The sequence below is a fragment of the Callionymus lyra genome, chromosome 5, assembly GCF_982586985.1.
Source record: "Callionymus lyra chromosome 5, fCalLyr1.hap1.1, whole genome shotgun sequence".
NCBI classification, from domain to species: Eukaryota; Metazoa; Chordata; class Actinopteri; order Syngnathiformes; family Callionymidae; genus Callionymus; species Callionymus lyra.
This window is the reverse complement of record NC_141822.1, coordinates 25691836-26179422: the sequence shown is the minus strand read 5'-3', so window position 1 is coordinate 26179422 and position 487587 is coordinate 25691836. Positions and strand designations below refer to the sequence as shown.

Here is a 487587-nt window from a genome sequence, read left to right as displayed (position 1 = left end):
TTAAGTTAACTAAAGAAATATTGTCTGAAAGAATCAAAACTGAAGCTGCAAATGCTTTTGTATAATTTCACTCAATCCAAACAATCCATTTCAGGATCATTTTTCAACAAGTCTTAAATATAGCTGTGGCGTAAATGGTCAAAAAAATGCACAGGCACATATGTTTGTCCTACATTTATGTAAAAAGTGTTGGACATAGATTAATCTCGTGGCCAATTACGGAGACAGAATGACTCCAACATAATTAGTGGAGGCAAGGCTGCCACTGACATGGAATTTCATCTTAATTACCGGTAAGTAATATGTTCCATTAATTTCATTAGTTTGGCATGAGCACACTTAATTATGATTTCTCACAACAACCCCACCACTACAGTTCCCATACATTAATTACATGGTACCATGACAACTATTTTAATAGGCAGTTACAAGCCTACAGATAAAAAGGTGAACAATCAGCGTGTTCTCTCACCTTATGTAACAGAAAACGAAAACGCTGACGTAGATCTATGAAGCTAAAAATTAAGATTCTGGTTGTGTGTAATGGTAAGGTAAAGTCAAAGTATTAAAACAAGGTTTAATCCAGGCCCGTGAATGTGTCGCAACATGTCTCTGAAAAAAGCCCTCAGGTGCATATAAGCAATGGGACAATACTCCACTGAAGGTCTGTTTAAACAACAGCTGGAGAATATAAATCTTGTAATAGTTTCGGGACATGGCTCAGAATAAACAAGGAACGTATAACTTACAGAGTTCTTCTGCACACGCGATGATGCAAAACCGGGTTTAGAATGTGGTGTCCTTGGGAGGAACAGCGCTGCGCTCTGTTTGGGAACAAATGAGAGTTTTAAAATTGTGACTGAGTTCACAAACAATATTGTTTATAATGTATATAGAGTAAATATGGTACCTACAGTTCATAAACACTGTTTACACTGTGGATGACTACAAGTGTCCCATTGGGCTAAGGGCTATGTGTTGAGTTATATCGAGGAGGGTCGAGCTATCAGGCTGAAGGAATAATACGGGTCGGTGCTGGCGTCGCCCAAACCACCTCCGAGAGGGTTGCAGGGTGCAGTGGATATTGGGCACCAGTCTTGGATTGAGGCCTTCATGAAGCATTATCCTTATTTCACATGGCACAATCTGTTTAAATTACTATATATTGAAACCTCACGTCATTTCCAAACAGAAAGCTCCATGAACCCATCAATACTTGTCGGTCCCCTCCCCTGCATTCCTAGACTGGATCTTGGGATAAGGAATGCCAGCTCTCTGGCCGGGAGGGAACCTGAGTTCTTTGACTCTAGTACAATCTACATGTGATGGGTTGGATTACCTTCTACTCTGAAGAGACCCCCCCAAATCTGAATTTGAATGCCAGGATTGGGAAACAATTGAGAAATGGAGATTTGGTGTTGAACTGTGCTCACCACAGCGTGTCCATTACAAACACATACAAACACAGCGATCAAGACACTCCTTAATACTACCTGATGATGAGTTGGCTCCGATGATCGTAGAGGCTGCCGGACAAACGGCACCGGTTGTCGGGGTTGGTAGTGAGTGGCGGCCCAGGAACCCCATCAGCCGCTGTTAGCTTATTGTAATCTCGAGGCAGCCAACAGGTGCAGGACAGACCAAGTGGAGTCTTTGTTGTGGAGGCAAAAATGTAGAAAAAAAAATATTGAATATTGGATGGGGTAAGTAGTGCCATCATTGTGTCTAGGTAAAAAACATTCAGGATTAAAGTTGTAGCTACTATACAACTGATAAGTTATAACACACATGACTGGAACGTCACTGATCATTGAATGTGCAATATTATGAAAGAAAAGGTTCAAGCTAATGTTGTTGTCATTGTGGGTAAGGAGCTGAGAACACAACAAATCAATAATAAACTTAAAGGATTTAGATAAATAAAGATAAATGTTTAAACATTATTAAACCAATAGTTCATTTTTACAATTATATTTATCCTGTACATTACCTTGTGCTAGCTGAGCCAAGCTACATAAACATTTAAATGCAGGTTCAAAATGGCGGACCTTCCGGTCGCAAACCATGGCGCAGGTGAGTGGCGAGGCTAGTATCGCAAACTATGTTGTCGCGTTTTATTTTAATTTTATATATTTAAAAGTTTAAAATGTAAGCACATGATGCAGTATTAAAAGTTGAAGCCTCGTAACATGCATGCTGTCGGCGTGATCACTTAAATTTACCGTATGCGCGATATTAAACTTGACTTGAGATTTTGGGAAAATAAAAGCATTGTTTACTTTATTTTTTAGTGGCATGAAAAATTGTTTCGCAAATTGGTTTGTGTTATGGATAAGTTTAAATGTGGCGGAACCTACCTTGAACTTCTACGAACAGCATCCGGTGGTTCGAGTTGCCATTCACAATGAAAACCCCCCAAATCATCTTTTAAAAGGTCAAAATAAAAACACGGCGTTTTTTTCGTGAGGAAATGCTCCAAATAACAGTTAAACGCAATCTCCAGACTAAACAAACGATACATCATTGTTTGTCATCCTCAGTATTTCGTTTATGGAAGTTAAAAAAAATGATGAAAGATTCATACACATGTACTGTTTTAACTTTTCCGCCAGATGGCGCTGTGGCGTTACTTTAAGAAAGAAACTACGTTTAAATTATTAATTGAGACACTGTCATCAATCGATTTATGAGTTTTAGTTCATTTTAAAGAATACGTTGAGGCAGTCACACTGCACAACACACACGTGCTTCTTTAAATGCCATCTTCACGTTAAAATGTCAAACTGCACTTTTTCTATTAAAACCCAATTTTATCCTTTTGCTTGAGCCCATAATTATAGCTGTACTGTGTCCTCTGTGGATGAGTCCTTCATATCTCCTCCATAATTGGTTTGACGTAATTAAGACGAAGAGTAAAAGCAGTGGGGCGAGGGATTTAGAAAGGTCAAGAGGACAGGAGACGGAAAAAAAAAAGAATAAATCTCAGAGGCTATAAGGCTCCTAGTTATGTGTGGAATGTTTTAACTTTATCCTTTTAAAAGTTAATGTAAAATAAAACAGAGGAATGACAGATATAGTAGAATTCATCTGAGATTATTTATTAAATATGCGTTTAATAAAAGATTGACGCTGTTGATCAGGCTGCAAAAAATATGTTATTATTACATTTTTATAGTAATAATTACATAGTCTGATCTATTCCAAAATTAGAAATCCAGTTACAAAACTGCTATATTTTATAGGGCCAATTATATTAGATATTTTAGATCAACCTAAATTCCGGGAAACATCATTGACATTTTTAACAGCTCCATTTTAACCTTTGTAAAAGTAAAAAATAAAATGTATGAAACATTTAATCAAAAAAGAAATGCACCACAAATACCAGTTTTAATTGTTTAATAACAAATACGAGGAAATGTACAGCAGGTCTGTGTGACCTGACGTTAACAATCATCCAATCTAAGGTTTAACATCTTGAGAAAAAAAACTAAACTACGCAGATATTAAACTTGATTTGTCACATGATGAAGAGTGGATGAAGACTTAACACGTTTAGCTTGTATCACCAGCAAAGTTATTCCCGATGAAAAGAAAGTCGAAGCAGCATGGTCGTACATCAAATACAATCTTAAAGCAACATGATATATACTGTACATAAACCTCTATTAAAAAAATAACATAGAAATCATATTGCTGTTAGACAAAGTAAAGGCTTTCCAAAACTAATTGGCAGAGACATGTAACACACAGAAATATTCATTATTCAGTATGCATTTGGCTCCATCATTATATAAGTCAAATAAATCAGCATACACAGCTGACAGTGAGCGGTGCAGAAGGCAGTGGTATACGCCATGAGTTCTCTTTACACACCTGACTTCAGAATATGTGACTTCTGCAGTGGAGATTTTAAAGTGGGTTTGATAAAAAAAGATAGATTGTGACCACATTCATCTGTAATGTAAAGTAGCTAGCTATAAATCAGCCTGTTGTGACAGCAACACCTGAAACACAACAATCTCTGTCAGCCATCTTATCGACATGAATCATGTCTCAATTTTAGAATTTTTATTAAATATCATTTTAATTCATTAGCTATTATAAGTTCCAAAAAATGACCACAAATGTTATCATTATTTCTAGTTAGTTAGAAGAAAACAAATTGGTAATTTCTTTCTAGTCGACAGAAAGATTGTAGTGTGTGTGTCTTCTCTCTAATAGCAGAACATAAAACCGACAGACGACAGAAACAAAGAGAAATCTCTACACATATTTACCGGACCCAAACAAGAACCTGGTTTCCTCTATCGTCTGGAGGTTCTGCTGTGAGGTGAACTGTGATTGGTTGTTTGACTTCAATGTTTAATTCAACAAATGTAGTTTTACATATTAGATTTCAACAGCAAGCGATGAGGGAAGTGTATGAGGTCACGTCAGGCTCTTTATCCACTCAAAGAAAAAACAAAATTTTCATTTCTCCGCAATTGAAAACTGTACATGGAGATAGTGCCAAAGCGGAGCATGAAGACATTAAGTTGAGAAATGATGACGACTGCACTCTGAGATCTGTATGATCAGAATTATAAACACTATTGACTCATAAAGCTTTTTTTCTAGAGGTGAAGTGAAAATAGAACCTATTCTAACATTTTATTTTCCTTCAGATTTTGTGCTACAAGTATAAAATATATACACACACAGGAGGGATTAAATAAACACCCTTTAACGCCAACTCCAATAGTATGAGGTCTTTTCTTTTCACTCGTCCTCTCGGTGCTGCTCGATTAATGAGGAATCTCCCAGAAGACAACTTCTGAAGTAGCCGATTAAAGAGTGAGTCAGCTGGATGCGGCTGCGCGTTGACAGGAAGTGCCCTTCATCAGGGTAGATCTGTCACAAAATGAAAGGAAACCGGCGTAAATGATTCACTTCTGAAAGGATGGCAGTGGTTGGTAAAGCTTTTCTATCAAGTGTCTGCTATGAACATCATTATCTCCGTCATTTAGAAGGTTTTTTCTTCTTTAATACTGATAATAATATAATAATGATTCACACTTTGAATGGTTATTGGCTGTTATATAACTAAGCAACTTGTTGTCCTTTTATGTCCACAGTCTGGCCTTCAGAAATGCACAATTAATTTTGTAATATTTATTTTTATAAATATTAATTTGATTTGTTTTAATGAGTCTTTTACACATACAATTATTGAACTATAAGGATTTTATCTTTAAACTAATCTTTTTATTATTAATATATAAAGCAGCACTTCATAACTTTCTTTATGATTTGAAATCTTTGTTTTAATTTTCTAAAACAACCAAGACTCACGCAGTTTAATTCTCTAAATTATTATAAAGATGCTTTTTAAAAAACAATTTTTTCAGCACTGTGTCAGAGACAGTTTTCACCAGTAATACCAACAATAAGAGACTTTATCTAGTTTTGTAAATGCATGTATGTGGTATTTGACAACAGCAGATCCAAGAAACCACGGCATTGCTATAGCACTGTTGTGACACTGGGGGGAGCTAGAAACAAATCTATTCTACCTCACTAACTGTCGCTTTAATTATAAATAAATGAATCATATCAATCATAACGTTTTATTATTAATGTATAACAAAACAATAACTGCATCTGTAGGGTTTTTTTTTAGATATGTTTTGCTTTTAAATGTTCAGGCGCTTTGTGACCCTTGTCTAGTGTTAATAAAAAAGATATAACCTAATAATATAAATATATATACATATCATTTGATCAGCAATTCGTCTAACACGTGTTAATTTAAAATAATTAAACATTTTACTTTTACTTTAATGAATATGTTTGATCAATTAAAATGTGTTTACTATGTTTAAAAGAGACCAATACAAACCTGAAATAATCTCTGATAATAGTAATTATAATGATAATTATGATAAAATATATTTGTTAGAAAAGTATATTTGATTTTATAGGCCATCAATCACGGGACTCTTTTACACACACAGCCTGGATTCAAACCTGAAAGCCTTCAGTAGGTTATACATAAAGTAGCTAAAAAGCTGTTCACCTGCATGGTGTAGTTTGCTCCCGTCTTTATCAAATGTTTGATGAGCTCAGCTGAGTGCTGGAAGTGAACATTTTCTGTGAAACGGATAAATAAAACAGCAGCATTAAGGATGATTGACATGCATGAAAAACTGCAGATTAAGCATAAGAGTGGAAAAAAAGAGAATGATCACCATCCGCTGTCCCGTGAGCCAAGAACAGAGTTCCTCCCTCCAGACCCCTCATGTGAGGCACCACTCTGGATGTCTGAGAAGCAAAATACATTCAAGAGAATTATACATCCATCATCATTTTGACAATAAAAGTTCTGATATTGGCAATATTTGAATATATCATTGGGTTTTCAAAAGATCATAATCCAAAAAAGATGGACTTAAACATAGATCCTTCTCTAAAGGTCACGAGGGGATATTTACAGAACGACTTGGCCTTTGCAGCGCGGAATTCTGCGCATCTGCAGAGCAGAAAACTCATCATCGTTCGCAAACCTGGAGACTCGCGTTTTGTTTTTCCGTCAAACAAAACGCCAGATTGTATTTAGATTTATTGCCTCGGGAGGACGGAGGATGGCTCGCTCGCTCCCAGGTCGCTCTGGAAGCAGGACTTGTTTGGGAAAATCATTCATCCGAGTATCTCGCTGTCATTTTCAAAGTCAAGATGGATGTCAGGCTGATTGTTTGATCAAACAGAGGCAGATTTCACCTCTTCTTCCCATCATCGTTTAATCACAGCCATCTCCTGCTGAGCCACAAAAATAGCCAAGGCTGGCCCACTTTAAGACACAGCCCAGTTCTAAGGGGAAACACTGTTTGACTGTGACCCACACACCAAGGACAGTTTGCATGTTTGCAGCACCTGTGGCGATTTCCTATTTTGGCTACGCTGCTGCAAATTAAGACGAGGAGGATAAAAATAAAAAGCTAGCTGTGTTCAGTGCCTTCTCTGGAAAAGAAAACTGGACCAGATATGTCATTATGTAAGTTCACTTTCCTAATTAAACCATATTATCAACCAAATAATTTAACATATTACATGTTTTTTTTTGTTATTACTCTTATTACTCAACTTTTTTTTCACAAGACCCATTAGTCTAAAATTGTTATTTATATATTAAAATGATTCCTCATTTTAACTGTTAAAAATGGCAATTTAAAGATGTGCTAATAAATCATATTAAAATGTGATTCTCCAACATCTTTACATGGTTATTTTATATTGATGACCTTTTTTCAATTATATTTGATTAATGTTATTAATTACAACAATTCTTTTCTCAGTTTTTTTTTCAGAGAAGGGGTTTTTCTAGACCGTCCCTGCATTAAGCCTACCAAGATAAGTCTTACTACAAAGGATTTCACTTTTCAATTTTGTAACTAGCATTTTTTCCTTTTATTAAAAGTGGCCCTCTTGGAAATACATTTGGACACCCCTGTACTAGACAGTTGGAATAATAATAAATAACAACAAAATAACATTTGTCACAAAATACATATTAACTAAAATCTCTTGTTGACAAAGAAGAGCCAAAGAAAAGGTAATTGTATATTGTACACTTTTAGTGTCAACAAATAAAGGTGTCACTGGTTTAACAAAGAAAGAAGCTTACTTGGTATTTGCTCTCATCGGTGGAAGGGAAGCCCAAATATCGCTCTGAGAACGCTGATGCTGTGGGTATGAAGTGTGAGTCAAAATAAGAACAAGAGTATGAGATGGTGTGGAATTTATCCATCGTTCTTACCGTACATGCTCCAGTCGATGATGGGAGACTGAGCCGCAGCACATCTTATCAGCTTTTGGTTGGATTTCAGCATCATGAGTGTGATGAAGCCGCCGTAATCCTGCAAGAGAAGCATCAGGAATCAATTAACAAGAATTGGCTTTTTATATTTCTCTAAACAAAAAATCATATTTTTCTTACGAGAAAACATCACAGGAGTCTCAGAAAATCAAGGAAATTATTACTATTATTATTATTATTATTAACAAATATTTATGTCTTATCTGGTTTAGTTAATTTAATTTCCCTATTTGATCACTAAGATCTTTGTTGTTTCAACAAAGAACCAAACGTTTTGATAGATTTTTTGTAGGGTCATCACCTATATTGCCTAACATTAAGCAATTTAATTAACTTCTATGGGACTAAGACCATAGATCACACATGTTAAATCCTGCCCACCTGATGATTGTCACAAAATAATAATAGATAAATGGTCATGTCGATATGGAGAACTATATAGATGCTTTAGATAAGATAAGAAACAGAGATGATAGATAGTAACAATTATACAGAGACTTCCAATAAGAGTAAAACTGACATTTAAGGAAATTATTCGTTTGGTGAAGGAGAACAACCAGAGATAATTGAGATTAATTGAGACTCAAAGAATGATGAATATTTTGTTTGACTTTGACTGATAATAGATTTTGCCCCTTGTGTGATTGAGTTTGACACCACTGCCACAGACTGTAAAAGATATGAACGTCACCTGTCAGAAACTGAACCAAGGCTTTGAAGCCAATTTGCAGTCGTGGTTATTTTGAAAATGCAGTCTTTGGGTTTAGACTCCGGTCAAGTTAAGGCAGGTATGATGATATGATTGGATTAGGTTAGGTAGAACTGTATTGATGAAATTGTTTTTATTTCCAATTAGCCACATCAATACAGCAATTTTTCATAAAAAAAAAATAAAAATGAAATAAGAACAAGATCAAAGAGAAATAAAGAGAAAGAACAAGATGATACAATCTAAGTAAAATGTCAGTGAAGTCAACACCGTCTCTTATTATTTATAATTACAAAAGCTGATTAATGGTAACATATTCAAAAGGGAAAAATAAAATCACCCTTTGTACAGTTTATTCTGATAGAGAAATGAGTGTTTAAAAAAAGTAAGAACTTGCAGCTGCAAATATGTTTTTTTGCTGTATAAGTTTCTATTTTTTTTAATTGGGTGTGTACAAATCTTTCTTCACCCAGTTTCAAGTGAACACTCATTGAACTGCATTGTCTGCTCATTGTGATCTGTTACCTTTTTAGTTTTCTAATCAAGTGCAAACACAGTAATTTAGAAAAAAAAAAGAGGTGATAACTTAGATGTAACTTTTTGTTTGATGCCATTTATTGAATATAAAATGAGAAATGAAAAAAGCATTTATATTGCCAGTAGCTCCAGAGAGCACTATACAGATCACCAATATATTGTGTGACACAAACCTCTCCAAAGACGCCAACACGGGTGTGATCGATGAACGGAAGCTTCACCAGATACCTGCAACACACACTTCCACCATCAGCCAGTCCATAAAGGAGTATTTTTAGAATTCATTTCAAACATTTTCGCTCCAGCTAGACACTTATCTCAAGTTCTGATCCACAGTGAATTAATGAAAGAGCCTTCCCCCTTCACAGATAAGCATGTGCGCAACAGTAAAGAGGTCTAAGGTTAAAGCTGCGGGGAATTACTGACGGCACTGCTGCAACATTTTGGCTGATCATGCGAGACGGGAAGAGGCAGCCAAGTGAAATGGGAGGCATTTATCTTGTGAGAGCTGCAGCCTATTTGGCCTTTGAATCTGAAACATCTTTTTACTTTTACGTCGCGTTAACATGTACTGAATATAAAAATAATTAAGAATTAGGAAACAAGAAGTGTGATTATAATGATAAAGACATTTTATCATTATAACAGAGATATCACTGGACTCAAACCATCGTCTAAAGGTCATACACCATAAAAAGAAAGTGTGAAGAAAGACGTACTCTAGAGCCGCAATCTGGTCTTCTGTGTCCACGATACCAAGCTTCTGATGGACTTGCTGAAGAACCCTGAAGACGCAGGACATCTTTTTAAGAAAGACAAAAGTAGGGGGGAAGATATTCAACCTTATTACCTTTGGCCTCTGAAGCCTGACCCTCTACCATCGAGCCTCGCCACGATGACCTGCTCCGATCCGACCAGCACCCAGTCCCAGTCCATGCTGAACTCCTCCGTCACAGATTGACCTCCAGGAGGGGAACCACTGTGGGGGAGAGGCAACAAAACAAGATTCACGCTCTGACCAACATTTACAGAAACTGTGCTGAAGACACACTGTGAAGATTTAAAAAAAAATGTCATGGATATTTCCCTTTAAAAGCTTTTATCATCTAGCTGGACAAGCATGGTCTCAAAAGTCATCAATGGTAGAAACAATCCTAAATCAATTTAGTTACAACTGTCGTTTTACATTCAAGAAATAGATAATCCAAATTCTTGATATCGTCATTGTGGCGATCTTAACTTCCACAAAAATATAAATTGACCAATAAGCACGGCTACCAACAACCCACCCAGATCAGTCTAAGAAGCTGATTTTGAGGTTTAACACTGAGTCTACCATGTTTTAAAGCTGCCATCATGTGGTCAATGAGTGAAACCTAAATAAATGATAACGAAATATTTACTTGGCATTACCACTTCATTCAAAATGTCTTTGTTTAAGGATTTTGTCAGATTAATAATATGTTTCTAATACAATAACCACTTAAAGTGATAGTTCACTGAAAAATCAAATTTCACTCAAAATCAACTCACCCTTATGTCGACTAATGGTTGGAATTACTTTCAGAGTAATAAAATACTTTTTTAGAACACATTACTCCAATAGTAGACTGTATGAGTTTCCCTTGGAAGCGCTTGCAGTATTAACCTGGAGTACTTCCTGTCTGTAATGCTTGTTATTCTTTAATCTTCTGCTACAAACCATCTTAAAATTTGCTTATTTAGGTTTTTTGGGAAAGATGTATTTTGTTGAGGCTTCAATACAAGATGGACATTACAGACGAGCAGTATTTGTATTTTTTATATGAGTGTCATTTTAGAAGAGGATGAAGATGAAATATAAATATGTACACTGCAAATAACGAAACCATTAGTCGACATGAGGGTGTGTAGAAAATGAGTGTTAAAAAGTTTGAATTTTGGGTAAAGTATCCCTTTAAATAGATCATTTTACTCATATTTATGATTTTATATTGTATTAAAAAAATATATATATATATATATATAACATTTATTAATGCGTGTTCAAATAACTCACTATAAGACATTTTGTCCTTTTAACTCATGTATTTATTTTAACTTAACTGGCCACCATTAGCTTTACACTGTATTTTCTGTGTTTTAACAATCAAATGTATTAAAAACAACATGTCTACTTTGAATTTGAACATGTGTGTGTTCATGATCTTTCCAGACAGAGCTTAAAATAATGTTTTTCTCTATTTTCCGCAGATTCTAATGGAAGCTTCCAATCGGTTGAGAGGAAAAGAGAGACGAGCATGCAGAGAGAGAAGCAGGCAAAGTTCAATAAATCAAGTGGAAAGGGCTTACACAATGAGAAGAAGGCCATAAAGGAAAGACTCTGAGAAGTCCGGAGGATAGATGAGCTTCAGAGGCAGCTCTGTCAGGAGAGAGACATTATCTAATGGAGGAGGTGACCAAGAGTCACGGAGACAGCATCCAACAAACGCACACAAACACACACTTACATACAGAGGAGTCTCTCAATTAATTAAAGCGAAGGAGAATATGAGCAGATCAATACGCACAAGGACGACATCAATGTCAGGCGTCATAGCGGCAGTAAGTTTCATTTAAAACCTTTTTATTTTTACCAAAGTTGTCATTTGTGATCGTATGGATTTCACTCTGAATAGTCCTTCTTGTTTCCAGAGCCTTCCACAGGGCCAGATTATCCTCGATGACGACATATGCTGTGAAACGTTAAAAAAAACAACACATAAGCTTCTGTTTATTTATCAAGACAAGAAAATTAATAGGAATTGCAATACATTTTCATTTTTTTATGTTTAATTAATAGTGAAGTAGGAGACTCATTAGTCAGAATTTTTCAAATGAATCTGTCACAGAAGAAAACCTTGGCTAGGATCATGACCAATGAAAAACAGATTTAAAAATAATTGTTATACAGAAAGTTGTAGCTCAAAAGGAACTCTCATGATCCTCTATCTGTCTGATAATATACTTGCTCAAAGACAGCTGAAGTGATATGGTATCCTAATGGCAGCGATCATTTCTCTCCTTTCCAGACAATAGAGAAAAATCCCCCCTGGCTACTAAATATTTTGTTCAATAAAATAAAAACTTACATTCAATATCATCCAAACTGAGCTGCAGCACAGTTGGAACCCCTGGACCTGAAATAAGAAGTATTTTGAGTCATAGATTAAGTCATGGTTATCCGGTGAAAACTGGCTAAGACATGTTTAAGGTGTATTTGAATAGAGATAATATATTTGTGATGTAAACTACTGATTGATACCTTTGCATTGAACGATAGCTTGCTGTGCGTCCGGGCTGATCTGAGCATCTACGAACAAACAATCCTCCTTCAGTCCACACGTGAGACAGCGGCGTGCGAAGAGGCCGACCGTCGACACACTGGAGGATGTGAAAGAGAACGTTGTGTCATGTGGAGACCTTTAGATAATCAGAGTGTGTTTTACCTGTATAAGTGTCTCTGCTGAGAAGACTCCTCTGTGCTCAGGAAATATCTGTGCGGAGGGAAGCAGAGCTGCTGAAGTGGGACAAGGTCATCGATCTATCACGCAACCACTTCTACAATGTCACTGGCCAACCATAAACACACATTTCATGGACCTGTAGGCATAGAAAGTTCGACCTTGCAGTATATTTAACTTTCATTTTCATTGTGACAGCAATAAACGATATGCTATATAATTGCGTATTTATATACAATTGTTTGCTTGGTTAAAGTCTAACTACTGGACGATTCAATTTCAACATAGTGACAGTTAAGTTAAGATAAGTAAGTAAGTAAGTAAGTGAAGGTTATTTGTAAAGCGCCTTTCAAGACCAGGGTCACAAAGCACTTTAACAATCAAAAACAATATAAAGCTAAAATAAATGCTTTAAAAGGCCAAGACACATAAGACAAACACTGGAGTCCCAAAAAATCAGGGAAAAGCCTGCACAAATAAGAATGTAGGAGGAATAACGAAAAATAAAAAAAATAAATAAAAAAGGACTAAACATTAAAAATAATCAACAGCTAATTGTTTTTTTAATTCTGTATTATATATGATGATGATAATATATTTTTTAAAATAACAATAAGTAATCGTAAACAATTGCTAATGAAATAACAAGAAAATAGAAAATTAGGTAATTTAATGAGTAAAGATTTGAGCGAGAAAAGTTTGACCGTAAAAATTCAAATACATCCAATTTCAATGAAATTCATACCGTATTTAATCAATTAAATAAGGATGAGTTCCATCATTTCAGCTCCTTTGGCTTATTTCAAGGTAGTTCCAAGGGTTTATAAGACCTTCATGAAAATTCTATTTGGATAAAACCATAGCTATTACAAATTTTAGCTCCTTTTGATTATTGTAAGGGGCAGAAAATTCAAATAGCTCACATTTTAATGAAATTCATCCCATATTTAATTGATTTCCATCATTTCTACTTTTTCATTTTCAAACTCCATTTGAAAATGCTAATGTTTTTTTTTTTGTATCTTTTATTGATCCTTTCCATAATTTAAAGGTTTTAGTTTAAGCAATAATTTTTTTCCACTTTTATTTAGACTCTAAAAGCAAATCTCCTTACCTCTCTTACAATAATGGGAATGCTATGTATTTCAGATAAATAAATAATCCCACCATGTATGAGTGGTGATCAAGAATCAATGTACTTTTGAGATCTTTCATGAAATTTAAGAAAGACTATACAGCTGGGTGTCTTACTCATCGATGTATTTATAAAGCAGAGTAGTTGCTAAAAATCACATATAACTTTTTTTAAATGTATAAAACTCACATGATCTGATCGTGTTCATCATAAGTTAGAATTTTTGTCACCTCCCAGTCTCCAGAGGTTAAGTGACGGACCTCGTCCTGGTTGCCATGTGACTAAAAAAATAAATAGTCAGCACAAATATATCACAATTTGGACAAAGGAAGTCTGCATTTACCTTTTTGGAAAACATTATGATATGGTGGAAATCTCCATGGCCTCCTTGTTTGACCGGCAGAGCCAGGAAAAAACGGCTCCGGTCTTTGGAGAACAGGGGCTCTTGGTTCTGGACAAAGAGGCTCAATATCAATGGGAGAAGATTCATCAGCTAAATCTGAATAATTTGAATGTGTGGGTAGAAAATGGCAATAAGGTTAAGGATAAAGGTAAGAAGTAGAAATGGAAGAATGTTGATTGACAGAATGATGTGACTTAAAAGTTTGTTACCTGTCTGGAGATCCATGTCTCTGTCGAGTCCTCATGTCTCTGCAAACATCACAACAACCGGATTGTAACTTCAGTTAAGAAATCCAGGAAACCTTAGATCTACACACCAGATGACAGACTCCGATGGTCGTGTCACACACTGTCAGCAGGGAGAAGTTCTGGGCTCGGTTGATCCACCTGACGGCCAGGTGGGTGTTACTGATCCACTTCACCATAGTGACATAGAAATCCCTGAAGACAAAATACACGGTGAGCAATCGGATGAGGGATTTTGAGGAATTCTCTCGAGGGGTCAGTCTGAGTGTGTGTCACCTGTGTCTGAGCTGATCCGGGGGATGCAGTTCTTGAGTGTGCGAGGCTCCAATGAGGTTGACCACAAATACTTTGACCACAGGGTTTGTCTGACCAGCCTGAAGTCACAACATCCTCATGATAATAAACTTTTTGAGACATTCATGACCTCAGTATAAGCCATTAGATTTATCTTACTGATATAGTCGTAGACAGTTCAAGTGTTGGTGGAACACATATGACGGTATAATGTGTATTTAGAAGTAAAAAAAGATAGTTTTACACTTGTGTGAGGTGAAGTATGTAAACTGTCTGCATTGTTGAGGACTACAGATGGAAATTAGCATTGTGCTAAATCCTTAAATCCTTAAAATCCTTTTAAATAAACTGGAATTAAGTTGGACAGTTGGACCACCAACTAAAATGTTTTTGTGCGATATGTATTGAACTTAAATCTTAAAAAATTGCATCAGAAGTGGGATAGTAATGGTTATTGATGGGTTTGAAGTGGCCTTCAGAAACAGCTATTTAGAAAGGACACTCATGATAGTGTCTTTATTTTGAAACGCGACTAGATGCAACTTTCTATAGTATTTGACTCTAATCTACTACGTCAATGAAACCGGTCTTCATTTTCAAACTGGGAGTGCCATCTAGTGGCCTTTCAAAATGAAGGCACTCTTTTATGATACAGTGTCTTCACTACAGAGTTTTATCATGAGACCTCATAGACACCCTTGGAAGTGTAGCTACTTTGGTTTCTGGGTACGGCCGACTGACAGGAATAATTTACCTTAGGAGAAAGGCATTTGTAGGACACGGGTGTGCAAACTTTTACCAAGGAAGTAAAAATGAGCGAGGGTCAAATGTACACAGTGGAAAAATACTAGGAGTTAACTTAATTCAAAGGTAGTTCAGAATATAAAGCTACCATATCTTATTCAAGTTGAACACAAAATGAATAACTTTTGAACGGACAGACATGGAAAACGATATAGGAACTAAGAAATAAGAATCCATAATAAGTAAGTAAGTCATTTGTATATAAGCTGTTTTACTTTAAGTTGTTGTTGTAGTTTAACACTTAACAGTTGTTGGTTGTTTATTTTTTAATGTTTGGTCCACCCCAACTCAGATCAAAATTGAACATTAAAAAATTAAACATGAAACTGAAAATGTTTAAAACAACTAGATTTCCGGTTTCCTTATTGAACATTATAAAACAGGCTAACACAGGTCTTAAATTACTGCATGAAATGATGTGATTGAGGTTCACTGTCACTCACTAATTGAACAATAATGATGTGCAAAATAGTTCTTATATGTGTACCTAATCAAAAAAACATTAGATTGTTCACAGATTTGATCACAACGTATCCAGTATTTACAAAAGCAAAAATGATCAGGAAGATGTTGAAACACAAAGAGAATTACTTGTATGATTGTCCTACCATAGGATAGGGGTACTGCAGTCCTTTGGGGTAAGTGCTGCCGGTGAACTGGGGCAGAGCCATGTTGGGCACCTGAGTGTTATTGATGGTCAGGAAAGCCAGTTTCTCTCCATCGGGGGACCACCAGTGAGCCAAGTGGGAGTGCAGAATCTCCTCTGATACAGAAAACATGCCATTTTTTTTAAAAACTTTTGCATTTCCTTTTCTCTCAGTAAAGCATGCGGTCACAATTCTCTTGGTGACGTAATGCTGCAACCATTTATTCACTTTACAACCTTCTATTTCCAGCTTGGTCTCATTTAACTTCATCTCTTCCGGTTTATACATCTCATGTTGTCACATTTTAAGAATCGCTGAATAAATGTGATATATAAATGTGTAAATTTTACCCAAGAGTCACTTGTAACGACTGTAACTACAAAATAATATTGCTTTAATTTCACAAATTGTTACAAAATCTGCTGGTGTAGTTACATTTTATTGGTCGTTTTTCTCTTTGTAAATATTAAATCATCTTTTTATATTAGCTCTTGAGTCACCAAGAACACACGTCCTTGAAGGACCGTGCAAACTATCAGGGACCTGGAAAAGTACAATAAAGCTCAGCGGTCTCTGTAATTCTTCAGTGTACCAGAATTGCCTCTGCTGAGAAAATGCTCAAGCATTTAACTGAGTCGCTTTCATGGAATGAACTGTGGCTGTCTCTGGATTCTCAGCATTCTCCGCATCCCCCACTGAGACTCGCTCTTCTGTTGCTCGAGACCCTACGGCTGCTCCAGGTCAGGAGCCGTCCATTCCTTCTCCTCAGAATCAATGTTCGACAATTCCTGTTACAATGTAGCCTGGTTTTTGAGCAGCGACTGCGCACATATTCCACTGACCAGTCCAAGATTGCTTATGAAATACACAAGATACATTTGGCCCTTCCTCTCCCCTCCCTCTTTAGGAGCCTCTATCTTCTCCTGTCATCGGAAACCAACCAGCATAAAGGGTCAGCAAAATACTTGACTCAAACAACATTGTTTTTTTAAATAATTTTTACAGTGAGTTTCCCAGCGGTTAGAGCGCCAGGTGGTTAACCTTGATGTCCCAAATGTGAGTATTGTTTTATTTGATGGTGGGGTTTTTTTGTTCTGCTGGTTTCCGCTCATTTCTTTTGTAGAAAACGAGGCGGTCCTAGTTTCGGAATGGCGGGTTCTATAGGACGTATAGCTGATGGCATTTTGCTCAAGCTGTGCTTCTCTTTCTTAAATGTCGATGTTGTTCATTTTTTTTCCTCTCAATTTGTCAGCAAATTGAGTTTCTCTCTTTGGAAAGTTTTTTTTTATTAATTACTTTTCGTCGGGCTTGTAACTGTTTTCAGCAGAACTGATTTTTCCCTGTTTCTTGATATACTTTTATTTTTAGAATTGGTATTTTTTATGGACTTCACCCTGTTTAATATTTCATCGTCTTCTACTCTTGGGTTACCTTGCACTCACGTCCTTGACAGTGAAAAAACAACAGCTTTAAATTCTTAATAGCTCAAGCTCGCATTCATTAAATCAATTAAAATAATATTCGCTCATTCTTTAACTGTAGTACTTCAAGTACAAACCTTCATACAACCAGTCCGCTATCCCGTTGAAGATGGCACCTTCGCTACCAGACGAGGTGATCCTCAGAGAGTTACTCTTTACGTCCGACTGGCAATAGATGTTGTTCTCAAAAATGTAAACCTGAAAAAAAAGATATACCATAGAAATACTCTTCAAATTATTCTTTGTTTATGTCCCTTTGAAACTTGAGTTTGATTTTCATTTCCTTTTGATTTCCCCTTTGCTTGAGGATGTGTTGTATCAACCCAGTGGTGCTTACATTACATTCCCCGATCTCATAAATTTCTCTACAAGATGCTGGTTCTGCCATGTTAACATTTCTGTGGAGATGAGCAAATCACCAGCCAGTAAATTAGGAGCATTTAACTATCATTTAATGAATGCTTCTCAAATACAACATAAATTCTCAATCATTTTTTTAGCATCAATTAAGTCATACTTTTCTACTTGGAAAACTATTTTTTTTCAAGCGAACATAACATACTGTCATGATTCATTTTTTTATCTTCTTTTATTTTGTTGCTTTTGCCTCCGTTTTCCCCTCTCTCTCTCTCTCTCTCTCTCTCTCTCTCTCTCTCTCTCTCGCTCTCTCTCTCTCTCTCTCTCTCTCTCTCTCTGTCTTCCCTCTGACAGGTTAATGGCACCTTGATGGAACCAATCTCTGTTTAAGGATCCCTGCACCTGCTATTTAAGCTTCCTGTTACAGTCCGTGGTTTCAGTTCATTCCTGCTACTATGCCGGTATGGTCGACCTCCCTATTGTCCCTCGGATGTTCTTCCTTATCTTCCTGGTGTTGTTGTTTTATTCTAATCCTCGTTGCAGATTACAAGTTTGAAGACAGCTAAATTACTTTTCGCTTATCCTTTTAGATTGTGATTTTATTTTTTGCCCGTTTCAATTTTCTGTCTTTTCCTGCCGGGCCAGCAATGCTGTTAATTTTTCTTTTTAATGTGTGATTGTTTTAATAGTTTTTTCATACTTACTCTTGTTCTGTGTCAAGTCTCTCTGCCCTCTGTCACTACAAAGACCAGGGTCCAGGTACTAATGGGTTTTGAGAAAAAAAATCTTGGTGTATAACTACTATAATGAGAATATAAATATTTGAATACATATAAAATATATTATAATTTTTACTAACGTCATAGTTTTGATAAGGAATAATTTTCATATAAATGACTCTAGAAACATGTAAAAAAGAATCCGTCAAAGCTCATGCTGCAGTGTAAAATGTTCAAAGCTTCCCCTTATGGCAGTGTTGTATTTGATTAAAAGCGCAACTCGGACTGAATGCAAACAGTCTGCACCGGTTCATACCCCTTTGGAGAAGGAAGACAGCATGGATTCATAAAAAAAGACAGTGAGGAGAGTGCAAGAAAGAGAATGGACCACATGAACATACTCCCAGACTCACCAGCTGTTGTCCTTGTCTTCCCCATGCTGCGTGCTGGAGCACAGCGTTCTGTACCTCTGGAGGGTTCAGCTCCCACACTTCCCTGTTACACACAGAAATATTAACAACCACCATCTGCTTCTCAGCACCAGCGTACGTGCATCAGGTGCCTAAATAACTTTGTTCATGGCCATTGAATTTTCCATCGGAAATATGTTTTTGCCTGGCTGGGAACAGGAATAAAACGGGGGGCTTACCGGGTATAGATGTTGTAGACGATGTAAGAAGCAGTGTACGAATACCTGTACACCTGTAACAAGCAAAACATTATTATTTAAATAACAATATTTATGCATACACCTCCACAAGGCTAACTCAAACCTGTGCTCCTCTCTGCTAGGTCAACTGTGTCATTTATGTCTCCTGCTCATCTGAGTTCCCTTCATGCATGGCTGTGCACAAACTGCTGGAATTCAATTGAGAGTAACTCGAAATCTCAGCGGGTGGCGACACTTTTCCATCATGGCACTCTAATGTCAAAAGTATACACGGGCGCAAACAATAGAGGTTGAAAAAGAAAACGTGGAATTTAGGATGAAAACTGTCAGATGCTAGGGTGAGTTATTCATCTCTCTTAATTGAAGTACTTTGTTGCCAAGCCACGCTCCATGTGCACTTCCAGTCTTTGTCTTCCCTCCTTCCTCATGTGTATTTATACACTTCATTTGCCCTTCAATCTCTGCCTGTTTATCCGGCACCATTGTGCAATTAGATTTTCTTCTGTGCGATTTTGCTCCTATCAAGGCAGCATACAAATATAAGTCAGAGATAGACAGTGAGATAGTTAACTTGGAGGATTTTAAACTTGTTCTCTAAAGTGAGAAAATGAGAAATTAAAAGATTTACAGAAATCTCAAGAAAAAAATAGATTTAAAATGTCTTCTTTAAAGGGCAACTGATTTATACTGTCATCAGTATGTCTCTTTTGCACAAAACTCTCTTTTAATTAAAATATTTAGATTAGAAAAAGCACTTAAGCCCCGACCACTGAAAAACGCTTTGATTTTCTGGAGATTAACTCTTGTTTACCCCAACCACACCCACTCTGCTGTGATTGGTAAGGAATCAAAGTTTATCTATGCTTGTCATAAAAACCCGTAAGTCTCCATCTCCAAGGGCATTGTTCTATTAACAAAGCAGGACGTGATTGCAGCTAGCTGGAGGAATGAAGACAATTATTGCATCACACATTATCACACTACTCTCATAACCTCTTGTTTGCCAAGACAGGGGACAACTTTATACAATAATAACTTCAGAACATGGTCATGATGTGGGACTTCCTGCCTCTTGGAGAGGGAGGCTTCAACATTTGAAACATGTGAGTGAGTCAGGAGAGTTTTCACATGAGTTGCCCTTTAAGAAGCATTAATCAGTCTGGTTTACTAGTGTCCAAAAGACCAAGATCGGGGCTAAAATGAGCTTTCCTTTATTCAAGATGGTCCCTGAGTGACCAAACAAGAAGAGGGAAGATAACATATAAAAGATAAGTCACGTTCCAATCAGCAATGCAACATGCCTCACATACACATGGTGAGTTGTCAGCTTGATGCTGATTCTAATCAATAAAAATAAAATAATAATAATAAAATACATAAGATAACCAGCAGAGAGAATATTAAAGGGATACACTTAGCTTTTACTATTGTTAACATGCTAATAAAATGGGCTCTCGGAAGTCATTAAAGTGACCTACAAGCCCACGGACGATAAATTGTTAGTCTGTGGTTGCGACTCGGACATCTTCAGAGTGTACAGTCAGACATGCAGACGTCTTTTTTCAGCCACTGCACATTCTCTAAACATTGCCAAGGCTCCGTCTGTTTGCAAACAAACCTAAAAATCAATAGAGAATCCTTGACTGAGAGGAGTGCTTAGTGCTGCATGACGGCACGCACGCACACACATCCACGCACAACACACAAAAACACACACAAACAGGGGAATATGCTGCTCGCCAATTTGTATCTTCTGATGCAAAACAGTCCCCAATGTTAAATGGTGCAACAAGCAGCCTATAGTCAGTCTAGGTCGGAATGTTGCTGAGAAACATTATTTGTTTTATTAATAAGTTGGTGGTTCAGATACAGGAACATGTAGAAACTCACCTGTTTAACGTCATACGCGAAGAGTGCGTACTTAAGATCCGATGACAGCCAGTACTTTGCCACCTTGAAAGCAACCTAAGAAAAATATCGAGAATGCTTAAAGAATTATGAAATGTGGTTGTTCACTGTCAGCTTTAACTGAGATTTATGAAATTTGCCCTGATCAATATTTTGCCGCGCCCACTTTTAGTTATTTGGTCAGCCTTGTTTGTTCATGGCAGAAACCAAAAACATGTGTCTGGGAATAGTTTTATAAGCCTTCGACACAAACTAACTATTCTTTTATCTACTGATTCTCATTTTTTCATTCATTCATAACAAGGTCGACGTCCAACTTTACAGGAACATAAGAACTGGCAGCAAACAAGATTGTTTCATGGAATAGTGTGCTAGTGAAAGTCCTATACAAAATATAAATGCAATAATGTATACAAACAACAAGCGGCTTGGACACTAACATTTACAGGGAAATCTTCACATTAAAGTAGTTGAGTTTCATAAAGACAAGTGCATACACACCTAAAATGTCTACAGTCAACGTCTCTAGATATATTTTTATTTTATTTTTTTATTTTAACTGAAGAGAACTTACAAAAGTGCTGCCATTCAGAAGAACTTCTGTTTCATTCAGCCCAAAGTTGAATTTGATGACATGACCTTCACTGTTCCTGTACACCACCTCTGAATCTGTCAAGTACAAGAGAAATGTGGAAAATAAATGAAAGAGTTGAAAAGCATTCAATATTTAATGTAGAATTGATTAAAAAACAGAGTAAGATATCTTTATGCTACATCATATTTTTCAATTCGTAATTTCGGTCTTTTCTCAGTTTTGAAGACTTACATACATATACATTTTTTAAAAAGGGTCGTAAAACCGAATACGTGTTTTAACAAGCACTATGAAATAAAAAACTCAACATAAAACTGACTTTAAATTAGTTTTTGTTTATCTTTTAGTCCACATCTAAGATGTGTTATCTTGGAACACCTATTTACATTTTTTTTACTCTTTCACCACCAACACTGCCTCACTATACACAAAATAAGAAAAAAAAACACTTTACTTTCTCATTTCATAGTTTAATTGACTTCCCTTTGCATCTAGATGGTGACTCGGGCCAATTCCTGTTGACTTTCAATACAGAGTATTTCAGTAGAATTAGTGGAATTAAAACAAGCAAACAAGGCCATTTTTCTTAGCCATGTCTTTAATAAATGTATTGATAATGAGGATTTAGTTCACGGTAATATATTAACTGAAACATCCTTGTCTAGAAAAAAAAAGTTAAACAAATGGCTCATTATTTATTTGTATTGCACTTTCAATATATTTGATCAAAATAGTTTATTGCTGATGATTTTAATCCTCTTAAGGCTATACTGGACCATCTATTCTACTCCTTCTGTGTTCTGGCTAATGATTCAGTTATCGATATTAAAAAACAAATGGGTTATCATTCAGCAATCCAATTGCAAACTGGCACTCTAACTTTACATTATAACCTCTCCCATAGTTGTCAACAAATGTAAAGATACATAAACACTAAATAACTGTCAAGTTGCTCAAAAGAATTCGCAAAAAATACACAAAAACACATACCATTATAATTAACGTGACAGAGTTTGTCAAAATAAAATAAAACAAATTTATAAAACATAAAAAACATTTATAACAGTTTGAAATAAAAAAAAGTTGATGTTTTTTCCGATTATGTAATATCTTGAAGATGGCATTGAAGAGAACTGTTGCTTGAGAGGATGCTTAATTGCATTTGTGTATGAAAAATACACTGTCTATAGGTTTTGTTTATTCATAGAAACACACACAGATATACACACACACGGCATCGTTCCTCTTATGTAAGCGCTTTGAATGTTCTTCCCTTCAGTATGAATAAGACATGCTTTGCATTTACAACACATTAGGAGACAACCATGACAATGGAAGCATGAATAATTCATTTCAATCATTTTTCAACTGCGAGCCCATATAAACATGACTGCACGTCGTAGATAGAAGAAATTGTTGATTATTTGGTTAGCAAGTCACCATGGAATTCAAGTGGCAGTCATTTTATTATGAGAAAACCATCCATAAAAACATGATGTCACAGCTTCTGCGGGGCTAACAACCCGCCCTGCCTTCTTGTAATGATCCCATAATTACACGATGTGCAACTAAAGGCCAATGAAACCAGAAATAATGAGTTCTTATTTGTATATTGTAAAAACCCTGGAAGTATTATTGATTTATACTAGATCACTTAAAAACAGGAAAGCCTGAGCAAGCCACAATGCTAACAACAAAAGAGATGCTTTTGCAACTGCGAGGTCGTGTAAGCATGAATTCACATCGTATATAAAAGAAACTTTCGATGGAAAATAAGTGGCATTCAGTAGTCATTTTATTCTGAGAAAACCATCCATAAAAACATGATGTCAGTGCTCCTATTCATCTTTCTTGTAATATTCCAATCATATTTATTATAAGAACCCTACAAGTATCATTGATTTTTCTTTTTTTCTTTTTGTTTTAGTTTTTATGGCTTAAACAGGGAGTGAAAAGCTTAGCTAACAGCCAAATTTTTTTCAATGCTTTTCAAGCTGCAGCAAATATAGAGATAACTTGAAGTGGTAGATAGAACAGCCATTATGCTAACAGACAGCAAAAACCAGTACAATTGCAGAAAGCAGACAGGTTCTAGATTACAGCCAATTTGCTCTGCAAACATGTCTTGTGTTACCACTTTTTCACTGACCTTTTCCTTCTCAGCCTTTCCTCAGGCATCGTTTCCTTCAATGGTTACATAAGAGCCTCTATTTCAAAGGTCCATCTTCTCAAATTGTAGCAGGTTAGCAGCCACAATTTTTTTTTTCTTCTCAAATTTCTAGACTGTCTTTTTGACGCAAGGACAAATGCATTTGCAACCAGAAGCGCGAGAACTGCGTATGGCGCCGAAGAGCTATGACCCCGAATAATAAAACAATCTAGTTAGCCCGGTTCCTGACAACATGACAGGTAAATTACAGCTTTAATGCAAGCAGCAGATGTATGGGTGAGCTATAGACGCCGCTTGCTGGAGTGACGGCGAAGAGAAGGACAAGGGCAAAGGTAGAAGGATGAAGCGACAGGAAGAGATGGCCCACTGCTCTGGATATGAAATTGAGATCCATTGCCTGCTGCGTTTGTTCCCTTCCTCTGGGAGATAAAACTAATGACTAGTCACATGGCTTTAAACACACACTAAAACACACACATATTTGGAGTGCTTGGTCTCCCAACCACATCCTCTTTTACCCTGTCAATGAGGTTCAGTCAACGGCCACTGAGTGAACAGAGGAAGTCCTTAGAAGCAAGAACCTTCATCATTTCATCAGTGAAATGTTTTTCTTTTTTTTTACTCTGTGAAAATCCAATCCAAGTGTTCAAGCAAAACATATCTTTGGCCAGATAGCAGAATTGAAAGTAAACAAAACCAGGGATAGCAAGCTAGTTAGCTTGATGTTAATAAACGATTATCTGAGCAGTGAGGTCTGCTTGGTTGAAAATATACATTTTCAAAACATCTACCTGAAAAAAGGTGTCTATATACTTAGTAGAGCTTTAAAGAGTAAAACATTTTTGTCAGCGGAAAAGGTCACAGTGATGAATCTTTAGAAGCATGAGTGGGCTTTGCACAACAGAGTTGTCGAACCAAATTAACCCTAGTTTTAACACTGGGTCAAGGTGACCCGGAGGCCCGGCCAAAATTAATGTGTTTGAGGTATCCCTTGTGTTGTCTCTTTGTCAAGGTGAGCAACCCCCATCATTGCATATGTATTTCTGGAAACCAGGAAGGTCACATTTGTTTTTGGGCCTTAGGGTCAGTTCGACCCGGAGTTAACAAAACGGTTAAACACACATAAGTTGGAAAAGCAACCAAAATCCTGTATTTTGTCACACCATATCATTGCACTGTATTTAGTTTCAAAACCTATTTTATCATTTGAAATATAATCATTAGCACAGATCAGAGGTGTATCAGAGGTATGGCCTTTGTCCAAGAAATCCCTTGCACAATAGAGAGTAGGCGAAGAAGAGTTGTTTTAGTTGATGCAGCAGCAATCTTCATGAGAGTGGAAATGTGTTTTTGAGTTATTATACATATTATTAGACAAGCATGGATGACTACTAAGTTTACTTGGTGAAGGTTTCAATCAGGTGCCAAACATGACTTACATTGAATGTATTTTTTGGTAAAATGAATACGTTTAATCAGAAATTTCAGTTTTATAAATAAATGTGGACCTGAAATAACACAAGGGTTGGAAAGTCTCAGGAACCATTATCCCTAAATTAGGAGCCCACAAGATGGCACTATCTGCACTGTTATTAACGCTTTTAGTAACTATTTTTTGAGAGCGCCACCTATTAAGCGCAGAACACCGGAACACTGCTTCATGAAGATCCAACAGCCCGTCATTTTCTGACTTGTGATGTTGAAAAGTGTGCTTTTAACAAGCTGTCTAATCATTAAAGAATGTGAACTGTTCCACAGGATGTCACTTGCCAACAGGCACTTTATTATACCGCCATGGGGGATGGAGCTCTTACTAACACGGTAGGACCACTTTAATGAATGTTTCAGTCAAACAGGGTCAGTCGTCCCATTTGCCATCGAGACATATGACGAAAGTGGGAAATTACAGGCTTACGGGTGGTGTAAATCTAATGTAAGATGCTGTGTGAGTGGGATCTAAATATAAAGGGAGAGGTTCAGGAGGTGTTGGAGATGTGACTCAAACACATCTGCTTGAGGGAAATTGCTCTCCAGACATTCTCATCCTAATTTTCTTCCTCCATTTCAACCAATCCCGAGTGAGGCTGCAGTAGCCGCTGCTCTCCCTCGACCGGCAGATTTATATAAAATCCTGCTTAATAGAAACGTCACTGCTGATAAATGTGGTGAAACAAAGCAGGAGTTTTCATCAGCCTCGGGATATGAAATCCTAGTCCAACCACTTCAAAAAGTAATAATGATGGTTCCAAAAATTAAATGCTGCTGGCTAAACACCAGCCGAGAACCATTAATGTAATATTTCATCACAATCCAATCAAAGGCGAGACAATGAGAGAAATAAGCTCCCAAATCTCTCTATTAACAGAGGAGTAGGTCCATGCACTGTAGAAAAAAGACTTGACATGCACAATCAATTAAATAAATTCTATTTGACGCTTCGATTATTTTAAAATAACATATAGGAGACAAGTCCTATATGTTTGGACTTGACTCCTATATAGGGGATTTGGCATGAAAAAGACGTGGCCAGGAAGAAGCACGTAAACAGTAGCATAGCAACTAAATACGATGGATACAAAGACGACGACAAGGCTGTTTTTTCTGAGTCACGCTAAACTACAAATCGACAAAGCTGTGAGTGTCCAAGGACGGCGAATCTCTTTGGAGCTCAGAGGTTGCTTGAGTTTTATGTTTTATATGCTGTAAGCATATACTGCGCTATTATTTTTTTTTATCGTTATATTTCCAATAAACCTGACAGATGATGCACAATGATAGCTCTCTGTAGACCTTCTTTATTGATCCGACTTTCCGCGATGACATCAACATTTTCAAAAAGAATTTAATCGAATGCAGTGGAACCTGTTTTTCCTTTTCCCTTTAAATGCTACTTTTTTGTCACGCATCATGCCAGTAGTTATGTGGTAGGTTGCACCGTCAGTTAAAAAGAATTGCGCAAAAGCTGTTCAGAGCAGTCGATTATAGAGGAAAGGATGCACAGTCCTCTTCCAACTTCCTGAATTCCTTTCCAAATACTTGAACTTACTTGTTTCAACCACTTGTAATTGCAATGTATTCATTAACCCTTCTGCATCCCTCACATTGACTTATTTTCCTCTTCTCTTCCTACTTTTCTCAAAACTGTAGCCTGGTAATGCGAGACTGATGTTGCGACTGTTGCAGTTGGTATCGTCAAATTTGATCTAGTAAATGTTTAAAGCAAAAACAGTGGATCGAATGAAAAAATACGTCATATCTGGATGACCCTATCTGTAGTGGGAAAGACACTATTCAGTTCATATGTGACATGGAGGGATTAATAAAGTCTATCTATCCATCTTATTTGTCCACGATGTTGCAATTCCTGCAGTTTGCCATGTCAGTTCAACAGCAATGCATGCTATAGTGTTGCGCTTGGCTTCAGCAGTGGTAACCAGGGCTACGAACCACTGTATTATTAGCAAACATTATCGACTATGAATAGGGCAACAACAATAGGTCAACGTCAACGACAAAAAAAAGATAATGGAAATCTTGTATAATTAATTAAATTATCAACTATTGTCACCCTACACGTTTTTTCCAGTGTAGTGAGGCATGACGGGTCAAATAATAACATCAGACTGTTGTTGTAAATTAGTGTCGGAGTCACAAGAGACGTCATATTGGCTTGTTTATGTTTATTTAATAAGCTTATTTTGGCTTCAAAGGAGAGCTTTAACGTTATGCTGAAAGTGGCTGATGTAACTATTTTAATTTAAATGCATGCAGTTCTACGGAGAGAGCAATGACAAAAGACCACTTGATTATTTATTTTTTGTATATATATAACACATTTATTTCAAAAAAGAACAAACGTTTCCTTTTTGTTTGAAGCAGCTCATTAGGAGTAAAGTTCAATAGCTTTGTAAATGTTTATTGAAGTACCCATCTTTCTTCTGTTTGTTCACATTTGCAGATATGTAAAGCAACGTCATGTTAAATTTAAATTGTTGGTGATGGTCGACCATTACGCTGTACGTTGTTAGTTGCAGTCCTACTATGAAGATGCAAGATCTTTGTGCCCATCCAATAAAACAGATGCTGTGTCTCAAATCGCATACTACTCTTAGTATACTAGAAGTTAGTATGCATCAGTTTAGTGTACGTACTAACTAGTACGCAAATTCTCCACAGATAGTATGTCAAATCAAACACTGCTGCTACACACTAACCGGCCAGCTGTTTGAACGCTATCGCCACCTGCTGGCAGCACGTTTTGCAACTTTGGAAAAATAAAAAAATAAAAATATGAGAATCAAATTATTCGCGAGATATTTAAGATGGTATCAGCACCAAAGACGTGTCATCCTTCAAATGCTGGTGAAAATGCATCTATAAGTATATAAATATATATATACACATTTATATATGACGTAACTTCCGTTTAAAACCTCATTAAGATGGCGGCTGTTTAGGGTGGTTAGTGTCCATCGAACCATACTCAGTTTTGTGGGCGTGTTAGTACACCAATTTATTGTGCATGGCGCACTAAATTTCGCATACTAAGAATTGAGACGCACTAACGCACTAAAAATACTAACTTTGAGTACGCTAGTATGCGATTTGAGACACAGCAAGAGTGATTTTTCTATATATAATTTCCTGCAATGATTGGTTTTGTTTTGACTACAAGGGTTATTTTAATTGTAAGTAGGTAAGTAAGTAAGTCATTTTTATTTGTATAGCGCTTTTCCAGACCAGGGTCACAAAGCGCTTAAACAATCAAAACAATATTTAATAAAGTATATACTTTACTAAATCAAGGAAAAGCCTGAACAAATAAAAATGTCTTAAGATGTTTCTTAAAGGAGTCAGTAGACTCCATCAAGCGCAAAGAGAGAGGAAGATCATTCCAAAGCTTAGGAGCAATTGTAGCAGAATGATAGTCGGATTGGGATTCTACTATACACCACGGTCCAAACTAATATGGCGAAACATATTTCATTTATTATCTGGATTAAATCAGAGGCCTCGAAGAATTCTGGATTACAGTACAATCCACATGAGGTGCTGAAGGATTAATTTGAACATCCATAATCAGATAATGTATGTGAATAGCGTCAGTTATCTACGAGCCGTTGTCGCATCTGTGCTTTTGAACCAGATGGGGCGAGGCCATTATCTCGTACGTGGGAGCGGAACGCACGTGCAGTCGCTCAATGCCTCGGTTTAATTACAGGATAAGATAGCAGAGATCTTTCTTGGAGTGCGTGATGTAAGAGAAGCATGAGAGAGCGGAGCTCCTGCAGCCGCAGACATCGGAGAAGTCGCTACTATAAATACAGTAGTATCGAGATCCAAGGATGGCCGACCATTAGATGGAAATAGATGATGTACATTAAGTGGGTATTATTGGAGTGAGGGGGAAAAAGACTTACCCTCTAATTAAAACTGTTGTTCTTATTAACTTAGGAGGGATTAGTAAACAGACGGAGCAGTATTACCTATTCATAGATCGTTTAATATTTAAAGGTTATTAGCATAAGTAAAAAAACACGATAATCCTTTATGGACTTGAGGGACATTCGGCCTAACTAACATAATGAACCTATTTTTGATCATATGAAGAAAAGGATGAGATAATTACGTTGCATTAAATAAGCCTTCAGTGCAGCCGAGACAAATTCCCTACACATACAGAGTTTTTGGAACGAGTCCTATCTCAAGGACTGAGGAATGTTTGATGGAAGTCATTAAAGTTCGGGCAGAAAGACTCTTCTTTTCTCATATTTAAGCACAGCTCCCAAGGTATGGAAGGAAAACCTCATGTCTAATTATTAAAGTTCCTATACTGTATTCTATGTTCATTTTAAATTCTTTTAGCATTCTTATATATATATATATATATATATATATATATATATATATATATATATATACTGTTTAGTTAACTTAAAGAATCTAGAATTTTGAACCTCAGGTCATAACAAACTAACTCTATATCTATCTTATGACAATAACTGCAGCCATGTGTGCACATTTTTGCAAAACCAGTGCACTTTTTAATTGCACCAACAACAAAAAAAGCATGATTTCTACCTCCTATTTAAGGTTGTTAACTAAAATTGTGCGAATAAATTAAAACTGCACGATCCTTTCAGTGAGCATACATACTGGGATGCATGCTGCTTTTGATAAAGATTTCACCGTGCGCAAACAGCCGCAATTTTGTTTTTGTAAGCATAACCCGCTTGCAAATCTGCCTTCTTAGCGAGCATTAGTGATCATCAGGCGCGGACAAAAGACAGTTAAAAGGACTCTCTTCAAAGAGCTATTGAATCCTATGAGCTCCCTGTGCTTTCACTCTTTAAGCGCTGAATTATGTTGGACAACTTTATATTTTTAGATGAGACTAGCTGGTACTATTGTCGAAAGAATAGGTCGCTAAATAATTTAATTTTTAATTACAGGCAAGATCCTGTTCATTATTCATCTGCAGATGTGCTAGGTACTCTCCCTGCTATAATTTATGCTTTGTTGACACTGGTATACTGATGACATACACTTGCATAGAACAGAGCATTATGATAACATTACTTCACCATAAAATCAGCTAAATACTTTGGTCAATTACAGACTCTGCTTGTATTTTTTAATAACTTATTTTACTTGTGTCCTACTCACCACTGACCCATATGGCCTCCGGGTCATGCACGGCAAATTCTGGCTTGTACAAATCTGACACCGTCAGTATGGACTTGCTGCTGCCAGGAAGCTCAGCTAAACACAAACAAACAAATCATTAGATTCATTGTTTTGTTTTTTTAAAGAATATTAGACAGTGGACATGCAATTACAGGTTTACGGTGACACTGAGATAAATGAAAAAATTATGCAGAGATGCAGAAGAATCATTACGCATATTCAGTAGATTACTTGAGCTTCAGTGCACAAGATAATTCACAAGACATTTTATGCACCAATAGTCACAGCACCACTAAATAAACAAGAAAAAAATTATAACTACTTGTAAATTATAGATCAAATTAAATTGAAATAGTACATTTTTGAAAGTTTATTTTTCTCTTAGCATTGGCACTGCTTCTAATTGTAACATCATTGTTTACCCAACGCAGCACATGATGACTATTTACTCAACCCTAGCTGGGAAGAACAAAGTGATCAGTCAGCAGGGTTTATTAGTTTGCAAGTGTTCAGAAATTATAAAATCCATCACGTCCCCCCTTGTAGTGTTAAGACAATGAAATCAATTGGAAAAAGTCTATTATACTAGAGATATAAAGTATAATAGTGTCCGTGTATATATCATTAAAAAGGTTTCAGACATTCTGAGGTTGTACTGTATATATTTTAACAAGTCAATTAAGATGAATATGAGTTTAATTAAGGGAAGAAAAACATTTTAAAAATTACAAATATGACAAAAAGAATACACAGTTCTAGAAAAAAAGAAGCATTTAATCATACAGCACAATTTACTTTGCTATTAAATGTAAAAAAAATGTTTTTTTGTAAATCTTGAAAAAATATTTTGGTAAATTTTGTTTTGTTAGCTGAATACATTTTTTTTTAATTATAACAAAAAGTTGAATTGGATTCCCGGTACATTTTTAGGTTATTTTGGTAACAGACAGCCAGTGAAACCAACCGCGTGTTCAAAACTGTTATGTAACACCCTTGGCTAATTTAAATATTTATAGACAAATATGACACTAGCTCCATCGTCTCAAAAAGTTTTCACGGCTGTGCAGGAATCTCAGTGGGCGGGACCACGGCTGAAGGTTGGTGCTTTTGGAAAGTGACGGCTAAATAATTCTGTAACAGCAGCAGACTTTACCGGGTGTGAGGAGCACCACTGACATGGTGATGAGAGAACAGACAGCCACAATCACCAGCAACGAGATTGCGATGCCTTTCCAGTTCCTCTGTGTCGGGCTGACATCCACAAACTCCTGTAAAAAACAAGGAAATTGACAACAAAAAAATCAGGGTGAGAAAAGGTTTTTTTCTTGAAAGGTGCTTCTGAGGCTTATCTCTGTTCTTAAGATGAATAATTAACATACAATTATATTGAAAAATATTCCTTTGATTTAACACCTAATTTTGAAACAGGCACTACAATTTAATTTCACATTACAGATAAAACATCTTCAAAGCGACAACTCTGGAAAATTTTGTGCCACATTAACGGCATAGAGTCTCTCGTGAAATGTTCACTTTAGACACAGACAGCAGCAAGTTCAAGTCTAAGAGTTGGAAAATAAAAAGGATACAAAGATTAATATGGAATAGAATCATCTTTTCAGTCCACTCTTGCCCCAGTCACTCTTTAAACAGCTTAATAGCACAAGGAATGAATGAGTCCCTGAGTCTATTAGTTTTGCATCTGGGAAGGAGCATTCATGCTCCATCTGCTTCTCTGCTCACTGATGACAGTGTTCAAAGGATGACTGTCATCATCCATGATGGACAGAATGAGAGGTTAAAATGATATTTCACCCAAAATTAAAACATCACTCATTTTTGGGTTGGGATTATTTACGTAAAAATGTAAACAAGTCTATATTTTACGTTTGTTTGAGGCAGAAGTTTGAATAATTTGAGCCATATAAACAGGAAATACTTAAGCAAATATAGCGAGCTCTTCCAGTGCAGACAGTTGACTGTCTGCGCTCTGGACGTGCTCGCAATATTTACCCTGAATACTTCCGTAGTTATTTTTTGAATGCCACAAATGATCATAAAATACAGACTTGTTTAATTTTTCTGGAACAATTCTACTTGCTGAGTCTTCATACAAGATAGATGGAGGTATTTGGATGATTTAAGCATATTTTTGGAGGAAGATGAACTGAGCTCCCTTCCTACATTAAAAATGAACAAACATTTTTGTCTATAACTCTAAAAAAGAACAGATTACACTCGAAATAACCCCAACCCTTAGTCAACATGTGGGTGAGTAGAAAATGAGAGGAAAGTTTAAATTTTGGGTGAACTATCAGATCATTTAGGTAAAAAACAGGATAGAAAAATGGAATGTCACAAATATAAAATACACAATTCTTATATTTTCTTTATTTATTATCTGAATAACATTAGAATTATATAGAAAAAAGAATAAGAATATTTTTAACCTATCGGTTATCTCAGAGTCCATCAATCAATCAATATACTTTATAGATCTCCATAGAGAAGGTGACCCGAAGGCCTGAAAACAAAAGTATTTGTTATGTACATTTGTGTGGCTGGAAAGTTGTTCACCTTCACACCGAGGCAACACATTAACACATTTGTTTTCACCTTGACCCTGAGATAGAAGGACAAAAAGAAAACGAAAATAGCACTACAGCAAAAAAACGAAAGTAGAGACCAGTTGTTAAATAAATATTTCAATAGTATCCTAGAAAAAATCTTGAGTTTGTTTAAAAAAGCAACAGAAAAATCAAAGCAACATAAAGTGAATGTATGACCTTTTGTTCACGTGACAATTGTGTGAAACAAAAATGAGATATGTTTTTTATTCAAAAGAGAGACACTTAAAAGCTTCATAGTAGTTCTGTTCACTTTGTTTTAAAAAATACTCAGGAGCTCTGAGTGCACCTCCTCCAAAAATAAAGGTGGATGTTCCTGAAATCCCAAAACAACATTTTCTGTCACGTGTGCTAAATCCACCAGGAGGAGGTCTGTGAAGGTTTCTTGCCCGGAGATAAGTGGTCATTAACAGCTAGATGAACATGGAGGTCACATGTGAAGCGATCTGCACTAAACCTTCAGGTTATGATACGTATCACAGTCTGAAGGCCCTTCATCACATATTCTACACAGTTTAATTCCAGTTCCTCTCGACATGAAGCTCCGCACAACTCTGGACTGTTAACACTGTCGCTTGAAACTCAAATATATGCCTATGGGATGAAAACTTGGGAGTAGTTGTCATGGCCCAGGTTACATCAGAGGAAAAGGTTCCTATCCTGAAAAAGCCTTTGAGCGGGAAAATGGGCAGGAGTGATGCAAAGAAGGGATTTAGGCTCATCCTCGGATTTATAATCGATGCTGTGAGTTTTTTCCAGCAGTGACGCAGCAGGAGGGAAGAGCTGTCAGACTTAATCTTTCACCTTTCTTAAAGGCCTGAGAGAATTAAGTGCTGGAATAATGAAGGTGCAAATCCTTGTTCACACAGTGTGTCAACGACAATGTGGCTTCGGCAACAAATGAAACGTCATATAAGCTGAATGATGAGCGCAGTGTTTCCCTCGGACTGAGGAGAAGATGGGGGCGCCATAGTCTTATTTTCAACACCATAGAGGTAGTCTCTCCCAAACCCCTGTTGGCCATTGTCAATCAAAATTATGATAAAATATTTTCGGGGGACGTGAAGGACAGATGAGATGAGACAATAAGAAAAAAGTGGTGATGAATAAAAAAAAATAAAAAAACACGAAAAGAAAACATTTAAGTCAATAATTGTTTAACCCTTGTGCAATGTCGGGTCAATGTGACCCGGTTGACGAAAAGACAAGACAAGGAATTACTCAAACACATTTGTTCTCAGGCCTTAGGGTCACCTTAACCCAGAGATAACACAAGGGTTAATATGATAGTTTATTTTATTGTTTAAAACAAATACACTTTCTTCGTATCAATTGACAAGGCAAGATCATTTACTAAGTGCATTCAATAAAGTAGGTTAGACAAATAAAGAATTTACTAAATTAAAATCATTTAAAAAAACAAGAAAACAGTGTTTTGTAAGCTGGAATTAAAGTCTCTAAGATAACAAAAAATGAAGTTTAAAAGTTCATATTCTGGGTTAACTTGACAAGCAATTAAAACCAAAAACCCGCCTCCCACCCCCTCCTCGCCGTCCAAAATAACTCTTGGAAACACTGCAGTGTGTCATCATCAACTGTGACTTTCACCAAAAGTGTATTATTGGCATGTTCAGCGTCTAAGACACGTCGTCACATGATCACTTCGCAGGTCTCGTCACAAGCAGCTCACAAGCCTCACACATTAAAAACATAGAGACGAGCAATCGCAGCCATACAAAATCCTTGAGAACATTGAAATCAGAAATAGTTGACAACAAAACACCATTACCACTTATCCCCTCCTGATCCTTTTAAGACCTTTTATACACAACCTTGGATTCTAGGGAGGCTCTATATTAAGTGACTTTTGATGTGGTGGATCTGAGTCTTCCTCTAAGCTGAAAAGCTGTGATTCTGAAGCATTTTTTTTCCCTGTTTAGAGCAGCATACGGACACACCAAAACTCAAATACCACGACTAGTTATCGGATAACAGCGCAAAACTACAGAAACAAAAGTTAGTGCATTCAAAAGTTCAAACCATGTCTCTATCGACCATCTTTCTTATTCTGATTTAACTTTATGATTTGGATGTCAATGTTTTGGCGTTTCGAGACTCCGTTTGATTTGATATTTGGGGAGTCAAGATTTAATATAAATTCATCAATACAATGTATACTCTGTTATTGAGATGAATCAAAACAAATGAATAATAAAAGAAGATTTGCGATGAGGTACAGTAGGTTTAAACTGTTTAAATAAATTGATAATAACTTTAAATGTGTTTCTATAGTAGTCTGAGATACATATTCCGTCATTTTTTCTGAGAGAATGTTGAACAAATCACTGTAGTGACAATATTTTTTTTGTATTTTAAATGTTTATATTGCAGACAAAACCTTGTATCACAGAAAAATGACACCAATTTGGTGCAGATTGCGTTGTTTTTACTGGAAGTGGCTGCTGTCACTTCTTTAATAAGGGAGGTTTATAAATCAATCCTTCAGTAAAAATAGATTATTTTTCCCTATTCATATTGTATGGTTTGGACCATGTGTGGCATGATATTCACTCAAGGGCACCCAGGCCAGATTTGGGACATGAGTAAATAAGGATAATGCAGCAGGTTTCCGTTCATCAAGGTGCGAAAGCCAAAACCTAAATTTGCGAAAAGCCCTTGAAAAAATCTAATGACGTTTTCACCTCCCAGACCTGCATGATTTTGAAAATTCACATTAAAATTGAAACCTTAAATAATTAAAAAATACAAAATAATAATGCAGCCGATTTCTCTTAAACCTATTGCCTGTCCATCGATGCACTTTTCACACCTATTTCTGAATCAAGCACGAGTGTATTACAAGGGAGACTGTTTAATTTATGAAGCAGCAAAAATGATTCAAATAACTCACACACAGCATCAGATTGTTTGCACACCAATGGTCCATCTACTGCGTAATGAGTATTAGTTCAACATCTCTGGGCTAATTCTCTGCATGTGTGTGTTTTTCTTGTGTCTATGTGTGTGTGAGAGATATACCAAACCTGCAGATTTTAGATTTCAACTCCTGAGAAAGGATTAAGTCATAGAGATCCCTGAGTATATTCAGTATTTAAGAGATTTCACTAATAACAAGTCAGAAAATAGAAAGTAGAAAAAAAATATTTTGGTTCTCAGATAATATTTATTTACATGCTTCTATTATATGTATTATTTCAAATGTTGTTTTAATAGAAATTGCAATAACAACACGTCAAATATAGAGTAGTAAACCGGACATTAGTTTAAGGGAAATGATCTCAAGAGTATCTTAATGGATATTGACAGAAATATATTTGCACTGGCTTCTAAAGAAGGTCATGGTTTATAGCTTTTTTTTTCTTGCTTGGCGTTTAATAATTGAGTGCAAGTTTAAATGCCTGTTAATAGACATGAAATAACTCGGTAATAACAGTGAGATCAATACCATAATATAAATCAATCATCCTAGATATTCAAGAGGGTTAAAGAGATGACAAGAGAAACATAAGTAGCTAAACTGATCCTGCATCCAACTTTATGAACCCCTGCAAAGCAAGCATTATGGACGCGTTAAACTGTGACAAAAACGTAAGAAAATATAAATAATAGTAAAACAAGTGTCGTATCTGTCCACGTTCTCTCCGCAACTGTCACTAAGAATGACGTAGGCAGCGATTTCTACGGTTAAAAAAAGAAAGAGTCTCTGATGGTTTTTTTTTACCTCATCCTGTTGCGCATCTTTCGCCTTTTTCTTGCTCGTTTCTTTGGAGGCTGTCATGGTTCCGAACTCCGTCTGCTTCCTCCGTCAGAAGCTCTCGGTTGTAACATCTCACCCTTCATGAGAGCCAATTTAACGGGAGCAGCAAGTTCCCGGGAACCTACACACGTCTTCCCTTTTCCGGATTTCAAAGTAAAAGTCTGTTGTTGAACACTGACGTCAATGGTGTTGTTGACCCTGAACGATCGCCGTTTATTCTTTTGTCACGACAGAAAAACGGCAAAATGTATTAAATGTATAAAAATCACGACGACTAGTTTGTTCAGTGACATAATTTAGATGTAATTGCCTTTTGTTAAAACCCATATAATGATGTTCTGTGCAACCTGAATGATACAGAATGTGTTAAAATGAAGAATTCTCAAAATTGATTGACCTTATGATACAAGTATAAAAAGAATACATTTGTTATTCAACTTATGTATTCTGACATTTTTTTCCATTTTCGGAGACGTCGATTTTCGGCCATTTTTTAAAGTTTGAGTGATAAAAATAGGTTGAATTCTACCTTTTTTCGAGCCTTCGAAAAACATTTTACACTTTTGGGAAACAATTTTTTGCGCTCACATGGTCCGTCTGATATCATCAAATAATATCCTCTGTTTGTTTGAGGGTCAACAACAAGCTACTTTAAAGGGCACCTAATGTGTTGATTTAAATTGTTCTAGGACCTCTATTATACTCATCAGTATGTTTCTTTTTGCACAAAACTCTCATTTAATAAAGATATTTACTTTAGAAAATACGCTTAAGCCCCGCCCACTTAAAATGCCCTGTTTTGGCTGAGAAGAATCGTCTCGTCCAAGCAACCACGCCCACTCTGCTCTGACTGGTCAAAAAACTCGAGTTGCATTCAAGGACTCATGTAAATTTCAAACTCACCCCTGAAACTCCTTTTTTGTAAATTAAAAATGAATAATAAATATAAGGTTTGCTGCTGGATGTAAACATTACAAAAACACCTAAAGGCAGAAGTAACTCTCACCATGTTTACATAAATATTTATTTTGTTTCACGATTAACATTAAGGTACTTAACCGGTTTAGGGCTTTCCACCAGAGTGATGTCAGAATGTATAATTTAAACCATAATCTCGTTTGGAGAGATTTCAGAAAGGGGAGAACTTTATTAAGTATTAACTTCAAAACGGAGCAACTTCATAAAGAATGACCGACTGCATTTTGACGAGGAAGACTTCAACATTTAGAACATTTAGAACTGAATAAGTCAGGAGAGTTAGGTTTTCACATAAGGTGCCGTTTAAGGGCACCGTGTGACCCAAAGGGTTACCATCAATTTGGTACACACAGAAATAACTGAATGTATATTATTATGGATGATCAAATATATTACTCTACTATACGTAATGAATACCAACAAAAAGTAAATAAAAAATGAAACAAGATAAGATGGTTATTGTATGAAAACATTTTTTTAATATATCCATGGGCTCCTCCTTTGGCTCCTTCTTGGCAGCAGGTTGGTGACCCCTGCTCTAGAGGTTCCATCCATCTCATGTGTCTGCGTACAGAGGCATTGCCAGGCTAGCCTAAAGAAACCATGTTTTTGTGGTGAAGAGCCTCTCAGCCGAGACCAAGACACTACCAACACCACGGCAAACCAAGTGAATCCCAAGACTTTTCTTAATCAAGACCAAGGCAGAGAAAAACAAAACTAGTTAATTATTGTTATTCAAAGATGATCAGTAGTTTTCCTCACTAATATTGAGTTATATGTAATAGAAACCGTGTTTCAAAATAATACCAGTGGTGCCTGAAGAAAATGTGTGCGACTGTAGTCTCATGATATGCTTGAATGGCCCTTTTTAACGTTGTTTTACAGGCCAAGCGTGAAATTGACCGTGAAGTTTAGAGAGAACACTCCAGATTTAAGTGGCTTATGAGTGAATAAACCCAAACAACGGAAAGCTTGACAGCAGTACCATGTTGGTGCTTTTGTGTTAAAATGTTGTAAATCTACAATTGATCCAACCACACGCTGTTGTCTCTTTTTTTGTGTTCGTACAGGCGTCACGCTGTCAAGAAAGATAGCGAGAGACGCTTAGACCAGCCTGATGTTGCCGTGGTTGGCCCAGTTTAGGTAAAAAGGACCAAAGTTTATGATCATGAAAAAAAATAAACAAATAGAATTGAACGTGTCAATACAAGCGTGCGGAATGTCAAGTGTGGCGTGAGGTGGAAGAATTGGATCGAATTGTGTGACTGTCACACTCAAAGCGTGACACTTGGCAGCATTGACATTATGATGGTGTATAAGGACGCCAAAATGGAACCTGTTAAGAGACATGCTTATGAAGCATATTTCAAACACAAGGCTATCATAGCCACAGAAGAACAGGGAAAATAGAGTAGATGCGAGATAATTCAACATCCATTAATTAATGGTAGAGAAAGGAATAAAGTGCCTTAGATTCTGGTGCACATTATATATGAAAATAGACCCATTCATTGATATGATTGCTAATAATTCATGCCTTATAGCCTGAAAAAAAAGGTACATGGCCGATGTCTGCTTTCTTTCAAATCTATTAGTTTCTTATTTTAAAAGGATAATTAATTTCTTACATGTTTTTCCTGTCTTGAACCACATCTCGTGATCATGGGTCAGAAGAACAAAGGCTGACACCTCAATCTCTAAGACTTAAGATGCAGGATCTTTCTTGCCATACCACACCGCATCCTTCCGTCACTCAAGAGTCAGAGATTTTTAAGACATCTGCCCGGGGCGGGAACACACTAAAGCAAGAGGGCAAATCTTCACCCCCTTTTCCATACCCTACGAGAATTCATACATTCAACATTGATATGCATATTGCTATATGTGACACAGTCAGTGTGCGTCTAAGATCTTAAAGTCTGTGTACATTTCGTGAAACAGGTTTTTTTCCAGGCTCTCAATATTAATGAGTCGTCCAGTTCATTCTCAGGACACGACCCATCAACCCTGAGTAAGAAGAAACCATGACAGAAAAAAACAGCTGCAAATAAATACGTGAGTGAGTCTGCCTTAGTTGCAGTATTGATGTTGTACTTCTCTATGCTTTGTTACTGATGCTCTGTTTGAATATTCTTTCTGTGCTAATGATGGCATCATTTCAGCTCGGCCAGCGTGTCACATCAGACACTAAAAGCTACTCTAATTGTGATGTGTGGTGGTTGCATACCACAAGGAAAATGAATGATGGGATTACACCCTCAAGAGACGCCAGCGATGCTTCTTATGACAACCCTCCAGAGTAAAGTGGCACGAGACAATCGGGCAGATCAGTAACCAGCTGGCCTTTCTGGCTGGCAAGTGACTCATTGCAAACAGATAGGTGTTAGAGAGAAGGCCCCCAAGACACACCACACACCGAGAGACATTGACAATTCCATCTAAAAATACTGTGAAGGGGTGACAGTACGATGAGGCCTCTGGTTATGTGTTCTGATTAGTGCTTCTACCAATAGAAGTCACTCCATGATCATTTGTTTTTTTAAAGCTTCTTTATTCCATTTAAATTTAGCGTACAACAAGACAACCAAGTAGAAAGGTATATGTGGCCCCCAAAACTGGAAATATTAACATTCACCCATGAGCCTGTGTGGTTTAATAGGCTGCTTCTAAAACTGTGATAGAGATTATCAACCGTTTATTTGAAAATGCAGAAGCATGAGGGTATTTGTTGATAGTAAATCAAAATATTTTTTTAATTAACTAATTTTACAATTGAATATATAAAAATGACCTGCTATTCTAAGAGCATTTTATGTATTATATAATCCAATTATATAATTTCAGCACATAACACTTGAAATTGAATTATTCATCTGGAATCTCTTTTTACTTTAATCTTCATGTTGATGAAATCACAACTTGCTCTGCTAAAGAAGCTTTAACTTTGACTGAAGCCTTTCATTTTTAGTAACATGTTTCTGAACCCACTCTCCAAAAAGACTACACTTTAGACTTAGTTTTTACTTTAGGCCTGGACATTTCTAATGTATCTGTACATGATTTCCATCTGAATGATCATTCTCTTGTTTTGTTTAACCTGGACTTAATCCCTGAAACTAAGCCCTTGAAAGTTAGGACTCAGAGGCATGTAATCCCAGCCATACTGCAGACAGTTTTTCTGCTATGTTTGACGCTCTTTTCTTCAACGATTGCCTTAACGTGGACAGTTTGATTCACTGTTTCACTACTCATTGTGTTGAAATACTGGATCAAGCGGCACCTGCTAAATCTAACTTGACAATTCAGAAAAAAACGGTGTCCTTGGACAAATGAAGATCTCCTGAGTGTGAAGAGACTTTGTCGAAAGACTGAGCATTTCTGGAAGTCCACTAAACTTGAGGTGCACAGACTTCATTTCAGGGATCTGATGTCCTCATACAATGAGATGATGGAAACTGCCAGATCTGATTACATTGGGAAACTGGCAACAGCAAATAAGAAGACCCCCAGAGTATTACACGATAAATTCTCTTGTGTGTCCTACTCCTCAAATCACCCCTGTCTTCTGTGAAGCTGACAGCAATGCATTGTTGAGATTTTTAACTGACAAAATTGAATTGATCAAAGGTGAATCGCTCCCCTTTTGTGTGGAACCGCTGCTATCACTGCGCCTGTCTCCACATTGTTGTTCTCCTTCAACGTTGTAACTCTGGATAATATTTCGGCACTGGTGAGCAAGATGAAACCCTTCTCTTGCTCGTCAGATGTCCTTCCATGTAGGCTCTTTATTAAAGCGTTTGATGTAATTGGCCCCTGGGTTACCAAAATGGTAAACCTCTCCCTTTCAATAGGGGTTTTTCCCAATGCATTTAAGCATACCATTGTGGAGCCTTTACTGAAAAAGCCCTTCTAAGGATTTATTTATTTCCTCCATGAACTACTTATGTTAATGCATTTTTTTCTAAATAATGTTGCGCTTTATGAGATCAATAGTGGTGCTTTTGTGTGTGTGTGTTGCTTTAGTGTGTGAGTGTTTGACGCTGAAGGGCGTGTGTGTTTGTTGCTAAAGCGCGTAGTTTGTGTGTGTGTGGGGGGGGGGCGATGCGGAGCGTGTGTGCTGTTGCCATGTAAACCACACAGACTGTAGTCGGAGTGATATTTTGATGTAATGCACTGATGTTGTGTTCATCTGATGATGATCTTAACGTGTTATTGACCTATGACAGTACACGGTCAGATCCCTTCTGGTGTATAAATAACCTTAAGGAGTTATTGAGAGGTGGATTCATTCAAACGTGCGCCACTGAAGGCCTATGTGTGAAATGCAGGGCCCGCCACTGGACTACTGAAACAGTTTATTTTCAAGAAGGAGCTGTCTTGCTTGCAGTTAATACAAAACTCTTCAGCAAGTATTCTCACCCGCTCTAGTAGAAGAACTCACATTTCTCTGATCCTTAAAACTCTTCACTGGCTGGTTCTTACTTTCAGATCTATTCATGGTCAGTCTCCTCCTTACATCAGTGATCTGATCCAGCCTTACATCCCAGCTCGGGCTCTTAGGTCTGTGGATCAGAATCTACTGATGGTTCCACACATGCGCTTCCAGACCAGAGCAGAGAAATTCTTCCAGGCTTTTGCTCCTAAGCTTTGGAACGATCTTCCTCTCCCTCTGCATTTAATGGAGTCTACTGACTCCTTCAAGAAACATCTTAATACATTGTTATTTGTTCAGACTTTTCCCTGATTTTCTGGGACTCCTGTCTTTTTCTTATGTGTCTTTATCTTTTGAAGTATATATTTTAACTGTGTATTGTTTTGGATTGTTAAAGCGCTTTGTGACACTGATCTAGGAAGGCGCTTTAGAAATAACCATTACTTACTTACTTACTTACTTATCAAGTTGCCCCTAAAACCCTTCACTGAGAGGTACTGACCAGTAATTTTGTCAAGCAGTTTATACAAAACAAAGTTAATACAAAACAAGATTAAATATTGTATTGCATGACCAGGTTTGAGACAGTTGTTCTAAAGCAATTGGTGTAATTATTATAAAAATCCAAAACATCCCTTTAGCGATAGGAGCAAAGCATTGAATACAGACCTGGACGTTTTTAATATTAATATTAAATTCTGCAATGACCATCATACACTTAAAGAGATTTTGCAGTTCAGCAAAAGGCAAAGTAGTAAGATAAATAGAGGAGATTAAACAATGTAGCTGCAGACAGAGAGGCAGTATCGTGAAGGGATGAAGATGATGCAAAGATACGCCGAGCTCGGTTTTGACTCTCTCTTGTCTCCATTAAATATTTAAGGGCTAGAATCAGGGAGCACACGATCTCCCTCTGACCTCTACTTTGTTTGAGTGGATACATCCATTACATGTGTTCATGTCATGATGTGTAGTGCAGCCGTGCCCTGTACAGGCTTAGTTAAAGTTTTAGAAGTCTTTAAAAAAAAATGATGTTCTGTTCTCATGCCCAAGCTTTTCTTGGCAACGTCATGGCCTTGCAGTGATGGAACATCCTTTTCGTGGAAACACAATGATGCCAGCGGTGCTTGGCGAAGTGAAAAAGCAGTCACGATGTTACAGCTGAGGCTCCTTCAAGGTTCCTCTCTTCTGTCTAATCAAAGATGAAGTCCATCTGAGACGTAGGTGAGTGTAATTAACCTGCTGTCAGGATTGGAACCCGCCAGGCATGGAGCGACGACCGCTGAGGTTTGGTCAGAGTGAGTTGTTTTGATAAGAACAGCTCTGAGCCCATTAGCAGCCACTCACTGAATGAAAGTGAAGTCCTGATAAGACCAGGTTGAAGGCTAATTTCAGTTGGGAGTACATTCTGACAAAAACAAAGCGGCTGCCTCCTAGTGAAAATTGGTCCAGTTGTGGCCCCTTGAATGTGTTCCTGCCCCCTAATGGGGTCACAGTAAATATATAAAATTGACATTAATATTTTGTTGCGTAATCATAATGAAGTTTAAAAAAAAAATCAAGTTTTGAATAAAAAGAAACCTGATCAAAATGGGAATCAGAATTGTTTTTAATTTCACTGCTGGTTGATTTGACTTGAAACGAGTGGGCAGTTACAATAATGTTTATGAGTGTGATTGAAGAGGGAAAGTAACTGTTGTAATGGCCGGAGGTTCTGGTTCGGATTGACTGCACTCTGAGGGGAGAGGTAATAATGATCATAATAATAATAATCATAATAAATAGTACTTAACTAATTTTTACAACTTTCTTTCATGATTTTTACTCTGTGCCTTTTGGGGCTTTTTTAGCAGTCCAAAATGCATGGAAATGCATGGAAGAAAATCCGAAATATTTTGAATGTTAATAAATATTGCAATGTTATTGCTGAAGTACTCAAAAACATTCCAGAAACATGACTTACTCATCAGAAGCCTCTCTCTCATTTGGTAAACACATATCCATGTGGTATGTGGCAGCAGAGGTTCCACGACATTGCAGTTACACTGTTCTGACACCGGAGGGAGCCAGAAACAACGGGTACATATGAAAACCCATACTATATCGTGAGCAAGGCTACATTCAACATACTGTATATGTTTCAATGCAAAAGCACAAACTGAAAAAAAGACAGCCTGCAAACAAACAAATCCTGATATGATACGTACATCTTTCGTGAAAAAGAAATTTTATATCTGTAGGCAGTTAAGATGAAATATATGTGAAACTAAATGTTGTTAATTGTATTATTATTATACAGAAAATAAACAAAGTGTTTGAATGATTAGTAGAAAAAGTTCAACCAAACAAATTTGGAAACTTCCTAGAGAGATCATAAGTATATGAGGAAGTAAAGTGTAGCTTAAATTCTAAAATTACCACAGAAAAAAGGCATGTTAAAGAATGAGATACAAATCAAAACACAAGAAGATGATATAAAAAATAAAAACTGGGGCAAGAAAATGTTGATCAATAACCTTTAAACATGTTGTACTTCAGTAAAATGAACACTGCAGCCCCGGGTAAGCTGCAGGTTTTAGACTGTGTTAAAATAATACTCTCCATTACTTTTTGTTCTGAAGCTTGGAATGATAAGAGGAGTCTTCTTCCAGAGATAAGGTGGGTGAACGATGTGTGGTGCCCTTAATCTTTCCACTATAATCTTCCTCCAGACACGTTTATAAACCAGAGACCATGACACTGCAGAAAAGCCTACAACAATATCATCAAAAAAAAAAGAAGAAAAAGAGTTGATGTCTATTTACATTGGAGGACATGCAGCAGTTCCAACATGTCCGGATATGTGAATGTTTACATTGGCTTTAAGATATCATCTTGAAAAATGCTGTACGTCTGAGACACAAGAAATCAACAGAGGCTAGAAACTGAGATGAGTACAAAAAGTAGGTCAAGGTTACTGGCTCAGTGTGACACACATTTACATACAAGGGGATGCAAAAATCCCTCTAGTAACATCATTGTCGAAGATAAAAACGTTCTTCCACAAGACAATGAAAACGATTTGCTAGCCCTCTTTTTTTCTTAGATACAATTGCACTCAATTTAAGTACATTTAATAACAGGAAACATAATAACAGGAAAATTATGATTGGTATATTGGTTGTGTATAGTCAACGCCCCATAAATAGAACATATAAATAAAATATATAATATAACCTACATATATATATATATATATATAGAGAGAGAGAGAGAGAGAGAGAGAGAGAGAGAGAGTGAGAGATAACATACACAATAAAACATACATATAAACATATGTATAACAATAAAATATAAATATTATTATAAATATTGCAAAACTATATATATATATAAATATAAATATATATACATATATAAATATATATATTCCAACACAGGATTATACAATAATCAAAATTTGGTTTTCTGTTAAATAAAAGTTGACATCCATTTCATCTGTAAGTGGATTAAAGTATTCCTAAGGGATCATGGTCACAACCTTAATCAGAAAAAGATCATGTCCAATCCAAAATCGTTCCATAATCAAATCAACAACTTCTGGGACTGTGTGTCTCTCCTGATATGTTTGAAATCCTGCTTTAAAATGTTGGTTTCCAATTCACACTCTGACACAGTTTCACAGTCCTCATGTTGTCCCAGGTGGAAACCTCTCTCCTGGGCTTTGATGATGAAACACACGTGTCATTCAATGTGCCATGCATTACTTCCATACATGTGTGCGTCACCTCACCTCCACAAACCTGAGCTCTGGATCCATCATCTGGACTCTCCAGTCAAAGAAAACCACAAAATGAAGCAACAGCAGTGAAACAAGTCCTTTCACTTTCTCAAGTCTGTCCAAAAGCAAAAGGTGACTCAGGAAAAAAAAAAGCAAAAAAGAAAACCTCAAAGGATTTTTTTACTCCAGCATCCTGCTTGAATGTCTGACTTTCCCCCCTCAGATGTCTGCCTCATCCTCAGCAAATACTTCTGCTCCGCTCTGATTTTACTACTTTGAAAATGGTGTCATTCAGAACTAAACCAGTCAACCCAGTTTTATTCATCGGTCGGATAATCTAATTCCGAGTCAGAGGGGATTTGGCTGTTGTCACATGGGAAGGCATGTTTGACTCATTTCAACATCAATTGGCCAAGTGGAATAAAAAAGAGAGCGAGAGAGGTGAGAGGGAGGGAGGGGGGCAGAACGAGAGAGAGAGAAGATCTGGTTGTACACAAAAAAATCGTTTGTAAACCAAAAAATAAATAAAAATAGAGTTTGTTATTATTAAAAGAATACATTTAATATTTTTTAAATAAATAAAAATACATTTATTTAAAATACAAATATTAAAGATGACACAAATTGTCTTTATACAACATAAAAGCTAAATATTGCCAAACTATATATTTGTGAGGTGAGGTTTCCATCAACCAAAGACAAAAAGGTTTGAAAAAAAAACTCAAGCCTATTTTCTTTTTGTAGTTAAGGCATGATCCTAGTATTCTTTTTCAATTAATCAAGTTGTATTCCATTTATTTCTCTTTATTTTTTAGGATATATACAACAACTCAAAATAAAACAATTTAAACGTAAATATGTTTCCTAATAAAAAATTTAACTTTAACAATTAACAATTATATTGAGAGTTAAGCTTGTGAGGGATATTTCATTATTTTATTCTCTTTTGAAAACACATACAAATAATTTGTTGTGTTTACAACTCTGGCAATACATGTTTCTGATCCTGAATAATAAAAATCTGTTCAATAAAATGGTTTATTATTGTTATGATCAGTTTTATGTTTTCACTCTTCGAAAGGGCTTCATTAACACAGTCGACATTACCAAGGTCTGTTTTATCATATTATGTATTTCTAATATATTTAAATGTGTTTTTATATATTTATATACCAACACATTTGAAAATCTTGACATACCATATATAAATATAAACATATACAAAAGATATACATGAAGATTAATTAAAGATTCCAATTACATTTCAATATTATTGATGTAAAACATAAAATAGAAGTAATTAAGTTCTTATAACATTAAAAACATGACAGCAGATTAGATACATGATAGATACAATGAGGGGCAGAACATTAATTTAAAGCCAACATTAAAATGTATCTTAAGTTATCTTTCTGGTCAGTTATCTGACAAGTAGTGGGTTTGAGAAGATTTGAGGCTTTGAGTTTGAAAACTCACAGGAAGATGCTTGACTGACTGTCAGAAGGAACCGACAGAGAGTTAAGGTCTGGAGAGACTAGATGAAGCACTAACGTCAAACCTTCAGGTCTCAGTCGAATCAACCAGCTCAGACTGATGAAAGCGGGATGAGAACTTTGTTTAGAGGTTCAAATATTGTCATTATAAAGTTATGAAGAGCCAAAAACAATAATTATATTATCTTAAATGATAATGTTCCCTTTTATCCTTAATGCCATGAGTGAAAAAAAAAATGCTGTCAATTTTAACATCATTTACTGTCAAGTTGCTGCAGTAGATTTTGGAGCAGAGCCACAGATCCGAGAGTTCATTAGTGATTAAGAAAAAAGCTTTCATGAGTCAAAGACATCACAGAGTGACTCTCATCTCACCACTATCTCTGTCTCTATTCAACTGCACTCCCAACTATCTGAAGAGTGGAGAAATTAAACAAGCGTGTGCTTGTCTGTACGTGTGTATAGAACTTATTTGCTTGAATAAATTCTGCATTCACAGTTCCTAACACTGATCCTGTCTTTTATATTCAGGGGGGGGGGGGGGAAGCATCTTTCTTGTTGGTCCAAAGAGTCTGACTCACATGCCCTAAATAAAACAGATCAATGAACATCCTTTCTGGAGCCTGAGCACACAAGTATGCGATCAATATAGTCCGCTATGAGAGTTTTGTCTTCTAGTTTATAATCTAGGGGGCTTGGAGGACACAACCCCAGTGAGTCAGGAGAGAAACGATAAACATTTATAATGGAACACTGACCTCTGGTGGACATTTGCAAACATGACTAAATTAATTTAAGTATTACCTTGAGAATTTAAGCTCTATTAAAACTCATTTTTGTTCCCCATGATCAAATTATTTCTTTAACAATTAAAAAAAAATGCTATCTTTTATAAACGTTTTTCTGGTGAAAATGTGAATACAGGTTGTTTTATATATATACAGTATATATATAAAGCGACCAACATAATTGGCACTTTAAGGCTTCTGTAGTGTACAATATAAATGGACCATAGTTGTTAATCAATATCTTTCACTTTATTATATATTTTACGACACATTGTTTTATTGTTGCAACTGGGTGTCTCTGGAATAAATCCAGAAAACTTTTTTATTTTTATTTAATAAAATGTAAATAAGCTAATTTCATTCTAAATAAATGCCCCTTTTAATGGTTTACTAACTTACTGGTTCTATTCAAGATTTCTGCCTGTTTAAAGGAAGTTCTTCTTTGCCAATGTAACACATTGTCATCGATTCACTGGGATCGGTTTTTCTTATCTCTTGTATTTCCTTAATGTTTGTAGATAATTTTGTTATGAATTGTACTCTATGGTATTTACAAAACTTATTCAGTTCCTAGTTTGTAGCATCAAGAAGGTCTCTCTCACCCCCTACCATACCATAGAAATAACCACAGGCTTTGTGAATAATAAAAGATACAAATAAGAGAAGAATTCAAAGGAAAAACAACATGTAAAAAGGGACCGATATTACAAGATGTTATCTTTGTTCATAAATGGCATCCATCATAACTCAAGGATATGAATCATCTACTGCATAGGTAACCTCTATAAGAAACACTCACCTAAGTACAGTCGTCATGCCAACTGTGAATTCAGATCTTTATTTAGAATAACATAGTTGACGGTTTTTATCACTAACCAGGAATCAAGAAACGGTCTGTATGCACTCAGATGTTTTTTTTATAGTTCTTTGGTGTCTTTGGTAATGTTAATGTGTCACAATAAAAACATTTTCATTGCCTTTTTTAAAGGTGCCCAGACAGTATTAGTTTAATCCACACAGGAAATAAACAGCAGACCCCGAGAATCACACTAGATAACAGGATCCAAGACGAGTCAGCGAAACCCAGAGGGAAAGCAAAACCTCAAAGAGAAAGGACCCAAGTTCACTCCACACCCAGAGTTGCCTCCAGCTGCCTTCAAACCAATTCAGCTCCTTGTTGTACGTCTGCAGCATCAAAAGCTACATCGCCTGACCCTAAAGAATTCCAAAGCACGTTCATTTGAAGCAGCTGTTTCATTTATAATTACAGATTTAGCATTTTACATTAATCTATCTGTAAACAACAAGACTAATACACCTTTCAGTTAATTTCATTTTAACATGAAAATAATCTAAATGAAAGAGATTTGTTTTCTTAATGATACAAGCTAAAGATAGAAGCTAATATTAATCTTCATTAGTGAAGTGTATTGCTTTTAATAAAATTGATGTAGGATTAGTTGTGGTCTTTGCCTGGCCAATGACAATTATATGGCTGGTTGTAGCGTGAATCCAGGATTTAATAAGATTGGTGATTAAGCCAAACGGATGCAAACGAAAGCTTTAAATGTATATCATTTCAAAGGCACTGATGCTATTTTCCTCATTTATGCCATTTACGTCCTTAAAAAATAAATCCATTGTTGTAAAAAACGATCCATCCATTCACTACCAGCACATCAGGATCGTACTGAGATTGATTTTGACAGCATGTGGAGTATCTATAAGGTTTGTGCCATGTTTTTTTTATTAAAGTAATGACTCACGGCTCAATATGCTATGATACTACCCGAGACCAAGACAAGTCCATAGACCAGGGGAGTCAAGCACAATCATGATACTGTGTATATTTACATTGTCATTATTTGAGGCTTGATCCATTTTAATGATCTGTGTTTCACTCTTAATTGAATTCTCTGTATAATCTTAACGATAACTTAATAAGTCACAATATCGCTGTGAACAAAAGTCACATGAAGGCGGGCCATGGACTGTCAAGACAAGTTGTTAGGGTAGACATTAAAATCTATTCATTTTTTGTTGATATGACTAGGAGAGTATTTTTTAAGAATGTAATCTTATTGCTGATATATATGATTCTATTATATTTTTAAGACCATATCACATTTTTTACTCTTAAGTATTTATTTTTAGTTGAAACTCTCTTTAGTTTGTTTTTTTTCTCTTTCTCCTTCACAGAAACTCTCCAAATCCTCTCGTCACATTCCTGTGACTGCCAGGGTCACTCCTAAAAGGCCTCTTGTCAGAAAATTGTTTTGTCAACGTCTTTTTTAGAAACACCACTCACAAGCCATATTCTCTCCTTGTTAAGAACGTTTTTTTCTATCCCCAGACACATGACTCAGTTCATTGGTTCTGAATGATTGATGCCTAAACAGAACATCTTTTCAACAATATCTTCCACAATTTTTAAGGTCATGCTCGAGTGGATGCCTTATTTGTCAAACCACAGAACTGTCTCCCAAAACCTTCTATAGTACAAATGCTTCACATTGTTAACAAGCTGTTTCAGTAGTTGGATTTGGACTTTTTCCTGCCAGTCTTATAGACAAACTCACTCACAAGGCAAGAACAGTTGGTCATTTGGTATGTCTTTCTCTTTTGTAGAAAAAAAAAAGAAAAGGGGCAGAGTGTTGTCACCTTCTCAACAAGCTGTTTGCTGATAGTTTTGAAAAAAAACATCTCAGCCTTGAGCCACTTAACAATCTTGTACTGGACAGCTTTAGACAGCTACCATGCTGCTCCAGAAAATGGAATAAACGAATACCAGCTTGAATTCTAGTACACTCACAATAAACTCACTATTTCTTATTAATATATATATATTTTATTATTATTTGCATTCAATTTCTCAACAAAATCAATAGACCACCATAAATATTATATAAACTGCGTACAAAAGTGTAAAAATCTATATAAATAAATTATTTTCTCCCACAAACAGTCCAACATATAACTCCAGTGCTCCTTTTATAATTAAAAATGTATACGGAAAATCATCGGTAAGGTCCCCTTTTGAGATGATGCAGAAGTCCCATCACTCCCATAATGATTACAATAAATACTGTATTATACACTCCCACTCATCTGACACCAGCAAATGGGGTTGAACTGATATAGCATGGACCTTGCCTGGAAAAAAACAGGTCACCATAGCAACAACCAGCATCCTCATTAATGCTTCATAATGTGAATTAAAGTTAATAGATTGGGAGATTATTTCAATGCTTTCAAATAATTAACAAAACCTGTCATTACATTGTTTATATTGTTTGTTACATTCTTGAATTCATAAGTTATGCGAGGTAAAAAAAATGTTTTAAATAAGATTTAACATTAAAAAAATATATTTAAAAAGGTAGTGTGTAAAAAATAAAACAAGATAATGAATTAATTAAGGGTATATAAGTTTAATGAATTTCAATTGAATTTAAAAGTCAAAATGTCTGTATTTATAACTGTTTTCTTACAGCACCTAAAAAAGTCGTCTTTTGTCTTGCTTAAAATTGGAAGGGAACCTTTTTTTTTGGTTTCTTAATAGTCCATCGATTGAGCATGTTTTTCATTTCCAAAGCCAATATTCTGTCCTAAAAGACAAGCATTTGTTCGTTTCACACTTACATTCCCACGCAACAACTGAAGACTGTCCCTCTTATTAGCAGCAGCTTTGAAGTGGATCATTTTTTTTCTCTCCTCTCTGAATTTTATACAACATCTTCCGTCTTCTCAAGAGTCCCCAGCTTATTTATGAAGCCGTTACAAGCAGCAGCACATGAGGCGGATTACTGAGCTCTGATTTATGACACAATTAAAAGCACCGCGACTTAATGATGAGGTCGGGAAAACCTCAAAGCTTCTCTGTTTGTATCAGAAAACCAGGATATTAAACACTGACATGTATTTTTATCAGGGGAAAACATGAATTATTTTTTTGCCTCAGTTCTCCTTCGAACTGTCAGATTATTCCCTGCACTGATGGAGTGCACGGGATTATGGTCTGTCAGTCTATGTCTGAGTTATTCGCTTGTAGCTCAGAAACTGCTCTGCATAAACGGCTAGGAACTGTGAATCACTAATATCGATGTGCCTCATGTCATTGTGTCACCGCTCTGGATTTTGGAAGTTGCTGAAATCGCTTTCCAAGCAATTCTAGAATATACAAATGAGTTTCAATTCATTTTAATTCAATTCTCTAACTCAAAAATGTACATCTTTACTAAGAGGGAAAATCCCCTCAAAATAAGATTTTTTAATTTGTTTATTTTGTTTGTAGGACTGTACTACTATAACTATTATTTTTATTAATTGTACTTTTAGTTGCTTGATTTGATTTAATTTAACTGGAAATACACTCACCTCTATTTGTCACCCGCCCGATGTTATTGTCCTATATTTAGTGAGTAAATCCATGATAATCTGGAAATATGGTTGTTTATGGTGTGGGGAACAATGTAAATGTGACATATTAACTATAAATGTAAAAATATATTCAAATTGTTGGTACTGCTGAGTTTGGTAAGCAATCTTCTTGGGCAACCCCAAAACAATGACGAGAGAAATTAAGATCCATAGCTAGTATATGATATTTATTGAGTTCATTGTTTCATTTGTATAACATTGTTTAATGTTTTTTTTCATATATATATTTTTTACTGCACCGCCCTCGGAACAGAAAGCGATGAATCCTTGATAGTTACCTTAAACACCACTGAAGAAAAATCATCAGTTTCTTGCCCCATTATCGGACATTCTTTTCAACCATCTTTATTTCAAACAGACCATAACTACCCGATCAAATACCGTAAGTATTGTTGTTTTTAAAAGTTACAAGCTTCATTGCCTTCCTCTAAAACATTTTTTTAAACTTAATAACTGCAATACACACACACAAAAACAGAGAAAAGGCTTATTACTGACTTTTAATTGAATATAATTCAAAACTGTACAATTTAGCTTAGCTTAGCTTAGCTTAGCTTAGCTTAGCTTAGCTTAGTTTAGCTTTGCTTAGCTTTGCTTAGTTTACCTTAGTTTAGTTTAGCTTAGTTTATCTTTGCTTAGCTTAGCTCAGCTATAAAAATTACTTACTTACTTACTTAGCTTAGCTTAGCTTAGCTTAGCTTAGCTTAGCTTAGCTTCACTGAGGTGATGTTTTAAGGACAGTTAAGTATTTATTGTATGAAATTAAATCAATCTAGTGAAGTATTATGGTTTAAAATATGATGAAAATAGTACTTAGATAAACCAATATTTTAAAATCATATTAAGAAGAATTACAATACATTTTAATCAATTAGAGAACTCTACAGAAAACGTCAACAAAACAAGACTATATTCATGAACATTCTTGAGTGAAACATTGAAGAACATCCTACCTTGACATCCTTGACCGGCTGACACTCGATCTGATGAGAGACAGATGCAGTTTGGTTCATCTTGACTCCACAGTTTTCCCCACTAAAATCTGATCTGGAGTCACTTCCTCAACTTCTGTCTCAGCAACGGAGCCGCAGAAAACTCGGCACACCTTCTCTATCTCACTCATCTGAAAAACAAAAACCCTGATATACTTCCTTTATTTTCTTCCTCCTCCAGCATCAGCGTCTGCTCCTCCTCCTCTTCTCCTGCACTGAGCTGCCTCTCGTAGAGCAGCTGACAGACTCCTTAGAAAGCAGGATGTTTGCCAGCACCTCCCACATATTCACACGTTTCTTCATCAGGTTGCCAATTTCGTGTCATGATAATAATGGGGCATCAATCGCCAGCATTGTATCCCACACAATCAAACACAAATCGTATTTTCCGTTCAAATCGAAACAACCCATATGAGTTGAGTCGAGGCATTAAATTATTTTTAATGGCTTTCCATTTATAGAAGCTAAGAGTGTGCAGTTCCATCTACAAGAGCTTCAAAGTATGACACGTGTTAATATGGAATTATATTGATTAAACCACCACGTGAGCACTCAACGACACTCCATTTAATTTTTTTTATTACCTTCGGAAATCATCTTTAGAATGTGTTCGTCTGTCAGGAGGAAATGATTTAATGCATTTTCAGCAGAAGTATTTTTTACAAGCGCATCAGTCACAGTTGATGGATTGTGACGTTATAAGAAAACAACATGCTGAGGAAAGTCATTTCTGAGCATTTTTCCAGACCATCATCGCTGCTGTAAGATTGATTATTGTGTCACAATGGGATGAAAGGGGCATTTTTACAGAGATGCAACTCTTGTTTTTTTTTTCTGGTAAATAAACACTTTCTCCACCTTTTTCTGTAATTGGAAAATCTACTTTTTAACTAATATAAGTCTACATTAATACTAATGAATTAAAGATTAAGCAATGCATAATATATTGAAGCGCACAGCTGCTACTGTTTTAATCTTCATAATAAGTTACCCAAAAGCTCTGTTAGATTGACTGCCATTACTCATGTTGCAATAATTAACTTTCATTACAGATGGCTTTTTTCTATTAAAAAAACAACTCCTGTGCGGCTCATTTATCAGGTGCTGGCAGCGTGTCAAAGATTTACAACGTCAAATCACCCGAATTCTTATTCACACGAACAAATGTAGATTTTCCGTCTTCCCAGATTTCAAGTTATATGTTACCGTAAAGTGTTATTGCCTTTAAAAAATGCATGACCGTGATGCATATTTGATGAGTGGGATATTTTCCATCATATTTATTGTGGAGTGTGTACGTTCTGCTGGATTCACATTCATTCTCCTTAAAATGTCAGAGGTTTTAAAAGTGCCCCCGATCTGCAGAGGACGACCAATTTCAGCTCGGGCTCTTTATGACGACGTTGATTTATTAGGCTCATTATGATCAGAAAACAGCTTCTATTATTAAAAGCCACAACACTTGCTAAAAACAGCAGCAAATAATCACCTTAAAAATGTATATATATATTTTTGTTTTTCACTCCCTTAATTAAATTTACACATGATAGATTTAGATTTTTACTCAAAAGGACTACAAAAATAACGAAAAAATCTCAGTAAAGGCATTCGACTGAGTTTAATTTGAATTTAAAAGATGAAATTTGGCTCTCAAACCCATCAGATTATCTAGTTTAGTTTAGCGTCGTGTACACTTCAACACCTCTAGTGGAAAAACTATTCAGAGTCACGCTCCCCTGTTGTGTTTGCCATTCTCAAGATGTGGTGTGAGGATCTGATGTCAGTCATACCATGCACATAAGAGCTCTCAAATGAAGCTTAAGAATCATTTCCTGGCGAGAAACAAGTGCTGACATCCGTCAGACTATTGTCAGAGGTCCTACACAACACTTTACTGGGCATGTTTAGAATTTCAAATCACACCATTGGAAGTCGTCAATGTTTAACTGTTTATGCAGCACCGCCTCAGAAAATGTAATTGCCACCCCTGTTACAGCAACAAGGCTGCTACTATATTTGCCTTAATCCAAACACAAATAGCAGATCTTCAATGTTTCCACAAGGATTAGGATCAGGTTTTTTAGTTTTGATCTCAGATGTGAGTGTTATGTGAGACAAATGTGGAGGTGGATGGAAAGCCAAGTGAGTCTTTAAGTGTTTGCTATCCTTGATATCACTTGTCAACAACACACACTAGTTAAGTAGGGAGCTGTGAAGTATCTCCCCTGACAACTGTTTCGTACACGTGTCTAGCTCAGTATTAAGTCAACTAGTAGCAGCAGTTTTATATTACTGGTTAACTAGTGTAAGAGAAATGTTCAATCGTTAATTTGTAAAAAAGGCCAATAAGCGCACTAGTGAAGTAGTTTAAGCCCCTTTTTTGTCTTTACTAATAAATTAGATCGATACAGCATCTGTGTTTACTAGTTAAGTTAGAGAAGACAAGTGCTGTGTCTCAAATCGCATACTAGCGTACTAAAAGTTAGTATTTTTAGTGCGTTAGTGCGTCTCAATTCTTAGTATGCGAAATTTAGTGCGCCATGCACACTAAATTGGCGTACTAACACGCCCACAAAACTGAGCATGGTTCGATGGACACTAACAACCCTAAACGGCCGCCATCTTATTGATGTTTTAAACGGAAGTTACGTCATATATAAATGCATATATATTCATATACTTACAGGTGCATTTTCAGCAGCAGTAGGAGGATAAACACGTCTTCATTGCTGATACCAGCTTAAATATCTCGCGATTATTTAGATTCTCAAATTTTTCTTTATTTCTTTTTCTAAAGTTTCAAAACGTGCTGCCAGCAGGTGTCGGCGATAGCGTTCAAACAGCTGGTTGAAACATCATTAAATAGAAGTAGAAGAAGAAGCTGTCATGTGATTTCCGGTTAGTGTGTAGCAGCAGTGTTTGATTTTAGACATACTATCTGTGCAGAATTTGCGTACTAGTTAGTATGTACACTAAACTAATGCATACTAACTTCTAGTATACTAAGAGCAGTATGCGATTTGAGACACAGCATAGTTCACAAGCACGGGGGCCATGGCTTTTGGAAGTCTAACCTTGCTTGATTACTTCATAATGATGTATTAGGTAATTTTTCTAACTTGACTAAGTTGAACTATTTGGTTTAGTTCTAAGGTCTTTTGAAAATCTTTAACTTTTAATGAAATGTACTGTGTAGAAATGACATCCAACAAAACAAATACATTTTTTTTTCATCGTTTTTTTCCTCCCATTGGTCCCTAAAATTGTATTCATTTATTTTTTATAGCACCTTGTTATTTAATAATTGTGTACTTTTTACTTTTGTACAGTGTAAGTTTTTTCCATCATATTGAGGGTAACTTTTTCGAAACTAATACTTTTGAAATTATTATTCAAACTATAGTTTTCTACCCTTGTTCTAAACAAATTTCTGGAAGGGTGGAACAAATAAAGACATGGGTGATCTGACACATTTCTCTATCAGTTCCACCCTGTCTTCACTCTTTTCTTTACCCTTTTCCTTAATCACATCCTCTACATCCTCTTATCCTCCGGTCTCCTCTTTCACACACTGTTATTCTGAACTGATGGACATTTGTAATCTAGCCATAGAATTTGACTAGTTAACATGTATGTACTCAGAACGTTTTACTAGTTACCATTCACACCTACATGTATACACCCCCCCTCCAACAACTTATAACACTGTATTTTACTGATAAAACTTTTTTTGGTACCTTTATTGGTTCACTAGTTACACCCTGGTCTGGAAAAGCGCTATAGAAATACAAATGACTTACTTACTTACATATGGACTCCCCTAGTTAACTGCAGTAGTCGTTTATGGTTATTTTATGCACACATTTAATGAAATCAAAGTCAAACAAATAAAATCTTAGTAAATAGTAAGTAAGTAAGTAATTTATATTTGTAGAGCGATTTTCCAGACCAGGGTCACAAAGCGCTTAAACAATCAGAACAAGTAAACGCGTACAAGCATAGTGTGTGTAAATGGTACACACTAGTTAACTACTAAAGGATTTCAAATGGATACTCACTTGTCTTTCTTTAGGGGTCAAGTGAAATAAAAAATATATATATATACACCATTCTGTGTAAACTTGGTAGACTTTAAATAAAACCTGCACAATCAAAACTGGCATCAGCTTTAATAAGAAGTATTTGTCGCATTTTGAGTCTTTAATCTTGTGTTGTTTGTGTAACTGCCCAGCTAAACAGAAGAGGAGCAGAAATTGCATCCAGCTTATTGTTGAAGACAATTAGAAGGTTTAATCACCAGATCAATGCAATTCCAAGTGGAGGATAATGGACTCAATCAATGCTCGGTCTTCATTGCAGTCTGAAAGTGAGAGCAGGCAGTTGTGGGACTCAGACGCTTGAGTGTTTAAATTAAATTACGCTGACAGGATTCCTCAGTGACGGGCCTTTGATTAACACCCTGTCTGCAGAAACAAAGGACGTAGTAGTTGTTTTTTTGAATATCTTAAAAGTCATAAAAGAGGTCTTTTTATCTCAAAGATTAAAAGCTTTTTTTGTGTATAGAGTCCTTCATTAGTCCTGCAGATGAGCTTCTTCAACCATTTCATGCCGCGTCAGAAGAAGGGCATCATCGGAGCGTATCTACAGTCCAAACAATAATGAAGACAAAAGACCTGACATTTTAATCCCACAAATTTAAAGGTTATATCATAATTAGAAAGAATATTTGTTAAATTGCGCAACAAAAAAACAACAGATTGGTTGTGGTCGGAGGCGTTGAATGGTGATCTCGAACATCTTTTGTTGTCTTCAATAACAATAAAGATGGTGTGATCATCTTTGTATCATCACAGGAGAGTAGGAGGACACACACGGCCATTTGACTGTATTCATGTGGCCCTTATGAGGTTAAAGTAAGACTGATAAAACTGTTTCTGTATTTCTGTATAAAGTATTTAACTTTATTATTCACATAACTTGTTAATGTTCTTTTTTTGTGGAATTTTTTTTAATTTTAAATAGTTTCTTTTAGTATTTCTAAATGTTTTTTAAATACCATATTTAATAATACATAAATAAATAATAAATAAGTAATACCTGTATATAAAAATGAAATAATAAATAACAAGGTAACTTTATTAAGCTTTATTTCTTTTGCATTTCATTATTTTTGTGTTTTTTTTTAGGTAAATAAAATGTTCCTAACCCCTCAAAGGCTCCTTCTTTCCCTTGGCTTGAGTCATGAATTGCTCTTCGACTGTCCAAGACTGTCAAGGCCTATAGCTCAAAAACTTCAGCATTTAATCATTGTTAAAAAAAAGTTAATTTAATTGCTAAAAATCCAGAGATGTCAAAGTGCACACTTTGAAATATTTCCATCTAGATGGTTTGCAATTGTCTCGAGTTCATGTTCATGGAAGAGTCGAACCAGATCTCATATCCAAGACATGGCTTCAAATCCAGAACTTTTCCAAGTGAGGGATCAGAATCGTCCTGATTGTTCATCTGATGAAGGTCTAAATAGCGGGTTTCCAGCTTCGTCCTCCGTCAAGTTCTCCGGTGTCCAACCGGCAGGATGTGGCGAGTGAGTGGGGTCATCAGCTTCTTCCTCTTCTCCTGAAACATCCACATGTATCTCTCCAGGCGTGTAATCTGAAAAGGGCCTCCTGGAGGTGGGAACTGATCTTGAATCTTCTGACGTTGTATCATCTGGGTCAGGATGTTCGGACCCTCCAGCAGCTCCCCTTAACTCTCTGATGGTATTAAGCCTGGTCATTGAGTACTCAGAGCGTGTGGAAGACCGAGGTAAGACACCAGAGCGAGAGCTTCCACCTGACAGAGGATTTTTTATAGTAAATAATCAAACAAAGAACAAGACAAGATTTACACTTTTAAACTCACCAAGTGATCGTTTCCTGAGAGCAGAGTCCAGAGCTCCAGGCTGGAGGGAGAAGTACTTCTGAGACCTCGGTATGTTGTCTGCAGACTGGGCGTTGAATCACAAAGTTAAACTGAGTTACATGTTATTTTCAGGCAACATTTTGAAACGCACCATCTCCCTGGCACTTCCTGCACGGATGCTGCGCCTGATGCTGGCATGTCTGCGCATCAGAATCTCTCTGGCTGCATTGTTTTCTGGAAGATTATACTTGGTGTTGTATCCCGTAGTCTGGAAAGGAAAGAGGGTGATTATTTATAAGAACATTTCATCGTTTACTTAATTGAAGACATCACTAGATAAAAGAGAACACTGAGGTAGAATTTGTGCATTTTTTTGTCAGATTTTATGAATTTATTGATTTTTAGAATGATGTTTCATCCTAACAATATTAGCATAGCTATATAAACAGATGATGCGATGATCTTTATTGCATGACCATCTGACATTCTGTTGTTTTAAAGGTTTTATGTCATGTTTTCAAACCAAATCAAACTATTAAACAGAATGAACATTTTTGAATTCTGAGCTCACTGTTGTCATGTGCATTGGGAAAATATTTAATTAATTCAACTTAAAAAACTAGAAGGTGGAAGATATATATCAACAATTTCATTATAATAACTTAAAATAATGTAAATAAACTCAAACTACTTTGAAATAACCATACCTTAGATCATTTACTCACACCTACTTTCACAAACTGAACTTAACTCACTGTAAATTAATTTGGTTGTAATTAAGCTACAATTACAGCATTCTTGTTAATCTATTCTAAAACACATTTAATTTGAAAGTGATTAAATTAGCTTTACTTTAATATCTAGCACTAATTCAAAACAACCTTCTTCATTGATTTCCTAGAAAAATCCTAAGAAGTAATTCACTCAACGGAACACTTTTTGTAACTAACGACTTTTCTTTTCTGTGAATTTGTGCAGCTCAGCATTGATCTTCTCTTTATTGACTAAAGATGTCGAGTCATGCTTTCAAGAAGAATAGCTTTCCATGGCTACCTCACCTTCTCTCGGATCTTATACATGTGCTTTGACAAAATATTGCGCATATTCGTCACTTCCCCAGGCAAAAACCTCTTCTTGGGTCGAGCGGCTTCTTTCCTTTCGTCGCTGTTGATGCAGAAAGAGGATTTTAAATGGTTCACATAGGAGGAATTAAAAAGAGGACCTGTTCAAGAGACCACTTACGTCAGTGAGACAACAGATGGTGCCGCGCTGATGTCTCCCATTGGTGTGTCCAGCAGTTCAATGGCGGTCTGCAGCTCCAGTTTCTTGTACAGCGACACAATACTGGACTCTGCCTTGTTGTCTCGAAGCAGGATCCGCCTCAAAACTCTGTCATTGAACTTTTTAAACCTGATAGAAACAAGTAAGAAACCCTGAGTATTAAACTCCTCGGATCATCTTTTATCATCGGACGTACTTGTCTTTCCAGTAGTAGTGGCTCCACTGACCACAGAGATCCTCGATACCACAGAGAATGTGATCCATTACCTTAGAAGAATTAACATTAACTTAAATTACAGATATTTCCAACAATAATTGGTGATAATAAAATGATACATACCCTGTTGTGAATCTCAACATTAATATTGTGTAAATCTTTGTTGGTTCTCCTGATGTTTATGTACTCCACAATTGGACGGATGCTGATTCCCTGATGGGCAACAAGTGATGGTGAAAATGCAGCAATTCCTTGAATTTTACTTAAAAAAATCTGCTTTTATTCCATAGTGAAGCAAGCGTGGGTAGCAGAGACAGAGAAGTGCATCCTTGCTCCGGTGCAAAGTGAATAGTTTGTTGGTCTATTTTCATTGTCAGTTAAATATATGAATATCGACATATAGAGGTCGTCTCAGGGAGAAAACTTCCAGACGCAAGATGGCTGCAGTCATTACGTCCACTGCAGTAAAGGATCATGATAATAAGGACATAGAGGATACAGTGGACTGTCCATTTTATCAAGATGAAAGCTGAAGGAAAGCAGCTACGACTTTGTCAAGAGTCATGCGGTCTGTAAATCCTAAGTTCAAAAACTCTGGCAATAATATAAAGTATGAAGTATATTGTGGTTCTTCGGTATCACAATGTATCGCAATATATCGTAACTTTGCCCTTGTATTTAGCTGAATTACAAAACTGCACATCTCACACTGAGTCAGCACAATAATGAACTTCAGTATCTCAATAAGCTTTGATGATTTTAACCTAAACTCCCATTTACTAAGAGAAAATATCCCTTGAAATAAACTGATATGAGATTAAAAAAAAAAAAGTTCCCTTAAGTACTTAAACTTAAGTACTATGACACACAACATGAAATATTTGACAAATCAATAAACAAGACGCTTAAAATCCCATCATAATATAAGAACATTGTTTGAAGGCTATCTTGAGGGGTCAAAGGGCACTAGATGTGAACATGGACTCACTTGAATGAAAACGGTGAAAATGATGACGGCAATTGAAGCTGTGACGAACAGGTTCTTGCGGTTGATGGTGTCAGGCAGGGTGAAGACCAGAGCGAAGCAGACCGCCCCTCGCAAGCCACCATAGGCAAGTCCAGCCTGGTCTTTGAAGTTGAACTGTATGGTCCTGAACGGGTTGATGATCTGGGACAGCACCAAGATTCCTGAGGGGCGTGAGAAAAACATTAATTTATGCCATAGAAATATTACAAAGGTATATATATATATATACAATTGGCACTTTTATTCACTCACCGAGTCCTCTCCAGATGAAGGCGAAGAGGAGAGTGAAGAGGATGTAGGCCCAGTTCCACTCGTGTTCACTGGTGATGGTCACCACGCCCAGGAAGAAGAAGATGAGGGTCTCAGAGACCGTGGCCAGCATCTTGATGACATGTCGGATGGTGGTGCAAGACCTTTGAGACATGTTTTCCTCCACATAGTACTTCATGGTGATGGCGCAAGTTATAATACTGCAGAGAGGAAAAGACACAGTGTGGCACCAAGTTAATCATTTAATATTATATTGATTAACAGATGTATAATTTGATTGGAAAACAGCTTAAGAACAAAATAAACATTGGTTAGTTTTTATATGGGGTGCTTAATATTATAATAATTATTTCGTCTATTTATTCTATTATATATAATATAACTGTAGAAATAAATGTGTGAATATAAACCTCTTCATTTTAGGAAGAAAACGTAATTTTAAATTGCTTTACAATCACGTCAAAACCCATATAATCTAATATAAGTGGGATGTGATACATTTGTAAAGCTGATCAAAATTGAATTAATTATGAATACATATAAGGAGAAACAACAATTAAAAAATTAAAGCTAGAGAAGAATTAAAATAGATAATATTGGAAATTATAAGCATTATTTAGTTTAACCTAAAAAAGGTTTTGACACTAGATGGTGCTCTTGGATTGAATTTGAAATCCTGAGGGTGACGCTGCAGAAAAACACTCTAATGCAACATTGCCTTGATCGCCTCTTTGCGAGTGTTTTTTTTTTTTTTACTCAGTATGGAAGAAGCTCTTTGAATGTGGCATCATGACCTCACTTTGCAGGTTGCAACAAGCAACAAGTTAAAACATGTTATAATAAGAAATTATATCTGTCACTGCAGAACCAGAAAACGCATGATCCCATGCAAAGCTCCTCCTAAACACACACACAGCAGGAATGTTGAAAAAAAAAAAGGAAAGTCTACAAATAAGGCAGAAACTAGCGTCACCCTGCAAAAGTCTTGGACCAGGTTTATAGCTTCTGTGGAGTATGATGGAGGTGTTGAAGTTTAGTTAATAACATGTTAACAAATAAATGATTGAATGTACAGTATGTTGACAAGTTGTCAACTGAAGAACCCTTGACATTCATACACTGGTTTAAATATACATGAAAGCTTCCTGGTAATATGTCTTTTTTCATCATGCCTCATAATGTTCTCAGAAATGCTGATGGACTGTTGGATAATATACTTTAAATGTTAAATTTCTAGCAAATTTAAAGACATATTCGTTTTAATCATTAGAACATTTGCTGAACTGAACAGTGGTTTAAGTACTTAAAGGAACTTTGTTTTTTCTTTTAATCTCATATCAGTTTATTTCAAGGGATATTTTCTCTTAGTAAATGGGAGTTTAGGCTAAAATCTTCTTCTTTTTTTATCTCATATCAGTTATTTCAAGGGATATTTTTCTCTTAATAAATGGGAGTTTAGGCTAAAATCTTCATTTTTTTAATCTCATATCAGTTTATTTCAAGGGATATTTTCTCTTAATAAATGGGAGTTTAGGCTAAAATCTTCTTTATTTTTTTAATTTCATATCTGTTTATTTCAAGGGATATTTTCTCTTAATAAATGGGAGTTTAGGCTAAAATCTTCTTTATTTTTTTAATTTCATATCTGTTTATTTCAAGGGACATTTTCTCTTAATAAATGGGAGTTTAGGCTAAAATCTTCTTTTTTTTTAATCTCATATCAGTTTATTTCAAGAGATATTTTTCTCTTAATAAATGGGAGTTTAGGCTAAAATCTTCTTCTTTTTTTTTTATCTCATATCAGTTTATTTCGAGGGATATTTTCTCTTAGTAAATGGGAGTTTAGGCTAAAATCTTTTTTTTCTTTTTATCTCATATCAGTTTATTTCAAGGGATATTTTCTCTTAGTAAATGGGAGTTTAGGCTAAAATCATCAAAGCTTATTGAGATACCGAAGGTCATTATTGTGCTGACTCAGTGTGAGATGTGCAGTTTTGTAATTCAGCTAAAACATGGTGACCTTAATGAAGGAGATATGAACAGAGAATTAACGTTTCCACCTACGCCAGGACGCTGGAAATGCCAAACAGCTCAGCCACCAGGTAGGCCAAGTAGCTGTACATGATCACGAACAGAGGCTCGATCTGACGGACGTTGTGGGTGAATCGTGTCGTGAACGCTGCCACGAATCCAAACAGGAGGCCGAAGAGAAGCCCCCCGAGCCCTACGACAAGGAACCGGGCAACACCCAGAAAGACATCAGTGGATTCTACTGATGGCATGTCTGCCACGAAGGAGAACATGGTGGAAAGCGCCTGCAGAAACAAACATCCACGAGATATTAGAGATAAATCAAAGCCATGATCAGTTGGTAAACATTTTCAGTTGAATGGTGGCAGAGCAGGTTTAACGACTCCAACAATCACGAGTCTTGACCCAGTTCTTGTTCAAGTTACAAGTGCTTTTTGGCTAAACTTCCACTCATACATTCTTTGTCAGTGACTTGCAAACTGAAGATGTTTGGAGTGTCAAAGAAGACAGAGCTTGATTGGCAGCAGAGACAAACAAGGGAACTGAAGCAACCTCAATTAAATGTAATGATTAATATTGAAGCCTAAAAAGAAGGTAAATATTACGTTTTTCAGACACAAAAATACATAACAAATAAAACAAGTGAACTTACCAATTTTGGCAAATGAACACATACAGTACCCACAAGGTAAACTCAAATGGGAGCTGTTTTCGAGGATAGGGAGTACAACTGCAACTGCTGTTATTATTAAAGTCAATTATTGTGTCAAACGACATCCAAAGGAAGTTCTATTTTTTTAATAAAGTGAATATATTCATGTCAAATGTTTCCAAACACTTACAAATTAAATTCTGATATATGTGCAATTGTTACCACTTTCTTTGTTATTTAATTTTATGAATCTTCAGGATTTTTTCAACTTTTAAATTACCACACTAAAAAGTGGACTGTTTGGATTTTGATATGTCATTCACGTATGGCCTTTCACTGCAGCTGCTTATGCTCCACAAGGAAGAAGCAGAAAGCGGAAAACATGAATTCATAAAAACACAGAATACAATTTACTCACTTAAATAAATCAACATTCATGCGACTGGTGACAAAATGTGTCGAATACATGATTCTAGAATTCTGACCTTACTCTCGTTCGCATTTTCAGTCAAAGAAAGCGTGATGACTCATTATTGTACTTATTATTGCTTCTCTTACTATTCTCACCTTGTACTACAACACTTTATTTTGTTCTTCATCTTTTCTTATATATTAATATTTAATTAAAAAATAGTTATTGTTTTTGAGAGAAGAGATTTAGTTTATTTTAAGACTTTTGTATTTATGTTTAAAAAATATTTTTGTATGTCTTTGTGTGAACGGGAATGAGTGGTAGTAAAAGAATGAATGAATAAATAAAATAAAATAAACACATTTTTCCTGTGCATGTTATAAAAGATTAATTTGTGATTTTTTAAATATTATTTGTCTAAACAACGTTCCAAAACGAAAAATCATGTCAGTACATATTCATCATTTAGCAACATTATTATGATATAGTGTTAAAGCTGATGATAATAATTCATGTCTTTTCCCTGTGAGGTTTTATAAAAAACTGTGGTATTATACTCACGACAGTGACTGCATCATTAAAGAGTCCCTCTGCAAATATGACGATATAAAGTTGCTCATTCACTCCGATGTCATCAAACACGTTGAGTGCAGCTACAGGGTCCACGGCTGAGATGATGGATGCAAACAATAAATTCTCCTGTAAATATTAAAAACAACAATTTATATTTCTAAGCAAACCCACAATTATTTCTGGACCCCAACTCATTTTTATATTTCAATGAAATCAGCACATGTACACTAGATAGAGAGTATTTCTGTGGGATCATCAGGTTGTTTACTGACCTGCAGGTTAATATCTTGGACCCCAAAAACCTCAATCTGGCAAATAGCAAACAGAGAAAGACCGATCCCAATGCTGTTCCACAGAGTTCCCACCACAGCATACCACATCACTGTGCCCACATTCTCAAAGAAGGGCCTCGTGGGTATGAAGTAGCCATTTTCCAGGACGATGGGTGGCAACATGTATAAGAAAAAGACGGTGGTTGACAGGACAGCAGGGGGTTCCTCTTTAACCGAGTGCATGATGGCGCCAACGATGAGACCAATGCCAATCAGGAGACATGATTCAGGGATCCAGATGGTGATTTTATGATAAATATTGAAGCCTAAAAAGAAGGTAAATATAACCTTTGTTAGACACAAATAAATATAACAAATAAAACAAGTGAACTTACCAATTTTGGCAAATGAGGCCAAAAGTACCCACAAGGTGAACTCAAATGGGAGCTGTATTCGAGGATAGTCCATTGTGAACACGGGAAGGTTGTCCCTTTCCTCCTCTGGAAAGGCATGGGGCTCATCGATGTCAGGGTTCACAGGTCCGAAAATTGGAATGTTTGTTGCTGCCGAAGGTGTTATTTTCTTCTCGCATTTCCCTCCAACCCAGCAGAGGACAATGACCAAGAGAAGAAAAACTCCTCTATATGGAGGTGAAACTAAGAAACCCATTTCCACAGGTCAGTATAGATTTTTGTTTAAAAAAAGAAAAAAAGAAAAAAGAAACAGTGCTGTTAAAAATCACAACACCCTCCCTTTTGCGTGTATTTTCCTTGAAATAGTTAAATTGATTGTTAACCTCAACAATAATTCACATATACGATGGATAAATAAAGGTATTCCTTAAAAAAAGAGGTTTCTGCTGCAGATGTAGTCCTTTCGTTGCTCGATCAGTCGCAAAGAATTTCTGGTTTGACAGTTGACAAACCTGCTTGACACTTACTTCATCGGGGTGGAGCCCAAGAATGACCAATTTGAAAATAAAAGCCTTTAAATTTGTGCATTTTTAAGTCAAACATGTACCTTTGAGCATGCAGAAAATATTTATGAACCCAAATAACTGCTTTATTTTATTGCATACTTTTAATGTTTAGAACCAGCAGTTACACATTCTCTCCTCATGGGGGCGATATAAAACCTTAATTTGGATTCAACGTTTATTTTAAAAAAGTATTTAATTGTGTATTGTGTTCTCAGAAATACAACTTTTTCGATTATAATGCCATTGACAACAAAATTGGTTTTAACGCTTTTATTTGGCTTATAAAAATACTTTTTATGAATTTCATTAAGCGTGGCTGTCGTTTTGCGTCATGACGTCATGCCTGCGTCAGGGCAGGAGGCGTCACTTCTGCGACTGCAGCCTGTGCACCTCAGAGCAGCCAGTCGTCTCCTCGTCTGACTTTGTTTATGTTCCCCATATGGATATATATCCGAACCTAGCGGCCGAACCGGTGAGTAGTTTCCCCGCTTCACACTCTTAAACTCATGGTAATGGAGCGAGTTTTTGTAAAATAAACTCTGGCATTCAAGGCGCTCGTTGTTGTATTGAATGAATAAACATTCCTGTTCGAACTACAGTTTTTCTTCCTCCTTGAGTTAACGGACCATTTCCTCCTTGAGGTTTGTCATGAAATCATAAGGTACTTTCTTATCTTTGTTTTGACATGGTTTTGGTGAAGAAGGTTGTTCCTATGAAATAACTAAAGACTGCTGTAACATTACGTAACTACTTTCTTAGGTGTGTGTTTGTTATTTGTGTGGATGTTACCAGGAAGGTTTGATGATAATGTTATTTACTTTAGTATCCCTAAATACACGTAAATGTGTGTGTGTGTGTGTGTGTGTGTTTCACTGCAGTCTCACTGCAACACTGGCTTTTTATTTCCAAATGCAAGAGTCAAGGTAAGAAGGAAACAAAAGACAGAAATTCTGACACATTGATCAGTTTAAATCTGAAGTATTTTTCCTTTCTCCTAAATGGTCACAAGGAAATTAAAAATTCCAGTTTAAGACGAACGTACATCACTATCCTCTATCTTAAAGGGCAACTAATGTGTTGATTTGAATTTCTTTTGTAAATAGATCTTGGACTTTATTGTTTAATCTGTATGTGTCTGTTTGTACAAAACTCTCTTTTCATTGAAATATTTACATTAGAAAATGTGCTTAAGCTTAAGAAAACTTTGTCAAACATTGAGGTTTGTCACTGAGTTTCATCAATCTCAACCTCCAAGAGACTCGTTGTATAAACAAAGAGGGGCGTGATTACAGCTGGCTGGAGTAGGCGTGAAGCCATTACAACGTCATAATGGACTCTCTGGACGCTCTCGTATCCTCTCATTCACTGAGATTCCAGACGGGGGAGAACTTTATAAAGTAACACACTTTAAAAAGTAAATTCAACATTCAAGTCAGGAAAGTTAGGTTTTGACATTAGATAAAACCTTTAATAAACCATTTTAAGTTGTCATTCATAGTATATTTGTTTTCTAATTTGAAAATTATAATAATTTATAGGCATACATTGAGTATGATCTTTATGTACAACTTACTATTTTTTTTAAGTATGACAGTGTTTACTTGATTTAAAAATTAAGTAGTTATTCCTATAGTTTGAGTCTGATACCATTCTCATGTATAGATGTTGTGGATACAGTCATCTAAATATCCAAATATTCCATGTATTGTCCCTACCCTTGAGCAAGGTATGTAGTTTATATTACTGTGTCTTCAGATTATTCAGATTTAAGAATATGTTAAATGTAATTTCCTTTTTTGTTTTCAAAGCGATGATACTGAAGATACAATGAACCATTTTGTAACATTTTTGATAAATAATTCCTTTTGCTGCCTCAACACAATTAATTTTCTGTAGTTCTGATGTTGTAAATAGATGAAGGCATGGCTCCAATTTTTAATGCTACACGAATATACAGAGAAAACCAACTTTTTCCCACCTGAAACTCTCATGCTCAGAATTCCATTTTTGATTATTTTTTATTTCTGATTGCCTTGTGAAAGAATTTTTCGACAATCGTTTTGATTGCTGTGTAATGCTCGTCTGACATGGACTCGAGGAAGTCAAATGAAGCAATAAAAAAGGAGCAGACGTACGGATGCGATGGACGCTCCTGCTGCACTCGGGTTAATAATTGATAAGCATCAGCTGGGGACAGAGAGAAGGATCAGATGAACAAGAGAATACTTGTAGGCTGCTGGGGACACGGATGTCAATAGAAACATGGTTCAAATGAAGGTCAGTGTTTGATGAAGGCAAAAATTATGAAATATAGTATTTTAATATTTGTGTGAATTCTGCACGTATCCTAACACGTGCTATTTGTGCCTCGGAGCTGATGTTGTTTGTGATGAAGCTGCAGACGCAGCAGAAGTGTTTTGGTTTCCCTGATGCTGTCAGAGGTTGAGAGAGCAATATGGAAAGCAGGAGGAAGAGGGTCGCCAGCGGCTGCAGTCTCTGCCTCGTGATGCTGTCCGCACTGTTTATATCGCCACTCGATGCACACGTGCGTGTGAACCCCGTCTGCTTCGTCACAGTGATGTAACGCAACCATAATATGTCTTGTCTTTCCTGCCGGCGTCGCTGCCAAATTATCATTAGAGGAGTTTATACGCTGTCATCTTAAGGTGGAGACCATCGGCTTATATTCTCCTCCGAGGATGAAATGTCATGGCAACAACTTTTATTTATAAGACTAAACATTATGACTTAATGCATGCAACAAAGAGATACGCATCATGATATAAAACACTTAAACAATAATACATGGAAAAATTATTCGAAAAGTCTATGGTTCCAATCCAGCCTTATGTATTTCTGGACTTTGAGCAAGACTGTGTTCTTGCTGTTTGTGGTCTGTATGTTATCTCAGCACTTGCTTGGGTTTCCTCCCCCAAGAACACATAAAGATTGATTATTTTTAAATGAGGTTAGCATGCTGTATGCAAGTTTCCTGTGATGGCTGGTGATCCGTCTTGCAACTGTAGCTACAATGTTCTCCAACAATGTTACTAAGTGAAGGCAGGTGAATTGGTAATGAATTTTACCTCCTACTGTTGCTTTATCATTACTTTCTTTTACACATTTTCTACCTTTGTCATAATTAGACATCAACCTGCACACTCAACTCTTAATTTTCTCTCTCTATATATATATATTTTAAATATTCCTCCTTGTACTTTTCAGCCATTTTATTCATAATAAAAAAAACATTTCATAAGGTGTATAGTTATTAAATTATCCATTAAAATAAATGTTCCGAACAGTAAAAGATCAATAAAGAATTCTATTTTACTGATAACATGTTGATTCACCGCTCAGTTTTTTTTTTTAAAGAAATGTTACCTTTGCCCCAAGAAGTCCAAAAAGAGTTGAGGATGGTTAAATATTGAAGTGCAGGGTCATAATTAGATGAGTGAGAATATTTAGCCTTACAATTGTGGATGAAAATGATTAACTTAAACCAAACCATATGTGTCAATCTCCAGGGTTGGGAGCCAAAAACATAAGGAACAGAAATCATCTGAGAGTAAAACCGATGTTGGAAGAAAGAATTTGATGGGAATGTTTGGAGAAGGAGAACAAACATGTACATATTTAAGGTCAAGCCTCCAAAATGAAAATAACTACTTCCTGTTCAGTATACATTTCATACAGCCGGCCCCCCACTCGGGTTTAACTTGTGACTTAGAATAAGAGTTGCTTTCTGAATAACTTTCCGCTCTTCATCCTCCCATAGATGTGGGTGTAACTGATTTGACTCACAAACTAATATTATTACTATAATAATTCTTCAGAAGTATTTTAACTTGTCAGAGATCACTCTTAAATATCCCATGAACATGTGTAACATAAGCAAAATAAAAACTTGATTGTCAACATTAAAATAACTTTATAAACATGACAATACATAACCAAAGTTCAGTTAGAATCCAGAGTTCAGTTGTTATAATCCAAATCAAAGCAGGATAGTTAAACTGTAAACTTTATACCATCGTGAGCATTATCATGTGTTTCTTTGACCCTGAGATAACACAAGGGTTAAGTCTTTATTCCATCACAGTTAATCCAACAGTTGTTAAGAGGCTGAAACACTCTGCACCATATTTTTAAAATTCAATATTATTTAATTGATTATCCAATGTAATCTAATTTAGCGACGCTGACTGATTCGAAAGAGTTAAGAGTGCTGTATTTTTTTTGTCCGATCCTCATTTTAATGTGAAAGGGCTGCAGCTGCTGGATCTTTTTAAAGGAAATTATTCATGCCTTATTCTAATTCAGAAGCAGATGGGGCACACGCTCAGTGACAAGGGGCCATGTCTATTATTAGCTTGATCAGGAAGGATACAGGACAAGACACTTTCATTTTTATCACCACATCTTGTAATGATCGTAATTCCCAACTGTGATTCCCTGTCATTCAAGTGTGTATATTTCTTTAATTATTATTTTTTATTAAAAATAAATACATATAAAAAATGTTTTACATATTTGTCGGCCCCTGCAATAATATATTTTTTTAAATATGGATAATTCATGAACAAACATAAAAATTAACAAATTAAATTAAAATGCTAATATTATTTTCAGGAAAGCAAGTGATAAAATACAGAAACACGAAAGTTTCACTGACAATTAAATTGCAAAAAAAATCGTATCAGACAAAAACAAAGTAGTAACAATCTCCATCCTGATATTAAACAAAGTTATCTCTGCATTATAACCACCTAATGGTCAAAGTCGAAGTCTGATTTTTACACCTCACATCAGTGGAGGTGATCAGCTGGTGGCGTGAACAAACCAGTTCCTTGTATGTATCTTGTCACTTGTACAACAACTTGAACTGAATACATAGTAGCACTAAATAAACCTTTAAATCCTCTGCTCCTACTTCCTCACTTAACAAAGCACCATTTATATAAGATTTATGTGTCAAAAGAAGATTATTGCCAAAAAAACTGCCAAAATTTAACTTTATCTGTTTGTTCTGTAGGTTAGGAAATACTAAAACAACTGGTCCGTTTTTCCCTCTGTATGGATGTGTCTCGTATCATTTTATTTTTCGATGAGTCATGCCTAAATTGCAGTCGGATTGTCTAGGGGAATTGATCTTTATGAGTATCTTTTAAAAGGTTTTAAAAAGGTACTTAGCCTGTGACCGAGGTTGAGATGGAAACTTTGGTCTGTGAAAGGCGATGAACAAATAAAGCTTACCTTCTTTCTTACTTACAATCTATACATGAAGTGAGGATTCATGAGCTTTAAATTGTAAACATACAATGCAAGGTAAAGCGGTCAAATTCACTCTATAAAATCTGTCAGTGTCCATCTGTGCCAGGTGAGAGTTGTAAAGCTGATTTTGACCATGTTTGGTGAACTCTTACTACAGTGTATATCCTTCTGTCTTTCACGTGTCTGGTAGCTGGGTTTAGATCTACACACGACTGGAGTTATTTTTAGGATTATTTATGTCTTTGATCACAACTTGTCTTGACTGGCTTTTTATACACATCCCTCTGACGATTGTGTTGCTGACTTCCTGTTCAAGGTGTGAACAACATGTGTATGACAAATGTCGTTGTATATATCTGGTAGGTACAATATATTATGCATCTGTGTGTAGTAGACAATTGGTTTATATTTGTTATGAGTTTTAATTACTCTTTTAATTTACCTTTTTTAATCACTGTCCTAAGATATTTTGTTGTAAATGGTTTGTATACATTCATCTTATCGTATCCCATTGTTATGTTATTCCAATTGTATGTCTGTTTTGTATTTTTTTTCTTCCTATGATAGGATTTGACACAGCCGTAGTCATGTACACTTCTATTTCTAAAGATACCTTCTAATGCTTCAACCATCCCTCACATGCAAACAAAACCCCTAGATACTTAATATCTTAGTATTTGCCACCTGCGGAACTGAACCAAACAAGAAACTTTTTCTAGATAACAACCATGGTCTCCGACTTGTAGAAGCTCCTCCTTAAAGCGTCACTTTAAAAAGAAAGCTCACACAATATTTGGTATTATTTTTGCTGTTTTGATTTAGGAGTTTTCAAGTGGGGACAATTCACTCCCTGGTTGAAATGCAGGTTTGAGATACATATTTTCAAAAACCTGTTGTCCGTGATCGTAAACATTTTTTTTAAAATATGTTCTAACTTCTTATGGTAGAAACATTTTTTGAAATGAGCAATAGCTAATGTATAACAGAAGTTACGTTCTTGTATTTATTTGCCTTTTAAAAGAAAAAATAGAATTTTGAGTTAAAAGATAACATGACAAAAGTACATTTCTCATAATATTTTTTTATAAATACACATTTGATCTGCAAGTTTTCTGTTGACCAAACATCATGTGCTCTATAACTCACTTATTCCACACACACACACACACACACACACACACACACACACACACACACACACACACACACACACACACACACACACACACACACAGTCTATATCTGGAGTTCCCTTTTAAGGCCAGTTTTCCTTCTCCCTCCTGTTTCAGTGCCGACATGAGTGTATGAGCAACACAAGAGAGGCTTGACATGTAAGAGCATCAAAAGTTGATCAGACGCTACTTCTAACTCGAACCTGACTATGATATGAATGGATTGTTGGTTGTGTTGCAGGAAAGTTTCTTTATTGTACTCTGAGGACATTCTAAAACAAGTGCAGCTTAACCTCTTATCACCTAGAAAATTCTGGCATCATGTGGAAAACTTGAGCCGGCTTAGAGACTAGAAAGTTCTATCTTGTGCAATTACATGTTGTCCACCAGGTACCAGCAAGTTTCCAGATCCTTCTACTCGAGGACATTATTATCATCATTTTGTACGTCCCTCACTTATTGAAGCCCCTACATGAGAAGTTCAATTAGTGACCAACTTTTATAGAGGACGGAGAATGTAAGTAAGTAAGTAAGTAAGTAATTTTTATTTGTATAGCGCTTTTCCAGACCAGGGTCACAAAGCGCTTAAACAATCAAAATAATATTCAATAAAGTATATATTTTAAAGATCAAGATAAAACTGATAACACAACAGGAGTTCCAGAAAATCAAGGAAAAGCCTGAACAAATAGAAACGTCTTAAGATGTTTCTTGAAGGAGTCAGTAGATCCATCAAGCGCAAAGAAAGAGGAAGATTGTTCCAAAGCTTAGGAGCAACAGCCAAAGTACCAATAAATAGAAGCTTGCAATAATTCAGTTTGTTGTTCAAAAAGGTTTACGACACATTCTTAGAAATAGTGAAGTTTTGATGAAACATATGGTTTCTCTTACAGGAAATTGCATTGTGTGTTAATGTTGCGGTAATTTATTTTATCTGACATTTCAGATTAACTTACAACTAGTAAAGTCCCAGTTGTTCGTTGATGTTTTTTCGCTGGCTGTGTTGATAGTTGGCTTTACTGATATAATCATTATGATTATTTTAACTTTATGTATCATTTTAAAACCTTTTGTTAAATATAATATATACATAAATATAAATATTAAAAGTTGGTTTGATTGTTCAAACTTTAGTAGCTGCTTTAGAAGTCTTTTGCTGACATTGCCTCAATTTTGTGTTTTTGCCACAGAATTATACTCTTGTGTCTCAAATAGCAATATAGGTCAAAGTTCAAAATGCAAACATGAACTGTGTTTGAGGACACAGGCTCTCAGGTGGAGAAATCTTTTAATAAGAAAAGGGTTACCTCTCTGTTATTTAATGCTTAATGAATTATTTGTAAAATGATGAGAGAATGTTTAAAAACGGGGATGGATACTGTTTTGTAAATTAATAAGATAAGGATGTGATCCACAGTTGTGGTTCTCCTGTATAACAAATGACTAAAGTGGAACTTAAGAAATGACTTGGGTGTGTGTGCCACCTGCCAAAATGTGGGTCACCCACTTTCAATCCAGAACCAGGATTTGTGATCCGACAACTCATTAGAAAACATGTGGGTCTTTCAAGATTCCCTATCATCATTACAGTGCTGGAGTGGGTGTGTAAGAGGGCTTTCGTTCTTTTTTTTTTTGGACCTTGGATCCCATGTATTACTGCTTGGATTTACTACTAAAAACAAACATACACTTACATTCTAAAATGACGCCAGCATATGTTTGAGTATCAATCGAAAATGTGATACAAGTAAAGTTGCGGATACTTCGATATTTGTTCTGTAAAATACTGGTTTCGATACCAATGTTATAAGATAATTATAACAGAAAGAAAATAACTTTATACATAGTGTAAATTTTGAGTTAAATTCTTCAGGTTTGGTAAAATATCATTCCGACCATTTTTTCTTGCTAACAAGTGACAAATTAATGTGATGTTCACTGTCTATGTCACTTCAGAAAAAATCACCGCTCTATCAAGATTTGATACATGTTGGTATCGTAGCTTGGCACCGAAAAACAAAAGGTTTTAGAATGTTTAATGGGCTTATGAAGTCATGTTTAAAAGCATGATTATTCTGTTTACCGTATTTTGTTAATACATATTTTGTCTACCAAAGACATTGAAAATGGAAACCTTATCTATTTGCACTTGTTTATTAGTTAGTATGTAATAAAAGGTGTTTCGTTCTTCTCTCCGTCTCGTCCCCACAGATGTGAAATGTTGTGAGCAGCCGTGGATCTTCTCAGAGAAAGTGTCGCCTCACATGGGAGTGTGTGACACTGAATGTGCGCATCTGTCTCCTGCGGTTTACCGACAGGCATGGCGGGGGGCAGAGAGCGCGGCTCCAGAATCCAGCGCCCGTGGTCTGTGTACCGGGCCAGCACATTCGAGTTGTCCAGCGAGATCATTGGCTTAGCCCTAGCAGGTGAGTTCCATTTGAATAAACATGAGACCATATCACATTAAAACCCATCCTTCCTCTTCAATACAGTTTAATTTACAATATTATACTGCAGAGAGTGCCATCTAGTGACCTTTCAGGATTTAGACACTGTATCATGATGCATCTGATGCTGTATCATAAGGCCTCTTCGACCCGGCCACCCTTAGCAAATGCACATATTTTTCAGCCCACGACCTTGACTCATAAAATCCTTTGGCCCCTTTAGTGATTAGGTTTGACACCCCTGTAAAATACTGCAAGTAGCACATGGCAAATGCAAGATGCTGTTTTAAAAATGTTTATGCTTCCTTTAGTTAGAGTTGCACTTCGGTTTTGATGATAAATTACAATTCATGTTATTTTTTCTGTTGCAGGAAACAATCAGGATCCTGATGAACCTGTGCTGGAGTTTAGTGTTTGTAAGTTGCTTTCATAATTATGTCATGTTTGTTTTCTAGAAAAGCGTAAACTCTATTTTAATATATTTATTTATATTATATTTTATAAATATGTTGTTCTAACTTTGATTGAAAAAAAAGCATATTATAATGATAATTTAATACAAAGGGAATAATTAGATTTTTGAGTCTAAAGTTTAGTTAAAGATTTTATGTAAAAACACAAAAACATACAATTAATCTTGAATCTCTACCCAGAATGTATTTTAAGATGATATAGTGTAAAGCCTCAAATATTGAATAAATAATAGTTGCTTAGAATATCAAACACCGAAGACTATAAGTATTCATTAAAATGATGCAAAATAGTATAAAGTAAATACAGTATATGTTTTACTTAAGGTTTTTTTTTTTATCCCGCTGACACAACTTTAAATTTACCAAACTGTACTGTTACATAAATGACATTTAGTATGCAAGTATTTATATTATCATATGTTTGAATCTGCGAACGCTACCGTAACTTTTTTTAATAGTGTTTCTGGTTTTGCTCATTGTTTCCCTAATAAAGGAATGACTTCTTATATTACTGAAAGGAAGATTTGAAAGAAAAATTACATGTATATCTATCAATTTTTATGTCACTCTTAATAAATGTCAGGTTAAACACAAAAAATCAAGCATAATAATAGCTTGAGAGTTTTCTTTTTGACAGAAACGTATTTTTCTTCATATTCTTCTGGCATTGCCTAATACTTAGAACACTTGTTTTAGTTTCTCACGTTTACTACCTTTTCTTTTTGCCTCACTCAGCATGTAACGACCTGGTGACGCCAAATCTGGAAAGAAAACCCAACAGCTTTATAGCAGTGAGTTGCACGACACCACCACAGGCCTTCTGGACCAAACACGCCCAGACTGAAGTCATAGAGGTGAGTCGCCCCCACAGCACACATCAATCTTGAAGCCACAGTGAATCCGTTTTAATGCTTGGTTCTAACGTTCATGTGGTAGAATAAATTAAATAACTTGATCTGAATATCTCGCCAATACTGATCCGGAGGCAAAGTCCTGCAGCTTCCTCTCACTTTCCGATCGCTTTTGTCAACAGGGCACGAGTAACCCAAGCTTCCTGAGCAGCATCGCCTTCTTCCAGGACTCCAACATCAACCAGCAGACTCAAGTTAAACTGGCTGTATACGATGTCAAGGACAGATCCCAGGGCACGGTAAAACCTGCGGCACCAACCTGACTGATATATTTGTTGTAAATTAGTCTTCAGAAACCTCTTGTCTTTTGTCTGTCTTTAGATGTACATGCTGGGAACGACACTTTTCCCAATTAAAGAGCTGATGCAGGACAAGAGTCACCGATTGGAGCTGGAGCTCAGGTAGCTCACGCGCATTTAGCATCTGGTAGAGTTTGTCTTTCATTATCGCTCTTTGGTGTAGATCAGCAGAAAACAAGCGAGTGGGGAAGGTTGTTGTCGCCGCTTGGCAGATGGAGGACAAAGCTGTTCAGAGAAAGGCAGTCGGTGAACTTCCAGACAGCATCACTGGCCGGGTACGAGGCAGAAATGATGAATTCCGTAAAAGTGTCTCCATGATTCCAGATGCCTAAATAACTTGTGTCTCTTTAGACAATCCTGCCCGTAGATGAGAGCCTGACGGAGTCTATGGGAGTTCGGATCAGATACGCGTCTCTGTGCAAGGATACACTTCTGCGCTCAGGTACCTTAGGATACCTTACCTATAGGACACTAATGGAAATTCTATTATAACAACGCACATAATGACACGCGTAAACCATAATTGTACAAAGTACGACCACGCTGGCCAGATTTGGCCTTTTGGGGTCCATGTGATTTTAGTTAGAAAGTAAAATGTGTCATTTTGAAGAAATGTTTGACTGCAAATTTAACCGCCTGCCTTACATAATTTCAATTTTTTCTCTCCACCTTTAAGTCCTGTAAGATGTATTGTATAACATCTTTGGTTGATCTTACTATCTGTTTTTAATGTATTTGTTATTTAAAGCTCACTTTGTGTCCGTATTCATCTTAGCTTCTAATAAATATGGTCATTTTTCACTTATTTATTTTTAATCGTGGAACTTAAGTTAATATATAGTTAGTTTAATTGTTTTGCAAATATTATGATCACTTGAATAGTAAATTATTGCACCTTTTCACTGAATAATTATAAATGAATGAAGCCAGAGCAGAAAATGTGCAGGAGGCTGAATCTTAATTTACTATTATATTAAAATGAAGACAAAGAAAAATCGAATTAAATAACCATTTTTGATCCTTTTGGTCTTATGGTCCTTCAAGTTCCTGCCCCTTAAACACTAACAATATTTTAATAATATGATAAAATATTAATATAACATTATAACAAAGATTAAATATCCCCAAAAAAATGTAATTAAAAGAAATCTGAAAGTCATATTTTTCCATGGACGAGTGAGTATCGAAGCCCTCTGTGTGGTCGTTTCAATGTATTAAATAATAAGTGTAGAGCTCTGCTTTCCTCAAATATATTTATTGTCCAATAAGTGTTTTGTCTTTCTGCTTAAGTGTTCGGCGGCACGATGTCAAGAATGTATCGCTTCCCGACGACCGATGGAAACCACCTGCGAGTGCTGGAGCAGATGGCAGAGAGTGTCCTGTCGCTAAATATTCCCAGACAATTTGTGAAGCTCCTGCTGGAGGAGGACACCGCCAGGTAGTGTAACACAAACCCGTTTACTGTGGAGCAGACATTCCATATCGTCATCTTTCAAATACTCTGCAGGGTTTGCGAGCTGGAGGAGCTCGGAGAATTGTCGCCGTGTTGGGAGAATCTACGGCGCCAGATTGTGTCGCATTACCAAAACATCATACTCACTTACCAGGGAACACTGTCTGACCTCAGCGACTACAGAGGTCAGCTAGTTGTAGACCTCATGTTTTAATCTAAACATTATGTTATAGGAAACTTCAAACTATCGTTCCAGGTCCATCATTTAAAGCCAGCAACCTAAAGGCAGAGAAGAAACTTGAGTTCATGCCAACCAACCTGCATGTTCAGCGGATGAGAGTGCAGGATGAGCTGGGCTTCGGTGAGACGAGTGTTTATATTTGTTGACATTTATATTCTGCTCACACTTGAATTGTGTTTCCCTTTCAGACCATACATATGATGTTATCACCATTGGAGCTCCCGCTGCTCACTGCCAGGGTTTTAAAAACAGCGGTCTGAGGAAACTCATTCAGAAGTTCGAGGAGGCAAAGAAACAGTAAGTTCTGTCACACATGTTGATCTATTAAGCTTTTTTATTTGAATCTTCAATTATTATTCTTTCATTTCGTGCAGTTTGAGTTTTGGTTGGCTGTGATTATTTAAACATCCAATCTTTGTTAATTAAGAACATTTTGAATTTGAGTTAAAAACTTTAATATTGTTTCATTGCTTTTTCGATCAGCGTATATGAGGAAGAATGGTGAGTTCATGCATGTCGTTTTTTTTAATGTGTTTTATGTTTGCCTCCCTCCCCCGTGCACGATGACTGACGTTGAAGTTTTTCCGATATCGTCATCATTACTGGACTTGTGCTAACCACACATTTTGTCTTTTGAAAGGAAAGCAGGTGTTCTTTTCTCTAACCAATCACGTTTGAGATGTTTGAACCACAAACAACGAACTTACATAACTTGATGAATCACTATTTTAGGAGAATAAAAGCAAAGATCGGTGTCATCCTGATATTGAATGGTTTCAATGATTTATTATTTTATTTTATTAATATTTTTTATAGTTTTTAATTAAGATAATAATAATTGTATTAATTATTTTATAATTAATATATAAATGTATTTTATTATATATATATAAAATGATCTTCCTCTCTCTTGGAGTCTACTGACTCCTTCAAGAAACATCTTAAGACGTTTTTATTTGTTCAGGCTTTTCCTTGATTTTCTGGAACTCCTGTTATGTTCTCAGTTTTATCTTGATCTTTAAAGTATATACTTTATTGAATATTGTTTTGATTGTTTAAGCGCTTTGTGACCCTGGTCTTGAAAAGCGCTATACAAATAAAAGTTACTTACTTACTTATATATTATTTTTAATGGAATGGTTGAATTCAATAATCCATTTTCTAAATTCAAAAAATGTTTTTTTTTATTATATTAATTCAACATTAAAATGTTGGGACACTATACTAACATGTCTACAATATACATATATATCTATATAGAATGTTAAACTCATGTTTTGGAAAAAAATCATTCATTTAGAAAAGATATTCATTTGTAACTAACTACTATTTAGAAAAAAATAAAATTGAACCTTTGTGTAAAAATTAGTGAACCAAATTATTCAATCAAAACAAATTCAACCTCTTAAAATAGTAAGTATTGAAATTGATAATACAAAGAAAAAAATCAACGCTTAAAAAAACAACATTTCAATTTAAAACAATTTAAAGTTTACACATGTGAAATGTTAAATTCACCAATTCAATATTCTATTGGCACAGATCTACTTCCAACATGATCGCCTATGATCACACTTTTCCCCTTAAGACTTAAGTGCATGTTGACATAGAGCGTTTATGAAGATACTTTACGAACTGTGAGCATTACTCATTACAAACACCATCCTAAGGGAGCATAGAATGTAAATATAAGAAAATAGTCACATGACATCTTCTCTGAGGTGTAACAATTAGCATTATTTGACTAAAATATAATCAAGGCGTTGACTGAATTCAAGTTTTCCTCCTACAGCAGAACCTTATCCAGCTCCCAGTCTATCGTCTACATACCTGAGGACATCGTCCGAGCCAAAGAGATTATCGCCCACATCAACACGCTGAAGACTCAGGTCAGCTACTACGCCGAGAGACTCTCCAGAGCAGCTAAAGACAAATCTGCAAGCGGGCTGGAAAGGACACTCAGCACTCTCACTGATAAGGTATCTCAAGATAGCTTTTTAAAAAACATGTTTTTTCTTTTTTATTTAAGTAAATCTTTTGATGTATTCCTCCCATAGACCCGTCAGCTGGTAACCGTGTGCGACTGTAAGCTGCTGGCTTCAGCTATCCAGGCACTGAACGCAGCACGGCCCGAGTACGTTGCCTCGAAAGCGTCGCCCTCGGCTGATTCCGAACAAGTCGTCCTCCGAAACGACCAGGACACCCTGCTGGCCAAGTGGAGCGGCAGCAACAGCCGGTCTTCTCTGCAAGTGGACTGGCACGAAGAAGAGTGGGTAAGTTAAAGATAGTAACAGTTCATTTTAATGTCATTGGGCTAGTTTTTAACATCAATAAAATGATTGAAATAAATCCAACAAATTAGTTGTTTATGTCATTTTGGTTTGTTATTCTTTACCATAAAAAGGTATATTCAAGTGTACTGAGACTATACTTGTTTTATAGGAAACATTTAAGTAGTAAAATTTTGAGTTTAAGTGTAGTTTTGACAAACTATACTTCAAAATAGTACTAGTATACTTAGTAATGTAGTGTGTAATAGTAATGTATACTTACTCAAGTTTAACTCAAAAATGTACAGTATACTACTATTTTCTTTTTGCAAATGAATTATTTTATTTTTAAACAAATGCAAAGGATTATGGGTGATGGGAGCAGAAAACAGACTTGTTATTGTTAAATATGCACAGTTGCTTTGAAGTATTACAACATTAGAAATATATTAAACTGTGAAAACATGACCGTGTTCTTTCCTACATTGCCTTTGATGCTTTGAACATATTGTAACGAAGTATGTTATGTACATCCAAACATCGGAATCTATAAGTCGTACTGCAAGAATCTGTTAAATGCAGTTCATTTTAAGAATAAAAGTGACTACAAGTTTATACCTAGTACATTGATAGCATATAGAATAGTATACTTTTGAGTATCCTTAAAGTATACCTTTGTAAACGTAAAATGTTCCAATTTAGTCAGAAGGTTATCAACTTAGTATATTTTAGTACACTTATATCTTTGTGTTCTAAGTTTACTAGTACTAATACTTTTACTTGATGAAAGGAATACTAAGTACAGTACTTTTTGCAAAGGGAATGTTAGCTAGTTGTTAAATTGCCCAAAGCAGTTCAGACATCAATGGACTACAACTCTGAGAATGTGAAAAGCAGATTAAGAGTTACAATGCTGTGTAGTATAATGACAGATTAGTCAAGATCGGAATTACTGCGTGAGGCTGTAATGGTTCTCACGCCTGATGCCAACCAGAAATAAGTTGTTCATTGTGGGATGTAATTTGAGTTATGACATGAAATCAATGTGCAGTTTTGTTGTGGTTATGTAAATCCTAGTTAGGCTTAATTGTGAAAGTGATTCATCTCCGCCTCCTATCCATGTTCTGCTCTGGCTTCAAACCTTGACTCCCTGATGTCCTTGCATAAGAGTGTCCCACCTGATCTGAAAATGAGTCTTTAAACCTCTTCGCACAACATAATAATCACCCATCTTGTGCGTCTCAGGAGAAAGTGTGGTTGAATGTGGAGAAGTCTCTGGAGTGCATCATTCAGCGGGTGGATAAACTGCTTCAAAAGGAGAGGAAACACATCAGCGAGAGCCTGGACACTTCCCAGACTGACCAGCAGGGCGGCAGCACCAAGAAAGGTAAAACTATGAGGATACAAAATGCAGGAGAAAAAGGTTTGAATGGAGAGAGAAAAAAAATATTCAATCCGTTTGTGTGGAAAGGTGAGGGGAAGTGGCGAGCTTTTTGGATCAACCCAGGGAGAATAGAGGAAGAGTCCACATCATCGCCATCATCCCCTCCAGCACAGCCACCATTACCATCATCATCATCATCATCCTCATTCTTCACCCATGCTACCACTCAACCTCCCAGTCCTGAACCAGAGACCTGTAGGTTCTGCTCACAAAGTGTCCCTTATTTATTTAGAGTGCCATGCGAAATATCTCGATAAACTATGTAAATATTTGACACCGTATTTACTCAATGTACCTGCTGTTTATTTGACTTAACCCTTTTGTTATCACAGGGTCAAGGTGACCCGAAGGCCTGACAACAAATGTGTTTGACATATCCCTTGTGTTACCTCTTGACCTCCCTGGCTTCCAGAAATACATATGCAGTGGTGGAGATCGTTCACCTTGACACAGAGGCAACGCAAGGGATACCACAAACACATTTGTTTTGGGGCCTTCGTTAGTTGACACAAGGGTTCATATTTTTTATAGAAACTAACAAAAAAATTAGCAAAACCATACAAAAATAATTAACTGAAAAAGGAACAATATATATATTTATATCAACTTTAAAGAAAGAAATAATTTGGTATTACCTCTAACTAACCAATCTAATTCTGTATGGCTTAAATGATTGGAAGGGTTCCTAATTTTCTATAAACCTTTTTGTTGATCCATTTTTCTTTTTTCTTTTTCTAGTTTAAGGTAAAATACAACATCTATCTGCCACATTGTAGTTTATGTGGCCTTGAAGATCTCCAAAGGAGGAGTAGGCGTCTAATGTATCTGCTTTTGAGTATCTATGTATTTTTTAAATTTAAACCTAGTACTAACAGTATATCCTTAAATGTACCCATATATGTATATTAATCCATGTTTCTTCCTGTCTCAAAATGTATTCCCGGTATTATTTACCTTTTACCTTATCTATTACCTGATATATCCGCTTATTCGTACATTAACTTCCCTTTATATTTAAACATCATTTCCTGATTGTGACAGCCCTGTGATAAAACAGAACCTTTACTTAAGCACTGATGTCGCAGGTTATAAACGACTGCTGTTGTATTGATTTCACTGTGCTGCTCCTACAGTTCTGCTTCTCTTCCTTACGTGCAGACGATCACTCTTGTCTGGGCTAAATGCAGTCTTGTCTGCTGGTTTCTGAGGTTTTGTGCTGAGTCTACATGTATCCCACCAGAGCCAAGTGTCTTTCAGAACCTTTTGAAAACAACCAAGCTGCATTGCAGTGAATGGAATCAAAGTTACATCATATATTTACAACTATATCAATTTTTTAATCACATTTTTTGGCTAATATTGCAAATAATCACGCTTTGCGATCTCAAAATCAACCGGCCGCAAAGATACATAATAATAAATTATTTTAGACATCTTGTCTCTGGACCTGGGGCTTAATGTTTGTCTTTGCTGCCCCCTTAATGCTTCCTGGTGCTAATAATCATGCATGTTGCACCTCCGTACCCTCTTCTAGATGGAAGCCCCTGCATAGAGGAGGCGTATCCAGGTAAGATCTCCTCCCCCTTGCTGTTTTCCTCCTCCTGCAGACAACTGCAAGGTCACCTGCTGTAAATGTAACTTTTCTCTCTTAAGTTTCTGTTCCATGTGGTACAATAGTAGAATGTGAATTCATATTTGTTTATATTTTATATATATTTTATTGTTTTAAGTGACAATATTAATACTCATTTTCACTTTTAACAGTGGCTTTGCTACCAAATAATAATAGCTTATATATATATATATATATATAAGCTTTTATTATTGGTGCATTTGTACACTTTTGAAGCAAATTGGCAAAGGAAACGATATGAGTATTTTCTGGGGTTCGCTTCCTACTCTTCGATGAATTTATACACAAACAAACAAAAATAAACTTTACTGTTAAGCTCTTTATGTTATTAACAAGACCATATAAAAATAAAAAAACAAATAAAAAGTATTGGTTCATAATTTATAGCAAAGTTCTACACACTAACGTGTATTCATGATGGTGTGTGTTTGTACCTGCCCTCTGTCTCGCAGGCGAGTGGAGCGAGGCCTTGTATCCTCTGCTTACAACACTGAACGAGTGCGTGGCGATGATGAGCGACACGGCCAAAAAGTCCATGGTGTTCCTACTGATGCAGGACAGTGCGCCGACCATAGCGATGGACGTTTCTCTGCAGTATCGACGTGACGTCGTCTTCTGCCAAACGGTCAGCAAACGGTTTTAGCCATATTTATATTTTCACGTTATTTCTTTTGTCATAGAAGTTAATATAGTGACAAGTCAGTAGCAGGAACTTTGCCCTTTAGTCATATGTACTCCTACGCAATTGTGCTTCCTGGTGCAAAGCTGAGAAAAGTTTCACTTCTGCAGCCTAGATCTGTTTCCTGATTTTGGAGAAGCGTATTTATATATTATTTATGATACAAAAATATTCTCCTCGAAATAGCTTTAAAAAAACTGAAACACGCAAAACATTATTTAAAACGAAAGGGTCTTTTGTTTGTTTCAGCTCACCGCGCTCATCTGCGGTTTCATTATCAAACTAAGGAACTGTCTCCGTGACAACGGATTCCTTCGACAGCTCTATACCATCGGTCTGCTGGCCGAATACGAGTCCCTGCTCAGTACTTACGGTGAAATACAACTTCTCCCCGTGGAATGTTCCTCAGTGAAGCCACGTTGCATAACTAAATTTGTGTTTTAGGAGAAGAACTGGCGATGTTGGAGGACATGAGTATCGGCATCTTGGATCTACGTAATGTCACGTTCAAGGTGAGGATGGATGAATGGTAGAATGGATGGATGGATGAATGGATAGATTTATAGATAAACTTTATTGATCCCTCTGGAGGTCTTCTTCGGGAAAATGTTTTTCAAGCATACAGCAACACAGACGATAGATTCATGAAACAACAACAAAGTGCGCCTATGATGGACACTGGACGTGACCTCCCAAAGTCCAAGACCAGCTCCTTGGTCTTTGAGGTGTTCAGCTGCACATGGTTCCAGTCCACAAAGTATCAGACTCCTGTACTCGTCCTCGCTGTTGTCCCTGATGCATGCCAGTGTCGTCAGCATACTTCTGGACGAGACTCAGCTCGGAGTTGTGTAGCAGTGGTCGATGAGTGAGATAGTCCGAGATCCAGGAGACCAGACCAGGGTCCACATGCATCTTTGTCTATGTACACCTTAAACCAGACCAGGGGCCATGTGTTGCCCTTTGACTGTATATATAAGGCGCTTACATATAAAACTGATCCTGTAAAAATAGAAATTCTTCTGAAACTGAATATTTTATTTACTTTTATTGTAATATTAATTACTGATTCAACTCTTTTTTTTACAATTTGTATTTTTCTTTTTGTATTTCCTCCCTTTTTTCAGTTAACAGTTTTTATAAATCTCTTTTTTTTAATTTGTTCATAGCCCATATATATAAATTCAAGCTTAGTATTATAATGTCCATACCATAATACTTTGGCTGTGGCTGTCCCAGCTGGGATTGGCCATGTGTTTTTTATTCAACGTTTCTGTTGAAAAACAAAATTATGTAAATGCATATACAGGGGGCTTAAAGGCCTCATTCGCAATGTTTGAAATTGTGTTTCTGGCTCCCCCTAGTGATCAAAAATTGGAATGGTGTAATATTCTCTTGTTGCTCATTTTCTTGGTGTACATTTGTTAACAACAAGATAGAAATGGGTCTTGGTTTATCTTCCTGCTTATTTCAAAACATATATCAGTATTTCCAAAAGAACAAAACAGTTAAAAACAGCTGTAACAACAGTTTGGTGGTCATGTGAAAACTCATACTTGTCGGGCGACGCGTTCAGCTAAAGTTGCGTAGTAAAGAACATTACTAAATTAACAGCTAGAAAGTTCTAATCAATAAGTCATAACTGTTCAAATTAAAGAAATCATCATTCAATAATTATCATCAATATTTATTTTTTAATGTGAAAAAAATGAAGTGCCTTAAATATGTAAAAAAAAAAAAAATGTCTTCCTTTGACTTTACTATATTTTTTTCTTTCTACATCAAGGTCACCCAGGCGAGTGGCAGCTCCGCCCCTGACATGTTGCCAATTATCACGGGAAACCGGGACGGCTTCAATGTTCGCATCCCGCTGCCGAGCACCATGTTTGATGCGTTGCCGCGGGAGATCCAGAGCGGAATGCTGCTGCGAGTTCAGCCAGTGCACTTCAATGTGGGCATCAATGAGCAGCAGACTCTGGCAGAGAAGTGAGCCAGCGACCCCATCCGGCCTGTTTTTGTGTCAGAAAGTTTCTATCGATCTGTATGTGTTTTTTAAGGTTTGGAGACACGTCCCTGCAGGAGAACATTAACCTGGAGAGCTTGTCGAGGTTGAACTCTTACTACGAACAATTTAAAGAGGTTCTAGCGGACGACTGTGAGTCAGCATTTTTTTTCCCGCGGATTCATTGAATCTATGGAGCTTACAAACAGTCCTCATCCTCAGGTCTACCACGATCTCGCTCTCAGACTTGTCTCCCTGAGCTGCTGAGGTTTTTAGACCAGAACGTCCACGCCAGGAAGAACAAGAACGTGGACATCCTGTGGCAGGCAGCAGAGGTGCGTCACTCAAACTAGCCTCATCTTCTTTTTTTTTTCTTTTTTTTTTAAAGCTAAGCTTCCCTCTCTGATGGTCGCAGGTTTGTCGCCGGCTTAACGGCGTCCGCTTCACCAGCTGCAAGAGTGCCAAGGACCGCACCGCCATGTCGGTCACTCTGGAGCAGTGCCTGATCCTGCAGCACGAGCACGGCATGGCGCCGCAGGTGTTCACGCAGGCCCTGGACTGCATGCGCAGGTAGGACATTATCCTTAATAGTGGCATGTAATCCATTCCTGGGCAAACAAAATGAAACCCTTTTCTTTGCCCAAGTGTGGTTTAAATCTTGCCTGCTTCCCCTTAAAATATAAATATGTGGTATGTTTGTGTGTTACTCACTTCCTGTGACAAAGGTCACATTGAAAAGTGCATTTCTGAGCATTAAACTGATATTTATTCTCTGTTGCCATGGAATTTCCAACATTCCTCATCCTTCCTTGCGCTCCACTGCTGTGCTTAACTTTTGATAAACTTATGTTGCCCCTGAGTAGGTCGTTCAAGGTCAAAGTTTTGACGAGATGATCTCAAATCAAGTATTATTTGGTGTTTTCACGCTAATTGAAGAGTGTCACAGAATGTCCTGCTCCGGTGTGTTAAATGTACTTGTTCGATAAAGTTGCACTCTGTCTCTGAGCATGAACTGATGTCTCCCATGTGCTCCTCTCCTCTGCCTGCTTCTCTTTGCTTCTTCAACTTTTTCCTTTAACAAGCATGAGAGGGGTTTATTCTTTGGAGTGATGCATGCTGGGTAAACTTTGCTTTGTCATTATCCCCCCCCCGTCAGCTCGTCCAATATAAGGAATCGAACCCTCTCCTCCTCCATGTTTTGCAATACTAAAGCATGTTGATTTGAGTATTTCCTTTTTTTAATAGACATCTTTCTCAATTTTCTCTCTCTCTCTCTCTCTTCTCTCTTTTCCTACATTTCTTCATCTGTTTTTCTTCATTTTGGAACTCCCGCTCCTCTCCGCACATCCCGTCCTTGCATGTTTGGGTTAACGTCCATCACTTTCGTCCCCCCTTCTTGTCTTCACGCCCTCCTGTTCATCTTCTTCTTTCATCCAATTATTTTTTACATCTTCATCCTCCTTCGTTCCTCCCCCTCCTGCGACCTCGCAGCATTGGGACAAGAGAGGGCGTCTTCCAGAAGAACCTGAGCGGCTTGCAGCCGATTCGTGACTTCCGCATGGAGCCGAGCCTAATGTACTCGCTGCCCCTGCTGGCACTCAGCCCCAATCTGCTGGCCGTGTGGATCTTCCTCAGCGTGGCTTGTTTACTCGCCAAACTCCGCTGCAGCTGACTGACACACCGATTATGTTCGCTCCACAACGGACGTGTTCTACTAACATAAACCTCATCTTGGTTTGTTTTTTCCTTCCTCCTACTCTCCTGATATCATCTGTACTTCGACGAACAGTGGCATCTAGTGGTGAGCTTGTGAAATGCAACCAGACGATCTTCCTTTCCTATTGCTGTTGCTGCAGCCAATGGATCTATGTCACGATTTTATCTAATGCGCATAGAACTTTTACTTTTCATATTCTTGTCGAGGTAAAACGGCACCACTTTCCAGCTTTGCATAAAAAATATTTTTGTTTTAGTCTCTTCAGGGCAAGTTATTAAGCTAGTAGTTTTAGTGCAGAATAATCAGGGGAAACATTTTTAAGTGAAGAGCTACACATATGTGTAATATAACACGTGTTTTGCATTGGTTATCTATTATGTACCTAAGTTCACTCCCAGCATTCAAGATTTGTATCTAAATGACTCTTCATTTTAAGTTTCAGTCTTATATGATGTGTTTGAATGTAACACAGTTCAGTAAAAGAGTGTTGAGAGAGAGCAAAGAGAAACAAATCAAATCAGAAACCACAACAGTAGAAGTTTAAGTAATTTATTAATTGAGTTATTTCAAGTACAAAGCTATATGAATAGATTGTACTGTATGTCCCTCAATTTAAATTTAAGTCGTTGTATGTATGATGATACAATTATAAACACCTCAATTGTAACATAGTTGATCCGAAAGAGTTCAATTGTTAAAATTAATGTTTGTATTTTGCCATTTGAATTTAATGAATTTGATGGCTACCAAATGAATTTATTTTCTGTTGTGTGTGTGTGTCATTGACATTGTAAAACTATCTTTCACTTTTTTACACCAATTCCCTCAGGAAGATTACGTATCAAATAACAATACGTTTGTCTGTAAAAAGAAAAGTGTCGGTGCCCATTTAGATCGACCCAGTCAGAAAGTGGATCGTACCAAAATAGCCTCCTTTGGGATTCTCTCCTCCTCTGTTGACCTGAGTTTAATGATCCATGTTGCTCATGTGCAATATCGAGGCTCAGCCTACCTTCTTATTCAGTAACTGAGACATCTGTAGTTTGTCATCTGCTTCTGCTGGTCGACAGCAAATGTTATAAAAGTCTTTTTCCCGGCTGAAGGTGAGGAGGAAATCGTTAATCAAATTGAATTAAAGTCATGCTGTACGGTTCATTTTTGGTAGTAGCTGAATGCATTTAAACGACTTCAAGCACTTCTTTTAAGTATTGTAAATCCAGAGTTGTTAATAATATTTTTGTGGTTTCTTCCTAGAAAACCCAAGTGCTTCCATGTATATTTATTTTTATCATACAAAGACTTTAGCGTTTGCCTTTTTATTAAGAAGTTTTGATGAATATATTTGTACTGCTCGGCATATGATTACGCTCACAAAAGTATATATTTTAAGGTGTTTCTAGAATTAATATAGTTTTAAATTGTTGTACAATTCTCACCAGACTACTGTCACCGTGAATATGAACAATCTTTGTTAACACAGTACAATATGTGGAAACACATTGTTGAAAAATGTTGTTACAAATGATCTGTGGTGTTTACAGTGTTCGTTGATCAGGTTGTCAAGGTTGAGTTTGTGTCGGAGGCGTCTTAACACTTCCTTGTTCTGTATTTTTCCACTTTACTCAGCCTGCTTCAGTTTTCTGCTGTGCTGTGTCTTATGCTACATGTTGCCTTCAATGCCACACACATGAACCCGCTGTCATAGATATGCTTCTTGGTGAAAAATTAAAAAAACAAACTTATAAATCTTTCCTGTTTGAAATAACATCTCCTTGCTTCATCTTCTTCATCCCATCTGTGATCTCCATGATAAAGGCCTCTGGTTTAGAAATCACATTTAGGGTCGAAGGGGTTTTAACTTACTTCGGATTAGATTGGAATTTAGAGTGACTTGATACTAATGAAGGACTAAAGTCATATTGATTTGAACCTTGACATTTAGGGCTATTTAGATCAGAAAGTAAACATCAAATGGAAATGTTTTTTTTAACTTCTATTATAAATAAAGTCGGTCCTTCATTGCTTTTGCATGCGTTTCAACCACAACCCTCGGGGCAGAGTAGCGGATACCTTTCATGACACCCTGTGACAGGACTGTGAACAGCCGCTCAATATCTCTGGCATCACAAAGCAGTCATTGTGGGGGATTCACTTATAAGAAAAACATTTCTTATAAGAAGGAAGCTGTTGACAGCAAGGCCGGAATAGTTTCTATCACAACAATGGACGCAAAGAGAGGAGCAGATCAAGAACCAAAAACCCACATCAAAACTTGGGATGTTGAGGAACGACAATAAAAGCGGCGGTAACAAGGATTGGGTTGTGTGTTTATTTACTGGACAATAGATTTATTTCATGAGTCAATAAAAAACATTCTCTTCCATCTTGTCTTCTCAGTGAGGGCTGTCGACGGGAAAACACTTTCAAGAACGTGGGATGCAGAAAATACGCCTTCAACTCTCTGCAGCTAAAAGCTTTTCCCAAATACTACCGACCCCCTGATGGAACTTTCGGGAAAGTTGAAACCTGATTCATATGTCGAGTCGTTGGTGGTTTCACAGAACGAACTGACTGATGGCACCTCTGAAAAAAACACACTGTTATTGCCACCTACAACTGTGATCATGTCCGATAGCTAATATTTGAATGAGTGTGCAGATGTTTCTGTCGTTCAACAGCCTTAAGAAGTGTGAACTCACAACCTGCCTTCTCTGGAAGACTAGAATAAATACATCCAATATTGGATTGATGGTTTTTGTGTTTTTTTTCCACTGAGTAGGTAATGTGCTTGTCAGTGTTTATCACAGTTTTTAACACGATAGTTCCTGTCATGAATTTCCATTGTTTTATCGTGAAAAGGCATTCCTGAAACTGGGCTTGTGTGATGGACTTTACTTATACAAGATGCTTGAATACTCTGGCACTGATAATAACCTCACTCACCCCTCCTGCTCTTTAAGCTCCTGATTCAGGTCTTGAATTAGTCAGACCTTCCCTCTGTCTTTAGGCCCTGTTAGTTCCTGAAACGGCTCTCATTCACTCTTTATTTATGCCTTTCTTTATGCCTTCCAGGTTCTTTTAGTTTATGATCCACGTCTAGATCGATCATTTATTAATTCACACATTTTGTTCTGTAGTTAAGTTAGTGCTGAATACATTACAGTGTCAATCTGTTGTTCAATCTGCGTTAATTATAAGAATGTTATTGATTGTTGGACATTATTGGATTGTTGGATACTTCTCTCTCTTTCTCCCTCTAGCCGCCTGAAGATAGTTTAGGTTTATGTTTTTCTTTGATTATCGATAAGTGGCACATTTGTGTTGGAAATCAACCAGGGGTAGGTTCTTGTTTTGATATGTGGTTTGTGGTTCTCGAGGAATTAGGAGTTTATGATACGTATATTCTAGAAATGAACTCCGCCCGAGGATTGAACATCTTTTACTGTGGTTTGTGTGCTCATCGCAGACTTTGACTGTCCCTGCCCCCAGCGTGGTGATAGCATGAACCAGATCATTCAATTAGTATCCAATTAAATAACATCCTTTTTTAAAATGTATTCTTTGAATAAAACAAGATTTTCTTTTTCTGGGTACATTCTCTTTTTCATGAGAGACTATCTGAGCTATTATAAAAAAAGTTTTATTTAGGTCAAGTTAAGTTTTTTTTAATCTCACCTAATGTGTTCATTTTGAACTGACGTATTTTAATACATACATAGATTAGTGCTCTTGTGTGTAATACAGTGTTTTTTTTATTGAATGTATTTCTCGTTTTAGACAACAGGTTTCAAACGGCAGCCCAAATGAAAGGAAGATAACTGAAGAGCTGGAGACGTTTGTCATACAGTTTAACCCTTGTGTTGTCTCTGGGTCAAGGTGACGCGGAGGCCCCGAAAACCAATGTGTATGCGGTACCCCTTGTGAACGACCTCCACCACTGTATATGTATTTGTGAAGCCAGGTTGGTTGATCACAGTTGGATACTACAAACACATTTGTCTGAGTTGCTTGGCAAGAAAGTGATCCTCCTTGTATGAGTCTAAAGCAGGGGTGGGCAAACTCGGTCCTCAAGGGCCGCAGGGTTATGCAGGTTTTTGTTCCAACCGATCGAGCATGCACATTTTAACCAATTAGGTTTCAGCTGAAACAAGCAACACCAGACTGACAATCAACTGATTACACTCCTTAGACACCTGATTGGTCAAAATGTGTCCTCTTGATCGGTTGGAACAAAAACCTGGACACCCTGCGGCCCTCGAGGACCGAGTTTGCCCACCCGTGGTCTAAAGGTTACTGGACTGTGTAGTTCAGGGGTGTCAAACCGGTCCAGTAAAGGGCCAGCGTGGTGTAGGTTTTTGTTCCAACCAGTCAAGCACACATGAGTTAACCAATCAGGTGTCGGCTTAACAAGCAACACCTGACTGACAATTCATTGATTACTGTCTTCAGACGCCTGATTGGTTCAACTCATGTGTGCTTGACTGGTTGGAACAAAAACCTACACCACCCTGGCCCTTTACTGGACCAGTTTGACACATGTGGTGTAGTTTATCAAGACGATCTTTGTCGTCTCAAATAACTACTGACAGGAGCAGGCTTGCTAAGATAGAAATCATTGTTTTAAGGAGTGGTCATAGAACCCGCACACCCCCCCCCCCAGGGTGATCATCTCCTGAGGTATGTAAGATACTTTTGGGTAATGTGGTGTAAAAGACAACGTGGACGTACATACAATTACACAGGGTTGTTAAAGAGTGTTGTTTAAAAAAAAGAAAAAAGAAATGGTTCCCATAAAAGGATCTCAACAATCAAAATAAAGATTTTAATCTTAATTCCCTCCAGTTAATTCAGACCAGTTATTAGCGACTGAAAAGGATGCTCACAATAAGTGAGTTGACATAAGTTTGATTTTTATTGAGCTGCATAATAATTCTGCACACTAATAATTGTGCACACAAATATATATATTTTTCAATTTTTATGATCGCAGACACCTAACTTTTACTTCTTTAAATATCTAATTTTGAGATTTATTAACATTTTCTTGTTCAATAATTAAATGAATCCCCAAAAATACAACTTGCCTAATAATTCTGCACGCAGTGAATATACAGTATATATATATTTTTTTCTTTTACATGTTAGGTGTAGTGAATAAATAAAAGCAGATGTATATAATCAACATATATAGATAAATAAAAAACTTTTTTTTTTTACATTAGTAATTGATTTATTTAGACCAGTTATTAGCAACCGAGAAGGGAACTTTGGTAAAACCTCTCAGTCCTGTTTCATCTCCTAAAGCATGTTATTTTCACCCTAAGTGAAAGCCCAAAGGGGAGTCCTTAAGAATGCACAATAATTGAGATAGATTCTTATTGTGTGACGACATAATTCCTTTTGAAACCTTTTTTTCAAATAACCCAGTTTTTTTTTGTTTTTTTTTGTTTATGACATTATCATCTAAACCACCAACCCCATCCAAAAATGTTTTCCAGGTAGGAACAGAGAAGGTTTCTCTGTTAGTTTTCCCTTTTTTTTTTTATTCTGAGAACTCGTGTTTCCAGCATCACATGAACCCCTGAACTAATTGCAGAGGATCAACAAAAATACAGCCTTTCATATGTTAATGAGTCTGTCTGTGGTCCGCCTTTAAAAACGGGAGAAGTGTCCAGGATCTCATCAGAGCTCGCACACTGGCCGTCAACATGACTTCAATCCTGGTCATCGGACAGATCATCAGCATCATACCGTTCTTGGCGGTCTTGATTTTCGTCATCGGCAAGCTGGTGCTGCACTTGAGAGGAAGTCCTCTCGAGGATGGTTCTGGTCACGCCGTGCTGATCACCGGCTGTGACAGTGGCTTTGGTCACCAGCTGGCCCGGAGCCTGGACAAACAGGGGTTCTTGGTCTTCGCCGGCTGTCTGGCTCCTACTGGACCCGGAGCCCAGAGCCTGGCCAGACAGAGTTCCAGGAACCTGAAAATCCTCAAACTGGATGTGACCAACGACCAGGACGTGGAAGAAGCAAAAAAGTTTGTCCAGGACAACCTGCCGCCAAAAGGTAAGAAGCTAGCCCGTGAAGGGTGTGAAGGTGTTTTAACATATCTGTGGTTTTTGTTTTTTTTTTGTCTGTAGGATTGTGGGCGATCGTGAACAACGCTGGCATCTCTGACTGGGCAGAAATCGAGTGGAGCACCGTCTATGACTTCTGCAACATGGTCAACGTCAACTTGTTTGGCAGCATCAGGACGACGGTGGCCTTCCTCCCGCTAGTACGAGCTGCCAAAGGTGAATCTTCTTCTCGATCTCAATATCACAAGACAGTCCCACTGACTACAAAAAAATCTTCTGTGGTGAAGGTCGGGTGGTTTTCGTGTCCAGCATCTTTGCTTTCTTCACCTGCCTGAACATGGGAGCCTACAGTGTGTCCAAGAGAGGACTGGAGGCTTTCGCAGACTGTTTAAGAGTGGAGATGGCCAGCTTCGGTGTCAAGGTAATTCAAGTTGAAACTCAAACACAGGGGATGACTTTGAAGACAGCATAACATGCTGCTCTCACAACACAGCATGCTGTATAATTGGCGAAATATATCGATCTTAGGGGAGAAACAGAGCTTCTCTCTGTCCTCAACTGTGACTGTATTCGTGCAATCCTTATGCTGCTAGTCATTTGGCTTGAGACGTAGAAAATTCTAAATAAACATTTTATTGTTGCTTTATTAATGCTTTTTGTTACACTGTTACTGTATAAGATATATATTTGCTGGCTTGGAAGCTAGTTTTAGCAAAAATACTTTGTGAAGATTATATTATTTTAATAACTTCTGGCTCTAATACATTCATGTCAAACTATGTGTCAGTTCAGTAAATACACAACTTTTTGGTCCCGTCTAAAACTGCTCTAAAAAAGTTAATCTTCATCAAATATATTGCTGCACATTTAAAATATTCAACTTTTGGTTCAACTTGACAATATTTAGTAAGTACTGCTGTCAAATCTGGGATAGAAACGATGAAGATCAGTGGTGTCACATGATGAACATTTCTAAAACAATATAAGTAAGAAGATGGAACACAGTTCCAAAAAGACTAACATAAATATTAGATGTAAATAAACCCCTAATTCACAGTGAAACCACACAAAAATCTATCAATCAAATTCCGATCAAAGAAGTGCATTAAAAACGCCTGAAAGTCTCTCCAGAACGCAACCTAAGTATGGACAAAAATTGACCTGTGGAGTCTGAGACCCCTTTATATAATATCTGCCCCTTTTAACAAATCCACTTTTGTGCCGGCTCTTTGAAGTGAGACGTGTTTTTTTTTGTGTGGTTTTGTGGTCTACTCAGGCGCCAGCAAGGTGGAGGTGGACTGGTGTGGGCTGGTATTATTCAAGATGAGCTGGTTGGAGCGTTTAGGGTTTAAGTTTATAAAAATGTTTAAAATTTAATGCAGGATGCTCCATCTCATGCATCCAAATACTCAACTGCTTGGCGAGTCAGTAAAGGCCTGAAAGATGAAAAAATAATGACATGGCCCCCTTCCTCACCTGACCTAAACCCGTGGGCCCTTGTGAAACGAGACCTTTACAGGGAAGGAAAGCAGTTTCTCTGAACAGTGTCTGGGAGGCGTTGGTTGCTACGGCATAGAAAGTTGATGGTCAACAGATTAAGAAATGTGTGTGTATATATATATATATATATGTGTGTGTATATATATGTTTACATTAGTAATTGATTTTGTGCATTACATTTTGTTGTTGATAATAAATTAATTAAAGCAACAAAAAAACCTATAGAGCCAATCGGGAGCCGAAAAAGCTGGTTCTTTTTAGTGAGCCAGGCCGAAAGAGCCGGCTCACTACATAGCGCCACAATGACCATCACTTGTTTATGCTGACTCAGCCTATGTCTATGTCTATGGACTAACTGAGTCACCCTTTAATCATATTTGTCTCTTCTCTCCCTTAGGTCAGTATCATTCAGCCTGGTAATTTCGGACAGGCGACCAACATAGTCAAGCTGAAGACGTCTGTGAACATCTGGGAAAAACTGGACAACAAGCGCAAGAGCATCTTCAACCAACGGTACATCGAGCTAGCCAACGAGTACTTCCTGTCCAACTGCAGGCTGGGCTTCAAGAACCCAGACCTGGTCATCGAGGCCATGTTGCACGCCATCACTTCTGCTCAGCCTAAATACAGATACCTGCTGGTGTCGACCCTTGACAGGTTTTTCTTCCAGCTGTTTCCTTACCTTCCCACTTTTGTGACCGACGCCATCTTTTCCTTTAGCCCCATGTACAGCAAAAGAAAAGAGATGCTGTATGTGAAATGAGGTTCTTAAGTTTCCATTTGAAATGTAATGTAAAGTAATGTGCTGTGTTGTGTTGAATAAAATGTACCCCCCAAAAAAACAGTGTCTGTGTCAAACTGATATGGCTTCGCTTTGGCAAGTACCTGGCACGCATCCTAGGATGCCGCTTACATTCCCACACATATCACACACTTGTTTCGCCAATGTGGACAAGATCAGCCCAGCTGAGGGTTATAATATGAAACATCATATATCTGAGCTCACGATGTTGAGCTGAATCCTCGTTCTCTGGTGCTAAAGGAGACATATTGGACACGCAGACTGGGGTAACCTGGCAAGGTTCTGTGGATCACCCTGGTCTGCTGGTGAACAATTACCTGTGAATCTTGTCGTTTATTTATTTTACTCAAAAATTGAAATTAATATGCATCTAAGAAGACCAAGGCTTCTCTTCTGGTGCAACACAGAGGAAGTTCACGGCTCAATGTTAGGACATAGTAAACGTGACACATAAGAAAAACTCTCAGTTGAAGTCCAAACTCCAGTAGTCGCTTCAAGGTTTTTATCATGCAGAATTATGGAGTTTCAGCTTCAGTTATCTATTTTATTCCCCATTCAATCCTCTAGATCTGTCCCCCCCAACCACCTAGCCGGGCCCCAGTACCAGCCCCACAGAAATGTTTTTCTTTTTATTCTCTTGTATCAATTATTTCTGTCTATAATGTGTATTTTTAAACCATTGTGTTATCTCAGGGTCAAGGTGACCAACAGGCTATTTAATGTTTTTCAAGGACAGTGTTTCTCTCCTAATACAATACAGTCCCACGGTAATAGTTTAGTGATGTCTTCATCCAATCCATCCATTAGATCTGATTAATCTGCTTGGAGTGCTACCTCACCTCTTGCCCTGGATTTGTGTCTGGCACATTTATTATTTAATCTGATTTTATTTCGCACACTTTATCTTTATTTCAATCTATTAATCATGATGTTTTGTTTTATTCTAATTCTTCTATTTTATTTCCTTTAGTTTTGATCTGAAGGTCGCGCTGTAAAAAATAATGATGACATTGAAGGTGAAGTCTGCTCTAGACCTCTGTGTATTAGATCTTCTCCACATTATACTTATAATTTTTATTTGTATTAAGAATGTGGTTATGGGGTTTTTGATCGTAAAAAGATTGAGTTGACAAGAATCTAGCGGTTGTCTTTAGCAACCCTAATAACTCAACACAATTTGGCCTCAGAGCCATACGAAAGCTTATCTCTCTCTTTTATTATAAGCTGCTTTAATGGTTTTAAGCCCCAGTAAAAAAAAGTTATACTTCATCTACATTTTAAGTAATTCTTTTTAAAAACGTTTTAAATTGAAAAGATGTTTGTGTGTAAAACTGAAAGAACTCCAAGAAATCATGGTTGATCGTGTTTCATTTATATGTCAAACAAGATGATACTATTGTGTAATTCAAGGGACAGAAAATTCTCAGTTAACATTTTTATCTTTCACCCTATGTTCTAGTCATTCCAGTTACGCTGTAAAATTCTACTAATTTAACAACCACAACCATTTTCTCCCAATTCATGAAAATCATTTGTGGCGTTTAACAGTATTGCACAGTGATCCTTGTTAAACGGTCATTCCAGGGAAAAATATGGTTTCATCCGATTACATTTCCAGGACAGGGTTTCTTTATATCAATAACCCAGTTCCCCCATTATTGTTATTTGACTACTTTGTTTCTTCCCATTCACCCAATGATTATATTATAAGACTAAGAAATTGTTGCTTCATCTGTTTAGAGAAATACCACCCCTCATGACTTGTAGTAAGTAAGTAATTTATATTTATAGAGCGCTTTTCTAGACCAGGGTCACAAAGCGCTTAAACAATAAAAATATATAAATAAATAAAATATATACTTAAAAGATCAAGATAACACCTAGAACAACACAGGAGTCCCAGTAAATCAGGGAAAAGCCTGCACATCAAACACATCATTGTTAATTGAGTTAATACTGGCTAGAGATACAACATTTCACCTTTATTTCAATCTAAAAATAAAGCTTTTTTTTTTTTTTTTCATTGAAGTATATATTTTGTCACATTCCTGCTCGTTTAATTTTGGATGTTTACTTGTGTCCATGAGCTTCAAGAAACCAGATGAGTTTTCTTGCTTGTAGTTTTAAATTAGCCTCTCTTGGTTTTGTTGATTTAGTGACACAATTTATTTATTAAAGCCTCTGAGTGTATCAAAGATACAACTTGATACCCTTTTAAGAGCTCAGTAGCTGGTGCTCTCATTTTAAAACATGATGTGAAGTTTTGTAATCAATTCAGTTGTTCCAGGCAAATGACAAAACTCCATCATAAAACCTGCTGAGTTGTTTCACGAAACTTCATCAGCCCATCACTAGTTTTTCCTTGAACTCTTATACTCTCGTACTTCTTTTCTAGGTCAGATCTGTTCATTTACTAGGACATGTAATGTTCCAGATAACTACTCCAGATCTTATCTTCAACCTCAGTCAACGTCATCTCTGACTGAGCGAAACATTTTTTGCAGACACAAGTTAATTCTGTTATTCTTTAAACATTTTTTTTCTCCATCAAAAATCCCTGGAGGCTAAATTTAATGTGGAACGTATTGCTTGAAATCAGCAAAAACTCTCGAAGTCTGACTCTTCCAAATGTTTATTCTACTAAGTACTAAGTTTCAGTCTGGCTTCCATAAACATCACTCTACGTAGACAGCTTTATTGAAAGTGTCCAGTGACATCATGATGTCGGCTCACTCGGGTAAATTGACTGTTCTGGTTCTCTTGGATCTGTCCTCAGCATTTGACGCAGTTGATCACCAGATCCTGCTAAGTAGACTGAGGGATGAAGTGGGACTGTCTGGGTCTGTGTTAGAATGGTTCTCATCTTACCTTTCTGGGCGCAGTTTTAGTGTATCTGCCAATCAAATGAGGTCTAAATCGGCAGATCTGTTGTGTGGAGTCCCTCAAGGCTCTGTTCTTGGTCCTTGCTGTACTTGATTCCCCTCTGTAAAATCATTCATCCAACTGAGCCCCAAAGGCTGAACAGCTTAGTCAATTGTTTGCTAGAAATCAAACAATGGCTGAGTGAAAACACTCTACAGCTAAATGTTGACAAAACTGAAACACTGGTGATTGCTCCTGATGATAAGGTTCCAGGGTTGAGTCAGTACTTGGGTGACTTAGGTCAGTCTGTCAAACTGAGCCTGAGAAACCTGGGTGTTGTATTTGATAAAGACATGTCTGTTGTTCAACACTGTAGAAAACTGACCATAAACTGTTTCCTTCAACTGAGAAAAATCTCTAAACTTAGGAAAATGTTGTCGGAACATGATCTCGAGCTTATAATCCATGTGTTTGTTTCTTCTCGTCTGTACTATTGTAACAGTTTGTTTTCATGTCTAAACAAGAAGGAGCTGTCTCGCCTGCAGTTGATTCAGAACTCTGCAGCAAGAATTCTAACCCGCTCTAGTAGAAGAACTCACATTTCTCCGGTCCTTAAAACTCTTCACTGGCTTCCAGTTTCTTTCAGGATCAACTTTAAAATTCTGGTTCTTACTTTCAGATCTATTCATGGTCAGGCTCCTCATTACATCACTGATCTGATCCAGCCTTACACCCCAGCTCGGGCTCTGAGGTCTGTGGATCAGAATCTACTTATGGTTCCACGCATACGGCTCAGGACCAGAGGAGAGAAATCTTTTCAGGCTGTTGCTCCTAAGCTTTCGCACAATCTTCCTCTCTCTTTGCACTTGATGGATCTACTGACTCCTTTAAGAAACATCTAAAGACGTTTCTATTTGTTTAGGCTTTTCCTTGATTTTCTGGAACTCCTGTTGTGTTATCAGTTTTATCTTGACCTTTAAAGTATATACTTTATTGAATATTGTTTTGATTGTTTAAGCGCTTTGTGACCCTGGTCTGGAAAAGCGCTATATAAATAAAAATTACTTACTTACTTACTTACTTACTGTTGTAGTTTAAAGGTAGCAGTAATACTGTTTGTTCAAACAACTTTTCAAAATTGATCTACCTTTCTTTTTTCCTCTGCTACTTTCTCATGACGCACTCTGAATGGATTTTTATAACATCATTTTTTTTCTCTGTAGACACAACAGTACTGTACTATGTAGATGTGGAAATTACCCTCTTGGATTTGTTTTTACAAACTTATGCTAGTTGTCAAAGACATATTACGTGAGAGTTATATTCGCTGATAGTCACCCATTTCACACGGTCCTTTAGTGCGTATCATTTTTGACAGAACCACTCCACATCTTTCAAGGGGAAGAGCCATTCTTGTGTATTTGCTCACGTCATCTTGGCTGCATGAAAAGGAAAAAATCATTTTTTGGTCTGAAAAAGACTGTGTACCCTTGAGCTACAGTTTTATGTAGGTGCAAAAATGTTCCTTCACTAAACAGAAATCTGTAATAAATAACAAATTACAATGTTGTATTTGTGCGAATTAGTGACTCATACTTTCACTAGCAGTAAGTGAAAAAAAACTGTTTGACTCATGGGATTCACTACGTCATAAATAATTGATTCTAAATTCTAAACTAACAGCCCTTCTGTCTGCCTGTAGTCACCTTACACTTGTCCCTCGCCTGCAATCTGCTGCTCATGTCGACACAAGAACTTCCCCACAAATGCCTTTGATTCTTTAAATGGGAACTTACGTGTTGATTTAAGTGTCTCTTAAATAGATGTTAGACCTCTATTGTATAATCAGTATGTGTCTGTTTATACAAAAACTCTTTTAATAAATATATTTACATTAGAAAATGTGCTTAACCCCCACCCCCTGAAACCATTCATTTTTCTGATGAAATCTTGTTTACCATAACCACACCTGCTCTGCTATTATTGGTCAAGAATCAAGGTTACTCACCGCACGTCATCAATCCCCACAGTTTCCACCTCCAATTGACTTTGTTTATCAACAAACATCTGGCTGGAGGAGGAGTGATGCCATTATTATGTCATAATGTACTCTGCTCTCGTTACCTTTCGTTCGCCAGGATTTCAGTTTTTTTCTGCATTTCTTTGATCCAAATTTTGTAGATTTGTGCGCATTTCACTGTGTATCTCTGAATTATTTTTCTAGTTTTATGAGGTTTTTATTTTAAAAAATCTGTTCCATCTTTTATAATCAAGGATATATAAATCATAACATTTGATGTGATGATCTTTATTCTTCAACCATATGACATAAAAGTCAGAGTTCCTTGCTTGACCCGTACTCATAAAACTCTAGACTTATAATGTAGGGTCACAAAATATCCTCACACAAGCAGCAAATGAGTCTCTGACTGCAATTTTATGACCTTAAATGCATGAATAATATGTCACATCAGCAACACGTTTTCTTCTTTGAGCTGGCTTGATCTGCTACAACATCCACTTTAAATACAAAACATATCAGAACAAGGAAAGCAGTACATTGTGGGACAATTGCGGAAGTTTTTCTTTTCCCTTTTTGTGTGTATTCTCTCTCTGTTAAGAAGGATTCTAGATCATTCCAGAAAGCCACGGAGGCAGGAAAAGGCCAATGGTGCCAAACAAACACACCATGATGAACATCCACAGGAAGATCCGGTCAACAACCATGGCCACGTACTTCCAGTCCTCCTTCACCTGTGGAGCAAAGTAGAATCAAGATGTAAATACATTTTTTTTAGTTTAAATATTATTACGTTCCAGCAGTGTCAGTTTCTCTCTTTTGACCAACCGAAAAGTCGTCATCCTCTGCCCTCAGATGTTCAGCGATGTAGGTCATTCCGTCCAGTGCTGATACCACCGCCGGGGACAGCTCCAGCAACAAGGAGCTTTTTGTTGGACCTGCTTTCTGGGGTGGGGGTTCTTTATTCAAGCTCATGTTTCTAAAAGACTTATGAGTAGGAATCCTTGAGCATCCTGTCACTCCAAAACTAAGCGGATCATCTCTCCGGTCTGCATCCACGTGAACGGTCCGTGCCGAAAATTCTTCATCCGTGCCACTGAGGTGACATCTGCAGGGACAGGCTCGTTCGGTGTCAAGATCAACGGCAGACTCCTCCGTGTTCCAGATCGAAGTGTTCGAAGTAGCCGAAGAGTTGAAGTGAAAGAGCTTTTCAGTCAGGCGCCTAGAAAACAAATCAGATGCAGTTGATTCAAGCGGTCACGTAGAGTAAAACCATGTGACTGTAGATGAGTTCACTGATGTTTACGTTTTGGAACCGACTCCGTGACGCGGCCTCTTCATGCACAGCCAACGAGGGATCTTCTGCAGGAAAAGCCGACGAACCCACCGAGGCATGGCGTGGGTGGCGGGCGACCTGTGATGCACGTTGAGCACGAACACCGTGATGACGATGGAGAGGGTGACGAAGATCATGATGAAGAGGAGGTACTCCCCGATCAGCGGGATCACCAGGGAGGTGGACGGGATGATCTCGGTGATGAGCAGCAGGAAGACGGTCAGCGACAGGAGCACGGAGATGCACAGGGTGATCTTCTCGCCGCAGTCCGACGGAAGGTAGAAGACCAGGACGGTCAGGCAGGAGATGAGCAGGCAGGGGATGATGAGGTTGATGGTGTAGAAGAGCGGCAGGCGGCGGATGATGAAGTAGAAGGTGATGTCGGGGTAGATGTCATGGCAGCAGTCGTACTTCTTGGTGTTGTACGTGGCCACTGCGTTTACAATAGCCCATTCTCCGCTTTCCCAGTAATGCTGAAAGAAACATTATTTTGAGAACCAGACCATGAGACCCATCGTTAACTCAGGCCTGGACTGGACTGATTTATGGAACTTTCTGAAACTGACCATGTTGTGGTGTCTTTGTATGTATTACTCGGAACAACCGTTATTTTATATAGTCATGCACTATATAAAGATTGAAAGGGAGCGAAGAACAGTTATTTTCATTTCCCTTTTGAATGAACAACTTCAAAGTAAAAGGAACATTTTCCTCCTTAGTTCCACTTATTACTGATCTTCACTCGTCAAGTTCTTAGTTTTTTCAAACCCTGAAATTGGTCACTTTTAATTTTTAGTTGCTAATTATTGGACTCCTCAATTCTCTCGCAGTGTTTCAGACCTTTCAGGTGTTATTCCAAATAGTCCTGGATCTCCAGGTGTAAATCTATCCATGCCTTTATACATGACAGAGTCTTTATCTTTCTACTAGCTCCGGTTGTTTCAGTACTCTTGCTTTTCCAAAAAAGTGTTGGTTCTATGGTCTACCTAACAACATATTAAGGGCCTTAAAGCAGGCGTCACCAACCTAATTGGAAATGTGAGCTACTCCAAGGGCACTGTTTGACCTGAAAGGCTACCACCAGTTTGTCTGCCAATAAATAACATATATATGCTGGTGAAAGCTGCCTAAAAACTTGGAAAAGCAGTCACTTTGTGTGTCAAAAGTGATGAAGGGCCCCATACCACCGGTGCTGCTCTTTCATATATGTAAACTGAAAATTTATTGATACCAAATAATATTTTTGTTACACCCTTTTAACATTATTAGAGTCCACTAGATGGCACTCTACTCTGCTTTATTGCTTTAAACAACAACTGTTCTATTCAAACCTCATCATTTTTGACTGTCCTTCCTACTGACCTCTCGAAAGATATGAAACTGCTTAATGAAGCTTCTACCTAGGTTTTTATTTTAAAGGAATTGGTGCCCTTTGTGTTACAATTCAATCCATTTTTTTGTATTTATTTTAAATGATATCATTACACAAACATTTTTGGATCCCAGTACTAAGCCTTGTGGTACTCCACACTCCCTCATACGTCCCACTCATAGAATTTTAAATGATCTTCTTCAACATTCTATTGTTTTCTGCTTAGATAGTGTTCCATTACACTATGTCCTGGTCCTCTGTAGATTTATTATGGGTTTTATTTATCGAGAAAAATCCAATGACATACTCTTTCTCATGTGAAATCCTCCAATAAGCTCATTGATGACATGGAGAATCATGTGGTCAACCATTTAAAACGACATCTGGACCCTGAGCTCGAGATGCTACAAGAAAGGCAGTAACTTGATGATTTAAAAATGAAAGCGCTAGACAGAGAAGTGTTAAGACCATGAAGTCAACTGTGTTCTCGTAAGGCTCCAGATCAATCTTGGCTCGATCGTAGGTCCAGGAGCCAAACTTCATCTTGCAGCTCTGCTGATCGAAGGGGAAGAAGGTGACATCGATGGAACAGGAGGATTTGTAGATAGCGGGAGGCACCCAGCTGACCTGCCCAGTGTGGAAGAGCAGCGCCTTGGTCATGTGTGTGACGGTGAACTCTCCATCAGCACTGAAACCCCACAGAGATGAAGAAAAGAAGGAACAAAGACACTGAATTTAGCAACACTGCACACTGGGGATTATTTTTAGCAAGGAATAAGCAGATAGAATGGCTCTAAGGTTTCCGTCTGACTCATTTAAAAGTTAAAACTTGAGGCATACCCATCGGAACAGACCGATATAAAATATTTATGGCTGAATATTTTAAGTTATGGCTCTGCTACATGATGCAAGCTGGTTAAACCCGAGGAAAAGAAAGTTTCTCCCACTTCCTGACACATTTCAGACTAATGTTTCATCCCTCTCCTCCAGGGAGGAAATTAAACTGATGCAAGTTGACTGCAGAAACTGAGTAAGGGTCCTTCAGTCAACAAGATGGTTTGAGTGTGAGGGAATAAGTGGGTGTGATAATAATTGACCTTTCCCACTCATTCACTCTTCACTCGTGGAGCATGTTGATGATCACTCTCTATCATTTCCCATCTACAGATCTTCTCACTGAAAATAGCTGTACATTCCTGTATATATATATTAAATTGAATTTCTAAAGCGTCAACAAGAGCTCTTCCACTGTGCTCTATGTAACTTGATTTAATACAAATAAATGACACGTTACTTGTTGTACAGAACAATGTCCGGGACCCAGATGAGCTCAGACGGAACTCTGATGGAGGTAATGTTGTCGTAATCTGACGGATTCCACTGAAATTTATAATCTGTCCATTCCTGAAATTCATTACTACAATTAGGAAACGAAAGTAAGTACTTTTAAAATCTAAAGAAATTATTTACCTGCTTTAACCACACATTGGTCGTCATCATCTGATTTTTCTCATCCTGTGGGAAAATTACATTTATTTCCTAAAAATACAGTATTGTGTATTTTTTTTTTTTTTAAATTTATTCAATTTATCAATTTACCACATCGATCAGCTGTGCCATGGAGAGTCCAAACTTTACTATGACCACGTCGCTGATGTTTCGAGCAGGTCGAGACAACTTGTTGTAGCTCTCAAACAAACTCCTGAAAAGTTCATCTTCCATGTGGGCAGCACTCCAATCTTCAGCCAGAACTTCCAAGTGAGGAAAGTGTGAATAAAACAAAAGGTAAAACTCCTATTAAAATGGGTGTTAATTATTTGTTTTCTAATATAATCTAAAATGTATCTGAACTTTAAGCACTTACCCTTAAAGTTAGACACATTGTCAACCTCTCTTTGAATAATATAATATAATATAATATAATATAATTCAATTCAATTTTATTTAAAGTGTCTTATCATAACAAAGTTATCTCAAGACACTATACAGTTGAAGTAAGACTATAGTTGATTAAGGAAAAATAGATGACAGCAATTCAACATATAATATAATATAATATAATGTAACAATACTCATTTATTCTTTTGCATCCATGAACCTCCATAAAGAAGCATACTACTACTATAAATAATAATAACAATAGTTGCAACAATAACAGTAATAATGTAAGTAATAATAATAACAAGAGTTACAACAACAAATTGAAAATAAATTCTTCATTTAATGTTAAAAACTATCTTAATTTTTGTCAAAACATTAAGATTGAAGTTAAGATTTACTCACTGGAGCTGACGAAGATCCAACAGTTAAGATAAAGGGTCGCTGTCAAATCCATTTCACGATTGAGAAGTTTTTTTTTTTTTTAAAAGGTCACTGCGTTTTACAAATAATGAATTCCCGGAAACGAGCGTTCTGAGGATCCCAGCAGCAGATGACTTCTGATCAGACTGCAGAGCGTCCTCGAGGTAATTGGTTCAAATGAATTAAATAATGAACAGGCTCCAGGATTTTTTCTTTTTTTTTCAGGAGTCTTACGCAAAGAACAGGGATTAGTTTTGTGTTGTTTGAATCACCATTATTACAATTTGTGTCAAGCACCACTGACCTATTTATTCATAAATTAGTCTTTTTGGTTTGATTAAAAAATGATTCATAAAGCTTTTTTTTAATTGGGTAAACGCTTTATGTAAGTAAGTAAGTAAGTAAGTAAGTAATTTTTATTTATATAGCGCTTTTCCAGACCAGGGTCACAAAGCGCTTAAACAATCAAAACAATATTCAATAAAATATATACTTTGAAGGTCAAGATAAAACTGATAACACAACAGGAGTTCCAGAAAATCAAGGAAAAGCCTGAACAAATAAAAACGTCTTAAGATGTATTATCATTATTAGTATAACTAGTCATAATTTAGTAAGTAAGTAAGTAATTTTTATTTGTATAGCGCTTTTCCAGACCAGGGTCACAAAGCGCTTAAACAATCAAAACAATACTCAATAAAGTATAGAAATTTAAATAGAAATTTAAGTACTAAACATAAACTTAACGAATAATAAAACGGACTTCAGAAATATGAAAACGTTTAAATTAAATTAAGAGATAAGGCAGAGATAATCTACAAAGGACCTATTCATTCCAAGCGCTGTACTGTATTTCGTGATCGCCTTTCGTTATACGCCTGTTTTGACTTCGCCCATGTCCCGTACATCCTGAACAGAAGCAGCTGATAGACGCTCCAGAATAAAATCAGAACAAGAGGACTCACTCTGATGCTTTTGTCAAATCCCCTGTCTTTGTATATTCATTGAGTTTTCCTTAACAAACGTAAACGTGTGAATTCCTTCTAGATAGAACGCTTGATAAACACGAGTATTACCTTTGAGAATATTTTTTAAAATGCACATTTTAGGCGACTTTAGCACCTGGACAAAACCGAGTTAATGTTCTAGGATGTAAGATCTTTGTAGCTAGTTGTATGTCAACATAGATGCTCCCTGCCTTCACCTGCCAGCTAATGCTTGTTTTTCCCTCATGAATGTCGCTTCATTTTAATTTCAAAACTTTAAAACCAAGTACACTGGTAAGAACAGATCTACATTTGGTCTTTAAACGTACGAAGGCGAGGCTCGTTGCTAGAAAGCTAAACGTAGCTAGTTGTCGAGATTTACATTTCAGAGCTAGCAACATATGGTGAGAATAATATCTTCTTGTGAGTGATAATACACGTCACCAGAACAAGAACGTTTATATATTTGATACTCAACATTAAAGGTAATGGCTTTTATCATGAAATGAATATTCTTTTGGCATTTGTATGTATTTATCTAAAAGTAAAATATATAAACGTTAGTCTTTTGTCATTGCCTTTAGAACTGACCCATATATTGTTCATTTGTTTATCTTGGGTTTAGGTCGTAATAACCAAGTTTTTAACTGTGATGGAAGAACGAAACAACTAATGGACACTCAGAGGAAGAGGTAAGTAAAAAATAAAAAAGCCTGTGTCCATTATTTAAAACATAAAAACATTTCACAATTCAGATCCGTATGCAGTTGTTTATTAGCTAACAACATGTGTCAATGATCAATAAAGAATGACTGGGCCTAGCAGCCTGGCTTGATGTTCAGAAGCACCAATTATTTGCTTAAACTTTAAATAGTCAGCAATTTTCCACTTATCCTTACGAGTATGATGTTTTTTAAAAAAAAAATCATAAGCTAACCTTTATGTTAATACTATAGCCAGAGGTAATGTTCTTCTGTATCTTTCATATGCTGGGCGGTTGTGACTGCCATGTGACTTTTCCTCTCAGATGGATTTATTTTTGCCTCCTGCGTCTTAAGATCACATGGAGTCCTTAAGAGAACCCAACTATGAGCAATCCTACAACAGCTTTTTTTAGCTTCACTAGCTAGCCACACCATTTTTGACTTAAATCGTATTGTCTTTGATTGCTTTTATCAAACTATTCACAACACTTAAGATTAAGTAATGGTGAGAATGATTGCATTCTCCAGAGTTCTTAACAGATTTGAAAAATGTATTGGGGATAACATTTAGATAGCAAACTAATAAAAAGCTGGTTAAGCTAGGTACACCTGCTTTCTTTAAGATTAAGGTTGTTGGGAAAATGGTTCCACATTTCCATGTTTCATGCTCTAGCCATCTTTGTTTTGCTAATGATACATTCTAACCGCTTTTCTTACACGCATTTACATCACTCTGAAAGCACACAGTACATTCATCATTCATTGGGAATCAATGTTCAATGTGAAATCTATAAAAAAAAGAACAATTTTCCATGGTTTGAGATAAATGCAGTTTTTACCCATGAACTTAAAGGAACCTTAAAGGAACTTTAACTGCATTTTGCTGTCCATTGATAAAAGAAAATACAGCAACTTGGAAAGTAATAATAAACCATAATAATTCAGTTTCAAAATATCTATTTGAAATTATATTTTTGAATTATAAATTGAAAAATAACAAAATATATGTGTCTGTCATAACAGGACAACATCATAGACAACCTGTAAACTTGTTTTCTTTAAGTTATTATCACAAGATGAAACCTTTAGGAAATGAAGATTTAGATTTCTACTTCCTAATGTGCAGCTCTGGGGATGACAATAGCACCGTTGGAGCAAATGGAGAAAGAGGCATCCTTCACTCGTGGAGGGGCTACTCATGCAAGCTTACACCTGAGAAGCTGCTTCTTCCACGACCTGTTCTCCACGTTTCCCTGGGCACTAATCATGGCGTTCTGCTGGTGGAAGGTAAGCAATACAAGGAATGTGCTTTTAAGTATGACCAACAGTATGAAAAATAGGAATTTAATTCAGATACAGTGGTCTGTGGTTTGTATCAGGAGTTACATCCTGAAAAAAACCCTGCATTAAACTTAATCCGTTAAATGGTAATTTTTTACACAATTTAAATACATGACCTCATAATCCTTCTTCTTAGGTTAGGTTAGGTAGAACTTTATTGATCCCTCAGGAGGTCTCCTTTGGGAAATTGTTTTTTTTTCCAATAGCCACAGCAATACAGCAATTTTTCATAAAAATAAAATAAGAACAACCACAAAGACAAATAAAGAGAAAGAACAAGATGATACAATCTAAGTCTTAAGATAAAGAACATAGATCAAAGAAAAACAACAAAGACAAAGGATACAAAGACTAACATAGAACAGAACATCCAGATACTCTCACTCCACTCCTGCCCCCGAACTCAGAATTGTACAATTGAATTGTCCGAGGAATGAATGAGTCCTTGAGTCTATTTGTTTTGCATCTGGGAAGGAGCATTCGTGCACTCATTCTGCTTCTCTGCTCACTAATGACAGTGCTGAGAGGATCACTGTCGTCATCCATGATGGACAGTAGTTTGTTCAGTGATCTCCTCTCAGCAACTGTCACCACTTGCTCTTTATAAACCTTACCCACATTGTTACACTGTTTAGACACTCAAAAAGTATTTAAAAAACATTTACAAAATGTATTCAACAACATTTATTTAAACTGAAACAGGACATTGCATTCGAGGTGCCATCCCTCTCAACAACCCTCCCAATAACGGTGGCCTGTTGATGGAGTCTACTGACTCCTTTAAGAAACATCTTAAGACGTTTCTATTTGTTCAGGCTTTTCCTTGATTTTCTGGAACTCCTGTTGTGTTATCAGTTTTATCTTGACCTTTAAAATATATACTTTATTGAGTATTGTTTTGACTGTTTAAGCGCTTTGTGACCCTGGTCTAGAAAAGCGCTATACAAATAAGAATTACTTACTTACTGAACAGCTCTCATCATTTTTGACATAGAATTGAAATACAGTTTTGAAGCAACCCATCAGGTCTCACTAAATATAGCCATATGTAGAAAGGCATCGTGAGAGTCAACTGTTTTCTTGGAACCATAAGTAAGGTATGTGCTGTAATAAGTCCTTCCCACCAAGTTTGTATGCGGTTTTATAGAAATAAACTATATAAATGAATCATCCAATTGTTAAAATGAAATGGATCATAACCTTTTCAGACTACAGCTTGAAAAAATACCTTTGAAAATGCATAACCATGTGCAAAAAAAGATGTTAAACGATGATAGTGTGAAAGGTGACGTTATAGAGACCTATTATCTTACTGTTCTTTAACAACATGTATTCAAACACACAAACTCAAAATTGCATTTTAGATTCCATCCTTCTTAACAGCCCTCTCAGTAACTGAGACTTGAACAGCTTTTGATATAGCAACTTATGAAGCGACCAATCAGTCATCACTTCAAAGAGCTGGTGGAGAAAGGCATAATGGGAGTTCACGGTTTTGTTGGCACCATCAGCAAGGTTTGTTTATTAATTAGTGCCCACTAAGTTCAGTGGCCTGACTGCATCTTTACACAATATATACAAATATTAACACCACAATAGGGTTTATTTCTCTGTACTATTATACTCATTTATTATAATGTTTATGAGTGATGAGTTTGTAACTAAAATCTCAATAACAATTGTTGCTTGTTTCACAGGAGGGCAGGTTTACAGTTTTGGGGAACTACCATGGAAACAAAATCAAGTGCAAGAGCAAGTCATACCCATTCTTGAAAGTGCACTCAGCGGCCAGCGAGTAGTCACTGTAGCTGCTGGCAGCTTTCACAGTGGCGCAGTGACAGAGGATGGTGGACTTCACATGTGGGGGGACAACCAGTCTGGTCAGTGCGGCCTGCCAGGTCTGAGCTCTGTTCCCAACCCGACACCTGTTGCACTTGTAGACTCTGAATGTATCCCTCCAAAAACGATACCAGTCCTGGAGCTTGCTTGCGGGGAGCAGCACACTCTTGCACTCTCGAGGCAGCGGGAGGTCTGGTCCTGGGGCAGTGGTGCACAGCTTGGCCTCAATGTCTCAATTTTCCCTGTCTGGAAACCCCAAATGGTAGACCACTTGTCAGGCAGGTATGTTATTCAGGTGGCATGTGGAGCTTCCCACAGTCTTGCTCTTGTGCGCTGCCTCAGCCCCGAAGACCTGCAGAGACTTCCTGCCGACAAGTGTGGACAGTGTAACCAGCTTCTGTACACAATGACAGACAAAGAGGACCATGTCATCATCTCCGATCATCATGCCTGTCTACAAGGAGTGGCAAAGACTGGGGATAAGAGCCACCTGGAAGGGACTGCTTCAACAAAACGGCTCAAAACTTCTCCATCTGAGCCTATACTTTATCATGCCTCAACCTGTTCCCCAAGCCCCTCTGCTGAAGACCGCCTAACCTCCCAAGATTGTGAGAAGACTGCTTTAACTGCTGCAAATGGCCTTTCACCAGCTTCAGATATTCAACTCTTGGATCAATCCAAAGAAAGTAACAATGCGGTCACAAGTGTCAAAAGTTCCCCTTATCCAGACGAGCAAGCTGTGAAAGACTATCTGAAGAAACTGACCGTCAACACTCCTGCAGAGCAGACAAGCAAATGTGCCGGAGGGCTTCATGCTCTGTTGGTGAGTCAAATCAATAACAGTTCATCCGCAAACATTTTCCTAACATCAGTTTTGGAATCTTTCCCTTTTCAGCCATCGGCTCCGTTCACACCCAATAGTGCCAGCTCCACCATCAACAGTCTGGTGGCATCCTGCGCCTCGGTGGTGGGCGAACGGGTCACTTCCACGTATGAGGCGCTGTCCCTCAAAAAGATGATGAACTACCTTCCCTCTAGTGTCCCGAGGCCTGGCGGGCTGGCGGCGGGCTCTGACGCCACCACTGAGCGTGTTCGCCAGGAGGATTCTGTGCAGGCCAAGAAAAGTTCGAGCACCGGTGACATTCATGAGGAGGAGGCTGAAGGTCTTCGGCGTCGCCTATCTCTTCCCGGACTTCTTTCACAGGGTAGATGCACAATTCAACGCTTAGCTTCCAACAGTCAAGTGTGTGAGCCGATGGTAACTGATCGCATTAAGCATGGCACAATCGACCCTTTCTTTCTTCTAAGTCAACGACGGCATCGTTATTTTGAACTCCCCCACCTCAGATTTAAAATACTTATACGACTCCTCTAAATGAAAGACACATTTGTGCCTCAAGTTATTTTTTTAAAGGCAGAATAAACAGACGCAGGGGACTTTCCCCATATAAGAAGCTTCAGTTCTATCACATTCATATGATCATTTGCTGTATAGAACCAACAACACATGCTCACCATAGTCACCAATATAGTGAGTTAATAAATACTTAAACTATGGCTATTTTGAGTCGGTTGATCTCTAATTAATGGAAAAACAGTTGATCAACTGCAACTTGCTTACCCATTTATTGGTAGTTAGTATGGGGGTCTAATGTCTACTGGGTTTTTTTATTCCGAGTTTTTCTGTGTTTAACTTTTGTTTTTTCATCTTTTTTTTTTCTTAAGTTTCTCCACGACTTTTGCGCAAAGCGGGTCGTCCTAAGATACGTGCAGTATCTTTGACTCCAAGTGGGGCTGTGGTCCCGGAGGCGCAAGAGGTGCTGCCCACGCTGAAGACAGAGGTGTGGAGCTGGGGACAAGGCGAAGATGGACAGTTGGGACATGGAGACATCTTAAGCAGGTGAGATGAAATTTGAGTAATTGAGTAAATAAGTACAATTTGACATATTTGTGTGGGATACGTGGAAAAAACGGATTCATATTTATATATAAGACTGACGATAATCAGGCAATAATTCTAATTTGCTTTTACCTTTAATTCTTACAATGTTATATATGTTAGAAAAACTTAACCAGAGCTTTTTACTAACAAGCCTTATTGACATTGAAAATACTTTTTCTCCATCATAGGTTATTTTTTCCCCAGAGCTCTTGTGATTGACCTGCCTGCCTTATTTCATTTGACAGAAATAATGTAGCATAGTAAGAATAATGGTTACAATTTCATTTATATGTATAATTTTAAGCATGGATTCCTTCTCTATCTTGAAATCTGACACAGATGGAGTCTTGGATTCTTTTAGCAGCTGTGAAAGTATCGAGATACACAAGATTTGAATAATTTACAGAAGATTTTTTTTTTCATTACTGAACAGCGTCATCCTGTGGCTTCATCTGTAATTGCTTCCTCCTCACATAAAAGCACGACTGTGAGACCTTGTTTTTTCTCACAATAGCGCTGCATATTAACACACCACATTTTCATGCCTTTATTTCCCAAAGTGAAGATGAAAAGCTATGTAGGTTGGACAGGTTGATCAGGAGGACTGGTTAGCATGAAGCTGGACTCACTGGTGTTAGTTGCTGAGAGGAGATCACTGGACAAACTACTGTCCATCATGGATGATGACAGTCATCCTCTGAACACTGTCATCAGTGAGCAGAGAAGCCGATGTAGTGCACGAATGCTCTTTCCCAGATGCAACACTAATGGACTCAGGGACTCATTCATTCCTCGTGTTATGAGATTGTATAATTCTGAATTTATGAGCAGAAGCAGAGAGAAGGGATGATGTATGTTAACCTATGTGTCCTTTCTAAGATCTTTGTGTTATTTCCTTTGATCTAAGCTCTTTATGATTACTCTTTTTTATCTCTTTGCACTTTGTTCTATCATCTGCTTAGAACTGTAAATCTAATTTCTAATTTCTAATTTATGTGTCTTATGTTTTCAGATCACAGCCATTGTGCATTAAAAGTCTGGGCAATAAGGAGGTGGTGCGAGTTGCTGCTGGTGCTCATCATTCATTGGCCCTGACTGCTCAGTCCCAGGTTTGTATTTATTAACAACAATAGTTTTAAGTATAAACATTCACATGGAATTATCCTTTAGGTTTTCTCATGGGGAAGTAACAATTGTGGTCAGTTGGGACACATGGAGACACCCAGCAACGTCCCGCGCGTTGCAAAGGTGAGCAAGAGCGTCCTATTTCTTTGACGTTTCAACTCCTAATCTGTGAGCTTCGTTTTTTTTGTCTCAGCTGTCGGACGGTATCCGGGTCTGGGATGTTAGTGCTGGCGAGAAGCACAGCCTTCTCCTGGCAGATGGCGACTGCATCCAGCCCATCATTTACTACAGCGGCCAACAGGTGCAAGAGCAGGACCCCGATCTACAACCACAGGGGGAGGAGGAGGAAGACCGGGCTGGCGGCTACACCCAACAACCCGTTCTACTTCCCTTCTGCATGAATGTAAGTTTTCATACTTGTATTTCAACAGATTGCATTAGGCAAGTTATTCAAAAGTAGAAATGTATTTAATTCAATCTGTTTTTCTGTCTGTTTTCCAGCTCGGCTACGTGAGCAGTGTGTGTGCTGGCGGCCAGCGTTGTATGGTGTTGGCGAATAACAATGTAATGGGCTTTGTTGCCGGTCTGCATGAGCTTGCATCAGCTGAGAGAAAGTTTTACTGCAAGCTGTGTGACATGAAGACACAAATTCTAACCCCCCTGCTGGACTTGGGTAGGTATGAACAAGGGGTGAAACCTTTCAATAATCACTAAATATTTGCTGTTTATCAACAGACTCTTTAAGCTCAACACTCGGCCCGGTCGTACACGAACTCCTTCAAACGCTGGCGGGTCGATTTTCCCTTCTGTGTCACTTGACCGGTCAACATGCTGCCAGTCTTACTGCCAACCTACGCCGGGACCTTGATGTCAAGGGTCTCGCTGTTCTCGATCACACCAGCATCTTCCTCGGCTCCTACAATGAGTGAGTCAGCCTGCACTCAGCTGCCTACATACTGAAAGATAGCTAATCATAAACTCAAAAGTTCTCATTCATGAAGCGTGAGCAGAACAAATGTGCGATATAAAACGGGATCAGGTGGAAATGTACAGGATTTTGGCATTAATCAGTATTTAAGTTGCTCCGATCTTGTGTTAGCTAAACAAAAGATTTACACCTGCTAAAAAGTATGTGTAGAGTTTGCGTAAATTCAAGAATGTGCCAAAATAATGTTTTTAGAAATTTACATTTGAACTCATAATGCGATTTCTTATGTGAACAATACGCAGATGTGTTTGAAAAACAACAAAAAATAAAATATAACAATTATTTAAATTGGTTTATAATTAGCAGGTATAAAATCCAGATTATTCTTTCTACATGATAAATGTTTTTGTTATTTTAAAACATAAAGATAAACACTAATAATAGGCTAAATTAACAAAATAAGTAAACAATGGTCTGGTGTATTTCCTGACTGAGAGGTTTCCCCACTAATACGAGCGATGTTCTCTTGAGCAGGTGATATTTTGGACCATGAGATCACTTTGTGTGTGACTGAAGTGTTTATTTTCTGCGTTTATTTGCCTCGTGTTTCATGACAAACTATTTGCGTTTAATCTGGAATATTCTCTCAGATCTACAAAGGCAAGATTAAAAAGTAAAGTTAGTTTGATAATTAATAATTGCTTCGGAACCAGTCTAATCTTGTCCGTGACATTCCCCGAAAATTAACTCACTGATCACGGCTGGTGTTTAATTCCACGACTAACGTTAAAAAAAACTTTACATCGGCCAAAATAATTTCAATCTCTGATTCAGAAAAGTTTATGGGAAAATATTTGCAGGGATTTGCTCGAGCTTCATAAGTGAGACCCAATGTCTTGTTTTTGTTTAATCCTAAACAATACTCGGATAGTAACTTCAGGATAGTAACATTGTTTAATTTATTTTACCAAATTGAATAACAAATATAGTGGTCCCTCGTCATAGTTTGTTTAACCATGTCATTGTTTTTTCATGAAAAACTGCAGACAAGCTTGTGGGAAGCAATAATTGCAACACAAGCCTTACTTATGGTTCCAAGAAAACGGTTAACTCTCTGAATCTCTTCTAAATTGATGCTCTATTTAACTGTATTTATATTCTATGTCAAAAGTGAACAACAGGTGGGATTGGTTAGCTGGGCGGCAAAGCATTTTGGGAACTGTTCAGGTCACAGTTACTGATAGGGTTGTTGAGAAGGATGGAACCTGAAATTCAATTTTGAGTTTGCAAGTTCAAATACTTGTTGTAAGTAAAGTAAGTTATAAAACATAAATCTAATAAAATGATTTATTTGCTTTTCCAGATACGCAACTACTCTGGGCAATTTCCAGGTGATGGGAGGTTTTCACCTCCTGACCAAGCCATCACTGTAGGTTCAACCAGATGGTGGTTCACTTTGTGTTCACTTGTATATTTATTAAAGACCAGACTATTATAAAATAGTTTTTCCTTTTTTTTTCTTTTCAAGTGACTTCTTTGGAAAAACTCCTGAGCTTCTCCAAAAGCTGTCTGAGTCAAGCGAAGAAAATGCTTCAATGGCTGATCTGCTTCAGGCCCTGTTTTTCCTCCCTTTGCGTCATCTTCACAACTACAGCCGACTGCTGCTCAAGTTGGCAACTTGCTTTGAAGTGGTTCGTATATTTGGCAGCTAAAGGATAGTTTCTGAACATGTTAATGAATGATCCTACTGGTTATGGTTGGTTATTATTTATACAGACGATTATAATATTGTGTCATTCTGTTTGTGTCAGAATACCAATAATTACCAGCGGTTGCAGGACAGCTACTCGAAATTTGAAACTTTGGCTGTCCAGCTGAAGAAGAAAGCAAAAGAAGCCGACTATACCTTCTTGTTCTGGAAGAGTTTCCCAGGCAAGATGACGGTAAGCAACACGTCTCAAGTTTTCTGCACCATCTGCACCCTTGATAATGAAATCTCAAGGTGCCACATGACCACACATTTCAGCGAGAGGTGCCGTTTACTGTTTTTTTCTTTTCCCAGGATTCACTACGCAAGCCCCAACGGCGGCTTATTTGTGAGAGCAGCAACAAATCTTTGACCCTGCAGAATTCTGGAAGGTTCTCCGTCAACTGGTTCATCCTTTTCAATGACGCCTTGGTCCATGCACAGGTAAGATCCAAGCACACACACATGCATCACCTTTAAATATTAGTGTTCAGGTGTGTTTTCAAGCATTTTTGTGTGCTTGCTTTTCGTGCTGTCAGGGCGTGGCACCTTATAAAAGCCTTGTAAGTATGCAGCCGGCAACACAATCTAAATGAAGTAACCCCTTTTTTTCCTGAGACCCACTCACATGTTTGTGCTTTTATCACGTTTGTTTTTTGCACTGTAATTATAGTACATTTTAATCTTCATTTCAATGGTATGCTTTGGATAACATAGCCTTAATCAAATTACTGTTCTAAATTTGACCCGCTTCTCAACTCCCTAACAGAATCTATTCTACATTTTTAATAAAAATGGTATACATCATATTTCACAATTTGGCTTTAGAAATGAATGATGCATACAGAACATATTTTATTGGACCTGTTTTAGAATCTTCCTGGGCTCAAATGACCTCCAATAACTGCTCTGTGTCTGGCCTAAGCCTAAATTTTCTTTTGGCCTAACCATGCATCCGCAAATGCCAACAGTTGTTGGCAAACTGCTACCTTGCATGTTAAAGGGACCATAAATTATTTCCGCAGTTTTGTATTTTATAAAAATCTCTTGGCCACAGCGGGTACTAAAGTTAATTAAAAGACTCTTGAAAGAATTTTGTTTAAAAAATAACTTTACGTTGACTAATAATAAGTTTTGCCTGACATTATTACTAGCAATTTGGCATGTGAAACCAAACTGATTATAAGAGTTCAAATATAAGAACAATGTTTTTATATTTGCCTTTATGTCATAAGTAGGTAAATAATTACAAATAATTTTAAACGGATCTTAAACACCATCAAATATTTGAACGTTTAAGTTCAATGTTTGTATATGTAAAAAAAACATGTGTAACTTTTCCTGTTCTACTTTGTCATCATTGAGAACAGGATGCGACTGGATGGATAGAGGAACTTTTTTTCAGTGAAACTAGTATATTTATTTAAAATAAAAGGCATTGTTTATACGTGGAAATGTTCAGCTCAAATTATGATTCTAAATGTATCAATAATTTATCTTTAGTTCCTCTCTCCATGCCAGTTTCTATCCCCCTCATCTTTCTTACTTAGTGTTGTTTTAAATGGATTGTGTCCCCACGTGGCTTCCTTGTACCTGTTACGATCAAATTATTGTTTGAAAAATAGAACCTTTTTTTGTTTTACTGTTTGTCCATGTGATAAAAGCCATCAGTATGATAACCATGTATTTTCTGTTAGCTTCTCCCACTGCTTTTTGATTGACCTCTAAAAACTCTTGCTGCTTCACATTTACCCCCCCCCCTAGTTCTCGACACATCACGTCTTACCGCTGACAACACTGTGGGTGGAACCAATCCCAGAAGACAACTCCGGCCTGTGAGTCACTGATTAATTCAACCTTCCAAACCACAGAAATCGATTTCCGTGTTGACTAAAGACGTTTTAAAACTTAGATGCTGCATGAATGTAATGCAGCACTGTCAAGTACTACTGTGATCTTTAAATCTTTATTTGTTCCTGTTTTCTTTTCCTTTTTATAGATATGGTTTGAAGGTCATCACACCTGAGGAGACATTCAGCCTGCTGGCCAGCTCTAGTGGGGAGAAGGTAGACTTATATTGATTAAAAAAAGAACATCAGTTGGTTAAATCCTAAGTGAAACGTATAAAGGCTTTACTGTTATTTATTTTTGTTTTCATGGAGTTTATTTGCATCCATCTGGAATCTCTAAACTTAACTAATGGAATAAATACACATTTAATGTCATCAAAACAAATTATGGAATTTGCTGTAATAAAGGCTCGATGTATGGAAGTATATTAGTGTCATCAGAATGCTTCAAACTAAATTTCAATTAAGTCAAACCATTCAATATTCTAAAGGCCATTACTTTAGTTAATAATATAGTGTAGGTGTAATGTAGTATTTAGTCTTAACTTTTGAATCTTCACCTGGATCCATGGATGTGTACACAGGCCAAGTGGCTTCGCAGCATCAACCAGGCAGTGGACCTGGCACTCAGTGGGAGCGAGCAAGATATGACAACACTGCGGCTGGAACCTCCCGTCTCCAGGACGGCCTCCTACAGTTTTTACAAGGATGGGCGACTCAAGGATGTTTCCTATGATGGCCGTTGGCTGAACGGCAAACCCCACGGCAGGTAGGAAAACAAAACTCATGTTGGCTGTTTCAAGAATGAAAATGTTTTAAAAAAAAATTTAGGGGCGTGTTGAAGTGGTCTGATGGTCGAATCTATACCGGCGAGTTCAAGAATGGACTGGAAGACGGGTAGATATTAGATATTATAATGATTAAAATACAGGTTTCACTTTAATAACATTTTTTTGAATAAGGTTTGGTGAATTTGTGGCTCCAAATAAAGCACTGAGTAAGAATGACCAATTCCAAGGTTACTGGAGAGAAGGCAAAATGCATGGCCTCGGAAGATACAGGTATAATGGTTTCATTTGCCAAACTCTCATGCATTTTGTTAAATGGTGCATGACTTCTGTCCGCAGTTATGCCAGCGGCGAGGTTTATGATGGATCCTTCAAAGACGGCATGCGTCATGGCCACGGCATGCTGCGCACCGGGAAACTCAACTCCTCCTCCCCGAGTGTGTTCATAGGCCAGTGGCTGCAGGACAAGAAGACCGGCTATGGTGTCTTCGACGATATCACCAAGTGAGACTTTGTTAACATCATTTTTTCTATTGTTCTTCCATATTCTGTTTCCCATCACTACCATGAAATGTGTTTCATTCAGAGGTGAAAAGTATATGGGCATGTGGCAAGACCACCTGAAACAAGGCACCGGGGTCGTCGTCACCCAGTTTGGTCTTTATTACGAAGGTGCTTTCAAAGATAATAAAATGACGGTGAGTTTTAAGATTTCATTGAGGACCGGTTGAGATTGGCTTCAAGAAATCTTTATTTATCTTTTAAGGGCACCGGGATCTTGCTGTCGGAGGATGACACGACATATGAAGGCGAGTTTTCCGATGACTGGACCCTGAACGGGAAGGCAAGTAGAGATTTGATGATTGCTGCATATTTTGTTGAACCTGGAAAACTCATAGATTTCTACTGTGGTTAACATGAATCATTAGGGTGTGCTAACGATGGCGAACGGAGACTACCTGGAGGGTCACTTCGGTGGAGAGTGGGGGGCAGGTCTGAAGGTGACCGGCTCTTACTTCAAACCGAATTTGTTCGATGCCACAAAGGAGAAGACCCGTACAATGTAAGCATAAATGTTTATGGAAGAGGTCATGTGACATGATTTATACACTTTGCATATGTTGTTGCAGAAAGCTGGGCCGTCTGTGTGTGAGTGCGGAGGATAAATGGCACGCCGTGTTTGAGGAGTGTTGGAGGCAGCTGGGGTGTGAATCGCCTGGTCAAGGAGAGAGTCGTAAGGCGTGGGAGAACATAGCTGTTGCTCTCACTTCGAACCGGCGACACCTCCAGGAGAGGTAAGTGCCTATGGGAGAATATCAGTGGCATCAGAATATTGAATGTTTGGATTTAAAATGTCAAATCTCTAAACTCTATTTTTTTTTATATATATATATATATATTACTTAATTCAATAAATTGTATATTGAAAGAAGAAAGAAATTAATTTATTTTATCTTTTTGAATAATTAAACACAAATAAACATAATTTGATTGATTCAAAATCAATTAATAAATAATGATGTATTGTTTTTATTTTAATGTTTATTATTATTATTTTAGTTAAAATATCAAACCGGTGTAAACAATGCATTTATTTTTTGAAAATTAGACGTTTCTATTCAATTATTAAAAAAAAAAATCAATACTTCAACATGCTAATTATTTTATTAAATTATTTAATTCAAACAAATTACACCTTTCAAAAAAAAAAATGTAACATCCTCAAAAACAAATACAACAAAAGAAAAATAGTTTTAACATTTGAAATGTTGAAGTTCAACCCTTCAATATTCAGATGGCACTGGATATACTTACATACATGCCTCTATAAAAAAAAATATTTGACTCGATTAAACCTGTTTTTCAGTCCAGAGCGGTTGTCTCGCAGTCAGAGCCAGAATCTGGAAAGCTTGGAGGTGATTCCACAACACTCCGGTCCCATCAACATGGAGCGCTATGACAGCATCCGGCTGTACCTCATCCAGGTCAGACCAGGAAATCTTTGCTCTCGAATAAAAGTAAAATGTTAACTCTTGTCATCTCCTGACAGGCATGTGATACTTCGCTGCACCCGCTCGGCCGACTCTTGGAAGCCCTCGTGGCCGTCTACAGGATGACATATGTGGGAGTCGGAGCAAACCGACGACTTCTCCCCGAGGCTGTCAAAGAAATAAAATCTTATCTCAGTCGCATTTTCCAAATCGTCAGGTGACATTTTCTATAACCTTAATTGATCAACGCTTTATTAACATTTGGATTCTAGTTATATCTAATTGTGTCCATGTTTTAGGTTTCTCTTCCCAGACATGCCAGAGGAAGGCGGTCCAATACCTGAGCCAGCAGCCGAACGGCAAGACAAAGGAGAACCTTGCGTCACTGGGGATCAACTGCAGTCACCGAAAACAGGGTCTGAACAAAGTTGTCTCTCTTCAAAATTAATGTACAGAAATTAACATTTGCGTCTCACCTCAGACGTGTTGTGAGCAGCTCCAGTCTGCTGCTTCCCGTCCTGCTGCCCCGACTCTACCCACCACTCTTCACCCTCTATGCACTCGACAAGGAGAGAGAAGATGATGTCTACTGGGAGTGTGTCCTCCGCCTTAATAAGCAGACCGACCTGGCTCTTCTCGCTTTTCTGGGCGTCCAGAGGTCAGTCTTTGTGTAACGAAGCACAGCACAAGCGTCGCTGCTCTGCCTAATCCAGTGATTCATCCATTAGGAAGTTCTGGCCTGTCGCTGTAACCATGGCAGTCCAGGGGGACAAGGAGCAGGTATCTTTGCTGCTATTCAAGTTGCAAACACATATATATAAAAAAACGTTGTTGTTCTGTAAAATGTATCCAAAAGACTGTCTAACAAAGAAATGTCCAACCTGTGTCTCCTTAAGATTCTAACTGACAACAAGGAAGCCTGCTTTGCATCTGCAGTTGAAACTCTTCAGCAGATCAGGTGTAATTCAAATGAAATCTTCACAATGAATTTGGCTCCAACTTTAAGAATCCAACCCCTAAACTTCTGCAAACTAACTGTGCGTTTGATGTGGTCTTTGGCTCTCAGCACAACCTTCACTCCATCGGACAAGTTGCAGGTGATCCAGCTGACGTTCGAGGCCATCACTCAAGAGGTGCAGTCTCTGCTGAAGCAGGACTTCCTGTGGTCCATGGACGACCTCTTCCCCGTCTTCCTCTTTGTGGTTTTGCGGGCACGGTCAGTTCCACATGAGATAAATGCCTTTGATATTTGGATACAGATTTGTTTTTTGGTATGCAATTATCGTTAATATTAAATCAATAATACTTTCTTTCTTTAGTATTAGGAATCTCGGGTCAGAGGTCAGCCTTATAGAGGACCTTATGGACCCTTGTGTCCAACATGGAGAACATGGAATCATGTTTACAACATTGAAGGTGAGACACACTTTTCGATTACGATGTTCATTTTTTTAGGAATGCAAATGTATTTTTCTCTACTAATGTAAAAGTTTAAAGCACCAATAAGAGTTTATTTATAAGACTATAATGAGAGAAGAATAAGATATATTGTCCAGAGTATTTTCTTATCACTCGTTTAAAAAAAAAATCAATTTGACCAGACAATGTGGATGGAATAGCACAATCTTCTGAACAACATATTTGCCTCAAGGGTCCAACACCGAGTATAAAATAAAACTGGTTGCCATGTGTTGACCATGTTGGTCAGGAACACATTCTTAAGGCCTTTTCAAACACTGTGAAGTAATATTTTTGTGATTAATTCATTTGAAATTCTCTACAATAGATTTCCTCTCTAGTTATAATGCAAATATTTTTGATCTATTTTCTCTCCACAGGCTTGTTACTACCAGGTCCAGCATGAGAAGATCACATAACGACACTGCTGCTCCGCCTTGCTCAACATTGCTGCTGATCTACAGAGAATCTCCACGTTCATTCAGAGTGATGGTCGATGTGCAGCAGCCAATTGGAAGCGAGTAATGCTGCAATGATGGAACTTGTTTTGAGGAGCTCAAGCGACTTCAAGTTGTATGAAGTAGACGTTTAGATATTTCCTGACATGGCTCCAATCAGTATTGAGAGTTTTTAGTCAAGACAGAAGATCCTCTTTTGTTGGTTTTGGTTCTCAACCTTAAGTGTTCCAAACATTTCACCTCCATTTTGTGTGTGCACATGAAGACAGTTTGCTGACCTGAGACTAAATGTGAACATGCATGCAGTATTGTAAAGACTGACAACAGTGGAAGTGCATATGCAACTTTAACTTGTTTGCCACTTTTTAACCAATTGGTTTTACATTAAAACTTGTAAATTGTTTTTTATACAAGACAATTCTACTAGTATTTAAAAAGAAAACTATTGCAGAAAAGTTTAGTAAAATCTATTTAAAAGAATATTTTGTGAAACTGCATCAGTAATAGTTTTTTTAAAGAATTGTTTTCCCCCCATTTGTTTTGAAACTGAAGCAATGTTTTTTTTTTTTGCCTTATTGGCCAAAGTGAAATTACCACTTAAACTGTTAAGGTAATACCTCAGACCTATCTTTCTTCCTGCCTTATTCATAATAAGATTTTAATAATTGAGTGTATGCTTTAATTGACTGTTGTATTTCTATTTTGAGCAAAGACTGTTTTTGCTCTTCATAGCAGATGGAGTCATGGTAATACAAATGCTGCTGACCTGAAACTCTTTTTTTTTTGTTGAGCATTCACTGCACAAATTGTCAGATATTGCTGCCCGTATTTGATTCCTGTTCTACTTTAAAGGCTTAAGAGGGATTCTGGAAATGAGCATGCTTTTTTTATGCTGTGGCTGTTGTTTTCTCATGGAGATTGGACTGTAGAAAAAAAAACCTGCAGGTCACTGTTTTATTTGATAGGGTGGATTGCACTGAAAGATGCACTATTGATAAGGAGGAATCAGATATTTTTCTGGAGATTATGAATGACACATTCCCCCCAAAATGATAAAAAAAGTAGATTATCTTATTTAATTAACCTTAGGATTGTCTGATAATAAAACATGTATTACTACTAAAACTGAGAAGGACGGTTAAGACAAATACCTCAGAACAGCCTAAGCAGGTTCTTTCATTTGTGACATGTTTTGGCTTAATGCTACGGTGATGTCAAACATTGTTGTCATTCAACGTACTCTGAAAGGTGACAAACCTTTGATGTAAATGCAACTGAGTGAACAAACTGTCTTATTCAACTGTATTTGTTCCTTTGTATGCAAATATGTATTAAATATTTTCAGATTTCAATTTGCTTTTTATTAATCTGTTTTATTTCTGCATGTGAACTTATTTAATGTATATTTTGATTCTGATATAATGTTGGCAAATTTTGGTGGAATAATTAGAAAATTGGTGATCAATTTGTCAGTCAAAATAATGATTTTTGTCTTCTGTGAGATTCCATGTTTTATTTCTACTTTCCTTGTAACTTTAAAATAATTTTGGGAATGTAATCAATGAAATGTTTTAAGTTTTTAAGTCTCTCTCAGACAACATTCACACGAGATATTTGTCTCCAGGAATATCTGAGTGTCTTCTCTGTGCTGCGTGCTTCTGAATGCTGAAAGAGTTAAGAAGATTTGGCAGCTCGACATTGACCAGCCAGCCGGTGTGGGGAGGAACTGGCTTCCGGTGCAGGGAGGCATGAGGCTCACTTGTCCTGGGATTAAGCAGGATCTGAAGAGATTACAGCTCTCTCCCTCGCTCTCCCTCTTGTTCACTGTAGATTGATGGAAGCACAGCCAACCTCCAGTCTATCGGGAATCCTTTCCCAACACTCTTCCCTGCATCCCTGTTGGCCCCGGTGGGAATAATCTGGAATATAACGGCACTGAAGGAGTTTGACATTTAGGTAAGATGACGGTTGTTGGCTGTTTAATTGACATGGTTAGAAATGCGTATCGTCCTCTTTTATTATCTTCTTAAAAATATGTATAAACTTGACTTGTATTTACATCCAGATCCTTTAAAAACACAAGACTAATCCCTGTGATAATCTGTAAATTTAAAGTTTTCACTTCTGTGTTTACACAACCAGACTTGCATATTTGAGCTGCTGTGAAGTGTGCCATTAACCCCTGACCTGTTCACAACTACAAGCTCAAGACTGGATTAACCAGCAGGCAAAGTGTGTAACTATTCAAGAACTGGTCAGTTACTGCTTAACCTTTGATTTATTATTTTATATTTACTAACTGAAGAAGCTTTCTTGTCTGTTCACTGTAGGGGAGAATGTTCCCAAATATGGAAATATATATATTTATGTTGATAGTGTGACATGTAAAGATGTCATTAAAATGAAACAAATATTGTCTATGTTAACAATTCTACAGAAACTTCCAATAAGAGTAAAACTGAGTTTGAAGGAAAGTAATTTGATGGGAGAAACAAGAGATTATATGAATAGATTGATCTTCCAAGATTAACAATATCAGATTTAAACTTGTCTTAGTTTGGTTAATGTACATGTTTTTTCCAACATTCAAGTTTTTTGGTTCCTTGTGTTATTGAGTTTGACAGCCCTGTTGTAGAATATCCTTCTGGCATTTAATATGTAAGCTAAAAACCGAGAAGTGACTGTGAATCAGAGCAGAATAACTTAAAATGTTCCTCATACTTAAAAGTAAAACAATTTCCTATATATGCCTACTTACATATTTATTTTTAACTTTTGTGAATTCTTCTATCGAGCTGCAAGTATAATAGCTGAACTAGATCATTAAAACAATATTTTGTTGCCAATAGACAGATTTGATATGTATTACAAGTAGGACTTAAATGATCAACAATTAAAGTGTCAGAAAGAGTTCATTTACAAAATCGTAATTCCAGTTTAGATTGATTCTAAGTTACTCTAGCTCTTCTGCTTGGGGTTATATGCATGTTTTATATTATCAGTCTTTTGAGAAGCAACCATCCACACATGCCCACATCCCAACAATGGAGCCACGTCCACTTTAAACCCAACTCCACTGCCCTTTAACCCAAAAATGAACCTAGATAGTTTTTTGCTAAGAGAATGAGCCAACTATAAGATACAAAAAAAAATTGTCTATTATTATCATGTCTATTAAAGATCATGCACACAGGCGTGACAAAAAAATGTCTATTCTTTTTGCAGAAGTAGGTGAAAGCATTGTGGATCCTCGGCAGTAAATGAGCTCAAATGAAAGTACCGTAAATTAGAAAAATCCGTAGATTTAAGCACCTTTACTTACACGGCGAGACAGTGGCTCTAGTCCAAGTAGGACGACGGAGCTTCTTACTCTACTTCTTAAGTAAGAATGTGTAAACCTGAATTTGGAAACATCTTTACATTGGTCAGGACAAGCTTTTTATCCTCGCATGTAAACATCAAATCAAACTCATGACCAGATTCCCACACATTGAGCATCATATATGAAGCGAACACCCACTAACCTCGGCCTCAGAATTTTATATTTTTTCTCCCTCAAGATTAGATTCCAAATTCATATGCTATTTTCTATCATTTTATTCCACCCCCGGAATGACCAACGTGATCCCATAATCTGTGTATCAGGATTATTTTTATCAAGCTACAAAAAAGTACAGAAAAAAAAGGATTATTACATTGGTTCAGGTATAAGAGCTTTCTTGTTTTAGTCGTGTAGAAAACAGTTATAGCTGTTATCTTGATAATCACGCAGAATTAAATCAAATGGACGGATCATTCATGTTTGCGTCATTCTTCAAGATGATGCTGATGATGTCCTGGTTTACTGTCAACAGGTGGTGCAGGTCAAAGGTCATCATGAGGCAGGCAGTGGAGGCTCAGGTGTTAAGCCCCCACTTTGACCTCGGAGAGCACGGTCAGTAGGGGAATTGAGATAATCGTTCGGTTAAGTTAGCATACGGGATTCAATCCTCTGACCGTTGTGTATGTGTGTGTGTGTGTGTGTGTGTATATAGGCCTGCATCAGATCTTGACAGATGTTGTGGAGGATGTAAAGCAGTCTATAAACCAGGACATAGATGGAGCAGAGATTCTCCATGGTCTGCTGAACGCACCCTGGCTGCAGTCCCTGCTGAAGGTGTTGTTTTACTCCCACTATATTGTCTACAGTAATTTATCATTTCCTATTTAATGACAACAATGAATCAGCTTTTAGTAAGGAAATAGTCTGTTTGATTTGACCACAACCACGCTCTGATAAAATAATGTGTTTAACTAATGGAAGCTTTGATGTATTGTTGCAGGTTTTCGAGTGTCTTCAGAAACACCGCAGAGATTCTCCAGCACCCATATTGGAATACGCATCTGGTCTCTCATTTCAGGTGAAAATATTTTTCTTTTGGAAGATTGTTGTGGTACTGACTATGTAAAGCAACATTGATGGATAAAAAAAATACACTGAATGGGGTTTTCAAATAGAAGGTACAGCTAAATGCCTTTTCTTTTTGAAATCACAAATTATACATTTATAATCAGTTAAAAAACAACATTTTATTCTGAAAACCCCCAGAAACAAACACACAAATCATATTAGTTCATGCGAACATGACACTTGACTTAATCAATGAGTTAACGAAACACAGTTTGGGATTTTCTTACGATTAATGAAAACCTTAAACTTTTTTTTTCTTTTTCTTTTGGTTTTGGTCCAGGTATTTAAAGGTGGAGGTCTTACTTTGATCTTAAAAACATCAGGTGTGGGTCATGTCTTGTTTAACTGATGATTTGTTGTCGTACTGCAGGTGCTGATCGAAATCAAATCCTCGCCGGGCTGCTCTGAAGATGCAAAAGAACTCTACAGACTTCTGCGACAACCACACCTGCAGGTGAGAAACTGGTTATTCTGCATGTTATGTTGTCTGTGTGTTAATATAAAAGCGTGTTTATTGGTTGATAAACATTTCCGTTTAAGTCAGATTATATTTGTCTCTTTGTCCTGGTTGTGAAGTGACTTTGGTAGTTTTGTGCTTTTGAAATGAAATGAAAGAAAAGAAAAAATATAATTTATGTAACAGTTCAATGAGTAACTAGATGACTGACTTCACATATCCAACTTAAAAGCAGCAGTACATAGGTTTCTACAGGTTAATGGCGCCCCCTCTGTGAGAATACTGTAATTGCGTGTGTCTTGAAAACAGAAGCGTCTACAGTCTGCACATGCATTTTTGTATTTAGCAAGAGAAAAGCTCTTGTTGGGTTGTGAATCGTGTGTGGTTGGGCAGCCTGTCATATATATACACATATACATACAATTAAACAAAGGCTTGGTGCTGCTTTAAAGGGTGACACAAGCAATACAATCAATTTTGAGCTTCTTACACTTGAACCGAATACAAAGAACATACTTTATATTTTTCTTATCAAGCCAGTGGGAATGTTTTGATAATTTATTGATAAAATGTTTAAGTCCTTTCAATCTTTTATATCATTTATAAAAATAAAAATAAATCTTAATCTAGTTTTTATTGCAATCATATTATTTCACCGATGTAATATTTTTTTGGAGTTCCATTCTTTTGGCATAAAATAAAAAAAAACAATGGAATGACATTAGTGTGTCTTACAAGACTAAATAAAGGGTAAGTATAAAGTATGTACCATTGATTTGTATATGTTACGTTCATTAATAAATGATTTAAAGCAAAGTACGATGTCTAAAATGTCCTTATCCTGCTGTGGCAGGCGTTACTCTCGGCCCATGACACGGTGGCCCAGAAGGACTACGACCCGGTGTTGCCGCCGGTGCCTGATGACGTGCCAGACGATGAAGAGGCGACCAGGATCGTCTGCCTCGTCAAAAACAAGCAGCCGCTGGTGAGTTACTGCTGGGAATCTTTTCACCTGATCCAAAATATATATATTGTTACTTACTAATGCAAGAGGTGCGTGAATGTCGCACAATAGATTTGTTTTCCAAATCAAAACTATTCTTTGTTTGTCTGAGAGTCTTCCTTTTCCAGCTTTCTGATTGGATGAACAAGCAGATGACTGGAAATCAGCCGCATCTGTGACCACAGATGTTTTGGATTTTAATCCCTCATTTGCTTAATTATCTGCTCAAGTTGTTTGTAATCGACACTGTTTTTTTTAAGGATAAACTGGTTTCTGCGCGGATGTCGATTCATGGAGAGTCTTGTCTCACAGCTTTGTAATCAACAGCGAGGCGCTGGGTCACCTTCTTCTCCTTTATTTAAAAATGCTCGGAGGGGGATCCGCAGTCACTGGGACACCCTCAGACAACTGACCCAACAGAGACTCCAGCGCTCCGGCGCCTTCGCCGCACATGCTGCTGCTGCCTCCAAGACTTTAGAGTCGCCTTCTGCGCCGCCGTGCAGCCTGAGACGAGGCAGTCTGCCTCTCACCGGGCAGCAGTGGCGCCCGCTGGCTCGGCCGGCGAGGTTCTGTGAGCCGGTGAGGAGACCCATGAATCAGTGTCACCTGCTCTTGGACCAGAACCTGAATCGCTCGGCCCCGTCAGTTTGCACCGCAGTCATTATTGGTAAGAGCTCACACACCGGAGATTTGGAAGTATAGCAGTTCCATCAGAATGTTGAATGGTTGAATTTAACATTTCAAATGTTGATTTTCTTTTTTAACTGAAATGTTCTCCCTTCTTTAATCATTTAAATCAATCATTTGTGTATTCGAAAGGGCTTTTTTTAAACAATTAAAATAAAACTTTTGAAATTCAAAATGAATGCCTTTTATTAACACATTTATATAGTTTTATATTCTAATTCCAATAATTCAAAAAACTTTTTTTTTCTTTTTTAAACTCTTGGTTTAATAAACCTGCCAGGTCGAGCATCTTCATTGAACTTTCAGACAATCACGCAACACACAGACAATCATGTGATGTCGGAGTACTTAAGGCTTTTTGAAACTGTCTTTATAGTTTTTTTCATTCAAACAAAAAGGTTTCTTTTCATTTAAGAATAAAACTTTCTTCAATCAAAGAAATCAGTTTCAATAACTTGAGTAAAAATTGAAATAAAGTATTAAACCGATTTTTTTTCTTTTTATTGAACCTACTTTTTTTAACTAAGCATTTTTTCTTTTTTCTTGAAAAATAAAGAAACAAAACTATCTTCATACAACAAGTTTTACAGCTTGGTGTTGGCTCAGTGCTCGATTGGATTAGTTTGGTAAAATGGCACTATTGTATCAACATTCTTTTTAATTAAAACATATTTATACAAAAAAAGGATTATGAGATTAATATTAAAATGTTATTCATTAAATATTTAATTAAAAATCAATGTTTCAATACACAACTTATTGAATTATTCGAATAAATATTCAATGCTTTTTTAAAAAAAAGATTTCAACAAATAATTTGAACTTTTAAAGTGTTGAATTCAACCATTGAATATTGTGCTTGCACTGATCTACTTCCATACAGTGATTATCCACTTCTCACTTCAGTCCAGAGTAATCGATGTGTCTTTTCTTATCGAAGACGACTGCTCCAAACGATACGACAGCGACGACGAGTCCGTAGCTTCGTCCCGTCCTTCGCCGAGTAAACCCAGACGCTGGAGCCCGTGTATCCCTGTTCCCTACTACTCCAACGTAGACCAGTACGTCCTCCCGGGCGTGCCTTCCAAGGTCAGAAACCAAGGCATTCGTACCGCTCCGCCGAGCCCGATGCGTAGCAGCCACATCCTCCAGGTGCCGCCGCTGGAGCTGGCCAAGCAGGAGAGCCTGGACGAGCTGAGGAGCACGGTGCAGCTGGCGGCCACCTCCATGGAGAGCAGCACCAAGGACATCAAGGTCCTCGGCGAGAAGATGGCCGCCGCCACGGAGCGCATGTCCGAGACGGTGCAGGACAACTCCCAGGCTCTGATCCTGCTCAGCCAGGTGGTGGAGCGGCTGCAGACGGTGCTGACCTCCTCCAGGGGGAACTCTCCCGGATCGGCTGGTGAGCAGGAATCCACCCCCAAGACCCAGAGGAGACTCCATCACCCATCCAGATGCTCCATCCCATCGCCTCCCTCGTCCACCTCCAGCTCCCTCAGCAGCTGCGTGGACACGCCGTCCACCTCCCAGGTTACCGGCTGCCTGTCCGTGTCCTGCCAGGGATCCCCCCAGACCCCCACCAGAGGCAAGGGCGTCAGCTCGCCTCAGAAGAGCTCGGACGCATCCAAGCAACTGACCAATGGCGTGACCCTGACCCACTCCCCGACCTCAAGAGCAGGTCGGTCCACCCAGCGTAAGAAGAAGAAGCGCAAGAAGACCAGATGAGCGGAGCTCCTAACACAAACTTGGACCTTCATTTCTAAAATGGAAGTTCTTCAAACTGACAGTCTGGTAGTTAGACTTTCTCTTAATTAAACCCTTTCTTCATCTCCATTTTCACAGCTTCTCCTCGTGTTGGAAACTCTCACCGTTTTTTCTTCTTTACCTCCATCAATGTCTCGTCTTTTTTCTCCTTCAGATCATTCTGTGATGGCTCCCCAAGGTCCTGTCCTCAACCCACTATCCCTTCATATTTGTTAACCTGTTGCTTTCTTTGTCTCAGGGGGCAACCATCAAGAGAAATGACAACACCGGAGAGATTTTTGTGGCCCGAGTGATCCACGGAGGACTGGCTGATCGAAGTGGTCTGTATTCTTATTAACTGTCATAGTTAAACTTTTTGATCAATATTTGACAACCAAGTGTCTGTACTTGTTGTCACCGTCTTTCAACATTATCAGAGATTAATCTTTTATTAATCAAGTGGATTCATTTGGAAAAACTGGGTCTCCCAGAATGCATTGCAGGTCGGTTTTAGTATTAATGCAAGAGAGATTCATCAATGGAGTAATATCTGCTGTTTTAGGGAGTTTATGTTATCGGTCAAAGTAGAAAATTTATATTGGTCTGCTTTACATTTTATTGAATGTGTGCAACTTGGGTTTTTTTTATGAGTCTATACAGATCACACTTAATGGGTTGTCCACTTTTACAGTTTTACACTATTTTTCAAATATGTCTTACCAAACTGAACCACTGGAAAATGTTTTAATTCACAAAACTTCAAGTTTTTTCAACTTTAACTGTAGTCGATTCCCTGTTTAATTGTGATGCTTCTTCACCAGGGGTCACCACACTTTTTGAGAACACAAACTCGTTTAACTTATACATCACAAAGGCTAAATCGGTGGTCCTCAAGTACCAGGCTGGGGACCAGTGAGGCATTTTTGTTACCGGGCCTCACAGAAAGAGACAATCAATTATTGTATTGACTATGACTTTCTTTAGGGTGTTTTATTAAAACAAATATATTGTTTTAAACTTAGCCTCTGACTTTTAAAACATCAAAATGCATGTTTTAGTCAAGTTTACTAGAAAAATATCAACCTCTAAACTAGTTAAAATGAAACACGAACGCTTTATTGGACCATCTCGTTGCAGAGAAACCAGCGCAGCGTTCCTGCTGAGTCAGCATTCTGTTGGGATTTATTTGTACGAATTTATTTGTTTTATTGCCGGTTGTGTCATTTTATTTAGTTTTTTTTAATCTAATCCTTGTTTCTTTCAGAATAATGTTGACATTAATCTGGTCCGCAGTGCAAAAAAGATTAAAGGATCACTGTTCTAAATGATGATCACATTTTTGTATTATTACTAGATCGGAAAGATGAAAACAAACATTTTAAGATGGTTCAAACAAATCATTGCCCTTCGTAGTTTAGAATAATTAAGAAAAAGAGTGTGTGTGCAGGTCTGCTCCATGGCGGCGATCGCATCATCGAAGTCAACGGGTTTGTCGTGGATGGAATGGAACCTGAGCAGGTCATTCAAGTGGTGGTATGTCAACATGTTTTATGTTTTATTCTTTTTCTATCAATCTGCTGATGACTCTGAAACATACATGTACACTTTCAAGAGGCTGCCTAAAATATTATAAATTCAACGTTGAGCTTTATTTTTGACGTGACAAACTGATCCTTGTTTTTCTGGAAACAACTGAGAAATTAATGTTTTTACCAAATTATTTTAAATTTGATTAATATTTTACTCTTCAAACTAAATTAAGAAGAACTTTGGACCCCTGAGTGAGCAGACTATCGATAAATTCGGATGTTTCTACTTTTAAAATGCTCCACCTAAAAGCAGATGAGTTCAGATCATGGGTTTATTATTAAAATATTGATGCTAATTGTTTACTTGGTCAATGTTTCAAGTTGTCCACACATAAACTCAGAATTAAACAGAGAAAATAAAAAAAAGACAGGTTCAAAACTATGATGGTTTAATTTTTTTTTCACTTAATATTTGTGTCATATTCTAATAAGAAAACATATTTCATTTTTTTTCTGTTAAAACTTCTTGATAACAACTGTGATTCTGTGCTGTGTGTGGTGTTGTGGATCAGCAGGCACAGTCTCAGGGCACCATCATGTTCAAGGTGGTTCCGATCACGGAGCGGGCCGTCCACAACCAAACCATGGTCAGTCCTTTCTGTCACACCACACTGGAGTCTTGGTGTTAATCCTCGTTGTCCACCCTCAAGGTGTACGTCCGAGCCATGACGGACTACAACCCCCAGCAGGATCCGAACATCCCCTGTGTGGATGCTGGGATGCGTTTCGGAAAGGGAGACATTCTGGAGATCGTGGACCAGACTGACGCCCTCTGGTGGCAGGCCAAGAAACTACCCAGCGACTCGGCTTGTGCTGGTCTGGTTCCCTCCATCAACATGCTCACACGGTGAGGAGAGTTTGCTGCTGTGGAAGATGTTGAAGCTTTTTTTAACATGTTGTTTTTTTCATGGGGTTTCAGGAAGCAGAGAGAATCCTGGTGGTCTCAGCCTTACATGCCACACGTCTGCATGCAGACCTGTGAGTTCTCCCTTGTACTGAAATAGCAAAATTGTGTCTTTCTGTATCTCTCGCCATGTCAAAATACTGCAACTGAAATCAAGTTATAAATTTTTTTTTTTTTTTTTTTTTTGCGTTTGCATTTCTTGACTAAAAACTAAAATTAACGAAAAATAATGTAGTATTTTTCAATTTATTTTATGATAATTTGTTAACGTGTGCCTTTTTTCATTATTTGTCACCCCATGCAAACATAAGTGAGCACTGTAGAAGAAGGTAAGGAATGTCAATGACTAAAAAAAATTAAATTGGTTCTATTTTAAAAGCTTGATTAACAGTTTTATGTTGCAGAGGAAGATTTGATGGCCATTGACGACAAATGTGTGGAAGCAGGTAAATAGTTGAGCATATTTCAGCTGATTGCATGTAGCAAATTTTTGATTTCACCCTCATCCTTTTTTTCTTTAAAAAAAAATCAGACGAGGAGACATTTGAATCGGGTAGGTAAGTCTTAATGTAACATTAAATATGAAACATACAAATCTGTAAAAAAAAAATACTTAAATGTTTTGAAATATGCTTCCACGTGTCAGAGGAGCTCAAAGAAGGTAAGAACGAAAAAAAATGGTGAACTCTTGATAATGTTGTTAAAAAATATTCCAAAATAAATCAACATATACCACAATTTATTCTTGTGTAAAATTAGTAATTATGTTTTAAGAACATTTTTATCAATCATTAAGCTTTCTGATTGAGGTTACAAAAATTTCCAAAAAACAAGTTGTTTTAAATGTTTGGTTCATGATAATTTCCCTTTTTAATTCCAGACCAGGATGACTTCTACAGCAACAAGGGTGGGATCTATCTACGTAAGCCACGAATCCATTTTTTGGTTTAGTTTCCTGTGACTGATCTTTCGATGGCTTCTGTACATGGATCAGCTGGCTTCAGGCGCAGCATCCGTGTATGTCGTCGACGACTTCCTGTCGCGCTTCACCAGTCCTGCCACAACCGCTGCCCAAACAGCTGCTTCAGCGCCCTCAACAGTCCGTATGAGGAGGTGGTGCGCTACCAGCGACAACCCAAGGATCCACATCGAATTATTGCACTCATCGGTACTTAAAGATTTATCATGTGAAGTGAAGGATTTTTTTTAAACACTTCTTTCTTCTCAGGTCCATCTGGTGTTGGTGTAAACGAACTTCGCAGGCGGTTAATCGAAGTAAATCCCAACTTTTTTCAGGGAGCTGTACCTCGTAAGTTTTACTCAACAAACTACACAAAGAAGCCATTTCGAAAAGTAATTATTAACATGTTCTGTTACCAGACACCACAAGGGCGCCCAAAGGATACGAGGAGTTTGGCAGAGAGTATCACTTCACGAGCAGAGAAATCTTTGACAGCATGGTGGTGAACAACAGGTACCACTTCATTGATTCTGTAGGAAGTCGTTCTTTTTTACTTGAACAAAGTTTATTTTAAAAGTCTGATATTCGCTTCTGCAAAGTTTGAGGTTTGTATTTTATCCTAGGAGGGAATCTCTGGACTCCATTGTTCATGCTTTGTATTACATTTGTTTCTATCTTTCTTTGTGGGATTTTGCACTTAAACAGATTCAAATTTTCTATTTCATCTTTTTCTATCGCTTAAGCCTTCTTTTTAATATAACGGATTTTGTTCCAAAGAACAAATCATCGCATTGTAAAGATGATCCAAGAATCAGTCTGCTTTTTTCAGGCATTATCATTGCTATTATATTTGTGTTTTTCAAGATAAATTCACCAGCTATTAGTTTTCATCATATCTACAAAATTGATTGAACAATTGCAAGTATTTCCATATTAATGAGTATCAAATAAATGGATAGGATTTAATAGTGTATACATCTACTCATGTGAATGTTTAATACAGATTTTTGTTACAGTGAGTGTTTTTATTTTTGTTACGACAGGTTCTTGGAGCATGGCCTGTACAAAGGAAGTCATTACGGCACCAGTGTAGAGTCTGTGAAAGCAGTTTCGAATTCTGGAAAGATCTGCATCATCGACATCGAGCCGAGTGTAAGAAGAATAGTTGAGACATCAAGCTTTCAAATGTCAATATCAAGATCTAAACAATGTCCATGTTCAGTCCATACAAGCAATAAGGAGCCACGACCTGAAGGCATACATCATCTTTGTGAAGCCGCCGTCTTTGGAGAGGCTCAGGGAGACGAGAGGAAACTCGTATATCACGACCAACTACTACGTCAACAGACAATTCAACGTGAGCATTTTGTTTCGAGACATGTTCTACTTTTTTATTTTCCTGTTTTCTGAATTGATTTGCTGGTTCTCTCGGACAGGATGACGACTTTCAGGAGATGGAAGACGTAGCCAGTAAAATGGAGAGCAACTTCTGCCAGTTTTTTGATCACACGATCGTCAACGACGAGCTGCAGAACTCTTGCGCGCAACTGCTGGCTGCCGTGAGGAAAGCTCAGGATGAACCTCAGTGGGTCCCTGCCAGCTGGATAAGACCGAACACGGACACATAAGGAGGAGGATGTTTTACAGTGGTAATGGCAGCATGTCGGTTACATCCTCACGCGTGTCACTGCGAGTGACATCAATAAAGGTCCGAGTCTCGTGCATTCGGGCAGAGACGTAATCCAGATATCGACAGTCTGGTGCTCTGATGATCTGCTTCTTAAGTTAAATCCTCAGCCAAGATGAAGATCTTAATTTATGTCAGAGCGCCATGTCGGGATGTAAAGGATTTCACTCATTCATCAAAATATCTTCATAGTATTAGAGCAGCTACGACCCAGTTTGGTTTCAATTATGCATCAGTGTCACCGGGAGAGTGCGAGCCAGATGTCAATGTACACAACAGTAGCCCATGTTAATGCTGGATTTAATTATAATATATTCTACTTATTCAGATGCTGCTAGTACACGCTGTGCATGTGCACCCAGAGCCTGAACCACCGGTGTATTTATGTTTACACTGTTTTCTGTTTGCCACTGGTTTCTGTCGTTGGGGGGTTTTAATAGTTTAAATAGTGCAATTTGATGTCAAACCATCGCAAGCTTTACAATAAAATGTAGGCAGAGCAACGCCAACTCTTCATTATTGTGTCACATACAGTTTTGTTTTTCATGCAATGTAGATGAAAGCTGGGCCTGATCGCGGAATTAATTTCAACGCTAACCTGGTTTGAGGGGGAATCGTTTAGCGTGGAAGCTTTTATTTTGTATTTCGTATGCTTTTATTTTCCTAAACACCGGATGCGCTCGTGGAGAGCATGCATATACTTCCGGGTTGCGGGTATGCTTGTAAACAATCCTCTTCAGCCATAAGATTAGAACCGTTATATTAAGCTCTCCCTGCATCATGATGCAACAATAACACGAATAAAGTAAATCATTCTGGATATGGACTCAATAAACTCAAAGGTATTGTATATTGCAGTTTTACCCCGAACGGTTCGCTAGGTTTAAGTTATCATAAGATCAGTGAAGTTAGTTAATATCTATACTATTATAGCAAAGTTTATAGTTACTGTGAGTCACATTACTGAGTCAAGTTGTTTTCATGTATATCCTGCAGTATCATCGTGTTTTCCCCCTTTTTCTTTTAGAAGATGCGACCAAGAGAGTTACCACCCCTTCCCCAGGTCTGTTGTCTCCATTGTTGGCTTTATTCAACGTGATAAAATGGATAATTAAACCCGCTTTTTTTACTATAAACACACGTAAAAAGTTGCCCAACTATTTTAAATTAACTAATTTATTTTATAGAATAGAAAATACAAGTGGAAAGCGTTGCATTTAAGGAGGGAAATGTCCATTCTTCTTTGATAAAGGAAAGACAAAAGGGATCTTCAGGAGAAAGTCACAGGAAAGGATAACATGTGAGCTGTAGCAGTGAAAAGGGAAAGATGAAGGATCACCGGAGCATCAACTTTAATCAAAAAAGTATCAAGTAAGATGTTTAATTGCCTGAAAGGAAACAAAATACCCAGCACTATGGTATGGTCCTAGTATCATGGTGGCAATAAACTGTATACACAAACCTGTACACTGTGACAATACCTTTTCATTTTTTTTTTCCCCAGCATCCCAGATAAGATTTTACATCCTGTGTAGGATATATTTAGACACTTTATTATAATGGACTTGCACATGTCCACTCACTTCTTTGAATGTATATATTTACACACACGTCTCTGATGCAAGCCTGAGACACATTTGACCTCTGCTTTGAATAATCCGCCCTCCTGGCATATGCCTGACAACAGACTTAGCAAAGGATTTAAGACGATGTTACGTCTCTTTTCTACACATTCTGACTAAACCCTGCAGAGGCGGAATGGCCGCGAAGACAATGGTATTTCTCTGTTCTGGACTTTCTGCTGACACTTTGAAGCAGCTACCCTAGAGTTGATTTATTTCACTTATTATAGACATTTTAATTCCTAATACTAACTTCCTCCTTTGGTTTCTCCAGCGAGCTCAACGAGCACTTCCTGCAATGCCAAGGTAGGAACCTGTTTCCTTAAATAGTGCTGCTCCTTAAATCACAGATTCTGATCAAAATAATATTTAAGCTTTAACTACTTTCACAATTCAAGCACTTCAACATTCACTAATGTCACCTGTGTTCTCTCTTCTTTCAAACACGTGAAGCCAGGACACCGGTGGTACGTCGGACTCATTCTAAATTGTCTGGATTAACTTGTATTTTCCAGTAATCTTTGGGATTTGTTTGGTTCAGATGACATGCCGACCTCCAAAACAAAAAAGAAGAGGATGAGAAAAGAGCAGAATGGAGGTGACTCAGTGGAAAGTAAGTACTGACACGCTTGTGTTCTTTTATTTCTTGCGTATTCAGAAACGGACAAAATCAATGATGAAAAATAACAATAATAATTAATCAGAAATATTTAGTCACTCATACATGGCTTGATATTAGAACATTTTTTCGTAGGTTTAGGATTTCACAAAATCAAAATATAGTAAAATATAAATATTTAAATCCACTTTGTTTGATCATCTTTGATCCTTACTTTGTGCACAACATGTTCTCAAGAGTAACCAGCAGAGGGCAACATTCTTGCAAATAAATAAAAGGCGCTTGTTTTCACAACGTAAGAATCGAACGTTGAGCCAATCTGTCGGCTGGTTTTTGTTACATTATTCTCCCTAAGGTTTGTATCAATATATGAATGACTATTTTCAAACGCTAGATCAGTAGGAGGTTCTTAAATACAATGTAATGGTTGAAGATCCAGGTCTGGAGATGGTGGGTCAATGCAACAGCAGGGCCTCGGAAGCGTCTGAGAAACTGAACCAAGAGAGCTCGACAGAAGCTCCTCCTCAGAGGCGACGCAAGAAGAAAAAAACACCGACAATTGGTACTTATGATTCAACACAAATTCTTAATGAAACACCTCATGTTGATGTTGGAAACATTTTTCAGATTTGGACGACGACCAAGCTGACCTTGTGAATGAAGATGCAGTCGAGCAGAACACCGATGGGGAAGAGGTGCCAAAAAAGGCTAAAAAGAAGAAGTAAGATATCAACTGCATGAATTATGTTTTTGAGTATATTTGGAATTTTATTTGGCTCATTACAAATTAAACCTTGTATAAAAAAATTGTTAAATTATATCTCTTGATGACTTTGAAGTACACTGTTGTGACATCAAATATTGCATCTAAAGCCGCAGCCAGTGAGTTTATATATCTGGAAACAATAGTAGTCTGTTTTCCAAGATGGGCCATAATACAAAACATTAACAGGATCTAGAAAACCCTGGTTTTCAAACTGTAGCAATTATTTAAGGTATTGAAAAGATTTATTTGGCAATGGCTGCCATTGACGTTGAATGTTTCTCTTTAGGAAGCAAAGAACTGTTGAATCTCAGCTTCCTGACGAGCTGGATGTGGAAGAAGATGACATTATCACGGACATTCCTCCATCCAAGCCTCAACATTCCCTTTTCACAGCTCCGCAGGGCCAGAGTCAGCCGGTGGGGAAAGTCTTTGTTGAGAAAAGCAGTGAGTAGCAAACCTGAGCATCAACAAGAGCTTGTCAGACTCTTGATTCATGTCGGTTTTCAGAGCGCTTCCAAGCATCCGAGCGTTCAGACTGGAGGAAAACAAGCATCCAGATGGACAACATCACTGAGTTTCAACACGTTCAGCCGCTCTGGACCACCAGAGACGTCTCTGTCCAACTGCATGCAGGCTTCAGGTGATCCTCACATTATTTTAGGTTGAATTGGTTAACAAATGTGTGTTTTTTCTGCTGCAGGGTTTTCGGTCTATATTGTCATGGCTTCCTGGCCGGCTATGCCGTTTGGAACACGGTGGTGGTTTATATGTTAGCGGGGAGGCAGCTCACCGCTCTGTCCAATCTTCTCGAGCAGTACCACAGCCTGGCGTACCCCTTCCAGTCGCTTCTCTACATGCTGCTGGCCATCAGCACCGTGGCCGCCTTCGACAGGTGGAGAATAATTAGCCGCCTGTCATGGTTTCCCCTTCCCTCACTTTTGAGATTTTAAAGTTAGATTTGACTAAAACTAGCTTTTTGTTCTCAGGGTGAATCTGGGCAAAGGTTCGGTGGCACTGCAGGGGTTCATAACTTTAGACCCTGTCGCACTGGCTTCATTCTGTAAGTCCTCCTTCATCTTGTCTCCGCACTGATGCCTTCACTGACTTCGCTTCTGCATCCTTCACAGTTTACTTCTCAGCGCTGGTGCTCTCGCTCAGCCAGCAGATGACCAGCGACCGCATTAACCTCTACCCTACACAGAACACCACATTATGGTGACGACACACTCACGGATGTTATTTATGGTTTCATTTGCTCGTACCCTTTATAACTCCTCCGTCCTTCCCACACAAGGCCGGCAGGGTCAGAGCAACAGATTCTTCACCCATGGGCGACAGTTAACCTCGTGGTGGCGCTGCTAGTGGGAGTAGCTTGGATTTTTATAGCCACCCGACCAGATACGGATTATACACAAGGTAGGAGATGCAGTTTAGATAATAATCGCTGTGTGGTTTATTATTAAACAGATTCTTTCTCCTCGTTTAACAGGTTATTTGATGACCATGGAAATTGAACCATCAAAACCAGAGGATAAATCTGAAATGACAGCTTGACTGAGACAACTTTTTGTACACATGTATTTAAAAAAATATGTATTTTTTATAATGTTTTTTTTTTTCCATTCTGGTTTTTAGTGACATCAACATTTATTAAAATTATTTAAGGAAATTGTTTTATCTGTTATTCCAGAACTTATCACCTTTTGTTTTTTACAAATTAAATATCATATAATTATGGTCTCGTAACAGGTAAAATCCATATTGAGCAAGTACGTATTTTATTTTTTTTAATTTTTTTTTTAAACCTGAATTAGAAATGCTAGCCAGTATTATTAAAACAACAGTTTTTATGGTGTTTGGATACATTATAAGATATCATTAATAAAATATAAATTAAATTATATAAATGAAGTATAACAAGATAAAACAAGTAAAAATTAAATAATTAAATTAAAATAAATAATAAATGATATAAATAACTTCTTTATTATTTGAACAGCAGGTGGATATTTCTAAGGTTATCTTCTACTTGGTTTTATACCTCTGTTTACAGTCTTTAATTTTGAGCAAAATTCCAAAGCGATAAAAGTAGTTAAAACAGTTGCACTGAATTGAGTTTTGTAAAGGTATCAAAAAAAGGGATATATGTGTTTATTCTAGCGCTTTAAGAAACTTTTTTTTAGTGTCACGTCATGAACGTCTGTTCAACTGACTCGTCGATGACATCTTGGTTCGATTACTTTCTCCTGGAATTCTGCAGGAAAACTAATCGAGCACCGACTCCCTGCCCTTCTCTGTTGACGTGGTAACAGTGCTCTCCGGTCAGTTTGGGAAATCTTTAAACGCGCATTTAAAGCGTGTGTTTTAGATTTAACAAAAAAAAAAAAAGAATAAAAGAGAGTCGACATGTTAGATTTTGCCATTTTTGCCGTAACGTTTGTCATCTTTCTGGTGGGCGCTGTTCTGTATTTGTACCCGGTGAGTAAGTTCAACCAGCCTGGAACTATGAGACCTGTGCAGCTGTCTGGCACATTCCTCACTTCTGATGGTTGTAAATATACGTTTTTGTCATCATTACTATCGTAATAATTCACGAAATTAAGCTAGAAACTGCAAAAACAAATATCAGGGCCTTTGTAGCATTTAGCTTGATTAAAAGTTTGTCTTAAAACTACTAGTTGGACTGTTGAAGTTAGATCAGTTTAGGTCACCCTAAGTAAAGTTAGTATTAGTTTGCTGATGGAATGCACTAGTTAAATAAGATGTACACGAATTAATGATAAAGAAAAATACACATTGAATAAGCAGAGCAAATAGGTGTGTTTAGTCAGGTAAGTCATTTTAAAGAGTGAGGATTAAATGCTAACAATCAAAACAGTATATTTTATTTATTATTACCAAAAATAAATATAATATTTCATTAGTGTTGTTACTCAGCTCCCCCCACTTCTATACTTGTGTACAGTACTACAGGCCAAAAGTCTGGACACACCTTTTCAGTCAAGGCCTTTTCTTTGTTTTCATGATTATTTACATAATATATTCTCATTGAACTGTGAATGAACAGATGCAGAATGATGTATTTAACAAAAACTCTAGTATTTATTTACAAAAACAAAAACTATTCTAGTTTCTTCAAAGTATCCACCTTTTTGAAATAAGAGTGCTTTGCTTTCTTTTGATGGCTTTCATAATATAGTCACCTGAAATGTTTTCTAAACATACACGTGTGCCTTTTCATGGTTACTTGGTGGATATTTGTTTGCCTTTTTAATAGGGCTGGGACTATTAGTTTTGTTGATATTGGACAACCTTATTATTTAATGGAAAGAACCAATAAGCCAAGTAAAGACAAACATCATTACTTTAAGAAATTAAGACCAGTCAGTCCGAAAGATTGCGAAAACTTTGAATGAGCCCAGAAGGTGTGTCGATTATTTAATATATTATTGTGTTTGTTTTTTAATGATTAATTATTGTTTACTGTGTTCATTTTTTGTTATTATTTTTGTTTCCATAGTTAATCATTTGTATGATCTGCTGTGACAACCAAAACTTCCACATTGTGGGAAGAATAAAGGTTATCTTATCTTAAACCTTTGATAACATAACGAAAAAACAATGTTTTCTTCTTAGTCGTCGAGAAGAGCGTCTGGAATCCCAGGTCCAAACCCCACTGATGACAAGTAAGAAGCTGCGAGTCGTGAATGTTGAGTCTGACTGTACCTCATCAATAATGTCACTGAATTGACTAATGTGCTTTAGAGATGGAAACCTCCAGGATATTGTGAACAAAGGAAGTCTCCATGAATTCCTGGTCGACTTGCATGAGGAATTTGGGTCTGTGGCCTCATTCTGGTTTGGTGGTCGCCCCGTAGTCAGTCTGGGCTCATTGAAGACGCTGCAGCAGCACATCAACCCCAACCACACGAGTAAGTGCACAAAATACAGCAAGAGCTTTGCAGTTATTTCATTTCAATTCCTTTCTCTTTCTTTGACAGCTGACTCCTTTGAAACGATGCTGAAGTCGTTGCTAGGATACCAGTCAGGAATTGGAGGCGGGCCGAGTGAGGCTATTATGAGAAAAAAGGTGTATGATAGTGGCATCAACAATACACTGAAGAACAACTTCCCACTCGTGCTCAAGGTTTTTTTTCCCCCATAATAGATCATTCATTCGTCTTCATGGAATATATAATATCGTCATAAATATTTTCCTCCTGTAATTCCAGATCGTAGACGAGCTGGTTGGAAAATGGAAATCCTACCCTGAAGGCCAGCACATCCCCCTCTGTGCCCACCTAATGGGTTTGTCGATGAAGACAGTTACCCAGCTTGCCCTGGGCGAGCTTTTCACAGACAATGCTCAGATAATTTCCTTTCGAAAGAACCACGAAGCAGTAAGACTTTGATGAAATTGTTCTTCTTTCACCGACTGAATTTCCATATGTTATATTATATGATTACAATTCTCTGCTTGTGTTCAGGTCTGGTCTGAAATTGGGAAAGGGTACCTGGATGGCTCTCTTGACAAGAGCACTAACAGAAAAGGACACTATGAAAAAGGTTTTGATTATTTATTTAAAATTAGAAACTTTTTCCCTGGTATTGTATTTGCTATCCACATATTTTTACACATCCATTATGAACCATTCCATGCACAAATATATGTAGAAAAAAAAAACACTAAATAAAACCAGAAATGTTTGTTAAAATATTAATCACACAGTTTTACCAAAAGGAGTAAGACCACTATGTGTGTATAATAAAGTTCTTCCCGTCTGTCATGACTTACAATTAAGATGTTCCATCTGCTCTCTTGCCTCATCATTCAGCTCTGACAGAGATGGAGTCTGTGCTGCTGTCTGTAGCGAAGGAGAGAAAATCTCAGAGGAAACAGTCTGTGTTTGTGGACACGCTGCATCAGTCAAGTCTCACAGAACGACAGGTGACGACTGAGTCGTTCAAATAACAAAAACCTCAGAGCGATGGAAAAGTAACGAGGAGGAATGCATTTGTTTCAGACGATGGAGGATTGCATGGTTTTCACTTTGGCTGGATGTGTCATCACCGCCAACTGTGAGTGACTCAAACCTTTATCACACGCCACCCAAGCTTTCTTTGACTTAGTTTTTTTTTTTTTTGTAGTGTGCATCTGGGCGCTTCACTTCCTGTCGACCGCCGACGAAGTCCAGGATAAGTTGTGCCAAGAGCTGGAGGAGGTTTTGGGTTCTGGTCAGATTTCCTTAGAAGACATTCCAAAGCTTAGGTAGATGATCTTGTTGGTTATAAAACATATTTTCTAAAATAAATCCTCTCACTTGAAAGAAAGAATAAAAATTTGAATACATGGTAACACAAAATATTTATACCGCAATTAATTAATGCAGCAGTGTTATAGGAATTCAAATAAATGACTCCAAAGTCCTGAATTTGACCCTGTATCGTTTCCGCCCTTGAAAAGATACTGCCAGCAGATCCTAAATGAGACGGTGCGGACCGCGAAGCTGACCCCTATTGCAGCTCGGCTTCAGCAAGTGGAGGGAAAAGTCGATCAACATGTCATCCCTAAAGAGGTATCACATTTCCAGACATCTGTGGCTCCTTGTATCGGCTCTCCCGCTTCCTCCTGCCATGCTGTTGTGGTCGGTGGGTGCGTGAAAAAGATCTAATGTTCACATTTCAGACGTTGGTGATCTATGCTTTGGGAGTGGTCCTGCAGGATTCCGACACCTGGAGCAGCCCAAGCAGGTGCAACAATAAACTATATTGTTCGCAAAACCATGGTTGTGTGGTACTTATAAATAAGTGATAGATTATTAAAGTTAAATATCTAGTTAGTGAGTTATGGTTTAAATTATTTCACTGTCGTCTCTCAGGTTTGATCCAGCCCGGTTTGACGACGACTCATCCAGCAGAAATTTCTGTCTTCTTGGCTTCTCTGGGAATCAAACCTGCCCAGAACTCAGGTGAAATATGAAACTTTTCAAGAATAATTAGAAAACGTATTCATATTTTTGTTTTGACAGGTTTGCCTACACAGTGGCCACCATTCTTCTGAGCACGCTTGCAAGGCAACTGAAGGTTCATCGACTAAAGGGACAAGTCCTGGAGGTCAAATCGGAGCTGGTATCGACCCCTAAAGATGAAACTTGGATCACCGTCAGCAGAAGGAAATGAAACCTTTCTGAAAAACATGATCATACATGTTTAAAATCAAACTTTTCTCCAACCAGCAATAAAAAAAACAAGTCGGATTGAAACAAATAATTATTCAGTATATAATTATACTTTAGTTACTTGCAGGATTTTGATTGTCACTGGCTTATATTCTGTGTACGTTTTCAACAACTGTAAAACGACTAAAATGAAAAGAAAATAAAGTTTTTGTAATTTTCTAAATCTGTTTGGGTCAGTTTTGAGAAAAAAATAAACCATGCAGAGAAAATGCGTGTATATAAGTGACTGGGTGAGTGTTTTATATATCTGTTATGATAGAACCTCTGTCTCTCGCCCCGAGTAGCTGGGATAAGAAGACGTGACCCGTGAAGCAGGACAAGCGAAGGGGAGGGAATGAATGAGATAATCCGACGGGTGCAGTAGCGTACACAAACGGCGGGGGCGCCAGAGAGCGCATACAGCGTTGCTAAAAGATGTGAAAATGGCGGAGCTACAAATGCTACTGGAAGAAGAGATTCCAGCGGGTCGAAGCGCACTCCTGGACAGTTTCACCAACTTGGAAAGGGTCGCCGAATACTGCGAAAGCAATTATGTCCAGGTAAGCTTTTTTTTTTTCGGGCGAGAAGATGGCGTGGTGTTTCAGGTCGGACATACCTGCTGCTCGAATAGCTGTAGCTAAGCTAGCTCGGACTGAGGCGACAACAAGCCGTTTTTATGTCACGTTTTCAAAGGAGCCGTCGAAGGATACACGCATCTGTCATTCACGTGAACGTTGTTCTGACGAACAGTGCAGTGTTTGTGTTTTTATTTCTGCGGTGACGATGGCTGGGTTGACTGGCGCATCTATCATGGGTTCTCCTGGTAGCAAGTTGTTAGCTTTGCTAGCTGCTCGACACCAGCCTCGGTTCAATACTAAACACACCTTGAACTGGATCAGCTTCGTCAACTGACTCGTTCGATCGGAACATCCTTTTGTCAATACTGCTCTTACCCTCATGCCAACTGTCTTTTCTGTCGTCTGTGCCTACTGAGCTGTCAGTGTTGGCATCACAGAAACACATATATATGATACAGGTTAAGCATATTATTATTACTGGTGCGTAAAAGAACTGTAGTGTATTGTCTTTTATTTGCATTAAAATGTGACTTGAGTGGGTTAGATATGTTTTTCACAACACTGAAGGAAGCTGTCACATGAGCCTCATAAGGGGGTGGATTTGTTCATTACCTTTACATTGTATTCAACCTAAAACTGGTTGGGTTAAGTAAGTAAGTAATTGTTTTGTATAGTGCTTTTCCAGACCAGGGTCACAAAGCGCTTAGACAATCAAAACAATATTCAATAAAATATAGACTTTAAAGATCAAGATAAAACTGATAACACAACAGGAGTTCCAGAAAATCAAGGAAAAGCCTGAACAAATAAAAACGTCTTAAGATGTTTCTTAAAGGAGTCAGTAGACTCCATCAAGCGCAAAGAAGTTAACCGTATTCTTTTGGTTGTTCAGCCACAAGCAAGAGATGTACCCACTTCTCGTCATTATTCATGTTTCATGTCACCGATTTATTTGTTTTGTGATTGAGTGGCTGTGACTTTAACACCCAAAATGAGTGCTGCTTATCGGGTCCGACAGGTTTAAGCCCTGGAAGGTGACTAGCTGTCCCACGTTATCACCCATCAACCGACTTGTGATCTATCAAGCCTAGAAGCAAATCACAAGAAAACCTGTTAACATTTCTGTAGACTAATGGACAAGTCATAAATATGCATCCTCTAGTAATAACTAATATACATTTCACTTGTGGTTTTGTGGCTCATTTAAGTTCAGCCACATTTTCTTGCATTCCGCATCATGATGGAAAGTGTTAGACGAGCTGTGGTATTTAATTTATTAAGAGACCAATAACTGTCATAACAAACCTTATTTACTTGTTTTGTAAGTTACAACTCTATATTTACAGTTTTGCACATCGCACTTTAAATGAAGGATCAATCACACTCATAATGGAATTGTATTTCAATATCCATCATAAATCGAATTGTTTTGCACTGAGAAAAACACTTGCTGGAATTAATAGTGTATCATTTGTGCTTTACATGAAATAAAACTTTTTTTTATTGTTATTTTACAGCTTATCTAAATAGTTGGATAACGGTTATCATAGTTGTAGTTGTGTTTTAAGTACATTTCAGTAAATGTTCAAGTGATATAACCTGTCTGACTTCATGCTTAGATGCTGCATCAGTGATTATGCTCAATAATGTGGTCTGTTCAGATTTCTGGAAATCTCTCATGCTGCAATTGAATCATAACAACTAAAATTATTCTTTCCCCTAAAGCAAGTGGGGTTTTTTTTCTGATTCAAGGCTTTTTTTCTCTCTTTTATGTATTCTAGGACATTCCACTAGGGCTGAATATTAATTGTATTTGCGCTTTAATCGCGGTATTCAAAAATGCGATTATTACATCGCAGAGGTTGCGATATTATTTAATGTTCTTTTAATTTTCGAGCCGTCAAAATGACTTGCGAGCGGCCCTGAGCGCAGCAGGCGCAGAGAGACGCATTAACCCGTGGATCAGTCACGTCTAGAGAAGCTAAAGAGCAGCAGTAAGAAACAAACAGTGTTTTCACTTTTCTTTACTCTGCTATGATGTTTGTATGATTTTTTTTTTTTTTTATTGACTCATAAATATAAATGTTTACATCACGCTTTTAGCACCTTTTTTACAGTAGTTTTTAGTATTTGCAGTGAAAATGTTATGTATGTTTACAAGTGTAATTAAAGTAACTAAATAAACCTTCTCCCTTTTATTTTAAGGTTTGCCTTATTTTCCTTTATCATTAAAAATACTTAACTTATCTTGAGAATTTAAGAGAAATACATTTCATTGTAAAGTTAATCATTTATTGTTTTAAATTAAAAAAAAAATGGATAAAAAAGGACATTGAAAAAAATATATGCATAAATAATTGCAATCGCAATATTTCGGAAAATAATTGCAATTATATATTTTTTCTGTAATCGTTCAGCCCTTCCACCTTAAAAGCATTAACCATCTGTTGATCAGAACACTGAGCTCCCATGTTTACATGAGCAGATTAAGCTATTTAAAGCACCTCTGTGGTGTTCGTCTGTAATGTCCATCTTGTATTGAAGCCAACACATTGCAAGTGTCAGTGCCCAATATTTGGGCTGATGGCCTAGCAGCGTTAACCATCTAAAAAACATCTTAAAAAAATAGTTATTACATTTTTGCGGATAATTTACCAATGTCGAGGACATGCATGTTTGCCTATACCTCTAAAAGAGAACAGATTACCTTGAAAATAATCCCAAACCCATAGTCAACATGAGGGTGAGCAGTTAATTTGATTTTTTTTAACTAACTTTTAAGGCTTCAATTCAATCATGGAGTATATTTTCCATGGTAAGATCATCAAAGTTGATCTATTCACCCAACAATGTAAATGTGGCTGTGTCAACATCCTGTTATTCCCAAAAATTACATTTTTTTTATGCCTATTTTGTGCCGATTTCTACACAATCCATGTTCACTGATATTGCTGTGTGAAAGTTGATTTTTGTGCTATTCAAGTACAACTGAGGAATGTGTGGTGTGTAGGTGACAACCTTTAATGAATATTTAATAATGATGGATTTCTTATGTGGAAACAGTGGGCTGGCTGACAAACTAGCCCTGCCATTCAGCTAAATAATGCTGCTACTGAATAATGGCGAAAGGGAAAGCTTGTTTTTGTCACAGAGCAAGCCCTGCCATTTAAATTGATGCTGACATTGGTGTTGAAGGGGAGGCGTTGTTATTAAGAAATTGAAGGGGGTGCAACCTTATTGCAAGATTTACAACACATTAGTGGGCAGAAATAAGTTAATAAATGTCAAACAGTTGTAATTATGTAAGTTAATATTCAGAAAAAATGTGCATTGTTTTAGTGAAGCTTGTTTCTCATTGTCATTTACAACAGATAAAACGCAAAACGTTGGTTCGTCTGATAAAGGATTGAAGTTTACAAGATCATTTTGAATCCAACGTTGGGAGGAAGGCTGGCATCAAGGCTGTTATTGTTGTTACTCAGAATGAGAATGGCTTCAAAACGTGGTGGTAACCATGTCTCAAGTATTACTTCGTACTGTAGATTTTCTGTTCTTATTAGAGGAGAAGACATTCAAATTTTTATTCAAACGTCTGCTGTGTTGTGTGATTCATGCAAAATAATTGAGAAGCACCTGATGGTTGAGCTGCTCTGCTCTGTCGCAGCCTATTTCCATCAGTGTGTGTTTGAGTGTTTGAATGGGTGTCTTGGTATAGACGGGCATAGAAAGCGTTCTATAAGTAATAACCATTTACCATATTCCAATTTTTACATTCAATATCAAACTACAGTACATTACCTTCAAAGTTAGTTGCCACTGTCCTTAATCTAAAGTGGGTTTGACCAAGTTTTCAAACTTATTTTCACGTGGTGATGCAATGCAATAGATGTATGGAAGGTTTTGAATTGTAAAAGCACTTTGAAACATTTCTCCGAGATGTGTTGTAGAAATACGATACATGTGTTACGATATGATGTATTGCGAAACTGTACAACAACGATAAATTGTTTATTTAAAAAAAAAAAAACTTTTTTATGACCTATAGAACATAGAAATGAGCAAATACTTCCTTCAATAAAATGTGAAAGTGCTTGAAAGAAATTGCTTCCCAAATAATGTAAACTTACTGTATATTAAAAATGCACAATGAAGTTCATTTACGGTCTCAAACAACATGAAATATGCAGTTTACTTCAGTGTTTAATTTTTTTTTTTACTTTAAGCTTTGTTTTAAAACCAAAATGATTCCAAACATCAGCTTTAAAAGCTGTAGTAGCTTGGTGTACCCATTCTTTTTTGAAATGACAAATTTTGTCAACTAGTGGCCAGAGGTCTAATTGCACCTCACGAATACATGAACACCATGAATATTTGACTATTTATAAAAAAGTGTGTGTGTGTTATTGTTATATCAATATTTTTCTTAAACCCCTAATAAATTCAGTTTTATTTTTGGACTCGTAATATAAAATATACTTAAATCTGTTGTTTGTTTTAAAGTCTCCAGACAAGGAGAGGGCGCTGGAGGAGACCAAGAATTACACCACACAGTCCCTGGCCAGTGTCGCCTACTTGATCAACACGCTGGCCAACAATGTCCTCCAGATGCTTGACATTCAAGCATCTCAGCTCCGCCGCATGGAGTCTTCCATCAATCACATCTCACAGGTAAAGACAAAATCAAACATTTTTCTATTTTTTGATCGGTGCAGGATGAACTTAAATCCTGATTTTCAGACGGTGGACATCCACAAAGAGAAAGTGGCAAGACGGGAGATCGGTATACTAACCACCAACAAGAATACTTCGCGCACGCACAAAATCATTGCTCCCGCCAATCCAGAGAGACCAGTGCGCTACATCCGCAAGCCCATCGACTACGCTCTGCTCGATGACATGGGTCATGGTGTTAAGGTAGGCTCCATTTGTTCTGTGTTCTTTAAAGTTCAGAGCTGACTCTGCTGTTTCCCAGACTATTTGTTTAGGCCATTAGTCATTTGAATAATTATATCTGAAAAGACATGTTGTATTGATTTGAAATATTTTCTCCTCTGAACTATCGGTATCATTTGTGTTATTTCTTATATGTTAGTATTGAATATATGAGAATCTGTCTCTTTGAATGAATCCCCATGACTGTAACACTGGGCCTTTGTCTCAGCACTGTGTGAACGCCACAGGCATCAATAGCTGTTTGCTCTCTACTGTCACAGAATAATCAACTGACTTCTCTCTCTCTTTCTCTCTCTTTTTTCTCCCTCTGCTTACCTTTTTTAATGTTAAATGTTCAACCATAGTGGTTGCAAAGGTTTAAGGTAAGATTCAGAAAGTCAAAGCACTGAGGATTTTTGTGGTTTTAAAAAGGATGTTCTTGTGATGTGATGTTGGTTTATTTTTGTTTTGTTTGTGAAGTTCCCATCCCATCGTCCTGGCACAACGGACCATGTTTTTTTAGAAACGTTTTTGAATTTGTTGTCATGTCATTTGTAATCTATGATTTGTGAAGCTGTCCTGTGGGTTTTCATATTGCCATTTTACTCCTGGATGTTCAAGGGGTACCCCATCCTAGAAGCACTAGGAACCTTATGCTGATCTGTTTCTAGTTATTTGTTCTGTGGGAATGCTTCTCTTTCAAGTAAACTAACGGATGTCTTAACCCTTGTAGGCCAGTGCTCAGAACATGAAGGCTGGAGGAGGCGCACTTCCTCGCACAAACCCTCCCACACAGAAGCCTCCCAGTCCACCTATGTCAGGGAAAGGAACACTTGGGTATGTAGGCCTCTACCTATGATGAGAGGAGCATAACAATTAACTCTACAAGGTTACAACTTTCAGAAGAAATTTACTATTTTAATCATTTGTTTACCACCGATTTATTTCGGAATTTTCTAAATATACATCATTTGAATCAACCTGAAGGAGCACTAACATAACACCAGTTATTAGTCTGTTTTTAAAGAGTGTTATTTCTGGCACTGTGGATACAAATAGGTGTCACTGGTGTCTGTTCCGCAATCTGATGTTTCCTAACCACAAGGGATTGAAGTACAGCTATTTAATGTGTTCTTGTTACTCATGGGACCTTCCTGGGTGTCAAGTGTTCCTTGTGAGTGTGTGTCTGTGTAGCCAAGTGTTAATTCACTCCCACACTCCATGAAATTAACAGTTGTGAAGCGCTGGAGTCTGGGAATGATGTCTTTTACAAGTGGCTCTCCGAGGTGTGGGTGTCTCTGTTCCTATTAAGATGTGCATGCCGATCATCCACAACACTCCCATGATGCACTCTCAGTGACGGGCGGACATCTTGTTGAATATAATTTTGTTGTTTCCTCTTTGTCGTTATTTGGCTTCATTATGTTCCTTTGGTTTTCAGAAGTTACTTTCAATTGTGTGTTTGTGATCCAGCCCGCCCCCTCCTGGCTGCCCCATATGCCTCATAGCATCATCTTTATCCATAGCAACAGTGCTCAGAGACGGGTTATATGCCACTTTATGACGACTAAACCTCACAGTATTGGCATATTGACTAGACAACATGGTACCTGCCGTTCATACCATGTTTAGATATCCAGTCCTGTGTTCCTCAAGATCCGCATTGAGTCCACTTTGCCCGACACCACCTGATCCTGGTGTTTCCCCCCCTTTATGCCCCGTTTTTTTTTTAAGTTTGCACTTGTTTGTTTCTTGCTCTCCTCCCCTCCTCCCCCACAACTTCTCTGTGGACGCCCCCCCCTCTCCTTCAACTCCTGACCCTTCTCACAGGCGACACTCCCCTTATAGGACGCTTGAGCCAGTGCGTCCACCCGTTGTCCCAAACGACTACGTCTCGAGCCCGACGCGCATCATGGCGCACACCCAGCCGAGCCCAGCACGCACTGCATCTGTTAATCAGAGGAACCGCACGTACAGGTACCCCCTACCCCCCTCCCAGCATGTATCTCTACACTTGAACAATGCGCCCCCTGTCCCCCTTCCTGCCTTTCTTCTTCTGTCTACGGTAACATCCACACTCCTGATCTTCTTTTTTTTTTTAGAAACTAAAGATAGTTTTGCCATCTTTACAATGATGATAAAGAAGGATCAATCAGTCACTAGAAAATATTTTCTTCTTGTTTGGCCTGACCTAAGATATGTTTTTGTCAATGGTTAGTTATTTACCATAATCATGTCTTAAGTTTAGCCCAGTGGAAAGGGAGAAAGCCTTTTCTTAACAAAAGAAAATACACATGGACTCATTTATATATTTCGGCATACTTATTAGCATGTGTCTTTATAATGATGATTTCATAACGATATTGATGGAACCGTCACAGCCGCAAGGTCACCAAAGGTTTCTGAGCAGAATTCCAAGATTCCCTGATGCATCAAGAGGAGAGTAAAGCTCAAGTCCAGAAGCAAAAGGATTTTTCTTTTTGCACTCAGACCCTTCTGTTGAGCCAACAATTTACCAAAAACATCATGAGTAGCATTTCTGGCAAATCCACAAGATGCATGTCAAGACTCTCTTCTTAGCAACACCCTATCTCTAGACTCGTATCCGCTGCTCGTTTGCTTCAACCATACACTCCTGTCTCGCAAAATGTCCGTGCCACATGACCTGCTGCATTCTGCCTCTTATGTGTGTCATATATTTGTCCTTGTCTGGTGTCTTGACTGCGTCACCGTCTGCGTCTGTCTGTGGAAAATCCTCTCGCTGCTGTCTGTCACTGTGACATGTTCATTTCATAAAGGCTTATTTAATCGTGTTAGTGCTCTTGACAGCCCCCCCACCCCATCCCCCAGTAAGAACATTGGGAAGAGGGTGATATTAGTTGTGGTATTCATGTGTTATAATCTTAGATGTAGCTAAAATCAAAGTTAATTTGTATTTCGTTCAGTCAAATGATTATAATAGAAGTTGAGTTTTGTAATTAAAATGGTTAAATACTGGTTTAAGTATTTTTTGAGAATTGCAAAAATGTTTATCTTCCAAAATTGACCCTTCAGGATCAGGTTTAGCAATGATAGAAATTCTTGTCAGTGTTTTTACTGTCGGCATTTGACGTGTTTGCTGCCCCAAACATCAGCAGTGGAAGCAGTGGAGGAAGCCACCCCAGCAGTAGTCGCAGCAGCAGTCGAGAAAACAGTGGCAGTGGCAGTGTGGGCCTTCCCATAGCCGTGCCCACCCCTGCCCCACCCAACGCTTTTCCAGGTAAAGTCTGATTTCTCTTTGGTCTGAACTAACAACTAATACAATGTGAGCCATAACTACGATTGTGTCTGAAATGCACTTTCCTCTTAGTCTACTTATCTTGTCTTTACCTTTCTTACTTGTCTTCTCTTTACCTATCTCACCTTTTGCGTTGAATAAAAACCCCATTAGGCTCCGCCCCTATGCCGCCCAACCCTGCCAAACCCACTTCCAACACAGCCACCACCCCTGGCTCTGCTTCCTCTATCGTAGATGGCCCTTCACAGGCCCCAAACCCTCCTGTAGATATCCCGCCTGTACCCCCTCCACCTCCCCAGCTCCCTGTCTCTTCTGCCCCCACTGGCACAGGCCCTGCTACTTACAACAATCCTGCACAAGGTGAGTGTATCCCAATGGGGGAAAGCTCAACCCCCTCCTCTGTAGCTGCCATCCCACCTCTAGACGTGTAGCCGTCCTCCAGCTGCATGTCTTCACCCTCATCTCTGACTTCCTGTTCTGTGCTAAGATAAACACTACATTTCATTTCAGGGGACAATTGTTTTGCTGTGAATTTTTCCACATTAGTTGTTTTATTCTGAAATCATAAGGGGCCATAAAAATATAGTCAACTGCTCCGTGTATCCCCATGTTTGATTTACATATACATAGTCTTTTGGTAAAATATTGATGAAATAGGGATGTAAGAACATTGATACGTTGAATATTTATTTATTTTTATCATACTTTTTCCTTTATGATTTTTATATTTAAATAGTGAATGACATAAAGTAATCTATTTTCTGTGTATTTACTTATACTAATATACTAATAATACTAATCAAGTATTATTAATAACACTTGATTAGTATTATTAGTGCCGCCCAAGTATTAATACTTGAGTAAAATGAATATTCAAATATTCAAGGCGTTTTTTGTTTTTTTTTTGGTTGCCATTAAACATCTGGTTTGCAGTCATTACGTCCTCCGCAGCTAAAGGAACAAGTGAAGTCACCAACATCCCAGGGATGACTGAGGACAAGAGGATACATTTAACTCTAGCAGATTTGAAACGGAAATATGTACAAACATCAGCTTTACAAAACAATTAAAGGCTGTTATCACTTGGTAAAGAGTGATGCAGTCTTTAAATTCTGCAAAACCAAGGTCAAGCAAGCTAAAGTACTTGGTCATTACTACAAATATATTGGTGATCCTACAGCTTTACAATATATCAAATAGTTGGCAGATTCTTGCAAGTACACATTCCAAATTAATTGTATATAGAGAGGCCTTTTCTGACTATATTATTATTAAAAAAAAAATCTTTCCCATTTTCCTTTTTGATAAAATGAATTACTGGGATTAAGAACATCTAGACATTTGTTCATTAATCCGTTTCTTCACCTTCTTCTGCGGCTCATCATCACCATGTCTCATCAGCTTCCTCCTGTCGGTGCTGCTCTGATGTTTCATGCACAGACTTGGAATGTTGATTATTCTCTCATGAAAATCCGCCTGTTATATTCATAGAAACACACAGGATGTTATGTCTTAAATGAAATCCCTAAATTACGTATCCAAGTTATCAACATCCAAGTTGAGTGGCAGCCATCATCATTGTCATAATTCATGCTAAACTCCAACGTCCAAAACTTCTGTTTTTTGGTGTGTTTTTTTTTTACATCTTCTATATGATTTTCCCCTCAGGTGCTTCTCAATTCTTTAGCATGAATCGCCCAGCACAGCCGCCTCAAAATAACCAGGTGGGCGGATCGTTGCCGTACCGCAGGCCGTCCTCTGTCACAGGCCAGCCCAGCATGGTACCTAACCAGAGTCAGCTCAACGGGGGACCCCACTTTGCTCATAATCAAGGTACCTTTTGAGACCTCTCCCAACTGTTGATCGACATTTTAAGCTCGTCCACATTGTGTGAAATATTGTTGTCAAATGATATTCATGTTTTTTTGTTGCATACAGTGCGAGATCATTTCGACCACATGATCAAATTTTTGGTCAACTCCGGTAATGAAGATTATATTATGAGCTAAGATTAGTCCCTTTTTTAGGGGGGCTTTCACCTCTTTTGTGTAAGCCCTGGTCCATGACGGACAGGAACTGGCAAAAGCCCTGGTTCCTCCCCCTTTTCAGATTCACTTCTTGAGCATCTTTATGTGTTCGACTTATATCTGTTCAAACTAATGTCTTTTGTCTTTCCTCTCTCTCTGTCTTCATCTCTTTCCACGCTGCTCTTCTGTGGCTCCACACTTCTGCGTGTGTTGACACTGTGTGGCGTTAGCAGGCCCGCTCGCTCCCCCGCCCCCCTCCATGCAGATCACTCCTCAGCTGCCTCTGATGGGCTTTGTGGCCCGAGTTCAGGAGACCAGTAAGTGGCCAAAAGCTCCTACCTCCCTCTGCATGACCACCAACTGCCCAAAAAAGCAGAGTCCTACCCCTAACACCAGTCGTTTCTGGGACCTTTAGATCAAGCAAAAGAGTTTTAACTCTGCTAAGTTGAATGGATTTCAACAACTGATGTCACCAATCTGTCAACGATGCCTGTTTGCATGACCGTTACTCGGGCATTCCTACAGTTAATGTTTAATTGATACGTATTGAAACATGCATGCCTATGCATTTCACTACATTTTCTTCCTGTTTTCCTGCCATTATGGATAATCGATCTTCTCTTCCAACCAAATCCAAAACCACCTGCAGTCTCAGACGTGCCGCCGCCACCTCCTCCCGCCGAGGAGCCGGTGTTTGAAGAGCCCACCCCTCCGCCGCCGCCCCCCGAGGACTACGAGGACGAGGAAGAAGAGGAAGAGTCCGCAGTGGTGGAGTACAGCGACCCTTACGCAGAGGAAGACCCCCCATGGGCGCCACGCACCTACATGGAGAAAGGTCAGAATCCCCTAATAATTATATCCCATAGAATAAGTATGAACCTTTCAATGGAAGATTCTGGATTAAAAATGGTAGTAACAGCGAAACAGGACTTATGTTGCTCTTATTATTTAATTATACAATTTTAAATGTTTAATTTGTTGTTTAAAAATGTTTAATAATAATTCAAGTAGTCTAGAAACAAACGTCAGTTTTTTCGTTTAAATATTATAAGGTATATTCTTTTGATAAACCTAGTTTATTTATCTAAAATAATACAAGACTTGCGAACAAAATTAAATAAATCTTACTAAAAAAAAGTTCACAACAATATGACTTGCATTTTTTTTCTAAATAAAAACCTATTGTTCATAAGCGAAGTTGGTGCGAGAGTTTTGTTTCACACATTTTCTCCCCTGTGCCTCCCCCTAGTGGTGGCCATTTATGACTACAGCCGGGACAAGGAAGACGAGCTCTCGTTCCAGGAGGGCGCCATCATCTACGTGATCAAGAAGAACGACGACGGCTGGTACGAGGGGGTGATGAACGGGACCACCGGCCTCTTCCCCGGCAACTACGTAGAATCCATCATGCACTACGCCGACTAAAACGGTTCTTCAAGACAAACGGGAGAACGGATCAAGGTGGGAGGGAAGGCCGCCAAAGGTTAAAAGGTCACAGACTTTGATCGGACGGAGCATGATCACCTCTGGGAGAAAGAAGAGGAACAGTTTTTACGTTGCTTCATGAGATACTGACCGAGTTACCCCCCAACCACTCCTCCGAGTTAACCATCGTTTTGTTTTTATTTTTATTTTGTATCATTATGAAGCCACTACATTTACTATGCTTCAACATTCTTTTTTTTTTTAATGTTTTTTCCCTCATTTTATAAAGTATTTATTTGAAACATAGTTGGTATTGATTTGTGCTGAGTGGCTGCAGTTTAGGGACTCTAGTCAAAGTTCTACCCTCCGTTCAAGGGCTGGAGGAGAAACCCCTCAGAGGAATATGTAAGAAAAGTTTTCCTATATAGAAAAAGACACAAATACAGTATATACTGTATATATACATATAAATAAATATATATATATATATAGGGATAACAAAATAAAGCGTGGAGTTAACCGTTTCATGCTTTATTTTCTCCTGCTACCTGAGCTGGACGTGTGCCAAAATGGGATGTTCACTGATAAGCACATCAACATAACTGAGAAGGATTTAAGGGGCGACCGAGATGGTGAACCAAGAATTGTTTATTTGCACCTTCTTTTTTTTCTTTGCTTCGTCTTGCTCTCATCTCCAGCAGGTGCGCGATGACTGGCGGTGACATAATCACCCTCGGAACAAGAGTTCTCACTCGCACAACAAGGTGGATTTTAACTGGTGATGCTTCTTATTCCTTCATTGCAATCACAGGTTTTATTATTTGGTGCAGCTGCATGTCTGGGAAGCTAAAAACAGAAAAAAAGGTTATTTCTGCTCTGTTGATGATAAATGTCTTAATATTTTTAGATATGGTGTGGTTTCTTGGTTTGGTTCCTCTGGATTTTCACTCGCCTCCATGATGATGATGCGTTTTTAAGGTTGACATGCTTGTGCCATATTGAAGTGTGGGTTGTTGTTTCGGTTGTTCCATCATTTCTTTTGCAATAAATTTGCCAGAGGGATGAGTTGTTGTTCGACTTCATACGCTCTTCTTCTTTTTCTGAGGTGATTTAAAAACAAAAAAAAAAGCACATCGATTTGTAGTTTTAACCAAGCTGTAGAAGGAAGAAATATTGAAGAATGTGAGATATATATTATGGCTCTGAAGTGTGACTTAAATGAAAAAGAAACCAGCTCTTGTGTTTGTTACTAGTGCGAGACTCCCCCGAAAACATTCCCCCACACTGTCAGTTGTGGAGCATCCTCTTCAGCTTCTGCTCAGGGTGGGAGGAATCATTGCCAGGGCCTGGTGCTTGTACTGACATGGAAAACTTTATATTTAAAAAAACAAAACGAAAAAAAGATGAAACGTGGGTCTGTTTGTGAGTCTTGCATGCCATTGTTCTTATCTGTACTGGTGTCCCAAAACATGTGGTGGATCAAACATTTGGAGGAAGAAAAAAAAAAGATGAGCAGCTCAGACAGTCCCACCAGCCTCATCCAAAGAGACTGTACACGTGTACACAGCCTAATATTGAGGAGTTTCTTTCACATTCAAGGTGGTTTAAAAACATGTAGAGCTGATGGTGAATCCTGCAGACATGGAAAAAAAGGGCAGCAAGACAATTCTAGACATGAAATCTGTCGCGACTTGACCTTGAGGTCTGGGCTGTAAGCGACGAAGAAAAAGAAAAAAAACATTCCCTAAATGTGGCCTTCAGAGTCTGCAGGATTCACTGCTCCATGGAGATACAGAGGCCCCTCAAGAAGTTGGACAGCCCATTCCATTGTGTTGCACAGTTGAAGAAGTATCTTATTTGTAAAACCATGACAATAAAGCTATTCAGATTAACTGCTGACGCAGTTCTGTTCATGATCTGTTTTCACTCTAGTGTCAAATGTGTGTGTGGAAGGAGACAACTTTTACAAACTTGTATAGAATTTTTTTTTTTCTAGTTCTTCTCGCATACACGTACACATATGCGCTATAGATGTTATGTGCTTCTAAACACTGTTATACTATTTATTCTCTTTCACTCACCACACGTATATCAAGGCTCCAACATATTATTCATAATATTCCAAGTTGTTGAGCATAAAAACCGCAAAGGTGCTGCTGAAAAGCTCAGGGATAGAAAAAAAAGGAAATCATTGAGTCAACTTGCAGCTACAGGTTTTTAAATAATGGACCTATTTGTTGGTCGTTCGGGACCATTGTCCACCGATGATGACATGCCCAGCAGTAGCACTGACAAAGATGGTGGGGATGACTCTGAGATGACGGGACAGAGCTCACTCAGGCGGCGAACGACCTCATGATGGTAAGTTATATTTGGAAAATTAGCAAACAACTTAATGGATCTTCACCTTCATGGGATCATCATCGGATGGTTCGGGTTGTATGGTGGAAAAATATGATTTGTTTTGTGTACGTGTCTGGCATAATATTGCTTAATAACCTTACATAATCTTAGGTACATATTTAACTAATATTTAACTATTTTTAATATAGTACTGCTGATGATAATGGGCTTGTTTTGGTTAACTAGCATAATTAACAATACTTGTATCTCTTCTTTTTTTTTCTAGATTGAAGATGATCCAGCTGTGGACAGAGGATCTCTGTACAAGCCTCATTATTTTTATTATTAGTACCACACTACTGCAATTATTTAACCGCATGCTACTTTAGGGTTCATGTTAATGTTTACTAGATGATTTAGGTCCAAAATAACGTAAAATGCTTGACATCAATGCACAGGCTTGATAGCCTCCCTCACCACCCATAAAGTGGGCCGGTCTGTCAGTGACCATCACAATTGAAATTACAAAGCTATTACAAAATGTATGTGAAATATTGCACAGAAATGGTGATTTTTAAAATTTCAAGAAGAAATTAAAAAAAACTAACGAGTGTAGTAGCTTGATATGAAGGTACTCCATAAGTGACATGAACTTGGTGACCATCGGAGTTCTAATTGCAAAGCTATTACAAAATGTATGTGAAATATTGCACAGAAATGATGATTTTGAAAATAAAAATAATAAATTATAAAAACTAATGAGTGTAGTAACTTGATATGAAGGTACTTCATACGTGACATTAATTTGGGGACCATCAGAGATGTAATTACAAAGCTATTACAAAATGTATGGCAAAATTGCATGAAAATATTGATTTAAAAAAGAAATGTAAAAAACTAACATATATATGGAGGCCCTTCTTTAGTCACATGAACATGGTGACCATACAATCTTAAAATTGTACTTCAACACCTTAGCGTTTCCGAGTTATTAACGCGCAAAGATCGAGCCAACTTTACTTAAGTCTTCGCTCCTCTTGGGTGTGTCCCGGGGTTGGATTCTTCTTCCGGTTTCTCTTTCACTCACACCTCGCGGCCTTGTCTGTGCTGGACGTTTAAACATGATCAGATCAGAACTACAGTGGATAAGATGAAATATGGCGCATCAGGCTTCCACCTGCGTTTCTTACCTCATGACACTTTATTTCTCCTTTGTCGGAGTGAGATGCGTCTCAGGTAAGAGTTGAACTTTAACATAGTAGCTTCGATGTTAGCGTCCGAGAGAAGATCGTTTTCACCAGAGGAAATCTTTTATCAATTCATTTTCTAAATATTGATACTTTGAATTGAAAATAACTTTATTTTAATTCAAAAATAATTGCATTACTATTGCATTATAAACATACAACATTTTCAAAATGTATAATATTCCGTCCGCAATGTTCTATTTCCATACGATTATTACCGATAAAGTTGCATTTTAATATACACAACATATTATTAGCCAACATTTATTTTTTGTATACGTTTTTACTACAAATTTTAAAATGGCTTTTAATGATTTGTTTTTATTTAATTTAGAAAATGTCGTCACTAACATATAATGACTATATTTAATGACCATTTATTCAAAATTTCTACAGTAAAATCTCTCCAAATTTACCAGGATAGTAGTCAAGGTCATCATGAAGCATAATCCAGTGGAATTTTTCACTAAACTTTTAAGGATTATTTTAATTTAATTTTTAAAATGTCGTCATTAACATATAATGACTATATTTAATGACCATTTATTCAAAATTTCTACAGTAAAATCTCTCCAAATTTACCAGGATAGTAGTCAAGGTCATCATGAAGCATAATCCAGTGTAATTTTTCATTAAACTTTTAAGGTTTTATTTTAATTTAATTTTGAAAATGTCGTCATTAACATATAATGACTATATTTAATGATCGTTTATTTCAAATTTCTACAGTAAAATCTCTCCAAATTTACCAGGATAGTAGTAAAGGTCATCATGAATCATAATCCAGTGGAATTTGTCACTAAACTTTTAAGGATTATTTTAATTTAATTTTGAAAATGTCATCATTAACATATAATGACTATATTTAAGGATCATTTATTCAAAATTTCTACAGTAAAATCTCTCCAAATTTACCAGGATAGTAGTAAAGGTCATCATGAGGCATAATCCAGTGTCATTTTTCATTAAACTTTTAAGGTTTTATTTTAATTTAATTTTGAAAATGTCATCATTAACATACAATGACTATATTTAATGATCATTTATTCAAAATTTCTACAGTAAAATCTCTCCAAATTTACCAGGATAGTAGTCAAGGTCATCATGAAGCATAATCCAGTGGAATTTTTCACTAAACTTTTAACGATTATTTTAATTTAATTTTGAAAATGTCGTCATTAACATATAATGACTATATTTAAGGATCATTTATTCAAAATTTCTACAGTAAAAACTTTCCAAATTTACCATGATAGTAGTAAAGGTCATCATGAGGCATAATCCAGTGGAATTTTTCATTAAACTTTTAAGGATTATTTTAATTTAATTTTCTAAATGTCATCATTAACATATAATGACTATATTTAAGGATCATTTATTCAAAATTTCTACAGTAAAATCTCTCCAAATTTACCAGGATAGTAGTAAAGGCCATCATGAGGCATAATCCAGTGTAATTTTTCATTAAACTTTTAAGGTTTTATTTTAATTTAATTTTGAAAATGTCGTCATTAACATACAATGACTATATTTAATGATCATTTATTCAAAATTTCTACAGTAAAATCTCTCCAAATTTACCAGGATAGTAGTAAAGGTCATCATGAGGCATAATCCAGTGTCATTTTTCACTAAACTTTTAAGGATTATTTTAATTTAATTTTGAAAATGTCATCATTAACATATAATGACTATATTTAAGGATCATTTATGCAAAATTTCTACAGTAAAATCTCTCCAAATTTACCAGGATAGTAGTAAAGGTCATCATGAGGCATAATCCAGTGTCATTTTTCATTAAACTTTTAAGGTTTTATTTTAATTTAATTTTGAAAATGTCGTCATTAACATACAATGACTATATTTAATGATCATTTATTCAAAATTTCTACAGTAAAATCTCTCCAAATTTACCATGATAGTAGTAAAGGTCATCATGAAGCATAATCCAGTGGAATTTTTCACTAAACTTTTAAGGATTATTTTAATTTAATTTTGAAAATGTCATCATTAACATATAATGACTATATTTAAGGATCATTTATTCAAAATTTCTACAGTAAAAACTTTCCAAATTTACCATTATAGTAGTAAAGGTCATCATGAGGCATATTCCAGTGGAATTTTTCATTAAACTTTTAAGGATTATTTTAATTTAATTTTCTAAATGTCATCATTAACATATAATGACTATATTTAAGGATCATTTATTCAAAATTTCTACAGTAAAATCTCTCCAAATTTACCAGGATAGTAGTAAAGGTCATCATGAGGCATAATCCAGTGTCATTTTTCATTAAACTTTTAAGGTTTTATTTTAATTTAATTTTGAAAATGTCGTCATTAACATACAATGACTATATTTAATGATCATTTATTCAAAATTTCTACAGTAAAATCTCTCCAAATTTACCATGATAGTAGTCAAGGTCATCATGAAGCATAATCCAGTGGAATTTTTCACTAAACTTTTAAGGATTATTTTAATTTAATTTTGAAAATGTCGTCATTAACATACAATGACTATATTTAATGATCATTTATTCAAAATTTCTACAGTAAAATCTTTCCAAATTTACCATGATAGTAGTCAAGGTCATCATGAAGCATAATCCAGTGGAATTTTTCACTAAACTTTTAAGGATTATTTTAATTTAATTTTGAAAATGTCGTCATTACATATAATGACTATATTTAAGGATCATTTATTCAAAATTTCTACAGTAAAATCTCTCCAAATTTACCATGATAGTAGTAAAGGTCATCATGAGGCATAATCCAGTGTCATTTTTCACTAAACTTTAAAGGTTTTATTTTAATTTAATTTTAAAAATGTCGTCATTAACATATAATGACTATATTTAATGATCATTTATTCAAAATTTCTACAGTAAAATCTCTCCAAATTTACGATGATAGTAGTCAAGGTCATCATGAAGCATAATCCAGTAGAATTTTTCACTAAACTTTTAAGGATTATTTTAATTTAATTTTGAAAATGTCGTCATTAACATATGACTATATTTAAGCATAATCCAGTGCATAATTCTATGATATTTAAAATGAATGTGTAGTTTATTTTACATATTATATAATGATATTACTTTCAAATCTACGTCAAAAAACTGAGTCTAGATACATTTTCCGCTATATCCGTATTAACACAGTTGTTGTTGGTTAAAATAAATAAATACATAAAATTATAAATATAAATAAATCTTATAATCATTTACTCCAAAGACAGTAGAACAGGATTGCATCAAGTTGAATAAAAACAACATAAAACATTATTACTGTTACTTTATTGCAATTTTCAAGTGGCCTCATGTATCAGAAGGGTTTCAGCGTCTTTACCGTTAGCTTAGCAATAGAAGCGCAAGATTTTTTTAATGTGGGCTCACGTGACGGTCGTTCGCTGACTGCGGGCTCACGTGATGGTAGTCTCGTAAGGGATGGCTGGATATTGACAGATTCTATCTTTGCGGTTTAATAGGTTTTTAATATGAACAATTAAAAATAAATTTCGATGGATTCTAATCACTGTTACACTATCGACTAAACCTTCATTTAAGAAGAAAAAAAAGTCTCGATCGCACTACATAAAGATTTTGTAAAGAGTTGTGAGAAATAAAATAATTTTAAAGTACAATTTGAAAAGTGTTGTATAATGATGTAGGGTTCCTTTATACGTGAGTTGAGTTAATACAAAATCTTAAAGAAATACTGCATGAAAATATTAATGTAAAAGTAAAAAGTTCTGAGTGTAGTAAAAAGATATGTAAGTACTTTATAAGTGACATAAATCTGGTTAGCGCCAGAGTTGAAGTTAGGGAGCTATTACAAAATGATGATGAAATATTATAAATATCCATTTAAAAGATTTCAAAGTCATGAGTGTAGTAGCATGATTTGGAGGTTTATAACAAGTGTTAAAAAGTTCTAAAGACATGTATGAAGTCTCCCCTTTTTTCACTTTTCATCTATTCGAGCACAATCTCTTAAACTGACTAAAAATGACTTTTCTGGCTGCCTCACACATTTGTCATCTCTAATGTTGACGTGATGGAATTATTCCAAAAAAAGTACAATTAAAAATAAGGTTAAAAACCATTTCTAAAAATATTAAATAATAAGTATAATTTGTATCTAAATGTTGTGTCCATCAGTCAGTCAAAAAGTAACTAGCTGTTGGCTTTCTTATTCAAATACAAAAAGCTAAAAATGTTTCTTATATGTAGGTAAAACCGCCATATTTAATCTGTACCTAACCTTACTATATTCAAATAAATACCATAAATAAATACTATATTAAATAAATAAATATGTTAGTTATTCACAGTCATTTGTAGAGTTCTTATTTATAATTAGTAAAGTGACTCCATGCAATGTAATTGTGACTTAATACATTTATTTTTTCATCATCAGCTGTTACTTATGGCGTCGTGGGAGGCACCGTTGTTCTCTCACCGATTCATCCCGTAAAGCCTGTCACTAGTGTGACGTGGAAGATCGAACCGGATCTTGCTATGGAATGGCACGGCAAAGACGTGGATGCGTGGCGTCAGTTTCAAGGTAACGCAACATATTTCATTCTAGGAACGACGACGACTGCAAAACAAAAGGAAAACTGAATATTGACACACAACTACTTTTAAATCCTGCGTGTGTGGTATATAATAGTGAATGTTTAACAATTAAGTATATATCTAAAACACTTTACACAAAGCAGTTTGTTTTTTGGCGTACGTCTTGTTTCTATATATAAAATAGTATGTCTGTGTGTGAATGTAGCATTTAAAGCTCTAATTGGCGATTGTAAGCCCCATAATCTTCCTGATCTCATCCTCTTCTCGCCCCCTTCATGTCTGTAGATCGTGGAACGCTCAATACTACCTCTGGACAAATGACGATTACCGGCCTAACGCTGGCAGACAGTGGTCACTACTCTGTATCCGTCAACGACAAAAGTGTCACTAACATTGAGCTTAAAGTTATTGGTAAGTACATCAGTTACATCATTATTATTGTCACCTTTTTTTTTACGTAATATTTCTCTCAGGTACTGTATCCAAACCAAGTGTGTCGGTGACATGTGATGACATGCACACGTGTCTTTTGACCTGTGATGGAACGAGAGCCGGGGCCGAACCTGTCAGATTGTTCTGGGAAATTGACGGCAAAGTGGTTAATTTAACCAGAGGAATCACCTTAACTGAGGTGAGACCAGAGCCTCTGCTGTGAGTCTCGGGTTCAATTCTTGAAACCCTTACCTGTGAATGTATTTTCTGAATTGTCAACACATCATTCTTTGATTTAAAAAAAAAAGAAGACAATCTAAGACAATCTTTGATCTAGTTTTCTAAACAAATTCATAGCTCACTCAAGACAAATATTTCCAAACTAAGAGATTGTCCCCTTTTTTCTCCGTTCTTCCTATTTTTCTTTAACAAACTTAACAACCTGACATTTTTTCCTCCTCCTGGTGTTCAGGAGAATCGGGGACAGTCGTACGCCTGTGCTTTTGAGAATCCTGTCAGCCACCTCAAGAGCGACCCGGTGCAAAACCCTTTCAATCGTGAGTGATCACAAATACTTCCAAATCGGTCGACCTTGTGTTTCCTAAAGCCCTGACATTGATCACCGCATTAAGCTACTGAAGCCACCTCAAGTGTTTTTTTCTTTTGACATATAACAAAATTATTGTTCTTGTTCTTTTAGGAAATCATCTCATACTCATTGTGGTTCTATTTTTGTACCTGACCACTGTTAGTGTGATTTCTTTTTTGAGGTAAGAGTCTAATCTGAAAATGTCTCTCAATTGTCGAGCACTTTCCCCTCTGACTCTTCTACAAGTGTGTTCACACCAAACAACACTTGCGCTCCTCCTGGTAGTTAAGTGCTCATTGGTTTCTGGCGACACAATCGATTCCCATTGTCTCCTTACCCTGGACTCGCACCAGACACGGACGCAGAACGGTGTTATGTTTTGCAGCGTGGAAAATAGAAAACAATGCAAACTTATCCAAGGACTCACAAAAAAAAAAGCGTGACAGCGGTTTTTCTTGCTTATGACAACATTGTTCTGACAGGAAACAAGTTATAAAAGTAAAGTGTTGGTCAATTTCTAAAATAAATCACCATTGACCGACGTCACACAGACTGAAATATAAACATTACTTCCAATCCTGTAGGTGAGACTTGTAACTGACCACCTCTTTTATTCTCTGTATGAATCAGGAGTGCAGTCATCTGTGCAGTCCCATGACAAAGGTTTCGCCTACTAAAGTCACTGACAAAGCACGATAAGAGGCATATAAAAGTGTCTTTAAAGAGACTGCTTCATCACGTGATATTTTAATGAACTGAACGGAAGAATAATTCAACAGATTTGTTCATTAAAGTTCCAAGTTTCTCGAATCCAACAGAAATGAATCCCAAAAGAAACAGACGCACTCGTCCACCGTGTAGCCGCGACCATCAGATCACAGCAATAGAATATTAAAGAGAGACGTTCATAAGCTTTTCCCTTGTGGTCTGTGGAAGTTCATCATGGAAAACATTAATCTACACGTCATGAACACCTCTGGTTTTCATTCATTCAGACCCTCACGCCCGGTCTCCAGACCTCGAATCCCCTCCATCATCCAAGATTTCACTAGAATTCAGTCTCCCTCTATATTGTTAAATTTAAGAATTTAATCGTTACATTTTAGAATTTAATCGTTAAATTTAAGAATTTAATCGTTAAATTTAAGAATTTAATCGTTAAATTTAAGAATTTAATCGTTAAATTTAAGAATTTAATTGTAAAATTTAAGATTTTTCATCTTCATCGATTGTTCATAGATGTCGCGTCCTAAAATAACAATGAAAGATTTAACCAGATCACCAAACAAAACCAATTTTTAGCCTCTACTGAAATATACTAGAACCACTATCTGTCACAGTCACAGTGCCTCTCCTACAATGTTGTGTGGTCTGAGCGCCACATCACTTGTCCGAGCTTCACTCTCTAACCCATGCATCATGGAAGGAGTCCCTAATGTCCTCCCCAGCTGCTGTATCCGATGTCCACCCTGCCTTAACTCTCTTCTTCACCTTTCCTCGTCTTCAGTGTCTTCATTTAACAAGCTCTTCATGTCTTTGCAAGTCATAGTGTCGTATGTAGCAAGATTGCAGTCACTCACTTCTTTTTCTATTGTTCATTCAACAGTTACAGAGCCTACAGACCTGCAGGGGGCCACACATATTAAGCTGACTAAGAAACCTTTTGAAGGAACATCTTCTCCTCCAAATATCTACTGATGCAGAACTGACCGGTCGGATCAGGTCATGTTGATACAGCTGGAGGAATTAAAAAAAAAAATGTTTTAGGTTAGGTTAGGTAGAACTTTATTAGGTAGCATCTCTACTTTGTGAAAGCTGTGAGGATCGCTTCAGTATTTAATGACTTTACTGCTGTAGTTAAATACATGTTTCCTGCATTTATGGGTTATTGGCTTTATTGCTGTAGAATTGTTTTTAATAGGTCAAGTCAGTGGGTCAGAGAAACTGTATCCATGTGAACCACTTCATTCATCTCCAGATTTATTCAAGTTCACCTTGAATATTGTGCATCAATTCTGTGATGAAGCCTAAAAGTTTGTTTTTTACATGCAATGTCAAAACACATCAACCAACATCCTGATGCCCTTGAACAGATTTTTTTTTAAATAAGGCCAAATGAAGTTGCGTTTCATTGTCGATGTGCCTGGAAAAACAAAGAATGAATGGACGTTTGTTTTATAAACACTAGATGTCGCCAAATAAATCATGAAGGATTCGACGATAAAGTTTAATTGATAATATATTGGATGGTTTTTATTGTTGACTTGAAATGATGCTGCTTTTGAGCAAATGCTACTTGTTAAAATGTTTGATAATAAAAAACACAACAACAAAGGTGTCATACTTTAAATTACTAGGAGCTTTTATTTCTTTAAATAATTTTAATTGTTTGTTTTTTTCAAATAACTTTCTGACTGATGCTCGTGTATTTATTTTTCTTGATAATGAGGGAATGACAATAAAACATAATTGATCATTATCTTTAAAGGAATTCTAATTAAAAAACGAAAGCTGTATTTAATTGCTTCAGATTAGAGGTTCATTCTGCTAAAAAAGATTTCAAATAGCCCTAAACTATTTCCACAACGTTACTTGAGTTGACCCACGGTGAGTTCAGGGGTCGTCCTCCACTCAGGAAAGCCCAAGTTTAGACAGAAACAACACAAGTTCATCTTGCGAGTCATAACACAAGTGTCACCCTTCACAATGACTCTTTGGCAGCTGAGAGCACTGGAGACGATGGATGAGGGTTCAAATCTGATGGTGAAGGTGAGACACATTCACTTGAAATGCAGCCGCCGGCAAGAAATGACAGAAGAGATCCTCGGAGACAAGTGGACTTAGTCGTGCATGTGCGGACAGGATTGTTGAAATAAGAAGGAATAGATCCCGGACCACAAGGTCGTTCCTTCTTTCCATTTGGTGATGTAGTTGATCATACGAGGCATAGTCAGACGATCTTAAAATGTCATATTTTTGTATGAAAACAAATGTTTACCGTACAGTGTGTGTGTGTGTGTGTGAGAGAGAGTGCTGTCTGTCATCAGGTGAAGCTTTCCTCCTGTTAAGGAATGCAGCTTCTCGTCTGCACCACAGACAGGTGGCACGCTGCAGGCCTGCAAGTCTGGACAGAGTCAGACTGATAGAAAACTTTAAGATACAAGTCATCCCTGGATCGTTTGCCAATGGAAGGTTTATGGATGAATAGCATCAGAGTCACGGTGCCGAGCACAGACTTGAACCTACGCCTAGTTTTCTCTGTGAACACACTGAAGTGGAGAGAAAGCTTTCTTGCAATTTCAAGTTGACCCTTTTTCCCGTTCTACTTCATCCAGCTTTAGCTGGGGTAACATGCAGAGGTTCCAATGCCAGAGTAGAGTTGCAATCTCACTCACTCGATCAATTCATTTTTATTATCTGTATTTGCCAACCCTTCGAAACTCTCTTCAAGTCTTAGGATACACAAGCTCTCATCAGGGACAGAATCCCACAAAACAGAAACACAATTGTTTTCTTTTACATTTTAAAGATGTCAACCTGCTAACAATGTTTGGCTGTTGTCACTGTTTAAATAATCATGTCTCTATATATCAATATTGTCATTCCTGTATATGACTCTACAGGCACCATTATTAACATGAGAATTTAGAAACTTTCATTGCAAGTAAACACAACACATTACATTTTTTGTGTTGTCAGTACAGAATAAAAGAATGAAATAAGATAACACTCAAAATAAGCAATAGAAAAACAGCCATTCTGTGTCACCTATAATAAATATTTAATGAAAAATGTTTTTTTAAGTAGAGGTTTTAACTGCCTAACCCCACTTTTGTACTTTTCTTTCCACTGTTTATTGTTGTTGTTATGTTACTTTTTTGTTATTATTCGTGTACATAGGTAGTGTGTGTCTAAATGTAACGTGTATATGTCTGTAAATATTTTTTAGTGAACAGCTTTGAGTACTAAAATCTTAAGTGTGGAAAAAATAAAGGTGTATCGATCAATCAATCAATCAATCAATCAATCAATCCTATCTCACTAAGAGCAGCAATAAGAAACAATTTGACGGATTGCGGTTTTACTTTAAGTAGAAAGTCTTCTCATCCATCTGAAAATAACACGACGTCATTATTAATATTATGTTGTTGTTATTACTAACAAAGCACACGTTACTTGTTGCGCTACTTGCATGGCGGGTGTTTTTCATTAATTGAAACAGGAAATGGAATTGTAATCCTGCATCATTCAATAAAATATTTAAGTTCAGAATGACGGCAACAATGGCTGTTTATTAATGTAACAGTTTATTAACGTTTTTTTTCCCTACGGATATTCGTCTTGGTTTGTGTGTAGTCACGGAAATTAGATTTCAAAATATGACTTACTTACAAATCCGCCAGTCGAAGCTTTAACTTTGAAAATCTGCACAAGGAAGTTGATGTGACGTCACGTTGCTTCGAGACGGCTGGAAAGTTCACAAAACCTCCTCCGCAGGTAGACGCTGCTAGTATAAGGGTCAAAAGCCCCCCCACAAGCGATGCTGGAAATGTTGTAGTTTTCTTTCATTTTTTATCTTTCTTTTCTTTTTGAAGAGAATTTCTTCATTTTTCCCCCTAACATTAAAATAGAGTTGAAGGGAGGATGTTTGGACTCGGCAGGTGGTCGCCCTGCATCTTCCTTCTGCTGCTGGTCCCCCATCAGACCAGGTCCCAGAGAAGAGGTACTACTTTTGTTACTTACTGAATCAACGCATTAGAATTTACATTGACTGTATATTTTAATACAAATACAACAATTCAACGAAGCAGAGATACTCACTGAAACAGTTATTTTATTGTTAACCCAAAATACTTTTTTTTCTATTAAAACCCAAAAGAGTAAAAGAGTCCTACAATGATAGATGAAGCCGTCAATCATAACTGAATGTATGCTCTGTCTGAGAGCTGAACTTGCAAAAACATGCTAAGGATAAATGAGGTTTCAGTGCCTCGACTTGTCTTCTGGGAATGATGGAAGTTTTTTATATTTGGAGGAAATTACACTGTCTTTTTCAACAATGTGCCGTTTTAACATGTATTTTCAGGCATTCCTGTGCTTGTTATGATCTTCTTGTGGCTGCAATCCAAGTCTATTCTTTTCTTTTGCATCTTTGTTCCCCATGTGTTGGTGTTTGATTACACGACTTGTCACTCAACCTAAAGGGTGACCTGCTCAGTTTTTCCCTTCTTCAGGGGCTCCTCGTCCCTCCCAGATGAAAGAATGTCTTCTAATTTTACCTGGCTGTGGTTGCAGCACACACACACACACACACACACACACACACACACACACACACACACACACACACACACACACACACACACACACACACACACACACACACACACACACACACACACACACATGCACAGACATACACTTAGATAGCATTTACACATTCCTTCATGATCATGTTTAGACAAATGCTGCCATAACTTCAGCACAAGTCTTTAAAGTAGTCGGTATTCTCATCAACTCTTTGAATTTGATGCCATTTTGAGGTTCAGTAGAGGTTTGTCTTGAAGTGGCTGAAGAAAAACAAAAACGTTTTTGTCCAAGTTTACCTGTTTTTATGAAAGGTTTTTTAAACGTTTCTATTGTAATTTTATGAATGCCCTTACTTGAGAAGAGAGTACAGTAGCTAGGAGGGGCACAACAAATGTACAAGGTCTCAGAACAGATTTGTAAACTTTAAAACTAAATCAGAAACTTTACGTTCATTAAGTTTGTATCACAATTCTTTAAAACTGTTTCACAGTTTGTAAAAAAAAATATGTTTCAATGGCCTCTAAATTGTTTTCATTCGTTCCTAAATTTTCACAAATAGTTTGTTTAAAATAAAAATAAAATAATAGTTTGTAATAATTTCTTGAAGTTATTTGTTTATTTATATCAATAGTTTGTAAGTTTGCTTCAGAACTTTTTGATGTGTTTCAATAAATTTTAAATTAGACAGAAAATTTCAAAAAATGTTTAAGTGGTTCCTGTAGCTTCTAAAAAAATGTTCACAGTTTTTTAATGCATTTCAGTATTTTGTTAATGTGTTTCAGTGGTTTATAAATATTTTTCTAGTAGTGATGGTCTGATGAAGCTTCATGAAGCAGTGTCATTATTTTTCGAGTCCACTAGATGGCGGTCTCTGCTCCATTTTCTTTGTTTTGAACAACTGTTCTAATGAAACATCACATTATTTTTAAACTGATGGCGCCACCTACTGACCTCTAAACATCATGACACTGCTTCATGAAGCTTCATCAGCCCATCACTAGTTTCTAGAGTTTCAAATAAAAAAAATAAAAAATTGTTTCGATAGTTTGTTACAGTTTCTAATAGTTTGTAATTTCGCAATCGTTTTTTAATTTATTTTAAAATAGTATAGTATAGTTTATAAATGTGTCTCAATTTTTATAAATTGTATTAACAGTTGGTAAAATTGTTTGTATATTTTCCATCAGGGTTAAAACATTTTTTCAAGTAACAAGACGTCAGTGACGTTTATAATTTGTTTGCACGTCCTGGCCGCCGTATAAGAGTGATTATTGTCATCAGTGAAAACAAGCCTCACAAATACAATGTTTAGTATGTATTTTTTTTATTTCCCGAGGTCATGTATTTGAACACACGTCCCTCAGGCTCCGCCTCCTCCTCCTCCTCTGAACTGGAGCTAATGAACCCATGTTTTGTCTGAAACAAGTAGCTCAGGTAACATGGTGACTGATTGACAGCGGAATAATACCATGTATTGTTTATTTGTCGCCGTTTTCACATCCTGGACGCACAGCTGCTTCAACGTGTGCGAACGACAACCGTTGCACATTTATGGAAACTTTCAGCCTCAGCCGATGACAGATGTTTGGGGAAACAACGAGAGTAACAAGGGGTGGATGAGATGAGGTGCCCTGGAGGAAAAAAGTGCTTTAATGATCGAGCTGCGTCAGGTTAAACACAGTCATCATGGAGAGGATCCGCTTCCTTCACAGCCATGTAGCTCATCTTTGTTTTCTTCTACACACATGGCAACTGATCTCGTAGGTTGGTGACCAGACGAGTCGGCATCAAAGCCGCTCTATAAAAGCTCATGCATCTGACAGTGTTTCCTCACGACTGTCGCCGTCTTCGTATCACATCCGAACACAGAGCTGTAGGTGTGACCTCCCGATGAAGAGGCCACAGGATGTTTATCCCTCAGCCTGTTCATGCCCGCTATCAAATGTGTCATCTTTACTGGACGCGCTTTGTGCGTCGCACCTGTGTGTGTGCGACGATAGTGATCTAATCAGTTGCAGGTTCAATTTCCACCTTCGTTGTTGAAAACATGCTTTCAAAACCTGGCGAACTCAAGATGAAACTTAAACCTGAAACACGGGAATATATTTTTCTATAAGTCCCATGATGCACTGCAACAGTCCAAAGGCCTTGAAACAGTGAATGTTAAAAGTGCTAAAGATGGAAACTATTTTCTTTGGAACCATTTGTATTAGCTCCATTATCAGCCCATGGACAGATTCCAAAACACATTTTAATGGTCAAAATAGCTTTTAATTACAATGAAAACATAACAAAGTGAAGCTGAAAGAAAAAGTCTTTCCTGTATGTCTGTGGATTTTTCTGTTGAACTGGTTGAAGATATAAACATTAATTGATTTGTGTTTGTTAACTCTTGATGAAATAACTCACTCTTGTACACGTCATCAAATGTGTCCCTTTTTGAAAATAGGTTGTTGTAAGTATTAAAGTCAAACACGTCGTCTGCTCACAGACACTCCCGTCCCGGGTCTTGTACTTCGATATGTGGAGGGAAAGGAACAATCCAGAGTATGTTCGGGTCGTTTATTTACCACTTTACCAAAAGTTCTTAGCATCAAGTATAATTATTATTCTCTTAATTTATATTCTATTATCTTTTAGCATTCATTTAAGTATGGCGTATATGTATATAACAATTTTAATCTAACATTAGACAACTTTATTTTTAAGTTGTTACACTGAAGCTAATCGAGTCTTGACATAATCTTGGGTTAATGTAAGTAAGTAAGTAAGTAATTTTTATTTGTATAGCGCTTTTCTAGACCAGGGTCACAAAGCGCTTAAACAATCAAAACAATATTCAATAAAGTATATACTTTAAAGGTCAAGATAAAACTGATAACACAACAGGAGTTCCAGAAAATCAAGGAAAAGCCTGAACAAATAAAAACGTCTTAAGATGTTTCTTAAAGGAGTCAGTAGACTCCATCAAGTGCAAAGAGAGAGGAAGATGGTTCCAAAGCTTAGGAGCAACAGCCTGAAAAGATTTCTCTCCTCTGGTCCTGAACCGTGTGCGAGGAACCAACAGTAGATTCTGATCCACAGACCTCAGAGCCCGAGCTGGGGTGTAAGTCTGGATCAGATCAGTGATGTAAGGAGGAGCCTGACCATGAATAGATCTGAAAGTAAGAACCAGAATTTTAAAGTTGATCCTGAAAGAAACTGGAAGCCAGTTAAGAGTTTTAAGGATCATAGAAATGTGAGTTCTTCTACTAGAGCAGGTCAGAATTCTGGCTGCAGAGTTCTGAATCAACTGCAGGTGAGACAGCTCCTTCTTGTTAAGACATGAAAACAAACTGTTACAATAGTCCAGACGAGAAGAAACAAACGCATGGATTACAAGCTCCAGATCATGTTCTGACAACATTTTCCTAAATTTAGAGATTTTTCTCAGTTGAAGGAAAAAGTTAGTCTCTATCTCTTTATAGAAGTTAATGTTTAATTTTTTGTAAAAAATAAATTTTAGATGTTAAATTGAAGATTAATGTAACAATAGAGAGTAAATAAATTATTAAGAGAAGCAGCTCAGCATGATGTATGCTACAGATAAGCAAAGAATTCTGATTCAATGCCGTGAGGTTTTGCTACAACTCGGCTCAACTTGGGTGGTTCCTCTGAGAGACGGTGGCTTCTTCAGAGCAGGTCATGTCTGCTGATTTATGCATCACTTCCTGTGAGTGTCCTCACGACAGGACGTTCTGACGGACCACCCGTGACTCCCCTCGCCTCAGACACACAAGCGTAAGAAGATGTTACTGCATCGTTTCATTGCCATCTGATATTTGCCAGAGTTGAACAATGGAGATAAATCTGGGCCCTTGGAAACTCCAAGAAGTGAGAACTGCTACAATCAGCGTTTCTCCTCTGACTGTTGTCGCGACATGCAGAGTTGATTTAATTTTGACAAGGGCGTGCAACCTCACATGAAGAATGTGTTTCTTTTTGGAAAGGCAGCAGTTGCTCGTTCGGTGATTCCACTTCCCATTTAAATTTCGACTCATTATCAAACCATCAATCTTAGCATTCTTGATATGTGTTTGATGAGTCAATCATTCATCTGATCACAGGTTATCTGCGTGATCCAGGTGATACATAATCATAACTAGCAAGTCTCTCCATGTAAGAATGAACTCACACTGTGTTAAGTTTTTATTAAAGAGCAACTAATGTGTTGATTTAAGTGTGTCTTAAATAGATCTTGGACATCTATTGCATCATCAGTATGTGTCTGTACAAAACTCTCTTTAATTAAAATATTCACATTAAAAAATGTGATTAAGCCCCGCCCACTGAAAACAGTGTTTTAAAAAACATGCCTACTCGGTTGTGATCGCATCATCAATCCCAGAAGTTTCCACCTGCAAGGGACTCGTTGTTTAAACAAAGCGGGGTGTGATTACAGCTGGCTGGAGGAGGAGTAAAGACCAATATTACGTCATGATACACTCCGCTTTCGTAACCTCTCGTTTGCCGAGATTTCAGTCGGTGGAGAACTTAATAAAGTAATAACTTAATAAACATCATCATGATGAGAGACTTACTGCATCTTGGAGAGGAAGACTTCAACATTTAAAACATGTGAGTAAGTCTGGAGACTTAGGTTTTTACATTAGTTGATCTTTAATACAACACAATGAAAATAAATCTAAAGTTTCCAAACATTTTAAGGTTCAATTTAATATGACAAGAAATAAAAAAGAAAAAAACATAAACATTTCTCATTTTCAATTACAATGAAACGCATTATTCACCCCAACACTGCAATACATCTGCGTTTATGAACCCATAGAGAGAAAACCAAGTGACAGTAGGTCACTGGAATGTTTCAGTCCAGCACTACACAGTGTCTTTTGTCTTATTATCTAGACACTAAATATCCTATTTGTGAGCATTATTCAAGTCTATTGAAGTCATTTTACAACAACTCAATATGCTGTGCCTTTTATATTTTTTTCCAATTCATTTTGTCAATTGTCATTTCCAATTAAAAATCTATTTTTTCTATTTCTGTTCTGTTTCTCCTTGATGAGTGCAGCGAACGACGTGCTGACAGAAGCTGCTGCGGGTTTTTCTTTTTACGGGGGAGTTGATGCGGTTTTCCACTTTATGAGTCACCGCCCGTATCAGCGAGGTCATGCACTCACTTGCCCTCGGGTACAGTAGGAAGAATTTTCAACCCGCGGCAGCAATTTCAAGCATGACCTCCGTGACCGGATTATTTGGACCAGCTCATCCCAACATGCACCTGTGCTGTGTGAAGAGAAAAAAATGAAACTAGTAAAAGAATTTAGAACAAAGTCTTCTGAGCTCCCACCACCGATAAAAAACCGTGTTGCCGTCAGACAAGGAGTCCAGTGTCCTGTCGGATGGGTTGAGGCTGACATCACTGTCTGTCACAAACTCTTGTCTAGATCTCTTTTCAATTTTCACCCACTTCGACATGCCTGAGGCGAGGCGAAGAGAGGAGGAGGAGGAGGAGGGAGGAAGAGTCATGTGTGTTGTTGCTCGGCTGAGCGTCTGCCAAGATGCCCCACAGGGAAACGCTTGGCTTGTTTGTTAATGGAAGGAAACTGCAGATGTGTTTAAACAGACTGACTCACTGTTTCAATGATCACAAATTACGACTGATGTGGAGCCAGGGTTTGAAACAAATATTCACTGTAGTTAAACAGGTAATGAAGAGAGGGAGGTTTGTCAATCTTTAATCAAATCCGTGTGCCGACTTAACAAGGTTTATCCTCGTCTGTGTGCATGAATCTTAAGGCTGTCTGCATCTTTGGTCCAATACTTATCTCATTGAGGAGCTGGACATTCCAGTACAGTACATTTGAGATATTCTTTGGGAGGTCTAGAAGGAGTTTAACCTTGACCTCTCCCCACCGTTTTAATTCTTCCTAAATTTGACCTATGATTTTATCTTGTTTGAGAATCCCTGCCTTTTTTACACACCAGCATCTTTTGAAGATTTAATTCGACTCGAGGTCTCTGCTATAAACTTTCTTATTTTACCAGAGAATGTTAAGCTTCAACACACGCTCTTCATAAAAAGAAAGTGTAGCTTCTACAGCTAACTTTTAATCGCTGTAAAGGTATTTTCCTTTCTCTCTGTTTTCATTTAGTTTTTTACTTTTTGAAGTATTCGGGCCAGATGTCACTGTTTTACATCTGATCCCAGCTGGTTTCGCTTGTCACCAAATGTGGCCTTTTTTGAAAAGAAGTTTAGAACATTCTTATTATATATTGTTTTAATGCATTTCTGGACCCTAAATGTCAACTTACAGAGATTACAAAACATAATTAAAACACCATTTAACCCTTTCTACCTCTGGGTAAGGTGAAATGGTGGTTAAGGTTGTTCACTTTGACACAGAGGCAACACAAAGGATACCACAAACATATTTGTTTTCGGGTCACCATGACCGAGAGATGACACGAGTGGTAATATCATTTAAAAATAAATGAACAGATGATTTTTGAGTTGTGACAACATCGTAATGTAATAGAGAGAAACTACAGAACACAACAGTCAATCCAAATGTTTTTTTATTTGTTTTGACTTTGAATAAATTAATTCTAGTCTTCTGTGTGAAAACCTGGTTTACCCTGTATTCTATCATGGCAGGTGAATAAACCAGTTGAAAAGTAAATTATTTTCACATTTATAAGTTTGTTCATCACACATGGCACGTTTTTATTTCAGTATTTATTTTATTTTCATTACATCACACGTTGTTCTTTTGTTGAATATTTATTAAAGTCATGTACATATTTAAGGCGGTAGAGGACGAACGGTACAGGCTTTGTGCTGCCATCTGCTGGTAAGAAACTATTCTGCAGCTTCAATTTTTCACATTCACATTTCCGACAATTAAAAAACACACTCGAGTAAGAATTAGTATGTATTTCTAGTTAGTGAATATCGTTGTTACCATAATATAAATAATCTTCCATGTGGGTCCAAACCGGATGTTCTGGTGTGTAGTCACATGACCAGTGAGGGAGACACCAGCAGTAATGTCTAGACTCTAATGTCAAAGACCACCAACATTAAAGTGAGTCCCCTCTTGAAGCCCACGATCAATCGAGCTCTACTTGATTTACGTGGACATATTAAAAGCTTCATTGTGTTCCTGTTGAGACATTAAAGCTGTGTGGAGATGCTATAAAGCTGTCGGGAGGTTTTTAACGGTTGTTTCTCAGATCTGGTCGATAGAACGGCTCGATTGTCTCACAGGAGGACTGTGAGCTCAGCTTTGTCTCCGACAATATGTGGGCATACTCTTGAGTTAATGTGGAATATTAGTATTTGACAAAAATACTGAACATATTTCCTGCATCGTAGCAGAACTCCCTCTGGGGTCAGGCGTGCAGCTGTGGAGAACCCAACACCGTCGGTTAAAATACTGTATCTCCCAGTCCACACATGCTTGAGCGTTCGTCATAATTCAAATGGAACGCACCAGGTGCCGTCACACACTCGCATTTGTGTGTTTGCTTACCCTGCTCATGGCCCAGGGCAGGTCAGGGCTGATGACATCACTGATAGTGATGGAAACTGAAGGAGGGAGAGTCTCGTTCGTGAGCTCGACGGCCATTCTTCTCCTGCTGTTGTCTGTGAAAACATACTGGGAGATAAATGAAGCGTGAAAGACGTGCAGGTCTTCCTCATGGTAATGAAAGTAGATACACACATTTTTCTTTAAATGTGAATTTAAAGGTGTCACAGTTAAAGTGAAGGGGGCTGCAGGCGGCTGTGACCACAAAAGAACATTCTTGTTAGTGTATCAAGTGGCAGCTCATGTTTTCAGTCAAGTGAACCCAGAAAAAAGAGGTAAATTGATGATATTTAATCTTCTATTTTGTGTGAATTTAGTTTAAAATTGCTAAATGTAATGTGAATGAACTTTATGTCATATGTTTATTTCAGCATAAGTTAATGTGTCTTTATTTTAAGTGTATAGTATTGCTTACATTTAAAACTTTTAAAAGCTAAATTAATTTCTCTTTCCTCTTTTAATATTAGTGATGTCTTAGATTGTATTAAATTGACTCTCATTTTGAGCCAACTAAATGTATTTAAAATTATAACAGGCCATATAAAAAGACTTGCGGGTCTGGATTTGGCCCCTAGGCTTTGATATTGACACTGGTCCTAAATCAACCTGAATGAGTTTGTCTGCTGGATGAATTCATTACTAGCCTTTGACAAAAAAGATCAACCAAATAAACCAATTATTTAAAGAATGTTTTACTGGCTGCAGCTGCTTCTTACCAGACTTTTTCTGCAGCCTGATCTATAAAATATTATTATCAACCTATGAACCGGAGCGACGGTTTAGACAGCAGCAGGGATAGAGACGGGGAATCTAGAATCAAAATATTGTAAAAAAAATAAAATAAAAATCAAAAATAGTAGTAAAACGTTTAAAAAAAAGAAGAGTGAGAGGACAACAAGGGAAAAGGGCTTCATTAGGTAATAATAAAGGAAAACCTGAAGAAAATGATATTTACAATTTACTACTTTAAAACAAAGCCATTGTGATTTTAAGTATATCGTTTTATATAATTGCATTTAATTGAAATGTTTTCAATATAATCCATTACATAGTTATGGACAAAATAATCCGATATAAGGCCACTTTTTGTGACCTTTTACAGGACATTTTTTTTAATGAAAAGAAAGATAAAACAAAAAAAGTTATACATATGAGTCTAACTAATTAGGAATATGAAGAAATATATATACAAATATAAACTTAAATGGTATGAAGTTTTAATCATCAATTCAAATTTAAATGTAAAAGAAATATCATTACAGAACATGCCTAGCAAGAAAAACATGGATAAAATGTATTGAAATAATTGAATTAAAGGAATCTTAGCATGCGATTATGCTGACAATTAGTTACATATACGTTTAACAATAGTGATCACTCAGGATACAAAAGATCCAATAAAATGCTGGAGGCCGACTTGCTGTGGCAACCCTGAGATGATGAAAGACAAAAAGTATTAAAAAGCGATTTTACTACAACTCCCATAATGCACTGCCAAAGCACCAGCACCTTTTCCTCGCTCTGTCAAAGCTCAACTTAAATTATAATATGTGATGAAACAATTCTGATCTCAGGATCAAAACACAGGAGTGTTTCTTCTCGTGCATCGCAGCTGGCCGGAGTAGATGGTTCCTCTCTTCCATCAATGACCAGCTGACTGCACTCCTGCTCTGTGGCAGTTTCCAAACCTCCAAATGTCAAGGCAGCGTGGGTGTGGGAGGTCTGAGCGCCGGAATGTTTAACAGCTGGATCTGCTGGCTGGGCAGATGATGAGGCGGGCGGGCGGAGGAGGGATGCTGGTTGGGGGGGGATATCCCTCTTCCCCTTATCGGCCCTTCTGTGAGAACCTGGAAGTGGTACATTTTCACCATGAGCCAACGATGCGGGTCTCTGGGGAGAGGAGATTACGGCGCTGATCCGATCTGACTCAGCTGCTGTCTTTCACTCATCGCTCTTGCCGTGGCTTGTTTCGTTCTCACTTGGTTTCACAACACTGTTCTCTGAGAGAGCAACAATCCCACGTTGTCATAGTGTGACCGATGCCAGGCCTCACTTCAGCATCGTTTGTTTTTAATACTTCCATCTCATGTCTGCTCCAGCTCCGTCATCACACTTCTGTGTCCTTCAAGCATCGTGACATCAATCTTTTACTCTTGTACTTCACGTTGTGGCTTTCAGCTGCTTAAGACACAAAGCATGCTGGGTGTTTTCTTTTTTGATTTAAACTATTTTCTATACATTATTGAAGGTCTACTACACTACGAACGGGCTATTAAAAATATTGTGGTCGGACCGAATCTGGCCCACGGGCCGAGTGTAATACATACGTTTAGGTTGATTAAAGATTGTTTAATTTTTTTCATTTTTATTTGGTATAATAAATAGCGTTGTCGATTTATATTATAAAGTTTAAATGCAAGTTGTAATTTTTGGTCACTTATATTACATGCTAAATAAAAGAAATAAAAACTTGGAAAGCACTAAGACGCTGCACACCTCTGCCAAGGGCTTCTTTTTGCATCAAATCAAGACTTTTTTTTTTTTTTTTTAAGTTATCTGACTATTTTGGTTACCTGCCTTTTTTCTTAGTGACGTTATTGGGTTTACCTGAATTTTAGTTTTTTTTGGTAATATTTTTTTGCTTACTTTACTTGACTTTTGGTTACCACCTTTTTCATGAAGATATTTTTGGGTCTACCAGCCTTTTTCCTGTGCCTGTTTTTATAGCTATTATTTTCCTGGTGATTATTTTGTAGGTTACCGGCCTTTTTGGTAACCTTACCTTTTGACGAAGTGCCTTTTTCTGTTTGTTTTTTTTTGGGTTATTTGTCTTTTTTTCAAGTGACCTTTTTAGTAGTTACCTTCCTTTTCGGGTGACTATTGTGGTTGTCTGTCTTTTTTTCAAGTGATTATTTCAGGGTGACCTGCTTTTTTTTTGTGGACTTTTTTTATGATAACTTTTGGAGGGTCACCTGCCATGGGGATTCTTTTGGGTTATCAGCCTTTTTAAGGTCAAATTATTTGCGTTAACCTCCCTTTTATAAACTATGACAGATAATTTATAAACAGATAAGCGGAAAAATATACAAACTTTTGTTGCAGAATTGATACATTTAGCAAATTTTGACACTTTAGAATTATTGTAGTCGTCTCCTATAAGATTCTGGGTGTGTCGTTGCACTGGAGTGTTGAATAGATCTATAGGGAGTCGCTTCATAAAGGAGGAGTTTTCGTGCGTCGACTCCACTCTGGTGACTCTTCTCCAACAAGCCGGCCTCCCAACTCGAGTCTCCCCCTCTTCCATATTAAGTCTTTTTTCTCTCTGCGAGAGTTTGACCGGCTGCTCTGGAGGGAAGGTCTCTGAGCGTGAGTGAGGTTTTTATGTCCCTGCTTTCATTCAGTGGACGCTCAGTGGCCCCCGAAGTGTTTGGATTTTAAGTGTCCAGCGGCTGGCTGACAGGTGGAGAAGACTTTAGAAGCAGTGAGGAGGCAGCATGTGGAAGATCCGGAGCTGGTGTCTTCTGCTGGTCCTCTCTGCCGGCAGCTTAGAGGCGTTTTGGTTCCTAAAGCAAGCCGATGTGGCCCCGACGACCCCGGCCGGGTTCACGGATGCCACCACCACACAGGGCGAGGAGGAGGGCGGTCTGTCTGGAGTGGGCGAGGAAATCATCAACGTCGCCACCGGGATCCGTGAGTCGGTCAAGGCCTGGGACTCCACCCCGACACCCGGGACCACGAACGGAACTCTGAGCGAGGAGGTGGTGGTCCCGGACCCCAACACGACCGGTAATCCAGATATCTTTACTAGTCTCAGAGGGGTGGAGGGTTCTGGGCTCGGAGAAGGTTCTGGTCTGGGTTCAGGTGATGAGCTCGGGTCCGGTGTCGAATCCAACCTCAATCTAACCCTTGTTTTAAATCTTAATCAGACTGAAGGCCATCTGAACTCCACAGTAGTCCCAGCTAACAGCTCTCATCCACATTGTCTGTCCGCGCCCTCTGATTGGCCGATATGCCCGAAAAGGTCTTTTTCGTTGCCAAACTTTTTCAACCACACGACCTTGGAAGAGGTAGGTGCTGCCGCACACAAGTGGGCGTGGCTGAAGCAGAAGCAGTGCCACAGCAATGTGGAGAGGTTCCTGTGCCTCCTGCTGACCCCCCGCTGCTCAGACTCCCCCCTGCCGGCCCCCCTGCCCTGCCGGGGCCTGTGCCACATGCTGAGGGACTACTGCTGGTCATCCCTGGAGAGCGGGGAGCTTCCCGTCCAGTGCAGCCTCCTCCCAGAACAGTCCCAGCAGAGTGGACTCGACTCATGTGTGTCGCTTAATGGGTGGGAAGGTAAAGACGAGAGTGTGTGTTTTTAAAAAAATCAGATTCTTTGATTGTTTCAGATTTTGATGCAACAGAATCATATTTAATGTTGATTCCATGAAAGTAAAAAAAAAGAAAACATTTACACCTTTTTTACTCTTTTGCTCTGAGAATCTAATTGATCAACTCTGGATCTGCAAAGACGACCCCTAGAGAGTCATGAATGTATTCTATGTTTCAAGGTTCTTTTTGATTAGCTGCTTTATTTCCTGGTGCCTTTTTATCTTGGGACTTTTTTAAAACATTTTTTTCTAGGTTTTTAGGTAATATTTTAAGGACTTATATTTTCAATTTTTTTGGTTAACTGCTTTTTTCCTGTAGACTTTTCTTTTGATACCTTTTTTTGATTAGCTGACCATTTTAAATTACCTTTTTTTTTAGGTTTTTATGTAATTTCCTAGTGACTTATATTTTCCGGTTACATTATTTTTAGTTACCAGCTTTTTTCCTGTTTACTTTTCTTTCGTTATGTAACTATTTTTCCTTGTATATTTTTTTAGTTCCCTTATTTTTTGGGATACCTTTATTCTTGGCTACTGTACATTTTTTGTATCATTTTTACCTGTTACCTGTCAATTTTCTAGTTCCTTTTTCAAGCTATTTTTTCCAATTCATTTTTTTCAACCAATTTTCTTTTTTATTCGTATACCTGGTGGTAATGGGTTTTCATACTGTGCAGATGTAATGACTCAGAATGCATTAACCAATATTAAATTCATTTTCTTTTAAATATTAAAATCAAAAGTGCAAGGTCAGAGCAAACATAAAATGGCATAACGTGTCTATTTTGATGCATCAAATAGGCTGAAACAATCAAAATATCTGTGCGGATGTGAGTTGAAGTTGCACGTCCACTCGTTGCACATGTGCATGCTGCATCCTCCCACATCAGCTGCTGCATCTGAACCTCACGCGTGTGTGGACATCACTGGTCGACGCATTCTTTCCTCCACTGTGTGATGCTCTCGTGAGAAGATCCTCTTCAAGTTCATAACAGAAAATTCACACACTCATGAGCAAAACAGGAAATTGGTAGAAAGTACAGTTTATAAGTTGTTCGCGGCGTTTCTAACCCCCAGAGAACGAAATGCTTTAATGGCTTCATAAATTATGTTGTATAGAGTCTTGGGGCGAGGGGGTGTTGTTGCTGTGAGACGTCCGGGGTCTGCAGCCGCATGAACTTTGCTCCCTTCAGCGCTTTCCTTTTTCCCACAGGGACACTTAATGTAAATGTTTTCTCTTGGAGAGGATCCTGAAGTAAGAATCTGGTTTATATATATACAAGTGCCTGACGAAAATTTTGGCTTTATATTTTTAAAAATATATATGAAGCAAAAATAATTTAATTGACTGTTTGAGACCGTGCTGTTTTTTTATTGAGCGTAAGATCCAGAACTTCTGCACTGACTCATCATCCATCAAGAGTTTTCTTTTTCCAAAAGCCAACTCCAGTCTGGTTTGCATTTTCCAAACACATCTCCGCTCATGCTTGACAACTTCTTATCACCTGATGAAGACTTTTGTGTGGATTTAGAGGATTTAATTTTTCAGGCTCTCCAATAAGAGAAACAATCGGGCCATCTGTGGCGTGGGGGGGGTGTGGCATTTATGACGGTGGGAGGCATGGAAACTGCTCGGCGGCGAAGAAAGAGCGTGACAATTGTTCCCCCTGGTCTGTGAGGAGGGGCAGTGGTGTCGTGGATGCTAACAAGTGAGCCTTGTGATTGGGATGAGACATGGTGGCGTGAAGTCTCGGTCGTGGGTCAGAGGTCGCCAGCTCTCCCTCTATAACCAGTAAGGCATGATGGGAGATTGTTTGGTGCTCAGCCGAGCAGATAGTGGACGAGAAGAGCGAGTGTGGGGCACCTTTTTAAAGGAGACGCTGCACCGGTTATTCTTCTGCTGCAACATCTCACTCTAGGTGTCATTTAAAGATCAACTAATGTTCAACCTAACTCTCCTGAGTCACTCACATGTTTCAAAAGTCTTCCTCTCCAAGATGCAGTAAGTCTCTCATCATGATGATGTTTTGAAGTTAGTACTTTATAAAGTAATAGTAATAGAGGTCCCTGACCTCTATTGTACTCATCAGTATGTGTCTGTTTGTTCAAAACTCTCTCTTCATTCAAATATTTACATCAGAAAATGTGTTTAAGCCCCGCCCACTGAAAAACACATTTTTTCTGGAGATTAAATTTGTTTACCTGAACCACAGCGATTCTGCTGTTATTAGTCAATCATTAGGGTTTGTCACTGCGCCTCATCAATCCTGGAAGTCTCCACCTCAAGGGACTTGTTGTATAAACAAAGCAAGGTGATTATAGCTGGCTGGAGGAGGAGTGAATAATGAAACCGCTCTTGTAATCTCTTGTTCGCTGAGATTTCATACAGGGGAGAACATTATAAAGTAATAACTTCAAAACATCATCATAAAGAGAGACCTTCCATTTGTAGCATGTGAGTAAGTGTTCTAAGAGCTTCAGTCTTTATAGTAGGAAACACATCTGAGTCACGTAAACGAGCTAAAGTCTGCTAGCTGCGGCTAATAGCTCAAAAACAACCAGCATTCATTAAGTGGATGTTAAACTAAACACATGTTACGCGTACTACAAAGCATGGCTTCAGAGTGTGACCATGTTACTGTCCTGGTTATCATTAAGTTGTAAAAATGTAAAGCTTCTTTATTTAATCAAGTCCTTCTTTTGCCTTTTGTCCTGTTCTTTCAGGTTTTTTACCTTTATTTGGTTTGGTGTCATATAGCATCATAGATAGATGGTAATTTGAAAACAAATATACTGTATAATCATCCATCCCATTATCAATATGTCCTGAACATTTGGAGAAATTCTTCTGTTAAGTTAATTTGCACTAAAGGGCACCTCATGTGAAAACCCAACTCTCCTGACGTATTCACATATTCTAAATGTTGAAGTCTTCCTTGTCAAAATGCAGTCGGTCATTCATCATGACGTTGCTCAGTTTTGAAGTTATTACTTAATAAAGTTCTCTCCCGTCTGAAATCTCGCCAAACGAGATTACGTTTAAATTATACATTCTGACATCACTCTGGTGGAAATGTGCTCCCCTAGAAGCCCTAAATCAGTTAAGTACCTAAATGTTAATCGTGAAACAAAATAAATATTTATGTGTTACTTCTGCCCTTAGTTGTTTTTGTAATGTGTACATTAAGCAGCAAACTTCATTTTTATTATTTGTTTTTAATGTACAAAACGGGAGTTTTAGGGATGAGTTTGAAATTTATGTAAGTCCTTGAATGGAACTCGTGTTTTTGTGACCAATCAGAGCAGAATGGGCGTGGTTACTTGGACGAGATCTCTTCTCAGCCAAAACAGCGCATTTTTAAGTGGGCGGGGCTTAAGCGTATTTTCTAAAGTAAATATCTTTATTGAATGAGAGTTTTGTGCAAAAAGAAACATACTGATGAGTATAATAGAGGTCCTAGAACCATTTAAGACACACCTCAATCAACAAATTAGGTGACCTTTGAGGATAGCAGTGTCCTGAAGCAAGGAACTTCACCCACCATCGGAAGTGTACTCACGCTCCCTCCAAATCCAGATTTTTTGGATTCCTGAAGGGAAGGAACGTCTAGATAATCTTCAATCAAACTTTTATCTTGAATCACTCCAGGATTTATGTCTCTTATCTTCACCTGGAATTCAGGTCTCGCCCAAGAATGAGTCATGGTACCCGATTGTTGAAGTACCATAGAGTAGGAAGCGCAAGTGTCACGATACGATGGGATGGGAAAACATACAAGCCCCAGAAGGTCTCGCTAATCTCCCATCAGTCAGCTTTAATTGGCCCTTCTCCAAGCATGGATTAGGGCCCGACAGGAGAACAGAGGGTGGCTGTTCGTCCCAGCTGTTCCTGGTGTTCAGTAAGTGTCAGGAATCTTCCTGGACTCAACGAGTCCAATTCTCTCAATCCTAGAGGGTTAGGACTTAGGAGGCGATTGTTAAAGTCAAACAAAACCTCAGAAGGAGACACTAATTCTATTGACAGTTTGGCATGTTTTAACTGGCTCGTGGTGTCGTTGCAAGTGCTGCTGTCATCCTGTTCTCGTCCCTCTCGGTCCACTTTCTCATGAACATCTGACTCGCGTTTCCGTCCTCCGCCTTCGTCTCCGCATCTGTCCGCATTGGCAGCGTGTCGCTGCCTCACCCACTCTCAGATGGTGAGAAAGTCTTATCCGTCCTGCTGGATACACTGATGCTTTCACGGCTCGACGCGTTAACGTACGTTCTTCTGGAGACATCTGGATGTATGGGTCGCTTGCTGATCCCTGTATCGGCTGGTCGTGCCAATTCAACAGCTGACCGCGGTCACGCTTTATTATGTCTTTCTTCTGCTGCATGTTTATGTTGCATTCATTCTTTATCAGCCACTTTCATCAGGATTTGTTCATGCGTATGTGCTGGTGTGCACGTACAGATGAAGTTACACAGTGATCCATCTCATTGAAGGATGTTACGTAACTCAGTGTATGGAGCGTAGGGAAGTGTCTTCCTTCTGCCCGTCTTCACTGACTTTGGGAAAAATCCACAAAAAACTGGCCTGTGTGACCCCGTTAATACACAAATTGTACTTTTAGGTCTGATTCCTCAGGAGACTGCCGAGTTAAAGTGACTGCCAAACCAAAATGTTTTCTCCCAAGTGATGCAGATTTATGAGATCGCGCCGACGGGGCTCGCGGCTGCTGCTATTCCCCCACTGAGACCCTTTAAATCATGGGAACTGAAAAATCTGCACTTTTCTAGCTAATTGAATCCAGATCACAGGCGCTGAAGGGAAACTGTCATATATTTGCCCATCTAACAAAAAAACATTCTTAAAAAAAATCCCATAAAACCAAAAGCAATCACTTATTTTTGCCGCCTAGAAATAAAACTAATGCAAATCCACTAGATGACTCAAACCACAAAGTTAAAATAGGATTGGTTTCTATTTCATCCGCATGCAACGCTGAAGTAGTTGGGACCATTGAGGCAGGAGAAAAAAAAGAGAAAATAAAGCAGAGCTGATGAATTTCCAAAATAAAACAAAGTTTTAGTTTAAGATGTTTGATGTTTTAAATGTCTTTCTGGACAAAAATAAGACAGAGACAAGTGAGGATCAGTCACCACATTAAAACGGACATACATTTTTGCCTATAAAAAATAAAATTAACCAATTACTCTGTAAATAATCAAGTTTGAATTTTGGGTGAACAATCACTTTAATTCATCAGTCACATCCTAACCGGCACCAAAACATCTTTACACTGAAAAAATAAAAAATTGTGTTTAATTTAAACCATTATTCATCATTAAGTTTTTGAAAATTATTTTATTAGGTTAGTTTAGTGTAAAAATTAAAATAATCCATATCTGAATACATTTTTTTCTCTCAAATGTCTTAATTTCTTCACAAGCTTAAATCCAACCTCTTCAAAACACATAATCAGCTGTTCCAATTGACAGCTGGAAGATCCAATTACATCTTTTAACACTTTGACTCAATGGGCGGACCTTACAACGAAAAACTGCAGCCCATTGGTTAATTTTCGAACTTGTGTGGGGCTGAACCGATCGTCTGAATCTTGAAAAACATTCCATCTGTGACCGTCTAGTGTCAATAAATTTGTCATTGATCTTACATTCACGCAGTAAAATATCAAAGTCAGAGCGCAGTGGACAAAATGCTATATTATATATATAAGAACAATGTGTGTCTGGACAGAAAAAAATGATTCCGTTGAAAGTTTTTGTTTCAAGGTCTTTCCTCAATCTTAGAAATATTTCGACATTATCAGTTTTTTAATTCCACTTTGACCTCATGAGGGTTGGATTTGCACAGGTCCATGTAATGTCAATTCAGGCGCCCTCTGGTGGCGCAAACGATACGCATTGTAGTTTCATATCAAAGAAATTTGAGGGTTGTTTTGTACTCTTAAGAATGTGTTATTTTTCAGGTGCAGCCCGATTCTGGTTCTAAATATAGATACATTACATAACTTGTGAGGGGAGTCAGTTATAATGTGTGGCACCATCCGGTCTGTTTGCTCAGTGACCCAATTCACTATTTTCTAACTGCACTGCACATTTGTTTGCATCCTAACACTGTCCTCCTAACCTGGAATGATATTTTGTTTGCGAAAATGCCTGCAGAGTTTTGACCACGTGATCTGACCAACTTTTGTTTGTGGAGCTCTCGCTGCCATCAAGTCTCTTAAGGACCTCAACAGACTTTCATATAGATACATTTTATTATGCTATTTTATAGAGTTAGATTTGTGTCTTTATTATTCAATTAAAAAACGTTGCTTTAATCAAAAAATGCATTACATAAAATGTTAATAAGAGATTATGAAAAATAAATAACTGTCTTGATTAAAGCATTATTTAAAAATTGAATACTAATTTTGGTATTTATGAAAAAGCACTGAAGCACCTGATATTAAATGGTCTCTTCTCTGCAGGGGACAAGTCAGTCTCTTTCCTGAACATGATCCTGAAGCCCGCCGACAGAAGGGCCTCCTCTGTCGTTGGTCCAAATGGAAGAATCGCCTTTAACTTCGGACAGACAGTTTTATCGGGTCAGATGATAAAGAACTTGCTCCCGGACCCTTTCTACCGGCACTTCTCCCTCATGTTCCACATCAAGCCCGCCACCCCGGCCAGCTCCGTCCTCTTCGCCGTCACGGATGCCACGCAGAGGCTCATGTACGTGGCGGTCAAGCTCAGCGACGTGGAGTCAGGCCGCCAGAGAGTCCAGTTCTTCTACACGGAGCCCGACTCCGAGGCCTCCTACGAGGCCGCCAGCTTCGAGGTGCCGGCCATGGTGGACCAGTGGACCCGCTTCTCGTTGTCCATCACAGAGGAGCAGGTGATCTTCTACCAGGGATGTGACTCGGAGCCACAGGTGGTGAAGTTCGAGCGCTCGCCAGACCCCATGGAGCTGGATGATCAGTCCATGGGATTCTTGGGCTCGGCAGGACATGCCGACACAGACAAGTACATGGTAAGGCTGATATAAGTTTTCAATGATTATGTCTCAGAAAAAGGGAGTGACTGCTTTGATTTTGGACAGTTGTGACTCAAATTGTTAATATTTCTTTTTTACCACTTGGGCCAGAAAATCGGTTTCCATGTGGTTACCGAAATGATTCCAAACAAAGGGTCAGAGGAAGTTTTCATACAACAAGAGTCTGTCTTTTTTGTAATAAAATTAAGGTGCAGTAAGTGGAAACAGAGATGAATCGACATGGCAGTTACACTGTTCCTACACTAAGGGAGCCAGACACAAAGTTTTCAATCTTACATATTTCAACGTTAAAGCTAATTATTTAGGACTTAATTAAGGTAACATACTATAATGTTTTGTTATTTCAGATACTGCTAATAATGATGTAAAAAGTTGGACGAAAACCTTCTTAAAAATGCATCTAAAGTAAAGTCATTTATCTACACATGCTCGCACACACTTGCACATGTATGTTATGTTGACCTGAGCAGTTGCCACAGAGAAGGCGTTGACGAGGTTAGAAATCCGGAGCATTTATTTAACAGAAACCTGCAATAGTGCGTCACTGGGATCTAATATCAATTAAAATGCCTCAGTAAATGTATTGAACAAGAAACCAATTTTTGGTGACATCAGAAATTTGGTGACAACCTCATGCAAGTTCTCGCACTAGCAAGAGTCATTGGACGGGCAACAGAAGTTATTTCGAACAGATCATGATGTTATTGTTAATTATTTTGTTTAATTTTTTTTTTTAATTTTTTAAACCCCATAACCGTTTTATGATATACAAAAGAAATACATGATTCATGTTTAAGCTTAAGTCAAAGTATGAAAGTAATTACAATATAACTTGTATAATTAAATGTAAAATTAAGTTGTTTGTTGTAATAAACAAGGATCCTTCACTTTTCTTTATGGCGATAAAGATTGTGGATGAAAATAAAAATGACAATAGAAAAATATTTTTATAAATGTGAAAGATTAGAAAACATTATTTCTAAAAAGGAAAACATGTTTCTAAAAATGTTTTAAAAATAACAAAAAACACTAAAATAAACTCATTTAGATGGGCTCTGAGGTAGCAACCGATGGATGATTCAAAAACTGCTGTGTGCAAATTTCATTTAATTAAAGAATTTCCTAGCTTTGCTTCCTCCATGAAAACCTCCAGAGAAACAGCACAGGAAACACTCAAGTACTTGTGCTTCCCCCTTTGGGAACTATAAAAATAAAGTGTAATAAAACTTCACTTCACTGATGTCACATCTGTGTGTGACCTTTTGTCCTTTGGTGGGTGACCGTGTTGACCCCACTGACAGGTTCATCACCCATGACCTCATGTAAATATGTATTTATTTTAACTTAAATGATGAAAAGTTCTATCTGCTGCCTTCCAGGGAGCCATGGCAGAACTGACTCTTGTAGGAGATCCTCTGGCAGCAGAGCGGCTGTGTGAGGACGACGACGACTCAGACGCAGTGAGTGTTATTCTGTATCTCTTCGTCAATCCAGGCGTCCTCTGGTCTGATCTCACATGCTCTGTAGGCCTCTGGAGATTTTGGCAGTGGTGACGGTGAAGGCAGAACTGTAAACGGCGGAAAGGTATATTTTCTTTCACTCTGTAATCCAGGATTTCTCTAGAGATATGTTGGATTTATTTGACGTCTTCATCAGGTCAGTGTTGCTGTCAGACCAATGCCGGAACCTCCTCTCATCGCCTCCAAAGGCTCCAGTGGCAGAGGTACAACATTATTGCTGTCATATTTGAACTGACTTTTTTAGCTGCTTGAACCTATAAGTGGTTTCAAGGAACGGTTCATATCTCCCTCTAGTGGTTTGTTGATGAAATGATAGATAAAAATGAAAAATGTATCCCTACTGTTATAAAGTAAGTTGTATTATCACTGTGTGAGGAACACATTGTGTTATATATTATATATATTAAGTTAGATGTATATTATATATATATATATTTTGTAAGTTTGTTTGCATTATACATTTATTTTTGATTATAATATGTTTATAGATATTTGTAGTCTATATATGTTACGCATTGATATAGGTGTTTGAGTATTATTTATTTTATAAATATATGTGTAACTATCACATTTTGATACAAACTGAAGAAAAGTTAAAAAGGGGTAAGAAATTGAAAAGGTTTTTGTTATCATTACTATTATTATTTATTGATTTATTTTGTGTATAGTACAAACACTTACATATTTTATACGAACTACATTTAAAAGTTCCTACGAAGACGTTTCGAAACGTTTTCCTAGGAACTTGACACAACTCAGGTTGACTCGCTTTTGAACCTCTTGGATCGCCAGTATTGAAAACACAACATGACATTTTTTTTGTTGTGCTGTCAGTACGGAATAAATAATTAAATAAAATATCACACAAAATAAGCAATAGAAAAACAGAACCACATACTAAGGCAGCCATTCTGAGGCGCCAGGGTAATAAAGAGTGGGAGAAATACACTATATCTCTATAGGATAAAGCGATAAATATTTCCATCACACTCATGATAACTGGAAATATTAAAATGCAATCAAAACCCAAATTATTTAATCCAAATGGCAACAGTACAGCAATGTCAGCTGTCAGCTTTGCATGACATCATTGTCATGACCCAAGTGACCAACAATCACTGATATAATGCAGAAACACATCCATTTGAAAACACAAACAAATGTTTAATTTTCATTTAATTGAGATCGCAAGAAGAACAAAAAGCTATTTTTGGAGCGTAAGTGGTCTTTGGTTCACTCCACCAGAGGGCGCCATAATGTATGGTGTCCAATGCATTCTGGTGATTTAATGATCTTTCTTTTATTCCTGTACGTTTGAGCTTCATTCACTCCTTCACAGTTCAAGCAGGCTCAGCCCGTCAGAAAGGTGAACAAGGAGAAAAGGGAGAGCGAGGCCCTGCAGGACCAAAGGGAGAGTCAGGTTATGGTTCATCCTCTGCTGGAGGTGGTGGACAGAAGGTAGAACGATTCTTGCAGCCTTTACATAAATATATATGTTCAGTAATAATACATTTTATGTTTCATTCATCAGGGTGAAAAGGGGGAAAAGGTGTGTATTATACGATGATAGATTATTTTGGGTGTATGAACCGATGTATCTCTTGATCTTAAAGGGAAGCTCCAGCTCTGGATTTGCTGGAAATAAAGGTGATCGTGGAGATCAGGGGCCTCCGGGGCCTCCAGGCCCCCCTGGACACTCCGCGGAGGTGGCCCGACTCGGAGATGGCTCTGTTGTGCAGCAGGTTTCTGGACCCCCGGGGCCTCCAGGACTAACTGGCATGGTAGGAGCTCCTGGACGTCCAGGAGTGAACGGAGAGCCTGTAAGTTCTACAGCGACAAATACATGTTTTTGTTTTGATTCTTTCACTGATGGTCTTGGTTTAATGTCAGGGTGATCCCGGTGAAGACGGAAAACTTGTAAGTCCCCAATTTTTATCTCTTTAGTATTATTTAAACCACCTTTATTGACTTTCTTACTGTTCTCTTCAGGGTCCAGGTGGTCCTCCAGGAGTACCCGGAATACCCGGAGTGCCAGGTGTCAAAGGAGAAAAGGTTGAAACATAGACAAAAGAGATAGTCGGACAGAATTAGTCTAGTCTTTAAATGTAATACTTCTTATCCAGGGTGACCGTGGAGAGGGTCAGCCAGGACCAAGAGGCCCCCCTGGTCTACCAGGACCTCCTGGAGGTGGAACTGGTGACCATCCAGTATGTCTAAAGTTTTCACACGTCATATCAATTCATATGAAATAATCCTGGAAATTTCTTTCACCCATGAAGACGTTTTTTGACATGGAAGGCTCTGGAGGTCAGGACCTTGACAGGTTCAAGGTGTGTTGCCCACACAAACAAAAAACTTGAGTACAAAATATCCTAAACTACTACTTGTTGTCTTCCTTTGGGTTTACAGGGACTTCCAGGTCGACCGGGCCTTCCGGGACCTCCCGGGCCCCCTGGTACCTCATTTGGTTTAGGAGCTAATGGACCTGTGTCTGTCGGACCAGCCGGCCCACCTGGACAAGACGGTGTCCCCGGCTTACCGGTCCGTGTACACAACCACTGATTTAAAAGATCTTAAAATGTAACATTTGAGTTTGACCTCTTTCAGGGTCGTCCTGGTGTGCCTGGTCTTCCTGGTAAACCTGGACTCCAAGGACAGAAGGTAAGAGGTCACATGACAAAAGAACACTTTAATTGACATGATATGATGTTAAAAGAAACCAAGTTTTCTTAATTTATACGATGCAACATAATCTTTAAAACATTGTCCAGGGCGACTGCACTGAACGCGATCAACCGAGAGGTTCTGGGGAAAAGGTGAGTCTTGGAGACATCGACACATGGAGTATATTTTGGTGGCGGGTGATTCTGGATACATGGTGGTTTTCCTTCCTCGCTCTTCTAGCAAGAAGACTCCAGCTTTTTCACCAACTTCTTGTCCTACTTTTCTCCATCTTCGGAAAATTCTACTGAGACAGAGGTACTGGGTTCTTTTCTGGTCTTTTCTCTCCTCACACAGACATCAGAGCATGATTTACAATCATCTGTAGTTTCAAATGGCCTTGGATTTTGAAGTTGCAGGTTCAGTTTCAAAAGATTACATTTATTTTTCTGTGGTGAAAAGTCACCATTTGGTTGACACTATTAAAGGGCTCTTACCTTAAATTCTACTCACTATTTTTAGTGCATTAATAAAAAATCTAAAAGAATTAATTTTTTTGAAGAGATTCACATTATGTTTGACCTTCTGTTTATAAAAACATTTCCCACCTCAGACATAAATCCCTGTTGTAAAGATACTTTTACTGTGACCCTGGTGTCGTTTGTTCAGTTTTTTACATCAAACTAGAGCTAATACTGTTTCAATTGGCTAAGCTAGCAATAGTTTAACTTCAATTTTTAAATAACAAATAGTTTCTTTAAACATTTTCCATAAGAGGGTGGTTAATATACACTAACATCCACCCTCTCGAAATACCCAATAATAATTCCAATTTTCTAGGCGCTGGCTCCAGCAAGGGTTTGTCATCTATGGTCTGTGATGCCATTTAAAGAAAGTGTGTCTTGTCAAGAATAGATTGTCTCTAGTGTTTAGTATGTAAAACGGTGAAACTAGTAAGAATAATGTTGTTGTTTTTTTACATTTTAAAATATATAAAGATAAACCATATATTAAATCAATGGCATTATTTTAATAATGAAAGGAGAGTTTTAGATGTGTCCAAGTCTTTATGGGACTTTTGAAATAAAGGGAGATTTAAACATTGGGAGAGAAAAAAGGATAGAATGTTAGATTTATAATAATAAAGATAAAACTACTGCAATTGTCCTTTAAAAAACATTTACAAACATATTGACAAATATTTATATCTTCAAGACCCAAAAGGCACCAGGGTTCATAGAATGGCCCATATCTGTCAATTTAACTTACAATGACTTTTCCGATTCAGGGTTCTCAGGGTGATGCGGGTCAGCCAGGTACGCCGGGGCTGTCTGGGCTAGCAGGGCTTCCTGGTCCAATGGGACCAGTTGGGCCTCCAGGACCTCCCGGACCACCCGGACCTCCACACCGTGGGAGATTCGTGAGTATAATGGATAATAAAGTATGTGTAAAAAAACAGATTCAAATATCAATTTCTTCATAATTATATATAAAAAACATATTTAAGTACTTTAAGAAATTCAGAAGTAAGAAAACTCTACTCAAAAAGGTATAATGAGAATCTTAGGGATTTTTAAGATAAATGACAAATTTCAACGGGCAAGATGCTTTCTCTCCATTACCTCTTTTGTTATCTCGGGGTCAAGGTGACCCTAATTTTCTGATCTTTCTTTTCTTGTCACAGTCTGACCAGGAAGGTGATGACATTGCTGGAGGTTTGCCAGGACACCGAGGACCACCGGGACCCCAGGTAATACCATCACCTTAATCTACCTTCAGAAACACTTTAGGACTTCTTAATCTCTTTTGGGTTTTTTTTACCAGGGTCCTCCGGGAATTGCAGGTCTACAAGTAAGTCCAGTTGTGTTGTGATAATCCAATATAAGAGTCTTTGACGTCATCTGCTGCATCATCTCCAGGGGAGACCTGGTTTGCCTGGTAACCATGGCGATAAAGGAGCAGAGGGTCCAAGGGGCCCAAGTGGACTTGCCGGTCTCGATGGATTTCCTGGTCAACCTGTAAGCTCTCCGTAGAGTCTAATTAAAGGATATAAATAGTGTAATATTCGTCCGTTAAATGAGACGTCTTACTGTACGTTTTTTATTTTTTCAGGGTGTAAAGGGAGACCGTGGAGTTAAGGGTGAAAGTGTAAGTCCTGTTATATTATGAAAAAAGGTTATGTCAGAATATGACATCTTTCTATTGAAATATTTAATCTTCTAAAATGTGCTGATTAATGTATTTTTATTTCTTTCATTTCAGGGTCAGCCGGGGCGTGATGGCGGCCCACCAGGACTTCCTGGACCACCAGGACCACCAGGGCAGGGCATCTACAATCCCGAGGGTGATGTAAGTCAAGCGCAGACCAAAAAAAAAAGAATCTTTAATGAATAATATGATCCTGTATCCCGATCACTGGCTGACTAAATGTACTGATACTCACTAATTTTCACTACGAGCCTGAATGTTCACCATCGCACTAACAGCTAACTTTGTCTTGCTAGTATAACGACCTTTATTGGACGGACGGGGTGGAGGTGAGTCGACTCACCCTTTCGACTCCTGACCCAAAAGCAAACACATTATTTCAGCCGTAGATATTAAATGTCATGTTGTCTTTCTATTCCAGGGAGGTCGAGGAGCGTCACCCGTATGTACACAAACCTATTTATAATCATTATTTATTTCATTTAAACTAGAATTTTAATTTTGTATTATGTGCAGCTGTTGGGACTTGCTTTTTATTTTACAAAATGATATGATCTGGGTGACATGGCAACTACTGTCCACAGAATTTCTAACAATACTGCCCCAATTGGTAATTGGTCTAAATAGCAACATTCTCAAATACAATTAAAATGTATTATTTGTTTTAAATGTTTAAAATGTTTAACAGTTGGGGATAACATCACGACGTTGGCAATTTAAAGTGTTTTCTTAAGAAGTTCATCCTGTGGATTTACTTTTACGTTTCACCAATTTTAAGAGTTGGTGCAGATTGGGGGCGGGGTGAAGAAAAACCGACCAATGAGAAAGACTTAGACTCAAGCGTGATCAATGTCATTGGCCGAGCACTTTCTCTCTTCAAATTGATCAGATCGTTGCGAATTGTGGCAAAAACCTTTTTTAGTGAGACAGAGGTAGTGGTGGGTTGATGAAACTTCATGAAGTAGTGTCATGTTGTTTAGAGGTCAGTAGGTGGCGCCATCAGTTTAAAAATGATGTCATGTTTCATTAGAACAAAACCAAAGGAAGATAATGCCGAGATCGCCATCTAGTGGACTCTCAAAATAATGACACTGCTTCATGAAGCTTCATTAGACTGAGGATGTTTAATTAAAATATATATTCTTAGAGAAATGCAAATACAATATCACTGTGTTTAACACTAAAAACATGAGAAAGAAAGACTAGAAAGAAACGGCCTGGACCGTTTGTTAAATCTTTTATAATGCCCTAATAACTCAGAAGATTTATTTGTCTTTCTTCGTTGGTCAAATGTTTCTAGGTAATTAAATCCCCAAAATGTGATTACTTTGGCTCTGTCCTTTTTAATAAAATAAACTAAATTATCCATAAATCATGTAGACAGGGAAATAAATATTATTTAGCTGGATTATACTTACAGCTTGTCCATCCAGTTTTAGGAAACTGACGTTAAGAGATGTAATCCATATAGTTAAAAAATAAAAATAAAAAATAAAATAAAATACAGTATAGAATAAAATACAGTATAGAAACAATCCAAAAATAGATTCATTGCTATTTTTGATTTACTTATGACTCAACGGTATAATTGATTTTGCATGAAAAAGTTATAAAACCGAAACATTGCAAATTTTAGTTGTTCAGCATAGTCTTTTTAACCTTTATCCAATGTTTCTGCAAAAGATAAAGCCCCGTAAGTTGATAATAAATATAATTCAATATATGCATAATCAGGTTATATTTCTTTGGTTGATAAGACACATGTTTTTGTTTGTTAACAAGACACAGATTTAGTTATACTCTGAACAGTTTCACATTTTTCATTACCTGAAACTTTATTTTGTAAACCCATTTGAACCAGTTCGTGGTAACTTTCTGAATAATGTAAGTATGTCAAGTGCTAATCATGCATGTAGAATTAACGTGTTGAAACCATCGCCAAAAAAGGCTGTTCACACTAATGTTAACTCAGCTGGTCACGTTCAGCATGAACAAGTAATGTTTCCGTCATGAATGCATAACAATAATTAAGTCGTAACTAACAATTTATACATTTGTTCACAAGTGTTTCCACATTAAGGAGTTTTTATTTTTTATTTTAAATTTATATAAATGAAGATTATTTCTGTTTATTCATTTATTTATTTTTGACTTCAGGGCCAACCTGGGCTAAAAGGAGACAAGGGTGACATGGGTCCAGCAGGATTTGCTCCAAAGGTTTGATCGAATTTGAATATCTGAACTTTGGAACTGAATGTTATCAACTAATGTCTTGTGGCTCCATCCTCACTTTGTCATGATTCTGTCACAAAAGCTTTCACATGATGTTGTTTGGCTGAGAATCTGGACGACTTACATTTAATTTGTAAATTTTTTGGTGACAGATTTTGAAATTTGTTGTTTTTAATTTTGAACTGGACACAAACAAATTTCACCATGTTCTCGTTAAATCTGTCTTCATTTTGTGGCGACATCACACTAACAGTGCAGTTTGTCACTTGGCCAGGGTGCAAAAGGAGAGCCTGGGATCATCATGGGGCCCGATGGACGACCTATGTACCTGGGTCACCTTTCAGGACGAACGGTAAAGTCTCCCTGTAGATAAATATTAAACTACAAAATAAAACATTTATTCCATGTTACTAACGTAAACAATCAAGGAAAAACTGTTTTACTTTTTACAAACTGTTTTCTCAGAGTAGCTTAAAAATAACTACTGACCTCTGAGGGAAGGTTTTAGGTGGGTGGACAAACCAATTAGGTCAAAGGAAAGGAGCAGAAATTCAAATAAATCAAATTACAATGACTTTGTTCATTGTCAAATTCTAACTGAGTTATTGTAAGACACTTAAAAGTTTAAATAACACTTACTTAGAATTCAAACATATTTAATACATTTCTATTCATTTAATAAATATTTATTAAAGTTAGATTAAGTTAGATTAGATTTTAGTTACTAAGATCACGAGGACGCAAACTCACAGATACACACATACACAGTGAAAAACCCGGTGTAGAAGAAGTCAGCATCAGTAGAAAAGTGACACCAACATTTACTAATGAAAAATAAATAGTGGTGTCCAAGTGACAATGTTGGTGTAGTTTATTTTTTGTCGAATACGAAGAAAGAAAGACCTTAAAAACACAAAAAATACTGTATTAATTAATATTATAGCTCACAGACACAATCTCCAATAATACCCAAAGCCTCTTGGAATGGTGCAAAAGTAAGATTTAAAATTACATTTGTAGCTAAACTTGACTGAAAGAGACATATTGTGAACTACTTGAATTATTTATGTATATTTTCCCCATTCTTTTTTTGACTGTGGTCACCATCATGCTCAGTTATGGTAGTGCAAGCATTTCTATCTTATTGGTAGTAAAGAGACTCAAATATTCGTCCATTTGAAAATGTAAGCAATCTAAATCCAATGTTCTACATTTCTCAACAGGGGGATCCAGGACCAGCCGGCCCTGTCGGACCACAAGTAAGTATCACGGTTAAATGTTTTTCAAATGAAAGTTTTAATGTTCCCTCTCTGTGCAGGGTCGGATTGGTCCCAATGGCCAGAAGGGAGAGATCGGATTCCCAGGAAGACCAGTGAGTCGATACATCATTGAGTCACAGAGTTTGAGTCTGACTGTTCTTTTCTTCGAAAGGGTCGACCAGGACTGAACGGAGTGAAGGGAGAGTCAGGCTTTGGGGGCGGAAACGCGTACCCTGTTAGTAGACGTTGTATTTCAATTCCGTGAAGTATCCAACCTGTAGATACAAACAATCTTTGTTGCATCATAGGGCCCTCCAGGTCCGCCGGGCCCTCCAGGACCCCCTGGATCGCCTTCCCCGAGCGACAGAAACAGGGTGAGCGACTCTTCACGCCGCATCATTTAACCTAACTTCAGTGACTCGCAGAATTTTCTTAAAAGTTAAATCCATTTGGGTTTAATTCATTCTCCTGGTCTTAGGGTTACGACGACGGCTCTCAGTACTATCCTGGTGAGTGACACGTCCACGCAGTACTGAGCTTGTGAACTCATAACCGTCATTGTTGCAGCTACTAAAGGAGAGAAAGGCGATCCTGGATATCCTGGAAGACCTGGTATGGAAGGACTCTTGGAACTTTTGTCAAATTTGAAGACGTTAATTATTTTCTTATTTTCGCAGGAGCTGGTGTAAATTTCGACCTGAATGCTTTTAGGGTAAAGACGGCTTCCCAGTGATCCATGGAATCAATCATTAATTATTTGGATGATTCTACTTGTTTGTGTCTAGAACGAGCTGAGAGGTGAAATAGGCTTGAAGGGCGAAAAGGGAGAACCCGGTGGAGGAGGATACCATGACCCCCGCTACGGAGCATACGCAGGCCAAGGCCCCCCCGGACCTCCAGTAACCTCATAATTGATCCATAACTGTCAGGGTCGGGGCTGCTCGTAAACACTTAACATTTCAACAGGGTCCCCGAGGTGATTCCGTCCCCGGGCCCCCAGGCCCACAAGGGCCGCCCGGCCAACCAGGAAGGGGTTACGATGGACAACCTGGACCACCTGGCCCACCCGGACCTCCTGGTGCATCCTTACCTGGGGCACACAGAGGAAGTCAAAGTCAGTTTTGTTGTCGATGAGATTAAAAGGTAAACCTGCATTGAAACTCATCTTTCTGTGTTTAAATGACAGCTATTAATATCCCTGGACCACCGGGACCACCTGGAGTTCCAGGTCTGCCTGGGTCGACCTCTGGGGTAAGACTTCCTAACGTCCGTATCATAGCGAAAACATTCAGTTTATCACTATATCTTAACTTATAACCATATAACTTTATTATAACCGCCAAGGAGATAATGTGATCCGTGTGTCCATCTGTCTGTTTGCAAAGTAAGTCATAGCTGATTACATTATTACATTATGACGTATAGTGTGATTCGCTCTGGGTTTAAGAAGGGTTTGAAAATATATTAATTCAGAAACTAAAAAAACATAAGAAGCTAGGCTAAGCTAAAGGCTAAAGCTACTATAAATACTCAAGATCTTTAGTAGGGTTGAGTACTTTTTTGTATTATTTTCCCTTCTTTGTAATACGAACATACTTTGAATATAATAACCAACGAAAGATCATGAAAGTTGTTTAAGTCCCAATATTTAGTTATAATGACGAAGTTTCCACACTGTCAAAAAAAAAGAAAAAGTCAGGGATTCCTGACCTTTCCAATGACCTTTGAGTTTCTCGACAGATTTCCTTCATACAATCTATGGTTTGTCTGAAATTCCCTTAAATATATCTGAAAGTTGAAGCTACATATTCCAACAATAGAGGAACTTATTTTAGTGTTTGTTCAGTATAATGTGTAGTGGAATGTTTAGTGCTACTTCCACTCTCAACAGCATATCAGACGTGTTGAACGTGGCTCGTGTTTCTTGAGAAAAAGTCATATTTTGATTACATTAAGGTGACAGTGATGCGCTCCTACAACACCATGGCGGCCACTGCCAGGCGACAACCTGAGGGCTCGCTGGTCTACCTTCTGGACCAGACTGATCTCTACCTACGTGTCCGAGACGGGGTTCGCCAAGTTCAGGTGTGGCGGGTGTCACAGTGTTGGGATGTTTGTTTAATCTGCCTGTTATATTGATATTCACTGTCTTTCAGCTCGGAAGCTACATTGCTTTGCCCGCAGAGGATGTGAGTACAGTTTCTAAAAGACTATTTCCTTATTATTTCAACTGTAATGACCCTTTTTTTTAATGTAATTTCTACCCTCAGGGTAATGAGGTGTTAGCCGCTCAGCCACCCCCAGTCGTCCCGTACTCCCCAGACCACCACTCCAACACCGGCAGCTCCTACCACGACACACACAGACGCCAAGAGCTCCCGGTCTATCCCACTGCCGTGTACGCTCCGACGCCGGACCGATCTCAGTACCCGCCAGAACCTGCACAACCGCACTACCCTGATCCCAGATACCAACCTGACACCCGATATCAGCCGGACCCCCGCTACCCCGTACCCACCGACCCCAGGTACCCCAGCTACACGGAGCGGTTGAACCATCCAGACACCGGGTATCCCACTCACCCCACCCGAGAACGTCCAGATGGTCGCTTCGCAATCACTCCACGACGACCTCCAGTCTATGTACCGCAGACGCCCCCCCACCAGCACTCCACCGGTCCAGGGGTGAGAAAATGAAACTGATGACTCAGCAAATATATGAAAGGAAAAGCTGAATAAAAAGTTTATTAGAGTTATTAAATATGTGTTTCTCCCACTCCAGCTTCATCTGATCGCCCTGAACACACCTCAGACTGGAGCCATCCGCGGCATCCGAGGAGCCGACTTCCTGTGCTTCACTCAGGCTCAGGCTCTTGGGATGCAAGGAACGTTCCGTGCATTCCTGTCCTCGAGGCTTCAGGATCTGCACAGTATTGTCCGCAAGTCTGACAGAGACCGCTTGCCAATCGTCAACCTGAAGGTGCTGAAACCATTTTCTCTGAATTCTTAAAAAAAAAAAAAAAAATCCATAATCTTAACCAAAATGTGTGCGATTACTTTAGGACGAGGTTCTGTTCGACAACTGGGACGCCATCTTCAACAACGGACGGATGAAAGACAACGTCCCGCTTTACTCTTTTGATGGCAAAGATGTTCTTAGAGACAACACGTGGTGAGTCTCCTGAAAATACAATCGACTTTCATGATTTTTTTCCTCGATTGGAGGAAACAGATTTTGTTGTGTGAGAAAACTAGACTAAGTGCCACTTTGATCCAGACTTGGACCAGCTTTAATCACTTGAATAATTACCAATAAAGGTGTGATCATTATCAAATAGTTCAGTTAGTTATCCTGACCAACTGTCAACTTAATTTTTTTTTTTTCACGCTTGCGGGCACTCAAGTTTCATTAGTTCTTACACGATATACTTTTTTGAGTATTGTTTTGATTGTTTAAGCGCTTTGTGACCCTGGTCTAGAAAAGCGCTATATAAATAAATATTACTTACTTACTTACTTACTTTATATTTTGACAAAATATTTCAAAACAAAGCTGCACAATGTAATATAAAAAACATTGTTTCTGGCTCCCCCAGTGTCAGAATAGTGTAAATGCAATTTTGTGGATTTTTGATTTAGCTGATCTTGATGGTCTCAATGTTTCACTGATTTCATTTTTGCACACGACACTGCATATTTGAATATACTGTAGCAAAGCTGTATCAGGAACATGCTATGCTAGGTAAAAAAAGGATCAAGAGCTGTTATTGGTTGGCTGGGCGTCAAAGAATTATGAGAGCTGCTCCGGTGACACTGAGAGGGTTGTGGAGAGGGATGGCATTTTATACAAATACAAATTACTTACTTACTTACTTATATGAAATGTTGAGTTTGATCAAATACATTTTTTGATTAATTCAAATTAAAAAATATAAAGGTCACTACTTCACAGATTTTGTTTAGTGGGTTTTTTAGGATGCAACACCTGCAATAAAATGAGGGAACATTGTATTTTGTACATGCATTTTGTTTTTATAATGTACATGTTTGTATGCTATAAAGTCAGTGAACATACTGTATGTATTCAAACTAGGGAAGGTTTATCCCACTGTTCTAAATAATAGGGTTAAGGACATTTTTTTACTGGTTGTCTATGGTATAAATAAATAGATTTTGCTCAAATAAGTGAGTAAAGACGTCAGTAAATAAGTATCTACCTTGCGCTCAACAGGCCCGAGAAGATAATGTGGCACGGGTCGACCAGCGGCGGGCAGCGGCAGGTGGACAGTTACTGCGAGACGTGGCGGGTCGGCGACCACGCTCTGACCGGCATGGCCTCGTCCCTGCAGAGCGGCAGTCTGCTCCAGCAGAGCTCCAGCAGCTGCTCCAGCTCATACGTGGTGCTGTGCATCGAGAACAGCTACATCGACCATGCCAAGAGATAAACACACACTCACCACGCCCCAAAACACACACACACACTTTTATATATCTGCACTGCATGTGGTGCTTGTAAATAAATGTTTTGATATTTGGTCTATGCCCTCCTGACCTACCGATGTGGTGCTATCCAGTATTGTCCCGTCACACTTACACTGAAGTGTTGGAGTGAGCACACACACATTTAAAGTTCACTTGCAGCGTTTGATTTGAATCTGAAAAACTCCATCTGTTTTTTTTTTCAGAGGCATTTTTGGGTTAAGTTTTAGAGGAAACCATCTGGCGTCACCAGCACACATACCCAGCTCAAGATATCATTTTAGAAGCAACATCACTAAATCAAATAATTTAAAAAAATAACATAAAATGTCCTATAATGCACTGCTATAACTAAATTGTATATCATAACTCCTGGCTTTATTTTTGATTCTTTAAACATACAGTAAATGTTACTTTGGTGGCTTATTGATCAGTTTACAGTTTGGGAATATGTCAAATGTGAAAATTCTAGGTTAGGAGTATTTACAACTTGTTCTACAATGTCATACTACATATTTTAATATAGCTTAATTACTTGTATTATTATGATGTTTCATACATTACACTTGAACTCAAAGTGAGTCTGCATATATTAACATTCATTCTCAGTGAGAGCTAGAATCATTTGTTTCCTTCTAGATGCAGATTATTTGGCAGAAATATATATTTTTTCATGTAGATTGTGAACAAAAAGGGAATGATTGTTGTTGACGCTAGCCTTGAACCTTTTTAACCTGGAAATGCCTGATCTAAAATATCTGTTATTATTTCATTTTTTTAAAACAAACAATAGGCACTTATGTTGTTATCATTCAAATTGTTAGCTGTAATGGTGGCCCTGCCTTTTAGGTGGTACTGCATGTGCCATCTTCTGATTCTGTGGATGCCATTACAAATGAGTACAAACCTAAGTAACCTGAATGACTTGATGACTTCATAGTATAGCATTACTGCAACACCTACTCTATAAATTAAGCATGTCCTGAAGGTAAATTAAATTATATCTTCATGGATCAAGAATAAAACCTCTTGATAACATTGTGTTTTTAAAGAGTTTTAAGTTACTAAATGAGTCATAAGCAAGGCTAAGAAGCGTTTGATTTGTGGCACAGCTACAGAATGTTTTTTAGAGTTCAAGCCAAACAGTACTTGTAAACTCCTCAATCTCAAACTCAGCGAATGTCAGCGAACAATATTAGTGACTTAAGTTAGTATAGTTGGGTGAGCATGCTGACATGCCTAAAAAAAAGTACCTCAAAGTGATGAGCAGCACCTCACAAACAACGTAAACCGAACATATTTTTACACAATAAAACCTTTTCCGTGATCTGAATATCTTCTCGTTTGAGATTTCATTTCAAATAGTATTATTTTGGAAAATAAATGGTTATTTATTTCGTTTTTTTTAACCACACAATCCTACAAATAGGGTCAAGGGTCATTTTTTGTATTCATATTGTGAACATATTTAATCACACGTGTGAAACATATGTACAGAAATAGTTGATGGTGATGAATATTGATTTCAAGGCTGGTAAAGGTAATATTAAAAGCTGAAGCAGTTGTGTGACATGTAGTGATTTGGTCTTAACGCTCCATAATTTGCCATCTTTGTTGTGTAAACATTGAATAAAACTGTTTGGAAACTGTGAATCTGAATCAACCCCCATATGTTTCCTTTTAAAAGTGTACATGTTTGTGTTTAATGACATTCACAGTTAAAGATGTTTTCATGGCTCAGTTGACTAATTAAGTAAAAAAGATGTAACCTTCTAAATGAATGCAAAAAAATCAACATTTAATTTAAGGTAGTTCTGGTTAAGGCTTATCTTTGGGTTCTCCAAAGGTTGAAACCACATCATATCAAGTCTATATCTCTGGTACATTTTGTCTCAGGCGTATTTCTGTTTTGAAAATCCAGAAATTAGATTAGTCACTAAAAATCCTGCAATACTTCTGAATTAAAACTGGACGTATGGCCATAATGGAGAGACTTGATAAATCCTCAGCTGTCTGATGTTTCAGACTTGTAAAAACAACCTTTCTGGATAGATAAACACATATAATATTCCATTCCTCCATCTAATGTATTGTTATCCAAAGTCGGGTCGCTGGGGCAGCACCTAGCCAAAAGAGGTCCAGCTACCAGATCGCCTAACTAAGCGAAATAGGACAGCATGAAAGGCCTTTAAGTGTCTCGATAAATGTCACATGGAACAATAAAATGAAACGACTCACATGAGCAGAGTTATGTTTTTTTTGCTGTTTTGAATCAGTTTAATGCTAAACCCTACACCAGATGATGTTCTTAAAGAGTGAACTGTTTAGAGAACACTTATCGCCTCAGTCTAAAGTATTCATTTTGTTAAACCACTCACAATGATAAATCCAATTTAAGTGATTTACTTACATACTTTTCTATTAAAGCCGTTTTTAACTAGTGTTTCTTTCACATGCTTTTTCATAAACAGTGACCGATCAATGAACCCTCCTAACAGTAGTTTTTCTTAATATATTATTTGTATCTGCTCTTTGTTTTACGCTCATTGAAGTCAACATTTCTGAAAAGACCCAGTTCAGAGAATAAGTGATCATGTAGGATTAAATAATTACAACATCAAAACACTTCCCAAAACTGTTTTCGTGAACTGTTTTCGTGAACTGTTTTCGTGAACTGTTTTCGTGAACGCAGAGATCCAGGCTGTTAGGAGTGTTTAAACAAGGACTAAACCAATTTGTTTAAATCTACACCAGTGGAAATAAATTAACTAAAAGGGAATTTTACATTTAAAAAAAAAGAAAGAATTCTCAGGTGACGCACTGACAGGAATGTGCGGAATATATTCACGGAACGATCTTCAGAAAAACAGTTTACAGGATCATGGTTTGAGTAAACGTGCTGTCAACACGTGCTTTTGTTAATGTAGAGAAAATACGATGTTTTTTTCTTAAAACAAAACACCTCTCAGACAATAATAATAAATAGAACAAAACTAAAACTATGACCAGGGTTTGAGGACAAGGAGCAAGTGTGTTTGTTTGTGTTTGTCCAGAGGCAAAGCTATTTTATGGGCCAAGGCGAGAGGGAGACAAGAAAGTTAATCTCTAAGCAACGCTGGTTTGTTTTGTAATGATTTTGTGTTATCACATAAATTGTTAAGAGAGTGTAAATTAAGATAGTTTCCTGTCCTCTGTGAAGAGTCAATGCAGGGTTTTTTAGCGTGTTTTTCCTTCTTTACGTCTTGTCAGTGAAAATTTAATATGCATTTCAGAACCGCCATGTTTAATCAACATGCCCGGTCTGTGGCTGATGAAGGGTTTTGTATTTTAAACTCTCAATGTTGCTAATCTGATTGATCATCTAGGCTATAATCTGCCCGACTGGTTGAGACCAGCAGCTTTAAACTAACGTAGAAGAGAAGTCAAACAAGAAATCTATATGATTTAACACTATTTTTTCTATACTTACAATTAATCTAAAAGCTGATTCATTATTGTATCGATGTTTTTAGCATTATAGTTTGACAAGGATGATCAGTGAAATGGAAATATTGCCGCATCATGTCATTCACTTATAATTAAACATGTGAAAAAAGATGAAAAATATAGAAGTTCAACAAATAAATACAGGATCAAGTTCAATTAAAACCACAAATATCTATTCATCCTAATTTATTCTCTATTCCAGCTACTTCGGGCGACACCGTGAACTGAAAACCAGCACACTGTTGCAGAACACACAAAGACACAAAAACATTCACAAACACAATTTCATATCAACCTCTGTATGTTTTTGGATTGTGTCAGGAAACAGGATTGCCCGGAGTTAACCCATAAATCACGGGCCTCAAATTGGCTCCCTCCGGAACTGGAAGCAAACTTGCAACCTTTTTTATTCGAGTCACTCTAAGCACTTCGCCACTGCGCACACAAAAATGACATTATTCTCCATAACTTAACACTTCCGGTCTGTACCCTGTTGAGACCGATCTTCACATTCTTTTCTTCTAACTGCTGTCTGAATAGAACTTTATCCTCGTCCCAGCTGCTTCACGTTCTGCTACTAAAGTAGGAAGTGTAGGAAATTATTCATTTATTCAACACAAAGCAGTATCTGAAGGAACCAATTTACAAAGTTTATAACAGTGAACTAAGCGTATTTGTATGTTTCTGGATTCTGCCAAAAAAAAGTACTAACTAGTCTCTTGTTCTCCAAGCTCCCACCCTAAATGACTCCCATATGACTGCCCATTACTGTCAGGAGTCAGCTGGAACATCTGGAAGCGAGCATGTCAATGGCATTTGGAAGATGCCGGAACATTCAACCAGCGTCTCCAGGGTCAGCCGCAAAACAAATCAATGTGATTTCGAATTTTTTAGAAAACTGAAATCAATTATGACTCTCCGTGATTGGTCTGACTCTCTTTTGTGGCAAGAACACGTGGGAAATTGGGTTTAAATGCCAGATGTCTGACATTTAAAATAAGCAGCAGATTACTGTGAATACAACAGATCTTTTTGATGAGTCAACTTTGTGGAATTGAACCTGAGAGTTGTCACATGTCTGTCGAGAGATGAGGACGTTTGGTGGTTTAGGTCAAGACTCTTTGATCTCGTAGCCTGGCCGGTCTGCCACACAGACACATGTCAGATCGGTTTGTTCCGAACAAAAGTAAACGCAATTAAACTTTAATGATCTTTGAATGAAAACTATTAATGTGTTTTCAGAAGTTAATTACTGTTAAGAACATGTCACAGACTCGTGGCCAAATCCGGTCCGCCAAGGTCATTTTAGGTGACAAACCGGATTTTTAGATTTAAATAAAGTAAGAATAATGTTCACATTGATACCTCAGCCCTGAAAAGATGCCAGTGTTTAAGATAAGTTATATTCTATATCATGTAAACCGTTATACAGAGACTTCCAGTCAGAGTAAAAGTGGCATCTAAAGAAAGGAAAAGATAATGATATGATAGCCTAAGCAGCCAAGATTGATAACAATCACTTCCTTTTCTCAGACAGTTTGACACCACAGTTTGATCTAATGTGTAATTATTCGCACAAGATTTCCTTCATTTCTGTACTCTTTAATTTAATCAAATGTCGACGACTGAGATTCAATCATAGTCACATGTCGTCAGAAGAAGTTGTTACTTAGCTGTCAAACAAATTGATCAAAGTGCTTCTGGGATGCCCAAGTGTATTGATTTGCTTTGTATTGAAGTACTTTATTAAGTTTTAATTTGTTTTTTAAATATTTTAATAGCTTGACACCCAGTAAACTTTTTGTCCTAACTTTCATGTGTGTTCCTCATAACCAGTCCTGAATGTTACCGTGATACTTTAACATGTCTGAAAGTTCCCAGAAACAACTAGTATTTATACAAAAACATGTGTTTGTTTCACTGTCTGCTATTATAGCCCCATCAAAGTGACAGTAAATGCACTGGTCATAAACAAAAGGCCAATCTTTGTAAATATAGAATTAAATAACGTCATGGTTGTCTTCCTTATATTTGACTTTAAGCACCTGGAAGAGTTGGAAGCTTAATTTTCTTGATTATATTCTGCTAGAAATTAAGTTTTGTGTTTCTGGCCACAGAAAAGAATTTTCTTAAAGGCAAATATTAACGATATAATGTTTTCTATTAATTTTTAATTTAATATGTCATTATATTGTCTCAAAGAAATGTATGAATCTGAACCAAAACAAGCTTCTTTTTCCTTTATCCCTAAAAAATGAATACAGGGACATACAAGACTGATATTTAACATAACTATATTTAAAAAAAAAGTTTTTTATTCCATTTTTTCTAAGGCAATATGATTCAATCATTTGACAGTTTGTACAGATGTTTATTAACTTATTATATGTATAACAAATTTATTTTAATTTAGGTGTAAAACAGTGGATCTGTAAGTAACAACTAAAAAGTAAGTGGTCTGTTTAGGTGCTGAAATTATCTTGTCTTCTTTCTCATGGGCTTCTACGGTGTTTAATTTTTTTATTTTCATTACAATATGTAGTAGGATAATCAGCTTAAATAATACAAAGATCCTAAAGAATAACATAAACTATGTTGTTAAATGAAATAGTGAACCTCCGTTAGATACAGTGTCAGGATTTTTATTGTTGCTTCGCAACTAAGAAAATCATTTTATAAATCATCCTGTGAAATACTGTTTCAGCTATTTTCTTTATAATAGAAATGTTCTTTTAGTCAATATATAGCACACCTGCAGGCAACTATTAAATATAAAGATACACATTCAGTAAACATTTCAATTCATTTTGAAGCTATATATGCTGATCTTTTTAATATATTTATTATTCTCACACTTTTATACCATAATCAGAAAAAAAGGGAATCCTCTAGTTTCAACTCAGGCACTATCCCAGTGGAGAATCTCACATTCACTGATCCTCTGTCATTTTAAATTCCAACTCGTTGAGGAATCTTCTTGAATAAATGAAGGAATTTGGAAGCAGAGAAGTCTCATGCTCACAGTCCCAAATTGTCCCTAATGACTTTTAAAGTTAAATTAAATACAATAAAAGTGAAGTTGGAAAAGTGGAAAAGCAAAATTGTCAATTAACACTTTATTCACTTTTGGACGGATGGATTCACAATTACGATGTTGTTCACAATGAGATAGGCCATTCTGTACAATATGAAACAGGTATATTTTATATATATATTGTTTTTTTAAACAAGCAAATACATATATCACCAGGGTGATCAGACATCTTAGTCCCTGAGATTTTGTCTTTCTATTCATATTCTATACATTTCATCTCATTTAATTCCCAACTTGAAGAGAGTTCATGAGCTGTCCGTCATACACTGAGGCATGTTTTTTCTTTTGCACAACATTTTGTAGTTCAGGTTTATCACAAGACAGCAAAACTGACTGATATCCACAAAGTCACAGCAAATGATATTAACCCCCCCCTCCTGAGGTCCTGCACACTGCTTCTCCACCCAGCCCAGCAGCAGACACAAGGCCGGCTCAGTCATTAACTTGACGTTTTGTAAGGGATGGTGTAAGACGTAGGAAGTGTCTTCAGTCAGGTTCAATCCACTCACATAGAACTTTGGATCTAGAGATAAATCAAAACGTTAATCATCGATCATTTATATCATTGCATGAACGAGCAAACATACCTGGCCTTTGTTTCTTGTGATCCTCCAGGAAAGCGATCACTTTCTTAGGGTCCGAGCTGTCGGCGTATCTGAAAATGGATAATTTAATACAAGCTTTGATTAGCTAATTCTATCAAATGTTTCAATTTGATCAATGAACTCATATTTACAAGTAAGGCGTGTTATTCCACAGCTCAGAGTGACGCTGCACCATCTGCTCGTTGTCATAGGAAACGATCAACTGTTGACCTTTCTGCCAACAGCTACGAAGAGTTGGAACGCTCTACACACGAAAATAAACATATCTCTTAATCCCGTTTCTGCTATGAAAAGATGTATTTACCGTTGAGGGGCAGAGTTTACTCTCAAACAGCAAGACGATGAACTCGACAAGAAGGATGTGCTCCTCGTCTGTCAGTCCCTCAAAGTGAGAGCAGCAGATGACGACCACCTCGTGAGGATGAGCGTTCAGCCAGGTTGCCAATTCCTCCAACGCTTCCTAGACAAGAGGCGCAAACATCACGTATCTCTGCAGGTAAAACCCAAAACGTGTGACTTTAACTGTACCTTAACAGTGCTAATCGTGTAGATTCCGTGAGCGAAAAACAACGTTCTGTCTGCTGAGGGTTTCCTGGCGATCCGCAGATCTAAGAATCGAATGCCAAGATCACACTGGTCACTGAGCACAGATTGCTATAAATGTACACACAAACAAACGCATTAGAACCAGAAACGTATACTTCCAGTTTGGTAAACACAACATAGGATTTTTTTTGTGGTGTCAGCACAGAATAAAATAATTAAATAAGAAAGTACAAAAAAATCAGCAATAGAAAAACAGAACCAAGCACTAAGCTGCGTCCAATAATTTGATTTATAATCAAACCACATCTGTAAGAAGACACAATAGTAGAACCGATGGTTAGTCTCGGTACCTGCGTGGTGGACCAGCGAGACACACAGGGTCGGACCCAGAAGGGACAGAACTGGTCCATCAGACGCAGGAAGAGCGGCTCCGATGTCAGCACCGGGGAAGACGTGTCCAGACAAAAGGACATGCTATCATGACTTCCTGGAAGAATATCACAATGAATTTTTTTAACAAATGGTCTTTTTGCAAAAAAAAAAAAAAAGTTAATCGAACTTCGGTTTGATTTACCCGGTATGGCTAAGTTCCAGAGCGGCACATCGAGCAACTCTTCCGGCAAACATGACATCCAGTCCGAGTTTGTTTGGACCTTAAGACTCTGCTTCTCTTCCATTACCAAGTTATTCAGTTTACCGTTTACATTTTAGTTGAACTTATTGTTTTTATTTCCTTTCGACACTCTTCGACGCAGCTTCCGGAAACAAACATCCATATCCGGCTTTAACCGGATATGACCCGCACACGAATTTATATATTTTTTCTAAATACATTTTAATGATTGAATGTTTTTAATATTAATTCTACTCGCAGATTCATCGTTATATTTTTTCTTGAAAATTCAGAAAACATGATTGTTTAATGAATGTGATAAGTATTTGTTGTGTAGTGAACAAGGAAAACAAATTAAAAGGAACCCTGGAAATAATAAGAAAAACAAGGTCCAAGTGGTTGTGGGGATATACTATAGTTAAACAGTAATTTACGTTTATTCAATTATTTAAAAGGCACATTGTTGATGTAGAAATGGACAAATAGCAGACCATTCATTATTGATCAAATTTCTTTTTACAGCACATCTTTGTGCCAAGGTACAGAGATCTAGTGGGGAATCATTTATATTCCCATTTTTGCATTTTTTATTCATCTGGCGACGCTATGCTACTCAGTTCCCACCTTCAGGAGGGTCAAGATGGATGAGAAGAGGAGAGTGTTTGAGATTTTGAAGCAGCACTATTTAAAATCTGCAAAATATGTATTTTTATTCTTTTTTTTTGAGATTATTGGTTTTATTTGTATCATATATGACTGGCACCAAAAAAGTTGTGCAACACATATGTACCATAATATCATGACTGAAGTACTTTTTTTCCAGGTAAGTAAACCTGTGGGATGATTTAACATACATATGAGCCTGGCACAGAGAGATTGGGTTGGAGCCCAAATTTGATCTCTCTTTATTGTGGTGTTTTTCTTTTTGCTTCCAAACTGTAGCTAATCCCCATACAAGACCCACAACTAGTGTGTGCAATTCTCAATTGCATTACTATTAATCTTCCCAGGAAACCCATGATCTTCCACCTTCGTCACACGGGGACGTAAAAAAAAAAACCTTGCACCTTCCATGAATTAACTCAATTTTTCACTTTACCCCAGAAAATGACGAGATTCCACGTAAAAGGTTACTTCATCTCACGTGGAGATACTTGCAAAATCCCTGTCGCCTGTTTTTTGTTTTTTGACAAGGTCATCTTTGGGGTAAACTTAAATCAAATAAGTAATTTTGCCTGATAGTGGAACAAATTCTAATCACATCGATTCAATTTCCTTCTGCCAGGGCGAAGAACCACTTCTACTTCAGCAAGTGACTCATTAGAAGAAAGAAAAAAAATCTTCTATGTCATGCTGTGCATGGTTGTAATCCTTGGCACCAAGAATTGGAATTTGGCGCTTGCAGCACATGCAATATTTATATATTAAAACAGCTGGCAGAGCAGTGTGAATTTTGACACCCTCCGTATACCTTCAAAGAAAAACACAAGGATGTATTCCTACTGAGAGTAGCATCAGTTATCATTGAAGATTTAAGGAATGTTGGTTTAAGATGCAGTTTCATCCAAAAACATTTGTATTCTATTAAGTGATTAAGTTGAGACCATTGTATTTGATATTGACCCAAAATAATTGTTCCAAGCAAATGTAAATCCTAATTTTTCAGTGGAAATTATTTAGTTTTGAACTTAATTTTCTTAGTTATTCAATTTAGCGAATGGGAGTCCATCACATGTAAGGCTTGAAGTCCAGCCCAGCTCAGGCCAGACTCTGCCCTCTTATAAAGGAGATGAACTCGACTGGATGCATGCATACGAACTCTGAGAACTATCCTGCAACCTGCTTCTTTGCTGTTCTCTGCACGGGATCAGGAGGTAAATCACGTTTTCTTTGTTTATCTTCTTCACTCTTTTCTTTTCATCAATGACCATGGCAAAAAAAATAATGACGTATATATTCATAGGAGGATGTATATTAAGTATTTAACATGGTCGTTCTGTCTTTCTGTGTGTGTACTGATCTTAAACTCCAAAATAACTCCAATTGTCTTTTTAAACTAGCATGTAGACTACGACCCTTAAGTGAGGTTTTAGGGGCGGAGGCATCTCGATCGGGTCAACCCTATGGAAATTCAGATGCGTCCAGTGTTGATTAAATTGAAACAAAATGTATAACATACTAAATAAAGGAGATTTACATAATTTCAAATCTTTATTTTTTATTGTAAGGGGTGAAAAGGAAGGCAGAAGACATCATTACAATTCAAATAGCGGATTAATATCATATTTCATACATAATAAAAATTAGGATAATTAAGACAATTTCAGCTCCTTTCGGCAATTCTCCCTCCACCCACTCTTTAAGGGTGATTTGGTTTCCAAAATTTGTACTTTTTAATCAGGAAACTCTGGGTGTTGAGCTCATTCTTCATGAATAGAAAAATAACACAGATGAATTCCAGCAGAAATATAGCCTTTTTTCCATGTCGTAGGTAATGTTATAATGAATTGCTTGTCTTTGGCTTGTAAGATGTTTTTAATGTTGTATGGAATAATTAAAAAACTAAAATAACGAATCTGCTATTACACTACAAAACTAAAACTTTTTTTTTTATATATATATATATATAACTTTTGTATTATTAATATTTGTATTAACTATTTCATCTGATTTTGTTCCCCTTATGACAATTTTATTCCCTTTATTCTTCCGAGAAACTATGGAGGGCTTAAACACTCTCAAGTTGACGCTCTATGCAGGCTGTTGACAACTTTCCCGAGCTTAATTTGTTCTATGTAGCCCCAAATTAAAGCCCCTATACGGCAATTAGGCCTCCATTTGAAAGCTACACATTGAACGTAATTAAATGGGACATGTGACGTGAGATGAAACTGTGGAGACTGGAATGAGCAAGGGGAATTTAACAATTAGAGAAATGAGACGTAATACATTTCAGGTGGCATCGGATCTCGTGCTCTGACCACTTAGGGGGGAACGTTTTTTAAAATCATATCTTTGCTCCCAGAGTGACTGAGTGGCCATGTTGGATCCGTATGACTGCACCAACTGCAAAGAGTCGCTGTTTGGGAAAAAGTACATCCTCAAGCAGGACAATCCGTACTGCATCAAGTGCTATGAAGAGTTGTTCTCCAGCAACTGCCATGTTTGCCACAAGGTCATCCCCTGCACCAGCAAGGTAACCACTTCTAAGGATGCAATTTTCTAAGCATGGAAGGGTTCATGACATTCAAAGCCTCACACTTTTTCTTTACTTAAAAACAAGGAAAAAAATGGATGCTTTTGTTTGCAAATAAATATTGTGTCTTAATGAATTACAAACGTATTTGAGAATCTGTGCAGGATCTGTCATACGATGAGCGTCACTGGCACAGCGAATGCTTCCTCTGTGCCAAATGCAGTAAGTCGCTGGCCGATCAACCTTTCGCCACGAAGGACGACTTGCTGATGTGCACAGGGTGCTACATCGATGAGTACTCCTCCAAGTGCCACACCTGCCAGGAGACCATCATGCCTGGTGAGTTCAAGTTAGGGTTGAAGGTTTCAAACAAAATACACATCCTTTTTGGCTCAATGACTTCCTTTTGACATCATGCTAGGGTCCAAAAAGATGGAGCACAAGGGCAACAGTTGGCACGAGCATTGTTTCAGTTGCAACCGCTGCCAGCAGCCCATTGGTACCCGGAGCTTCGTCCAGAAGGACGCCAACAAGTACTGCCTGACCTGCTATGAGAAGCAATTTGCACTTCAGTGCATCCAGTGCAAAAAGGTAAAAAGAGAGAACACGGAGAAAATGTTTCTTAATTTAATTTACCACTGGTGGCAACAAATAGAACACTTAGAATAGATCTGTGAGAAAGTAATGCTCCGATCATTACAGTGACAAATCCATCAAAAAGGGTTGCAGGATCCAGATGGTAATCCAATGCAAATTAAAATCCCTTCATGACCATATTAGTTACAGTCTATCATGAAATATGAGCTTGGCTTGGTAATTATGTCTCAAATACATGAGACAGAAAGTAGCCGAGAATTTGTTTCATCCGAATAAACTGAGGCTTCATGATAGTGATTTCTAACGAGAAATACTTCTAACTCAATAATGCAATTCAATGACAAAAGCGGGGACTGCTTTTATGTTTGATTATTCAAAAGTCACAAGACAGTCACAAACTCTGTTTAAACCATATTAGCGAGATGGAGGTACTTACCGAGACTTACAAGTTTTCACCAAAGGATAGATAACTACATTGTGATTCTTGTGGATTGTTAATCCAATTTATTCTGTGGATTCCAGGCTATCATCAACGGAGGTGTGAACTACCGCGACCAGCCCTGGCACAAGACGTGTTTCGTCTGCACTGGATGTAAGCAGCAGCTCGCCGGCTTGCGCTTCACCTCTCGGGACGACTTCGCCTACTGCCTTGACTGCTTCTGCAACCTCTTTTCCAAGAAATGTGAATCTTGCACCGCCCCGATAAGTGGTGGGTATTTTTGGGGAAATATTATCTGGTTTTAACTTTTGACTGTTTAATCATTTCTCTTTTTGTTGCTTTTGATCATAAAAAATGTTGTTTTAGTTGTTATTTTTCAGGGGGGGATCAACATTACATTTTTCAAATTCTGATTTGATAGCAGATGACATTTTGAAACTTAACTTGGTTTGTAAATCAAGGTCAATTAGATTGTCTATAAATAAATGGTGAGAACATAATCTAATGGTCTACTTAACTACAACAAATGTGATTTTCTTGCCAAGTAATGACATAGCATATAAGGAGCGGCATCCTCTTGTTTGAAGTTGGATAATGGAATTACCGTTGGGACGCATGAAATTTAATAAAAAATGCACAGTCAGGAAAATTCCTGTTATTCATTTTTATTCCAGACAGTCTTGCTTACGAGTTTATCAACTTGAGCTTCACAGTAATCCAAAGGAATTTGAAAACAAGTAACCTCTGTATACTTTAGAGGAGTGTCCATGAACTTAATTTCAATCAGAAGCTTCTCATTTTTGTGTTTACCTTTTCATAAGTTGAGTTTAGAAATGTTAACAATAATATAATTTAGATTTCATTTATTTCGTAAGTTTCTCTTAAAATTAAATCAAAACTTACATTCAGAACTAAGTGAGATAAATCTTTTTTTTCCCTCCTTAATCTGTTTTCCTGAATTCTCTGTACACAAGCGAACACATAATGTCATTACCAGCATCATGAGATGACCATCTATTTCCACTTTACTCATTGAACCCCTTTGTTGCTCCGAACTCAGGTCTCGGTGGCAGCAAGTACATCTCATTCGAGCAGCGCCAGTGGCACAACACCTGCTTCAACTGCAAAAAGTGCTCCGAGTCCTTGGTGGGACGAGGCTTCCTGACGTGCAAAGACGACGTCTTCTGCCCAGACTGTGGCAAAGATGTCTGAGCGGTCGGTCCTGCAAGAAAAGTGGTGGTTTGAGACAGCTTTGATCTAAACAGGAGCAGCATGATTCTTTACCATGAGATTACTAGTTAACAGTTGTTTGTTCTTTGATCAGTAAAATTGCTGATTCCCTTTGCATGCACTTACCAGTTGACTTAAAACACACCCTATATCTATCTCATGTATATCCATGTATTAATATAAAATATATATTCAAAAGAGTAATTTACAGCTATAGAAACTATCCAACATTCTCTTTTCATGCTTATTCTACAATGCACCGGTATTATGGTTCAAGAAATATTATTTAAACTAAAGAAAACTCTCTAAATATCCAACTCATATATCAAATGTATTAAAATGTTTGGGTGTCTACATTAACATTGCTTCTACTAATGCGATTGTTTTGTGTAATTAAATGATATTACAAACAAATAATGATTCCAATAAAGATACTAAACTAATACATTTCGTGTCGTTTGCTATTTTTTATTGTTTATTTTTATTTGTGGAAATATTTTCTCTGGTATTATAAGATCCTTCATCAGAGAGACGTCTTACTTAATATCATATTTTCGACGTTCCTTATTACAATGTTTCAAAATGCAAGTTGAGTTTTAATTTAAATACAAATCATGTTTTGTTTTTAAATCAAATGTGAACAGTAGTTCGTTGAGATTGTATTTGTTTAAAATGAAATCACGAGTTAGTCTCGCTGTAACGCGTCGGATCACGGGCGGTGACACGTCGTTTTTTATAGACGATCTTTGTAAACGCCTACCGGAAGTGAGTAGCAGGTGCCGCAAGATAAGATAAGCTAACGCCATCCAACCGCGGCGCTTCTACAAGAAAACGTTGAAGAGGCAACTGGTAAAGTAAGATGTTTTTTCCTTGAGTGTTAATGTTCAAAGAAACGTAAGCAGTGTGTAGTATAATATTCTAAATGATTGTTTCTAATCCTGTGTCATGCTGCAAGGCGGCTAACTGGACTAGCATGGCTTTGTTAGCCACATTGCTAATGATGCTCCTCAGAATACTTCATTCTCCTTAAACAATAAAAAAAAGAAGAACGTGTTAAACATGTATATTTTATACAATCTGTTAAATATAACGGAAGCAGTTAATTGTATTTTTTTTTTGTGCTTAGCTTTGGTAAACGTTTTCTAAATAATTAATTGTATATTCATCAGATTTCTTGCATATTAACTGAAGATGAGTGCTGTTGTACCCAACCATCGAAGGACCAAACCTGGAGGTGATGATCTAACCTTTCATTTGTGTGATAAATCTCACTTAATATATAATTGTTTTAAATGTGTCACATGTTCATAACTGTTGCTGTAAATTTGTTATTTGTTGTAGCCATTTTAGTCATCCGTTTAAAAAAAAAAAAAGGCATTCATGCAAAAAGGCTGAAGCCCCTAAAGAAGACAAGCGGATATAATTCTGCTCTCATTTCAGGCATCAAGCCCGGAGCTGCGCTCAACATTGGTGTGACTGGACCCTCCTCCCAAATCCCTGGGCTCTCCCAGACCGCGGATGAGACTTCTCCAGTGGAAAGGGTCACTGGACGACGAGTGGGCATTTTCGAAACGGATTCCGAATATGTCAAGCTAGCAAAAGGGGGTGGACATAAAGGTACATATAAAATCAACGTAACCCTGTTACTACTTCTATTATACACGGTTCAAAGGAAAGAAACGACTGCATTTATTTCAACATCTTCAAAAAGGCATAATTTATTAATGCAGATTTTGTACCAAAGGCACACAAAGAAAAATGAGCACCTGAGACAAAGGGGTTACATTAAATAATGTATTTCATTTTTTTTTAAGAATAGGAAAGCAAGACAGCAGCCAGTCAAAACGTCCTTATAGTTTCTGAGTAGTCCAACATATGATCAGTGAGTCAATGTCAGTCGGACAATGCTTGCAAATCCAGCTTTCATAAATGGTGCGTCTCATTTTATGTACTTAATAAAAGGATCCCAGAGTGATTCTGATCCCTTCCAAATAAAGGAAAGAAAGCATGTCATTCAACAAGTCTCAAAGATATATTGTGTAAATTGTAATTGCAGCTTGGTTTATGAAACCCAAATATCAAAGCTGAATATTGTTGATAGAACTAAGATAGGAAAATGATTAGTGATGGGTGAGGATTCTATCTTAATAAACACTTGAAAAATAGTATTTAGCTAGTAAAGAGCTTTAATAAAGTTTATTTAGTATGATAGTAAGACACTTTTATGGTACTACTCTAGTTTTCTGACTTGAAGCATTTTGGTGCTGGAATCAGATATTTAAAAGGTTGATAAAAACACAATCATTGAACACTTTTCCTTAAATCCTCACATATTCAATCACATGAAAGATGAATACTTTACTTTATTTAGCCGATTTAATAAACTAATTAAATAATTCTATTCATATAATATGTTTGTCCTTTTTCTTTGCATCATTTGAATGCCATTTTTGCAGAGCAGGGAGTACATTTTGAGAGGATATTACAAAGTTGTCTGGTGAAAAGAGAGGATAGAGAAGAATTGCTGAGCATGAAGAAAGAGAAATTGTGCGGAAAGACAAGTAGAGAAGAGTGGAGAAGATGGGTGACTGTGATTATTCCTGAAGAGAGAAGCTGATAGAGGAAGAAAGGCAAGTTTGAAAAGTAAAAAAAATACAATTCTCTTACTGGTGAAGTACTAGAAATCATTTTGAAAACGAGTCTTCCATGAAATGGTTTAATCTGATAAGGATTTTCTTCTTGTTACTGTACATAAATTGTAATAAAACATTTTTCGCGAAGGAAAGAATCAATCCTGCGGGATCTATAAAGTTCTACCTAAATGAAAATAAATGGTTAAAAATGTTAAGATCTGAAATATTTGTGCTTCATTATAAATTCCCTACTTTGTCCATCTTGGTTCTCACTACCTTTATTCTGCCCCACAGGTCTGTTGAGTCATGACGATGATGCCGATGACATGCCAAGGAAGTCCTATACTCCAACCAACTGGTTTGGAGATGAGGACACAAAGAAGTGAGTACACATGAATGATTTAGAATTAATTAATTATTGATTTTCTTGGTGTGGTCGCTCAGTGATTTGGTCCGTCATGATTACATGTTTACTAAAAGCAATAACGTTTTCTAATATTTGGTCAAATTATCTCTGAAATGCATGAGTCTGGAGTGGGAAATGCCTTCAACTTCAAGAGCTGGAAGAGATTTTAAAATGAACCAGAACAGACAAAAAAACATCTGTCCAGTGAAATGGCCCAGTATGCTTTGTGTGTCTCGTGTGATCGTGGTTTTGTACTTGCAGCCAAAGCAAACCAAGCTCTCCCGACGACGAGTCGAAGGGAGGCCGGCAGCCACTCGCTGCACCGTTTGGCACTGATAACAATTCCGCCTGGGAAAGAGAGACTGATAGTATTGAAAAAAATAAGGTGAATAGATAAAATAAGGCTTACAGCACGATGTCGAAGCCATATTCATCTTTTTACAAGAATAATTTTTCCATTTTTTTTTATTTTTTAACACCATCATCATGTTTAGTTTTTATTTAACCCCCACAACCTACACATTACTTTCAATGTTTCCCATACATTGATGAGACCATGGTGGCCTGCCATAGTCTCAATTACCCCACCATAGTCTCACCATAGTCTCCCCTTAGCCCCGGTTGTCAAATAAAATGATGACTTCATCATGCGATGCGAAGACGAGGTTTAACACAATGTAAAAGATGGTAAGGAATTAAAAAGAAGACTAAAGACGGTCACCAAAATATAAACTATGCCAAAATGGTTAAATTGATTAAAATGCCACTATTATGAAAATGCGTTGAATATGGTTCCACTGCATGGGATTGAAACAAGGTAGTTTGGTGTGTTTGGTTATGAATTGCATGGAGTAAATTAAAACGCAATAACATTTACTTAATAAAAATAAACAAAAAACTATGTGTATTTTTTAGCTAAATTGTAAAAACAATATTCCTCAGACAATCGGGTAAAAACCTGAACTTTCCGTAAATGTTTCAATGTCATTATTGCATGCTTGGTTTGAGGAGGAAGTGGTTTTATTGTCCCTAGGTAGCATGTTGCTCATCACGCTAAGAAAAAAATAATGAAACCGTTTAATAATTCAATATAGAAGGTGTGCCCCGCCTTGTTGGACTGACAATTGCTAAATTTCACCACCATCCTTTGTGCCTGTCGAATTCAGTTCAAAACCAAATAATAACAATAATTAAATATTTCTTTACACATTTTTAACCACTGCTGCACTTTTACTTGTTTAATTTACAAGCATTCACCCTCTGATTTTGGTAGCTGTGATTGACTGATTTTGCGCATGCCTGATTTCATATTTATTTCTTCCTGTTCATGTTTTACTAATCGTTCATGTTTTACTAATCGTTCATGTTTTACTAATTGTCCAGTTTTATAACATTTGCATGTTTCATCTAAATAATGCATCCAAATCTATGTTCTTGAATTTGTTTGAGCACCAAATCTACTGACTTGTTTTTTTTAAAGAGTTCTCCTGATGACACGGCCTCCGATCTTGAAGGTTTGACCTTGACCGGCAAATACAAGAGGACGTGAGTGAATTATAATATAGGTTTTTTTTGCGTTTCTTTATTGTGTAGTCCGTAAAAAGGTTAATTTCTTTATCTCATTGCTGCTTCTACAGATCATTTGAAAAGAAGGCTCCTCCGGTCAGCATGTCCAAGCTGCTCAGTCATGGCTATGTGGAGGAGAAGAAGAAGTCTCCTAATGATGATGACACTTCAAGTAAGACATCCACTTTAATATTTAGCTTGTGGCCTTAAAGAAAAATGGACACCCATTTACAGCCTACAAAAATAGTGTTCTATTATATTTGTTCTAGAGAGAAAAAAAGAAGAATTTGCTTTACATTAATTAAAATCTCATACTGCTGTATGTAAAATAATTCAAAAAGCTTTTAAATCAAGTGCACAGAACAATGAATAAAATGACCACACGTCTGTGAGGAGGAACGTTGACCTGTTGTGCAAATTGACAGAGTATAGAATTTAGAGGCGTCAAGGCAGCCTCTATAAAATAATGGATCTGCATGTGTTGGCCACAGACTATATTTCTCAATCCTCATTCTTTATCAAATTTAGGGCTAGTCTGGCATTTTGCCAGTGCCCTCACCACTAGCTGAAGCACAAGCGTCAGCCACAGCAACCCACAGAAGTTGCTCTTATTCCACTGCAGAGTGACTAGAAGTTGATGCCCTGATACCAGTCTAAGAGATCCCTTGAGGGAACATCAGTCTCAGGAAGATTCCCTTGATACACTTGTTGTGGTTGGCTTGGTTTAAATTCCAGCGGAGGAAACCTGTGGTTGTATTTTCCACTTTTAGTGAGTGAAACCATTCTGAAAAATTTAGGATATTCTCTTTAACGTTTTTTTTAAGCAGTGCATTATGTACCCAAAACAACTCCTTAAACATATTTTGCTTGTTACCTGACATTATCAACAGGTTGTGAACTTGTGTCTTATAATTATGATCCATGTCCATGTTGCTAAAACATTTGTGCTTGATGATAAAGAAATACAGAATTATTATGTTTGGTCACATGTGTGAATATGACAAATATGGTTTGGTAAGTTTAAAATTGTTTGTCTGTGGAGTTGAAAGTTAATAATGTGTTAGTAAATATACTTCTACCTTCTTTTTTAGTATTGAAATTGAATATAGTGCTAAACACTAATTTTTTATCAGCTTACTAAATTAAATATGAAAAAACATCTCGGGAACATTTATAACCGAGCGTGACGGGTCATTATTTATTCAATGGCAAAAAATAGAGCAAAAGATGGCAAACCTTTCTGCCAGTATGCTGCAGCGTTGCTAATTCTGACTCATAAGACCAGTTGTTGTACGTGATTGAGGCACAAACTGCGCTCCACCTTGCTGACGTCTGAAGCTGCAAAGATAGCCACAGTCTTAACACACAGAAATGGTGATGACGTTTGTCAGGTTGACATCATAAATGACCATTTTTTCAGAACCTGTTTTTTTTTTTTTTTCCTTTTTCTTTCAGGTGTGACATCTGAACAAACCAGCACTATCGCGACTGAGGACGTGGGCGAGGATGATCTCGAGTGAAGACGTAACGACGGAGTGGATCGTCGCAAACCTTTACACCCACATCCACTCATGTTTTGTGCTTATGTTTACGCAAAAAAAGTAACGGTTTTTATTTATTTGCTTCACACTGTGAGAGTAATCCACATAGAGTTTAAATAGATGTGTCCGTGCTGTATTTTTTACATTTTCAAAGCTCAATTTGAAGGACAGGCAACGAGTCTGGTGAGAGACAAAGCTGTCGGTGATTCACTGAATCTTGTCCAGTCAGTCGCTCGTACGATCTGCTGTATTCAAGTGGATGTGCTGGCCTTCCGTCCTGGTTGTATGAAGATTGAGTCGGTGCTTTTAACGGTGTTCATGCGATTTAAAAAAAACAATGTGGTACTAGATATAGTGGTTATGTTTTAAGTTAAGAGCTTCTTGTGCGTCATGTGTGCCATTAACAATCCTCCGTTCCAAAATGTGAGTCACCTGCCAATAGCTAAATGATTTTGTCTTGCAGTTCATTCAATTCGTAACAAACATTTGATCTTATAGAGAGAGATACACGGAAAACCCTCATTTGTTTTGCCAAGTCCACCTCAAGATCTGACTATTTGAGCTGCAAATAAAAAAAGTGTTTCAAAGATTAGATATTTGAATATTTTATGTTTCATCATGCAAACCAGCCCCATTTGCCCGAGTGATTCATGTTTTTTCTGCCTTCATTATTTATTTACAAGTTGTTACTGCCAGAACATGATTTATAATGTGAAGGAGCTTTTCATTTGACTAAGCCTTCAGGTGTATATTTTCTTGATAAGTAATGGATACCTGTGAGGTCCGGTCTTTCTTTGAGGTATTATCCTGCCTGCCTTTTTTAAGGTCTGTATTAAATGGCTAGTGCACTGTATTATTGCTTTTTATTTAAGCACCTGCTATTCCATTTGAACCAGTGCGTGCGGTCATGTCACTACAAAAAAAACACTAATGTTGTTCGTTCTTACACACAGTGTTCGCTTTTTATTATTTCTGCACATTTCCACTCGTTCTGAGTAGACTTGCAGGTGACGGTTTTATTTAAAAACGGGATCCCTCCAATGTAATCGTGACTGAACTCTATGTAAGACAACTGAAGTTTGACTGTACACCTACTTAAATAAATGGGCATGTGCATGTACTGGTGAGCTCTTCTGTATTGTCCGACATTTTAATTTCGTCTCAATGTTTTTATTTGTTATTATTTACACAAAGGTCCTTATTTTTTTTTTAAATTTTTAATCCATGGTGCTATATGTTATTTTATTTTGATTTATTTTTTTATTAAAAATTGCTGTATGTATTGGCTATTGGAAAAAAACAATTTCCCGAAGGAGACCTCCTGAGGGATCAATAAAGTTTTACCTTACCTTACCTTATATCTAGATATATATATATATATATATAAAAACATTCACTCTCTATGTGTTTTCATTTTTTTTTAATATATATTATGTGTATGTATGTGTATATTATATATATATATATATATAATATACAGTGATTATTTTACAATAGATTTGAAAAATGGTAAATGTTTCAAATAAAAATGCCTTTTTTATATTATTTTTAAACCGCATCCAAAGGCAAAACTAAAAAGGAAATAAAAAAGCATCCCATGCATCGTCGCGGTTCGTCCAAGTCTCTTCTGCAGCCTCAGCAGCGGGACTTCAGCGACTAATCGATCACTGTATCGGAAACACATCCATCGCCGCATGGTGACGTCACGCCGCTGATCGGCAGCAGAAGGGTTCGGTGGGCTGGTGGTGGCCGGCGTGTTCCAAAAGGGGGGCTACATGGACGCGCTGTAAACCGCACACCGGCTAACAAAAAAAAAAGATCCATATTGCAGGAGGAGTCTGTTCATTCCAGTGGCGTCGCTGCGCGGACATGTAGTCGCTGTCACAGCCGCCTGCTGGAGGATGGATGCGTAACCGAGCGGATCCAGAGCCCAGCTGTGGCCTGCGAGGATCACCAACATCTGGCCGGTGAGTAGTCGAAGGTTCGGGTTCGGGTTTCACGTCCCAAGCTCCTGGTCCGAGGGACGAGGTGTGACCTTTGCAGAATGTCTTCTGCCTGCACTGTGCGAGTGAGAGGGTGCACGGATCTGTCATGTGTGTGTGGACCAGAAACCTTGAGCATGAGTGATGGATGCATTATTCCGTGCATGCTCACCTGCAGATGTAACACACACCCTTTGTGTTGAAAGATAGTGGGAGCTGTTTAGTGCAGGATTGTACCCTTCAACGTGTGCATGCATGTATGTATTCAGCAGGTCCATGTTACTGTACATAACCTCCAGGTAAAAAACATATTTTCTCTTCCTTGCAGGGTCGGATCAGCAGCTCAGTCAAGCTCAGGACTGTTGTGTGGAGATAATATGGAGGAGGGGGACGCCGAGGGGGAGGCGCCCATGGCGGTCAGAGAAGGGCCGAACGGTCATGGACTTTCTTCCAATATCATCATCAGCGGCGGTTCGGCCACCACCAACAATCTACTGGCTTCTGTTAAAGAACAGGTAGACGCTGCAGTCACACCCTTTATCTGCTTCTCCTGTGTCGTACACACACACAACCTTTGCTGTGGGAAAAATGCAAGTGTGATGTGATTATAGATAATAGTGGTGGAGGTGAAGACACGTTGAAGATAAAGGCAGTTTAAAGAGAGATTTGAGTTGCTGGATTAGAAGTTGGTAATAAAAAACACATGGTGAGCGGATGAGAGTGTTGTTGAAACAGAAGAGGTCCATCATAAACTCTCTGTGGCGAATTCAATCTCCTCATAATCTCGATCCCATGTCTGACATTGAGATCATTAAGGATGTTTTTGTGCTCTCTGTTACGCTCTTGAATTATTCAAACATTAACAGCCGATATTAATGCCGTAGAAAAAAGGCTTTATTCATACAAGACTTTCTCTAGTTTCCCAATCAAAAGAGGAACCAACGACATCCTCTGGAGGCTTCCATTTTTTTTTTTTGAAGCGTTGCTGATGTTTTGACATATGTCTGTTGTTGGATGGTGTAAAAAGAGCCGGATGCGAATGCGAACTGACAGGCTCGGATATTAACAGAGCGACTGAGGCAGCGATCGTGAGACTAATTAGTAAGTAGGATCTCTACTCACTGCATCCTCTTCTCCTAACGTCTCTGCTCTTCCTCCTGTCTCTTCTCTTTTTTTGCTCATTATTTCTGGCCAGTGAGGGTTTCCCAGCAGTCCAAACCTGGATCACCTCATCTGGGTCACAAGAACCAGACAAAAGTATTCTTATCTTATGGACTGTTTATTTTTGGAAACATTAAGTGTTAATGGTACAAAATGCAGCAGCAGCTTCTACTCCAACCTCTCCCTGCTTCTTTTTTTTTTTTCGTGCTGTGATGAATATCCCTGATTTGATAATTGGTTCAAACATCCGTAATAGCAGGAAGGGAAGAACAATTAAAAGCAGAGGGAAAAACCACAGCAGAAGACATGAGCTGTAAATCTTAGCAAACATGTGATGATGAGCAGCGTGTCACAAGGAAATATCATCATGAAGCTTCACCTTTGACGATATTTTGTGTTGGTTGAAATGCCAAGTGTGCTGCCTGCAGTAATGAGCAATCAAAAATGTGCCCAGTTGTTGTGTTGAGGTTCTCAAGATTGCTTTTTCTTTGGACTTATTTTGGATTGAAAGTGACAGATGTGGGGAGGAGACAGGAGACTGCAGACTTCTGCAGAGATGGAATTCCTGTTTTTTCACCAGGTTGATTGAATACAGCTCTTTATTCAGATGCATTAAGTATCAATTGCTTTGGGCACCGACAATTAAAGATCCTTAGAAAAGTCGCTATATATATACTGTATATATATATACAGTATATATATAGTGACTTTTCAAGGGACACAACAAAGACAAAATAAAAAAAATCTGCATGAAACTATCGTTATGAGCTGAAATGGTTATTTTATTGTATCTTAGCTACTGACTCCTTTAAGAAACATCTTAAGACGTTTTTATTTGTTCAGGCTTTTCCTTGATTTTCTGGAACTCCTGTTGTGTTATCAGTTTTATCTTGATCTTTAAAGTATATACTTTATTGAGTATTGTTTTGATTGTTTATGCGCTTTGTGACCCTGGTCTGGAAAAGCGCTATACAAATAAAAATTACTTACTTACTTACTTATATGATTTTATTAGAACATTTACTACAAAAGAACTACAAACACATAATGTAAATATTAAATAAAAGCATATATTCCAAAATATATATTATCTCTTTTTTCCGAGAGAGAAGAAATACTCACAAAAAGGACAAATGAAAATAAAAATTATAAAAAAAAAAAATAAAGTTCTTAAACCAAGAATTAAGATGCCAGTCTAAAGAGACTTCCATGTAGTGTAAAACTGACATTGAATGACAGAGAATTGCTGGGAATGTTTTGTTAGATAATAAAAAGATAGAAAAGACAACATCAGAATCACCTTCATAATTTATGTCATATATTGTTTGATGAATATACATTGTGTGGCGACTTTATCCGCTAAAAGTATTGATGGTCTGGTGAAGCTTCATGAAGCAGTGTCATTATTTTCAGAGTCCACTAGATGGTGCTCTCTGTACTATTTTCCTTTTTTTTTTTTAAAACTGTTCTAATGAAACATCACATCATTTGTAAATTGCCACCTACTGACCTCTAAACAACATTACACTGCTTCATGAAGCTTCATCGGCTCATCTTTAGCTAAAAGTGCCCCCTTGTATGATTGAGCTCACTCCCCTGAGGCCCTTTGAATGGATTTGACGTCGGATACTGCTTTAATAGTTCATGCACACTAAGCAGAACCTTTCCCAGAGTGGTTTGAGAAAAAAACGACCTCTCATAAATTTGAACAACTGCCGCCCAAAAACATTACTGACATCATCAATCTACAAGGACGCCGCTTGAGATACTGGCAGCTTTATATTTGTTTTAATCTGGCTGTAGAATCACAGCCTAAATGTAGAGGTTAAATGTGTTTAACAGATCAGTGAAGTCGATGCTGCTTCATTTTTTTGCTGCTGTAGACATCTGCCAGAACTCTGACGCATTGTCACTGACATGCGAGTGGGAACAACAAGCCGGTGATGGCTTGTCCTTACTGAGCACAAAGAGGAAGCTGCCTTGTATTGAATTACACTGGAGGATGGAAGAGAGAGAAAAAAAACCGACCCTGATGTTTAGGTTGGTTGTTGAATGTTGTGCATTTTCCTGGAGCCGGTTCGCTCTCCTGCCTTTTATCTGTTTTATATCTACATCGTGACTCCACAATGGCTTTTTGACAGCCCACAGAGAATCAGCAGCAACCTGTTGCTTCCCATCAAGGTGGGCGTCAGCGTGTGGAGGGTTTTAATCCGTCAACGGTTCCATGCGTTTGTTTTGAGAGAGAGAGCAGGAAAAAAACAGCGAGATAAATGCACTTCTAGACAGTTGAAGAAGTCTCAATGAAGTTTGCCGACGGTGTCACAGCAGGAGAACAAACTCTAGACCAGAAGTTGAGTGGCAGGGAGCTAGGCTGAATATCTCACGGTTCTCAAAGCTGTCGAGGAGAGAAATGTGCCCGGCTGGGATTTGACAAGACAGGAAGGCGAGCCGTTGCGGTGGTTCCTCCTGATAGAAAAAGCTCTTTGTTACCGAGATGCCATGGTAAATCGTCTCCTCTGTAAGCAGCTGGTGCCAGACGGCGCCTGGCACATTTCTGCGCTGGCCCTGGCGGGCTGAGGCGTGACATCACGAGGTGACAAATCAAGCAAGGCATTGAAACAAGACGCTTTGTCTCTGAAGAAGTGATGCAAGTATTTATAGTGTGTTCTCACCCAACATCAGTTTGACACCTGCTTCAGTCCAGAGTCGATCTCCTTAGTATCCAAACGACCAGTTGAAGTCGCAGTGAAAGTCAACAAAAGTATGTTTTCTTTTACTTTTCTTCTTTCGGCCACCAACGCAGTTACTCTAGACTACAAATTGGTTGTCAGCTGCAGCAAAGAAATATGAAATAAAATCTGTTTAATCCCCTAAAAATATGTCAAGCCATTGAAATGATTTTCATCTCAGCTATGAAATCGAAAGCCTTTACTAAACTCTTTCATGCAGTTGAGCTATTAATATTTTGTAATAGTTTTCAGCCTCGGAGCTGTATCAGCCCTATAAACGGGCAAACAGCGCTCCAATTAACTGGGAAAAATTGCTGCAGAAAAATCAACACAGCAAATTCTGCTGTGTATACCGAACCCCCTCATGGGTATCATTAAAATTTAATGCAGCGATCCTTCCTCTATAACTGTCTCGCTTCTCGTGGATCTGTGACTTTTACATGTGCCTATGACGACACCATCGGTGTGTTTTTCATTTTCCTGTTGAAATCAGGTCAGTTAAGTCCAGCCCACGTGGTGTACTTTTGTAGTTCTACTACCCAAACAAATAAACAATGAGACAATCAAATAAATACTGTAAAGGCTACACATATTACATGACCAGAGATGACCCAAATTCAAATGGGCTTTTTTTTTTTGCCAGAGATGTAAGCAGATGCAACAATCCTCGCATGGAATTAAATGTCTTTTGTGCTTTTTGGATTATTGTGTGTAGGAACTACTGTAGATGTACTGTATGAACATGTAGGCAGAGAGAGAAGGTATCTTTTGAACTGGACATTGAAGATGCACATACCAAAACGAAGTGTTTCTAGAAATACACAACGCATCTAAAGCTGTGCCTGTTATTGTTGATGTGCTGTGTCAATGTTTAACAAACAAACCATTTCTCATTATTCTTAACTTGGCAGTCTCCAAAAGCGTCCTCATGCAATTTCAATGACTCAGTGTTGTCTGCTGAAGTTGCCATCGGCAGCTTGCATTCATTCCTAATTTGTACACGTCAGTTTGTTTTGCTTAATTGTGACTGGCGGAAATATTGTTTATCAATATGTTAATCCTTTGAATTTTGATACATACACGTGTCACAATTTAGGAACATTTATGGGTCGTGACCCTTTTGTGAATTTGTTTTTACTGTTTTCCTGATTTATTTTCTTAATAAACATAGTTGAGGTTGTTTATGGTCGTATACAAAACGTACTTTGAGTCTCCACTTGGATTTATCCACGCAAACAGGTCCAAGCCTCCTGTTGGATAGTGTCCTCGTTTTGGATTATGTTTCTGCTTGTGAACTTATGACCTTAATACACAAAGTTATTCTGTTAAAGGGATGGTTAACTCTAAAGGGGAACGTACTATTCTGGAAAATAATCCCAACCCTAAATTGACATGCCGGTGAGTAGAAAATGAGTTAAATTTGAATTGAAGGGATGTAGCCTGAAACATTGCTACATCTGTCAGGAATAGAGAATCATGCTGATAAATTAATAAATAAGAAATCTATCGAGAAAGAGACTTATCTTCTTCCTTACTGAGAGAATACAACAGTAGACTAGCAACAGTCCCGTGCTATTTTCTGGGTCTATTTCTGCTATTTCTTATTCTGTTTTGTTTGTTTTGTGTTGCTTTCTATGCTCCAAAACACTCACACAGGTCAATTGCAAAATAAATTGTTTTTGGATTTTATTGTGTGTTTATCTCTCAAGGGTGTTCCCCTCGTGTATGCCAGTTGTCACGAGGAGTTAGCCTCACTTTTATTTACTATATTTCTGTGTGCTGGTCCAAGAGAAATAATGAGGTAGAATATAATACGTTGCGATTGGCTTCCATTTAAGTTCAGAATTCTGCTTTATTTCCCTCTTTTTATTCTTTCTCTAGTCTCTAGTCAGTACAACCATGTACCAGGATCATTAGCTGTTTCCATGGTGAGAGACTATGAAAAGTACCCACTGATGTTGTGGCCAGTTTGCAGGATTTGGCTTCATTTAATTGCATGTGAATCATTTAAATATTCCTAACCGCAGTCACACACATGTGTTTCGCTATTTAGTCTTTTGTAAAATAAAAGCATAGTGATAGGCTTTAGGAGGAGAATGTTTTAATGTGGAACTATTAACTGGTCACCTTTGTCCAGGATATTGATCATATGGAAAGATCTCCTGATAAACTATGGCACACTCTAGTCGTCTGTCTTACAAATGTATTCGGAAAATAATCTTTCATTCTTTTTCTTTTTCAATCCAACCTAAGGACAGCTACAGCTCAATTTAACATATCCCAAATCTCATTGAGCAGGATTAAATAAAAGTCCCATAGAAAAATCCCGGCCTGTGAGAAATCATTCAGGTTCACCAAGTCCTAAACTCTTTTCCCCTTGATCTGAACTGACATCCATTTTTGCGTGCTTGAAAAGAAGCTTAAAGCTCTGTGTCATTGACCCAATCGTTCCTGTCTTGAACGCAGGAGCTCCAGTTTGAGAGGCTCACTCGAGAGCTCGAAGAAGAGCGGCAGATCGTGGCCAGCCAGCTGGAGAGATGCATGCTGGGAGCCGAGTCGCCGGCAGGAGAAAGTAGCAGGTAGACAAGAAACATAAAGTTTCTTATATACTAGTAGACGCTTGATTTGCCTTACTTCTTTCCATTGCAGCTCCTCTGAGAAGTCCTTTGCTTGGAGATCAGCAGGTATTTATTTTTTTGCCATCATGATGACACATTCGAGCGCTAAGTTAACCTTGCTTGTTGGCAGGTGATTCACAGGGTGGCACCATCGAGTCTTCTGGATGTCCCGCTCGCCAACTAGATGCTGAGGATGAACTCTTCTTGCGAGAACCGGACCGGGCCTCCCTGCATGACAGTGAGGGTCTGTTAGAGCAGTGTAATAAAAACATTTGATTCTATAGTTGCAACAGTTGACCTGAAACCCATTTTTGGAAACGTATAAGACGTTGGCAAGAATTTTGGCCCCCACGCAAAATCTGTTTTTTAGAAGGAAAATGGAAGGAAATAAATTCATGCTGGAGCCAACACCAGCTGCTTAGGGCGAGAGGTGGCGGACACCCTGAACACCAGCCTGTCGCAGGGCACGCAGAAATAATTAAATAAACAATTATCACTGGAAATGTACGCTTAAATATTCAGTCTTTTTTCTACTATTGACCAACAGCTTTGGTCATAATAATATTTAATCATCCCAGTATCATAGGGCGAGAGGCAGGGGACACCCTGGACAGGACGCCAGTCTGTCGCAGGGCAATAATTATACTTATGAAATGCAAAAAAAAACAACACATTTCCGCTTTTCTCTTTAAAAATGCTTTACTATTGATTGCAAGTAGCAAAACCTTGAGATATCTAGAGCCTCCAATTCTGTCAGTGAAATCATTTTAGTCATTTTCATTTTGCCGTCCAAACTTGTTTGTGTCTTAATTGAAAATAACAAAAAACACTGTCGGCTCCTCGTCTATTTAAACGTCTTCAAATTAACTTTCATGAGATGTAAATAATGTTAAGAGCACGTTTATTTATTTCTGCGCCTCTGGGTATAAAAATATACTCCTGTGCTAAAGCTGAAAATAGGCCAGCGTTATTGAATGCGTACAGTTATGCAGATTGTTCGTGGAACAGCATAAAGGCTCAGCTTTCAGTGTGTGAATTTATAATCACAATTCCTTTCAAGAAGTTGAAAGCAAACCGGGAACGTATGCAGATAATAAACTGCACCGACGGACGTCTGATCGCACGCGAAGAATCATACTCACCCTGTTTTCTGTGCTTCCGACAGGCTCCGGGGGTCACTCCGCTCACATGACTTCCTACTCAGACAGCGGCTACCAAGACAGCAGTGTTAGTTACTACAGCAACCAGAACGTGGTGCGTTCGGAGCCTCGCGCCTCCGTTTCCAGAAGCCCGAGAGCCGAAGGACAAACATCTGGCCAGGTAGGACTGAAATAACCTGTTTCGTAGTTGATAGTAGTTTCCACAGTCGCTTAGCAATAGACTTTTAGTTAGTGCACTGTTTATTTTTGCTTTTCTTGATGCATAATACAGTCAAGGAAGAGAGCTTTGAAAGAAACAGCGACTAAACCGCCTACTGGATTCATAACTTGAGGTTTTTCATTGTCCCGCTGTTCTTTAACAACTTCCAGTCAAGACAAAAACTTGATTGTGAATCTTGATCTATAAGATTACTCTTGGATTTGGAAAAACTCCTCCTGAACTTTTTATCAGCATGTCCTAAATTAGTCACTCTGAGAAATTGTCTTTGTATATTAGTGACTTTGCTTTTTATGACTCAGATTTTTTTACTCCGATTGTACGCCACATCTTGGCAAAAATGTGGCAAAATGTCTCCAGTCCAAGGAAAAGGGCTTTGGAGGAATGAAGCCAGAGTCATTGTGAAATACGCATTTGCTTTTTACTTTCTGGGAAGAGGCTGCGGAGCACGCAGAGCACGACTATTATGTTTTAAAAACACATAAATAGTTTTTTATTGTTTGTTGTGCTGTTATATCGCAGTCTTCACTTAGTGTCAGATTAAAATTTCGCTCCATAACTAAGACTTTTAATGACCATTAAAAGTTTTTAACTGTCATCTGTTATATCCTCAATACTTTAAATTGGTTCTCGCCCCTTCCCTGCTTTTCAGTGTGTTACTTGATAATGATTTCTTAAAAAATGCACAGTTGTGTAACATAAATTGATACAATGCAGGATTGTAGAGCCAAAAAACAATCTGACATTTTCTTTTTTGTGTTAATCAGTCATGAATTTCCCTGTGATGACAAGCTGTCATGCAGACACAACGAAAAAAGCTTCTAAACTACCTATATTATTGAAGGAATAAATAATAATGAGAATAAGAATGAGCACTCACAATACAATATGTAGGGAGTCCTCGCTTTTGTGCTGATAATACTTTGCTGTTTGTGTGACAGTAGAACTGACAGATAAAAGTGATCCTATTTTAATTTTTTTTCCCCGATTTATTCTGAAGCTCAACAGCCTGACTGGATTCATGTCACAGCTCCTAATTTCCCTCAGCAGCTCGGGAGGCTTTGATGGATTAAGGCGGTGCAGATCAGCATCCAGTCGACTGAAAAGTCTTGTCATTAAAGAACATTTTACACTATAATGAGGAGGAAGAAATAGATGTAAAACGTATAGGTAGAGCGTTGTCTATACACACTCATGGTGTCCTTCACGACATGTAAGACATCAATGCTTCTCAGAAGCAGCTATAAGAGCAAAGCAATGGTCTTAAGGAAAATAATTTGACACTGATGATTGATGTGTTAATAGTTTAAAATCTTTCTTCTTCCTGTTCAGGCGTCTGGCAGGGTGCTTCGCAGAATGTCGTCCCTGCCCTCCAGGAGCCAGTCTCCTGGCTGTGGCACCGCCGGCACGGTCTCACCCTCCAGGATCTCCTTGAGAACGTCTCAGGGCAGCACCTACGACTCACCTATCCTCTCGGAGCCTAAACCGTTAGCCACCGTCTTCCCCGGGACCACCATGCCGTCCGTCTGCCCATTACGCTCGCCGACCGACCTCCCCCCGGGTCTCGGCGGAGGCGGTGTCCGCCTGGGCTCCACGCTCTCTCTGATCGAGGGCAGGGGTTTCACTGGATTACCGTTACGCTCCGGGATGACGGCGGTGCCGCAGCACTACGGTTCAACCCTTCCCAGGCAGAGCCAGTCGCTGGCTTATGGAACCGACCCCTATGGTCTCTACCAGAGGAGCGCCCTGCCCCGTCCTGACAGTCTCATAGGTCAGTGCCAACTTTCACTCCAAGTGCATGCAGGGAAAGATGGGGATGTGGTGAAACACTTCTTCAAAATGATGATATATGAGTGACTATTCATTTAGCTTAGATGATATAGAATTGCTTTATTTAAAATAAAATGTAATTCAAGTCAGATTGAATGGACTAAAAAGTAAAGAACACTCTCCGTATATAGGCTGGAGACTATCCCAGCTACTTTGGGTGAGAGGCAGGGGACACCCTGAACATGAATGTGAAAAATGCAAATGGGAGCAATTTATCTAAAGTGATCACCGTAGTAAAAATGTTTTAACAAATTCCCACCAAATAGTTTCAGCATGTAACATATCACCTGTTGGCTTGCTATCGATTTCCCTTGTCAAAATAATATTCCTTTGTTTCACCACTTTTATTGAGCAGCAGATTTTCCCTGTGAGGGTGTGAAAATCAATACACACAGCTCCTGTTCCACTACTATTTATTTTGCACCGGTTTTGGCCGGATATATGAGCTGATAGCTGTGTCGGATGCTGTGCTTGGTGTTTGATTAAAACTACTTTAATATGGTACTGTTACATCCTATGACAAGATAACATTCTTCATACAATAATGTCAAAGATTTGTCTGTCTTCCCATGCAAACCCTGTATTGTTCCTAATGCTGAGACAAATTGACTATCACTGGACACAACAGCTTGTTGTTGAGGTTTCCTGATTTAGTGGCTTTATTTTAAAGGCACTCCTTCAATGGAAAATTCAGATAATGAGCTCTGAAAATGACAACACTGAAACCTCATCAACCCATCACCCGTAGACTTGCAGGTACCAGTCGGAAGTAAGAAGGGTGTTGGTTTTGGTTGGTTCTGGTCGCTCAGGTGGAGCAGTGGAAGATTAGATAGATAACCTTTATTAATCACTCTGGAGATAAACTCGAGATTTGGAATGGTGGTTCTGGTAAATGGGTAGATCTGGATCAAGAAAACTGAGGTGCAACACTGGCAGGAACAAGACAAGAGGACTCTTCTTTGGAAGTGTTGTTTTTTGTAAGTTGTGGCAGCATCTGGCGAGCCAAGGTGGGTTCATGACGGCACACTCCCTAAGTAACATCATGTCAAGACTTTCAGTCAACCAGATACTGAAGACTTTAGCAGAGGTCCAGCATCTGGTGCACTGTGTGGACCGGATGGTGGTTGATAAACTTATAAATCTTAACATAAGATGCACACAATGTGTGGAAGATTCAGGCACAGAGCGAAGTGACACACTTTAATATTGTCTCCAAGACCTGATCTGTCAGCGCATCCACACACTTGTGGATGAAAACACAAGATAAACTGACCTTGGGCTGTTAGGGTTGCAGAACCCTTTCACACCTCTGTCAGAAAAGGATTACCATTGAAAGAACCGAGCTAAGAAACAAGGTAAGCAAGACCAGGCTTGTTCTAGATCCAGGCCCAAGAGCTTAGATATAGGATGGAAGCCTGTGCTCGTTTGCCAATACAATGTCTGGGATCTGCATAGATATGTGAAAAACAACAGATCCGAGGGTGTCAGATGGGGAGCAATGAGCTGCTTTTTACGGCCTCCTCCGAGATTCTGGTGAAATTCTGGCTATAAAAAACGGATCAAGGCCTGGGGGGTCGGCCCTCCTGTTTGTTAGTGTTGATTCATGTGACACCAACAAATATGAAAAAAACATTTTTATTAATCTACGATCAGAAGTCGAGTTCTGCTCGGATCACAATTTGCTGCATCATTCCAGATATTAACTGATGCTCAACCATCACAAAAATCAAAATAACTCGGAGTCAGATATTCGTCACATCAGAATGAATTAGCAAACAGCTTTTATCCGTCATTAGCCAACAAACACACAGGCAAGCTTTTATACGTATGTAGATGTTTATTCTAACTCCTCGCTGATAAAGCTGATATTATAGCCGGGGTAATAGCGGAAGTAACAGACCCTTCACACATATGATTTAGAGAAGGAAGTGAAGGACTTACATAGTCTCGGACTTCTAATATCATGACATTTATGCAGCGTAGGCAGTTCACTTCAATCCCTGAAGCAAGAGAGATTCTCAAAATCTTACACGCGACATTGGTCTCTTTAAAATATCGTCCAACATTCATATTCTGAAGTTCCAATGAAAGAATAAATAACCAGCTCCTCTATTTCTACAGGAGATTAAAGCTGTCCACGGTCTTTGAAATAATTTCATGTTAAACAGAGTTGGGCTCCGGCTATAGCAACTACTTTTGAAGGATTTAGTCATTATTATTAACAATTCATACGTTCTCTTGATATTACTTGTATTGGTGAATATTTCATTATCATGATTTCATTAAAAATCAGTGCCAGCAGTGTAGAGTCATGAGAGTCAACTCCACAATGTACTCTTCATTTTTAGAACATCTAATCGTGATGTTTCTGGCCCGATCATGTTGGAAAGGTATGTGGCCACACACCTACTACACATTTTATAAGAGTTGAGTGGTTTTCGAGAGGTATATAATCCGTAACATTCGCCTCTAAATGAGAACCGAACAGCTATTCCTGGAGAGTGGCTTCACTCGTGTATATATTCCACTGGACATCTAAAACCCGAGAGGCGGGGCTTAGTACGAACGAAAATCAACATTTTATGAATAATTACTAAAGATTGAAAATGACACCACCCTGGTGGAAATATTTCACATAATTATTTGGTTTGTAGATGAAGAACACGTGATGCAGGAATGTTTTCTCCCTCAGCTGCTGATCTTTGTTATCGGGGGACAATTTATATTATTATTAGACTATTTGTCATGTTTTTCTTTCTAAATGCTGTTTGTCTAACTTCTGATTCCATCTAAATAAATCATAATGTGTCACTCTTCCATCTCTAACCGTTGTCTCTGGAGAGATCACGTCTTTGATTCTTCGCCGCCGAACTTGACTGCGCTAGTATAGACGGGGTTTTTTCTTTTCCTTTTCTTGCTCACAGCGAGCGTTTATCTTAGATCTCTGATGGCTCTCTGGTGAGGAGGATGTTTACCAAGTGTGTCTGAGATTAAACTTCCCCGCTTTTTTCCTCAATTTCAAAGCTGGTGTCGAGTTTTCTCACATCAAAGCCAACATCATCATTATTCAGTTTTTGCTAAACGACACGTTTGGCTGCGAATCTTTACATTGATTAAGTCAACCTTGTAAAAACTAATTAAATTATACAATATTATATATTTACAAATGGAGAATATGTGAAGTTGGAACTCATCACAGAAGCTTTTTTTTTTTTTAGCTCCACATGATGCAGAAAGACATTCCGTGCTTGATCTTGTGCTGTTTAACTTTATAAAAAAAAAAGAAAAAAGTCTCTGGCTACTGCATTGCTGTCGTTGCTGCGCTGCTGATGCGGCAGCGCTACACTTACTCTTCCATCCCTGCCCTATGTTGTGTTCCTAAGCCGCTTCCTCTGACCCATATAGGAGAGGGGGTGTGTTTCTGCCACAAAGCCTGTGGAGCATCAGCATGTGATTATCAGCTGATGGAACTGGAAGGCTTTATGCTGCCATCAGTGTGTCTGAGGTTACACCATGTGCCATTGAGTGCTCAGGCAGCATCATGTGTGTGTGTGTTGCACGTGTGTGTAGTTGCATTAATGCATCCTCTTTGTTGTGCTTCTGCATGTGTGAACAGTGTGTGTGTGGGAGGCCCGAGTCAGTGAACTAAATAAAATGCCTCCTATTCGCTCTGCATTCTCCTGCTGAGTGCTTTTTATCCCGCGGTGAGGCTAACTGGCCTAATATGTCGTCCAAGTACCAATTCCCGGTTAGATCTGAGCAGGATTAAAGGGTGACACGGATGCTAAAGACAAAAACTGCTGGTTAATGAAGAAGCGAACCAATTTCGTTGTCGATTTTGACGTGTTTAGTGCGTTCGTTCTTCTGCGGAGAGGAGCAGGTGTGCATGGGTTGAGTGATGATCAGGTGCTAAATATAATAACATTTAGCTCACGGGTCAGTGCTTGAGCTGCATCAGCAGAGCAGGAGGTGGAACTCTTTTTAACACATATTTAACACTCAAAACTCCTACAGAGTGCACCTGGAGCAAAAGTTTATAAATATAATGGGGTGAAAAATGTTTTATTCTAGTTAGTTATTTTCGTCCTTCCACAAAGATTGCCTTGATTTTCTTGTGGTTAGTTGTTTGGAAGAGTTTGGAACTTTTAATTAAATGTTTTTTTCATTACAAATGTATTGTACAAACTGGCAATAAAAGGCTCTAAAATTAAACATATGAATATATCTTACATATGAAAGTTCAGTGTTAGGTGACGTTGAAAACTAACTTAGAGATAGAACTCAAAGAATAGACACCAGATTTAATTTAGAGTCACAATTATTTCCTTGTATACAAGTGGAAAGAACACAAATCATGTCTCTTAAATGTCTCAATAGTTGCATTTCTCTGAATTATTTGTCAGTCGCACATAGTTCAGGTTGATGTTTTATGACCCATCGCAACTTACACAAGCAGTTCATTGAAGTCAGGAGAACAGATATGAAAAGGGTTTAGTGTTCAGTGTTCATTCCTTCAGAGTCCACGCACATGTCCGAAATGCTGCCCCCCTCCCACATCTCTTTCCCACGGTAGTGATGAAGAATAATACAAGAATAACATAAGTGATTAGAAAATATGATTGATACTATTTAGTAAAGGGTCTTTTTTTGTAGCAAAAAGGGAAGAAAATTATATTTTTTGATTTATAAGATTTCCTTATATCCTGTTGTTTTAGCTGTGTCTAGTGTCTTGAGCTAACTTAAATTAATTAAATCTTTAAACTGAGCCGTGAAACCTCATTAGCTGTTTCATGAAGCTTCATCAAAACAATGCTTTTAGCTAACTGGTTCTTAACTAACAGTTGTTTGGATTTCAACTCAACAAATGCACCCTGACATGAACACCTGTGAAAACAATTACTGGTGGCAATGTCATGAGGCTCATTAAAGAAGAGTGGTGGAATGGGGAAAAAAACAGAAGAAGAAGGTGTCGCCTAGTGATGGGTTGATGAGGCCTCGTCTCTGGCTGGTTTAGAGTAAGGGTTTGTATTGGGAAGTATCTGGCATTACGATACATAACACAATAACGGGGCAGCGATACAGGTATATTTGTAGTATTATCTCATCTGCGAATCTCATACTCATTCATTTTGCAGAATTTCATTGTTTGTTTAGCTACGAAGGACAAAGCATTGTGAATATTTTCATTGTTATTTGGAAATAAAAAAGCGATACAGTACTCTTCAATATCAGTACAGTATTGTGAAAGAATATTGTAATATTCAAGTGTAAAGATAGTTTCTTACACCCCTACTGTACAACGACTACTTTGAACAAAGCTAGGGGAATAGCTGTTGGATAATAATTGACGTTTTCTGTGCCCTTTTTTTGATGAGAATTTTTTTTGTTGATTATTTGTATCAATTCTATGTTTTTTCGTTGTGTCAGGACTCAACAGCTCGTACGCCAGCCAAGCGGGGCAGATGGACCCGGAGCTGAGGGCGGCGTTGTCCCCCGACTGCCACATGACGCCCGTCTTCGACGAGCGCTCCTTCCACAGCCCGCTGTACCACAGCCCGGGCCACGAGCCGCCGGGATCCCTCTACCAGACAGGTGCCAAAAAAACAACCTTTTTCTGTCGTTGAACTTTTCTCTCTGCGTTTAGTTCTCGTCGGACTGTGACGTAAGCGACCCCATTATCTCACTGCTGCGAGAGTTTAGTGTAGAGAAAGATCAGGTGCCTTAAAGTCTCCAGAGAACATCAGGATATTCACAGGCTTATTTCGCCCCCTAAGGTCAGAACTTAATTAGGAGGTGACGAAGGAAGTGTTGGGTCGGCAGTTTGTTAATTGAAGTCTGAAGAGGACGTGCTCGGCGATGACTGCTGAAGTGCTCATGTGCAAACGCAGGGATGGGGACTCTACCCCGGGCCGCCAGCCACAGCAGCACACTGCCCTTCCAAAGAAGCAGCTACGGCCTGAGCACCGCCGGCTTGTACGTGGATTCCTACCGGGAGCCGGGCGTGTTTTCCCATCGACACTCTGGCCTGGTGGAGCGCATGGGCACGCGCACGCCCTCCATCGAGAGCATCCACAAAGACCCCAGGTAGACGACCACAAAGTCGAGAGAGAGACGGGCCTTAAAACGTTGCTTATTACCCCTTTTTTTTTTTAGGGAGTTTGCGTGGCGTGACCCCGAGCTCCCAGAGGTCATCCACATGTTGCAGCATCACTTTCCCTCCGTCCAGGCCAACGCCGCCGCCTACCTGCAGCACCTGTGCTACGGAGACAACCGGGTCAAGGTGGAGGTACGACCGCATGTCGGGTAGAGCCAAAAATATATCTGGTGGTGTGCGTCACGCTCATGACTCATCCTCTCACGCCTCATCACAAGTTTTTTTGTACAAGCGAGAAGAAATATTCTCCTCTGATATCGTTCAGATGCCAACACGAGCGAGATCCTGTTGTTACTCTCTAATTCATGAGATCATTTTGAAACCTGCTTCATGTTGTACGAACAAGTACTTGTCTCTTGTCGAGGCAAAGAGTTTCTTTGAGCTTGTTAGAGAAACTGTTTCCTTTCAACTGTTTATGATCATTTTTCTATTAAATCCATTTTAAGATGTTCTGTTTAAATAACTTAATGTAGATTGATAAAAAAAACAAAAAAAACTTAATTGATCCCTTGGGAAAATTCCTGGGTGTGAAGATTTAAGTAGTCGATACATTGGTTAAGTGTGAAACATGACAGGAATATATATATATATATATATATATATATATATATATATATATATATATAACATACCTTATTACAGTTTCAAAATGTATATATTTTTATTAATTCATTCTTTCACTATTATGATTGATTGACATGTACAACAGTTAAGACAGAAAATGAAAAAAACAATATATTATATAAAAGTTCTACTCATAAATAGAAAGGAATGACTGAGGAAAAAAATTAAATAAACTAATTTTCATAGTCCTGATGTGTTGGAACAGTGGAGTGCTGAAGTATGGGGTTTGTTTGGTGTCAACGTTTAGTCAAAAATCTAAAGATTCGATATCAGGAAATTAAGTATATCGCAGGTTATTTGATTCTACTGCAAGTTACTATGTGTTATGGATCCTTAATTTAACTGTTTAATGTGATCATTGTGCTTTTGGTTGAAAGCGTCGCCTCATGGAGAAGCTAATATGGAGAAGTTAGGATGGAGAAGCTAACATGGAGATGCTAACATGGAGAAGCTAACATGGAGATGCTAACATGTAGAAGCTAACATGGAGATGTTAACATGGTGAAGCTTACATGGTGATGCTAACATGGAGAAGCTAACATGGAGATGTTAACATAGTGAAGCTTACATGGAGATGCTAACTTGGAGAAACTAACATTTGGAAGCTAACATGGAGATGCTAACATGGTGAAGCTAACATGGAGAAGCTAACATGGTGATGCTAACATGGTGAAGCTAACATGGTGAAGCTAACATGGAGAAGCTAACATGGAGAAGCTAACATGGATATGCTAACCCGGAGAAGCTAACATGATGAAGCTAACATGGTGAAGCTAACATGGTGATGCTAACATGGTGAAGCTAACATGGAGAAGCTAACATGGAGATGCTAACCCGGAGAAGCTAACATGATGAAGCTAACATGGTGAAGCTAACATGGTGATGCTAACATGGTGAAGCTAACATGATGAAGCTAACATGGTGAAGCTAACATGGAGATGCTAACATGGTGAAGCTAACATGGTGAAGCTTACATGGAGATGCTAACATGGAGAAGCTAACATGTAGAAGCTAACCTGTAGAAGCTAACATGGAGATGCTAACATGGTGAGGCTTACATGGAGATGCTAACATGGAGAAGTTAACATGTAGAAGCTAACATGGAGATGCTAACATGGAGAAGTTAACATGTAGAAGCTAACATGGAGATGCTAACATGGAGATGCTAACATGGAGAAGCTAACGTGGAGAAGCTAACATGGAGAAACATTGATTTAATATTGTCCCAGAATGTTTGACTTAGGAGCAGATTTCTTCAAAACTTGCTCACACTCTGTTTCATCTTTTCTGATTTTTCCCAGCACCGCTGAGTGCTGCCTTTTTTTTTCTGGTCCTGGCAGAGCCTGTGGAAGGCAGAGCACCATCTGCTCCGACAGAATCTAAAGAAACGCTGGTGCCAAACAACACGAGGCGTCACAACACTGCGTTCGCTCTTCACCACAAATTCATAACTTAATGCTTTAGCGTCATCCTCGTGGTCTCTGGAGACGATAACCATCTCAGCTCGTCGACATCCCCGCGTGTCACTGTTGTCGCTGAAGTAAAGTCAGTGTAACACTAATAAGTAGATTTGCTTCTGTTTGATCTGTGAGCTCAGATCCTCATGACTTTATTTGAATCTCTTCAGTTGAACCGTCGTGACATTTATCCTTTTAAACTTACTTTAAAAGCTGAAGCTTTCGACTCCAGATCCGACGACGCTCGCAGCGGTCGTGCGTTCAACTCCTGGGGTGTTTTAAAGCATTCTGATTGGCTCCTCGTGACCCCGCAGGTGAGTCACCTGGGAGGGATCCAGCACCTGGTGGACCTGCTGGACAACAAGGTGGCGGACGTGCAGAAGAGCGCCTGCGGGGCGCTGAGGAACCTGGTGTACGGCAAGGCCACGGACAGCAACAAGGTGGCGCTGAGGAACTGCGGCGGCGTCCCTGCTCTGCTGCGCCTCCTGAGGAAGACCACCGACAACGAAGTCCGGGAGCTGGTGACTGGTACGACTCCAACATCTGTGCAGATCTTTAATAATTACAAAGATAAACACAAATAAACATAAGACAAAGTCGTGGACAGACTTTGATATTTAATGGAAGAAAATAGACCTAAAAAAAAGTTTTTAAAAATATCGAGCGAGCACTTCTTTATGAAACTTTTATATGATTGATGACGCGCAGTGACTAACCTTAATGCTTGACCAATCACAGGAGAGTGGGCGTGGTTATGGTCAACAAGTTCATCTTTGGAAAAACAAAGTGTTTTCAGCACATTTTCTAATATAAATATTTCAATGAAGTATATATTTTTATATTCAAATATATTAAATTCAAATTTGACATTAACCTATTAAAATACATTTTAAAAACAATAATTCACCAGTTGACTCAATAATATCCTTCAATGAACATCGTGCAACAATGCTGTGAACTATTTATATAAAGTGCAAAAAACTGAAATATAGCTACACATAAGAAACATCTTAAGACAAGGCTTTTCCTTGATTTTCTGGAACTCCTGTTGTGATATCAGTTTTTATAAAGTATATACTTTATTGAGTATTGTTTTGATTGTTTAAGCGCTTTGTGACCCTGGTCTGGAAAAGCGCTATATAAATATAAATTACTTACTTACTTACATTGATCTATTATGTGTTAAGACAGATATCTGGCTGGTGAACTGTGTTCTATTTTGTAAACTGACCGGATAAACTTTACTTTTATAACTGATTTCCTGCCAAAACAAATCCAATTATGGCACATTGATGTGGATATAAAAAAAGAATCAATCATATTTAAGCACCAAAAAAACGGGAGTATTGTCTCGTGAAGTCAGCGTAATGTTTGTACAAACTTCGGGGGCTTGTATCCGCCAGCTCGGAGCACTTCAGAAGGGCCTCGGAGCAAGGCACTAAATCCCCCGAACAGCTTGACGTGGGACACAGATGGAGCGCTCGCTCTCGCATCTCTCTTCTAATGAAACCAAGTAGGAAGAAATTATCAGACTTTTCTTTTTGTGACGATCTGTGACATCGACGGCACGTGTCTGTGGAACATCAGCCGAAGGTGTCGCAGCGGTTTCCTGATGGTCTCCTCAGACCGTGTAGGAGGTGAGAGCAGCAGCTCAGACAGATGCTCCGATAACTCACACCAGACACTGTTGGTTCAGCTCCCGTGGATGGGTTTTTCGCACTCATCCTCCTCCTCCTCATCCTCCTCTTCCTCCTCCTCTTCACCTGCAGGAGTCCTGTGGAACCTGTCGTCCTGCGACGCGGTGAAGATGACCATCATCCGCGACGCCCTGACCACGCTGACCAACACCGTGGTCATCCCGCACTCGGGCTGGAGCACTTCCTCGCACCGCGACGAGCACAAGGTCAAGTTCCAGTCCTCGCTGCTGCTGCGCAACACCACCGGCTGTCTGAGGTGAAGCTCCTCGTTCATCCATCAAAAGCATAACTTTGTTGGCTTTTTATCGCCCCCGCGCTCGCCACCGAGCAACACTTAACCGTCCAGCAACCCTCTCAGAGCCTCCATAACTACGTGACTGGACAGTTATCGTTAAAGAGATCCTCGTTACAGGACGACTTGTGGATTTATTGGCGCTGGACTCTTTATGTCGGTTGTTATTCTCAACGACTCTCACCGCTGAACCTTCAGTCACGAGCCTCTCTCTCAGGTTTAGGTTGGCAGCAGGAAAAAGTCAGTTTTAGAAAGTATCAAATCATGATAGAAAACATGTATAAATCTTGAAAATTAAAGTTTTCATTGGCAGTAAAACAAGAATATTTCTGTACATCAATTTTTAAAAAGTGTACTCGTGATTTTGTAATGAGAATACGAGTAACAGAGTGAGAGAAAAATATATTTACTGCAGTATGTACATTTGCAAAAAACTTTTGGTGATTAAATATCCAAGTAGTTACACAACTTAGTAAATGTTGTCACAACACAATCTGGAGCATTTTTAGTCTTCTTGTTTAGACTATTGTAACAGTTTGTTTTCATGTCTAAAGAAGGAGCTGTCTGGCCTGCAGTTGATACAAAACTCTGCAGCAAGAATTCTGACCTGCTCTAGTAGAAGAACTCACATTTCTCCGATCCTTAAAACTCTTCACTGGCTGCCAGTTTCTTTCAGGATCAACTTTAAAATTCTGGTTCTTACTTTCAGAGCTATTCATGGTCAGACTCCTCCTTACATCAGTGATCTGATCCAGCCTTACACCCCAGCTCGGGCTCTGAGGTCTGTGGATCAGAATCTACCGATGGTTCCTCGAACACACGGTTCAGGACCAGAGGAGAGAAATCCTTCAGGCTTTTGCTCCTAAGCTTTGGAACCATCTTCTTCTCTCTTTGCGCTTGATGGTCTAGAAAAGCGCTCTATAAATATAAATTACTTACTTACTTACAAGTTATTGTCGTTTATTGTGAGCAATAAATACATCTTGTGTCAGGTTTATACCTAAACGTCGTCGATAACAATGTCCATCCAAGAGTCCAGATTTGGGGTATCACGCGTCTGTCACCGTTTTGTTAGGGTCTGTTAATGATATCCAGGTTTTTAAGTCAAAAACTTAGCAAGCTGAACTAAAACACAACCTATGGACACTGTTGTTTAAGGTAAAATGTAGGTGAGGAAACTGAAAAAACCTTAAATCTAAGCCATTATTTAAGTCTTGTTTCAAGTAAAACACATTTCTAACTAGACTTCATTTAGTTCTTCTGACGCATCAAAAAAAAAGATTGATAAAAGATATTAAAAGACAATAATCAAACCTGAAATGCTAGTAAACAGTCAAACCAATCTAACAATAGAGGAGAAAACATTTGTTTAGTTTCTGGTATAAAGAAATTACTTTTAAAAACCTGACAAGAGCAGAACGTTTTTGTATCTTCATAACTGGAAATAAGACCATTTTATGGACGGACATCGACATGTGATGACATTTTTGAAAATTAAAATCAGACTCACATCATGTCATGTGTTGTTAATGTATAGACAATCATTTCATTACCAACATTCGTGTCTCACGAGTCTCGACATTGAATCAAAAATGTTTAATGGTGAACACGCAGCTCGTGTGTTGGTCGTGCGTCGGTGAGTTGCAAGCTCTCACGCACCGCAGTGAGTTGGACACACAGTGCAGAAATGCATTGTGGGTGCTGCCTTTGAGCAGTCCTGTCGTGTAAAGTGGCTCACAGGATCCCATTGGAGGAGGATGTCTTCTTTTTCCTGTTTCTGGGCAGGTTAGAAGCCCCCCAGTGGGCAGAGCGACGCACTGCAGGCTGACAGAAATGTTGTGTTTTTTGTGTGAAGGAACCTGAGCTCGGCCGGGGAGGAGGCAAGGACTCAGCTGAGGAGCTGCGAGGGCCTGGTGGACTCGCTGCTGCACGTCCTCAAGGCCTGCGTCAACACCTCCGACTTCGACAGCAAGGTGAGGCCCGGCCTCCTGTCGGACCTGCAGCCGTCAATCACGGTTCTTTACTCTCTGACATGTGTCATCAGATCGTGGAGAACAGCGTCTGCACCATGAGGAACCTCTCGTACCGGCTGGAGGTGGAGATGCCCTCCTCCCGTCTCCTTGGCAACCAGGAGCTGGACACCCTTCTCGGTTTCTCCTCCCCGGCCAAAGAACTGGACTACCTGTGCTGGGGCAAGAGGAAGCGGGGCAGGAAGAGGGGCGGCTGGTCCGACGACAAGGTCCGAAACTCCAGAACATCGTGTTCCGTCTCCACGTGGTGGACTCGTGGTCATTGAGGGTCTGCTGCTTCGCTGTGTTGCAGTGGGACGGTATGGGGCCCATACCGGGCTTTTCGCACCCCCCGAGAGGAGCCGAGCTGCTGTGGCACCCCATGGTGGTGAAGCCGTACCTCAACCTGCTGGCCGAGAGCTCCAACCCGGCCACGCTGGAGGGAGCTGCCGGGTCGCTGCAGAACCTCTCCGCCGGGAACTGGAAGGTGCGACGCACTTGTTAGCAAATTCCATGTGCTGATGATAAACTCCCAACTTCCATGTGATTCCCTTACTGGGTCGGAGACGGTGTTTGCGATCATTTCCATAATGGATAGATAAAACAGGAAACCACCTCGACAAAAGCTTATGTTTTTTTGGACTTTGGCATTAGTGTTTGCCATTGCAATGACACTTATCTAACACAAGGGGGAGCCAAACATAGATATTTTTAATATACCTAGTTCAGCTTTAAGATACGCAGCAATGCTAATGTTACTGGTGGTGAAGCGGTTAAAATTGTACACATTCCACTCCCCCTTTATCTTTGCTAACAACTATCAGTGTGTGTTGGCCAGAATTTGGTGATCCGATATGTATCACGATACAGTGTCAACGATATATTTGTAATATTGTCCGAGGACTTGACTCTGGCGTTTCAGAATTTACAGACAGCATGACTCTAGAAGAAGATTGCTTGTTTTGAAATGGGTTAATGATCGCTGCCATCTAGCGGCCGGAAGTTTTATTGAAACACAAAGTTGTGAATGTTTGTGCGTTAATTCTAAATAAAAAATAAAATGAAAAGATTTTATTTTATAAACTATTAATTATACTATCACAATAAATATTTGATTTGAAAGAGAAAGAATATCTACAGTGCTGCTGAATATTTCTATGGTATTGTTAAAAAAGTATATCACAATATTGAATCAATATTTTTTTAAACCCCTAATGATTTATTTCATTGTTGCCAACAACGATTCCAAAATAATGGAAGTTCTACTTCCCCCTGCTTATCATAATGTAGACGTATATGTTTTGCTTCCAGCAAATTATATTTGTCACTCAATCCCTCATGACTGATCTTCCAGCACGTTGACAGTAAAGCCAGTCATCTCCTTGTGTGTCTCCAGTTCTCAGCCTACATCCGAGCGGCGGTGCGGAAGGAGAAAGGTCTGCCCATCCTGGTGGAGCTGCTGCGCATGGACAACGACCGGGTCGTCTGCTCCGTGGCCACAGCGCTCCGGAACATGGCTCTGGACAGTCGCAACAAGGAACTCATCGGTACACACACACACACAAACAGAGACACACACACACAGAGACACACACAGACACACACACGCACACACACACAGAGACACACACACACAGACACACGCACACACACACAGACACACACACACAGAGACACAAACACAGAGACACACACACACAGAGACACACACACACACACAGACACACACAGACACACATACAGAGACACACAAGCACACACACACAGACACACACACACAGAGACACGCACACACACACACACAGACATACAGAGACACACACCCACACACACAGAGAAACACACGCACACACACACACACAGAGACACACACACACAGACACACACACACAGGTACACACAGAAACACACACACAGAGACACGCACACACACACACAGCCACACAGAGACACACACACGCACACACACACACACACACACACACACAGAGACACAAACACAGAGACACACACCCGCACACACACAGACACACACGCACACACACACACACAGAGACATACACACACAGACACACACACACATAGACACACACACCGTGAAAGTGAAGTCCATGACCCACGACTGACCCGCCCTTCCTCCCCTCAGGGAAGTACGCCATGCGGGACCTCATCAACCGACTGCCCGGCGGGAGTCCGACGCTGCTGTCCGACGACACGGTGGCGTCCGTCTGCTGCACGCTGCACGAGGTCACCAGCCGCAACATGGAGAACGCCAAAGCCCTGGCGGACAGCGGCGGCATCGAGAAGCTGGTGGACATCAGCAAAGGGCGAGGGAAGGGGTACGACACCCCACCTGAGTGTGACCCTGCTGAGTCAGCTGTGAGACTGTGTGTGTGTGTGTTTGTGTGTGTGTTCCAGGTACTCCATGAAGGTGGTGAAGGCAGCCGCTCAGGTGCTGAACACGCTCTGGCAGTACCGGGAGCTGCGTGGACTCTACAAGCAGGTCTCATGATTGTTTACTTTGTCTCTGCCGCCCCCTTGTGACGCAAATGAGTAATTAACGTCACCTTGTGCAGGACGGATGGAACTACACCCACTTCGTCACCCCCGTCTCCACGCTGGAGCGGGACCGCTACCGCTCCCACCCGACGCTGCCCACCAGCCCCCTGCAGCGGTCCCCGGTCATCCAATCAGGTGCGAGACCCTCCAGGGGGTTCCCGTCTTCTACGACCCGTCTGTTTACCCCCCGGTGACTTGTGTTGCGGTTCAGGTGGCAGCGCCACGTCCTCGCCGGCCATGCTCGGGATAAGAAGACATAGCTCTAACCACCAGAGGGCGCAGTCATCTATGCAACTTGACACTTATTACGAGGACAATAGTTTACACAATCGGCATTACACAGGTGCGTGTTGGGAAAAAAAATTGTGGCGTCCTTCAGGGATCCTTGTTTGGCTCTCACACGTTTCACTTTCAGGGTCCGAGAAGAAAACTCCGTACTTCATCGACACGTATTCCTCACAGTCTGGAGAGGACCTGAGGAGGAGCCAGGTGAGTGACATGACCCACCTCACCTTCGTTCTAAGCTCACGTTCGTACCCCCTTTTCTAGAACCCAGAGCCATTCTACGACGAGCCCGACAGGAAGAACTACAACAGCTACAGAATGTACCTGTCGTCCCCACAAGGCTTCGGGGAGGAGCAGTACGAGGACGACCCGGTCCACCTGACGCCCTCCTCGCCCGACGGCTACGCCAGCCACTCGCTGCGGTTCAAGGCCAACACCAACTACGTGGACTTCTACTCCACCACCAGGAGGCCTTCCAACAGGGCCAGCAAATTCACCGGCTCCCCGGACTCCTGGGTGTGACACCACTTGTGCGGGTGGACTCGAAAGGTTGAGGGGGCGAATGCATGAGAAAAACTGTGTTGCTCAAGAGCAGCGGCTTCACTCCGGCCCGCGGCTTTTCGACAACCAAAAAAAACCCCATCACAGTAGACACGCCCACTGCCAACGTGTCTCCCAAAACTGACACTAAATACGAGTGGCACCAAACCAGGACGTGGTTGTAAAAATCAACTTAAATGTGCAATAAAACAGTTGAAAAAAGAAGTAATACAACAATATAGCCGTTGAGCGATTTATCTAAGATTGTATTCCAGAAAATAAACGTTAAAATGATATTAAGATGAAGCTCGCGGAGTCAAGAGAGGCTTCTTGGAAAAAAAAGGCCCGAGACTCGAGTGTTTGTTGACTTTGTTTTCCTCTGCAGTAACGCTGTGTTGGCTGTATCACGTAAACATCATCCAAGTCACTCGGGGGGGAGAACAGGATTGTGGGAAACGATGGCATCCCTGAAAGCGTGGCGATGTGCCGTCGGCCAAAAATGTGCAGTGTCATCAAATATGTGGTGGAAGTCCATTTGTACAGTTTGACCGTCGTGCATTGTTGTATTGGAGATGTAACACTTTTTATGTGATCGTGTGAAGAGGATTTTTTATTATTATTTTTATTGATTCAACGTGACCAAAATACCACGTCTGTCTGTTCTGTCCAAACCGATGACGACCGTGTGCAATGTTGAGGGAAATACATGTATAGAGATTAAAAATTATATCACAAGGACACAGGCTCACATCTTGTTTTTCAAACAGAAGTTTAATCATCTGTTGCATCATTTCGAATATACTGGATGCTTACAAACAGAACCCATAGATTCGGAAGTGAACGTCTCGGATGCTCCGTCCGCCATTTTCAACATTTCCCGTGAGTTACATTCAAAAACATGCCTGATTACAATCTGTAGTTTTTCAGAATAGTAAAATAAAAGACCTTTTGATGATGATATTTTACTCTAAAGGCACAACGTTAAAAGAAAATCCTGCGGTTTTATCAACTTTAAAACAGCAGGATTCACATTTAAGATCATGTGGTGGTTTTTCTCAGAACACATCTGCTCCTACCTTTTCAATACGGGAGCTTGTGATTGGCTGATCAGTGTCCCCTCTCTCTCTCCTGACCCTGACCCTAGCTGTGACCGACGCTGCTTAAAGGGGGGTCTGTGCAAAAGAAACACTGAAGCAACATGAGCAGCAGACGAAGCTCCGACATGCAGTTTTTGATGAGGCGACTAATATTCAGTGCTGGTCCTTCAGTCTGGGCCCAGAAAATAAATAGAAATGGAAGGTGTGTCGTGAAAAAGTTCCTCGAGGCGTCTCGTTTACATTCAGAAACCTCAGCACTTGTTTGTACATGATGATGATGATGATGATGATGATGAAGACCACGCAGTCTGTGAGGTGTTGTCTGGTGATGCATTCATGGTGCGTCTGAAAGAAGAAATATGTGTTACTGATACACTTCAATTACATATTTATTTTCACAACACTGTATTGATATGTTATTTATTATTATGGCTTTACATTTTTTTTATCATTAGTTCTTTTTCAAGTTTAATTTTTCAATAATGTGTGTATATATATATAAATATGTATAATATTCTTATTTTCAATTAACATGCGTAACAAGTTTGTTCACTATTGTGTTGTGATTAAATGTTCAGCCACTAGATGGCAGCGAAGACGGAGGATGAGGGTTGGTATACAGTCGACTCCAGCAGCTTTTTAAAGTTATTGTCTGCATTATTTGATTTTTAAACAAATGAAAGCAGTTACGACTTCAAGTACTCCGACAATACTACAAATATATCCTTCTTCCTACAGTACTGTGATATATGGTATAATATCTCTTGCATCATGATTTGTATCGCAGGATTCTTGCCACTAGTGAAGGTTTGATGAGGCCTCATGATACAGCATCAGCTGTGTGTGATGGTGTATTATGAGGCAGTGTCTTAATTTTATAGGCCACTAGATGGCACTGTCTGCATTATAATATTTGATTATTTGATTCTGATCAACAAACTCAATAAACCTGGTATCATTTTCAAATTGAAATTACCTTTCAAAGACCTCATCAACCCATCAATACTCGCCAATACACACCTTAGTACAGGTGTGATCACCTGCCTCAGTTGTAGGCTCCGCCCGCCCTGATGGAGCTGCAGATGGGGGACGACAGCGGGTGATGTCCTGGTCTGATGGGCTTCGCTGAAAGATTAAAAAACAGTCAGTCATTTATTTATTTCTCTTCTCAGTTAAATGTGCAATATTACCAATCTGAGCCGAGTAGCCCCTCCTGGCCATGTTCTTGGACCGCACTACTTCCTTGATGCGGTCCACGTCCTGCTGGTATCTCTTGCGGTCCCTCATGCCGTTCTCCTTGGCCTCCTTCAGGGCGTTCTCCAGAGCCTTGACTCGCTCGGCCGTGGCCCGCAGACGCTTCTCCAGCTTGGGCAGCTCGCAGCGCAGGTCGGCGTTGTCGCGCACCAGCTGGAGGCGGAGCAACAAGAGCAGCTCAGCTGAGCGACGGTTGGACCTTCACCTGAGAGTCTCTACCTGCTTGTGGACTTTGGTCAGCTGCTCCAGGTTGTTCTCCAGGAAGGAGATCTTCTGTTTTTGGGCAACGTTGCTGAGTCCTTCCTCACAGTCCAGCTCAGCATTCTGAAAAACGCAATAGGATTCAATCAGGGAGAGCAACACTAAGAGTCCATCTTGTTCTTGAGTGACGCACCTTCTTCACCCTCATGGTCAGGTCCTGCACAAACAACCTCCGCAGGTTGTGGAGCGTCTGCAGCTCTTTGGCCTGAGAACAAAAATGAAGTCTCACAGATCAGTGAGTGATATTTCTCTGATTTGTTTTTTTATCATACATTTCCAAAATGGTAGTTGACCCTTGACCTCTACCTCTCGATTCTCACAAAAGAGTTGACAATTTCCCCTGAACAGCAGGAACCACATTAAGATGGTCGTAAACTTTGAAATAAATGTACTTACCCTGAAATAAATGTACACATTCTAGAATCAAAGTATCAAACTCTGAATCAAACTTACAAAACTGTGAAACAAATGTACAAACTAATAATTGAAAATGTACAACCTCTTAAAACATAATTTACAAAATTGTGAAACAACTAAAAATTTCAACTACAATTACTATAAATTGTCATTCTAATGAGCTCACACTGTGTTGGAATAGTTTGTACATTTGTTTAAATAGTTTGTAAATGTGTTTTAAAAGTTTGTAAATGTGTTTCAAAAGTTTGTGAATGTGTTTCAATAGTTTGTAAGTTTGTTTCAATAATTTGTAAATGTGTAGATTGTAAATATGTTTCAATAGTTTATAAATGTGTTTCAATAATTTGTAAATGTGTAGATTGTAAATGTCTTTCAATAGTTTGTAAATGTGTTTAAAAAATGTTTGAATGTGTTTCAATAGTTTGTAAATGTGTAGTTTGTAAATGTGTTTTAAATGTTTAAATGTGTTTCAAAAGTAAGTTAATTATTTTAATAGTTTGTTCATTTATTGTAATAGTTTGTAAATGTGTTTCAAGAATTTGTTCATTTATTTCAATACTTTGTAAATTTGTTTTTGAGAGTAAACTCTTCTTTTTATTTCTACTAATTACAATATGAATGATTTCACAAGACAGAAACGTTTGAGGAGACATCAAGTCATTTCTTTGACATTTAGAATTCTGCAGGGCACTCACCACTGTCTCCTCCAAGCCCTTCAGGTCCTCCTTGGCCTGCTCCGTCTGTTCCATGAGCGTCCTGCGAGGACAGAACAATGGTGAGTGATGAGGAACGACCTCTGAAGGTCATTCTCCTACATCAGCCTCTGCAGCTTGGCGTCCTTCTCCTGCTCTTCTGCCTTCAGCTTGTCGTAGTCGGACATGAGCCTCCTCTGCTCCAGCAACAGACCCTGGTTCAGACTGTCAGAGACGTCAGTGGGTTTGAAAACTGATAATTCTGACTCGTTTCTTCTCACTCAGAGAGTTCGTCCAGCATCCTCTGCTTGTCCTCCAGCTCGTCCCTGAGACGCCCCAGCTGCCTCTGATGAGCCTCCCTGTGGTTCTCCAGCTGCTCCTCCAGAGACTTCTGTTGTGCAGACGATCACAGCTTCACACCTGACTGGAACCCCGGCTGATCATCTCACCTTCATGCTCTTGCTGCTGTCACCTCGGCTGACGTCCTCCTTCTCCTTCTCCTCCCTGGACATCTCGTTCATCTTCTCTGTGGACGTCCGACATGTCAATCACCAGGAGCATGGGGGGGGCATCGTGGCGTTCTCACCTTGAGCCTGGAGTTTGGTGAGTTCCTCCGTCAGAGCGTCCTGACTCTCCTCCAGCTGCCTCTTCTTCTGCTCCATGTTCTGCATGTAGTCGGTCAGCGACTTGATCTTGGCCTGGTGCTGTTGAGTCCAACGTTCAAAATGAAGCGGCCAGCAGGGGGCGACTCAAACATTCAACTACTATGCTGGTTTCCACATGTTGGTCATGTAGATTTTATAAGTTAAAATATTAAAAATCGAGTGAATTAAAACATGTTTTAACTCTACATAATAAATGGAGAACTTGTGTTAGAATTAAGGAGGTTTTGGGATTGAGTTTATTTTTCATATGATTTATCCTGTACTAGCTCCATAGTGACCTCTACAGGGTGAACAAAATAATGCAAAAATAAACTGTTGAAGATCTGTGAAGGTATTTTAAGAAATGTTGCGTGACTGCTTGGTTACCTGGGAGACCAGGAGTTGACAGGAGGCCAGCTCTTTCTCATTGGCTTGGATCTTGTGGTGGGCGTCGGCCTGTGTGCTCTCCAGCTGTTTGCTGCGGTTGACCAGAGACTTCACCTCCGACTTCATCTTGCTGATGTACAGACGAGCCACGGTGAACTCTTCCTCCACCGCGGAGCCGTTCGACTTCCCCTCGGTCATCTGCGACGCAACGCCAGTCAGTGTCATAGTGTGTGTGTGTGTGTGTGTGTGTGTGTGTGTGTGTGTGTGTGTGTGTGCGTCGACACTCACTGTGGCAGGTTTGGCGTCGCTCGTCCCGATGATGGCTCCGATCTCGCTGAGGTCTCGCAGCAGCAGGTTCAGGACTTCGGCGGCCCTCTTCCTCTGGAGGCCGCTGAGCTCCTGGAGCTGACTGAGGTCTCGCTGGGCCGTGGACAGCAGCGTCTGAAGGAGCAGCACCAGGTCAGTGACCCTGAAGCTTCTGGAACCTTCACGGTTGACATTTCCTACCGTCTTGTTCTGCAGCTCCTCCAACAGCTGGATGTTGGCCTGCTGCCGCTCCTCCACCTCCTGACTCTTCTGGTCGTAGTTGACGGCCAACTCCTCCAGAGCCTGTAGCACCTCCTTCACCTCCTCCTTGGCCAGCTCGTTCTCCGTCTGCAGCCGACACAGCTCCTCCTGGATCTTGTCCTGGTCTCTCCGTGTTGATGCCAGCAGCTGATGGAACAGTTTTACAAAACAAAGGTAAACAGGGCAGAGACCGCCATCTAGTGGAACAAAAACAGCTCCACGAACCTCATCCTGGTCCATCATCTGCTCTTTAAGCTTCTCGGCCAGCTGGCTGTGATGGTTGATCTCATCGTCCTGAATCATTGAGAGACAGCGAGTGAAGAGAAGATACAACAGACACACATACCTGATGATTACAACTCATAGGTGTTGACACCCGTAAAATCCACAAACATGAGGAATTAAATTATTTTATCTCTACACAAAAAATAAAAAACTGTGTAAAATGTTATATAAAATGAATTGAAGATAAGTTTGGAAACATACTTTTATAACATATAGGTTGAGAAAAAGATTGTTATTTATCGACATGTTCTTCCAAAAAAATGCGTATTAATATTATTGTTTAAACTCACTGGCTGATGAACAACATTAAAAAAAATATGAAGTAGTAACCTTGGGAGTACAAATGAACTCTTGCCTTTATTGTAATTTGAATCTTGAACTTTGTGATTTTCCTAAATTGTTTTTATTCATGCACATACTTGACATACTCTAGGAGCAAATATTTTAAAATAAGTAGAAATAATACACTAGTTTGTTACGATATGAGCGAAGAATAATTAATAAAAACAATGTACAAATGTTATAAATAAAGAGGAACAGGGTATATATATATATATATATATATATATATTTATGACTCACTTTATCGTCCAGTTGTTTGTACAGATTACTGATGTCCTCGTCGTACTTGCTCCTCTCAGAGCAGCAGATGGATCCTTGCTTCTCTCCCTCAGGCAGCAGGTTTTCGATGACCAGAGAGTTGTCGATTGGTTCAAGGCTCTTCTGGTCTTTGGAGTTCTGCTGCTCTTCCTCAGGAACATTCTCACCTAGAAAACATGGTGTTGATTTAAAAAACGTGATTCAATAAAATAAAATAAAATTGAAAGGTTTAAAAAAAAAAATCCGACCGTTTCTCCAGCGTTGTAGTTCAGCCTCCAGCCTCTGGACGACGCTCTTCAGACCCTTGTTCTTCTCCTTTTCTTTCTCAAACTTCTTCTTCCACTCCTCAGCGGTCAGCTCCAGATTCACAGACACAGTGTTCTTAATGGTCTTCGCTCTGCAACACAAACCAGTTCACTCAAAAACCAGGAAAATTAAAAACTAAATTCTGCATTTAGACTGCAAGACTATGATTTCTAATGCTACACGCTCATTACCTAACTATTATTTTTGTAACATCCATTTATTTGGGAACATGTTTAAGTAACAAACTGACCTGCAATGATTCATTCAGCATCTATTAATAGCAACAAAACCTTTCGCACAGTCGGACCTCCAAAGCCATCTGCTCACAGTTTCCATCACCTAATAGCAACATCCAGGCTCTTGCTTTGGTACGAAAAAAGCCATATTATTGATAAAGTGTGTTTCAGCAGGTACCTCTGTCCAAACATGAGCGTGGACTTGGTCTCTGACTCGTTGTAGATGGATGGGGAGCAGCAGATGATGATAGTTGTGCGACAGTTTCCTCCTAATGAATCCTGCAGGATGCGGGTCATCTTGCTGTCTCTATACGGGACGTGAGTTTTCTAAGATAAAACACATCGTAAGGTAAGAGATTTTAGCGTTAGAAGGTTGGAACCATCAGAAGCTCTCCTGTAAACTCACCGTTCCTTCAGCCAGAGCGGAGATGACGTTCCCCAGCGCGGACAACGACTTGTTGATGTTCTTTGCTTCGTCCAAAACTGCCCCTTCGGCCCCAGTCTTACTGACCTGCACACACACGACCGCTCATAATAACCTAATAATAACCATAGCAATCTGACAGACCTTCTCGCTGCCGGCCAGATCCACCAGGTAGAGCTTTCCGGACAACTTCTTCTCCGTCTCCACGTTCTCCTGCTTGATGTTGATGAGGAAGATGCTGTGGCTGCGAGAGCTGTGCTCGTTCATGTCTGCGTAACAAACCGGTGAGATCTCAGCTCGTCTGTTTTCTGTGTGAAAAACATCGGTGAAGACACTCACTCGTCACCGCCACGTGCCGGTTAGCCTTTCCCTCGTCGATGACGTCCATCACCTCCTCGGGGCTGGACACGAATCGCTCGGTACATCCCTGAAAGAAGAGGGAGGATTTGTGACCGGGGTGCAAGGAAAGAAATCTATTTCATTATTCTCTCCAAAGTCAAATTAGTCTGTGACTCTTGACATGTTGAACGTTTTCGTCAGGTTTACTCCAAAAATATTCGTCACTGACTAAAAGTGAGTTTTAAAAACAGTAAAAAACAATACATACAAGACCATCTTGTGTCATGGAAACCAACACAAAGTTTATGCTCATTAAGCTCTATGTTGAGATGTTTTTCATGCACTTTTTTTTTCAACCATGCTCTTTTATTTTTGCTGTATCAATCAGGCCCTTGAAAAAATGTTGATGTAAAAACTACTGATGGGCTGATGAAGCTTCATGAAGCAGTGGTGTTAAGAAGTCAGTAGGTGGCGCAATCAGTTTAAAAAATGATGTTTCATGAGAACAGTTGTTCAAAACAAAGGAAAATAGTGCAGGGACGCCATCTAGTGGGCTCTGAAAGTAATGACACTGCTTCATGAAGCTTCATCAGACCATCACTAGAAAAAAACATTAAGTGGTATTAAAGAGTTGAGGGATTCCTGCTATAAAGCACAAGACTGTAAACATTCTTGACACTGACCTTCACGTACGGAACTCTGTTCTTGTCTTCATGCACGGCCAGGTTTGTCTTTGACACTGTAGACAATCATCACACAGATAATATAACCGAGATCATCCCATAATCAAGTGTTGAAACACTCACCGTCCAGCAGGTCTCTGATCTTGTCCAAATAGATTTCAAAATAAGAGACCTGAAATTCATAGAAAAAAACACGTTGTATTATAGTTGTGGATTTGTAAAATGAGTTCTTGAGTTGTCGGGGAGGAAACTTATGTCCAGTCACACCCTGATGTGGACATTGATTGTTCTGATTCATCCTAAAATACTTGTTTTTAATGTGTTTGATGACATCACTTGCAACAGACCTGATGTTTTATTTTCTAATTATTTAGACAACCAAACAATATTCACCCCTGCTGGTCAAACTAAAGGTTGCAGGCAACTCTTGAGTCTGTATTACAGCAAAATATAAAATGGCTAGAACTGCATCTGATCAAAACAATAAATGACTTTATGAAGACTCTTTTTTCTTATATTTCAATCTTTTGATTTGACACAATAATGAGAATAAATGTCAGAAAAACTCAAGTTGTGTGTCTCTCTCAGCCATTTTTAGGTTTAGTAAATAGTATTAATTTGATCAATTCATCACAGATCATGATTAATTCATCTGTCAACAACATCTTCATCATCATAGTGTCTGATGCCAATAATCAGAATAACGACACAACATAGTCCAGTTGAGTTATGATAAGATTTTACATCTTTTAAAATCTTCTTTTACCTTAATGTGAAATTCCAGGTTTTCATCCATGGAGTAGATGTGATCAAAAATATCATTGGAAATGCGAGGAATGATTCCCATCAGCTGTGCGTCGTGCAGTTTACCCTGAAATAAACATAGAATGTTACTGTTTGACCTCTCGAGGGCTTCATGAACCGTACCTCCATGGTGTGAGTCTTTCCAGAAGACGTCTGTCCGTAAGCAAAGATGGTGCCGTTGTAACCTCCGAGCACATCTGGAATAATTCAATGACATCATTCTCAGATAAAAACATCATAAAACATGATGGGATACATCAAAATCCAAATAAATACACAGCTAAAGTCCCTAGATCAGTCTAGATTTATTTATTTATATTATTTAATATTTGTTTGATCGATTTAACAGAGTCCTTGACTGCTTCAATAGAGAAATAATCTTATTTCCTGTCATTGGATCATGTCGTCTTGACAAACATGTCAAACCGAAAAAAAGAAGCTAGAGGACTCAAACTGAATTTGCAAGAGAAACAATTAAAGGTACATTTCTCAACCAAATACATTTCTGTGTTTCTTTGATCCACATTTTTTTGTTACATTTTTGTGAATTTTTTTGGGGTTTCGCTGTCAATTTGGACCATTTGGGTAAAAATGTTATCTTTCCAGTCATTTGTTCTATTTAAATTTTTGAATCATGTATATATAAATATAACATTTGATGTGAAGATCTTTATTATTTTATAACCATCTGAAATTGTACAACTAAGTGAACTTAGTTGAATGAATCCTACATGTACAGAAACGTTTTCTACAGTGATACTTTTTTTTTTTACAGTGAATTCACTGTTAGACATTTTATTTCAAACAACATGACCGGCCAGGTGAAAGGTGTAGCAATGAATTCAATTAAATAATTCTGTCAGAGGCAAACAAGGCAACTGATCGATCACAAAGAGAATGAAAGTAAAGTTTTACCTTTGACGATCTGTTTGGCGCACTGGTCGTACACGTGTTCCTGGGACGTGTTAGGAGGCAACACGCGGTCGAAGACGTACGGCTTACCCTGCATCAAACCACAACATGACACGTGAGGAAAGCAGCAGCAGTAACACAGAACATCACTTAAACTGATTAAGAACGTGACTCGAAAAATAATTAATCAAAAACATGATCTCATCAAATAATGAATATAAAAAAGTCGAATTAATGTGTAACACCAGTGTCAGCATGATGTTGACCAACACATTGTATTTGAGAACAAAACAGTCTAAAAAAAATAAAGATTTGATGCTGCCTCTGAAGTAGAAGAATCAACCTTCTCTCGGGACACTGTCGGGGGGAACCATGAGGGTTCAGGGTCTGGCTAATGTGCCTGTTGATGGATGAGACTGTGACCTGCACTGATATGGCAGTAATGCAACATGAATAATGCAAACTGCTGATATAGCAACAAGCAACAACGCATAGCATTCAGCCATGGGAAGAAAACTGTGTTTAATATATACACATACAGTATATACAGTATGTATGTATAAAGATAAATAAATAAAATAAAAAGGGTACATTTGTTTCCGTTTTTATTACAAACATAATTAATAAATAAAGTAATCTTTAAGTTTAAAAAAATGAGTTTGGCATAAACAAAAGTTATATCATGATATCAATTGTCCCTTTGTTTACAAAATGGTTTAGTAGCATTGTATCCCCTTCATCCTCTCAAAGATCACATGGAACTGAGTTGCTAGACATTTATAAACCTGATAATAAAGTATTTTTCTCAATCATTTAAATACATTTCATAGTATTCTTTTCTATCATCCTTGGATCTCCAGGTTTGATATGGGTGTGTGAGCATGACATGAGAAAAATCACTACTTTTCTTTTTTCAGATTAAACTGTTTGGTTCATCAGAGTAAGGGGAGATATGTAGGTGATAGTGATAAAAAGTGTTTTATTTTGTTTGTTTTATTGGAAACTGTTGAGACATCAAAACAGACTTTACAAGTTAAACCTCTGTGAGCAATACATGAATGTCAAGTTCTGCTTGTCCACCTTAAAATGAAACATAAAACAGTGACGACAACAATGACGTTGTGCAAAACAAGAACAGAAATAAGGACATTTAAACAAAAAGATGATACAGGGACACAGGAAGTAAACGAGGAGCTTCCTATGAAGGCAGAACGTTTATCTAGAAATGTTAATATTGTTTGTAATAAGCACAGAAGCTGTCAATAGTGATCTTGTGTTCTGAATCATTTAACTTTATAGGCTCACTTGACCGCAGTATATATTTGATCTGGATTAGAGGAAAATAATCAGGTATTTATTTATTTATTTTAATAATGAATACAACCAAAATACCAAAAAATACTTTGAATATATTACAATCACAAAGTGTGTAAATAAGGAGAAAACAAAACATATCTCAGCTTCTGAAATATTTAGAATTCGGTTGGTTATTACATTCAAAACACGAGATAATATTAAGTGTCTCTTATTTCCGGATTCAAAATACAAATAACAATATTTATTATGTAGTTATTACAGTCGTCACTGTAGAATCTCAAGTGTATAATACACTAGTCACTGCTGTAACAACACAGGACAGTACGTGACTCGTACTGAACATATATCAATTAAAATAATAAAAGAAGATAAATAAAGATTCTAACCGTTATCAACACGGTGTCGTCCTCCTTGAACTTGGGGATGTACTTGTCTCCGCGGGTGATCTCGGCCTCGTTCAGCGGCCTGAAGCGACACATCACTCGGACTCCGCACTCCGCCGCGTCCGCCATTACAGCAGCGAGAAGATACACCTGCGGAGACGCTGCGGTCACAGGCGGGTGTGAGGAGGCTGAAGGACGCCACGCACGGGGCTCGGTGCTCGCGAGGGTGCGGCCTCAAACCATGCTGGGACACCGTTCGCTGCCTCCTCTGGGTCCAGGGTCTGCGCAGGAGGCGAGAGAGAGGAGCAGGACCTGCCGCAGGTTGTGGTGCGCAGTGATGACGGAGGAGGAACACTGGGAGGAAACAGGGAAGCGGCGGCGGCGCGCCCTCGAGGATGCGCAGAGGAGCAGTGCAAACGCGGGCTCGTGCACGCGACTTTCTGGTCTACTCTCGTGTGCGCGCACGCTGAGGCACGAGCGAGTTTTTACTAAATAAAAGGTTTACTTTTAAATATAAGTTGGACACCGTTGCTTTTTTTCACACTGTTTAAAATAATAAATAAATCACTATTTCTTATAATTAACTTATTTATTTTTGTAGTGCGCATGCGCACGTTAGACGCAATACATTTTAGTTCATCTCTGAAAGATATGTCATTGATTGATTTTGAGTGCAGCGCGCCTCTTCCTCCACTAGAGGGCTACAAATGTACTAGAACGTAAAAGGCTTAGTTGTCAAATGATGAATGTTTCCGATGGCTCTCCAACTAGTTAGGTAGAACTTTATTGATCCTCAGGAGGTCTATAACTAGTTATAATACTACTAGTTATAATAGTTTATAACTAGTTCAACGCTTCATATTACTTGTTAAAGATCTTTGATTGGTGACCATTTTTCTTTCTTTTATACATCCTTTTAATGTGTATAGAATTATATTTTTATTTGTGCTTTCACATCATATTTTAAATAATAATAAAATATAATATATATATAATGAATTTAAATTAATTTATGGCATGATAAAGCTTTTTTTTCCTTGATGAATTTTTTTTAATTGTAAAATATATGAAATATCAATCTTTTATAAGAAGTGTCGACAAAGAAATTAAATGCAATTAAATGAGTGTCATTTTAATGTTTCCAATCATATTAAAATCTTTACCAGTACTTTTCTTATGGCTTGACAGCGCCGTATAGTCACAGTATATAATGTGGCCTCTGAGGAAATGTAACCGTCTTAGACGAATTAAAGATCAGGAAAAGACAAACGCATGATTCAAGTAAGAGTGACTGGGTTTTTAATATCTTAAAACATCTGTGCAACATTTCTCAAAATGTTACATCACTGCATGACCTGTAATGTCTCGTATTATTTACAAAAAAAATGCTGTGTACATTAAACCAATAAAAAAAAGTCCAAACAATCTTAAAGTAAGGTCTTCTGACATACTATTCCTATCCCACATTAATTCCAAAAGAAAAGAAAAAAAAAATCAAGTGCACATCATACATCACGCAAGTCTATTTAAAAATAAAAGTATATATTAGTGAGAAAATATATACTCAGTTACAAGTTAAAAAAAATACTGACAAACAAAAAAAAAGGGGGAAACATCAGTCTCACCTCGACACACAACCATAAAAAAACGGACTGCACATGTCAAACACAAACTTTTGAACTCTTGACCATTAAAGATATGAATCCGTCACACATGGACGCCGATCACGAGGTCGGCCTCCTGCGTGTCATTGCACAAATAAAACAAAACAACACGGGCAGAATGAACTTTACCAAAAGAGCTCGTGTGTTCCTCACACGCCTGACTCAGCAGGAAGAATCCTGGCCACTTTACAGTAAAACGCTGAGGTTTGTGAAACACTGAAAATGGAAGACAAATTGATCACTCCTTTAACTCAACGTTACATGGAACTTAAATTTGAAAGAAAATAAATATTTATTTGAAAAAAAAACACTGACACCTCTCAAACTGCTGGGGTTCTTGTTGCCACAAAATACAACCTTTGATCATGCACATGACAAGAATATTTAAATAATAAAAACAAGAAAAATACAGTACAAGATCTTTTAAATGTGTGCACATGAGTATTGAACATTTTTTTTAGAAGGTTTATATATTCTTAGTTAAGAGTAGTGTAGCTACCTCGACAACATGTCCAGGTCAGTGAATGTGGTCACTACGTAATAAATTACTACTTCATCAGGAGACTATTTTAGGATGTCGGAAGGATCGCAGTGTTTCTGAAGCCGTCATATTGCACTTGAAGTGATTTCAGGTTGTATCAGGAGGAGCGGCTGTGAGCGCGTCATCCAGACCTCGCACACGTGGATGTTTGAGTCTCGATTCTTCGCACCGTTTCAGAAGTGTGTGGATCTCAAAACTGCATTTCTCCCCAACACAAGACGAGTCAATTCTTATAAATAGCATGGACTTAATGTTTCCTTGAAATCTGTAACAAAAGAGTTCCTCACATCTTAAATAACCAACTTTGTTATGGAGCTTTGTTAAAAAAAAAACAGAAAAAAAACAACACATGTACACATAAGGCTCGAGTTCTTAACTCTTGGTAGTATTATTGCCATCTACTGTATTTGTAAAGCATAAAATAAATATGGAGAACTGTACATCAATAATTTACATAATAAAACGACACACAAAGGCCCCTAAAATGTTACACATGTTTCACCTGCCTGAACTTAGTGTTGCGACAAACTTGAGTTGTGACACGAACGTGGATCACAGAACGAACGAGAACATATTCAGAACAAGCAAATGGCACCTGAGATGTTTGAAGGAAATCTCTGCCCTCGTGACACTTGTGACCGAGTGCATTTCCAGCCGTTTCTCCGAGGCTTACTCGACAAATTATTATTTAACGGATCTCATTCTCGCCTTGAAATGTTCGTGAACAATCTTATTTTTAGCTTTTTTAACGTTATCAACCGATGGAAATGCAACTAAGACACAAATGATGTTTTTAAGGTGAAATTTACATTCAAGAATAGCAGGTCATTATATTTCCCCCATACTTTTTCACATGAATGTCAGTCTAAAAAAGCAACAAAAACATGACGCATGGAGAAGATTATTTCCTAAACACTCTGCTGGTAAAGTTCATTCTGTTCCTACCATACAATATGAACAATGGTGTGAAGGGAGAACTTATATAGTCATGCCTGCTCACTGTTCCCTTAGAAAAATAATAAAATAATAATTATAATGATAAAAAACAGCACATCTTACAATTCGTCATATAAAAGCTTTAGGCTGTATTTCTTATTTATCCTATGCATGCGGTCTTATGCAACCGCACTTCTGAATAAAAATCAAGACATTGGTACACTTCTGTGTTGTTTTTGTACAATAAAAGATAAAATGTGCATTAAGTACGCTTGTACATGACATTTTACAATATTTACATACAATTCTTAATAGCATGAAATATCAGGATTATCTATATACATATTGAAAATGTATCAGAAATATTTGGACTGTCTATTTTTCTTAAATATGTAAGGTAACGCTCATAAGTTTTTTGTTTTTACTAACGTAGATTTGAAAAAAATAGTTAATTCAGTGAGCTGTAGACAAATTGCAACCATGATGAGGTTTTTTTTTTTTTCTTGTTTTTTTTTTTTTTTGTTATAGCTCTACAGTTACAACTGTATCGGTGATTGGATTCTCCAGCACCTTCAGTCACTAAGTCAAGTCGATATCATGGAACAAGAATGTACCACTAGAAGTCCGAGTGTAGCACCTGTGAGAGCTCAGATCGCAACAAAGGCGGAGCGGGCCGAGTCTCTGAAGGCTTTGAGGGCCGACACATTCATTGTTATCTGGAGATCTTCCTCCGTTTGGGTTTCGGGAGCTTCACCTGGCGATCTCTGGACGGCATCTGACGGTGGGAATATTTCGGTTATTGTCATGACATCATTTTGGTCGAGATGCTTCTTACCGTTCCCGACATCTTGTCCAGCTCACTCATGGCCTCGTGGATAGCAGCTTCCAAGTGATTATTTAGTTTCCCCGGCCTGTTGAGCAGCAACCGTGTAAAATAATCAAAAATTGAAAATCAATATTTAATTACATTTTGAAAAAAACAGCAGGATAATCCTTAATCTCAAAAAATGTTTTGATTTTAGACCCTTAACTTATTTAGCTGCGAGTCAGAGAAAGGTTTTTTAACCCAAAAAACAATCACAGATACAGTGTAAACTACTCACATTAAAATATCATATTCAACATGTTTTTATCATAATGCAGGGAACCTCAAGCAGTTATCTGTGTGTGATTTGACCAGAAAGAAATTCCCTATGAATCCATTTATTTGATTCTCTTGTTCCTCTAAAAACATCATAGCCCTGCAATAGAAAAGATGACCAGTTGGTATGGCTCATACTGGTCTCACTTTAAAGAGAACAGTCTAAATAATACATTTTTTTGAACCAAGAAATCTATTGGTTGATTCACAAAAAAACAAACACATGTTTTAAATTTGGCGATTAGATTTTTTTTCTTTATGTGCAGCCTCATTTTAACACATTTAAATACGTTTGTTTAGTGCAGGTTTACTTACTTTAGACCTCTTTTGGCGGCTCGGTCCAGTGCCTCCAGGTCATGAGTTAGCGTTTTTAACTTTTCAGGCTCAACCTAAATGGAGACACAGTTACAGATGCTTGAAAGACAAATACCAGATAACAACAAACAGCTTTCAATCATTTACCCCAGAGGTCATTAAAACCTCACTTATCATCAGAAAGCCTGTGTTAACATCTACCACCTTTATGAGTGACTCAGATATTTATAATGGGAGAAACTCCCTCTAGTGTTCAGTTCATGCCAAACATAAACCAGACAGATATTAATGGTTAAAATAATCTTAATTATTTTTATATTTAAACCGAAAAAACTTGCATTTAGTAGTTTTAAAAAAAACAAAATTATATAATTATATAAGCTTATATATTATAAGCTTTGATGGCACAATTTCAAGGTGAACGACATCCCTGGCTTCCAGAAATACATATGCAATAGTAAATTAATTTAGAAATGGTGTTACAAGAGAAATAAGAAATTACTGACAGTTCAATTAATTACACAATTTGCCAGTTGGGACAAACGACAACAAAGATATTTTAACAAGATCATAGTTCCCTTGTATGTGGTCTATCAAGGATTTTGGATAAGAAAACGACTCACTTTGGCCTGCTCCCGCAGCTGCATAGCCGCGGCCGACACTTGTTCATCCCCGGCCAGCTTGGCGGGCCATGGTGGAAAGCCCTTAAGCTGGCCCCAGACCAGCTCTCCCATGTTAAAGGTCCTTGTTCGGTAGTGGAGCAGCTCTGAGGAGGGAGAATCTGGATGCCGCAAGTCCTCCTCACTGCTTAGACTCTTTGTGTCTGAAGGGCTGGGCGCCATGCCATTGAAGTGGCCATTGTAGTGGCTGTATTCTTTAGCGCTGGCGACGGGTCCTTCCAAGCTTGTGGAGGAACTGGGTGACTGGTCGTCCCCCGTCAGCTCCTGCCGCGAGGGTCCCAGCACCTCACCGTAACCCCGGGTGTTAAAATGTTGGGAGGTTCCGTTGATGTGCGCGCAACGTTCCACAGTCTGCTCTAGGCGCTCTTTGTAGTTTGCTGGAGTCCGACTACAGTTGTTAAATCGATAGTTGTCGTCCAGAAAAGGTTTGCCGTGAGCCATAGCCAGATTATGGTCATTGGAACCATCGGAAGGGCATGTTGGGGCAGGGGCCAGGTTTCCAGGTCTCTCCATACAGGGACTACTTCTTACTTGGGTGGAACACTCAAGGATCTCTTCACCAACCCAGGCACTGCTGTTACTTTGAGAGTCGAATCCTGATGCGCAATTAGTCTCCGCATCCCACTGGGCCCTGGGAGTGCCTCGGCCCGGGGAGCGGAAGAAGTCATTGACCTCTAGGCCATCCGGGGTCGTCTTCCCTGGATCCATGTTCTTCTGAATACCTCCTGGCCTCGTCTGTCGTGCTCTGGCCTGTGGGGGCAACGCCTCCACTTCCTGGTGCCCGTGCAAAACAGCATTGACCGTTTGAGGGGCGTTAACGGGTTCACCTATGGAGGCAGTGAAGGCACTCATGGCGCTGAGCGCAGGCACTGGGCTGGCCTGTGTGGTTCCACTCACGGTGGTAGTGATGGTAACATGCATTCCTTTGCTGGCTGCATCAACCACCGCTCTGTAGATGGCGTCTACAGACTCCGGGCCTCTGCCGGGGCCTCGATCAGAACCAGGCGTACCTGCTCGGAGGCCGTCATTCTGCAGCGGATGCCCATCCCCGTACTGAGAATGTGGCATCATCCCCTGCTTTGAACACATCATCGGATTTTGATCAGAATCCAGTCCTACTATACAAGCCACACAGCACATTTTACACTGGACCAACCTGGTAGTTCTGATATAGGCATGCCATTGAGGCGGAGTTGCTTTTGTTGCCGTCCGTGGGGTACGGGGGGTTGTCCGGGAAGTGCTGTTGGCTCTGGTAACCACCGTGGAAGGCCACTCCCTGCTGCATGCCCTGGAGGATCTGCTGCTGGTACATCTGACCTCCAGCTGCATTGGCGTGAGACTGCACACTGCTCAGGCTGTTACCATGTGACGATGGATTTCCTGAGGAGAGAAGAGGAGAGACGAGGTTGACTACATTTCTATGAAACGATATAGAGCATAACGTACTAAATGAAAATCAAACCCTTACATCACTTTGACTCATATTTAAATATTAAACCGGTCAACAGTCTAGAATCTCTATTACCAATTCATTTAGCATCAAAACTTTTCCTCGATTTTCTGTTCATGTGAAGAGCTGTATATTCTCAACAAAAGGATGAAAGCAGCAAATAGTTCTGCATTCATAGGTCAAACTGATAACCAGCAGTTGTGTATCCTGAGCAAACCAAAGCACGAGGCATATAAGGACAAAATAGAAATGAACCCCACAGACGTATCAATGAATCAAGGGAAAAGCTTGAAGCGACGTTATGCAGACAAAGCCGAGGCCTTATGCAGAGTCTCTGCATCCCAGCGCAGTGTGTATGTGGGTGTGTGGACGGGTTGTGACTGGAGCAGCTGGTGCGATGCGACGTAGCTGAAGGGCAGCTGTGTGTGTTCTCCATTTTTTTTCTCTCTTCTTTTCTTTCTTTTTCCCCCCACTCTCTCCTCTCAAACACAGAGAGCCGACTACGCCGGCCCCTCCCCCCCCTGCTCCCCTCATCCTCCACAACCGCTATGATATAGTGACGGCTGTTGCCGAGGGAGGTTGCCATAGGAACCAAGTGATGATTGGTGGTGCTGTCCGCTGCCAGGAAGCTTGTTGGGGGAGCAGGCTGGGTGGACGAGGGGGTTAAGAGTGTCGCTGGTGTGATTCAGCTTTCTCAGGAAAAAAAACAGGTAGGGGAGGGAGGGTCAGCTGGGTAACAGGGAGGCTGAGGGGGTTACAATCGACTTTGGGGCATTTGCTGGTCAGTAGAAGGCTGCAAAAATTAGGGGGTTACAGATTTCAGATAGGTAGATATGACTTTATTAACCCCTTAGGGTCCTCGGGGATATTATCATATAGTTTTAGGAAATATTTAATCATTAATAAAGCTTTATGTGTCCGTACATTTTCTCATGTAAGGTGTAGGTTTTTGTAAACATGAGTCATCTTTGAGGATCTTAGAAGTGTGACAAGAAATCAACCTGACAACAAAACCAGCCAAGATGCCATAGTCAAAGACTGCATAACCATCTAGTGAAGCCCTATATGTTTTAATTTGATCCTGTGAACATAACGACATTAACCAATGGAAACGATTCATCAGAGGCTTAATGCTACTCTTTTGAATGGCTCAGATGCAGAACATTAAGTGTATTAAAGTATTATATTATTATTTAGAATACCTTCTCAGCATTTAAACTTATTTAGCTAGTTACATCATTTCAAACTCAAATATATTGAGAACAAAACAGTGTAGTTTTGGTAGTTAACCGTCTATATCAATAAAAACATCAATCGATTACAAAATGAAGATTTTTTTTCGTGAAAGTCTTATAGCGGGTCATAAGTAAAAGTAACTGATGTTCTCTTTGTTCCCTTATATTAACGTGCTTCAGCTGCCTAATCAAAAACAAAATGATATAAATAAAAGGAATATAAGATAACATAAGGTAACTGACAAATTCAATCCATCTCCCCTCCTGCTTCTTCACTAATTGTCAAGAAACCCATTTAACTCGAGTAAATGCCAAATCTGTTGGAAAAAAAAAGCTAAAGCATTATTGAATTAAGCGTCTCCATGGTGATGACATTACATAGCAGTTGGATTCCTCAAGTAACACAGGTGCACACTGTATTAGGCCTAATGTACAATTCAACCTTGCTGAAGTCTCTTTATAGACTAATAATTTACTAATAAACAAGTGTATGTCAGTAATATGTCAGTAAGTAACGGCTATTTCTAGAGCGCCTTTCTAGACCAGGGCCCTAAAGCGCTTAAAAATCACAAACAATACAAATAAGAATGTCTTAAGATGTTTCTTGAAGGAGTCAGTAGACTCCATCAAGTGCAGAGGGAGAGGAAGATCGTTCCAAAGCTGGAAGGATTTCTCTCCTCTGGTCCTGAAGTGTGTGCGTTGAACCATCAGTAGATTCTGATACACAGACCTCAGAGCCCGAGCTGGGGTGTAAGGCAGGATCAGATCACTGATGTAAGGAAGAGCCTGACCAATAGAATTGAATAAATTGCTCTGAAAGTAAGAACCAGAATTTTTAAAATTGATCCTGAAAGAAACTGGCAGCCAGTAAAGAGTTTTAAGGATCATAGAAATGCGAGTTCTTCTACTAGAGCAGGTCAGAATTCTTGCTGCAGAGTTCTGAATCAAGTTCAGGTGAGACAGCTCCTTCTTGTTTAGACACGAAAATAAACTGTTACAATAGTCTAAACAAGAAGACACAAACGCATGGATTACAAGCTCCAGATCGTGTTGTGACATAATTTTCCAATACAACACCAGCACAAGTTTTTCAGGCTCAGTTTGACGGACTGGCCCAAGTCACCCAAGTACTGACTCAACCCTGGAGCAATAACCAGAGTTTCAGTTTTGTCCACATTTAGCTGCAAAGGGTTTTCACTCAGCCATTGTTTGATTTTTAGCAAACAATTGACTAAGCTGTTCAGCCTCTGGGGCTCAGTTGGATCAAATGAGCGGTAGAGTTGGATGTCATCAGCAAGGGTCTCCACAAAAGTTTGTAGGTGGAATTGTATTTTTACCTAAAAATAAGACATCATTGTTGAGTTCCAATAAAAACTTTGCTGAGGTCAATTAGGTACTTCATAATCCAAAATGTCTAATGTGAAAAACTATTTAGTGGAGGTACAATTAAGAAGCTCAAAACCTTTCAATTTAGGACATGGTCACGGTCATTTAGGTCATGATGCTCTACTACTTTAGGGCTCTCTTGTGAATTGTAACGAGAAACCATGGTGAAACCATAGAAGAAACCAACAAGCAGTTTTCACCTTTAAAACAGTTATGACAATTTTAAATGATAACTCTAAAGTCATCAAGTATTGAACGTGAGAGGCCTGAAACTTGAGCGAGCTCAGATAGGTAGGCGGACATTTGCCCCTTTGGTTAATATGAGGACATTTCATAGTTTCTTTTTTTTAAATCTTAATTTCAATTGCAACAGTAATGACCACCAAAAGTAATAGCCTACTGCTCACTAACGACACATTACGAATGCCATGTATAGGCAACCTCAGGCCATATTAATACCTTACAATGCATCTACAGGGAAAAATAAACCCGTTCATCAGAATATTGTTATATGCCTTGGGCTTGGATGACCAAGCAGAATCTCGTTTAGCATAGCAGACACAAGGTCATTCAAAAATCTGTCCATTTCTTAATGGGAGTGGGGAATATACAAAACCAGATTTAATTTAACCCAACTATAAATAAAACATGGACAAATATCTAGGTGAAGAAGCCGACGACAGAAATAGGACATATGTTTAAAACATACATTTACATTAATTTTTAATTAAAAAAGAAAATTTGAAATAAATATACCAAATCACATTTCGAATCATGGTTGATTCTGAATCTTTTTTAAACTGGAATAAGAATCAAAGTCACACAGGACCTGTAGAGGTTGCAAAGACAAACATGCGTATGATCTAAAGTTTACTCTGAATTATTATAATAATAATAATCCCATAATGACTGTGGTAACAAAATGCTTAGCATCAAATAATACAAAAAAAAAAAAAATTACCCATATACATGTCTGATTTGTGGAAAACACAATGATATTCATGAAGTGGAAATAATAATTTAATGTCTTACCTTGGTCAGACACACTTTGCGTACCGCTCCCATCTGCAGCTCCGTGAGGGATGACCACCATATTTGCCCTTGTACCTCCATGATGCAGATTTTGTTGTAAGGGTTGGGGCACGGAATGGGACAGTTGTAGAGGAGTAGTGTTATGGCGTCCAAGTGGCAAGCCATCAGGGCCTAGTGACCCCCCACCAGGCCCAACAGACCCACAGTTACCCATGGGAACTGCTTGACTCTGGGCCCTCATATCTGAGAATATTCCCGCACGAGAGACTTGGTGACCAACAGAGATGTCCATATTTTGGCAGTGTTGTAATGCGTCTGTGGGTGCACGGAGCCTCTGTTGAGCAAGATGGTTTTGTTGCACAATACCAGGGACCATTGATGTGTTATCATTGTAGTGCAGCTGAGCAGGTCCTTGAGAACCATGGCCCAGGCCTGGGTTGAGACCTGTGCGATTCCCTGCCATATTGTGGGAGCTTTGACAGCTCATAGATTGGAGTAACTGGGCCATAGACGCGTTTGGAGGAAGAGCCCCCATACGACCGACTTTTCTTAACTGCTCAGTGGCAGTGGGAGCATGTATGGGTTGTCCTACCATGTTTGATTTGTTAAGTAGGCTATAGGCCATGTTGTTGCTGATTTCATTGTTTACTGAAGTACTTCCTGATGAATGCTTGCGTTTACGCATGGGGTCCCTCTGCTGAGCCATCAACTTGTCTCTTAGTGCCGCACGGCCGCTCTGCCCTTCAGGAGTGTTGAGCAACAAGTTGGAGTTTGGTGGGAGCATTGGATTTAAAGTGCTGTGTCCCTCCAGACTGCGAGGGCCACTCATATTACAAGGATGACCACCACCTACCGCATTGGATACACCACTACTAGCCAACCCGACAGGGCCATTACTAGCAGCACCAAGTTTGTTTTGATTTGCTAGCTGTGCTTTGGCTGCCGCTGACAGGAGACTGCTAGCGGGAAAGGAAACAGCATTTTGTGGGTTAAGGATCTGGTTGAGAGGCATTCCCAGTAGACCTGGGTGACCCTTTTGGGAAGCGCTGGGGGTGGCTAATGTGGAAGAGGCAGAGGTTGGCGAGTACATAGGATTGCTGTGCTGCTGGTTGCCAATTGAGTTTCCAACCCCAGACAGAAGATGCGAGTCTTTGAATTGTTGAAGAGTGTCTGCTTTGCTTGTGGAGGGACTGGAGGGCATTGCTGGCCTGGGGGAACCCATTGTTGACCTAGGGGACCGTGGAGGTACTTTAATAGTGCTACACTGGGCTTGATGTCCAGAGGGCATGACGAAGTTTCCATGATCGGAAGAGGTGGAGGAGGACCGTGAACGATGAGGTGAAGCCTCCATCCTTCCAATGGTGGGCCCTGCCATGTGGACAGGGGATGTTACAGGGGAAGGAGACATAGAAGACATAAGTCCACCCTGTTGGGTCCTTTGAACATGACCTCCATGACCCACAGGACCAGGTTTTGAAGTGGGTAAAGGTAAGTTGCTTGGCAAAGGGACAATGACTGGAGGGGGTACGTTTACATTCATCATTTGTACCTGAGAGTGGATGTTAGGCTGGAAGTTGGAGGAGATTGGGGCATTGTTTTGTGCCTGGCTTACAGGCTTGCTGGGAATGGGGTCTAAAATGCCTAATGGGTCTTTTTCTGATGTTAACTGCCTTTTTTGTAGTGCACAGGAGACTTGTGATGGTGGAGGGGGTGGTACAGGATGAACTACTGGTGGCGTTTTATGGTGAAATGCTGTCCGTGACATATCCATACCTGGGGGAAAGTTTACACGCGACATGTTCATGACAGGGCTTTTGGCAGTGGAGGTAGGGGATAGGGGCGTACTAGTCCTTCCAGACATGGCGCATGATGACTGGCCATGGGGAGAGCCATGGAGCATCATGCTAGGGGGAGAAAGCGGTGTCCTTAAATTTCCATGAATTGACGCTGAACCAGGACTGCCAGCTCCTGGAAACCCGCATGCATTGGTTCTTGTAAAGCCATCCGGGCTTCCCAAAGTGTCCGCACTGGGTGACTGTGGAGGAGGCGGGCTTAGCATACTACCGTAGCCTGCCCGATAAGGGGATTTGGGGCAGGGCTCCCCTCCTACCAGCCTTTGTGGTCTTGAATACCCATGGTAGTGTTCAGGCTGGTGGGCTCCACTTACATCAGGATACATCCTCGACTGCTGCTGTTGTCCAACCATTAACTTGAAAGGATTTTTACAGTCAGAGCCAGCAGTTGCTGTGCCATCTGGGGGTTTAGTCCTTATTGAACGCTGTGTTGTGGGATGTGCTGCCACCACTGCTGACGTACCTAAAGGTGATGAAAGTGCTATTAATTAAATGTAAAGTACTGTGTCAGTGAAAGAGAAACAGCATTGCGGTTTAATCCCAGTTAAAATACTAAAAATGTCACAAGGTTTCTGGGTTAGCTGTATAATTGAACAACTAGCCATACCTCCCCCTGGACCCGTAAGAAGAGGAGGGTGAGTTTCCATACTCTTATGTAATGTAGCCACAGCCAGGAGCTTTCTCTTGTGAATACAGAGTTTGGTCACGTCTTCATCTGCTTTCACATCCTCCGCTGTTCTCTGCTTCACGGTTGCCCCAGGGTCGAAGTTAAAAACCTGAGTGGCAAAAAGCAATCTGTGATCCAACAATTGGGGGCATAACTTTTCACAGTGGGTACAATTCAAAAAGAAGTATTTCAAAGAACAAATATGACCACATGAAAATATCAATATATACACATTTATAAATAAGATTAATACCTTGTGAAGGATGAGTGGGCACTCCAGACCACACTTACAGGTTCCATCTGTGAGAAGGTAGCTCTTTACCTGCTCCAAACTGGTCAGCACTGAACCACTGGGACTGGACACACAAACACATTAATCATTAAACTATTGTTTTATCATTATTTTTAGAAGACAAGATATGGTTGATTAAATGCCAACCTTTATATTTGTCAAAGACTAACGTAAATATTACAAAACACAAGATTTCTTAAAGAGTTAGTTCACTCAAAATTCAAACTTCACGTATTTTCTACTCGCCCTCATGTTGATTAAGGGTTGGGATTATTCGAGTAATCCATTCCTTTAAAGAGTTATAGGCAAAAAAATGTATATCCATAAATGAAGCAACAGAGAGCGCAGGGCCGAACTTCCTTCAAAAATACGCTTACAAACATCCATATGCCTCCATACTGTTTGTCTGTAATGACCATCTTGTATTGAAGCCTCAATTAAATGAATTGATTGAGGAAAAAATTAAATAAAGGCTTTAAACCGGAAGTACCCGAAAGTAAATATCGAAACCAGAGTGTACACAGTCAATGTGTGATATTAACCAAAGTCCTTCCGGTTTATACGGCGTGCTACTGTTTACATGTCTGCCACATACAATTGTAAAATATAGACATTTTTTTCAGATCAATTCATCAATTCAAGATGGAGATTACAGACGAACAGTATGGAGGCATATGGATGTTTTTAAGCGTATTTTTTGGAGAAAGTTCGTCCCTGGTTGCTCAGTTGCTTGATTAAAATGAATGTGCATTTTTGTCCATAACTTCCGTAAAAAGGAACAGAATATTCTAAAAAATAATCAACCTTAGTAGACGTGAGGGTGAATATCTTTAGCATTAGGGAATCGTTTAATCTGGATAAAACAATCTGTATGAATCACAGAGGTTTATCAATGCATAGCCGAACAACCACAACAGCAACACTGTGTATGGTTTGCTCTAAACATTATACAGCCTGAAAGTATAACACATACATTTAAATGTACTCTAAAATGTAGTCCACCGAACTCAAAAGCCTTGTTATTCATTGACAATATACTATAGGTTCAAATCAGCACTCCAAGATAAAATAAATAATATTAAGATCAAAACGTACCTTATGTATACGACCCCTCCACCATGTTCCCCCTTGCGTTGCCATCCAATGGGGACCTGGACAGGTAGAGCCTGCCTTTCATCCCCTGCTTCACAGTCTTTTCCTCCATTCATCGCTCCACTGGTTTAATGCTCAACACCACAGAGGGATAAATATCAAGCATCAACCAGCGGTTCTCTGATGCACGCCATGCTTGTCTTTCAATGCCGTGACTAAGGTGGGAGAATGAAGGATCTGGGTTGGGCTGCGGGGTTGTACTCTCAAGTTGTAGTCTCAATTCGAGCCGCTAAAATTGTGGGTGGTCGGGTAGGGTGAGGCAAGCTCACGGGAGACCCTACCCATTTAGCTGCTTCATATCTAGAGTGCTGAGGAGCACATGGAGTTCCATTACTGCATCTTCTCCTTCAGGGCCATTTTCCTCAGATTTCTTTTCCTCAGAAGATCTTCGTCTGTGTGTTCTAGACAAATTCAATCAGTGGAACAAGTTAGGCTCCATCAACATGTTGGATCCCAAGGGCAGGTGTGTAGTATTATTCCCATGGTTCCTGTTTGAGATCAAATTAAAATACATGACAAAAATTAGTCATTGGGGAGAAGATATTACTAAATACTGTAAATACAAATTGATCAAGAAAGAAACAAAGTGTGATATATGAAAACTTATATATACACTTAACATATACCATGAATTTGATAGAGGAACCTTTATCAACTAGACTTCAAAGCAATAACAGGGAACATTGATCAAAACAAAACAGCAAATTGGCAACAGTTTTCCTTATGTATACAATATAAGTCTCTGTACTCAAAGTACTGTCTCATAATAGTGGGCGTTTTAAGACTGTGACAGATTGAGTCAAAGACTTGCAGTGGAATGCCTTTTTTATTTTTTTTAACTTTTATTATTAACAGAAATGTATCTGGTTTTATTTTCAGCCCACATTGCCCATCCCTTCCAAACAAGTAGTTTTGAAATTAAAAAATACATTTATATAAAATGATTTCTCCAATACTGTTGCGCATCTCTGAAACAAATTAAGAATATATATCACACAACGTATATCTGGATTCTTTTCATAGTAAAAACAGTTTCAGCAACAACATTTGTCTTTTGCGTCTCCCTACAAACCTAATTTTACTGGTTAACCGTGGGTCAGATACACCATATCAAGGATGAGAATAGGAGGCTTGGGAACACCCAGTATCACCCAAGCATAGTGTGATGCATAGAATTGTTGCAGTTTATGAATGTCTTTAATAAACTCATAATTTAGCAAAACCTGTGGTGGATGGAGTAAATGCATTTTTTAACTATATTTTAAATTACACAACATTATTTATTTCTGGGTGTTTCATTTCTCTTGCTGCTGTTAAACCGAATTTCCCCTCGCGGGACTAATAAAGGTTTTCTGATTCTGATTCTGAAATTAGTTTTAATTTTATATTAAACTAATGTTTAATCTTCTGGTAAAGGACTTACGGTACAGATAACTAATGCCGACATAAAAACTTGGATGTAACAGACTTCGTTTTCAATAAATTGTGAAAAACTAGGCACATACCCCCGTGTAAAGGTAAATACATATTAAACGTCAAGTACATACAAAGTGCGCCACGTGACCTGCAGGGAAACGTAAATGTGTATGAAGTTTTTAGTAAAATCAGCCTTAAAAGGTAAGATATTCAATCCTATGTTATGTTCTTGTGACTGAGCAAGAAAAAAAATGTGGTGCATTATACCAAGCAATTGAATTGTTGACGTGTTTCACTGAACAGCTCACATGAATAGAAAAAGAAACAGCATCCAGTGACATTATTTTGATCATCTTACTTCTTTTCAACTTTTAATCAGAACATATTACATTTTAAACGACATCATTGGATGTTTGAAAATGACATACAAGTACTACTTGTGGTGTACTCTCCAATATCATGATGACATAACAAAACAGACAAACATATGGCATGACATTGAAAGTACAACTTTTTTTCCCCCCAGACGTGACTTTTAACGCAAACAAGCAGAACGTGTGTGGTTTGAGGTGACCCTCAAATGAAGGCAGACATCCTACTACAACACATTTACCATCCAAGTCACACTAATAGCAAAATATCTGGTCTACTATACACAAGATGGTTTGACACACTGCAGTTATTTGACAATAAATGGTCAACAGACGGTGACAGACGCAGCTTGTGTGTATACACTGTAAAGGTAGTTAACCAGGTGAACGTTACCCTCTCGGTTTTGTTTTAAACGCGTAACTCTTTTGCGTTTTAACCCAAAAAAAATGATTACACTGTGCTCTAAACCCTTCTAATGTGAATTATAGATGGTCCGAGGTTTGACTCGGAGTAAACCGACGCTGTTTTTAACCCCAGTGCGAAGCATCTGAACTAAGGTTAGCATACCAAGCGTCAGCTGTCCAGCTACGATCCAGTTAGCTACAGAGCTAGCTTGTTGTAACGAAATTACATCAGAAGGCTGGCGGAAGATTTAGATCCGATACGAACACCGTAAACGTCGTTGGATACGCAGTGAATCCGCGGTACAAACCGCTATATTTAAAGATCGAAAAAGCACCCCTGCCCTCGTCAAATTTCGAACCAAAAGGGGGGCAGGCAAGGCCAGGGCCAGGCCGTGCTAACTGAGTGTAGCATTGCAAGCTAAGCTAGCCCGTTGCGTTTGCAGAGAAGAGGAGAGAAGCTTTTTCTGGCTTGTCTGCGTCAAATCACGAGATAAACTCTCCGTTTGAACCTCCGGCACGCACGCCCGTGCTGTAGCGGTGGCGCTGACCCAAGCCGGCATTTTTTAAGAGCTAAAGAATGGTGATAATGGAGAAAAGAAGAAGCCTACCCATTAGTTCTCTGCCTTGCTGCTTCTTCTACACTGGGATATTGGAAATGATGGAGAGCCACAAGGCGCATGCGCCGCACTAGCAGCCAGCAGATGGGAGAGGTGATGAACTCCCTTCATTGAGCCCGGAGATGGGGATACAATGATAGGGCCATTCAAAACAAACATGATGGACATATCCCTTTCTTTCTTTATTTCTTACCTGAACCAAAAAAATAAATTAAATTCCTTTTTTTATTTTTATATTAATAGTAATAATAATAAACATCATATTTATTTTAGCGTTTTTTTAGGGACACACAAAGACGCTTTATATTAAGAATAATAAACTTTGAATAATTTGCATTTAATAAGCAATTTTGATAACAGAAGGACAGGGAGGACTATTAAGAGAAGGCAATTTTGAACAGTTGAGTTTTAAAGTGATTCGAAAGTCTGGAGTGAGTCAGAGTTCCTGATGGGTTGAGGGAGTGAGTTCCTCCAGGTTTTTTTGTATTTGTCAGTTCAAATGGTTTAATAGGTTCAGTTTTATTTACGATAACATGGTAACAAAAAAAAAGAAGAACCAATCCAGGTGGGAAGCTTTTTAAATTAGTTTATTGCTACTTTTGAAACTTTTTGAAATAAAGGGTATATTATTTATGTAGTTGTCAATTGATTGCATTTAATTCAGGTTTGCAATCACTTGTTCACCAGCAATTTTAGTTACAGCTTAAAGTAAATAAGTAAGTAAGTAATTCTTATTTGTAGTGCGCTTTTCCAGACCAGGGTCACAAAGCGCTTAAACAATCAAAACAATATTCAATAAAGTATATACTTTAAAGGTCAAGATAAAACTGATAACACAACAGGAGTTCCAGAAAATCAAGGAAAAGCCTGAACAAATAAAAATGTCTTAAGATGTTTCTTAAAGGAATCAGACTATTAAGAGAAGGCCATTTTGAACAGGTGAGTTTTGAGGAGAGATTTGAAAGTCTGGAGTTTGAGTTCCTGATGGGTTGAGGGAATGAGTTCCCCCCAGGGTTTTTTGTATTTGTCAGTTGAACAAAAGTTACTTCAAACTTTTTACTAGGTTCAGTTTAATTTACAATAACGTGGTGACAAAAAAAAGAACTAAGCCATGGGGTGAACTTTATAAATGAGTTTATAGCTACTTTTGAAACTTTTTGGAATAAAGGGTATATTTATTGATTTAGTAGTCAATCGATTGCATTTAATTCAGGTTTGCAATCACTTGTTCTCCAGCCATTTTAGTTACCGGTTAAAACGTTTTTTACGAATAACTTCTGAGTCATATATTTGTGCAGAATTCCAGCTGCTATTTCAGCCAAGGCTGTGGCTTGATATCCTGTTCGAGCAGGATAGGGTGTGTGTGCAGCAAGAACACCACCCTGGACAGGTAAAGGTCACTGAGGGGCTCAGTCGTCTGAAGTGGAAAGAACAAAAAAAAGATGCAGCTGAGATGCTAGAAGTCCATGTGAAGGTCAGAGCTGCAGAGATGTTGAATTAATTCACTGTCTGGCTGATGTAAAAGTCCCGCTTCATGTTTTTTTAAGGGCAAACATGGAACTGAGAGTCTGTTTTTTTTAATCTCATTTTTTTTATTTTTCTAGCCTGACACCTTTTTTTTAAGTAACTGGTCACATAATAATGAGTTAAAAGCATAACGTTTATGGATAAAAATATTTTTCGCAGCACAAGCTATAAATATATATTTTTAATTTTGACCACCGTACCTTTACATTACATAAACAATGTATACGAATACTATAGATAACAATGTATATTTTTGATGATTTAAAATAACTTCGGAAACCATAGTACCGGAAGTACCGGAAGTTGTCATCGATGACAGCGCCGCGTTCCCGCGAAGACTGAGAAGTACAAGTTGTAACATCCCGACAGGATTCTTGTTTAAATTCGAGCTTTATTCGGCATCGCAGCATAAGCACGAACCTAAGGTAAGTTGTTTGGCTGATGTTATGACTTGAAGCTAAAATGGCGCCGTGTGAACCGCTACAGCTGCTGTAGAAACTTCACACCAAACTTAATTAGAAATGTGAAGTACTGATGTAAACTTGGGTATTTTATTTGGATTCCTGTGCGTTAGAAGTAAGAATTAACCGAACTTAAGCGTGTCTATAATGTTGGCACGAAATCGGGTTACGTTGTTTGACTTTAAAGTTCGTCTGGACTTATTATTTCCATAACACCATGACCTTAACATTAACATCTGCCTCATTTTTTCCCCCAGATTTAAGTGAAGGTGTTGTTTTTTTCTGTCAACATCATGAGCAAAAGGAAAAGCAAAGAGTCCCACCTCCCCGTCGGTGAATCTATCAAAAAGGTAAGACTATCATTATGTTTTTCATTGAACAAGCATAATATCCTTTGCATGTGTTTCAGCTTCAAACTATTCTACGAGAACGTCTCTGTCATCAGATGCTGCCCGGCAGCCTGGAGGGAGTCGAGGCGCAACACAAGTAGGTTTTCCTTTCTCCACCCGGAGAGTATTTTCAAATCCATTCTTTTTAGCTGAAACAAAGATTCCCGAGATATGCATAGAAAATGTGAAATCCTCTGTGACCCAGTTTACTAGCACCTGACAGCTCTGTTCTAGTTTGGAGAAGAACAATTCCAGTTAGTGCCTAAAAAACGTCAGCACTATAGTGTTTTTTCTTCTTCTTTTCAGACACTTGTTAGAGCTTCTGAGGCGCACAGCAGTCCATGGGGAAAGTAACTCTGTGCTCATCGTTGGTCCCAGGGGCTCAGGAAAGACCATGGTACGCCTCAGACGGAGTTCTACAGACTTGGAGGATTTACTTGGTTTTTGTTTTTTTTGTTTTTTTTACAGCTGTTAAAGTGTGTGCTGAGAGATCTGCTTAAAGTGGATGAAGTCCAGAAAACACTTCTACAGGTTCATCTAAATGGTAATAGAACATGTATAATACATAGTTACAGGATCTTCATTGATACATCGGAATGTTCACTTTATTTGAGCTACTTATTATTATTATTTAATTATAATTAATCAGAATTTAATAGTTTTTCAAATCACAATTTGATTTACCTTTTATTTTCTTTGTTTTGTTTTCCATTTTGAGGGAGGGATTAGTTTGTTTCATTTCATTTTAAATTTATTTAAGAATTTTGATAAACATTTGATAATAGTAATAATTGGTGGAAAAAAAGTAATCAACAAATATAAATAATTTCCTTGAGGAAAGATTTGGAAAGTTTAATTTTAATTACTGTTCTTTGTGTGTGTATTTGGTTCTGTAATTTGTTTTTAAGACCCATTTATTTGTGCAGGCTTTTTATTAATTATCTTGGGGCTGCTGTGTTTGTCTCTATGTTGTCTTGGCCTTTTAAAGTATGTATTTGTATTGTTTAAGCGCTTTGTGACCCTGGTCTGTGAAAAGCGCTTTACAAATAACAATAATTACTTACTATATCCGTCACGCGTCTTGTTTCAAGGCCTCTTGCAGACCGATGACAGAATAGCTCTAAAAGAAATAACCCGACAACTCAACCTGGAAAACGTTGTCGGTGACAAAGTGTTTGTGAGTATTATAACTTTTGGGGTTAATGACTCAAAATTCTCCCTTTAAAACATTATTTTCTATTTATTTCAGGGAAGCTTTGCTGAAAATCTGGCTTTCCTGTTGGAGGCGCTGAAGAAGGGTAAGAAAGAATGGCTCATGTCTGAAAATAAATAATTTTAAAATGACGACTGACTTTTTTAATTGAAACGGTTTAATCCAGGTGATCGCAGCAGTAGTCGCCCCGTCCTGTTCGTCCTGGATGAGTTTGACTTGTTCGCCCACCATAAGAACCAGACTCTGCTCTACAACCTGTTGGACGTGTCCCAGTCGGCCCAGGCCCCGATCGCAGTGGTGGGAGTCACGTGTCGGCTGGTGCGTCTGGACACTTGCACACCTGAGCCATCGCTTTTAACTAAACGTTCGCACGTGATCGTCAACAGGACGTTCTGGAGCTGTTGGAGAAGCGGGTCAAGTCACGCTTTTCTCACCGGCAGATTCACCTGCTCAGCAGCTTGACCTTCTCTCAGTATCTGGACCAGGTCAAGTCCCAGCTGAGCCTCGCGCAGGATTTTCCTGATGCCAGGTTTTGTCAAGATTGGAACGACGGCGTCCAGGTAGGTGTGTAGGAGATTAAAACGTGTAAATGTCAGCTGGATGTTTTTGTTTGTTTCCATTTCCAGAGTCTGTGCAAAGACAAGTCTGTGGAGGAGGCTCTGAAGAGACACTTCAATGCCAGTAAAGACTTTCGCTCCATGCAAATACTTCTGGTGAGAGTGGAAGACTTTGGTCAGGTTTATCCAACAGAAACATACATTTTAATATGTTGTATATATTCTTACAGATGTTTTGTTTAAGTCGAGTCTCTCTCAAGAACCCGACGGTCAGACCGGCTGATCTACTGGAGGCGAGTCGCATGTGCTTCAGTGACGCCAAGGCCAACATGCTTCATGGTGACTCTCAAGACTCTTTCTTCTGGTTGAACATCATAATACAATTAACAATACATGTGTTTGGCGCAGGGCTGTCCATCCTAGAACTCTGTCTGATCATTGCCATGAAACATCTCAATGACATTTATGAAGGAGAACCGTTCAACCTTCAGATGGTTCACAATGGTAAGACGACCTTAACGCATACATTCCTGTGTATTTTCTTAATCTGTTGTTTCCTCCTTTTATCTTGATCAGAGTTTAAGAAGTTCCTTCAGAGAAAATCCAGTTCGATGTACAACTTTGAGCAACCTGTCATCATGAAGGTCAGAATATATATTTTACTCTTAAAACCTGTGTTACAGTATGTACTGTTTTGAGTATTGTTTTGATTGTTAAAGCGCTTTGTGACCCTGGTCTCGAAAAGCGCTATATAAATATATATTACTTACTTACTTACAGTGCAACGTATAAATGAATATTACTGAAATGTGCAGTACTTGTATCGACAACTAGGTGTCACCACCGCTACTTCCTGGGCAAACATTGTACTTTGAAATCGCCTCACGTAATTTTGAGGACTATTTGCTTTGATAGTTGAATTTGACCCACTTTTTCTGTATCGTGCACGTTTCTGATCCCACGATTTATATCTCAAGGCATGAGACGCATGATTCTATGATGCTGGAGCGTTACATCCTACAACTGTTAGTTTAGATTAGAATTTAAAAAATGGAGATGCTGCAGAGGGATGGTCTCTCACTCATCTCCCCGTGTTATAACATTATTTACAGACATTTATTGGCCATTTTTGACCATGTGAAAAATAAACACCATCATTTCCTATTTAAGTTGGAAGAATAAGTTGTGTCTCTGGCCTCTCGTGCTGCAGGCCTTCGAGCATCTACAGCAGCTGGAGATGATCCGGCCGACTGACAGCTCCACCATGAAGACACAGAGGGAATACCAGCTGATGAGACTGATGTTGGACCCAAGCCAGATCATGGATGCCCTGCAGAAGTACCCACAATGCCCCACTGACGTCAAACAGTGGGCCATGTCTGCATTCGGCTAGTTTGACTTTCGCTGAATTGAAATAAATGTTGCTTGTGTATCAAAAGTGTGAATTTTGGAAAAGACATCAGATTTCATCATCCTTGTTTAAACCTCAGATAAGAGGCTGTTATGATTAAGAGCATCTTAATCTTTCATGGGGTCTGCAACATTTTTTTTTTAAAGAAGCATCTTGGCTGCTCACCAACCAAATCGGAGCGGAAAAACATTTTATAGGCTCAGACAAACTATTCATTAAAGTTTTATCAATTAAGTTGTACTGATGCAGTCAAAGTAAATATTTGTATCAAACATGGATTATTTTCAATGTTTCTAAGGTCATTTTCTTCTTTAAATATTTATATTCCACTCATGTTTTGTTAGACATTGGTCTTTCTTTAAACTCGCTTTTCTAACTCAATTTCTAGCTTACATTAAAACTTGTTTTTGTTTTAACTAATTCAATTTTAACAAAAAAAAACTAAAGCTTCTACAATTGTGAACCTTTATTTATTTTGTAAAAACATGTAAATGCAGTTAAGTCAAACCTGCTGGTCCAGAAAGGTGTTTTACAAATAACCTTTACTTACTATTCTTGTCGTTTATCACCTTTTTTCTCTTTGAAAAAAAAAGAAGAGGGCAGTAAAAGAACAAGGAAGAACCATTCACAATCTAAAAACATTTATTTACATCACATGGATCACTTCAACTGATAAAAACCACAACCGACTGACATGCGAGTCTCGGCGCTGATCCAGGACCGGTTTCAAACCATAAAAGTTGATTCATCATCTCTGTTCATTGAAAGTTTAAAACTTCGTAGATCTTTTCTATTTTGTACTCCTGTTGGTACAAACACCGGCATTTTTAAAAATTATTATTGTGAAATATTTGCAGGAATTTTATTCCTGTTGGTTTGATGGATCCTGGATCAGCGATTCAACTCTTGAAAACCTCAAGAAATGTGGGGTCAAAAAACCTTTAGTGTTATTTACTTGTTTTTTTTTTTCTGTAGGAATTCGGCGACCAGACCTTTTTTTCCAAAGTCATTATGACTTTGACCACAAGGTCAATGTTTTTCTCTTCTTACCAAAACGGCAAAAAAAAAAGTCAGGGTGTTGAGATGCTTGAATGAAATACTATAAGTGTATGATTTAATTATCAAAGAGTATTCCATTTTGCTCTTTGAGAGCTCCAGAGGTGTTTTAAATATACAAACAGCAGAAGACCACTGTGGGCTTAAGATTCCTTAATATCTATACCAGAGAGAAAGAAAACCCTCTAAGTGCTTTCATAGATGCTTTACAAAGTCCCCCCCCCACCCCCCCGAGAGCCTCTAGCTTTCAGCTTATACAAAGCTCAACTAAATGTACGCATTGTGAAGGACAAATCTGAATCAAAACACAAGAGAAGTATAAATGAATGTTCGAGGAAACACTGAAGTTCACACGCACTTATAAAGTTTCAGCTCAGAGTATATAGTTGATACAGGTATTTATGTCTGTACAGATCCTAGACTGCTTAAAATAGTGGGTGGGGGGGGGGGCAACAACACACAATATTTCACTGGTATTTATATGCACAGCAATGTGAGGTGCTGGGCTGGAGGAAGTCAAGGTGGAAACGTGTGAACGGCGACGTCTGGATGATCCACTCCGACCCCTCGAAACCATCGGATCAGTAGCATTAAGTCATCTTTCACGACACCCTTTACTGAGGGTGAAACCAAAACTAGGAGGAGCTTCTTGTACATTTCCAATCATCGCTTGTGTGCCTGAGCTGTGGATAAACATGTAGTTTAGCTGCTTAAAAACAGCAGATTCAAGGGGGAAAAGTTTCAGGTGCAGGAGTGGATCTCCACGTGTGGCCCCTCACCCGCTCAGACAGGGTACAATGGTACGATACCAGTCAGAAGCAAAGCCCTCTACAGGTACACAGGGCCGGTCTTAATCCATCGACCACGATACCGGTATCCAGTAAGTTTGAAGAACATTCATTCTCGGTCATTTTGTCCGTAGACTGAATAGTTAGAAGCATGTTTACAGTTCATATATATATATATATATTTTTTTATATTTTCTGTGATTAATCAAAGTATTTCCTGAATTATAAATGAAAAAACCCACCCACCCGAGCCCTCCCGCCCACAAATACACAAATACCGGCAAACTCTACTTTAGAGTCGCACGTGAACTTTGAACTCCACAACCTCAGGCCTGTAAATTAAAAAATAAATACAACATATCAATATGCAAGGTCACGCATTTAAAAAAAAAAAAAGAAATAAAATGCTACAAGTTTGTTTGTGTGTTGTTTACACTGAGAGTCACTCCTGCAGCTGATCCCACAGAAGTGTAGGGTAGATTGCGGCACTGGTTGCATATAACTTGTTAGAACTTAGAAAAGCATAGTACTGAATCCCTGAATGGTATTTGGAGTTTTGGGACAGTTTCTTTCTGATGCAGATTACAGTTGAAATCCACTGACCTGGGGGGGGTTGGGCTTTTAGGGTTTGCATGAATCAGTGGAGAAGGTGACAATAAAGTTGATTATATATTAAAAATATATAGATTGTTCGGCAGCATTCGAAGCTATTAATTGTCTCGTCTTTAAGTGCTACGTCGTACGACATTTCCAAGACTCTTATTGTTATTTAATCCAACGTTTGACTTGATTGCCAATTCAGATAAAGAGCGAAAAACTCTCAAAAGAAGGTTCATAACTCTCCGGGAATACTTTCGATTTTCAAATCACTGCTTTACCCTGTGAGTGAGGTAGTGCTAACCGATTGAAGGTATGGATCCTACCAGACCGCTCCGAACACCTTCAGTACCCATCGACACACATCGGGAGAATGACAAAGAATCAACAGCAGCGAAAAAAAGGAAGCGATGCTACAGTCAGTATCTAAGATGATGGCTTTAACTTCCTGTAGGTTTCTCGTGTTGCAAAAGTGCTGAAGATCGACTGCACTCTACTTTAAATAGGCAATGGATATCGTGAAGACAATGTTTGGCGACATTCCTGAAACGTAATCTACTTATTCGAGAAACTGCCCCAAAACCTTGAGGAGAGACTGCAGGTTTTTTCATTTTTTTTTTTTGCCGGCACCAGTGTTCAACATCCCTAAGAGGAAAATAAAGATTTTTTTTTTTTTAAAAGAAAGAAATTGGCCACTGTTGTGTCTCACAACGGCGACGGATACATCCTTTTTGCCTGACATCTACAAGAGTAACTAGAAGTGGACACGTAGAAATGGCACCAGGATGAAAGAGAGCAAGAAAAAGTTTCTTCTCGTCTCCACTCGTACAGCGGACTGTTTGGTTCGTGTCTGCAGGAGTCGTAAAAGATCGTAGCCCTGCGGTAGCAAAGTTGACTGGCAGTTTTTTGTCAACGGTTTTGAACTGTGTTGACGACAGATATGGTTAATGCGAAGCCGTTGGATGATGAGGATGATGACGGTGGACAGCCGTGTGAGATGCTCGTGCTACGTCCTTCATTGTAGTGGAAACTCATTGGAAACGAGGATCTACGCCCACCACGCCTCCTTCGGCATGACATTTAGAAACAAAGTGGTCATTATTACTGCTGCAAAAAACGTGTAGTGTGCAGCGGAGATCTTTACTTAGTGTCGCCCACCAGTTCAACGGACTCAAAGCTCCTCGAGCGACGGCTCCCTTAGTGTTTTGGTTGTGAATCTAAGCATTGGTTGGGCAGGAAGTTTGGAACAACCTCTGAGAATTCCTGCTCCTACTCCCGAGCTTCTCGATCGAATATCTATATTTCACATGGATTTACGTGACGGTTAACTTCGTAATCAAACTGTCGACATCGTGATGGGGGTTCAACATCCGGCTGCCCCCCGATTCCTCTGAGGAGGGAACAAGTGGAGACGCTCCGAGTGTCAAATGAAGAGATGATGGGAGTTATAAAGTGTAGAGTAGCAAAGATTCCTGAGGCGTATCAATTGACAACAGAAACTCTTGAGAGTACGACAAATCAAAACCCACAAAGATGTGTGCAATCAAATGAAAAGCAAGCTGGCTCAGCTGAATACAGGTCAAATTCCAAAGTTGGGCTTGGAAGAAAGAAAAAACAAAAAAAACAAAACACTTCAAATCTGATTATCTAACACTTTGTTCATCTGGTTTTGATTCATTTAAAAAATTAAATTAAATAGCTACGAGAACAAAACGCTCCGATTAAAACCCCTTCTCAGACCAAATATCAACGGTTTGGTTGGTTGTGCACCGACAGTAGATCTAACAACCAAAGATAACGATAAGAACTTCTTCGCGGGTCGGTTTGACCCCAATATCAACAGCACAGAGAGTTATTAACAAAACTAACACCAAGTTGTTCAGTCGAAAATGCAAGAGAAGGGGAAACAGCAATGAGTGTGTGTGTGTGTGTGTGTGTGTGTGTGTGTGTGTGTCTGTGTGTGGCCACGTCGATGCAGACTTTGTTGACTACATTACCCATAATTCACGGGTGTTTGGATGTCATGAACAGTGAGAGGGACTCGTGTCCGTGAACTGAGGTATACCTGGTTGAAGGAGGTTTATGGTTTTTATCGTCGTAATGCTTGATTATGGACCCCCTCCCCTCCCGTCCTCCGTCCCCCTTCACCCCGTCAACACAAGCTTGGTTTACCAAGGGTCCATGATACACTATGTACAGCAGCATTACACTATGAACATTCAGAAGCCGTTTGCTTATTGGCAGAACGATAGTCTTCGGGAAAATAATAAAACACACACAAGAGAAACAGCAAATTGAGAGCCCGGTGCTCGTCTTTTTTTTCTTTTTCTTCTTTTTATAATACACTAAAATGCAGAGTTCAAGAGTGGATTTCCATGCAAGATCTTCTCTCTTTGTAGAAAATCCAGCAGAACAGCACGCTCTCCTCCCGTGTGTGTGTGTGTGTGTGTGTGTGTGTGTGTGTGTGTGTGTGGCTGTGTGTGTGTGTATAAAAACAATACATGATGACAGTTGGGGTGAAGTTGTCCCGGCATGTCAGTCACTCGTGTCAACACCGTTATCTTTTGTTTTTTCCTTGATGTCTGAAAATATCCTGAATCTCGGAACGAGAAGTTCTGTTTTTTTTAATCCTCAGGCACAAAAATGAGGTGGAGATGGACTGACGTGGTGAGGTGCAGCGCAGGGAGTTTCCTGAACGCGAGTAGCGGCCCGCACTTAAAGGAAGAGAAAAAAAAAAAGACGATGGAGAAAGAATAAAAGAACCCACTAAAGCCCACCGACCAGGGTAGGCTGTTCTGGTTCCACGAGCTCCTGCGGAACAGCAGATCATAAGCTGGACTCTTTGGGCGGGAGGTCCACATTGGTCACCATGGTAACCACGGTGACTATCTCCTCGGGGCCGATGATGGGCGCCTGGCGCTGCATTTGGCCGATGCGCTCCTCCACGCAGCCGGCGGACAGACGAGCCTCCGCCTCGTGGTCCCAACAGTCTTCGATGGTTTCACAGAGCATTGCAAGACCCTGAGACCAACGGAGAACTTCAGTGAGTTAAGAACATGTTGACATTTACAGAGGCTCAATATTCCATTCTTAAAGTCACTGATATGTTGTCGGGGTGCTATGAAAGTATAACAGTATCATCAGAATATTGATTGGTTGAATTGAACATTTGAAAACTTTCATTTTTATTTTAATAATAATTATAATATACATATTTAAAAACTCAACCTTTCAATAGACAAATTATTGAATTAAAGGTTTCAATATAAATAATTCAAAATTCTAATACAGAAATAATAGAAACTAATTATTAAAAAAACAAAAATAATTCAACCATTTATTTTTGGCTGATATACATCCATAGGTTACACTTTAGAAATCCTTGTTTATCCCATACTTTTCTTTTTTTACTAGTAAATGTAGGAAGTTCTAGTTCTTTTCTTTTTTATTATTAATTTACATTTAAAAAAAAAAAAACTTACCAGCACTTTCAGCAGTTTGATTCTGTTGCAAAACTGGTCAAACTCAAGGCCTGCCAGTTTATTTTATGCGATTCCAAGATAGTTTGCCCAAAAATCCAAGTAGATTAATGATCATGTATATATAGATATATATTAAGATGCTTACACTTAAGCTAAGTTGAGAAACAATGATAATCAATGTCAACACTTAGACATAGACTATCAATATCAGTAAAAAGGAATTTGATACTCCTTGTCAAGGCAGTTTTGTAAATTAAATAAAATTCATTTCAGCCTGTGACCAAGTGTGTATAAATACGTTGGCCCCTTAGTGTGATCGAGTTGGAAAAAAAAGCTGTTAGCTGGTTTACTCACCGCATGTTTCTGCCAGCACTCGCGCAGGCACGGCCGCAGTTTTTTATGCACAACTACTTCCTGCATGTCCTCCAACGACGGATGCTGACCCACTTCTTCCTCGAATGGGAGCATGTACTCATCCACGGGCCCTGAAACACCGTCCTCTGGTTAAAGATTGTCACGACAGCGATGTTGAAGTCGGAGAGGAAACCTCACCATCTGCGGCCGTGCACCGAGCTGCCAGTTCCCAGAGCACCAGGCCGAAGGCATACATGTCGATGCGCAAGAAAGAATCCCGCTGGAAGTTGATGGCGCCCTCCAGGACTTCGGGAGCCATGTAGCGCCGTGTCCCCACCTGAAGGGTTAAGCGAGACAGATCAAATGGTCAAAACGCTGACGCGGGGAAAAAAAAAAATCAAGGCTTTGAGGGGAACAGTGGCACAGCTGACAGACCTGCTGAGAGCGTGAAAAGTGAGGCTGAACATTGATGCGGTTGATACAGTTCACAGAGATGGTTCAATAAAAAGCCTCACATTGCAGGTAATTAACAAATAAAGACAAATAACCAGGAAGGCCAGTGACACATTTCATTAACGGATATAAGGAACTGCCAAGAAAATAATTTAAAGGAGAATAAAAAACAAACTTTGCTGCTGACAAAGGGATTATTACAAGTAAACTTGAATCACATATTTTGAAGTAAGAAGTCAATTCCTGCCTGGTTTCCAAGCAGGCACAGCAGCTTCTAAATGCATTTCTTTGTAATCTAGACAGTAGACTGGTCATTTCTTCTTTTAAAATATCTTCTATATTAAACATACATTTTAAGACATTTTATTGTATACTTTGACAATTAAAAAACACAAAATTTGCTTAAACATTTACAGTAATGCTATATTTTACCATTTCAACAGCTAGCCGTTTTCTATAATAATCATTAATATTTACTTTGACGTGCCAGAAAAAACATATTTAATAAGGTTTATTGAAATGTTAGGTTATTTAGCATTTTGTCTCATAAAACAATGAATGAAGTAAATAGAAATTAAATGGTCATTTTTCTCTGAAGTGTGGGAGCATTTGTGTTTTGTAGAAACATTTTTTTATTACAATAAACATTGATTAGGTTTCTTTTATAATCAGATTCACACAATGAAAATACCTTGTTTCCAATCTCTTGAATTAAATCAACTCTACATCAAAAGGTTATGAACTCAAGACGAGAATTGAAAGAAAATTTAAACATGCCAGAGGTTTCTCGTCACAGTGCTCACCTGTCCATGTGTATCTCCTGCCGATTTTCCTGCCTCGAACTTTAGCGCCAGACCAAAATCAGCGATGCATGCGGTCAGGTTGTTTTTCAACAGAACATTCTTGGTTTTTATGTCCCTGAAACAGAACAAGTAAAGACGTTTATTGTTCAGCGCGTCAAAGTTGCAAATTGCAATCGTCAAACCTGTGAGCGATGGAGGGCTTGTGTCCATCCTTGTGACCGGGGATGTCCTCGTGCAGGTAGGCGAGGCCTCTCGCCGCCGTCTGAGTGATGAGGCAGAGCTCGTTCCACGACACCACGTTTGCTTTAAGGAAGTCCGTCAGAGAGCCCTGTGGTGACAAGCGTCAATCAAAAACAACGCTCCATGCTGCTTCAGAAATATAATATGGACAAAAAAAAGGGGGTCAAAATATTTGACATCAACCAGTTTCATCATTTGCAGTTGCGCCGCTTTATTTAAACTCAAGGTCATTTGCACTGAATCACCAGTAGATGGCGGGTGACTCTCACAAGTAGCACAAATCACAAGTAGGTCATTGACGTGGAAAAAAAAAAAACAGTGCAGTGAAGTATTTTTTCCTTGAAAAAAAACGCATGTTAGGACTTAAAGTAATGTGAGTGGGCTCAGTGTGTGACAGTGAATATTTTTTTAAATTCATATATAAGGTTTTCCTATTCCAATATCTGTAACCAAAGCTTGTATACCTAATGCACATTTTCAAATGTATCCCACTTTCTTATTTATGCTTGAACATCATTTCCTTGGGGCTGAGCCAAATAACCTAAATGCAGGAAGTGAACCCGAACATACAGGATTAAGTTAAATAATGAAAATAAACCAGCTATTTAAAACCATCATCTTTGTTCGTATATAATCGCTGTTGACGAACATACCTTTTCATGATAGGTGGTGATGAGCCAGAGCTCCAGATCCAAATTGTTGTTCCGTTTCTCCACGCCGATAAAGTGGAGGATGTTTTCGTGCTTCATTCCGCTCACGCTGTACATTTCATACTCGTTCTGCCACGACAGCTTGTCCTGAACAACGAGCAAAGAATATGAGAGCAGATGTTCGCCTTGTTAAAACGGCATTGTTTTAAACATAAATATAAAATATGAAGCGATTATCGGAGCCATCAAACGAACTAGAGATCCGTAAATTGCGATCGTACCTGAATCGGGAAGATTTTGACAGCCACGTATTCGCTGAGCAGCTGGGCCTTCCAGACGCAGCCGAAGCGCCCCCTGGCTTTAACTTCAATCAGCTGCAGCGGCTTTTGACCCATGATGGGTGATGGCGGAGAAGGCCCTGGATCCTGAATGGTACAAATAAAATTAAAAATCAGACAACCTTGATTCGTAACTGCAGTAAAACTGTTTACTGTGGAGGTGACTGCTGTGTGGATTGAACTCAATTTGTCCGCTAGCACTTCTTTTTATCTGGTATTGCCTCACCAGTGTTATTTGTTTTGAGACTCTTTGTAATTGGCCGTTTGACTGCTCACAGTGTACGGAGCAAGTGTGGCACGTTAAATTCCTTTAATTTAATTATGACCAAAGTTTTATTCCCTTTCGGCTGTGATGACACAGCATGCCCAGCAGGCTCTGGATTAATTCATTTGAAATTCAATTAAGCGTCTTAAGTGTGGCATCTATTTGGGTTATTGAGGCAAAATTGGAACTGGAGGTTTGCCAGTTTAAAGAAACTTTATAGCGAATGCATGTCTGCCCTCGAGCGAGGCGTGCGCTTACAGCAGATAACGCTCGGAGAGGAGTTTCTAATAACCGGTGTAGGTGCTTCTGACGGTTGAAAGTTTGTGCGTGTGTCCATGCTGATGGCATGTAAACAAAAGCAAAGCCAGGAAGTAACGTGTTCCAGATCTAAAGTAGGTTAAACACAGCTGGTGATCTGGATTAAGCTGATCACTTTCACATGTGACTTGATGGAGAAGGACAAAGAGTGAGCAAGATAAAGAAGAGGGAGGTTAAAGCCAAGCATGCACTGAGGGAGTCACATTTCCACGGGATAAAAGGTGGAGGAGAAAGACGAGCTCATGACTGATGGCCTTTGATGAAAGCAGATACGCCGCAGTAAAATCTCAACTCCAATCTCCGCGTCTCTGGAGCGCTGCTGTCAGTTTGGCGGAATCTTCCTGCAATGCCAACAATGTTCATGTTTTTACTTGAACGGACGATAAGCTAGACCCCGAGGGCCCCGGGGGGGTTTTCTCCAGCGCTACGATAATATATCACAAGTGCTCACTTGTGAAGACCAGACTGTTTCTTTTACTTTTTCAAAAAAAAAAATAGACACCGGGTTCAAACCTTTGGGGCCCAAACTCCCAAAAAGACATTCTCTGTCAGCTTTACAGGAGAATTAAAACACAAAGAAATTAAACAAGTGACATGACATGGCTACAAGCCTTCAAATCAGCCCCTTCTAAATTAATTTCAAACCAAACATGTTTACACAATTGTTGATGTGTATAACATTGTAACATTTATGATAATAAACAACCGGAGCAGCTTGTAACAAAAAGGAAAGATTAAAGTTTAGCAGTATTTCCTGGTTCGGCTGAATACATGCATTTTAATGCGAAGCAACAAAAACATTTGCATTTCCCAAGACCAGGTTCTCCTAACTCACTGTGTGATTTTAAATGCTGACGTAAAAGGTACCACAGTGCATTTTTACAATGCCTAAATGGTAAATCATAATCCACCCGTTCTACTGGATTTGGTTAGCTAGTGTTAATTGCTAATGTTGTATTCTGTTTTAATATAACAATACGTTTAATATCTGCCGCCATGATATTTATACTATTTGTATTTAAGACAGAGCGGGTGTCAAAGAAAGTTTCAGAAAATTAAACGAGTGGAAGAAAAAGTCCTGCTCTGGGTGAGTTGGAAAAGTACGCAAGTTGGGAGAAGTTAACCAAGTGTCAGCGTGGGATGGGAAACAAAAACAACAAAACCAACAGTGTGTCTGAGTCTGAAAGGCTGCAAGTCATGACTCAACTCAAGCATGTTGCAACTAACTTGGTGTGAAAACAAAAATGTGCATGTAATATATTCATGCCAATCATCTTGTGTTTGAAGATATTGTAATTTTGAAATTAAACATAATCTCACACAAATATTTTTGGTAGGAAAATGTGTTCAGTCACCAGCTTCCTCAGCAGTGAGGGGAAAAGAGCTTAAACTTAAGTTTATTGACATTTTTCTCTTTCAGCAGAAACACTGACAGCTTTTCACACCGATGTTGACAAACAGACTGGTTAGAGAGAGTCAACAAAGAGGTATCGTTCTCAGTATTTCCCCCAAAATATTTTGGAGACGATCAGGGTAAGGAGTGGCAGTTTTGGTTTTTATTTCAAATCTAACATTTTACAGATAAAAACAGTTTGATTGACTGATTATTTGTTGCCTTGAATATTTTGTTTACAGTTTAGCTAAAAAAAAAAAACACCCAGTTTTCTGTCCTCAATTTGTTTATTTGTTAATTTTTTGTAATTATTATTTGTCCTACGTTACTGATTGTACCACACTCGCCCGTCTCAATTGAATGAAGAGAAAGCGTGTTTGCAGTGATTTTAAACGACATTTATAAATGTAACCATTGTTTTTATTTTGTTAATCAGGTTTTTTCTGACTTTATTCCTCCTCCTTGTCTTTTACGACATGTCTTTTTTCCATCACACGGTAATGGCTTGTTGAAGACAATATTTGGGCATCATTTTTGTTGACAACTAGCAGTTAGGGGGATGACTATAGAGAGGAATAATACACTTTGGCATGGGTAAAAAACTAATATGAAAAACAAATGTTTAAAGGGTTTTTAAATACTTGTTAATGACCTACCAGACTGGTGTTCTAATAAAGTATGCTCTGAAAACATAGTTTTCATATTACACCATTTAAGCTTGGAAATCCTTGGCAGCAAGGTTTAGTGTCATTTTATCTCACCAGCTAGGAACCAATCAAACAAAGTAGTGAAATTGAAAATGGATAAACCTTTTTCTTTATATCGTGAGATGAAGTTGGATTCCATATTATGACTCAGATAAAACTCTGAAAGACATCACTTGATAGACGCAGGTGTATATGTCTGTACTGCACATGAAATCGGGGGCAGGTTATAGAAGGACACGTTGATCACGTGACATTGAAAGCAGTTATTCGACTAAAACAAGATCTTCTATTTATATTTCATGACGCTTGCCTGCAGGAGACATTGTTTCACTTCTGCTTTCGTCAAAGGGAGGGACCATCAATTTCAATACTTGCTATAAATCTGTTGAGGATTTATTTTGTAGCTATGGATGAGTCATTCCCAACATTTGCTGTTCATAATAACATTTTGGACATGAAGTGACTACAATAAGTAGGCTCAAATTCCCCAACACTAGCTGGTAGCTGGGTATGTGTGAGTGGGAATTGAGTATGGATTATGAAATTCACTGATGATGAAAACAATGATGATGATGATGATGGTGGTGGTGGTGATGGTGGTGATGGACTCTCAGTATCACTGCTGAAACAAAACTCTCCTGAATATGTAAAGAGTATGGATCTTGGGTATCTGCTTTGTATGGATAAACCCAAGTCCAGTGTTGTTGAAGCACCTCCCTCAGGAGTTACTGGATCCTTTGCCTGATCACCTGGCGCCACAGCCTCGGAGAGGTGCATATTACACTTAGTCAGCACTTGACAGGAAACGGCAAAAAAAAAAAAAAAAAAAAAGAATCCGTGGCTTCACAGTCTTCTTCCCAACCTTCAGTCCACTTATATGGTGATGAATCAAGCTACATATTTGACTACAAACCTCAGAAATATGGCACTAACGATAACAATTTCTGCCTATTTACCATAAAGTCATTAATATCAGCCTCAAACTAATAGAAGCTAAAATCACTGTGACCTTAAATTGGAGTACCGGTCAAGGACTAAATACCGCTTTTATGGCCCGCAGTCATCATTCTAAATTATAACGTTGAACATTTTCAAGCACATTTTTGCCGTTGCCACTACTTGAGCTCTTTACACACATAGACTTCAAAATGTTCCCAGTAAGTGGCATCACTTATGCAAAACGTATCTGCACCTCTCCGTCTGAATATAAAATGGTAAAAAAAAAAAAACATGCTGCATTTATACAGACTAATGATCTTTAATCTGGAGAGCGCAACACGGTGGACCAAATACAAGGGGGGGAAACTGTGCAACAACGCGTCACATAAACTTAAGACATGAACAATCAGACGAAATATCAAAGAGGGGCAGCATTCATAGCCACGAAGGCGGTTTTAAACCATGCAAAATATTTCTTCTGTGGTGAACACAAAAAAAGAAGGTGGTTCATGCAATATCCCCAGGCGGAGAAATGAACATCCAACGGAAACGTGAAGCAACAGAGTGCTGTTGAAAAGCAAAGAGGAAGAAAAGAAAAAGATGGTCTGGGATTGTGGTGGGTAATTCATACCAAGCTCTTAACCCAAAAGGGCGGGTAAATAAAGTGTTCCAACTTCAATTGAACTGTTCTTACCTCCACCATAATGTGAAAGGGATGCTTGATGAAAAAGAACACAGGAAGTAAACACAGAAATTATTGCTATTTTCTATCAGTTAGTGAATGAAAGAGCCAGATAAAAAGGTGAGGAAGATGATGGATTGTCCCCGAACAACCTCCCTCTCGCAGCGAACCACCACCTCCGTCTTAAGTGTGTGCGTGCAGAGTCCCACATGGATCAGGTTAATTAACATTCAGCAGTAAAAGCAGCACGGTACATTTCAGCAGCATGAAGGACGAAGGTGAAGCAGAGCAACAGTCACACAGAAGAAACGAACATGAATGTTCAGTAGCTTTGCGAAAACATATTAATGACTCGTCTTACCACATATATTTCATTTGTATTGCCGTTAGTGAATGTTTGACCAATGTTTAGAGAGAGACTAAGGCAACAGACGAAAGCTTAATTTAAATGTATTCTAAATATAGTTGATATTCGAGTCTGGAAAAGCCACATTTTTTTTACAGAATAAATACAATTTTACAAGGGTTAAATGGCAACATGTGGGCAGTGATATAAGGATAGTATTTGTACCCAAGGCCAGATCATTTCAGGGGCACCCAATGAAAATAATAAGAAATAAAACTATGAAACCAAAGTGGTTCACAAGAACTGTGAGAACTGCTTAGAGAGGCACAAAACTATCTTGGAGGAAAACACTATTGGTTATACGAGTATATTTTTTCAAGATTATTCAACTTGAAAATGTCAGTTTATGGCACATGGATAAATAGTAAATGTAAAAATAATTATATATAAACATTCTTACACGTTGACGTCACATTCAGTGGAAGGACAATTTTGTTCCATCAAATGCTGTGTATGTTTTCAAGGATTTAAAAATGTCTCAATGAATAATGTAACTTTGATTATTGTTTTTCTTGAATAGCAATGGGTTATCATTTGGATATCCTGAGTATCACTTCAATTGTGAAGTGCTATGATCAACAATGTCCTAAAAAATGATACATCTGCTCAGCAAAGATACTATTTCACATTTCTCAAGGTTCACTAATTAAACCGTCCTCTCTTCAAAAAATCTTGAACAACTGGTTTTAGAGATTGTGTATCTGAACATTTATCTCACTTTGAGAGGCATTTCCAAATGCTTTTAGGTAATACGTTTTATCTGAAGGCGCCTTTCTTGTCACTCAAGGTGAATTTTCTGTAAACCTCAATTACTATTCAATTAGAACTATGCATTAAGAAAATATGTAAGAAATTTCTTCTTCAAGAACCATCTTTATACTTTATAGATTCCACCATTAAATTGCTTGAAATATATATATTAGTGTTTTATTTCATGCCACTACCACTGCAAGAGAGACTTTCTAAGACGATGGCATGTTTGTTTTCCTTTTTTTTTTTTAAATCAGCCTTTTAATATTTATATCGATCTTTAATCTTGAATAACTGATAAAATATGATGTTAAAGTAAATAATGTGTGTGCTAACTATTTAGGAAACAGAATTTGTGATAGACTTTTTGCTTAAATTGATGGGTAAAGTATGGTCTTTATTAAAAAAAAAGAAAGACTTAGACAGATCAATTCCAGTTTGCCTCTTTGCTGTGGTGTTAATAATGATAAAGATTGGTGGCAACAAGCCTCAGATTCAGGATATTTGAATAAAAAGTCACTTGGATGGACAGCTTTACCCGACATGTTATCACAGACCCATGAGTCAGGTTTCATTTTCAAGCTTCAGTTAAAGTAGCTAACTTATGTAGATTAATCTTATTATTTGTTTGGTTAAAACTTTACGACATGAAAAGTCATAACTAAAACATGCCATCTAATTTTATACTAATAAATACATCATAATAATAGATTTAAATTTTTAACTTGCAATTCAAATTTAATTTATTTGTTTTATATTCGTTTATGAAGAATTGTTACCTATTGTTAAGCTTTTACATTGAGCCTCAATATGATAATTGTGATGTCGCTTGTAGCCAGGCGATGTTTTTGGTTGTTGTTTTTTCTTGTTGGGCTGTGCAAGTGAGGTCGTGCGATGTGTAGCAGGCACTAACTCAGCATTGCCCACACAGTATAAATAAACCAGCACCTCCTAGCATTAACGCTCCGCCTGCTCATAACTTGCGGCAGCCTTTTCCAAATGTGGTTTTCAACCATGCATTGTGGACTCAACAGCTTTACTGCGCTCCTTAATTTGTTTTACAAATTATACTTTTTCTTAATGTTCCATCCAACGCAACAGCAAGGAAGTGATATTGGGAGATTGTCCTTCTTTAATTTAGCTGTAATCTCTTGACATTTCTGGATTTGGAAATCATTTGGGACCACATTTTCAACTTTAAATGGTCACCATGATATTGTTTGCGCAAAAGAGTTGGCGTTTGACATTTTGACACAAGCTTCAAATATTTGTTGTGCAAAAGAGGTGAAACAAGATGTGCAACATACAACATTCAGAAAGGATGACTCACCAGTTAAAAAGCCATTGTCATGAATCAAAATATTATTAGATGACACGGATACATCTGTATAAATAAACTCAACAATGTGCTTAATAAAATAAAAGGTGTTTCAGCTCATGAGATATTTGGTGGTAACCACTGGCAATAATTGTTTAACGTTCCTTCCACTGTCGAGAATAAACTGTAATAAGTACCAGCTAATTTGTTTGCTGTACGGGAGAAGCGAAAATTATTGCATTACTTGATCTTTCCCCCAAAAGTGAATACCTACAGCAGCAGCTATTTTTACAGCCTAACATGAAATGCTACAAAAATATACGATGGACCAAAACAACACGATGAAACTCCAAGTCAATAACATTTCTGTGAAATCCATTTCACCTAGAAATGGGACAAACAACAGGTGCTATTGAGAGACAATTACCAAGAAAGAAGTGGTCCTGGTGACATTTATTAGTGGTTCCTTTGAAGACCATACCACTTTCCTCATGCAAGTCCTGAGAATACTATTAGGTACAAGGATGAGAGCCCCAGACCCATTTTCAGACCATACACTGGTGTTGAAGAGAGGGCACTACTCACTTGTTTTAACTTGTCCTGAGGAATTCTACTGAATTTTTATTCCAAGTTTCCAATTTTTTTTTTTTTAATAGGAATCCAAATCCAGACCCCTATTAAATAAAAGTTAGTTTTATGTCGACTTTTTCTCTCCCTTTCTCAATACAGTGATTAATGAAGATTTCATGCATTGGTATACAGGATGTATTCTTTAAGTGTTCCCTTTATTTTTATGGAGTAGTGTCTATTTATTGTCAGAGAATGGAGACTAATAAAATATGATAAGTGATATAATATAATAAGATAAATTCTATCGCTCAAATCTGAATGATTTCATATTAAAAATGTTTTATTTGCAAGGAAAAAAATGCATTTAATGAATATAAAAAGGTGCTACATAAATATATATATATACAAATATAATTTCTAAAGAGAATAAAGATGCGTCATTTAAGCCATGAACGAAAAAATATAATCTTGGTTTCTTAAATTCGGATGCATTACAAATTCAATATTTATGAAAAACTGTAACTCTATACAACAATCTGACGAAACAGGGTCATATATCAAGGTTAAATGAGAGACCAAATAGCCAGACAAAGCAGGCGTATCATAATCATCCAATTGTCTTTTACTTTTTAACACATTTAACAATAAAATACTATTTATTACACATGCAAAAAATACAAACAGATCGTGACTCAGAGCCTCAGTGCTGTGGCAGGTGATGGTTACAAACAGCCATCATGTTGAGTATTAGGGAGGAGTTCATGGCATCATCTTCTTCCATAAGCCAACTCTTAAATAGATTCACATATGGATGACCTTTTCTTCTTCTAATAGAACAGTCATTAGAATGTGTACAGTACATCCTGGATGACTCCACTTCCCCATCATGGATTTTATTATTCCCCTTTAAGCCGCGGTCCAGGGTATCAACGTAACCCGATCCACTCTTCTTTGCTTTCTGGTGCTGATTAATTCTCCATCTATTTATCTGTTTTTATGTAAACCTCTTTGCTGCAGTTTTGCCTCTATTTCATGTCTCATGCCAAAGAGCCCTTTTCATGTCCTCCCTGCTAAGTATGTTTCGTATAAACTGATAACAAAGTTGAGAGACTGCTCGACTCCCTCCCCCACACTTCCCACCCACCCGCCAACACTCTTCGAGGCAATGCTGTGAGCGCCTCTGTGTTTAGCTTTGTTTGCCTATATAAAGCCTCATCAATAATGCAGAGGCCCCTGACTCCTCTTCCATACACTAAGATCTGCACGGGTCTTCTCTTCCCTCTGCTGCAGAGGAGCCGCTGCCGAGTTAAAACAGGCTCTGGATTAATGAGCTAGACGAGAATTCTTTTTTTTTTTTTACAAATGTGTAGATGACCACGGAGAATCTTGAGATTCCAGTTTTCATGATCGTGATGCGAGGACGGCGAGAATGCTTGCATGAGTGAGGGAAAAAATGGAAAGTAAATAAGCAAATGATTAGGTCAAAAGGTGTTAAGGGTTTGGAGTGTGATAAAAAGTCTATTTTTCTCATTTCGGGCATTTCTTAAAAGAAAAAACGTATGTGAAAAAATGATTATTTTAAAGAGGAAGTCAGTTATAGAAGGCTGTATCTCTGTCACGCTGCAGCATAGGTCAGCAGAGGTCAGGGCTGCTTGCTATAGTCAGCCCACTGACAAGATGAGTCAGTCGCTTAAGGTAAAGGTTTTTTTTATCTATTGAGAAAGTGCTGCTTCCCACTTTAGACGTATTTGACATCGTGATAAATAACAACCTGCTTCAATTTCACATTCTAAAGCCACGTTGCATAAACAACATTCTAACCTCTCTTTTGTTTTATCTCCTAGACTCCATTGAACATGGGAATTTAAACATTTGGACTCGTCCATCCTTAGAATTTGTACTTCCCCCCACATTCAACAAAAGCTTTGAACAGTCAGACTTACAAGACACACAATCATCTGGGGTCACCCTTCAAATGTCTTTCAACGGAACTTTTCCAAGTGAGACTTACATGTGTCGGTACGAGAGCAGCGGGGTAGGCCAGCTTGTGGTGTCTCCACATCCAGAACGAGAAGAGGACGACAGCCGCCAAGCCTATTATTGGAACCAAGGAGTATAGCAGAGTGCTGAAGAGTTGGGGCTTTTGGGGAAAAGGATTGGAAGTTGCTGAAAGGAAAAGATAAAAAAAGGACGCTTTTAGAAACAAAACACATCAGTAGTGTTAAAGGGTTAGTTCACCCAAAATTCAGAATTCACTCCTTTTCTGCTCACCCTCGTGTTGACTAAGGGTTGGATTATTCTCAGAGTAATCTGTTCCTTTTTAGAGTTATATATAGAAAGTGATATTTAGTACTTCCATGTCTGTATAGCTCTTTATTCTTTAAACCTCTGCTACAAACAAGCCAAAAAAACATAGACTTGTTTAAGTTTTTCTAGAACAATTACACTTGTCCAGGCTTGAACAGAAGATGGAAAACAGACAAACAGTATGGAGGTATTTGGATGTTTTGAAGTGTGTCATTTTTGAGGAAGTTGAAGACATTACATTTTTGGCTATAACTCTAAAAAGGGAACTCTGAAAATAATCTCAACCCTTTGTTGACATGAGGGTGAACTATCCCTTTAATGTTCAAGTAATTCTGGTGTGTAATTTGCATGACACAGTTCTACATCATCTCTAAATGCAGCGCACACAGCGTCCTACTTTTTTGATCATATCAATGCACGATTGCGCACACACACCCATACACACACGCGCACACACACAACGGATGGATTAGTGAATCTATCTCGTGACATAACGTAATCCCTCTGCCAAAAATAACCAAGCAATGAACTGTGTCTGACCCCTACTGGAGTTGGAGGGTGATGCCTGCTGGCTCAGCCTGTCCTCTATCCGAGAGGTGCGACAGTCGGCACTGTTCTGATGCCCTTACATCTAACACCACCGAATGTATCGTCTTTCTCGTTTTTGCCCAAAAGAGAAGAAAGTGGCCAATTTGCAAAGCATTAGTGAATCACATCAATTATACGTTGATAAACGTAGATTTAAGTGGGTAGTACAAATGAGGCATTGTGGTTAGCGGAATGTATCCAATCAACAAAGTGAACATGGTGTTACTGTGTTCCCGATTTTTTTGCAACCTGCACGGCTGGTTTATCAGCAACGCTCTTACATTTACTGCATCAAGAACAGATTAAAAAAACAAAACCAACTGCTCAGAGCGATTTAGTGCCTCGAGGTAAACTACTAAACGCTCTCATAAAAAATATAATAATAGGGCTTTGCAGCATGACATCAATTGCAACGTTAATATTGCTAACGTCGATTTGAATGTTGTCAATCATACAGCACGACGCTCTTGCTTTAAATGCGAGAGCTCCAGGAAACAACTAAAAATAATCCCTGTGATAGAATACTGGATCCGAGTTGGAATTAGTTCCACCCAGTTTAGAACTTTGATGTTTATTTTGGTCACAAATCCAGAGATGACAATCCTAAGCACAAAAACAAGACGAAAGTCATTAAACGCTTCGCATCTGAAACAAGAGTCTGCTGTGTCCTGACAAACATGGCATTCATACGCACACGTCTCCAAAGACCCACACGGATGTGTTGTCGTAGTCTGATCAAACTATCTGGGTCCACAATATGAATGAGAAACTGTGTCTTAAATGAAGTAGCACCAGTTATACACAAAGAAGCAGATCTGTCAGAGTAATCCAATGTTTGCTGCCATCTCTCTACAACTCTATTTGATACTGCTTGGACAAAAAAAACAACTAAAAAACATGCTTCTGTACAGTGGAATGTCTATTAATGCCCCAAAATTGGTTTGCCATTTGTGTTAGGGAGTGTTGTGTGTGCTCACACGAGAAAAAAAACTGAAGAACCTGTTAACAGTTTCTACAGTACACCTAATTACTACCACCATCTAGAACAAAAACTGTTGAGAGTTGTTTAACAGTCAAGGCTTGCTGGCCAAAAAAAAGTTTTACCAAAACATCTTTAACAGGAAGTTAAGTCTATTGGGAAATTAAATGTCTTTTCAATTTTTGGGAGGTTCGATCAATCTTAATGATCTCTGCGTTTGTCCTCCTTTAGAAAACACGTCCGTCAGTTTCATTAATCTTCGTTCCCCATCTCATCTTAAACACTGGCATTTAGTGACGGGTTTATTTTGCAACAGCTTGGTAGTGATGGCATCTTGAAAACTATGCCAGGTTTCATTGAATAAGTCGATTAGAGTCAAAGCTTATAATTTGTAAAGTGACTTCTAGTAGATGTTCATGATACAGTGTGTCCTGGGTTGAGTCAGCACTCGGGTGACTTAAGCAATTCTGTAAAACTGAGCCTGAGAAACCTGGGTGTTGTGTATGACATAGTCATATCTCTAGTAAAACGCTGCAAAAATCTGACCAATAACTGAGGAAAATCTCCAAACTCTGGAGTCAGGTGTCACAAGATGATTGGAGCTTGTAATCCATGCATTTTTCTCTTCTCGTTTTCCTTTCTGTAACAGTTTATTTTTGTGTCTAAACAAGAAGGAGCTGTCTCGTCTGCAGTTAATACAAAACTCTGCAGCGAGAATTCTGACCCTCTCTAGTAGGAGAACTCACATTTCTCGGATCCTTAAAACTCTGCATCTGCTGCCAGTTTCTTTCAGGAACAATCTTAATTTTCTGTTTTTTACGTTCAGAGCTATTAATGGTTGTTAACAAAAGCAAATGGTAAATAGTAAACAAGAAATGGAAGCTTATAAACTGAAAGACTCAATGTTTACATGTTTTTATAATTAGTATTACGATTATCCCCTTCAACAAAGCAGAGATTTAAAGAAGAGGATTCTATTAGCTGCAGTTTTCTTGAAGAACAACAGTGATGTGGTCGTTCTAGACTATACATACTGTAGGCGGTTGAATGGTGTGTCTCACTCTGTGGGGGTGCGTCCGGTGCGTACAGGAACTTCTCGTTGCACATGCTGCCTTCGCAGCAGCAGAAGAAAACATCAGGGTTCTCCTTCTTTTCCACACACTCACTGCTGCGGAGCACAGAGGGTAGAACATCGTGAGCACATGTTTACAGCAATCATCTTGTTCGAGACAATTATGTAAGATATGATCACATATAAACACATTCTCTGGTCAAAATTATTTATTTTTTAAAGATTGACTGGCTCTATCTCTGTTTTTATGCATCCTTCATTACCAACTACACAATCAAGCAGGAAAAAAAAAAAACCCACACACACGCGCGCACACACACGCACGCCTTCTCTCTCACACACACTCATCAGATTAAAGGTGGCAGCCACCCTCGATGTTAGCCGGACTCTCCGGGGAGCTGGGATGGCGCCGTCTGAACAGATGTACGCAAACAGTTTGTCTACACAGCAACGTTATCACTCAAGGAATCACATGAAAGCACGAGGCTCACAACAGAGGCTCCTATCAGGCTAATGTTGAAGCAACAAACTTCTATAGCATGTTTTTACAGCACAACCCTAGTGCCTGGACCAGGACTAAACCTCTCACTGCTGAAGTGAATTCCATTCTTACAGTTACGCTCGTACGTGAATGTTTTTGAATTTAAAGAGCAAGTAATATATTGATTTAAGTGTATCTAAAATAGATCTTGGACCACTATTGTACTCATCAGTATGTGTCTGTTTGTACAAAACTCTCTTTTGATTTAAATATTTACATTAGAAAATGTCCCGCGCACTGAATACACTTAGTTTTTCTGGAGATGAACTCTTGTTTACCATAACTTCATTCACTCTGCTGTGTTTGGTCAAGCATTAAGGTTTGTCACCACACGTCATTTATCTCAGAAGTCTCCATCTCCAAGGAACTTGTTGTATAAACAAAGCAGGGTGTGATTTAAGCTGCCTGGAGGACGAGTGAAGCCATTATTACGTCACTATGGACTCTGGTCTCGCAAACATCTCATTCTCGAGATGTCGGACAGAGGCGAACTTTATAAAGTAATAACTTCAAAACATCGTCTTGATGAGGGACTTATTGCATCTTGGAGAGGAAGACTTCAACATTGAAGTCCGGAGAGTTGGGTTTTAACATCAGTTACCCTTTAAGTGGCCAAATGTTCAGAAATTAAATGGGGAAGTGACCAAAATAACCATATTGTGTGTACAAGTGACTGAAAATTGTTTCATTCCTGGACTCTTCCTTAAAAGTAAGGAGAGGCTTGGTTGGAGACGAGGGTCATCTTGTGTTTTTTTTTTTACTGTTTAGCTGAACAGGCAGAATTTGAAAGACGATATTTCACTGGACAGAGGAATAATTGGGTCTCGTTTTCGAGCTCTAATGAGGGATAAGTGTTGGATTTTTGGCTGCGAAGTCGGATTGTTGTGCCACCAATATATGCTTCCCTCTGTACAGTTATACCTGGACATGTATATAGTAAACTTATGTCAACTGCCCAGAAAACAAACGCCATTTTTGTCTGTACATTATTTAAGTGTTAACATAGCAGCAACAAAAACCTAATTTTTTTAGCATGTCAACCATTCTTATTTCTATCCATTTTTAAACCAGTGGAGAATTTGAAACTTTGGATGCACGGTAAGTAATGACACAAAAAAAAAAATTTATGAACCTAAACTTGTACCCAATGTAACTCTATGGCTTTAAATAGCCTTTTTCAAAAAAACAAACCTGATACCAATCTCATTCAAACCGATAAGAGAGACATGTGTTCGTTTATCAGAGGCACAGATAAGATCGAAGGCTACAACAAGAAGATTATCTAGAAGTTGTGATTCATACCAATGTTATTTTGTCAGTGTTTTACATACCTGTCATAGCAGTTGACATCATCTAACCAGCAACCTTTCTTGACAATCTCCACAGTGCCGGAGATGTTCTTCCACGTCGCAAAGCAGTGTTGCCTCTTTTCTTTGTCGCCATAGCAGGGCTCGATTCCACTGCGGTTAGTGCGCTCCTTCTCCCAGCTCGAGTTATAGTAGGCGCATTCTTGTGTCTCCGAGCGTCCCAGGATGGCACCTTAAAACAGAAACAGAAAATTCATCCATGTTTATTCTGCAGCGCAAACAGCCGTTTAAGTCGGGCGGTTAAAAAAGGTTGAGTTTAAGAGGCACTCAGGAGATGGAAAAATCCATTTTCTTCTTCTGACTTTGTCAAGATTTGTTATCTATAACTGGCAGGTGGAGATTTTTACGAGGTCAATAAATTGTGAAGCAATAAAAACGGTAAAATAGCACAGATCCTCTGCTTTGTTACATGTGGCAATGAAAACTATTTTAAAATCAATATAAAATGAATTAATAAAACTCTATCCATATCGTTTAGAAAGAAGGAAGCTTGTGAAAACGCGCGCCAGCAGATCGACTCTCCCTGCCATCAAAATAAACGACTGGGTTCAAGTTTTGGCAAAATGATACCCAGGGATAAAATTGCATGACAGCTCTTCCGTTTAGTGTCACCACTGCTGCTTCGTATCACCTGACAGCTGACAATTTGAGGGGGTTTTTTCACCCATTTTTGTCACATCTGAATTTTAAAACCTTAAACCATTTCAAATGTAAAGTTAAAATAAAGATAAAAGAATGATCAAAGTGGAAGCAGCAATAAAGATTATTTTTTGTCGATAAAGTTTTAATAACTTTAACGCGTGGCTTAATTACTTTATAATTTTTGTCCACTTTTCATCAAAAAAGGGATTCTTAATTGTAAGTGCCTAAGCAAAGTACACCTTAAAACCTGTTGTAGGTGTTTTTTAAAACCTAATTCACTTTTCCTGTGGAATGTGAAATTACCTCGAGGAGAGGTGTCCTATGTGTCCTTACAGAAGTCAAGGCTTATCTTCTCGAGCATAAGAGGTTGGCTACAGGAAGCTCATGGTTATTTTTTTAGTGGAGCAGCTGCTTAAGTAAAGCCAGTTAACGCCAACCCCGGGCCTGGAAGCCAAGCAGGTTCTTTCCAATAGCATTAACAGGTTGATTGAAAGAGATAGAAAAGCTGGCAGGCGAGGTCATCCTTCCTCTAAGCATTCATGACAGCATTTTTTCTTTTTACTTTGAATCCATTTTACATTACCCTTTAAAGTATTAACTAGCCACAGGGGCAGCTGGGGACAGATGTTGGAGTGAGAAATAAAAATATTTATAACTGTGACATTTTAGAGTCAATCACAGAATGAAATTTCCTTTTAATTTTCAATGACATCCCTGCAGTTTGGTAATAAGATATCATCCCCTGCTTATATTGAATCCAACATTATGCATCAAAGTCAAATATACATAAAAAAAAGATGAATGCTACATTGTATTCAAAATTGCTGTTTTCCAGTTTCAAATTACTGTTTGCTTGCATATGCAAATATACAAAAGATAAAATGTTTTTAAAAACTGCAAGAATAACATGACAGGCCAATTTGGGAGCAATTGTACCAATACATGGAATCAGACAAAATACAAGAGGCTTTGGATCTGTTGTGTCCCTCAAGGTTCTGTTTTGGGTCCTTTGAATGATTTTACCCAGGGGAATCAAGTACCGCAAAAATAATAGAGATTTTCCTGATGTGTCTTACCACATTTTTGCTGATGACATCCAGCTCTACCACTCATTTGATCCAACTGAGCCCCAGAGGCTGAACAGCTTAGTCAATTGTTTGCTAGAATCAAACAATGGCTGAGTGAAAACACTTTGCAGCTAAATGTGGACAAAACTGAAACACTGGTGATTGCGCCTGATGATATAGCTCAAGGGTTGAGTCAGTACTTAGGTGACTTAGGCCAACCAGAGCCTGAGAAACCTGGGTGTTGTTTTTGACAAAGATATGCATCTAGTTCAACACTGCAGAAAACCGACCAGAAACTGTTTCCTTCAGCTGAGAAAAATCTCTAAACTAAGGAGAATTATGTCACAACACGATCTGGACCTTGTAATCCATGTGTTTGTGTCTTCTCGTTTAGACTTGTTGAATAAAGGCTGACAGTGCCGAGTTCAGTGTGTGTGACGTCAGCAGAGGCTACGCTAAATTTAACTTTCACAAACTTCAGGACGATCAATGATTTAACAAGTTTGGTTTAGTAATAACACTGTTAATGCTTTACAAACTTACTTTTAACTTGTGTTAATGACAGTTTAAATTATGTTTTTCCCCCCAAATTAAAAAAAAAAAATGTTATTTCAAAGGAGATAGCTAGGACTCACTTTGGCTTCAAGACAAAGTTTAATTAAATAATTTAACACTGACAGATACAGGATATTGCATGTTGCTTCAGGTTGTTTGAGACCGTTAATGCACTTCATTGTGCATCGTTAATATAAGTTTACATTTCTTAATTAAGTTAATATTTTCAAAAGCACTTTTCTACAAGCCCTTTCACATTTGATTAGATATTAGATAAGTATATCCTCATTTATTTGCTACAAAAGTCAAAATCAGCAGTCTGGTCTTTACCTATAGAGGATATTGTATAACATATACAGCTTATAAAATAAATAGCATCTCTTGATGTTACATAAAAAGCTTTCTTTTACAAGAAGTTTCAAAACCATTTTCTTACATAAACCATCTTTCTCAACCGATTATTTCCCTCTAAAGGCTAAAACCATTCAGTGAGGGACATATATTACATTTCCCTGCTAGAAACCACATTTGTTTGTCAGTGTTTATTTAATCTTTAAACTGTGGGAGCTGCTAGAGAGGTGTGCAAAGGTAACACTTAAGCGTATTAGCTACATCTGGTTCAGCAGCATTAGTGGTTCCGCTACTGAATGCCATAGCGATTTTGACCGCTGGTTTGCAAAATATTCCTCATCAATCATATCAAATTATTCACTGTCGACTGAATTGAAAGGAGATGTTTGTCACAGTTTTTAAGTTTTTGTTTTGTTCATCATTAACCAAATTTGTATTTGTTTTTTCTCTCTGTGTTTCAATTGGTTTTGCAAGAAGGCTAGTTTGTTCGTGCGTGGCCTGCGACAGGTGGGTGACCCTTCACCCCTCACCTTAAGCAACAGGGATGGGCTCCGGCCTCCCAAGATCCCATTAGGGTTATACGAGGAAGAAAATGATAGAATGAATTATGTCTTTTCTTTCATTAGCTCAAAGCGATTGGCTTTTGTATGCTCACACCAAACCTGACCTTGGATCAACTGCCAGCAAACAAATGTATTTCCAAATATGACAGAGCTTAAGGCAAGCAAGTTTGTGTTTGACTTGCTCATTGATCAAACTCCTTCCCCGTGTGGGAAAGTGCTGCAAGTCTGACTGAACTCTCCAGCAAAAGCAGCCAAAGATCTTCAATAAATCAAAACAGTGAATCGAATGACATCACCAGCCAGTTCCCTATGGCACCGTGTGCCAAAGGTGGATTGAGCTGGGTGGCAAGTTTTTAAGGACTTGAAGCAAAGAAATCAATCTTGTTCCCAAGTTACAGCTCAGAAATTACTAGAGCGAATCAAAGTGAATGTAGGGACTTAAAGAGCTATCGGCAAAGACGTGCTGTACAATATTTCTCTGCCCATTGAGGTGCTTTCAGGCAATAAAACTTGTGTAGCCTAAGGCACAGACTCCCTTGTTTACAATAATAATAGCTGTCGGATTGAAGTAGGAAGGAAGAGCTTGGATGATAAACTCAAGGTCATTTGTAATAATTCTTGTTGATATAGATTAAGAGTAAAAATAAATAACATTGAAATTACATGAATTCAGTAGTAAGAGGAAAACAAGTAGCTTGTAAAGCCCTGCACTGACTACAAAGATTCTAGGGCTGCTCGATATTTGTGTCTAGAATTGCAATATCGATATTAATGCGGTATTTTTTTTATTTTGACTATTAAACTATTGAGCAATTAGAAAAAGTAGCTTGTCAAAAGTATAAAGGGAATTTAAAGTATACATTTGTGAAAATTGGGGAAACTGTGTCTCAACATCCACAAATATATTTCACATTTGTTTGAATTTTTGGAAAGAATCTGGCGATACGATTTTTTAATGAGCCTTAAAAACAAATCAATGTGAATACTTTCAAACATAGAAAGGTCCAAATATTTAAACCTCTTGTCCAAAAGTTACCTTTTCCATTAATGTGGAAAGAAAATGACCAAAGAATTTCAAATGTTGCATTTATTTGCACTGTACCCATTAACATGATGAACATTCAGATTTTGTACCTGTAGAAAATGTTTGAGTGAAAGTGTTTTTGTTTTTTTTACTAAAAGTGCAAAAGCAATTCTGCCTTTACAGTAGTCTTGACACAAGTTTCATAAGTCTCTGGAATTGCAATTTCAGTTAACTATCTGCGAGAACGCAGTGGATATTTCCGGTGGAACTCCTTTCAACGCTTCAAAAAGCCATCATTACATAATTGTCTGAAAGAGTGCATATTGCGATATAACATATAACAGCGCTTTTAATTTATTTTATACAGAGCGACAGAAGCAACCGATTCATTGCAGCCCTAAAAGATTCATTTTTCTGCATGACTGTTGCATGAGTTGTATTAAGGATAAAGTGACCTACTTTAGTTACGGTGTGTTCAAGTCCCCCCCCCCCCTACATTCGAGAAACTGAAACAACCTTGTCACACCTCGTCCCGAGAGTTGCGTGCTGACATTTGGAGGTGGACACAAATGGAATTTAGCGCTCCAAATAAGCACCAGGTCTCTGCACCGTCAAACAAAGAAAGGTGCCACGGCTGCTGAGAAAGAAACGTAATATGAAAACAGAAAAGATGGCCAACTTGGCAAAGACGCCGCAAATGATCATCTACAGGCAGCTCAGAAAATTCAATCTTTTGTCCTGTCGCCAAGGGGTCACAAAAGTGGAGTCAATTCATAAAGAGCTGTATCGGAGGCCACGACACCATGAGGAAAAAATGCTTTCCTTTTTTTTTTTCTCTTTTAAAAGCTCCTAAAGAGTGATGAAATTTTAATCTTAAGGCAAGATTTTTAAAACTTAAGCTTTGAATATTCTTCTTGCCAAGTTGAATAAAACTTCAAAAACAGATGACTGTGATAATTAAAACGCTTAAGCAACAGGAAGATTTCCACTCACGCGCTACCTAAGAACAAAGGACGTTCAATCTAATTTTCTCTTTAATGGCCGGTCACCGGGGCGGGCTGTGCCCACTCTGCTTAGTAGCCTCATAATCAAGAGGCATCTTGGCGGGCCGGGCCTGCGCTCGGCACTGCGTGCAGTAAAGGAGGTAAACAACTCATTCATCGGGGCTTTTTTTGTGCAGCTGCCAGGAGCCGGGATTGTTCATTATGATGGAATTCGAACAAAGGATCAACTTATCTGTATACAGACACAGTTGCAATACATTAGCTCTAAAGTGTGTGTGAACAAGTGTGACGAGCAGAACAAAAGCCAGCGATCGTTTGTGTGTTGAGTAAAAAGTTATGCAGGGGATCAGATGTCAGATTTTGCTGCCGCTACAAAGATAAAACCTCCCCCACATCGACTTATAGGCGAAGCTACAATGTGTGAATTGCCTCTTGATATAAATAAATAACCGAAAACCCTGGATGGTTGTAGTGTTCTCAGCAGGCAGCGGCTATATTTGCGAGCGCTCCTTCAACCTACACAAAACAACCCTGTAATTCTACAACAACGTTGAGAGATTGTGGGAACGATTTACAAGTTTTTACTTTGTGTTGGTAAATGTGAAATATTTAATAACATGGGTCAAAGACAGCTTTACGAATTGACGAGGTAGACAAAGTTTGAACATCTTTGTTTAAATAAGTTTGAAATCTTATTTGCAATATAGAACATTAAATTAATTTCTGACCATTGATTCTTGGATTTTTGTAAGGTTGTTTTTGCGCCACAAATCAAAGCACCGCAGCTCAAATACATATTGAGCATATATAAATATAATTTTACATACAGGTTAAAGAGAAATAACCATCAGGAAATTGAAAAAATATAGATAAAAAGAATATTCAAAATAAATATATATAAGATTATATAAAATATATCAATTCATTTGACAAACAAGGAATCATTAAAGGCGAAAAGAGCCTACACAACACGGAATGACGTATTTATCACAAGTAATGCATTTAAATCAAAATGTTTTGAACAACTATAATAAAAAATCAGAAGCTTGTCTATGACCATACAAAAGGTATCTTTAAACTCAGCCTGGCATTATAAGGGGCCACTGTTTTTTTGCCCCTGGATTACAAAACGTAGACATTAATCTACAGAAAAATATTCCAGTGCTTGGCTTCAGGGCAGCTGTAGGCATGTTGGGACAAAGACTTTCTTTACAGCAATTGTAGCCGTTTGACTCTTGCAGGTATCAGGCACCAGGGACGGCTCAAGAGACCACTGGCCTGCGGCGAACTTTATTGCCTGAATGAGTATCAGGCACTTTTTCATGGACTTCGTGTAGATTCAGAAGTCGATGCTTAACGTGAAATGAGCCGCATTGGCTTAGTTTGCCTTTCCTTGGGACATCAATGAAACAGTGAAGACAAGGAATACTTATTTTTAGGAGACGAAAGATAACGTGGTACCAAATCAGAGTTGGTGAGGGAGCCTGGATGAAAAACAGGATGCTTTTGAGCGTGGACACTTATTACTGTAATTTTTTAACAGAGTCGCCTTGATCTAGCTGAAGTTACGTTTATGCACCAATCAGATGGTGTCGTGACATGGCAGGGGCGGTTGGGTTGGCTTGAGCGAGCAGGTTACAAAGGCTGCACTCTTTCCATAGCCAGGAGGAGGGGACATGGTGAGAGTGGGCATTAAAAAACACCACAGTCAGCGACTGAATCCAATCCCTTTAATCCTCGCTGGTATGCAACAGCAACAAATGCCCGTAGGTCCTTGCCTCAATTAGCGTTGATGGGGCCGCTCGACGGACAGGTCAGGAGAGTGCTTCAGTCTCTCGCCACCATCTGTAGTCAACTGTGCGTTTGCACATTAAAAAGGTGCATACCAGGGACGCCTGCTGAGTTACATAGGCCGAGTTTTACCCTCTGCATGCCGGACATTCTTTACAGGACGGGCAGTTTTATACGAGAAGACATGTGTCCCTTGGTCCCTGTACTTTAATACTCCTATACTGTTCTTTATCTAAGACGGTGCAAGATTAGGCGTAACTAGGTGGTGAATTTGCAAAGGGGTTCACAACTTAAACAATCAATACAAATGTTTTGTGTGCCGTGAACACACGGACCCTCATGTTAATCAAAACAGACCCCTTATTTTACAGCTTTTACCTCTTGGAAACAGACGTCTACAGTCATGGAGATTATGTAACTGCCTTTCAGAGCCATGGAATTTTCTTTTTTTGTAACGTGACTTTTTGTGAAATAATAATCCAAATATACAATAGCATCTTAAGCTTCGTATGGCATTAAATATTTTGGGATATAGCGGCTATAATCATTTTAGTAGTTATAGTAGATATAAGGTGACAATCCCTTTTTGCAAAATCCACTTCATTTATCAACACATTCCACAACACAACGTTCAGTTTGAGTCACTTCTTAAAACAAGGCAAAAAGGAAAACTGGAAAATGTTCTTTTTGGCACCCTTCCTTTGTAAGAACAGACATGCAGACATTTGAATACCATCTTATAATTAAGTGGTAGATCCAAGAATGCTCGAAGGCATTGACTTAGCTTGTGTACTTAACATTAGAAATATCAACGGTTATATTTGCTTACGAATTGTGGTTATCAAATAGGTCCATGTGCTCCAATTTAGGAAAAAAAAAATCTGGCATAAACTCAAACAGTAAAATAGGTAGCTATGTCTTATAAAGCGCCTTCTATGCTTATTCAGCACCTAAAACGCGTTACATTAAGTCACTTATTCATTCACAACCTCACTTACCGACAGGAATAGGTTGCCATGGAGAGTGCCAGTTTAACCATCAGAAGCTATCAATGTTAAGTGCCTTGCTCAGGGACACAAGGACACAAACAAGGTTTAGATTTAACCGACAACCTTTCCCCATTTCAATAACTCAATGTGAAAAGAAGCAACAGTAACCACGATTCAGCCTGCTTGTCCCAACATACACGCAGCGCAGAGTCAATAAAAAGGATTGACGTCTCCTCCATTAAAATAGGTGTGTTGTGGTGTCTTTTAAAGTCTCAAATGATTTACATGAATAGTTTCGTTTAGCAACTGCTTAAACATACAACCTTAATTTTTCGTTGAATATCATATATATATATACAGTATATATATATATATATATATATATATATATATATACACCGACTTATTTCCATTTCGGTGATAAAGCCATATTGTTGCCAAACTTGTTTCCCGCCTGAAAAACATTACTTTTGTCGTTCCAAGGAGGACGATAAACTTGGAAAGAAGTCATCGCCTCTCTTATCTGTCATGTTTTCTTTGTATTGCTAAAAATAATTGAAGGTCTGTAAATATAATTTTGGCTGTGTGAGAAGATAAACGCATGATGCAATGTGCAACGTTACCTTGACTTACTTTTGTCCCTACAGGAAAGTTTTTGTTTTTTTTTAATTTATGAGCACTTACTCTGCTCGTCTTTTGCTTGAAATTGAGAACTGACATTCAAGACACTGGAAAAAATGCCAAAGTGAAGCATTTGTAGAGAATCCTTTTTCTCACTTATTGAAAACCAAAGTTTTCCATCATGGATATGAGGCGTACGAATTAAAATAAAATGTTCTAAAATGAGTTAGAGAGAAAGAAGTGAGTGAATACGAAGCTTAGGAGGCAGTTCACATGAAAGTCTTGAAGAAAAGAGGGGAAGCAGAAGAGGGGGTGGCATAAAGAAAATGTTTCAAAAATGTATCATTTATAATGTAGAGGGTTTTTTTTAAAAAGGGGTGTTGAAAAATATTAACATCATATTTAATTTCATTGCAATGTGGTAACTGTTTTTCTCCAAGAAAATGTATTTAAAATAGTTGAAATGGTTTTCACAGGTCGAAATGAAAAAAAATTATTTTCGAGACAAAGCTTTTAGTCTATGGAGTAGATAAATCCCTATCTTTCATCAGCGCAGGCGTCAAAGAGCCTCTACGACTCCGAGCTCATCTTTATATTTAGTGTAAACTAATGACACCAACTGGTCACGAGGCCCCACGCAGCCAAAATAACACGCCAACGCTTGTTTATTTTTAATTGAGATTACGTTTCAAGCTTGGGGAGCTACAAATTTATCCTCAAAAAAAAGCAATTTAGGGTTTACAGTTTTGTTTACCAATACCAGAGATGTGAAGTGAAATAAGTTTTTGCCTTTTTAATAGAGCTATGTTAAAGAGCTTCTCAACCAATAATAGATGACATTTTTCACTTTCAATATGAGACAAGAGTTACCCAACAACAACAACAAACTGTATTCCTTTTAAATTTTAAATAAAAATGTTTACTGTCAAATTTATTTTGCTACACATTAGGAACTTCAATGCAATACAATAGATGTGTGACAAGGCAAAAAAATCCCCTCTAAGTAAAAGCTGCTGATCGACCAGAAAAAGGAGTTTACAACCATGACATGAGACGTTCACAAAGGCCTTCACCGTGTTTATCACGTACACGCAATGATTGACCGAAATCCAAATTAATTCCACTTGCTAGCTTATCTCGTGCTTTGCTCTTACGAAGCATAATTGCAACATGCTTGTTCCAGTTCCATTAATCCAACCCAATTTAAAGTTAGTGCAAATTCAACAAGAATGTCTGAATATCTGTTGAAATAGTTTGTAAGTGCATGCAAAAGAAACAAGCTGTTAAAATTGATAATAAATTAATCTGGTTATTATTACCATTTTCTGTCCGACTTTTCTCAACTCATCTTATCTTTGGTAGTATCGTTTAGTTTTTTCTCAACCTGGGTTGGGATCAAAGCTGTAACCAACTATGACGTCATTTGAACGTGTAGGATCCGCATAAACAAGAATAGTCATGGCCAAAAATACCAGCAACACTGCAGTCTTGTAAATGTTCATATATTCAAGTTTATTTCTTGTACTTGCTTTTGAACAACACCTTAAATAAGTGAACTAAACAATGGGCTGGACGTTATTATTGGAACCCTCTCAAAATAGTGACACCTGTATAGCAACAGAATGGAAGACAAAATTGATATCAGATCACACCATCTGCTGTCATGTGAATAGAGAGACACCACAGTACAAATGTCTGGAGGGCACCACTACTGACGAGAAGACAAAAACTGGAATCTCCCAAAACGAATGGGTCAAAGCCACAATCGTTCTCTGACCAAATGAGATCTAAATATAACTTTTTGGTAGAAGACACCAGTTTGTATGGAACAAAAATAAGCACATGGTCCCTTCAGAGATGTATTGCAGTCACGTTGCCTTTTCTGCCACTGGATGGACTGTGTCTTTAATGAGGAAAATAGTGCCCGGTGTCAGGAAGCCATGTCACCACAAGAGGTCATGGGTCTTCCAGCGCGACAATGACGCATAATAAAAGTTGCACAGAAACGGTTTCCGTCAAAGGATTCATTGCTTATCAACTAACAAGGACCAACGATGACTTCATTGGAACAACTCAATAGTCAGAGAAGCAAAGTCCATGTAAACAGCCAAAATAAAATCCAAGTACAAAACAGACAGAAACAGAAAAGTTTAAGAGCAAAGTAGAACAAGACAGAAAAAAAAGTGCGGGTGGGCAAGGCCAACAAGATTCTTTATCAGTTTCCTTTCAATATCTAAGAGAAATGGCTGCATTCAAGAGGTCATCCCAGGTTCATGGACGGAAAAGCTTGATTAAGACTTTATAGCCAAGTAATGTCTTCTCTGTTATAATGGCTGTCACTTCAAGGCCTGAATGGGTCGAACGTTGACGATGCAAAAGCGAAAAAGCTGAGACTGCTCGAGACATCCACTTGACTTGGTACACGGAGAACCCAGTCGACATCTTGGAGTGGTCAAAATAGCAGAGAGGTGGCAAACGTTTCTGGATTAAAATAAACTGCTGCATTCCAAACTGATTTAGAATGGTCTTTTAGTTGTGCAACTGTGAAACATACCCTTTGTTAGATGTATTAATCTCATTTTTATACATTTAAAAATTTTGGAAAAATCAGAGTAACTCAGATTTTTTTCAGCAGCTATACACTGTAAATATAGCCACAACTTTAGCACCTATACACTTTGCAAGACTGAGAGGAACACCATAAAACATCTGTTTAAGAGGCTTTATTTGATACTGCTTGTGGATTGGTTGGCAGAGACACAGCCCAAAAGCGCAGAATTCAATACTGGTCTTTGGTCTATGAGATAATAGCTGGGAATAAAAGCAAAAAATCTCCCGTTTATGGCAGAAAAGACACTTTTTGAGATTCCCAAAAGTGACAGAACCCGACAGCAGCAGTCACAGCATCGGGGACAATATATACTCCTGCCCAAAGCTCATAAGACACCTTAACCTTTCAGTAGTCCCTGTGATAAGAGGCGAAGAGGTTCGAGAGAATTCAACGACATGGAGGAACTCTGCCAAGAGAGTGAAGAAGAGCGAAGAGGATAACAAGGGAGGAAGTGTAAAGCAGGTGAAAGCCCCTGAGAGCGACTGAAACAAGAGCATGATGAATGTATAGCTCACAGTTTTTAATCAAGGATCAAAGAAAACCCTTTCCGTCAGTGCAGCCAGCTTGTCTAGACTGAAACTCTCCCCAGCACATGAGGCAACATCTGCAGGACGCCTTAATTACAGTAATACTGCATTTGGGCTTGGTCTTCACGAAAGGGACACTACGAAATGGTCTGAATGCGATTCCAATTGTCCAGGGCATTGGATCATCGCTTGTGTTCACGTCACCTTGAAGACGCTATAGACTCATCTCTTGCTTGTCATACGCTTCCCTTGAAAGTTGATGTCAAACATTGTACCCTCCCTGTACCATGTCATTTGTTTTCATTCCAGTCAGTCCTGGCTGGAGGGGTAATTCATCGACTTTCCATTACCGTGGAACACACGGTCTGCATTTACATTTCAGGCTTTTAGCTGATGCTCTTTTCTGGCTTGACTTACAATAAGCTCAACGACAAAGATTTGTTCAAGGTCAGTGTTGACCAATGGCAGAACGTCTTAAAAGACCATGTGACCTACTGGTTCAACAAAAGCCTTGCTGACTCACACCTGCATTTCAACCTATTTGCACTCAGTCCAAAGAATATATATGAATGCTTGTCTGTGAAAATAATTCCCTAGTGAACAAAAAAAAAAGGAACCTTGGTCTACATAGTTGGGTGGGGCCTTGGTGCAATACAAAGTAATGTATAGGTGTATGTATATGATGAACAAGACTTTTAGAATGTTTGAGTGTAACAATTAATTTAGGTAATGCTTATGGGATAGATAATCATAATAAGACCTATACGGGCAAAATGAAACCTACATATACATCCAAAGGAGCTCAGAGAAAAATTCTAAATTCATTTTTTACATTATTTTTTTCATGTTAAAATGGTAAATAAATTGAAAACCCCTCAAAAATTGAGCTTGAAGCACTTCAAGCTGCTTAATAGTTTTTTTTTTTTTTTTAAATAGGAAGATGGATATTATATTCTATAAAGGAAGTTCGCTCGAAAAAAAGGGAAAGCCCCAGGGGTCAATGTACACAATTTTTCTATACACGCGTGGTCGAGGCTTGTAACTGCTATATAAACTGTTACAGGCGTTTGTGGTGTATAACCACTAGAGGGTTATATCTCAATTCAAACACTTCCTTATCCTCATTACAGCAATGACAGTAATTGTTACACCAAATTGTCATTGTAGAGCTACTTCAAATAATTACTTAATGCCACCATAATAGATAACATAAGTTTATTTACTGTATTTTTCCGACTTAAGGTGAACTTGAAACCCATTCTTTAAAAAAAATAAAAAGCACATGTTTTATAATGCATTAATTCCAGTTTTACCCACTGACCTAGATCCGGTTTCATGGGTAAAACGGCATTAAAAAATCTGTCAAAATGTTAGTAAACTATTAGGCCGTTACCAAAGGCTCCATTGTAATACATATTGTAATACGCTGTAATACTACAACGTCGCACTAGGTGCATTTTATAAACATTGTAATCCCTGTATAAGTATAATTAAAATTGTAAATATGAATACAATTGTGTTACCTGTACAGTCGTTCATAAAAGCTCTCCATTAAAAGATATTGACGGTCAAAGTACCCACATCCCATGACTAAAACTCACACGAGTCATTGGTTAACAGCAGCGCTGCATCCCTTGCAGGCATGTTTACTGTATATTGGTGAGAAACTCATGTGGAGGTGTATTTGGTTATTGAGTTTTCTAACTGGTTATGATATGATATCTGTGCTACTGTTTACACGAGTAGCTGTTGACACCCATACTAGTCAGCAATAACACACAAACACACTTCCTTCTGGGCATGCACTCAACATATTCATGGGAACAACATTCATTTGCAATTGATAATTGATTCTAAAACATGTCTAAACACTGTTGCACACAATTTTCCCACATAAATGTGGGGTTGTGTATAAATTTAAAACGCAAAGAAATCTACATAATTGCGTAACACTTTTTAGGTCTACAGCTAAATGGTTATTACATAACTAATCCAAGTTATTGTTTTACTCATTTAATTAAAAGTTATATTTCAACATTATCGTTTTCCCTTGTGCAACCTTTTCACACTTGAAATGAAAGTTTTTCATTTCTTTTTCTGCCTAAGCAGCAAGAGCCAGAAAGTATTCCCACATAATCCCCTTGTATTTGCTTTAACCTGTTCAAGGCATCTACGATCTTATCCGCCACCACATCTTTTCTTATTTTTGCTCCGAGGTGCTTTATCTCCGATTAAATTGGCTTACATTAGCAAGAGCAAGTTAAGACAGACAACTCCTGGGGAAAATTCCCATCATAATAATTACAGTGTTTTTAATGAGTCTTAATTCTAGTTAAAGAACAGGTTTATGTGGTAAATGTGTATGTAGCAGCCCTAATGCTTTTTAGAGTATTTTATCAACCGCGATGTCTTTACTTTTTTAGCATAATACAATACAGTACACGATTTCACTTGTTTGTTTTGAGAAGGTTTTTTGAAAAAAAAGACAAACTATGTTTTCGCTTTAACGTGATTTCAAGTTGCTGCGGTTTGATTGATTTCTTTTAAAAATAACATTTAATGGCAAATTGACAAATGGCATTGTGTTGCATCACACACAAGGATCACAGTTTCCATTTGGATGTTCAACTTTCAGAACTCCAAGTTTTAGTTACAATCCTTTAGTGAGATGATCCAGTAACTTAACGTATGAAAAAAGGGGATCATTTTTTTGTAGACTTTTCTTGAGTAAAATTAAAAAAACATCACACACAACATCTGTCCTTGGCCAGCTTTGCTGTGCGTCTTGTTTTTTTCCTTTTAAACGCAGCAACACAGAATGATGCATACCCATGGAATGATTCTGGTTGGTTGGACCTGAAGGAAAACTGAAGCTAAATTTGGCTTTAAAAATACACCTCGGCCTCTGGGAGCTAATAAATAATGCACCCAGTGCGTATTAGAAAGCACACACTCACAAACATGCAGGACGTATACGCTAAATAATCAGCTCAGTCATACAATTTTTGTGCAGTTTGCCACTAAATATGCTATTATTTGTAACGTTTTTTGTATTGGCAGTATATTTGAACCCAACTCATAGTTTTTAGGGATTTAATGTTGTTTAGTAAAGATTAATCTGCAACATACTGAAAACAACAGCTCTCTTATGTATGCCTGCTAATCTATAAACAACCTGATAATATAAACTTCTTAACCATTAAATAAAGCAACTATACAAATGTATGTAGCCAGCAAGCTGATGTGTAAATATCACACAATTACATTCTAGTTTTAAAAAGAAGGCACATTTTTTTTTCCCCCGGCATCCTTTTCACAAGATAATTTGAAAACCAAATGAAAATAAAACACAAATTGATTCTTTATGATTAACTTAGATCATATGAACTGAACAACAAACCAAAATGTAAATGGACAATTGATGCCAATAATCCAATAATGGAAAATGCCACTGGAAACCAGCAACTGTTGTATCAAAACCCGACCCAACTGTAATTCAAATTAAACCACTAGTCACGACCAAAAATCTATTAAATTATTTGGCGACAGCGTCATGTTGAAAAATGTCAAACTCAACAGATGCTTTTGTAATTCACCTCAAAGAAGAAAAAAAAAGGGGGGGGAACTCTGGAGGCCCCTTCACTCACTTCAGCAGTTAACCTTGATCCTGATTGTGTTACAGGGCCAGTCAAACATGCCAGCCAGAGACAAAATAAACGCCAAGCAGCAGCTGAACAACATTAGACCATGTCAAATCTCTCTAATGAAAGCAGCAACACACCACAAAAATGGTGGCAAAGTTCAACAATCCGATGCATTTTGGCAGACAAGCAGTAACTTCTCACAACCATTTTATCCTAACTTATACAAAAAAAAAAAAAAGATACTTAACACTTGTAATACGCAAGTACCACAACTCAACCACTTCCTTCCTCACTGAAACTGGTATCTGACTCATTGACTAAAGTCTAGCAGCAGCGGTCCAACAACAACAAAAAAAATCCAGTATATTTTAATATTGATTAAAAAGTGCTTAAACATAATTCAAATAAGAAATGTTTGTAGTCACTGTGAGTAGCGAACACCAAGCTTTGTATGTCTACTGTAAACATTTCTGAAGTTATTTTCAGTTGCAAGAATCTTAAATATATTGATCATTTACCATCTGATAGATTTAGGATAGAGGATTAATAAGTGAATACTCAATAGGGGTGTGAGAAAAAAAAGAAATATCTATAATTGTCATTTGCAGTCGGATATTACTGATAAAGTAAGTAACCTGAGTCAACAGGAATAAAAAAAAAAAGTTAAAGAATAACTATCCTTTATAGGTTATTGTAAATTGAGTTACCATAGCACTGGTTTATGCGTTATATGATAATTATTATAGGTTTACATTAATATGTATTCAAACATATTACATATATATGCAGAACTGTCACAGTATGAATACGTAGCATATTAAGAGTTATCCAACATGAAGAGCAGCTGGATGTTACGTTCCAATTCCACCCAGATTATTATGACAGCTCAAGTAAGTAGCACTCAATACTCCCACTTAATAACGGGCAAAGGAATAATCACAGACTGCTCTTAAATAACACCTTGCTTCAATTGAGCGACGAGTTAAAAACATTTTAATTTGAAAGTGAGAGGATTTTCCGTCAGATTTTTCTTCCTTGCAAAGACACCTTTGTGCGACACATTCTTATATTCAATAACACCGTTTGGCTTTTTTGATTTCAATCGACTGTATTGCATTAGAGATTTTTAAAAAAGTAAAATGAATCACTGAGATATTCACTCTTTGTCAACAACCATTCCTTTTTCTACAGCATCGACCTACAATGATCTCTGGAGGACGGTGTGTATTGATGGAGTTATGGATCTGACGTAACTGCTGGTAAAGAAAGAAATTCGGAAATCCAAAATGGTGATCCATTCTCTTGCTGGTGTACATTTGCAATAAAGATGCCGTGACTCCAAACAGAAGCACACAAAAAAAAGTGTGGCCACCTCAACATCACCATTTATAATTTAAAAAAATGAAATAAAATGTATGTTGACAGATAAAAGTTGCAATAATCCTTTGACTGTCAAACTAACCATGCATGCAAGATTCTCCCAGAAGAAGAGCTGAGAGGTTTGCACTTTATTTGTATAAGTAAACTAGTGTTTACCTAGATTCAACAAGACTCCTGCAGAGCAATACCAACCTGCTCCCCACACGCACGCACACATGCACGCACGCACAGAAGAGGCCATGTTTTAGAAAAGGTGAAATGGCAGATACAAGATTATTTGGCTCGGATGCAGTGGATCGTGCAGTGTTTTTTTTTTGAGTGACTTATGTACATGTTGAGTTCGAATCCCTTCCACACCCACCTGAAGAACACGAGATGAGAAAGACAGCGAAGGCCAGTTTGGTAGCGTTTCCCATTTTCCATTCGAATGTGATCCAATGACTGTATGAAGAATATCAAAAACAGTTGCCAAAAAAGCACAAAAAAAGCAACAAAAAAAAAAAAAGATTCTTCAAGTCAAATGAGTGTTGATGCAGATTTCAGGATATATTTAGGCATTTTTTTCTAATGTCATTCGGAGCTTTAAATCCACAATATCCCATACAGGCTTGTTGGTATTTCCCAGGATTATTTTAAAGACAAACAATGACGGAAGACTCGCTGACATTCCAGCCAGGGATGAATATTTGCCAGAATTTCAGCATTCTTTGAGAGAGAGCGAGCTAAAGTTATGTTGCAGGAGTCACCATCCAGACGAGCGGGACGTCACGTCGAGCCGCGGCCGGAACACAACTACAATCCATCGGATGGAGACTGGAGCTCACTCCGCAGTCCAGCCAAACTTCTCCTCGACGAGCTCCGAGCCAGACCCCCCAAAGAAAACACTATCTGCATCATTCCAAAAAACTTCACGGGGTTGTGTAGGCGACGGGGAAACGTCGGCTTCCGAACTCCTCTGCTTGTGGTCCCGGCGGTTCTATGGCTTCTTCGTCCCGAATACGAGGCGCCTTCTCCGGGGTGTGAGCTTTACTCACACAAACCAGGGCCTTGCAGATGTCCTTTTTTTTTTTAAAGATGCATTTGTCGAGCAGAAAACACACGGCGTCGACGGCGACCGAATGGCGCCGTAAATCCTCGTCACGAAGAGCAAAATATCGAGTTGATGTCGTGATAGTTTTTTTTGACGAAGCCCCGCTTTGCTTGCTTGTCTTCGTCTCTGGTTCGGGACAATTTCAAGATGGCGTCACCGACCCTTAGATAAAGCTGGGCTCTGTGATTAAGTACACATCCGGTTTGGATTTTCCAAATAATACATGTTTATGTAATTATCCGAAAGTGGGGCATTACAATAAATCTAATGTTTGCACAGTATCCATCATTATTTTCATTGAATACTCACCGTGTTTTAAATGTGACACTTATTCATTTGTATCGTGGCAGAGACATCCAGACACGTTCGCGCGAAAAATGCCACAACCCCCCCCCTCCCCACACACACACATCTATATAAGATAAAGATAATACCTTTACATTGTTTTAAATCATTTATTTTGGTTAAAACATTCGATGTTAAACACAGACTTGTCAACGACCCTTTTGCGAGGAAAAAAAGCTTTTACCTTGTAGGGTTGTATGCTTTGACTTCCGGCGTAATACAATCTCAGACTCGCAAGCCTGACAGAAAGATTTTTACGAGCTAGGGATTGTTTTGTTCGGGAAAAGGCTGTTCATTTCTCACTCCTACTAAACTCAGGGCGGTCCAAAATCTGGATTTCAAATTAACGCTTTTATTTAACATTTTATTCGTTTAATTAATTTTTTTTTTTAATTCTCACATTGCACCCTGGTTTTTATTTCTTCCATCCCTACATATTTCAAATTCACGTTTAATAACATTTCACAACCCATTATAATAAGGATCTGTTGTGCTCAAACTGTAAAGCACAGCCTTTTGATTTGAATCCACATCCTGTTCATAACATGGAATCTGTCATTCAATGAGTCGACACATACTCTCCTCAGTGTGTGTGCTACTACATGGCATCATGTTACGCTTCAACAAGGAACCGGTGCTCAGTCATGAATGCTGAGAATACCATGCGGTACAGATATAGGTTAGGCCCATCCCCAAATCTGTGCGAAGCTAAGCTCTCTTAATAGCCTGCTGCAGATCTCCTATTGCTAAACGATTAAGGGGTCAAAGGTCTCTTCGGGAATATCTCCAGCAAGCTGGACGCTGAGTCACCTGTTCGTTATTGTTTGGTTCGGCAGTCGTCTTCGGTGCATGTAAATGTAATGATAGATGAACTCTGGTGAAAGGTTACGGGACAGGAGATCATTAAAAAAGGTGTATCTATGTGGGTCAGAAGGTTATTCTGATAAACAATCCCGGAGATTATAAAACTAGTATATATTTCCACTGAAGTCAGTGTCTGTTGTGGTACATTTTTGAGAATATTCCACTGTATTAGAAAGAATATGTATATATAATTGTCAACACTAGCCTCCCATGATGCCATTCTACACACTGCTCTTTATGGTGATGACTGATTGGTCGCAATGATACTCTATTTAAATCCTACATCTATGTTTCTATGGCAAAAGAGATCGAGAGCTCGGATTCATTAGCTGGGCGGCAAAGCATTACTGCTGGAAACTGTTACTAAGAGTGTTTGTGAGAGTGATGGATGTTCTGTTCTATGTTAATCTTTGTATCCTTTGTCTTTTTTCTTTTTCTTTGATCTATGTTCTTTATCTTTATCTTTAGACTTAGATTGTATCATCTTGTTCTTTCTCTTTATTTCTCTTTGTTCTTGTTCTTATTTTATTTTTGATTTATTTTTTATGAAAAATTGCTGTATTTGCTGTGGCTATTGGAAAAAAAACAATTTCAAATCAATAAAGTTCTACCTTACCTTCCCTTACCTTATGTAATTTTGAGTTTCCACGTCCAAATACATGTTGTTAAATATATGTTGTATATTTAAACATTTAATTAAATGGTCACTACCTTGAGGATTTGGTTTAATGCTGGTAGTTTTCAAAATGTAACCCCTGCATTAAAAGAGGGACCACTGTAATTTCCCTGTGTTTGTCCTCCTTCTCCAAACCCATTAAAATCCTCTTCTTAAACATCTATTGTTCTATTGTTATTGGAAGTCTGCATAGTTATTGACATTGATCATCCCTGTTTCTTATCTTATCTTAAACAATCTTTATAGGTCCAACACAAGACCATGAATCTACTCTGGTAGATTGTTCTAGTCGTGAATAAACAGGTCAAAGTATATGTGTACATCCTTAATATCAGTCCGGGCAAGCTTGTTCTATTGATTTCTGCTCTCATTTGTGATCTAATGTCCCCTCTTAGTATTTCTCCAGCTTCTCGTGTTATCACGCATTCCTCCATCCATCACTACCTCTCTTCGTGTCGACCTCTACCAAGATTTCAGGCAGGATGACTTCATCTTCATTCTCTTTGACCTTTGATGGTATTTCACTGTCAGGCTGAAGGACTTCCAGTATGTTTTTGCTCACAACCTCTCTGCCAATTTATATAACCTGTCCTGATTTAAAAAGGAAAAACAACAAAGGAGAATGATTTACATTTATATCGGCAGTATTTTTATTTTTCACTTGATGCAAAACAAGTGAAAAAATCAAATCAAACCATACAATTTCATCTTGTCACTCACCTGGTAAGTCTCACATTATGGTGGAAAAATGTAATGTCTCTGTGAAACCTTCAAATAAGCTGGAGCGAGAACAAGATGCAACAGCTCTCTCCTTTTAGCTGGAGGAAGCAGCAGCTGTACCACGATGGATGAACCTCACCTGACTTCAGGTAACATTTAAACCCCCAGACGCCGTGGCCTCATTATTCTGATCACAGGCGGCATTAAAGGAGAGAAAAGTGATTTATCGTCTGGAGCTTATTTTCCCGACGGGACCTCTTAAAAGCCAAAGACTTTTGTTAATTAAAGTTTAAGTGAAAGGGTAGTATATCTATGAGCCAAATTTAAGTGACAAAACATAAAAATAGACAACAATAAATCAACAGAAATACACACAAGCTTCATAGTGACATTTACTAAGAAATAGTTAGATTTGAATTAACTTAAAGTTAATTAAACGAAAGAATGATGAAAAAATAACGTAGAATTGATTGTGGGCGACTGAAAGAGAACAGCCATCATAAAACTAATGCACAAAAATATAGGAAAACAAATGAAATGGGTGAAGATGGTAGAAAAGTCCTACTGACTAATTTACAGAAATTATTACTAATTCAAATTTCACTTTGGATGCTGAAAATTAGGAGAAAATATTAAATCTAAAAGTTAATCCAGCAGAATATGACTCTCAGCTGGTCGGGATCATCTCGGTGTCCCCCAGGAAGAGTTTCAAGAACTAGTTGGGATAAGAAAAGTCTAGGCCTCCCTGCTGAAGCTGCTGCCCCTGCGACCCTGTAAGTGAAAGAAGAATTTTCACTTATTTCATTCTTTTATTCTGTACTGACACAGCAAAAAATCCTATATTGTGTTTACAACACTGGCAATAAAGTTTCTCATTCTGAAGTATTTAAGCATTAAATGTAAGCTTTGAAAACCAAACAAAAATATAGCACCAGCTGCAGCCAAAGTACTGCATAAGTGCAATACAATATAGTTTACTGATTTCTCAGCTGGCGTTAAAATGTGTAAAGAAAAAGGAAATGATGGTGTTTATTTAGTGTGCACTTTAAGTGGGCTGCTGTAAGTGTTTGAAGGGCAGACAATTGAGGGTGGGTGAGGTCTGGAAATGAACACGTGCACTGAACTCCTGATTATCTCATAACATTCATCTTTTCAAGCCGGAGCAGGCTAGTCTGATCTAGTTGGAAATTCTGAAGGCTTTTACAGTGTTCTCTGGAACACACAAAGGAGAGTTCAAGGCTTTCCAAATAATTGTTGACTATTGTGTCATCAAGGTTGTATTTAGATTTTTAAAAACAGCTGCTCTTCAAGCTTTTTTCAAGAGATAAAATTGAATACATTCACTATTTTCTCTGACTTCACCACTGGAGCACCCATTTGTTCCTTTTCAATGAACTCACCCTTCACTTTAACAAGCCCAGGGATGATTTATTTCACATTTTTTCCCCCCCTTCAGTTCTTAAATCAACAGGGCTTTGTTGAAAGAAAATAAAAAAATAAATGAAACAATGGCCGTGTCGGTGACTGGCTCTACCATGGATTGTGCCTTGCTTGAGAAGGGAAGACCTTCAGTTCTGGAGATTTACTGCTTTGCTAATCCCATTACTCAAATATCAGATGCCAAATCCTCTCTAATGGCATTACGCGTGCCAGAATTACGTATGATGATGCTTGCTAATGAGCGCTCAGCAGATATACCTTACTGGAACCAGTGGCACACACGTTTAGCCCCGTGGCTCGGCAGGCCTTAATGGACTCAGTATTGAGTGTCGAGGGAAGTCAAATTTATCGACAAAGTGCTTTTAACAAAAGCAGATTGGTTCAAAGTGTGATGCGGCGAAGAAGGACTAAGAATACGTCTGCTGCAGGAAGTGAGTGTGTGGAAGGATTAATAGCCGAGACGTTTACTATTTGTGGCAAGATGGAGCCGTAAGATAAAAACACGAGTGGGAAGATGGAATTCACCAGGAAATCCTGAAAAGAGATGGCAGCAGCGTTTCTCTAATTAATGCTGAGAAATTGATTTCTCTGTGGGCCCAGTGATTTATTTTGAGAAAGGATATTAAAATTGACAAGTGACAACTGAAGGAAACTCTTGCTTGAATGGAATCTATTAAGAAAACTCTCTCTTTAGAACAAAAAAAAAGGTGTTGATAGATTTCTATTTGGCTGAGACATCAAGATGTTTGGGCTTCACCAGAAATGAATTTTCTACTTATATATATGTGGACTAATGAAACCAAATCTATAAAAAATAAGTTACAGAAAATGGAAATTAGACCTTTATGCAATACTGCACATTAATGTGTAGTATTTACAATTGTTTTTATGCCTAAGGAAAGTGCATAAGGCAGCAGAATATCGTTTTTGTACAACCACAAATGTAAGAAGATGGAAAAACAGCTAATAAGAGTTTCATTTAAAGGGCAACTAATCTGAACCCAACACTCCTGACCTGATGTTGAAGTGTTTCTCTCCAAGATGCAGTAAATTCCTCATCATGACCATATTTTGAAGTTATTACTTTATAAAGTTCTCCCCCGTATGAAATCTTAGCGAACAAGAGGTTACGAGAGTGAATAGCATTATGACGTAATCATGGCTTCCCTCCCTCCAGCCACCGGTAATAACACCCTGCTTTGATTTATACAATGAATCCTTGGAGGTGGAGTCTTCCGGGATTGATGATGCATGATGAAAAACCTTAATGTTGGACCAATCACTGCGGTGTGGGCGTGGTTATAGTAAACAAGATTTCATATCCAAAAAAACTAAGCGTTTTCAGTGGGCAGGGCTTAAGCACCTTTTCTAACTGCACATTTTCCTTTTAAAATAAACTGAACTGAACTGAAGTGAAAATAGTTTTGTACAAACAGACACATACTGATGATACAATAGAGGTCCAACATCTATTTAAGATACACTTAAATCAACATTTAAATCAATTGACCTTTTAAGAGATGATTAATCTCTTTCCATTGACAGCTGTGTTCTTAATAATAACCACTAAAGTTTTGTTTTATCGGTATCTAGGATACTGTATTGTACTGGCCAAAACGGTGCTTTCAGGCATTCTATGATTTATTTTCTGTCAATTCATATGATACAAACAAGATTGTATCACCTTTTTGATGTAATCAATCTCTATAACTGTGTGTTGATGTCGTAACACATGCTGCTTTTCCTCTGGCTCTTAAGTCTCAAATGTCCACAACTAATCTGGAAACTTTTCAAAAAAGCAAAAAAAAAAACTGATGCAGCTGTGAAATATAAATGGATGAAGATGTGGATGTGCCTTGCGGAGAAAGAAAAGATGCTCTCTTGTTTTACGAGGTGAAAGAAAGTTGAAGGTGGACACTGTTCACTTTAATATAAAATTAGGCCAATATTAAATTCTCTTAAGACTTGTTAATGTGGCGCGAGTCAAGGACCATTTAATGTCAAGTATTTTTTGGTGCCTTTCTTGATTTTCAATGGGGACTTATCAATGTCAGTTTAACCAATTTATAATATAATATGAAATCATTCTTAGGAATTACATTTTTCTAATTAGTTATACATTTTTTTTAACAATAACTATGTTGTTTTGGTGCTCTTTAAACTGCATGCAATCAATCCTATTGTATATTGGGCATATTAAGCTGTTACTAGCAAAGACGCCTGTCAACAAATGTGATTTAGGTAGCGTGGGTTCATCCAATACCACACGATGAGGCTATAAAATGGGTAATGCAGTAAATGATCTCCTGCAAAATGCAGCATCGGGCTACAAGGCAAATAACTTTTTAATTCCCATGCTCACTTCATATATTGCTTGTAGCTAAAAGGAGAGGAGAATATAATGTGGCACAAGGGCCTGATCACTGCTCAAGCTCTAAAATCGAAGTGTCTCCTTTTGCACTACATGGGGAAATGATTTACACGGCTGCTTTGGGCTTGTCGCGATGCCACTCTGGGCGATTTATCTTGTCTTGGCTCTGTGCAGCAGGAGCCATCCAACCACCCCCTCGCACTGGTTTTTATGTTGTTTCAGCATGAATGATCTTTTCCATTGACAGCTTTGTTCGTCCCTGCAGGCAGATCTGCACCTGTAACCAAAGCCCGGTGGATACCGGCCTAATTACTGTTCTCATCTGGCACCCAGCTGCCTTCCCCTGTCCTTGCACGAACCTCCACAGCGCAGATGATGCCGCATTAGCAGGTTAACAATGAGCCCTTCGCCGCGGCCCGTATAAGCTGCCACGCAGGGTTCTCAACCTGTGGTCGTGAGAAGGAGGAGAGTGGAGGATTGCTGGGGGGTTTCTAGGTCAGAGGGACATTAGCTGCACGCGAAAAACACCCCGGCCAATCGCTGACAGCAGTTCACACTTATGTCATAGAGGCAGGTATCGCTGTCTTCTTAATCCCCAGCGTGCCTGCCGTGATCTGTAACAGCTTCTGTTTTTACACCAAGACATGCAAGGGGCTGTCAGCAGAAGATCAGGCTCGACAACATCAGGCACGGCTCCGGGAGGAGGATGGTAGAGTTACGTCTGCAGAAAAAAAAAGGTCAACGGGTTTAATTGCCGATAAATAAAAAAAAAGTGAGAGAATATCCCGCGTGTGGGCGTCGAACGAGCACTTCATAACTTGTAATGAGGTCACATCAACAATATACTTTAATACTGATGACTCACTGTGCTTCGGTTCTATCCACCCAGAATCGGTTCAGAAATGTGTTACACAAAGACACTTATCAACATGTTTTTTTTCAAGAGACTGACGAGCCACCGACAGCTCCGCATTCAACGCGTGGCCGTCCATAAATGCTCATCAACATGACCGGGCGGGTTTGAAAATAACACAAAGTAAAAGTTGAGCTGCCCCATGCCCCGAGCATGACGGAACCCTTATGCAATTGTAATCCAATACCGCGCTACAGTTTTAGACAAGGTGTTGCTGTCCATTTGTGGGGTAAATGAGGAGATATGGGGTGAAAAGGTTCGTCCGTCAAACAACACAAGATTATCCCTTCGTTTAATCTTGTCGTGACAATGACAAGCTACTTTTGTCCAGTATGTTAACACATCTTGAAATATTTGTGAGTTAAATACATTGAGACCTAATTTTTCTTTTAAAAATTGTAATTTTGATAAGATAAACCAAATTGATGACATTAAAAAAAATATTTAATAATATTTAAAAAGTAGTTAAAATATTTTTACGTTCCTATCTTTAATTAAATTGCTTTTGCCCTGTATCAAATTCTCTCACCTGGATACATATATATACAGTATATATATAGACATATACACTCACCGGCCACTTTATTAGGGTAATGCAAATTTCTAATCAGCCAATCACATGGCAGCAACTCAATGCATTTAGTCGTATAGACATGATCAAGACGATCTGCTGCAGTTGGAAGCGAACAATAGGTTTTGGAAAGAAAAAGTGAATTTGAACATGGCGTGGTTGTTGGTGCCAGACGAGCTGGTCCAAGTATTTCAGAAACTGCTGATCTACTGGGAGTTTCACGGACAACCATCTCTAGCGTTTTACAGAGACTGGTCCGAAGAAGAGAAAATATCCAGTGAGCGGCAGTTCTGTGGGCGACAATGCCTTGTTGATGCCAGAGGTGAGAGGTGAATGGCTAGACTGGTTTCGAGCTGATAGAAAGGCAACAGTTACTAAAATAAACACTCGTTACAACCAAGGTATGGCGAGGAGCATCACTGAATGCACAACACGTCCAACCTTAAGGTCAGGTAAGAAAAGGAGACTGAGGCTACAATCGCAAAGGCTCAACAAAATTGTACAATAGAAGAGAAAAACATTGCCTGGTCTGATAAGTCTAGATTTCTGAAATTTCTTATGGTTAGAATTTGGCGTCAACAACATGAAATCCATCCTGCCTTGTATCAACAGTACAGGCTGGTGGTGATAGTGTAATGGTGTGGGGGATATTTTCTTGGAATTCTTTAGAACCAATTGGGCATCGTTGCAACGCCACACTGTACTCGTCTTCTGATGGCTACATCCATCAGGATAACATGCCATGTCATAAGCTGGAATCATCTCAGACTGGTTTCTTGAACATGCCCATGAGTTTATTGTACTCAAATGGTCAGTCACCAGATCTTAATCCAATAGAGCGCCTTTAGGAGGCGGTGGAACGGGGGATTCGCATCATGGATATGCGGCCGACAAATCTGCAGCAACTGCGTGATGCTATCATGTCAATATGGACCAAACTCTCTGACTAATGTTTCCAGTACATGGTTGAATCTACGCCATGAAGGATTCAGGCAGTTCTAAAGGCAAAATGGGTCCAACCCTGTACTAGCAAAATGTACCTACTAAAGTGGCCAGTGAGTGTATATATCAGGTTTGTTTGGTTGAAACAGAAGTAGAAAAGTTGCCAAGGCTATTATTTGGGTGAGTTTGAGTTTAAGCTAAAGCTTCAACATGTTATATAATGCTTTTTCATATTTTCCTTGAGAAATGTATTTTTATTTTCAAGAGTCGTGACTTACACAGTAAAACTTTTACCTTTTTATTTTGAGGATGCTGCTTATTATATAACGTTGCTTGGGAGAACTGTCCAGAGGGTCTGTGAGTGACCACTTAACTCCTTTCTGGTAGTGTTTGCTAATGCCTGAACTACTGTGAGACTTTTCCTTTTCTAAAGTGCAACTAATGTGAACCAAACTCTTCTGACTCACTCACATGTTTCAAAAGTCTTCATCTCCAAGATGCAATAAGTCCCTAACATTGAAGATGTTTTGAACTTATTACTTTATAAAGTTCTCCCACCCCTGAAATATCAGCGAACAAGAGGTTACAAGAGTGAAGCCCATTATGATGTAATAATGATCTTAACCCCTCCTCCAGCCAGCTGTAATCATGCCCTGCTTTGTATATACAACAAGTCCCTTGGAGGTGGAGACTTCTGGGATTGATGATGTGCAGTGACAATCCTTGATGCTTGACCAATCATCAGGAAGGTGTGTGTGTGTGGGTGTGTTTTCATATTTAAATGAAAAGATAGTTTTGTACAAATAGAGGTCAAAGATCATTTTAAGAGACATTTAAATCAACATATTAGCATTTTAAATATAGCGCTTATTTTCTCTAACCTTATATTGTTTATACAGTCTTTATAATCTTTGTACAGTCAATTTATGTCCTAATCATCATTTGCAAACATCTCATCACAAAAAAATAAACCAAACATATTGGACAAAGAAAAATACATAAATTAAAAAGCGTTGCATGTATTTTTTTTCAAGTGTTTTCCTGGGTTCTGATTTGGTGTGTATTCTGGACTGAGTGAGTTTCTTCTCACTTTTATACATCACTACAATGAAGGAGCTTTGTTGGAAGATGTGGCGCTTCCTAAATTCCTCGCTGCTTCTAGAGGAAGAGGGGGGCTGCCATTCCTGGAGACGGTGACATCAGCGGTTCTCTGGCGCCACTTATCTCTTCAGGATCTCCCAGCTGCCCCGACATTTCCTGCAACTGGTCACATTCCACTAAACTCAAGTTTCAAGATTGTTCTAAGAGAGTTCCAAACTTAACTCACTTTATTATCGGTGAGTGAAAAAGTAGAGTTAAAGGTATTTATAAACAACAAAATAAATCAGTATTTTTGTATATATTTTATTTCATACATTAATGCTTTGCTACAGTAATTCAATCGCCCTTCCTCTCTGCCAGATGTGTCACTTTACTCACTGACTTACTTACCATGGCAGAGACACACAGTCTAAGTAGGAACTGGGCAAAGTGCAGCCCTGGAGACCAATGCAGTCCTTTCACTGTATTTCTTTGATTTATGACTAGTCTCTAAATAGGGTTTTGGTTTCAGGAATTTTGTCCTCATTCATTGCTCCTTAAAAAGTAAAAAATAAAAAAAAAACATTTGAGAAAAAGCTCTCACAAAATCACTTTGAACAAATTTGAGTGTATTTTTTGTACCGTAAATGAATCCATTTATATGATTTCAATCCACAATTGACCTATTCTGTAGGCAATTGGAGTAATTCAGATGAATATTTCCTCCAATTAAAAATTAAAAAGGTGAATTTAGGAATTATACTGTTTTTCAAAAATAGCTTTGTCGATGTTGTAAAACAAAGTTTCTGACTTCTCCTGAAGCCACACAAAAATAAATAGCATTTTAACAAACAATCTTCCATGACTTCCCATCCTCATTTCTCCGTGTCACAGTCTTAAATATATTTTATACTTCGGATTATAGTTATGAAGAACAGCCTATCCTAGAAATCTTATATTATAAGGATATAACAATTTATAATGTATCACTATGATTGAGGTGTCATAACATGTTCTCAGCTATCCTTGAGATCAGCTCAACTCCACAATACATTCAGAAACAAATGCATTTTTAGAAGACGTCCCACGTCAAGGACATGATGTGATAATGTCTTCTGGGCGTGATAGTAGACTTTTGAACAATATGGTGAACGGTTTTTACTTATATAGCATATTTCCTGCTTTGTTCAGCAAACACTAAAAGCCACTTATTCACAAACACAATCCCACACAGGTAGGAGTAGAATGCAACGCTCAACCATCATAAGCAAGGGGGTTAAGGGTAAAGTTTCTTGCTCAGGGACACAACGGCACAAAGGTATCTGAATATGATTAAATCAGCAACTTTACAGTCAAAAGCCGACCTCTCTACTTTAAAGCTTTGCCTACCTGCTATATAAAATCTGCCATTTTGTTAGAACTTTAGCAGCTGGAGACTTCAATATGATAGAATCCTGCTTTGTTCTGGCAACATGATCATTTACAGGAACGGTTTAACTTGACTTTTTAATGTTATAATTTTAAAATCAACTCAAATGTTTTCAGTCTCTCAGCTGCTGCCTGACGTCTTTCCTCATTCAAACACATTGCTAGTGTCAGTGCCCCAGCATAGCAGCATCTGCTAAAAACAAGCTTAAAATATAGATTTGTTTAATTTTTTCGGGAACAATTCCTCATTCAATAGAAGATGGATGTTGCAGACGAGCATTACGGAGGCATACGGATGTTTTTAAGTGTGACATTTTGGACGAAGATGAAACTGAGCTCAGGTCGGTACGTTCAAATGAACATACATTATTATCTATAACTCTAAGAAGGAACAGATTACTCTGAAAACAATCCCAACCCTTAGTCGACATGAGTAGAAATTAAGTGAAATTTGAATTGATCTAACACTTTAAATATGCCATTGATATTGGACCTTTTTGAATTTTAACCCCCCTTACAAAAAGGTTGTATTTCTATATAGTTTTGAATCTTCATCTAGTGTCTGAACACTCATTTCAGTTGGTTCATAGCCTATTAAGGCATATTTGGTTTGAGTAAAAGATGACACATTATTTTTTTCCCCCCTATTTAAGGAAAGAGGTTCTCTTCTTGCCACTGCCAATGCTCTTGGCATCGTTTCAAAAGAGCATGTTAATTTGAAGGAATTTGTAGTTAAAGAATGCTCTTTAAATCGCCCCTTAAGTCTGGCATCACTCCATGAAGAAATAATGAACTTCTCGCTCATGAATAAATGAGGAAGGAGCCTCTCTGATCTTCACACGTGTGCGCACACATACAGCGATGAACTTCCGCCAGGCAACACTGCAGCGTAAGACAATTCCAGCTCCTCACACACTCACATGGCACTGCCAGCACATCTTGCTATTAGCCCAAGGTTGGTCGACTCCAGACGATGTTTCCAATCCCTCACACCATCTGCTCCTCTCCTTGGCACTATCGAGGGGAGAAAGAGTGTGGCTCCTTCCTCCTCCTCCTCCTCCTCATCGTCCCTCCGAGGCTGGCCATCTTGTGAGGAGGTGGGATCGTACCGGGACATAAAACTTGTCGACACGAGTGGAATACGTACTTTTTTTTTTTCATTAGCTACTCGACAACCTCAGTAACCAAACGCAGACGACTAACATGATCAATAGCACCATAAAGACAGGACACTAAAAACCAGATGCCATTAACGTGGAAAACATCGGCAGCTAATAGCGCAATAAAGTCAATAACGTTCCCCGTTTATTTCCTGGAAAGGACGACTTTGATGGATTTTATTCCTCTGGCGGGAAAGTTGATTGTAGCTTTCAAACAGTCAATATTTATCGGTCAGCCATTGATAAATTTGGCTTATAATAGTCAGACGTAACAAAGCTGGATAGAAAGGTGTATCTTACGTATACAAATAAACAAGATAGACTGAGCCTAAAATAAAATAAAATACATTTGTAAAAATTATAATAAAATTGTAAAATTTATGGGATAATTATTTTATTTTATGTAATTCCTTTTACTTTATTTTATTTTACATTATTTTATTCAAGTTTAAAGCTTTAGACAACTTTCTACTTATCACATAATCTCCAGTAGCCATGGGATAAGTTTACATTTCTTTCTAACACTAAAAAGATAGATAGATTTTCCCAGAATGGTAAATTTACGTAAGGAAAGAAAAAGAGAATAGACATAAAATAGAATAACAAGCGTAATGAAAGAAAACTGCACGATCCCCCGCTTGTACTTTAATTGAAGAATTTTTGGTTAAGGAAGTTTTGTCTCTGCCACGCTGTGATTCACTCGTTGTTGAGTTTCTGGGATCTGTTTTTCTTATCTCCAATAGTCTTAATATAACACAAGATTACTTAATTAATCCCACAGTGGGGGAGAGGACATGGTCTTACTGAAACTGTAAAGTTCCCTGAGATAACTTTATTATGATGAGACACTTTAAATAAAATTAAACTCAACGATTTCCCCTGCAAAATACAAGCTGATTTAGGAGCTAAAATTGTCCATCGTTGTGATGATATATGTGAGGGCGTATCTTTCCCTGGGCAGCTGGAACATGCTCCATTTTCCAGGGTCCCTGCTAAGGGAATAAGCTGTAGAAAATGAAATGGACGAAACTTTTGGTGTCATCATCCTAAAACAAAATAAAAAATAGTGATATTTCCAGCTCTGTGTAAATTAAAAAAAACGGCTTAAGTTCACATAACAAACGCAATAATTGCAACACAAGAAAATTAAAAGAAATCTTCATACTTGAATGTCTCGACCAGACTTATTCCCTTCTTATTTCTCTTGCTTTGTAGAATGTGTCTTCATTCTTCTTCCTCAGAGGCATATTTCCATCCTTTCCTCCTGCATGTGCAGTTTTCCCTCACATCTCCATCATCTTTAAATGCAGGACAAGACAGCTTCACTTGTCTCTCACACACCTCGAATGATGGAACGCTTATCAAAGTTTTAAGATTCTAATAGCGCTCTAAAAGCTGTGCGTGGTGCAGAGGCCATTTTTAATAATGAAGGTTTTGTACTCTTATGACATTAATGCCTCAAGAATATGGTGGTTTAAGTTTATTAAAAAATAAATAAAAGGGGCTTTTATGAACCTGGATAATGTCTGTATCACTTATTTTATTTTAAGTTTTTCTAAATTCACATTATTTTCCTTTTATGACATTTACTTTTAGTGGCTTCTTTTCAGTAGAGATGCAAGTTTAAAAACCCCCACAATTTATTTATTTTAGTGATTGTTTATGCTGTGTTTTATAAAATCACATTTTTGCCCTTTAGAGCCACCTTAGTTCTGACTGGCAGCAGCAGATAGAAGAAGCCTTCGGCAAAAACCTTTAAAATGTTTATAAGTACAACTGAAACTAGAGAACTTAACCGTTCCTCAAGTATCAACATTTCATGGAAATTAAATGTAAAACCTTTTAATTTGTTCTGCCAAAAAGTAAAAAAGACTAAAGCAGACAAAAACAAAACCTTCTTGGCAGACTCAAGAGGAATGGAATGTCTGGCTCCTGATTCTTTACCGTGGATTTTAATCAAACCTGACGTGGACGACACCACCGTGCGATACGTGGACCCCAGTCGTCACTTCTCGTCGTCTCTCAGGTCGTAGCCGAAGGAAAGTAGGTCACTGTGCTGGATCTTATTTATTAGTGAGGAGTCAAGGAAATTAATTGGACTGACATCTCCGGGTCCATCGGGAACTTTTATATTAAGTCATCTTAAATCTTTCCTCTTCGCATACGTCATCGTAACAATATGGGCTCTGATTGGTTATTGACCATAACTTGATATCAAAGGTGAGATTTTATAGAGGAACTATTTTTCTAAATGTTTCAATCAGGATATGACTTTTTCTTTTTTTTCAAAATAACGTTATTTTAATCCTATCTGTGGATGGTTCTGTAATAAACCCGAGTCTGGGCTGAAGATTGAAGAATCTATCCGGGGTGTGATGTAACTCCACTATCCATCCGGCATCTCCGTTGCTCCGTTTCGAAATGCTAAGACTTGTTTTCAGGGTGTAAAATTTGATGACAATCTTTGTGCGGAAATTGGATGTTCAACAACAATTCAGCCTGGACAAACTCTCTAAACAAATTACGTAAGGAAAAAAAACAAAACAATCAACTTTGTTAAGTCTGTGAGCCGCCAGGAAGCGGCAAATGTGTTATTCTCTGGGGGAAGTAAAGCCTGCCAAAAACTTGTGTAATACATCTTCTCTGAAAGCAAACTGAATCCATCAGAAGGTAAATCTACAAGGTCGTTCTTATATATCACTGCTTTCAGGTATGGTAGGAAGTTTTTGATCTTCTCTCCAGAACTAATCGCGCTGATTGCATCGTGTGAAAGTGGTGTGAGAAATGAGCCAGTGCCGTTCTCGTTTAGCTTCCTCCGGGAGAGGGAAAAGGTGTCGTAACACATTAGGTGCTAATGAAATCTGCTATCAAAAAGTTAAAAAGTTCATTTCATTTTAAGAATTTGTGTTTCAAAAAGTAAGTCCATATTTGTGTACCGTTGTGTAACAAAGACAGTTGCAGTATACAACTTATTTTAACACAGCTAGATATTCAAAACTTGACTGGCTACCCATCCATCCATCCATCCATCCATCCATCCATCCATCCATCCATCCATCCATCCATCCATCCATCCATCCATCCATCCATCCATCCATCCATCCATCCATCCATCCATCCATCCATCCATCCATCCATCCATCCATCCATCCATCCATCCATCCATCCATCCATCCATCCATCCATCCATCCATCCATCCATCCATCCATCCATCCATCCATCCATCCATCCATCCATCCATCCAACAATACATCTGTTCATCCATCCTATCATCTGTCTGTCCATCACCCCATCTGTTCATCCATCCAACCATCCATATGTCCATCCATCCAACCATCCATCTGTCCGTCCATCAACCCATCTGTTCATCCATCCAACCATCCATCTGTCCGTCCATCCTTCTATCCATCTTTTCATCCATCCAACCACCTACCTGTTCCACCTTCCAACCATCTGTCCGTCCATCAATCCATCTGTTAGTCCATCAAAACATCCATTTGTTCGCCCATCATTCAATCCATCCAACAAACCAACCAACGATTGATCCGTCTTTCTATCCCGCCATCCATCCATCCATCCATCCATCCATCCATCCATCCATCCATCCATCCATCCATCCATCCATCCATCCATCCATCCATCCATCCATCCATCCATCCATCCATCCATCCATCCATCCATCCATCATCCATCCATCCATCCATCCATCCATCCATCCATCTAAAAATACATCTGTTCATCCATCCTATCATCTGTCTATCCATCAACCCATCTGTTCATCCATCCAACCATCCATATGTCCATCCATCCACCCATCTGTCCATCCATCCAACCATCCATATGTCCGTCCATCAACCCATATGTTCGTCCATCCAACCATACAGATGTCTGTCCATCAACCCATCTGTTCATCCATCCAACCATCCATCTGTCCGTCCATCCTTCTATCCATCTTTTCATCCATCCAACCACCTACCTGTTCCACCTTCCAACCATCTGTCCGTCCATCAACCCATCTGTTCATCCATCCAACCATCCATCTGTCCGTCCATCCTTCTATCCATCTTTTCATCCATCCAACCACCTACCTGTTCCACCTTCCAACCATCTGTCCGTCCATCAATCCATCTGTTAGTCCATCAAAACATCCATTTGTTCGCCCATCATTCAATCCATCCAACAAACCAACCAACGATTGATCCGTCTTTCTATCCCGCCATCCATCAATCAATTAATCGATCCATTATTTGTTCATTCATCCGCTCATCTATGCAACCATCCATCCATCCATCAATCCATCTGTTGTACATTCATCCATCTGTTTGTCCATTCTATCCCCTCATCGATCAATCCATTAATCCATCCATCATTTGTTAATTTACCTGCTTATCTATGCAACCATCCATCCATCCATCTATCCTACCATCAATTCATTCACCTATTGATCTGTCAAACCATCCATCCATCTCTCTGTCCATCCATCCATCCATCTGTTGTCCATTTATCCATTATCTGGTCATTAATCCATTCATCCATCCGTCTGGCTATCGGCCATCCACCGATCCATTAATCTATGATTCCATCCATCCATCCATCCGTCCGTCCGTCCGTCCGTCCGTCCATCCATCCATCCATCCATCCATCCATCCATCCATCCATCCATCCATCCATCCATCCATCCATCCATCCATCCATCCATCCATCCATCCATCCATCCATCCATCCATCCATCCATCCATCCATCCATCCATTCAACCATCTATCCATCCTCCTCTCTTCCCTGCAGTAATTTCAGCACAGGAGAGGCTTCAGCTTCCACTGACAGGGATCGAGCATATGAGGCGCCAGCCAGCCTTTAGGGCTTTAAGGCTCCCTGAAATCTGTCTCCTCTCTGCCTTTGAAATACAACACCCTTTTCTCTGCAGACTACAGACCACCAGCCATCAGTCGAGGTGTCGAGGACCCCTACTAAGCAAACTGGGAGGACCACAGACGGCTCGGGTATCTGCTTTGAATGAAACCTTGGCAAGTGCAGAAGGATGTAAAGAGAGCTTCTTTTTTTATATTTATGTGAGGGAGCGCTGGGCTGCGTAGCAACTCTGACGGTAGAAACAACAGCGACAAAAGCACGGAGAAAGATGGTTAGAAAGCATTTGATAATTACCAAATATCATTGAACTAACATTCCTCGATAGTCGCCACTAGCCAGACAAAAGTGAATGCTTGAGGTCTCATGCAAATGATCCGCATTTAAAATAGCTGCCGGTTTTCTGGAAAAGGCTGAAGCTCCCTGGAGATGTTTTTTTTTTCTCTTTTTCATTTCAAGACGAAGCAAAGGCGCTGACAGGTGTGCATGCGTGTGTGCGCACGTGTTTGTATGAGTGTGTGTGCAGTTTTTCTAAAAGCTCATTTTGGGATAACTCAATTAAACTGCCTGATCCTAATGTCATAGACTCACAAACCGCTCGGCAATCTTGCTGAAAAATAAGCACGTACTGAGCTCTGAGAGAAAGTTTAAAGTGGGCAGAAGACCCCCATGATGTTATATAAGTATCCAGAATTCCAGCTCATTTTGTTGATTGTAAGGGGGCACAATTGGGGGCCCCTCGAAAGTTGATCAAATTTAAATTTAACTTGAATTAAAGCACATCAAATGAGGATAATTTCTATAATTAAAATAAAATCTTTACGTGAGGATTGTTGGATATTTCACACTGTTTTAATCGTGGAATTATGGAGCATTGAAGAAACACATATGATGTTTAATCAAACAATCGTTTGAACTACAATGTGACAAATGAACATTCCAGTTATTAAAAAGTAAAATGAGAGAATGTATGTAAAAAAAAAAGCTTATGGGACACAAAGCAGAAAAGGAAACTGCAAATTTACAAAAGCTCTCTAAAAAAGTGAGAATAACAGGCAAAAATAATATCTGTTCTTCACTTTTCTCCCTTCCAATCTTTTCTATTATATAAGGTGCAATATTATAAATGATGCTTACTGTGTATGTCATTTAAAGGGCAATCAAAAATCAAGGTTAGTGAGATGAATTTGAAATATATGAATATACATTGCAGCGTTAAAAGTGAACAGATGGTGAAGAATTCTTATAGTTGAGGCAAGAAAAGAATGAGTATCTTCATGCTCACATCAAATATATCTCAGAGATTGAGGTCAAATCCAAAATCTTGACTTATTTACGCACATCTCATATGCTCATGTTTAAAAATATAAAAAATGTGGTATGTAAAAATTCCACAACAATACTTTTTCTAAGGGGCAAAATAGTGGTGATATGTTGAAAATTCGGCCGTAAAAAAATGTCTATTGAATCTTCATATCAATTTTAAATGGAGGTTACCACCTGCTCAGCTCTGAAAAAAGCAGCCCATTAAAAAATAATCTTTTTGCTGCAAGGACAGTCTTTTCTACTAGCAAGTTACAAAAGTATGTGCAAACAAATGTATACGCCAAATCTTGCAATCTATCATCTATTTAATTCTGTCAGGTGTTTAGGTAATGACCGCACAGATGGAGTGTTGAACTGTCCGTCACTGATCGTAGGTATAAAGCACTTCTTTCTGTCTTGTTGTGTTTGTGCTGCCGTTGAACTGGACTTTTGTCCCAGTGACAAATGTGATAATGAAGATGAATGGTTTGCTGTGTCAAGGCAGTGGACCCGAGAGTGTGGAGTAACACACTGACATTGATGGTACAGCAGATGAACGTTTTTCGTTTTCATTTATTACCTATTTTTTTGGTACTTTTCATCACTTAAACAAGACACTTTTTAGAGCTGTCCAAGGTGCTGTGTTGTGTGACCTTTCTTTTCTTCGAGCTGACCACATTCTGAAAATCAGGAAAACACACAATCTCTCTAAAATGTTTTTTTTTTAAACTTTATTAATGATAAAATGCAAACAACACGCTGTATTTAGTACAATAGCTAGTATTAGTTTACGATGCCTATAGTACATGGGATAAGTGCAGCTGCTCTTTGACAGTAAAAATATTATGAAATAAAGTTAATTTTATTGAAAATAAAACCTTCTGAATTCATTCTATTATGATGTATGTTGATTATATAGAATATACTGAATATAAAAACAAAATACTGCATTATTAAATTACAACTTTGTTTTATAATAACATTTTTCATTATTATAATAATTTTATTTTAAGTTATATTTCAGATTAAGTATCTTCCTCTTTGTCGATTCTTTTGGTTGAGGGACCCTCATAATAGTCCCTGTATATGGTATTTATATATGGTATTTGTTTATAGTATGGTACTTAGTTTATAGTTGAAATGTCTTGTGAGTGTCTTTCCATTCATGTTTCATTAAAGTCACGTGAACTACAAATAATATATCAAGGGTACTTTACAACCTGCGGAAGACCCAAACAGATCCTTGGGGAACTCCTTCCCCTCATCTGTGAACCTGTAAACAAACCTTCAAACCTCTTTTTCCAAACCTGTAGGATGAACAATTGGCTTCAGGGTGCGAGGGTGTGGAGGGATATACGCTCCTCCAAGCTAGAATTGATCTTTTCATCTTCTTTGTTTGAGAAAGACGGAGAAATAAACAATTTTGGAGCGTTTAGAAAGCACAGCAGTAGAAGCCTATTTGTGGGAGCAGAGACTAATGAGCAGCGCCAAATGGTTTACTCATTTATTTATAATCAGTGAAGCCCAAACTGGTCCAGCATCAGTATTCATTTAGCATAAACTATTTCAACTGTATCTGTACTTCAATTGTATCTTATAGGTGCTACGGTTTAAACATGAAAAAGATGCCGTTAATTTTGTCACATCTTTAAAATTACTTTGAAGTGAAGATATTTGTCCTTCTGTTTGCCCTGAAATCCCATTTCAAAAAGACTCTTCGTTTCTTGCACCAGTTTATTGCACCATCAAAATATTAGACTTCCAGAACATGCTGTTACTTTCTTCTACAATTTATGATACCGCAGCATCACTCACCAGGAAAAGAGACGTAGAAGATATATTATTATGACACATTTATTTCAAATTCCTCATGCAGGTCTCACCGATTACTCCGCCCTCAGGCATCGAGGTTCATGAAAGCTTGAGCTACAGAAAAAAAAGACATTCTATAAGTGTAGAATTTCAGAACATGTGCAGACCTGTGATCCTGACGATCAATCCTGACATTAAAAGTACTTTCTGAAGGTTTATTTGAGGCTGAGCATGTTTGTGGTAGTTCCTCACATCAGAACGCTTGACAATTTATGGGTGTTTTTTGTAAGTTGATACAATGTGGTTGACTTTATATTTGTGTAGGTGACTTTATAAAAGTCCTAAGTTGGCCCACTAGTGAGTGATGGTCTGATGAAGCTTCATGAAGCAGTGTCATTATCATCAGAGTCCACTAGATGGTGGTCTCTGCACTTCACATCATTTTTAAACTGATGGCGCCACCTACTGACCTCTAAACAATTTCCCGAAAGAGACCTCCTGCGGGATCAATAAAGTTTTACCTTACCTTACCTTACACGGCTTCATGAAGCTTCATCAGACCATCACTCCCACTAGGGCCACAGTATCTGTATTTACAGTTGTACGATAGCCCTGAAAGGAAAATAACATTTACAAAAATGAAAGAAAAATTTGACACAAACCCCTAAACAATGCAACACTTACACATGAAAGCAAATTCACAAAAAGAAAGCTCAACAGAAAATGGGGCGTCTGACTGTCATGACAAGGCTTGTTCCTGACTTACAGCTCGATCATTTCAGGTGTAAAATGATGCTAATATTTGTCCTCATTGTGGTGGAATCCTGCAACCTTGACGGACAAATCCTCCCGCAGTAGTGCTGAGATTTACCAGGAAGTGCTTTATGTCCCGACTCGACAGTGTTTAAAACACTGTTACATGCACACCATCGATTTCAGTGTTTTAGTGATTTAGCGGTTGGCTTAGTGTGCAAGACACTTCCTGGTTGATTGTCCGCTCTTCTAAAAGGGGTTTGGTTCCCATTTCCTGTATAGTTTAATGTTGTTGTGCTTTTAATTTTGGAATCTTGATTTTTGTTTTGCTAATGGGCTTTTAGTTGTGTGGTTGTGTTCCGTTGCGATCCTTCAGAGCCACCATAGTTCTGAAATGGGTGGTATTTGCATCACAGCAAATACAGTAACACTGAGGAAACTGTTTTATTTGAGGTTACAAATGGGTTGACTGTGACTGAAAATGTTTGATTGTAATTGAAATGTATATATTTGTACATGTATGATTTATGTATAATATGATTTGAAGTGTTCAAAGTGGAAAAGCATTTTATATTAAGAGTTGGTATGACATTTTTCCCGTTCTTCTGTCCACGGTAGTTTGAAGTTGTCTTTCTTTGTTCTTGATACATCACAGGACACAGAGAAAAGGCTCCGAACCACTTCACTTCTTGCTGTGAGCAACAAAAACCACTAGGACATACTTTTCTCTCAAGATTGGCCATTTCTTTTTCATTATAGTTACGCCTATATTACAATGAAATCAGAAACACTGACAGCCCACTCCTTCTTAAGCCACTGGAAATATTAAGGACAACTAGTTCAATGAGGATAAAAAATGATACAAGTACATTAGTGAGCCAAGGTTGTTTTCATGTGTTTTTCAAGAGTGTTTTTGTGTATCATAAAGGTGCTGGTGCATCAGCCGCCTCCTCAGCTGCCCTCAATGCTCATCCAGCTGTAATTGCCTTCTGAATCCATCTCTCTCTCGCTCCCTGCCTCCCTCCTTATGTAATTAAGCAAATGTAGATACCCTGAAATGACTCCCAGAGCTCTGAAAATAGGAGGGAGGTGTTAATCGAGGAAAATGTACATAAGCTGCAACTCGAGGGAGCGATGCTGAGGATGGGATTAACACGCTCACAGATGTTTTATCTCCACAGGATGGAGAAGAGAGTGTCATTTTTTTTTGGGACGAATTCCATGTTGCTGCTGTCTTTGACATGACAAGAAAGGATTATTAGAGACTCTGTTGGCGTTCACGTCGGCTTTGTGTGGAGAAAATAACTGGACTATTAATAGAAGCAGGTAGAAGTAGATGACAAAACATTGTATTTTCAAGTTGAACACACATTGGTACATGTTTTGCTAAATTAGGAAAAAAAGGCTAAGGTATTACCTGGATATACGATTGACATAATACCTTAAACACACTCTTTGTTTTATGAATTTAATTTTGTAACATAAAGAGAGAGTTCTAAGACACAAATACACCTTAAAAGCAAGACTGATGCTCACATATTTTCAAAGATGTTTAAGCCGGTGTGTGTTATTGTGTTAAAATATAGGGTCTTTATTGGACTGCGTCTGAGAGCTGAGCCAGAACACAGGGTTCAGGATCGAGTTATAATCACATGAAGTTTATCTACTGACCAAAAGATAGAAATCATTTTGCAGATAGGTTGAGGATCCAAAAAAAAGACTCAAAGTAGAGCTACTTAAACTATCTCTTTTAAAACATTCTAGGCAGGGACAACAGGGAGGAGGTCACGGGGCTGACCCATTTGAACAGATGTTATTTTCTGATAGGTAAATCTCCACCCTTTTTATTAAATGTCATCCCCATGTAGCCACCTCATTTGCTACGGAATAAACGTAGTGTTTGATTGAAGATAATGACCAATTATAGCTTGTTAAGGATCCTTTTTCTAATATGAATTTTATCAAATATTATATATAGGATTACACAAATACATCTATTAATAGCTTTATCGTTTGGACCGATTACTTATTTTTGGTACATCTGTTTCTGCACTGACCATAGTTAAATGTGTTCAATGAAATGTAATGTAACATTTTCAGCACAAGATAGGAAGTTCCTATTAGAGGATTTATGTGTCGTGACTAAATAATTACAGGCTCATTTTAGTTGGTTCCGGCACAAAGCTGCCCTTGAGATTACTAAACCTAGAATTAGATTATCTTAAATGAGCATATTACGCTCTTTTACATGGTATGGTGCTGGACACATTTATTTGGTATTCATTTTTACTTAAATGCATGACTTGTCAATGACAAAAAGCTGAAACTATGTCTCAGTCACTTACTTTATGAATTAAGGTTCTGTATATAGTAAGTATCTCAAAGAGGAGGGAAATGCGTTTTTTGACTATATTTATTATAAATAAAGTAGCATTTCTGGTTAAAAAAAACAAACAATAGTATTTCAGTCAATAATAATTATTTAAACATACATTTTACAAATATTTATTTCTGAGCCTTGGTATCAACTGTCTAACAATATGTACATGGTCAGTGACAACTGGTATAATCCAGTTAAAATAGGAATTAAATGCATTTGATGGTAGAAGTTGGTGGTTAAATGTGATAATACAAAGGTCATACATAAGCCTTGGAATTCCTGTTTGAGGTGACTGTATTAGTTTGATTTGTGTGGCTGTGTGTGGTCCAGTAACCAATGTGGTGCTTAAGTGATGAGTGGAGGAAATGATGCGGAATGAGGGAGATGAATGTGACACACAGCAGTCATTGACCTCAGTCTACCCCTTCTTCAGCCAACCTTAACACCAAAGCTGTGCTTCACCCTCGTCCTTCTTAAATCTGAGAGCGTCAGCTCCACAACCTTTTCTTATCTACGAAGGTCGTTACACGGTTTTATTATTGTCGCTCTTAAATAATCAGTAGTTGAATCAAAAATCTATTCATTTTCAATTCAGGGTTTTCACTGAAAGTCCCTCTTGACAAAAAAATCTTTCAATATCTCAAGTGATGAAACTCAACTGTTGCAGGAATGATCGACTACTCTTGGGTTTCAACTACAGTAGTGATGGTCTGATGAAGCTTCATGAAACAGTGTGATGTTGTTTAGAGGTCAGTAGGGGGCGCCATCAGTTCGGAAATACAGTGATTTTCATTGGAACAGTTGTTAGAAACAAAGGAAAATAGTGCAGAGACCACCATATAGTGGACTCTGAATATTGACACTGCTTCATGAAGCTTCATCAGACCATCACTAGTTCTGACCAGTAAGGCACATATAGATAAACCAATCATGTGTGTCTGAAGATTTGTATTTGTAATTTTGGTCCATTTCAGTCAGAAAATGTTGGCTTATCTTGCCCATGTTGGAGATGAGATTGTATCCAAGGTTCAGGAGTTTCTTTCATGTTTATTGATAGACATTGAAAATTGTCATAATACTGTTCTATTGTTCTGATTCGTCCAAGTCGCCAATTTACCAAATTATATAAATTTCTAACCTCTTGTTTCAGATAATCCAACCAGAGAAGCACATATGCAGTAGGTGAACCAAAGTGACTATAATCATGGTCCATAAAATCATGGTTCACATTTAGAAAATGTTCACTTGTCCATATTGAAGATTAGGTTCTTTGAAGAGTTTCTTTCGTGACATTGACGGGTGGAGTGGTTAAACAGTGTCTTTTTCACAATACCATTATAATGTTAATTGTTCTGATTTGTTTTTTTTACGATGATATTTACAATTATGTCCTCGCCTGTGGCCATGATGTGTGACGGGACATGGTCTCTGGGACCACTTATTCATGGTTAATGAGACTGTATGGTTTTTCCTGGTTCTCAAATGTCTATGGTCTATTCCTTGGTCTTGATAGTCTCTGGTCTCGTTCCTCTCCTGGACAGAGTGTCTCTCAATGATCTATGATCCTTTCTTGTCCCCAATTAATACTTTCTTGTTCTCAGTCGTCTATGGTCCTGTCTTGGTCTCAGTTTCTGTACGTCTTTGGTCGTAAAAGTGGTCTTTAGGGGTATTGTACGGTTTGTCCTTCATACAAAAATAATTACATTAAAAAAACTGCTTAAACTAGCATAAACAAAAGTATAAAAAACATGTTTCAAATGTTCAGTGATCAGATTCTACAGTGGAAATGTACAGAAACAGGGAGTATGTTGAGGAACAAACCATGCAGCCTCTAGAGCCTTGAAAAAAGAAGATTGTCTTTCACAGAGGGCAGTGAGATTAAATGGAAAGGCCACGGCGACAAGGACAGTTGTTGAATGTTTTACGGTAATCATGGGAGGCAGTCAGAGCAACAAGACAAATGAGATACATAAATCAAAAATGTTTGTCCCAACAAACAACAGCAACGATGTTCATTTGTTATCCACCTTCAACAAGGAAGCCTCTTTCATCCTGACATTGTACCATGACTGGGATTCATAATAAGGTTAAAACGACGTCCTCGTGTCAGAGCCGACCTTCTCCTGAAGCGAATTATGAGAAGATTTTCGAAAATTATTTGATGCTGCATTAAGACGACTGGACCTTAAGTAATGGGATAAGTAAGTAAATAAGTAAGTAATGGTTATTTCTGAAGCGCCCTTCTAGACCAGGGTCACAAAGCGCTTTAACAATGGAAAAACACAGTTAAAACTATATACTATAAAAGATCAAGACACATAAGACAAACACAGGAGTCCCGGAAAATCAGGGAAAAGCCTGCACTAATAAGAATGTCTTAAGATGTTTCTTGAAGGATAAGAAACAAGAGTAGAAAGATGGAAGTATATCTATGTTTTAATTTAAAAAAGGGCCATATAATTATATTTCATTTAAATTTTACTCACATATTTGTTTGGCAAACAGAAAGATTTCCAGGTCACAGAGCTGTCCATCTGCACGCTCTAAGCCCACAAATAAAGTTATTTGCTATGTTATAAGCATTACCAATTACCAAACAGAAAAACAACAGAAACATTAAAATATTGAACATGATGTGACTCTGCAGCTCCTGGCATTGATTTCCTGTGGTCAGCAGCATGTGATAATCCAGGCCCACATGCTCCTTGTAAATGCCCCCTCGCTTATCACCATGTTTGGAGCGTAAATATCTGACCACAGGCGTTTTCACACTTTCCCTCTTGTCCACACCTGCAACACAAGTGCGAGGCTAGAGCACCCGAACTATGAAGCGGTTGTGAGACTGAATATTGATTGATTTGTTGATAACAGGGTTTAGAAAAATCACAAATGAATTAAACATTTTAAATATTAATTATAGAAAAGTATAAGGAGAAGAAGTTTACAACAAGGTTGCTGGTTCAAATCTGACACAAATCTAATTAAGCTTGGTTAAGGGTGATAGAAATGTTACAATAGAATGGCTGTAAACATTCTTATTTAACAACAATTTGCACAAACTAAAACAGGCAAATGTGTCGCTCATGCTAAGATAAGTGATTAAAAGAGACAAAGGTGTCTTTCAAAGGGGTACCCAACTTAGTGTTTTGCTGAAATGAATATGCATTTATAATTTTTCGGATAAGAAAATGATAATCTAAATACAGCATTTATACTCTATGAAAGATTTCAGATTATTGATCTAGAAGTGGTGCATTTATGTAGAGCCTATGTAGGTTCTTTCTAACCTTGTTAATGGATAAGTGTGCACTGCCCTGGACTACACTTCTTTATGCGTGTTTGTCTTTTTATATCTATTTCTTAAATGACACGTAATGCAAACTATAACAAATCAAATGCTCCTTTTTTGTTTTTAAAATATAATAACAAGACAGTTTTCATACTTTACTTTAAGCTCTGTACATCCACCACTTAAAATACTTCATAAAGCCTGTAATAAGTTGACATGCACATCCTAACACCTGCTACAAAGTCTTATAAATGTATTATCATTTTTTTTATGAATGGGTTTGTAATTCATTACAAACACGACTTTTATAAATGTGTTAACAAAAAAAGCAGGAAAATCTGATCACTTTCATCCAATTAAATTGTGTATTTTAAGCACGCTCATTTTTGGCTCCATTATCTCTCGAGGGTTACTCATTGCTGGCTCATTCACAATATCATTTCAAATTAATTTGTTTGTTTTATTAAAGTCAGAAAATGAATAAATCAAAACTTAGACATGATCATTGATATTACAAACAAACGGTCTCATAAATATTATTGCATATCTTCCATTGAATGTATGTTTATGTATTTATCTATCCGAAAAATACAGTTGTTAGCTAAGCAGTGATTTCATATTTTTATACACAGTATTTTTTAATTACTGAAGCTCCTATTTACTCTGACTCTTAAGTCCAACAGCAGATTAAGATTCCTCTGCTCGCTACAAGACAATTTTCAACAGGTTGACTCACATCTTCAAGCACCACTCTGCAATATACGGGGGTGACCAGTTTTTCTTGCTCGGATTTATCGCCATGAAGAGAATCTCCATGCAGCAGAGGCGACTCTTTTAAAACAAAACTCAGAAAAAATGAAAATAAAAGTCAGGCTAACCATTTTATTTATGTGCTGAACATGTGACTATTAACTGACTTGAGTCAGACCTTAGCATCAACTTCAAACAGGTGTGTACTTTCTGCGTACTTCAAAATCAACAGAACTTTGGACATTAAAGACAAAAGGTCAAGGTCCCTGATCAGAGCAAAAAATGTGATTCAACAATGCATTTCACGTTATTATTTCCTCTTGATGACAGATTGAGGCCAGCCTGCGGTCTCTGTCATCTTCGGCTCCAAACGAATCATCGACGAGGGAATAACAATGAGCCGTGTTTCATCTTTGTCAGTCTGTTGTCCCTTGAATAATAGACAGTTATTAACTCCATACCGATCTAATTATATTCCAGCTATGAATGCAATACACGATTGATACAGCAAAGGGACATCTTGAGGTCAAATTGGGTCGTTTTTTTTATATTGTCTGAGTCTGGTTACGTCTGTGTAAATATTATCCTTTAATAAGTTTCTTTGATTGCACACTTCTGCTGAATGATAAGGTGATTTACTTCTGTTTTTAATTACTTATGAGGTCACTGTGTAATTAAAGGGAACAAAGCAGCTCTTAATGTTTTTATGTATACAAACAAAACAAACACAAGGGAGCGCTTGCTTCAAAAAAACAAATACAAATAAATTCTTCAGAGAACATTAACTAATTAAAGTAATCAAAACATAACAACTCAAAAAAAGTATGATCAATGAAATCCCAAAAATAAAACAGAATTTAGCTTTAGATTTTGCTTTGATTAAGTCTAAGGTCAACGTCTGAAAAATTAAAAATTAATACAACACGATAGAACAACCATTAAAATACTCATTATTAGTTGTCATCCAATGAAATTATGTCACTTTTTCACATCAATCACTGAAGCCATGTGTGCACGATTACATACCCGCTGGTTGGAGTAGCTTCAACATGTGGTGCCTTTTCTTTATTTCTGTTTATTTCTCAACAGACCAACCACAGACGACGATAAATAGATACTATAAGATGTATCTTAATTAAGTTATTCACCATATATTTATTGTATTTATTTGTTTAATTCAATCTCATGTTGTCAGTTTACACAGTAGCATTGTCATTTAGTTTATTTTATTTTTTAAGTCTCCACCTCCAAAGGACATGTTAAAAGAAAGATACAAGAGTGAAGACCATTATTACAACATAATGGGCTCTGTTCTCGTAACCTCTTATTCGCCAAGATTTCAGACGGGCAAGAACTCTATAAAGTAATAACTTCAAAACATGGCTATGATGAGGAACTGCATCTTGAAGAGGAAGACTAACATTTGAAACATGTGAGTGAGTCAGAAGAGTTGAGTTTTCACATTAGTTGCCCTTTAGCATTCCTATCATTTGAATTAAACAATTACAAATAAGCAAAGCAGTTGGTGAAACAATAACACAAGATCACATATTTAATGATAGCTTTGTGGTAGTAGAAACAATAGGATGACTATCCCTGAAGATCCATTTGTCTTTCACGTTGACAGGGAAACAAATCGTCTTTGACTTTGTCGGCCGATAATTGGATCCTTTGATGCCGGTCGTCCGTCGTCACATGGACGAAGATCAGAACGTGTAAACCCTCACTTAAGTCAGTTTGGCTGAATAAAAGCCAGTGTCCAGGTTTTTGATATTAATGGCCCTCCGCTGGCAAAATCAATGCCCTGAGCCTAAATGAAAGATGAAAGGCAGAGAGAAAGCAGCAAACAAAAGTATCCCTGTGCTCTCAGACACTCCACCGTGCATCGATCTGTACCACTGAAGCATTCCCCCCTCAACCTGCACAAATGGGCCGGATCGAAGACAAACTTTGCTCCAAGACACATGTTTTATTCATTATTTGGGCTGTTGTTCCTCCTGTCAACACTACTTTAGTTAATGCTTCTATTACTCTCAGACACTTTTGCAAATGAATGAATGGAAGTCGATGACTCGTCAGGAGATATGCCTTTTTATCCACCGCTCTTTTGTCGTAGCACCATTGAATTTCCCTTTTTACTGCACAATATTTTCAAACTACTGCGGGCGAGAGGCGGGGGGACACCCTCGACAGGATGCCAATCTGCTGCAGGGCACACAATTCCAACCTCTGTATGTGCCCGGAGTAAACCCATGCAACACAGGGAGAACATACAAACTCCACAAAGAAAGGTCATAAGTTGGCTCTCTCACAACGTGGAAGCGAACCGGCAACCTTCTTGTTGCGTTAACCACTACACCACCATGCGCCCGGTAAGGATTCATTTTGTGTAATTCTGTGTTTTCGCTTTGTGTATTTGTGAGGGCGTGTCCAGAATTGCAGCAGCAAGAGGAAAGTCTTCCTCATTTTTCAACGAATAAAACAACTTTTATTTTCCAAACAATCTTCAGAACTAGTTTTAGATAAATGTTGTTGTGCTCACCTGAGCATCAGTTATACACACTGCCGTTCACAAAAATTACTGCTTAACAGGAAATTGGCTGGATCTCCCAAACTGCCAGGTAAACACAGCTCAAACTGGACAAAAATCATCATTCACTTCACGAACTCATGATACAATAATCAGTTAATGCAAAAAACAGGTAACTCAAATATTAATTCATATTAAATTTATATATGATTTAATTTATTAAATAAATAAATATAAAGAATGAATAATTGGCTGTAGTTTTGTTGTTATTTTACATGTAACCCTCTATACAAAGCAGAGATGGATTGTCTCAAAACCATAGGAGATATGCTCATTAAGAGGACACCTTGGAAGACAACCCCCCAGGTAAGTATCTTTATAAACCACTGCTCTAAGATTGACACGAAACCAAATAAAGTGTCTCGCAAATGTAGAAATAATTAGCAAATATTGGTCCAGGCTTCACATTGTTTACATCAAAATTCTTTATATTATTTAACGATTGTTGGTGAGTTTAATGAGCAATAAATTCACATTAAATTGAGTCAAAACCTGCCTGCCTAAGACCTTGGCTCCTGAACTCCTCCTTGTTTTATGTCATCATCTTTTTATAATATCACTTTAAGAGTGACATCTTTGGGAGAGCAAACTACTGACAGTGTTACGGTGTCATATAAAAATCTGAAATGGGTGCAAATCATAATTTTCATATTTAAAAAAAAAATAGATATACTTCTTAGCAGAACATTTAAAGTTTTGCAGTGTAATATATATAACTATGGAATGGCCGAGGTACAAATCATATTTTTTATCTAATAGGTTATATACTATTTTTTAAGCTTAGGAAAATCGTAGAAACAAATAAACAAACATTAAATTTAGCTTAATAATACAACTTCTCGCTCAACTTGCGTTTAAACCTGCCTGCTTGAGACCTTGGCTCCTGCAAGGGTCATCTGCTATCTATATTATCACTTTAACACTGACATATATGTGAAAGGAACATATTTAGAGCGTTGGGGAGTGATATCGGAAGCTGTGGAACAGGTACAAATTAGGATTTCTATATGATAATTAATATTTTTATTCTAAGGAAAAAAAAGTTTTTTAAAGCAAAAAGAATAATCTTAAGAAAAAAAACAGACATTGAATTTAGCTAAATAATATAGCATTATTCTCGCAGCTCTGGAAACATGTCTGGTTTGGTCAGAGTAGGTTGGATTAATGGAAAGGTTCAACTTCATAATATTTATGGTAAGATTTTTGCCCGTAAATCTCATGAATGTCAATACCTGCTTGATTGATTGAGACCTTGGCTCCTGCAAGAGTTTGTGCTATGCCATCTTTTTTTGTTTATATCACTCCAACCTTCATATTCAATGAATTATGAAATGGGTATGATTCATGAGTTTTATAGAAGAAATTATACTTTTATTTTAAGAAATAAAATAACCTTTTTTTTAAGCTTAGAAAAATCCTGATCAAAGGTATTAAAAGTGTTGGATTAACATGTATGATGTAACTCAAAACGCTACAACAACAGCTTTTTTAATGTGTCTGTAGTGTTAGCAACTTAGCATCACGCTGTACTCACTGTGACACAATCTTACAGTAGCAGCTGAACTCGCAAACACCAAACATTGTGTATTCTCCTCTTGACACGTATGACAAATGTATCTGGTTTGATTTGTTGGGCTTCCATGGATCGTGAGGAGCCGCACAAGACTCTGTCCGGAGGATGTGTCGGCGAGCTCAGTGTCAGCCTGCAGAAGGAACGGGTCAAACATCGTCTCGTGCGGCAATGGAACCGACTGCCAGACCAGTCTGACGGGTCTGCTGACACGTAACTGAAGCGACATGTCACGATCTTGTTATTCACCCGAGTACACCACTGAGAGTCTGATGATAGTGAGTAGATCTATGAAGTTACCAAGTGATGGAAATAGTTTAGTAAAACATTCATTTAAGATCCTAAAAAAAACTGTAATGCATTTAAAATTGTATTTTTCCAAGAAACTGCAAAAGCAAAATTAATTAAATTGTATTTAAATTCATTAACCCTTGTGTTATCTTAGGGTCAAGGTGACCCGTAGGCCCCAAAACAAAAGTGTTTATGGTATCCCTTATGTTTCTTCTGGGTCAAGCGATACCAAAAACACATTTGTTCTACTGCCTCGGGTCACCTTGACCCTGAGATAACACAAGGGTTAAAAGATGTTGACATGAAATATAAGACATGGGTGAAGGAACTAAGGGAGCCACAATACAAATAAATAAAATGAGAATGATTGATTGGTATTGACAACAACTGCTCATGAAAATGATTTCTCTGAACTAAAGCGCAGCACCAGCAAGGTTGAATATTGCTGTGTTATTTTGTCCAAATGCTTATTAGAATAAATAAAGAAGAAAGACAAAATCATTAAATTTAGAGATTAAAAGTAGAGAAACAGAATAAATGTACGGATTACTAGTGATGGTCTGATGAAGCTTCATGAAGCAGTGTCATGACCACTAGATGGCGTCTCTGCTCTTATAATAAATCATCACATCCTTTTTTAAAACTGATGGCACCACCTACTGACCTCTAAACATCATGACACTGCTTCATGAAGCGTCATCAGCCCATCACTACTGATTAGTATTGAAATAATCACAATTGATTTGATAGTTTTAATGCAGAACTGATTTAAGGGGTTAGGTATATTTGTTTAAAAAAATTGACCAGCATTTGAATAAGTTATTAAGTAAACAAGTAAACAATGAAGTAAGTAAGCTTTATTTGTACAATGTGTCATCGTTATCCTCAAAAATATATATAGAAAGCCAAACTTGATCAATTTGGAATGTAAAATATGATAGAATGTAAAATGTCCTTTTTCACTTTAAATTTGAAGAGTAAAACTATTGAGTCCAACATTAATCAGTTTAAGTATCACTGATCATGTAGTTAAGTCAATATGCACCTCTTAAATGATGTAAATATTCTTGGGACACTCTGTATTCTGTTTACTCTGAGAAAATTAAGGGTAAAAATGTCCATGGCCTCTTTGCAGGATGTTTTCGTTAAATAATAATGAAGTTTAGGGCGGTGTTTGATTTGCCAACACTTCCTGTCGCTATTTTACTGAGATAATGAAACCCAGTGAGGGTGTAGATAGTTGAAGGATCGGCAGAGGAGATAATGGCTTTTCTAAATTGAACTCCCGTCCTGTTCGGCGGCTTTGGACCAGCAGCATCTGGCACTGATGACTCTGGAGAGTGATAGTGGTCCACATCTGACTGAGGCGGAGAAGGTCACTACAGGTTGAAAACAAAAACATTGGATTTAGCTAAATAATACAGGTTATTGCACCTCTGGTGTGCAAACACAGGATGATTAGAAATACATTTTTAACTTAAACTCCTGCTATATTTAACTTTTTGCTCAATTCGACGATTGCTCAAGGGTACAAATCCAGTAGCCCAAGCCTTAGACCTATGTTGTGATATGATGGCCCTGATAAATGCATTTTCCCTCACTCTGTATAACCTATTAAGTTATTTTAAACTACAACATTGTATATAATAAACGTTTTTATGAATCCTATTGTTAGGCAGTATTCCACAACATATCTATTACATCATATCTATTGACAAGAAGCATTTCAAGAGCTCTGAAAATAAAAAAATCATTTAATAATTTATGTTTTTTTTTTGCTGGATTCATATTTAATGCTCTGACAGATCTTTCAGATTCTCAGCGATGGCGTTCAATTCAGAAACTATTGTTAGATATTGCTGACATCTAGTGGACAAATGCTCATACTGCAACCAGGCGATGCGTTTTTTGACTTTTATGAATATTTCTGTGGTTAGATTTAATTTAAACTGCCAGGAGGTAAATGGTCTAAACTGATTTAGGGTTAACTTGGTTCAGTATTTTTCGATTTTGTTAATATAAATATTACAAATTAATAAAAAATATTAATTAATTACATAATAATAATGAAGGCTTTTGTTATGACACATTTATTATAATCCTTAAAAATGTGACTTAAAGATTAAATAAATAAATACATACAAATCTTTTCAGTCCGAGTATCCGAACAAGTTTGGAACAAGCTAACGACTCCAGAAGCTGCAACATGTGACGTAAGTTATGCGTTTTTCGAAAGAATATACGCATGTTTTATTTTCTTTATTTATATATTTATGACAAACTCAGCTATTAAATACTAACTGCACGAGTTATTAATGTTTTCATATGTTTACTTGTGATTTCTTCGTCGGTGCTAGCTAAACTATCTGAAGGTTACTTTCTTAACTATTGTTTACAATCGTATACATGTTTCTACTGAATTCATGCGAAATTAAAAACAACAAAAAAAGAAAGAACGGTTTTTATAATTTATTACCAATCTTCAAACCCTTTATTGAATGTGCTATTGTTCATTTGAAAGACAAAATATAATTTATTTATTAGTTTGTTTTTAAATTTATTCCATTTTCTGCAGCTGTGTTGGACAATAAATCGTTGCAGATACAAATGCAATAATGACAATTTTAAGTTTACTAAATTACATTTAAAAAGGCTTTTTTTGGATAATTTAATATAAGTTTTTTTTATTGTAATGTAGGAAACCTCTCCAATAGTGTGGTACATGCAACTATGTAAAAAAGTAAAAGCATTATACAACCATAAAATACACATAGAGAAAATGGTGTCTATGCAGGGGCAGGATTAATTTATTTCATTAAATATTTTTCAAGAGGTTTTGAACCTGTGAAGTTCATGTGGCTTAAATACAAGAAGGCTTACGGCATAAGTACGAGAAATACATTCAAAAAGTTAACTTCCACTACAAAGTCAAAAGGAGTTAGCAGTAAATTGGCATTAAAGCTTCAGATAACAACGTCTACGCACAACATACTATTAGAGCAATAATGTTCAAGCTACAGCACATACACACTATGTTTCAATTAAATACGCAATTAATCATTGGATTGCTTCTTGATCGTCCGACTGAAAAATATGATCATCCCGAGAATCCATATTTGTTTTGAGGAAGACCGAGTGACATGTCAGAGTCAGCTGTACATTAGACATGTAATAACAGTTTAAGGATATAATCCATCACAGCTGTCCTTACTTGGCATCAGGCGGAGAAGCAGAGGCCAAATAAGTTGATGCATTGTGGTTTTTCAGCGGATTAGATGACAAATAATTGGTCATTCATCAATAACAATAGATGAAAGCTGAAATGATTTATGGCCTGTATAGCGGAAGATGGGCTGTGATGATGATGGAGCTCTCTGTGCAGTCAAGCAGAAAGGGAGATTTAGAGAAAGATTGAAGAATGGAAAAATGCAGTTTGAATTGATAAAAGAAGAAAATGCTAGATAAAGCAGAAGACAACAGGAGCGTGGGACGTGAGAGACATTTATTAGAGTGGATGGAAAATGAAAAAATGGGAAGACAAAGAAAGTAATGTTATAATAAAGCATGCAAATACCTGAATTTATATTTTGGATATATACAGTCAAATTATAATGAAATTATAGATTTTACTTTAGTGCTGCCTGAGGAAGAAATGTGGATTCAATTAATGCTTAATCATAATTTACTGTTTGAACAGTATTGGCATCAAGATATAATAACTATGTTAAAATAGAGTTCATATGTAATATGTATTGACGTTTTTACATTAAATGAAGGTATTTTTTCAGTTTTGCTTTTTCTACCACATGAATGTGTCCGTATTATGGTGGCTAAGAGGTGCAAAACAAATGAACCCATTCACGAAACAAACCAACAATTGCAGATTTTAATCAAATATTCATGCAATAAAACAAACAATCCCTTAAACAAATTGAACACGTCACATCCGTATGTTCATCTGAAAGACAAGTTTCTGCAACATTTCAGACAACAACACTAGCCCTAGCATGGGACCATAATGATGATGTTTTTTTGTAACATTAGATGAAACAGACGCTTAAGCATTAGCAAGCATTAGCTTGTAGCTACGATGAAGCAATAAAGATCTGATTAGTGAATGTATAGTCAGTCTGAGCAATCGATCACTGATTGAGTTGAAAGACACTCCAGATAAACTAGGTAAACTGGAGTGAAACACAATTATCATTGACGTCTGTATTAATATAGTAGACAGTCAGCTATCAAGAAACTATCAAGGATGTAAGTAAGTAAGTAAGTAATTTTTATTTATAGAGCGCTTTCCAGACCAGGGTCACAAAGCGCTTAAACAATCAAAACAATATTCAATAAAGTATATACTTTAAAGGTCAAGATAAAACTGATAACACAACAGGAGTTCCAGAAAATTAAGGAAAGGCCTGAACAAATAAAAAGGTCTTAAGTTGTTTCTTGAAGGAGTCAGTAGACTCTATCAAGCGCAAAGAGAGAGGAAGATCGTTCCAAAGCTTAGGAGCAACAGCCTGGAAGGATTTCTCTCCTCAGACCTCAGAGCCCAAGTGTAAGTGTGTAAGTCTGGATCAGATCAGTGAGATGTAAGGAGGAGCCTGACCATGAATAGATCTGAAAGTAAGAACCAGAATTTTAAAGTTGATCCTGAAAGAAACTGGAAGCCAGCGAAGAGTTATAAGGATTGGAGAAATGTGAGTTCTTCTACTTGAGCGGGTCATGTAAAATCATTTCTGTTGGTTGATGGTTTTGTTTTAAAATGTTTATTTGTGAAGGTATTTATTGGTTATTTTGCTTTGTTTAAGGGCAACTGATGTCAAACTTCAACTCTCCAGACTCACTCACATGTTTCAAACAGTTTTCAGTGGGTGGGGCTTAAGCACATTTTCTAATGTAAATATTTAAATGAAAAGAGAGTTTTGTACAAAAAGACACATACTGATGACACAATAGAGGTCCAAAATATATTTAAGACACACTTAAATCAACACATTAGTTGCTCTTTTACATGTTTTAATTATTTAAATCTTGTCCAACTATTAAATTTGTCTGTTGTTTTTTTGTTCTCTAAATCTCAGCAACCAGAACGGCTCTAATTGTAGTGAAGGAATTCACGGCCGACTGCCAATTGGTCAGGGCACGAAACGTCTTCAGCCGACAGATCCCAGCGCACGAATACTCAGTGTAATTACTTTGATCAATACTTGCTGAGCCACGCAGTGTTAACATTATCAAAGGACATAATATCTGTGTTTACTCGGCCGGTCGCCAATCTGGCTGCTCCTCAGTAACAAAATGAACTGAACCCACAACCTGCCAAATCTCCACCTGGATCAATATATCCAGTTGGAGGCCCATTATTTGTCTCCTCCAGGGGAAGTGCTTCTCTTTCAACAGTCTCAGAGAGTGGTTAAAAATGGAATCATGACTTGAGTTAAGGAGTTTACAATATAACTGTGTGTCCCGTGTTTTGCATAGTGGGCTTAAAGCGGAGACTTTTGAAGATTTATTAAGATTGTTACACACAATTGAAAAGTGTTGATGTCAGGCCACTTTATATTCTGTAGCAAAGGAAGTTTTGGGCGACACGAGCACACGAAGCAGACAGGAACTTGGATTGTTGAGCACTGAGTCATCACTTCTTTATAACTGCCATTAGGGATATACTGTAAAGTTAAGTCGGTCTGCCAGAACTCTTACTTTAAGAGATGGTTGATGGTCATATTTGAATGATTAGCTAAAAAAATGACTTGGATGGATTGTATCAGATTTTTCTTCCATCTTCATTAGAGCATTTACCTACTGTCAGCATGAACACACACACACACACACACAGTTAGAAGAGCAGCTTCATTGCCAGTAGTAACACAGATGGAGTACAGGTTTTTATTCAGACAAACAAATATATATATTTTAACCAAGTACCAACATCCTGGTTTAAAAAGTGGAGCCGAGCGGCTGCTTGGAACGTGAGCTCCTGCAATAATTGCCAAAAACAGTTGTTTTAACGAATACATGTTAGTATATATTTTATTGAGTATTGTTTGGATTGTTTAAGCGCTTTTTGAGCCTGGTCTGGCGTGTCGGACTGAAGTCCCATTGCAATATATTGCGATACTGTAGAAACAACAATATTTTGTTTCTTTTAAAGAAGCAACACTTTTTCTTTCTTTTACAACAAAGAAATAAGCAAATACTTTCTGTAATCAAACGTGAAAGTGCTTGTAGGAAAGTGATCAACGTTTTTGTGGTTAATTTGGCACAGAGGAAAGAATGAATGTTGCCAACTAGTGGCCAGAGATGTAATTGCACCACACAAATGAAACACAAAATCATATTATCTTTTATACACACACTATTGACTTATTAACCATAAACTGCAAATAAAAATATTTTTTTTTGTTTTTAAAAAAATATCTATACAGTGCTATTGAAAATCGATACAGTATCAGGAATAAAAATATAGTTATATCGATATTTTCATACACTCTCTAATACACATCCATCCAAAAATACTTACTTTATGACATTAACAATTATACTTATATTATGTAATCATATCTACTTGATGATTCAAGAACAAAATTTTTTTCACAATTCTTCCCATAAATTTCCCTTTTGATTATAATCGTTAATTACTTTTTGTTAACTTGCATAATAAAGGCTGTGGTTGACTTGACTGCGATTTCGTATTTTCCACGTATTTGCCACAATTAAAGGGATTCCCAATCCCAGTCAGAATTAACAGGTTTAGTATCGACCGGGTGACGTCACAGATATACTATACACATTGTTTTCATTAACAGAATATTCCTAAACACATGATTTGTACCCAGGAAATGACTCTCAGGCTTCTACATATTCACCTCTCTTTTATAGATATATTCAATCCTCTTTTATAGACTCTAATTAACTATTTTGTACGTATATTCAAGCTTTTCCCATGACAATTTCTAGATAATTGATTCATTTTTTTATGCCAATATATTTTATCCACCCGTCCTATCTATCTATTTCGATATTCCTCTCTCTTTGCGCTTGATGGAGTCTGCTGACTCGTTTAAGAAACATCTTAAAACATTTTTATTTATTCAGGCTTTACTTTGATTTTCTGGAGCTCCTGTGTTGTTCTCAGTATTATCTTGATCTTTAAAGTATATACTTTATTGAATATTGTTTTGATTGTTTAAGCACTTTGTGACCCTGGTCTGGAAGAGCGATATATAAATACAAATGACTTACTTACTTACTTACTATTTTTATAAACTGTACTCCACTGATTTAAAAATAATGCATTTCTATTGTTGTCTTTTTCTCTTTTCCTATTATCTCTAATGATTTCCCACTAGGGGCCGCCAATCTGTGGACTCTTTTGACTCCCACCCTTACCTGCACACTATCAGCAGCCTTACTGGGCTTCAATGACTTTCTTTTTTTTTCTACAAACTTTGGGCGTTCTGTCTTTTAACCCTAATGTCATGTAGACTTCCAAGCAGATCGCTGTCCTCTCTCCTCTGACTTGTGTAATTCTGTTCATTTTCCCCTTTCTAAGTAATTGAAGTAATTTCCCACCTTGGCTATGATGAATGTGTCCCACTCTCCTGCCATGCCCTTCTACTTTAGCCTGCCTAATTAAAGAAAACATTCCATGATTGCCTATTTTTCCTCGAGCGTGACAACCTATTATTCTCCCCAGCACCTGATTAGAGAGTTATTATGCTTAGATTTAGATTGATTTAACCGGGCAGTCTAATAAAACACTACTCAGCTTTTGATTTAAACTGGGGGAATTGCTGGTTTTGGAAGCAGTCGGCATGCACGATGTTATTACTGCGTCGTTAGAAGAGCCACTGTCGGCGGGAGAAATTAAATTAGAAAATTAGAATGTCGTATGGATTACAACAGGTGACGATTTGGGACCGTCGACGAGTGAATGAAGCTGTCACGCAGAGAAACGTTTAGGCGCAGATTTGTCCAGAATTATGAATCACATCCATCAGAGCTTGACAGAGACTGACATGTTTCTATCTTTAGGTAGATTGATCTCTTCATCAGTTGGTGCAGCAATTGTCCTGCCTGCTGATCATAGTATTATAGTTTACTAGTATAGTATAGTATTCTTCTAGAATGATGTAAAATTTGATCAAAACAGATCCTAAAGAAGCTGAAGCTGAAACGATCCTCCTTCCCACTCACTGCAACGACGTTATAGTGAACGACCTTGGTCGTCCCATGTTAAACGAAACTGAACCGGAATTCCAATGGTTAGTAATTGCTAGCGATTGGTTCATACGGTTTCATGAAACAGATACACTTGAGTCTAGACTCAATCGAGAGGACGTAAACCAATTTATTTACACACAAATAAAAAAACAAACAATGAAATTAATGGACAAAAGGCATTGCCAAACCAAATATAAGAAAAACTATTCCGAGGAACAAATCTAAGACACACATAACAAAAAAAGAAATCATAAAAATAAAGGCAAGATTACCCTGAAACTACGTATCTGTCACAACAAGCGTATGTCAGTAAAGTAATCAATAACAAAGGAAAATGTGTGTCCAGGATCAAAAATCACACTCACAGGTAGAATCTAGCTAAAATCAATGCACAAGTGAAAATAATTCAAGGAAAAATAGGGAGATCAGTGTTACCTGATTAGGAATTTAGATCGTCTGACACCACGGACTGGAACCTCAAAGCTAAAGTAGAGGCAGCAGATGCACTGATTACAGAAAGCTTCCAGTTGGTGGCATTACCTTTGACATGAACATGATAGGAAGAAACAAAATAGAACACAACATGGATAATGATATGAATATGATTTGATAAAATGGTGTCGTCTTTTTCACTCACAAAGCCAGTGTAAATTCATTTTTAAGAATATGTATCCGGTGGTGTTAAAGGGTCAGAGTGACTTGGGATGATGTGCGAGACCAATGTTAAAATAGCTGACTAAGAAAAGAACCAAGGAAGACCTCAGTGCCTAATGATGACAAGACCAAACTCCAAAACGGTTATAAATTCTTATAATTAGACAAACTTTATTTGCATCTTTTTTATATTTCACCAACATATCTAATGTAAAGTGTCTCAGTAGTCGTCTTCAATGTGAGTACATTAACAGCAACTACTTCTGAAAATATTTGCCACTTTTGACGAACACGTGCCTCGTACCTCCCAGAGCTGACTAATACGTTGCCCTCTCGATGGCCTCCCTCGGATCTGTTTAGCATAACTGCACTTACTGATGTAGCTGAACAGCATTTTGATAAATGACACAATTAGGGCTAAAATGAACAATTTGACTCAGGCCGTGCCACGAAAGCACTGGGACTTTACATGCGCTGTCAGGGAGGTGAATCAAGTCCATCTTTCATGTCTGAAATCCAGCGGTGGCAGAGGGAGCCCGACGTAAGGCGTCTCTGACATGTATTCACTGTTTGCTTTATTGGCAGTTACTCCTTCATTGTCACCGTGAGTAATAGCCGCGTACTGTATGACAGCCTGCAACTGCATGAAGTTGTTTATGTTGGGATATATACGGATGACAGATGGATGCGCTGTGTGTCGCTGTAACTGCATCAATTCAGTTATAATCTTCAAGTAACTTTCATTCTTTTTTTTTTTTTTTTCGCTGATGTTCACACGCACACAAAAACATGACACAAGAATAATTTATATAATGTCTTTGACTATTAAGAACCTCAGTTCAATTATTGATGTTGACTTTTTGTTTTGCAGAGGCTAAGAAAAATCTGATGGAAAGAAAAAGAAGAGTGAAAGTAAAGAAAACACAGAAGGTAAGGATGAATATTTACAGCATGAAGGAAGACGTGGCAACAAAGTTATTATGAGTGTGTACAAAAAAGTAGAGGGAGGTGCAAAATCATGTGTGCGTAATGTTTATTAACGCTTAGATAAATGAGATGTTGCAGCAGCTGGCTGGACGATAAAGCTAAATCTAAAAAAAAAATAAAGAGATGATTTCTTAAAGGATTAATGGTCCTCTGAAGTCACTGATGATCACTCACTGAAGACTTCATTATTGCAATTAATGGGCCCCTCTGCTACTTGACCTGACCGTCAGAATTAGTGGCAAGAAACCTTTAAGTCAGATGGATGAACTGCCAGAGCCACACGGGCTAATTGGCAGCGGCAATCAAGAAGGAATATGTATCAGGAGAAGAAGAAGAGGCTGAATATATTAGCAGAATGAGAAAAGAAGAAAAATGAGGCTGTAAGCAACATGGCAGCGCCAACTGTCTGGATGTCAGCTGTGGAGAAATGGTGATGGGAGGAGAGATGCAAATAAGATGATTGAAGAAATCAAAGACAGCAGGGCAAATATTTTTGAGGAGTTCATTAGATTAGCATATACACAAATCTCTTGGTTAGAGTTGTTTTAGTCTTTTATTTGGAGGAAGCCATTCGGGGGGGAAAAACAAAAACAAGACATTTTGTCATTTTTTTTACTGTGTAAAAAGTACGGAACTGAGGGCACAATCCACCACAGTAATCTAGTAATAGTAACAAATTCAGTGAAAAGATCAACAATTTTTGAGTTTCACCCATTGTAGCTTAACGCAACCCATTTGTTAACTTTATGAGGAATTAAGTTGAGCGTGGGAGAAGAGTTAGAGGACTCAAGGCTGGTTTGTACCAACACTCCATCATGGTCTGATGGAGTCTGATGTTGTCATGGTAAGATTTTCAACTCGGTAAACTTGCTTCTGAAAATGAATTTTCTGAACTACAACCAGTGCTGTCAAGAGATATTAAGGAATTATGATCTGTGATGAATTAATCCGTGTATTAATCTCACTTAAAAATAATATTTCTAAACTTGAGTTCTTTATCTAATTTCATTTATTATCGAGCAATATCAAAAGTGTATAGATGTATAAGATATAAGATGTATATTCAAGAAAAAAGGTGCCTTTAAAAAGAGATTTATAATTTACACATATTCCTGTCTAATAAATAGAAAAGAAAAATGTAATCGCTTCTATATAAACTGCTTAAAATGAACTCAAAATAAAAACATAAATAAAAATAATAACAATAAATAAAGAAAAAGAAAGCAATGTCCACTTTAGAAGAAGACACAATCATCATTTAATTTTCTTTTATTTTCTTTACAAAACAGAAACTATATATCTTAAATATTATATCAAAAACAAAAGTCTTAAATGTTGGTCGTAGACATTTTCGAGATGCTGTATCAGAGATAATTCAGGCAGTGGTTACTGCTGGACTGTGTGGCGAGTTGAGGGTCTTCTAAATAAACAAGGCCCAGGTGAGTTATTCTGCATGAACAGACACACATAAACAACTTCCTCTGCGTGCCTCCCCATCAACCCCGTCTTTAACCGAGAGCATTAGAACATGGTAAGGTGCTCCCCTCGTATGCATGAGCCAGTAAAGCAGTCCTTTGGATGGGTGATCATGAACTGGCTGTATCACAGAAGTTTACCGGAGCTAAATGGATGCTCAGCATCTCCCACCTCACATTACGCGGCTAATGTATGGTAATGATATACGCTGGGATGTGAAAGAAGCACCGGTAATGGCTAGAAATACACATAACTATTGATAGGTAGTTTATCCTGTGTAAACACCAATTCTAGAAAGTAGTAAACACATGTTTAAATGATCTCCTTCATACACAAAAATGAGTGTATAATCTAAAATAGTTTTAGGTATTGTTATTGTAGGTATTGTATGGTTATTGTCAGAGACAGTTTTTTCATATGAAGTACTAAGAGTCCATTTGAAGTTACAAGCAAAACAAAAACAATACTTTATTTGCATAATACATTTAGAAAAGTGCAGACAGCAAAATGGTCAACTTACAACATTGCAGTGGCACAACTCTGACACCAGGCGGAGCCAGAAACCCTATTTAAAATTAAATGGATTGGGCCTTTAAAACAGGGAAACAATTTGCTGCATATTTCTTGTCATGTGACATTTTCTCTTACACTTTCATAAAAATCCTTTTAATTATTATTTCATTACAGACACACAACTATTTTAAGGATTAAGCCACAAGTCTATGTTTAAGTATTTAATGCAGATCTTTATTTAAATTTCCTTCATATCACAACTCATCAGCAAATTCTGATTGGCTTATTGACTTTTCAGATACATTTTTAGTAAATTATCATCACCTTCGGCCTCAAACCATAACTCATGACAGGAAGCACAAGAGCAATGTGTGGCTGAAAAAACAACTGTAAAAGGAGACCTAATTCTGAAAGCTAGTTTAACCCCCAAAAAGACAAAAATGTAGTGTAATTATAGACACTGTCTACGTCTCTGCTCTGCTCAACCTCCCCCACCAGATCTCCTTAAACCTTTCGATGCAGATTAACGTAACAAAAAGTCTATTAATTAATGTTTTGTGGGTTTTAATTTCTGGCAAGAATGCCGTCTTGATGCAGCTGGCTGTCGAGGCTTGTCACTGCTGAACCTATGCCAGGGAAGTGCAGATGTAATTCTGTTATCTCTTGCTTAGTCGTTTACGCAAATTAATTTGAACAATTAGCCCTCTACCGGCCTTTAATGAATCATGCGCGAGAAGCTGCCAAAAAAATTAATGCTCAGATTTTCATTTCATTTTCTCATTTCAAAAGTGAGATGGCTTCCATTTAGTACGGATAAGTTGCAGCACCTGCCTTGAATGGAACTGTGGATTCCAGGAATAATTGCATTACAAAGTAAATTAATATATTTAAATAAAAAATAAAAAACACACTGCAGGGATTTTAATTTATGGATGCAACAGTAAAATATAATTTAAGATTAGTTTCTGACGTGGAAGTTGCCACCAGATAGTCTTGAGATCATTGAGGAATAATAAATAAAGATAATGATGAGAGTCTTGGAACAAAGCATCCCGGAGTGACCATTACTCTAATTGAAACGGCTTCCAACTTAAAGCATTTTTCATCGTTGTTTCTGCGGGAAACACTTCAAGGTCCAATTTTATATGAATGTATTTATACTCTTGTAATTGTGCTAGAGAAGCTTAGAGGGATTGTATTTTAGTTTTTTACTTCGGATTGGGGCTTTTATTAAAACATGTGATTAAAAATATATTAAAATCTCAGGCGGCGCTGCCGCTGTAATTACCGCCTTGAACGGCAGGTGGCGACATTCCTCTACACCTGGGGTTGAGCCTGTTCATGAAGAAACAGTCATTTTCTGTGAAGCTTCTATGTGTTGCTGTGCGTCATTAATGGCTGCCTTTCAAGCCTTCAGCTTTAATGAGCTGATTGCGAACGGAAATTGAGGTTTGAAATGTAACTGAATAAGCAGATCTCCGTTCAGAGGAAGGAGGGAGACGAGTGTAGGAGACACTCCAGCATCCTCCTTAACATTATCTTTAAACATTGGGTTAGGAACGTTTAACAAAGACGAAATCTTCGGCCATTAGGCAACAATAAGTGGAATCCATATGATCTGCTCAATAATGACATGTGATTTTGTGACATTTATGTGTTCTTACACAAATGTATGGGGCGCAGCTCCTACCCTTTAAGTGGCCGCTAACTCAATTGCGCTCGTGTATTTCTTCAGCTCCGTATTTAATGTCCATTAAGAGTTGAGAGACGGTGACCGAGGGATGTAATGGTGTCTGGTAGCACTGTATCAACGATTGTCTCTTTCGGATGGGATGTTTTACGGAAACCTTGGCTTGTTAACCGCATCATCAATTCAAGAAAAGTTGTGGCATATATGAGAATTTCCTTTGACTCACTTAAGCATATTGTGTTAGTGTAACTCAATTAAATCCACGGTTAGAGGGCTTATTATTTATTGGATTCAATTAACTACGTCTTAATTAAATCTCCGATAAAATCTACATTAAGATCACGTATTAATTTAGACAGCCACTGTCTTGACTTAGCTATATACGTTTGGATTTTTTTTTTAATTGCTGTATTTTTATCCTTTTTAACTTACTTTTTTACTGAGACTTTTCAGAGTAGGTCTAATTTTTTTGAGCTTCATTTGCCTTTTTTGAGGCTTTCGTTGCAACTTGCAAATCCATCCATCCATCCATCCATCCATCCATCCATCCATCCATCCATCCATCCATCCATCCATCCATCCATCCATCCATCCATCCATCCATCCATCCATAATAATAATAATAATAATAATAATAATAATAATAATAATAATAATAATAATAATAATAATAATAATAATAATAATAATAATAATAATTATTATTATTATTTGTGTTACGTTGTGTAACAAAGACAGTTGCAGTATACGACTTATTTTAACACAGCTAGTTATTAAAAACTTGACTGGCTACCCATCCATCCATAATAATAATAATAATAATAATAATAATCTCTATTTATATAGCGCCTTTCTAGACCAGGGTCACAAAGCGCTTTGACAGCCATTCACACATACTCCGTCCATCCATCCATCCATCCATCCATCCATCCATCCATCCATCCATCCATCCATCCATCCATCCATCCATCCATCCATCCATCCATCCATCCATCCATCCATCCATCCATCCATCCATCCATCCATCCATCCATCCATCCATCCATCCATCCATCCATCCATCCATCCATCCATCCATCCATCCATCCATCCATCCATCCATCCATCCCTCTCTCCGTCCGTCCGTCCGTCCGTCCGTCCATCCATCCATCCATCCATCCATCGATCCATCGATCCATCGATCCATCCATCCATCCATCTATCCATCCATCCTCTCAGTCTTTTTGTTACGTTCAATATCGAGGTATTTTTAGATTGCTTAACTAGTCCTGTGACTATAATAAACCTCTCATTTTCTAACTCAACTACTGGTCACAACAGAAATAATCAGAATTTTACAAGTAGTTTTTGCAGAATGTTTCAACTGTCATTGGGTGGATGAGGGTAAATCACAAAAAAGGAAAATACGTTTTAAAAGAAACATGGTTTTTAATGCATTTATGGTCACTTAAAATAACCCTGTGGGCCTGCAGTTAGACACATATGCCTCAAGTCTTTGGTCCTTATATTTTTATATTTATTTTACATTTTTGTTTGCTGAGTTTTCAAATGCAAGACAACATCTTATTTATTCCGTCTCCAGATGAAACACCTCGGAGTCTGAAAGAGCGACCACGAGCACTTGTAGCACTTGACTGTGTTGAACAGAGGATCTAATGAAGAGGCAGTTGCTCTCCACCTCTGCTCGGATTATTTTAATGAATATTTGTTTCAACAAAGGAAACCGATGCTCCCTTTTTCACGAGGTCGCCCTGATAACCACAGCTTGAAAAATGTTGCTAATCAGGAGATGCTACAACAAATGAGCTACAGGCATCAAATAAATGAAAACTCTTGCTCACAATCCTTTAATATAACAATATGCATCGTTTTTAGGAGTTGCTTGTTTAAATGTAGGAGTAAATGGATGTTTTGAAAACTTTGTGGGGCATACCTTTGCTTTTAAACATGAATGATGTTGATATGTGCTTATAAATACTTCTTTTATTTTGCGGAAATTCATGTGTGTTATTAGATTATTTTCTCGTGTTGAACTGAATGTCAAACAGAAATAATGGATTAAATTGCAGTTTTTAAAAGGATAAATAGAAGATCATAGCGAGCGAAGTTACGTTGCGGCCACTCAAGCTGTTACTTCATCATCTCTTCATTAATACTCGCGGCACCACCTGGGCGTCTCCGATTATCCATAATCACCTTAATGCAAAAAAAGCTGATGAAGTTGCCAAGTCCTCCGTCTCCGACCCGCCTCTGTTTTTTCTTTTCTGTGTGTGTGTGTGTTTTTTGTAATAGCCTTGTCATAACCGCTCTGCTCCGTCTGGCCCTAAGTAAATCTGAGCGGCCATCTTTTAAACGAGGCTAACAAATGAACACGTTTTCCCCCCCATCAAACGGACCCCTGACAGTGATGCATGGTCTTCCAGATGAGCTCTGAAAAACTGATGGATCTGTGACGGTACAAGCGCTTAGATAAACTAATGCATGTAATTACATTTTCTATTCCCACTCTATTGCGAGGCATCTTATTACAATATCATTAGTTGAAATGAATATAGTTTGCTTTTTTTTTTTTTTTTTCCTGGCAACTTCTTCCTTCTTCTCATTCCTTCCTTTTTTTTTGTTGTTGTTGATTTCTGCAACATTAATTAAAAAACTTTAGTCACAACTGATGAAGAAGTCGTGGGAATCTGGTTTCAAAAACAAATGAAGTTAATTTATTTAGAGAGTGCATTTATTTTAGAACAATAATCTACACTTGGATTCATTAATTAATTCTATTATATATATATTTTTTCATTTTGAAGAAATATCACAACCGGAACTGAGAGAAAAGAAACTGTAAAAAAAAATACTATTTACTTAATATTAAAATTGGAAAAATGATTAAAAATAGGAAAAATAACCAGTTTATTTTAATGTAAAACTTTAAATGTGAATGGCCATCAACTGTTAGACTTCTTTCATTTCTCTAATTGATTTATTTCAAAGATACCATCCAAGTATTACGAGAGAAGATTCCTTCAGAGACAATAACGCCATCAATAACATGACTCGCGTCCAGCACATTTCGTGTTGTGAGTAAGCATGCACGACGCTGGATTCCGCGGCCGTCCTGCCACAGCTGTATCAACAGTGTGTGTCTGGCTCTCATGAGTGTGTTTATGCATTCATTTTTGCATTTCTGAGACGCCGTGTCGCTCTGAAATACAGCCTCTCTCCGAGTGGCTTTTTTTTTTTTTTCGGCAACAGCTGTGGTCTGTGTGTGTGTTGAAGTGGAAAAGACTATTCCTTGCGACCGCAAACATATGACTTTGTGTATTCTTGTTAGTCTCGGGCTGCGTCTGTATGTTTTAAAAACTCGCACATTTACTACTTCACCGACTGCTCGGGCTCCTTTTCGCCGCAGCTGTGTCGAATGTGTGTTTACGTTTCTCGCCCGGGCCGTTCCGTGAGCGTGTGATGTTGTCTCCAGTCATGTCGGGAGCAGCGGTGGAGCTCATTAGGGGGAGCACCAGGGGAGCCCAGCCGCTGCAGACCCTTCGCTTCCCAGAGCTTCTCTTCGGGCCGGCCCTCAGCGACAGCCCTTCATCTGCACGCGTCGCACTGAAGGCTTCTGCGGTGGATCGCCGGCAATCTGCTGTCTTGAGTTGGGGGGGGCGCACTTCACGGCTTCTTATATGAAGTGCTTGGACGTGTTTTCACGGGTGTTTATTCATCTTTTAACCACGCTAATGTAATGTTCGGTGAAGAAAAAAAGAAAAATCCTTATCACATGTGATTATTGTAACTGTGGTTATTATTATTATTGTTGCTGTAACTCCCCGGGAACATATACAGACGTAAGTGGTTTTCTAGCGGCTGGTTTACCCACAGCTCGATCTGGGAAAACTTTATAGAACAGTCAAGTAAAAGTAAACATTCGAATGTAAAACAAACAGCTACACGTGGAGCTTACGAGATGAATGATTCAAATGATACAAAATAATACAAAATAAAACAAATACCTTGTTTTTGCTGCAACTTTCTCTTCATAAGTCATCTCTCATTTACTTAAACTCTTGTGAATGTTTAGTTGTGACGCTCTTTGTCTTCTTAAAGCAATGAATGACTTCATTCCCACCAGAACCCACAAGATCTTACAACAATTTTAATAAACTTATAAAGTAAACCTTCGTTGTATATATTAAACATTAATGCATTATTTCAGAATCAGAATCAGAAACTTCTATTGCCAGTGTTGAATTGCTGGGATCTGTTTTTCCTTAATCAACTATAGTCTTATTTCAACTGTATAGTGTCTTGAGATAACTTTGTTATGATAAGACACTTTAAATAAAATTGAATTGAATTGAATTGAATTGTTGTAAACACAACATTATGTTGTGTTGTCAGTACAGAGTAAAATAATGAAATAAGAAAACACACAAAATAAGCAATGGAAAAACAGAACCAAGCACCAAGGCAACGTAAGAAACACAATAACACTATTAGTTAATATAATAATAGTAAAGTAAAGAGTTAATAAAGCAAAATAGTCACAGATGTGATATATGTTTCTCATTTTGCATGACATCAACAGACATTAAAAAATATGCATAATTTCATTTTTAACTACAATTTGGATGCATAGTACTTTAATTCCAAGTATGTATTTTTTAAATAAATTATTTTTAAAATAATTTAAAAAATAGGGCAGTGATGCAAAACCAAAAAACACAGTGGGCAGCACGTGCTCACGTCCACATGTATGAAATATTATTTGCACACTTGCAGCAGAAGTCTTTATCTTCCCGGACTTCATTGTCAGTTAGTGATGTCATGCCACACCATTGGCTCTGATGACAAACATGATGAAACACGGATCCTTTTTAGAAATTCATGAGCTCGACTTAATGCATTTGTGAGCAGCTCGTAAACACTCGCACACGCGAAAAGGGAAAAAAAAAAAGCTGATCTACGCCGCACAGTTTTAGAGATCAGTGAGGTGAAATAGAGACCAGCAAACAAGCCAACACCCCTGCACATGTTTTTCTGTTTTTAACAAGACTGATGCAATGTTTCCAGGCTGGCATCAGCTTCCTACCATTCCTCCATGAAAGTGTCCTGTAATAATTAGGGGGCAGAAATAAAAGAAGAAGAAAAAAAAAAACAACAACGTCCTTTTCAGTCTCTCGCTCTGAAACCGCCTGAAGGATTAAGTTGATATTATTAAAATGAAACAAAAAAAAAGGTCTTTTGTGAGAGATGTTGACATCAACAATACATAATGAGGACAATTGAGCAGCTAAAATAGGACATTCATTTGAGAACAAAGCAGAGTAAGTGAATAAAAAAATAGTCTTGAATCTTTTTAAAAAACGATTTAATCTTTACAAATCCATGATTTATAGCAATTTAATGTATATTGTATCCTTTTTAAATCCTCTATTGTTGAGCCATGAACACATTTTAATAATAACTGTTGAATCGAAGCTAATTATTGTTAAATATTAAAGTACTAAATGATGATGTTTACAAATATATTGCATAGACATTGTTTTACTCTAAGTACTTACTTACTTATTTATTTTAGGATTAGGACGGCCAATTGCCAGCCTTTAAAAATAATAGTAAACAATTTGACAACTTAATTAATAAGGTATACGTTTATGTATTGGGCTTCATCCATTTTGAAGGAGATTCAAAAACAATAAACACATTGTAAGAGTGACCTACAGGTACGAGTCCAAGAATGCGCTAAAACAAATAAAATGTATAATTTTGTACAATAGAAGCGGTAGCTTTGCTACAGTGTCTGTTTGACAAATGAGACTTTCATTGGATAATTATCGTTTTGGGGATCGTGAATGGGCGAAAAGAATTTGTCACTGTCACTTTGTGTGTTTAAGGGCATATTAATCAAGTGATTAATTGCGAGATATTACCCACTGAACAAGGCCTGTGTTCCTATTCAAGTGCTACTTTGCCTCGGAGCGTGATTGGCTAATGATTACATTTGAGTTTTTCTTGAAGAATACTTCTCGTTTCCAAATACTAAAACACGTCTTATCACAGACCAACCTTCAAGTCCTATCTTAGTAAACGTGGTCCCTTTACTTATAGATTTAGGTTGGTGAAGCATTCCATTTTATCACATTTTAATAACATTTTCACATTATTTACACAAATAAACACCAAAAACTGTATCAGGAACACTAGATGCATACCATACAATCAAGCCACACCCTTATGCATTAGAAAAGCGTTGTATTTGTCAAACAAATTTAGAAAAACCGAGGTTTGTGGATGTTATAACAGAATAAACGTACCAAACGAGTCTCAAGTGCATCTGCGCTCCTCTTGACCACTAGAGGGAGCTAAGCTAACGTATGATACGAGCCTTCATCTACTTCCATTTGAAACTAACTTATGAAAGGCAAAAAAAACCAAAACAACTTATTGTTGGGCCTAAAACCTAGCAATTCTCTGCAGCGATGGTTTCACAATTAAAATCTGGACAAATCCAACATTAAATGTTAAATGGTTGTACAGGAGCTCGGAGGACATCAAAGAGCATACATGAATACACACCGCTCATGTTATTTCTTGTTCTGTTTAGTCTCCCGGGGAGAGAACTAACGTGCATGCTAACATGATAGATCCTCCCGAATGTGTTTTGATCTCCACGCTAATAAGCACCGATGTGCCTTTTCCGAAAGGTAAAAAACCTCACACATGAAGGGAGGGCGATGATGGAGAAAACACAGAAAATTGCATCAAAAAGGCTACAAATGTGTGGCAGTTTGTATGCGAAACGCTTTATTTATTTCTCACAATTGCTTAAAATCTCAGTTGCCTCCATTAACTGGCATCTGGAGAACAATGGGTGGATCTGTCAGGGATTTATAAAAAGCTTTTGGCATTTCCGTTCTCCTCCATATGTTGTCGCATCTTCATATTAGCGGCACACCTTATTTCCTCCACCCTCCGTCGGTTTGGCCAAATGCATTTGATCGTCGCTTCAGATGTTTCAACGGTCTCGTTAGATTTATCGTGAACATTAAGAAGCAGCTTTTTCTTTATCTTGAATAAAAATTAAATTGCTAGAGTAAAACAAATCGTTTTTCTGATTAAAATTACATTTTTTTTTTTGAATACATACTTTTTTTAGATTTCAAAATATGATGTATTCATTGATATATGAACTGCTATGAACTGCAATTCGCATATAATTATGCTGACAAATAATTTTATAATAAGTAAGTAAGTGAATAATTATTATTTCTAAACACAAATGTTTTATATTTGACTTATATTATTATTATGACATTCATTAGCGACTTCTGTTTCCGCCTCTATGCTATCCTCAAGTATTAATGGTAATAATATACTGTATATATACCATTAAAAGTGAGGCATCCTGTTATATTTCTCAACACTTGAAAACATTAACCAGTGGCAGCTTCAATTCATGTGAACAATGCAACAAAAAGTTTTTAACATTCAGTGGTCTGTGCAATTGAAGAGCAAGAAGTCCTGTGCTGGCAAAATTCTCTCACCCTTTAACCATGCATACGGGATATCTAGTTTAATTAGCTAAACTAACATTTATGTCCATAAATAAATGTCAATAATGGCACTAAACATACCATTAAAGATACATAAAAGAAAACTCTTAGTCTAACATTAAAAATGTCTCAACAAGGAACTACTAAAAAGACCAACAACATAAAGAGTCGTCTTACAAGGCTAAAGAGTTAAAAATCACTATATAATATATTTTATAAACATTATATTGCATTTGCAAGATCCGGATAAACTTAGTTAATCATGCTCCTGTTGTCTCTAAAAACACTAGAGAAAGTGTATAAAATTGAAGTGATATATATTAACGGAACACCTGAAATATTATTGTAATGTATGAACATTTGAAAAATTCATAGAAAAAAGCTCCTCATTAAATAGAAATAAATGCAATTCTAAATAACACAAAGACATATTAAATGGTAACACTTATATTATTTTTTAGGAAATAGCCTGGTCATCACTGACTCAGGCATCATTGTGTCTTCCTCCTCTGGAGACGTCTTCCCATTGAACCCAGCGAGCTCTCTTAAGCAGGTGAGACATCCACGACCTCCTCCGTGACCTTTCCATCCTCTTCATGACACACAGCGTTTTGTTTAGTGTGGCAATAGTTGTTTTTGCAGAGAACCCCATTGCTTCGGTTGAGCGCCGAGGGCCGCTTCCCGTCAGCTCTGGGATGTCATGGAACGTTGATGGGAGCACCAAGAGGCCAGGTAGAGGTGGATCTGTCGGTGCTGATTTGTCAGGACTTCACTCACTGCCTCTGAGGCGCCAATGTTAGCCTCAGTTTTGTCAAAGTCTGCACTTAGTCATTGGAACACTGACGGTCATTTGTCCCCTCTGCGCAGTCTGAGCAAGAGAACAATGTCTCCAGGAGTTGAATCATTGCTGTCTAGGTGACTCAAGCTCACAGCAGCTGAGGCACAGGATTGTACGGCGGTGCTGTTAACTCGGCTTGGAAAAGTCAAGAGTCGGATTTTATCTCGTTTTTCCAAAGTACTGCATCTGCTGCGTGGTTTCAATTTGTATATTCTTTGTGGTGAAGATGGAGCTCGGCCACTAACAGCCAGTGAGATGATGAGATCCTCCATGTAAGACCTCATGAGTGCGAACTGAACAAGGGAAACAAAGGTCCTCAAATATAATGGGCTACATCATCATTTATAGATCTGTGATTATATATTACAATGAAATAGATTTCTAAAAGAACAAATAAAATTAAAACAAGATAAAACAAAAAATTGTATATATATATATATATATATATATATATATATATATATATATATAGATGACTACACACACACACATATTCACAACATTATAAAAATATGAATCACTCCCCACAATAATTTATCTCTGGTGGTCCCACGGCCAGTTGAGTTTAAGTCCTCATAAACTATCAAAATGATCTGTGTATTCAGGGGGACGATGACAAATGTTTTTTGCTACAAGTTGTCTAGTAGATCCAAGAGTAAGCTAACCCCCCCGCCCACATGCAATACAAATGTTGTTAATTTATTATATTTCATTTCATATCTATTCTATATTTAATATTTTATTCATGAATTATTTTAAATAATAAGGTTATTCTCATTTACTTATTGTTCCATCCAATTTGTTTTTGCTGCCATCATGGAGCAGAACTACAGTTGCACTTTGAGAATTACAAATTCAGACCCACTTAAAATACCTCTCAGAACCATTGCTGTCTTTTTCTTAAAAACAACGTTTTTCTTCTTGCTCCCCCCAGTCTAACAACATTGCTATGTCAATTCTACTACTCAGTACTGTTTGTGCATTTTGTACAAAACAAAAAAATGTACTGGGAAATTAAAAAAAGTGCCCTGAATACCAGTGGAAATGAATGCAACTGCCGCCTCGGACCCTCTGCTGTTAAGCAGCTAGGCGGTCATGTATGTGAGCGGGTGTGTCGCACACAGGAAGTGAAAAGTCTGATTAAAATAACAGAAGAACTACAGAGAAGGTTCTGCTTTAAAGTATTTTGATGTGTCACGACAATGTGCTCGACTGACTCATCTCATTTTGCTCTGCTATATTTGGTGAGTCAAAACAATAGAGAGATGATTTAAAGGTCCCACGTTGGTGCTCGAATGATCAGCCCGATAAACATCCTGCATCGCTAATTGAGACAATTCACACCCTGTCGAAGGGACTCATCAATACAGAAATGAACACAAATGACACAACCACACTGGGACTGTCGCACATTCCAAGACACAAATCCAAAGACTATTTTCTCCCCCTCTTTCACTTCTGTGTGTTTGAGCCCGGATCCGAGCTGTAACCTTTTTTCCCTTCCCCTTCCTTGCCTAGTGATTTCCCCAAAGTGTTTTCTGTGTGCTTTTCTGTGCGCCCCGTGCTCTGGCAAGGGTCGAGGGGAGCACGGTCGACCGTCCAGGACGTGGGAGAGTAAAATGAGGTGGCTGTTTATTCTCCCGCCGAAGCCACATACCTTTGTAGAGTGGCTTTGGAGCGCGGCCTAAAACAACACCAGAGGCCACGTATACAAATGACATGTTACGTACTGAGAAAAAAAAAAGAAAAAAAAAAGCTTGATGGGAGGATGGAAGAGTGGCGTTCCCACTAAAAACAATAGAGAGCAGCTATCATTCTCCGACACATCAAAGTGCTTTAAAGATCTATTTAAATGATAAAATAATTAATGTGCCCAATTAACTGCTCCTTTTTCCTTAAATCCTCTTTTCTTTTTAATTCACATCCATTTCTCCGCTGTCTTTGGGCAGAGTTCATCTAGAGGCTGCGAGATTATACAACATCAACTTAAGAGCTCATGTATCATTTCACAAAGGAAACGAGCACTGACTATGATAGATTGCAGCTCGGGAAGAATTGTCCTAAATTGAAATGAATATCATATTTTTTTTCTCTCGCTCTGTATTTTTCTTGTCTGCTCTTAAAGCCAGCCAAAATGCAGAAGAACACACATTGTGTTCACACACTGTAATAACAACGTGGATATTAGTCATAAAATGCCACACCGGTTGTGTGGTTTTAGGAGTTGTAACAGCCAGACACCTCAACACGGAAATCCAACACAAACCCATGTTTTTTTTTCAAATCCAGGGTTTATTCTTTCAGGATTTGATTTAAGATCAGATTTATAGCGAATTGAAGCTGTGTCCTTGTCTGACATTAACAACTGATCGAGAATAACCTTGATAGGTTTAATAATGACTCGTTTTTTTATCATCTCGACAACAGGTTGTGGACTCATTAACTGACTTTACTCAAACACACAAACGATGTCCATTTTTTCAACACCTCTGCGTGGAATTCGTTCATAAGTCTCGAGGACGACCCCGGAGTAATGGCAGAGGACACATTTGATTCCCCTCTAATACCAATTCACCTCAGACTCGTCCAGCACCTAAAAGATGATGATGGTCATCAATTTGATATCCTGGTTTTTAAAACCCAAGTCAATATTTACAGTCAAATTAATGGAACATTTCCAGGTTTTATATATCAATCCAATCTGATGACAAAAGGGTCATTCTACTCAGACATATATAAGAGAGCTTAAGGTACGTCTAAGTTGTACCTTAACTACAGATACAGACCTGTTCAAAGTGCAAAATATTTTAATCATTTATTTTCTGTGATTCAATTTACTACTTTTTGTATATGTGAATATTTCTCTCCCTACATTTTTTTGGGGGGTATTCATATTTAAGTGATTTAAATAAAATCAAAATCATTTTCTAATCTATTTGAACTTTGTTGTTCAGTTGATAATTTGCACTATTTATTATCTTCCTATTTCAGTATATAAGTAATTTTACCGCATTTTGTTTTCTTTTGTGACAATATTTAAATAAAATATATAAAATAAAATAATGCACCAAAATGTAAAATGTTATTTTCTGTTCTATTTGGACTTTGTTGTTCAGTTTTTTTTTTGTTTGTCTTCTTTTTATTTAAGTTTATTATTTTTAATTCACACTGTTTTACTTTGTGTCTTCTTTGCTTTGGTTGGACAGCTCCTCACAAAAGTCTCTGGATATAATGTGCCAACTTAGAAAAAAATCCATTTCCAAGTGAGGTCAAACAACTGTTATTTGTAATAAGTTCACCTTCTCAAAACAAGTATAAAAAAAAGAGAAAATAATTTGACACTAAAGCTATTTTTCCTACATGTTACAGAAATGGATAAAACAAGCTCCACATCTAGAAATAATGAAAGACCATTATCTTAAATGCGATGTTCTTGGTACATAATTTACCGGCTATTCCCTGCCATTATGTTTATTTCTTTATTTTCAGGTTATTTTAGGAATTAATGAATGTGCTCTTAAAAATATATATTATATTTGTAGCTTTTTACAGTATAATCTTGTGTTAGAAAGGAGACAAGTGAACACATCCCTTTATGTAACTAAAATGCATGTGGATTCTTTAAATTTCAACTCCCTATGCTGACTATGCTGAATTTACATCTCTGTGATTTATTTTCTTTCAATCATCTTTCAATGAGACACTACTCTTACGGTGGCAATTTGAGAGTTGGCTTTAGCACCTCAGCCTTCTTCTCTCCGGGAGAGTGTCTGGACCGGACTAAGGGATGATGGGGACTATATCGGGGTCAGCTTATAACTGCGAGTACAGGGAGCAGGGGTGGAGGAAACACCAAAGTGATGATGACCAGTGCTTTGTAAAGCCTGAGCTCATCCATCACGGCTTACCCTATCTTCCACACTGACTCAGTGAAGTCAACACTTGTGATTTCTGTAATTACCACTCTTTAGATCGCGGTTAGATACACTGGCGTCGGAGATGTGAGCGGAAACTGCTCAGTGAGATTGAGTGTGCATACTTTCTGTACGCTCTTCTCGTTTGGACTATTGTAACAGTTTATTTTCTTGTCTAAACAAGAAGGAGCTGTCTTGCTTGCAGTTAATACAAAACTCTGCAGCGAGAATCCTGACCCGCTCTAGTAGGAGAACTCACATTTCCCCGATCCTTCAAACTCTTCATTGGCTGCCACTTTCAGGATCAATTTTAAAATGATTGTCTTTCTTTCTATTCATGGACAGGCTTCTCCTTACATCACTGATCTGATCCAGCCTTACACCCCAGCTCGGGCTCTGAGGTCTGTGGATCAGAATCTACTGATGGATCCCCGCACACACTTCCAGACCAGAGGAGATAAATCCTTCCAGGCTGTTGCTCCTAAGCTTTGGAACGATCTTCCTCTCTCTCTGTGTTTGATGGATCTACTGACTCCAAGAAACATCTTGAAACCTTTTTATTTGTGCTGTTTTTTTCCAAATTTTATGGGACTCCTGTGTTTGTATTATTTTGTATTTGCATTTTATAGTTTTTAAATCTGTAGGTACTTTTAACTGTGAATCGCTTTTTATGGTTCAACGGCTTTGTGACCCTGGTCTAAAAAGGCGCTTTACAGATAACTAATACTTAATTACTTACTTATTTTGTGTTAAGTCAAACATCCAGGGTACAAGTGGTGCACTAAAACAATTGGCACACCCAATTTTGTATTTTCCTTTTTAAGCAACTGTACCTTAAAAAGTGAGCCAAAAATAAACTGCCATTTAACTTGTGCATTATTACCAGCAAATGTACAGAGCCTATGTTAAAAATAATGTTTAATTAAAATGGTTGAAATGGTATTAATCTGAACAGTGAGTATTCTGCAGAATTCTTAAATGTTCCTTTTTTCCAGTATTTAAATCTGAAATACTGGCTATCAAAAGACAATGGGTCCAATGGCATGAAGTAGTTGCATATGGAATGTTGAAATGTGTTCGTAAACCCAAAGAAGGAAAACAACGACAAAAACGCCTGGAAATAAACCCCAAGTGGATCACGAGGGGCAGAGAAAGTACCAGGGATGGCAAACAGCCATGTAATCCCACAAGCTTCCTGTCAATGTGCAGATAGGCTGCGCCAACTGCCCAAATCCAGAGCAAGTCCTCAATTCATCCATTGCAGGGGGACACAGCTAAAGCCTCTCCCAATGTCAAGTGGCATTTATTATTACACTGAGAGGCGACTGTTTTTTTTTTCTCCATGTCCCAGGTGGTCTGTGTGGACTAAGCGGCGATGCCAAACCCTAAGAGGCGCTCTTTCTCATCGTCTTAGTTGTGTCTTTGGGCTGGTTTTGACGCCAGATTCCCGGTAATCCCGTGCAGGGCCTGCCTTGTTTCTCAGGTACACCTTACGAGAACAACGATAAAAGCTTGCGCCTGACGATATAAAGCATTAGAAAAGAGAAAACACCTCAGGGAGATCCATTCAAAGATGCCACACTCTAAGGATTTCGAAAAGGATTTGGTTGCAAATCACGTTTATTTTTCGCTTTTGTGTTCCGCAGTGTTTTGGCGAAGAGGTTTGGTCGGGTGGCATTTTCTACACCCGCCCAGTGGAATCATGGGTGGTAATCTTAGCGACGAAAATATAGCGGTTGCTTTGGGGCCTTAGATTATTTCAGCGTTCGAGAGTGTAGTGGTGCAGCAAGAATATCGTCTGTTCCGCCGCAATCTGTGCCTGCAGCCTCTTCTGGCTGCAGACCTGAAGTCAACTGCTCATTGTTAGCGTCGTCTACAGCTGTCCAGCAATCTCGAGAACATGAGAGTTCATATCCAAGGATAATCTCTTTTCCCCCACACTTACCGCTGAATTTAAATTCTGTGTCTCCTGTGGGCTTTCAGTCAAAAAAAACCACACAACTAAAGGGGTTACACCAGGAAGGGAGCAGCGAGCAAGCCCTAATCCTTGGGTGACCATCAGCGAGGCCCAGATGAGCGCTTATATTGGGATGACTGGAATAGTTTCTTTAAACTCCCAACGCTGTCTCTTTGTCTTCTCGACGCACCAGAAGCCCGAAGACGCGGCAGGGCGACATGAGAAGCAACGTTTATCTGTTCACAGTTTCAGAGGATATTGCAAATCAATTTATTAGATTATGAGCCCTGCTTTGAGCTCTGCTTTTTCTCCCCCTCCCTCTATCGCCTGGCTTCAAACATAATATTTTAAAGGAAACTCTATTTCCAGATTATAGAGCACTTTATCGCAGAACAAGGAAGTATAAATTTGGCCCAGACATTCTAAATCCTATTTTCGCTCTCTTTTGCTTATAGTAAAGTGTCTTTATTTTCTCAAGGACTTTGATATAATGGAGTTTGTTATGCTTGTGTCCGTGTTGCCCGTCTCAATATTTTCTATGCAGATGCTCATAAATACAGTATCACAAAGTATCTTAATGACATTTAAACTATCTAGTAGCGACAGAATCTTCCCTGGTGTAAATCTTTTTCATGTTTAAGGCGTTGATTAAACATGACATTGACCACTGTTGTCAAATGTTCTATCATGTCGTAAGAAGCTTAAAAAAAGAAAGGCTCTATTCACATTATTCACTCAATACTTCCTGTTGTCCAAGACTTCATGGTGGTGGAGCACAGCAATGGACTTCCTGGCTTAGCAGATAAGAGTATTTACAAATTATAATAATCATGATCAATTTCTGCACACTTGAAAATCAGTATATATATCATACGAATGATTATAATACCTACAATACATACATTTCTATTAAAATATGTATTTAAAAGTGTTCTAGGAGGAAAATATAAATATATATAATTTTTTTTTTTAATTAAGTCTAATCAGATCTTGAATCCCGAGTATGAATTTTAAAGTGACTTAAACTGTACGCTTCAAAATGTTGTTTTTGGTGACCCAGTGGGTCCGAATAATGTATCTGTGATGGCAAATTTAAGCAAATACATCATGATTTTTTTTATAAATCAAGACAAACGCTCTTGTTGTGTTTCTTTACAGTACTTTTTATTTAAACAGTCTCTCACCCACTAGCAGGCAAAAATATATTGCTTTAATTTTAATTAATTTTTTAATTTTATTTTTTTTAAGCAATAGTAGTAGTTTAATGGAGTTGTGTATGTGTTGTCATTACTGTGGCTGTTAAAAAAAATGCAAAAGCACATTTTTACCCTTTAAATACTATACTACCCTCTAAATTACTTGAGATCGTATTTATCACAATTGTATTGATATCTCATTTAGTTTCCCAATAACATCTCAATATTATTGTGTTATTAAATAAATATATATTATAAATTGAATCAAAAAGAACATCAGGTGAAGATATGTCAAACATTAAACCATTAATTTTGGTAGGAACAGCAAAGCTACTCTTTACCTGTCACTGTTCAAAGAAGCAAATGTATTTCTGTCTGGATGGATCTACCCCCTGCTGCTACTGTTTATCCAAAATGCTGGTTTGACTTCCGCTGATGGAGAAGGACTAGAATCAAATCTGACCCTGAGAGCAGGAGCAGGCATTACCAAAAACAAGATCATTCATTTTCCATCTCTTTTTAAAATCCTGATGGATTGTTCCACAATGCTGTTTGCTTTCAAGTCAACTTTAAAAAAAAAAATAGAATGAAACTTTATTTAAAAAGCACTTTCTGTACTGAGATGAACACATAAAGCGTTAAAGGAGTCAACGTGTTAAAGATAAAACTATGTGATCATTTTAGAAGACATGAGGAAGCGAGGATCGTGTCCAGGGCTGGGTCGACTCATAGTGGGTAAACACCAGAGACAGTAGAATAAGGGAAGGAATCACTAAATATAAATAAAGAATAGTGTTTAATGCATTAATGCAGAGACAGAGAGAAAAAATGTAACATGAATTCTGATAGAGTGGATGTAAAAGCAAGAAGAATGAGCCTAAAATTCACTTTAAAAGTATAAAAACGGTCCTCAGGCAGTCTGTTCCTTCTAACCCCAGGAACAATTAAGAGATGACTCGAGTCCTCCAGAGGGTTGATGTGGTAAATCAGGACTAAGACGGTTAAGATCTTCATAAGCCAATAAATGATCTTAAAATTGATCCTGAGCTCAGGATGACAAATGCAGACACTGAACTATTGGTTTGATTTGGTCTCTTTTTTAAGCTTTTTATGTCAGTCCTGTACTGCTTTGCATTGTCCTAAGATATACATTGATTCTTTAAAGGTGAAAGAAGGTAATTGGTGTCCATTTGTTTGGGGTTTTGGATGAATATATTATAAATTATTTTGATTTTAATTTTCTTTCTCGGATCCAAAAGACTGATAATAAAAAACATACAAACAACTAAGACAGAGTTATATGTGATCCATTGATACAGATCTGATAAGATATTTCTCATGATGAATCAATTTGTACGCCATTAATAAAATAAAATAAAATGTTAAGTGGATTATTTCTTTCTTGTTCTCTAACCAAATAAGTACCCTACTTCTTAGTAAATAGATTTTGATCTAAACAAAAATATGTTTTTAAGTCTGAAGACTTTTCATGAACATCTCCAACATTTTATTTTCCCTCTCATTCCAGTTTTGATTTGAAATCCTACAGTTGACTTTTGTAATCAGTATTATAAACTTAGTTATTTATTATTTTAGGAAAAGGGAATTGAAGTTTCTGTAGTTAAGACTTAATGAGTAGAATGGAAGATATAAAAAGTTTTATTTGCTTAAACATTAGTTGCATAATAACAATAGAAATAACAATAATAACACATTATTTAGGTTTATATAACATAGCACTAGAAGCAATTTATTTTGTATAAAATGTAGAGCATTTTGTTGAATAGCTGTGCTCAACTTTCTACCTTAAGGGAGAGGGTGTGAATAAAATCCAGGAAGAAGCGAGGGAAGTGGAAAGAGAGAAAAATAACAAATGTTGATGAAAAGGACGTTATTAGCTTGGTCGCGGTCGGAGCCCATTTGTGTCCATTTGCATCTGCGCCGAAACCTGCAGCTGAGAGCATCTTAGCGATGTATAATGACCGGTTGTCACAACAACACGGGAGGTGGCCCCGCCGGCAAAATGACGGCCTTGTCACTCCTTCGCAAAGATAGAGCACTGGCAACCTGTAATTCCCCCCCCGGCGCTGCTTCCTTCCCGCCTGCTGCCTGGTTAAATGGCACTTTTGAAGGAAGTAAATCTACAAAGTTGTGTTTAATAACATCACTCTCAGCCAAACGTTGGACGGGGTGAGGTGTGCATGAGAGGGGGGGGGGGGGGGGGGGGGGGGGGTGAACGAGATGCTCACAGGGGTTAAGAGGGATTTGTCATTTGTTTGTGCTCGCAGGCCCTAATCTGTTCATTGAAACGACCCATCTTTTCAGCCAGCCATGCTCCAAGTAAATGAAAAACAATTATATATTACATGAAGAGGAGGCAGAGCAAGGTGGGATGCCGTCGGTGCGGCGGGGGCAACAGCACTGGAACCCCCTCTGGCGGTGTTCATCTATCCTTAATGTGTTTTTTTTTTTTAAACCACTCAGGCTTTTCAAATGTGAGCTGAGTGAATCAAGACATAATTATGCCACAGAAGTCCTTTTAATGCATTTCTTTAAATCCAAAAAAATCAATAACATGAAATTACTGCCTAAATAACAAACTCCTGCCAGTACTTATTGGAGAAAAGTTACTGCGACTTGACGCGTCAAACTGTAATGAGTAAAAATAAAAAAAAAAAGAAACTTTTCGTCTGCTCGTCAATGCCAGCGACACCATTGATATGCAGCAGAAGAAGAAGAAAAGTTCAGAACCCAAGGCTTCCCCAAAAGGCAAACACAAATCTAAACCTGTGCAGAGAAGAAGAAGCAGCAGGGAAATTAGCGACAAAACATTATAATTTGTCACTGATGCATAAATCTTGCTGACGTGCTCAGTCACTTTAATGGTGCAACGGCTGCTTGGTAGAAGGCTGTGCAAACTTGCGCAGTTGCAGAAAAACAGCAAAACTATATGTTGGAAACATCACCTTATTTGCATAATTTACCAAAAGCCAATGAGGCAGCTCAAGGAGTGCGGGTGATAGTAATAAGTGTTTGGGAAAGGCAGAAAGATCACTAATGGTTTGCCTATGGGGATTTCTCCACGCCATGGGGGAGGAAAATGAGAAATATTTTTCAAACAGCAGGGGTAAAGGTTTTAAAACTAGGAGCACATGGGGAGATAAAGATGTTCCTGCCACGGGGTGCTACACAGGAAAAATGCAACGGCGAGGATGACAAAAAGAATGCGCTCCTAATTCCGGCATTAAGAGGTAATAATCATGTTTCACCAGCGATATTAAAAATGGTAACCCGCGACGCCGGCATAGAATAAATATATAAAGAAAAGAAAAAAAATCAGAAGTGGGGAAGAGAAGTCGCCCATCAGGTGAAGGTAATGAGGTGTGTGGGGAGGCGGGGGAGGCGGGGGAGGCGGGGGAGGAGGCCCACTCAACTCTGTGAGAGTAAACAAAGAGCGCAGAGTTTTTCGAAGAGTTGCACATCCTGGCCCTCCTGCTGCGGCTTGTTGTTGTGAAAGATTTCATCTGTTAGATTCATGCTAAATGCTTTTCCATATGTGATGGAGAGAGAGAGTGACTTTAGTTAACGTCGAGAAAGTTCACAGTTTTGGTGAGATAGCTGTTGGTGTTTATTTCTGGAAGTCTAAAGAAATGAAGGTATGAATATATATATATATATATATAGTATATATATATATATACGGTATATATATATATATATATATACTGTATATATATATATATATATAGTATATATATATATATACGGTATATATATATATATATACTGTATATATATATATATATATATATATATATATATATATATATATATATATATATTGTATATACTGTATATATATATATATATATATATATATATATTATAAATAATAATTAGGCACATTTATGACATCATTTATAAATTACATTAAAACGCAAGAAAACATAAAAAGCAGCAAATAAAAAGTGGATAAAATGGCAAAAAGGGTTAAGATAAGTAAATCAGATGAAATACGCAGTTTTATACAAGTATGCTTTTAGTTTTTAATTTGTCTATGTTGAGTCATAAATTAAATAATACTGAAGACATTTTTTAAGAGTATGAGGTCCTTTGGCCCATTTAAGGAAAAGTAAAGCCTGAAAAAAAATACTATTACCTAAGAGAACTCATACTATTGTGAGGTGTATTCAAGCCATAAAAGGGACAAAGAATAATAATATTAATATGATTGGACAAAAATGACAAAAACATAATGTTGCAAGTAGAGACACCAAGTTAAATTACCTGAATAAAATAAATAAAAATTATAGACATTAGCATTTTATATTATATTGGGGGATATTATTTCATATCATGTATTAAAATCGTAAATTTTGTCAAAACCTTTTTTGGTCTGAGGTACTAACAAAAAGAAAAAATGACAAATTCATGTCTAAAGCCAAATTAATTAATATTAGAATTAAGATAGAATAAATATGAAAGATGAATGCAATATATTTGTTATACCAATATATACCAATATAATAGTTACATTTTATCTCTTAGGGGCCTCAGAAATATAATAGAAAGCTAAATAAAGTTGATTCTGTAGGGTAATTGCACAATTTTCAACAAATACACAGGAAGCCAGATTATATATCAGAAATAAAATAATTTAGCTTTTAGAAAATAAATGTTACAGTTTTAGTCTTAGTCAGTACCCCAACCACCTAAAGAAATATATTAATTCGTCCATTATTGAAGCTTTTTTAATTGTTATGTGCACATTAAAGGTTTATGTTTATATTTATCTGTTAATTTAGGCCAAATTTGGTGCTTGGTCCTCGTTTAAAGTTAGCTGAAGACAAAGTAAAAAACTCCAAACTGTTCTTTAGGAAAAGTGAATGTGTTTGTCTGACAAAGAGCCTCAGTTAGAGCTCTGTGAATGTCAGCGGACGCCTACAGTCAACTTCCCATGAAGAAAACGATAAGCAGGGAGCCGGTTGAGACAGTCGGTCGGCACAGTACATTGTGATAATGACATTTGGGGAGGGATAGTGTGGCAAAGCTGTTAAGCTCTTTCATTGCACCAAGAAGATTAGTCGACGAGATGGGGCTGAATGACAGCGAAGGTAGCGTCCCCAGCCTCGCCTGCCGAGGACTTGGCATGCAGAGGTCCGTTAAAAGCCAAGCGCTCACTTTACACCGAGGACCAATTGTCCTTCACTCTCAAAAGTATGGCAAAGCCTCACAAAGCAAGGGCGTTCTGTTGTTTTTGCTCCTGGTTTATACATCCGGGTTCACCAGTGAATACTTCTTTTACCTGTTTACATGCCACTCCCGGTAGTAGTTCTAGTTTATTGTGGTAACAAGAGTCTATTCTTACCAAGCGTGCAGGGACTTATGTAACCCTGGTGAGGATGTATTCAGATTATCTACTCACCCAACCATCCCTAAAAACCCCAGTTGGGTGTAAAGTCGCCACATTAGGCCTTGTTTGACCGCACGAAAGCAAGAGGCAGGAACTGTGGACAGCTTGTCCCATTATCCGGGACACTGGCCTGCCATGCCTTTAACTCTTTGTCACGATGCCTCTTCCCATCATAAGCCTTGTGGGAGCAAGGGACTTGCTGTGTATATACAGCAACTCGGTATTGGTCTATGGTTTTAACCCATGTTTCCCTGCAGGCTTCTGAAAAAAACACTTTGTCCATCTCTTGATGTTCAGACTCCGCCGTCTTCCTCCTCCCACACTGAAGTCATTTTTATTCATTATCTCTTCTGACAGCAGAGGAAATGACGGGGAGTCTGAGAAAACGTTTTGTCAGTTCTTAAGTGTCTGACAATCTGAATGAAGTTTAGCATGTGAAGAACAAGAGGGCGTTCTGTTTTTTTTATTTTTTATTTCTCTTGATAGAAAGACGCAAAGGGCCGCGGAGAGCTGTGGTGAGAATGGATGGGAATGACAGAGGGAGCAATGGTTACTAAAACCCACTAGTGTATTAAAGAAGTCTCCATTCTGTCATGGAAAAAACGCCTGGAGTTGAGGGGATAGGCGGGATGGGGAGGAGGAGGGGGGGGGTCGTAGATTTTCTATTCTGACCTCTAGTACGTGCTCTTGGTCCCCTGATGAAGTCGCAGTGTTGCCGAGTGATGAAACATTGAGGCTGCCAAAGTGACAGGAAAGTCATCTCAAGAGGGGTTCAGAGCTCAACACGGAAGATCGTGGCCTGTCAGACGCAGATCTTGTCACACATTTTCAGCAGATTCGCGGTGTACGTGAATTATTTCAAATCTGCACAAACATCCATTTGTTTTTTAGTTTCATATGAATAAACATTTGGAGTTGGAGTCTAAATAATTCCTTGGAAAAAAGTAGAAAAGTCAAACAAACGTCTATGTGTTGAAATTGGATAATAGAATTATACAAATTTCCGCAGAGACAGAGGAAAGATTCACAAGGAGAGTAGGCGAAGGAAACATGATGATATAATGTTGTATCCTGTGCTAGAAAATGTGAAAACTAGAAAATAATTTCAGACTAAGTGGGTCACAAAGAGTACTTTGTTGTACACTTTGCAAGGCGGAAAGACGAACCACCTGCACAAGAAGACGAACCGAAACCAACTCTTGTCACTTTTCTAGAGGAGTTGATGAGCACTGATGTTCTTGGGCAAGTAACGTTGTACTCGAGGACAAGACAGAGTCACATTTCACCAGAATTAAAGGATAAAAGTAGTTAAAGATAAAGAAAAACAAGTGGCAATATGTAAGAAATTCAAAACATCTGGAATTCTGTTGTCAAACCAACAAGAAAATGCTCAACAACACTGTGAGGGAAAGTACTGATAGACGTCCTCACACTACTGACATCATATTTATATAAGAATATATTCAGTCTCCATGATAACAGAAGGTACAAATAGAAAAGAGACATAAACATCTTTCTGAAATTAAATACAGTAAAAAGGGACAATATTAGAAGATTGTATCTTCATTCTGCTCCTTTTCAACCCGAGATATGACAGCAGTATGTCTGCTGTTTTCAGCAGTAAAGTGGGCAGGAGTTAAAGAGGTTAATGTAGTATTTATAGCCAATTGCTTCAATATGATTACCAATAGGAAACAAGCGTCATTTACTCCCTCAATAAAGTTTGGTCTTTTTTCCAATCGAAAGCATCAAACAAGTCTTTTTAAATCAAGATCTTGTTCATTGAGGTTTAACAGGCAGTGCTTTTACATTCAGAACACAATTCTGGTAACTATGATATTGACAAACTGTGTAAGCAGAATGAAGAAAGAAAAAAAAGTGACCTACTGTATATTCATATCAGCACTGAGGTTACCCTGCCATACTTAATCCATCAAATATGTTTTTCAAGGTTAAAACTTATGCTTTTATTTTGTGTAAAGTGTGTGTAAGTGACAACTAATCAATTTTTTTGATTATATAAGTTTATTTATCATCAATATATTTATTGATGAATATATGGTTTATTTGGGTGAATGAATGTGTGGATTAATGGATGGTTAAAGGGATGGAAAATGAATAAAACATATTAGTTTACTCATAAGATCTGGTGACATTTTCCTGTTCATGACCTCTAAATCATAGGACAGCTGGGATACTAGTTGGGACATAAGAAGAATACTAACACAAATAATACTTAACATTAATAAGGGTTTTTTGTGTCACCATCAAATGTGTTTCTCTCAAAACAATAACTAGCGAAAGAGGTTCAACCATTTTGCTATTCTTAAACTTTTACACAAAGTCAATCCAGAGTAAAGGTGTATATAAATAAGCATTTTCTGGATTTGAGTGTCCGACTGTTTTTTAGTAGATAATCCACAATCTTCTTTGTTCATTCTGCTTAGTTTAGTTTTGTCTTAGTTCTCATTCATGAGCTAATGCTAAGTTGAGGCTTAAATTCTGTTGTGTGTTACGTCATACATAAAAACATGAGATGCTGAACTACTACTCACAAAATACATTTTGAATGTTAAGAAAATAGATTTTGACAAGACATGTGAAGTTTATACAAACCAATGCTGAACCAAGGAAAAGGGAAAATCTTGAACGGTATTCTTTTTTCGCCTCAGCAGTTACATAAATGCACTCTTCACTGTTGTAATTTGTGGCCTCAGTGGGTTTTTTCTTGTGTTTTTTTTTTTTATGTGATGTTTATCCCTGCAAACACAGCAAACAGATTCTGTAAGAGCAACGACAGCCGTGAAAAGCATCGGCGAGCACAGCAGGTACTTCTGAGCGCCACTGTAACAAATACCTCTTAAAGACTCTTATTTAAATGCCCCATCTGCTTTGACAGGTGCTGTTTGAAATCTAACCCCACGGGGGACAACCTTGTAACTTTTTACGCGCCTCTTTGTAACTGTAAAAGGGAAAACAACAGGGAGCGATCTCTTTTGTCAAGCCATCGTCATTTGTAAAACTGTAGAAATGAAGTATGCGTGTGCGTTTGAGGCCGAGGGGGGGGGGGTGGGTGTTGCTGATGCTTTCGAAAACTTTAACTCAAAGATTCTCCCCATGTGGTGACTTTCTGAACACACAAACACACACCCTGCCAGAGAACAAAATAGTGACGATCTTTGTTTGTCTCTGTGTGTCACATCTCTTGTAAAAAAAAACAACCTGATTTGATCAACACGGCTGTTTGATTATGACGATAAATCGGCCGTACCTGCCGTGGCCCTGCTTCGTCCATGAAGATGAATTACCCGTTTAATAGATGATGACACACAGTGAGCAATGACAATTACCTGACTTATTTTCCATTCGGTGACGCAGGGTGAGCGGTGGAGGAGACTGTGGGGGGGCGTTGGATCGGAGACACCTTATGCTGTCATGGATGGCGGAGCGTAAACTCGCCCGCTTTAAGCTTTAATTACCTTGTTGTTTTTGTCCCTTCGTCACACCGGCTCCTGTACTCCATCATTCTGCTGCCACAGAGTCACTTGAGAGACCCATCAGGCGCCACCTTCCCCCTCAGTCCGCACATTAAGAATAGATAATAAACACCAATGTAACCCCCCCCCATCCCCCCAAACCCCTTTTTCCTCCCTGCTTTATTCTTAAAAGTCTTTATTAATTCTCCTTGATGTTCCTTAAAGGTTCACTGGAAAACATCACATTTGATTGCTCGCCACCCTCGATTGCGAGCGGGATGTGTGTGTGTGTGTGTGTGTGTGTGTGTGTGTGTGTGTGAGGGAGAGAGCACGGCCACTGCTATTACAAGCTCCTGAAGGATAATTGCTATCAGTGTAATGATCACACTGCTTTCATGTATCAGCCCCTCCATCTTCCAGAGATGTGCCATTAAGAAGAGCAAGGTTGTCTTTGTTAAAGCAATGCTTGGACATAGGCCAACACACACACACACACACGCGACATATTTCTGATATGCGAAGATATTCTCCTTGGGGGGTAAATGTAGAAAACCCTCGCCCTTAGATCTGCTTTATCTCATCAGTGGTACGGGGCCTGCATCATCAAGGTAACATACATTATTTATCGTGTCATTATCGTTTGCGGATAAAAGCCTATTACTGTTCTGAGTTTAAAAACCAATTAAACGGTCAAAACTTTAGCATTTTTTTTTGGAGGGGTGGTTTTGTACAAACGTTGCGTCGACAAAAGGTTGCAGGAGTTCTGGAAGAAACAAAAGCGAGCAGGGAAAAGGGAACAAAACGTTAGACATCTTGGCATCTGTTACCATTAATTTACTGCTCACAGCTTTCAATGTGATTTCCTACCATATGTTTCAGATGTGCCTTCGCCCTCCTGAAAACAAACGACTTATTCTCTGAATTATTCACCCTCCCAACATGCTAAGAACAGCGTAATACATTAAGCTGATGTCATTGTTAGACGTCAGTCTTACTTTACATTCCATTTATTTGGGGGGTTTTGATTTCTCTAATCCTTTTTAACACGCTTGTTTATATGCAAAAGCACCATCTTCCCAGGAAACAAGGAGCGTTTCCTTTTGTTTCTCCATCAGATAAGCTGCAGGTGTGTCTTTATCCTCCCTAATATGTTTAGTCTGAACTTGCTTCGGAGCACAATTCTCTCTGGTGGCTCACAATGAGGCAGGAATGGTCTCTGGTAGCTGCGGCTGATAACAGTCGCCACAGTAGTGGCATTCCATTGTTGCGAAACACAATGGATCTTGGGATGTGCCACTCTGCCAGCAGCACGCTTGGCCTTTGAACTTTTCTCCTCTCAGCATTAGTTGCCTGAACTGTTGCACCGATGCTGATTGACTGGGTGAACTTTAAAAAATCACAAGTCTATTGCTGGGATTTAAAGGAAACAGTGTGAAAGAGCAGTAGACGTGGATGAGGAATGTAAGAGTTACTGGTTAAGATCCATGGCAACCCCTGAGAATTATAAAAGGAAGAAGGAAAAATTGTAATATTTTATATGAAACTTTCTTATGGTTCATCATTCAAAAACAAACTTTTAATGTAAACCTGGGAAGTAATTGTGTTTGTCCAGCTAATAGATAAACCTATTTTTATTAATTGGTTAAAAAGTCAAATTTAGTAAAAAATATCTGTCATTGCCAAGTCATAAAATACATCTTAAAGCTACAATTTTAGAAGGAAGTTGAAATTAAGAAGTTTATCCTTATTAAATATGAATTAAATATTGTATAAGCTTTATTTTATTATTATTATTATTTATTTTATCAAACAATTTCCCGAAGGAGACCTCCTGAGGGATCAATAAAGTTTTACCTTACCTTACCTTATTTAAAAGTAGACATATATGATTATTTCAAGGGGGTTTTACCTCCCTTTGCGCTCCCTTGCAATTCACAAAAGGATCTGAAATTCTAGAAAACATCTTTACTTAGTAGCATAAAGTATGCAATACTTATGGTTTTAAATTGAATCATAATTGGATGTATTTTAATGATTTTAATGGGGCCCGATTGAGTTTCCCTCCCTCCTTAAGGTTACGTGTAAATTTTCTAGCTCTTTCGTTGAGTTGTTTGTCATATGGACACCTATCTACTAGTATATATAAATACTGCACAATTTAACATTCTTTATTGTAGTTTATATGTAGAATTGTGTACCAAGAGAGCAACTAGAAAAACTTTTGTTTTACGGTTGCTATAAATTTTCACATGAAGTGCCATAAACATGACAGGCGGGGTGTCTCGAGGGCAGATGATGTCATTTATTGATAAGCTGACGGCCGACATTTCTTGCCTCGACTTATCCACCCATTTACCGTCACTGCTCGGAGCTTTATCAGACGAATGGAGATGTAAAAAGTAGTGAGGAAACAGAGTGCAGATCTGATTTTCTTCGATTGGAAACAGAGCGTTTTGGTTGCAGTGAGTCATCATGCACTTCCTTTTGATCTTCTCCGCAGAAATGATACAAATTGCATTTCTCTCATGTGAAATACAATAAGGGCTTGCCGGGATGGGGAGCATATTCATTTATTAGCCGGGCCCTTTAAGTGAAGGTCTCCAATCCTTATCTGAAGGGAGACATCAGCTTGCTTTCTTGATAAAGACCGAGAAAAAAAAAAGAAAAAAAAAGGGAAAAGTTGAGGAACAGCGACAGCGAGTCCAAAGGGTCTGATTTAGAGTCTCCCTGATATCGCAGAGATGTGGATCACCGCGGGGAAAAAAGATTAAGGAAAATTTATTTCAGTTGTAATTCATCATATTTTTTCACATTCAATATATAACTGACTCTCAAATATATTCAACTACTTAGAACCTGAAACTTATCTATGACAGGACTTTAAATCAGAAAAAAGAATTATCTCTAAATAAGTTTTTGTTGAGAACATCCACCTAAAATCGAAAATTCTGAAAATATTATGTGTAATATATACTGTATATATTTGGGTCATTTTAATAATAGAGTAGACGATAAACACAATCAAGCTCTATAGTACTCAAGCGTTCAGGATCTGTAAACCTGCAATTGCAAGGACACTGTGAAGACAAGAAATTAATTTTGTTTTCAAAAGTCGCACCAGTTAAGTCCGGACCTCGGCTTGTTTACGATCATGGTCATCACCTCAACTTTCCATGGTGCACGCAGACACGTTAAATGCTTCCCATTTGCTAATCGCAGCTCCATTTAAAAATCCAATCAATTATTTCCCCTACTTCTTTATCGCGTTGTTTGCCGGAGCTCGTTAATTACAAACAAATCCGCCAGGCGTACGAAGGAAGCCTCTCACTGACCCAAAACTGCTTCGCTCCCCCCGTTGTATCTCTGATGGCGATCGTGCATGATGTTCAGTCTTGACACCGAAGATCTCCGGGTCAAAATCTTCCACTGAAAAAAAAAGAAAGGATAAAAACTTTTATGATCAGAAATTGAAACGTCTTGACAAATGCATGGACGGCTCTTGTGTGGCGATCATGTACGGATATACTTGAGCTTTAGCAAGTTCACATGGTTACGCAATCAAGTATAGCATCTTTTTTGGGACAGATCTATCTAGCTGCTAGCTATGGCTAACACTGTTGGCACTTAAATCAACAATACGTAACATTTTAACATTATTATATGTATTTTGTTTAAATTTCTGCAATTATTGATTTAATTTCGAAAAGTCAGTCTTATATACTAGCCTAGGAGTTGTCAAATGTCACTATGCCACGCCACCAAAAACATCATTAGCCTATGACCCTTTTGCAAAAACCCCCTGCAAATGCTTCATTTTTCTGTTTGTCTTTAAAGCCATACTTGGTGTTTGCTGCAGGATATGTTCGAATTTTAGTTGGCCATTACATCTTTGCTTTTACTGCTGCTCCTTCTGTCTTGTTTCTGTCACAAACAGGACCATGTGTTGCTTAGTAGCTAGCAACAAGGCTCTTGGTAACAAGTGCAACAGCAAAGGTTGATACAGAATGTGACAACATCAAAGGTGGTGTGTGAATGGAAACTTGAAAATGTGACGAGGTTGTTGTGTGTTTTATGCTCCTGTTTTTAAGTTAGAAAACATATTTAATTTACTTTATATGAAATTAAATTCCATTCTTTTGTTCTGTCAAATTTTTTAGGGCACCATAGCGCCCCTCTAGTGGAGACCCTTTGAAGCTATACAGAAGATAAAATGAGAAACTCTTGTCAACAATACAAAACTATTCTCTAATTTTATGAAAAAATGTGTAACATAAATTTGGCAACTGTGAAACAGGGAATCTAAGGCATTGCAGTTACGCTACTCCAACACAAGGGGAAGCCAGAATCACTTCTTTAAATCCGACAGATAGGTCCATTAACTAATTTCCGTTATAATAAAGAAAACAATGGTCCAAATATCATGTCTCAAATTATTTTTTTTGTGGTTGTTTTGTGTGTGTGGCTTCAAAATGAACAAGTCATTTAAAAAAAAAAAAAACCCTGAGTGTTCTCATAATTTTTCCCAACTACAAAAAAACAAATTTGTTTGGAGTCTATTAAAGTTGCAAGAAAATCTGGATTTGTCCACACAAGACTATTGTGGATCTGGATAAACTAAATGAGCCAATCCTCTGCCTCCTTCATTGTCATGGCTCCACTCACCGTGGTGTGAAGAATGACCTCATCTACTCAGTGAAGACATTGATAGATGGACGGATAGATAGAGTGGCAAGTGCACGCTCACTTTGACTGAAGGTAAATACAATGTGACAGGCCAAGGTTCCCCTCGAGATCGTGCGATTGTATTTTCACATCGCCGCATCAAAGCCAATCAGATTCCCGGGCAGTGATGGCAGCCAGATGGGCAGATCCGTGTTTTGTGAGTCGAAGAAAATAAATTTTAGCACATTTACCCGCCATTTGCGTTGGTTGTCGGCCGCGACATGGCTTTTCCTAACATGTTTTCGAAGTACTTACCTCATTGCTCACGAGCAGAGTTCAGTCAGAGTCGTTATTATGTCTGATGCGTCCTTTGGTGATCGCAATCATTTTTACGATCCCACGAAGGAGAAAATTGGCACGAAGTGAAGATAATTCTTCTCGTACTGTAGATGTTGTCATCTACTGCTGGTGTTCCTAATACCTTCAGGAAAGCCTTCTTTAGAACTCCGGCCTACTCCATTAAATCACCCAAATGGTTAATTTACTGGCAACCGGCCCCGGAGCTCAGGTCTGGTTCAGAGTTCTCTGTCAGTTTTGATTTCAGTTTGCTAGTTATTTGTGGATTTAAGCATTTTACGTCTATCTTAAAGCATTTCCAACTTTTGTACAGTATCTGTTAGTTACCAAAGTTATTGCTCTTGATAGCGTTACATTATTTTGGTCATTGGTGTCATCTTTAAAAAACTCACTCAATAGAAAAAGTATATTAATGATTAAAAACAAGGTCTTTTTTCCATCAGAAGCTTCTTCCTTTTTGTTTTTTTACACATATTTTGAAGATTGTGACACTTGGTACAATACAATAATACAAAAAAAGTTATATTATTTACAGCTATCATCTTGAGCAAGTTATGTTCATCTAGTAAGCCTCCCTAGCTTAGAGGTACAGCCCCCCCAGGATACCATTAACAACAAAGCAACTGTAGTATCATTTAACACGACCTCTACCTTATATTCCGTTAGTTCAGTGACATGAAAGTAAATATTTTGACACAAAAACCCGGTAATTACATGCATTGTTATACCCTCTTGTTAAGCTAATGGCTTTTTGACATTTAATTGTCATAATTACCAGAATGGTTCCTCAGCTCGGGGACGTCAGAGAAGGAATATTGTTCTACGCTGATGAAACCGTTGTCATTCATACTTCATCTTAACAAGCTTATGTGGCCACCGTCTCCCCGCTCCTCGCCCGGCCTTGTGGGACGCCGCCGCCTCGCCCTGTAATTGCTTTTAATGAAACGTCAGCAAGGGAGGTGATCGACTCCTATTTGGATCTTGAAAATCAAAAAAAAAAAGGGCAACGGATGGACCAGACAGAAGGAGGAAGAGAGCGTAGAGAACATCGTAGGGAAGTTGTGGTCGTAGTTTCCTACAGCGTTTTTAACCATGTTTAATGTAAAACCTGCCTTGAAACACTGATCCTACAACCAACTTAAACCAATGCTTTATTTTCCTTCCACTTTTGTTTTGTAGTGTTTTTATTTGGGCAGCAGATGGTGCTGTTCCTGGTGAACGTTTGCAGACAGCAGATCTATCAGGATTGCACTTTTTTAAAGTTATTTCTTTAAACGATGGAGAAAATATTAACTCGGTGAAAGATTATGAAAGTAAAATATAAAAAATCAGGTATAAATAGACATGAAACAGTCAAATTTATTTCTATTTAAGGGTTTGGAATAAATGAGTGGATCCAATAAATGGTGAAATCCCATATTTGTGGGAAAAAGGTCATTTTTTTGTTAAATTATGAATGCATTAAAATCACCTGTGATGAGCTAGATCATGGGTGGGCCAATAAATTACTCAAGGGGCCACATTGTGTTTATGACTGTCGTGAGGGGTCGTAGACCTGGAAACTGAGTCGAAGGAAAAGTCTTAATTTAATGGGAAAAGCAAAAATAAAAACAGAAATTATTTAAATTCAAAACATAAGCAAACATTATTATTTTATTATGTGATACTTTTTATATTTGCTACTCTATTAAACAACTACACTAAGAACTATGGACAAAAAAACAAGTTATATTAGATCTATTAAAGTGAGGATCATTTTCTACTTTTTTTATTGACTACAGTTTTCATTAAACCTCAAGAGTGTTACATAAATACAGTCAATACAGTCAAAGGTCAGGGCTTTTGACACACTCCTTTAACCGACGAAACTGTTCCACATCAACTCAGACACATGTTTTAACTGACACGCAGCCTGAAAGCAACTCATTGTTTGTTTGTCACCACGTCTTGGTCATTCGCAGAGGTGGTTTGAAAACCCGTAGAAATCGGCCGGCGCCTCCTTGAACGCCATAATCCAAGTGCAATAATTGCAGCTGCCGCCACAACAACAACAGGGTCACAGAACAGATAATTTGCTGGAAGTTCAAAGGCAATGATTCAGATGAAACCGTGTGGTAAACACAACCCCGGATTATCTGCAGCGGTGGGTTTGGTTGTAACGAGACGTAGATGGAGGCTCCTCCGAGAGCTCCTCTCTCTTTAGCTCAGGTCCAGATAAGAGAATTATGGCATGACAGGGAGAGTTGACAGAGCCGGGCTAAGTATATTAGCAAGCATAGCTCACTGGAGACACAGATCGCAGTGATAAGCAGCCTCCCCAAATAAACATCCTGCGTGGCTTTTGTGAAAATATTGAATCATAATTGGTCCTTAAATGACGACAAAGTGTCAAGCAGTTGAAGAGAAAAACAAAATCGAGCCCCACTCTGCCCCCCCCCACACCCCTCTCTCTCACACCCCTTCTTTTTGTAAGATTGATAAATATGGTGGAATCTCAATTAGGTGTCGAGCACGAATGCAGATATTAAAAATTTGGTCAAGAATCTAATTAGCTGGAGGTAATTAAACAGTCTCACACAGGGTCATTAATCTTTCCCGCGGACCTTTGATGTTTTGCATACTGTCTTGCAACTCATTAATAAAATTCATAACGCTTTTCTTTGTGGTGTTTTATCATAGCGCTCTTTTACCCCCCCCGTTTCTCCCCCTTCCCCCCCTACACTCACCCCTCTCCCTCCACTCTTCTCCAGTTCAAGTGTCAACACATCACAAGGGCCTCTCTTCTTGAGATAATTTACTTCTTTTGCATATTACATTTTAAAGTTGCACGCACTACGACCCCTCAAACCCCCTTCTTGCCGCTGCCCCCTTTCCGTCCTCCGCCACACTTCTTTCTCACTCCCTCTTTCTTTCGTCTTTTTTTTTTTGAGAGCACAATTACAGCAGTAGATCAAATTAAATTCTTCTGCAAGCGCAGCTCATTTGGAGTGTAAAACATTCCTCGGCAGTGTGCAGCCGAGTGTGCGGCGTGTCAGCGCCTCGCAAGAGGGGAAGAGAAGAAAACAGAATTGTGTGGCCATTGTGTCCCTTGTAATTAAATCCCCACAATCAGTCTATCTTAAATCACTCACACCGTACGTATGAGAAAAGGCCACGACGAGCTTGAGTACTTACTCGCCCCCCCCCCCCCCAAACACAACAGCGTAATGTATGTTTTGTAAATGTGACACAAGTTGTGATGCCTTTCGCTGACACATCCTGGACCTGAATGTGTAGGATCCTAGTGAAGGTGTGTGTGTGTGTGTGTCTGGATCTTCATGATTTATTTTCTGTTGAATAAACTCTGATATATGAAGATACTTATGATGAAGTTTGAACTTTTTATTAAGGCCAACTTGATCGGTACTTTGTCCAAATATGATTCCAGTCAAACTATTGAATTCATGTTTGACATGAGTTAACCTGAAACATCGTCATCAACATACTCTTTATTACCTAAATAATGGTTGAAAAAGTTATATATTATCTGCTCCTATTTAAATATATTCATAAGGGAAAAAAAATACAAGGAATTAAAACATGCATTTGTTCAGCAATAGATACGAGTTTAAGCATTTCAAGTTTACAGAAAAAAGGTTTAAATAATTCTAAAAAATGTATGGAAGGCAGTTGATTATGTGGGATGACAAACCAACATTAAAAAACCCAATTGCGCTTTAAGATTATTTTTATGACTCTCAAACTGTTAATTATATATATATATTTTTCATTGCTATTGAAAGCATGCTCGAAACAAATACACGTGATAATGTGATAGGAAAAAAAGACGAAAAGAGTAAAAAAAAAATAATTTAGGTAGTACTTTATATACTCAGAATTCAGGAACAAATGCAATTATATTAATAATGAATTTCATTTAATGGAAGGTAGCTGAGTATATTATTATATTATTTACTATCCACTTAAGTTACTAAATAACCTTCAAAAAGCACAGGTTCATTCATGACTTACCAACGTTTATTGTTTATTAAACATCATTATCATTTCAATAACTATTAAATACTGGGAAAGTGATAGTTACATTTCTGTAAAAAAAAAAGTTTCTCAATATAGAAGACGTTAACAAACACTTATTAATATTCGGATTCTGGTTTTGTATGAGTATAAGTATAAGTGATAATGGTTATATCTGGAGAGCTTGTACCCAAAAAGTTTGCATTTCTATCCCTTATAAAAGGTCAAATGGTTGGATGAAAGGATATTTAATTCCTTCTATGATAAACTCAAGGTTGGGTTTTCAGTCACAATAGGAGCAATGACGGTTATAGACTTTAGAATTTATTCGCTATTCTGTTTAAAATGATCTGAAAAGATTCAGCTTTTATCATCAATTGTACCTTTTTAAGAAGCCGGCGTTATTTTTGTGGGAAGCCTATTTTGATTCCCCCTCTCGTGTCGGAACGGACGGCTAAATATAAACAGGCAAACAGAGGCGAGGTGGAGGCGCGTCTCAAAGCCACGCTTCACGTGGCGGCGGGGTTATGGAAGGTACTCGCTTACCTGATAAAACGATTGCCTCCCCTGGGAAGAACCGGCAGATACATTTATTTTGAGTAGGAGCACAATGGCGGAGGTGCTTATGTTAATCCCGCACTTCGGCAAATAACATAAGCTGCTGCCTCAAGGTAAAACGTGAGGAATGAAGACAAGAGGAGGGGGGGGGCTGCCGTCACTATTGCGACCAACATACTTCAGCCAATTTCTCCTTCACTGGATCCTCTTCCAAGTTTTCGTCAATGTTTATTTGCATAATTCACACCTACTCTCTGCATCCTCCCAATATTCTCCCCCTGTCCCTGCAGGAACGGGGAACAAGCGAACAGACACTTTCAAAGACTTAGCCGAAGGTATTACCTCATTCGTTGAATTAAACCTCAGTGGGCGGGGCATGAGATGCACTTGGCTGGAGAGCGATTCGCTCGAGGAGAAAAGCACAATCCAATAGATCAACCATTACATTTACATAGAGCTTTCAATGTTTCTGACTCTAGAGTAGCTCTTGTTCGACCAATCATCTCACCTTATATTGACCCAATTTAATCGTGCGTGCTTGAATCAACTGCACAACTTGAAAAAAACTTCACATAGGTTTTTATTGTAAGGTTTACTTTCCCACATTTTATCATGTTCTCTCTTATCTCCAACAACCTGGCCCTGGAAACAGTCTGTGAAGCATTTGATACCAGGCTGCAAAGAATAAAACGTTGAATAATGCTGCATTCATTATTAATATCTGAAAGTTTCATTTTTATTTTTAGAAGATCACATTTTCTCCAAAGTAACATTAGCCTTTGACTCTTCTAATCAAGACGCTTTTTTTCCAGTTAGATTTACTCAAAAAATAAGCTTTTAAACAAAAGAAATGGAACCATCTTGTTGCAAAGGGAGCATCATAGCGCACCTGATGTTGACTTTATGTTAAAATGTATTTTTTAAGCACTTTTAAATGCCTGTCTATGTAGATAATGCTGACATTAAACCAGTGTGTGGTGCAAAAAAGGTTGGGAAATATTTGTCGTCAGACCAGTTCATTTAGTTAGTTTGGCCTCTTTACCATACAGGCCGGGTTGGTAAAGAGATGGTTGTTCCTCTTGAAGATCCACCTCTTGCTGCCAGGGACTACTTAAAGTCAGACAGTGAAAAATAGTTTTTTTGTTCACCAATCTCCCAAAATGTCATATATTAGATAGCTGACTATCTCTAGGAAGGATCCTGTTGGCTGTTAAAACAGGTTCTTAGTTAATTGTTGTCACTGGGACCTTCTATTCAGCAGATTTCTTCTTTACATTTCCACTTTTTCTGTCTGCAGACTAGTGATGGGTTGATGAGGCCCACTACACTACTACTTCACTACACCAGACAATCCTATTATGACATGTACTGTCAATTGAATACATAGTTGAATTGAATACAGTAAAACTGTTGAAGTAACTTTCATGGGCGCCAGTTGAAAGGTTTCTGTAAAAATTTTGAGAATGGTTTTGCTGTTATGTTTTTCCAAGACTGTTGTTTTGCTTCTGTTGCTCAGCTGTAAACTGCAGCCTCGCAGGTATTTTCTTCCTGGAATACATTCTATTATTGCACAGTATTTTCTGAACTCCTATTTATAACAACTTGCCCGCCCCCCCTCTACTCTCCTAACCCACTTTGATCTCATTCTTTGTTATTTTATTTTAGTTTGGCCATCATTCTTGTAGCTTGGGTAATTCAACATGGCAATTAACAACAGTCGCTAATGAGAAACACAATAGGAGTGATAGTAGATGTTGATTCGACAAATGGGTAAAGGAAACAGGAAGCGGCCTAAGGAGAATGGTCCAGTCATATCATGGTGTTATGTTGTCAACCTTTTTTTAAAATTCAGACCCTTTTAGTAATACGGACTCATGTCACAAAAATCAAGATACGACTAACTGGAATACATGTCAAAATCAACCCTTGAGTAGTTTCTTTGTCCCCCGAGTCACTTCCAGTCAGCAGTTATATCCCTCAACCCCCTCCAGTGGTTCTTTTAAATCTTTATTCATTGACTGAAACACTCAGTGTTTACACCTGGGAGATGTCCAGGATCCCCCAACTCAGGGTTGAACTGTAGCAATTTAAAAGCATTCAAGCATTTATTCAGCGAGGTATTCATATGTTCAATGTATGTTTGACATGTACTACACATTCAAGTCTCCACAAAGACATATGTGAAGACATGACTTGGTAAGCGTTCCTGAATTTGATCACAACCATTGGATTTGTCTGTACATTCACATTCACTCTGAAATATATATATATAATAGAAAATGCTCAATAATACTTGAGTTGAAGCACAAGACGAACAATATAAACATTAACAGAGAGATAAAGTAATGTGGGATTAATGTCAGAATCATTCCAAAAGCTTTTTCAACCACTGTACATGTAAATTTCCTTTTTTTTTAATTAATTGAAAACAATAGAAATTGAATTCCTACTTGATTTCACAATTTGACATCTTAATTTACAATGTCAAGTTTTAATCTTAAAGGCCCAAACGGTACGATTTAAAACAATGTCTCTGGATCCCCCTTGTGTCGTAATAGGGTAACAGCAATGTCATAATTTCTTTGTTTTGCAGACTCTCCAGGCGGTTCGAACAAACAAAGCTAAATTGTGAAAAGCACCATTACAATAATAGCCAGAGGGCACTACTACATGAGTCATGCCAGTTCAAAACAAAACTAATCATTACTGAATATATATGAAGAAAAAATGTAAAGGTTACGTAGTGTCGCTTTAAGACTCGGAAAATAGCAACATATATATATTTGACATCTATAAGTGTTCCAAAAAATACATTTTGAGTATGAACAAAACCATTTGTTAATTACTTAAAGTTGACTAATACATCACCAAATATATTGATTCTTTATTATTACATGTTTTTGTTTTGAGCTTCTTGCTGGTCATATCCCAGAAGATGTTTACATCTGCCTTCCTTCGCCGTGACGATGAGCATAGACTTAATGTATAAAACAAAGAGCTGGAAAGATGAATTCTTATATTATGTCCTACTGCGTCGTAGAATGATCTGATTAAATATAGATGCTGAAAACCATTTCCATCATTCATGTCGTATTTCACAGACATTTACACCGAATGAGCATTATTATTATTGTTGCCCGGATCAACATTATCCACCTCAAGACCTGAAGAGCTTAAGTATTCCAATCCGTTCTCTTTCCGACATTTCAACCTCACAGCTGTTGTGCGCTCATAAAAATGTATTCTAATGGTGCATTTTGTCCGCACTACACATGTTAACCTCACAAACGTGCTGTGAAGAGTACTAGAGCGCTGTGTAGCAGAGACCTTTTGAATGATACAAAGGAGAATTTAAAAGGAGAAACTGCAACCTGACACACCAGTAAAGTACTTCTGAAAAGCCCTTGAAAGAGTCGGCAGGGAAATGAAGGAGGCACTAGATAAGAGACGACTTGTAAAAACATAATTATATTTCCGTCGCTGTTTGAAAGGGATGCATTTAACCTGTGATTCATGCATGGTAAGAAGTTGTTGGGTGCAAAAATGAAACACCAGTTACATTGTGGAGGTAAGAAGCCTTGAATATAGTGTAGCTAAGGTCATACCATCCTTAGAGAATAATTTGGTTCTTCCTTTCTGCAAGGATTTTCTGCAGGGAAAAGGATTATAACTTTCTACTCCTTTCCCCCCCAAAAAGAAGGAAAGGCTTGTTAATGAAATCCTGTGAACAGGTTTGAATGACTGAGCTTGGTTTCATCGTTCAAAACCTTTTTTTGGTCGTTTCCAGGTCTTTACTAAAGGTTCATTTCCGATTGTTTTGTCTGAATATAAATGCTTCATTTTGTCACGGTGGAAACTTCAGATGAATATCAGCGGTTTCTCTAGGAAATATTTACTTTTTTTCCAATATATTTCCAGTAGAAACAAATCATTCTTTTATCAGATGAAAAGCCTTCTTACTTTGTCATTCATATTCAGTCGCAATCTTTTGTTGTATATACGTGCAGCTCCCGAGTTTCCGTCTATTTTTGTACAGCGGTAAACAGCCGTAATGTTTGGTTTCCCAGTCCGGGAGTGATATTAAAGCAGCCGGGTGGGAAATTGCAACTGGTTCCTTGTGTATTGTTGGAGCGGAAAAGAGACATTCACACACACCTTCTTACAAAGTTCTTGTTTTAGGAACACACAGATTAACTTCCACATTTTCATATTTAAATACGTTTCCTTCTTTTTATTTGACTTAAATCATTGCTTATCTTTAAACATCATTTAACAAAAAGACGGACAAAAATTCCACTTAAAGCAACAAAATACACATTTAAGGCATTCCTTATAACATGACATTATTGAAGGACATTATTTTACCCATTCTTAAAATAGGTTTAAATTTCAGTAAACTAGACCAGAGACATATTTATATGCTTTTATTTTAGGTGACAATCCAATTGCATCTTTTTAAAAAGATAATCATTCACGTAGAAATCAAAAATCATATGAAGTTCTCACTCAAACCTACGCGATAGAAGTGTATATGAAAGGACACTGTGAGGTTTTGACGAGAGGTGGATCCAAGTGCAGATGCAAACAACCCAAATAACAGGAAAAAACTGAACATTTTAATAAAAAGAAAGTGTACCACAAGCAGGGCGGAGAAAAAACACGAGGAGACTAAAAAAACAAAGAGATTGGTGATTCGAAAAAACACACGGTGGATAAAACAACAAAAAGTAGGCTCAGGTAGAAGGAGGACAAAAACAACAAAGAACTGTGATCCAAGAGGAGAGTGTAGAGGACGTACATACCAGGGAGTGAAGATTATAATCTGGCGCCTGTTGCTGCAGGAAAGTTGGCTTTAAGCTCTGCTGCCGAGGTGGTGATTGCATGACGAGCTGCAGCTGCTGTCAGAGCAACAGGCGCCGTTGAACTCAGGAAGGACAAACAAAGCACTTTTCAAAATAAAATCAGACATGACAGACATATCATTGCAGTGAAATCATGACAAACATATACTCTTGATGTGTATCATCTCTCAAGATGAAATACATTTAATGGATCTTAATTTGCAATTATTTCAGCTCATTTACTGTTTAAAATGTTCTTTTCTTTTCTGTTTTTTTGTCAATAGCTAACATTCAATCAGCTTCTTCCTCTGCTTTATTTATTCATTTGCTTGATATAATTCATGACAATTGAAAATGTATGTGTTTTATACTCAGAGGTATGAGTCAACTCCCAATTAAACCATTAATAAATAAATCACATCACACAAGTTGCGGCAACACATGCATTTATTCGGCAATCTAAAAAAATACGTTATATTCTTACTAATTATAATAGGATCGGAAATATCCTGAAGACTGTTAACTTCTATCTTCGCCATGTTTATTGTTGCTGATGCTACTGAAAAATACGTCATGTGATATGGATTCAACATACACATTGTCACAAAAACAACCCAGACAGGAAGTGACTCTAATGGATGCTTAAAAGGCTGCTGACCTGATCAATCATAAGTATAACCCATCTTGATCTGAATGGATCCGACTATTTCAGTCTGAAAGATTTGTTTTCAGGAAGAATGTTCATTCAGATCAAGCATTTTCTCTGATGAGAGTGCTCTATGTAACATATCTACAGTGAAGTTATTGTTACATGCAAAAAAATCTATGGTAAATGTGAGATCTCAACTCATCTCTGTTAGCTTGACCCTTAGAGAAATAAAATATATATATGTACATCTATTTTAATGCTCATCTCCATAATCATTGAAGCACTTTTATAAAATGTATAACAATTTTTCTCCATTGCAAAGTAATGCATTTGAAATGTATGTATCTTGGAGGCTGCGATTCAAATTTATTCCACACTTAACGGCAAGGAATACACATCATCAATACTCTGCGGGGTTCAGATGTGAAATGAGGCAGAGAATATTGGAGCGGTGTTTGATGTGTGTTTTAGGTTTGCCAGTTGATCCTGAATAGATATTATTGGCACTGTCTGCGACAATATCGCTAAGCTTCATGTGAAAGATCAGAGGAAATATCTCCCCTTGCGGGACTTTTCCAAACCATTTGGGATTTCAAAACGGGGCTAACCTCTAAAGCTGTCACCTTCATCTGCCCCTGTTTCCGTCGCAAGCTCTTTTGCAAGAGTTTCCACTTTTACCACCCAAGTTGTCCACCCTTTAATTGGATGCGAGAGGTTCATTCTTCAGCTGTGATGCATGTTAAAGGTGATAACATTGCTCTGAGAGGCCTTCCGGGTGTTGCTGTGTCGACCAGCTTTCGCGGCTTGACGTCCGATGGGCATGCTTTTGCCAGAGTGGCGCAAGTCTTTTCTCAAAATGATAATTAAAAGGGAATAATTATTCCTTGGCAGGATAAACAATAAACCGACAGCCCTCCTTTTTTTCCCATTCATCTCAAAGTTGATATCTCCGGAGTGCGCGCTGTGATACAGTTTACAGCAGCTTTTCCGAGGCTGCCACTTCCTGCTCGTATTATCTTTGTCTCCAGCCCCGGCCCTTCGTCCCCGTGCTGGCGCGCTTGGCAGCGGCCCTGCCCCATGCCATCCTTCTGTTCGACGCTCAACTCTTTTTCTCGGCATGAAAGTGAGCGCCCGCCGAGAGACCGGACCACGTGGCCTCGCTCTGCACCTTTTCGCTCCCAAACTTTCCTGACCTAATTAGCGCTAAAATTTAATTGGACAGCAAGCGTTCATTATTAATTAAGTACTTTTTTTGCGGGGCAGAGCATCCAGAAACAGGCGCTGGATATAGATGGTGAAAAGCTGTGATGTCGAATGAGAGGGTTTCAGATTTTTTCGCTCACCGTCATTTGAATGCAGCACCACTGTGAGCAAAGCATCGTTGAAAGACAATGTAAGTTAATCAGCCCACTTAGGATTCTGCAGCTCTCTTTGCCATCTCCACAGTTTTACACCCTCAGCCTGCCAAAAAAAACATCCTTCCATTTCAATCTAAAGTGGTGTGCAGTTAGCAAGTTTATCGACTCACTTTTTAAAAACCTTTTATTCAGCTGCAGAAAGAAACAAAGCCTTCTTTAGGTGTCTATAATAGTATTTACTCCCCCCCCAAAAAAGTGTTAAACCACAACAGAATGGTGCTTTACAGGTGAAATAAAAGGCCCAAATGAACTCGGGCGTCCTAGTGTTAGACAAACATCGACCATATTTTAACTGGAATCAAGGGAAGGATCGCAGTGGTGAAGGTGTCAAAGTATGAGAGGTAAAAGATTTTCTAACTTGTCAAGTCAGAGTAAGGTTCAAACACGGAACAAAGTCTGAGCACAGAGGAGCCGAAAGGAGCCGAGATGCAGGGAGCGATATGTAAAAGAGGATAGATCAACCGTACAGTCATGTCATAGCCCAAGGCTAAGAGCTGCAGATGTAACAAAGACACTGCCCGCGATTGTCAAGAGGCATGGATAATGATAGCTTTGCATGTAGGGTACAAGACAAACATCAAGGCCGGGCACATTGTAGTGCATGACTTTTAAGGCTGTGGCGAGTATGGGGGCCATGGGAGAACAAGGTCCCAATGTGGCCCCCAGTGGCGTTCTATCTGATGGCAGAGGCAGGTAACTTGGAACAAAGCAAATTGGACAGCGTTGAGCGAGTTTTTTACTTTGAGGGTTTTTGTTTTAAAACTTTCTTCCTTTGTGAACTCGGTGTCCCCCAGCATGCAACTCTCCCGGATTTTGCTGCCTACGACCTAACAAGTTACAATGCATCTCCAGTAACAAAATATTTTGAATACAATTTTAATAAATGGCATATTTTTAAATACTTGAATGAGATAAAATAATGTAAACCCAGTGGATTTATTTGTATATAAATCAGTTATGTTGGCAATAGGAAATATTAATTCGATATTACATCACAGAAAGGTTTGCCTATTGTACCTAGACAACGGGCAGCTAGAAAGGTAACTAGTTATTACAGCCATATAAAACAAAATCATTATGACTCACAATCCGAGCTTTGATTTTATTTAACATTATTTACTGTAGTTATTGCTCAAAATAATTTCTTTGTGTTAGCGTTTTTTCTCCATCAGGGTTGTTTACTGAAGATCATTTTCCTCCACCTAGGGTTGTCTTCCCTTTTTCCCTTTTCACCGTGTACCTATGTTTGTCTTCCTTTACTGGGTCTCCCTATATATAAGTGATGAATGGATGAATGAGGTATCTTGACCTTTCCTTCTATGACCAAATAGATCACTTCATTAAAACTGCAACTATTCGTGAAACATTAATTCAACGACACTTTGCATTTACTGACAAATCATTCATTCATTTTCTTTACTGCTTATTAAGCGTGGCAGCTGGATCCTATCCCAGATTCTTCCACCATCTTTTGCACAAATTCTGCAGTAATTTTACTTTGTTTTTAGCTGTTTTGTTGTTGTGTTTTTAGTTTTCTCTTCTCTTTTTAAATGTATATATATCTATAATGTGCATTCTATTTGGGCAACAAAGTAGTGAGAACTCATTCTCACTGTACCTATGACAACTTTAATTTGAATTTCTTCAGGAGAGAGGCGGGGGAAACCCCGGAGGCAAGGCACACAAACACAGACAAACATTCACACACACTCCCCTCTGTATGTACAAGTTCCTCTGTATGTTTTTTGACTGTGGTAGGAAACCAAAGTGCAGAGAGTAAACCCACGTAACACAGGGAGAACATACAAAATCCTCACAGAAAGGTCACGAGTTGGCTCCCTCCCAACCCGGAAGCGAACCGACAACCTTCTTGCCGTGAGGCGATCATGCCTGCTCCACCGTGCACCCCCTGACCCTACATGTAGACAATATTATCGGTTTCAGGATATATATTAACTGTATAAATTAAAAAAAGATTCTGCCTGCAAACTGCCTGGTTGTCGACAGCCCTGACCTTTATAATCACTGCTGTAAACATGGGGAACAAACCGGACTGATTGACATTCGCTACAGGAGACCAAGGTAGGATAATTGACCATTGCTACTCTTCACAGTGGAGAGCAGGTTCCTTTTGAGCACATGTGACGGACAGGAGAGTGTTTGTAGAAACTGCCCTTTGGCTATATGGTGGGTCAGTAGCCAATGATGATAAGATCCTTGGACCTTGATAAAGGTAACGATGCTTGATACTGGTCTACCTGTTTGCAAGACCTCAGGCAACTTTTGGACAACATGTTCATTGATGCCGCCAAACACAAGAGACTGCTTCGGTCAGAGAAATACCTCCAGGGACATTTGTGGTCCAACCATGAACGTAGACAGATATGCGAGCCAAACACACACTGAGACTGCACCCTTCACTTCACCCAACTCTCAATATTCAAATCAAGAAATCATTTTGTAGTGACAGACTTTGCAAATGAATAGGGTTGGGATCATTTATCCCTGAGACCATACCATAGTTATTGTTCTCCCATCAAGTTAGCCCACTATTACATGAGTCCCATATACCACCTGACCTAGTCTGTGAGCGTGTCTGGTATTAAAACCTGTATGTGTTGTATATGTTGTCATAAAAGAGGTTTTTGAATTACTTGGCACCTTGTCACAGCGACGACAAAAAGTGACGGATAGTCCCTGATCTACTGGTGGATGAAGGGTTCAGCCAACAGGAGGGGGTCCAGTGCACTGCCCAGCAGGGGGTGCCGGCTCACCCTTAGGCCAGTGGTTGATCCGGCTACTGACAATTTGTGCTCTAGACCAAAGTGCGGCCTTGCTGGCTAGACAAAGCCCTGTTGACTTGTCTGGGACGACAGGGATCCGCCTCAGAAATGACACGTTCAAAGGTTAAGAGCACTATTATGGGTGTCGGCTCGTGATCCTAGACGATGGCCTTCAGTGCTTTTATTCAGGACCGAGACGGTTTTCTCCACGATATTTCTGAGCTGAATAACAACTACATTTGTTAGTGGATTTCATTCAATGTTTTACGTTATTATCCACAAATAAAAACCATAAAGTATCTCCATTTTTGCCATTTTCTTCTTGTATTTTCTTATTTGTCACGTTTTGTGTTTGCTTTTAATGACAAATAGGCTCTCCCCCATTTACATATCCCACTTCACCAAACGTAAACAAACCGTGTGTAGCATTTACATTTTTATCAAAACATATGGCATAGTATGTTTTTCCTGCTTATATTCAGCTGAAACATAAAAAGAATACAGTTCAAGATACAATCATGGCCCTCTGTTTAAACCCCGACTGATATGCAAAATACACAGTTCAAAAGTTGAGAATGTGTCTTTGTAGTCCTAAATTACAATACATCCTGGAAAGCATTAATCATGTTCATCTTTTACTGTGTAAATAAATATTTACTTTTAAATATTGTCTGCTCACAACCGTCTTTACCCACAGAGTTAAGGTTAAATTATGATACAATTCGGATTAGCGCCGCAGAGAACGAAGCAAAATTAAACAACGCATTCAATAAAGCTAATTCATACAACAAATTAACTCAAACAATTTCATGTTTTATTATTATTTATCTGCCTGTTTTAAGCAGCCTCGGGCCAGCACTTTGATTGTCTCCAAAACACACATCATCTTGCTAGTGTAAGCCTCTCAGTTATTACTTAATAAGTGGGTACTCATTCTGCACAAGAACCCAATTTCTTGCCTTTTTTTAAATAGACTCCTCATATTCGGAGGTGATTGGTTCTGGCTATAAAGCACCCGCCTTAAGCCAGTAAGACCTTCGTACTAAAGGAATTCACAATAAGTGGTTTCAGTTGTGTTACGGTTGTTAGTTGAGCATGTTTTTTTTTTCCTACACTCGTAACCCTGATGAAAGTTTACAACCCGTGTTTGTGACAGGACCCTTGAAAGCAAGAGCTGTTGTTTATCTATTTGATCCTAACGTACAAAGATTACAAAATGGGCTTTTTTTTCTTTTTTTTTTTGCGGAGGAGCCGTTTGTTTTATCTTTCTTCAAAGCTCTACCCATCACAGCCCACTTTTGGTTGCTTTCTTCAATTCCAGCGCGCAGTAAAGGTTTGCATATGCAGAGCATCGCCCCCTTGCAGAAGAACAAGTCCTGATTCTTTATCCTGTCTCGCCTTTCTTTCCCTCTCTTTTGAACTGAACACCCCTCAAGGCTTGTGTACACACAGAATAAGCCTGTTTTGACAAAGCAAGGTGGAAAGCAATGTATGTAACAAGCTCGTCTCTTGTTCTCTCTCCGTCTTTTTCTCTCGTGCCAGCTCTGTACTTTTGGAGAGGCCTTTCTTTCTACGTCTTGACAGGGACAGCTCCCTGCACATTTGATGTCGGCTTGACGGTCAAGGATAATGGTGCGTCGTGGGACCGTTGTCACTCCTGTCAATAGGATGGGGGAGGGGTGCGCGCTTCCAAATCTACCTTATTTTGTGCACAAGTGAAAGAGCTTACGTGGTCTTCTTTCAGGCATTTTTGCCACTCAGGTCACTTTATTTCAACGTCCTTGCACAAACCTGATTTTTCTGTCATCCTCAGATGGCTTTTCTTTTGATAATCCTGGCAGCTTTTTTGGACTCTGTCAAGCCTATCTGCACGACAAACTTCCCCTCCGCATTTCTATCCTGTTTGTGTGGACACACACACACACACACACTTTTATTTTTACATCCACGTCGTCTCAATGTCAAACAAAGCCTCGAAAACTACTGATCATTTTTTTCTCTTCTTTTTGTTTGGATTGAATCTAACAAGGATCCCTTTCTCTTTGATGTAATTAAGCTCCTGAGGCTTGATCTGGGTGTCAGAGTTAATTTTTTCTCAGCATCACGGGGAGCTATCAGAAGACTTCAGATGTCAGGCATTCTTTCAAGCTTCACAGCACCTCGTTTTTCCTCCACCTCCAACTAAAGACGGGGGGAGTAAAGGAAAAGAGAACATGAAAAAAACAAACTGACTTGCCTGATTTAGCGAAACCCCCTTGCTGCCCAAATTCTCTCCCATTCGCCCCCTTTATTGGTTTAATGGTGCTCCTGTGTTGGCACCCGGGTCCCTCAGGCCCTTTTTAGCGCCGCCGTCAAAAATTGCCCACCTGTAGCTGGCGTACAGTCGGGGAGGAGGGCTTGCAACAGAAGTCACTCACCGTCCAGGTCACTAATAAGTAAAGCCACCAGGAAAGTTACTGGCCACAGTTGAATGGAGCTTAATAAATACTTTTCACTTTGGAAGCGGAAACCACTTTACTTTAGACAAAGACAAAGCAATCAGAGCTTGAAAATAAAAGCAGTTTCTTGTAATGTAAATACTGGTCTATAATACCAACATAGAGTTTATATTTATAAATATTAGCAGATATTACAGGAAACCAGATTTCTCTCTGGTGCTTAAGGTTCTGAGGAAACATTTAGAAAAAATAATCCATTAGAATGCATCTCTTAAAGCAGTGGCCCCCAACCTTTTCCAACTCAGGGCCCACGTTTAAGGCCCAACTCCGACCCCATAAATATGAGGGCATTATAATGCGTTCTCATTTCTTTGTCACATGTATAATACTAAAAGGAAAAACAGTATACTGAAAATAATATTTGAAAAATTTTAATATCTTTTTAAACTTAACAAGTTAAAACATTTAAAATATTATCACGTGTATTTTTATTTTTATATAATAACATCCACCCTCCCAAAAATTATACCATTTTGGAAACGTTTTTTTGCGTCCCACTTGCAATACCTTTGCGGCCCACCAGGTCGGGAATCACTGTCTTAAAGTGATATCCCAGCGTTAAATTTCACTAATTTTCTACTCACCCTCAAGTCGACTAAGAGTTGGAATTATTTTCAGAGTAATCCGTATAGTTTTGGCTAAAATGTATGTTTTTTTTAATGTAAAGACTGATGCTCGGTTGTCTTTGTGTTCATCTTTGTCCAAAATGACACGCCTAAAACATCCCCGTGGTGCTGGTCTGTAATCCCCATCTTTATTGAAACCTCGACATGACGAAAAAAAAAGTCTATTTTGTTTGTAGCGTAAGGTGCTAGGCCATTAGCGTAAATCTTGTGCATGTGCACCAGCAATGTTTTTGTATGTGGATGAACTTGTAGCTGGACCTGAGAGACCTGGAGCTACCACTACAAACAAACTTAAAATATAGACTTATTTAGGTTTTTTTCCAACCAATCCTAATGTCGAGGCTCCCGTACAAGATGAGTACAACTGACCGCCAGTTGCTGCAGTCAATTAAACATACTTTTTTCCCGCTATAACCCTAAAAATGAATGAATACTCTGAAAAAAATCCCAACACTTAGTGTGGGTAATTGAAATGTATTATATTATTATTTATATTTTATTATCGTTGCACAGCCTTTAACCGGCTGACCAGCAGACAGCCTATGTTCACAGCATAATCTCCAACCTCTCGGTAGCACGGAAACACAATCCTCATATACAAGAACAGAGGTGGAGGAGTTATGAGGCGAATCCTTTAGAAAAGAAAACCCACATTAGACAGACAGCTATTCTTGATGCCTGAAACAAAAAGCCCTATTTATCTCCGTGTTTGAAAAAAAAGAGAAAAAGGTTTGATATGTTCCAGAAACAGGGCGAGGGCTTTCATCTCATTGGCATATTAAACTGTCACAGTACTTAACTTTAAATTAAGGTGACACGCCAGTGACTTGGGGATGTCACTAATAGTGCAATGGCGACCTGCTAATAGAAGTACAATATGACACGTTTGCTTTAACTAAAACCTCCGCTGTCAGATTATGCCAGCCACATCTTAAACTTTTCATACATTAACTTGACACTTGGAACAAATGCAATTTGGCATTGAGAGCAGGACAAAAGACGTCGTGACATTTAAAGCATCTTGAATGGAATTGCCATGACGTGCTTCGGTACAATTGGATGACAATTTCTTGTATTCGGTGAGTGTTCTGGATCATGCAAAGCCAAGAGCGGCTTGAGAAACACGTGCCCTTGTTTGCAGAAAGAGGTTTATGAAAATTATATAGAAGAATTATGTTGTTATTTTGATGGACCTCTAACCTTTTCTTTCTCAGTTTCTCTCAGGACTTTTGTTCTATATAAAAGGATCTCATGAGATTGTTTTTTTTCAACAGACGTTGTTTTTTTGTGCTGTCCAGTAAGGTAGAGGTAGATAATAAAATAAAATTGTTTAGTGGGATATATATCTAGATTTTCAGTTTTATTCAAAACATTTGTATTGAATATATATATATTATTATATTAAATAATAATGAATATTATATTATTATATATAGTTAGTTTTCAAAAAGCAGTTAATTGTTCAACATTGTTACATAAAACTTATCTTTCTCAAGTAAAACATTTAAAGACACAAACATTTTTATTTCCGTCTTCAGCAGTAACAAAAAAAGTCAACATTTCATTGATTTTCAAGATTATGGTAAAGATGTGTCACCTTAGTTAAGGCTTCAATATTTTCAGAAATAACCGCTTGACCTCCACCTGTGCTTACACAGTATATTTCCTGTTTTTGCCCTTTTTAAATAGTTGAAACATTTCCAGTCTTTACTCACAACTGTGAACATTCCTCCCCACACTGCTGATTTAATTTACCTCAATAAAGCCTATTTAGTTTTAGGTACACGATTCAAATGAGAGTGCTGAAGCTGACTCAGCGATCTACGTTTCCAATTAACTTTAGGAGCCACGGACCGACATGGACTACTGCCCTGATCGCCGAAAACACACATCCATCTACTTTAACAGGCGCACACACTCACACACACACGATTCTGCAATTTTTCACCCCTTTACAGGAGCGCCGTCCACGTATGCTTTTGCTAATTGACATAAACGCACCTTTAAATGCTAATGATCTTAGGCGATTACATCGGTTGGAATGTACCTTACAGGAGTTAATTTGTAGATTAACACAAGATTTCCACACATTGCAAGACCAATAGGATCATTTTAAAAGTGTTCTTCTTCTCCTTGACAATATTATGTAGTATAACCACAGCTAGCTTAGTTATTGATAACTAAAATTGCGTAATCATTTTTTTTACCTACCTGAAAATATTGTAAACTCACTGGGCTCATCCTTATGTTCTGGGTTCATTAGAAAAAAAGGGGGAGGATCGAAAAACCAAAACATAAAAAAAAAAATCCCCTAATTTCTGGATTATAATTTAAAATATTCCAAAATGCTAATCAGGGAATTGCAACCAACAAAGGGATAATAAGACGGTCATCCAATTACTGGCATTTTCTCCAACCCCCTCCCTGTTAAGTGGGGCCTGGGCAGACCTGGAGCCTGAACCCGGTCTCGGTTTTTCCTTTTCAACTGACTACGGCACAACGCCGCTCAAGCTGTGAGCAAACACGGCAGCGCCGGCGAAGGCCCTCCCCGAGTCTGTCTGTCTCACAAATATGTTAATGAGGGTCCAGATATTCACACACTTAATTAGCCGGGCCTAGCTCGTTCCATTTGGACTGAGGGGAAGACAGACAGGGTTAAAAAAAAAAAAAGGAAAAAAGAAAAGGAGAAGAGGGTCTACTTTTCAATGGCACATTTAAATATGGCCTGAAGGTGATGAGGAGGTATTGTTAACGGCTGTACTCGACTGAACTTTTTTTTCTTTTTTTTTTTTTCACTTCTTATTCCGAGGCGTAGTGTAGAATCCGGGGTGGCTGAGATGAGCCTATCATTTATCAGTCCCTGTTTCCATATTGCACATGAAGTGATTGCACTAATTGAAGTGGTATTTATTACATTAACATATTATGGGGTGAGCGTGAGCCCCTGTATACCTAAGAAAAAAAAGGGGGTTATAGGATCAGCAATAGCCGCCGTACAACCACATCATTAGACATTATGTTCTATAACAGTTATTTTTTTTCATTGTTTTTTACCGGAGCCTGTGGTCAGAGGTGTGTGTGGAAGTGAGGAAGACATGGTCATGCACCTTGTTGTCTAAACTGTTTTATTTTGTTTCACCAAAAATGTTTCTGTGAGCCAAAACATTTTAAAGCTCTTACTGGGACGGTTTGGGAATTAGGTTTGACCTGTATGGACCACTTAAACCACCTGCAGTCAAGTTTATTTACATTTCTCGGGGTATCGGAGATGTAAAATTAACACTTTTCCTCCGACTCGCCGTGCAGATATTGCTCTGGCCTGCCTAATGTGAAAGCAAACCACAGCGCGCTACTGCTGCTCTGCACTCCGAGCTGTATCTGACCTCGTGGCAGGCAGCCACTGCTATCCCGGTTGCGAGAAGCACACAAGTTTCCCTGAATTTTCAAATAAATTTGACTTCCATCCAAAAGCAATCCCCTGGTTTTAAGAGTATGTAAAACATTCTCTTTTTTCTTCTTTACCTACAGCTGACTGGAGCACCAGCTGGTGGCGAGCGGCCAAGACTGCAAGGCATTCGCTTCTACTTGTAGGCTAACTGCACTGCTGAACTGGTCTGGGAATTATTCTGCATTATAGAAATGGGCTGCAGTATGGATTTTTAACAGGAGGAGTGTGTGGGCGCAGCAAGGGTCCTATTTCTTCAGATTATTCAATTCTTTTAATGGTATCTTTTGCTTTATTTCTCATGTACATCTTTGTAGATACTTTTCTTTGTTGTTTTGAGTGACAATCCTGAATTTATTGTTGAAAGATGAAACTGATTTTTTCAATGGAGATACTTTAATTATGAACTAATCTCAACATATGCTGGACTTTTCATTGTTTCCTTGAGAATCATCAAGTGTTACACAAATGTATATTAATATTAGATTTTGGATTTTTAATGGTTTTTAGTTGTGTTGGGCTGATGAAGCTTCATGAAGCAGTGTCATGTTGTTTAGAGGTCAGAAGGTGGCGCCATCAGTTTAAAAATGATGATGTTTTAATAGAACAGTTGTTAAAAACAAAGTACAATAGTAGATAGTAATGCCATCTAGTGGGCTCTGAAAATAATGACACTGCTTCATGAAGCTTCATCAAACTATCACTAGTTTTTAGGATAAGTGCTGTGAGTAGACATTATACCGAGTGATGGTCTGATGAAGCTTCATGAAGCAGTGTCATTACTTTCAGAGTGCACAAGATGGCGTCTCTGCTCCATTTTCCTTCGTTTTGAACAACTGTTTTAATGAAAAATCACATTATTTTTAAACTGATGGCGCCATAACATGACACTGCTTCATGAAGCTTCTTCAGCCCATCAGTAGTTATACCATGGGTTTACTTTGTTGTCCCATCCATCTGGTAAAGTAGGAGTCCACATATTTTCAACCATAACTCTAACCAGACTTGTGTTTGTGGGAAACCTAACCTGTAATTTAGAAAAAAGAAGAATGAGCAAATCAAGAAAACCATGAAAAAAACCCACACGGTCTTCACAAATTTGGCTAAACTACTAAGTACATCAGTTTAAAGCAGTTTGATTGAAAGAAAACAAAATATTAGCTTTATATTATTAAACAAAATAACAGACAGATCTGGAGATCTTTCTCTGCTGGCATCAATTGGACTTTTCCTTTGAAGTTAGATCTGGTCCATAATGAGAAGTTATGTTGGCATCAGTCTCCTTCTACCAATGTCTGGTTTCTGTGAGCTTAAGAGCTCAAACATAATATATTCAGTAGTAAAAAGAAAAAAAAAAAAAAACTCAAGCAGCGGCGAGGCAGCTGTTGGACCTGAACGATTGCACACAATTGATAAAAAGAACAGAGCAGACGTATCTAAGAAAGCAGACAGGAATGACGTACATATCAAAGATCGTTTGTTTCCTCTTTAATTTAAAATGAGGGGGTATGGATGTGATTTTCCTTCATATTTGAAGCGCATGTGACGTGATTGGGTGGGATTTATGTCAGTCAGTTGCAGGCTGGAAAAGGCGTGTTGTGTCAAATAGAAAGTATTTATACTTTTAAACTGCAAAATAGAGCGAGAGGGGAAAAAAAAAAAAAATCTCCTGTCAGCTATTCTTACATAAAATATTAGAATTTCCTTTGTTATGAAGACTTGCACTGAGAAAGGCTAAGCCTCTAGACTTATGCATTTTTTAAAGTATCCCAGTACGGAGAGAAGGGAGCCTTTTCCTCCCGCTGACCTTAATCTTAATAGGTCTAAGAGACAGGTAGAGTGATAAATGGCCTAAAGTGATTTCAATAGAGAAGAAAAGGAGCTAAGCCCACTTTTCTGCAGGCTTGCATAGGCCGTTATCACTGGCAGGCAACAAACAGCCTCAAACTCCAGGTTCCAGAGGAGCATTTGAGTCTACTGTGCCAGCCGTGCTAATGCATAGATTAGTTTACAAGTTTGGCTCCAATGCCAATTGGATTAAACGTCATCATATCGTGGGTATTTCCTCATTGTTTGACAGTCTACAGTCGGTCAGCATCAGGCAAAGATTGATAGACTTAGCCTAAGTCCTTTCCTTTTTGTGTTTATCTAACGGCATTGTGACCAACAATGTCAGCCGGGTTGAGCAGTTTTCATTCTGTGTGTGTGTGTGTGTGTTTCTCTGTGTGTGTGTGTGTGTGTGTGTGTGTGTGTGTGTGTGTGTGTGTGCTTTCCCCGGCGCGGCACCTCCAACTCCCATCATCAGAACCGGGGAGTGATTGTAACCTTTTATTCCAGAGATAGAGCCCATCTTCCTGCCCTCGGGCTATGTCTTTTAATATCAAGGCTCTTGTCACCCTGATCCTGTGGTTCAAAAAGACCCAAGATCAAAATATCCCTGACAGAGACCGTGTCTAATGGCTCTACACTGAGCTATAATCAGAGTAATCACTTTGAACTAGTTCACAGAAAGGCACTTTATTTTCCAAAGCAAAATTGGTTTGGTCTGCTTTAAGGTTTATTTGATTAAGACTGGGGCAGAGCATGTGAAATGAAGGAGGGGAACTTCACTGGCATTCCTCAGTAATATTTATACCCCTGTCTTGTAAATCATTTAGGCGTTTTCCTCGCTCCGGTTGGACTCCAAATCCTAGAGTCAAGCGTTAATGCTCAAGTGTGAAGGTCTCGTAATAATAAACCGAATCCCCCCGATCGGGCGTGGTCTTGTGTGTAGTTGAGAGAAAGATGCAACTGGACCTCTTTGGTACCTTTGGGGTTGGTGGTGAAACCACCAAAAAAGGCCTTTAATTGTTATTTCAGCCCCCCCACCGCAGTGACCGGGCGAACAGAACAGACTTGATAGCTTGGTAATGAGAGGCACCGTCCGGAGGGAGCAGGCCAGTGACTTCCAAAATACATTGCCCTTGTTAGTGGTGTTTGGCACACCGCTTGGTTGTTACAGATGTCGGTAATAGAGCGCTAATAGAGATCCATTATGCTTCTGTTGATTGTATGTGTGGGTCTGCTGGAGATTACTACACCCGTGGCTGACCTCTGCCTGAGTTGGAAGCCGATCATTTCATTTGATAAAGCCCAAAGGTGGTGGCAGGTTGGGGACTGGGGCTGATGAAGGAAACAAATTCACTTTACTCTTTTAGTTTCCAAGTCTGCTCCGTAATGGACGATGATTGTTGGGGGGAGACAAGAAGGAGAATAACAAATAGCATCTTGCCCTCGGGGTAGAAGGTAAGAGACATTCAATTAAGGGCTCGAAGGAACTTCGACGCAAATGAATTGTATGTTTGCATTTATCTTTTCCATTGTCTCTGCCGATCATTTCAGGGATTGTAGCATTTTATGAAAAACATTTCTTCAACCGGTTTCCTCTCCTGTAAACACTTCTTATCTGCATTCTGCCTTTGGCTGTGAAGCAGATTTTTCATTTAGCTAAAAGCACGGCGAGAGGTCTATGAGAATGATAATCCTGGCACGGGCCGCAGCTGGCGCTACCGTGGCGCGGATGATTAGTCGGGAACGTTTTGCATTCGACCTGGAGAAATTCTCTCAGTGGGAAGTTAGCATCCGCTTACCGTCTTTTTTTTTTTTTTTTTTTGTAGGGTGTTCTCCATGCCCCCTCGCTACCCCTCCTTTCATTTTAGCACTACACACACATCAACGCTCTCCAGAGGAGGGTTCCTTAATGGATGATGAGGGAAACCATTTACCTCCTCCTTTTCCAAATACAGTCACTCCTGTCACCGTTCTTAGCTGCCGGTGACCTTCGTCAAATATATTCCTAATTGCCTCAGATAGGGAATTGGCACCCTGCTGGTGTATCAGCGCAGCGATTCCGCGTACCCCACTTTCCGCCAGGTAGCGAGGAAATATCCCCATCAGAAGGAATTAAGGCGGTGAAAAGGAGGAACAGGTCATGAATGTACTTATCTCATTTGTCTGACAGGTTTAAACGTTTATTAGAGGCCTCAGCCCTAATTCCCTCAAGCAGGTGTAAGCTTCCGTCGAGGTGTGAATTATATCCAATCGTGCAGATACGCTCATAATATGTTGAACTAAGCTTCTCCAGGTGGAAATTGAATAACTCATGGTTTCTGGGCATAATCCATCTCCGCTTTGTCGAAGCAAAATAGGAGGGAAGCATTGTTTCCTCTTCGGTTGCCTCGGAAAATTCTCCAGGCTGGAGAAAAAAAACACAACGTAGACCTACCACCAGGTTCCATATAAAGGATGCAATTTTTCACGATGTTAAATGGATCTTTCCCTCTTGGATTCGTTGGCGTTCCCTCTTGGCCAATGCAGGAACCCTCCATGAAGCTTCATGGAATTTGGCATGGTCGTGTTTGCGTAATCCCGCTATTCAAGCAGAAAGACGAACAAACGGCAATAAAAACATAACCTACTTATTAAAGGAGCCGGAGTGTGGTAGTGGAAGAGGCGGAAAATCTTTTCCAGAGCAGAGTATTATCAGAAATCCCCGTCTTAATATCACCTGCAATTATGCTGATGACGGCGAGTACTGCTATCGTGGTCACAGATGACTGAATCCCAACCATTTCTATATGGAATGATTGTTACATAACATGGAAAAGCACTTTTTAAAATTGTTATGTATCTGGCTTTCTGAACTTTCACAACGCTTGCTCTACCTCCTCTATGCTAAAGGAAGTAGAAAAAAAAAGCATGTTGAGGAAACACATGGAGCTTTTTGCTCTCTTGAAGCCCGAGGTCACATTACAACAAACCCACAATGGATGGACATTGTTCACCGATGCAACAAACACAAATGTGTGTTTCTGTCCCTTGGAGCGTCATCAGCCACCTGGCTTTATGAATACAAGAGCACGATAATTATTCCTGAGAGATTTCAACAATATCCGTATAATCCCCATATACTTCTTGATTTGGACTAATTAGAAACATGTAGAGCCTTCCTGTTGTCAGATAGACATCACAGCACAGCGTTTGAAAGTGTTGTGTGAGACGAACCAGTAGTGAAAATATTATACTTACGCAACCATCAGATAAACACGGTCTAAATAAAACATGTCCGAAAGTAAATCTGCGTTATCATCTGACTAGACACAGTTTCTGTGTTTGTACCCTGTTATCTATTTGGAGACCTCAGTCACAATGACTTCTTTGTTATCCCGTGCCATGAACACTTTTGCACGGAGCTTGCTTGAGACTAAAATAGTACTGTTATATTTGCCTCTCTACATGCACAATCTGTTTGTGAAAAAAATAATTGATAACTGCAGATGAATACATGTGAAAAAAGGGGGCAGCAGATGTCACTATATGAGAACTTAAACTAGTCAAAAGTGAGAACATCAATGTCGTAAAAACACTTTTTTTATGGTTTGAAACAGTGAGATATCGAGCAGTTATTATGTTAAATGTATTCTCAAAACATCGCTGGATTGTGGGCTACATATATACACTATTTAATTCATTAAACCAGATTGATTATGGGTCAAAGACATTAGACATTTTTTTAAAAATCTATTATAATAACAAACTTTTAAATTAAAAGTTCACTATTTAAAGTTTTCGGCATGATAAAATCAAGTACTAAATCAGAATGAATGGTCTTATCATGGCTTTAGATAGGATATATTTTTTAAAAAACGTTAAAGAATGTTATGACCAGGCATCTGTGTTTTGTATCCATCTATGTATATCCCAACTGCTTGTGACCGTGGAACGAATGCAGAACCTGAGGGGGAATTCTGAGAAGTTTCTCAAAATACTGTAGCTCCATTGTCACCCCCGTGTCAGAAAAGGGAAAAAAACATGTTGGATGAATACAATCATGTGACCATAAGTAATGACAACCGTGACCCATTTGCACGCTGGTAATTAGCCATCTACAGCCACGGGGCGCTGACCTCCAAGCAGGGATGAAAACAAACCCGACAATTTAACCCGCTTTGTCATGCTGCAGAAACTGTTACAAAAGAAACAAACAGGCCCCAATTCACACTGGACCGTTGGAGCATATTGCATTTTTCTATTATCTATTATGTGGCCTGAATGATTGATGCTGTCTGAGCTAAAACTGTCCTCGTCATTATTTCTGTGACCAATCTCGCATCATTGCATCATTTGAAAGTTCAACTCTGTTGGCGGTTTCTAACTAAATGTATCTTGCACTGTAAGTCACACCTAAATGTTATTTATATTTTTCATTTTCAAATTTTAATACAGTTGTTCACTTCGAATGATCAACAATTGTTTTGTAAAGATCATACACGTACAATCAGAAAATTTTAAACTATAATTCATTTTTTTCTTGAATGTTATTTAATGATTAACAAATGTGAATGTATTGCTGATCAAACAAATTGCTTTTTATTTAAAATGATCATAAAAATGATGAGATAACATTTTTTTAGTTATTTTTGGCAGCTTATTCATACTTTTTTATTTCAATGAATATAATATTTACTTCATACATAAATGTTCATTGTTTTGTTTATTCATTATTGATGTTACATTATTTTGATTTATCGCAGACATTTTTTGTGTCATTTTAACATCATGTGTTTCACGTAATCGTTATGTCATGTGATCATTTATGTATGTAATGTGAACATTATGTGTGCCATGTAATCGTTATGTCATGTGATCATTTATGTATGTAATGTGAACATTATGTGTGTCATGTTGTTATTTATGTATGTCATGGGACCATTATGTGTGCCATGTAATCATGTCTTGTGATCATTTATAATAATCAAATAATTTATATTATCTCAGTCCTAATTTATAAGTCATGTAAACCTTTTTTTGTTTCTTTTGAACATCATGTGTGTCATGTAATCATGTCATGTGATCATGTATGTATGTAATGTAAACATTATGTGTGCCATGTAATCATGTCATGTGATCATTTATAATAATAATAATAATTTATATTATCTCAGTCCTAATTTATGTCATGTAAACATTTTTTGTGTCATGTGAACATCATGTGTGTCATGTAATCATGTCATGTGATCATTTATGTATGTAATGTGAACATTATGTGTGCCATGTGATCATTATGTCATGTGATCATTATTTTGTAATGTGAACATTATGTGCGCCATGTGATCATTATGTCATGTGATCATTATTTTTGTAATGTGAACATTATGTGCGTCATGTGATCATTATGTCATGTGATCATTATGTCATGTGATCATTTATGTATGTAATGAGATCATTATGTGCACCATGTGATCATTATGTCATGTGATCATTATATCATGTGATCATTATATCATGTGATCATTTATGTATGTAATGTGAACATTATGTGTGTCATGTATTCTTTTGTCGTGTTTATTATGGCACTTTTGCTATCACTAATGTTATGCTTTAGCTAATTTATATCCTTTTATATCCCATTAACAGGACAACGTTGAAGAAGAAGCCATAATAAAAAACTTGTTTAGCAATGGAACACGATTTGGAGAGAAAGAATAACTTTTCACTTTGTCAGAGTAAAATGTCACCTTGATACAACAATACTATTAGGAACACTAGGTTTGAGAAAAAAAGGAAGTGAGGCGACGAAAAGAGATTAGGAAGTACAAACCTGGCATCCCAGTGTTGAGCTAAGCACCCAAGTTAGGCCTCGTCTGCCGCCGTCTCCCATGTGAGACAGATGCAGATCAAAAATTCAAACACCGAGTGCGAAGATCTTTATGTGGATTCTCTACTTCCAAATAGCTTAGGATTATTCTCTGTCTAAGCTAATACCTGGTGAGGAAGTAAAGCCTGAAGGATGGGATTATTTAAAATGGCATGTTTAATGTGTGACACACTAATCGCTTCTCGGAACAGGAATACTTCAACCGTTTAACTTTCGTCAGGGGAGGAGAGATGATTTTTTGGAGGGAGTAAGCCTTTGAAAAAAAGAAGAAGCCAGCTCTATCTCCACCTTAAACGGGTAGAACCTGCTTGAGAATTGCAGCGACAATGACACATTGTCACGTCTGAGAGGGAAGGCGACGGAAACTAACCTCAACTTTCTCTTCTGACTGCGGCGGTGAAACGGAGACGACGGGGAGTCTTCCCCGAGTATTACACGTCCCTGACAGCGGTAGAAAATACTTTCTATAAACTTCACAGTCCGCACACACCGGCGTCTCAATCTGCACTTCATTTATTTAGATTTTATTACACGGTAGATCACAGTCGAACAGAGTAGATAACATTGTGCCGTGTTACAAAGAGTGTTTCTGTATCTCGGCCATCAGTCTGTGATCATTTATGGTTAAAGATTTGCTGGTTCCCTTCATACAAGTTATTAAAACACACACACACACACACACACACACACACACACACACACACACACACACACACACACACACACACACACACACACACACACACACACACTCGATGCCCTCCTGTCTTTAGGCATGGCGCTCTGATAGTGGCGAGAAAATCAATGATGGGCCTGAGAGCGGTCCGTCTGCCAGACTTGACACGCAACAGAGGAAGGTAAATTATTGGAACTTTAATTACTTTGATCCGTCATGCATTGTAACATTGTGTCAGCGAAGTCAATGCCATGACAGATGCTGAACAAAGGCCAGAGCAGCATTTTCATAACATCTTCACTCCCTTTTCCCCGATGCATGATTAAAGCTGCAGCGATGCAAACCTCAAGCTTGTAGCCCTGCTTTATGTATATATATATATATATATATATATATATAAAAGTTTTAACTCAACTCATCTCTAAAGTCTTAATGTTGCTGTAATAATTGACTGATAAATACATCCTTATGAGCACAAAATACTGTAAAATCAATAACAATTTGTAAAAAGTTAAATCAGAAGAGAACAAAGAAAATAATTATATATTTAAGCATAAGATTATTGATTATGATTATTATTTATCACTTTATTGATCCCTCTTGAGGGATCAATAAAGTTTTACCTTACCTTACCTTACCTTATAATATTGTATTTAAAATATATTTTAAATAAAACAAGTCATCATATGAAACATGACAGACATGACATGATAAAAATAATATTAATATGACACACATAAATGATCCAATGACTTATATAAAGTCAGCATTCTCTAAAATAAATAATACATAAATAAAATAACATTAGTACGTTTAAGGTAAATGTTCTGTTCAGTAAAATGCAAAAGGGGCAGAAGTAAAATATTAGTTCCATCTCTCTGCTTCTTTTCAATCTGAAAAAACACCCCATCATGTTTAACCACCTAAAAATTAATTACAGCCGTAAATTATAATCTGAAAAAAAATGCAAGAGTCAGAGACGCAGTTGCTGCTGAGCTGGTGTACAGTCTTGCTGCACACAGCAGAATTGTCACAAGCGTGAGAAGCAACCACTCGCCGGGGCGGCTTTGTCGCTCAATTATAGACTAAAAGACTAAAAACGGCCCGTAAATAATAAATAATCCCGATAATACATTGTAAGAAACATTATTGATGAGCAAATTATCAGTAACTTAACGTTCTTGCAAATATTGTGAATGGGATTAAAACATTTTTTAAGTATTTATTTATATATAAATACTTAAACTATCTCTCGTTCTGTATGCTGCTATCAAAATATATAAAAACTTATAAGAAATGAATAAATTATGATCCGTAATTCATTTATCTAATTAATCATTTTTTAATCTTGCCAAGAAACTGCTGAGAGAAGCCCTTGACTTGAGCCTTTTTTTCCTTTAAATTAATAATTGTGGCAGATTGAAAGATTAATAAATGAGAAAAAAAAATGCAGTTCAGGTCATTTACATCTAATAATACAGATGGGCTATAAATTAACATGTGAAAACAAGTATTATATGTTTCAATAGAGCAATGAATTTTCAATTGTGTCTGACGATTGTTTTCACTGATGCACACAATAAAAAAGTTCACAAACAATTGAAAATAAAAACTATAAAATTATGGATTAACAATTACTTTTGACTTTAATTAATAGATAGCATAAATCGACTGCCATAAAAATAAAAAATGTGTAAATGTGTATTTACTATTTTATATTTTTAACATTTTTCTAAAAGGAATTAAAAGTGGCTGACATGCATTGAGCCAGAGAAGAAAAAAAGAAATAAGTCGCACACGACTCAGTGTTATTAATATCAAGATGGAGGACTATCAGCTGAGCGGGACAGATCTGCTTAAATTCCTCATTCAAGTTGTTTGCGTGGACGCTGGACGGGAGAGAACTCAGAAATAGTCGACTGTCATCATGAAAGCGGTGACTTGGGACTGAAAATAATTAGCGGATCAGGGGATTTGCTAACTTCACTGCTAATCATTTCATTGACGGTCTATATTTCTGACTTGTACTTTATTGTGCCGCGCAGTTCGGGGGATAATCCCTCACAATGTGACCAAACAGTCCGTTCTAGAGGACATTCGGGACATTGCAGATGATGTTTTAAAAAGAAGTCGCATCAACAAACAAGATGAGTCTTGACGTCTATTTCGTCGTGGCGATTTTCAATTGACTTTAAGTTAATCAGAACTACTGATGACCACCGAGAAGTGACTTTTTGTGAAGGGGGGGATGTGTTTCTCAACAATGGAGGACATACTTAATGTGCTACTGTGAGCAGGCTTGTTGGAAAAGTGCACGCGAGAAAGTTTGAAGTGCAACACTTCAAATGTTAAGATCCTCAGAAAACAGCCCAAAAAAAAAAGAAGAATTCATACTTTTCTGTTAATTTGTATTGATGGCGTGGAAGAAACCAGCATGCTTTGCACTTCTGTTAAATGGGAAGATGTTTAAGTGAAGATTAATTCAAATTTCTGCTTGCTCAGTACTTGTAAAACTAAAGCAATTTATATTCCTTCTCTTAACGATCCCCCCTTTCTCTGATTGCGGTAATGTAATCTAATTGTAATTATGATACTATCTGAATCATGCAGACCTTAACATGATTGGAGCTACTCATTGCATTAAAAACTAATTTTTGAATAATGATGAAAGGAGCACTGGAAAATGTGGAAGTATTACATTTTTTTTTTTTTATCTCTGTCTTGTGGGGGAATCTTGTTCTCGCTCCCCCTCGTCTGCAACCCTCGCTCCCCCTCCAGCCTGCAGTCATAGTTCTGGTATAAATGACAGGAAGGAGTGGATCCACAGATTGGTGGGAGGAGGTGAAGACATGCCGGATGGAAAAATGGACCACCCCAATTAAACATATCAGTGGCTCATCAGCGGCTGCGGCAAAGCGGCGTACCGCTGCGAACAAGTTCAGAGTTGTCCCGAGAGCCTGAACTTATCTTGTGCCCCACGCCTTCATCTTTCTCACCTCACCCACGAGAGACACGCTCGACTCTTCCGAGCGATAAGCCTGAAGTAAAACAATCCGGCGAGCCGTGAAAACCAGCTGCAGCGGCGACGTTCTTGTGATTAAAAAAAGACAGTTGTTGTCAGCTAAAACGAGAACCACCTTTGAGTTGTGAACTCGCGGCCTCCTTCAGCCTCGTCGTTTTTTTGTGTGAAATCAAGTTACTCACCGCTCTGGATGCTGGTTGAGTGAACGAACGTCCTTGAAGAAGTGCACGAAGCTACAAACTGTTCCCTCTCATTTGATAAATGACAGAAAAAGCAAAGATGAAAATGACCAATTATGACATCAGTGCTGGCAAAAGGCAGCAGAGGAGGGTGAAGGTATCGATCGCTCGGGATTCTCATCAACTAATGACCTGTGTTATTTGACCACCCGCAAAAAAAAAAAATATAAAGAAGACGAGGAAATAAGCAGGAATGGGATCGTCCCCTCCCCTTGTAAAAAAAAAAAAACGCTGCCACAATGTTTGTGACTTTGGTTGTGAATTCCCTTCATCGTTAACAATCGTAACTTTTGTTTGATATTCATCGCTTTAGAAACATTCTGAGGTGATTCTATTTTGAAGTACTTCTCATGCATCTTATTACAAATATTTACATTTTTTTTTGCCAACATTCTTAACTTTTGACCACAATAACCTTTTTTCTTTTATTCCAATATGTGGATATTTAAAATGTATTTCTAATTTTCCTCTTATTTAACTTTCGCACTAGTCCATTTAACTGATGCACCTCCGCTTGAATATTGTTGTGATTATTGTTTTATTTAGACGTTGATATTTGTGACATAATCAGGGATGCAATGAACCCACTTCTATGGTACCTGTGTTACAATATTTACTTTCTTGCACAACTGAAGCAAAAAAACAACTATAAAATGCTGGCAACTGTAATTAACAGTTTAAAAAAATAAATATAAACGTGGAAATTACAAGCATAAAAAAAATTGTAAACTTTTTTTACCCTATAAAATGAAGGCAGCATAAAAATAAAAAGTGTAATATTAATTTTGATATACAATTTTGGTACAAAAAATATGATATGAGTAATATTTAGGATGGAGCTAATGATAAAACAGTTAAACAGCCATCGGAAAATATTCTTAATAGTCAGTATTATAGTATCATTTCGACCTCACATAGAGTCAGACATTTACTGATGGTGGGGTTTTCGTGAAAGTGGTCGTTGCAGAGCTGCTGACACGAAAGATGGCGGGGTCACTAAAAGGATCAGGAAGCCGCTGTACCTGCAAGCAAAGATCATTTTACCCCGAAAGTGAATCTTGTTTACACGGAGGGAAAGAGTACGGACCAGGACCCATTTGACTAGTGTGAAAGTTAGGTGAGGCGGGGGGGAAGGCAAGGGGCAGAGCAGGACAGATAAACCAGCAGCTTTCACACTTCTGTACGTTAAAGCAGTTAATATTTGAAATGAGGTGGTGATACCGATGTGGCTAATGGATGTCGCGACACTGTACAAGCCTCCGTGGAGCTGTGACCAGGCTTTTTCAAACAGGAACTAGTCCACCTGAAATGCCCGAAGCAGGTGGACATAATATATAGCAAACGTGGAACCAACCAAAACGGTCCAATGATGCGAAAAATAATGAGCGTGAATCCTGAAATGTGTTGGATCAAATCGGCCCTGCTTAAAAAACGGGGGTGCACTTTGCAAAATTTTGGGGGGGAATTGAATACAAAGTCAAACAGGTCAAGGTATCGGTGTCCGTGATATTTGTATGTCAGGCTTCAGAAACCAAATTTCAAGCTGCTGATAAGTAATTTCTGAGAAAATGTCCAACTCCAGACTCCCCAATGTTCCCTAAGCCTCTTAAGTGGAACCTTTATATCTCAGGATGTTTATTTCCCTCTTTTTTTAACACCGAGTTTAACAGTCATTCATATATATATATATATATATATAATTATATATATAATTATCACCTGCCAGCTGTAGTCTTTGTTAAGCCACAAATCATTCTACCAAATATCTTCAACATGGCTAACAGATATGTCATAATGCCTTCCCTCCAGCAGGAACATCCATCTGTGCATGCGTTTTCCTTTTTCTTTCCTTGAACGCACAATAATGCTGGGGTCGCTCAGCCGTGGCAAACTGGCTCAGATCACAGGCTTTTCCACATCTTCCGAGGCTCTGCTCTGCCTCCTTGTTGCCACCTGGGTGCCCTCGTGGCTCCGAGGTGAACATGGCAGAACAAAACCGGGGCTGTGTGTGTGTGTGTGTGTGTGTGTGTGTGTGTGTTTGTGTGTGTGTGTGTGTGTGTGTGACTGTAGGGCATTCGTTCTCGTCTGAACTCGGAGAGCGACGAACCTGCGGCACACAGACTTTGTTTGTACCACGTCTAAATAATCTTCATTTACATGCCTTTTAAAGCAAAATACAAAATATATTTGACAAAAACTTAAATCAAACTTTTGGATACTTTGCTACTGAGATGTATAACATTTTTCACTTAACTAATAATGTGTTTTTCTTTTTTATATCTTATTTAAATGTTATATACAATCTAGTGCATCTTGTTCATTTACTCCCCAATTCTGGACTAATTAGTTTTCTAAATACACTATATATTTAAGGAGTGTGTGATACAAGTTTGGTACACTCTACAGTTTAATAGACTTAAGAATGTTTTTGAAAGACTCACAAAATAGATCTAGAAAAAAGCACCAGGAGAGAAAAACAATAACATTTGTTCTAATGCTTAACTTTATCATGCAGGAGATGGGATGATATGACACTGCGGACTGGAACCAGGAAGCATAAGCATCAGCTGCAGGACCGTTGGTTGCAGATTAATTTCAGGTTTGTGTAAAGAAAGAAACATAGAAGAAAGTGATAAAATAAAAGCAATTACAAACACAGATCAGTAACACTTGGGGAGTATGACTGAAAACATAATGACAGAATTGTCAAAGGTGTTTGAATCATAGAAACAATGATGCAGAAACAAGTTTTTAATTTATAAAAAAGTTCACAATTCAACACAGTTGTTATAAAGAAGTCACAACTTTCTGTACTGTTCTGTACCAAAAACTGGCTGCAAACTAATATTCACCTTACATTAGGGATACCAAAATGTAAATACAAATTCATTTTATTTACATTTATATTATTATTTTCAATTATGAACACGTTAAAATGTGTTCATTGTTGCTGCTTCCTGTGTTGTTGTTGAACTCAAACTGTACTGACACCGAAGTACATATTGTTTGCATAGACCATACAATTGTAACATGACCAAATAAAAAATAAAGGATTATATAAAGATTGATCTGTTAAGGGTTAACGTTCGAACAGCTGACATTAAAGTTAGCCTTCTGTGTTTATATCGCCATTGATTCAATACACATGTTACATTTTTATTTAGAGATTTTATAAATACTTTTATTGAATCATTAACAAGCACAACATGGAGCTAATACAATGCCTTGATAAAATGATATTAGCATGTTGTCTGTTAGCTGCTAATTCTCTACAATATTCACAGCCATTTTCTTCTACAATAAATACACAATGTACACTTCTTGCAGAAAAATGTTTCATGCCAAGATGACAGATTATACTCCTTTTAAAAGAGTAATTAGAGGAACCGAGTGGAACGGTCGGTCAAATTTACTTATTCCCAACTGAACCTTGTCCGTGCCAGTGTTAACATGGTTCGACCTGAAAGAGGCGTCGAGTCGACCTGTGTAAAAGGTTCAATTAAACAGCGACGTATTTGACCGCGTGCTTAACATATGAACATTATCTGCAGAGAAGCTTCAATTCGGTGAATGAGCGTGATCTTGTCGCGGTGTCTGCGCCGTAGGTGTAATTTACTGATGATACCAATCTCGGCTCATTGTACTTTCTTAAGTACCAGGGAATTCGTTTTCAAGGAGCTTTGCGGGGGAGTTTTTTTTTTTTTCATTTTTATCCAGCATGTGAGGGTCACAGGAGAGCCTTGATGAGACGGGATGATCAGGTGCTGTCTCGCTTCAGTCTCTTGGGTTTTTTTTTTATCGCCTCAGAATTAAAAAGCTGCTGATTGGACCCTGGCCAGACGCTAGCAAGTCTACCTTGCTTCTTGAGCCGTGTTAATATACTGTTATATTCTCGATCAGACGTGGGCAAGGGGGGCCCGTGGGCCACTAGCGGCCCTTTGACTCCAGCTATGTGGCCTGCATGAGGTCAGGATAATACTATACAACTAACCATTAAGAATAGTTTACGATTGCTATCTAACAATGGGATTACTTGTTCGACTGTACATATAACTTTTTAACCCTTGTGTTATCTCAGGGTCAAATTGACCCAGAGGCCAAAAACAAATGTAATAGTTATATCCCTTGTGTTGCTTTTGGATCAAGATGAAAAACCTCCACAACTATTTGTTTCCCGAAGCCATGGATCTTGATCCAGAAGAAACACAAACTAGTGATGGGCTTATGAAGCTTCATGAAGCAGTGGCATGTTGTTTAGAGGTCAGTAGGTGGCGCCATCAGTTTGAAAATCTTGTGATGTTTCATTAGAACAGTTGTTCAAAACAAGGAAAATAGTGCAAAGACCGCCATCTAGTGGACTCTAAAAATAATGACACTGCTTCATTAAGCATCACTAACACAAAGAATAAAACTATTGCATTTTTTTTCGGGCTTATGGGTCACCTTGACCCTGAGATAACACAAGGGTTAAAACTGTTTTAAGACCTTTTTTATTTTTATGATTATTTTTACTGCTTTTACATTGTTTTTTTTTAATGAAATGTTTATGTGTTTTCAATTTAAATTCTGAAATATATAAATATTTTAGAATATTTAAATAATAGGATTAAAAAAACATCTAATAATATATGATTAAATTAAGAGTAAAGTTAATTTTAATATATGAACATATAATGTGGCCCCCTTGAGAAAATTACCCATTATTTTCCAATCAAGATGAGAAAACCAAGAAAAAAACAAACATTAATGTATTTACATTTTCTTCCAGCAGGATTTAATAAATAGACTGAAATAAAAATAACATGTAATCTTTCATGAGAAACCTGATTTTTCAATGTCAAATTAGTGGTAAATAATGACAAAAACAAATCCTCCTCTGTGTACTCGTGACAGAAACATCCCCCCATGACAGCAGGAGGTGTAAGGAAAGTTTCCCTAGGTGTCTTTTACTCGACTGCTGCCATGTGATTGGCTGTCAACCCCCGTCCCTTAAGGGAACGCGGCAGATCTTGTGAAAAGAAAGGACTGGAGAAAAAAAAAAAAAAAAATCAATTTTAAGCTCACATGCCCCACTGGGTGCCAAAGCCACTTCGGGGACGCTGAAGGACGCGGAGGTTGACAGGATTGGACTTCCAGAGGTAGAGAGGTGACAAACTCTATCACGGTGCGAGGGCAGCAGTGTGAGCGAACCTGACCCGCCGTCCAATGTGTCTTCCCGACACCCGCCATAGGTATCGCTGGGGGGAACCCACGAGGGCGGGGATGTGGAGAAAGTGAAAAGAGAGGCAGAAAAAAAAAAAGTGGCAGAATTCATGGGTGTAAATGATAAATTACTTTTCATCAAGTGAAGGGAAACATACTCCGGAACAATCCAGAAAACGGAGCAGGGAGACTCTGACCTCGTGCTTCAGAGCAGCCAATATCTTCATTCAAGAAGACAACCATGAAATTACACAGAAAATGGGATTGTCATGAGCGGGCCCTTGAAAATCTCGGTGTACAGTCATTATGGCACGGGGAAAGAGCCTTCATCCACACATCATACCCTGTAAGAGAAGAGAAGCAGGGTGTAGATCCACGGGGACAGCTGCTCCAAATGAAAGGCTCTGTTAGTTTAATGAAAAGATGATTTTATATTTCAACATTTTCTCTTCGCTTCTCGCTTCAGCCCTGTGAACATATGTACACACTTTTTGTGATTTATAAATACAAAAACTGTTGAAATGCTATGACTGGTTAAGACATTTTAAATTGTGTACATTTATGCAAAACATTACAAATTAAAAGGTTTAATAAATAGTCATTTGTACTGTCATGTACGAGCAAAACATAAGTACTTCATATTTATTTTACCTTGTTCGAAAATTCCCCAACAAACATATACAAATTCAAATACGATTAGATTTTATTAGGAAATGCAGAGTTAAACTTTTAGGATCAGATTTCAGAAGATTTTAGATGAAAACCAGTAATTTCTGCTGGTAATGAAGAAATATACTACATCCATGACAAACAGGTAAAGTGAACTCTCTATTATTCGTCAAAAAACACACTCTCTTTATTCATAGATTCAAAATCTGAATTAAACAGCAAAATATTATCAACATAATTAAAATTACTGGTGACATTATTAATATACCTCTACCAGGTTTGTCTCATGGCAGTAAAAATTACACAACAATAACTTAAATGTAATCATGAATTGAGAAGTGTGTATTAATGATTGAATTAAATAGTATATTTTGACTTTTTGTCATTTTTTTCTGGCATGTTCAGCAAAAATGTTCTTATTGGATTTAAATGACTGGAATTCAAACAGATTGCCTATAAAAAAAAATAAAAACAGTTGAAGTCTATATAAGTCTGTCTATAAGTCACTGGTGTTGCAACATGCGATGTTTACACAGAAAAATATTTTGTAAATCCTCAATTAACTCTTTGTAACACACTAGTAAAACAGCTGAATACAAAAAATAACCTGCCTATGGGAAGAGTCATTGTCAAGTTCAGGCTAACTGCTTTAATTATCTCCCTAAAGGTTTTGTCGTCATTTTGCATTGAGTCAGTACTTTACGCTGCCGTCTCCAAAATCTGATGAATGATTGCAAACCTCAAATGCAGAATCTTTATTTTCTTCTTAGACAGCCAGATCGATTGACTTAAACGCTGCATCATATGCATTTTATCCATGTGAGGCTTTGTGCACAATGCACTTCATTTAGAGCTATCCTTAGATTTTTGCATCATTGTTGCAAACTGGACACATTATATTTGAATCCAGGCAAATCTTTAAAGCATCCAACAACAACAACAAAAAACAACAGCAAAAACATAAAATTACATTTAACATTTAAATTCGCTAAATGTGTTGCATAAAACTTGATTTAATTGGATGCCAAATGTTGTTTTAAACTGAGCTTTATAATTATGACATCATCGGGTTAAAAACATGTTATGGAAGAGCTAGTTGGTGGATATATGCACCCCCTGAGTGCTTTTCTAGTTCTTTGTTTTTAACAGCAAGGAGTTAACAGACACTGTGAATCAATCAAAATAAACTGTGTACTTTAGATTATTATTAGTTTCTTTTTTCCCTTGTTTTATTCAGCAAGTTTAATTTAAAAGTATATATATATATCTGAATATGGAATATGGATTTCAAATGTAATGGGTTTGCTGGTATAACACTGTTTCCTGAAACTTTGTTGGAGGACAGTTTAAGATGTGTCAATCAAATGTGAATATAAGTCAAGAACAAGAAACTCTCTCGCTTTCAGGTTCAATGTCATTTCTCACAGCGCGGGGGGACAGAAGGTTTAGTAGAATCCTGCTCAATGGAAAGTGGGGAGATTCTTCTGAACCCTCATTGTAAGAATTAACGAGATGAAGGAGAGGAAAAAGGGACGTGAAGCACAGTGCGATGTGTCCGTGGAAGTATTTTGAAGGATCTGTAATTTTCAGAGTGCTCTGCATTTAAATGTCCCTTTTATTCCTAAACAGCCTTAAGACACTTTTGAAACTGCTCGATTCCAATAATTAGATGAGGCCGACAGATGACTCTCTCACCGCGCCGCGCAGCCATTAGAAAGGGGGTCATTCTCTTTGCAGAACAGCAACTGTTCGCACTTGTCATTAATTTGCCACTTCAAAGCTGAGGGAGCATGTGACACCGGCGACGAATGAAATAAGTTACACTTATCTCACAGCCGCCATTACAGCTGCAAACTTCTCAACTAAGGAAGAGTCTTCCGAACGGGCTTATGTTGAGACGGCATGTCAATGGAAGTGGTTCATGTTCAGCTTGTTTTCTATCAGACACAATAGTTATTCTTTTTAAGTCAAATGTCTTTGCATTTTATGCAAATTTTTTTGCAAATTATCTTTGCATCATTTACATCAGATGCGTTAAACCTTAGTTAAGGGGCCGAAATATTTCAGCAGTCTTGCTGTTCAATATATCTTAATTATGATTTTTCTCTTTTAACAAACACGCCAATCAAATTCCTTTTATTCAATTTTACTGCTTCTATTATTGAAGGTTTCTAGATGTTTGTTGAAATCCATAACCTACTGCATTTTCCTTACCTTATCTTAAACATGAAATATTTTAAATCACCGCATAAACATGAGCATTAAACTACTCTGATTACATCTGACCCGAATTCAATTGACTAGACGTGTCAAATTTGCTCCCTCACGTGGGCTGTAGATCAGGGGTCACCAACCTTTTTTGTGCTGTGGACCAGTTAAATGTCAGGATTAAATTCACAGACCGATGTTCAAGTGGGAAAAAAAATAAAATACAATGGCATGGCCTGCAAAAAATACAATTAAGTGCATGAAAAAAACATCTCAACATCAGACTGAATCAGCAAGAGCTCTGTGTTTGCATCTAGGTATATTTGATTGTATGCCGACGATGGTGTTCTGTATGTGTGTGTCTCAAGCTTTTATAGACTTTGTGCTATTGTGTGTGTTTGTGTTTTCGCATTATTCATATGAAATGATTGTTTTACGCATTTCCACTAGTCAACAGTCACACACTCAGAGAAAATCTGTTTTATTTTAGATAGTAACAATAGATAGATCTTTTTTTCTTTCTTTGTGGCCTGGTAACAAATGTCTTGCAGATCATTGATTCAGATGTTCTCAAAGAAAAATAGATCACCAAACAAATGTTCTTTGAACCTCAGAACCTCAGTTTTTTTTTTTTTTACTGCTTTAATGTATTAAATCTGCTTCAAAATGATGTTTTTGTGGTTCTTGTTTTTGCACAAAGCTCTTAGTCAGAAGTGCACCGCCGAGGCTCCATCCCACCAGTTTCCTCCTTCATCTCCCAATTGTTTGAATTGCTATCAAAGACTTGGCTTTTCCATCAAAGTGTCGAACTTTAAAGAGTTCCACCTTCACCGGTGCCTCTCCCCCGTCTCGTCTTCCTTTAATCTGGCAGGGGTTTGGCAGTCAAAGGTAAATAAGTGTGAAATGGGACATGTGTTTTCCATCCATTCCCTTTGTCACACATGTTCTCGGCTCCCCATGATTAACATTCCATCGACTCCAGGTCCCCGTTCTTGGCCATCAGCGGGCCGTACACAGGTCGGCCTGCCAAAACACTCCCTGGCCACCTGGAAGTACAGACTTTTCAAAGGCTGTGCTTCCTGTCCATATGAAATCCATTCAAGCTATCAGGAGCGCCGAACTGACGTGTAGGATGACAAGATCCTGCAGATGTATTTATTCTGGAACCTTCTCTCATCAACATGTATTTCTTTGTAACATGAATAATCATCCATCTGGGAATAATCTCCCTTCATTCAACGACTGATATAAAACCAGAGGTGGAAACTAAAAAAAGACATTGACTCATTCATTGCGGCCTGTGTTTGTGTACTGTTACTTTTAACAGTTTTTATTTAAAATGTACTTTTAATAAATCTTTTTTTTTTTTAAATGTTGCTATGGTTGCAGAAAATCAAAATTCTTATGGCCTGAGAACTAATTTTGCCCAAAACACAAGAGCACATCAACACCAGCTGTAAATAAAACAGTTACCAACTACCTTTTAAGACATATAAAATTGTAATAATTTTTACTTATTTCTATTTGTGATCTCTTTTGTAGTTGTAACAAAATAATAATTATACTTGACTAGAATATTGAAGAACCCTATACACCTTAAAACTCTCTTTCCATCTAAATATGCGTTTCAATGCTGTGTTTTTGCAGGATGTGTACGTGATTCCTGTGCTGTGTCTCAAATCGCATACTAGCGTACTAAAAGTTAGTATTTTTAGTATGTTAGTGTGTCTCAATTCTTAGTATGCGAAATTTAGTGCGCCATGCATACTAAATTGGCGTACTAACACGCCCACAAAACTAGCATGGTTCGATGGACACTAACCATACTAAACAGCTGCCATTTTAGTGACGTTTTAAACGGAAGTTACATCATATATAAATGCATATATATGCATATACTTAAATGTGTATTTTCAGCAGCAGTAGGAGGATAAACACGTCTTCGCTGCTGATACCAGCTTAAATATCTCGCGATTATTTAGATTCTCATATTTTTTCTTTATTTCTTTTTCCAAAGTTGCAATACGTGCTGCCAGCAGGTGTCGGCGATAGCGTTCAAACAGCTACTTGAAACATCGTATAGAACAACAATAGAAGTAGAAGAAGAAGCTGTCATGTGATTTCCGGTTAGTGTGTAGCTTCAGGGTTTGATTTGAGACATACTATCTGCGGAGAATTTGCGTACTAGTTAGTATGCATACTAAACTGACGCATACTAACTTCTAGCATACTAAGATTAGTATGCGATTTGAGACACAGCACTGGTCTTTCTCCAGTCAGCCTCTAGTGGACACCTGATGAACTGCAGCTTTTTGCACTTCTGCTTTTGCTTTAGTTTTTAAAACTGGATGTTGCTGTCTGTGGTATAAAATATTGACAGTCGTATAAAGGTAATATCGTCCTTAGATACGAGCCACCACGACAAACATCACACGATGTCTGACCAGTCCGTGTCTTCTCCCACAAATGAAGGTCAACTATTGTTGCCTTTTTTAACTGATAACTCAGAAAAAACAGGATTTACTGATCATGTAAATGGACCTAGTTATTGAGTGAATACTGTGTATACTGTTGAGTAGTTAACACAAATGAGCCATATGCTTTTTTTTTTTCTTCAATTAATGATATATTCTTAAAACATGAACTTCAGTCTTGCCATTTACAGGGTACGTTCATGAAAAGAAAACATTAAGGATCTGGGATGTAGCCCAGTTACTGAACCACCTACTTATTTTGGAACCCCCTAAAACAAGTTCAATCATACTCAGTCAGCTCTGTGCGTCTGTGAGAAGCAACAGTTCTTCTCTGGCAATTGTGTGAACTCTCTGCCCTGTCCTGTGGGGAGACACCAGTTTATGATCATGTTCTTACATTCCTTTATGGTCTATAATCATGTTGTTGATCACCGTGGCCGTGATGTTTATCCGTGTCTTATGATCGTTCCAACCATTGCTCAACACGCTGAAAAGAACGTATTCTTTGAAATCGTGTCACAATGCATTAAGTGTGTGATCATTACCAGTTTTCGGGGAATGGTTTCCACCCCACGGATCGTGTTGGTTGATAAGTCTTCGTGAGGAATGTTTATTGTTCAATATAAATATATATCCAAACATCTTGTCTTTCCTGTAACTTGGAAATGTAAGGATTGTCTTGGACATGACAAGGCCTGAAGGGTTCAATACGAAATACTTGAAATGCTGGAAGAACAAAAAGTGAAGTATTGCTAAGATAAATATCACATTTATTTGACATTATTATCTATATATCTAAAATAGTATGTGTGTGTGTCCCTGATACTTTGAAAATGAGTATGTGGACTTTTTATATACAGTATGTAGATGAAATTAAAACCATATTTATAACATAATAAATAAAGGAGACTTTATATATAACTGGAGTACAGCTGTTTTTTTAACCTAGTTATGTATATGTATTTGTTCAACTATCTGGGAAAAATTATTTTTTTAATATCAAAATATAGGTAGCAAACATCTAAAAAACAAGCATATTATATGTAAAAGAATATAGCTGTAAATTGAATCTTTTTTAAGATATGTTAGAGCAAATACAGTTATAGTTCAAATACAGTTGAAACCAGAAGTTTAAATACACTGTATAAAAAGACACATACAATTTTTTTTGTCATTTAAGCCAATTATGACTTTCAAGAAAATAATAAAAATTGTCTAAGAAATTATCTTTGTCATTATTCTGGGAGTTAGCAAATAGAAAAAAAATTGGTTATCTTAATTGACCTAAAACAGGAAACGTTTATTTTGATTTCATTTCAAAAAATGACAAAAAAATGTGTATGTGTCTTTTTATACAGTGTATGTAAACTTCTGGTTTCAACTGTATAGGTATATAAATCAGACAAATAAATCATTTGAAAATAATACATTTATATAACAACGTGTGAAAAAGAAGTCAGAACTAGTTAAAAGCTATCTTTAGAGACTGTCAGAACATAATCTAAATTATTCATGGTCAGTTTCATTCTGAGCTCATGAGCACCAGATAGATGCAGACAAGCAGGTGTATGATTAGTCGTTAAACTCCATCCTTTTGGTTTTATTAGGTTATTTCTTAGTATTTCCGCGTAGATGATTTGTACCTTTGCACGATTTCAAATCACTTTAGTACTATTTAGTGGATTAATTGTTGGATATCTAATGAGTCGTTAATGTGGGCTTTATGACTGTGGTGAATTGAAGGTGAAATTTGGACACATCTGCTCTTCCCAGATGGATTGATGTATCACCTGCATGCAAAATGGGCCTTTGGCAACAAGCAGTGCATGAATTTTAAAGGTGTTAAGTCACATTCGTATGCACGATGAAGAGTCCGCCTGAAACGCCAACTTCTAACTGCAATACATTTGAGCTGATTGTCTTTTAACAAGGATTCTTCAATTGGAAAGCTAAACAGTTTTGTCGTCCTCTAAACTGATATTAAGTCCATTTTTTTTTCTCATTGATTGGAATCACAGTAATGATCCCCTCGTGCCTCACGTGGCTGATAGTTTACCTCCATGTTCAGAGTCCTTGTACCTTGGCAGGCAGGTCTCGCCATATGGCGGAACTAAGTGATGATGATCAATCTATCTCATATATCACTAGCAAATCCAATAAACCTGGATATTCATCACACTGTAGCCACGTTCGTCTACTGGATACACACGTACGGATTGACAGATGATCAGTCTACTTGGAGTTCGTTTTGATCCAGGAATGCCAGTCTGCTTAATCCTCTGCCAATCTGCACAGAACCATTAACATATTACAATACATTATTTTTATTCCCAGAGAGTTAATTATACATTCCATGATGTTGTGTGATTGTTGATGAGTTAAACATACAGCCGTGGACATAATAAGACGGTCTACTACATAATTTAATCAAATATTAACAAGAAACAAAAGCTAAAATTAAAAAAATACATGCTCTCATTTTTATTACGTATCTTAATAAAAACTCTAATTTACATTCATACACAAAGGTCAATTGAAAAGCTTACGCAAACACACAATACATTCCTTCATACATGTTTGTATACACAAGCATGCATTGATGTGTGTGTTTATTAGATACATTGACTAGCATGGGATCAGCTCTAATGCTGGGATTCGTCAGCGTAATTAAAAAAAGGGCAATAGGTGAATCCACGGCTCCATGACAACATATGCTTTTGTCTTTCTTCTGCTGAACATTCAACATTTTCGCTTGATGATTTATTTGCTTTAAGAATGTTCAGCAACACACACACACATTATGCTCACAACTAAAAAAGCACACAATAACCAAGACCATATTTTGTCCTATACCAAATAATAAAAACATCTATTTTCACTGTTACAATCTTATAGACTCCAATAATCCACTAAACAAAAATGACATTTTCGTTCTTCCTCATTGGTTTAATTACAGAGACTCGATCTTAAAGAAACACTGGATATTGCCGTCATCTATTTGGTCCCATCAGTGACTTACTGAAGGACACATTTAAGCTCCCGTTGAGGACACCAATTGATCCAAAGCTCTCCAGATGTCTTTGACTTATTTGGTGTGGTGTGTTACGATTAAGCCACATTCAATTTGATTTGCCAAATTTTAATTAAATCATGATGAGAAAACAAGGATTGAAATCAGAGCCATACACTGCTTATCTGTACATGTTTGCCAGGACAATAAATATTCAGATGTTACAGATGGTTTAAGTGGTACTTCAAGGCCCAATTCATATTTAGTCATATTATATTATTGGTCTGTTTATTTTACACTATTATTATTATTTTTAACTGTTTCAATTTTAAAGAGTAAAGACTCTCAGAGTAGATTTCTGTAGCTAATATTTTAACAATCCTCTTCACTACATAACTTTGCTTAAAAAAATGTTGTCACAACCAAAACTGCTTCACAGCCAGAGATTGTGTTTTTATTTCATGTTGTCAAGAAGATAAACAAGAAAATGTCACTTTAGGAGTCATTTTCTCAGTTTGTAAATATCTGCACATGTGGAAATGGTGCACTGAGGTAGTTACAATGTTACGACACCGGGGGAGCCAGAAACAATATTTTAAATCTTACGTATTGATATTTTTTTTATAAAGGCATTATCCTTAAACTGTATGTTATTTGGATATGAGGTCATGAGGTCACCCGTCTGCAACTGAATCATGTTTTTGAACCCAATTATCGGACACGGCCATCTTGGAATCCCAGGTTTCATCGTCCAATCATGAAACCATGTCTGTTTAGTCGAGGCTAAGTAGGCTAACATGTGATTTCCGGTCTTACTGCACCCAGTTGATAAACTGTGTCTTTTTGCACTGGAGTATTGACTTCACTTTTTCTACATTATCAAATGATATGGACATGTTTTTGTGTTATTTGCGTGTTTTTTTCTAATAAATTCAGAAAAAAAAAGTTTCGGTGTTTCTCTTACGACACTTCAAAGCAAGGGTTGATGAAAAAAATACCCTACTTACAATGTTAAAGCAAATTATTATATAAAAGAGGTAAAAACCAAAAAACACACTTTCAACTGACACTTATTTTGAAATTAACCAACACTGCCTCACATCGCACATGAATGTACAAGGCTATTAGGCATCATCCTAATGATGAATAATAGGAAGACCTGCTGAGTAAAGCTTTACATTCATCACAAAATATGTCCGTACGAGGTAGATGAAGCATGGCTGGGAAGGGAACCTGCAAACACCCTTCCAGCGAGGTGCATTCGGCCTGTGGAGCGCTCGTAGTGCAGAGAGTAGTCAGACAGTGCATTAATGAAATGTTAATGGCTGAATCACGACGGAAATAACCAATCGGGTCTGGACTCCTGCATGAGTCCATTAGCGTCGGAGCACCACGCTGGGTCCCGACGCTGCCACTGCAACCTCCATCCACGGCAAGGACCATTGGGTTCATGGGAACACGCAGGTAGATGGCATGGCGGGTCAGGGAATGACAGGAGCGTACTTCATCCGGCTGACCTCTGCCAGCGGCTGCTGGGAGAGATCAACAAATAATTTACAAATGAACCAGGGGACACAACACAACGAGGAAGTGTCTTTGTGATTAGTAGAGGGAACTGAAGGAGAACCGTAGACATTTTTTCTATGTCTTTTCTGATTAATTCCAGATGGATACAACGGTGTTTCTATGGACAAAGCAAACAAGTAGGTCTTCTTTTCCCTATTTGCAAATATTATTTTACATCAACAGTAGTCCTGTAGTACAGGGGTTGCTTTCTTAAAACCCCCCACATTAAATGAATCAGACATTAATTAATACATTTTTCACTTATTGCAATTGAAATGGCAATTTATTCAACCACATTTATTTGAACTTGCAAACTCAACATTGTATGTTAAGTGACATCACTCTCATCAACCCTCTCAGTAACGGTGACCTAAACAGCTCCCACAATGCTTTGCGGCACAGCCACCCAATGACAGCTGATCCCTCTTAACATAGCCCCATTGATGTCGGGTTTTGACTCAGTATTTTAGCTACCAACTCTAGCCGTCACTTAATAGAGATGTGTGTAATAGGCATCATGGGAAATCCCTGTTTTGTTGGCATCATTAGTAGACACGTTAATTAATCACCTGTTTGTAACACATTAAATAAAGTTAAGGAGCTTTGCGGTTCCAGCTTAAATATATACAAGAAGATACAAACTGTAATACCGTAATTGAATCAATTATTCTGTTTCCACCTTAGAACCGATGAGCAAATTTCAACGACATCTTCATGAAGTGTTATAATGATGAGCAAAAAAGTGTTGGTGGTGTTACCTGGATAGTTTTAGCTGGAGAGTATTTGTGTGTAGTTCTAGCAAGTTCTGTATGTTTGATTTGTACAAATAAGTCTATTAATATAAATGATATTCCAAATGCTAAAAAAGTTTTGGTTTAATCAACAAAATAATATATGGGTACAAAAGTTCAAAAGCTAGTAAGAAATTCTAATTAGATGGATTCAAATGTAATACTTTGTGTAATACTATGTGTAAATGTAATGTAAGTGTTTTAGGAAATATTATTTTTTGGGGCATTTATCCGTGATAAGTTACAATTCCTTGGGTATAACTGTTGACAATCCAAATGTATTGGGTTGCTTTCATAAATCACATCCATCAGCATTGTGTATTCAATTAAGAGGTGGATTACGAGTTAACATCTGACCCCAAAATAGTTTTAATGTTTAGTTTCCATTTGTTAGTCAACCATCGGGGCCTCATATAAGCAAATATAAGTTTGTCCCGTCAGACGTCCCCTAATAAGAAACTTTTATAAGCAGCCGTCGCCTCTTAAATGTTGTCGAACACCAACTGTCTGACTCTGTTTCTTTAAGAAACCAGCAAGAGGTCGATAGCATCGACTATTTGTCTAAATGAACGTTGCTACAGGATCACTCGGGTCTGATCTTGATTTGGCTTTTATTTAATTATGAGTATATGAATGCATGTCTTGCTTTGCTGTAATGCTGTTATTCTACATCATGGAAAGTGTAATTGAGAGCGCGCAGGGCATTACAGGGCAGCATTATGGCTGGAAAGCTGAGTGATTAGTCTGAGCCTAACACCATTCTCCATCGAAACTCTGATAATAACGGAAGAAAACACCAGCAGCATCTTTACGTATCACTGAGGAGAGTTTTATTTTAAATGCCACCAAGCACGATGCATCTACCAATCATCTGAAATCATCCTGGGATATTTCTCTGGAAGGAAAAAAAAAAGATAAAGAACAAGATAGATTAAACCTCTTAACCTGGTAATGTCCTCTAATTGGAGGAAGCTCTAATTGGTTTAAGCATTAATCAGATTTGAGCCAGTCGTGGTTAAGTGTTGTGCGAAGACAAGGTTTCCTGTTGAAGTATGAAGAGAGTTTTTGTGCGAAACAAATGCGTTTGTGTCATCGTGAGCCTGAGGAGCACATTACACGATCACCATGTCCTGAGGATTGAATGAGCAAATATGCACTTAATGCATCTAATGCTCTTTCTTTCTGGGAAACTCTTGGCTCTAAACATTCATCCCAGCAGCAGCACCACCTTATTTCTCACACAGCGATTTTATTGGCATGTCATTTTGTTATTTAGATTACTTAGATTAGTGGCGTATATATTTAAAATAATTAGACTTAAGTGAGTATGACACATGATCACAACCCAACAAGGCATTTAACTGTGGTCTTGAGGTTGTATAGAGCGGAGGTCACCAACCTTTTTTCACCAAGAAATGGTTTAATGTTGGCAGTTTTTTCCCAGACCAACCTTCTTTATAAAAAGAATAGCCTGACTGGCAAAACTGCCCAAAAAATGAATCAGCAAAAGCCATAGTCTTGTTCCCTGCAACCAAACGTTCAAATATAGAGCTTGTTTTTCCTAATTTCTGCTACTTTAAATGTTTTTTTTTTAGGAAAAAAATGTCTATTTTTAAATAGATCACCTTTTAGATAGTAATATCAATACAACATAAATTAAAAAACAACTAAAAAAATGTTGTTTCTGTGCAGCCTCACAACATTTCCTCACAGACTCATGGAGTCTCTGGCCCACTGGTTGGACTCATAGACATATTTATTTATGAGGCAAATCAGAATTACATATATATACAATTTGAGAAAAAAATTTGCTTATGTTTTTGAAAAAACATTAGAAAACAGGTGCAGAATCAGCTGTCCATGATGTTACACTACATATTAAATTTTGTAATTGCATTTTGACCATCAGAACCATCGTGGTTTTCAGTTTTTGAAACAACAAAAAGTTACTTTTACTTACTAAAAATAGCAAAAGCTAATCATTTTAAATCAACCATCACACATGTTTAAACATGGTTCATACTAATACAGCTGAACCACTTGAGATTTTTAGCATTAAGAAGGGTTTAGTGTTGTCCCAATGTGAAGTGATCACTTGTTGTCTGCAGAAACATCTAATCTCAATCACCTACACAGGTTAAGTCAATTTTTCTGTTAGGGTCTCAGGGCTCAAGTATGCTAGTGGTCATTTGCTCAATTTTGGGTTTAACCAACCAGTTCACAACAAAAGAATGAAAGGGTTTGACATCATGACATTTGTAAAGACCATCGACCAGCAATAACATACTACTAAACATTTTACATTAAATCTCCTTGGGCAGCTTAAGCAATTGTTTTCTTTGGTCCTTTATTTTTCTTTGGTAGACATATAGAATGTTTAGAGAAACATTTTTAAACCCTTGTAAAGTGATCCAAAATGAGAGATTAATTTATCTCTAGGTGTTGGTAAAATACAAGCACATGTTTCTAAAGTCATATTCGCCTAATCTACCCAGATTATGCTACAAAGAAACATGTCTAAGGTCGAAGATGTTCCTGTAGTGATCATTGCAATAGTGGCAGTTGTGTCCTTGGTAAGTTTTACCGTCATCTTACAAGGATTTTCTTTTTTGTTGTATAGAGAAACCACAATAAATGTATACAAACTAGATTCCTCAGAAGTTAAAACATTCTTGATGCGAAAGCTGCAATAAATGAGAGTCTCCGGGGATAAGAAATCCTTTACGATTGTGTCAGAGTGTTGAAAACAGAATCATATGAATGAGAAAAAGGTTGTCACCTTCACCTTGCACACTTGTCATTTGCCCCAGCATCGGATAATTAAATTCACATTAGATCTCTCTGAGGGAGGCTGTTAGAGCACCTAAAGCGGTGCGGAAGTGAAAATAAAAAAATCACAACTTCCTCCTTTTCACAGCAGGGAAAAACACACATTAAAGCTGCACTTTGCATTCTGACACTAGATCATTATAGCCTCGTGTCTCGTTTCCCCTCTTTCTGAGGCCGATAATGGAGATCCTGGGCACATGAGGGATGTCGACCATGTCCATTTGCCCGTCCCCTGGAGTCCAAAACTGGATTTGAGTCAAGATTTTAGATCATTGCCACAAAAATGGCATTACATCTAAATCTCCAGAGTCTGCTGTGTGAATCAATTATTAACAGAAACCTGCGACAGCCACTTCGAATGTCACATCGTATAAGCACCACGTCCTTGGATAGAAAAGGTGATCGTTTCTAGTGTTGTTTGAGCTCAGGTTCATTCAAGTATACTTGTTGTTGCCCGCCGTACAAATATGATTTGGCAATGATAACCTCTGGCGTGTTTGTCTGGCCACGTCTGACATTGCACACTCTGCTGCATATTGTTATTTATGAACAGGAGCGGTCAGGTTGGGAGGGGTTTATGGTTTGGTGCTGGATGGACAGCTGCTGTGTTTGGCTGTTGACCAGAGGCGCTAATAAGAATAGCAGAGGGGGACATTACCTGTGAGCAGCTGTCATTCAGTGGCGTGGCACGAGACTGAACCATAACCATTTAAATGTGAATAGAGTCACTTATAATGATGCGAGCTGCCTGGCTTCATTGTCATGGCCATTTGTAGGCCGTCCAATATCTGTGCTGGAAAGAAACTTCAATACATTGGAACCGGTGACTGAAACTTTTTTCTACTAAAATTAAATTCTAGTTTTAAGATCCTTTTTTTACTCCTTAGAAATGTCTTTTGTGTGACACTTTTTTCACATCTTAACGCATGAGCTGAGCCCTCCCGCATCCATGATATTCGCCCCTCATTCACTCGTCTCTTATGAGCGAGACAGCTGTGAAAACAGTGTGGAATCTCCGAAACCGGCAGAGAAGAAGTCTTGTCGCTGCATCTCGGGATAACCAGATTTTCCAGGGATATTAGAGGAAGACAAAAGAGGAGACATCACAGCATTTTCTTCATTCAAATCTTCACTCAATAACTTTTTCTAAGATTCCCTTGGCTTGTTTTTTTTATATTGAGGTGATACTTAGCTGGTGTGAGGATTTGCATTTGTTATTGTTGTCCTTAGCGTACACAATACAACGCTCGTCTTATGATGAGCTGATTGGGAAATCGAAAACGTTTGTGTCATTTTAAGACTCTGGGATTTTTTCATGGCATACAGAACTGTTTGTTTTGGTTTACTCGTTGCTACCAACGTTGGCTATGCTCACTTGTCAGGCTAACTAAAAACACAAGGTTACGTTTCTCCTTGATATGACTTGAGTAAGCTGTAAAAATTAGATCATAATTGTTGAAATGCCATAAATACAGGACTACAAAGTTCACCCTTATATAATCTGAACAGACAACAATTTAAAGGGGTTAAAATTCACACCGGTTTGTTGGCTGCTGTTATCTCTATGAAAAAGTTCTTTCTTAAATAATAAAAAATAAAACTACCTTTGGCCCCTCAGAAATTACATGGAAATAGCACAGCTGGATTTTAAAAAAGGAAAATAATCAGCCTAATTTTATTACCTCTAGAAGCTTTTGTCTTCTTTTTGCATTGAGTCAGTTCTTTACGCTGCCATCTCCACATCGTCTGCATCTCTATTACCTTCTTCATCAGCCAGTTGGATCTAACATTAAAGCAGCATTATATTCATTTATCCTTATGTTTCCTTTCCTTATGTTTCTGGAAATGTTGCTTCTCGGTCAAGGTGAACGACCTCCACCACTGCATATGTATTGCTGGAAGCCAGGGAGGTCATTTACCGTGACCCAGAGACAACACAAGGGATACCACAAACAGATTTTATTTTCGGGCCTTTGGTTCACCTTGATCCAGAGGCAATACACGGGATACCACAGACACATTTGGTTTCAGGCCTTCGGGTCACCTTGACCCACAAATAACAAAAGGGTTTATTTAGATGTTATGAATTGCTAGGTTGTTTCTTGGTTGTCCTAATAGAGATTGTATTCACTATGAGTGATCTGTCTGTTTATCTATTTATTTATTTTATCTTTTAGCATCTTTGGATTCAAGTCTCTTATTTTAATGTTTTAAAAATAATATTCACTGTGTATTTTGTCATTAATATGTTACTTTAGTATGAATATATAATGATTGTCAACCTGAACGTCATCCTTGTATTCATGCATTCCATCATCATTCCAGGTATTTAGAAACTGTGTGTCACTCTATTTAAATTATTACGCCTGATATAATGTGCAACTTCGGCTATTTTCTGGCTCATGAGCCGTACATGGCTTCATTAAAACAAAAGCACTGCTATTGGAGCTCATAAAACATGTCACTGCTACCTAATATGGTATTTATGACCACCGGCCAAATGTAGAGTGAATTAAACTTGAAATGATTGCAGTCAGGTGTACCTGCCAACGTTTGTGAAGGGATTTCCATTAACAAGATGAAAGAAGGGGAGAGTGTATAGATTTATACTTTGTCGTTTGTGTGTGTTGTGTGGTTCATCAGCTGCTCTGCAGGATCTTGACACCAAACTAGGGCTTTGAAATGAAAGATAATCTACCCATAAGGAATACATAAGAGTATATTTTTATTCAATGAAACACGAGCTCCGTACTTCACCTGCCACCCAGCCTTCCTATCAGATTCACGAAGGTAAAATACAGAAGCCTTTCTCAATAAGATGACTGTGCTCAGTGTTGCTATCTGGACGACCGAGATCTCCGGAGCAGTGTCAATAAATTCTTGTCCGTTTCGTACCTCTTGGCTTGCATGGTGGTCTTCAAAGGACTCCTGAGTTCTCTCCAGCATGCTTGTTATTCCGAAACAAGCGTCCTCTGAGGTGGTTAAAGAGCACTCTAGCGAAACCTTCTGCGCCACGTACTTCGAAGCTTTGTTTAACAAGTCAATCTGAGTAGCACACGTCTTTTATCAGCCGGTGAAATTATGTTTGGCGTAAACAAGGAACAGGAAAAATATCAATGAATATACTTTCTTTAATTGGTCATGGATACATTTTTTTTTATTGTAAACAATGTATTTTTGTGAATAATGTAAATGTTTCCGAGAGCAACTCGTTCTTGCATTGAATAATTGATGTTCTCGACTTACATTGTATATTGTATGTAGTGTCAGGCTGATGAAGAATCAATCAACATGATTTTCATGAGATCAGTTCTATGATCTTCTATATAAAAGTGATAGTTTTGCCATCAGACTTTGATATATGACCAAGACCAATAATGATAAAACACTTTATGATGCTTTATAGGACATTTTTAATCGAGAAAGAGAGTGGTCATCACTAGAAAAGGGGATTTTTTAATCCAGCAACTTAGATGTGAATGAATAATATGATATCTTGGTTTGTGTCGTGTATATCGGACAGGACATACATAGATAACGCCCTCTGTATGTGTTGGGACAGTGGGAGGAAATCGGAGTTCAAGAGGTGAAATGAAGTAGCCTCAACATAGACCCGAACCTTCTTGCCGTTAAGGGAAAGCGCCAACCACTACACCACAGTCTTGCCCCTCAAAAAAAAAAAAGCATCATATTTTATGAATTAAAGCCACATCGTGTGATTTTGCATTTGGGACGTGCAGGTAATAGTGTAAATATTTGAAGTAGCCACAGGGATCATACATGATAGATAGCGGTGTGATATGTGCTGCCGTAATGGCTTACATCCTCACTTTCTCTCCGTGCTGGCATCCCGTGAGGCTCGTCCACCTTTTAAGCTCACAGATGGGGCGAAAAAGGTTCCCTCGGTTTCACGTGACCTCTGTTGAATGTAAAAATTTGTGACACAAAGTGGCGGGGTTTCATATTTGTTTAGCGGTGACTGGCTCGATGCGCCAGCGTAATGGCACAACTCCAGTCGCCAGATCACCGTAGGCGCGGCATCAGGGGACAACCTGGGATCACCGTGCTGCTGATTTATGCATGAACCATGTGCTCACTTTTCCCAGACAGACGGAGTCAACGTTAACAGATGAGACAGTTCGGAAAAGGAAGACATCCTGTTTTTTTAGTGATGCCGGGGAGTGGGTACACACGTGCACGGGTCACAAAGAAAATTACATATTCTGGAGCTCCCACAACACCAGCTACCTGCCTGGGTGAGCCATCTGTCCCGGCTAATGTGCAAAACTGAGGAGCAACAGCCCATAAATGTGGCTCCACTGTTTTAGTGCAATTATCATCCATCAGGAAATCAGAGACGTTTTGTTTTATTCAGTATATATGGTTAAGTCTATATATAAGTTTAAAGACATGTTTTAATGCATTAAGTCAAAGTGAAAAGTGTCTCATCTTTGACAATTATGTAAAGTTTTGCTGTTAATTACACTTAATAATGTAAGTAAAAAAAAAAAGTAAGACATGACGCAACATAAATGTTAGTCATGTGACTATAATTGACTATACAGTATAATGCTGAATGAATTTTCTAATAAAACCTAAACTATATGTCTCTTCATCTTACACTCATGATAAGATTAAGAAAATATTTAATTTAATTAAATAAAAAAAAAACAACCCAACACAAATAATGTTTTACTGCATCTGATCCCGGAGCATGGAATAAAAAGTAGAGACAAAACAATAAAAAACAAATACAACATGAAAAAATGAACATGTATTTTCTCACTGAATGAAACTTAACTACTAATTTAAACATTAAAAAAATAGACACATAACTTTTACTTTCTAGAGTATTCGCACACGTCACAACATAACGTTTTGGTTAATTCTGAAATTTAACAGATTACATTTATTTTAAAAGTCAATTTATGTGTTGATTGTGTCTTTTAAATAGATGTTGGACGTCTATTGCACTCATCAGTATATGTCTTTTAACTGAAATATTTACATTACAAAATGTGCTTGAGCTCTGGCCTCTGAAAACACTTGTTTTTCTGGAGATGAAATCGTGTCTACCATAACCACACCACTTCTGTTATGATTGCTGAAGCATTGAGGTTTGTCACTGCGCATCATCATTTCTGGGAGGTCTCCACCTCCAAGGGACTCATTGTATAAACAAAGCGGGATGTCATAACAGCTGGCTGGAGGAGGAGTGAAAACCATCATTACATCATAATGGACTTCGCTCTCATAACCTCTTGTTGGCTAATATTTCAGTTGGGGGAGAACTTAATAAAGTAATAACTTCGAAATATCAACATGATGAGAGACTAACTCCATCTTGGAGAGGAAGACTTCAACATTTAAATGATGTGGATCTTTAAAAAGCAAAGTATTTCAATTAAACAATTTGGTGTTTCTTGCCATAAAAACACGTTTATCAGAAAACTGTTGTTTTAACAATTTTGACAAACAATGTTATCCATCAGCTCATCAGTGATTTGCTTATTTTTAATTCATCCAATATTGCTAATGTATTTTAATATTCGCTCCTAATACCTTACAACCTAACTACTACTTGGTGGAATCTTTTTTCCATTTTTCCCCTTAAAAACACCCAAAAAATAAAGAAAATTTCTCTCATTATATAGTACTGAGCTTTTTATTAAATACAATTCATATCTTTTATTAATTTATTTTTTCACATCTTCTAAAAAAAACGATTCAACCCGGCAAACGGTGAACAAAGAGAGCAGCTTTCCTTTGCATTGCTCTCCAATGATAACCATGACATGTTGTCATTGTGATTTCATACGTAATGTATGAGCTTCTTGCCCGTCCCAGGTGTCCATGACGGACAAGCTGACAGCACAAACAGATTGCGAAGCACTTGAACCATTTTGTGTGAATACAGCTGACGCCATGTTGTAGGTCACAAATCCAGCTTCCGCCGGCAAACCTTGATGACGTTGAATATATTTAAACGCTCAATGTTATGGTTCTGTTGATTACATGTTGTGATGGGTCAAACATTTTACGACTCCCACTCATTACTTCCTAATATTCCAAAGGTAATGAAACAGATGCTGGGTGCACATCTGGATCCCAGATCCACAGATGTGCACCTCTGACATTTGAAATATGGCACAATGATTATGACAGATGCAGGCTTACCTAAATCACAAGTATTAAACTCCACCGTTAGAGTTCCTCCGGCAGATGGGCATGAGCGATTTCCCACAGCTTACTTGAAGGGATAATATTTCTCCACGTGTGTCAGCTGCTTCAGACTCACCTCTGTGCGAGTCATATGAAAGAATCCGCTCACCTAGCGACGACGGAACAAGCCTCGCCGATCCCGCCTCTGCACTCTCATAAACCATTAAATCAAGCACAAAATATCTGCGTGGAGATCTGCCTCCTCCGAGCCTGTTTGTCTTGACAGTGTTCCTCTTAAACAGGCCGTGTATCCATATTTGAATGCGCCACGGGCTGCGTAGGTAAAGATGGGAATTTGTAGTGACAAGTGGAGGGAATCAGCACAACAGAGGTACCTAAGGAAAGAGACAATCTCCTCCTGTGAAGGCAGATGAGCTTTGTCAGCCAGCAGTTGGTGCAGTAATTATAAATGTTGAGTTAAATTTCCCAGGGATTCCAGGAGAATGTTATAATGGAGAAAGCACTAAGAATTTTATAAGCCGGGGGGAGATAAAGAAAAAGAAAACCCAACATCAGTAAAACTATGTTAAAAGGAGGAATAAAAAAACTTTTATTTACACTAATATTAAGACCACTTGATTGTCGAAAACTGCTTTTATTATACATAATACTTGATCTAATGAGTCTGTCTGTTTGTGTGTACGGATAAACGACAAACAAATTGATGGTGATGTTTGTTTTTCCTATGTATCTATTATGTAAAAACACTAATGTGAATAATAACAAGTGACATTCTTTAGGATTTACTGTCCACACTTCTACCAGGTTGTGAGACAGCTATGAATCTATTCATCTTTTCACTTATCGCGACATCCCAGTAGAAATCCTTTCAACAATAACCCAAGGTGGCTCTTGAGTCTCAACACACATGACAGTTATTCTACGAATAGAAGCGTTTGACTCGGTTACTTCTCGCTTGTCCGTTGCTGTCCCCACAGACGAGAAATACAGATCGGAACAATCACAGAGTAAAACCCTCACATAGAAAGTAGAAACAAGAGCCAAGAGTAATATATCTGTTTGGCAGACAGGAATGGTAAACGGATCTTACTTATATAGCGCTTTTATATGCTTATTCAGCAGCCAAAGCTCTACACTAAGTTACGCATTCACCCATTCACAAACACACTGATGGGAGTAGGCTGCGACGCAGCAGGCCAGCTGAACCTTCAGGAGCAATCAGGGTAAAGTGTCTTGCTCAGGGACACAACATAACAATATCGTTTGGAGCTGGTATTGAACCTGCAACTTCTCAGTCCACAAGCAAACTACTTTACCATCTGAGCGACGACACCAAAAGAAAAACTACAAAGGTAACCATTTCAAATTAGTTTTTTACCTCCAAAAATACTTTCGCACCTCATGAAAAAACCTTTTATGTTTAACATTTGTTTTCATACAGTTTTATTCCATAGTAAATTCATTTAAAAATGTTACTAATGACTTTAAAATCTTTTAAAAACAGACTTTTACAGACTTGCTTTTAATTGGTTTAGCTTCGTTTCAGTTAATTTCTGCAAATCTATTCTACTCTGCTATTTTAATACATCACAGAAGCTATCTTGTTTTTATCATATTCATTTTTGGTATTTTTCTTAATGTCGTGTGTCATTTCTACCTGAATTAATGTTTGTTTTTTGATTCCGCTCTTGAGTTTAGTACTTTGTCTCCTTGATCAGTCTGAAATGTGCTATATAAATAAAGATAGAGCTGACCTAAATGTATTTTTAAAACATTGGATGTTTTTGACGTAGAGAAAATCCTCAATATAATAATCTTAAAAACATATTTGTTGTTACGGGATGATAAAATTATCCTCAGCATCATTGCCTTACAAGCTTGGCTGGCAAGTATAACCATTTGGCCTGATTTTAAATGTACTTCTCTTAACATAGCAGTATGATATAAAATAATATCATTATTGTTACACTTCCTAATGTATAAAGGGATGATAAGTTTTGGTTTGATGGAAAATTTGGTTTAAAAATAAATACGATACGATGAATACAATTTACAAAGGGGGTAGGAAACCCTTTTGAAATGGAATTGTGTGATGTGTAATTTAAAATATGATCAGTAAATACGCTTTCAATACAATTTGAGACATTTTTTCAAAGATCATTCATTTATTTCCTAGAACTAGAACAGCTGCTGCTGAAAAGCACATATTTCTGCCTAATGTTGTTAGAAACACATTCCTCAATGACCCAGTAAAGTTCAAACCAGATATATGTGACCATAAACCAAGTCTCTATGACTGTTTTTTAAATTTTTATTTTCTGTGTCAAAATGTCCCAAGGCCAGCGCTTGCTTATTCTTTGGCTCGTATATGCTTGATCCACTTTCATCTGTTATTAGGCATTACTGGAGATCAAGCCTGGGCTTTGTGATTCCCCTCCGGCAATATTCCTGCGTAGTTGAGATTGACAGATACATGTGTTCAGGTGTGCACCTCCTCCAGCACAGACAGTGAGACTGATGCTTAACCATTGTGGGCTTGTTGATTTTTTTTTCCTTTTTTTCTCTCTTCGAAACTGTCGCTTCATCTTGCCGTCAGTCGCCTTTGCAAATCTTGGCGACCCCCTGCACCCCATCACTTCAGAGAAAACAGATGTAAACCTTGCCAGTTACGTCTCCCAGACACACCGAAGATCACCGGAGACTCCCTCAGCGACAACTGTCCTGATTTTCAGTGACATTAGAGTCAGTCCTCAGTCACTCTGATCCTGTCAAGGAGGCAGCTAAGATGGGCTGATGGTAGATGGACTATTTATACCCCAGTCACCTGATCTCTCACCCTTGCACAGGCCCGGAATATTAAACTGACAGCAGCATATTCTGAAATGTGTGATTGCCCTACAGCCTGAAGGTACTAGGTTATCTGTTCCTGCACTTTTAGGTGTTCTTGTTGAAGAGATAATACAGTTTTAAGAGGTGTATAACTAAAAAGGTACATAAAAGGTAGACCCCAAAAAATATCTATTCCAATGTTTTCATCCAGCGAAAGAGGATGTTGTGATGACACAGATATGGCAATCAACACACCCTTAACCCAGATTTATTCAGGTCTTCTGCACTTCATTCCAACTTTACTTGATGCACTTGGTCTTTTTGCCTTGACACATGTAAACAAATCAACACTGTACTCTCTGTGATGGAAGGACAATGTCTGCTAACTTTCACTGCACCACTTGACAAAAGAATGATGCATTGAATTACATTGTAATTGCTCTGGTGTGTTCAAGAGAATAGGATATATTGTAACGAAAATGCAAAAAAAATGCATATCTGAACCACATACACTCCTTTGAAAAAATGGAAACAAAGAAAACACATGAGCTTTTTCAACATCAATAATGAATTGTTTATTATCTTTTATAAAGTATGTGTCAATTGGTTTAAATCGTACATTATTCTAGTTCAACATTTGACAAATGTTTATTAATGCATCCTCCCTTCTATAAAAAAGAAATCCCTCAATTATTTCAGTACCAAATAAACATTATCATACTTTTGAAATTAAACAATCCTTTAAAGTATGTGAAGCATTTGCAACGCCTTTACCTTTGTATAAAGTATTAGCCATGAATGGAATGGTATATATAACATATAGATAAGCAAAATGTTATTTCTGTTTTTTGGTTATTGTTTTGCACTTCGCTCACCTGGTTTTATGTTTTAGCCAATAATTATCTTTTTTTGTGAATTGGCAAAAGCTCCTCATACACACATGCATGCACGTACACTCACACACACTCACATTGAGACCACTTCTCTATAGTGAGCTATAGGAAAAACAATGACCAAATTTAAGGGCATATCCATGATAAATATATCTCTCCTTATTTAACACCCAAGTCACTCCCTCTCTATTAGACGACAGGGTTGTCTATTTTAAATGCAGCCCTATCTTTGTTTACCGTCTCAGTATTAATCGTCTGTTTATTAGGCTCCGTGTTTGACTTTGAAAGGAGGCTGGTTCTCAGGAAGCCCCACCGACTCTGATCTTTCCGTCACAGCCAAGGTGTTGACCGACATTAGACAGATTTTGTTGAGCGGCAGAGAAAAACCAATTGCCGTAATCACATTTGCTTGGCTTTTATCTGCTTGTTTGACATTTTGTCTCAGCAGTTTGAAGCCCAAAGTGAAGCCTGAGCTGTAACCACTACCTGTCAAAACGCCCTGCTTGACTCGTGCCATGTTAAACATCCAACATCTGGGTCCCCCGTAAACAGTCCTAATCAGCGCCACATGACCGTTCGGAGCGGCGCTCGCTCCTGTTTAAAAACTGTCAGTTCCATCAGAGCACTGGCCTCGTGTGAAATTGACTCAGGAATTACAATTCGATAAATATTTGAACTCCGGCTCTCCTATTATAATGCGTGCAGGTTTCAAAAAAGCCCCTGATGTTTGATCTTCCCCGTCGTTCTGATATGAGACTTCACATGGTCCACTTATTTAATAGCAGCTGCGCCGCAAAACCCCAGCAGCTGGCAGTTAAAAGAACATTCTTTTCTTAGATACAGTTACACTTCTCAATATCATCAATCTGTGATTTCAATGGATTCCAGCAGTTATTAAGTGGCTGGACTCACATTCTCATGTAATCTGTTCTTCTTCAAGTTGCCTCTCCAAATTCTACTTTTTATGTGCTTGGAGAGTGTGTCGTGTTACTTCATAAAACCAGGAAGATAATGACACATTTTGGAAATAAATCAGCAAAATCGAATATTAAACTTGAATAAAATCTTAAATTATATTAATTATGAGGATTATTTAAAATCATTTTAACAGCTACAGCATCTGTTTTTACCCCCATAAATCTTCAATAAATGTACAACAGTACGCATTGATACTGTCAAGGAACGACTTCTTTTAATAATTCATTTGACAAAGAAGTAGTTTTGAGAAGTAACATAAATAATGTAACATTTCTTTTCAACATTGATGTCATTTGTAACAGTGTAATCACATGTTCGCCTTGTTGTTTGTTTTTGGTGTTGGTTTTTTTTTACATTTACCTAGGTAATATACAGTGTATCTGCGGATATAATTATTATTTGTTATTTCATTGAAATTGGATGTATTTGAATTTCGGGAGGGAGCCATCTTGTGATATTTCTGTGTGGAGTTTGTATGTTCTCCTGGTGTTGTTTGGGTTTACCCCGGGCACTCCGCTTTCCTCCCACAGTCAAAGACATACAGAGGTTGATTGAGAACTTGGAAATTGTCAGTAGATATGAGTCCTTGTGAATAGTTGTGTCTTTGTGTGCCCTGCGACAGGCGTCCTGTCCAGGGTGTCCCCCAACTCCCGCGAAGAAACTGGGATAGCCCCCCCCCCCCCCCTCCCCCTCCACAACCCTCATAAGGGATTAAGCTGCATAGGAAATGAATGAATGAATTTCCATTGGGGTCTTCTACCACCCTTTGAGCCCAGTATAATTGGTGAACATTTCCTTTCTTAGTATGTATTACATATAGTTTAAATGTAATCACATTTGAATTTTCATAGTGGTCATTTGCCTTACTTTAGCCCCATTTTCCCTTGACCTGATGGAGTCGCTCTTCCGTCTAAAACCTTCACAGAGAGGTCGGTAGTCGACGCTGATATGAGTTTTCAGTAAAATTATTTTGAAAAAGATTGTTTAACCTTGTTATTTGGGGAGTTTTCAACATTTTCCTGGCTGGTGTTTACGATAATACTTCCAACTCTTTTAACCAATAACTATTTATGTAAGAAGTCGTAACCTAAACCTGGTGTTTTGTGAGCCATTTTCCTGTTTCCTCTCAGGTTTTTTGGACCAGATGTTTGCCACTCACAGACCAATAAGTGTTTCATTACCTTCTTTGCGCGCTCATGTTTTTTCCTGTTACAGAAATAGATCTTGCAGTGATTTAACACAAGTAACACAAATTTTGTGTTTAGAGGCGCGTGGCACTCATGAGATTGATTTAAGCAGGGTGGTAGAAAGAAACAGATCGGAACATGATCGCGTCTGGGTGTTCACGGGCACAAATGCCGAAAGTAAAACTCAAATAATCTAATAAAAATAAGATTTCAAAATTCACTACTGCCCCAAAAATAACGCTTATACTCACAAAGCACTGTCTTAATATAGTTTGTTAAATGTTTTTTGTTCTTTTTATAAGAAAGACTTTCCCACATGTCTCATCCTTTCATTTAACTTCAAAAGCAAACATAAAACATCTATATTTAGGGACAAATTGCACACGTTCCATTTTATCTTCAGGAGAGTATGATTTTGGCTGATGTCTGACCAAATCTTTCATATCGGCCATGCTTTTACTGGCAGAGAAAATAACCACATTAGGGTCCTTAAGATGCTTTCCCCTCATTTTTATCCGCCATCGTCTTTCGTTATTATTTATTGTAGCACTATGGCCTCCATGGACTCATTTTAAGATCCATCTTATCTGATGAAAGATATGGTCCCACATTGACATGCTCCAAAGCCCTTTTGCGTAAGTGCCTGTTGACCCCAAGCGCACGCATTGGACACATGTGTGGTTGTGCACGGGCTACTTCTCGGCCCACCGGCCCCATACATCATCCCTGGTGGGGACACGTCCCCGAGTTCAGGACCAAAACATAACTGACCCCGGAGGGTCAGTCTCTTAAATGAGATTTCAGCACCACTGACCCGTGTGCTGGTCTTCTCCACCTTTTCCAGGAGGACACGATGACCTCTGACCCTTGATCGGTGCGCAGCCACCGTGCTCCAGGTGGTGACCCCTGAGTAGCAACCGAGCGTGTCTATGAGTCAGAGGAGGTGAGTCTGCAGTTTTGGGGACGACCACAAGGGGTGTGAAATGAAGGGTCGCGTTCAGGAACAAGAGAGTCAGCGAGGTAGGAGGAAGGCCTCGAGAAGATTCCTGAAGAACAGCATTAGAGTGACGTCACTGTTGTCCTCTATGGTTATTTTGAAAACCGTAGCAACACTGACAGACGGATGGCAAGCAGACGGATGGACAGGCAGGCGGGTGAACAGATGGATGGACGGACAGGGGTACACAGGCGGGCATGTAGACGGATGGACAAATGAACGGGCGGTTGGACGGCGGATGGATAGATGGTCGGGTCGATGAGCGGACAATTGATAACAGGCAGGCAACCAACAGACGGATAGAAAGGGCAGGTGGGTGGATAGACGGATGGACTGATGGATGGGTAGACGGACAGAGAAACTGATGAAATACGGGCGGATACATGGACGGACGGAGCGACCAAAAGACAGGCGGGTACATGGACGATAAGACGGCAGGATAGACGGACAAACAGATCGGGATGTAGGAAGACGGACGGACAAGGGCATAGAGGGACAGAAGTATTGAAACACAGAAACTAAATGACAAAGAGTTCAATACAGTGTGTGTTGTAATAGCAAGTCAACTGTGGCTGGATGTGGGAGGAGAGTTTTAAAGGACATCAATACCAGACATTATTATCACTGTATGTTGCAAGAAAAATAAAGTTTTTATCTTGAGATGCTTGATTCATTTAGTTTGAAAGAGGAAAAGTATGGTCCAGTCGAGTCTCTATTCAAGGACTCGTGATAAAATAGACTTTGTTGTTATATAGTTTGATAGGGATTTTTCCACATGCACAAGTCACATCTGCCCACAGCACTTGTTTACGGCGCTCCCTAATGGGACGGGACTTGCTTTTATTTGAAATCTTCTTAGTGAACGTAATATGTACAAATGTCTTCACTAGAGAACGTTACCCTGCGTGAGATGTGTAAAACTCCAGGGCGGATAATGCGAAAGTACATACAGTGTCTCCCAGAGGCCGGCCTCAGCCTACATTCAAATGCTATATGAACTAGTGGTGCACTCTCACACACACACTGCATGGAATACTCTTTAATGTGCATATGTGCAGTTGTGTTTTTTTTCTTTCTTCCTGACGTCTTTCAAGTGCTGTATGTATGTCATTAATTGAGTCTCCAGCTCCCTGGAGTGGTTAGCTCGACTTGCACTGTGAGCATAGAAAGGGAGATGTCTTTGTGCGTGTGTGTCAGTGTGTAGTCCACACACACACACACGCACACACACACACACACACACACATAGATACCCTGATAGCCAGATGATTACAGTTGATCAGTGTCAAACAAACTACTACAACAAGCACTTGTGTTGTTTCAAAGACCCGAGTGGAGGATTTACTGAAACAACTGCAAAGGTTTTGTGCATTTATCACTCTATTCCTATATATTTTCCTTTATATTTTACAGTACAGAATAAGAAAATACCGAATGTGACCTTTTTTTCGACCAGACCGGTCACTTCACAAGCTACAGGGATATACATTAGATTTTATAATGAGTTAGTTATACAGTTTTCTGTCAATTAAAATAAGCTGTAATGGCTAAATCTGTATGTAAATAGACAAAATAAACTAATAATATAATTAAGTTGCTATCATAAAATAAACAGGATCCTAGCTTTTGTATTATAATGTTTATAGTATCCTTTATTTTTTTCCCCCACCTCTGTAAAGGTTATTTAAAGAAAGATTCACAAGAATAGACTTGTCTATATTATGAGTTTTTCTCAAGATATTCATTTATTATTCTTACAAAGGGATATTCCACTTACAGCAGCAAAAACTGTAACATAAAATATTACAAATCCTTTGTATTCGCTGGTGAGTGTAGACATGTGTTCTACATTAATACGCTAAAAAACTAAAAGTATTTTTCTTTCAGATTTTTTTTTTTTTGTGCAATTTCCGAAACAGATGAGACGAGCAGTTCCTCCAGTGCTACTGGTTTCTAACCAGTTGTCCTAAATACCTCCACAGGGATGTGTCCGGGAGGAATTCTAATTAGATGCTGAATCTCCTAATTGGCTCTTTTTAACAGGAAGCTCAGAGGTCCTTCTGGATGTTCAACACCATCGACACTATCTGTTGATCTAAAGCTCCGGCGTGCCCCCAGCGAGAACCCCACGGCACCAATTCTCCAACCAGTCAGAGAAAGCAACTCACTTTACCCCCAATAAGAACAACTGACCAGCAGCGAGGCTTCTTTTAATCCAATTGTACCCCGAAGATGGGATATTCCATTGTTTAATTCAATTACTTGTTGTCATGTCTCGTTGCCCAGATGAGCTGGAAAATGTCAAAAAGTACAGCAATACGATTTCGTATTTTCTCCCTGGCTTTGTTTGCAGGCGTCTTTCTTCTTTGAGAAGAGTACAAGATAAAGGAAACCCTGTATTCGTTTTTTCTTTCTGACACTTAATCGTCAGTAGATCCAGAGATTAATTTGGGATTAAAAAAAAATGCGAAATAAAGAAAAGGTTCTTGAAAATTTGAATTAGTAAAAACTATTTAAAGAGGGATTTTAAATGTATATATTTATTTTTGAAAACTCTAGAGACTTGCAGTAGAATAGCAGCTCCAAGAGATGTTAAAGTAAATGTAGTGTTTTGTCAGAATACTCCTGAGACATGTACCCTAGTGAGGTGTTCGACGTCCAACATGCGGCAGATCCTGATGCAGACCCAGGACACCCACCACAGCGAACAAGCTTCTCATTCATCTCCAGCATAAATTGACAAGATAGGCTTCGGGCAGCTGTCTCGTTTGTCCAATATTTGACGGGATGTTTGGTTAGCCCTGTAACATGATGTTCAAAACATACCACCATACGACCACCTTAGACAGACAGTTGAGCACAGATTTTCAAAACCTACAGCCAAGAAAAATGACTAATAATACAAATGATAAACCCTTTTTTTGCTTCTACCTTTGGGTATTGATGGGCTGGTGAAGCTTCATGAGAGTCATGTTGTTGAGAGGTCAGTAGGTGGCGCCATCAGTTTAATTTTTTTATTTTTATTAGAATGGTTGTTCAAAACAAAGGAAAAATAGTTGAGAGACCGCCTAGTGGTGTCATAATGACACTGCTTCATGAAGCTTCATCGGACCATCCAACCATCCGAACTTTGGGCTAAACACATTTGATAAATCAGTTAGTTGATGATAAAATTACTACTTTTTATGAAACCTCTTTACCAAAGGAGAAGAAAATTGTCTGTTAATTGCATATGGTTCGCAGTTAATATTACAATAGAAGGGCTCATTCTATTTGACTCTTCTAAAATGTGCAAACCATTCAGTGCCGTCCGCATAGATCGCTTTGTTTTACGTGTTTATTTCTGTTCCTGGGTAGGGGGAGAGTATGCAACAGATGCAACACTAATAGACTCAGGGACTCATTCATACCTCGTGCAATTAGATTGTATAATTCTGAGTTTGGGGTGAAGAGTGGATTGAAAAGATGGTGTATTCTATGTTAATCTTTGTATCTTTTTCTTTGTGTTATTTTTCTTTGATCGATGGTCTTTATACTAAGATTTTGTCATGCATTGCACTATGTTCTTTTTATTTCACTTTGTTTGTGTTCTTGTTTTTATTAATCTATCGTCTGTGTCTGCTCTGAACTGGAATACCAATTTCCCAAAGGAAATCTCCAGAGGGATTAGTAAAGTTCATCAATCCATCCATCCATCCATCCATCCATCCATCCATCCATCCATCCATCATCCATCCATCCATCCATCCAAGTACAGAAATGTATAAATAATTAAAAAACGTACTGTTTTTACCTGAAAACCGGCCCCGGTGAGTGTTCGGTGAGCTAATGTTTTGCCCACTACTGACATCACCACTCTGCAATCTTGTTTAATGTTTTAGAAAAACAAAAAACATTAAGAAAGTTTGCAGAAAAATTGGGCAGAAGTGATTAATCACAATCTAGATATTAGTAATAATGTAAAGATTCCGTACAAATGTTTTAACATGGTCAATTGTAAAGTCTCCTTATCTTGATAACAATTGGATACAACGTCTCTCTCTGTTGCCTCCTCTCTTGATGCTCAATGAAAACGTATCATTGTGATGGTTACCGCCTTGTAGCAACAGAGAAATGTCCGGAATTAGTGGGGGTGCCATGTTTGATTGGGGTTTATTAGCTCCGCTCGTATACTTCCTGTTTGTCAACAGACTTTCAGGTAATGTGGTGATAATTGTTGTGGAAGCCTCCATCTGTTCGTTTCAGGAGTGGGGGCAGTCGGGGAGCCGCCCTTGTTTCAAATCCATTTTCCCAGGTGCTGACGGGAGGCTGCAGGGCGAGGGGTGCGGGGGGTACATGTAGTAGGAGAGTGGGGGGTTTAACCCACTGTTTCATTCTACCAGAAATGTCGGCGTGCTCAGGTTGTCTCGGCTTGTACCGGCTAATGGTTTAAATCCAGCTGGCGTTCATTTGGCGGCAGGCGCTCCAGTAATACATTTTGCATTTTGGCTCGCAACCAAGTGGACGGCCTTTCCTCTGATGAGCGTTACAGAGGGTTGATCGCTCAGGTGTTTGAGGCCCGACACCGGAAAAATCCATAAACAATCTGGTCACCGCGGTTACAGGATGTCAATTGGGGCAGCGGGGTCAAGGTGCGGCATCTCGGGAGTCGGCGTGCGAGCGGCTGTCTCGGGGCTTGAAGAGAGGCAATTCTCCACGCTTGTAATTACAAGTCTTTAATTGATAACGCGGAAAAACTGCATTGATTTGGTGTCAGACGCAGGAGTGCTGTGTCCCGGCCTCTAATTACTTCTCTGTTCTGCAATGTCAGGTTCGGTTTCTGCGGCAGAGATGCCGCTGAAGAGATCACACCTGAGTAATTAACTCTCCCTGTCCGGCGGATTTTACTGCCGAGGAGAGCAAAAACAACACTTCCTCCGATACTCACAACACATCCACTTCAGGTTGATGTGTCAATAAGTCAAGCACCGGTGAAGGATCCAACTGGTTTAGCTTGGAAATGTCAATACTTTTAGGAATATAATATAAAATAAAATGCATACTCAGAACAAACTAAAAAAACAACACATTATCTTTTTAAAAGTGTTCCTTATAAGCATGGAAAACCCTTTTTATCTATATATAATTATCAATGTATATTTTTGCAACATCACCAAACAGTACTTTCCCATTTGAACCAGGAATTATGGGGTTAAATTCAAGGCTCGTGGTGAGTCAACGCAGCCTCATTTCTCAGGCTCGGGTCGGACTCTCAGGCTATCACTGCAAATTTCCTCTCGTGCTGAATCAAAGCAAACAGACCTGAAAGCTTGTTACCTGATTCTGCGCCAGACTGCCAGTTTCTGTGAGTGCATGAGAGCGCTGTCGCTGAGGTGATGACAGACCCCTACCAACTGGCTTCTTTTGGGATTTCCCGAACTAAGAAAATGATTTTCGTGCCAAAGTGAGGCACGTTTTTTAAACCTTTATTACCCTTGAAAAAGTAAAAAAATAAGGAAGAATTTTAAACCTCGGTAAAAGACGGAAAAGTGCCTTAATAATAATAATAATAATAATAATAATAATAATAATAATAATTCAGATAAATAGTGATGAGAAAGTAGCTTAAGTTAAATAACGGCTAAGAAAGTCTGTCTGCTAAAAATGAGTCATCATTAATTTCTCTTTAAACAATTACATCTTTTTCTTTTTTTTTTTAGGCTGGAACTCGCCTTACATTTAATGTTTTAGTTTTAGCATCCCTAGAGAAGTTACACTAGACTCTATTTGTGTGTCTGAGTGTGTGTGTGTGTGTGTTTTTTTAACTCTAGTTCATTCATGTGTTGGTGCCTCTGAGCGTCTGCGTGCTAATGAAGAGATCCTGCCTCCGCTTGACACAAATAACGACGTCTTAAAGTGATTTAATGTGGCTTTAATTAGATTTTAATTGCATTACCTGATCTTAACCAACCTCGGTACGGAGGCAGGATGTCACTCTGGATCGCTTTTATTTTCCTGCTTAGTTTATGTTTCTTCCTTTGATAAGTCCACGGTGTGTAGTGTTTATAAAAGTATCAAATGACAACTATTTTCTGTGAATATTAAGGCAAGAAGCAGTGGATTAAGTGTCAATGTGAGAGAGAAGTGTATGTGTGTGTGTGTTTAGCCTGTAGATGGAGCTACACTCTGCGCTTCTGTCTTATTTTCATCTGCACACAATGAATTATTGTTCCTCCATAAACACACACACACCTCCGACAGATTTGGCATTTATGTTAATGCACACCTCTGTTGATCGTTTGCCTCCCAGAGGTAGTAAGCCCTGTCCGTGTGCGGGTTTGTGTGTGTGTGTGTGTATTTGTGTGTGTGTGTGTGTGTGTGTGTGTGTGTGTGGTGGGTGGAGGAGCTGGTGAGTGAAGCTTAAGGCTTTGGGGAGGATTTAGGGGGCGACACACAGTTTCTACGAAAGTGGATCTTTCTGAAGAATGCAGGAAGTAAAAGTGTTTATCATCCAAATAAATATCAGACTGAGATTCCACAGTCGCACCGCGCTTTGATTCTAAAATGATGGTGAACAGTCAAATGAATTGAATGCATTGAATGCATGAGAACAATTTTAACAGTTAAACGTCGACTTTATCGATAATATTATATTTTAAGTGAATTTGCATTTAAAAATAAACATTCTCACAATCACACATTCATCTCAAATGAATATATTTCTAATTATAGGATATATGTTCTGATAACAATGCAGTACGTTTTCAAGTGATTTATGAATTATAAGAATTGTATTATTATATTCGACTTATATAATGTTTCATAATTATGAGCACAAAATGCAAAAGAACATATTAATAATAACAGGTGTTCATAGGATCTGTGATGCAAAATAAAATGTATATAATCACAATTTAATCTATATTTTTCATATGCACAGACAGTTTAAGCAAATGCTCATTTTATACAACCAACTTATCAATATTCTAAATATATACTGGTAATCTTTTGTATGCATTTTTAATATCACGTTTAGGTAAAATAAATGTGTAATACACTAGGTTGGAATATAAAAAGGCAGAGAAAAAAAAAATGTACCTCTTAAAACCGAAAACTACATTTGCAAGGAAGTCAATCATAAATTGTGATATAAGATCACAACATAGATGACTGAGCAGAAAGTCGATTCAACATTGATTGATTAAGCATTTATGGATTTGTCAAAAAAAAAAAGAAGGATTTCTAAAGATCACGAAAAAACTGTTCTCTTCGATATCAGAAGCCAAATTGCTCTCTAACACAACGCTAAGCTAACAAACATTTTTCTTTGTGTCGCCTTATTTATTCTCTGATGGTTGCAGAAGGCAGTCGGTGCTTTCATTCTCTGCTACCAACCTCCCTGCTGACAAATGAAAGTTTCATTCATTTAATCTTCATATAACCTGGTGAACGTCTTTGTGCTCCTCTCTTTAATGTGGTAATAGTCTCGGGGATATTGTCATAGCTCAGCGTATTCGGGAAGACGCCGTGTGCATTACAGCAGTGGTAATTTGCGCCACTCAAACGGTGTGTGAAATAGAGCCACAGTCAGGTCACTGTTGATCCCTACCTTTAATAGAATAATCAATCTTGCTCCTGGCAAGTCTGCGGAATTAATTATTAAGGTCTAAACATTTACCAGCTAAGCAGAGTTCCACTTGCCCGTCTACCTGCTCCGCTCGGCTAGCCGCAGAAACTCAGGATTTCATCGATTATCTTTGTGCTTATCTGTTGACAATAACCAGCAGCGCTCTATCTCTGCACCTTTAAGACAATAGTATCTTTCCAGTGTGTGCGCCACAGATTTATTCCATGTAAAACACTCACAGAAGGAGGATTAACGGTATCTACTTATACGCTTGCGATAAACTCTTATCTCCTGACTTCCCCAGAGCACTCTGTGGGTGCACGTTGACCTGCTTTCTCTCTTTTCTTCTCTCCTGCAGCTCTGTACCTCAGTAACTATCTCGTAATCTAGGCCTGCTTCCAACTTGTTAGAGCCGTTTTGCAGCAAATTCGTACTAAATCTGAATATTTCTTTCTTTCAAACGGAGCAGGAGACTTGACCCGATATGATCTCAGTTGCTGGAGACGAGCCTAACTCACTCGGACTTATCAACCTGATTCAGTTCACAAAGACCTGGTATCTGATTGGATTCTGTTTCTCATAAACACGTGAATTTAAAATGAAAACATCTGATTCTGAGAGACACATTGATGTGTCTGGTCAGAAAGAAGCATATCAATTTACTCTTAGTCAAAGTATATGATTAATTAAAGTTATTGTTTCTGCTTGCTTATGGTCTCTTGTGTGTGTCTTAAGTTTCTTTTGTTTGAGTTGCAAAGATGAAAATAATTCGTACCCTAAAATGGACATTGACAGGTCTGGGTTGTGGAAACAGGCTCAAGCATGTTAAAACCACCTTTCTCATTTAGTGCATTTGAACTTAAATTAGTGATTGGCTAATGGGGTTTCATGAAACAGCTGACCATGTATCATTAATCAGCTGACTAGTTATCGTGAAACATTCGATTTAACGAATTAGCTGATGAGGTATCATGAAACCTGTCGACAGGGTGTCATGAAAAAAAGCGGATAAGGTATCATAGACAGCTGATGATGTTTCATGAAACCACTGATGAGGTATCATGGAACCACTGATGAGGTATCATGAAACCACTGATGAGGTATCATGAAACCACTGATGAGGTATCAGGAAACAGCTGGTGAGGTATTATGGAACCACTGATGATGTATCATGAAACAGCTGATGAGGAATCATGGAACCACTGATGATGTATCATGAAACAGCTGATGAGGTATCATGAAACCGCTGATGAGGTATCATGAAACCACTGATGAGATTTAACGAATTAGCTGATGAGTTATCATGAAATCTGTCGACAGGGTATCATGAAAAAAGCGGATAAGGTATCATAGACAGCTGATGATGTATCATGAAACCGCTGATGAGGTATCATGAAACCGCTGATGAGATTTAACGAAAAAGCTGATAAGGTATCATGAAACCTGTCACGGGGAATCATGAAAAAAGCGGATAAGGTATCATAGACAGCTGATGATGTATCATGAAACCACTGATGAGGTATCATGAAACCACTGATGAGGTATCATGAAAAAGCTGGTGAGGTATTATGGAACCACTGATGATGTATCATGAAACAGCTGATGAGGTATCATGAAACCACTGATGAGGTATCATGAAACCACTGATGAGGTATCATGAAACCGCTGATGAGGTATCATGAAGCCACTGATGAGGTATCATGAAACAGCTGATGAGGTATCATGAAACAGCTGATGAGGAATCATGGAACCACTGATGAGGCATCATGGAAACACTGATGATGTATCATGGAACCACAGATGATTCATCATGAAAAAGCTGATGAGGTTTCATGGAACCACTGATGAGGTATCATGAAAAAGCGAATAAGGTATCAAGAAACAGCTGATGATGTATCATGAAACAGCTGTTGAGGTATCGTGGAACCACTGATGATGTATCATGAAACACCTGATGAGAAATCTTGGAACCACTGATGATGTATCATGAAACACCTGATGAGAAATCATGGAACCACTCATGATGTATCATGAAACACCTGATGAGAAATCATGGAACCACTCATGATGTATCATGAAACAGCCGGTGAGATATCATGAAAACCACTGATGATGTATCATGAAACGACTGATGACTTATCATGAAACATTTGACGAGGTATCATGAAAAAAAGCGGATAAGGTATCACGAAACAGCCAATGAGTTATCATGAAATCATTGATGACGTTTCACGATGAAGCAGATGAGACTTCATGAATCAAGAAACACTCTTTGCCTCTGAACTAATTCAATGAAACCTCACATCATGTAAAAAACAATATATAAAGCTGAAAAAATGGCTGCCCTGGTGCTTGCTTCAGTTTTTTTCCCAATTCCTATGGTATGCTACAGATACAAAAAAAATAATTAAACATAGGTTTGTCTATGTCACCATGGTATTTATTCCCCCTCTTTCCACGAAGACAGATGAGAGTCTGTTCTTGTATGATTATCTGACCGTGTCAGGGTTTATATTCAGCAGGTAAACGTTCTGCAGCTGCAGCATCCTGTACACTCAGCTACAGTTTACATAGAATAAACGCATCACTTCCTGCTCATTGACAACGATGTAAACGTGTCCATACATCCTCCTGGACCTGTGGAGAGCAGCACCTTGGGCCTGGAGCTCTCTGGGTGGCAGGGTCATGACGTCATGACAGTGTATGTACATTACAGGTCATAGTTAGTGCAAATTATTTACATCCACTCTCGCACTCTTCATTTCTCCTACGCTCACCTGGGTGGACTAAATATTCAAAGCATTCTGCTGTGGGAGGTTCTGCTTTTTTTTTCAGAAGATTGCTGCTGTCACGTTGTGTTACAGCCCATTTACCTGCGCTTGTGTCTCATTTACATTTCCTGCAGCCGTGCTCCTTTGCATTCATTGCTGTATGTAATTAGATTCTCCTAATATATTCACTTTTTTGTCTTTTTTTTATCTAAATTTTAAAAGCTTTACAGTAAAAGGAAGGCAGCAACACACTTCCCAGAAGCGTTAAAAGACCTGATTTAAAACATGTCACACAATTCACCAGCAAAAAAAAATTAAATACTGTATCCTATGAATTTAAATAAAAATTGCCTAAAGCCTGAGCTAGAAAGATGAAGAACATAGATCTGATCATTTTCTTCTTTAAAATATAGTGTGTGTGAATTTATCAACAGTAAAACCGTATTAGTTCATGTTCTGAGCTTTAAATAATACATTACTACTACTACTTATTGTAGATATATTTTTTAAAATAACCCCCTCACCCCCCAAAAATGTAATGAATAAGATTCAAAGTTTATATTTTCATGAAACAAACCTTGAAAAAATCTGAGATACTCAAATCTTAAACCGTATCAAGAAGCAGTTCATGACGTATCATGATACCTCATCATCAGTTTCATGATACCTCATCAGCTGTTTCATGATACATCATCAGTGGTTTCATGATACATCTTCAGCTATTTCATGATACATCATCAGCGGTCTAATTATACCTCATCAGCGGTTTCATGATACATTATCAGCGGTGTCATGATACAACATCAGCTGTTTCATGATACATCATCATCTGTTTCATGATACATCATCAGCTGTTTCATGATACAACATCAGCGGTTTCAAGATACCTCATTAGCGGTTTCATGATACATCATCAGCTGTTTCATGATACATCATCAGCGGTTTCATGATACCTCATCAGCAGTTTCATGATACATCATCAGCGGTTTCATGATACATCATCCGCGGTTTCATGATACCTCATCAGCAGTTTCATGATACATCATCAGCGGTTTCATGATACCTCATTAGCGGTTTCATGATACATCATCAGCTGTTTCATGATACATCATCAGCGGTCTCATTATACCTCATCAGCGGTTTCATGATACATCATCAGCAGTGTCATGATACAACATCAGCTGTTTCATGATACATCATCATCTGTTTCATGATACAACATCAGTGGTTTCATGATATCTCATCAGCGGTTTCAAGATACCTCATTAGCGGTTTCATGATACATCATCAGCTGTTTCATGATACATCATCAGCGGTTTCATGATACCTTATCAGCAGTTTCATGATACATCATTAGCTGTTTTATGATACATCATCCGCGGTTTCATGATACCTCATCAGCAGTTTCATGATACATCATCAGCGGTTTCATGATACCTCATTAGTGGTTTCATGATACATCATCAGCTGTTTCATGATACATCATCAGCTGTTTCATGACGCCTCATCAGCAGTTTCATGATACATCATTAGCTGTTTCATGATACATCATCAGTGGTTTCATGAAACAGCATCCGTGTTTTCATGATACATCATCATTGGTTTCATGATACATCATCAGTGTTTTCATGATACATCATCAGCGGTCTTATTATACCTCATCAGCAGCTTCATGATACATCATCAGCAGTTTCATGATACATCATCAGCTGTTTCATGATACATCATCAGCTGTTTCATGATACATCATTAGTGGTTTCATGATACATCATCAGTGTTTTCATGATACATCATCAGCAGTTTCATGATACATCATCAGCTGTTTCATGATACATAATCATTGGTTTCATGATACATCATCAGCGGTTTCATGTAGCATCGTACATCAAGTTGGGTGAGCGAGGGTGTATTCACACAAAAAACAGGAGATATATATAGTTTCAAAGATTTATTATTGAACAAAAATGTGCAACACAGGAAACCGCACCAAATAAAAAGTCAAAACAAAAATCCTCCCACACAATAACAGGAACAAGAGCACCCCAAAATACAGAGCGTGGTGCACCCCACTAACCTAGTGTTTCTAGACAGCAGGTTGGCTACGTCCTTGTAGGTATAGACCAATGGGTGTCTGTGCGTAAAATGGACAAGTTTGACAGAAACTCAAATGTTGAAAATACAGGAGTAGAACACACAGTAAACCAAAGAATAGGACTATAGCAGTACCAGCAATAAAGCCACACTGAGGAGAAGACAGAGGCAAAACAGAAACAAACACAAGACAAAACAAAGGAAGAACAATAACAACTAAATAAACACGTAAACACGTAACCATACCTTATCATCTTTTCATGAAAACTTATAAGCTTAGTAAAATATTTTTAAGTATAAATATATTCAAAAACATGAACAATCTCATTAAATCTGATCTTCATTTTAAAAAATTGCATTTATTCCGATATACTTACTAAAAATAACTTTAAAAAATCAATCAATGCTGATACATATAGATACAAATCTAGTGAATTTTCTTATCAAGTCTGAAGATTTTCCTTAAACCACACAATCACCTGCCTTTTAAATCATCGCGATTGCTTTCCTTAACTCTTCAGGAAATGTATGCAAATACCGAAAAAAAAAAAGAAACAACCCTACGTAAATATGCAAATGGAATACATTCCAAAGGGGGAGATTGAAGTTGAGGCAGAGACAAACACCTCTCCTTTCTTAAGAACGCAGATAGCGAAGGATGCATGTAACCTCATTCCACATCCGACACTCAAGTGACAAATACATAGTTTGAGGCAAATTTCCATTTCATGTTCGACTACACCGCACATCTCAAATTAAGAGCGCGGCATTATCATCGACAAGGAAATACATTGCGTTAATATTCTTGCTTCACAGATGCCAAAGAATTAGTTCAGATCTTTGCATAAATTAACGGTGGCGCAGTCTAAAAATAAGTAGCTCAAGGCCATTTTCTCAGAGCAACGCAGCGAGCGCCTGGATTCACCATTTGTTTTGATGTCTGCATTTCAAGAGTTTGTTTCCACAATATTATAAATGCAATTTGTGGAGGGAGGGAGGAAAAAAAATCTCATTACCTGAAGCTCATGATGTTTTATCTAAAGCATATATCTCAGCTGCAGAGCGTCTTTTTTTATTTAGTGTATTCAACCGAGGCTTCTACTCGTCCATGTTGTACTTTCATTTTGATGTAATGCTTGAGTTAACAATCTTTCTTAAGAGTTTGTGGACTTGACCTACATTCTGCGTGACAAGTCAATGTCAGGGAAGAGAGTTGTCTTCCTGCCTCATTGTGTTCCAACCTTGACACGGCGAAGGTGTTCCTTTACTCGACTCCCTTTCCTGCCATAGTGTCAGAGTATGTATTGATGCAGCTAAAAATTGACATGTCAGCTGTATTTTTAAGACGACACAACGTTCTGTGCACAACTAAAAGCCTGAAGAAATTAGTTTTAAACTAGTGCAATCACATTCCAAAAGACAAAACTAGTGTAATGTCCCGAGTCTAAGAGAGAGGCTTTAAACTTGTGGCTTTTGGGGCATTTGTAACCCGTGTAATGGGAGTCTGTGGCCCTGAAGTTTTTATCAGTGTAGGCAGAGCAAAGACCCCACTTTTGTACAAGTCAGATGGTTAAGGAATGAAGATTAAGTTAAGATAGAAAATAATTGACAAGAAATTAAACAAAGAAATGTATACAATTAGGACAGTAAAATAAAAACAAAAATCACTACACATTGGATAATAAAGTATACGTTAAAATCACTGATTGAGTGTTGCTGTTCTAGTCTTGACTCCACAGCTAGAATAGACCCCAACACAGAGCCAATTGTAAACCTATAGGAAGAACAGTGAAACAAAAAAACAAACAAAAAATACTAGTAATAAGTAATTGAGAAAAAAAAGAAAAAAAGAACACTTGATGCGTCTTAAGTATTTTTATTAGCAAATTTTTTTTTTTGTTACATTTTCAAAAATACTAGATCAGGTTGCAGATCAACCTTCAAACATAAACCTCCTTGGTTGGCCTCAAACCTCTTAAGGGTCATTGACTTCAAGACTAACACAATTACAAAAGGAAAAAACCATGTTATGCTGGGAAAACATTCCCGATAGTAGGCTATATAGCCATGTAAACATCCATGGTGCTGGTAATCCGATTTATCAACTCCTCTTTTCTCCCTGTCTCGTCCATTAGATGCTGAGAGGCTTTTGATTGACTGTTAACTTGATTCATTTCAGTCAATTGTATGACATTGATCCATTTTGGAAAGTTGCAGAGCGAAGACGAAGAAACTAAAAACATATCATTGACTACATGTGTATTTCAGTGACGTGGGTAATAGTGGGAATAAAACAAACGTATTCCTTCTGCTGCGAACAACAGATGGGAAACATTGCTCCTCAAATTTATATTTTTAATTCAAATTTATCAAACTGATCCTTTAAAGAAATTGATGGATTAATTGTATCACCACAACATCTTGTTTAATAGCTTTTTAGCATTAAACATTAAAATAAAAATCATATTTAGGTACATTATATTACTAGTACTAATTCAAAACATAATTAATAACCATTATTATTATAAATATAGATTTAAAAAATACATAATTCACTGTGAAGCAAACGTCCCCTATTGTCTAATCTCAGTATTCTTATGCAATAATTCAAAGTGTATCCTGTGGACAACAGTAAAAGCCGTTGTTGCATAACAGAAAGGTGTTTCCTCTCTTTCTGTGTGTTTCTCCGTTCAACGTACCTGCAGACGTTTTGTGTCACTTTGTTCCACACTTTCCTATGAAAAGAAAAGTGGAGACTCTTCCCTTATTTTCCGATGATCTTGTTTTAATATTTAAACAAAAAAGAGTATAGATCAAGTAGTCAAGATTTGTAATTAAAAGATAAGAGTACTTCCTTGAAATATAAAAAAAATCTCTCCCAGGTCTTCCTGTTGCTGTTAAAAATGTATCAACTGCCAGTCAGGCAGACCACAACCTGCCATCACACACACACACTAACACACACACTCGCCAGTTTACCGACTATGGTTTCTGTTCTGCTGGGACTCGGGTAAAACCTCTTAACCAGTCTGGTCAGGATTTGATTCAAATACTCCATACATACACTGAAAAAGCTCACCAGATTTCACTGAAACAATTCAAATTACAGATGGTTCTTTTTTAAATTAAACTATATTTTTCTAGATAATATTCACAGTTGAAATGATAATAATATATTGGTGACCCTGCTGCACTTGTGGTCGACCAGGTCAAGGGTCGGGAGGTCAGCAGCAGATGACTGGGTGGCAGAGTACCAGAATTTTTTAAGGAAGAGTAATGTTTTCGTAAAATTACCCTTTTTTAAAAAAAAAATTACACACAAACTAATGCTGTCCCGTCTCTGCCCATGTTGAGAATTAATTGTAATTTCTTTAGAAGCTTAGAAAATAGAAGTGGTACCTTAACTGCTAAAAGTCTGAGAGATATCATCTCCTTTTTTCCACGATGTTGCCTTTTCTGACAAATAAATATAAAATGTTTGTGAATTGATAGAACAAAAAACAATTGAAATTATTAACAGTATTCATGAATGTGATTCTGAGAAAGTATTGAAAAATGTTGGCAGAAAAATAAAACGTCAAAACATACATACAAAAATAAAGATCAATATACAAAAATGACTATTTTCTATTAAACAGATCATTAAAAGGAAAACAGGAGACAGTTTCTTTGTCTAAATCCATTTCTTAAGTTGATCAGCGCTTTCTTGGTGCAAAAAGTATTTCTTTTTAATTATCTCAACTTTTCTCCCTGAGCTGTTTGCCTGTCAGCAGATTCAGCTGCAGCCTCATGCTCTGCTGAACATCCCTCCATCCCTCCACAGCAACTTCAACTCGGCCGAGGCCTTGAACTTTTCCGAAGGGCTTGACAGCACTTTATTCCTCCTGCCTCCATGACTGGAGTTAAACTCCCTCCTGGCACCAACTAGAAGTATTACAAAATAAACAAACTGGAAGTGAATGAATGTCACTATTAATTCCCCTTTTCCCCCCCCATTCTAATCACGTTTTGATGGGAACTTCAGTGGAACAAATATGAAATGTTTTCCTTAAATTGCTTTTTTTTTCTCTTAGCATTTAATGTTCATTTTTAATAACGGCTCAAATTTAATGGGCGTCATTGCGCACAGGGATGCTAAATTTATTGCTAATCTGGCAACATTATTTCAGACACGCTTGTGTTATAGAGGGCCATAATTGTGATTTGTTTCTTATAAAACTATTTAAAAACACCACGTAATTATCGGGGAAAATGTAATTGGGGTGATTGACACAACAACTTTTGGGGGTGACTTCCTCGTTGCAGATTGTCATTATCTAAGATAACTTATTTTAGATTTAAATTAAACAGAAAAAGTAGAATATTACTGGTCAGACACACACTTTTAGAGTTGTCTTTTGCATTAGCAACTTTTTTTTGCAGCAACAGCCTCATTTTGATGTCAGTGTCAAATGTTATAGTTGGTGACATTTTTTTTTTTAATAAAATGTATTTATTTGATTTTAATCCCCTCATTAACATCGTATTTTTTACAGTATTTTTGTAACTTTTTATACATGCGTGCACTTTCAGTCATACACAGTTTGAGTTTTGAATACATTATACATGTCCAATTATAGAATTTTTAACTAAAGGCAAACAGGTTCATCTGTAATCAACCAATTAACATCTATAGTCGGTTTAAATCAAACTATTTTAAATCTGTATTAAAACAATTTTCAACTGTTATTCTCATTGTTTCTGCACCTTAATCCTACTTTTTCTATTTCAATAAAACCGTAATATTCACATCACACTTTTGTTGATTTATTATTGATGTTAACATTTCTATGTCCTCTAATTTGATATTGTTTGTAATGTTTATTTTCATATGTATGGTCTTTGTAACCATTTCTTCTTCTCTGGAGTGTTCTTGAAGTTTTAGGGTCATATATACAAGTCTTGTAAACTGGTAACGTTCATTTCAATGGCTAAAGTAAAACCTCATTGTCATTTGAACAACTTGCCCTACAGCATGTGCAACTAACTTTATTCTTGGTCCTTTTGAAATGTTGCACAAAGTTGCATATTCCGATGAAATTTCTCATCCATTTTTGGTCCGTTGAATGATTAAACACGGCAGATTGAATCACCTGTCACTCAGTTTCCCTCCCACCTGCTGTGACTTTGTGACGTCTGAAGTGTCTCCTGGCTTTGTCATCAACCTAATCACACCCTTCCAAGGTGTAATTTGGCGAAGGGGTGGAGAGGATTTGAGAGGTGGGCTGCGTGGGCGGCGCCACTGTCAGAAGGACAGGTTTTATGTGACGTGAGCTCCACCTTCATCCCGCCGTCGAACACGGAAAGTTTGATCAGGGTTTTGTCGTAAACGTCGACGAGGGTTGAGGGTGGATGAGGGGGGGTGTAGGGGAAGGTGGGGTTGGAAAATTATAGAAGTGTCAACCTTCTCTTGTTGCCGTTCATTCAGGGGAGATCTTCCATCTGAGCGTCCGGGGCACATTTTCATGCAAATAACGCCGTCGCTGTTTTTTTTTTTCTTCTCTCGCG

The 487587-nt window shown here is 38.1% G+C and overlaps 21 protein-coding genes across 54 annotated transcripts; 14 read left to right on the top strand and 7 right to left on the bottom strand.

Annotated features, from left to right (window-relative positions):
• Positions 1–3392: 3392 nt before the first annotated feature.
• On the bottom strand, positions 3393–54150 carry LOC148079911 (inactive dipeptidyl peptidase 10-like). 2 transcript variants are annotated; one of them, XM_087791655.1, is made up of 27 exons: positions 53948–54150; positions 31852–31966; positions 30678–30773; positions 21821–21915; positions 21229–21303; positions 19318–19370; positions 19082–19163; positions 17670–17790; positions 16073–16227; positions 14643–14740; positions 14438–14561; positions 14331–14369; positions 14062–14169; positions 13908–13999; positions 12569–12616; positions 12385–12503; positions 12212–12259; positions 11717–11815; positions 11433–11502; positions 9952–10080; positions 9821–9886; positions 9275–9329; positions 7796–7895; positions 7664–7722; positions 6231–6303; positions 6059–6132; positions 3393–4893 (listed from the first exon to the last, which is right to left on the bottom strand). In XM_087791655.1, the coding sequence occupies exons 1-27, from the start codon at positions 54005–54007 to the stop codon at positions 4762–4764; spliced, it is 2385 nt and encodes a 794-aa protein (XP_087647781.1). In that variant the 5' UTR covers positions 54008–54150; the 3' UTR covers positions 3393–4761. The 2 variants fall into 2 exon arrangements, with proteins under 2 accessions (XP_087647781.1, XP_087647782.1); XM_087791656.1 differs by lacking the exon at positions 53948–54150 and adding an exon at positions 37068–37190.
• Positions 54151–58136: 3986 nt separating this feature from the next.
• Positions 58137–67530, bottom strand: LOC148079910 (sodium/hydrogen exchanger 2-like). Its single transcript, XM_087791654.1, has 13 exons — positions 67018–67530; positions 66623–66948; positions 66339–66476; positions 64747–64997; positions 62665–62882; positions 62374–62573; positions 61509–61598; positions 61365–61435; positions 61130–61297; positions 60946–61051; positions 60039–60155; positions 59888–59972; positions 58137–59818 (listed from the first exon to the last, which is right to left on the bottom strand). The coding sequence occupies exons 1-13, from the start codon at positions 67289–67291 to the stop codon at positions 59469–59471; spliced, it is 2394 nt and encodes a 797-aa protein (XP_087647780.1). The 5' UTR covers positions 67292–67530; the 3' UTR covers positions 58137–59468.
• Positions 67531–67978: 448 nt separating this feature from the next.
• LOC148079909 (inositol polyphosphate-4-phosphatase type I A-like) lies at positions 67979–92356 on the top strand. 6 transcript variants are annotated; one of them, XM_087791651.1, is made up of 26 exons: positions 67979–68073; positions 76259–76473; positions 76866–76910; positions 77703–77821; positions 78001–78117; positions 78200–78279; positions 78341–78452; positions 78529–78619; positions 79468–79615; positions 79685–79815; positions 79887–79991; positions 80060–80168; positions 80355–80372; positions 81664–81850; positions 81929–82144; positions 83387–83528; positions 83613–83780; positions 85120–85152; positions 85671–85843; positions 86147–86270; positions 86342–86409; positions 87681–87880; positions 87952–88049; positions 88119–88231; positions 88312–88466; positions 92011–92356. In XM_087791651.1, exons 2-26 carry the CDS (start codon positions 76332–76334, stop codon positions 92141–92143), a joined length of 3027 nt encoding a protein of 1008 aa, XP_087647777.1. In that variant the 5' UTR covers positions 67979–68073; positions 76259–76331; the 3' UTR covers positions 92144–92356. The 6 variants fall into 6 exon arrangements, with proteins under 6 accessions (XP_087647777.1, XP_087647772.1, XP_087647779.1 ...); XM_087791646.1 differs by lacking the exon at positions 92011–92356 and adding an exon at positions 89388–91996; XM_087791653.1 differs by lacking the exon at positions 83613–83780.
• A 2965-nt stretch (positions 92357–95321) lies between these two features.
• Positions 95322–98007, top strand: LOC148079908 (D-beta-hydroxybutyrate dehydrogenase, mitochondrial-like). Its single transcript, XM_087792585.1, has 4 exons — positions 95322–95676; positions 95751–95903; positions 95975–96108; positions 97585–98007. Exons 1-4 carry the CDS (start codon positions 95322–95324, stop codon positions 97948–97950), a joined length of 1008 nt encoding a protein of 335 aa, XP_087648711.1. The 3' UTR covers positions 97951–98007.
• A 5472-nt stretch (positions 98008–103479) lies between these two features.
• LOC148079907 (neuronal acetylcholine receptor subunit alpha-2-like) lies at positions 103480–108247 on the bottom strand. The gene is made up of 8 exons (XM_087792381.1): positions 107863–108247; positions 107179–107330; positions 107050–107094; positions 106874–106983; positions 106048–106267; positions 104178–104680; positions 103700–104093; positions 103480–103605 (listed from the first exon to the last, which is right to left on the bottom strand). Exons 1-8 carry the CDS (start codon positions 107912–107914, stop codon positions 103480–103482), a joined length of 1602 nt encoding a protein of 533 aa, XP_087648507.1. The 5' UTR covers positions 107915–108247.
• An 813-nt stretch (positions 108248–109060) lies between these two features.
• als2b (alsin Rho guanine nucleotide exchange factor ALS2 b) lies at positions 109061–126389 on the top strand. 5 transcript variants are annotated; one of them, XM_087791643.1, is made up of 35 exons: positions 109061–109160; positions 109492–109558; positions 110697–110857; positions 112609–113573; positions 113646–113955; positions 114476–114650; positions 115705–115801; positions 115863–115940; positions 116011–116220; positions 116319–116490; positions 116553–116742; positions 118109–118174; positions 118274–118436; positions 118557–118688; positions 118808–118936; positions 119032–119055; positions 120257–120327; positions 120492–120558; positions 120927–121111; positions 121174–121239; positions 121305–121403; positions 121470–121634; positions 121717–121828; positions 121897–121974; positions 122060–122193; positions 122261–122425; positions 122998–123115; positions 123181–123338; positions 123421–123537; positions 123603–123779; positions 123850–123901; positions 124018–124079; positions 124188–124337; positions 124441–124537; positions 124960–126389. In XM_087791643.1, exons 2-35 carry the CDS (start codon positions 109539–109541, stop codon positions 124996–124998), a joined length of 5004 nt encoding a protein of 1667 aa, XP_087647769.1. In that variant the 5' UTR covers positions 109061–109160; positions 109492–109538; the 3' UTR covers positions 124999–126389. The 5 variants fall into 5 exon arrangements, with proteins under 5 accessions (XP_087647769.1, XP_087647771.1, XP_087647767.1 ...); XM_087791645.1 differs by lacking the exon at positions 119032–119055; XM_087791641.1 differs by having other exon boundaries at positions 112609–113955.
• A 292-nt stretch (positions 126390–126681) lies between these two features.
• mpp4b (MAGUK p55 scaffold protein 4b) lies at positions 126682–139027 on the top strand. Of its 2 annotated transcripts, none has more exons than XM_087791638.1 (21): positions 126682–126993; positions 128892–128971; positions 129072–129193; positions 129360–129437; positions 129858–129941; positions 130798–130929; positions 133637–133718; positions 134825–134910; positions 135479–135553; positions 135617–135813; positions 135886–135944; positions 136182–136199; positions 136275–136316; positions 136403–136423; positions 136751–136792; positions 136865–137038; positions 137099–137179; positions 137251–137344; positions 137875–137983; positions 138054–138188; positions 138268–139027. In XM_087791638.1, the coding sequence occupies exons 2-21, from the start codon at positions 128914–128916 to the stop codon at positions 138457–138459; spliced, it is 1881 nt and encodes a 626-aa protein (XP_087647764.1). In that variant the 5' UTR covers positions 126682–126993; positions 128892–128913; the 3' UTR covers positions 138460–139027. The 2 variants fall into 2 exon arrangements, with proteins under 2 accessions (XP_087647764.1, XP_087647765.1); XM_087791639.1 differs by having other exon boundaries at positions 126683–126993; positions 135482–135553.
• On the top strand, positions 131520–133630 carry LOC148079905 (uncharacterized). The gene is made up of 2 exons (XM_087791640.1): positions 131520–131614; positions 132575–133630. The coding sequence occupies exons 1-2, from the start codon at positions 131539–131541 to the stop codon at positions 133357–133359; spliced, it is 861 nt and encodes a 286-aa protein (XP_087647766.1). The 5' UTR covers positions 131520–131538; the 3' UTR covers positions 133360–133630.
• Positions 139028–139237: 210 nt separating the features above from the next.
• On the top strand, positions 139238–143164 carry LOC148079903 (transmembrane protein 237A-like). The gene is made up of 14 exons (XM_087792584.1): positions 139238–139360; positions 139546–139581; positions 140415–140446; positions 140594–140607; positions 140682–140753; positions 141193–141321; positions 141387–141480; positions 141812–141969; positions 142033–142165; positions 142226–142417; positions 142512–142585; positions 142653–142740; positions 142820–142941; positions 143015–143164. Exons 1-14 carry the CDS (start codon positions 139340–139342, stop codon positions 143077–143079), a joined length of 1230 nt encoding a protein of 409 aa, XP_087648710.1. The 5' UTR covers positions 139238–139339; the 3' UTR covers positions 143080–143164.
• Positions 143165–143808: 644 nt separating this feature from the next.
• cyp20a1 (cytochrome P450, family 20, subfamily A, polypeptide 1) lies at positions 143809–147927 on the top strand. Its single transcript, XM_087792583.1, has 13 exons — positions 143809–144003; positions 145162–145211; positions 145291–145457; positions 145527–145672; positions 145758–145925; positions 146013–146091; positions 146361–146473; positions 146550–146604; positions 146674–146794; positions 146990–147101; positions 147212–147276; positions 147405–147494; positions 147555–147927. Exons 1-13 carry the CDS (start codon positions 143932–143934, stop codon positions 147703–147705), a joined length of 1389 nt encoding a protein of 462 aa, XP_087648709.1. The 5' UTR covers positions 143809–143931; the 3' UTR covers positions 147706–147927.
• A 226-nt stretch (positions 147928–148153) lies between these two features.
• Positions 148154–161879, top strand: LOC148079901 (abl interactor 2-like). 12 transcript variants are annotated; one of them, XM_087791626.1, is made up of 12 exons: positions 148154–148303; positions 152822–152989; positions 153059–153235; positions 153619–153636; positions 153987–154090; positions 155084–155230; positions 156388–156512; positions 156684–156890; positions 158199–158363; positions 158791–158874; positions 159207–159392; positions 159807–161879. In XM_087791626.1, exons 1-12 carry the CDS (start codon positions 148187–148189, stop codon positions 159980–159982), a joined length of 1674 nt encoding a protein of 557 aa, XP_087647752.1. In that variant the 5' UTR covers positions 148154–148186; the 3' UTR covers positions 159983–161879. The 12 variants fall into 12 exon arrangements, with proteins under 12 accessions (XP_087647752.1, XP_087647751.1, XP_087647753.1 ...); XM_087791625.1 differs by having other exon boundaries at positions 158788–158874; XM_087791627.1 differs by lacking the exon at positions 153619–153636 and having other exon boundaries at positions 158788–158874.
• A 1534-nt stretch (positions 161880–163413) lies between these two features.
• Positions 163414–171507, top strand: LOC148079900 (T-lymphocyte surface antigen Ly-9-like). Its single transcript, XM_087792581.1, has 8 exons — positions 163414–163561; positions 167998–168144; positions 168444–168569; positions 168632–168789; positions 169063–169147; positions 169291–169360; positions 170786–170799; positions 170834–171507. Exons 1-8 carry the CDS (start codon positions 163483–163485, stop codon positions 170875–170877), a joined length of 723 nt encoding a protein of 240 aa, XP_087648707.1. The 5' UTR covers positions 163414–163482; the 3' UTR covers positions 170878–171507.
• Positions 171508–173663: 2156 nt separating this feature from the next.
• Positions 173664–209548, top strand: LOC148079899 (collagen alpha-1(XVIII) chain-like). Of its 6 annotated transcripts, none has more exons than XM_087791624.1 (42): positions 173664–173902; positions 192934–193475; positions 194879–194959; positions 195027–195083; positions 195156–195222; positions 196359–196477; positions 196551–196568; positions 196633–196839; positions 196910–196936; positions 197009–197071; positions 197143–197226; positions 197299–197349; positions 197429–197560; positions 197627–197680; positions 197791–197835; positions 197924–197998; positions 198969–199100; positions 199365–199430; positions 199505–199531; positions 199600–199698; positions 199793–199828; positions 199943–200029; positions 200185–200217; positions 200310–200330; positions 202046–202105; positions 202395–202472; positions 203344–203379; positions 203439–203492; positions 203552–203614; positions 203688–203753; positions 203858–203888; positions 203947–203991; positions 204057–204091; positions 204165–204278; positions 204346–204493; positions 204566–204630; positions 205336–205464; positions 205536–205568; positions 205650–206063; positions 206161–206358; positions 206441–206550; positions 207610–209548. In XM_087791624.1, the coding sequence occupies exons 1-42, from the start codon at positions 173824–173826 to the stop codon at positions 207821–207823; spliced, it is 4095 nt and encodes a 1364-aa protein (XP_087647750.1). In that variant the 5' UTR covers positions 173664–173823; the 3' UTR covers positions 207824–209548. The 6 variants fall into 6 exon arrangements, with proteins under 6 accessions (XP_087647750.1, XP_087647744.1, XP_087647747.1 ...); XM_087791618.1 differs by lacking the exon at positions 173664–173902 and adding an exon at positions 185400–186419; XM_087791622.1 differs by lacking the exon at positions 173664–173902 and adding an exon at positions 185401–185870.
• Positions 209549–214444: 4896 nt separating this feature from the next.
• On the bottom strand, positions 214445–216352 carry LOC148079898 (PI-PLC X domain-containing protein 1). The gene is made up of 7 exons (XM_087792580.1): positions 216163–216352; positions 215939–216075; positions 215571–215696; positions 215347–215502; positions 215174–215286; positions 215025–215092; positions 214445–214960 (listed from the first exon to the last, which is right to left on the bottom strand). The coding sequence occupies exons 1-7, from the start codon at positions 216263–216265 to the stop codon at positions 214683–214685; spliced, it is 981 nt and encodes a 326-aa protein (XP_087648706.1). The 5' UTR covers positions 216266–216352; the 3' UTR covers positions 214445–214682.
• A 2879-nt stretch (positions 216353–219231) lies between these two features.
• LOC148079897 (four and a half LIM domains protein 2-like) lies at positions 219232–221645 on the top strand. The gene is made up of 5 exons (XM_087792579.1): positions 219232–219397; positions 219562–219736; positions 219819–219988; positions 220517–220703; positions 221494–221645. The coding sequence occupies exons 1-5, from the start codon at positions 219242–219244 to the stop codon at positions 221643–221645; spliced, it is 840 nt and encodes a 279-aa protein (XP_087648705.1). The 5' UTR covers positions 219232–219241.
• Positions 221646–222422: 777 nt separating this feature from the next.
• On the top strand, positions 222423–228929 carry c5h7orf57 (chromosome 5 C7orf57 homolog). 2 transcript variants are annotated; one of them, XM_087791617.1, is made up of 8 exons: positions 222423–222512; positions 222833–222897; positions 223104–223280; positions 224591–224678; positions 224964–225087; positions 226183–226247; positions 226340–226440; positions 227724–228929. In XM_087791617.1, the coding sequence occupies exons 2-8, from the start codon at positions 222855–222857 to the stop codon at positions 227786–227788; spliced, it is 663 nt and encodes a 220-aa protein (XP_087647743.1). In that variant the 5' UTR covers positions 222423–222512; positions 222833–222854; the 3' UTR covers positions 227789–228929. The 2 variants fall into 2 exon arrangements, with proteins under 2 accessions (XP_087647743.1, XP_087647742.1); XM_087791616.1 differs by having other exon boundaries at positions 222423–222517.
• A 666-nt stretch (positions 228930–229595) lies between these two features.
• Positions 229596–255861, top strand: LOC148079895 (plakophilin-4-like). Of its 3 annotated transcripts, none has more exons than XM_087791610.1 (22): positions 229596–229776; positions 230120–230306; positions 236148–236260; positions 236331–236365; positions 236430–236537; positions 237465–237619; positions 239009–239447; positions 244934–245098; positions 245395–245590; positions 245660–245792; positions 248056–248269; positions 249511–249694; positions 251586–251703; positions 251775–251969; positions 252053–252226; positions 253136–253286; positions 253886–254078; positions 254158–254242; positions 254316–254433; positions 254510–254641; positions 254714–254787; positions 254848–255861. In XM_087791610.1, exons 1-22 carry the CDS (start codon positions 229715–229717, stop codon positions 255103–255105), a joined length of 3489 nt encoding a protein of 1162 aa, XP_087647736.1. In that variant the 5' UTR covers positions 229596–229714; the 3' UTR covers positions 255106–255861. The 3 variants fall into 3 exon arrangements, with proteins under 3 accessions (XP_087647736.1, XP_087647735.1, XP_087647734.1); XM_087791609.1 differs by having other exon boundaries at positions 236430–236543; XM_087791608.1 differs by having other exon boundaries at positions 236430–236558.
• Positions 255862–255868: 7 nt separating this feature from the next.
• On the bottom strand, positions 255869–267091 carry kif5c (kinesin family member 5C). The gene is made up of 26 exons (XM_087791611.1): positions 266735–267091; positions 265035–265122; positions 264243–264316; positions 264082–264186; positions 263439–263487; positions 263316–263371; positions 262633–262720; positions 262438–262562; positions 262276–262380; positions 262048–262196; positions 261576–261724; positions 261310–261494; positions 260668–260736; positions 260383–260589; positions 260164–260316; positions 259876–260073; positions 259431–259548; positions 259294–259370; positions 259126–259235; positions 258968–259069; positions 258848–258908; positions 257869–257940; positions 257694–257798; positions 257411–257627; positions 257241–257345; positions 255869–256565 (listed from the first exon to the last, which is right to left on the bottom strand). The coding sequence occupies exons 1-25, from the start codon at positions 266858–266860 to the stop codon at positions 257266–257268; spliced, it is 2868 nt and encodes a 955-aa protein (XP_087647737.1). The 5' UTR covers positions 266861–267091; the 3' UTR covers positions 255869–256565; positions 257241–257265.
• Positions 267092–268007: 916 nt separating this feature from the next.
• mbd5 (methyl-CpG binding domain protein 5) lies at positions 268008–284036 on the bottom strand. The gene is made up of 10 exons (XM_087791607.1): positions 283876–284036; positions 281019–281563; positions 279885–279987; positions 279572–279740; positions 277112–279427; positions 273165–273388; positions 271952–273085; positions 271329–271402; positions 270708–270783; positions 268008–270647 (listed from the first exon to the last, which is right to left on the bottom strand). Exons 2-10 carry the CDS (start codon positions 281129–281131, stop codon positions 270585–270587), a joined length of 4272 nt encoding a protein of 1423 aa, XP_087647733.1. The 5' UTR covers positions 281132–281563; positions 283876–284036; the 3' UTR covers positions 268008–270584.
• A 1685-nt stretch (positions 284037–285721) lies between these two features.
• On the top strand, positions 285722–289469 carry orc4 (origin recognition complex, subunit 4). Its single transcript, XM_087792578.1, has 14 exons — positions 285722–285836; positions 286130–286222; positions 286282–286358; positions 286568–286658; positions 286730–286805; positions 287353–287438; positions 287511–287559; positions 287641–287792; positions 287861–288034; positions 288101–288187; positions 288262–288370; positions 288440–288535; positions 288608–288675; positions 289242–289469. The coding sequence occupies exons 2-14, from the start codon at positions 286166–286168 to the stop codon at positions 289422–289424; spliced, it is 1305 nt and encodes a 434-aa protein (XP_087648704.1). The 5' UTR covers positions 285722–285836; positions 286130–286165; the 3' UTR covers positions 289425–289469.
• A 597-nt stretch (positions 289470–290066) lies between these two features.
• LOC148079891 (activin receptor type-2A-like) lies at positions 290067–330391 on the bottom strand. Of its 4 annotated transcripts, none has more exons than XM_087791612.1 (12): positions 329536–330391; positions 312370–312577; positions 310460–310593; positions 307563–307717; positions 302520–302543; positions 298147–298290; positions 297869–298012; positions 297158–297303; positions 296976–297090; positions 295918–296056; positions 295720–295850; positions 290067–294904 (listed from the first exon to the last, which is right to left on the bottom strand). In XM_087791612.1, exons 1-12 carry the CDS (start codon positions 329588–329590, stop codon positions 294710–294712), a joined length of 1590 nt encoding a protein of 529 aa, XP_087647738.1. In that variant the 5' UTR covers positions 329591–330391; the 3' UTR covers positions 290067–294709. The 4 variants fall into 4 exon arrangements, with proteins under 4 accessions (XP_087647738.1, XP_087647740.1, XP_087647739.1 ...); XM_087791614.1 differs by having other exon boundaries at positions 310487–310593; XM_087791613.1 differs by lacking the exon at positions 302520–302543.
• Positions 330392–487587: the final 157196 nt, after the last annotated feature.

Coding starts and splice junctions, on each gene's coding strand:
- LOC148079911 (XM_087791655.1), bottom strand. CDS start 54,007: ATGAACCAAACTGCATCTGTCTCTCATCAGATCGAGTGTCAGCCGGTC. Junction 16,228..17,669: donor AGCGGACTGGTTGTATGAAG/GTTTGTACTTGA, acceptor TTTCTGTATCAG/AGGAGATTCTGCACTCCCAC. Junction 7,896..9,274: donor GTGTTGGCGTCTTTGGAGAG/GTTTGTGTCACA, acceptor CTTCTCTTGCAG/GATTACGGCGGCTTCATCAC.
- LOC148079910 (XM_087791654.1), bottom strand. CDS start 67,291: ATGGGTTTCTTAGTTTCACCTCCATATAGAGGAGTTTTTCTTCTCTTG. Junction 66,477..66,622: donor TCCAAGATATTAACCTGCAG/GTCAGTAAACAA, acceptor TAATATTTACAG/GAGAATTTATTGTTTGCATC. Junction 64,998..66,338: donor TTAATGATGCAGTCACTGTC/GTGAGTATAATA, acceptor TTGTTTCTGCAG/GCGCTTTCCACCATGTTCTC.
- LOC148079909 (XM_087791646.1), top strand. CDS start 76,332: ATGTGCGCATCTGTCTCCTGCGGTTTACCGACAGGCATGGCGGGGGGC. Junction 83,781..85,119: donor CAGTCCTGAACCAGAGACCT/GTAGGTTCTGCT, acceptor ACCCTCTTCTAG/ATGGAAGCCCCTGCATAGAG. Junction 85,153..85,670: donor CATAGAGGAGGCGTATCCAG/GTAAGATCTCCT, acceptor TCTGTCTCGCAG/GCGAGTGGAGCGAGGCCTTG.
- LOC148079908 (XM_087792585.1), top strand. CDS start 95,322: ATGACTTCAATCCTGGTCATCGGACAGATCATCAGCATCATACCGTTC. Junction 95,904..95,974: donor GCTAGTACGAGCTGCCAAAG/GTGAATCTTCTT, acceptor TCTGTGGTGAAG/GTCGGGTGGTTTTCGTGTCC. Junction 96,109..97,584: donor TGGCCAGCTTCGGTGTCAAG/GTAATTCAAGTT, acceptor TCTCTCCCTTAG/GTCAGTATCATTCAGCCTGG.
- LOC148079907 (XM_087792381.1), bottom strand. CDS start 107,914: ATGGATTTGACAGCGACCCTTTATCTTAACTGTTGGATCTTCGTCAGC. Junction 107,095..107,178: donor TGGCACAGCTGATCGATGTG/GTAAATTGATAA, acceptor ATTTTCCCACAG/GATGAGAAAAATCAGATGAT. Junction 103,606..103,699: donor CAGAGGATGACGACTTTTCG/GTTGGTCAAAAG, acceptor TTTGCTCCACAG/GTGAAGGAGGACTGGAAGTA.
- als2b (XM_087791641.1), top strand. CDS start 109,539: ATGGACACTCAGAGGAAGAG. Junction 109,559..110,696: donor ATGGACACTCAGAGGAAGAG/GTAAGTAAAAAA, acceptor CCTAATGTGCAG/CTCTGGGGATGACAATAGCA. Junction 115,802..115,862: donor CCCTGACTGCTCAGTCCCAG/GTTTGTATTTAT, acceptor ATTATCCTTTAG/GTTTTCTCATGGGGAAGTAA.
- mpp4b (XM_087791638.1), top strand. CDS start 128,914: ATGAGGCAGGCAGTGGAGGCTCAGGTGTTAAGCCCCCACTTTGACCTC. Junction 128,972..129,071: donor CTTTGACCTCGGAGAGCACG/GTCAGTAGGGGA, acceptor GTGTGTATATAG/GCCTGCATCAGATCTTGACA. Junction 129,194..129,359: donor GGCTGCAGTCCCTGCTGAAG/GTGTTGTTTTAC, acceptor GTATTGTTGCAG/GTTTTCGAGTGTCTTCAGAA.
- LOC148079905 (XM_087791640.1), top strand. CDS start 131,539: ATGAATCAGTGTCACCTGCTCTTGGACCAGAACCTGAATCGCTCGGCC. Junction 131,615..132,574: donor TTGCACCGCAGTCATTATTG/GTAAGAGCTCAC, acceptor TTCTTATCGAAG/ACGACTGCTCCAAACGATAC.
- LOC148079903 (XM_087792584.1), top strand. CDS start 139,340: ATGGACTCAATAAACTCAAAG. Junction 141,970..142,032: donor AGTCTTTGTTGAGAAAAGCA/GTGAGTAGCAAA, acceptor GTCGGTTTTCAG/AGCGCTTCCAAGCATCCGAG. Junction 142,741..142,819: donor ACACAGAACACCACATTATG/GTGACGACACAC, acceptor TTCCCACACAAG/GCCGGCAGGGTCAGAGCAAC.
- cyp20a1 (XM_087792583.1), top strand. CDS start 143,932: ATGTTAGATTTTGCCATTTTTGCCGTAACGTTTGTCATCTTTCTGGTG. Junction 144,004..145,161: donor CTGTTCTGTATTTGTACCCG/GTGAGTAAGTTC, acceptor TTTTCTTCTTAG/TCGTCGAGAAGAGCGTCTGG. Junction 147,102..147,211: donor AACATGTCATCCCTAAAGAG/GTATCACATTTC, acceptor TTCACATTTCAG/ACGTTGGTGATCTATGCTTT.
- LOC148079901 (XM_087791625.1), top strand. CDS start 148,187: ATGGCGGAGCTACAAATGCTACTGGAAGAAGAGATTCCAGCGGGTCGA. Junction 158,364..158,787: donor CCACTTTGCTCATAATCAAG/GTACCTTTTGAG, acceptor GTGTGGCGTTAG/CAGGCCCGCTCGCTCCCCCG. Junction 158,875..159,206: donor GGCCCGAGTTCAGGAGACCA/GTAAGTGGCCAA, acceptor AACCACCTGCAG/TCTCAGACGTGCCGCCGCCA.
- LOC148079900 (XM_087792581.1), top strand. CDS start 163,483: ATGGCGCATCAGGCTTCCACCTGCGTTTCTTACCTCATGACACTTTAT. Junction 168,570..168,631: donor CATTGAGCTTAAAGTTATTG/GTAAGTACATCA, acceptor TATTTCTCTCAG/GTACTGTATCCAAACCAAGT. Junction 168,790..169,062: donor GAGGAATCACCTTAACTGAG/GTGAGACCAGAG, acceptor CCTGGTGTTCAG/GAGAATCGGGGACAGTCGTA.
- LOC148079899 (XM_087791618.1), top strand. CDS start 185,579: ATGTGGAAGATCCGGAGCTGGTGTCTTCTGCTGGTCCTCTCTGCCGGC. Junction 197,561..197,626: donor ACGGTGTCCCCGGCTTACCG/GTCCGTGTACAC, acceptor GACCTCTTTCAG/GGTCGTCCTGGTGTGCCTGG. Junction 203,992..204,056: donor TGGATATCCTGGAAGACCTG/GTATGGAAGGAC, acceptor TTATTTTCGCAG/GAGCTGGTGTAAATTTCGAC.
- LOC148079898 (XM_087792580.1), bottom strand. CDS start 216,265: ATGGAAGAGAAGCAGAGTCTTAAGGTCCAAACAAACTCGGACTGGATG. Junction 215,697..215,938: donor CTCGCTGGTCCACCACGCAG/GTACCGAGACTA, acceptor GTACATTTATAG/CAATCTGTGCTCAGTGACCA. Junction 215,503..215,570: donor ACACGATTAGCACTGTTAAG/GTACAGTTAAAG, acceptor CCTCTTGTCTAG/GAAGCGTTGGAGGAATTGGC.
- LOC148079897 (XM_087792579.1), top strand. CDS start 219,242: ATGTTGGATCCGTATGACTGCACCAACTGCAAAGAGTCGCTGTTTGGG. Junction 219,398..219,561: donor TCATCCCCTGCACCAGCAAG/GTAACCACTTCT, acceptor GAATCTGTGCAG/GATCTGTCATACGATGAGCG. Junction 219,737..219,818: donor CCAGGAGACCATCATGCCTG/GTGAGTTCAAGT, acceptor ACATCATGCTAG/GGTCCAAAAAGATGGAGCAC.
- c5h7orf57 (XM_087791617.1), top strand. CDS start 222,855: ATGAGTGCTGTTGTACCCAACCATCGAAGGACCAAACCTGGAG. Junction 222,898..223,103: donor TCGAAGGACCAAACCTGGAG/GTGATGATCTAA, acceptor CTCTCATTTCAG/GCATCAAGCCCGGAGCTGCG. Junction 223,281..224,590: donor AAAAGGGGGTGGACATAAAG/GTACATATAAAA, acceptor TCTGCCCCACAG/GTCTGTTGAGTCATGACGAT.
- LOC148079895 (XM_087791608.1), top strand. CDS start 229,715: ATGCGTAACCGAGCGGATCCAGAGCCCAGCTGTGGCCTGCGAGGATCA. Junction 252,227..253,135: donor TCTCCGCCGGGAACTGGAAG/GTGCGACGCACT, acceptor GTGTGTCTCCAG/TTCTCAGCCTACATCCGAGC. Junction 254,642..254,713: donor ACACAATCGGCATTACACAG/GTGCGTGTTGGG, acceptor TTTCACTTTCAG/GGTCCGAGAAGAAAACTCCG.
- kif5c (XM_087791611.1), bottom strand. CDS start 266,860: ATGGCGGACGCGGCGGAGTGCGGAGTCCGAGTGATGTGTCGCTTCAGG. Junction 260,737..261,309: donor ACAAACAACTGGACGATAAA/GTGAGTCATAAA, acceptor TCAATGATTCAG/GACGATGAGATCAACCATCA. Junction 259,549..259,875: donor GTCAACTCCTGGTCTCCCAG/GTAACCAAGCAG, acceptor TGGACTCAACAG/CACCAGGCCAAGATCAAGTC.
- mbd5 (XM_087791607.1), bottom strand. CDS start 281,131: ATGAATGGAGGAAAAGACTGTGAAGCAGGGGATGAAAGGCAGGCTCTA. Junction 279,741..279,884: donor GCCCACTCATCCTTCACAAG/GTATTAATCTTA, acceptor TTTGCCACTCAG/GTTTTTAACTTCGACCCTGG. Junction 279,428..279,571: donor TCTTACGGGTCCAGGGGGAG/GTATGGCTAGTT, acceptor CATCACCTTTAG/GTACGTCAGCAGTGGTGGCA.
- orc4 (XM_087792578.1), top strand. CDS start 286,166: ATGAGCAAAAGGAAAAGCAAAGAGTCCCACCTCCCCGTCGGTGAATCT. Junction 286,223..286,281: donor TCGGTGAATCTATCAAAAAG/GTAAGACTATCA, acceptor CATGTGTTTCAG/CTTCAAACTATTCTACGAGA. Junction 288,371..288,439: donor CAAGGCCAACATGCTTCATG/GTGACTCTCAAG, acceptor TGTTTGGCGCAG/GGCTGTCCATCCTAGAACTC.
- LOC148079891 (XM_087791612.1), bottom strand. CDS start 329,590: ATGGGAAACGCTACCAAACTGGCCTTCGCTGTCTTTCTCATCTCGTGT. Junction 312,578..329,535: donor TCTCATCTCGTGTTCTTCAG/GTGGGTGTGGAA, acceptor TTCTGTTTTAAG/GTGCCATCCTGGGACGCTCG. Junction 298,291..302,519: donor CCTTTCACATTATGGTGGAG/GTAAGAACAGTT, acceptor TGTACCATTCAG/GATCCAGGGCCTTCTCCGCC.